General features: G+C 42.2%; 5 protein-coding genes, 1 long non-coding RNA gene and 2 other non-coding genes across 17 annotated transcripts; 3 read left to right on the top strand and 5 right to left on the bottom strand.

Annotated features, from left to right (window-relative positions):
* Positions 1–22,284: 22,284 nt before the first annotated feature.
* On the bottom strand, positions 22,285–148,426 carry MTR (5-methyltetrahydrofolate-homocysteine methyltransferase). 6 transcript variants are annotated; one of them, XM_069571613.1, is made up of 33 exons: positions 147,683–148,426; positions 135,703–135,914; positions 125,063–125,152; positions 122,365–122,434; positions 120,276–120,368; positions 118,804–118,910; positions 116,708–116,767; positions 115,868–115,962; positions 112,467–112,567; positions 111,382–111,443; positions 110,311–110,378; positions 108,175–108,254; positions 105,448–105,560; positions 102,070–102,210; positions 100,748–100,933; positions 81,770–81,949; positions 79,121–79,237; positions 78,674–78,814; positions 66,985–67,074; positions 65,780–65,932; positions 62,597–62,704; positions 61,436–61,536; positions 53,414–53,481; positions 52,702–52,822; positions 43,900–43,981; positions 39,174–39,272; positions 38,075–38,150; positions 34,708–34,863; positions 32,906–33,102; positions 30,171–30,371; positions 29,329–29,521; positions 27,802–27,914; positions 22,285–27,329 (listed from the first exon to the last, which is right to left on the bottom strand). In XM_069571613.1, the coding sequence occupies exons 2-33, from the start codon at positions 135,910–135,912 to the stop codon at positions 27,243–27,245; spliced, it is 3,759 nt and encodes a 1,252-aa protein (XP_069427714.1). In that variant the 5' UTR covers positions 135,913–135,914; positions 147,683–148,426; the 3' UTR covers positions 22,285–27,242. The 6 variants fall into 6 exon arrangements, with proteins under 6 accessions (XP_069427714.1, XP_069427712.1, XP_069427713.1 ...); XM_069571611.1 differs by having other exon boundaries at positions 135,703–135,917; positions 147,950–148,426; XM_069571612.1 differs by having other exon boundaries at positions 147,950–148,426.
* Positions 148,427–162,760: 14,334 nt separating this feature from the next.
* On the bottom strand, positions 162,761–239,890 carry ACTN2 (actinin alpha 2). The gene is made up of 21 exons (XM_069571610.1): positions 239,360–239,890; positions 210,455–210,569; positions 209,457–209,576; positions 206,193–206,279; positions 200,412–200,499; positions 198,769–198,847; positions 195,320–195,401; positions 191,175–191,260; positions 189,471–189,563; positions 187,466–187,696; positions 184,986–185,133; positions 183,737–183,887; positions 179,827–179,935; positions 177,285–177,425; positions 175,442–175,624; positions 172,816–172,950; positions 171,713–171,892; positions 170,686–170,832; positions 168,882–168,947; positions 166,343–166,501; positions 162,761–164,853 (listed from the first exon to the last, which is right to left on the bottom strand). The coding sequence occupies exons 1-21, from the start codon at positions 239,483–239,485 to the stop codon at positions 164,695–164,697; spliced, it is 2,685 nt and encodes an 894-aa protein (XP_069427711.1). The 5' UTR covers positions 239,486–239,890; the 3' UTR covers positions 162,761–164,694.
* On the top strand, positions 203,004–203,110 carry LOC138430632 (U6 spliceosomal RNA). Its single transcript, XR_011253316.1, has one exon. It is a non-coding gene; the product is annotated as a U6 spliceosomal RNA (small nuclear RNA).
* LOC138430000 (uncharacterized) lies at positions 239,173–283,428 on the top strand. Of its 2 annotated transcripts, XR_011252948.1 has the most exons (7): positions 239,173–239,336; positions 278,509–278,690; positions 280,085–280,279; positions 280,574–280,675; positions 281,922–282,029; positions 282,585–282,665; positions 283,172–283,428. It is a non-coding gene; the product is annotated as an uncharacterized lncRNA (long non-coding RNA). The 2 variants fall into 2 exon arrangements; XR_011252949.1 differs by lacking the exons at positions 282,585–282,665; positions 283,172–283,428 and having other exon boundaries at positions 239,203–239,336; positions 280,574–280,669; positions 281,140–282,287.
* A 33,644-nt stretch (positions 283,429–317,072) lies between these two features.
* HEATR1 (HEAT repeat containing 1) lies at positions 317,073–369,979 on the top strand. Its single transcript, XM_069571606.1, has 45 exons — positions 317,073–317,183; positions 317,507–317,667; positions 318,179–318,395; positions 320,502–320,643; positions 322,129–322,230; positions 323,055–323,195; positions 324,142–324,353; positions 324,512–324,645; positions 326,440–326,542; positions 327,925–328,035; positions 328,444–328,561; positions 329,876–329,983; positions 336,824–336,919; positions 337,367–337,455; positions 338,422–338,633; positions 338,978–339,103; positions 339,712–339,899; positions 341,484–341,667; positions 341,816–341,952; positions 342,916–343,108; positions 346,976–347,145; positions 347,540–347,698; positions 349,889–350,131; positions 350,392–350,523; positions 351,345–351,448; positions 351,592–351,735; positions 352,358–352,476; positions 352,571–352,692; positions 354,416–354,544; positions 355,952–356,182; positions 356,903–357,029; positions 358,228–358,388; positions 360,912–360,958; positions 361,063–361,186; positions 361,801–361,941; positions 362,446–362,735; positions 363,705–363,855; positions 364,821–364,979; positions 365,136–365,270; positions 365,415–365,519; positions 365,601–365,769; positions 366,436–366,590; positions 367,085–367,243; positions 368,626–368,734; positions 369,682–369,979. The coding sequence occupies exons 2-45, from the start codon at positions 317,526–317,528 to the stop codon at positions 369,768–369,770; spliced, it is 6,429 nt and encodes a 2,142-aa protein (XP_069427707.1). The 5' UTR covers positions 317,073–317,183; positions 317,507–317,525; the 3' UTR covers positions 369,771–369,979.
* A 1,683-nt stretch (positions 369,980–371,662) lies between these two features.
* Positions 371,663–395,311, bottom strand: LGALS8 (galectin 8). Of its 3 annotated transcripts, XM_069571609.1 has the most exons (11): positions 394,572–395,311; positions 391,969–392,113; positions 381,795–381,883; positions 380,699–380,909; positions 379,123–379,242; positions 378,430–378,486; positions 377,577–377,603; positions 377,332–377,454; positions 376,752–376,840; positions 375,668–375,833; positions 371,663–372,862 (listed from the first exon to the last, which is right to left on the bottom strand). In XM_069571609.1, exons 2-11 carry the CDS (start codon positions 392,008–392,010, stop codon positions 372,713–372,715), a joined length of 1,074 nt encoding a protein of 357 aa, XP_069427710.1. In that variant the 5' UTR covers positions 392,011–392,113; positions 394,572–395,311; the 3' UTR covers positions 371,663–372,712. The 3 variants fall into 3 exon arrangements, with proteins under 3 accessions (XP_069427710.1, XP_069427708.1, XP_069427709.1); XM_069571607.1 differs by lacking the exon at positions 377,332–377,454; XM_069571608.1 differs by lacking the exon at positions 377,332–377,454 and having other exon boundaries at positions 393,740–394,644.
* Positions 395,312–416,189: 20,878 nt separating this feature from the next.
* EDARADD (EDAR associated via death domain) lies at positions 416,190–480,482 on the bottom strand. Of its 2 annotated transcripts, none has more exons than XM_069571604.1 (6): positions 480,322–480,482; positions 465,038–465,096; positions 460,441–460,480; positions 454,052–454,110; positions 430,687–430,732; positions 416,190–417,023 (listed from the first exon to the last, which is right to left on the bottom strand). In XM_069571604.1, exons 1-6 carry the CDS (start codon positions 480,383–480,385, stop codon positions 416,641–416,643), a joined length of 651 nt encoding a protein of 216 aa, XP_069427705.1. In that variant the 5' UTR covers positions 480,386–480,482; the 3' UTR covers positions 416,190–416,640. The 2 variants fall into 2 exon arrangements, with proteins under 2 accessions (XP_069427705.1, XP_069427706.1); XM_069571605.1 differs by lacking the exon at positions 480,322–480,482 and adding an exon at positions 478,940–479,554.
* Positions 465,834–465,905, bottom strand: TRNAC-ACA (transfer RNA cysteine (anticodon ACA)). The gene has a single exon. It is a non-coding gene; the product is annotated as a tRNA-Cys (tRNA).
* Positions 480,483–509,667: the final 29,185 nt, after the last annotated feature.

Below are 509,667 nucleotides of genomic sequence, written 5' to 3'. Positions count from 1 at the left end.
TTATTTCACTAAGCATAATTTTTGTCTATGTTGCTGCAAATGGCAGGATTTCCTTCTTTTTATGGGCGAATAATATTCCTGTGTGTGTGTGTATTCTATTCATTCTTCAATCAGCAGAAACGTACGTTGTTTCCATATATTGACTATTATAAATAATGCTGTAGTAAACATAAGGATATGGAGGTACAGATATTTCTTCAAGATAATGATTTTATTTCCTTTGGCTGATTACCCAGAAATAAGACTGTTGACTCATATATGAGTTCTATTTTTAAATTTTTTGAGGAGCTTCCACACTTTTCCATAGCGGCTGGACCAGTTTGCATCCCCTCTCCTAGTGTCCTAGGGTTCCCTTTTCACCACACCCTTGCCAACACTTCTTGACTTTTTGATGCTACATATTCCAACAGGTACAAAGTGATATCTCATTGTGGTTTTCACTTGCATTTTCCTGATAATTCATGATATTAAACACCTTTTTAGGTGCCTGTTGTCCATTTTTATGCCTTCTTTGGAAAATGTTTATTCAGGTCTTCTGGCTATTTTTTAATTGGTTTATATTTTTGATACTGAGTTGTTTGAGTATTTATGTATTTTATATGCTATTAATCTCTTATCAGATATAGATCATTTGCAAATATTTTCTCTCATTTAGTATGTTGTCTTCCATTTGGTTGGTGGTTTCCTCCACTGTGCAAAAACTTTCAAGTTTAAGGTTCCATTTGTTTATTTTTACTTTTGTTTCCCTTGCTTGAGGAGACAAATCCAAAAAAACAGTGCTAAAATTTACATAAAAGACTGTACTGCCTATGCCTGTATCTAGGAGTTTTATGCTTATTGCTTTACATTTTGGTCTTTGGTCCATTTAAAATTTATTTTTGTATGTAATGAGAAAAAATGTTCTAATTTCACTTTTTACATGTAGCTGTCCAGTTTTCCCAATACCAACTATGGGAAAAACTGCTATTTCCTCATTGTATACTTTAGCCTCTTTTGTTGTAAATTAATTGACCATATGTACATGGATTTTTAGCCTTTTCATAGTGTCTGTGGGGTTCAGGCAAGAATACTGGACTGGGTTATTTTCTTCTCCAGGAAATGGATCATGCAAAAAGCAAGGGAATGCCAGAAAAATATCTACTTCTGCTTCATTGACTATGATAAAGCCTTTGACTGTGTAAATCACAACAAACTGTGGAAAATTCTTAAAGAGAAGGGAATACTAGATTACCTTACCTGTAGTCTTACCTGTCTGTCTTACCTTACCTGTCTGTCTCCCAAGAAAGCTGTACATGGGTCAAGAAGCAACAGGTAGAAGAGAACATGGAACAGTGGACAGGTTCACAACTGGGAGAGGAGTATGACTAGGCTGTATCTTGTCACCCTGTTTATTTAACTTATATGCAGAACACATGATGAGAAATGCTAGGCTGGATGAATCACAGGCTGGAATCAAGATTGCTGGGAGAAATATCAACAACCTTAGATATGCAGCTGATACCATTCTAGCAGCAGAAAGTGAGGAGGAACAAAAGAGCAAGAGGCTCTTGATGAGGGTGAAAGAGAGTGAAAAAGCTCACTTCAGCCCCCATGGAGCCCTGCCTGGTACCCCGATGCCCTTCCCAGGGGCCCCACTTGGACCTGGAAGCCAGGGCCTTCCTTAAGAAGTTGCTGGAGCAGAGCAAGACTTCTTCCTTGGTGGCAACTTCTCGCACGATACCCCGACCTGCCCTGCAAACCCTTGGGTCAACCTCCTACCTTGGGTCAACCATGTTCCCTGGCCTGGGGATGCTAAGCTTGGTGGCCACCTGGAAAGACAGTGAGACCAGGGCAGGAGATGCAGACACCTGAAGTTACAAGGGAATATTGGGCTATCTCCAACCAGGAAGCGATCCCTGGCCAGAACCTGACCTGCTGCCACCCTGATGGTGAACATCCGGCCTCCAGACCCAGACCCTGAGCCTTTGGAGCGGGAGCACTGACTCTAAGACCCTAGACTACCAGAGAACTAACCCTAGGGAGTATAAAATAGTGAGAACTCACACAAAGGAAACCACGTGAATACAAGACCCAACATCACCCAACCACCAGTAGCACCCTGAGCAGGACGCCTCATCTAAGCAACAAACAAAACAAAAATACAAACCCAATCATCAGCAGACAGGATCACCCCCTCACTCAGCCTTGGCCATCAGAGGAAAAGCAAACAAACAAACAAAAACTCAGCACAAATCTCACCCTGTATGAAGCTTACAGAAACTGCTGGACCAAGCTTAGGAGGGCAGAAACCAAAAGGAAGAAAGAATTCAACCTTGAAGCCTGGGAAAAGGAGACCTCAAACTCAATAAGTTTAAAAAAAAAATGATGAAAAGGCAGAGAAATACAGCACAAATGAAGGAACAAGTTAGAAACACAGAAGTCCAAATAAATGAAGAGAAAAGAGGCAAACTACTGGAAAAAGAATTCAGAATAGTCATAGTAAAGATGATAAAAAACCTTGAAAACAAAATGGAGAAAATGCAAGAAACAATTAACAAAGACCTAGAAGAATTGAAGAATAAACATACAGAGACAAACAACACAATTACTGAAATTAAAAATACTCCAGAAGGAATCAACAGAAGAGTATCTGAAGCAGAAGAACAAATCAGTAAGCTGGAAGATAAAATGATAGAAATAACTTCTGAAGAGCAGAATAAAGTAAAAAGAATGAAAACAACTGAGGATAGTCTCAGAGACCTCTGGGACAATATCAAATGCACCAACATTTGAATTATAGTGGTCCCAGAAGAAGAAGAGAAAAAGAAAGGGTATGAGAAAATTTTTGAAGAGATTGTAGTTGAAAATTTCCCCAACATGAAAAAGGAAAGAGTCAATCAAGTCCAAGAGGCACAAAGAGTCGCATACAGGATAAACCCAAGAAGAAACACACCGAGACACATAATAATCAAACTAACAAAGCCTAAACACAAAGAAAGAATATTAAAAGCAGCAAGGGAGAAGCAACAAGTAACATGCAAGGGCTCAACAGCTGATCTTTCAGCAGAAACTCTGCAGGCCAGAGGGGAATGGCAGGATATATTTAAAATACTGAAAGGGAAAAATCTACAACCAAAATTACAGTATCCAGCAAGGATCTCATTCAAAATTGATGGAGAAATAAAAAGCTTTTCAGACAAGCAAAAGTTAAGAGAATTCAGTACCACCAAACAAGCTTTACAACAAATATTAAAGGAATGTATATAGTCAAGAAACACAAGAAAAGAAAAAAGATCTACCAAATCAACCCCAAACAATTAAGAAAATGGCAATAGGGACAAGGGCAAAAGGGCAATAGTATATATCAATAATTACTTTTAATGTAAATGGAGTAAATGCTCCAACCAAAAGATACAAGCTGGCTGAATGGATACAAAAACAAGATCCATATATATGCTGTCTACAAGAAACCCACTTCAGACTTAAAGACACACATACATTGAAAATAAGAGGATGAAAAAATATATTCCATGCAAATGGGAAACAAAGGAAAGCTGGAGTAGCAATCCTCATATCAGACAAAACAGACCTTAAAATACAGAAGATTACAAGAGATAAGGAAGGACACTACATAATGGTCAAGGGATCAATCCAAGAGGAAGACTTAGCAATTGTAAATATCTATGCACCCAACATAGGAGCACCTCAATACATAAGACAAACATTAACAGACATAAAAGGAGAAATTGACAGTAACACAATAATAGTAGGCAACATTAACATCCCACTCACACCAATGGACAGATCATCAAAACAGAAAATTAATAAGGAAACACAGCCTTAGATGATACATTAGATGAGATGGCTCCCACTGATATCTTCAGGACATTCCATCCAAATGCAGAAGAATACACCTTCTTCTCAAGTGCATATGGAACATTTTCCAGGATAGACCACATCTTGGGTCACAAATCAAACCTCAGTAAATTTAAGAACACTGAAATCATATCAAGCGTCTTCTCCAACCACAACGCTATGAGACTAGATATCAATTACAAGAAAAAACTGTAAGAAACACAAACACATGGAGATTAAACAACATGCTTCTAAATAGCCAACAGGTTACTGAAGAAATCAAAAGGAAAATCAAAAAGTTTCTAGAAACAAATGACAATGAAAACATGACAACTCAAAACCTATGGGATGCAGCAAAAGCAGTTCTAAGAGGGAAGTTTATAGCAATAAATCCTACCTCAAGAAACAAGAAAAACATCGAATAGACAACCTAACTTTACACCTAAAACAACTGGAAAAAGAAGAAGAACAACAACAAAAAAACAAAATTAGTAGAAGGAAAAAAATCATAAAGATCTGAGCAGAAATAAATGAAAAAGAAATGAAAGAAATAATAGTAAAGATTAATAAAACTAAAAGCTGGCTCTTTGAGAAGATAAACAAAATTGACAAACCTTTAGCCAGAGTCATCAAGAACAAAAGACAAAAGAATCAAATCAGCAAAAAACAGACAATGCAGAAATACGAAGGATTATAAGAGACTGTTATGAACAACTACATGGCGATAAAATGGATAACCTAGAAGAAATGGACAGATGCTTAGACAAGTTCAGTCTCCCAAGGCTGAACCAGGAAGAAATGGAAATTATGAACAACCCAATTACAAGCACTGAAATTGAAGCTGTGATAAAAAATCTCCCCCAAAACAAAAGCCCAGGACCTGACGGTTTCACAGGAGAATTCTATCAAACATTTAGAAAAGAGCTAATGCCTATCCTTCTAAAACTCTTTCAAAAAATTGCAGAGGAAGGAACACTTCCAAACTCATTCTATAAGGGCACCATTACCCTGATACCGAAACCAGACAAAGACAACACAAAAAAAGAAAACTACAGGCCAATATCACCGATGAACATAGATGCAAAAACCCTCAACAAAATTTTAGCAAACAGAATCCAGCAATATATCAAAAAGCTCATACAACATGATCAAGGTGGGTTTATTCCAGGAATGCAAGGATTCTTCGATATATGCAAATCAATCAATGCGATATACTACATTAACAAATTGAAAGATAAAAACCATATGATCATCTCAATAGATGCAGAAAAAGCCTCTGACAATACTCAGTACCCATTTTTGATTAAAACTCTTCAAAAAATGGGCATAGAAGGAACCTCCCTCAAAATAGTAAAGGCAATATATGATAAGCCTACAGCAAACATTATTCTCAATGGTGAAAAACTGAAAGCATTCCCCCTAACATCAGGAACATGACAAGGGTGTCCACTTTCACCACTAGTATTCAACATAGTTCTGGAAGTCCTAGCTAGAGCAATCATAGAAGAAAAAGAAATAAAATGAATCCAGATTGGAAAAGAAGTAAAACACTGTTTGCAGATGACATGATACTGTACATAGAAAACCCTAAAGGTAATATCAGAAAATTACTAGAGCTAATCAGTGAATTTAGCAAAGTTGCAGGATACAAAATCAATACACAAAAATCACTTGCATTTCTATATACTAACAATGAAAAATCAGAAAGAGAAATTAAGGAATCAGTCCCATTCACCGTTGCAACAAAAAGAATTATATATCTAGGAGTAAACTTACCTAAGGAGACAAAAGAACTGTACACAGAGAATTATAAGACCCTGGTGAAAGAAATCAAAGATGACATAAACAGATGGGGAGATAGACCATGTTCCTGGGTAGGAAGAATCAATATTCTGAGAATGACTATACTACCAAATGCACTATACAGATTCAATGTGATCTCTACCAAATTACCAATGGCATTTTTCACAGAACTAGAACAATAATTTCACAATTCATATGTAAACACAAAAGACCCCCAAATAGCCAAAGCAATCTTGAGAAAGAAGAATGGAGCTGGAGGAATCAACCTTCCTGACCTCAGATTATACTCCAAAGCTACAGTCATCAAGACAGTACGGTACTGGCACAAAAACAGAAATATAAACCAATGGAACAAGATAGAAAGCCCAGAAATAAACCCATGCACTTATAGGTACCTTATTTTTGACAAAGGAGACAAGAATATACAATGGGGCAAAGACATCCTCTTCAATAAATGGGGCTGGGAAAACTGGACAGCTACATGTAAAAGAATGAAATTAGAACACTTCCTAACACCATACACAAAGGTAAACTCAAAATGGATTAAAGACCTAAATGGAAGACCAGAATCTATAAAACTCTTAGAGGAAAACACAGGCAGAACACGTGATGACATAAATCAAAGCAAGATCCTCTACGACCCATCTCCTAGACTAAGGGAAATAAAAACAAAAGTAAACAAGTGGGACCTGATTAAACGTAAAAGCTTTTGCACAGCAAAGGTAACTCTAAGCAGGGTGAAAAGACAACCTCAGAATTGGAGAGAATAATAGCAAATGAAACAATTGACAAAGGTTTAATTTTAAAATATACAAGCAGCTCATACAACTCAATGCCAGAAAAACAAACAACCTAATCACAAAGTGGGAAAAAGACCTAAACAGACGTTTCTCCAAAGAAGATATACCGATGGCTAAAAAACGCATGAAAAGATGCTTGACATTACTCATTATTAGAGAAATGCAAATCAAAACCGCAATGAGATATCGCCTCACACTGGTCAGAATGACCATCATCAAAAAGTCTACAAACAATAAATGCTGGAGAGGGTGTGGAGAAAAGGGAGTGCTCTTGCACTGTTGGTGGGAATGTAAATGGATACAGCCGCTATGGAAGACGGTATGGAGATTCCTTAAAAAACTAGGAATAAAACCACCTTCAGTTCAGTTCAGTTCAGTAGCTCAGTTGTGTCCAACTCTTTGCGACCCCATGAATCGCAGCACGCCAGGCCTCCCTGTCCATCACCAACTCCCAGAGTTCTCTCAGACTCACGTCCATCGAGTCAGTGATGCCATCCAGCCATCTCATCCTCTGTCGTCTCCTTCTCCTCCTGCTCCCAATCCCTCCCAGCATAAAAGTCTTTTCCAATGAGTCAACTCTTCGCATGAGGTGGCCAAAGTACTGGAGTTTCAGCTTTAGCATCATTCCCTCCAAAGAAATCCCAGGGCTGATCTCCTTTAGAATGGACTGGTTGGATCTCCTTGCAGTCCAAGGGACTCTCAAGATTCTTCTCCAACACTACAGTTCAAAAGCATCAATTCTTTGGTGCTCAGCCTTCTTCACAGTCCAACTCTCACATCCATACATGACCACTGGAAAAACCATAGCCTTGACTAGACAGACCTTAGTCGGCAAAGTAATGTCTCTGCTTTTGAATATGCTGTCTAGGTTGGTCATAACTTTTCTTCCAAGGAGTAAGTGAAGATCATGGCATCCGGTCCCATCACTTCATGGGAAATAGATGGGGAAACAATGGATAGATACAGTGTCAGACTTTATTTTTTTGGGCTCCCAAATCACTGCAGATGGTGATTGCAGCCATGAAATTAAAACCAGCATAAGACCCAGCAATCCCACTCCTAGGCATATATCCTGAGGAAATCAAAACTGAAAGAGACACGTGTATCCCATTGTTCACTGCAGCACTATTTACAAAAGCTAGAACATGAAAGCAACCTAGATGTCCATCAACAGATGAATGGATAAAGAAGTTGTGGTACATATACACAATGGAATATTACTCAGCCATAAAAAGGAATGCATTTGAGTCAGTTCTGATGAGGTGGATGAAACTAGAACACATTATACAAAGTGAAGTGTGTCAGAAAAAAAAAAGATAAATATCATATTCTAATGTACATATACGGAATCTAGAGAAATGGTTCTGAAGAATTTATTTACAGGGCAGCAATGGAGAAACAGACATAGAGAATAGAATTATGGACTTGGCGGGGGGAGAGGGTGAGATGTATGGAAAGAGTAACATGGAAACTCACATTACCATATGTAAAATAGATAGCTAAGGGGAATTTGCTGTATGGCTCAGGAAACTCAAACAGGGGCTTTGTATCAACCTAGAGGGGTGGGATGGGGAAGGAGATGGGAGGGAGGTTCAAAAGGGAGGGGATATATGTATACCTACGGTTGATTCATGTTGAGGTTTGAAGAAGACAACAAAATTCTGTAAAGTTATTTTCCTTCAATAAAAAAAAATTTTTTAAAGAAAAGGCATTTTAAAAAATAATTAAAGAAAAAACTCACTTCACTTGAAACTGAACATTTAAAAAACTAAGATCATGGCATCCAGTTCCATCACTTCATGACAAACAGAAGGGGAAAAAGTGGAAGCAGTGACAGATTTTATTTTCTTGGGCTCCAAAATCACTGTGGATGGTGACTGCAGCCATGAAATTAAAAGAAATTTGCTACTTAGAAGAAAAGGTATGACAAACCCATTACAAACCTATTAAGATGGAATCTAATTAAGCTTAAAAGGTTTTGCACAACAAAGGAAACTATAAGCAATGTGAAAAGACATCCCTCAGGATGAGAGAAAATAATACAATCCCACTACTGGGCATATACCCGAAGAAACCAAAATTGAAAAAGACACATGTACCTCAATGTTCATTGCACCACTCTTTAAAAAATTGTCTTTAAAATGAACAATCTAACCCAACATCAAACAATGAGACTTTTGCACCCAAAGAAGCAAGTGGGTTCTGCTCATATGGATGTTCAAGTTCATAGGTATTCTCATCTGTATTTCTAAATATACCCTGTACCAAAAAAGGGGGGATTGAAAAATGTGCTATTCAGCACTCTCTTTGTCTGCAGATGAGAACAGCCTTTTGAAAAGTAATTTGGTTAAACATACCAATAGTTTTCAATGTAATGTTTCTTTGAGTAATTTATCCTTAGGACATACTAAGAGATGGGGACAGAGGTGTAGTGTTCATTTAGCCTCTTACTTTTGTAACCTACAATGGCAAAGTTAGCAAGAGCCAAATGTTCTATAAGGAGAAATGGTTTTATAAGCTATAGTATCTATTTAGAACAGTTTGTTATATAGGCTTCAAAAAATCTTTGAAGACTTTGATTTAAAATAAAAATAAAAAATGATTTGATTATTTTTGATAATCAAATGGTGGAAAAAATAATATAAAAATAGATATGTATAAACCACAATAAGATACCACTGTATACCCATGAGGATGGCTATTATCAACAATAAAATAACAAATGTTGGTGAGAAATTGGAACGCTTGTGCACTGGAGGTGATAATGTAAAATGGAATAGCTGCTGTGGAAAACAGTATGGAAATTCCTCAAAAAACTAAAGACAGAACTACCAAATGATTCAGCAATTCCACTTGTGGTTGTATAACAAACGGAAATGAAAGCAGGGATGCAATCAGATATTTGTACACCCACATTCATGGTAGCATTATTCAAAATAGCCAAAAGGTGGAACAAACCCTAGTCTTTATCAATTTACAAATGGATATATAAAGTATGGTATGTTTATACAATGAAATATTATTCTGCTTTAAAAGGGAAGAAAATTCTGACATATGTTACAACATAGATGAACCTTCTGGACATCACTTTAAGCGAGATAAGTCACAGTGGGACAGAGACTGTATGATTCCAAATACTTGAGGTACCTAGAGGAGCCAGATTCATAGAAACAGGAAGTGAATGGTGATCGCCAAGGGTCGGGAGCAGGGGGAGAGGAAACGAGGAGTGTTTAGTGTGTATAGAGAATCAGCTGGGGAAGATAAAAAGCTCAGAAGATGGATGGTAATGATGGTCACAGCATGAATGTTCTGAGTGCCACAGAGCTGTACAGTTAAAAACGTAAAATGGTAAATTTTATGTTGTGCATATTTTAACAAAAAGAAAAAAAACTGGTACATGGAGATCTATATATATATAATATTTGTATGTGTATTATGCATTGGGCTTCCCTGATAGCTAAGTTGGTAAAGAATCTGCCTGCAATGCAGGAGACCCCTGTTCGGTTCCTGGGGAGGGAAGATTCCCTGGAGAAGGGAAAGGCCACCCACTCCAGTACTCTGGCCTGGAGAATTCCTTGGACATGACTGAGTGACTTTCACTTTCACTATGTATATATATAGGGGCTTCCCTGGTGACTCAGGCAGTGCAGGAGACCCAGATTCAATCCCTGGGTCAGGAAGATCCCCTGGAAAAGGGAATGGGAACCCACTCCAGTATTCTTGCCTGGAGAATTCCATGGACAGAGGAGGCTGGCAGGCTATATAGTCCACGGAGCATATATAATATGAATGTATAGTTACATATACAGAAATATATGTCATATTTTAAAAGATATGTGGTAAGTAGGTTGATGGATACAGAATTGATAGATTCATGGTCTATTCATCTCCTCTCACTGCTATAACAAATAACCATGAACTTGGTAGCTTAAACAACACGTATTTATTCTCTTACAGTTCTCTGTGTGGTCAGAAATCAGCATCACTGGGCCAGAATCAAGGTGTCAGCAGGGCTGTCCTCTCTCCAGAGGCTCTGGAGAGAATCCATTTCTCGTTTCTTTCGCAGCTGCTGGAATCTGCCTCTGTTCCATGCCTCAAGGCCCTTTCCACTATCCTCAAAGCCAGAGGAACAGTGACTTGCTACAGTGGTGACTTTGCTTCCTCTTCTGTCAAATCTTTGCCTTTGTCCCTCTTCTAAGGATACATGTGATTGCACATAGGCCCCACTGGATTATCCAGAATAATCTCTCCATTTCAATGTTTTCAACTTAATTCCATCTTTTGTCTTATAAGGTAATATTCACAGGTTCTGGGATTACAACATGGATATCTTTGAGGGCCATTATTATCAACAACCTCAGATATGCAGATGACAACACCCTTATGGCAGAAAGTGAAGAGGAACTAAAAAGCCTCTTGATGAAAGTGAAGGAGGAGAGTGAAAAAGTTGGCTTAAAGCTCAACATTCAGAAAACTAAGATCACGGCATCTGGTCCCATCACTTCACGGGAAATAGATGGGGAAACAGTGGAAACAGTGTCAGACTTTATTTTTTTGGGCTCCCAGATCACTGCAGATGGTGATTGCAGCCATGAAATTAAAAGACGCTTACTCCTTGGAAGGAAAGTTATGACCACCCTAGATAGCATATTAAAAAGCAGAGACGTGACTTTGCCAACAAAGGTCTGTCTAGTCAAGGCTATGGTTTTTCCAGTGGTCATGTATGGATGTGAGAGTTGGACTATCAAGAGAGCTGAGTGCAGAAGAATTGATGCTTTTGAACTGTGGTGTTGGAGAAGACTCTTGAGAGTCCCTTGGACTGCAAGGAGATCCAACCAGTCCATCCTAAAGGAGATCAGTCCTGGGTGTTCATTGGAAAGACTGATGCTAAAGCTGAAATTCCAATACTTTGGCCACCTCATGTGAAGAGTCGACTCCTTGGAAAAGACTCTGATCCTGGGAGGGATTGGGGGCAGGAGGAGAAGGGGATGACAGAGGATGAGATGGCTGGATGGCATCACTGACTTGATGGACATGAGTTTGGGTGAACTCCGGGAGTCGGTGATGGACAGGGAGGCCCGCAGTGCTGTGGTTCATGGGGTCGCAAAGAGTCGGACACGACTGAGCGACTGAACTGAACTGAACTGAGTCAGCTTACCCACACATGGATGGACAGAAGGCAAGAAAGAAGTAAAGATGATGAAAAGAAATATAATAAAACATTACTAGTAGCTAAGTAGGGATTATAGATAGGAATTGTTCTCCTCTGCATACCTTTATATAGTTTACAAGCTTTCAGCAATGAGCAAATTTGATAAGGAAACATGCTACCTATTTTTGGACGTCCCTGATGGTCCAGTGATTAAGATTCTGTGCTTCCAATGCAAGGAAACTAAGGTCCCACATGCTGTGTGGCGTGGCCAAAAAAAGGAATAAATGCTACCTATTTTTAAGTGGATTTTAGCTAATTCAAACATAGCTTAGTGTATCTGAGGCACTTTTCCAGGTGTGGGATGGATTTTAAGAACCTACCCATCGTTCTTATGAGTGGAATAATTCATTTGTAAAATGTCAATCCTGTAACAGGAACATTGTCTTTAACTGTAGACAAAAATAAGTTTCTGACTTATGTCTATTCAATCTGGTCAAAATTAAAATGAAATTTCTATAAAGAGAAGATTAATATACAAAAATATGAGGCTACATTTGATAAATAACTTGACAAAACTCAAATCACCTCCTCTTAATCCACAGTGGTCTTGACTGGCACCCAGCTGGCCCACCCATGGTGCTTACAGCTCCCTCTGGAAAATTCCCAGTGTCACCAAGAAAGTTCTTGTCCCTGAACTTCCCTTGTGCCTCCAGCATTCATAACTAGATTCACATGCATTGTCTATAAATGAGGTATGTTTGATGTGGTGTCGTATTCATTTTTCCATAAAGCATGGAGAAAAATCAAACGTCCCAAGCATCTTTCTCATCATTCGTTAGTTAATGAAGATTTTTTGTGTTAAGCCAGGCACACGCTGGGTGCCATCTGCAGAGGACTTCATCCCAGCTCCTGTTCTGTCCTGCAAGGTGAAGGCCAGCATCACCGTCATCTTACAGAGAGAGAAGTGGCAGCCTACGGAGGCCGTGTAAGTTGCCCATTGTCACTCAGCTAGTAATTGTTGGAAGTGCGGGGCTGGGGGAGGCATGGGTGAAGAACATAGAACTTACATGACAGCTAATCACACACTTGTCCACTGAGAGACAAAACTGTTCATCGCAGGTCAGACAGTTCATTAAAAAACACCTAATATCTGTTCTCCTCAAACTCTTCAAAGTTTCGAAACACACAAAGAAAGCAGAGGAGATGGTTCTTGCCCTTTTCAATATCCTACAATCGAACTGGAGACATAATACATATACCCTGTGACGGGAGTAGAGTTACAAAGCGATACTGTGTACCCTCGGAAAAGCCACAAGTGCCTGAGAGAGGAAGGACAAAGCTCTGCCGACTGAAGCAGTGATGACTGTGGAGTCCTGCCCCAAGGCCACCAAAGCGGAGCCCAGAACAAAGATCACCTGTGAAGCTGACTGAGTCCCCTTGTAACCATTGCCAAAAGCCCCCCTGAACATCACTAGCAGGCTTTCTGACCCCAAATTAGGCAAAAATGCCCACCCTAATAGTCACCCTCGAGTGCTCTAACCAATCACCTAATGCCAACCTTCTTCAGGAATTTTCTTTGTCTTGAGGCCAAAAAAATTGGCTAACCCATGAAAATCGTCACCTTTCCCTGGTCTGTCAGGAGGTCAGCTTGCTGTACTCACAGAGACATGCGAAACATTATCTCTGCTTTTTGTTTTTAATAAACTCACTCCCTTCTGAAATGCCCTGTGTCTGGAAATTCTTTTCCAACCCATGTTTGGACTCTGCCTCAACACGAACAAGGGACTTTATAGTGGGTAGTTGGTAGAGGCATTTATCTCTACCAGGCATGTGAGGGCACAGGGGTTTAATGTGATAAGCCAGGGTTCTTCAGTTGATTTTACTCATCATAAATATCCTTGAATGACTGAACAGAAATGATGTTTTAAAGTAAGGTGGAATTTTTACAAATTTATGTTACCGTGAAATGACTGACGTTTTGATGCACCAAGCCTCAAAAAGCAAATTTTTAGAAAAGAGAAATAGAGGAAGACAAGAAGGGAGCCGTGATTTAGGGCAATGGCAGGAAGGCAAGGTGCGTCTATAAGTCTCTGAAGAGCAGTTTGTTGAATAAATGCTTTCCCTTTGGAAGGCAGATGTTTATTGATAAATACTTGTCAACACTGTGGCTAGCTCATCTGCAAGGGGAGATGTCTGGGCACTTTTGTTCCCCAAAGATCATGATCAGATAAGGAGGAGGGAACCTTGACAGCAGGCTTCCCTGTGGCTCAAATGGTAAAGAATCTGTCAGCAAGGTAGGAGACCAGGGTTCGATCCCTGGGTTGGGAAGATCCCTGGAGAAGGGAATGGCAACCCACTCCAGTATTCTTGCCTGGAGAATTCCATGGCTAGAGGAGCCTGGTGGGCTACAGCCAATGGGGTTGCAAAGATTTGGACACGACTGACGAACTATCACACCACACCAAGCTTGACAGCAGCTCTTGGACCTGTATTCACAAAGCAATGCTGAGCGGACAATGAGCAGTGTAGGCTCACGGCTAATCCCAGACCTTTCCTTCCAAGACAGTGATGCTTACAGACACGTGATGCACACATGCACACACTCCTCTTATCTGATTCTGGCGTAGCAATAAGATCAATGTCCAGAAAAAATTCTGTCCCCAGGGCATTGTACCAGTGGTTTCCACAGTCGAACACAGCATCCTGATTTCAATCTGGGTTAAGCAAGGAGAAATAAAACCAGGCTTGGTTGATGAAGCCTGAAACTTGAGGTGGTTAGGGTGACAGGGTGTAAGGAAGGTTACAGTTCCCTAACTGCTGGGAGTTGCATTCAGAAACTGCAGTCAAATCTTGGCAAAGAGCCCAATTGAAAACATGGGTTACAGAGACATGGATGGACCTAGAGACTGTAATACAGAGTGAAGCAGTCAGGAGAAAAACAAATGTCAACTATTAATACACATATATGGGATCTAGAAAAATAGTACAGATGAACTTATTTGCAGAGCAGAAATCGAGACAAAGACGTAGAGGACAAGTGTATGGACACTAAGGAGGGTAAGAGGGAGGGGTGAATCGGGAGATTGTGACTCACATACATACACTATTAATATATATATATATATATAATAGATAACTAATGAGAACCTATTATATAGCTCAGGGAACTCTACTCAGTGCCATGCAGTGACCTAAATGGGAAGGAAATCCAAAGCAGAGGGTATATATTTAAACATATAGCTGATTCACTTTGCTGTGCAGCAGAATTCAATACAACATTATAAAGCAGCTATATCCCAATAAAAAATTAAAAAATTAAAAAACATGAGTGGTGAATATTCCTCAAAATAATGTATTTGAATCTGCCGTGGAAGGTGTTCAAAACTTAAATGATATATGCACCACACCTTAGCCCCCAAAAAGGAACAAAATCGAGTTCTAATTCCTTAGAACAGGGTGAAGTAAGTCAGAAAGAGAAAAACAAACATCGTATATTACCACATATATGTGGAATCTAGAAAAATGGTACTTGGGAACCTATTTGGAGGCGGGAATAGAGGTGAAGACAGAGGACAGACTTGCAGCATAGCAGGGAAGGGAGTGGGCGGGACAAATCGAGAGAGTAGCTGAAGCATATGCATGACCACGCGCAGAAGAGCCAGTGGGATGTTGCCGTGTAACGCAGGGAGCTCAGCTCTGTGTTCTGGAAGGGTGGGATGAGGGGTGGAGGTGGGAGGGAAGCTCAAGAGAGAAGGGATATATGTGTATATACATGGCTGATTCAAGATGCTGTACAGCAGAATCGAATACAACATTGTAAAGAAATTATATTCCAATAAAAACAAAACCTGAATGACACAAAGTCCTGGTGATATAGTCGCTCTAAGCTCTGCAGAGAATGTTACGCTCTAGGCGGCCAGGGAATTTGACTCATTGCAACCTGGCCCTTAGAACAGGACCTGGCCCAATAAATGTTTGATAAACGAACAAATAGATGAATGGACTGAATGAATATAAGTATCTTCCCTCTTGGGGATCTCAGCCAAAGCAAATGGGGAGGTAATTTGCCCAATCAGCCTTTTCTCTAACAACACAAGCACTGTTTGAGCTCATGGGAAGAGAAGTTTACAAGGTAGATGTAAGTGGGTTTTCCCCTGTTGCAGCAAATCTTAGCAGGACCTTGATAGAAAATAAGCAAGGTTTTTCAGATTCTTACCTGAGTCATCCAAGTGGCCTGTATTCATAAAATCAAAGTTGATTGGCCACATACCCATCCCACTAGAAGCAGCACCCAAATCTCTTTCTCTACAGAAGGCTTTGTCCCTCTAAATTCTTTCTACTCTCACTGCATTTCTCTGCTTTAAATGGAACATTACTCTTTCCTACTTCCCCACTCCTCCTTGCCCTCAAGCATGCCCACAAATATTGGCTACTTACATGACCCAACCCTTTGTAAAACTCATTCTTGCTTCCCACCACCCAGAAATCTTAACATTCCCCACCACACACTTTGCAAGTCAAAATTTAAGGGTGGCATCTAAAGTGAAACCTCACTTTTCACTTAATCAAACCCAATAATTACTCTGCTTTCTGAAGTCAGAGCCTACTGCAAATTCAATACAAACCATCTAAAATTAGCATTTGCCTTCCCCTCGATGCGAGCGGCGCTAAGTGACTCAGCCCTGCCAGGCACCAGCCCCTTCAGCTTCCAGGGTCTGAGCTGACACCCTTGTCACGACCCATTCCTTGGTTTTGTGACCACGTTCCTTCTACATCTTTTCATTCACCCCAGTGAACCTCCTTCACTTCACCACCTCTCTTTCTAGTTTAAACCATGTCAGGCCTGGCTCTTCTGCCACAGATGAGAGCAAAGATAAACTCTTGTTTTCTGACAACAGGGGAGGGAAGGATTTCTCTTCATCTACCTTCTGCATAAAGGAAAGGAATCACACTATCATCCTTGGGGGGCCAGCCTTCAGATATAGTAATGCATACGGTAAAATGTACCTAATACTGAGTGCCACTGGATTTCCACGAGTCTTGGACGATGAAGAAAGAGAGTGAGGGAATATTATAATACTTACGACTCATCATTATGGATATCAGTGATCACTGAATTGTAGGCTTTGGAAAGGTCACTGATGGATGCAGATTTGCTTTCTGCTCTTGTTTCTTTGCACCGGTCACGTACAGCATGTCTCTGGATGCTGGAAAAGCTCTCTGGAGCTAGCTGCTTTTTAAAAAAATATATAATTGACATATAAACTTGTGTAACTTTAAGATGTACAATGTGTTGGTTTGATACACTTCTATATTGTGATATGATTACTACAGCAGTGAGCTAAGGCCTTTATCACATCACATATTTATCATTTCTGTGTTGAGAACAGTTATGTTTGGTCTCTTAGCAACTCTGAAATTTATAATATAGTATGGTTGACTATAATCACTGTGGGTTGCCTTAGATCTTCAAAACTTATCTAGTTGCAAAGTACCCTTAAACATCACCCCAATTCCCACTCCGTCTGCACCCTAGCCCCAGATCCTGACAACAACCATCCAATTCTGTTTTTATAGAAAAGTTGCTCTTTTTCTAGGGGGATGGGGATTCTTTTTCCCTAGACTCCTCCCATAAGTGATATCACACAGCATTTGTTTCTTCTCTCACTTCCTAGTTGGTCTCTTGGTGTTTAGTCCTCTAGTATGACTTCATCCATTCAACAAATATTTAAGTTTTCTGCTGTGTGTTTAGCAGAATTTCTAAATTTGGGTTCTGACATTGAGACGGGCTGGGACCTGGGACACTAAACTGCAGTGGTTGCACCTGGACAAGCTACTTCTGGAGCAACAAAATACAAAGAAACTATAAGGGACTAAAAATAACTGCGTGCATATGCAGTTGGGGCAAATTATGGACAAAAAGACAAAAAATAAAAATAAAAATAAAAAAAAAACCCCAGTAACTGCCACTCCTGAAGAGCCAGGAGCAAAAGCAGGGTGTCAGGAATGAAAGCAGGCACATGCCCCCTGCACTCAACACCACCACAGGGGTGGGCAAACCATCTAAGCCACCCCTCTGACCCGACCCACGGACATACCCTACCATCACCCCATTTGAGGAACCAGCTCACTCCCAGGAAAAGTGAGCAAGGGAGCCTGTTACTTGCTATTGCTCCCCCGTTGCTGCAGCAGGGTCCCAGTAAAGCTTTGCCTGAATTTCTTGTCTGGCCTCTAGTCGATTTCTATTGACTGGGGAAGGCCAAGAACCCGGTTGATATCAGCATTAACTATTACAAATGATCAAGGAAGTTCACTGAGTACCTTATCAAATAGAATAAATAATAAAGCTATACTTCAACTTTCTGGTAAAGTTTTGGTTTTGTCTGTTTCCCCACAATGGTTAATTGTAGTCGATGGAGTAGAAGTCTCACAAGGTCTTTCTCTGGTCTCATCTGTCTGTTGGATGATAACACACAAAGTGTGAAGCAGGATTAGGCTTTTTAATTATTTTCACCTTACTGATCATTTTTCTAACTACGAAAGAGAATTTTACCCAAATGCATCCCTCTGCTAGGTGAAATGGACTCAAGAATTTATATAGGAGAAAAAGAAAAGTTGTATAGAGATGCCCCACCTCTTTCCTTCTATAACTCAAATTTTTTGGAGGGGGTGAAGGTAGGATGTATCTACTCATTAGTATTTGACTCCTAACTTTATTCAAGATGATTAATTTGAACGCACAGTGGAGGGAAATAGAACTCTACAGACTAAGAACCAGTCTTTGTTCTACTAAAGACCAAGCTAGTCCTTCAGCTGCCTCAACAGTTTTAAAGTGCATGTGTTAGTACTTGCCCATAGCAATGTTAGAAGAAATCAGACGATGACCAGATGGAAGGCTTTATATAAGACAAGCCATTGAGATATGTCTCAAAGCTAATTGCTACTTTTCGGTAAAGAGTTATGTTATTTTTAAAATAACCAAGTACTTTTGACACTAAGAATCTTCTCACTGGAACTTTTGAAATGTTCTTGATGTGTTCATTTCAGCAGAGTCAAACACCAGCAACAATCTTTCATATCAGGCTAAACATTTCTTAATATTTTAAATTTATTGAAATGGCAATGCCACTAAGCCAAAGTATCACAACTGAAAAATTAAGCCAATTATACCTAATACCTTATTTTTAAAAATTTCTAAAATATAAAATGGTATTTTAGTTGTATCATGTAGGAATGTTTAACATGCTGACCAAAAAACTTCAGGGGCTCTGGAGTGATATACTTTATAGTTAATGATGTCCTTTATGCTGTAATCAACTTTGGACAGTTGATCCTTCTGAGAAAAGCAGAATATAACATTCATACATTTCCTTTTGTTTTTAACTTGAAAATTATGTTTTGTCATCTTATTTGTATAGTTCTATTCTGGTTTTATATCAGTATAGATGAAATAAGCTTGAAGAATTTGTCCCTGATTTCATAACAATACCCATGCAAGCAATGTTGTAATAAATAAACTAGTATAACTCACATTGGGGGAGATGGGGTGGGTGGCATTGTCTGTCAGAATATGTGCCTTTTAAAAGGGGTACAGGCTTGATAAGACACTGATCTATACATACATTTGCTTTTTAAAATAGATTTGCTACTTTTGAATCATCACTGATTTAACAGCAATATTTACAGTTTTATTCTAAATACACTGAGGTTAGCATCTTAATAGCAACTAATTCTAAGAAGAGTTAAAATAAAGACAATGATTTTAATGTGCACTGTGTAGCTTATGTTGGCTGAATTTTATAGATTACAGTATGGGCTTCCCTGGTGGCTCAGATGGTAAAGAATCTGCATGCAAGGCAGGAGACATAAGAAACGTGGGTTCGATCCATGCGTTGGGAAGATCCCCTGAAGAAGGAAATGGAAACCCACTCCAGTATTCTTATCTGGAGAATCCCATGGACACAGGAGCCTGGCATGCTACAGTCCATGGGGTTGCAAAGAGTCGGACACGAGTGAAGTGACTTAGCACGCACACATATATAATTTCAAAATGAACCTGTTTTGCTGTGTTTACGTATATTCATGTATATGTGCATTTAAGTAAATGAAAAGGAAAATCAGGATTTTTAGATTCATTATTCAAATACAATCAAATTCAGAGGCCAAATTATATGTATGTATCTGCACTGCGGAAGACAGGCACTGTGATAAATACCAGTCATGGGTCTGACTGGTTGTTGTTTCTTCCACTTCATGGGATATCTACTCTCAAGGTTCTCAAAAACCATTTAATCTGTAATCCTTTCCTAGACAACAGTTCTAGAGATTGCTTGCTTTGTGAGTCTCCAAAAGACTATCATAACACCTAAAAGCAAGGGACGAGGCAAAATATATCTTTGAAAGTTACATTTGAAGATGGGAGAATGTAAATGGAATTAGATAGAAATTCTAAGTGTTGAGAAATGACACTGAATTTAGGGGCTAATTCACTTAAATGCAAAAAATTTTCATTCAGATTCAAAATAGCATTTATTTCAAGCTGAATTTTGTTGCCAAGCTAATCTTTCTTACAGTATCTTCACTGTAAACATTTGGAACGGTGCAGAAAGTGAGACATACCTAAACCATGAGGTCCTCACCCCTTCTTCCTATCCCTCAGAGAGGTTTAAGAATTTTGTATATCCTGGTGGATATTTTCACTGCATACATTTCTTGAACACACACACACACATGGAATCATGATATACTTTCTGTTCTGCAGTCTGACAACACACAGAGCTGATCTATAGCAATAAGCTATAGTGAGGCAGTTTTCCTGCAGGGCTGCCAGTGTGCCATCTTTACTGGTAGTTAAAAGAGTTTAAGTTGGGTGTGGAAGGTGCTAGGGCTCTGATGTCCCAGTCTCCTTCTGAGCAAAAGAAATCATCACTACTTCCCTCTGCTCATTTAGAAAACTCTGTAGCAAAGTACATGGCAGGTGCTGAGTGAGGCTCTGGGTACTCTGAGCCCAGTCAGAGGCATGGCCCTTGCCCTCCAGGAACTTCTCACTCTGCTCTCCTCACAAACCACTGTCCCCAGAAAGCATCTGCTTCTCTTTGTACTGAACACCTGTCACAAATCAAGAGCTATGTTAGACACGGCACAGATGAACAAGGTTTCAAACCTGCCCTTCAGAGAGCAGGGTTAGAGTCTAGTGGAGACGTATACTATTGCTATCATGAGAACACTGTGAAATATGCAGCCTGCTGTTAAGGAGGTAAGACGAGATGTCATTTCACTTAGCTCTAAGGAGGAGGGGAGCAGAGGGTTGGGAAGCTTTCCTGAAGTTCAAGGGTGGGATAATTTCAGGCAGAGGGGACAACGCAAGCAGACACCTTCAGGACAGGCGGGGAAACTGCAGCAGTTTAGGGCTGCTGGAGCATGTGGAGCAGGTCAGAACATGGAAGCTTTTTCCACACGCGTGTATCTGAGACACTGAGGGGTGGAGGGGGCACTGGTTTAGGCAGAGGGATTGGTGTGGGCATAAAGCATCAGAGCACTCACATTTACAGCTAAAGGGAGCCGGGAAACTAGCCCAGAGACGGTGGCAGAGGGGTCCAGAGGAGAATTATGAGACCCTAAACCAGGCATGGATATTTAGTGGGTAAAACCATCTGGGTGTGAGAATGAATTGGATGTGAAGTCTGAAAGAAAAAAAAGGCAGGTTTTGGAATAACCCCCAGGTTTAAAATGTTGATGATCGGTAGATGATAGTCTTTTTTTTTTTTTTTGCATTACCTGGTACTTACTCCTCAGCATAAAAGCCTTTTTCTATCTTCAAAGTGAAAGTGAAGTCGCTCAATCATGTCTAACTCTTTGCAACCCCATGGACTGTAGCCTACCAGGCTCCTCTGTCCATGGGATTTTCCAGGCAATAGTATTGGAATGGACTGCCATTTCCTTCTCCAGGGGATCTTCCCAACCCAGGGATTGAACCCGGGTCTCCGGCATCGTAGACAGATGCTTTACCGTCTGAGCCACCAGGGAAGTCTTTTTCTATCTTACACACTTTCAATTCTATCTTCCCATCCCATCTTAAGACAATGGAGTAACCTGTCTCACCTCCCACTGTCTCCAACCTAGCACAGTGTGCCCCGGTACCCACAGCGCCCCCAACTGCTCCACGAGGGTCAGCCGGGAGGGGTCCTGTTCCCAGAGCTCTTGGCAGCAGCAGGCTCTGTGATCAGATCTTGAACTCCCTCTTCCTTTGCTTTGCCCAACGTTGCCCCCTCTCCCGGCCTCCTTTACTCCATGTCAGCTCCTCCACTGGCTCTCCCTCGTCCCTGGTCCCAGAATCAAGCTCATCTTCTCTTCAGATTCTCCAGATGCCATCCCATCCACACCTCCATCTCCGTGACGAAGCTTCCCAGCCACTCTTCCAATTCCAAAGTCAGGTGTCCAAGTGTCCTAGGCCGTCAGGGCCCATTTGCCCAGAATGCCTCTCTTCTTGTCTGTATTCTCCGCTTGTGCACAGGTGCCACCAGTGATTGTCCTTCAAAGCCTTTATCTGCAGCCACACTTGGCTCTAGCTGGACACAGGCACAGATGCTCAGTTCTCAGCTCCCATCCCCCACTTTTGCATTGCTGTGCTCTTTGTCCTTCGTTTAAAAAACATATTTGACACATAAAAAACATCTACAAAGTCAGCACCCCACATTTTGGCTTATTATTCCACGTTTTCCTTTATTATTTTTATAATAACATGTAATACATACAGAACTCTGTAATATAAAGCTAGTTGTGAAGCATAACGTAATAAATAACCACAAACCTACAACCCAAAAACCCGAACATTACTAATAACCAGGTCTACCCATGTGTCCGTGATATCTGCTCCCTCTGTTTCCCTCTCAGAGGTGATTATTAGGCTGAATTTTGGCTTATCCTTTTTTTTTTTCCTCACACTTTTAGTTTTACATTTATACATGCATTGAGAAGATGCTCTTTGGTTTTGCGCTCAATAAAAATAGTCTCAATCATATCCTGGGACTTTTTTTCCCTTTAATATTTTCAGAGATTCATTCTTCTTGTCAGGTATAGCTGTGGTTCACTTATATTTTTACTACTGAATAATATTCCTTACTGTTAATACACCTAATTTACTTAAATGCTGTCCTATAGACAGGAAGGCATTTCAGTTTTTCCAGTTATAACTATCATGAAGACGTTACTATAAACAATTTTGTACATACCTCCTGGTACACAAATGCAGGCGTTTACTGGATACATAGCTGGAAGGTGGAGTCATAAGCTAGAGCCCAAAGTTTGCAAATGTTCAGCTTGGTGAGGTGTGGTTGTTTTCTAAAGCAGGGGCGCCTGTTTACACATCATGAAATGAGCTCACACGGATCTTCTTTAGCACCTGGTGCTGTTAGACTCCTTAATTTATAAATCTTATGGATGTAACTTACAAGCTCATTGTGATAGTAATTTGTATCTCACAAGGTTTCTATTGATTTATAAGCCCCCTGTATTTTCTCTTCTGTGAAATGCCTCTTCAAGTCTTTTTCATTTTTTCCCCTTCTTTTTGATTTTTTAAAATTACTCAAAAAAGCTTCATTTTTTAAATTTAGCTTTCGGACTCTGTGCTTGATTTTCTGCTCCTCGATAAGCAAAAGTGCACTTGATCCTGTAACAGACATATACACCACACAGAAAACTAGGTCTGGCTGACATGTCTTTTTGTTTTAGACCACCTCATAAAGAACCTTAGGTCTCACAGCACAAACTCCTTGAAGCTGGCCTGGGCACACACCACATGCGGATTTTAGTGCTATCCCAACCTTCTTGGTATAAAGGTAAACAATTCTATCACCAGGGGTTAAGGACAGCTTAGTCTTGTTAAGAGGTTGTATTGTAGGGAAGCTTACAGCAGTATATCAAATGCTGGACCATCCTGAATGCCTCTAGATACCGTCCTGGGAAGAGGAAGTCTGTTTTCCTATTATTTAAAAAATAGGAATTCTCTCTATATTCTTCTTACTACTTCCTTCTCAGTTAACAGTATTGTAAATATCAAGTCTTGGTTTGTCTTTTTACTACACTAAATTGTTTATTAGCTTAACCTAAGTGCTAGTTTGAATATATTTGACTTAATCATCTTTCATGGTTAGCATATGTCTCAAGAGATTTGTTCCTACCCAAAGATTTTTTTTTCATGAAAACATTTAAATATTTGCTTTTTGCAATTCAGACCTTAATGTATTTGGGATTGATTGCTAGGTGAGGTGTGAGGCATGAACCGAACTTCATCTTTTTGTAAGGATAACCGTTGTTCTAAAACTACTTATGGAGTCACCCTTCATCCCCCACTGATCTGTCATGCCATCTCATCATATCTCAAAGGTCAGTATATATGCACGGGCTACTTTCCAGGCTCCTCATTTCACTGTACTGCTCAGAACGCCTACCTCTGCACCACATACAACACAGACTCTACAATAAAACTTACTATCTTGTAAGTCTCCTCAACCTCTTCATCATAGTTAGAAGCACCCAGCTATCTCAGGCCTTTGCCATTCCACAAACATTTAAATATCTGCTCGTCACGTTCAGTAAAACCTCTGTTGGAATTTCTGCTTGAAATGGCATTGCGTCTACAGATAATTTAGGGGGAGATCTGACACCCTTACAACCTTCAGTATTCATGAAAAAGGCAGTTCTTCATTTGTTTCTACCTTGCTTGTTCACCTTTATACTTCAAGTCCCAAATCAGGCCTTAACCTAAAACACTGCCTGCCTTAACCATCTGGTTAAGATATTGGGAAAGGTATTTCACCTTCCCAATTAAAAGTGTGTCTTTTATGTGCAAATTGGGGTGAGTTTGAGGTTTCTGTTGGAGTGATGGTAATTCTTCGTTATTGAATATATCAAGAATTTGAGAAGAGTACGATGATACTGGTTGGAGGCGCACTGGGTTTGAGGTGTCTCTTGTATACTGGATGCTTGCTATGCTATGTTCTTCAAGACCGAGGAGTCTGGATAAAGATACTGGTTTGATGAGATTGCCCAAGGAAACTACATGACTAAGAAGGTAACTAGTGATGGGATCGTGAGGACCAGGATTTAAATGGGTAGAGGAAGAGAAAATTATGAAAGAAGCTAAGAAATAAGAAACATGTAAAGTTAACCAGAAAAGTGAAGTCGGGAGGAAACAGGGAAAGACGATTTCTGAAGTGGTCAACACTGCCCAAATCCAGAGAAGAAAAATCACTAGAATAGCCAATGTTAGATCTTAACGGATCTAACAATTAAGAGGTCATTTATGACAGAAGAGATGGGTTTTAAAAAAAAACACTTAACTTCACTAAGGAGAGAATGGGAAAAAGTGGTTGGCACAAAACAGACACTCAGATACTTGTTGAAGATAAGCCTGAGAGAAACGGAGAGAAGACAGGCTATTCTCTAAATGAGCCCCGCTGTGAAAGGAAGGAACAGCAGAATGTCTCAGAGGAGAAAAAGGACATTATGAGACCTGACCTCTACCATCATCCCATACACTGGCCTCAACCCCATACACAGGTAAGCAAGCAAGCTTCCAAACAGGTGCTTCTTTAGAGGGAAAAACAGACATGGGATTCCTAATGGGAAGGATGAGAGCGAGCGAGTGGATGTGAGAGCCGTGGATGCTGACAAGGTGACTTTCTAGATGTGTGGGCAGAGACACAGAAAAGACTCCAGGTGCAGCATGGTCCCTTCCTGCCTTTGAGGTCACCTGACATAAATTAAAGAAGGGGTTTTCCTCAAGCTAGCTTCTATATTCTTTAATGCAAATATAGGGGCTCAAACTTTAACAAATTGGTTTTATCTTTAGATAAAAGGAATCCATCACAGGATCAGACCAACAATACAATGAAGGAAGCCGTTTTGTCACATAATGAGTTGAGAAAAGATATGGTAAACATTTAATGAAACTGGGAGACTCTTAACAACAGTGATTCAGATAAAATAAATTAAAATATTAGGAAAAGATTATTCTTTCTTATACAGAAGGATGTGCCAACACCTAGAGTAACAGAGCTGCTACGGAAGGGAAATAAATCCTTCAACTGAGCATCCAGGACAGATTAAATGGACCCTAAAGAAAGCATATAGTTCTCTTTTTAAAATAAAGCATATAATTCTCTCTTTAAGGGCCAGTGATGCCTGAAAAGGCATGTTACTCTTCAGGAACACATGTATATGCTAAGTTATGTAGGATTATCAATTGCTAAGCTTTTCCCCCCTTTTACCTCCAACATACCTGAGCATATATTTGATGTAACTGCTTTGGGATGAGGCCAGCTTATACCATGAGGGGAGGGGGGACTGTCTTACAGAAAATGAGATCTGATGATGCCAATAACACAGAAAGTAGCTTCTCACTCCGGTCACTGTGTTCAACTGTGTTCCAGAAAGGGTACCTAGTATACTGAACTAGTCATTCCCACGTGCACTTGCTGAATGTCTTTTCACCTCCATCAATCTCTTATTCCCTTTCCTTGAGCACCTACCCTGTGCTGAGCTCTAGACACCTCCACAGAAGCTGCTGTCTATCAAGCTCTCACTATATGCCAGACCCATGCTACCTGCCTTACATGCGTTCTCTCATTTAATCCACATCTCATGCCCACAAGAGAGGAACTAGTATCACTATCCCCATTTTACAGATGGGAAAATTGTGTTAAGAGAACTGAAGTAATTTGCCTCTGTCGTACAGCAAGCACATGGCAAAGCTGAAACTTGAATCCAGGTGTGCCTGACTTAAACCCCACGCTCTTCACCATCTCCCTGGAATAACCATGAACAAGTCCACGTGCTGTTTCCATACCGTACACGTTTGGAGTTGGGGCAGTGCAGAAAAGGAAGAACTGAGAAGAATGAGGCTGCCCGTCCATCCACTCTGCATAGGACATGCAGCTGAGCCTGCTCAATTCTGGAAAAGGACCCAAGGATGTTAACTACCCTTAGCAGCCACCCCCTCTGCCTCCCTGCTTCTTCCCCCTCAGGGTGAGGGAATAGGAAATTGCGAGGGAACAAAATGCTTGGAGAATGCGACTGTATTTGACTCACCAGGGCAAGCATCTCTAATAAGCCTCAGGGAGAGTGTGCCTTTGGCTAAAGGGACGCCTTCAAGCATCTCCTTGAGGTTTCAGTGAAGGAAGTCTCCGGAGAGAGACCAGAGTGATGCTTCTTCCCTGTCAGAGTAACTGCTCTAACCACTCAAATTTAAATGTCCCATTGCCCACAGCATCACTCTGTCAAAGGGTCACATTTTCTATTCAACTGAAGTGACCTCCTAGGTCTGGGATAAAAATGAAACAAGTCTGACTTGCTTTGAAACGCAAAAGACCTCCATCTCCAGCTTGTTCTAGTCCCCAAGGGACCAGGGACACCCCTGGAGTCCGACTCGCTGCTCTTTATTCAAAGTCCCCTGGAAAACAGCTGCTTGTTTTAAAAGAACTGCAGGAAGACCCTGGCCTTCTATAAGGTCCCCCCAAAGGTCCACACCCTGGAGTGGTGCAAAGGGCAACCAGATGCAGATGGGCTCCTGGCCACTGCGCTGTTATGATTAAGGCACTTTGGACTGTGTTTCCCTGAGGATCACCAAGTACAGACAGGTTAAAAAAAAAAAGTTAGTCTGTATCATATCCCAAAATGGGTCCAAGCCATTTCTCAACCTCGGACACAGACATGTTCTTCCTCGAAGCATAATCCTCAATCTGCAAAAGATTAAAGGCAGTTTGTTAAAACAAAATGATATGACTTTGAGAACTAAAGTTCCCCTAGCATTCACTGAGATACTCTAAGTACCTTCCATGTCTTATCGTAATATTAATAGTGATCCACTGAGTTAAGCAGAGACAGATATTTATTTATTCACTATAGTGCCTTATTCTCTGGGCAGAAAAACAATATGTGGTAACTATCTGGTGCTTAGAGGCCTGGCTGGGGTGTGGCTGGGGGGTGGGGGCGGGTGGGGAAGGGAGGGGAGGGTGGTCTATTTATACATGGGAGGACTAGAATTGGAGTAATGAGTTGAAACCAAAGCAAGACATCAGTGGGGGTAAATTTCTTCATCTTTTGCCTCTCATTTTATTCTCATTCACATGTAAAACAAAACAGGTTTAACAGTTCCATTTAAAACAAGATAGGCACCAAGAGATGCCGCCTACAATGAAACAGCTAACTTACCTGATCCTTGGAAATTTTCCCCACGGCAAAATACTTGGACTTCAAGTTGGAGAAGTAAAGGCCAGATACTGCTGAAGCAGGTGCCATGGCCAGCGATTCTGTTAGCCTAATGCCTGAGGAGAGCAGCATGAGGAAAAATGCGCATTTATTCAGTGCTGAGACAGGCTTGCCAGTTGGTAGGCACCCAATAAAGTCTTATTTACAAGTGAGTGAGAGTGAACTTGTGCCTTTTAGGTGGACACATGACGTGGCACGAAAGCGGTGAGCAGAGTAGTGTAGCAGACTCCCACCAAGCGGATGAACAAATTTAGGACATGCAGATCTCTTGTGACCAGGGCAGGGGTGGGGAGGAGGCCTGGAAGGCCAGCTCTCCCCAGCTCTCCAAGATCAGTCACAGAGGCTACACTCGGGCCTTGTAGACAAGGACCCCAACCCTGGAGTTGAGGGCACCATCTGGGCCTGCAGAGGCTCCTGTGGGGCCAAGGTCACTAAGGGTGACTGACGGCTGGGCCCCACTAAGCAAGAGCCCACGTCACAGCTGTCACGGCTACCTAGTCTACATCATTCACTTTCTGGACGAGGCAACAGAGCAGTGTGAAAGTGAAGTGCCTACCCAGCTGGCTTATGGGTCCTAAATCCCCACCTCCTGGCTCCTGAGCCCGTGCTTTTCCTGCCAGTCCAGACTCAACAAGCCTCACAGCTCCCCACATGCACCTACATTCTTTTATTCTCCAGCGTGGATGGGATGCATTAACAGTAGTACAGATATAAAGAGGAAGGGAGTGGAAGGGAAGAATGGGAGTTCTGTGAGACAAAAGTCCAGGGATGCTCCTGGAAGGAATGGAAGGACAGAGCGATGTGAAGTGTGTTACTAGAGGTTACAGAGGTCACTCACTAGTGGAGAGGCTGAAAACAGTAATACACGTGTATTAGGGAATCGGGTAGGAGATGTGTGAGATGGTATGAATCAGCTAAGCTCCCATCTGTTGTAGTGAAGAGAAAAAAATAAACTGATAAACTTAAATGTGGAGATGTTAAGACCACCACTTGATAATATGGAGGGAAGAGGTCCCATTTCTGCAGGACCTCCATGTGCAGAAATTAAAATGTGTTTCTTTTCCTCTTACTGGAAAAAATAATGCTATGGAGATGAAGTGCTAGAACAGACTCCGAGCAGTGAGGAAAGGGCTTCCTCGGTGGCTCAGTGGTAAAGAATCTGCCTGCAATGCAGGAGCCGCAGGAGGTGCGGGTTCCATCCCTGGGCTGGGAAGATGCCCTGGAGAAGGGCAGGGCAACACATGCCAGTATTCTTGCTTGCAGAATCCCATGGACAGAGAAGCCTAGCAGGTCACAGTCCAGGGGTCACAAAGAGTTGGACACAACTTAAGCACGTGTACAGTGAGGAAAGACGGGACTGGGGATTTTGCCGTAAGCCCCTCTCCATGTTTCCCCACCATCCCTTCATGCCTCTCCTTCGCAACTGTGCGTGTCACCCGAGGAAGACACACGCCCCTCTCCAGCCCTGACCTGTGTGCTGCTCCACGTCCGCCAGCCTCCACATGGTCAGTTTCTCAGTGTGGTCAGGCTGGCTGGGATAGCCTGGCGCCGGCCGGATGCCCTCGTAGCGCAGTCTCCGCAGGTCAGCCACAGCCAGCTGCTCACCACTGCAGTAACCCCACAGCTCCCTGCGGACCCGCTCGTGCAGCTCCTCAGCGAAGGCCTGGGACCAGGACACGGAACACACCGCTTAGGCAGAGGTGGGAGCCCCTCTCCTGCCTCCATCCTGCCTGCTATCCGGCTCGCCCTGCAGGCAGGGAAGATCCGCAGAGGGACAAGTGACAGCCGACAGTCCCCACTCACCTGCAGTGTCCCCAGCGGCTCTGGGGCTCAGGTCTGGGCTCTGAAGGATCACAGTCCATGATCTGAGATCTGAGGCCCTTCAAACTTTCTCCTGACTCAGGTTCTGGTTTACGGTGGCCAGGAGGGGGTGGGGGGATCGTGACAGTGGCCTTGGGAAGAGGGAATGGCCCCCACAGCCGCATAGGCTGCTCCACCCCACAGAGGAAGATGAGGGATCTACGGAGGAGTCCAGCATCAGAACCAGAAGCTCTGAATCAGAAATCTGTTTGCCCCCGCCCCCGCTCTTCTGGGAAACATGTATCAAGGCTCTGGGGGCCATTCCAACTACTGTGTTGCTAAGGCTGCTCTGTGCCCAAAGATGAGGCTTGAGAGCAACTCAAGAATTCAAGATTTAAGAGTGCACGTGTTGTCAGAGCCAGGAGTACACACGCACACACATGCATAAACACACACATGCCCGTCCCTGGCTCCTAGCCCTGGACCCTGGCCTCAGGGCACCAAGGTTCTACCTCGGCCAGCCGGTCCCCCAGCGCCTTGACCATGATGCTGCTGTAGTCATCACACTCCTCCTCGTAGGCCTTGCTCAGCTCCTCCACCCCGAAGCAGGCAACGGCGAACAGGCCCAGGTAGTCAGGGATGCCTGAGTGCAGAGGGGCGATGAAGTCCGAGAGGCAGAGGTAGGGGTCCGAGCTGGCAGAGTCCTTCTCGGCCTTGAAACACAAGGAGTGGGTGGAGCAGCCATTAGCATGGATGTGGTGCTAACACCCAGCAAACAGCAATCTAGCATCTTCCCATGAACACAAGCTTCAAACGGGGCTGTCTGCTGTGTTCACCCCAGTATTTAGAAGAGTGCATGATATATAGAGTGTTCAATAAACACATGTTGAATAAACAAATGGAACGAGGCTTATATGATATGACATACACACATAGTTGAGAAACCAGTTAAGTTCACACACTCACAAATATCTGCTGAATGCCTACTGGAACTGGAACCCTAAATAGTCACATAAGATTTTTTTTTTTTCCCTCCAAAAGTGTTGTCAATTAGAGATCAACATTAAATCCTGAAGTTACGTTCAAAAGAGGTTCACTTGGTGTATAAGCCTCTACTTCGGACAGAAGCAGTTCAACAAACGGGCAAGGTCAGCAACACAGGGCCACATGCTGCCAGCCATGGGTGGTGGTGGGTCAGGTGACAGCTAAGGACACTGATGGGCCAGCCTGAAATTAAACAAAGCAGGATCTGCTGCTGGGGTTCTCTCCTCAGGCCAGGCAGCCATCCTCCCTGTTTTCCATCTCCAGCTGATGACTGACTTCCTGCTGCTAAGCTGACAAGCAAAGTCTTACACATTTCACAATCAACACATTTTTGCTGAGAAGGTAAATAGTGAATGGCTAATATGTACTGAGTGCTTACTAAATATCAGGCATTAGTTGGTGCTTTATATGAACTAATTAATTAAATCATCTCGATAAATCATCTCGAAGTAAGTGATACCATCAGTTCCATTTTACAGACAAGAAACGGAGGCAGCGAGGGCTTGAAGAACTAGTTCAAGGCCAGAGAGTCGCAGGTCAGATCCACAACCAATGCTCCTGACCACTAGGCAGCATTGCTTAGGACAGAACGAATAATCAGTAAGCAGCCAGCCAGAATCTTCGTAGTTATTTGCTTGCCAGCTCTAGAAACAAGTACAGTTTAATCAACACTGGGCAGAAAATGGTTAAGTAGCTACAGGCAAGAAGGCAGTTGGCAAAGGCACACGGGAATGTCATAGACTCAGGGCCAGCCCCGCAGGGAGAAGCTGCCTTCCCGCTGTACTCTGCCCGTCAACTGCTCTTTGCTAATAAAAGCTGGAGGGAGAGGTAAAGCTTTCTGGCACCATAAGGAGAGACAGGTCATAGAGCCCCACAGCGCTTTCAAAGACACAGCGATCAGAGCCACTCAGAAGAGAAGACCCCCCAGTGCAGTGAGTCGCCACAGTCACATTTTCCCAGTGTGCTGGAAAAAAAGCACCTCCTTAGAAATATCTATCCAGGTAAGTATATACGTACTGAGGTCATTACATTAAAAGCCTTAATACCGTCCATCATAGACTGTCTGGACACGAATGGTGCTGGGTGTAAAAAGAGATCAGAGGACACAGGACTGAAGGAGGGAACTTCAGGCCAGGGAGGAGGTTTCTGAACTGAGTTACTTTGGTAAAAGGAAAGGCACTAATTCCCTAGTGAGGCGGGGTGAGAACTTAACATCAGAATCCTCTTGTGTCTTGTGGTATCTGAGCCCGAGTGCACAGTGAGGATGTGCCGGGCCTGGGTGCACACAGCAAGGCTGCACTACTCCCATTTAACTTGTTAAGGTACCTTTTAATGGATTCCCTTAGATGTTGTTACAGCTAAAATATCCGCCATTATGAATTATATGGTGGTTATGATGAAAAGCAATACTATCATTTTGAAGGACTGAGAATGGTAGTTAAGATCTTGCAAAAATAACTTTCTACCACCCTGTGTTAATGACTGGTGAATTCTGGTTCCAGTTGATTAGGACACCTTGGTTTTTTAATAGCAGCTGAAGGGACATGCTTAAAAGCTTGCATGTGTAAAGGCAGGGGCATAGACAGGGAGCCACGTGCAGAAGAGCCTGTTCTCTGACCCAGGAGGAGCCAGTGGTGTGGGGAGGTGTGGACAGGCTGGGCTCCCTCCAAGCTGTGGGGCTTAGTGTGCTCTCCACAGGCCTTCGTGTTCTCCTCTGGACACAGACACTGCCTTCCAACAAGCTGAGCGGAAACTGAACAAAGATGGTTCATCAAGTGCCCTACGAAGCAGCTGGCCCCCAGCAGACATGCAGTGGAAGTCTGCTCCCACCTGTTTTCTCCTTGAGAAACGGGGCCACCAGCCTTGTTCAACAACAGGCCTGGACCCAAACCGACATTCTTCAGCAAGTGAATATCCACCTGTGTGCGATCCCGAGGCAACAGCAGCATTTCCCCTCACCCATCCAAACTGACAGGGAACACCTCCCTCCTGCTGGTGCCTGAGGCCCAGCTTCCAAACCCATGTTGCCCCATTCTCTCCATCACAAAGCCTCGGGCTCAGGACTGCAATGGGTCATCTGGGGTGAGGTGGGGCAGAGCCATGCTACCACAAAGCTCAGACTTATGCCAATCTTGTTTATGATCGTTCAGTGCTTAAACCAAAAAGGAGGGCTCCGTGTCCGCCGGCAGCACGGCCTCCATACCTGCTGCCTGAGCCCGTAGAAGGTGGCTATGGGCTCCGAGGCCTGCGGCACTGCGCCTTCCGCGTACAGGTGGATATCGTCCTGAAGGCTCTGTGCTGGCCAGAACCCAACCACACCCCTGGCCTGGAGCTTCTTCTGACTGATCAGTGCCTGCAGCATACTTTGGGCATCATCGTAGACCTTTCTGGCCTCTTCACCTATTAGGAAAATATAAGAATTCACTTAGAGATTCAGTAACACTCACTAAAGAAAGCTTTTTAAAACCACTACTTCTCTCCAGTTTCCCTCCTTATTCCTCTCTTTTCCTCTCAAATACTTTAAGTCAGTGTTTGCAGTCAGCACCGCCTCAGGTGCAGCAACTGAGGGTTCAGCGATTCTGCTAAGTACAGCTCCCAGACACAGTCAGCTCAACCAGCTCACACCACTCATATTTTTCCATTTAACAAAAGGCAGGGTGCCAGCTCTCACTCCCTGCAGTAACGTGTCAGACAGAGTGACACAAAGCAGGCCAGATCCTCCCATCACCTCGTTCCCTGTGCACAGACAGCGCCCCTGACCTCACCGTGACCCCCGGGGTACAGAACAGCCTGCCGAGTGAAGTGGGGTTCGGGTGCTGCTCCCGGGCGGCACCCGGCAGGGATCCCACAGGCCTCGCCTGGCTACGGCAGTGCCAGCAGGGCCTCAGTGCCTCACCAGGGCCTGGCCGGCCAGCTCTAACTTGGCCTCTCTATTGCTCCCTGTGATCACTCCGGAGCACTGCAGAACGAGAGCCCCTTTCTCACCACTGCACCCTGGGGAGCCTGAGAGCTGCTGTATCCCAGCATCCTAATATGCACCTCAGGGATCCCTCCAGGAAGAAGGCAAGGGGCGGTCTCTCAGGCTCCCCTCAGCCCTAAACCCACATGTCCAGCAGTCCACTCCTCATCTCACTCTGAGCTGGCTGTTACTGAATCCTTTGAAGGGCTTAGCCTTCATGGGCTTAGATCCCATGTCTCTGAGGCAGGGCTGGAAGAGAGAAGCAGATTATCTATCGACTGGCTTGTTGCCCCCAACCCTTGCTTCCACTGGGCACAATGGACTCCTTGCCATTCAAATCAGCCCAAACGCCCGTGCCTTCCTACTCGGTCTCCTCGGCCTGGAGGGTCCTTACTTCATCACCATCTCACATTCCCAGTCCCAGTCTCAGTAACTGCCACTTAATCTTCCAAGAGCAGTTCAAACCACCTCCTCCAGGAAGCCTTTCCTGATCTTCCAGTTTGAGCTTGAGCTCATCTCCCGGTGTGGTGTCCACAGAGGCCCAGGCTTTGCCCTGAAGCAGAAGCCCGGTCTGTCATACGGGAATCACCCTCCACTGCTGCCCCAGCCAGCAGGTACCAGATGGCAGCCATGATACGTCTTCTCTTGGATCCCAAATGCCCAGCAAGTAATTGATGTCAACAAAGATTCAGTACAGAATGGGTAAGAGAAATGCCAAGTTTAGTCAATGAATAACAATCAACCCAGCAGTTTAAAAGCCATCAAAGGACTGAGCAGGTAAACAATATCCTATATCATACTGTAACAGTGAACTCTAGGAATCTGCTGGAAGTCCAGGGGTTAGGACTCCATACTATAAGGGCCCAGGTACGATGCCTGGTCAGGACCCCACAAGCTTTGAGGTGCAGCCAAAAGAAAAAACAAAAAAACAAAACACTCCATCTGGCATAATCCAAACCCACTGCTCCACTAGCTATTTTCATCTTCAAGGGCCCAAGATGATGTTTTGAATATCAGAGCAGGATGGAAGCACTTATGGAACTAACCTACAGTTTTGTCGTCAAATATCTTGGGAAAGCCTCGGTTTGGGTATTTGCCCCGGAGCTGCCAGACGTCGAAGAAAGGCTTCCAATCAATGTAGTCCACCAGCTTCTGCAGGTCATAGTCTTCAAAGACTCGAGTCCCGAGGAACGTGGGCTTCACTGCGGGAAAGGAGTGATCCATCAACCCCAACGACGCCAGGGCAGGCCTGTGGCTCAGCACCCTTTGTGCCCAGAGCCACCTACGAGAAGCCTTCCTGGCCTCCTCCTTCCTGCTCTGTTAGCTCCCATGCCCTGTCTCCCTCCTGTCACCCAGAGGAGTTGTTTTACAAAGAGGGGAACTCGAAATTACTGTGGAAAAGGCCTAATTCTGCAGCACATCTTAAATAAAAGTCTTCTTCCCCTGCAGCTGATTGACTACATCACCCCTGGAAACTTCCCTCAACCCCTCCCCTCACCCTCGCCCAAGAGAAAAGGCAGACTGGGTTCACAGTCTCAGATTCTCAAATTCTCAAATTTGTAGAGAGGAAGATAACGCTAAAAGAAAATGCACAGGAGAAAGACACATAGAAGCAGCCACGTCCATCAAGTTTTAAAACATGATCAATCATCTATATTGCCTACTGATACATATGGGCTTCCCTCATCCTCAGTTGGTAAAGAATCTGCCTGCAATGCAAGAGACCCTAGTTTGATTCCTGGGTCAGGAAGAAACACTAGAGGAGGGATAGGCTACACCCTCCAGTATTCTTGGTCCTCCCTTGTGGCTCAGCTGGTAAAGAATCCACCTGCAATGCAGGAGACCTGGGTTCGATCCCTGCAATGGGAAGATCCCCTGGAGAAGGGTTAGGCTACTAACTCCAGTATTCTGGCCTGGAGAATTCCATGGACTGCATAGTCCATGGGATTGCAAAGAGTTGGACACGACTGAGCAACTTTTACTTTCACTGATACATATACACATGATCAAAGTCTAAGGGAATGCATGGAAACCAGGCATCAGGTTCAGGGTCCTGCCAGAGAGGCAGGGGCTCACAGGGATTTCCACTATGTATTGCTCGTCTTTTAAAAGTGGGCAGTAGGTTACTTCTTAAGTGACTGGTGGGGGTACATGGATATTCAATATAATCTTCTTTACACTGCCTTGTGAGTCATAAGTGAAATACTTGTGAAGACTTCAGAGACAGACGGTGCCCCTGGGCTTCCTGGACATCACTGCTGCCCCCCGTGCCGCCAAGCCTGGGGTGGGTCAGCCCGGTGTCCAAGGTGATCACTCTGCTGCCCGCTTCCCAGCCCTCACATCCTCAGTTTCCTGATCTGCAAACAGGGATCAGAGAACTTAAACTAAACCACCACGCTTTGGTGCTCAGTGACAACACAGGAAGTCTCAAGAGTGTTTTCCTCTCACTAGGTAGCATAAGTGAGAGGTCAAAGTACAGGCAAAGTGTGCGCAGCTTCTTAATTTTGCCTGGAAATCTCTACCTTTTTATACCACTCATGGGAGTTTTTTCCCATGTGTTCCTGGTCATTTTTTTACTATACAGGACAATCCCTTCCTTGTAAGTATTTTATTCTGCTGATTTGTTTGGCAATTAAAAAGAAACTACAGCTGTTCTCCTGTCTCAAGTGTCCTCTTGCTTGGAAAGACAGGGAAATACTCTGCTTCCGGGTGACTGAAGGGTGTTACTCTTGAATGAGCTTGTTGGTCAGAGCTGGAGGTTTGTGTGAGGTTCCTAGGTTTACCACCAAAGACCTAGAAAAGAAGAACCCTTCCTTTTCCTTTTATTGACTTCCTGAAAATATGCCAGGACTAGACTGTCCTTGAGGGGCCCTGCAAGGGGGTTTGGAGAATGCAATGGCACCCTACTCCAATACTCTTGCCTGGAAAATCCCATGGATGGAGGAGCCTGGAAGGCTGCAGTCCATGGGGTCACTGAGGGTTGGACATGACTGAGCGACTTCACTTTTACTTTTCACTTTCACGCATTGGAGAAGGAAATGGCAACCCACTCCAGTGTTCTTGCCTGGAGAATCCCAGGGATGGAGCAGCCTGGTGGGCTGCCGTCTATGGGGTCGCACAGAGTCAGACATGACTGAAGTGACTTAGCAGCAGTAGCAGCAGCAAGGGGGTTAAACAGCTCTTGAAAACTGCCACCACTGCCGCCTGGAACTGTGGACCTTGAGCGAACTATTTCTACTGAGATGTATTTTGGACATTTGACTTGCCTAAAATAGATTTTCCCTTGTGATATTTTTCCAATTTCATAGTGAAAGCTGAAGACAAAATCATTAATTGGGCTGGTATAGTAATGCATATTTTCCAAAGGTTTATACATATTATCTTATTTTATTCTCACAACATTTCCATAAAGTAACTCCTTTCTCACATATTAGAAACTGTCGCACATGGAGGTAAGATGTTCAAGGTCACTCAAGGATTCAGAGCCAGGAGCCAAGCTGGAATTAGAACCCAAGCCTCCCGATTCCCCATGTGCCTTCTTCACACTAAACGCAGCTGGACTAAACCTAGAACCCAGCTCATCTACATTTCCGGTGTAATACCCATCACTCTGCTGAGCATGTGTGGAACATGGATGAGATGAGCCATGGAAGCAGATTAGAGGTATTACCTTGGAAGTATGGATTCGATTAATACAACCCCTGTTCACCCTGTCTCGGTTTTACATTCATATCTCATGCCTCTCTGAACCTATCAAAATATCTTACACCTTATCGTGAACACCTATGCAAGGCAAGAAAGGTTAGAAACCAGAAGGGAAAGAAACCAAATTAAAGAAATCAAAAGAGGGAAGCACCTGAGTGAGAATAAGAGTGAACAGAAACAGAAGCGCCTGCTTTGCTACGATGTTTTAGTCTCTTCAACACGCAGGAATTTGCAGTTTCAGACATTCCGTGTCTGTACTCGGGCCGGCTGGGACCCAGGCCAAAGCGGTGACACTGCCATCCAGGCAGGTCTCTAGAATGGCTTCAAGATGAAGAAGGCCCACTCAGGCACAGCACAGAGGCAAGAGTACGGTTTAGAAGACACAGCAGAGACTGAATGTTAGTAACCTTTCAAGTTATCACTCGAAATTCCATTTCTTCAAATTAAAGTGGAGATAATAACACATTCATTTTCGGGTTGTGTCAAGGACTCAGAGCTGCTGCAGTTCAATCTCAGGACAGTGTTTGGTTCTCCATAAATGGCACCTACTGACTTTCACTTTCAATCATCACTGTCGTTCATCATCACTACTGAACATAATTAAGAGTTTCCAGCTGCCTGTTTGATTCTGTTGACCTGGAAATGCAAACCTCTCTTCAGCTCAGAGCTATCACATGCGCTTTTCTCTAACCCATAAGCCCAACAGACCTGGAGGAGGCTCTGACAGCCAGTCAATATGGAAACCATTTTCTCTAGCTTGCCTTAAGGTTAAGTATCTTCTCTCCTGTGAAAAAAGAAAAGTTATTCAGTCAGAGACTTAGACTTTCAGCTGCTATTATGAAAGTATGTCCAAGGAAGCTAGTAAGTAAGTAAGAAAGAAAACAAAAATCCATCTTCTAGAAAACTCTTCCTGTTGCATCTAAAATGGCTTCACATCAGCACCAGAACAATACAGTGAAGATGCAATACACGTCCAGTGCACGTGGGTGCACGAGTGCAAGGCAGGCCTGCAGCCGCAGCGGTGAGGTGAGTAAGCGTGCGATGGGCAGGCTCCTGCCCGGACTTTACCTGAGGCTGGGGCTCACTGGGGCCACCGACTGCCCTGAGGCCCAGGAGGCAGAACTAAGAAACAGCCAACTGTGGGCAGATTAAGGAGTGGGCAAGCCAACCAGTGTCTTGGTCCAGCCAACACCTCAGGAACGTATTCCTTTCTCACTGTTGGTCATCACATTTCACTTACCAAGCCATCCCCAAAATGCATCCCCTATCCACAACACAAAGCCCAGTAAGCAGGTAACCAGGAAGAAATATCCTGACAACCTCTAAAGTGTAACATGTCCGATCTCCATAGATCCCCTGAAGCTCCTCTAGAGAAGGACAGTTCTCGAATTCTGCACGGAGAGTGTTGGATGATCAGGGAGAGAAGCTTACAATGTTCCTAATGTCTTCATTCTCTTCCATTATTTCCTTAAGAATAGGGATCTGTGGGAGTCATTTAGGCACACTGTCTCAGTTCCTGTCTTGCTGCTGCCTCTGAGCTCATGTTTTATTCATTCTCATAACTTGGGTGGCAAACAGCACCCAACACCTACTGCTTACTCAATATATGTTTGGTGGAATAAATAAAATTAATTTCAATATAGCCAAAAATTATTGGGAACAGTAAAGAATGCTGATGTGAAGCAGAAAGTAGGACTTTTATAAAATGATCCTAAATCTTCCTCTCTTCCAACAGCAAAATAAAGATAATAACTGTAGGATTGTTCTATTACCCAACCAAGAGGGGGGACCTGTTTTTGTTACCTACCTTGAGAGACTCATAATGGTCCTGTCTAATATCTTCATATTCTTCCAGGATCTCCTCAAAGTACTCATCTTTTAGATTCTCATCTAACAGTTGAGAACACTGGAAATGCAAGATCAAAATTCAGTAACCACAGAGCAGCAAAGAAGATAAAACGGGCATAACAATGGTCAGTCCTGAGGTCCAACCTTCAGGAAGCCTTCCCATGTTAATGTCATTTCCTCTCCGTTTACCAATCATGCTAGTTTCTGCCTGGCGGTGCAGTAAAGGGTCAACTCAGTAGGCTGGGGACATTTCAGTGCTGCGCATTCTAAAGAGAGGACAGTTCCTGTGAGATAAATACTAAGCCTTCAGTGATAAAAAGTGTCTTTGTCTACCTGGGGCCTTGGGCTATCCCAGATTGTTTATGCTAACAATGCGATTTATGGCGGGGGACTTGGCTTGTGCTCTGTTTGACCTCTGGAGCAGTTCAAGACTGAGTAACCAAGGTCAGTCAAGTGAGCATGCCACACCCACATGACTGACTTCCAGTAAAAGCCCAAGGCACCCAGGCTCTGGTTAGCACCCCTAGTTGGCAATGTTCCATCTATGCTACCACACATCATTAGTCGAAGTATCAAGCCCTGTCCATATGACTCCATATGAGAGACACCTGGAAGCTGGTACCTGGCCTTTTCTCGATCTCACTCAATTTTAAACTGTATCCATTCATGGTAATAAACTGTGATTGTGAGTTTAACAGCATTTCTGAGTTCTGTGAGTCACTGAAACTGAGGGGGTTCTGGGGATCCACAACACACTGGGTAGGTACCCTCTCTTCAGGGTTTCAAAGATACTCTGTTCATCTCTCCATCACTGCACTTTTCACAGGTTTCCAGCATCTGTCTGTGTCTACTTCCCTTACTAAGACAGGCCCTTTGAAGGTAAGACTGCATACAGAAGGTGAATCCTCACTGAATGTTAGCTGACAGAATGAGGCTGATCTTCACAGTCAACCATGAACTTCTGCTAAAACAAGAAAGGAAACTGATTGGGAAATGTGAGGCTACTCAGTAAACTATAAAACAGAATCAGCCAGGTATATTTATGACTATGATTACCAAGTTGGTAGAAGAATCGCTACCACCAAAGCTCAAAATATAATTACCAAGAAGAAAGACATGGTTGCCGCTAATCACGTCAGTTCCAAAATCACAGCTCTGCCCTATCCCTGCATCCTCCACAGGATTTTCTAACACACAAACAGGCAAGGAAGTTCAACATTGTTATTGGAAAGGGAGGAAATTAGGCTGGATGACAGCTACAGTGCCCATCAGCTTTAAATGTCTAGAATTCTATGTGAATTGCCCAAGTATCTCTAATAACAATCCAACGACCTGTGAGTGAGTATAAGACCAAATTGCTTTATTAAGGAACAAAATCAGAAAAGGCCATTGTGACAAGCCTCAAACTAGGCCCCCAAATGGTATTCACATCAGTCTTACATGACCTTCGCCTCAGTGGAGTTCGCCTTTAGGAAACTCAGCAGAGCTCACGAAAACAAGGAATGCCTACTCCCGAGTCCCCAAAGTACATGCAGCCAACGCTTTGAAGATTTTAAAACATTGTTACATTCTGCTAGATTTTAAACTCTGGGAAAGTAAGCCCCCCTATTTCCAGAACTTGACAGCACCCAACAGGAACTACTGGGGAGATGGAAGGTGTTGCTTCTGTTGGCTGGCCCCTTCCACACCCCCTGTGGAACCCCTGCTCCCAGAGGTATGGTGACAAGCCCCTTCCTGCCCAGGCTGACTTGCTCAATGAGAACAAGTTCATGGCCAATTATATGGGCTGTTCCATATGATCAATCACAAAATCAGAGTTAACCTGGGTTTTCACACCAACCATCAGACACAGTACAGCTTTTCTTACCCTCTTTTTCTTTCTTACAGCAAATTACAGCAAAATAAGAGGGAATACACTGAAAATCAATTTTGGCATCTTGTTTTTTATTTTAAAAAAAAGGAAAAAAGCAAGGGGGCATCCCCCAACCTAAATCTCCAACTATTAAGCAGTTACCATGTTTTGGAATCTTTCAAATAAATACATGAGACAGTAGCCAGAGCATAAGCCTGTACTCACTGCAGTGAGGTCAGAAGACTCCAAACCAACTATCAATCTAAACAAATCAGCCTAAACAAGCTCTACCAATGACTCCCAAAACGTGTCACCTGCAGTTACCCAACTGATTTATCATCAGACTTATATCTGAGTGATTTCAAAGGGTGGCTGTTCCTTTGTATATGAGAAGAACCAACCACAGTCGGCTGGACCACACAGTGAAGAACACAGATGCCCCTGCCTCCTCCTCTGCTGGCCTCCAGCTGGGCCAATGGTGCTTAAGCTCTTCAAGACAATGGAAGAGTGTCCTAGAGATGGAATCAAGAGGCCAAGTGCTTCCCAGCTAAAGCGCGCCCTGACCTGTAGGGGCTGTATCAGTCCTGTGTACTCAAATGGGTTCAACAGCCTGGTCTTCAAATGGGAAATGTTCAGTCGCTCATTAGCATTTGAAAATAGCCACTAGCCTTAAAGAGAGTTGCGCTGGTTACTCAATCATGGACCTGAAGTAAGCCCCTTAGGAAATACAATCCAAATATAAGATATAGATAGTGTTTCAAAATAAGAGTTGTAGAAATGTACTTTATTTGCACATTAGTCTATGTCAATTTCAAATTAAAAAACTGCAATTTTATGATTTCAGCCCAATTTAATTTTATCTTAATGCTGCTGCTGCTGCTGCTAAGTCACTTCAGTCGTATCCGACTCTGTGCGACCCCATAGACGGCAGCCCACTAGGATCCTCTGTCTCTGGGATTCTCTAGGCAAGAATACTGGAGTGGGATGCCATTGCCTTCTCCGTTATCCTTAATAAAGGAGACTTATTAAACATTAACAGAACAAGTTTAACTAATGCAGCACAGAATAAGGCCACCTGCGTTCCGATCCACACCTGCTACTTGAGGGATCTGTGGCCTCAAGAGTTACTAACCTCTTTGTTCCCATTTCCTCGCCTCTAAAATGGGGATAATGAAAACATCTACTTCATGAGAATTAAACAAAAAGCCCATGTAAAGCACTTAGCGCAGTGCTGGGCACACTATAAATGTTTAATAATGTTAGCAGTTACTGTACAGCTTTAATTCACAGGTCTGAAAGAAACTCCTTTGGAAAATGTTTCAGGAAGTGTGGTGGCCCTCATCCAGGCTGCGGGATAGCGCCTGGGAATGTCACAAATCACCAGGCCCCTCAGCGACCTTCCTTGCCTGCAAATGTGAAGGCTGGACTAGACTGTGCTGCGTGCGTTCAGCTGCTTCAGTCATGTCCAACTGTGTGCGACTGTGAGGACTATAGCCCACCAGGCTCCTCTGTCTATGGGAGTCTCCAGGCCAGAATACTGGAGTGGGTAGCCATGCCCTTCTCCAGGGACTGAACCTAGGTTTCCTGCATTGCAGGCAGATTCTTTACCCACTGAGCCACCCGGGAATCCCTGGAATGGATTAGTGATGTTTAAATTGTGTGTGCTCGTTTGAGGAGAAACAGGAGTGGGATGAGGGAGGGGAAGGAAGGGGTCACTCTTATTTGCCCACTGAGTTTCCAGAAAAGACATTACTTGTAAAGTTTTCTGTGGCAAAAACATACTTGGAAACCACTGGATCACATGGTCACTTAGATTCCCAACAGCTATTATGTCCCATTATTCAATGAATATAATGAAATACATAACAAAAGGAAATGATGGAGAAAGGCAGGAAAAACCACTAAGGTAAGTTGTTTATTATATTCACTAAATTCTGCGTTTTCAACATATATCTGTGGATGTTTTTCTGTATTCAGGTAGGGTCAATTGGCCCATTTCAGTTTAAACGTTTTTCTATCTGGAAATGGGTTATTTAAAAAAATTTTACATTCCTATTACTCAACCATAATAAAGAACGAAATTTTCAGCCACATGGATGGACCTAGAGATTATCATACCAAGTGAAGTCAGAAAAAGACAAATATCATCTGATACCACTCACATGCAGAATCTAAAACAGGACCCAAATGAATATATTTCCAAAACAAAAACAGAATCATGAGCATAGAGGACAGACTGGCGGTTGCCAAGGGGGAGGGAATGGGGGAAGAGATGGATTGGGAGGTTGGGATTACCAGATGTAAGCTTTGTATGTAGGATGGATAAACAAGGTCCCGCTGTATAGCACAGGGAACTATATTCCATAATGGGAAAGAATATTAAAAAAAAAAAAAAAGAATGTATAAACATGTGTGACTTGATCACTTTGCTGTATGGCAGAAATTAACATAACATTGTAAATCAACTATACTTCAATTAAAAAAAAACTGATAAATTCTACATTCCTTTAGGGAGAGTTAAGAAAGTGCCCATTCATATTTGTCAATATCTGTAAATGACTGAAATCCCCCTCTGGGCTGGTGTCCTGGCATCACAGCACTGCCGATGCTGGCTCAGGAAGAGGTCCCTGAAAGCACAGGACACACTGACCCACCCTCCTCCGGCAATGCAGATACCTGCAGTGACCCCACCACAAGCCCTAGGATAGTCTGACAATTTTTTTAGGAGAATAGGAGAAAAATAAACAGAAGATCTCGAGCAATACCCTTAACTCTCAGTGCTCTCTGCTTTCTCATCGCAACAGACCCACAATAGCATGAGGCCCACACTCACCACCACCACACTCTTGGATGCATCCAGAACATGGATCACAGGCGCACTGTATCTTGGGGCGATTTTAACTGCTGTGTGGGTTCTGAAAAGAGAGGTCAGGGAGAAAAACACATCCATCAGGGCTGACAGTTGCTATACAACGCCTGTTCAGAACCATTAGAGATAATGTGTTTCTACAGTGCTTTCCAGAGAAACATTTCACAGTACTTATAAATAAATATCGAATATCCCTTGAAAAGCGAGAATGACCTTCTCCCCACCCTAACATGGGGAAGCCAAGGGGAAAAGACCTGGATTTTTGGCCCAGGCAACAAGGAAGTCTAGGATCAAAAGAGGACAATGTCCTCAGCTCTCTGCCAATGGGATCAGACCTGTGACCTCACACTCAATAGCAGCCTGTCTGAACTAAGGGAGCAGACTGGCCTGGTGACTGCACTTTGCTGTCATAAAGGTCAAAGCGGAGTTTTTTCCTGCAGATGAACTGGGCCACCAGCCAGAGTCCCTGGAGAAGCAGACAGTGGCAAGGGACATGTGACACCACTCCCCAGCTGCTGCTCCCCGCCTCCCACCAGGAGACACCAACACTCCTCCAAGCCAAGCCCACCTTCTACTTGTCAGAAGGAAACTCGGACCTAAATAAATTCAACACACAGTAATAGAGAGAGGTCAAAGCAGCAAGATCTTATCCTAACACTGGCTCAACCCCCAGTTTCTTTCGCCAAACCTGAAAATGTCAGTTCTGAGGAAGAAATACTCTTTAATGCTTAAAATTACCTGATTTTACCAACAAACTGCCCTCTGATTGCTGAATGTTTGTATCAATAGCACAGGCTACTTATCTGCTATTTTAGTATAGAGCATAACGTGTTAAAATGAGAATTGAAGATATATACATCCTTCCTTACTACATGCCCCGAGGCTGGGACAGAAGTGCAGACTTAGCCACAATTCCACGCACAAGGGTGATAACCATAGTTCCCACTCCCACTAAACAGTGTTTCCAGTCTTCTCTCCTCCTTCTTTCCCCCTTAAAGCAGCAGCAGCTTTCCCCAAGTCACATACTTTCATATTTTTTCCCCTCAACTAAAATATTTTCCCATTTGGAAAGATGTCCAGAATGTGCTATTTTATGGGGAAAAACCAAACTAGCAAAAACAGTGTGTTTAATAGAATTTTATTTAAAAAATAAACAAAACAAAATACTACCACCCTCACCGTGCCCCAACCAACCAACCTTCAAGTGTCTGTATAATAGAAAAAGCAAAGACAGATAGCATAATGTCAGCACTGGTTACATGGAGATTAGAACTGGGGCTGAATCTGGGAAGGAAGAGACAAAAGTTTACTTTCTGAATTGTTTGACATGTTCTGAATTGTTTGACATTCAGTAAGTGTGAATTACTGAGGCAATTTTTGAAAATCAAAAAAATAAAAATAAAAAAATTAAAGGTGTAATATCTGAGTGTGTTTTTAATAGGCTTGTAAGGAAAGACTCTAAAAACTCATTCACAATGAGACAGACAAAACCTCTATCATTTCACCTGTCCCCCTTCTCAGCATATTTCTCTACAGAAATAGAAAGCAAAGGATGAAAGCCATAAGCCACCAGAACTGGGCTGTGAGATGGAAGTTCAGGCCTAGACCAGCTAGCACAGAAGGTGCCCTCTGACCTGGGAGGCTGGCATGGCCACCAGCAGGGGGCACCGCACCACAGCCCTGGAGCAGCCTAATGAACCCCACCGACTCCTCACGACCATCTGTGCCTACTGTGTGCTTGGAGACCAAAGATTCTGAAGTTACCCTGGGTAGTCTATGAGGCGGGGAAGATTTTCAAACAGGAGGAAAAGTTATAAAGAAGGATTTGCTTCCAGCTTCAAAACAGAACACAAGTCAAGACTGTATGCTTCCTCTTCCTCAGATGCTTCCCCAGCAACTTGAAACACACAAATATACCTATGTCCTTTTCCTCCATGAAGCTCCCCCAGGAAACAATATTTTAGGCCTGATGTGATTCCAGTGACATTTCTTTTAAAGCTAGTTGGTAAAAATTGAAATGTTTAAATCAACATAATTGATATTTAGTAAGTATCCAAGGTTTCTCAGTGCAATTCTGGTCATTGTCTATTTAATGGTCTAGAAAAGGGCGCTGAGAAGAAATGGATGGATTTCATGATTTAAAAAAAACAAAACAAATCAAAGTGCTCCTTTCCAACATAAAAACTGCCCAAGATGGATGAGCACAGGCATGAAGTTTGAGTTTGTCCAGCTATCAACAATAAATGCTGGAGAGGGTGTGGAGAAAAGGGAACCCTCTTATACTGTTGGTGGGAATGCAAACTAGTACAGCCACTATGGAGAATAGTGTGGAGATTCCTTGAAAAACTGGAAATAAAATTGCCATATAACCCAGCAATCCCACTGCTGGGCATACACACAGAGGAAACCAGAACTGAAAGAGATAGGTGTACCCCAATGTTCACTGCAGCATTGTTTACAAGAGATAGGACATGGAAGCAACCTAGATGTCCATCAGCAGACGAATGGATAAGAAAGCTGTGGTACATATACACAGTGGAGTATTACTCAGCTATTAAAAAGAACACATTTGAATCAGTTCTAATGAGGTGGATGAAACTGGAGTTGATTATACAAAGTGAAGTAAGCCAGAAAGAAAAACACTAATACAGTATATAAACACATATATATGGAATTTAGAAAGATGGTAATGATGACCCTATGTAAGAGACAGCAAAAGAAACACAGATGTAAAGAACAGACTTCTGGACTCTGTGGGAGAAGGTGAGGGTGGGATGCTTTGAGAAAATAGCACTGAAACATGTATATTACCATATGTGAAACAGATCCCAGTCCAAGTTCAAGGCATGAAACAGGGCACTCAAAGCCAGTGCACTGGGACAACCCTGAGGGATGGGGTGGGAAGGAAGGTGGGAGGGGGGTTCAGGATGGGGGACACGTGTACACGCATGGCTGATTCATGTCAATGTATGGCAAAAACCACCACAATATTATAAAGTAATTAGCCTCCAATTAAAATAAATTAACTAATTTAAAAAAAAAGAGTGCTTCTGGTTTGACATTGATTCCACTTTTTTCCTAAGCTTCCATTTATGCAAACTTCTCCAGGTGGAAGAATACTTCTTTCTGAAGTCTGAAAAAATACAAAACACTGGAATCTCTCCTCTCCTTCCTACATACCCAGAGCAAAGGGGTAGAGGCTGAGGCTGAATCTCAAATGCATCTCTGCTAAATCCCTAGTCAACATCTAGGATTTAATCAGTCACCTCCCATAGTGACCGACTAACTATGGCAGTGTCAGCCCTAGCCCAAGGTCTCCCACCTTGCTACCAGTGTGGATTAGGCCTCATCTGTGCTAAGTGGTTAGGTGTCTAACACGGAGGTCTTCCCTGAGCCTGTGGGACTGCTGGCACAAAGTCACCCCCAGCTGCAGGCTGGAGCTGATCTAAGAGGGCATAAGAAGAAACTTTCACATTCCGAAAAAGAACACATACTCCAAACATCTATTTCATGTCCTATCCTATCCCGGAATTAGTGTTTTACATAAATGCAGCATGACCAAAACTTAAAATGTGATGAGAAAAATGAAAGAAAATGGAAAATAAATTTCAGGAAAATTAAGATAGAATCAGGAGTGAGATTAGCATATAAAATTCATTCCATGAAATCCTATACAGAGGAAAATATTATCAGTTATGTGATTCAGCACCATACTTTGGAGCAATTTAAAAAAACAAAACAAAACTCAGAAAATTACCTCCCGCTTTGAGCAATGTGACTTCCTGTTGAATTCTCCAAGTTAAATTACACAAAAGATAATTGAAAAAGACATTTTGCAGCTATTGGCTTTAAACCAGTTAAAAAATTGAGAGCTAACTGCCAGACTTTTGCCCTTGAGAAGTTCTGTAGCTAAAAGGGCCAGATTTCTATTAAAGTCATTTCTAGTTTGTGATACAAAATCATCTGTATTACAGACAGGAAACTGTTCAGTTTTCTATTCTCTTATTGCTGTAGGTTTAAAAGGGCCACTCCAAGCACATTTCTACCCACAAATGATCCCAAATCTGTATAACCGTTTCAGCTTCTCCAAGGATCCATCCTCAAGCCTCATTTCGAGTGTCTGGGGGAACAGTTCTAATTCTCTCATGCTACCTACTGCAGGCCCCTGAAGTCTGGAAAAGCCATGCTACTATTCCCTTCAGAAATCTGCTTTCACGAGAACTTGGAAGTCCTGAGCCTCCATCTGCTCAAAAAGGAGTTAGTAAAGGAAAGAACTGGGCCACTGCTAAGCCCTCCCTCGACAGGTCTGTAGGAGGTGATGATAAGGGTTCTCAGATGGCTTCTGAGACATTCAAACTCCTGAATGCGTTCTAGCAAAGCTGACTCTCCTGGAGTAGATGCCTTCTTACACAGATGCAAAAAGCACTAACCATAAAGGAAGAGATCCATAAATCAGACTTCATGAACATGAAGAACTTCTGTTACCCAAAATACCGCTAAGAAAATAAAATGTAAGCCATATTGGAAGAATCTGTTGCCATATATATATATATCTCTCTCTCTCTCTGATAGGGGCTTCCCTGGTGGCTCAGACAGTAAAGAATCTGCCTGCAATGCAGGAGACTAGGATTTGATCCCTGGGTCAGGAGGAACCCTTAGAAAAGGGAATGGCTACCCACTCCAGTATTCTTGCCTGGAGAATTCCGTGGACAGAGGAGCCTGGCGGGCTACAGTCCATGGGGCTGCAGTCAGACATCGCTGAGAGACTAACACTTTCTGAGAAAGAGCTGCATCCAATGTGAATAAAGAATGCATACAAATTAGTAAGAAAAATGGTGAAATAACTAATTTAAAAAGAAAAAATTCAAAAAGTATATCCAAACTGTCAATATACATATGAAAATGTACTGAACATTAGTCAGCAGAGAAATATAAATGAAGATCTTATTAAGATACTACTGCATACACAGTAAAATGGCAAACATTGAAAAAGGTGTAGAATAACTAGAAACCTCATAATTGCTGGTGGGAGTATAAATTAGTACAACCACTTTGGAAAAAGACCCTGCAATAAATATCTAACGCAGATGTTGTTGCCATATAGTCACTAAGTTGTGTCTGACTTTTGTGACCCTGTGAACTATAGTACACTAGGCTCCTCTGTCCATGGAATGCAGACGACCATACGTATCTTCTGTGACCCAGCAAGTCTGCTTCAGGGAAGATACACATTTATAGCAGCACTCCACGTTAACAGCCCCAAACTGGAAAAACCCCAAATGCCCACAACAGTAACATGGATAAATAAACCAGAGGGCATTATACAATTCAATATTTTACCACAAAGTGGAAAACAAACAAAACAAAAAAAACCCTGACTATTGTAACAATGAGTTGGGGCTTAAAGACATAATGTTGAGCTCGACACAGAATATACACAGTAGATTAAGTATAAATAGTATCGATGGAATCCACTTATACAAAGCTGAAACGCAGGCAAAACTGGAGAAAGACATGGTTACCTGGAAGCACGACTATTGGCTTTTATTTTCTAAATAATTTTTCAGAAACTGTAACAGGCAAGGAAGAGAAGAGAACCAGAAAAACTCATTGAAAAACAGAATATTGCAGTTAAAGAGACCTGGGAGATCATGGGAACCAGATGTCTGTCTCCTGGGAGGAACCTTCAGTTTTCCAGATGAAGAGAACAGATATTCTATAAGAGCATGAGGATTGTTGGTCATTACTGATCTAATTGATTACTTGGTATACCAGGTTATAACTGTTAAGAGTCATTTATGGCTAATGTTGCCAATGATACATCTTGAGAGGCTCGTCATGTTACTTCTGATCATTATTTAATCTGTGGCTCTTACTTGGTGAGAGATATAATACAATTAACTATTAGTAATGTTCCAACTTGGGCTTTTCTGGTGGCTCAGTGGCAAAGAACCTGCCTGCCAATGCAGGAGATACAGGAGATGCAAGTTCGATCCCTGGGTCAGGAAAATCACCTGGAGAAGAAAACGGCAGCCCACCGCAGGATTCTTGCCTGGGAAATCCCACGGACAGAGAGGCCTGGCAGGCTACAGTCCGTGGGGTGACAAAAGAGCTGCACACAACTCAGAGACTAAGCAACAGCAATGCTCCAGCTTGAACAAGCAGCAGGATGTGGTTTCCTGATACTGAACTTCCAAGTGTAGAGTCCCCATAAAATCTTTCTTATTTGGAAACTAGCATCACATTCACACAACTCATAATGCATTTTATTACATCTACTCATTTAAATATTTCTTTATTCCTATTTTACAACTCTGATTTTAAAAGGTCCTTCATGTTGACAATAATCGGTAGATTCTCTTACCATTCTCTTTACTAAGCTAATGAATATTCCCACTATAATCATTCAATTACCCAAACTATGCTCACTGAAATCCCAGATATTGACAGATAGTCATATTCCTGGAGAACAATATGCCACATAATCCTAGTAGGTTAAGTTCTTCGTGGAAAAACAAAGCCAGTTTTCTAACGTGAGCAATAACAGCCACACTACTGAGTTCTCCAAGTATGAGAAGCAATTAGTAGAGATAGAACACTGTAACCACTCATGAAAATGTGCTATTCAGATTAAAAGTGGGAGGATGGTCAATTTTATGTGCCAATTTGGCAAGGCCATGACACCCAGTTCTTGGTCAAACAACAATCTAGATGTTTCCGTGAGGATATTTTTCAGATGTGATTAACACTTACATCAGTAGGCTCTGAGTAAAGCAGATTGCCCTCCAGAATATGGGTAGGCCTCATCTAATCAACTGAAGACCTTAAGAGAAGGCTGTATATTGTCACCCTCTTTATTTAACTTATATGCAGAGTACATCATGCAAAATGCTGGACTGGATGAAGCACAAGGTGGAATCAACACTGCCAGGAGAAATATTGAAAACCTCAGATATGCACCCTTACGGAAGAAAGCGAAGAGGAACTAAAGAGCCTCTTGATGAAGGTGAAAGAGGAGAGTGAAAAAGCTAGCTTAAACTCAACATTCAAAAAAACTAAGATCAGGGCATCTGGTCCCATCACTTCATAGCAAACAGATGGGGAAACAATAGAAACAGTCAAAGACTTTATTTTCTTGGGCTCCAAAATCACTGCAGATGGTGACTGTGGCCATGAAATTAAAAGATGCTTGCTCCTCGGAAGAAAAGTTATGACTAACCTAGGCAGCATATTAAAAAGCAGAGACATTACTTTGCTGACAAAAGTCTGCACAGTCAAAGCTATGGTTTTTCCAGTAGTGATGTATGGATGTGAGAGTTGGACCATAAAGGCTGAGCACCAAAGAATGGATGCTTTCAAACTGTGGTATTGAAGGCGGCTCTTTAGAGTCCCTTGGACTGCAAGGAGATCAAAACAGTCAATCCCAAAGGAAATCAGTCCTGAATATTCATTGGAAGGACTGAAGCTCCAGTATGTTGGTCACCTGATGTGACGAGCCGACTCATTGGTAATGAGCCTGATGCTGGGAAAGATTGAAGGCAGGAGGAGAGGGGATGACAGAGAATGAGATGGTTGGATGGCATCACCAACTCAATGGACATGAGTTTGCGCAAGCTCCGGGAGATGGTAATGGACAGGGAAGCCTGGTGTGCTGCAGTCCATGGGGTCACAAAGAATCAGATATGACTGAGCAAGTGAGCAACAACAACAAAGAGAAAAGACTGGGGTTCCCAGAGGAAGAAGGCCTTCTTCCTCCAGACTGCCTTTGGACTCAAGATTCAACAGCAACTCTTGCCAGGCCTCCAGCATGCCCACCTTCTCTGCAGATTTCAGTCATTCTTGCTTCCAGAATCACATGAGACGGTTCCTTAAAATCAATTTCTCTCTGTCTCCCTCCCCCCATGCCCCATGTATAGACATACATCCTGTTTGGAGATTCCTAACTACTACAAGTGGCTTAACATACAGTTGTTTCCAGTGTGAAAGGAACTCTGAATAGCTTTGGCCCGGCCATCTACCGTATTTTGTATCAGAAACAACTGCATGCTTGTGCGACCACCAGGACCAATGCTCTACCTGGGCACTGCTCCCTGCCAAAGTGAGCTATATGGGCATAAGGGATGCATCATAAAAAGTCTACTACCTCTAATTAACATGCCTCTCACCAACTAGCATTATGATCATGACCCCAGGAGATAGCTGACAAAATAAATAATGATCCTGTGACCAAACTTGAACTTCCTCTTCTTTAAATTATTTGACCCAAAGGTTCCCAAAAGCTCTCCTTTTCAGAAACAACTTCCCAAAGTGCTCCTCTGATTCATTTTCTCTCAGTCAGCTTTCTATCTCAACTATTACAAGGTTAGAGTTTCTTCAACAGAGCTTGTAATTACTTAGATACCTGCTTCAAGACAGAGAGTGGGCTAAAATTCAAGCAATGCCTTTGTGCTAAAACACACATCTTCACTCAGGTGCTCATTAGCAGTCTCAGGAACTGAACAGGAGGTGAGAGGATTAAGGGGAAGATGACTACAGGCCAAAGGAATCCAAAAACAGGTGTGGGGGTGGCACTGATGGAGGAGTTTCCTGCAGCAGGCCCCCAAATTATTCTGGCTCTTGTGGCACAAAGACTGGAAAGTTCGTGTGTTTATAAAATAAGGAGCCAAGGTGCTATGTGTAGGAAAAACCTCAGGTTTTATCACTGTTTTTAAACACTAGCATCTGTGAAAATTTCACTGAGGCATGAAGCTCATTAGCATGACTCACCTGGAAGTGGTAGCTCCTCCGATCAACAATGGGATCTTTATAGCTAGTCTCTCCATTTCCTTAGCGACAAAAATCATTTCATCCAGGGAAGGAGTGATGAGTCCTGACAGGCCAATTATATCTATTATTTAAAAAAAGGAAAAAAAGAACAATGAAAAGGAGGATTCGAGAAAAAGAGAAAAAGTATGAAGACTCATTTTCAAAACTCTGTAATAAAGACCACAAGCCAGAAGATAAATTCCCAATTTCTATGAATAATTTTGAGACTTCTTTTCTGACTGGGGGTTTTCAATTTATTGCTTGCTTTTGGTAGTAAATATGATTTGCAACTTCAGGTTGCAATAATCTGCTTGCCACCGTTTTAGGAAAAGCCACAAAACTGTTAGTTCATGATTTCCCAGATGGGATATGTCACAGTGTCAGAAGAAATATAAGAACAAACACACACAGAGAAAAACAAAATCTAATACAAATTGTTCTAAGAAGCCTGTCCCCATACCCCTTCCTCGGAACTATAAAGGAGTTTCACGGTTACCTATTTACCCCTTTAGTCCCCTTTATAAATGGCAATGACAGAACCCTCCAGGCAGGAGCTGTCAGTTGAGTGTCTGCATGTCCCAGTAACCTCCACGGGTGGGGGCATCACCCTTCACCGACGGACACTGGGAGAATACAATTTACTGAAACGCCCAGGAACCCAGTTGCATAGTACCTGCTTTGTGGTCTAGAGCAGCCTTCAGTATCTTGTCACATGGAGTCATGACTCCTAAATCAATAACTCTGGGGGGCAGAAACGAGATGTGAGATAATTAATGAGATCCCATTAATTATCAAAAAAGCTAAAGGAACATTTTTATTTAACCATTGAACACTGCTCTCGTGTAAACTGGAATCACACTGAAAAGCTCACCGAACACTGACAACCGACTCAGTGATGACGGCCATTGATTAGGAACTGACCGTGGGCAGGGGCTACACTAAGCTTTTTTAAGGACCTTCGCTGACACAATCCACAGAGCATCTAATTCACCTGTTTAAGGTAGCCTTTGGTAGAGGACATTATTTTCTAAGCTCTGGTAAAATATATATAATACATAGCGTGCCATTTTAACCATTTTTAAGTGTATAGTTGAGGGTCACTAGTTAGTTGCAATGTTGTGTAACCATCACTACTATTTAATTTCAAAACTCTTTCATTGCCCCAAACAGAAACTTTATAATCCCTCAGCAACAAGTAACCTTTACTCTGCCTTCTATCTCTACGAATTTGCCTTGTCTGGATATTTCTACAAGTGGAATCATACATCATTTGTCCTTCTGGGTCTGGCTAATTTCACTTAGCCTAACATCTTTAGGGTTCCTCCCCCACTGGAGCCTAAGTCAAAACTTCATTCCTTTTTAAGGCTGAATAATATTTCATTGTATGAATGTGCCAGATGTTTATTCATTCATCTGTCAATGGACACCTGGGATATTTCCACTATGCTAAGCCTTCTATATAAACAATCTTGTTTAACCCTCACAGGAACTGTACGTGCAAGCACGATCATGGGGGCCTGTGTCTTTTTTTCGGGGTTGGGGGGATTGTTTTCATATATTTATTTCATGTATTTATCCAAATATATACATTAGATGGACTGTTATAAATGGGATTATTGCATTAAACAATATAAATATTTTTATGTTTGATTCCTATTTTAAATTTTATTTTGAGGTAGGTTTTACCAAAGAATACTCTTTTTTAAAATTTTTGAAAACATGATTTTTACATTTTTAATAAGGGCGGGCCCAGAAAATCACGTGCCCAGAAGTTAAGCATCTTGTCCAGCCAGACAACTATCTAGTAGTGGAGCGGGGATCTGAACCAGGGTCTGACACGAAAACTCGTCTTCTTAGCCATGGAGGCCAAGAAAGACGTTAGAGAAGTTCACTCCGTAAGTATCTACTGAACAGTATACCCTGCGTGGGCGCCAACAAGCAGGATAAGGAGAAGAGATCAGTTCCTGGACGTGAAAAGCTGACTAATGGCAATCTCCCATTAGTCAAAGGAGAGGGAGAAGGAACGAAAGGACAGCTTCCACGAGAGACGAGCAAGACTCAAAGGGAGAGCAGACCACGGTGGGCCCGCGAGGAGAGCGGGACTGGGCGGAGGGAGCCTGGAGCGCGCCCCCGGACAGAGCGGCTCCACGGAGCTGCGGCTCAGCAAGGAGACGGCTTCCTGGATCTCAGAGAAAGCGGGATTCTAGCCTTGGAAAATGTTCTATAAACGACTCCTCTATTCTAGAGTTAGAGAGCACCAAGGAGGTCCATCATTTTGACAATGTAATTTCATCATGAGCACTGGTTATAAAGATGTTTTAAAAATTACAGTGCACATTTTGTTTCCTCATGTCAACAATTCCTAAATAACTAAACAGACAAAATGATTATAAGCTAAAAGAAAACAACAATTCTTAAGAACCACTACCTGACATCATAGCAGCTGTTAACAGTGGGTGTTGAACACTAAGGGCAGGAAGGAGCGTTGCTTCTCATTATATACCTGTTTATATTTAAGTTGGATTTTTTAGCTTGTTATCATAGTACTTAAATTTCTTAAAAAAAATAAACTAGCACAAAGAGAATCCTCAGAAAGTGGACAATTTCAAATCAATGATGACTCTCTTCAGGTCTGTTAGCACTAATCCACTAGAAAACACGCCACAGAGGTTGATGATGGGGCACTGCATGTTATAACGGGGGTGAGGTGGCCCCTTTCTTTCTCTTTAGCACACTGCACACAGTTCGGTAACTGGATTTGTTGAACTATGACTAAATACAGCCTATAACACTAAGTGAAAGAGCATATTGCTTTTACATCAAGACAAAGAGGTATGGATTTTAAAGCTGACGCTTTCAACATTGTATGTTGTATTTTAAGAATTACAACTCATCAGTGTGATGGCAAGAATCATCTCGCTCTCAATCCTTTTTCTTGTTTCAGGCACTCTATCTTCCAGGAATATCGTGTGCCTGCTTGCTTTGTTGGAGGAAAAGTAAGAAGACCTTGTGGTCAGATAGAAATGGAGGAAGGAGAAAGCTGTAGGGAGTGAGCTCAGAGAAGGAGAAGAGGGCATCTTAATGGTGATTATTTCAAATTTCAAAATATTAAGTTTTTTTTAAGAAATCTAAATGGAGCTCTCAGGTAGTCATCTGGATCTGTAAGCCTGCAGCCCAGGTGAGCGATCCAAGCTGGAGATAAAACCTGGGACTTGTTGGCATATTACATGGCATTAAGAAGTCCTGAGACCATGTGTAAAATATTTAGAAAAATGAATTGCCAAAAGTGGGTAAGGGTTGGAGAGAAGGGGTTGAGGGAAGAGTGGGAAGAGGAGGGGAAGGGAAGAGTGGGAAGAGGAGGGGAAGGGGAGAGGAGATGACAGGGGAGGGGAATAGAAAAAAAAATTCATGAGACTGAATGAGATGACCTAAGCCTGTCTGTCCAGACCTGTTTTCATCAGATCTGACTTATCAAGATCCCCAGGTGGTCAGAAGGTGCACTGAAGTCTGAGAAGCAGTGAGGGCAGAGAAGAGGTCCCAGGGTTAAGGCCTGAAGTAGTCCCCTTTAGGGAGGTCACACAGAGAAGGAGCAATCAGCAAGAGAGATGACCAGCCGTTAGGGAGGTTAAGAAGAGGTCTGGAAACAATGAACTAGGGGCCTAGAGTATGACGAGTTCAACTTCCAACTGATTAGGCTGCTTTAACAAGTTTTGCTGGGAAACAGTCAAAGATATCACTGCTTAGAGGAGCACTTTATAATGTTTTCCATGCAGAGAAAATAGTACTTATGGCCCTGGGATACAGGAAGGAGGCTACTTGCCACCAGGGTCAACCAATCTAGGACTGGGGCTGTCCTCAGTCACACCCTGGAGAAAGAAGGGGATGTGTTTCTGGGCACATGTGAGTTAAGAAACTGCTGGAAAGTTCTGAATTAGAATACAGTGTTGTAAGTGCCAGGCAGGAGGCCTTTACAGTGTGCTGTGAGAGGCCATCATAGCTGGACAACAGTTTTAGAAGGATTCCAGGAGGGTACTATCGCCTGAATCTTGAGCAAGTATTAGCCAGGCGAAGGAAAGAAGAGGGCCATCCAGTAGAGACCAGCACAACGAAGGTCTAGAACCATGGACAACTGGCCCTGGGGAACACTGGCTGAAGGAAAGGAGCCAAAGCCTGATCAATCCCACCCCTGCCCACCGCCATCCTTCCCACCACCCCTCCCATTTTCTCTCCCCTTTACTACAACTCCCTGCTTCCCCTGCATACCTCTGCTCCTCCCTTGGCTTTCTCTTGATTTCCCTTCTGCACTCTGAGCTATACCCCATGTCTGTAAGCCTCTTCTTATACACATTCTTTTATTTTGCCGCATGAGAGATTAAAGAAAATAAAAATGAATGCTATGGAAATTTTAAAATTTTACAGTCATCATTCTAAAGTGATTATAACAGAGCTGTAAACACAAGCATTTAATTTGGGCTTCTAATTCAGACAGAATGCAAGCTGCACCAAATGCCTTAGCAAAGGCATCCAAAACTATTTAAGGATATATAAAATTTTGAAAATAAATCTTGTAATAGATAAATCCCCTTTTACTCTCCAGAAAGAATTAAAAAGTAAAATAAAACTAATTTTTCTTAGGGTGCCTCACATCAGTTTAGTGAAGTTGAAGGTGGCAGTGTCTTCTGATCCTGCAATTCACATGTACCACCACTAGATGGGAGTACTATACCAGTTTGCAGTCCCAACCAAGATTTCCAACCTGTGGTTAAGCTGCATGTCAACAGATAAATGGATAAAGATGTGATATATGCATACAATGAAACCATTAAGAAGCCATAAGAAAGAAAGAAATCTTTCCACTGAAACAGTGGATGGACCCTGAAGGCATTATGCTGAGATAAGACATACAGTGAAAGAAAAATACTGTATGACAGGCTTACATGGGGAGTCTAAAAAGCTGAATGAACAGAAACAGAGTAGAAGAGGTGTTTCTAGGGGCTGTAGGGTGGGGAAAATGGGGAGATGTTGGTCAAGGGTACAAACTTCCAGCTGGAAAATGACTAAGTTCTAGGATCTAATACACAGCACTCTGAACAGAGTTAACAACACTGCATGCTATGAGAGGTTAAGAAAGTGTATTTTAAATGTTCTCACCACAAATAAGAAATGGTAATTATGTGATGGGTTAGCTAACACTATGTGGTGATCATACTGCAAATCAAGTCAATGTTTTACACCTTAAGCTTACACAATGTTGTATGTCAATTCTATTTCAATTAAGCTCCAAAAGCACACACAAACAACAGTTAAAAGCATCCAAATAATTATCAAGAGAACCTGTGAGGTGCTAGGAAAGATTAGATTAGTGTGCCCTTGACTTAAATACACTCCTTTTCCTCACTTAGCTGAAAACTCTAGCATTATACAGTTTTAAAATGTTCCCTTCTTAACCATGTATTATTTATCCATCCTAGACATTTGGGATGGAGGAGCCTGGTAGGCTGCAGTCCATGGGGTTGCAAAGAGTCGGACATGACTAAGCGACTTCACTTTCACTTTTCACTTTCATGCACTGGAGAAGGAAATGGCAACCCACTCCAGTGTTCTTGCCTGGAGAATCCCAGGGACCAGGGAGCCTGGTGGGCTGCTGTCTATGGGGTCGCAGAGTCGGACACGACTGAAGCAACTTAGCAGCACATTTATATTAAGAACCACTGATTAACACGAAAATACGTCTCATTATCTGTTTCACCAGATCCATATTTTTAAGAGTACTAGATGTATGATATTTGATTTAAAATTTTATTACATCCTATTTTTTCTTATCCAATTAAACAGGGTGCATTATGTTAAATGGGAAAAGTCTACATTTGTCTTTCTATATAATAATTATTAGAGTATTCGAAACAACTTTAATGTAATCAAATATCTGATCAAAATATGTTTAAATATTCTAAATTATTTCTAAAGAGGAATTAAAGTGGAATATTAATATTAGACATTACAGTTAAAGTTGCTTAAAACTGGAATAAATATTGAAAGCTAAACTGCCACAATACAGAATCCTGACTTTTGGACTCAGAAGCCCTGGGGATGGCCTGCCACTTGCTAGCTGTGTAAAAGAAGAAGTACAATAACTGAGGCAGGCAAAGCAGGATCAAAACCGTAAAAAGAAAAAAAGAATGAAGGACAGGAAAAAAAGAAAAAGAAAGAAAGAAATCAGGAAAAGAATACAAAGGGGAAAAAAAGGAAAAATCAGTTATATAAAAGCAGCACTATATAAATTGTGAAGTGGTAAATAAATGTTAGGTATTAGTAAACTCTAATACCTAAGGTGGACATATCCCCAGATCTATTCAAATTTTCAAATCTGCAAATTCTATTGCATCATCCCGATAAAAAAATGTGCTTTTTCTGTCTAGACAGAACTATCACTTTGAGTCCTTTTTACTTCTTTTTTCCCCACAAAGAACTCTTAGCATTTCATGAGATTTACTGACCAGTGACAAAGAGCCGGGAATGAAAAAGTTGTATTAGCATCTGGTACTAGATGGTTTGCTAGACTCAGTCAACTAGCTGGGTGATTCACCCAGGCATTAGCCTGCAGCACAGATACACAGTCAAAGTATACATTTCACTGCACAAGGCCTATCTCAGGGGCATCTGTCTACTACCTGACATCATAACATTAAACCCATCAGTGTCAAGAATCCATGTATTATGAGACACAAGACCCAAAGGGGTGTTTGAGCCCAAAGAAAAAAGGTATTGCACGTTCACTTATTTTTTACAAAAAGAATAAAGTGTCATCAGAAGATGTTTCTCCAGCTGCCATTATTATGTGAGTGCTCAGTCTTGTCTGACTTTGCAACCCCATGGGCGGTAGCCCACCAGGCTCCTCTGTTGATGGAATTCTGTAAGCAAGAATACTAGAGTGGGTTGCCATTTCCTACACCAGGGGATCTTCCTGACCCAGGGACTGAACCCAGGTCTCTGTGTGTCCTGTATTGGCAGGCAGATTCTTTACCACTATGTCACCTGGGAAGCCAGCAAAAAACAAGCGATCCTCCAGTGTACAAGCCAGAGGAGATGTGTGTGCTGGAGGAAAGCATTCGGGTTTAATAAGTCACTTTCACTGATGACATCGGGCTCCAGCAGCACCCTGGAGAAATGCCACAGTTCTCCCTGGCCTCTTAAAATGCCTTTACTGGAGGAAGAAAAATTACTGGTATGATTCTCTCAGCTACTTATCCATTTTTCATAATACAAAAGGATAAACACAGACAATGATATCTCAAGAATTGCTTTAGGGAGCTTGCTTACAAATTGCCTTTTTTCAATAGTTTTTGTCCTATTATCACCATTGAATATGTACCTGGCTTTTTAGCCTGACAAACAGTAAAGTTCCTGAATAGAGAAAAGTCAACTAAATCATCTGGGTGTCTCTGATACAATTCATGGTATATAGTAGATGATCTATAAACATTTATTAGCTGAAATGAATTTGAACTAATTGAAATGAATGCAAATAGAAATCAACAGCATAGGATTTGAAAAGACGAGACAACACTAGAAATGTCAAGAGATTTTAGGAAGCCAACACCTTATCAAATATTCATTCCTCATCCAAATACTTATTCTATAGGTAAAAATCTTACTGTAACAACCGCCATTGTCTTTCTGGTATATTTATCTTTAAAAAATAATAAATGTATTCCAAGAACAATATTCCTTATTTCCAGGACTAGGAGAAAATGCTCCATCTTTTGATAGTGAACAGGCAGCCAAACAAAAGGGCCTGTGAAGACAGTCAGAGGAAGAAGGTGCCACTCTGCCAGTGCTCCTTTACCGCCAGCCTTCCTTATCTGCATTTAACTGGCCTTGAGCGCAGACATGCATGAAGAGTTTGAAAGCAGGGAGGAGGCTTAGAGGGCAATGGTTATCTGACAGTGGGAACTCTCTAACCCCAACCCCAAGGGGGCCCAGCTGCAGTTGCTTCTCCTCTCTACAGCGAAAACAGCAAATGGAGAGAAGTCCACGCCTCAAAAGGGCCGTTGGCTGGATATGGGCCAGAGAAGACACTAGTTTTATCAGGCTTTTCATTACAGAGAATATGTTGAAATCTGAGCAAAACATGCTCTTACTGTGGGTCATGAGCTCTCAGACAGAAATAAACTGGCGCTAAATAATTATTCAACTATAATGAGAGATATAAGAAAGGGATTTTACTTGTATACAGCATTCAAAAACTAGCTTCATCAATACTAAGAGGCATGCATGGTTCTCTTATAAGCAAAGGAAAAAGAATTTAGCCAAGGTCTTAATAAGATCTTGGCTTTAAAATCTGGCAGCTTATTGAGAGTAAAAAGGAAATACGGCCATGGGGTGGGGTCCAATATTTGAGCCTCTGGCCTGAAGTCAATTCCCCAGAAGCCTCTGGGTTGTTTGACCCTGCTTGAATACTGTTTTCTATTCTTTTTGTCCTTACTGAATGTACACCATTAAATAATTACTAAATTACTTCATTTGAAAAGGTATGTTCAATGCAGAAAATTCAAAAACATGTGAAGAAAAAGAAAAACCACCTCTATCATCCACAGCTCTACCCTGCCCTCCCCACCCAAAGATGCATCACCTGTTAATGCTTTTACTTTAAACAAGAAAGGGGCTCAGGTAAGAAAGGTGGGTCCAAAGTTACCTGAAATTATTGCAGCCAAGAACCACTCCAACTATGTTCTTGCCTATGTCGTGTACGTCACCTTTAACAGTAGCCAGCACGATGGTGCCTTGGTAAGGGTCCTGGAGAGGAAGGCAAACAGCTCAGCATTGCTAGGGTCACCTGGTTCTCTGGAGCCAGACAGGTGTTAGAACAGAAAGCAATTCAATGCAACCAAGGTAACCCTCAAAGATGGACCCGGAACCCAAGCCTCGTGCTCTGTGCGAAGAAGGCTGTAAGCCGCAGCAACCCCCCAGGCGGTTCACTGAGGGGGCTTCAACCCAGATCATGTGTTCCATCATCTCAAAAACAGTTTAAGTTCAAATATAAAACAGTCCCATCACTGAAGATCATATGTGTAACCCCAAGCCTATCTGATAAATGTCTAGTGAATGTCAGCAGTAAAGGGGGAGGGAGGCTCTGGTGAGCTGCCTGTGTCCCATCAGAATGGGAAGGACCACAGCAGCCCAGGGCAGGGGGGCTCAGACTGTCTTCTTCAACACTGTTGTTCCACCACCATCTCCTCCCTCAAAAAAAAGAAAAAGAAAAAGACATGCAAGGCAAGTGGGATTTTTATGAACATTACATCAGAGCCATTCACAAACACAGATAGACTTAAGAATTCAGAATCTTAGGGGCCAAAGCTGACCAAGCACAGGGAGCTAAACAGGTCAAAAGCTTCATGATTTACTGCGGTGGCGCAGCCAACAGGAAGGGAGCTAAATTCAGCAGTGGTGCCAAGAACATGGCCAGCACACAGAAAATATTCAGGAAGGAGGTCTTCCAAAACCAAACAGTATCTCAAGGGCACGGACTGATCTTTTTTAGCTACAGAGTCGAGCGCACTACCTGGCAAGTGGTAAGAGCTCTGTAAATAGTTGGTAGATGAATGAGAGAACTGGTTTTGTCTTGAACTCATGGCTTTGTTTAGAAAATAATGTTTTTATTAAAAATTTCATAAAGCCACGTTCTATAGAAAATCCCAGGGTATTCTGATACTTGGTAAAAAAGTTGGTTCACTTCTCTGCTTCATCGTCAATGACACAGTCAAGCCCAATGGCTTAGGTCCCTACCCTCCAGCCCAGTAAGAGTATCCAGAGCCAATTCCTCACAAGGTCCACAGGCCCCAACCAAATGACTTGCCTCATCTTCTATTTTGCCAGTAAGCACTTTGGTTTCTTCTCTCTCTTTTTCCATGAAGGGAATAAGGTGACCCACGGCCTTCTTCATGACCCGAGCTGACTTTATAACCTGGGTAAAATACACAGAGTCAGGCATCTTTACCAAAACACCTGGATGGTTACACATGGTTGCTTGTGAAATTTTAGCACAAATTATGCATGTTTTGACCTCAGGTCAGCCACCCTTGAGTCCATTTTTGACAGTGGGTGGGTGAGGAATGAGTTCACCATGAGGAAAATTAATCAGTCAGGTACAGAAGAAGAAAAACAAGGCTGGAAATCAAATGTTGCAGTCTCTGTCCTCTGAACGTCTGCATGTTATTTTTTCTCCACCTAGAAGGCCCTCTATCATTTCCTAAAGTTCTGCACATCCTCCAAGCGTCAAGCTTCTCCTCCAAAAGCCCCTTCTCAGCCTTCTCTTCTCAATCCCCAGTGTCACAATTCACTTATAATTAAGGCTTATGCAAAAGGAAAAAGAGCCTTAAAGTCTATAGAATTAGAGAAAAATTTTGTAAATGTAAGTTGGATAAGGGATTAATATCTAAAATATAAAGAACTAATGCAACTTTATAACAAAACCCCAAATAATCTGATTAAGAAAATGGGCAGGAGAACTAAAAAGGTATTTTTCCAAAAAGGATATCAAAATGGCCAATAGGCACATGAAAAGATGCTCAACAACCCTAAGTGTCAGGGAGATAACAAGTACAAACCACACTAAGATACCACTTCACACATGATAGCTCAGAGCTTCCCTGATAGTTCAGTTGGTAAAGAATCCACCTGCAATGCAGGAGACCCCAGTTCAATTCCTGGGTCGGGAAGATCTGCTGTAGAAGGGATAGGCTACCCACTCCAGTATGCTGGCCTGGAGAATTCTATGGACTGTATAGTCCATGGGGTCACAAAGAGTCAGACATAACTGAGTGACTTTCATTTTCATATGTCAGAATGGTCACCCTCAAGGAAACAAAAACCAACAGGCGCTGGTGAGGATGTGGTGAAAAGGGAACTCTTACACACTGTTGGTGGGAATGGAAAACAATATGGAGGTTCTTAGAAAAATTAAAAATAGGTCGACCACGTGATCAAGCAATTCCACTTCTCAGTAGAAACCTACAGGAAATGAAAATAGGATTTCAATAGGGTTATCACAGCATTATAACAGCCAAGACATGGAACAACCCAAAAGCCCATCAACAGATGAGTGGATAAAAATGATGCAGTTATATATACAGAATGGAGTACCGTTCAGCCACGGTAAGAGAGGGTGCCCGGCCACGTGCAAAAACACAGATGGGTCTTGAGGACATTATACTAAGCAAGATAAATCAGAAAGAGAAAGACAAGTATTGGATGATCTCACTTAAATGCAGAACCTGAAAGAAGTCAAACTGGAAAGAAAAAACAAAACAAAACAGAGTGAAACTGTGGTTGCCATGGGATACTGATGGGAGGGTAAGACTGATGATATTTAAGGGTACAAACTTGTAACAAGTAAATGAGCCACAGGGATCTAACATACAGTATAATGAACAGACAACAATGTACTATAATGACATAGTGTGATAAATATTATTTCAATGGCAATCATATTAAAATATGTATCACCGTACACCCTAAATTTACAAACATAACATGTCAAATTTGTTAAACAGACAAAAAAGAACAGGGACTTTCATAAAATCCACGAATGTATACTAAAATTCATGAGAAGCAGGATGAGAAAACAGGGTATTTGTACAGTCTCAATGTTCCTCGTCTCAATGTTTCTCCCTACAAAAAAATTTACAGTGGAGAAACATAGCAGACACTCTTAACAAAATGATCAAAGTTAACCTCACCAGTAATGAGACATAGCAACATGATGGGCTTCCTGATATGAGAAGGGCACAGCATTACTCTGTGTTATTCTTGTCAAAAATCAGAAAACATCAGGAAAATTCAAACTGAGAGAGAGCCTATCATTTACCAAACTGTACAATACTCTTCAAAAGTCAAGGTCATAAGGAAAAACTCAGGAACTGTTCAAGATAAAAACAAAATGGGATTGTGGAACACAAAGAGAAGAGAAGAGTAGCAGAAACACTGGTGAAATGTGAATAAAGTCATTAGTTAACATGATTATATCAATATTAATTTCCTGGTTCTGATAACTACACTATGATCAAGTGAAAAGGTTAACATTAGGGGAAGAAGTTGAGGGGGATACATGATCACTTAAACTGCATCTGCAACTTGTAAGTCTAAAGTTTACTCAAACGTAAGAAGATAAACCAATAAGTTGACGTCATGAAAAAAAAGGCTGTGAAACTGTCCCCGACTTGGGGAGACTAATGCAGTACAACTGAATGTTCCCTAGTGTGGTGATGGTTTCACAGACACAGGCATGTTAAAGCTTATCAAACTGTATCCTTTAAACATGCACATTTTATTGCATGTGAATGATAAAACAGTAAATCTATAAGAAAAGATAAATGCTATGAAGGAAAATGGGGAATGGACAATGAATAATTAAATATAGAATAAATTTTAAAAATCAATTATACTTCGTTTTTAAAAAGTTAAAGAAAAAAAAAAAAAGAACAGGGATTTTTCGTTTTTTGTATGCCTCACAGACCTGAACCCAGAAGTCTCAAAAAGTACCAATGTTAATCAATGTGGTCAGTAGCTGCTGTAAATCAAAATAAGAGTAAGACTACTGGTTTTACTTGAAACATATTATTTAATGTATATCGTTATTTAAAATGGTAATGATCTTTTCAAAATATTCATCCTTAAGGATGAACACTGGCTGGTCAAATCAAATCTTAACATGATTGACTTTACACTAATCTTGGGTTTTATATTTATTTGGGGGGTTGGGGGAGAGACTTCTGCTGGGGTAAGAGGTGGTACAGAAGCCCAGAACATGAAGACTAATGCTGGGAATGTCCAGATGACCTCTAATGTCCACACACCCTAGACGGACTTTTCAGACTATGCCTAAAAGTGAATTCAGACAGAGAATGAACAGAATCACACCTCAATGCCCCTGGGCTCTCATCAAAATTAAAACCAGAGAAACAGACTCAAGTTTACTATTTCTTAAAAGATAAAGGCTCTTTCCTTCAATTGTGAAACTTTTCCCCCACCATTTGCCAACCTGAGGTAGAAACATTTTTCCAGCTCCAAAAAGGTCACCAACAATTTTCATGCCATTCATCAGCGGCCCTTCAATTATATTCAGAGGTCGGGGATACTGTTCCTGGTTTAACCTGGCTTCCTCAGTATCTTCAATAATATATTTTTCAATGCCCTACAGAAAACCAAAAAATTAGGGAAAATTCACAGGATAAATTGGCTTAAGTTCAAACATCGAACAACAAATAAATAGTTACAGAGTGTGGGTTTTGGAATCAGACTGCATATGTTTAAATCCTGGCTCTTATCACTAATTTAGACAACTTATTAAGCATCAGTTTCCTCATTTAATAATCATATAATACCAACCTCACATGGTTATTTTGAGGATTAAATGTGTAAAGTGTAAAGTGCCTAGATGGCTTTATTGACATAAAGCATTTTATTGACATAAAGCATTTTATTGATATAAAGTGAAAAATTAGTGACAGAAGGAGTACTAATAAGTTTAAATTCATAATAAAATACACTTTTTATCCTAGTGGTTTAACAGATTACATGTAAACAAATATCTCCTGTGAAACAAATATCACTGTTTTCCCACCGACAGGGCTGGGTGCAGGGAGGACCTAGCTGTCACTGATCAAGCCCTAATCCTCCAGTGTCCCCAGTTCAAGGATCCAAAGAGGTGGATGACTAGTCCCACAACCTGAAGTAAGTGAATCTCAAAAGTTCCAAGAAATTAAAAGTTAAATTCTAGAGACAAACAAAACAAAACAAAAAGCCTGAAATTTCCAGACTCACAAATGAGGAAACCGAAGCCAAGAGATTACCTATCTCTTGGACTAAAAGTCTAACTATAGCAGAAGAGCCAGAACTCATTTGCTGATCAAGAGACAGCCGCATGGTCTGGAGCAGCACTTCCCGCCTCTGGCACTACTGACAGCTTGCACTGCATGATTCTTTGCGGCGCAGGCCTCTCCTATGCACCGCAGCATGTTTACCACTTCCCTGGCCACTGGGTGCCGATAAAAACCCCCCACTCCAGTCAGAACAACCAAGCATATCTCCAGATACTGCCTGATGTGCTAGACATAGGGCAGGATGGAGGGCAAAACCACTCAGGAGTAGCCCAGGGAATCTCCTTTGTCAGCTGCTGCCAGCACCTCTCCTCCAGCCGTGCCATCAGCCACCAGGACCAGCAACCAGCCTCCGGCCCACACTCACCTTCACAAGCGCGTACTCAAGGCGCTCTTCAACAGGGCCATTCCTCCACTCATCAGTCTGGATGACTTTCTTCCCTCCTTTGCCCTGAGTCTGGAATTAAATGTGAACAGAGAGATGATACAATAGGTCACTTACTCAGCTGGTTGGCAGAAAAAAACTATGACTTATTCTTCCCTTATGTTTCAAGGCCCTGGCACAGTGCCAGCATGAATTAAATCGTTGGAAAATGCTTGAGGTGAGGAGAGAGGGAAATAGCAACCCACTCCAGTACTCTTGCCTGGAAAATCCCATGGCTGGAGGAACCTGGTAGGCTACAGTCCATGGGGTTGCAAAGAGTCAGACAAGACTGAGTGACTCTACTTCACTTCAAGGAGAGAGGAAAAGAGAGAAATCTTACAGGTTTTGAACTTTTATTTAAAAATTTTCTTCCTTCCAGTTTTATTGAAGTATAATTGACATACAGTACTACAAAAATTTCAGGTGTACAGCATAAAGTGTACAAATGAAATGATTACTACAATAAATTTAACATATCTCCATCAGTATGAAAAAGCAAAAAGATAGGATACTGAAAGATGAACTCCCCAGGTCGGTAGGTGCCCATATGCCACTGGAGATCAGTGGAGAAATAACTCCAGAAAGTGTGAAGAGACGGAGCCAAAGCAAAAACAACATCCAGTTATGGGTGTGACTGATGATGGAAGCAAGGTCCGATGCTGTAAAGAGCAATACTGCATAGGAACCTGGAACGTTAGGTCCATGAATCAAGGGAAATTGGAAGCTGTCAAACAGGAGATGGCAAGAGGGAACATCAACATTTTAGGAATCAGTGAACTAAAATGGACCGGAATGGGTGAATTTAACTCAGAATACCATTATATGTACAACTGTGGGCAAGAATCCCTTAGAAGAAATGCAGTAGCCCTCAGAGTTAACAAGAGTCTGAAATGCAGTACTTTGGGTGCAATCTCAAAAACGACAGAATGATCTCTGTTCATTTCCAAGGCAAACCATTCAACATCACGGTAATCCAAGTCTATGCCCCGACTGTAACGCTGAAGAAGCTGAGGTTGAACAGTTCTATGAAGACTTACAAGAACTTCTAGAATTAACACCCAAAAAAGATGTCCTCTTCATTATAGGGGACTGGAATGCAAAAGTAGGAAGCCAAGAGATACCTGGACTAACAGGCAAATCTGGCCTTGGAGTACAAAATGAAACAGGCAAAGGCTAACAGAGTTTTGCCAAGAGAATGCACTGGTCATAGCAAACACCCCTTCTAACAACACAAGAGAAGACTCTAACACAAGGACATCACCAGACGGTCAATACCGAAATCAGATTGATTATATTCTTTGCAGCCAAAGATGGAGAAGCTCTATTAGTCAGCAATAATGAGACCGAGAGCTGACTGTGGTCAGCTGACTGTGGTCACAATAATGTGACCGAGAGCTGATCATGAACTCCTTATGGCCAAATTCAGACTTAAATTGAAGAAAGTAGGGAAAACCACTAGACCATTCAGCTATGACCTAAATCAAATCCCTTACGATTATACAGTGGAAGTGGTGAATAGATTCAAGGGATTAGATCTGATAGAGTGCCTGAAGAACTATGGATGGAGCTTCATGACACTGTACAGGAAGCAGTGATCAAGACCATCCCAAGAAAAAGAAATACAAAAAGGCAAAATGGTTGTCTGAGGAGGCCTTATAAATAGCTGAGAAAAGAAGAGATGCAAAAGGCAAGGGGGAAAAGGAAAGATATACCCATTTGGATGCAGAGTTCCAAAGAATGGCAAGGAGAGATTTAAAAAAGCCTTCCTCAGTGATCAAGGCAAAGAAATAAAGGGGAAAAAAGGAATGTGAAAGACTAGAGATCTCTTCAAGAAAACTAGAGATTCCAAGGGAACATTTCATGCAAAGATGGGCTCAATAAAGGACAGAAATGGTATGGACCTAACAGAAGCAGACGATATTAAGAAGAGGTGGCAAGAATACACAGAAGAACTGTACAAAAAAGATCTTCACGACCCAGATAATCATGATGGTGTGATCATTTACCTAAAGCCAGACATCCTGGAATGCGAAGTCAAGTGGGCCTTAGGTAGCATCACTACAAACAAAGCTAGTGGAGGTGATGGAATTCTAGTTGAGCTCTTTCAAATCCTGAAAGATGATGCTGTGAAAGTGCTGCACTCAATATGCCAGCAAATTTGGAAAACTCAGCAGTAGCCACAGGACTGGAAAAGGTGAGCTTTCATTCCAATCACAAAGAAGGCAATGCCAAAGAATACTCAAACTACCGCACAACTGCACTCATCTCATACGTGAGCAAAGTAATGCTCAAAATTCTCCAAGCCAGGCTTCAACAGTACGTGAACTGTGAACTTCCAGATGTTCATGCTGGATTTAAAAAAGGCAGAGGAACCAGAGATCAAATTGCCAAAATATGCTGGATCATCAAAAACACAAGAGTTCCAGAAAAACATCTACTTCTGCTTTATTGACTATGCCAAAGCCTGTAACCGTGTGAATCACAACAAACTGGAAAATTCTGAAAGAGATGGGAGTACCAAGCCGCCTTACCTGCCTCCTGAGAAACCTGTATGCAGGTCAACAAGCAACAGTTAGAACTGATATGGAACAACAGACTGGTTCCAAATCAGGAAAGGAGTATGTCAAGGCTGTATATTGTCACCCTGCTTATTTAACTTATATGCAGAGTACATCATGAGAAACGCTGGGCTGGAAGAAGCACAAGCTGGAATCAAGATTGCGGGAGAAAAATCAATAACCTCAGATATGCAGATGTCACCACCCTTATGGCAGAAAGCGAAGAAGAACAAAGAGCTTCTTGATGAAAGTGAAAGAAGAGAGTGAAAAAGCTGGCTTAAAGCTCAACATTCAGAAAACAAAGATCAGGGCATCTGGTCCCATCACTTTATGGCAAATAGATGGGGAAACAGTGGAAATAGTAACAGACTTTATTTTTTTGGGCTCCAAAGTCACTGCAGATGGTGACTGCAGCCATGAAACTAAAAAACACTTGCTCCTTGGAGGAAAAGTTATGACCAACCTAGATAGCATATTAAAAAGCAGAGACATTACTTTGAGAACAAAGGTCCATTTAGTCAAAGCTGTGGTTTTTCCAGTAGTCATGTATGGCTGTGAGAGTTGGATTATAATGAAAGCTGAGTACTGAAGAACTGATGTTTTTGAACTGTGGTGTTAGAGAAGAGTCTTGAGAGTCCCTTGGACTGCAAGGAGATCCAACCAGTCCATCTTGAAGATCTGTCCTGAATATTCATTGGAAGGACTGATGCTGAAACTCCAACACTTTGGCCACCTGGTGTGAAGAACTGACTCATTTGAAAAGACCCCAATTCTGGGAAAGATTGAAGGTGGGAGGAGAAGGGGGCAAGAGAGGATGAGACGGTTGGATGGCATCACCGACTTGATGGACAAGAGTGTGAGTAAACTCCAGGAGTTGGTGATGGACAGGGAGGCCTGGCATGCTATAGTCATGGGGTCACAAAGAGTTGAACACAACTGAGTGACTGAACTGATATCCATCATCTCATATACGTACAAAATAAAAAAGAAAAAACATTTTTTTTCTTGTGATGAGAACTCCTGAGTTTTCTAAAGTCTGTCATATATATTATACACCAGTGTCAATGATATTTATCACATTATATATTAAATCCCTAGTAATTATACATCTTAAGAGGAATTTCCTTCCTCCAATTTTCCCTCCTGTTAGCCCCTGCCACTGGTAACTTCAAATTTGATCCCTTTACCTATGAGTTTGGGTTTTTTTTAAGCATAATCAACCTATAATTTTAGTTCCTGGTACACAGTATAGTGATTCAATATTTCTATAATTATAAAATGATCCTCACTAGGATTTGAATGTTCAGTAGAGAGACAGAGTAAGACTTCATTTTTTTTTTCCTTTTCTTCTTTCCTAAAAGATAACATCTTAGAACCAAAGATTTCCAGGACAGTAAGAAAAGCTAAACCTCATATCTGATGAGCTTTTAAAGTTCTCAAGTAGCACCATCACTACCCAGATATGTGAAGAATCTGTAACAAAGGCAAGTCAGAAATCGTCTTAGAGGTGGGCACACTGTGAGGTACAAGACATACACCGTGCTCTCCAGGACTTTGCCATATCATAAGGTAGATGGAAATACACAGAGAAAGGTCAGCTCCAAGAGAAAGCCTGTGCCAAGTGCTGAATGAGAAGATGACGGAGAAGGCAATGGCAACCCACTCCAGTACTCTTGCCTGGAAAATCTCATGGATGGAGGAGCCTGGTGGGCTGCAGCCCATGGGGTCGCTAAGAGTCGGGCACAACTGAGCGACTTCACTTTCACTTTTCACTTTCATGTACTGGAGAAGGAAATGGCAACCCACTCCAGTGTTCTTGCCTGGAGAATCCCAGGGATGGGGGAGCCTGGTGGGCTGCCGTCTATGGGGTCGCACAGAGTCAGACACGACGGAAGCGACTTAGTAGCAGCAGCAGCAAGGTAGATGGAAATACACAGAGAGAGGTAAGCTCCAAGATAAAGCCTGTGCCAGTGCTGAATGAGACAATGACACAGACAAGGCTAGGAATTTTGAGGACAGAGTGATCATCACAAACTGGAGTGCTGAAGAGACTTTGAAGAAGCTGACAAATCCAGCAAAGGGACAACATTGTGATGATCCTGGGATGGAAGGTGAATTGCGTATCTGTTTCCTCCATCTCAACTGATGTCACTCATTGCCCAAATCTGAAATCCAAGTATCACTGTTGACTCTCCATCCAGTCTTCGCATTCAATTAGTTACTTAGCCCTAATAATTACACTGCCTCATTATTTTGCTCTAGTCTGCTTCCACTTTCATATTTCAAGCATCTAACTGGTCTCCACAGCCCAGGATCACCCTGGTCCCCAATGCATCTTCCACACAGCAGCCGGGGTGGGGGCCTTTCCAAAATGCAAACCTGATCAAACTGCCTCCATGGGAAGATTCACTGTAAGCTCCCTATTGCTCTCCAAATGTTGTATTGATTCCTGTTCATGCTGGACAATGTCCTGAACCAGTTGTCTCCCAGCTTCATCTTCTGCCATTCCTGAAGAACTCAGCCCATCTTGAACATCTCAATTCGTTCTGTTTTCCATCATCTTGCTCATCCTTGGCCCTTTACATCCACTCATCTGACAATCTTTTCTTTAGCACCTACCAGAATACCAGGCCACAGCTAGATGCAGACACTCCTCCTCTGGCAGAGAATACCAGTACTGTACCCCAACCCCAAACGTTAGCCTGGCTAACTCCTGTTGAGCTCTGAGGTCCCCCTAACCCATCCCTTCTGGGAGGCTGTCCCTGGTCACCTCTACCTTTGGGTTCAGTGTCCCTCCTAAGCAGTCCACAGCATCCTGCTCGTGCCTTGTTGCAGCATCTCCCCAACACTGGACGACAGCTGCCTCTACATGCTTGTGCACATCTCACTGTGCTGCAGGCTCTACACGGGCACGCCTCTCTTATTAGCTAGATCCTCTAAGTCCAGAAAGTACAAAGCAGAGAACAAAACGCGGGTAAATATTAGCTGAATGGTTTAAAGCTGAATGAGAACCGATTTCCCAGAGCAATGTTTGTGCAGGATAGTAGAGGCCAAGCCACAGAGCGCTAGGAATCCACGCTATGGAGTTTGGATTTAACCTTCCAGGCAACTGTGGCAAGGGTGGAGGTGGGGGAATGACACAAATTCTGAAGCTTCAGAGTAACATTCCAAGTAGTATTTTTCTGCAGAGGAAATGAGACACACAGCTTGCGGGATCTTAGTTCCCCAACCAGGGACTGAACCTGGGCCCTTTGCACTGAAAGTGCCAAGTCCTAACCACTGGACCACCAGGGAATTCCCACCAAAGTAGTATTTTTAAGAGAACCCTAGAAAGGGGAGAATGTTTTAGTAGTTCCTGAACTACAGTGGCAGGAACAGGAAGAGAAGGAAGGGACAAACATATAAGTATTAATGGACAGCATGGAAGAAGGACTGGGAGGAGCTCCAGGACTGAGGGCTGGGGTGGCAAGCAATCACACAGGGCACCCTCCCATGGCAAGAGGCTAATGCTGCTCTCATATGATGAAAAGCCTCAAAGAAGATAGCAATTAAAAAATGTATTTTTCTCAGCATTATTTATGATAGAAAAAAGACACAGAAACAATCTATGTGTTCATCAGTGAATGAATGGATTAAAAAAAGTGTGATATACTATATATATAATAGAATATTATTCTGCCACAAAAAGAGGAAATCCTGCCATTTGAAACAGCATGGGTGGACCTTAAGGGCAACATGCTAAGTGAAATAAGTCAAACAGAAGGCAAATACCATATGATCTCACTTACACTTGGAATCTGAAAACAGAAACAAATGTGGTGATGGATGTTAACCAGACTTACTGTGATGAGCATTCCACAATACATACTGATATCAAGTCACTATGCTATACATCTAACACTAATATATGTTGGTCATATCTCAATTTTTAGATCTAAAAATTATAAAATTCATAATTATATACTCTGACATTTATTTAAGAGAAAATACAAAACTAGAGCAGTGTGACACCCCCCCCCAAACCCCCGGAAAAAAGAGTCCTTCTAAAGCTCACATTCTCATCACTTGATATATGTAAACATCATTTGTCCTGTCGACCACACAAGCAGGCAATTCCTGCCTGTGGGATAGAGTCTGATAAGTAAAAACAGGGCAGAGTGTTCCAAACACTCTTGGGGAGAAGGCCAGGTGTGTTCACAGAAAACAGCAGTGTGCCACATGGAAGGGGCAGGGAGTGGGCGACGCTGTGTGACTGTGAACAGTGGGAAGTGAGGATGCAGTGTGTGGCCCGTGAGGATTTCTCACCGTGTACAGAGTTTCATTATCACACCTGATAAATGATAAACATGCTTCAGAAAATCAATATTCTAAATGGTACCATTTAAGAGCAGCTATTTCAGAAGCATGACCCGGCATACTGGGTCCATCTGCTTTCCAACTAGTTATTCAGTAGGACGCTCTCCATGATCCAAACATAAGTTGTCGTGGCCTCACACACTGAGCGGCCCAGACACCAGACGCATGGAGAAAGGTCATCAAAATAGAAAGCTTCCAAGCACCGTGGCTGCTCAAGTGCTCAATTGGCTACTCCTTCATCTGCTTGTACTGCTCAAGAGTAGCTCCCCATTAGCAAGGTGCCTCATGAGGACATGTTTTATTTCTGATATCAAACTGGACCAGCATCAAGGGAGGAAACTGCTCGAGCGAAAACCAAAGGGGAGTGTGAGCACCCACTGGCAATAAGAAAACCAAGGCCAGATAAGGAACAGAGAGGACCTTTTTTCTAGAAAAGCATCAAGAATACTTACATCTGATAAACCTATCATCTGTTGAAGATTCTAAGCTGAAAATGTACTTACTTACGTAACCCTCCAAACATCATAGCTTGGCCCCTCACCTACCTTGCATGTGCTCAGAACACTGACATTAGCCTATTATTTCGGCAAAATCATCTAAAACTAAGCTTTTTTTTTTAATAATAAAATGTTGAGTATCTCATGTAATTTATTGAATACTGTCCCAAGAGTGGGAAACAGAATGGCGATGTGGGTCCAGAGTGGTCGTCAGTGGTTGTTTTTCCTCGTGATGGCAGGCTGAACAGAAGCTGCAATCCGCTGCCTTTGTCCAGCACCACAAGAGAGGATAGTACTGCATATCGCCTGCCCAGGGAAAGATCAAAATTCAAAGCACAGTTTCTACTGAATGCTTACTGCCTGCACATCATCATAAGTTGGGGACATGTGAATCCTCACAATCCAAGGCCATGCAAGAGCCATCACACTGAGACTGTCCCTATTAACACTCAAACAGTACTGTCCAATGAGCAAACTCCACGTGAGTTACATGGTCTCATGTTACCTGGAACTTCTTACCCAAGATAATTTAGTCACCACAGGTCAACCTGTACCATACAGAGGGTATTATTTTTCAATAAAGCCCATTAGAGTTTAGGAAGGTCAGAGATGAGACTCTTCCCACCCTTTTCAACAATAATACTGAATAATCTATCAGATGAAACTTGAGTGCAGACCTTATTATTTGACAATGAAAAGAGAGAATCATTCTCTCATAAAGAAAAAAATTGCTCAACCCTTATTTGCCTCACAGTAGTCCTGCTTTTCATGCTGTTTGCAATCAGCGTACCCTGAGGAATGGTTAAAGAGCTGGCGACTCCTGGCAATGATGAAAGCACACTTGTTTTGGTTATTAATTCCTTAACAGCAATAGAAGTCACCTTGAATGTAGACAGTTAACCTACTTGACAGATAGGGTCAGTGGCTTGTAATAAGTCCTGTGGTTACATAAACAGGGAGGCAATTTTTTATATGATGGATTGATGAAGTCTTGAAATTGCTATTAAGATCCCCTCTTACTCTTCAGCTGTCCCTTAGGAGCAAAACCTCTTGGCAGTTTAGCAAGATATAAAGAAACAAAAACTTGTAAACAAATACTGGAAGTAAATGCAGACTGAAAAGAATGACTGCTATAAAATACAAAACCAACAAAATCTTAAATGAGAATAATCTCACAAATAAGGAGCCCTATCTTTCCTAAGTGAGAGCTGTCTCATCTGGACAGGGGAGAAGAAGATGAGAAGGCACATCACTTTATGGGTTAACTAAGAATGCTTGAGTAGAAGCTAGGGTGCCCCTCTGGTCTTCAGTAGAACTCTGTCTTAGTTGGCAATTAATGAACAATCTCCTGCTAAGTGGAAGGCAGGCTAAGAAAAAAAGCTGGATATTGTTTCATACTTGTATCCTGGTGTCCAAAGAAATGGTTCAGCACTTTGCCTATCTGAGTAGACACAATCATGGAAATAGGGAAGGAAATCTAGCCATTGTTTCTTATGTAATGAACTGAGAAGAACTTGTTTACATTTGCAACAGTCAAGATCCAGGACATTCTGTTCTGCGTCCATCTAAGAAATTACAAATGTCCTAAGGAACTGAGAGGAGGGTCATGTGCTCAGTGGCACTGAGTTTGAACTCATCTTTGTTGAGTGAACCTAAGGCTAGCATAGGCAGTTTCAAAAGTCAAAATTTTGCCATCTGTGACATGGACAAATCAAGAATGCAGTCAACCCTAAGTTGTCCTATCCTTTTCCAGAACATTTTAGTACTCTTCACAGGAAGAGGAAAAGTCAGCAGTTCTGCCAAAGTTAAATTCACATATTAACCTAGAGAACATTAACCCGGTGGCGACACACACAAAGGCATTCTGCCACTTTCCTGGCATGCTCTGTGAGAAAAATGTTTTCCTTTGCCATTGCTTTCTGAAATAAATTATAAAGCAAGTTTTCCTGAAAAAAGATTTCATTTTTCCTTAAACTGAATTCTAGAAAGCAACACCCATGATAGATACTTAATATACCTCAGTTCAGTTCAGTCACTCAGTCGTGTCCAACTCTTTGTGACCCCATGTATCACAGCACGCCAGGCCTCCCTGCCCATCACTAACTCCCGAGGTTTACTCAAACTAATGTCCATCAAGTCGGTCATGCTATCAAGCCATTTCATCCTCTGCCGTCCCCTTCTCCTCCTGCCCCCAATCCATCCCAGCATCAGAGTCTTTTCCAATGACTCAACTCTTCCCATGAGGTGGCCAAAGTACTGGAGCTTCAGCTTCAGCATCAGTCCTTCCAATGAACACCCAGGGCTGATCTCCTTCAGAATGGACTGGTTGGATCTCCTTTCAGTCCAAGGGACTCTCAAGACTCTTCTCCAACACCGCAGTTCAAACCATCAATTCTTTGGCACTCAGCTTTTTTCACAGTCCAACTCTTACATCCATACATGACCACTGGAAAAACCATAGCCTTGACTAGACAGACTTTTGTTGGCAAAGTAATTTCTCTGCTTTTTAATATGTTATCTAGGTTGGTCATAACTTTTCTTCCAAGGAGTAAGCGCCTTTTAATTTCATGGCTGCAATCACCATCTGCCGTGATTTTGGAGCCCCCCAAATAAAGTCTGACACTGTTTCCACTGTTTCCCCATCTATTTGCCATGAAGTGATGGGACCAGATGCCATGATCTTTGTTTTCTGAATACTGAGCTTTAAGCCAACTTTTTCACTCTCCTCTTTCACTTTCATCAAGAGGCTTTTTAGTACTTCTTCACTTTCTGCCAAAAGGGTGGTGTCATCTGCATATCTGAAGTTATTGATATTTCTCCTGGCAATCTTGATTCCAGCTTGTGCTTCTTCCAGCCCAGCGTTTCTCATGATGTACTCTGCATATAAGTTAAATAAGCAGGGTGACAATATACAGCCTTGATGTACTCCTTTCCCAATTTGGAACCAGTCTGTTGTTCCATGTCCAGTTCTAGGTGTTGCTTCCTGACCTGCATACAGGTTTCTCAAGAGGCAGGTCAGGTGGTCTGGTATTCTCATCTCTTTCAGAATTTTCCAGTTTGTTGTGATCCACATGGTTACAGGCTTTGGCATAGTCAATAAAGCAGAAGTAGATGTTTTTCTGGAACTCTCTTGCCTTTTTGATGATCCAGCAGATGTTGGAAATTTGATCTCTGGTTCCTCTGCCTTTTCTAAAACCAGCTTGAACATCTGGAAGTTCATGGTTCATGTACTGCTGAAGCCTGGCTTGGAGAATTTTGAGCATCACTTTACTAGCATGTGAGATGAGTGCAATTGTGCGGTAGTTTGAGCATTCTTTGGCATTGCCTTGGTCTGACAGAATGTGGTCCACTGGAGAAGGGAATGGCAAACCACTTCAGTATTCTTGCCTTGAAAACTCCATGAACAGTATAATATACCTAGGACTGCCCAATACATAATAAATGGAAACAAGGAACTGATTTTTGGATTAACTATAATTATCCTTACATCTATAGATCAAAAGTGTGCAGACCTCAAGCCCTGAACTGTAGACTGGGACTAGATCCTAACATAAACAAGTATATATAAAAATGTAAAGCTATAACAATGAGTACCAGGTAACCACACGGTCACACAAGAAAATCCACAATGTCAAGTCATAGCATGAGATAGAAAAATATCTAATAAAATGAAAAGATGCTCCCAGTATACTGCTAAACAAGCAGGTTACCAAAAAAGCATCAAGAAAAGTTAGATTTTTATAAAAATGTACATGAGTGTGTGTGTCGTATGCATATGCATAAACGTACTAATTAGCACTTTTTGTTTCAGAAAAATAAAACCAAAACCATGACTAGAAGGCTATAATAAAACCTCAACAGTGGTTAATCATGGGTAGTAGGATTATGAATAATTTCTATTTCTTCTTTTGCTTACCCTTATTTTACCAATTTTAAAAAATTAATATGTGTTACTTTGGCCTGAGAAAAATAAATTTTACATTTCAAAATAAACTTACAGAAATACAAATTAAGAGTACTGAAGCAGATATTTAAGGCTTGTTTCTCCTTCCTCACCCTAATGAAAATACCTTGTCTGGAACTCTCTGTAGAAACCTTCAGTGATCCAAAGACATGGTGCTATCCTTCCTTCCATTCTACAATGAAGGACTAGTAACTGTACATTTAAGACAGATTCAAAGGAAAAAAGGAAAAGCCATCCGTCAGAACCTCTCTCCCTACCTGGGCGTATCGTAAGAGCTTCTCGGTGGCCTCAGGGTCTCTGTTCCAGATGAGGTCCTCACAGAGCTGGAGAAGTTCCTTGTGGATGTCATCATATACAGGAAGGCTTCCAGCATTCACTATTCCCATGTCCATACCAAACTAAGGGCAATAAAAACAAAAATAAGGATTTCCAGTGATACTCTAAACCAGGGATCAGTGACTCTTTCTGTGAAGGACCAGATAAAGAAATACCATAGGCCACAGCCTCTGTCACAAACACTCAACTCTGCTGATATAGCATAAAAGCAGTCCTAGACAGAATACAAGTGACAGCGCGTGGCTTTGTTCTAATAAAGCTTTATTCACAGAAAATGGCAGCAGACCAGGTTAGTCTGTGGGCCAAAGTCTGCAAACGCTTGCCCTAAGTAAAGGCTGGTGTCCAAGGCAACAGGTGTCCCACTATACCTTGATTGCATGGTACAGGAAAACCCCATGCATTGCCTCTCGAATGGCTTCCATTCCTCGGAAGGAGAAGGACAAGTTGGAAAGACCACCACTTACTTTGGCTCCAGGCAGCGTTTCCTGGAAAAAATTTTAACATATGAAAAGATTTCCCTAGTTTGCCAAAAGCAGCAATTGTGTTCCTTAAGCTTCTTAAAGTAAGAATGGAAAGTAAAAAAAATATATAAAGTCCAAAGTAATTCAGAGTTTCTTGTACCTAGACATAGACTACAACTTGGATATCAGGGAGACACGGAAGCACTGCTTCATTGTTTTTCCTACTATAATCTCCCTAAGGGGAAAGAAAAACTTCCGCTTTATCTCTGGGTACTTCTACAGTGACCATGATATGGCTACAATACATGGTGACTGTGACATAAAGTATTTGCTGAATAGGGACTTCCCTGGCGGTCCAGTGGTTAAAACTCTGAGCTTCCACTGCAGGAAGCAGGGGTTCAATCCCTGGTTGGGGAACTAAGATCCCGCATGGTGCAGCGAAATATTTATGTGTATGTGTGTGTGTGTGTGTGTGTGTGTGTGTGTGTGTATGTATATATGTGTGTGTGTATATGTATACACACATACATCTGTTGGATAAATAACCGAAAAAGAAAGAAACAGTGACAGATAACAGAAAGAAAACCAGAGAGGACAAACAGAGAAGTTGGTTGTTCACGAGCTACTAGAAGGCTTCTATAGCCTAAAGGAACAAACTCCGTAGTTCACTATAAACCTGACTAATTTTAAAAGGACAAAAGGGAACTGAGGTCCCCACCACACCTTATGACACATGAAGCATTAGTTCGCATGTAAAACAGGAACTCTTACTTCCTGTTAGATAGGGTACAGACTAGTGCAAGCATTTTGGGATAGAGAGCTGCCTTTATCTACCACTGGACCCAACCCTTCCACTTCTGGGTATATGCTATAGGGAAGCTCATGAAGAGATATATACAAGAGATGTATACACACAGTTCTGCTCGTGACTTACCCAAACTGCAAACAAACCAAGCATATGTCAACCACAGAACAGTTAATTATGGAAAAGGTAAATGATGGAATATTACACATTAGTAAAACTGAACAAAGCACAACTGCAGCACAGGTGGATCTTCAAAGTGCGACTGGGTTAGGAGAAAGGCACAAGAATCTTAAGATTCTGTTTATATTAACATGGAGTTCAAAAGTATGCAAAACTAACGATACTATTTCTACAGTGAACTCTTGCTATTTGCGGTACTTACGTTCCATGAAGTCACTGCAAACAGTGAGCTGGGGCATGCTGAAAACCACTGCTCCCACAGGAAGTGCAGGGTTAGGTCTGTGAAACTCTGGTCACAAAACTGTCATCACTGATCAACATATAACCCTGTTTCCTATGTTTCCATTTAGACATCTTGTTTAATATATACTGCTGATTCCCTAATGTTGAGCTCACAGCCCACAGCATGACAATTCATGTCTAAACAAAGTCCATCTAACAAACATTTTCTCCATGAAGTGCATCACAGCCTTTGTGCACACAGGAACATAGGGCAGCACTTCAGCACAGCGCACGGGGCCACCCAACTAGAGAAATCAGTCAGCGAAAAAAAGCTCAAAACCCTGAAAAACGTGGCACTAAACAGGCCAGAAAAGGGTGCTTGTTTACAGAATGAGGGCTGAACCCAGGGATGCAGGGCGTGCCTTTGCTGACTCATCTGGATCACAGGGGTCAGGCACTCACAGTTTTCACCACTCTGCACGTGTGCATGCCCGTGAATGACTACAGAAGAACCATCAGTATTGATTTTGGAGTCACAAATAATTTCTTTTTTTTAATAATTTATTAAATTTTGGCTGTGCTGGGTATCTGTTGCTGCTCAGGCTTTCTCTAATTGCCCCAAGTGGAGGCCACTCTTCATTGCCACGCATGAGCTTCTCATTGAGGTGGCTTGTCTTGTCGCTGAGCACGGGCTCTCGGGTGCACGGGCTTCAGGAGCTGCAGTACATGGGCTTAGCAGTTGCAGCTCCGGGGCTCCAGACCATAGGATCAATAGCTGTGGCACACAGGCTTTGCTGCTCACCAGCATGTGGGAACTTTCTGGATCAGTGATTGAACCTGTGTCTCCTGCATTGGCAGGCAGATTCTTTACCACTGAGCCATCAAGGAAGCCCACAAATTAATTTTAGTGTGTAAGTGAATTTGCAAATAAAAAACCCAGGATAATTCAGATTGACTGTTATATAGAAGCATTAAAATCATATAGAAGAGCAGCAAGTAGTACCATAAAACTCAGAACGAGCTGTAATCAGAAAGGAAGAGACACGGGGCACTTTTCATTTCCTGTTTCAGATCCCAAGTGGAAGCTACTATATGCCTCATAATCATTTATCAAACTCTGTATCTTTTATATATCCCTCAGTGTGTGTGTGTTTTACATCACAACATAAAATAACATAGAAAAAAATTTTTAAAGCTCCTAAATTTCAGAAAACCAATTTGCTACAAGAATAAGAATGTCAATATTCCTTACCAATAAATATATACATGTGAGCTCAAGCTATTCACTCAAGCCAGGTGATAAATCTAAGCAATGTCTGGATAGAAAGGAGAAAAACGTTCATACTTACTTTAATGACTTTTGTTGCATTGATAAAATTAACAGCATACAAGTTATGTTCTTCCATCCCAGTACCAATGGTGAGGATATTAGGGTCAAAGATGATGTCATTTGGATTGAAGCCCAGTTTTTTCACAAGGAGATGGTAGGCCCGGGTGCACACTCTGATTTTGGTATCTGTTTCTGTCGCCTGGGAAAGGAGTAAAAGATGTAATTTGAAATAGAAAAATGAGGTATTATCTATGAAAATAGAAGGACCATTCACTTGTTGAAAGCGCTTAAGTACCAATGCTTAGATTTCATAGAAATACAAATGCCAAACAGCCTTTAAACATTTATCAAATTTTCTCAGAGGAGGAACTGGTTTAAAGTCCCTTTATGTTTTCATCCACACAACAGCTATAATGCTTCTGTAAAAATCAAATCACACACACACACACATATAGTACATTAATAAACAGGTTTCTTAAAAAAACACAAGTGATAAGAATTCAAATAAATTACAAAATTAGTGACCCTCCTCTCTGGACCTGCCTGCACTGTCACCCAGGCTTTCTTGGACCTTCCTATAGTAAGGCTATATAGATTAAAAGATGTGCGTTTATTACCCACCTCCAACCCCACCCATCACAGCATTAGCTAATATAATATATTTCCAAACAGTGACCCTAGGAAGCCAAGCACTGACTCCAGCAAAGACCAACTCACTGATGCTTCCCACCTCCCTCAGAATCAGGTCCTGCACCTCCAATTTTTTTTTTTTCCTGCACCTCCAATTTTAAGATTTTATTTTTACAGAAGCAGTGTAGCTGTTGTGCTGATGAAAGTATCTCCCCCCTCATCTACTCCACTCTCCCCACACCACTCCTTTGATGTTCCTGAGACCCACCAAGCTTGTCTTCCCTCAGGGCCACTGTGGGAAGTGGCCACCATCTCTTTCCATCCATTGCTGCCACTGCCTGGAACACACTGTGACATGGCTCTGTGAGTCACAGCACTCAGGCCTCTGCACAAATGTCCCCTTTTCAGAGAAGCCTCCCTTAATCACGATCTCTAAACCAGTTCCAGCACCGCCTTCTGCCTCCTCCACCCCTCTTCATAGCATCTCTCCTCCTAGAAATTCTTTTCCATGTTACAGAAAAACCTGAATGAACTTTTTAGTCAACCCAGTATATTTATCCAGCATGTTGTTTATTGTTTTTTACTTGTTTCTTTAGATATGATTAATTGGACTAGAATCAGTCTTGCTGTACCCCCAGAGCCTAGAGCAGTGCCTGTCAGAGGATGTGCTCAATATTTCTGTTGAATGAATGAATGTACCTCTGACTCAGAGCATTTCTGAACTTTGTCAGGGAAACTGTCTTCAGGTCAAATCTACAATCTCAATGCAAGGCTTATTCAATGAATTACATGCTCAATGATTTCTGGTTACAGAAAAAAACAAATTTGCTCTAAAGAAAAAATGAATACTTGCTATCACTACAGAATTCTGAAAAAATAAGTAACGTACAATTCTGAGTAAATATGCAAAATGTTTTTTGAAAAATGGCCAACACCACTGAATGAAGTGTTGAGTCTTCCAAGCTAACTACTTGGAGGCAGGATACCCTTGATTGGATGTGAGTGCTAAGAGTGGTCGAGAAGCAGTTCCTGATCACACACATCTTTGCTTCTAAGGGGAGCTCTCCAGGGGCCCACAGGGAGGAGGTGTGAGGATACTCTATGCAGTTCAAGGACATTTAGTGAGGCCCCATCCTCCAGAGAAAGGCATGGTGTTATTGCTGTTGTTCAGTCGCTCATTCATGTCTGACTCTTTGCAACCCCATGGACTGCAGCATACCAGGCCTCCCTGTCCCTCACCATCTCCTGGAATTTGCCCAAGTTCATGTTCATTGTATCAGTGATGCCATCCGACCATCTTATCCTCTGATGCCCTCTTCTCCTTCTGCCCTCAATCTTTCCCAGCATCAAGGACTTTTCCAAAGAGTCGTCTGTTTGCATCGGATGACCAAAATACTGGAGCTTCAGCTTCAGCATCAGTCTTTCTGGTGAATATTCAGAGTTGATCTCCCTTAAGATTGACTGGTCTGATCTCCTTGCTGTCCAAGGGACTTTCAGCGGTCTTCTCTAGCACCACAGTCCGAAGGCATCAATTCTTTGGTGTTCTGCCTTCTTTACAGTCCAGCACTCACAACCGTATGTGACCACTGGGAAGACCATAGCCTTAACTATATGGGCCTTTGTTGGCAGAGTAATGTCTCTGCTTTTCAAGACACTGTCTAGGTTTGTCCCTGTATAGAACAACTGATTGGTTCAAGATTGGGAAAGGAGTATGACAGGGCTGTCTACTGTCACCCTGTTTGTTTAACTTATAGGCTTAACTTATAAGCTGAGCACATCGTGGGAAATGCTGGGCTGGACAAGTTACAAGCTGGAATCAAGATAGGCAGGAGAAACATCAACAACCTCAGACATGCAGATGATACCACTCTAATGGTAGAAAGAGAAGAGGAAATAAAGAGCCTTTTGATGAGGGTAAAGGAGGAGAGTGAAAGAGTCAGCTTAAGACTAAATACTAAAAAAAACTAAGATCATGGCAACCAGTCCCATTACTGCATGGTAAATAGAAGGGGAAAAGGAGGAAGTAGTGACAGATTTCCTCTTCTTGGGCTCCAAAAACACTGGGGACAGTGACTGCCACCATGAAATCACAAGACGGCTGCTTCGTGACAGGAAAAGCATGGTGAGGGTACATAAAAAAAAACTCACTCAGATCTAAGCTTCTGACTGCTCGCCTACCTTGGTGTTCTTTCACAACTGGTCTCGTTGGTCTCGAATCTCTCCCTGTTCCTGTGGCTGCTCAGGTTAGAATTCACCTCCTGCTGGGGATGTGACTTAGCAGATCACAGGTTCTAGGGAAAGGACCACAGGAGGGGGCTCTGTAGCCCCGCTGGTCCAGGCTTTAGGGAAGGTGGCAGACTCTCATCTTAACTGAATGTCTTCAACCACTTCTTACTTCTCCCTTCAGTTAGTGATATAGTTAAGGTTAAAATCAACATGTGGGCCCAGAAGAAAGTGTTCAGGAGCAGGTCACCTAGGGCTGTCTTTCATCTTTGACTTCAGTTATCCGTTCACCAGAGGGCCAAACAGAGGTCTAGGTTCTAGGTTAATGGCCCAGCTGAGCTCATGAACCGAATAGGAACAGGGGGTTGGGGCTACCAGTGCTGTTACTATTTCATAGTAACCTAGTTGCGTTGGTAAAGTGAAGTGAAAGTCGCTCAGTCATGTCCAACTCTTTGCGACTCCATTGACTGTACAGTCCATGGAACTCTCCAGGTCAGAATACTGGAGTGGGTAGCCTTTCCCTTCTCCAGGGGATCTTCCCAACTCAGAGATCGAACCCAGGTCTCCTGCATTGCAGGTGAATTCTTTACCAGCTGAGCCACCAGGGGAAGTAGGATTGGTAGGTCCTGCTCATTTCTTTCATCTGAGTCATGAATCCATCACTAGGCCAGAACCGAAGCAACAATCATCAGCTCCATAAGAATGAGGCCTTTTCAAATTGTTCTCCCAACACCTAGTAAACTACTTGCCACATTAACAGAAAGCAACTACCATCTGTTGAATAAACAAGCAACTCTCAGAATGCACAGTTTCAAAGGATAGGCCTTTGCCATAGCATATCAAGCTAGATTCTCCAAGATTCCTTCTGTCCTGTTCCTCAGCCAGGGTGGTTACACAAACATGCTAATAAGCCTCAAGGCTTGAGGATTTTACAGATCCAGAAGGCTCTCAACTCTGCTGGCACATTTGAGTAACCCAGAGGGATTTCTGTTTTCTAATACTAATACATGTTCCTGAACCTCACTCGAGACCAGTTAAATCAGAACCCTGAAATAAGACCTAAGTAACAGTATTTAAAGAGCCTCTTAGTGATCCTAACGTACAGCCCAGGTGAGAATCACTGATGGGTGAGGTACACCTTCTTAGGCTGAGTTAGAAGAAACCCCAGTGACAATAATGCAAACCTAAAGGCCAAGAGGGAGGAATAAATATCTTCTCCTGATTTTACAATTCACTAGGTTTATCCTTAAGCTGTAGGAAAGCTAGATAGGAATCAGTAGGTAGAGGTTTCATTAATAAATCCACTGCTCAGCCTCAGCATGATTATCAGACACTTAGGGAGAAATAAGATGAATGAAAAATAATTTTTTATTTATTTATCAAGGCTGATACTATGAGAAGGCAAGAAAAAGGATCAAAGACACCCAGATTCTGTGAAAATGCAGCCTAACAAGAAGCAGAGAAGGAATGGGACCAACTTCAGAGGCAGCTTAAAGGTTTCAAATGACTGAACCAGCTTAACATGGGACAGGGGATACAGCAGGGGCCATTCTGCTGCCAGAGTCCAAAATGGAAGTGGTGGAAGAGGTGCACATGCCACCATCAGACAGGCACCGACAAGCCAGAAAGAAATAGGCTGAGAAAGGGACGCTTCCAAGGGGAAAACACATGACAAGAGACATCTGGGCTTTACGAAATCACTGAGGGCACAGACTTTGTTCAGAAATCCCTGGAGTGGCTTCTCTACTGTAGTTAATGTGTGAACACGAGCTGAAGGCAAGTGTGAGGACACCCAGAGCCCAGGGAGAAGCAGCAGGCCTGAGGGCAGAAGTGGAGGCAGGGGATGAAGCTCAGGGGACAGCCCAGAGCTGGGAGACGCAAGGTCGCCTTGGAATGTCTCCCGGTTCACTCCACACCTGAAAGAATGGAGGCTGTGCCCCTGGCAGAACTCACATTTGAGGCAGAAAGTGGAAGCTAAGAACTTGGGATTAACGGGGAAATGGACAGGATTTCAGACATGAAGTCAACATTGAGAGGCAACCTGGTGAGGAAAAGAGGGCTGCATTTTCCCATCAGCATTTTGTTGCTCAAGTTCATCTGATGGTCATAACTTGGCCAGGAACAGCATCGCTGCCCCTGGGTTGGGGGATGTGAAAATGAGTTTGGCTTGGAGTTCATGGCCAAGGGTGAGAGAAGGAGGTGGAATGGACACAGGTGCTCAGTGCCACGGACGGAAGGACAGGCAGGAGGGGCCCTGGGGAAGCACAAAGGAGATAGAATAAATCTCCACAAGTGGGATTTGGGGGCAGGGTGTGTATTAGGGGAGGGGTAACAGTGGAGGCTGCCCAGAAAAAGGGAAGTTTAATAAAGGGAAGTTTCTCCATTAGCTGAGAATTTCTGATTGCTTAGATTTGACCTTGGAGCCAACCATGAAGAGGCAGTCTGCCACGCAAGGGATTGGTGTAGACAAAATTGCAGGGAGAAGGTCCATAAGTTGCTTTTTCTAAGGCACTGTTTTCAAATACTATTGAGAACTTCACAGCCAATGGATCAGGCCAGCCAGAGACAGGCTGGTGACCAGGCAGCAGCAGAGCCAACCTGACCGCCCAGTGACACGACACTCACACAGTACCAATGCTGTTGCCCCTGTGTGTGTGCTCAGTTGTTTCCGACTTTTTTGCGACCCCAGGGACTGTAGCCCACCAGGCTCCTCTGTCCACGGGATTTCCCAGGCAATAATACTGAAGTGGGTTGCCATTTCCTTCTCCAGAGAAGGAAATTCTTAGTACACATATCAGTCCCTGGAAAGAGCAGAGGATGGGTCTGCTTTAGTACCTTCAAACGGAAAGTTAGGAAGCAGACACAGTAGAAAGAGACAGCTCCCAGGAAGAACAAAAAAAGACTGACCTACTATCTCAAGATGTATTTAAAACAAATATCCCTGAATATTTAGGTAAGACCTATAACCTATCTACTTTTGCTTTCCTTTTAACAGGGCTTCCCAGGTAGTGCTCCAAGCCCTAAAAATGAACTCTTTCCTTGCTTTTCAGATCTTTCTGGAATCCTACTGTCCTAGATTTTCCCTGCCTCATCAAGTCTTCCTTCCCCTTTCACCAAAACCTGTGAAAGACACTGAATCTTGCAAGGAGCTGGGTCCTCTACTGGCCCTTATATATCCTCAGTGCCCAGAGCCAGCACTTGGCAGATAGAAGAGGATTAAATATGAAAACCTTATTTGTCCTTTCTCCAGCAAACAGATAACATCAGAGAGAAAAATGAGTTACAGAAAAGAAGTTGCCCTGGATTAAGAATTGGGTAACTCACAATCAAAAATGGGCAAAAGATCTAAAGACATACCAATGGCCAAAAGACACACGAAAAGATGCCCAACATTGCTAACTATTAGAGAAATGGAAATAAAAATTTGCAAATCAAAATACCTATGATGAGGTATTACCTCACGTCAGTAAGAATCAGTTCAGTTCAGTCGCTTGGTCATGTCCGACTCTGCGACCCCACAAAGCACAGCACGCCAGGCCTCCCTGTCCATCACCAACTCCCGGAGTTTACCCAAACCCATGTAAATTGAGTCAGTGATACCATCCAATCATCTCATCCTCTGTTGTCCCCTTCTCCTCCTGCTCTCAATACTTCCCAGCATCAGAGTCTTTTCAAATGAGTCAGCTCTTCACATCAGGTGGCTGAAGTATTGGAGTTTCAGCTTTAGCATCAGTCCTTCCAATGAACACCAAGGACTGATCTCCTTTAGGATGGACCGGTTGGATCTCCTTGCAGTCCAAGGGATTCTCAAGAGTCTTCTCCAACAGCACAGTTCAAAGCATCAATTCTTCAGCACTCAGCTTTCTTTATAGTCCAATGCTCACATCCATACATGACCACTGGAAAAACCATAGCCTTGACTGGACGGACCTTTGTTGGCAAAGTAATGTCTCTGCTTTTTAATATGCTGTCTAGGTTGGTCATACTTTCCTTCAAAAGAGTAAGCGTCTTTTAATTTATGGCTGCAATCACCATCTGCAGTGATTTTGGAGCCTCCAAAAATAAAGTCAACCACTGACTGACATCATCAGAATGGTCATCACCAAAAAGTCTACAATAACAAACGCTGCAAAGGTGTGGAGAAAGGGGAGCACAAACTGGTGCAGTCACTGTGGAAACTGGTATGGAGGTTCCGCAAAAAATTAAAAATAGAGCTACCACATGATTCACAATCCCACTCCTGGGCATACATCCAGAGTAAACCACACTTCAAAAAGACACTACTGGCAATTGGGACCAGATAATTCTTTGCTGTGGGGGGCAGCCCTGTGTTTTGTAGGGTTTTTAGCAGCATCCTTGCCCTCTCCTACTAGATGTCAGAAGGACATCCCCTCCCAACAACCCAGTCATGACAATAAACAAAAATTTGTCTAGACATTGCCAAGTGTCTCCTGGGGTGGCCAAATCACCCCGTTTGAGAACTATTGGTTTAAAAGAACCACCAGTGACATAGCAGGTGAGGAGATCAGAAAGCAGACTCATCTGAATGGTCCTTATCATGAGCCAATGTCTCTTCACAGCTTTTCTCTAGAAACAACAGAGAGAGGCTGTTAGCTAGAAAATCCTACTCCGCAAAGCCTAATACTATAGGCTGGATGAAGCAACACTATGTCTCAACAGGAGCAAATGAATCCACTCAAATCTCTCTCACACCAGATGCATTCCGGGCAACTGGGAGCCTCGGCATTGGAGGTATGCCAACTGAATGTCATGCTATTATTTCTGAAGGATAGGATGAACACCCCAGGCATGGAGGTAAGACCAAACATGGGTTGGAGGCCTATGCTCCTCATATTCCTACAACAAACTCTCACCTCTGAAGGCACACTGGACAAGTCTCCTTCCTACAAAGAATTTAAAATACAATCCATCTTATAAAGAAAGACTAAAGGAGAGAAATACTCAACCATACCATCTTAGCCAGAGAGGGGTGACCTCTCTATAGCCACTAAAAAGGAGTCTCTTGAAATGTGAAAATATACATCAGATTTTAACAAAGCTCAAAGAGTCTCAGAGCAGAAAACTTGAGAATCAGCTCCTTGGCTGGGGTCAACTACCTTTGGCAAAGTAAAAGTAAAGGTGATTTTGGTTTCCTACAACTACTGGTGCACATCCTACTGGAATATTCAACTCAAAACCAGTATCAACTTATCTGAATTTAATTAAAAAGCTGATGAAATAAAAATCTAATAATTACTACCAAAGGAAAAATATTTATAAAGGAAAAATAAACCAAAATCACAACAAGGAAACAACACAAATACATAGGAATGCTCTTGAGATTTCCTATTCAAGAAAAACTATAAAACTTGATTGAATAGTAACTGGAAAGACATATCATGTTCCTGAATGACTCCCAGATACAGATTCCTCATTATTTTCTAGATTGGGTGCTAAGTCACTTCAGTCGTGTCTGACTCTGCTTCCCCATGGACTGTAGCCTGCTAGGCTCCCCTGTCCATGTAATTCTCCAGGCACAAATACTGAAGTGGGCTGCCATGCCCTTCTCCATTTTCAAGATTAGGATTAGTTAATTTTAATCAATATCCTGATAGAGTTTTATTTCTCTATAAATTAGAAAATTATTTTCAAACCACTTTAACATAGGAAAATGTGTTGAATACAATGAATCTTTTATAGGACAATACTGATTATCTTTTCATATAATCAGTATACACATGTGTAAGCAAAATATAGTCTATTCTATTATGTGCTAACTGTACTTCTAAGAAACCTACACAATCAAAAATTGTCATATAAAAATAATTATTTCAATCAGAAAAGGAGAATTCAATCTAGAAAGTGAGTAGTGATAGTTAATTTTCCCCACGGAAGTTTCTTACTATAGTTTATATATTATCACATAAGGAATTCCCTTAACCCTGGCAGTGGTTAAGAATCCACTTGCCTACGGAGGAGACACTCGTTTGATCCCTGGTCCAGGAAGATCCTACATGCTGCAGGGCAACTGAGCCTTTGTGCTGCAACTACTGAAGCCCAGAGACCCTAGAGCCTGTACTCTGCAATGAGTGAAGCCTCACCAATAAGAGGCCCTCCCACTGCAACTAGAGAATAGCCCCACTGGTCACAACTAGAAAGCTGGTGCATAGCAATGAAGACCCAGCAGAGCCTAAAACAAATAAATAAAGTTATAAAAAATTTTAAATAAGTTGATTTAAACTACTAACATCGACCAAAAAAACACAGAAATGCCTCCTTATTTGCCTTCTAATCCAGAAGTCTCAAGGCCAGTTCTCTGTCATAGCTGGTCTTGACCTTGCTTTGACCTTGAGGTTGTCATCACAATATAGATCACAAGCATAAAGCAAAGATAGCCATCATGTACCGGAACAACAGTGTGTGTGAATTCCTCTGCTTTATTTGGTTGCAACAGTGGTTTTCCATTTAAGAGAGCTTTCTACTTATAACGTGTGGTATCAGTCAAGCAAAGCAAATCTTGGTTCTTAACTGATTGTTACACTCAATAGCGTTGTAAACTCAATCGACAGAAGAAATGCCTTCGCACCAAAATACCTGCATTGTTGGTTCCTGAAATTTTCAACTATATGAATTTTTTTGCTTTGCTCTTTATAATTTTTAATACCACAGTTCTTCAATGAACATGTAAGTCTATAATCATATAGAACAATATTTTTAATTAGGAAAAGCAGTTTTAAAAAAGGCACCTTTAATTTCACCATCTCACTCTAACAATTATTCTCCTTTACAACATCTTCCTCCAAACTTTACCAAACGGAGTTTTTATGTAGCTGTATATATGCAGTGTCTATACAACTATTGTTTTATGGTTTTATTTATGCTGCTCCACAATATTCATAATTAATATTTAAATACTCTGAATAATATTTCAACAGACTGATGTAACATAAGTTATCAGTATCTACCCAATTGGGCATTAAGGTTATTATATCTTCAATAAAAAGCTAGTGAAAAATCTCTGCATATACAGTATTCTTATGCTGTTAATGCTTTTATTGGGATAACTTCCCAGAAATGAGATCATTATCTCAAAGGGTATGAACATTTTTATGTCTTTAGGTATTACAGGGTCATTCAAAAGGACTATCCCTGGAGAAGGAAATGACAACCCGTTCCAGTTTCTCGCCTGGAATTGACAAGTCCATTGACAGAGGAGCCTGGCAGGCTGCAGTCCACAGAGTTACACGACTGAGCACACAGGCATGAGGGTAGAGTGAGAGGGGTTTGTAGTAATAAACTTGGTAGAACTTAAAAAAAAAAAAAGGACTATCTCAATTTATGCTATACTCTACAATGAACAAGACTTTCTCTTTACCACTGTTATACCAGCACAGATCTTGATTTTTAAGTATACTTTTGCTAACTTAGTAAGGACAAACCATTACCTTAATATTGCCCTAATGTGTACTTTTCTCATAACTCGCAAGTCAAAAAATTTCTTCTACATTTGCTTTTTATTTGTGGACACATTCAAATCTAAATTGGGAACGCTTGTTCTTAGCCAAGATCAAGTACTCTGCAGTGGAGATAACACAGGATTTGGAAGCCTGTATCAGTTTTCAAACCAGGCAGGCCAGGGATCCAAATGTGGCTCCGTTATGTCCCAGCCATTTGACCTTGGCTCACTGTAAAATAGGACGACAGCTACCCCACGTGGTTGCTATGAAGACTAAATGAGATAAACTCTGCTGGTGGTTTTCAGCCAGAATATTCAAGAGAATCACCACTAAGGCTGTAAAATTATTGAAGCCAGATCTTACCCCAGGCCAAATGAGTCAGAAACTCAAGGGGCAGAACCCAGGGCTACGTATGCTTTTTTAAAAGCACAGGCAGTGATTATCCTTCCCTGTGGGAACATTTCTGCTTTATACTCCAAGGAAAGCACCACATACACAAAGCACACAACACTCCACTCTCATTCTCAGAGTTCACCTTGCCTCCTGCTTCACTGAGAAAACAGAAGCACAGACTGCCCCCGCAGTCTCAGCTCTGCCTTCTCTGCTGCACTGTGAGCACGCTAACTCCCCCTCCCTGTGCAGACTGGCTGCCAGGCCTCTCAGCCCATGAGGTCATGGGCCCAGCAAGTGCCCCCTTCCTCTTGCACATCAATTCCTCCCCTTCTCTCTACCAGGTCATGCCCACCAGCTTACAAAACCATGTGGTCACATCATCTACCTTCAAACAGACACACACACACACATTCATTCTTATTCTCACATGCATCCCTGGTTTCCACTCTATTTCTGTTCCCCTTTATGGCAAAACTCCCCTCAAACGGTTTACATCTGCTGCCCCCCATTCTCTGCAAGATCATAAACTACTCTGTTTTCAAATCCAAGGGTAAATGCTTGTCTCTTCCTCCCTGATCTATGCACAGCTCACTATGCCCTTCGGAAAGCTTGTTCTTCACTTGGCTTCCAGGAGAACTCTCTCCTCTGGTTCCTCTTCTACCAGGGAGGCGTGTCCTTCCTAAGTCCTTCTGAAAGCATCCTCTCCTCTTCCTGACCATTAAGCACTGTGGCTCCAAGAGTCACTTGTTCCTAGGACCTCTTATCTACCATCGTTCCTTTGGTGAAGTCAGTCTCACTGCTTTAATTTTCATCAATGCACAAATAATTCCCAAGGAAGGGAATCTTATCTTCAAGCCAGACTTTGCCCAGGAAAACCAGACTCATCTACACAAGCACACACTTAACACACAAACATGTGTCCAAACACACACTTCTAGTCAACCCCATCTGAACAGGCTGTTCACCGTCCTTCTATCTCCCCTGCCCAGGCCAAAAAAAACCTAAAAATTTCCCAAACTCCTCCTCCTTTCATGGCTCACAACCTCCATGAAGGCAAATCCTACTGGCTCTATTTCAAAAATATATGAAGCAGATGAGTCCTCACATATTCTATTGCTCCCACCTTGGTCCCAATCACAATCAACTCTCATCTGAACTACAGCAACAACCTCCAATGGTTCTGCTTGGTCCCCGCAGACCCTTCTCCACAAAGAACCAGAGTGGTTTTGAAATACAACTAAGACCAGGTTCGCTCCTCTGCTCAGAACCCTTCCGTGGCTTCTCAGATCACTCAGGGGAAAAGTCCAAGTGTTAGCAGAGGTCTCTAAGACCCTACATGATTTGACCTGAAGGCTTTCTAACCTCATATCCTCTTCTGACCACCTCTTCTCCCCTCTGCTCTGGCTCTACCGGCCTCCCTGTGGTTTTCAAACATAACCAGCAGGAATCTATCTCAAGGCTCCCTCTTCCCTATATTTTTACATGTTTCCCTTGGTTCCCTTCAGCTTTCTGCTAAGATGTCACCTTATCCATGAGGCCATCTCCAACCACACTACATAAAAGAGCATCTCCCACCGTGGTATGCCTGTCACCCTCATTCTCTCCATATCCCTTCATTGTATTCAACACTACCCAATCCCAGGGATGGTGGGAGCCTGGTGGGCTGCCGTCTATGGGGTCATACAGAGTTGGACACGACTGAAGCGACTTAGCAGCAGCAGCAGGAGCGGTGTGTGCGTGTTATTTTTATGTTGTTTTTTCCCTTATTCCTTTTGCCCCCTAAGAATACAAATTGTGCACGGGAAGGGACTAGGTTTTGTTCCTTGCTAACTCCTCACAGCCTGGCATATACTAGGTGTTCAAGATACACTTGAAGGAATTAGAGAAGACATCTGCCTCCTTTAAACAGGCTGCTATATACATCTGAAGAAGAACATTTAGGTAACAAAAAAGAGCTCCTGGAAGAACATAAAATTCAAGAGAACATAAACACAAAACGTAAAACTCAAGAGAAGATAAATGTAGATGTCAAAATCTCACAAATGTCAAAGTTGAAAAACTGGAGAGAAAAGGTAAAAAAAATTAGGCAATCTTTCCAAAACATCCAGTTTCTGAATAATACACAGGCCACGAGAGGATAAACCATTCAAGGAAACTTCTTGCAACTGTGGCCATAAGTGTCCTGACTGAAGTGCCTACTGGGGGCTTAACACGATGAATGGCTCATGATCACGAGACTTCAGAAAACCATGGACACAGCAGATCCAAGAAACATCCAGAAAAAGGGTCAATGAACAAGCTTCATAAAAAGAATCAAGGGTTAGACAAGCACTAAGCTCACAAGTACCAACTGAAACTACAAGACAACGGATCAATGAGTTAAAAACACAGATAAAATAATTTCAGGCTTGTACTCATATAATTTTCAATTAAGTATAAAAGTAGAATAAAGCCATTTTCAGACATATAAGGCTTCAAAAACGTTTACTTTCGTGTCTTTCTTTAGCACTTCGCTAAATAAGAGATTAAACCAAGTATGAGGAAACTGAAATCTAAACGGCTATGAGAGAGGTGAAAAGAACTGTCAGGATGATGGGAGGGACACATCACAGTGACAGCTATGCAGTCAGGCTCCTGAGCAACCAATCCTGATTATGCCAGAAGTCTTGGAGGGAGAATTATTCAACAAATTAAAATGACAGTCTACTTAATGTGTCTGCATACATTGCATATTGGAAATTTACACAACTAGGGAATAGTTTGAAAATACATAAAAACAAAATAAACACAAAGGTAACCTCACAAAAAACAAACAGGATTCAGGAAAGGAAAAGGAATCATAGTATACTACACGGCTCCACTTTTCCACTCAGTTCAGTTGCTCAATCGTGTCCAACTCTTTATGACCCCATGGACTGTAGCATGCCAGGCCTCCCTGTCCATCACCAACTCCCAGAGTTTACTCAAACCTATGTCCATTGATCGGTGATGCCATCCGCCATCTCATCCTCTGTCGTCCCTTTCTCCTCTTGCCTTCAATCTTTTCTAGCATCAGCGTCTTTTCAAATGAGTCACCTCTTCCCATGAGGTGGCCAAAGTATTCGAGTTTCAGCTTCAACATCAGTCCTTCCAATGAACACCCAGGACTGATCTTTACAATGTACTAGTTGGATCTCCTTGCAGTCCAAGGGACTCTCAAGAGTATTCTCCAATATCACAGTTCAAAAGCATCAATTCTTTGGTGCTCACCTTTCTTTATAGTCCAACTCTCACATCCATACATGACTACTGGAAAAACCACTGCCTTGACTAGATGGACCTTTGTTGGCAAAGTAATGTCTCTGCTTATTTTTTTTTGTCTCTGCTTTTTAAAATGCTCTCTAGGTTGGTCATAACTTTTCTTTTGAGGAGCAAGCATCTGTTAATTTCATGGCCGCAGTCACCATCTGCAGTGATTTTGAAGCCCCGCAAAATAAAGTCTGCCACTGTTTCCCTATCTATTTGCCATGAAGTGATGGGACCAGATGCCATGATTTTACTGTTCTGAATGTTGAGTTTTAAGCCAGGTTTTTCACTCTCCTCTTTCACTTTCATCAAGAGGCTTTTTAGTTCCTCTTTACTTTCTGCCATAAGGGTGGTGTCATCTGCATATCTGAGGTGATTGATATTTCTCCTGGCAATCTTGATTCCAGCTTATGTTTCTTCCAGTCCAGCATTTCTCATGATGTACTCTGCATAGAAGTTAAATAAGCAGGGTGACAATATACTGCCTTGACATATTCCTTTTCCTACTTGGAACCAGTCTCTTGTTCCATGTCCAGTTCTATCTGTTGCTTCCTGACCTGCATACAGATTTCTCATGAGGCAAGTTAGGTGGTCTGCTATTCCCATCTCTTTCAGAATTTTCCACAGTTTATTGTGATCCACTCGGTTACAGGCTTTGGCATAGTCAATAAAGCAGAAGTACATGTTTTTCTGGAACTCTCTTGCTTTTTCGATGATCCAGCGGATGTTGGCCATTTGATCTCTGGTTCCTCTGCGTTTTCTAAAACCAGCTTGAACATCTGGAAGTTCACGGTTCACGTACTGCTGAAGCCTGGCTTGGAGAATATTGAGTATTACTTTACTAGCGTGTGAGATGAGTGCAACTGTGCGGTAGTTTGAGCATTCTTTGGCATTGCCTTTCTTTGGGATTGGAATGAAAGCTGAGCTTTTCCAGTCCTGTGGCCATTGCTGAGTTTTCCAAATGTGCTGGCATATTGAGTGCAGCACTTTCACAGCATCATCTTTTAGGATTTGAAATAGTTCAACTGGAATTCCATCACCTCCACTAGCTTTGTTCATAGTGATGTTTCCTAAGGCCCACTTGACTTCACATTCCACGATGTCTGGCGCTAGGTGAATGATCACACAACCGTGATTATCTGGGTTGTGAAGATCTCTTTTGTATACTTCTTCTGTGTATTCTTGTCACCTCTTCTTAATATCGTCTGCTTCTGTTAGGTCCATACAATTTCTCTCCTTTATTGAGCCCATCTGTGCATGAAATGTTCCCTTGGTATCTCTAATTTTCTTGAAGAGATCTCTAGTCTTTCCCATTCTATTGTTTTCTATTTCTTTGCCTTGATCGCTGAGGAAGGCTTTCTTATCTCTCCTTGCCATTCTTTGGATCTCTGCATTCAAATGCTTATATCTTTTCTTTTCTCCTTTGCTTTTTGCTTCTCTTCTTTTCACAGCTATTTGTAAGGCCTCCTCAGACAGCCATTTTGCTTTTTTGCATTTCTTTTTCTTGGGGATGGTCTTGCTCCGTCTCCTGTACAATGTCATGAATCTCCGACCATAGTTCATTAGGTACTCTGTCTATCAGATCTAGTCCCTTAAATCTATTTCTCACTTCCACTGTATAATTGTAAGGGAATTTGATTTAGGTCATACCTGAATGGTCTAGTGGTTTTCCCTACTTTCTTCAATTTGTCTGAATTTGGCAATAAGGAGTTCATGATCTGAGCCACAGTCAGCTTCTAGTCTTGTTTTTGCTGACTGTATAGAGCTTCTCCATCTTTGGCTGCAAAGAATATAACCAATCTGATTTTGGTGTTGACCATCTGGTAATGTCCATGTGTGGAGTCTTCTCTTGTGTTGTTGGAAGAGAGTGTTTGCTATGACCAGTGGGTTCTCCTGGCAGAACTCTATTAGCCTTTGCCCTGCTTCTTTCTGTACCCCAAGACCAAATTTGCCTTTACTCCAGGTGTTTCTTGACTTCCTACTTTTGCATTCCAGTCCCCTATAATGAAAAGGACATCTTTTTTGAGTGTTAATTCTAGAATGTCTTGTAGGTCTTCATAGAACGGTTCAACTTCAGCTTCTTCAGCATTACTGGTTGGGGCATAGACTTGGATTATTGTGATACTGAATGGTTTGCCTTGGAAATGAACAGAGATCATTCTCTTTTTGGGGACTGCATCCAAGTACTGCATTTCAGACTCTTGTGGACTATGACGGCTACTCCATTTCTTTTAAGGGATTCTTGCCCACAGTAGTAGACATAATGGTCATCTGACTTAAATTCACCCATCCCAGTCCATTTTAGTTCACTGATTCCTAAATTGTCGACATTCACTCTTGCCATTTCCTGTTTGATCACTTCCAATTTGCCTCGATTCATGGACCTCACATTCCAAGTTCCTATGCAATATTGCTCTTTACAGCATCGGAGCTTGCTATCATCACCAGTCACATCCACAATTGGGTGCTGTTTTTGCTTTGGCTCTGTCTCTTCATTCTTTCTGGAGTTATTTCTCCACTGATCTCCGGTAGTATATTGGGTACCTACCAACCTGGGGAGTTCATCTTTCAGTGTCATATCTTTTTGCCTTTTCATACTATTCATGGGGTTCTCAAGGCAGGAATACTGAAGCGGTTTGCCATGCCCTTCTCCAGTTTTGTCAGAACTCTCCACCATGACCCATCCTTCTTGGGTGGCCCTACACAGCATGGCTCATGGTTTCACTGAGTTAGACAAGGCTGTGATCCATGTGATTAGATTGGTTAGTTTTCTGTGATTGTGGTTTTCAGTCTGTCTGCCCTCTGATGGAGAAGGATAAGAGGCTTATGAAAGCTTCCTGAGGGGATAGATTGACTGAGGGGGATACTGGGTCTTGTTCTGATGGGCAGTGCCATGCTCAGTAAATCTTTAATCTAATTTTCTGTTGATGGGTGGAGCTGTGTTCCCTCCCTGCTATTTACCTGGGGCCAAATTTACCTGCTATTTACCTGGGGTGGAGGTAATGAAGATAATGGTGACCTCCCTCAAAAGATCCCATGCATGTACTGCTATAGTCCATGCCCCCAACCCTGCAGCAGGCCACCACTGACCCACGCCTTCACTGGAGACTCCCGGACCCACCCCAGACACCCACAGGCAAGTCCAGGACAGTCTCCTGTGGGGTCACTGTTCCTTTCTCCTGGGTCCTGGTGCACAAGCTTCTGTTGTGCCCTCCAAGAGTCTATTTCCCAGTCCTGTGTAAGTTCTGGCAGCTCTAAGTACTTTTACACTACTTAATATGAGTGCCCCAAATAGTTACAACTGAAATTAACTATATTGGAAGGATGGGGGGATAAAAGCAAAGATACATGGAGAGGAGGTAGAGGATGATGAAAAAGTCAAGTTCTTAACCACTAGAACAGCAATAAATAATAACTAGAACTGGAATTTGAAGATGAGGAGGTAAATGATACAAGAATCAGTTACGTTGTAAGCAGTTATCTGGGGATCTTGAGGCTTAGGGCTTTTGTTTTTCATAAAATAATATATGTTTTATGTTTTCATAAAAAAAAATATGTCTCTAACTATCTACATAGTCAAACCTTTGGTAAAAAAATAAAAATTATGTCAACTGGCCTTACCACACTTAACTAGCAGCAGCAGATGACTTTTCAGAAGGAAAATTTAACAATGTATATAAAAAATGTCACATGAACACACTCTTTCACCTAGCCATTCCACTTTTACGAACTAAGAAAATCACTCTACAAGGGAAAATCAAATGTATAACTTAGGATATTCATTGGCTATTTTGTGTTTCTTTTTCTAAAAACTGCTGCTCATTTTCTTTGTTCATTCTTCCACTGAGTTGATAGGGGTATTTTACTCTCTGATTTATAGAAACTCTGCATATTAGGGGTATTAACCCACTGTTGTAACTCATGCTGCAAATAAAACCGTACCTTTTGTCATACAAAGTTTTACACTTTTATATAAATAGGTCTATAAGTTTTATTTCTGGCTTTCAAAATTCAGATAAATATTTTCCCATATATTCTTTGGACTTTTTTTTTTTTAATTTAGACCTTTAATTGATGTATATTTTATTTTGGTATATGGTGGGAAATTGGGCTCAAGTTTTATTTTCTTCTAAAATCATAGCCAGTTATTCAACAGCATTTATTGAGTAATTCCTTTTTCAACTGATGTAGAGACTACTATATAGACAAATTTTCATATCTAGATAGATGTAAATAGATGTATACACACACATATATATACACAGACATATATACATACATATAGAGGCAGACCTTGTTTTATTGTTCTTCATAGACCCTGCATTGTTTTACAAACTGTAGGTATGTGGCAACCAAGCATTAAGCAAATCTATTGATACCACTTTTCCAAAAGCATTTGCTCACTTCATGTCTATGTCACATTGTGGTAATTCTCGCAATGTTTCAAACTTCTTTTTTATTATTCTACTTGTTGTGGTGATCTTTGATGCTACTACTATAACTCCCTAGAGGTTCAGATGATAGCAGTTTTTAGCAATAAAGTATTTCTAATTAAGGTAGGTACTATTTTTCTAGACAATCGATCTCTGGGTTGGGAAGATCCCCTGGAGAAGGGAATGGCAACCCACTCCAGTATTCTTGCCTGGGAAATCCATGGACAAACAAGCCTGGTGGGTTACAGTCCATGGGGTTGCAAAGAGTCAGACACGACTAAGCAACTAACACTTTCACTTTCAATGCTATTGCATACTTAATAGACTATAGTATAGTGTAAACATAATTTTTCCATGTACTAGGAAACCAAAAATTCATGTGACTGGCTTTCCTACGAGATGTGGTTTATTGCAGTGGCCTGGAATGGAACCCATGGCATCTCTAAGGTATGCCCATGTGTGTGTACACATATGTGTGGTACATATAGTATACACATCTGTTTTGGGCCCAGTTCTCTTCCACTGCTTTAAGCCACTGTGTAACACAGTGAAGCCAGATCAAAAGAAATTACTCACCTGTCCTTCTTCATCAAAAGCCATAACCACCACAGCAGCTCCAAACTTCTTAATCTTTCTGGCCTTCTCCAAGAAGTCATCCTCTCCCTCCTTCAGGCTGATGCTATTAACAATGCACTTCCCCTGGCAGCACTTCAACCCGGCTTCAATCACAGCAAAATTGGAAGAGTCGATGCACAAGGGCACCTGAGTACAGAAAGGCAAGACGATCATAGAAAGACAGCAAGTCACCACAAATCCCCTTCCAAGGACTCTCATATATTCCCTCTTTCTCCTTTAGGGAAACAATATACAATAACAGAGATAGGATTTTAATCTTATTCTTGTTCCTAAATACCAAAATATCTGGAGTAATTGCAGTCTGACAAGAGACCTCATGTGTGGGCCAGAAACTGGTAACTCAAAAGATCATAGCTAAATATCAGAATGAGAGCACAGAAGTCATTTCACTGGGGTCATTTCACCCCCTCTGATTCTGATTTTAAACAGGTCATTTAGCTTCTCTTCACCTTAAATTCTCAAAATATTTACTCCCAGCGAAGCCTTGAGGCTTTTGAGTGCAGAGCTTTAAGACACAAATGAAGAATGGGTTAATATAATTCAGTGCTTACCACAGGACTTCTCACTTAAACATTTGCTGAAGCTTAACAAAAACATGACAGCCCTAGCTCTTAAGGCTCTAGGAAGTGTCCTTAAAAGAATAACAAACACACAAAAAAGTCAAAACTCACTCCTCATCACAAATTCAATTGTAAAGAAATGAACATTTTTAATTTTTTAGAACCCATCTAAAATTTTTGAAAAGCTTGACACAAAAATTAACTTTCATCTTAAAGAACAAATGTAAAAGCTGACATTAATACCTCAATTTAATCTTGTTTTATAATTTTGTCTTACTCTGATATGCCTAAAAAGGTCCATTCTTCCTGCAATAAGGAAGGACTATCTGATATCTGAGTTCCCTAGTCTGCGGTAGAAACAGAACTAATAATTGGTAGGAACAGATAAGTATATCCTTCAGAGACATGAAAAGTTAGTTCTTAGCCTATTCAGACATCAGAGGAAATTCAATAATCCTTGTGACCAATTCCAGGAGCCCTGCGAACAGTCGCACTACTGTCACATCCTTCTCTCTGAAGTCTGGTTTATATTGAAAGGCTGCCATTATCTGAGGACACGAACAATCAGAAACCACTGGGCTTTCAACGCAGTTCAACAGAACACCAGTGTAGGAGATGACAGACCAAGGGAAAAGTGACAAAGTCAATGAGCGACAGGCAGCACGTGTAAATTCCCCTTGATGAATCGAAGCTCCGTACAACCTTGGCAATGTCAGGCTCGGAAGCAATGAAGTTGCAGAATCTGGTCATTGCACTTGGACCATCCAGCATGCCATCATCCATGTTAATATCCAACACCTGGGCTCCCATTTCCACCTGCATTTTGGCAACACTCAGTGCTTCCTGAGGAAAGAATTCAAGAGGAAGCAGTGTCAGGAGAGGGTGACTCAAGAAAAGGCTGACAAAAGTAGTCCTTCACCATCCCGGGCAGTCCCTTCTAACTCCACTAGGCTAGCTAGCCAGCCCCTCACCCTCCCACCCCCGACCCTGAGCTGCTCTCAACCATCACAGATGAACCTTTCCTAAACTTCTCTTCCATCACAATTCATCACTCCTCAGAACCCACAGAGGCTCTGATTCCTCCCGTAAAGAACCTCAGTCGCTCAGCATGGTGTTCCAGGTCCTGGGGACCTGCCCCATCATCTTATCCAACTTAACATCTCCCCCTGAACCCTGGCACCCTTCGCCCAGCTAAATCCACTTCCACCTCTGTGTCACACATATTGTTGTTCCCCCTGCTTCAAATACAATCCCCTCCCTTTCTATACTATTTAAGACCCAGCTCAAGTCCCACCTCCTTCAAGAAAAGCCATTACAGAAACCATCCAAAACTTATCTAACTCTTCAATATTCACCAAATCATGCAAAGCATTCACTGCAGGCTACTGACAGCAGTTACATGAAATATAAGTTAAATTTTTTTATGCTAAAAGAATTTTCAAATCCATTAATACCTTATTATACACTGTAAATCTCCAAGTACAAAATACAATACACAGCATTTCCCACTTATGATCATTTAAGGAATATCCTGTAGGATCAGCGTTCCAGAGAACATACTTTGGGAAACACTGCTTATTCCACAATGACTGGCTGCCTCAAACATCTGCAACAATTATAAACATTATCACATGGTATATGATATTACCATTTCCTCACGGTTTCACAAATAGGGGCTTATTCTCTGAAACGGATTTTAAGCATTTGGAAAATTGAGAAAAGTCTTATGTATCTACCATTCTTGTTTGAACAATGATAGGCAAAACAGATATGTTCAATAAGGTTTTCTAACTGATTGGTAGAGACTTTAAGTCTTTGCTGTATGTTTCATAGTATAATAAAATAAGCAGGAATAAAATCAACAGTAGATTCTAACACTGTCCTAATTTTTTCTTAGCCAAAGAAAATCAAACAGAAATTTTTAGCAATCATGAGAAGAGGCATGAGACCCTCTGGCACAGGCTACGAGGGAATTCCATTCACAATGATCCAACATTACACAGAGAAAAAGGGTTGCAATAAGATTCAGCAAATCAAAAGATGTTTTGGTATCAGCAATACATTAAATATCATAAAGAATAAAAAGAAGCATAAGTCATAGTCCTTGTTCCTGAAGGGCTTACATCTAGTTGAGGGCATATGACAGTCATATGAGAAGCTATAGATGCTGCCATACAATGTGAGAGTCAAATGTCTTGCCTAAACACCTGGCAGGGCGAGATCTCTGAGGACTGAAGAGAGAAAGCTACCTGAGAGGGAGTGGCTTCAGCTGCCCCTGGGAAACAAACTGGAGGAAGCAGAGGGGAGACAGTAAGCAGTGACCTGTTTAGACCAGAGGACAAAAGACACAAAACAGAGACGCCAACGCCTGACCTTTCTATATCAGAAGAGCGACAGAATAATAGCTCAGGGGTCCAACTTCCCACACAGGCTCCAAGGGATGAATGAAGTGATTTGTTTAAAGATGTACACATTGAGTGAACAGACTGGACTGGGCCTTCTCTCAGGTCAGTGCTCATTCCGTAACCAGAGAACCTTGAGGGAGCACTGAATAGGGGAATCCAGCGAGGAGTCATTCCTCCCCACACACTTCCTACTTCCCAGCCCCATCCCCGCTGAGACAGCAGAGCGGTGAAGGGAATGGGCTTGGAGGACTTGGGGTCTAACATTCACTTGCTGTGAAACAACAGGCGAGTGGTTTAACCTCCACCAAGCCTCCAGCTGGACATCTGTAAAATGGGGATGAGAACAACACCTCTCTCACAGGTCTGCAAAGATGAAGTAAATAATGCCACAAAGCGCTGAGCACAGTGACAGGCATGTAGTAAGACCTGATGAGATGACAGATACCACTCCCACTTGCCTGCTTCTTCCTAAAATGCTGTCTGCTCTCAGTAGCAAATCTATCAAATCTGAGACTGAAAAGGACACCACAGAATGGTTTTAATTATCAAAACATAAAGAGAACACCGCCACTGCAGAACTCTATACCACCATGAACAGTCATAGGGATTTCATAAGAGTAGACATGAATGAAGGCCTAGAGGCAGAAGAAAGCCTCCTGGAACATTCAGATGATAGATCAGGACAGAAGGCAGGTTGGTGTCTAATTGGAGAGAACTGGATGATGGCCTAGGGAGTTTGGGTTGAATCCCATGTGCAAAAAAAGCCACCCCATGAAAGCGTCTAAACTTGGGGAGACCATAGCAGCAGGACATGCTGGCTGAGTAGTAGCAGGGATGAAGGGAAGAGGACAGATGGGAACCGTCAGGAACCATATAACTGAAATACCCGCAGAGCAGACCTCCATGGGACACCACAGAGCACTCATTAACACGTTCATAAAGGATGATAAATGCACACTTCACTTTCTCTGTGACTAAAACTAAGCCTACTTTGATACTGGTTGCTGGAAGATCTAAAGGTTTTTAAAATCTTAAAATGAGAGAAGGTTAATGAAAAAAATAAAATCATTAAAGCCCAGATCAGATTCCTCCATGTTTCAACTTCATATTTGCATAAGAAAAAAGAAGTCTGTCCATGATGGGCTCTCTCTGGATTAAATTCTGCTCATTCATAGAGTGATCAAGTTTAAGAACACTAGGGCAAAACTTTTCAAGGCAGGGCCTATTCTTTGTGTTTCCTTGTTTATTGTAGCTTACAGTGAATAGAATCAATAATACCATGCTGGTCAGTATCTGATGTGGTCATGAGGATATAAATAGGAATTGTCTTGGCTTTCCATTTCTTTAAAGGATTTGTGAGAAGCTGAAATGAACAGTATCTTCAAACTTCTAAAATTTCACAATTAATAGAAACAGCTAGAACCTGGGTCTCTCCCATCTCATCCCAGTTCATACCTCGAGTGCATTTTTTTTGACAAATATCAACAAGAGCACCTTTGATTTTTCGAAGCCTCATCCTCCCACCGGCCCGGGCAGCTACAAATACCCTTTACCATTCTCACACTGTCTAGCAGCTCTGCTAACAATGCTATCAAAGGCAGAGCAGCTTTGTTTGGATGCTGTCTTAGCCAAAATACATGGTGGATGATTCAAGGGACTTATTAATGATGCTCACTTCATAATTTCCTGCCATGATGAGTTTAGCAAACCTCCTGGATCCTGCAACGTTACAGCGCTCTCCAATGTTAACAAAGTTGGTGTATGGTCCAATCCTGAAGGGCTCTAGACCTTAAAAGGAGAAGTATTTTGAAAATTTTCTGAAAATACATGCAATGACAAGAGACAGAAAACAAATGTTGTCATGAGATAGAAAAGAAGTTTCTATGCCACATCCCATCTGACTAGCTTGGCATGGCCTTTTCCCCTATGGATATTTAAACACAGGACAAGTCTCTATGTTTACCACCAGAACTCTCAAAGGAAGAAATATTTCAGGGTTGGAAATTGCAAATTTCTCTAAAGAGCTGAATCATAACCAGCTCTGAGTAACAAAGCAAAATTATCATCATATTCTTATGTAACCAAGAGTCGGGGGCAAAAACCATGAGGTTAGAATCTAAAGGAATGCTCCTCAGCTGTCCCTTCAGACATTGGCTCGAAGCCAGATGGAGTAAGCTTTCTTAATCCTACCAACAGTGTATTTAGAATTTATCTCATCTCTTTGATTCAGAGGCCAAGAACCAATAATCAGCAAGGCCAGACAGGGTCACGAGGAAGGACTCGGGCTGAACGCTGGCAGACAGCTGACCCTGGGCGAGCCACTTAGGCTTTTTGCTCCTCCTTCCTTATTTGTCAAGGATCAACAACATCTCCCTGTTAAAGGCTGATTTAGGGGCAAATATCAGATAATTACTGTGGATATGTTACACTGAGGAAAAAAGCCACATGCAATATAAAGTACTACCAGAGGAAATGACCTTTAACTGGTTTTGTTCTACTCTTAATATTTACAGTTTTAGGAGCAGAAGCCTTGCTAGATCGTCACAGGTAGGCTCTGGGGACAGTCAGCCCTGGGATGCAAGCCCTGTACAGCCATTTTAGTCAACACCCCAGGGGACTTGTCTAGAGGCTTGAGCTTACCAAATGGCTTTTGTTCCCTGACTTGGAGGACTATCACTTCCCAGTTTGGGCCCGTGATTTCCTTCTCCATTGGTACCATCCTCACAGCCTCACTCCCCCATGCGGGCCTCAGAGCATCCCTGATCTTTAGTGAGAACCTGGAGTTCCCAGGGCACACAAGCAGGCTGCCAACATTTAAATGCTGGAGAGGCCCTGCTGCATTGCTCTAAAAGTATTTCACACAAAGCACTTCTGATTTATTATGAATGTGAAGCATCTGACAGAAAAACTATATTTAATCTCAAGCCTGCAATTTATAAAAGAACAATTAAAAAGAGTATGTTTGATGTCATCCTTCTAAAATCTGATTAAAGGTGTTTTTTTAAAACAGTTTAGAAATAGCACATGAAATTCAAATCAGAAAAAAGAATTCTTTCATTCTTACATATATAAACTCTTTTTAAAAATCATAACTAAATGGTTATCTCCTATTTCAACTGTGGCAAAGGTTAACCATTTTAACTTAGTCCTTGGCTGAAGTGGTTCAGATGGTAAACAATCTGCCTACAATATGGGAAACCCAGGTTTGATCCCTGGGTTGGGAAGATCCCCTAGAAGGGGAGTCGCAACCCACTCTGGTACTCTTGCCTAGAGAATTCCGTGGACAGAAGAGCCTGATAGGCCACAGTCCACAGAGTCGCAAAGAGCTGGGCACGACTGAACAACTAACACTTTGGCCGAAGTAAGATCTAAGGATGAAATAAACTATTCCACCACACCTCTCTCTGATGAAAGCCCTTTTTCTGGGTAGGGGGTGTATCATAAATCACAAATCCCTCTTCTTATAATTTTATCCTATCTTCTGGAGAATAAAAAGGAAAAAAAGGGTAGACTGAAGAGGTATATTTTTAACTCAACTTCATCTCACTCACTGGGATTAATTCTATGCAGTATGTTCTGAGTGAAAAAAGTAGACATTACTTTTACTGTAACTTGTACTTCATTTCACTTTTCTTAGGAGAACATATGGAACAAAAATACATCAGTTTAGAGAAATGTTGAATTCTCAGTTAGGGGGCATAATTCCTCATGTGTGCTATCTGCAGGTTCTCTAAGAAACTGTATACACATTTTCCTTTTTGCTTAAAGATATTTTCTAAGAATACAACATTAAAGTGTTGTGGGAAAAATGTAAAATTTAAAGCCTTTTTTCTAATAGTTGGCATGATAACCTATTTTACCAACACTCTTTTGAACACTAAAGCTTATTCTGAAAAAGGGAAGCTGCCTACCCCACAGGGCTGTTGAGAACAAAACAGAATAATACATATTACAACTCTTTGTAAAGTCCTGAACACATACTCAACATAAGAGCAGGACAATAATATTTTAGAAGCACATAAAATTTTCTAGGAAGAGACTGCCATCATTAAAAAACCTTGAGCCTGGGCTAGATTTTTAGCAACTAGCAGCAAATCTGACATTTAAAATTGTTAGGCCGTGGCCCATGTACATTTTCAAAGCAGTGCACAATAATTCTGACCAAGGGCACTACCTGTGCCTTCCTTCACATTTCCCTGAAGTATCTTCCTGCTCCCATCCTTAAAAAACACAATGGGTTCTTTGCCAGAACTAATTTAAGTGCCAAGAAAAATACATAGTCTTCTTTGACCTAATAAACAAGTTCCTTGGCCTAAACATCACTACCATGTAGACTAAACATACAAACTTAATCTACAAACGATTTCCAAAATTATAAAAAAATCACATCTTTACGACTTACCAGACAGTAGCATATGCCCTTCAAAAACACTGGCAGGTGGAACTCTAGGCTTACAGTTTTTCACAGCTTCAGCAATTTCTCTGAGTTAAAAGAGAAAACACAATATCCATTAACTCAGAACAAAATTCAATTAAGCTGATTTCCAGCTATGACATTAAGTCTGTTTAACATAATTATATACCTAGTTCCAAATGTGCAGCAGCAATTGTGCTTTTTAGTTTTCTCAGTAACGCAGAAAATGAATCTATACTATTTCACATTTCTGTATCTGTCCCGTCTGCTGTGTATGGACCAGACCAGTTTCTATGCTCACAGACGTGAACCTACAAACGTGCACCTACAGATATGAGAGTTTACACAAATGCACACAGCAAATCTCCCCCACCCCTTCCCAACCCGAAGATGTCCTTAATCCACACAGTAATTTAAAAGAAAAAAAAGGCTTCATTGTTGAGAAGGAAGAGTAAAGAGGAGAGGAGATGCCTAGAGCAAATGAAATTAAATCCCTTAGGTATTTTTTTTTAAGCACACACACATACAGTAGAGAGGATTCAGAGTAAGACATCACTAAAAATCCAAAAGAACCACTCCTGGAAATTTGTTTTAGTTATTCATACTCTTTGGAACCTTCTCAGCTTCAGTGAAATATGTCTCTGATTAGCCTTGAAAAATCTGCCTGCTCTACTAAATTGATCAGGACCAGTATGAACCATTCACTACAGCTCCCCAAATTAATATGTGAATGACAAAATAAAAGCAGCAAATATATATATACAGAGATAGATAAACACACACACACAGCAATTTTTGAAGCAACTCTTTTTATGAAGGAGGAAAGTGAACGTGAAAGTCGCTCAGTCATGTCCGACTCTTTGTGACCCCATGGACTATACAGTGCATGGAATTCTCCAGGCCAGAATACTGGAGTGGGGAGTAGTCTTTCCCTTTTCCAGGGGATCTTCCCAACCCAGGGTTTGAACCCAGATTTCCCGCCTTGCAGGCAGATTCTTTACCAGCTGAGCCACAAGGGAAGCCCTATAAAGGAGGCAATAACCTTAAAAACAAAAAGAGATCCATAGATAAGCTATCCTCAACTATTAATAGCTTTCAGATAGTATTTAAAAGATGTTTAAAAAATTATAGACTCTTAATAGAATCTATCACAGAGGTCAACAAAAGCAGTACAACATTAGGCAATTCACACAGTGAACATTTTATAGGTATGAAACAGACGCAGAACAGTCAGGTGACTGGCTCAAAATATGATCATCAGTCACTTTAGGGAAAAAAACAGAAACAGAAACAGCCTCAACTTTCAATTCCAATCCTCTTTATGAGAGGATTAATCATGAAACTGCAGGGACTTAACCACACCCTTCACCACATCCTGTCTCACACTCCCTTCCTTAACCCTCAACAACGAGGTTAAGCGAGGTGCCAGGCGAGGTGAAGATACTCTTCTTGACCTCAAGGTGCTTGCCGCTTACTGTCTTTTCTGTCCATGAAAGAATCTAGTGGAGGCAGGTATTTCTCCACATATGAGCTGTCCTTCCTTTAGCACTGGAAGTGAACATTGGAATATTAATCAGATATTTAAAGGTACAGTGTTAAGATAGCTAGGATTTGCTTATAATCATCTAAGGGGGAAAAAGAAGTTAGAGAATAGATAAAATAAGAATAGCAAAATGCTGAAAATTATGTCTTAGGCACATGAGATTTCATTTTATTATTTTTGTACTTTATAAAAATTGAAGTATCCTAGTTTGCTAGGACTGCCATAATTAAATACTACAGGCTGAGGAGTTTAAACAGCAAAGTTTCTCAATGTTTTGGAGGCTAGGAGTCTCAGGTCATGGCGTCAGCAGGGCTGGCTTCCTCCCCTTGGCTTCTCACTGGCCCTCTTCTCCCTGCGCTTGCATAGGGGCCCCTCCTGTGTGTGTCTGTGCCCTCGCCAGCCACACACTGGATCAGGATCTATTCACATGACCTCATTTTACCTCAATTACCTGCTTAACCACCCTACCTCTAATTACTGTCACATTCAGAACTGGGGAATTAGGGCTTTGATCTATGAATTTTGAGGGGGACACAATTCATCCCATAACAAAAAATTAAACACTTAGAAATGATTATTACCTGATATGATCTGGTGTCGTACCACAGCATCCGCCAACTATGTTGACCAAGCCATCAACAGCAAAATCCTGCATTTAGAAAAGGAAAGTTTCAGAAAGCTTATCGGAATTCTAAGTTCACCACCATCCACATTTCCTGAATAACTAATTTTACATTTAAAAGAGAGCTAAACATATTTGACTCTAGATATAAAGCCTTCACAAGACTCAGATACAAGGTCAAAAGCAGGGAACAGTTCAGATGAAATGCATTGAGGCATCTGTCTATCTAATCATAATGAAAATTTGTTTTACCCATATGCTGAGCAAAATGAATGTGAACTGAATAATGCATTTTCCAATAACATCTAAGTTATTAGTATTTAAATTCAAAAGTTGAAAAAATCAAAAATTCAGTCCCTCAGTCACAACAACCACATTTCAAGTACTCCAATGACTGCAAGTGATAGAGGTTACACAATGCATAATGTGGGTCGGGAGTTTAACCGCAGCTGGTCTGAAGGACAAGATAACTTGAAAGAGGAGCTCAAGGAACTGAGAAGCGACAATACTGGAAAGAACATCTGCATAAGGTATTGAAGTCATAAGAACTAAGTCAGAAATACTTTAGGAGACAATGTCAATAAGCCAGAAGCTAAAAATCCAAGGAATGAGGGAAAGGGACCCGGGTTAGAAGTGAGGAGGAGTTGTGGGCAACATGGTTTTGTGGACCAGACTCCAAAGATGGAAGGTGTATGGGGAGGGGGAGAGCAGGGGAGATGGCAGTGGGGAGCAAAGAGATGTCAACTCCAACAGGCAGTTTGGTGGGTGGAGAAGACCACTTGGGAGGGCTCAGAGGATGAGTTTCAGTTAGTTTGGGTTGGCTCTCACTGGGAATCCACTTGTTTCCACTATGAGAAGGATGCTGACAAGAAGCCCCTTTCTCTGCCTCCATCATATTCATTCATCATAAGCCTTTATTTCTTATATACACACTGGCTTTTCTTTACAGGTAAAGTCTACATCTAACTATTCTAAATCAAAAAGTCCATTTCTTTATCTCTTAAAAACCAAATGAAAGCGGATTCGTGACCTTCACGTGCATGGCCATCATCTGGGGAGTTTCATCATAGTCACCGAAGGTATTGGGAAGACCTAAGAAAGCATATTTCAACCATTACTGGAAATTATTTTCACAGACATAGTATTTGTAAAGGCTTTAGGTTAAAAGGCTAGAAAACTTTTTATTTATAATTAAAGCAAGATTACTTAAAAAAATAAAAATTCTTAATATTAAACATAATAAGTACAGAGACAACATATCAAACAACAACAAAATCACAGCAGAAAATAAATATCCATTATTTCTTTTCCATTCCAAAGAAAAGCATCACTACTACATGGGACAGAATTCCTCTACCTCTAGCCCTCCCCTTCCTATAAAGGAAATTAATTCTAGTCACCTAGCTGCCAGGGGGTAAGGTGTAAGGGAGTACCACACATCCTTTGAACTATCAAGCACCAGGCATGCAACTAAAAACAACCAAAACACAACCCATCCCCTTTCAAGTAAGTTTTCCCACATAAGACTTCAGCATCTAATCACCCAATTTCCTGTTTCATTTATTATCCACTTCTAGTTATCTTACTCCTAATGCTCAAAAATATACACCAGGAAATCTGGTTAACCCAGGATGGATTATCAATATTAAATGGACAGCTTAAAAACTGTCTACATTTATCTTAGGAATTTTTATATACCATAAATTTGAAGTCCTAACTTAAAAAGAGGAAAAGTAACAGGTTCTTTATCTGCTCGTTTGTTGATACAGTGGAACAAAGAGGGCTCTCACACAGGGTCTTTGCGCCCATCACTTTGGTCATGCCCACATGGCAAGCACTGTCACCAATTCCAAGACTCTGGTCAGTTAAGCAATGAGGTTTCATTCCCCCAAGCTCTGTCCACTTCTGACACTTTCAGACTAAGCCAAGCTGTTCTTTCATACCTAGAGGGAAACAGTTATCCAGACTCAAGTTTCTTCATTTAAAAAATTCCTATTAAAAGCTGACTATATCCTAAGATCTACGAAACAAACTCTTAATCCAGATCTGTTTCCCTGTCTACCCAGGTCTTGTGTATCTGGATTCTCCTATGTGTGACTCCCCTGAAACACATACCTGCATTGGGATAACAGAGAACATAAGCTGTTGTACATTTTCCAATTGTTTCAATAAAAGGTCTCATTTCAGCTGCACCCAGAGCACAATTTAATCCAATGCTGAAAAAACAAAAAGAAGAGATCAGAAGCACCCTCTTTTATTCTAAATATTTATACATATACAAAGTTATGATGAGGAAAGGAGTATATTTAAAACCAAGCAGATAATAAATCTCTTGATTTGAAGCACATTTAGTTCAGCTCCAGTCAAAGCCACCTCACTGATGTTCCCTGCAGCACTAAATATTTCTGCCCGTGTCTCCAACATGAGATGATCTTACAGCTTAAGGATCCAGACTATAAATAAAAAAAAAAGTTCACAGTTTCATCACTGGTATACCATGAAACAAAAATGTCTGCAAATTACCACCGCTAATAAACACTGTCTGGAAAACAATACTGAAAAGAAAGAAAAAGGAAAATCTTGCAAGTAGATGGAATATTAATGGTATATGGAAGCCACTTTGGGAGTCTAGAAGACCAAGACTTGGCCCTTGCTCCAACTGACTTGCAATGTGACCTTGGACTTAGAATTTGTCCTCTTATAAATTAAGTGGGTTTACTTGTAACCAAGGAGCTCTGTGTTTTGCAAATCAAACTTACTTCGGACTCAAAACAGATCAAAGCAGAGCTGCTAAAACCCCTCCAAAGCCACTCTTAGAGGGAGCAGCCAAGGCCTTCAGGAATTCAAGAATTAATTATGAAGTGACTGGGACTATGTCATCTTTTATTTTTTCATATTTTACTTTTTTCTTTTTATTATGATTTCTTAGTGCAACGTGATATACTAGATTAGAACCTGGAACAGAAAAAGAACAGTGTGGAAAAACTTGAAACCTGAATAAAGTGTGGAGTTTAAATAACAGTAATATGCTTTTAGTTTTGCTGAAAGTATCACAGGTAATGCAAGTTGTCACATTAGAAAAAACTAGATTAAAAAAAAAATAGCTGAAGAGCATACAGGAATTCTCTGTACCATGTGTGTCACTTTTCTGCAAATCTGAAATTATTCCACAATAAAAAGTTTATTTAACAAATTCACAACTCCCATTTGTGATAAAAACTCCTAGTTTACTAGGAACAGAAGAAAACGTCTCACATTGGATAAAGCACATCTATTTAGTGATACAGAATTAAATGTTTTTCCCACAAGATCTGGAACAAGGTAAGGATGACTTCTTTCACCTCCTGCTAAATGTCATGCTGGCAGTCCTAAGAGGGCATTAAGAGAAAATGGAAAATAAAAGGTATGCAGACTGGAAAGGAAGAAACAAATCTGTCTTTGTTCACAGGTAAGACTATCTATTACTATTCCAAAGAATCATCTAAAACGCTCTTTGAACCCAAACTGTAAAGTACAAGGTTCATATACAAAAGTTAACTGTTTACCTAAACAGTAGCAATGAGCAATTGAAATTTGAAATACAAAACATACACTGTTTACAATGGCACCAAAACAAATGAAATACTTGTGTATAACTTCAAAACTCTGATGAAAGAAATCAGGGAAGATCTAAATAAATGGAGATATATCCTAAGTTCATGAACAGGAAGATTTATTATACTTAAGACCTCAATTTTTCCCAATTTTATGTACATTCACACACATCAATTAAAATCCAGCAAGTTATTTGTGAATATCAATGAACCGATCCTAAAGTTTACATGAAGAAGTAAACGACCCAGAATTGCTAATACAACTCTTGGAGGAGAAGAACAAAGATAAAAGAAGGACTGATACTACCTGACTTCAAGCTGCATTAAAAAGCCAAAGGAATCTCTGGTATTGATGAGAGCACAGAGCGACGCAGAAGAATAGAATCTAGAACAGAATCAACTGACCTTTGACAAAGAAGCAAAAGCAATCCAATGGAGAAAGGATTATCTTTTCAAGAAATAGTGCTGGAACAACTGGACATTCGCATTTGAAAAACTTAATCTAGACACAGATCTTACATCTTTCATAAAATTTAATGCAACATGGTTAACTGTAAATTGCAAAACTATTAAAGATATAAATATGTATATAAAGACTACACAAGAGATAAATCTATATGACCATGGGTTTGGCAATGAGTTTTAGATACAGCACCAAAAGCAGGTTCCATGAAAGAAAAATAAATTGATAAGCTGGACTTCACTAAAATTAAAAACTTCTGTCCAATGAAAGAGCAGACTTTAAGAGCATGAGTAGATTAGCCATAGGCTGGGAGCAAATATTTGTAAAACACATATATGGTATTCAAAGTTTTTTTTTTAATTCTTAAAACTCAACAATAAGAAAACTACCCAACTCAAAAAATAAAAGATCTGAAGAGCAAACAGCTACCTCAAGGTGTTGTTGCCAAAATTAAAAGAGCATAAAGCACTTAGAACTGAGCCTGGCACACAGCAAACTCCCAATAAATGTCTACGACTCTTATTTTATGGCCAACACTATAATAAAAGTTCACAGAGCACTCTGAGAAGAACATTGCCCTGGGCTGGTAAGAGAGGGCAGGGTCCCTGGAGAGGACCCTAGGGATGGACTGAAAGGCTCACGTGTCGGGGTGAGAATGCAGGGCAGGCACAGCCTCCAGGCAGAAGTAGTACACGCACGGACAAGGCACAGGAGGAAACTGTATACTCTAGGAGCTTCCATCTCATCACCATTTTGATCAGAAAAATACAGAGAGATCTTAAAATACAATGTAAAAGCCATGTTAATTTTTAAAAATATTTATGTATTTATTTGGCTGCGATAGGTCTTAGCTGCCACACTCGGGATCTTCAATCTTTGGTTTAGCATGAGAACGTTGAGTTGCAGCATGTGGTGGGATCTAGTTCCCTGACCAGGGTTTGAACCCAGGCCCCTTGCATTGGAAGTGCAGAGTCTTAGCCATTGGACCACCAGGAAAGTCCTGGCCCTGTTAATTTTAAAGATAAAAATCTAAGTTTTAGAATTCCTACTGTATTCCAAATTAGGCTGCTTCCCCTTACTCCAAGCTAGGCTGTTTCTGGTTGCTACACAGCAGGGAGTGAAAACACCTTGCTGTTTTTACGTGCTGATAATAGATTTAAAGTGTTTTTACTGGGCCAAGGCAGTCTTAAACTATAAGGGGAACATTCACAAACAAAAAGGCAACTCTCTGGCTTGTCGAAGGAGCATAAGAAATCTCCCAGTAACTCAAATTGATTCATTTAGGCTGTGGTCTTCTGACGTCCTCAGGGCAGTCAGAATGTACCTCAAGGAAAGTCAATATTTCACACAAATGATACCCTGGGAATAGGAAGAAGCAATTCACGCCCAGGTCCCAGGCTGTCGTCATCAGAAGAGATGAACCCCGAAAGGAATGGAAGCAGGAAAGAAAGATCACTCACCAGAGCGGGTCTGCATGAGACACGCTGATGACAAATGCCTCCCCAGTCTGGCCAGAGAGAGTTCGCCCACTTTTATCAACAATTGTCCCTGAAATCTGAATTGAAAAAGTAAACTCAGTCAACCACACAGAGTTAAGAATACAGTCCCAAAAACAAAATAAAATTAAGAAGCTTTTAAAAAACAAAAAAACTTGAAAGAGAACTGTAGCACTCCAACTTTAAGGCAACACTGTTTAACCATGGTTGGAAACAGATGAGTGTCCAGGGGAGAGGCTGGAAAGCCAAAGCTGCCGAGAAAAGGGAAAGTCAGGGAGGCAAAAGCAGTGCCCAGAAAAGCTTTAGGCTTCACACCACCAGTCGCATGGGAGAGGACTTTCCACAGATATTTAAGGTTATCCTGGACTCTTGCTGTTCAACATCTGATTTGTCTAACAACGCTTGTGCGTTCTGATCTATTCTCAGCAAGCAGTGTGGGCCTGCCTAGTGCCTCAGTGAACTGGCAGTCTGCTGTCTCTGGTGGTGGATGCTCCGTGGTCAGCTTCAAGTCCGTCCCTCCTCGGGCCCTAGAGACAGTCAGCCTTTGACTCTGGGGGACCTGCCTTTCAACAACCACCTCTAGATTCGTTGTCTTCACATTTCTGCAGATAAGACTGCTATTGGTCTGAAGTGGTGGTAGGAGGGAGGTAAACAGAGGAAGTTAAAATAGTTGGTTCCTAAAAGATGATCAATACTCTCAAAAGTTCTATCAGGAAAACTAAAACCCCACCCTCAAAATGATCATATGAAAAAAAAAAAACACAAAAACTTCATCATGCAAATACCAAATACTTTAGAACTTACAAAGACAGGCCGGGGAACATACTCCTCTTCAAAAAGTTTTTGGACTGCAAACAAGGCTGCCTGCCAGGGAGAAAAAGGACATCTTTGTTACTGAGAGACTGTGTCAAAGGTCACAGTCTAACAGGCTGATCAGAATGTTTCTTTTACCAAGGCCTCTTCAGATAAGACACATATCACGTTCTCTGGGGAGGAGAAACAAGTCCTCCATGTGACATACAAAACCCACACCCCTTTCTCAAGGTAACACTGTACATATTCAGTTCAGTCGCTCAGTCATGTCCGACTCTTTGTGACCCCATGAACCGCAGCACGCCAGGCCTTCCTGTCCATCACCAACTCCCGGAGTTTACCCAAACCCATGATCATTGAGTCGGTGATGTCATCCAACCATCTCATCCTCTGTCTCCTCCTGCCCTCAATCTTTCCCAGCATCAGGGTCTTTTCAAATGAGTCAGCTCTTTGCATCAGGTGGCCAAAATATTGGAGTTTCAGCTTCAACATCAGTCCTTCCAATGAACACCCAGGACTGATCTCCTTTGGGATGGACTGGTTGGATCTCCTTGCAGTCCAAGGGACTCTCAAGAGTCTTCTCCAACAAAACAGTTCAAAAGCATCAATTCTTTGGCACTCAGCTTTATAGTCCAACTCTCACATCCACACATGACCACTGGAAAAACCACAGCCTTGACTAGACAGAGCTTTGTTGACAAAGTAATGTCTCTGCTTTTTAATATGCTGTCTAGGTTGGTCATAACTTTCCTTCCAAGGAGTAAGCGTCTTAATTTCATGGCTGCAATCACCATCTGCAGTGATTTTGGAGCCCAAAAAAATGAAGTCAGCCACTGCTTCCCCATCTATTTGCCATGAAGTGATGGGACCAGATGCCATGATCTTCGTTTTCTGAATGTTGAGCTTTAAGTCAACTTTCCATTATCCTCTTTCACTTTCATCAAGAGGCTCTTTAGTTCCTCTTCACTTTCTGCCATAAGGGTGGTGTCATCTGCATATCAGAGGTGATTGATATTTCTCCCGGCAACCTTGATTCCAGCTTGTGCTTCCACTGTACATATTACAACAAAACAAACGCTGCCTGGAAGTCCACCCATGAACTAATATTTCCCCCGAGGAAGAGCTGAAGAGCTACTCTTTTTCTTCCTTCTCTCAATCAAAACTAAAAAGAGGTAAATATGAAGCCTCTACTTTTACAGCCTCACATAAACAAGGTAGGTACGTGAACCAACGGTGTATGTCACTTTAAAAAAGAATATGAGCTAGAATGGGCTGTAAAGACACGAACGCTGTGTTAATCTGTACTGTCCATGTTTTCTTAAGTTCCAAGACCAGAAACTAAGTTCCTCTAATGCCCAAAGCTCTTCCACATCAGAACCCACAGACAGAGATACTGCATACATAAAAACTAGAGTAAGGTAGTATTTTTCACCTACTAGAGTGGAAAAGATCAAAAAGTTCAATAGAGAGGGTATGGTGAAAGCAGCCAGCATTCCTGTGGACTGCTCGCTGACTGGAGGATAAATGAGTCCAATCCTGGAGGGTGAAGATCAAAAGTAACAGTGCCCAGACTCTTTAACACAGCAATTTCACATGTAGAAACTTATACTCAGAGACACTGTCAAAAAGGTATGTATGAGGAGTTTTTTATTTGACTTTTGACTTTTTATTTTATTTTTATTTTATTTTTTACTTTTTATTCCACACACTACATACCTTTGTACATATGTACGGAATACAAGCACATATGCACACTCACACGCATACTTTTCTCTGAATGGAATCTCCCTAGGGCCTCCACACCAGTAACAGCGGTTGTCCCTCGGGAAGACGGCTAGATCCCCACGGAACGGGGGCAGGGAGGATATTTCCTTTTTACTCCATACATTTACTCTGAATTTTAGAATCATGCATATATGTCTGACCTATGCATCCAGGCACATACAGTAGCTATACGTGAAAATATTCAGTTTCATAATTTAAAAGTTCTTTATATAAAATAATAATATGTTGTATTTCCTCACTTCATGAGGGGAAGCACCCCAGCCGGCACCCCAGCTCAGCCCCCTTTTCCTCCTTTAACTCACCTTGGCATTGGCGGTATCAAAAATAGTTTCAATGAGTAAGATATCCACTCCACCATCCAGAAGCCCTTTGGCCTGCTCTTTGTATGCTTCAACAAGTTCATCAAATGCTGCAGAAAACAAACCACACCCAGGACATCAGTCATTAGTATCCTTTGAAAGCCCAGGACACACCAAATTTAGGCCTGGTTCCCGGTGAACTACCTACTGCTGGTTTATACGCATAATTTAAGGGCAACACCACATTTTGTAAGAAACATGGCAGTGATAGAAGTTAAACCAGCAAACTAAACACAGACACTCCTAAACACTCTGCACACAGGCTCACTTCCCATGTGTGAACAGAGAACAAGCCACTGACTGGGTGGGGAGGGACATGATTTCTTGAGCCCCAGCTCTTACTTTCAGATCTTTAAAACAGATCTTTCCAGGGGTGGTTTTAATCAATCAATTCAGGGAAGAGTGTGAGGAATAATTAGAGAAACGTGTCATACTGATGTGGATTCATGACTGGTCGAGTCACATTCTCTCACACCCTCTGGGGTAAAAGTCTGTGGTTCTATCGATTTTGCGCCTGTCCTCTGACACCAACTCTGTCAGAGAAGAAACCTGCCTGGTGTGCAATTTCAGTCTCAAACACGAAAGGGTACAATCACTCCTAGATAAACCTTTTGTGAAAAATGTCTTATCTATGTCCATCTCAGAGGTTATCCCACTCCCCATTTTCTCTCTCACCCAGGAAAGGAAAGATGCACATATATTCAATAGAGTAGCCTACTTCATCTTACATAGTGCATGAGAAAGGAAAGCTCTCCACTGCCACACTAAGACCAAAAGAAGCTCCGGCCACACGTCAGCCCAGAATGAGCAACTCCTAGTGGAAAAGTGTGGTATCTGGAACCGAAATCTACAAATCACATTTGCCTGAACTTGTCTTCGACACTGAATTCATTACCACACAAGGTATTATTATTCGGCTCCGACCGTTTAATTCCTTTCGTTTTTTTGCAGTCTAATGCTTAAACTGACCTAGATTTCTAGCCTTCTCATAAAATTTCAATGCAAGTATGCTTATAGATGCTGGTGTATAATGTTAGTCTGTTTATAAATGCTCCCTGACAAATAAAGTGAGGTCTAGCAGGCTATTCTATAAACTGAACAAGGCCTAGTATCTATTTTTGCTCAACTGTTCAGTTTAAAGTTTCATTTTGATTGGTTTTATTCCCACAGCTGATAAAGAAGCCCAAATACAACAACGTGGATCTTTGAAAACAGACTCAAGATAAATAATACTAATCCAACGACTGGTAACAGCTCACTTTTATTTAAATGTCTACCACATCCCAGGGACTGCTAAGCCCTTAAGTCACAACAACCCCTTCACAGAAGCTGGCACTGGCCCCATACTACAGATGTACAGCTTACTGAGACACCAAGGTACTTGCCCAAGGTCAATGATGGTATATGATACTCACTGATGTTCCTGTAATCTGGTCTCTCCACAGATGGGGACACAGAGAGTGTCTTGTTAGTTGGACCCAGAGCTCCTGCCACATATCTCTTAATTCCTTTGGGAAAAGAAAAACAAGTGTGAAATCCCTAAATAGCTTGCCCTTTTTGCTGTGAGTCAATAGGCCATCAGATTTTCCCTAGAACACAGGAATACAATCCTTTGTCCATCACTCTGAAATTCAGAAAGCACAAAAGCCTCACTTTTCCCCTTAACTCAACAACAAAACTTGACCTCACCTGAACTACAAGAGGCTATTTATAGTTTTTACTCCACTTAGTAGACAATTCATAGATTTTACTGCAAATAGATATTTGATTATGAGGGCCGTCCTGGACCCCACTGGGGAAATTATGAAACAGGAAGTATGTGCACATGTGACCTCCAAGCCAATGCAAAAAACCTGAATTCTCATATCTGGCTTCAAAGGGTTTCAGTTATTAATCCTTTTCTATCAACCACAGCTATGTGAAAGTGAAAGTCATTCAGTCACGTCCAACTCTGCAATCCCGTGGACTGTAGCCTACCAGGTTTTTCTCTCCATGGAATTCTCCAGGCAAGAATACTGGAGTGGGTTGCCATTCCCTTCTCCAGGGAATCTTCCCAGCCCAGGGATCGACCCCAGGTCTCCTGCATTGGAGGCAGATTCTTTACTGTCTGAGTCACCATGGAAGCACCACCACAGCTATGCTTGGACAAACTCTCTCTCTTCCTACCCTTAAGAAACCTTGAAGGTCATGAACATAGGTTCTGCAAAGCTTCCTCATAGCAGCATCGATCTTGAAACGCTCCCCAATGCTGTACTACAAGGCCTTTGCAGGGGGAAAATATTAAATCACAATGAACAATTACAAAGCCTGAAGTTAAAGTACGAAGGAGCTCAAATCTTACTTTAATAACTCTTTAAGAATTCCTGAATAATCTTTCCTCTAGGCTAGAGTCCTGGTGCTCCTAAGAGCCTGACATGTTGTGTTCATTTACATATCATAACAGAAGCAGGGGGCACACTGCTTATCACTTGTGGTGATTTTAACCAAAAGGTTATGTTTTACCATTTACCAGCCGATCAATAACCCAGCCTTTAGCAGGTTACAAAATTCTTTATCCAACCGCCCCCCAGTCCCGCCAAGCTGGACAATAATGTTGGTATAGGAAAAATATTCTTATCCTTCCCTGCTTTGGCTGACTGAATATCCTCTGCCCTGTGATTCTACTGCAGCAATAGTCAATGCCCTTCCATATTTAACATTATCTCTCAGAAACAGAGTTCCTATAAATTGCTTCAGTCTTCATTAGTATGCTGTGTCTAACTTCCTAACAATTTTGCTTTACAGCTTTCCTGTTGGCAATAATTTCCCATTTCCAAATCTTAAGGAGTTCCATGTATTTCTTCTATCCCTTTCCCGCCCTCAAAGCCTCCCCTCCAGCTGGTGCCCAAGTGTTCCACGGCAGCCAGCCAGCAGGTGAGTTATTCTGGGGAGCCATTTTTCAAACCCCAGCAAGACTGACTCTGCTGTCACCCTCTCTTCTGTGCTACACAACAGCGCCTTCAAAGACATTAGTGGTATGAAGTGGAAAACACTCGAAAGACAATCTCTCTTTACCTAGGTAAGGAAAACCTCAAGAATGAGGGTCGCTTAAAAGGGATAAGATCACATATCTTAATGATCACCACTATGACCACAGCAGTCAGTTGCGCCTCAATAACCTGAAGATGTTATTTTGAAGGTGGAGAAATCATCTTAGCTGTAAACATATGGGGAAGCCATGGTCCCAGCTATAAAATTAAGATATAACATCAAGTAAACACAGAGCAGGAGACAGACTCATGGAGACAGGGTCAATTCAGAGAGATGTTGAATGCTTGAATATGAAACTGCAGAGAAGTAACCTACAAACAAGTACATGATGGCATCTGCAGAGTTGCTGTAGGCCAGCTGTCACGGAAGGAAAAAGGGCAATAAGCACAGATTATTACAGCTAAGTATGTCAAAGGGAGCAGCTTTGTTTTTTTTTTTTTTTAAAGAAAGAAAAAGGAGGACAAGGTTCCTTACCTGTCTGGAGAGTTACCTCCTCAGCTGCTTTTCTGGCCACTCCCGCAGAGCACATGTTCATCCGGTAGGCCTAACACATCAATGGCAAGTGTTAGTTTGTCCTTCTTTTCTTCCATAAAATAAGTAAGGAATTCATGACCTTCTAAAACTCAGTTTTATTCAGTAAGAAAATGCAGAGTGAATTAATATGAGGTCTGAATAAAATCTTAGCCAATAAGGCCTACCAGCTGCCCCAGCAATGAAGGCAACAGGAAAGGCAAGTCTTTGGGAACTGTTTTTACATTCCTCCCCAAAACCATGAGCTAGCTGGCAATCTCTGGACATCTGGCACATCAGAATAAGCTGATGTCACAAAATATGCTGAGAATTAAAAACAAAAAACAAAAAAAAACCAGTAATGGGAAAGTCACAGGCTTCGGAGAAAGGACACCTGGGCTCTAGACCAGCTCTGTCAATACCTGCCTAGGCAGTTCCCTTAGCAACGCCCTCAGGCCCTGGCTTCTTTCACCAACAATGGTTGGAGACAGTGGGTCTGAACTTTTTACAGATTATTAACCTCTAGAGAATCTGGAGAAGGGCCATGAACCCTCTCATGACTAAAAGGCAAGCACACACAAAGGTCCAAAGCAGTGTCCACAAGTTCTTCTGAAATACAGTCAAGCCCATTCATTCGTGTGCTATCTATTACTGCTCTCGCACTATAATGCTGGTGTTGAGCAGCTGCAACACAGACTGTATGTGCCAACAAAGCTTAAAATATTTACTGCCTGGCCTTTTACAGAAAAAGTTTGCCAATCCTGCCCCAAATAACACGGAAGTAATTATGACGCAATTTCGTTTTCCCTTGATAACCCCAAAGGCAAGTGATTTCACGAAGTCCCAATACTGAGGGAAATCAGCGTCAGGGCACTCAGGACTACGTGCCTGAACACAGAAGCGGGTCTGGGAAAAATTCTACCCAGAAATAGGAATCTCAGCCTCTACCACCTATTTCCATCAGGTTTACAAAAACTGAATATGGAAGCACTGTGTTGATTAAAAAGAAACCAAATCCTTTACCCCACACCCACTAAGATGCCTACTATGAAGTGAAGTGAAGTAGCTCAGTCGTGTCCGACTCTTTGCAACCCCGTGGACTGTAGCCCCAACGGGCTCCTCGTCCATGGGATTCTCCAGGCAAGAATACTGGAGTGGGGTGCCATTTCCTTCTCCAGGAGATCTTCCCAACCCAGGGATCGAACCCAGGTCTCCCGCGTTGCAGGCAGACGCTTTAACCTCTGAGCCACGAGGGAAGCACAGGGAAGCCTACTATGAGGACAAAACAGAAACAAAACCAGGGCTTCCCTGGTGCTCAGTGGTAAAGAATCCGCCTGCCAATGCAGGAGACACGGGCTTGATCCTCTAAGCAGGAAGATCCCACATGCCTCAGGGCAACTAAGCCCGTGTACCACAACTATTAATTCTGTGCTCTAGAGCCCAGGAGCTGCGACTCCTGAAGCCCGCACTTCTCTTGTGGTCTGCAGCAGAAGTCACTGCAATGAGAAGCCTGAGCACCACAGCTAGAGAGCAGACCTCCCCCTCACTACAACTAGAAAAGCCTGCACAGCAACGAAGACTCAGCACAGCCAAAAATAAATAAATAAATAAATAAATAAATAAAATCATTTAAAAAAAAAAAAAACAGAAACAGGATAAATGCTGGCAAAGAGGGGGGAAAACTGGAACCCTTGTACGCTGTTGGTGGATATATAAAATGATGCAGGTAATGCAGAAAACAGGGTGGCAGTTTTGCAAAAAATTAAACAGAATTACTGCACAGCTCAGCAATGCTATCTGGGTATACATTAGAAAGAAATGTTAGCACACATGCAAAACAGGTTATCTGTATACCGCGCTCAGAGTAACATTGTCCACAACAGCCAAGAGGTAGAACCAACCTAAGTATCCAATAGTGGATGAAAGAATAAACAAAATATGGTATATCCATACAATGGGATACTATTCAACTTTGAAAAAGGAAAGATATTCCAACGCATGCTACAGCATGAGTGAACCTTAAGGGACATTAAGTGAAATAAGCCAGTCACAAAAGGACAAATACTGATAACCCACTTAGATGAGGCAGCTAGGGAGCTAAATTCACAAAGACAGAAAGCAGAATGGTGGTTTCTAGGGGCTAGGGGAAGGGAAAATTGGGAATGACTGTTTAATGGGTACGGAGTTGAATGTTTTGCAAGATGAAGTGTTGCGTGGATAGATGGTGGTAATGGTGGCACAACAATGTGAATGCACGTAATGCCACTGATCTGCACGCTTAAACGTGGTTAAAACAGTAAATTTTATGTTACATGTATTTTGCCACAATTTTTTTAAAAAAGGAAACCAGATCTGTCACTCAGTTTAAAAAGGCTTCACAAAACTGCACACATGGCCGATCATTATGCTTTTATTCAATTACTGCATAATAAGCATCATTTTTATTTGATTGTCACTTGTCCACAAAAGAAGCCAGCTGGAAAATGACTGGGCAGTTATGTTTACAAGCAGAAGAGGTTCCAACCATTGCTCTGTCTGACCACAAACAATAGATAACTAGACACTGGCTTGACCCTGCAGGTTTGGCTGGCTTTCTCACTAGCAACTACCAACAGTAAACGCTCATAACTATCTTAGATACAAGGGAAAATGAAATCCTTACCAAGTGTTCCAGGCCATAGTCAGCTTGGGCAATAGCAGTGCTGCTGAAAGTATTTGTTTCAATGATATCTGCCCCAGCTAGGAGGTAATCCTGCAACAAGAGAAAGTCATATCAATGCTATGAGTTACAGAATCCCTGCCTCCTAATAATAAACTTGCCTTTTCCTCACCATCTTCACCAAATACGTTTTGACTACTTACTAAGTGCCAGACACTGCAGTAGATACAGGACAGAGACACAAAAGGATATAGGGATTTCATAGAAAGGCGTGTGGTATAAATAAAACAGAACTTGAAGTCAGACAAAGTTCAAATGTGGTGTGAACTGAGTCGAATTCCTTAAACTCTGAGCTTCAGTTTCATCATTTGAAAGTATTATAACCCTGCTTCACCGGTGACCAGATGATAGTACAGATCACACATCAAGCTTCTGGCACATGATGTCCCTCAACAAATATTCCGTCTGCTCCTCTGCCATGTCCCAGCTTCAGCACAGTTAGGATTCTGTTGAGAAGGCCCCTCTTGCTGCAATCTCGATTCTGACCACAGCTGCTTCAGCCCACAGCTCCTGGCTAAGCCAGATCAGAACCCTCACTAAACCCCGAGGACCTTGGCGTCCTCCTGTTCTTCCTGTTTGAAATATTTCTTCCTTGTTTCACTCTGTCTCAATCTGATAAACACTCTGGTGAATTTTCCAACACTGAGCAAACTCCTGATTTTCCAACACTGAGTAAACTCAACCCCACGTAAGCCAGTTTGTAGAAATATCTGGCAATAAATTCCAAGATTTACATACTTTTAAGTCACAAACAGCCTAAATACTCATCAATAGGGGAATGGCTAAATAAACTATAATATGTCCATTTCATTACATGTTATGTGGCAGCTAAAAAACACCACGTGTGGGGAGTTCCCTGGTGGCCCAGTGGTTAAAACTCTGTTTTCACTGCAGGGGATATGGGTTTGATCCCTGGTTGGGGGACTAAGATCCTGCATGGAATAAACAGCCAAAAAATAGGTAAAACAACAACAACACTGTGTATAAATATCTACGAATATGGAAACATCTCCCAAAACACTATTCAGTAGAAAAACAAAATATGACACCATTAAATTTAAAATATACACACATACAAATAGTACTGAGTTTTCTAGTATACACATACATATACACTTCTGCATAAATGCATAACAAATGATTTGGAAAGACATACACCACTAGTATAAGTGGTTATCTCTGGGGAAAAAAATAGAAATTTGGAGCAGTGGTTAAAAGGGAATTTATTCTTAACTATGGGTTCTGTTTTATCAGAACAAAATGAAATTTAGCTTTTCAAAAAAGGGAAAGAAAAACTGAAAACAACCTTAATGCCTAAAAATAAGGTTAAATTAAGCAAACAGTGATATATGTATAGAATAAAGTTATTAAAACCATGTCTTGGAATATTTAATACTAATGGTATTAAAAAATGCAAATTATAAAATAGTATGGAATAATAATCCCAATTTCATTTTAAAAACCCAAATACAGAAAACTAGTCTGAAATATAAATTAAAATATGTGAATGGCAAGTATGTCTTGGTACTGAATTTACAATCCATGGGGTCACAGAGCTGGACATGACTGAGTAACTGAGCATAAATACACATACTGATATTACAGGTGGTTTTTATTTTCTTTTATGTTTTTCTATTGAGCTAGACATTTTATTTTTGTAACAATGAACACATATTATCTCTATAATTAGGCAGAGAGTATTTCTAAATTCCCAGTTATTTTCTCCAATTCTGCATAGGTTTAAAATTTTCCATAATATGAAGTTCATAAGGTGTTTTTTCTAGCTCTTTACCTTTTCTCTCCACCTTCTTTCCTGGAATAATATCCCACTCATGGGCTCGGGATATGACACCCCAAGATTCCAAGCCTATTCTCACCAATTAAAACACATGTGACTGCCATATTAAAAATGGGTACACAACAAGGACCTACTGCGTAGCACAGGGACCTTGGCTCAATCTCACGCGCAGCCAGGATGGGAGAGGAGTTTGAGGGAGAAAGGATACACACACATGTATGGCTGGGTCACTCTGCTGTGCACCTGAAACTATCACAACACTGTTAGTCAGCTAGGCTCCAACATAAAATGTAAAGTTTAAACAAAAAAACAGGGATGGATGTGGGCAAGCTCCTTAATTACTCTGCTCCTCAGTTTTCTTCTGTAAAAGCTGTCAAGATTAAAGGAGGCCATTAATGATAACACAACCAGAGGCTACCTACAGGTGTTTTAAATATCAGTTCCTGTAGGTCTCAGCCTAACAACAGCAATGGGGTAGGAAATCCATGAGGCATTCATCTGGGCCCTTACCCACAGTGCTGAGCCAGGACGGAGCCAATGCCACGGCCTGACTGGCCTTAGCGGTTCTTATCACAATTGCAAGACTCAGCTCAGCAATTACTATCAGGGAACTTTTGAAAAAACAAAAAGGTCCTACTATCCACAGGTCCTAAAGGGTGCAGGCACGCTCAGGCCACACAGTGAGGTTCAGTTCAGTTCAGTTGCTCAGTCATGTCCGACTCTTTGCGATCCCATGAATCGCAGCACGCCAGGCCTCCCTGTCCATCACCAACTCCCGGAATTCACTCAGATTCACGTCCATCGAGTCAGTGATGCCATCCAGCCATCTCATCCTCTGTCGTCCCCTTCTCCTCCCACTCCCAATCCCTCCAAGCAGCAAAGTCTTTTCCAGTGAGTCAACTCTTCGCATGAGGTGGCCAAAGTATTGGAGTTTTAGCCTCAGCATCGGTCCTTTCAATGAACACCCAGGACTGATCTCCTTTAGGGTGGACTGGTTGGATCTCCTTGCAGTCCAAGGGACTCTCAAGAGTCTTCTCCAACAAAACAGTTCAAAAGCATCAATTCTTCAGTGCTCAGCCTTCTTCTCAGTCCAACTCTCACATCCATACATGACTACTGGAAAAACCATAGCCTTGACTAGATGGAACTTAGTCGGCAAACTAATGTCTCTGCTTTTGAATATGCTATCTAGGTTGGTCATAATTTTTCTTCTAAGGAGTAAGCGTCTTTTAATTTCATGGCTGCAGTCACCATCTGCAGTGATTTTGGAGCCCCCCAAAATAAAGTCTGACACTGTTTCCACTGTTTACCCATCTATTTGCCGTGAAGTGATGGGACCAGATGCCATGATCTTAGTTTTCTGAATGCTGAGCTTTAAGCCAAGTTCTTCACTCTCCTCTTTCACTTTCATCAAGAGGCTTTTTAGTTCTTCTTCACTTTCTGCCAAAAGGGTGGTGTCATCTGCATATCTGAGGTTATTGATATTTCTCCCAGCAATCTTGATTCCAGCTTGTGTTTCTTCCAGTCCTGTGTTTCTCATGATGTACTCTGCATATAAGTTAAATAAGCAGGGTGACAATATACAGCCTTGATGAACTCCTTTTCCTATTTGGAACCAGTCTGCTGTTCCATGTCCAGTTCTAACTGTTGCTTCCTGACCTGCATACAGATTTCTCAAGAGGCAGGTCAGGTGGTCTGGTATTCCCATCTCTTTCAGAAATTTCCACAGTTTATTGTGATCCACACAGTCAAAGGCTTTGGCATAGGCAAACCATTCAATATCATGATAATCCAAGTCTATGCCCCAACCAGTAATGCTGAAGAAGCTGAAGTTGAACCATTCTATGAAGATCTACAAGACCTTTTAGAACTAACACCCAAAAAAGATGTCCTTTTCATTATAGGGGACTGGAATGCAAAAGTAGGAAGGCAAGAAACACCTGGAGTAACAGGCAAATTTGGCCTTGGAATGAGGAATGAAGCAGGGCAAAGACTAATAAGAGTTTTGCCAAGAAAATGCACTGGTCATAGCAAACACCCTCTTCCAACAACACAAGAGAAGACTCTACACATGGACATCACCAGATGGTCAACACCAAAATCAGATTGATTATATTCTTTGCAGCCAAAGATGGAGAAGCTCTATATAGTCAACAACACAAGACCAGGAGCTGACTATGGCTCAGATCATGAACTCCTTATTACCAAATTCAGACTCAAACTGAAGCACATAGGGAAAACCACTAGACCATGCAGATATGACCTAAATCAAATCCCTTATGGTTATACAGTGGAAGTAAGAAATAGATTTAAGGGACTAGATCTGATAGATGGAGTGCCTGATGAACTATGGAATGAGGTTTGTGACATTGTACAGGAGACAGGGATCAAGACCATCCCCATGGAAAAGAAATGCAAAAGAGCAAAATGGCTGTCTGGGGAGGCCTTACAAATAGCTGTGAAAAGAAGAGAAGTGAAAAGCAAAGGAGAAAAGGAAAGATATAAGCATCTGAATGTAGAGTTCCAAAGAATAGCAAGAAGAGATATGAAAGCCTTCCTCAGCGACCAATTCAAAGAAACAGAGGAAAAGAACAGAATGGGAAACACTACAGATCTCTTCAAGAAAATTAGAGATACCAAGGGAACATTTCATGCAAAGATGGGCTCAATAAAGGACAGAAATGGTATGGACCTAACAGAAGCAGAAGATATTAAGAAGAGGTGACAAGAATACACAGAAGAACTGTACAAAAAAGATCTTCACGACCCGGAAAATCACGATGGTGTGATCACTCATCTAGAGCCAGACATCCTGGAATGTGAGGTCAAGTGGGCCTTAGAAAGCATCACTACGAACAAAGCTAGTGGAGGTGATGGAATTCCAGTGGAGCTATTTCAAATCCTGAAAGATGATGCTGTGAAAGTGCTGCACTCAATATGCCAGCACATTTGGAAAACTCAGCAGTGGCCACAGGACTGGAAAAGGTCAGTTTTCGTTCCAATCCCAAAGAAAGGCAATGCCAAAGAATGATCAAACTACCGCACAACTGCACTCATCTCACACACTAGCAAAGTAACGCTCAAAGTTCTCCAAGCCAGGGTTCAGCAATACGTGAACCGTGAACTTCCTGATGTTCAAGCTGGTTTTAGAAAAGGCAGAGGAACCAGAGATCAAATTGCCAACATCCACTGGATCATGGAAAAAGCAAGAGAGTTCCAGAAAAACATCTACTTCTGCTTTATTGACTATGCCAAAAACTTTGACTATGTGGATCATGCAGTGAGGTAGCTGGGGGTTGGAGGGAAATAACTGAGAGAATCAGGGTTCTGCCTTCATTGGGGTCAAGGTAGATGTTTAGAATATTGTGGGTTCACTCTTTACTGAAGAACTTAAAACCTAACAGTAGGAATTAGGGTTCAGGAAGGAAAAGGTAGGGTCACTCATTTAGGTTACCCAAGGCTTTCTCCAAGAGGAACTTCATGGTGGGAGAAGCCTGGTTGCTAGTCGGTTAGTCAGCAGCAGCCGTTTCATACAGCTGGCAGGGTGTTTATAGACAAGTATGCCTTTGAAATGAATGCCTCCCCAACCAGAAGCTGAAAGTCAGGCACCTACATTACAATCAGAACAGCTTAGTGTCAGAGACTTACACCTTGTATAGAGCCTGGACATTCTGTTAAAATTAAGGATCAAGGGATCAGCTCTATGGTCAGTAATACTACTAGAAATAACTAAGTGTGAAAAGACCTAGTCTTTTTTCCTTCCTCATCCATGAACACGACATAGTCTCTACATCCAGAGAACTCCAGAAAATCAATATCCCACACAAATGGGACACCCAGAGACACCTTACTGTATTTACTGCCGTTTGATTCATGTCCCTATCCCGGGAAACTTGCTGTTCTTTGTAGTTGCCTATCTAACAAAGAAGACAAAGATTCACCCCTCTTGAAAAACATTTACTGACTTACTTTGTGCAAGATACTGTTCTAAGCAGTTGGAATTCAGTAGTGAAAAATAGGCATAAATTAGTATCCTCAGGAAGCTAATGGTTGGGGAATGGTGGTGATTTCACCAACTGCATGATAAGAACTGATGTTTGTATCCATATTGGGCTTCCCTGGTGGCTCAGTGTAAAGAATTCTCCTGCAATGCAGGGGATGCAGGAGACACAGGTTCAATCCCTGGATCGGGGAGATCCCTGGAGATAGAAATGGCAACCCATTCCAGTATTCTGGCCTGGACAATTCCACGGAGCCTGGCAGGCTACAGTCCATGGGGTCGCAAAGAGTTGGACATGACTGAGCATGCATGCATAATAATTGTAACTGTATCAAGCAATTCATACCCATGATGGCATTCCCAATATACAATGTACTGGAATTTTATAATGCAATTTGACTACATATTAGAAGGCCTAGCAGAAAAACTTGTAGAATCAATCTATTCAAGAACCAATTTTAAATCTTCTAGTACTGACAATTTCTGTTAGAACAAAGGAAAGGTATTGCTAGTTTTTCTTCAAATGAAAACTATTCTGCATCTTATCTAGAACAAAGTCTTGACCAGCCAAGAGAAGGTTCCTTCCAGCCTCAATGAATCATTTAATCATTCATTTGTTTAAGTGATTTCCTTAAGAAGAGTTTGAAAGGCGTCAAAAACAAAAATAAACAAGTGGGACTACATCAAACTAAAAAGCATCTACACAGCAAAAGAAACAAGCAATAAAATGAAAAGGCAATCTACTGAATTGGAGAAAATATTTGCAAATCATGTATCTAATATGGATATCCAAAATAAAGAATTCATACAATTCAGTAACTAACAAAAAAAATATACAAACAAACCAATTCAAAAAAAAAAAAAATGGGCAGAATACAGGACTTCCCTAGCAGTCCAGTGGCTAAGACTCTACACTTCCACTGCATGGGGTACAGTTCAATCCCTGGTCAGGGAACTGAGATTCCATATGCAGCATGGCGTGGCCAAAAAGGGAAAATGAGCAGGAGACCAGGACAGAGATTTTTCCAAGGAAGACATACAGATGGCCAACAGGCTCATGAAAAGACAGTCAGCATCCTTACTGCAAATCAAAAGCACAATATCAGAGCTCACCTATCAGAATGGCTTTTACCAAAAAGACAAGAAATAACAAGTGTTGGTAAAGAGATACAGAAAAGGGAACTCTTGCAGGAATGTAAAGGGAATGTACAGTTTACACAACCTCTATGGAAAATAGAACGGTAACTCCTCAAAAAATTAAAAATAGAACTACTATATGACCCAGCAATTTTATTTCTAGGTATTATCCAAATAAAACCACTAACTCAAAAAGACAGAAGATACTTGGTTGATCCTGCCAGTAGCATGCTTGTTTCAAATATTAAGCCCTGCATGTCTAAGAACACACTGTCAGTACAGTGAAACTGAATGGCTCACAGAATCAGTTATGGTTCCTTTGGTTGCTTGCTTCTCTCAGAAAGCCCAGAGATAAGCCCATGTGCCTATAGGTACCTTATCTTTGACAAAGGAGGAAAGAATATACAATGGAGAAAAGATAGTCCCTTTAATAAGTGGTGCTGGGAAAACTGGACAGCTAGGTGTAAAAGAATGAAATTAGAACACTTCCTAACAACACACAAAAATAAGCTCAAAATGGATTAAGGACTTAAATGTAAGACCAGAAACTATAAAACTCTTAGAAGAAAACACAGATAGAACACTCTTTGATACAAATCACAGCAAGATCCTCTATCACCCACCTTCTAGAGTAAAATAAGAACAAAGATAAATAAACTGGACTAATTAAACTTAAAACCTTTTCTGCACAGCAAAGGAAACCATAAACAAGATGAAAAGACAACCCTCCAAATGGGAGAAAATAGTTGCAAATAAAGCAACTGACAAAGGATTAACCTCTAAAATATACAAGCAGCGCATGCAGCTCAATATCAGAAAAACAACCCAACCAAAAAAATGAGCAGAAGACGTGAACAGACATTTCTCCAAAGAAAACATACAGATGGCTAATAAGGACATGAAAAAAATGCTCAACACCATTTACTATTAGAAAAATGTATTTGAATCAGTTCTAATGAGGTGGATGAAACTGGAGCCTATTATACAGAGTGAAGTAAGCCAGAAAGAAGAACACCAATACAATATACTAACACATATATATGGAATTTAGAAAGATGGTAATGATAACCCTGTATGCGAGACAGCAAAAGAGACACAGATATATAGAACAGACTTTTGGACTCTATGGGAGAGGGAGAGGGTGGGATGATTTGGGAGAATGGCATTGAAACATGTATACTATCATGTAAGAAATGAATCGCCAGTCTATGTTTGATACAGGATACAGGATGCTTGGGGCTGGTGTACGGGGATGATCCAGAGAGATGATATGGGGTGGGAGGTGGGAGGGGGGTTCAGGATTGGGAACTCATGTACACCTGTGGCTGATTCATGTCAATGTATGGCAAAACCAATACAGTATTGTAAAGCAAAATGAAGTAAAAAAAAAAAAAAACCTGATAAAATTTTGAAAATTAGAGTTTATATAATAGGTTATGGAATGCCTACTAGTAGATTTCACTATTTGAATTTTTCAAGATTACATTAAAAGGAACAACAAAGAGATTAAAAAAAAAGAAAGAAAAATGCAACCAAACCTACAATGAGGTATGACCTCACAACAGTCAGAATGGCCATTATCAAAAATCTACAAACAACAAATGCTGGAGAGGATGTGGAGAAAAGGGAATCTCTTGCACAGTTGGTGCGAATGTAAATTGATGCAGCCACTATGGAGATTCCTTAAAAAACTAGGAATAAAACTACCTATGGCCCAGCAATCCCACTACTGGACATATATCCTGAGAAAACCACAGTTCTAGAAGACACACACATCCCAGTGTCCACTGCAGCACTATTAACAATAGCCAGGACATGGAGGTCGCCCAGAGGTCTAGCGACAGATGGATGGATAAAGAAGATGTGGTACACACACAATGGAATATTATTCAGCCATAAAAAGCAATGAATGAGTCCGTTCTAGCGAGGCAGATGAACCTAGAGTCTGTCACACAGGGTGAAGTCAGTCAGAAAGAGAAAAACAAATATCGTATATTAACACATACATATGGAATCTAAAACAGTGGTGCTGATAAATCTATTTGCTGGGCAGGAATGGAGATGGAGGCACAGAGGACAGACTTGTGGACCCGGCAGGAGGAGGGGGAGGATGAGCTGAAAGAGCAGCACTGAAACATACGCATTCCCACGTGCGGCACAGCCGGGGGGAATCTGCTGTCAGGCACAGGCAGCTCAGCCCAGTACTCCGTGACAGCTGAAGGGGTGGGAGGTCGGAGGGAGGCCAAAGGAGGAGGGGACGTGAGTACACCTACGGCTGATTCATGCTCACGCATGGCAGAAACCAACACAGCACTGTAAAGCAATTAACCTCCAGTTAGATAAAGTTTTTAAAAAAAGATGTACCCATGTTCACTGTAACATCACTTACAGTTGTCAACACATGGAGACAAACCAAGTGTCTACTGACAGGTGAATGAAAACAGGAAGCGTCATATGTATATGTAATGGAATATAACTGAGCTATAAAAAGGAAGAAAGGTGGTTGCCAGAAGTTGGGGAGTGGACAGTGGGGGAAAGGGATGAGGGGCTCAAAAGATACAAGCTTCTAGTTACAAAGAAAGTCACGAGGATGTAATGCACAGCATGAAGACTATAGTTAATACCACTATAAGTTGCTAAGAAGGTAGATCTTAAAAATCTTCATCACAAGAAAAAAACTGTAACTATGTATGGTAACAGATATTACTTAGACTTCCCATGGTGACCATTTTGTAACATATACTAATATCTAATCATTACGTTGTACACCTGTAGCTAATGTTATTTGTCAGTTATACTGCAATTTTTAAAAGAAGTCTGAAATACCTATAACAATGCCCTACTCCAAAGAGAAAATTTTCTCATTAAAGTCACTTTGTCCTTCAAATTGAATCCAGACCAAGAAAACAGATTAATTCAACTTATTATTTCTTTTAGCCATAGTTCTACAAAATTCCTATGATAACCTATAAAACAATTTAGTTTTATGTTTATTTTTAAAAGTCTAGCAATAGCCAGTTACCTGCTTCTGATCTCTTTATGTTGGCTAGCTAGACAGAAAAATGAGATGAAAGAACATGGGATTTCAAGTCAGCGATCCTCTGTATCGCCAGTTATTTAACCTCTGAGATGCTCAGTTTTCAAATCTACAAAATGAGAATAACAATTACCTTTCAGTTTCACATCACTGGGGCTGCTGTAGTGAATTAGGTGCCCCAAAGGAAATCAGGCCTGAAAATTCATTGGACAGACTAATGCTGAAGCTCCAATACTTTGGCCACCTGATGCGAAGAACTGACTCACTGGAAAAGACCCTGATGCTGGGAAAGACTGAAGGCAGGAGGAGAAGGGGACAACAGAGGATGAGATGGTTGGATGGCATCACCGACTCTATGGACATGAGTCTAAGCAAGCTCCAGGAGTTGGTGATAGACAGGGAAGCCTGGCATGCTGCCGTCCATGGGGTCGCCAAGATGACTGAGCGGCCAAACTGAACTGAAACCTGCTTTCTGAATAAGCCACCTCTTTCTGAATAAATCACCCCTTTCTCTGTCTCCCCCAGAGCACTCAGCACAGTGGTCTGCCCTCAGGACACCAAAGGACTTGCAGAATGATAGATAAAAATATAAGAACTCAAGGAAGCTTTACCTTATGGATTTGGTAAATGACATTGGGCTGAGTTATACTTAAAATGTCATTGTTGCCTTTCAGGGGCCTGGCATGATCTTTAAATTCTTGTCCTCGGAAGTCTTCTTCACTCAGCTTGTGCCGCTGGATCATGGTCCCCATACCTCCATCAAGCACCATAATCCTCTCCCGCAGGATAGCTTCAATCTCATCTTGCAGGGTCTTCTCCATCCCTGCTTTAAAGAAAGTGAAAATGTTAGTTTCCAAAATGAAAGGAGAAAAATAGGTGTGGAGAGGGATTGCAGACTAAATTACAATAATTCACAACAGGGAGTAAATGGGGCTCATAGATATATTCTCACAATTCTGCAGACTTTGAAAAACGCTGCCCCAAAATGTTTTCATTAAGTTACAACAATGCTTAATGAAACAAGAGGTTGCACACAGCACAGAATCACTGGTATAGCACTACACCAAGGTGAACATAGGCTGTAGGTATTCCTGTTTCAAAGATGAGCACAACAGACAGCAAAGAGCCAACTGCTACAAGCCCAGCCAGCTGCTGGAGGTCTGTAGGACTCCCTCCCCGTTGGTTCTGTGCATGTGCCCAGAATAAGACATAAGAAGATTTGGTTTCACAGCTGAAAGCCATCAATAATTCCGAACTGCCATTTAGACTGTTAAGTCTGACAGTCTCTTCCACTACCACCAGAACTCATGACAGGCTACTCGGCCTTGAAAAGCCCTAATGCCTACTCCTTCCAACCCTATTTTTTGGTCTCCAAGAACTACTGGAAAGCCACAAAACCATGCTGATTGGAATCATCCAAATTCCTAACTTGGAGCCTCTTCTTTGGTTCACCTTTTCTCAGCTCCCTCAACAACACGTCCCATACCTGCTGTCCCAGATCTGCTTGCCTTTAGCACAAAATCCTTCTCATCCTTTTAACTCAGAGATGATTTCATCTAATCCTGTACAAAAGAGTCTTCTTTGGGGAGCTCCTCAAATTCACCCCCCACACACACACCACAAAATCCTCTTGCAGCTTGGGTCCCTCTGCATCGAAAGAAGAGCATGTGCTCACTTCCACCCACACCTCCCACTCTCCCTCCCGTTTACCCCTTCCCACCTCCAGCAATTCTACCTCAACCTACCTTCAGGCTGTGGCTTCTTCCTCCACCACGCTACTGAAATCACTCCCTAAAGTCACCCATGACCTTCTAAGTATCAAAAACAATGGCCTCCAATCTAAGACTCAGATTCCAAGCTGTCCACTTGTTATAGCCTGCCCCTCAATCTGCTATCCAAAACCAAACTTGCCACATTCCCTGTCTGATTTCTCTATTTTTATGAACGCATCACCCTTTGCAGAAGACTGACCTGACAATCTCAGCGTTATGGGACTCCTCATTCTCCTTGATAATCAACATCTACTCAGATCTCAAGCCCTGTAGCTCTGGCATCCAAAATGCCATCCACATTGGGCCCACCTTCCATCCCCAGTGCCAACCCTTTCCTCAAGACATTACTACACATCCAGCCATCACAGGTCCTCTCTGAGCTTCAGTCTGCATCCATGAAAACTAAGAAAGACAATGCCTACTCACCCCAACTTCACGGAATTGTCTTATGGGTTAAAGGAGATCAGATACAAAGATGCTTTGTTAAAAAAAAAAAAAAAATCAAGTGTTATACAAAGTGTCATCTCAACCACCAGGGTGACTATACCTGGTCACCCTATGTTCCAATCCATCCTACGCACCAGATTCATCTTCCCAAAAAGCATGTTTAAACCAGTTGCTTCCAATGCTTCAACAATGCTTCCAATGCTTCCAACCTTCAACAATTCCCTCCTGACTACCAAAGTTACTACAAGTTATTCAAAACAAAGCACAATGACACCCACCTCTCTAGTCAATATGTGCTTCTGTGCTTCCTGAGAGGGGAGCAAAGCTGGAGTAAAATGCACCTGGCTCTAAGCTCTTTGAGCCTCTTGGAGGAAGACTGGGATTAGGCCAGCTCATCTGTATCCCTAGCAACACCAAGGACAGTATCCAGCACTTAAGTGTTCAGTAAGTATTTCCTAAACCAAGACAGCAAAACAGTGAGGAAAGATGACAAGAGGTCATTTAAACCCCAAACCAGTAACATATGAATATTTGTAAACTGGTAGTGTTGCAAATTTAAAACCCAGACCTTACCGTCCAAAGTCTTAGGTATTCTATAAAGAAACAGGAGATGGATGGTGGCTACAGAGCTATTTTGACTGAATTACTCCTTAATAGGCTTCAGAAAGGTTGTTCTAGCAACCTGTAAAGTCAATTTGTTGGTATCTGGTTTCTTTCCCAAAGGGCACTATGTTTATTTCAGGGTTTACTATTCCTTTCCAAAACTGGCAATTTTTTTTTTCTGAGCTAATAGAGGTAAGAAAACTGAAAAAGGAACAAAGTTAAGATTCAAAAATCTGAGCAGTAGTACCTCAAGCACCAAAGGAAAACAATCACTTCCTGAAAGTGTGAAGAAAAGGCAGGGCTTAATGAGACATGCATTACAGAAAGACTGGTAGGCAACCGGGCAGTGGTCTGGTCATCTCCAATTAGTGTCAACAAAGGCAATTCAGGGGTGGCATTAATTTAGACACCCCATGATGCGGCTGTCCTTCAGCTAAGAAGCACGCAGAATTTGATATGATTAAGTAAGCTGCAGTCCATGGGGTCACTACGAGTCGGACACAACTGAGCGACTTCACTTTCACTTTTCACTTTCATGCCTTGGAGAAGGAAATGGCACCCCACTCCAGTACTCTTGCCTGGAAAAATCCCATGGACGGAGGAGCCTGGTAGGCTGCAGTCCACGGGGTCGCTAAGAGTCAGACACGACTGAGCGACTTCACTTTCACTTTTCACTTTCATGCACTGGAGAAGGAAATGGCAACCCGCTCCAGTGTTCTTGCCTGGAGAATCCCAGGGACGGGGGAGCCTGGTGGGCTGCCGTCTATGGGGTCGCACAGAGTAATGGGGACAGGACAAAAAAAGCCAAGAAATCTGGGTTATAGTCCCAGCTCCCAAAAGTAGCTATGGGGTTCTGGACAGAATCACAGGACATGTGACAATGGAACGAGACGGTGCCTTTGAAGGCATATTCCAGATGTTAACAACTGGAACTCTCATATCATAGAAGTCATGAGACATATAACCTTGGCATAATCACCCCCCAAATGTTAGCAACTCCCATTATGTCATTATTATTGCATAGCTAATGAAAAGTAGAGCTAGGATCGAAACTCTAAAGGTTGCTTTCTATACTCTACAAGTCCAGTGGGTTAAGAAAAAGGATCACGGAAGCCTGAAGCTCTCAGTTCTGCTCATGTTGGGGTAGGAGGCAGGAATGGCATGTTTGCAGGTTTAGAGATGAACTTGAATGTGGCAGAGCAAACACAACAATCAGCGAAAACATTTACATGGAGATCCTTTCAGATGGGGAATAAAAAGAAAGATGAAAAACTTTAACCTACATGCACAACTGAATTCCTTTCTTTTCCAGAGAATGTAGCTGCAGGCCTTCCTAAAATGAGGGCACGTGTGATGAGTCACCCACCTGGTGGGAACACTGGGTGTGGATGTGGCGGAGGGGCTGGAGGAGGGAGTAGCTCATGCAGACTTCAATCAAATGTTTTTCCCCAAACTTTAAACATTTTATTTTGTAATGCTGTATAGCCAAGTAACAATGTTGTGGCAGTTTCAGAACAGCAAAGGGACTCAGCCATACAAACACATGTGAGCGTTCTCCCCCAAACCTCCCTCCCCTGGCACATAACACTGAGCAGGGTTCCACGTGCTACACAATGGTCCCTGCTGGCTAGCCAAGGTATTCAAGGGCCTCCCCGGTAGGCCTGTGGTTAAGCCTTCGCCTTCCAGCGAAGGAGGCACAGGCTTGATGCCTGGCTGGGGAGCTAAGATCCCGCATGCCTCAGAACCGAAGATACAGAACACAAAACAGAAACAATGCTGTAACAGATTCAGTGAGGACTTTAGAAAGGGTCCACATCAAAAAGAGGTGCCCACTCTTGCCACTATTACTCAACACAGTTTTGGAAAACAGAGCCATGGCAGAGAACAAAAAGAAATAAAAGGAATCCAGAAGGAAAATAAAGAGGTAAAACCCTCACTGTTTGCAGATGACATAATATTATACGTAGAAAATCCTAAAGATGCCATCAGAACATTACTAGAATTAATCAATTAAAATAGTGAAGTCACAGGATCTAAACTTAATATACAAAAATCTCTGCATTCCTATTCACTAACAATGAAAAATCTGAAATTAAGGAAACAATCCCATTCACAAATGCAAGAGAAAGAATAAAATACCTAGGAATAAACCTATCTAAAGAGGCAAAAGACCTGTATGCAGAAAACTATACGACACTAATGAAAGAAATCAAAGATGGTACAAGAGAGATGGAGAGATATACCATGTTCTTGGATTGGAAGAATCCATACTGTGAAAACAATCATACCACCCAAAACAATCTACAGATGCAATGATATCTCTATCAACTATCAATGGTATTTTTCACAGAACTAGAACAATTTCACAATTTGTATGGAAACACAAAAGACCTCAAATAGCCAAAGCAATCTTGAGAAAGAAAAAGAGAGATGGAAGAATCAACCTTCCTGACTTCACACTATGCTACAAAGCTACAGACATCCAGACAGTAATGGTACTGGCACAAGAACAGAAATATAGACCAGCAGAATAGATAAAAAGCCCAGAGGTAAACCCATGCACCTGTGGGTACCTTGTCTTTGACAAAGGAGGAAGAATAAAAGAATATACAATGGAGAAAAGACAGCCCCTTCAATAAGTGGTGCTGAGAAAACTGGACTGCTACATGTAAACCAATAAAACTAGCACATTTCCTAACACCATGCACAAAAATAAACTCAAAATGGATTAAAGACTTAAATAAATGTAAGCCCAGAAACTGTAAACCTCTTTGAGAAAAACACAGGCAGTATACTCCTGGACATACATCACAGCAAGCAAGATCCTCTTTGATTCACCTCTGAGAGTAATGGAAATAAAAACAAAAATAAACAAATGGGGCCTAACTAAACTTAAAAGCTTTTGCACAGCAAAGGAAACCATAAACAAGATGAAAAGACAACCATCAGAATGGGAGAAAATTGCAAACGAAACAACTGACAAGGATTAATCTCCAAAATATATAACCAGCTCATACAGCTCAATATAATATCAGAAAAACAAACAGCCCGGTCAAAAAATGAGCAAAAGACCTGAACAGGCATTTCTCCAAAGAAGACATGCAGGTGGTCAATAAACACATGAAAAGATGCCCAACATCATTAGTTACTAGAAAAGTGTAAATCAAAACTACAATGAGGTATCACCTTACACCAGTCAGAATGGCCATCATCAAAAAAAATCTACAAACAGTAAGAATTACAGAGGATGTGGAGAAAAGGGAACCCTCCTCCACTGCTGGTGGGAATGTAAATTGATGCAGCCACTATGGAGAACAGGATGGAGATTCCTTCAAAAACTAGGAATAAAACTACCGTATGATCCAGCAATCCCACTACTGTGCATAGTCCCTGAGAAAAACCACAATTCTAAGAGCCACATGCACCCCAGTGTTCACTGCTGCACTATCTACAATAGCCAGGACATGGAATCAGCCTAGGTGTCCATCCACAGATGAACAAAGATGTGGTACATAAATAACAATGGAATATTTCTCAGCCATAAAAAAGAATGAATTTGAGTCAGTTCTAGTGAGGCAGATGAACCTAGAACCTATTTAAACAGAGTAAAGTAAGTTAGAAAGAAAAAACAAATATCATTTTTAACACTTATATATGGACTCTAGAAAAATAGGATTGATGAACCTCTCTGCAGGAAAGGAACGGAGATGCAGAATCAGAGAATGGGCTTGTGGACACAGTGGGAAAAGGAGAGAAGAGATGAATGGAGAAAGCAGCGTCAACATATACACAGGATCACCAATTCAACGGACATAAACTTGGGCAAATTGCGGGAGATGGTGAGGGACAGGGAGGCCGGGCGTGCTACAGTCCATGGGGTTGCAAAGAGTTGGACACAACTTGGAGACTGAACAACAATAAAGTGTAAAATAGAAGTTGCTTTATAACACAAGGAGCCCAGCCTGGTGCTCTGTGATGACTTAGAGAGGTGGGGAGGGGGAGAGGAGGGAGGCTTTAAGAGGGAGATGATATATGTATAATTATGGCTGATTCTTGTTGTAAGGCAGAAATCAACACAACATTGTAAAACAATCTTCCTCCAATTAAAAAATAAATTAAAAAAACAAAAATGGCCACAGTGAAAAAAAGTCTTAAAAAATAAACAGATAAAGTATTCAAACCTTTGAGGGAAAAAAAAAACAAACAAACAGGTTTTTCTACAAAGAAATATGTCTTTTGGCATCAGCAAAATGATCGTAGTTTATCAGGAAGGTAGCTCAGTAGGTCAAGAATCCACCTGCAATGCAGGAGACAGGGGTTTAATCCCTGGGTCAGGAAGATCCCCTGAAGAAGAAAATGGCAGCCCACTCCAGTATGCTTGCCTGAAAAATCCCATGGACAGAGAATCCTGAGAGGTTACAGTCCGTGGGGTCGTAAGAATCAGACACGACTTAGCAACTAAAACCATCATCACCAACCAAAATGATCAGTGAATACCATATGATTTACATGTCTTTGTACTTCTATCTCCTCCACTGACCAAGTACACAAGAGTTTAAGGAAACCGAAATAAGAAAGGAAAGTTAACAGAACAACAAAAGAAATGCCCTACCTCCGCCCACCTTCATCAGACTTGGTTTGGCCTTTCTCTGCTCACTGCAAATCTGACAATGGAGTGTGTCCCCACTTGTCCTATTTTCAAAAAAGGTCTAAGCATTTTTGCAAGAGGCCTCTAATTTATTCACTTTTCAAATCAGAAATATAAATTGTGTTCAATCTTTAAGATAGTTCACCATTTACCATAAAACCCCATCCTCACACAAATTCTGATACCTTGTTAAGAGTTATCATATACATAAGAGACAAAAGGTATTTTTAAAAACTCTAAAGAAAACATATAATTTTTTAAATAAGAAGCTTGACCAACTTACTCTGTAATTTATATGGAAGACTAAAAGCCCTGGTGCCTCAGACAGTAAAGTGTCTGTCTACAATGCGGGAGACCCGGGTTCAATCCCTGGATTGGGAAGATCCCCTGCAGAAGGAAATGGCAATCCACTCCAGTACTATTGCCTGGAAAATCCCATGGACAGAGGAGCCTGGTAGGCTACAGTTCATGGGGTTGCAAAGAGTCGGACACGAATGAGCAACTTCACTTTCAAAAGCCCAGAAAGAATTAACTTTAAGAAAGTAGAAAGAGATTACTTAGCCTACCAAATATTATTACATACTATAAGATACTGTAAAATAAGGAAAGTAAGATATAGAATATCTTCTCACTTAGCACACGGCAAGACATTTAAAAACTTAAATAGCTCAACCTATAATGTTTTTTTTAAGCAAATTTGATTATATAAAAACAAAGGATTTCTGTCAAATGAAAGTGACCACTGACAAATGTAATAAATAGATTAACAACTGAAGGAAGATTCTGCAATGTCAGACGGACAGGTACCAGGACTTCCCTGGAGGTCCAGTGGTTAGGACTCTGCGCTTTCACTGCTGGTTCGATCCCTGGTCAGGGAATTAAGATCCTGCAAACCACACAGCACAGCCAGAGGAAGGAAAAAAAAAAAAAACCTGAAAGAGACTAAAATCTCTAATATACCAGGAGCTCCTACAAATCAATAAGAAATTAAACAGAAAAATGGGCAAAAGATGTGAATAGGCAAATCAAGGGAGGGAAAAACTGAATATTCAACAAGTATATGAAGAGATGCTCCAACAATAAGCCATCAGAGAGACATGAAGTAAAACAAGACAAAACCAATACATATGCAATGGATGGGCAGTAATTAGAAGATTGGATAGTACCAAAGAAAATCAGAACCCTTGCTTTTTGGAACGCAGACAGATACAGTCATTCTGGAGAGCAACCTAGCAGGAGTCAGTAAAATTAAGCATGTGGAAAACTCAACAGTCTCACTCCTAAGTGTTATTTCCCAAACAAAGGCTCCACTGAGGCATAGAGAACACATCAGAGGATATTAGAGAAGTCACAAGTTGGAGACAACCCTGGAAAATGGCAAAGTCAAATGTGCAGGATGCTCGTGTGTGGAATACTACTGAGTGGTAACCAGATCTACCACTGTATTGCTCTACTGATTGAGTAAGGAAGTCAGAAATGGCTAACTACTGGGGTTCTATTTATATAAATGAAAAATATATACATAGACTAGCATCTACAAGGAAATGTACAAATATGATGAAATATGTGAAACAGGAGCAAGAGAATTGTGAACAGAAAATAGAGGTAAAAGGGAACACATATTAAAACAACTATGAGTGGGAATTATAACAGTTGAATACAAAACTCCTCTGCAATTGAGGTCCTTAAAAATCCAATGCTTCTTCTACCTTTTCCATGCCCTTATTTACGTTTGGGGGATAACATAGGATTTAAGGTAAGAGAAACTAAAAAACCCTCCTCACGTGTGTTGGTATAATCATTCACTGTTCTAATCTTTAAGTGTTCCCCAATGTTTTCCAGTAGGAGATTAGCTTTCACTGGCTTCTAATTACCACCACTCCTCAAGAACCTTGTTATGACAGTAAGTCACCTTAACAATTCTTCCCCTTGACAGGGTGAGCAGACATTGAAATGTTGCTCTTCCATAAGCAACAAAAAAATAAGAAACTGGTATTTATCTGTATTCAGTTCATTAGGTCTAGAACATTCTATACATTTTACTCCCAACTGAAGTGAAGTGAAATCGCTTAGTCATGTCCGACTCTTTGCGACCCCGTGGACTGTAGCCTGCCAGGCTCCTCTGTCCACGGGATTTTCCAGGCAAGAATACCTGAGTGGGTTGCCTAGTTAGGTTCTAAACAGCAAAGACTCTCCCTAACATCTTTGACAGCTGAACATAAAAATATAGCTTTGCAGGTCCTTCAATTATCTGACTAGTTACAACACTGTCTGAGAAGTATTTTTATGTTTAAGATATATATGTGTGTGCTCAGTTGCTCTGCTGCTGCTGCTAAGTCGCTTTAGTCATGTCTGACTCTGTGCGACCCCACAGAGGGCAGCCCATCAGGCTCCCCCGTCCCTGGGATTCTCCAGGCAAGAACACTGGAGTGGGTTGCCATTTCCTTCTCCAATGCATGAAAGTGAAAAGTGAAAGTGAAGTCACTCAGTCGTGTCTGACTCTTAGCAACCCCATGGACTGCAGCCCACCAGGCTCCTCCGTCCATGGGATATTCCAGGCAAGAGTACTGGCGTGGGGTGCCATCGCCTTCTCTGGCTCAGTTGCTCTAGTCCTGTTCAACTCTTTGTGACTTTATGGACTGTAGCCTGCCAGGCTCCTCTGTCCATAGGATTCTGCAGGCAAGAACACTGGAGTAGCTTGCCATGCCCTTCTCCAGGGGATCTTCCTGACCCAGGGATAGAACCCGAGTCTCCTGCATCTCCTTCATTGCACGTACCATCTGGGATGATATATAAAAACAACACAGTCTCAAAGAGATAGACACAAGGAATGTTCTTGTCCAGTGAGCCTAAGAGATCACAATGTTTTTCCCAGCTTGAGAGGACCTAGTCAATGTACTTTACTTGGGTGATTTTTTTTCTACCCATGAATGTTTTATTTCCCAGTAATGATACCATGATTCATAGTAAATGCTTCAAAGAGTAAACAAACACGGTATTAACTGGTTCAAGGACCAATTAGATATTGAGGTGGGTAAGCCAGATAGTATCACCCTTAAGAACCATCCTAAATAATGATTAAGACAAAAACCATTCTAAAGACAAGATGACAGCACAAACCAATAAACCCCAAATACACATGATTTTAAGTAATAAATTACTGTCAAGAACACAGTTACTCTGTAGACAAAATGAACCCATGTAGCTCTGATTTACTTAGGACTCCCACATCCACTGCTCTAACTGGGGAAAACACAGAGCAAGGAAAATAATTTTGCATTATAAACAAATGATCCCAACACTTTTCTCAGCAGTTTCCTGACTTGACTATATTAAAGACTATCTTACTACTACCCTGTAAGTCCCTTGCAAGACCCTTCATTTCTGAATCTCTAACTTCTAGTTTGCACCAACTTGCTACATTTTGTAGACATCTCTTTGCTTGCACAATATTCCACTTCTGAAATAGTATACTATCTCCCCTTTGATTTCAATGAGACCGGGAAGGATTAGAAACATGTAATTGGCTAATAGCAATTCACTGGCTCATTTACTCACTCTTTCATTGATCATTTATCAACTGAGTTCCAGATAACATCTTACAGAAAAACCTGAAGGAACATTTTGGCCAATCCAATACATAGTACTAGTGGGCTGCAGTCCATGGGGTCGCTAAGAGTCAGACACGACTGAGTGACTTCACTTTCACTTTTCACTTTCATGCATTAGAGAAGGAAATGGCAACCCACTCCAGTGTTCTTGCCTGGAGAATCCCAGGGACGGGGGAGCCTGGTGGGCTGCCATTGATGGGGTCGCACAGAGTCGGACACGACTGAGGCGACTTGGCAGCAGCAGTAAGCAACAATGAAACTAAGCAATCTTTACACACTATAGTTAAAACTTTTCTCACAAGAAGTATTCGTCAGCCCACAACCATGGCCTGAGGTCATGGACACTCAGGCTTAAGGCCCAACCCTGAGATTCAGGAATTCCCAGTTTTATTCATCCAAGAGCTTCACTAACACTGGACATCAATAAGTAAGGGTTTTTAGGAAGTTAAAACTGATTTTCATCCCAACATACAGATTCCCCACATAAAGAGAAGCAGGAATAATTCTGACGTTTTTTCTAGGCCCACGGGTCTGGCTCAGAGCTCCTTCAGGGGCCCAAGACTTGATTTAACTTTATTGACCTGGTGTTCAGCTGTGGTGGTGAGCCTTGGGTCAGCAAGCTGAGCTAGATTCAAACACTTAACAATTTTCCTTTCATCTGCTGTAAAAAGATCACTATGTAAACTATTCTAAATCTTCAGGGGTTTTTGCTCCAGATACATTCAGATAAAAGAGAAATCACATACTTCATTTTTAAATTACATGGGAAAAGGAAGGTCAGAAGTCATCAGTAAAAAATACTGTTCAAATAAGTAAATGATACCCCTGTGGGAGATATAGGTCTCACCTTACAGCAACAGTGATAAAATGTTTCTTAGTCACATATTCACCTGTTTCATGAATAATTCTAATGGTCCCATTTATCAGGACCTTAGAATCAAAGGGTCACTAGCTCACCTCTGAAAAATTTCAGTTACGGAATTTTTGAGCTGAAGATCCTTATCTGTCACATCTACTGTATGTCCTTGTTACTGATTCTCTTGTTTCTTCATTTGCTACTTCATACCTCACAAGTTTTAATAGGTGTATTTGTTCACAAATTACAATCAGGGAGGGTGTTAAAGACCTAGAGCTCATTTTAAAACTGAAAATATTGATATACTTAATTCTTGCATTAGTTTTCTTTTTCCACATTGTTAATGTGAGTCACCAACATCAAAATCACCTGGAATTATTACCCCTTATCCCAACCTACTGAGTACCCACTAATTTATTCTAACGAGTGGTTTTACACACACTAGAATTGACAGAACTACTGTTGTAACCTCGAAGTGGAAAATAAAAGTTCAATGCAGTTTTAAATAGCTTTCTGGGCTTCCTTATTTCTCAGCACCTGAACCTTCTTTGGCTTAGATGCTCAATAAACATATTGAATAAGAACGTTCAATCATGCAAAACTTCTATAAGGCCCGGACGGAATACAGTACATCAAACTGAAAAGTTTAGTTACCCTGGCGCTCGGAAGATGTTTCGAGGGCACGTGTCGGGGCGTGCTTTATGGATTTGATGGTTTGTCTACCTGGGGAGGAAGCCGGATGGGTCGGGGAGAGAAGGAACGCAGGCAGCGAGAAAACACTGGACTTCAGGGTTCGCAAGTTCAGAGGCGCCGCCTGCCCCCGGGGAAAGCTAACCAGGTGTCTCCGGGAGGTAACTGAATCACCCTAGACATTAGGAGGTAATAAACCACCGAAGCGCGGAGAGCGGGTCGCTGCGTTACCAGATGGCGTCAGGTCCTGGAGCGTGGGGGCCATGCTGCGGAGTCTTCTCCTCGGGCCGGGGGACGCGGCGGAAAGGACGCACCCCTCCACACGTGACGGCCCAGAGCCACGCCAGCCAGCGCCGGGCCAGTAGTTCACAGAAGTTAGGGGTCCCAGGGACACTGAGGGGCCTCCCCGCAACCAGACCCGACAGCGGGGCTTCCGTCAGAGCACGAGCGCCGCGCGGCGCTGACAGGAGGGCCCCCGGTCCAGACCGCCGCTCAGACACGTGCTTTCTTCTCGGTCACCTGGCCTGTCCTCGGCAAAGGCCTGGAGGCTAAACCAGCGCTACCGGAGGCCGAGTCGACGGGAGGACGCGGGCTGGACCCGAAAAGTGGACGACGTGGCTGCCGAGGCGTGGGGCCAGGGCCCGCAGTCCCCCGAGGGTTTGGGTAACTCTGAATACTGTTACTCTGCGCGCAATCCAGCCTCGCGATGGGAGGTGCCGCCCCTTCAGGCCCGCGATTGGTCTATAGGAGCTCCTAGCGACTCTATTGGCTGACCGATTCAACCACTCACATGAGGCTTTGTCGCCCCCCACCCCCTCCCCAGGATTTCTGGGAGTTGTAGTTCAGGATCCCAGGTGACCCTCAGTTTTTGCGCATCTCAGTCCAGCGTCTGAAAGTGTGGCCATCAGTGGTCTCCCCAAATTTAAATCCTGGTGCGAAGTCGGCGCTGACTTCAAAATGTATTAATATGATGTCAAGAGGCTGGTACTTGAAATCTGGAAGAGCACGTACTAGTCACGCTTTACTGTTAACTGGCTTTGAGCAAGATCATCTCAGGCTACACGCTACACTTTATAAAATAGGAAATGATAGGGTGGTGATAATTACTATTTTACAAGGTTGTTGTGCGGATTAGTAGTAGGATCGTGTGAAGGTGCTGGGAAACTCTGAAGTACATATATGCCGGTTAATTGTCACTTATTGACAATAAACATTTATTAAGCACACACTATGTGTCAGACTTTAGACTACACGCTTGGAATGCCGAGAAAGACAAGCTATATCACATCCCCACATTTCTCTTAAGAGGAAGAACTCACAATCTGATTAAGAATAATAATTTAACAGAAAAAAAAAAAAAGAATCACATGTAGTGTACCAAAGAAACTCAGAACCCCAAGGGTGTTGGGGGAAGATTTCAAAGGAGAAGCTGAGTTCTAAAGAGAAAGTATGTTCCAAGTTAAGGCCATTTTTGTAGAGAGAAACTAGTGGGAAGAAACAACACTTGAGAGAATTTGAAAATAAAGGACAGCTGTATAAAATGAGATGGTTGGATGATATCATCAACTCAGTAGACATGAGTTTGAGCAAACTCCAGGAGATGGTGAAGGACAGGGGAACCTGGCGTGTTGCAGTCCATGGTGTTGCAAAGAGTTGGACATGACTTAGCGACTGAACAGCAACCACCACCAATTTCGTGGAAAACAATTTTTCCATGGCCCAGGGGGCAAGGGATGGTGTCGGGGTGGTTCAAGCTTATTACGTTTATTGTACACATTATTTCTAATCTAATGCCATCGCTGATCTGACAGGGAGTACTGATCCTCGGTCCAGAGTTCGGGGACCCTTGGCTTAGAGGGTAGGACAAATGATAATCAAGTATATCTTTAAAGGATCTCTATAAGCTAGTGTCTGTCATCATGTTTACTGATGAGAAAACCAAACTAAAGAGAGGCTGGCTGATCAGAGGGCAAGAGTGCAATGCTGTTTACAATTCATTGATCACAACCAGTTGGAGATTTCTTTGTTTCTTCTCCACCCCCTCTGCTTCACTTAACTAACCTAGAAGAAAAAGGCACAAAAAAAAAAAAAAAAAAACAGAGAGAAGTTAAACAAGCTGACCAGGGTCACACTTCTAAGAAGTGGTAAAGCTGGGCTTCAAATTCAGGAAAACTGGTTTCAACATTCCCTGTTTATCACTAAGTCTTAATACTTCCTTTAAACAGCTGATGAAAGACCCCCTTTCCAGAAAAATGGACACACCAAATTGCTTGGAATTTCCATTGGTACTCAGATTCCCTGGCCTTAATTTACAGAATAAAGTGAGTTTATAAAATGTTGCCTCACTGTTAACATTAAACAAATGTTTTTGTCATTCATGAAACCCTGGAATCTCAAATATTCTGTATTTTCAATGGGAGATATTCCTACATGGCGTTTGGGGACAGATAAAACTTTAATCTGAAGATCAAAGCAGAGCAGCGGCTGTGCTTTGCTGGAGCAGCCGTGAAGAGATTCCCCACGTCCAAGGTAAGAGAAACCCAAGTGACAGGGTAGGTATTGTGAGAGGGCATCAAAGGGCAGACACACTGAAACCATAATCACAGAAAACTAATCAATCTAATCACATGGAACTCAGCCCTATCTAACTCAATGAAACTAAGCCATGCCATGTGGGGCCACCAAAGATGGGTGGGTCATGGTGGAGCGGTCTGACAGAATGTGGTCCACCGGAGAGGGGAATGGCAAACCACTTCAGTATTCTTGCCTTGAGAATCCCATGAACAGTATGAAAAAGCAAAATGATAGGATACTGAGAGAGGAACTCCCCAGCTCTATAGATGCCCAATATGCTACTGGAGATCAGTGGAGAAATAACTCCAGAAAGAATGAAGGGATGGAGCCAAAGCAAAAACAATATCCAGTTGTGGATGTGACTGGTGATAGAAGCAAGGTCCGATGGTGTAAAGAGCAATATTGCCTAGGAACCTGAAATGTTAGGTCCATGAATCAAGGCAAATTGGAAGTGGTCAAACAAGAGATGGCAAGAGTGAACGTCAACATTCTAGGAATCGGTGAATTAAAATGGATTGGAATGGGTGAATTTAAGTTGGATGACCATTATATCTGCTACTGCAGGCAGGAATCCCTGAGAAGAAATGGAGTAGCCATCATGGTCAACAAAAGAGTCCAAAATGCAGTACTTGGATGCAATCTCAAAAACGACAGAATGATCTCTGTTCATTTCCAAAGCAAACCATTCAATATCACAGTAATCCAAGTCTATGCCCCAACCAGTAATGCTGAAGAAGCTGAAGTTGAACGGTTCTATGAAGACCTACAAGACCTTTTAGAACTAACACCCAAAAAAGATGTCCTTTTCATTATAGGGGACTGGAATGCAAAAGTAAGTCAAGAAACACCTGGAGTAACAGGCAAATTTGGCCTTGGAATACCGAATGAAGCAGGGCAAAGGCTAATAGAGTTCTGCCAAGAGAATGAACTGGTCATAGCAAACACCCTCTTCCAACAACATAAGAGAAGACTCTATACATGAACATCACCAGATGGTCAACACCAAAATCAGATTGATTATATTCTTTGCAGCCAAAGATGGAGAAGCTCTATACAGTCATCAAAAAACAAGACTGGGAGCTGACTGTGGCTCAGATCATAAAATCCTTACGGCCAAATTCAGACTTAAATTGAAGAAAGTAGGGAAAACTACTAGACCATTCAGGTATGACCTAAATCAAATCCCTTATAATTATACAGTGGAAGTGAGAAATAGATTTAAGGGCCTAGATCTGATAGATAGAGTGCCTGATGAACTATGGAATGAGGTTTGTGACATTGTACAGGAGACAGGGATCAAGACCATCCCCATGGAAAAGAAATGCAAAAAAGCAAAATGGCTGTCTGGGGAGGCCTTACTAATAGCTGCGAAAAGAAGAGAAGCAAAAAGCAAAGGAGAAAAGAAAAGATATAAGCATCTGAATGCAGAGTTCCAAAGAATAGCAAGAAGAGATAAGAAAGCCTTCCTCAGTGACCAATGCAAAGAAATAGAGGAAAACCAAACTCATGTCCATCGAGTTGGTGATGCCATCCAACCATCTCTTCCTCTGTCGTCCCCTTCTCCTCCTGCCCCCAGTCCCTCCCAGCATCAGGGTCTTTTCCAGTGAGTCAACTCTTCGCATGAGGTGGCCAAAGTACTGGAGTTTCAGCGTTAGCATCAGCCTTTCCAATGAACACCCACGACTGATCTCCTTTAGGATGGACTGTTGGATCTCCTTGCAGTCCAAGGGACTCTTCAAGAGTCTTCTCCAACACCACAGTTCAAAAGCATCAATTCTTCGACACTCAGCTTTCTTTATAGTCCAACTCTCACATCCATACATGACCACTGGAAAAACCATAGCCTTGACTAGAAGGGACCTTTGTTGGCAAAGTACTGTCTCTGCTTAAAAAAAAAAACAAAAAAACAAAAAAACAATAGAATGGGAAAGACCAGAGATCTCTTCAAGAAAATTAGAGATACCAACGGAACATTTCATACAAAGATGGGCTCAATAAAGGACAGAAATGGTATGGACCTAACAGAAGCAGAAGATATTAAGAAGAGGTGGCAAGAATACACAGAAGAACTGTACAAAAAAGATCTTCACAACCAAGATAATCACGATGGTGTGATCAGTCACCTAGAGCCAGACATCCTGGAATGTGAAGTCAAGTGGGCCTTAGAAAGCATCACTACGAGCAAAGCTAGTGGAGGTGATGGAATTCCAGTTGAGCTATTTCAAATCCTAAAAGATGATGCTGTGAAAGTGCTGCACTCAATATGCCAGCAAATTTGGAAAACTCAGCAGTGGCCACAGGACTCGAAAAGGTCAGTTTTCATTCCAATCCCAAAGAAAGGCAATGCCAAAGAATGCTCAAACTACCGCACAATTGCACTCATCTCACATGCTAGTAAAGTAATGCTCAAAATTCTCCAAGCTAGGCTTTAGCAATATGTGAACCGTGAACTTCCAGATGTTCAAGCTGGTTTTAGAAAAGGCAGAGGAGCCAGAAATCAATTGCCAACATCCACTGGATCATGGAAAAAGCAAGAGAGTTCCAGAAAAACATCTATTTCTGCATTATTGACTATGCCAAAGCCTTTGACTGTGTGCATCACAATCAACTGTGGAAAATTCTGAAAGAGATGGGAATACCAGACCACCTGACCTGCCCCTTGAGAAACCTATATGCAGGTCAGGAAGCAGCAGTTAGAACTGGACATGGAACAACAGACTGGTTCCAAATCAGAAAAGGAGTACGTCAAGGCTGTATATTGTCACCCTGCTTATTTAATTTATATGCAGAGTACATCATGAGAAACGCTGGGCTGGAAGAAGCACAAGCTGGAATCAGATTGCTGGGAGAAATATCAATAACCTCAGATATGCAGGTAATACCATCCTTATGGCAGAAAGTGAAGAAGAACTAGAGAGCCTGTTGATGAAAGTGAAAGAGGAGAGTGAAAAAGTTGGCTTAAAGCTCAACATTCAGAAAATGAAGATCATGGCATCTGGTCCCATCATTTCATGGGAAATAGATGAGGAAACAGTGGAAACAGGGTCAGGCTTTATTTTGGGGGGCTCCAAAATCATGGCAGATGGTGATTGCAGCCATGAAATTAAAAGACACTTACTCCTTGGAAGGAAAGTTATGACCAACCTAGATAGCATATTCAAAAGCAGAGATATTATTACTTTGCCGACAAAGGTCCGTCTAGTCAAGGCTATGGTTTTTCTAGTGGTCATGTATGGATGTGAGAGTTGGACTGTGAAGAAAGCTGAGCGCCGAAGAATTGATGCTTTTGAACTGTGGTGTTGGAGAAGACTCTTGAGAGTCCCTTGGACTGCAAGGAGGTCCAACCAGTCCATTCTGAAGGAGATCAGCCCTGGGTCCTTTGAAAGGAATGATGCTAAAGCTGAAACTCCAGTACTTTTGACACCTCATCCAAAGAGTTGACTCATTGGAAAAGACTCTGATGCTGGGAGGGATTGGGGGCAGGAGGAGAAGGGGACAACAGAGGATGAGATGGCTGGATGTCATCACCGACTCGATGGACGTGAGTCTAAGTGAACTCTGGGAGATGGTGATGGACAGGGAGGCCTGGCGTGCTGCGATTCATGGGGTCGCAAAGAGTCGGACACGACTGAGCGACTGAACTGAACTGACTGAACTGAAAACTTTAATGTTTACAGGGTTAATGGGGACTTCCACGGTGGTCCCTTGATTAAAAATCCACCTGCTAATGCTGGGGACATGGGTTCGATCCCTGGTTCAGAAAGATCTCACATACCTCGGAGCAACTAAGCTAGTGCTCCACAACTACTGGAACCCATGAGCCCTAGGGCCCGTGTGACCCGACTTGTAAAGCCTGTGTACCTGAAGGCTGTACTCTGCAACAAGAGAAGCCACCGTAACGAAAAGCCCACGTATCGGCAACTAGAGAAAGCCCTCACCGCCAAGAGACCCCGTGCAGCCAAAGATGAATAAATGAATAAAGGGTTGGGGCTTTCCTGGTGGCTTAGTGGTAAAGAATCCAGGTGCCAATGCAGGAGACAAGGGTTCCATCCTTGAGTTGGGAAGATCCCCTAGAGGAAGGCATGGGAACCCAGTCCAGTATTCTTGCCTGGAGAATCCCATTTGCAGAGGAGCATCGCGGCTACAGTCCATAGAGTCACAAAAAGTGGATGTAACTGGAGCAACTTAGCACACACACAAGATAAATTTCACTAGTGTTAACATTAAATAAACCAAAATAATCCCTAGGTCAACCTGACTGTAACTTGATTAAAGTTATTAATCTTGGTAAAGAAACACCTGCCTCTCAGCAACTATGGAAGGGTGGGACTGAGTACTGGTTAGGAATGGAGGCGTAGACCAAGAAACTCAGGAAGGCTCACCTGACTGCTGAGATCTTTAACCCTGTTCCTGAGATGAAGATGCAGCTGGTGTCTATAATGGAGATTGTGTATCTTCTGCTGTAATGACTGGACAGCACTAGTTTTCAAAGTCATTCAAGTATTACCTCAGTCTTTCTGGAAAGCTAGTCTTTCTCTGGTGACAGACAACCATGTTGGTATTGCTGTTCCTCTTTAAAGTGTAAAAGTACTATACCTGGTATGTGATTAAGGATACCCATGTATAAGGATCATGTACTTCTAATAGTATTTGAGGTGGTTTTTACACTTGGCCAGCCAGTTGGTTATTAAGAACCTTAATATAAGCTTTATTAAAACCATCAATTTGGATGTCACACAGAAATGAACTGTAGCCTGAAAACATTAAAATTAAATAATGTATTTTTTCTTCAAGTAAATATTTAATCACCAATTATTCAATTTGTCAAAAACCATTAATGTGCAGTGCAAGGTTAGTCCTGTCATGTGTTCAATCTTGGATTTTAAAAATTAGGAACTAAATGAATTTCAAAGAAACTGAAACCTATGACACTGTTCAGATTATCAAAGTGCATAATTAATATTTACAGCAGAGCTTTAGAAAATTCTATCAAATAAATACCAGTTAAGTACCCAAAGTGGATAGGCACCATGTCAGATGCTTTGGGGGAACATAAAGATGTTCAGAATAGGATTTGCTCCCTAAAGATCCTGCAAGACAAATTATGAGTGAATAAGACAAAGTTGATCATAATAAATAGGATGACAGAAATACAAGGGGAAAGCTAGTGACTAGAGAAAAGGAAGTTCATTCAAAATACGAAAACCCAAGAAAGTCATGTAAAGAGATAGATTTGGACTATAATGTAAGAAAAAATAATGGTGCTCTGGGCTGAATGTTTGTGTCCCCTCCAAATTCGTATGTTGAAATCCTAATGCTCATTGGTAGTAGGGGCTTTCGGATGTGGCTAGGTCATGAAGTTGGAACTGTCAGAGGAAGTTAGGGACCCCGTAAGAGAGGCCCAGTAAGGCTCCCTTGTCCCTTCTGCTATGTGAGGATATACAGGGAAGTTTGGGTTCTCACCCACGCTAACACTGTGATCTTGAACTTCTCAGCCTCCAGAACTATGAGAAATATAAATCTGGTGTTAATACCCTGCATCTAGGTGCCTGCGGTATTTTGTTAGAGCAGCCCAGGTGGAGTAAGACAAGTGGACAGGAAGGAAAATGATACTACTTTTTAATGCTATTGTAAATGGAACTGTTTCATTGCTTCCTTTTCAGACTGTCCATTGCAAGTGTGTGGAAATACGAGGTGTTGATGTTGAATCTCCTTGCTGAATTCTTTTGGCTCTGACAAATTTTTGTAGGTTTGTTAGAATTTTCTACATATAAGATCATATCATCTGTAGAAAAGAGGTAATTTTACTTTCTTTCTAACCTGGATGGCTTTTCTCTTTTTAAATGTCATCTTTTCTAAGACTCTATTCATTTATTTGGCCCTGCCATGTGCCATGTGGGATCTTAGTTCCCCGACCAGGGACTGAACCCACACCCCCTGCATTGGAAGCAAGGAGTCTTAACCACTGAACCACCAGGAAAGTCCCTCAAATTTTTTTATTTCTGATGAATGGGTCATATTCTTAGGTTTATGGTATGTTTTACATTTTTTGTTGTTGTTGAGAATTAGACCTTCTGAGTATAATGTAGTAATTCTGGAAGTCTAATTCTCCCACTCTTCAGGGATTGCTAGTTTTTGCTGGTTGAGGGCTAGAGCCATGTGAATTTTCCAAACTAACTTTGCAGCACTTGTATTGTGTGTTAAGTAAGATCACTGATCTCTCCCATCATCTCTGCAGTTGTCTTTGGCCTTACAAAGATTTCCTTAAATGTCTGGTTCCCATAAACTGAAAAATAGATCCCATCTTTGAATCCTCTCCTTGCTGGAAAGCCACTTCAGCCCATGTAGGCTGAAATAATGCTTGACTTCTGTGTTGGCTCTTCAGTGATAAAAAGCAGCATTAGCACTCAAAACACATGACCTCGACTTTTGGGAGATAATCTTGTTACCCACCTTGACGGTAGCAAGCTGCACCAGGAATGCTTGTCTCTTTTCACAGCTGCCTGCCACACTGTTGAAGGATGGGAGATGGTACCTGGTACAGCCTGAGATTTAGCTGCTTCAGTAGACTGTCTCCAGGGTCTGCAACTGTTCTACCAGCCCAGCTTTCCAAACTAGTTGTTTCAGACAGCTCCTGCCAATTGTTTTTTTGTTGGAGGGACAGCTGTTTCAATCTTCTCCATTTTTCCTATGTTGTCTTCTTGCGTCTCATGTTAGAGAGAAGTCTGAGCCCAGATGACTTATATTTTATTGTCTTTTTTCTGTCTGGTTATTTTCTTATCTTGAAAATTGTCTCTTTCGAATGGCAGAATATGTCTAGGTGTTAGTTTTTCTTCATTGATTTTTGCCCAGTATACTGTGTGCTCTTTTGCTTGAATGCTTAAATCCTTTTTTTCAGTTCAAGAAAATTTATTTTGTGATATATTTGATTATTGCTTCTGTTCAACCATTCTGTTACTTTAGAATAATTATAATTTTTAGGGTTTAAAAACATTTTAACTTAGATATCCATCCTCCACTTCTGATTTTTGCAAAATAATTGCTGTCTTTATAAAATCCATTTCTGATGCAGATTTTAATTCTGCTATTGCTTTGTTAGTTTCCTCTCATCCTTTTGTCACCTATCCTCCATTTTTTAAAAAATTGCTGTCTAAATTCTTCACCTCATTCTGATTTCTCCAAATCACTATATGCTCCTCTTCCATGTCTGTATATAGCCTAGGATTAATTTTTACGGTTCCTATATTATTATACTTCATTGAATTTAAGACACTTTGATATGTGCTAGCATTATTTTATTAAAATTTTTTTTGGCCACACCATGCAGCATTCTGGATATTAGTGGCTGTAAAACACAGTGGTTGTAAAATGAGTGAATGAATGCGTTGAATTAGGTACAAAATGTCCTTATCTCTCTTTATCAAAACTCATATAAAGTTGAGAAATAAAAAGGTAAAAGTTAAAATGTTTAGTATATCTAGAATATCATAAATGTAGCTATACAGCTAGGTGAGGAAGCTGTCAAGGTTACTATTACCGTATTATTTAGGATAAGGCCAAGCTGTTGTCAGAGAAGGCAATGGCACCCCACTCCAGTACTCTTGCCTGGAAAATTCCATGGACGGAGGAGCCTGGTAGGCTGCAGTCCATGAGGTCGCTAAGAGTCGGACATGACTGAGCGACTTCCCTTTCACTTTTCACTTTCATGCATTGGAGAAGGAAATGGCAACCCACTCCAGTGTTCTTGCCTGGAGAATCCCAGGGACGGGGGAGCCTGGTGGGGTCTCTGGGGTCTATGGGGTCGCACAGAGTCAGACACGACTGAAGCGACTTAGCAGCAAGCTGTTGTAAGATATTCTAAATACAGTGGCTTAAAACATATACAAGTTTCTGTTTCCACATGACAGTTTTGAGGGGAGCAGCCCATATCACTGGGGTGATCTCTCAAACAGACCTCAGATTCCTTCTAAGCTGTGGCTGTGCCATTCCTCGAACTTAGCAACTATGAATGATTCCTGTTACTTTTCTCCTAAAGACTCCTTATTCAGTCCATTGTATTCAGAAAAAGTTAGGGGAAGTTGTTAGTTTCAACACAGCTTTGCCAATTCGTTTTTTCTTTCAATAAAATGTTTTTATATTATCATGTGTTTTAATTATGTTTTCATCAAAACATTGGAGCCTCAGATTTAAATAACTGACAAAATGAAAAATGTCCCCCATGTAGCCTAATTACCCAAGTAAAGCTAAATGATTAAGTAAATCAGCCTTACTTTCTGTTGTTAAAAAACAAAATCTGACTTCATTTTCAATTCAAATAAACTCAAATCTTTGAGAAATCATTTAAAAACCACTGAGAAATAAATATGGAACAGAATCTTATAAAGGCAGTTAAGTCAAGATTAACATGCTGTTGTGCTAATAGAATTAAAATTTGTATTATGTAAATATTTCTCATTTGTGCAGTATAATATGTAACTACACTTTTTAGGTTTTTCAAGAAACAAGGGGAGGGATGTTAAAAGGAGTGCTTATGTGTACTGAAGTTGTGTTTGGGAATAGTTATACAAAAATCATGTATAAATTCAGGAAATAATTCCATTGTCTTAAACATTCTGATCAAAGTTTTTCAAAGTATTTAATGAAAGAGTAAAATATAAACTATCAAAAATTAATTAGTCTTGTATCTAGCATAAATTATATGTTTTAGCTAACATGAAATAGTACATACTGAATATTTCATAAGATGAGGTAAGTCAAAGATTGTAATGGGAATAGTTTATATGCTTGGATAAATATGTTTTAAGTGTTTTTTCATATAATACACGTCAAATCTAAAAGAAATGATGTAAACAATTACCACAACTTTTATCTAGTGAAACTTGACATTGTGGTTGTCTAAAGCCTCTTGATGAAAGTGAAAGAGGAGAGTGAAAAAGTTGGCTTAAAGCTCAACATTCAGAAAACGAAGATCATGGCATCCGGTCCCATCACTTCATGGCAAATAGATGGGGAAACAGTGGAAACAGGGTCAGACTTTATTTTTTGGGCTCCAAAATCACTGCAGATGGTGACTGCAGCCATGAAATTAAAAGACACTCCTTGGAAGAAAAGTTATGACCAACCTAGATAGCATATTCAAAAGCAGAGACATTACTTTGCCGACTAAGGTCCGTCGAGTCAAGGCTATGGTTTTTCCTGTGGTCATGTATGGATGTGAGAGTTGGACTGTGAAGAAGGCTGAGCACTGAAGAATTGATGCTTTTGAACTGTGGTGCTGAAGACTCTTGAGAGTCCCTTGGACTGCAAGGAGATTCAACCAGTCCATTCTGAAGGAGATCAGCCCTGGGATTTCTTTGGAAGGAAAGATGCTAAGGCTGAAACTCCAGTACTTTGGCCACCTCATGCGAAGAGTTGATTCATTGGAAAAGACTCTGATGCTGGGAGGGATTGGGGGCAGGAGGAGAAGGGGATGACAGAGGGTGAGATGGCTGGATGGCATCACTGACTTGATGGACGTGAATCTGAGTGAACTCCGGGAGTTGGTAATGGACAGGGAGGCCTGGCATGCTGCGATTCATGGGGTCTCAAAGAGTCGGACACGACTGAGCGACTGAACTGAACTGAACAGAAAGCATTCTTCTTACCAGTCGGTGCTGCCTTGGTTATTCAGAGGTGCTTTTCTAATTGGCTAACTCATTCTAAGGGCTTCCCTGGTGGCTCAGGGGTAAAGAGTCTGGGTTTGATCCCTGGGTTGGGAAGATCCCCTGGAGAAGGAAATGGCTACCCACTCCAGTATGCTTGCCTGAAAAATTCCATAGCCAGAGGAGACTGGTGGGTTATAGTCCATCAGGTCACCAGAGTTGGACACAATTTAGCAACTAGAGTTAAATCATTCTGAGGATTATTTTTTTTAATGATTTATGGGTTCTGTTAATTTCTACTGTAAAGTGATTCAGTTAGACATATATATACATTCTTCCTCATACTCTTTTCCATTATGATTTATCACAGGATATTGAGCACAGTAGTAGACCTTGTTGCTTATCCATTCTATATAGAATAGCTTGTATCTCCTAACCCCAAACTCCCAGTCCTTCCCTCCTCCACGGCAAGCTCAAATCTGTTCTGTGAGTCTATTTGTTTCATAGGTGAGTTCTCTGTGTTGTCTTTTAGATTCCACATATAAATGATAGCATGTGGCATTTGTTTTTCTTTCTTACTTCATTTAGGATGATAATCTCAGGTCCATCCGTGTTGCCTCAAATGGCATTATTTCATTCTTTTTTATGGCTGAGTAGCATTCTATTGTGGATGTATACTAACCTTCTTTATTCATTTGTCAATAGACATTTTGGTTATTTCGATGCCTTGATGTTGTGAATAAGTGCTACAGTGAACACTGGGGTGCATGCGTCTTTTCCAGTTAGTTTTTTCTGGATATATGCTGAGGAGTGGGACAGCAGGATCTTATGGCCACTCTTTTTTTTATTTTTTTTTTTTGAGGAACCTCTATACTGTTCTCCATAGTGGCTGTAGCAATTGACATTCCCACTAACAGTGTAAGAGGGTCCTCTTTTCTCCACACTCTCTCCAGCATTTGTTATCTGTAGACTTTTAAATGATGGCCTTTCTGACCAGTGTAAGGTGGTACCTCATTGTAGTTTTGATTTTCACTTCTTAATAATTGATGAAGTTGGATATTTTTTCATGTGCCTGTTGGCCATCTGTACGTCTTCACTGAAGAAGTGTCTGCTTAGGTCTTCTGCCCATTTTTCAGTTGGATTGTTTCTTTGTTCTAAGTATTATTATTGAAAGTAGTTGAAAAGAATTCCTAATGTTTAAATACATGACCCGAAAAAGCCATTTATTTCTTACTGATACTCCAGTTTGCCGTCACTTTCTGTCCATTGTCCATTTGTTTTATCAACACGGAAGTTTGCAGTGCTTTGGAGATTACTTTGAAAAGACTTTAAGGTCCTGGGGAATCCTTGGTTAGGGGTTCCCATTGATGGATCACAACAGTCTTCAGCTCCCAGCTTAAAAAGAATGATGACTTGTCAGCTGCTTGATGACTCAGATGGTATAGAATCTGACTGCAATGCAGGAGACCTGGGTTCCATCCGCAGGTTCGGAAGACCTCTTGGAGAAGAGAATGGCTACCCACCCCAATATTCTTGCCTGGAGAATTCCATGGACAGAGGAACCTAGCGGGCTACAGTCCACGGGGTCACAAAGAGTCAGACACGACTGAGTGACTAACACACTAAGTACTGAGTTATTAATTAATGAATCCGAAAGGGGAAAAAAAAAACTTGTCTCCTTCTCTGCCAGTTCCATCAGAAATAAGAGAACGTCACACACAGGGCAGTTAAAGCACTACACAGGCTCCTGGGTATTTGAGAAAGTTCACGGACACAGTTGAACACACTCAGTGCCTTCTTGTCAAATGACCCAAGGCAACTGTGGGTGAGTTTTTGTCAGCTTGGTAACAATTAGCTACTTCTTAAAATACAAAGACAGGGAGGAATAAATTAGGAGATTAGTATTGACATACACACACTACTATAGATAAAGCAGGTAACTAAGAACAACCTACTATATAGCATAGAGAATTCTACTCAGTACTCTGCAATGACCTGTATAGGAAAAGAGTGAATATATGTGTATGGATAACTGATTCACTTTGTTGTACACTTGAAATTAATACAACATTGTAAATCAACTATACTCCAATTAAAATTTTAAACAGAAATACAAGTTTCTGACTTTACATCATTTTGATTTGCTTCTTTTCACTTAAAGGCTGTAGAGAGCTCTTCTCCAGCTTATTTCATGAATTTGTGTGAATCAGGTATGCAGCAGAAAAGAATATGAAGACAAGTGTACCCATCTGAAATTCAGCCATTGCCAATATTTGTATATCACCATCCAGATGGTACAGGGGTTGGCTTGGCCATTCATGTGGTCCAACCATTAACCTTTCCAGTAAGAGCTTCTCTATCTGTTTTACACTTCCTGATTACTAATGACCCTTTCCATTACCTCTAATCCAGTGGTTTTCAATTGAGGGTTAGTAGAATCATCCATGGAACTTTCAAAAAATGCAGATGACGAGGTCTTAACGCAGACCCTTCACAACTAGAAGCTCTGGGGTTAGGGCTGGGGGTGCCATACACTTTCAAAATACCTACTGGGGATTCTAAAATGATATCTGGGGTAAAAATGTCTTCCTAATCCATTTTGTTCCCTAGTCCATTCATCACTCACCTCTAACTGGGCCAACCTTAATTCCTCATCTCAAATTTACCCTCTACCCAACAAGCCAGTCTCTAATTCTTTAAACAAGGCAAATGCTAGACCAAACGAGAGTTTTAAGTGATGATGGAAATTTTAAGTGAGGAAAGTTTGTGGTTAACCAAAGAAACTGGTTATCAGTTGAAATAATAAGAAGAATAAAACAGGGATTCCTTTTCTTTTACAAATTAAGTTTAATCAATAATTCAGCTTCAGAAATAAAAATAACTTCTAAAATGAGAGTACAAACATGTTTATTAAGTGTTTCGGAGTTTATTTCCCTTTTTCATTTGTTAGCAGATAGTGTTGATCCATTCTCTTGCTTGAATGTTGTAAAGAAACTAAGATTTTAGGACGATGAACTACCTATACCAATCGTAAAACACCATAAATTCCCGCTAGTAGCCTCAAAGGCAGAATATCTTCCCGTTTTTCTTCCTATACAGCTGGAATATAGCACCTGCATGAAGTAGAATAAAGAGTCACAGTTCACCTAAACACCACCCCAGAAGTGTCCGGCCCTGAACTCAAGGACTCAGATTTCAGAAATGTGTAAACTATCAGCTACTTAATAAAATGAAGCAAATTAAATGAAACTTACAAAGGTTGAAGGTTCTAAATGGGCCAATTGTGTAAAAATATTAAGTTATGGGACAGTCATGAATGGAAAATATCCCATTTCCAGCTACTGAATAATCTGAAGAAAAAGACTAGCGGTTAACAGGCCACATGACTGTTTTTCTAGTAACACTTCAATTGCTATTTACAACTGTTTTTGTTTGTTTCTAATTCATCTGATCATTAAGGATTCAGACATAAAAAGAATTCCTGCTTTATTCTTTACAAGCTGTCAACAAGACGGAAAAACAGGGGAGGAACAGCACGAGCAGAAAAATGAATGAAAGCTGACAGATATGGATGGCAGGGGCCACTGGTGCCCTCTGCAAGGGGCTTCCACATGCCCCATCCAATCACAGTGGGGACACCCACCGAGAGCTGGCAGAAACATCAAGAATTCCTGCTACACAAAATGAATCCACCTGAAGTATGTAAAGGTTCTGCAGTTAAAGAACTTACCTCTGCTGTTGGTGAGAGTTAGTCCTTTCCTATCAACTCTTCCCTCTAACACTTTCTCTTTACCAGATAGTAAAACTAAACGGCACAAAAGGAGAAATTCTGCCTGGAGAGCTATAAAAATAGCAGCTTTTGACTTGTCACCCATCATAACTATTGCTATTGACACCTGTTTGTTTAAAAACAGAGCACTTAAATATGGTCATCTCGTAAGAATCTAACACACTAACAAGCTCTAAAAAAACCACAGAAACCTGGAATCAACAAATAATACCCCCCAAACACATTTTACCTAGTGATTCCATCTTCTCCCTGGCAATGTAACTAACTTCCATGGTGAGGCTCCTGCTTTGCAGTATGAGTAAGGCATTGCAGTCCACTAACTGGACCATGTAGTCCTAAATAACAAAGAGCTATGATTTCTATCTAAAGTGTTTTAAGTGCTTAAAGTCTTTTGGGATGTCTGTTTCTATTCTCTGGAAGTTCACTATATTCAATTCAGCTAACGAGAAGGTGACAGTTACCATTTATCTTAAATATAGTTAAATCTTTGGATAAGTCAGAAAGTAAAACACCAGTATCCCAAATATATTCCCCAAGAGATAACCATAGAAACATATTATATATACGAAGAATTTTTTTTTAAATGTCAAACATTTACTATTATTTTTCTGGTCTTGAATCTTGGGTATCTCAGAATTTTCCCATTTTGTATGCTCCTTCTATCCTTAGGTCTTCCTAATTTCACACTACTCAAGGATTGGCTTTGTTTTATCAAAGAACCCAGCAGAACCCCTGATATTTCATTGCATTTAGCTAAAAACTCAGAAGTAAAGAAACCTACTTATTATAAAGTACACTATGTCATCTACTAGAAAAACTTAACTTCAGCCATCTTACATTGCTGGCAATAACTGAGTGGCGAAAAAAGTGTTCTCCCTCTATAACGTAATAAAGCTTGTCAAGGTTTCCAAGAAACAAACTGTGACTTCTGCTTTTATTGCGTTCTAATCAGCGACTACAAAACCCCAGCCTCACAGATCGCTCTCCCCGTAGAGTGCGGAGGAGAACGCGGTGTAATCCAGGGCTCCGGGCACACTGCCTGGGCCTGAGTAGGCAGGCATCCTCTTGATACAGTACTGGGCCTGGTCTGGGGGCAGCTCCCGACGCAGCTCCTCCGCCAAGATGTATGGCTGGAAAACAGTACACACATGTTTTAAAAATCAATGGCAAGACACACTGGAACTTAAACTATTTAAACACTGACATACTTCTTGCATTTGTTTAATTGTTAAAAAAAGGATTAACTGAATCACTCTGCTATACACCTGAAATTAACATGACATTGTTAATCAACTATATTCCAAAATAAGATAAAGATAAAAAAATAAAAGACTAAAAGTAGGGAGTCTAACGGGCACAGTACCGGACAGCCAACCAAAGGCTGAGTTTTACTTGTAATTTGTCTTCTGGCCAGTGGGAAATTTAATATGCTTCACAGAGGCAAAGGGAGCAGTACCATCAAGACTCCTCAAACTGAGCCATAATGTTAGGGAAAAATACTACGATGTAAATTTTATACAGAAAGATAAAGGGGAGGTTGGTTTACACCATACACTAATGAAAATATAGGAATAGTTAATTTAAAATGATCAATGTGGTTTTAAAAAAATACATGTGATATGTGCTTGCCTTCCTACACAATTTATTAAAAAACGAGAGGCATGTTGCCACTGGTGAAAAACTCCTTCTAAAGCAAAACTAAACTGACATTGAACAATGGAGTCTTTTGTTTTTAATGTCAAATGTCAAGGAGAAAATAGGATAATTCTCATAAAACAGACTGATAGGTCAAGATAATTAAAGAGCAAATACATTGTAATATATGGTAGGGTTTTGGGTGTGTTAGATAAGCCTTGGTTTATTATCTCCTAAATCAGCTGGACTTTCTCCCCTCAACCCCTATCCACATGATAAAGGATTCATTTTAAAACAAACATAATTATTTTAAAGATACTTTATGTTGTCAGATGAGATTTTTTCTAAGGTAATAAACATGGCCAAGCTGATGTGTTTTAGAATCCTAACTTCCTTTCCCTTTCAGCTAGAACACAAGGCAAAGGGATCATATCCCAAACTGAACTTATACATACTGAACAGTTTTAATATTGTTTTGGAAGATTTGAAAATTCTAAACTTGCAATTAAACTCCTACTTAATTTCTAGGTTACATGTAATGAAAAACTTGCCAATTTTTTTTTTTTTTGGCTCTATTTAACTCTCCTCCAAGGGCTGGGCACAGTCAGTGTCATTGATCCTTGAGAGAAGGTTCTCAGTTTTCTAACATCTGAATTGCACTGTTTCATCTTTCAGAAATCTTATCTACCAATCCAGAGTGTAAAGCAGGGTTGAACCAGAAAAACACACACAGAAAAACTGCAAAATTCATGCTGTTGGTTCCTTCTGTGAAACCAAGCACAAATGCCAGGACAGAATGTCTGTGTTTAACCTGTTGTGAGTGAGTACGCCACTGTTATGTTTAAGCGCTTTCTGCATTCAGTGCAGATGTGGTATAAAATGCAGTGGGATCAAAATCATTATTATGTGCAACACTGTTTCCATTCTTGTTGGACGAAAGCAGTAGACTGTCAGAAAGGCAGAAGAAAATGTGTGGATGCAGACCTTGTCAGAAGCCAGGATCCGGAAGGACGCGATGACCTGCTCGGCAGTGTCGGTGTCAGCCGTCTCTCTGGTCATGAAGTCGATGAAAGACTGGAAGGTGACAGTGCCCTGCCCATTGGGATCCACCAGGGTCATGATGCGGGCAAACTCAGCTTCACCCTGAGGCAAGAGTGCGAGGAAACACTGACTTCAACAGCACACAACTCCTGACTGTGCCGCTCTCCCGCTTTTGCCTGTTGGCATGCGAGTTCCCTTTTTGCTTGAAAACTTAAATCTATCCTGCACTTCCCTTCCATGTTTGGAAAAGATTCCCCTTATGGGCGACTTACGTTTACTGCCATTAGAGGATTTTGAAATGTAGCTACAGCATCAACCCAGAAGCTCCTGATGTCAGAATTCCTTTCTCTCTCTGATCCATGTTGCCCTGGGTTGTTGTTGTTTAGTTGCTAAGTCATGTCCGACTCTCTTTGTCCATGGGGTCACGAACTGTAGCCCACCAGGCTCCTCTGTCTATAGGCTTCTCTAGGCAAGAATATTGGAGTGGGTCGCCATATTTTCTCCAGGGGATCTTCCTGACCAACGTGATCAAACCCATGTTTCACATCTCCTCCACTGGCAGGCAGATTCTTTACTGCTGAGCCACCAGGGAAGCCCTGTTGCCTTGGGACTTAACATAATTATGGAAGAAGAATTCAGAGACTTAGGCCTTTTCTAGGGCTATAATTGAGAATAATAATACTGCCAAAGAGAAGGCAGGTTAGAGGAGGGCTCTCACAGTGGTTATTTGAAAGGGGAGATGCATCAAAGTAACTCATGTTTAACATTACATATAAGTCATTATTGACTGGGGGATTTTTGCAGAAATTAATGCCTGTGGGACAGTGATTTTTGCTTTGACTGGCCAAAAATTAATACTGTTACTTCACTAACACTTTGCAAGTTATTACATTCAATAATTACACCTGCTGCTGCTGCTAAGTCACTTCAGTCGTGTCCGACTCTGTGAGACCCCATAGATGGCAGCCCACAAGGCTCCGCCATCCCTGGGATTCTCCAGGCAAGAACACTGGAGTGGGTTGCCATTTCCTTCTCCAACACATGAAAGTGAAAAGTGAAAGTGAAGTCGCTCAGTCGTGTCCGACTCTTCATGCCCCCATGGACTGCAGCCTACCAGGCTCCTCCGTCCATGGGATTTTCCAGGCAAGAGTACTGGAGTGGGGTGCCATTGCCTTCTCCACACCTATATAAAGTCTCTTCCAGCAGAGGGAGTTTCATTTTCACTTTCCGTATCAGAATCAATCACTAAGATATTTTGTCTTTTTGTAGGTCTAATTTTCACATCGTCTGAATCAGAACTATATTTGGAAGAACTATCATATTATGAGACACTAAAGTATATATGTCACTTGGACAATCAGAGAAAGAATTTGCATACAATTCATTGAAAAAGTCTTCACTCAAAATTTCACTATGCATCATTTTTGAAAATTTTATGGTAATAAGCTTGTTTTTATAATATACACAAGTTGGGACTAGAAGCTAATGGGGCAAAATATGAATGAAAACAACAATCATTAAGTTTTGCATAATGAACCCTTGATCAGTTTTAAGCTCTAACAGCTTCGCATGATGATGTAAATTATATCACTCTCACATCTCTAGTCCATAATGTTCAGGTAACAAAAGACATATTAATATGTCTTTGGTCAGTAATGTGTTAACAGGTAACAGAAGTAAGGTTAATACAGGTACTCACAACCCACAGGGAAATGTAAGATTTCTTAGCTGATTTTAAACTTTTTAGAAAATAATTAATTTATTAATCTCTTGGCTGTGCTAGGTCCTCATTGCTGCATGGCCTTTGCTCTAGTTGCAAAGAGTGGGGGCTACTCTCTAGTTGCACGAGGGCTTCTCATTGAGGTGGCTTCTCTTGTCATGGAGCACAGCCTCTAGGACACACAGGCTTCAGTAGCTGTGGTCGTGGGCTCAGCAGCAGTAGCTCCCAGGCTCCAGAGCACAGGCTCAGTAGCTGCGGTGCAAGAGCTTAGTTGCTCCAAGGCACGTGGGATCTTCTCAGATCAAGGATCAACCCCGTGTCTCTGGCATTGGCAGGTGGATTCTTTACCACTCAGCTACGAGGGAAGCCCAGGAAAAACTTTTTACATTCTAAAATACTAGAGGAAAAAGCCCTTTAAAAATCAGCAGGAAAAGCCATTGAAGTGTCTACTTTCAATGGGCCAATTGTATGGTATGAAAATGATCTCTCACATAATGCTGTTCAAAAACCATCAGGGAAGTTTATGTTATGTTCCTTCACAAGCAAAAATCCAGCTGACCAATGACTGAATGAATATATGTTCTGACTCTGGGAAGTTATTTTCATACGGTACCAGGCAAACCTCCAATGTTACCTAGTAACCTTGGTAAATGAAACAATCCCAAGTGGGCTGCCATAGTTTAAGCCAGTTGTCTTCTAAAATACAAACCTAAATAAGCTCAGTAGAATATCATAGTAGTAAAATTTCAGCTTCTGTCTTACCAAGTCATAACCCATGGAGATCAGGCAGGCTCTGAAATCCTCATGATCCATTAGACCATTCTTCCTCTTTCAACAAAAAGAAAGAAGAAAGAAGTTGAGTGTTAGAGGCAAAATAAACAACTCGACTTGACCAGGGAACAAAATCCAGCAAGAGAAGGGACACGATGACATCTGCCCAGGAATTTTTAACGGTCTGATTTACAGAAAGGACAGGCCCAACATAGGGACATTACACTACAAAATAATTTCTTAAAAAGGAGAAAACAGGGAAGGAGGGTAAACAGCAGTCAGAAATGGAGACCACAACCTTCAAGAAAGCAGGAGGAATACTCAGTGCCACTGAAAATGACCACGTCAGAGGCTGCCCACTGCCACCCGCTGATGACCGAACGTAGTCTAAGTGTTCTGAGGAAGCCTCACACTCTTAAGGCCCCAGGCAGACCTCGCTTGTAAAATTCCCCCAAAGATGACAGCATGACTGGGATTCTTGCTGCAGTTACCCTACAGCCACTCTCAGGCCCGAGTTCCTCCAAGACATAGAATCCTTCACTTAAACTTCTATTAATTTTTTTACTGGGGGGCGGGAAGGGAAAGCTAGTATGAAAGGAGTTCTTGTTAGGTGAATGTAAATTGTTCACTGAGACTGGGAAGCTGGGTTTTTTGTTTCTTAATTAATTTTTATTGGACTATAGTTGCTTTGCTTAAACTTTTAAACTTGGCAGGTTCTGCATTGTCTTCCTTTGGACTTTTGTTGCAAAAGACAGTCTCGTTATCCTGGATTCAAATAGATGTGGATTTTCCCTCTCTGAAGTGGCCCAAACAAGTGGAGCTGTCCTCCTACAAGCCCAGGTGATGTGTGCAGGAACAATGGTCAATTATTTCCCTCCATGGGAGGAAAATGACCTGACCTGAAGGAAGTCAGGTCAGTGTTATAGTATCAACAGCACAGCTGTGCTGAAGCCAAAATAACTTTAGCATCCATCTCTGTATATAATACTTTATTTATGCCTCAGCTCCCTGATCAGAAGTCTACTTTCTGAACTCATTAATAGGCCTGAATATAGCTGGTCTAGTCCACAGGCATTTTAAGAACCATTTAACTAATACCTGTAAATCATACACAGGGTCCTGAGCAAAAGAATGAAATATACTTTGTTAGGGATCTTTTAACAAATGGAATGTGGCCTTAAGAGTCACTATTAACTAAATGACAAGCAAACTGGGCATTTTCTTGTGAAGAACTGGTTTTACCCAGTTATGTTTAAATCAAAATATTAGATAATATTTTAAGAGTAGCGCTAAACTTTTTATATGGTCATCATTTTGTTGATACATTTTTCTTATAACATTTCAGGAGCTGATTTTGTTTGTTAAAAAAAATTAAGTGTTATGGCAAAAGAGTAGGCTAATTTTCATCAGGTGCTTCACCTAAATAGTTAATTAGGAAAAGTACATTAGAGCTTCGTATTTAAGTGCTTAGAAAATCACCTAAATCCTCCAACTATATTCTGTTAAGGACATACTTTCACTTGGAATAAATCTTGCTTTGCTCCCAACTACAAAGGTATTTGTTAAGTGATCCGTGTAAAGGGCCCACAAACCTAGACTTTGTCTGATGTCAGCTTGAGCAACATCAGAACTCAGCATACTTCATTTCAGTGGCTCTTTTCCTCTGGCCTTAATCTTCCTGTTTCCCAATAAATTTTAAGGAGATGGTGATTTAAAACTAACAGCACGAGTGCTATTTCAAATATGTCTTTTGATGTCCCCAGCATTGCCTTTCAAATAACTAGGAGTGAGGTACCCTGTCGAAGTGGTTGAAGGAGGCTCTGAACTCATTCATCTGCTCCTGGGTGATGCCCTTCGCATCTCTCGTCAGGATCTGGGTCTCCACTTCGTTGATGGTTCTGGCGATAGTCGTCAGCAGCAGCTCCCAGCCCACACGAATGTGCTACCAAGGAAAAACAGAAAATGATCAGCTCCAGCTTCTCCCAGCAGGTCAGTCTTGCCTGCTCACTTTCATCACAGGAGAGTCAACCCACAGGGAGACAAGTAGAACTTCTCAATACATTTTCTTTTAATTCTACTTTTCCACTTTCTTTCAAGACTCTGTAGCGGGAAATACTCAGAAGTGAGAAGCAGGGTTCTAACAGTGACAACTAGCACTCTATAGAATAAAATGTACAGTGTACAGTCTTTCTGTCACTAGGAACACCCTTCTATTCACCAGGTAGCAGATGAACCCTGGATTAGACCCACTGGCTCCCAGAAAGATCAAAACTGGGCCAAACTGGTAGAAATGGAACAGTCCCATTCCTGGGAGTCTCTCCAAAGCAGTGCACTGAATTCACTGTTGTGATAATAATGAAGACAAAGTTGAGGATGATGTTGATAAATAACAACTATAGAGCACTTGATCTGAGCTGCTCAGGCGGCGCTGGTGGTAAAGCATCCGCCTGCCAGTGTAGGAGATGCAAGAGACCTGGCTTCAATCTCTGGGTGAGGAAGATCCCTTGGGGAAGGAAATGGCAACCCACTCCAGTATTCTTGACTTGGAAATCCCATGGACAAGGGAGCATGGCAGGCTATAGTCCATGGGGTTGCAAAGAGTTGGACATGACTGAGCGACTGATCACCCACACACAGTGCTTGATCTAGTTCACAAAGCTGTTTCACATAAAGTGACAGTGAAGGCTTAATGATCCCTCACTTTCATACTTGTAGAACGAAACAGGAACAGACAGAGACAAATGTGGGCGGAAAACACCCTGACTAGGTGAAGTGGTCACAAGCAGGCACCAGGGCACCGCAGGCCTGTGCGGCAGCTGTACCTCCATAGTATAATTAGTGTGCTTGTTGTCAAAGACCAGGGCCTCCTGGATGAGCTGATGGTCGCCTTCCAGCTTGTCAATGTTGTTCTTGTAGTTAATGATGTTGTGTTCATACTGCTTCAGTTGGTTCATCTGGTCCTCCAGGGCTCCCGTGATCTGGATGGAGCTCCGGGCAATCTCCTGGTGGAGGCAAGAGCAGAGGAGGAGAACAAGGTGAGCCAGCCTCTCGAGTGACTCTGTGGGCGGCATCCTTCCTGGTTCTGCTTCTGATGCCAGCTACACCAGCATTTAGGCAGCAGCCAAAGTCCCTTATTTTTCAGATGAAGTAGGAAATAGGGCAGTACCACAGCATGAAGGAAGCCCTAGTTCTAATCTATCTAGAGAATAGGAAAAGAAAAAAATCAACCAAGGTCCATGAAGAAAGGAGGCCTTTCAGCCTCTTCCAGTGAAGACGGATGCCTGAAGCTGCCTCTTTTCGAGGAGATCGGGGGATGGTCTGCAGGAATGTGGCTGCCAGAGAGATTTCAGACCCCTGGATGCTTCATCAGCGGTCAAATGAATTCTCTAGATTTTTAGATATTCTCCTCTTTAAGAAAGACGCTAACATTTTATCACCATAAGGGGGGACTCAGAGAAAAAAAACAGTAGGTCAATAAATGTCTCTTGGCTGTTCTTGGTAATAAGATGAACCCAGAAATCAATGTCATTCAAAGATTACTTTTCCTTAAAGGTTCTGAAAATGCCAAGTATTTGTGACTCTTCACGTGTCCTCGTTAGGGATGGATGGTTTAAAATCTAGGTCCTGCAGAGGCTGAAAACTGAGCAGGAGACCCATCACCATTTTTAACAACAAGATGAGCAGATGACAACGAGAACAGCCTCGCCAGCCTTGGTGCGTGTGCACTCTCCCCCAGCACCCCGCCCTCACCCCAACGCCCCCCCCCCAAACTGATGCCCAGGCTGCAAGAGCCCAGGGGCCACCCAGGGCAAGACCCAGGTGACTTGGACAGGGCTCTCACGGCACGGAGTGGAGAGCCTTGGTTGCGCCTGCTTGGGGACCGATTTGGAGGCCGTGACATGCTCTCTCTGAAGCACCAACCCACCTCCATCTTGTTCTGGATCCAGGGCCCGATGGCATTGGCCTGTGCGGCGAACTGGCGCCGCAGACGCTCGTTGGCATGCTGGCGGGCCAGCTCCTCCTGCAGTGACTGGTCCCGGATGGGCACAAGCTGCTTCACCTGCCAGGATTCGAGGACACTGGGGGTTAGAGGCCAGGAGTGGCCAAGACAGGTGGTGGTGGGTGGAGGGCAGGGGTGGGAGCAGAGTAGGAGCGAGGAGAAGGAGGGGGAGGGGAGGGGGAGGAAGCGGAGGGTGCTCCCTACTTCAGGGACTACAGGGGGAGCTCAGTCTAGCCTTGATTGCCAGCCGGTGCCACCTGCCTGCTGAAAGGCTAAGTCTGCACGAGGGACCCTGACCATTTGTCCAGCTTGGGGTTCCCGGCCTGCAGCACTAATGCAGGGGGGCGGGGGCCAGTGCAGGTTGCAGGGCTGGGTGCAGAGTGCAGAGGATTTGTGAAGTTGAATGAACCAAAACGGACATCCTTATTTTCCCCAGCTCCAGTGGAAAATGAGCATTTCCTTCGATTATGAATATGGACACCAAGTCTACTGTGACTTTATCACAACAGAAATCACATTCTTATATACATTAGTTACTGCCTACCTCTCAAAAGATGATGCACACTCATCACCACTCACATTTACTAGGTCTGCTATTAGATCTGGGTTTAAAATATGGTAGTATATCCCAACTGAAAAAATACATTTTTTGTCTTTTTTAATATTTATTTTTTATTGAAGTATAGTTGATTTATAATGTGCTAATTTCAGTTGTATAGCAAAGTGATTCAGTTATACATATATATATTTTAATAACCATTTTTCAATGTAATTTATTTGCTTTGTAATCTTTAATATTATTTATGAATTTATACACATTTTTATCAGAAAGGATCCACAGGCTTCCCTGGACTACCAAAGGGATCTAAGACACAAAAGAGTTGGGAACCCCTGCCAGGTTCGGGAGCTCAACCCTGAATAATGTTGGCCCACCGGAAGGGATCCTACCAGGTCTACATTTTTTTCCATTCCATTTGTACCCTGTGATTTATATTTTATGCTATGCCTGAGTTCTCTTTGAATCCACAGACAAAAGAGCTACTTCAGAAGCCTTTTTCTGTGTGTATTGGCAAAAAGACATTACTATTCAATGTCCCTTTTACAAAACTCCCTCTGGAAAATTTTGCTTTATAACTTAAGTGACAGGAGAAAAGTGTGTCTCACTTTAAGGGAGGGAGGCTCAAGAGGGAGGGGACATATATATACCCATGGCTGATTCATGTTGATATCTGGCAGAAAACAACAAAATTCTGTAAAGCAATTATCCTTCAATTAAAAAATAAATAAATTTTAAGAAAAGAAATGGCATATTTCCCTTTTTCTGCCCAAGGAAACTACTTAGCTCAACACGGTTTCCCTTTTACTCTGACTGTTAGAAGACCAGAGCTAATTTTAAGGTCAGAAACAAGAACTAACTGTCTCTCAGTTTAAGAAGAACTAACTGTCTCTCAGTTTAACACTCTCTTTCCCATGCCTGTTTCTTTCCCCCCTCTTTGGCATGGTTTGTAATTAAACAGTTGTTATGTGTGTTTTTATAGCAAGCCACCTCAAATCCCCCTGCTGGACTTCTTCACTGAAGACTTGGCAGCCTACTAAGATAACCGTGCTATAATTTAAACCATGAAAATAAATCTTTCTTAAGAATGAGACAAAAGGGTTCACATGATCCCACTGGACTATAATTAAATCTATACAGTTTCCCAAAATATAAGTGGCAGTAAATTAGCAGGGAACCCTTTGGTTCCCCATATATAGTTTCCTAAGTAATTTTCCCACATTTTAAATTCACATACACTTGGGACATGTCTATCCCATATTCTTTAAAATCTCTGATGAAGTACCAGCAGAAAATGGATTCCACCAAATTTTCAGCCGGGGTTTTAAAAATAGTTTTAGTATCATAACCTGTACTGAGTTTGCTAACACTGATAAGATTTTCCTTAAGGACAATCATTTCTACTTTCTTACAGATCATAGAAACTGCTAAATATATTTAGGTATTGAAGAGTGTAACATATTTCATCTGTGAAAAACAAGACAACAGGCCCAAAATAGAGTCGCTTATGCTAAATCCCACTCCACCAGACCTAGACTTAAATACAATTTCCACTCTCCCAGAAATGGAATCTTAAAAACCAGTCAATCAGGAATCACCTGATTAGCAGTAGTGAGACCATCTGCCAGGTAGACTCCTAAAGGGAAGTAACTTTGCAATAACCAACCTTCTTTTTTTGGCCATGTAACTTCTTTTTTCCTACTCTTTTCTGCCTATAAAAGTCTTTCATTTTGTACAGCTCCTTGGAGCTCCCTTCTGTCTGCTAGATTGGATGCACCCAGTTCAAACTGACTTTTGCTCAAAAAAACTTAAACTTGCTACTATGCCTCAGGTTCTCTTTTAACGCAACTATGAAATTTGGAGTGAGGGCAACTCTGATCACCAGGGAGTCACTCTAACTTCCCCAGGGGTTCACCTCTTCTCTCCACCTCAGCTTGTAAACACGTGCCTCACCCCACAGCCTCCTGGCCCATCCCTGGACCCCCAGTCACCCACCTTGTCCCACTTGGACCGGATCTCATCCACGGTGACGGTGCTATAGGGGTTGCTTGAGCTGATCCTGATGTTGTAGCTCTGAATCACCTTCTCCACCTCGTTCTGGATGGCCAGGATGGACTGCCGCTCGCCATCAGCCTCGGGCAGCGTGGCCTTGAACTGCTCATGGGCAGTGATCAAGCTCTAAGCCAGAGACAAGCGGAGAAAACCTGACTTACTTCAGAGTGAATTTTACAGGTTTGCTATTCCCTTCGGCAGGCAGATAAATAACTTTACAACCGCAGGACTCTCCAGTGGATGACAAATTCTGAATGTCTCAGAGAAGCTATCTGGTACACAAAAGTCAAGTTCGTCGAAATGGGGGGAGAAAAAGACCTCCTGATGGCTCACTGGTGTCTACTAATCCAAAGTCTTTACAAAATAATTGTTTTCTTCTTTTAAAAATCATAACTGATTTAATCATGATGCTCAGCTATTGTTTAGGTCTTACTTGCCAGCAACATACAGAACTTAAATTAGCTGCCTTTCCTAATGACCAGGGTTTCTTCACCCTTAGCGCCTCAAAAGGAACCTACCAATTGCTGCCTTTATACCTACAGACCTACAGGAAGTACCTCCCTTTCCTGCAAAAGAAAAGGCCACAGAAACCAACTCATTCCCCTCAGGCTTTATAAAGCCTCCACTTAACAGCCCTATCCTTGGATCCTAGTGTGTAAGACAGCAGCTCCTTATGTTCAGTTGTATGTAGATGCCTTCCAGGGTGATGCTAATACTCAGTACAGATGCTGCAACCAATCAGCTGCCAGCACACCTTTCACTAAATGAAGAGACTCCTTCATGCATCAAGTATGGCTTCCAAGAAATATTGTGATATTTCACTTATTTCAAAAACGATTTTCGATTGCCAACCTCTGCTTAAGAGTGCATGCAAGAAACACTCACAGCTTCTTTCAGAAGACAAAGGCCACGTTCAAGGAAGTAATTTCTTTCCCCTTACAACCAGGTACAAACCCTTCTAGAATGCTCCTTGACAGGAATTCCTGTTCCTTGGTTGGGTTTAAATCCCAACCTTCACTATTCCTTTTATATCTAGATTATTTTTGATGATCTATCTATTTTACAGAAAAAATAATCTAATAGTATTTTCTCTTTATATTCCATTATACATCAAATGGTCTCTAAATAAATTGGGTCCTGGATATTTGAGAGAACTTACCTCCCTAAATCACTTTTAAGTCTTATTTGTAATTCTGATGCTCCAGAAGAGATCCAAAGCAGAACATTTCGGGTTGTGGGAGGTAGAAGGTGCTGATTTGTGCTTTTTTTTATGCTTTATGGTCTGGTGAAATTCTATAGATTTTAATGAACAGTAAATACAAACATTGCAAAGTAGGAAACTTAGCAGCCAATAAACTCATAATTTGCTGTGACTAAGTCCAAGAGCGTATATGTCTATTTTGTTCATATGATTTCACATTCTATGTTAAAGAACATACCATTTTAGACATATTCTCCTTTATTTGGCTGATGTTAATTTAGCTGTAGCAGAGTAGTATACACATTTTTAAGCTAAAGGTCAAAGGGTACATTGGGCTTTCTAGCCCTATATATGCGTGTGTGTGTGTTTGGCCTCGCTGTACAGCATGCAGAATCTTACTTTCCTGACTAGGGAGAAAAACCCCTGCTTCCTGAAGTGGAAGCTCAGAGTCTTAACCACTAGACTACCAGGGATGTCCCCAGTCACATTTTTCTTAATTAAAAAACGAGACAAAACAAAAGAGAGAATTCTTTTGAAATTACGATTCATTTCTAGTAGTGGGAATACAGAGCTGTGCTCAGTTACCTGGATCTCTTCAATGCTGTGGACGATGAACATGTCTTGTAGATCCTCCATGGCGCCTTCCATCCAGTTGTTGAAAGGAGCTGCTCTCTTAGCAAACTCCAGGTGAAGTTGATCGATGGTTTCCAGCAATTTCTCAGTCCTCTGAAGATTAAATAGAAGCCAGTGTTATCATAGACTAAATCAGAAAAAGTTCTTGAGACATGTAAAGATGCACTCCAGAGCAATAAACTATTATCTGAAATTTCGTCCATCACAACTCTCTCATCATTAGCATCTGTATACAAAAAGATTAACTGATGTCCAAATGATTAGGCTGAGCCTTGCAGGTCTCTGAAGCACCTTCTGAATCAGAGGTGGATTTAATTACATCCAGAGTCGCAATGTTCTGAAAGTGTTTAAAATACTCTACCACATTACTCTTGTATTTTTTAAATTTTTATTTATTCATGTATTTGTCTATCTGCTTTTGGCCGTGCTGGGTCTTTGTTGCTGCGAGTTTGCTTTCTCCGGTTGTGGTGAGTGGGGGCTACTCTTTGCTGTGGTTTTCAGGCGTCTCATTGCACTGGCTTCTCTTATTGCAGAGCATGCGCTCCAGAGCACAGGCTCAGTGTTAATAGCTGTGGCACAGGCTTAGTCGCTCCGTGGCACGTGGACCTTCCCAGGGACCTGGGATCAAACCCACGTCCCCTGCACTGGCAGGCAGATTCTTAACCACTAGACCACCGGGAAAGTCCCCACATCCTACCTTTTGAAGACTGAGAATCCACATAGAGTATCCAGTAAGGTGCTTTCAGCTAAAGCACACTTTAGAAGTTAGAGGACCTGATTCTCTAACCATGCTGGTTCACAGAAAATTCACGGGATCGTCCTCATTTTATGATCAACACTGTGCCTTTCCCAACAGTCACCTATCTAGAGAGGACAGGAGGAACTACAGTTTCATGTTCTTAAATCCTCATTCAGAATTTAGCCTCTCTGCCTTTCTGGGCGGAGAAGGCAATGGCACCCTACTCCAGTACTCTTGCCTGGAAAAATCCCATGGACGGAGGAGCCTGGTAGGCTGCAGCCCATGGGGTTGCTAAGAGTCAGACAAGACTGAGCGACTTCACTTTCACTTTTCACTTTGATGCACTGGAGAAGGAAATAGCACCCCACTCCAGTGTTCTTGCCTGGAGAATCCCAGGGACGGGGGAGCCTGGGAGCCTGGGCTGCTGTCTATAGGGTCCCGCAGAGTCGGACACGACTGAAGCGACTTAGCAGCAGCAGCAGCAGCAGCCTTTCTGGGCATTTGAAAGCACAAGGCTTCAAGTCACAGAGAACAATACTACGCTCGTTCCCTATGGCAGAAAAGCTGGCAAGCAGGCAGGGAGGCATCTGGAATCTAAAACTCTTCCATAGTTGGGAGTCATTTTTCCTCCTATTCAAAAAATTTGAGCTTTCTGTGTCACATGCCTGGTCCTTCCTTTCTCTCAACGTTTTTCTTTAAGTGGATATATTAACATAGGAAGCCTGATATTACACTGTTAAAAGCTTCATCAGAGCCAGGGTGAAATGACTCAGAAAACTGCTAACTGCTTCTTTCTTCATGCCGTCTGGGTCTTCCATGGTGAGAGAAGACCGCATGTGCGCACGCTCAGTTGCTTAAGTTGTGTCTGACTCTTTGCAACACCCTGTGAACCATAGCCCACCAGGTTCCTCTGTCCATGGGATTCTCCTGGCAAGAACCCTGGAATGGGTTGCCATGCCCTCCTCCAGAGGATCTCCCCGACCCAGGAATCAAACTCGTGTCTCCTCTATCTCCTGCACTGCAGCCAGATTCTTCATCACTGAGCCACTGGGGAAATCTTGAGAGATGATTAGGTTCAGCTAAAAACCAGCCACTTACTTCTGTTTCTCCAAGTCTTATACTTGAATAGGGCCAGATTCATCCTGATTCTGTTTCACGTCCATGTTTACTTACCTCAACGTGTGTTGCCATCTTCCTTTTGAATGTCTCAACTTCCATTCTTCCTTATGTCCTGACTCAGTCTCAGCTCAACTTACTCTTAGATAAGGACGCTGGGAAATTCACTGCCATTATTATTTCACAAAAATGAGTTTATACCATTATCTCATTACTACTGGATTTTTATATTTTTATTTCAAAAGGGCATGTTGTTGCCATATGGATAAATGACAACAAAACTACCAACTTTCCATTTTCCTTGTTCTCCTGATTTTCATGTTCTCTGTAGAAGCTCTAATCACTACACAAGCTTTTTTTTTTTAAATATATATTTATTTTATTTGGCTGTGCTCTGTCTTAGTTGTGGCACACGGGATCTTTAGTTGCGACAGGTGGGATCTAGTTCCCTGACCAGGGATCGAACCTGGGACCCCCGTATTGTGAGCACAGAGTCTTAGCCAGTGGAGCACCAGGGAAGTCCACAATCTGTTTTGGTTTATACACATCATGCCACAGAAAAACAAAATGAATAACAGTGAGTTAGCAAAGGAAGCTCTATTAGAAGGTGTCATGCCAACAGGTGGCCTGGACACTCACCTCCAGGGCCTCTCTCCTCTTCTGAGTAAGCGTTCCCAGCCGGTCCCACTGGTCACAGATTTTCTGGCAGCGATCATTAACATTCACAGCATCGTGATAGTCCAGTTCACTATTAGAAGGGAAAATGAAGAAGAACTTTCCCAGATGACATGAAGAAAAGTGGACACAGGCTCAAAATAAATTGGTAGTAATTAAAAAAAAAAAGATGTAATAGAGAACGAGCAGAGTATTTCAGGGTTTTGTTCAGCATTGCAAACATGATTGCTATTCTCTGACAGATCACAGGAAGAATTAGGAAAATTCTTGCTGGTCAACAGATTTCTAAACAGGGAGAAAAGCTGTCCTCTTGACACCTCAGGTTAAGTTTATTCTGCCTTTATTTTCTTGGCCGGGCCCCTGGAGTGCATTATTTTTAAGTGGTGATGTACCTGTAAATGAAGCCAAGAATCTGACCTGAGGACAGTCCCGGGGACCGTGCTGAAGCCACGGAGACGGGAACATCAGATGAGCCGTGCGGGAGGGAGAGGGGATCAGCTTGCACCCCATTGTGTCCTTGGCTCCTCTCAAAGGGCACCAGGCTGGACAGAGCACCACGTCCCGGGGGGAAGGCGGGGGGCGGAGGTGCTGGGACTCTGAGCCCAGCAGCACCAAGCCCTTCCTCTCTGACAAGGACTGACTCATCTTACGTCACTCGTGTGACAGCAGGGACAGCGTGACTTCTGCCTCAACGGTCCCCGGTCCTCACCAGCCCTGCTGTACATCCTAACGGGGTCTTTGTGAGGTGAGATTTTACCCTTTTACCTGAATCTACCATTCAAGCAAATAATTGACTAGAAAGCAAACCTAGTGTCTCTGGGGATAGAAAGTTTGAATCCTGGACAAAATTTAATCACCCTTTTAGTTAGGATGAAAGTAAGACTCAGGGAGGCTTATAGACATCTTCAGGAGACATCTCCTTTCAAAACGGTCCAAAGTGAGGCTTTTAGGAAATTCCCTCCTATCAGACCAAATCCATTTCCCTGAAGCTTATTCCTTCTTTTGACTCTAAATTAAGGCAATGGCTGTTTGTTAACCTGCTTTTTATTCTCTTAAACAAAATTAACTCGTCTTTATTGAATGTCACTGTTTCTGAATAAAGGAGATGCATATGTCGTGATGTGAGTATGCTTTCTGTGGGTAAGAAACTCCCAATCACCTAAAGGATCCAGTTCTTAAGAGCAGCTTTGTACACACGTACACACACACATACACACACACACACACACACACACACACACACCACTAACTGAGATGGACTGAGATTCTGCGATTATTATAACCAGAAAATCAAAACCAACCAAAACATGGCAGCAATGCACAGCCCTGAATACAAAGTGAAAAGGATATGGCTCTTCAAATGCAACTATTAAAGAGCAGAAGATTTCAGAACTAAAAGCCCAGGAACCTTCTACTGATCCACAGTGGAGGCATCGATCACAGCTTTCTGTGATTATCATCAGGGCAATTTCTAATTCATACATATTAGCTCTACACACGGAGAAGGCAATGGCACCCCACTCTAGTACTCTTGCCTGGGAAATCCCATGGATGGATGGAGGAGTCAGACACGACTGAGCGACTTCACTTTCACTTTTCCCTTTCATGCATTGGAGAAGGAAATGGCAACCCACTCCAGTGTTCTTGCCTAGAGAATCCCAGGGATGGGGGAGCCTGGTGGGCTGCCGTCTATGGGGTTGCGCAGAGTCGGACACGACTGAAGCGACTTAGCAGCAGCAGCAGCAGCAGCAGCAGCAGCAGCAGCAGCAACTCTACACATACCGAGTTTCAAGGACTTAGGGTGTGCATAGCTGTGCAGGGTATTTTCTTTTCTTTTGTACTTTGAGGACTGCATAAACATTCATTATTTTAGAAAAGGTAAAAAGGAAAGGGAGACTAATAATAGTAAGATGAACACAGGTTTAGATTCTGTGGTTCCTCTCTTGAGTGAGTAAAGAAATACACATTGGGGATGCCAGGAATAATAATAATATAAAATTGCTACTTAGTTTTTATGAGTGATACTTGAAACCATCCCAAATTATTTATGGGAACTATGATAGAACATTAAATTGCTCGTGTTTCTCTCCCTTTTTTTTAATTTGAAATTGTTAACAAGCAGCCAGATGGCCAACATTCAAGAAGCATAAGAAATAAGACAACAGTAAAGCCACAAGTACAGTGGAAAACTGGATATGAAGGCCACAAATATTTGAGAATATACTTGGGCAAGGCTGGATGAGAAGATACTCTTAAAAGAAGCCATCTCTGTTAATTAAGGAATTCGCTCCAGTCAAAAGAGAGGAACATGAGAGTCTTAAAATGTAACATTATCATAAGAAACATTTACTATTGGTTGTTTAAAGTTATCATTATGTGACAGGCTCTAAAAATTGTGCAGATCTATCAGTGGTAATAATGAGGGATAGAGAAGTAGGGAATGGAATTTTGTATTTATGAAAGGGAGCAAGGACCTTAAAAGAAAAAAAGAAGAAGAAGGCTTAGGAACAACAGAGAAGCCCCTCTCTGGAAGGATGGCCACAGCCAGAGGCAACATCTGGATCAGTGGGACCTACAACACCCACTGGGGCTTAAAGTACCCCGGCCTCAACCTCATGCTAGCTCCTCCCATAAAATAAAGAGCATGCAAATGAAACGGCACTTATTTGATGACAAAGGAAAGTGCAGCCTTAATATCTCTTCCTTTGGAGGCGTCTTGGTCTTTGGTTCCTGGGGCGGGGGGTAATATGGGCCATCTCATGCACCCAGGCCTGGGTGAGGCCCCCTCTGCAAGCCATGCTCCCATCCCGAGTGCTTGTTTCTCATCCTCTTGGAAGCGGAGCTGCCTGTGCTGGGTGTGGGGGTACTGCCCGATGGATGGACACAGGGACACTACCAAAACCAAAGGACCAGCGCAAAAGTCAGTGTCACTCTTTAAGGAAAAAAAAAAAATAGGACCTGGACTGTCACTCAGCCATTAAAAAGAATGAAATCATGCCACTTGCAGCAACATGGATGGACTGAGAGATTGTCATACTGAGTGAAGCAAGTCAGACAGAGAATGAGAAATATCCTATAACATCCCTTATAGACCGAATCTAAAAACAAAAATGATATAAATGAACTTACTTACAAAACAGAAACAGACTCACAGATTTAAAGAATGAACTTATGGTGGCCAGGTAGGGGAAGGATGGGGGAAAGGGGCAGTTAGAAGTTTGGGATGGACATGTACACACTGCTATATTTAAAATGGATACAACAAAGACCCACTACAGAGCACGCTGGTTCAATGTGATGTGGCAGCCTGGATGGGAGGGGAGTCTGGGGGGGAAATGGATACATGTACATGTATGGCTGAGTTTCTTTGCTGTTCACCTGAAACTACCACAACACGGTTAATTGGCTATCTGAAAGTGAAAGTCTTGTCGCTCAGTTGTTTCTGACTCTTTGCGAACCGGCAGCCCTCCAGGCTCCTCTGTCCATGGAATTCTTCAGGCCAAGAATACTGGAGTGGGTAGCCATTTCCTTCTCCAGGGGATCTTCCTGACCCAGGGATCTCCTACATTGCAGGCAGATTCTTTACTGTCTGAGCCACCAGGGAAGGCCTGACACCCCAATACAAAATATACAGTTGAGGGGAAAAAAAAAAAACCCAATACAAAATAAAAAGCTTAGGAGAAAAGAAGAAAAAAAAAAAAACCAGGACAAATCCCATCACAGCATCCTTTGGCTTGGATCGACATTTAGGACAGGACAGGAAAGGCAGGCCCCCATGGCCCCCTCCCTGGGAATGCCTGGGGAAGCTCTCTGTGGGGTCCTCGCTTGGACCCAGGGCTCAATGTCAGCGGCAGCGCCCGCAGGCAGCACATACTTGAGCTCCTGGGCGATGGCGGCAATCTGCTCCACGCGGTCCTGGTGCGCGGCCAGGTCGCTCTCGAAGGCCTCGTGCTTCCGCAGCAGAGCCCGCACTTCCGTCAGGGTTGACGACTCGTAATCCTTCTGCAGCAAGATCTGCTCTTTGCCTGCAAGGGTTGAGGCAAGGGAGTGTGAGGGCTTTGGCCTCTGTGCAAAGCCCTGGGTCATTTCAGAGAACCAAGAGAAGGGAGAAAGGAGGACAGCCCTGAAGAGGCAGAGACAATATCTCAGCTAGAATTCAGGCTGTCACTCTGCTAAAGAGGCCTTGAGCCCCTGTGTGTTCTGGAAGGGTGGAAAGCACACTGCATGCACACTAAGTCACTTCAGTCACGTCCGACTCTTTGCGACTCTAGGGACTGTAGCCTGAAGCCTTCTCTGGCCGTGGAATTCCCAGGAAAGAATACTGGAATGGGTTGCTGTGCCCTCTCCCAGGAGATCTTCCCAACCCAGAGATAGAAGCTCCATCTCTTAAGTCTCCTGCACTGCCAGGCGAGTCGTTACCATTAACACCACCTGGGAAGTCCAGAAAGCACACTGAGCACATTCTAAATAACAAGTCTGTGTCATTCCTAAAGAAGTATCTGACTTTCCTGTGTGATGCTCAGTTAAGCTAGTAATTACTAGCCCATGAAAATTATCTGAGATTATTAGATAAAACACTTGTACTCTTATTTGTCTGCCCAAGGGTTCAACCATATTAGCCCAATTCTGCTTGTTTGAAAACTTTATTTTTTAATGAGATTAAATGCAGGCTGTGATTTTTTTTCTAATAACAATAGAGAAATTTCTCTCTGAAACTGTTTCTGCACAAATATTTCTTAAGTCAGGCAACTTCTGTGGTTATAACTGGACCCACTTTTACTCCCTGGTTGATGACCTTTAAGAATGTAATTCCACAAAGCTAGACATGGAAAGCAAATGTTCACATATTGAATGATGACAACACAGCACTGACTATGTGCCAAATACCAACTGAAATACCTTATAAATATGAACTCATTAAATCTTCACAAAAACCCTGTGAAGCAGGGACGACTGACAGGACCTGCTGACAGCAGGACCTGGGACAGCAAACCAGGAAGGGGTGAGGACAGCTGCCCACAGGGTCACAGGCACCGGGGACAGAGGTCACGGCACACACGCACGACTCTGTCCGCAACCCAACCCTGATTTTCCAGGAGCCCCACCGTGCCCCAAGGACTCACCGTACGCCCAGGTTTCATGCGTGGAGGCCTTCTGCCGGAACTTCTCAGCCAGGTGCTCCACGCGCTCCAGCCTCCGGATCTCGTTCAGCAGCCATTCCTCGTAGCCCTTCTCCGCCTGCTCCAGCCGCTGCCAGGCGCCCGCGATGTCCTGGGATGGTTGGGGACAAGCACGGCACATCCGTCACGTTTTGGCCCCCTGGGCTCCCCTACAATCCCCTCTGTGATGTCAGCGGTATTTTCCTTGGTGTCTTCTTGTCCTTCTTTCACCCTCTGTACTCCCCACCCACCCCAAATAACCATCCCCATGTTTTGGCTTCTAAACATCTTCATTATCTCCAGGCCTTTTTGGACTAAGATGGCCCTTCTCATCAGTGAACAGATATTAAATGCCTCTACAGATATGCACAAAGGCTTACACACTTTAACTTTCTGGCTACTAGAAGCTGAAGCCGCAGAATGACTCAGCCCCAAAATGACTCAGAGACGGGGCTCTACTAGCCGTTAACTGGTTCCCGGGCATCACACATGCGCCAGTCACTGTGGGAACCTTTGATATAAGAGTGGACGGCACCTCTAAAGTTCCCAGGGCCCCGGTGTAGTTTTCATAATTGTGGTGGGGGGTGGAGAGAAAGACAACAAATAAGGAATTAAACAAGCAAAACTATTTCTGACAGTGATGTGCTGCTAAGGAAAAACAACTCACAGTCAAGTGGCACTGATGAGGGCATTTGAGAGTGGTTCCTTTAGGCAGGTTACTGAGCAGAGACCCCTCTGAGGAGCTGCCCTTTGAGTCGAGACCTCAGGGATGGAATAGCCAAGTTCATGATGAAGGGAGGGATGAGCTAAAGGCCTGCAGAAGAGGTGCACTCTGGGCTTGGGAAGGACCACGTGGTATGTCCATAGATGGGTGAGGGGCAGAGCAGCCAGAGATGAGGTCAGCAGGGTGGTGTGGGGGTCAGACCACGTCAGATCCCAGAAAAGGGATCTGGATTTTACTCCAGATATTTTAGAAAGTCACTGGAGGGTTTTGAGAAGAAAGGAGACATACTCTGATTTATGTTTTTAGAAGATGGGGACTTCCCTGGTAGTCCAGGGGTTAAGACTCAAAGCAGGGGATGTGGGTTTGATTCCTGTTTGGGGAACTACGCGATCCCACATGCCACAGGGAACCGGAGCTGGCATGCCACAGGAAAAAAAAATTTTTTTAAGATGATGTTATAGAGTATGCATTTTAGGGGGAAAAGAACAAGAAAAGCAAGCGAGAAAGTTACTGCAGGGTCCAGAGAGAAGCACTGGTGGCTTAGCACAGGCAACACCAGCAGAGGGAGAGAGAAGGGCTCAGATTCAGGGTGCGATCCCGAGCCAGCGGAACTTGCTGAGGAACCAGATGCAAGAAAGTGACAGAATGGGAGGATCTGAGATGACCCTGGGTTTGAGGCTTCGGTAACTTAGGGGTCAGTGATGCCGTTTACTCAGACAGAGCTCGCCGTAGAAGGACTCATGGATGTTAGGTTTTGAGACATCCAAGTGGACATATGACTCTGGAACTGGGGCAGAAATCAGAGCTGGAGATGTCAAATTTGGGAGACGTTGCCATTATAGCTGGTAATTAAAGCCACAAGCCTGGATGAGTTCACTTGCAGGTGTCAAGACAGAGGAGAAAGTCAGGAGCCCTTGACCCAGAAACCATCCACCTATAGCCTCAGGGGAGGAAGCAAAGCTGTGAGCAGTGACTGGAAGGACTCAGTGGTCAGGCAGGAGGAACTCAGCTAAGTTCAAGAGTGGAAGGAGTTTCAAGGAAGCCATGGTCACAGCAACAGAGAACATGAAAGCAGAAGGGACCACTGGGTTGTCAACATGGATCCTGCTGACTTTGAACAGAACAGTCTCCATGCAGGTGGGGAAGGAAGCCAGATTCCTTACTGCACATTGAAGAGTAAACGAAGTAAAGGAACAGGAAGGAACCAAAAATAAGGACCATAAAGAATTCTCTCTGGATGTCCTGCTGCAAAGGGAGCTGAGAAATAGGGCAGCTGCTGTGGGGAGATGTGGAGTCATAGGAGGTTTTCATTTTTGCTGGCAGAGTCTAGACTGCTTCCTAACGCAGATGGGAAAGATTCGGAAGAGTGGGGGAAACTGATATGCAGAGAGGGAAGTAAACGTAGGACTGAGCCCTGGAGAAGGTGAAACGCGGAGGTGGTAACAGAGGGAACAGAGGTACGTGATGGATATACCGGTCCACCCAGAGGCGGGGAGGAGAGGGAGGGACCATCACCACCAGGTGTCTGTGAGAGGCCTGCTCTTCGTGAGGCGCCAACAGCAGGGAGAGGCGAGACCGCGTGATGGCAGAGAGAAAATATCCAGAAGGAAGCGGCCACAGGGTCAAAATGACAGTCAGTGCCTCCTCTCAGCAGCAAATCAGAGGAGGGACTTAATGAAAAAAAAGAGCGCGGTGCCCCCGGGGCCAAGCGGCTACTCACCGACACCATCTTGCCCTCGGAGGGCATGAAGGCCGGCCGGTTGCTGATCCTCAGCTTGGTCTGCAGAGTGTTGAAGTTGATCTCCAGCTGGCACTTCTCCTGCACCTTGGGAGGCTTGTGCTTCCGGCGATAATCCCGGAAGTCCTCCAGCTTCTTCTGCATGGCCTGCATGGTCTTCTCGGGAGTCCGGTTCTCGAGCCAGGGGATCGTGCGCCGAATCCATTCCAAAAGCTGCTCCCGAAACACACACACACACCAAAAAAAAAAAAAAACAAAAAACCACTGCTAAAAACACCAGCACACTGACCCCCAGTTATAAAACAGAGGCATCTAACAATTGGGAATGGGTTGACCAAAAGCTCCTGAGACTATAGAAGTCTGTAACAGCCCCATCTGTAAGGAGAGCACAAATGGAGACTTCAGTCCCCACCCAGGGCCACTCACCCTTGCCCAAGTGCACAGGTTGAAAACTTACAGTCAGCACAAGGCATGTTTTACAAAAATGAGACATTTACAAGAAACTTGGGGACAGACATGAGCAGACAAATGCTGGATGGAGCTTTCAAATGGAAAAAAAAAAAAAAACAACTTCACGTGGTGGAATAAAATCAGGAAAGGACTGGGTTTAACTTAAAATGTATTTCTAGTTTCAATCAGCTCAAATCTAATGGGTCTATTTATTAGGCAAAAGCACTGTAAATCTGGAACTGATTCAATGCCAAAGTGTATTTTAATAGCTAACTTTCAAGGAAATCCACAGGATGAAGGTGAAAATGGCAATGAATCCCAAGAATGAAGGATGCATCTTTCTCTTGAATTACCACCAAGGCCTTACAAATGCCCTGCACGGTCTATCTGAAGAGGATGAATAAAGGACCAGGAAAGAAAATGAAGGTTATCATCACCGAGGAGCATCTGTCCTTCGGTCCTGGTCATACTTCAACCCTGAAGCTGGATCATTGGCATTAAATGATGCTGCAAATGGAATTTTCCCACAACAGGACAAAGTAAAAACAGCATCAGCTTGGACTAATACACGCAACCACTTGGGAAAATTGATTCCAAGTGTTCCGATGCTTTACCCAGGACAGGCCAAGTTTGAGCCTGAGTAGCTCACAGCAAACATTACTTGTTCTCCGCTACTGTCACTGTGGCTGAGTTCAATCCAGAGAGGAGGTGGCTGTGGACCTCACCCTGGGCCACTTTGTTTTTGTTGCACGCATGCCCAGTTGTGGCCAACTCTTTGCAACCCCATGGACTATAGCCTGCTAGGCTCCTCTGTCCATGGGATTCTCCAGGCAAGAATACTAGAGTAGGTTGCCATGTCCTCCTGCAGGGGAATCTTCCCGACCCAGGCATCGAACTTGAGTCTCCTGCATCTCCTGCACTGGCACGCAGATTCTTCACCACTAAGCCGCCTGGCTTCTCTGGTCCTGCTTAGTTAATATTTATACTCTAATAAGAACAAAAAGAAGAGCAGCGTGGCAAGTGCTACTCTAACCAAGAACCTGACTGAAGAGCTGTAAAAAGGCATCCTGGAAACTCGTGCTCAAATGTAGGGCTGAGCCTCTGTCCTCTCACTATGGATTGTACATGTTCCTTAGCTCCTAAGTCACTGCGTGAAGCCGGGATTCTGAATTCAGAGCACATCCAATGTGATGTCAGAAGCCAATGAGGCAGGAAAAAAACAAGGAACACAATGTCATCCAGGGGAGTCCAACCCCGGAGGTGCAGAGCTTCTTACTACACCTTGTAACATGCAAGCTACCTCCATGCCCTGCAGTGCTTAGAACAACCTGCAGCATGATCTTTGTGCCAATAATTAAGCTGCTACAAGATGAACAATTCCTGAGAGCTAGTGGAGTTTCCTACTTTATTCTACCCGAGATGAAAAATGCAAAGAAAAAAACAAAACAAAACAAAACACTTGACAATCCGTGTTCGCCCTCTGTTTCTCACCCTCAGGGAGGGAATGGACAAGACCGCGGGGACCCGTTTCCTTTACCTCACTCGCTAGCCTCTCATATTCTTCCATCAGCCTCTCATTCTCTTGATTCACAGCAAGAACCTTACATATCCTGTTAGCCGCTGTCTCAGCCTGTAAAACACAATAGGTAAACAGGACGGCTCTGTCGACAGGGACGTGCATACACAAGGCGGAAGGCGGCAGGGCGGAGGTGGCACGTGCTGTAAATGGTGCAGGTTCTAGGTTCTGGTGGGGTAAGCCTGAGGATATGGCTCTTTCACACTATGGGTCATTGCACTCCTTTGGGACAGTTTCATACAGACGTACACAGCAAGGTGAATATACTGTAGGGAATAACAGGAAGATTAGCGTTAGTTGAAAACATGAGCTTTGTGGAACATCGAACAAGTTAGTAACAGAAATCGATGGGTCGCAGAAACAAAAATCTCTGGTCCCTGGGCGTCCACCTGAGCCCTCCCAGGGGTCCCCCACTTCCGGGATCTAATGCCTGATGATCTGAGGTGGAGCTGATGTAATAAAAATAGAAATAAAGTGCACAGTAGATGTAATGCACTTGAATCATCCCGAAACCATCCCCCACCCTGGTCCATGGAAATCTGTCTTCCCTGAAATCGGTCCCTGGTGCCAGAAAGGTTGGTGACTGCTGCTCTAACCAACCTCAGAACTACAGGGCAGGAACTCTCCAATCACATTAGATATCAAAGCAGAGAGGACTGAGTTCTGAATACACCTGTCACTGCCCTGAGCTCACAGAAGCCCTCTTCTCCCAAAATGAACGCATAGAATGTGTTAGCTGGGATCCTTTCTCGGAACAGAACCTGCTTTAAGACTTTGTTTAATCCACCTGAGTAGCTGTTGTGGTATCAATAATTTTCTATTGTCCTTCTGTGGGGAGCCTGAGCTAGGAGTGGCCACCTTAAACCATGACCATGAGGCCCATCTGGCTTCCAGACCTCCTGCCTCGTCCCAAGCCTTGCTTCTGAAACCCTCACAGGGGCCAATTTTCAATTACTACCATTTGCTGGAGACGGTCTTATAGAGTTATAGAGATCACAGAAACAATACATCCCTTGTCCACCCCCATCTATAAGAACACTGCAAGTAGAGATACAGGAAGAGGCAGGAGGCAAAAACAGGGGACCAGGGAGAAAACAGAGGGACACCTACCTGTGATGTCCCTCAGGCTGTTGGTTAAGGAGTATGCGTTTTTTTTGAGGTTTTAACACTGTTATCTTTTCACTATTTCAGTTACATTAATATTCGTCTTGCAAGATGTTTGAACAGGTCACCGAACAGTGAAGGGCATCCAGGTAGAAGAGAACTATTAATGAAAATGGGCCCTGAAAAGGTGTCCACTCCTCCTGGTCAAATCCCCCTGCACCACTCAATCAAGGCAGCCCAATTTTCATGGCTCTTGCTTTTCCTAAAGCATGAGTATTTCCCACAATTGACTAGTGAAATATGAGCAATATCTTAGAAGGACAGAGAGCTAAGAACACTTCAAGAACTTGAAAGGTAACGCTGTTAAGTAAAAAAGCATTCACAGTTTGGAACTTGCCAAGTTAGGTCATTACAAAACACTCAGAAAGAGTCCCAGGTAAGGTGTAAGTGCATGGACACACACCCAGGTATGCACGTATGTGCTCGCGCGCACACGTGAACACATAACTGAAACCAGTGCACGAGGGCAGCACGGCAACCGGATAGACGAGGGTTAAATACCTGCTCCGCGCCCGCGAAAGCATGGTAGAAGCAGGAAACGTATGTCATGATAGCTCTTTCATCGGGCTTGGGAGTGTTCACAATGTCTGAGGGAGGGAAAAATAACACAGAGAACAGACATACACACCGATGAAGAGCAGAAACCAGGGTGAACAAAGGGAAGAACAAACTGTTTACACTTGACTTTCTGTGCTTCCTGGACCCACCATCCTGACCTTTAGGAAGGCTGTACAGAACGGAACGCTCGTGAACACAGTGCTTTCAACCAGCACATTTCTTTTTACATCGTCAAAATGAGGGTTTCTCTCCCACCGTGGGTGGGTATTTTTTTTTTTAAGTGTAGGCAAGGTATTCCTTTGGGAACCCGGGTGCTGCCTATTAGAGCTGGCTCCCACTGCCTAAGGACCTGCGGGATCCTGCCTGTTAAGCGGATCACGTCATCTGCCACTTTGGCTGTGAGCAAGGTGTGTCCCTTCGCAAGACGCAAGAGGACAAGTAGACCTCTCTGGCCCCGCTGTGGCCGCCACGTCCCCGGCCCTCCCTCCTAAGCCTTGGCTTTCTGCTCTGTGCGCCGTCCTCACTTAAACGGGGATGAAGTTCACTGAAGACAGCAGATTTTCCATCCTTCTATCCATACTTACCATGCCATTGATAGAAACCACCCTGAGTAACAGAACTTCTAAAAAGAAGGGTCTACAGGACTTGAAGTTCTTACTATGACTCTCGCCACCGTGCGTAGGAGCTGCCAAGACAACCACCAGGAAGAGAGAAAACAGAACCACGGGGACATACGCTCTTCCTTTCTCACCTGGGCCACCCCATTTGTGGCTGAATTATTAAGCTTTCTAACTTGAGACTCAGTTCAGTCACTGACAGAATGCAGTTTAAAAAGGTGCCGTGGAATTCCCCAAGGTGAAAGCTCGCCATCGGATTTCCAGAGGATATCAATAGGATGTGGGCTTGCGGAACAGCATGGAACCTTCTAGAAAACGAACACGAATGGCATACTACCTACTGCATAGACAGTACGTTTCAAAGAAAAACTGACTGAAAAAAAACAAAGGACTACTTCCTTGGAACCAGATGGATCTCCTTACTCCAAGGAGTTGGGGGATGGGGGAGAGAAAAACAACTGAAGAAAAAAATCAAGACACAGAAGGCGAGAGGTGAGTGGCGACTTATGTTTCACATCCTCACCTTCTGCGCACCAGCAAAAGCATGATAGTAACAAGAGACATAAGTCATTACGGCTCTCTCATCAGGTCTGGCAGCATAGACTAAATCCGTGTGGAAAAAAGAAGGTTAACTGCTTGGATGTTCCAACAGCAGCAGGCCTCTCAGAGAGGCCAAAATCTTGAATCTTCCCCCTTGCCCACACACTTCTGATGTTCAAACTTTGGCTCAAATCAAAGAAGTCACATCTGCAAATTCCTTACTCTGTGTGCACATCTTAAGAACCGCCAGAGAGAAGGGCACGGCCAGCTCCAAAAAGCCTTAAACAAGCAAGTAAGTGGCACCCATGCCTGGAATGGGAACTCCAGAATTCCCCTGAGTACACACAACTGTGCTCCCTCCCTCTGGACAGAGGGGGCATCCCGGGGTCACCAGGGGGCCTCCGGTAGGTCCACACAGACCATGAGCACCGGCAAATCTGCATCTGGTGCTCACTGGAGGGAGGAACACAGAGAAACAACTCTCACAGCTTTTTAAGAAGTGTGGAAGGTACTTAAGATGGGAAAGAATCTCACCAGTTTTTATTATAGGTTCATGGGTGGGTAGCCCAATTAGCTACTCCATTCAGAGTTCAGAGACCATCACAAATGACAGGAAGAAAGGTCAAGAGTGGGGGGGGGGGGGCTAGGGGTTGCTGGGAGGGAGGCAAGGATTTGCCGAAGCGATTAATGATCTGAGGGGAGGAAACTAGCATTTACGACATTACAATGAAAGAGCGACACAGGGAGGAACATGTTGCTACGAAGCTGTGGGGACGGTGAGTCCGGATGCAGGTGGCAAACACACAGAGGATAATTAACGATGGGGGACGATCTGCGGGGGAGCTGGTTACACCACCGCAGGCCCCACACCCAAGCCACTCAAGTTCATAACTCTTTTGCCAGAAGACTCTTACAGAAACTACTCTGCAAAGAAAATAATATCAAACATAAGCATTTTTCTGAACCATTAAAAACAAAACAAAAAAGGAAAAATAATAAGAGGCAATGATGTCACAATGGAGCAGGAAATGAACAGAGTGCCAACGTATATATCCCATGTACTCAGGATAAGCAGAAGATACGCCCAGACCAGGACTCAGACTCAAGGAGAGCCAGGAGCAAGAGGATGATCAGCCTGCCAGAGTAACGGGGAATTCCAAGCTCACCCTCCACTGTCAGAAGTCAGGGAGGCATCAGTGACGGAACAGATGGATTTACTGCCACTGGTTTTTTCCTCTCTTCAGTATCCTAGAGGTTCATTCAAGTGGCAAACTCTGCACAGGTATTTACTGTATGGAAAGTTTAAAGGACACACCACCCAAATGTAAACGCAGGTCAGAAGATGGATGGACAAGAAGAAAAAGGTACTTTTTCTACGCTGAGACTTCATTGTTTCATTGCCTTTCTCCCTCTAATGAGTTTGTGAAAAACCGTTAAGTAGACTGTGAAGAATGTATTCAAGTGTGTTTAACACCCAGTATCACAGGTGTTTGGTAAAATGGCCATTGACAAACGGGCAAAGCTAGACTACTCACGGACAGATCACTGACTGGGTTACACTGTGGCCCTCCAAGTGACAAGCGGAGTCCTGCTTCCTGGTACCTGTGAATGTGACCTGATTAGAAGTAGATCTTTGCAGATGTGATCGAGTTAAGATGAGGTCATGCTGGAGAGAGACGCACCCTTAATCCACGGTGACTGGTATCCTTTAGGAAGAGGGAAGAGGCACAGAAACAGACGCAGAGGGGAGGTGGCCGTGTAAACACAGTCAAGAGACTGGCGCAATGCTAAAAGGAGCCGAAGAACACCTGGGGCTTCTAGAAGCTGGAAGAACCGGAAGAGGTCCGCCCCCACAGGCTCTGGAGGGAGAACGGCCCTGCCAACACCGTGATTTCAGAGCTACAGTTTACAGAACTAAGACAGAAAAAATTTCTGTTGTTTCAGGTCACCTACTTAGTGGTATTTTGTTAGGGCAGCTGGGATACAGTCACCAAAAATAAGGAAGAACAGAAGATTGACAACTGACTAGAACTAAGCTCTTCATTTCCCCCCAACAATGCTAATTAGCAGAAGCAACACAACAGAGAATAATAAGATTAACAACGAGCACAGTAATATAAATTCCTTGAGGGCTGGGCCCTGCCTTACACATCTCATCATCCCCTGCAGCATCTCCAGGGTCTTGTGTATGGTGGGTGCTCATCAAGTATCTGCTGAGTGAGAAGTGATTCATGCATAAGTGAAATGAAATAAGGGAATGATGTCCGTGTATGTGCACTTTCAATGCTGTGCCAGGGCAAAACACACAAACTCATCTCACAAAAAGGGCAGGAAAAGTACTGGAACCAGTCCCCAGCATGAGGGCTGCTAAACTGCAACATACTGAGAGGTTCCAGCTCCAACAAAACTAAATTTAACTCGAACAAATTAAAGATGAAACGTGAAAGTCTGAGAGGCACACGGTGGTTAACTGTTCTATAGCCTACATTGTGATTCCATAACTTCTAGTGGGAACGATTTTTTTCCCTTGTGGAGTCTTAAAGCTTAAGGAGATTTATTTGTTAAATTTTTGCCTATGTAGTTAAAAAAAGAAGTAACTTTATGTCGTTTAAAAAATTAAATTAAGATAGGAAGCTTTCCATTGAAAATCACAAACCAAAGCATTCCATTTCTTTGCCAAAGTTGAACCTTTCACCAAGTCCTTTCACTTTAGTCTTGCTGGCTTGGCTTTGAGTAGGATTCTAAAAAATAATTTTGAACTACCTACACATGAAATATGCTAATAATTATGAGGCCAATGACAGAAACTTCTAAGGGACCCCAGTGCTTCAGATGTAACCTAGCTATACAATTTACAAGTCCCCATGTGTGGCTGTAACATAGGGAGCCCACAGATTTTCTGTAAGTCAGTAAACACGATTTTCATCTCACCTTCTGCATCCAACATTTTGGGAATATCCAGGTGCTTCTCTGCTATTTCCATGGCCAGGTTGATATTTCCTATTGGGTCATCCTGCATGGAAAAGAATATAACCAGCTTTTTAACATGTTTTTTTTGAACAGCACTTAATGAATTTTTTTTATATGCCTCATTTTAGGGATGAAACTTTCCCATCCATACATAACTACAATAGTATAAGATTTTCTTTCTTATCTTTTCCCAAACACTTCAAACATTTAGAGAAACATCAAAAATAACATAAAAATTACTCAATCCATGCACAATTTATAAAATGTGAGCAAAAAGTCTGAGAGAACAGATACTGTGTGGCTGGGAGGAAAGTTATGAGGTATCTTCTCATGAATGGGGGAAAAAAGAAACCACCCTGGATATCTTAGCATTTATTTCCAACTCTTGATAACAAAAATTTAGATGATTCCAAAAGGAAGCATGAAACATACATTTTTTCCAGATCTGGAAGGTGGTCATGGAGAATATTTATTAGTACAACACTAACTTTACATTTATTTATGTTTTAAATACAAGAAAATTCTGCTTTTAGCCTGTTTAGATGAAACTTTTAGATCACTAAATATTGCTACAACATGGCTACAAAGAGCCAAAGGTTGGTTTGGAGAATATTAAATTTTAAAAATCAAATTATTAAAGAAACCATAGAAACAATATTATAAATGAAAACTATGAAGAAATTTTTGTTCTTATGACTGTGTTTGTCATCCACAGTAAAACTGGTTAAATATATATGTAACATAACAAAGTATATTTAACCAGAAGTTTTTAACTGAAATATTGAAAAATTATAAGATGTATTTAATGTTTCTTCTTTTTTATCTTCTAAAGAGATTAAGTATCATGAATCTGAAATGGGATGGGGGAGTATATAATACAGAAAAATCAAAATGAGAAGTGATGTTAGTCCAGAGATGACTATAATGAACTTTACCATCAAGGCCATTTAAACATTTCAGAAGCCGCAATGTTTTGCAATGAGAACGATCACTTTGATATAGTGAAACATTTAAAACATGCAGGCTTCAAAGATGTTCAGTGCTCAAGGAAGAAACCAAAGCAAGCCTCCTGGCCTCTCAGAGTTTACTATCATCTTAGGCAAAATGTTTCTTCAATTCCATGTTGTCTTCACAAAGCATATAATCCTTTTATTAAAAGCAGCCATATAATAAGGGGAGTCTTAGCTGCACATTTTATGCAAATTTTATAAAGCCAAATATGTGAGTAAAAGTTTCTTTTTGTTCTTAACACAGAAGAAAAATTTCAGCATTAAAAACAAAGCAATAATTCAGAGACTTTGTGAATGGTATCTCACTGAGAATGTGACTTGACATAAAACATGGCAATTAAGTGTTTCCTTGGCTCAGCTACTGGTATGTGACCCTGGGCAAATCACAAAATTCTCCTCTTCTCCATCTGTAAATCTGGGATAATAAGATTTTATTATAGGCAACTTTATAGGCACGTGACATTACATAGTTTACTGTGCGTTATGAAGACTGCAAGACTGTGCGTGTATGCTCAGTGGCTTCAGCTGTATCTGACTCTTTGCGACTCCATGGACCATAGCCCACCAGGATCCTCTGTCCACAGGATTCTCCTGGCAAGAATACTGGAGTGGGTTGCCATGCCCTCCTCGAGGGGATCTTCCCAGCCCAGGGACTGAATCCCTGTCTCCTGCACTGGAGGAAGATTCTTTATTGCTGAGCCACCGGGGAAGCCCCTGTATACGTATAATATACATAAAATACATGTATTAATATTAAAAGTAATACCCAGCTGCATGACACATACTAATACATACATAATAAATATATATACTTATTAAGAGCCTAATCTAGAGCTTATCAAAGTATTAGCTGGTATTGTTCATTATTATCATTTTTTTTACTGATCATAGGTGGCCAATTAACACATGTCTATTGACCTTTCATAATAAAAACTTCCCAGGTGGCGTTAGTGGTAAAGAATCCGCCGGCCAAGGCAGGAGACACAAGACTCAGGTTCAAGGCCATGGTTGGGAAGACCTCCTGGAGTAATGGAAATGGCAACCTACTCTAGTATTCTTGCTTGCAAAATTCCACGGACAGAGGAGCCCGGTAGGCAGAGGAGGCTGGCAGGCTACAGTCTATGGGGCTGCAAAGAGTCGGACACGACTGAGCGAATGATCACTAAAAACTGACCCTTATAAACGGCTAATGAAGTTAGGTCTCTCTAGCATAATTCCCTCATTTTGCAAACAAGCTAAACAGCAACTGAAAAAAATATACACTGTCTCTACGTTTCAGAATAACTCTGGGATGAGAGTATACACTTGGGAAAGTTGAAAAACTCTGGCTGCCCATTGCCTTCGGCAATCTTCCATTTGAGGACCACAGTTCTCACCTTCAGGACACAAGTGCATTTTTCATATGCTAGCCCATGGTCAGTGAAGACAGGTCAGGGGGGAGGGTGGTGAGCATGTGACAACTGCAAGGGGGCCAAAGCCAGCACACACTTCCACCCCACCCTCCACGGGCCACACCGTGAGAGAAGCATGCAGCAAAGACCAGATTCCACACCAAACACAGCAACTTGAGGTGCACGGCCAGCCAAGCACACCAGCAGCAGGGGGGATATGTGCCTGACGCCCTGGCAGGAATGGTCATGGGGCGTCTTAAGTCTTTACATGGCCTTATTACTGGGCGGATAGACTGTCCACTGCAAGATTTAGAAGGGGGCAGGATTTCTTTTTTCCATCACAGATCATACGTGCAAACTACTTTAAAGAAAGAATTCAGACTATTTGAAACTCAAGCGCAATAAAAGCTTAAGCTTAAAAGGAGAATGAAACTTTCCTAACCTGAAAAAAATAAAAACTTTCGTAAGCTGAATTTTTTGAAAAGAGAAGAACAAAAATCCCCCAAACCTATTTTCTAAGGGTGCAACTGACACCTTACATCAATAGCAAGGTAATTATGAAGCATCTCTTGTGTGAGAAACAAGTTAATCAACTCTGAGTAAATAGGTCAGCAACTAAATCCTCAGAAAAGATAAAAGGAATTTAAATACAAGGTTTGGGGTATCTGCATCTCCTTCCCCAGATAGATACTTCACTTCCCGTATTTTCAATCTGGGAAAGTAAAATCTCTAAGAAACATATATAAAGCTTTCATAGAAAGCCAAGCCAATACAACAAACATCGTAATGTGGGCCACAATGGTAACCTGGCTCTGGGTCTTGTCCTGCCCTAAAATGACGGGTAAGCACGCTCCCGGCCACCCTTCCTGTCCTCACCCCTCGCAGGGCCGGCCGGGAGGGCATCCTGGCAGCAGCCTGGGTGCTGGTGTGAGTTCAGGGCCGACGGGCTCAGTCTCAGACGACATGCTGGGGGCAGGGTGGACACAGCATGCCGGGCCCCCCAAATGACCTTGTTCAGCTTTGAGTAGTCAATGAGGTCGGGCCGGTGTCTGTGGATGAGCGCACAGAGTCCAAGGCCGTCTTTCCAGCTGCACGACAGTCACAGTCGGGAGGAACAGGAACTCGGGTTAATGGAGAGGCGGCGACAGCAGCGGCAAGGGTCTGCCCTTGGTCATATGTTGGCCTGGAATTTGGGACCCGGAGCCCTAGGTACCTCCCTCGCTCCCCCACCCAGTGACGCCGTGGCCCCTTCCCAGGGAATACTCATTTCTCTCCTGGGGTCTGCCGAGGACTGCCACCCCCTTACTAGTCTCGATTCCATCTACGGCTTCAGGCTCAGCCTTGCCTGGGACTCCCTCCCTGCAGCGCTTCTCCTGCGCTGGTCAGTTCTGTGCTGGGAGAACCAGCAGGGACGGAGGGAAGATGCTCCTCCCAACCAGTGCCCCTCTCCCCACTCAGGGCCTGGCAGGTCTGGCTTCCTCCTCTCTCTCTCCTCCAAGTCCCTGGAGTCGTCCCAACAGACAGACACCAGGACAGTCCACCCTGAAACGCCCAGGACACACTTTCCTCCAAGAGCATGCTCCTTAGTACACTCCGAAATCCTCCACTCTCCCCTATCCTTCTTCATAGGGTTCTTTTCTATTATTGCTTTGTTTGTTTGTTTTAAGGCAATGACGAGTAAGCACTTGAAGGACTTAGCTGGGAAAGTCTGGATTTCCGCTCTGTCCAAAGACACCACTGTGTTCCCAGACACCCTCAGGCTATGAGCTCCCTGGTGATGAGCAGCAGGTTCACTGAAGACCAGGAGCGGGAGTCCTGTGCCTTGAAGGGTGGGGAAGAAGGAGACCCCAGGGACTACACTGTTGAAGGGCTCAGGCCCATTTTGGGCCAGAGGAAGAAAAAAAGGTAAGTGGAAGGCCAGACTGGGCCTCTGACATTCACCCAACAGGTCGCAGCCTTTCCAGGTCCTCTCATCCTGATTGCTTGTTGTAGGAACAGCAAGGCTTCTCCTCACCTGTGTGCACTCAGGACACGTAATAATACTTATCTCCCTAGATGAACCTCCCCAGCTGGTCCTGGGGGCTCATCTGTATCCTTCATTTCCTTTCTCTCATCTATGAGCACTAGGGACCCATTTATATTCACGGGTATCCCTATCACATAAAGGGAAAAAACATAAACATCTGGCAAAAGGAAAGACTGAAGCAAGGGACAGAAACCACGCTCTCACATCATTTCTGGACCTCCTTCATTCAGCTCCCTATAGTTTTTCAAACAGGCCTTTTCTACTTTTCTCCAATCCCAGCCTACAAAGCTGACTGATGACACATCTTCTGGGCACTGCAGACAAGAGGGACAGAGTGGACCTCGTACATGGGATATGCAGACCCTAGTTCAATCTCTCCTTGTCCCTGAGAAGCCATCCCTGCCGTATCCCTGCATGATGCTCACGAACAGCACCAATCTCGCTAGCCTGAATCCCATGTTTTCCCCAGTGGGACCCTAAGCATCAATCAGTCCAGAGCCTGAATTCTACTACATACAGAAAACGCCCCACAGACAGGAAGAGACACTGAAATAAATAAACACTGTTCCCCCTGTCCCCTCATATTCCAGAAGGCATATAAGGACCCCAGGGCCCTGGTTGCTCACCTGGTATGGAAGTTCTGAATGTTCACATTTCTATAAGGAGCGGTCTTCCTTTGACACCAAAGTAGCAGGCCTTCTTTGGCAGAGGTTTCTGTAATGATGGCCAAGAGAAAGAGTTCACCCTTACCCGTCACTCACCCAAGTTCTTGTCACTTGTTAATAGAGACTTCCTAGAGGGCCCATCACCAAAGACATCACCTCTGCAAGAGGAGAGGGGCTGGAACCCTCTTCCCAGGGACTGACTTCTGATGCCCCTTGAAGGGGCTTAAAAAGGATAATACAGAAGCAACAACAAGGTATGACATAATGAATACCAAACCAGACATCACGGGTACTGGTAACTTACCTTTCTGATGAAAAAAAAAGTTTTTTAATGTGTATAATTTATAACTTAACTAACCTGTTATTGCCTGGAGAAGGAAATGGCAACCGACTCCAGTATTCTTGCCTCGAGAATCCCATGGACAGAGGAGCCTGGGGGCTACAGTCCATGGGGTCGCAGAGAGTCGGACACGACTGAGCGACTAACACATACACACAGCCTGTCAATGATCTCATTTAAAATGTATATTCTGAAGTAAATGGAATTCAGAGAGGCCACTGTGTCTGAAATGTATTCCCTTGTATATTCCCTCAGTGATTTAAAAATACTTAAAGGGTTTTATTGGCAAATTCCATGTTTGGCCACTGGGGTTCTGACCAAGGTGAAAAAAAAAACAACCACCAACCACTGGTGGGAATTTCCTGGTATTCCAGGGGTTAAGACTACACGTCCACTGCAGGGGGCTCAGGTCCCATCTCTGGTTGGAGAACTAAGATCCCGCGTGCCACACAGCGCGGCAAAACACAAGAACAGCCGCCACCTTGCTGCAACAGCCTTGCAGACGCTGCTTAGATGTCACACAGCACAGAACTGACGCCCCAGCTGCCACTCTCTGAATCTACCCCTGCGTCCCCCTGAGGACACACTTCTTCAGGGCTACTCCAGCCCCAGGCTGAGCAAGGGAGGGGCACCAGAGTGGGGCCATTCCTGCCACAAGTGGGGCTCCTCTGAGCGCAGCTGAGGCTGAGGGACTCCCCATCAGCCCAGCTGAACCTGCCTGAGGACCACTCTGCAGAATCAGATTTTTCTTTCCCAAGCCCTTCTCTCCACAGCACAAGTGTCAGCCAGGCACTAGGCCTGAAGGCGCCCTGCCATCTACTGCTTCCCCTTATCTTATCCTCCACAGGCATTTCCTCCAACAAATCTCTAGCATTTCTGCTACGAACTGAATGTCTGTGTGTGTGTGTGTGTGTGTGTGTGTGTGTGTGTGTGTTAGTCACTCAGTCGTGTCCGACTCCTTGCGACCCCATGGACTGTACCCACCAGGCTCCTTTGTCCATGAGATTCTCCAGGCAAGAATACCGGAGTAGGTTGCCATTTCCTTCTCCACTGAATGTCTGGTGCTAAGGCACTTCAGTCGTGTCCGACTCTGTGCGACCGCGTAGATGGCAGCCCACCAGGCTCCCCCGTCCTTGGGATTCTCCAGGCAAGAACACTGGAGTGGGTTGCCATTTCCTTCTCCAATGCATGAAAGTGAAAAGTGAAAGTGAAGCCGCTCAGTCGTGTCCGACCCTTAGCGACCCCATGGACCCCGGCCTACCAGGCTCCTCCGTCCATGGGATTTTCCAGGCAAGGGTACTGGAGTGGGGTGCCATTGCTTTCTCCGACTGAATGTCTGTGTCCCCCTCAAATTCATGGGTTGGAGCCCTCACCACCAATGTGATGGTACTTAGAGATGGAGCCTTTGGGAGGTGATCAGGGTTAGATGAGGTCATGAGGGCAGGGCCCTCATGATGGGATTAGTGCCCTTATAAGATGAGCAAGCTCCCTGCTGTCTCTCTCTTTCTCTTCCCACCTGACTTTCTCCCTTACCTCTCTTTCTCTGCCATGTGAAGACACACAGAGAAGGCAGCCATCCACAAGCCCAGAAGAGAGCCCCCACTAGAAACTGGCAATGCTGGCAACCTGATCTTGCACTTTCAGCCAAATAAATTTCTGTTAAGCCACCCAGGCTATGGTATTTTGTATGGCAGCCCGAACAGGTTATGACAGCTTGGCCCTTGCTTCTTAGAGGACCCAAAGTTTCATACATCCAAACAGCTCCTCAAAACCTGAGCATGTGGACTCTTAAGCAAAACGGGGCCTTGGCCTTCCATTTCAGTATGAAGTTGACTTTTTCAAATCGAGACAAGTATTCTATAATTACTTCTCTAAAGTTCCCACTTCTAGTTCAGGCTTTTCTTTGACCCATAATCCAGATGACACCACACAACCCCCCAAATTTCGTGTGCTCCAAGAATAATTTGAATGGCTCCTGATCATGTCTCTTATTAATAGCAAATTCCTGTTAAGGAAAAAGACTGAAAGTTCTAAGACTTTATTGAAATATTAATTCATACAGATATGGATACATGGCACTCCGTGGCTAGCTGTTCTGCTATAGACATAACAGCCTGCCTCTGGGGTTCTAGCCAATGGAATTAGTAAGAAAAAGTACAATAGGAGGAGATAATCCAAACTTTTAAAATAAACTTTAAGTAAAACTTAGGTTAGTGCCCACTTCAGCAGCACATATACTAAAATTGGAATGATACAGAGAAGGTTAGCATGGCCCCTGCGCATGAAAGACACGAAAATCTGTGAAGTGTTGCATATTTTAAAAGATTGTATTCTAACACACATAGACAAAACCTAGAACAACGGTACTGAAGAATTTATTCACAGGGCAGCTATGGAAAATCAGACACAGAGAATAGACTTATGGACATGGGGAGAGGGGAGGGGAGGGTGAGATGTATGGAAAGAGCAACATGGAAACTTACATTACTATATGCAAAATAGGGAGCCAACGGGAATTTGCTGTATGGCTGAGGAAACTCAAACAGGGGCTCTGTATCAACCTAGAGGGGTGGGATGGGGAGGGAGACGGGAGGGAGGTTCAAAAGGGAGGGGATATATGTATATGCCTATGGCTGATTCATGTTGAGGTTTGACAGAAAACAACAAAATTCTGTAAAGCAAATATACTTCAATAAAAAAAAAATTTGAAAAAAACTTAGGTTAGGCAAGTAAACATATGGAGAATAGATTAATACAATCTTATAATTGCCACTTACATTTAGATTTATGATTTTTCTTAAAGATTTTTGATGCGGACTACGTTTAAAGTCTTTATTGAATTTGTTACAATATTGTTTCTGTTTTGTTTTGGTTTGTTTGGCCCCAAGGCAGGGGGTGTTAGCTCCCCAACTAGGGATTGAAACTATACTGCCTGCGTTGGAAGGGAAAGTCTTAACCTGCTAGACTACCAGGGAAGTCCCTTAACCTTAGATTTGTAAGTCATTTTGTAAATCATTATTGTTTGGTCACTAAGTTGTGTCTGACTCTTTGCGACCCCATGGATTGTAGCCCGCCAGGCTCCTTCCGTCCACGGGATTCTCCAGGCAAGAAAAGCCATGAGTTTAACCTAATTTCTGTTTGAATATGTCTGAACACTCTTAGACCATGACTGCTGAAGCAAGTATTTTCCCTTTTGAATTGGCTACTGTAACAAAGCTGACTCTCTCTCACCCCGATTTCATTTTGAGGCATTCAATGGAAGGTTACAAGCCTGTGCCAAATAGTATACTACTGAGGTTTACCTCACCCCCTGTAGGTGAAGGTTAAACCTGAAAAGGCCCCACAGAAAACCCTGATGGTAGGCATACAAAGCATGCTACAAACAGGTAGTGTCATCTGTCATCCCATCATGAACAACCACAGGACACACCAAGAAACTGCATTACTCGGGCATCTCTGCACTGCCCTCAACAGCAGATACGGCAACCTCTCATTTTCCTTCTTAGAAGAGGCCCACCATTTCTGCTGATGGACAGTGGCTTCTCAAAGAATTCCGTCTAAATGACAATGTCTTTTTCTACACAATAGTTGTCATTTAAATAAATTAGACAATTTTTCTGTACACTTACAGAAATCAAGTGAGGTATTTAAGAAATGACTCCATGAAAGTTAAACAAATTAAAAAATAAATTAACAAACTATCCACTGTGTAGGACAATAAAAGACTTCTGTTTGAAGAGATTTAAGCACTTTGCCAGTGAAATCATACTTCTGAATGTTTATTTCCTAGTCAATTGAAAATCTTTCTATCATGATGTGTTTTACAAAAAAACTATGATTTGATTATCTTATCTTGGGCACATTAATAATAATTTGGGGGAAAACCGCTAGTGGATCATACCATTCATAGTTACCATTCATTTCATTTGAAATAGAAGTAAGTTTTCAATTACTATTATCAGTAACTTAAAATGTAACCAATCAGAAAAACCTGAGGTCAAGTTCACCTCTGTAATATCTGTGGGAAAAGAATTTGCTAGTGTAGTAAACGCAATGATGTGAACAAGATTTTTCAACTTGTTCTACAAAGTAGGCTGAACTGCTTAAATATTTAAATGTAGAAGTATATAAAATTGATTAAATGATTACAAATTATACTTTCTTAACAAAGCAGGAACTTTTTAAAAGCATCTTATTATTTCCACAAGCATGAAAGGAATGTACTTTAATAAGAGTACATTGTACGAGGGACTTTCCTGGAGGGTCAGTGGTTAAGAATCTGCCTTGCAATGCAGGGGTTATGGGTTTGATCCCTGGTCAGGGAACTAAGATCCCCCATGCCACAGAGAAACTAAGCCCGAGAGCTTCAACTATTGAGCCCAGATGCTCCGGAGCCCATGTACCAAAACTAGAGAGTCCATGTGTCTGCAGTGAGAATCGCTAATGCACAATTAAGACACCACAGTCAAATAAATAAATAAATAAATATTTCTTTAAAAAAGTCCACTGTATGAAAGTTTTCAAATTCAGACTCAATAAATTCAAGCTGGCTGCTATTCCTGGGCTTGAATTATTGAGGCTTTAATATCATTCTATCTTAGTTTGATCTTTAGAGAAATTCCCAGACAGAATTATAAACAATGCTCTTGGCCCTTACCATTCAGGTGCCTGGTTATCTGTTAGGTGACAAACTTGGAGAAGGTTGAACAAGTCAGACTACCCTTAAGTATGATGTGCAGCTATGCATTTTGTGATTCAAGCGCTACATAAGCCAAGTTCTAATTTGACACTTTTGACAGTGTTGAATTCATCAAAATATTTGGGAATGCAGTGGGCATGAAAGACTAAAGAGTTGCATCTTTAGTGGCAGGGCCAAGGATTGGGATTATATTACAACAATGGAACAGCTACTGGGCTGAAAGATAGGATGACAAAAGAGATTTTGTTAAAAAAAAAAAAAAGAAGGGGAGGGAGTGAAGGATGAGAGAGAGAGGAAGTTAAAAATGAACTAAGGAATGCACAAACAGATTTCAATTGATTATCTTTTCGCACTTGGGAAAAAAAGGGTTTCAAGCTGTGAAGTCTAAAGAACTGTTATAATCATGAACCGACAAGTATAATAAGCAATAAAGAAGCTCAAAAAAAATACTCATTTAAAAAAGCAAATTCTGTTCTGAACATGTGCTCATCTTTTCCTAAATGATTCCACCCCCATGAATAAAACAGCATTGCTGGGGTCTCTTTTTTTTCATACAAATAGAAAACTCATGAAAACCCAACTCAGGCATCTTTCATTCAATCATGTAAGTGACTGTTCAGTTTTACAAAACTCTATTCAAACTTGACTTTATCAACTCAATTTTATTCTAAGTATCTATCAGGTTTTTACCCAAGTCTTTTACCTTCAACTGAAATATCCTGAATAGCAAAGCGCAGGATGATGGTCCAGATCATACCCAGCGTCATCTTCACGTTGCCATCAACAATTTCTTTAGGTAAGAAAAAACAACAAAAAAAGAGGTTAAAGATAATATAATCAGTACATAAAGTTTTCCTATGAGTCGTCTATAAGTTTTGACTTCAGAGCTATTGGAAAATAACATATGGAAAGACCAGTTTCCGTTTTTGTAAGTGTTGTAGCATGTCTGGTTATAAATGTGGTATTCATAACCAAATGTCTCCAGTTTAAATAAATTCTAAGTTAATAATGAGCACAGATCTTGCATATGCAAAGTCACTGAAAACAACCCAGGGATTTCCCAGGCTTAAAGACTAGATGCACTAAGGTTCTAAATAATCAGAGACAGAGAACACAGACTCATCTTTACTCTGATTGTTCTTCTCAAGCTCCCCAGTTGGCAGGCTATTGGATTCAGTTGCAAAATAAATGAATGGCAGGGTAGTCTCAGCTCCCGCTAGACTCACCAGGACTCCCAATCTCCCACAGATAATGGAGATCCTTCTTATTAGTTCTTATTAAGAGTCACTGGGCTGAGGAAACCATAATTCAAAAAAACACATGTATCCTAATGTTCATGGCAGTACTATTTACAACAGGCAGGACATGGAAGCAACCTAGATGTTCACTGACAGATGAATAGAGAAAAGCTGTATAAAGTTCCCTGGTGGCACAGAGGGTAAAGAGTCTGCCTACAATGCAGGAGACCCAGGTTCAATCCCTGGGTCAGGAAGAAGTCCTGGAGAAGGCAATGGCAACCCACTCCAGTATGCCTGGAGAATCCCCATGGACAGAGGAGCCTGGCAGGCTACAGTCCATGGGGTCGTGAAGAGTTGGACACAACTGAGCAACTTCACATTCACACATTTACAAGGGACTATTACTCAGTCATAAAAAGGAACGGAATTGAGTCAGCATAGTGATGTGGATGAACCTAAAGTATGTTATACAGAGTGAGGTAAGTCAGAAAGAGAAAAACAAATATCATATATAAATGCATATATATGCAATCTACAAAAATGGTACTAATGAATCCATTTGCAGAGCAGGAACACAGATGCAGATGTAGAGAACAGACTTGTGCACACAGCAGGGGAAGAAGGCGGTAGGATGAACTAAGAGAATGGCACTGACATATATACACTACAGGCATAAACTACGTAGCTAGTGGGAAGAAGCAGCTGGATAGCACAGGGAGCTGAGCTCGGTGCTCTGTGATGACCTAGAGGGGTGGGATGCGGAGAGCGAGAGGGAGGCTCAAGAGGGAGGGGATATATGCATATATACAGCTGATTCACACTGCTGTGGAATCAAGATTGCCGGGAGAAATCTCAATAACCTCAGAGCAGATGACACCACCCTTATGGCAGAAAGTGAAGAGGAACTAAAAAGCCTCTTGATGGAAGTGAAAGAGGAGAGTGAAAAAGTTGGCTTAAAGCTCAACATTCAGAAAACGAAGGTCATGGCATCTGGTCCCATCACTTCATGGGAAATAGATGGGGAAACAGTGGAAACAGTGTCAGACTTTATTTTTTTGGGCTCCAAAATCACTGCAGATGGTGACTGCAGCCATGAAATTAAAAGATGCTTACTTCTTGGGAGAAAAGTTATGACCAACCTAGATAGTATATTCAAAAGCAGAGACATTACTTTGCCGACTAAGGTCTGTCTAGTCAAGGCTACGGTTTTTCCAGTAGTCATGTATGGATGTGAGAGTTGGACTGTGAAGAAAGCTGAGCACCGAAGAATTGATGCTTTTGAACCGTGGTGTTGGAGAAGACTCTTGAGAGTCCCTTGGACTGCAAGGAGATTCAACCAGTCCATTCTGAAGGAGATCAGCCCTGGGATTTCTTTGGAGGGAATGATGCTAAAGCTGAAACTCCAGTACTTTGGCCACCTCATGTGAAGAGTGGACTCATTGGAAAAGACTTTGATGCTGGGAGGGACTGGGGGCAGGAGGACAAGGGGACAACAGAGGATGAGATGGCTGGATGGCATCACTGACTCGATGGACGCGAGTCTGAGTGAACTCCGGGAGTTGGTGATGGACAGGGAGGCCTGGCGTGCTGCGATTCATGGGGTCGCAAAGAGTCGGACATGACTGAGAGACTGAACTGAACTGATGGCAGAAACTAACACAACATTGTAAAGCAATTACACTCCAATTTTTTAAAAAACTCACTGGGCTGTATAAACTTTATCCTTCAGATGATTAGTCTGACTCTATTCGTTTTTCTGCACAAAGCATTAAGAGTTTCTTTTTATTATGTACAATATAGGAAAAGTTATTCAAATTAAAAGTATTTTTTAAGGAATGTCACATGTTCTGACTCTTTTCACTGCCGATCACCTCAGTTCCTCCAGCCATAATCTTTAAGCTATGATATTTTTCAAAGAGAAGTTTTGTCCAGTCTACAGTTGCCATATCTGTCAGCCTTGTCACAATTATTTTAGTTGGGCCTTTTTGATTGCCAGTGGAATACGGACACACTTCAAAATTCCCCATCTGTAATCTCTGGGATCCAATTTTCCAAAGCAATTTACTTTAGGACCATGTTGAGGGTCAGGAGATGGATCTGTCTAGTTCTGAACCTGACACCCTCTAAAAATATATTAAGGCTTCCCAGGTGGCTCAGTGATAAAGAATCTGCCTGACAATGCAGCTGATGCAGATTCAATCCCTGGGTCGGGAAGATCCCCTGGAGAAGGAAGTGGCAACCCTAGAAAATTCCATGGACAGAGGAACCTGGTGGGCTACAGTTTATGGGGTTGCAAAGAGTCGGACATGACTGAGCACACACACACACACAAATGCACGAAGTTCAAATCACATCCTAAGTTATCACATCCTAGAACAATAAGATCATTGGGAAAATGGCAATATCTTCTTAAAATCTAGACGCTGTGTTCTCAAGATAAATGCCCAAAAAAAGAAGCCATCTTTGTTTCATGTCAATGTTAAAAATAAGCACTAAATCAATACAGCTAATAAGTTAAAAGCTTAATAAACGAGGGGAAAGTATCAGCTCTATTTGACTCTGTACTTTTCAAACAGCCTTAGAGTGGTGAATCCTGTTCACGTATCCAGAGCTTGGCAGAGGCTGACACAGGAGATGGCGGGAGGGAACGGGGAGGGAAGGAGGCAACCAGCTGCAGGCCCACTGCCCTATGGGGAGGTTGGTGCACTTTCCGATCACACCCCACTTACCTTCTGCCCCGATGGACACCAGCTTCACGCCTTTGCTGGCTATGTAATCCAAGGCTTTGTTGACATTTGCAATTTTGTGGAATCGCATTTTTCCTCGGTCAGGCTTGGGCAGCCTTTCCCCTGTTGGGGGAAGAGAGAATCGTGTAGACACAGAGAAAAGAGCCCCTTGATGCGGAATCAAGATGACAAAATTCAGAGTTCATGCCCTCCTTAAACAAAAATCATTCTCTGACTGTTCCTTGTGTGTCTGTAGTTTCTGTAAATTACAGTACTTTCAAGATGAAGTGGACCAGAGCAGAGGCTGTGCTATGAAGTCCATATGCTTTTCAGACCGGCTGGGACAGCCTTGTTTGGTCTATGAACCAATGTTTAAATAAGTAAGAAAGCAGCCGGCTTGGGCCCCCGCAGCAACTGGAGTAGCTGACCAGCTATGAGAAGAAGTCAGGGAGCTTCATTCAAATTGCAGGGCTCATCTCAGACACGGGAGTATGAGGATACCCGGATCAGGGCAGCCCTGCCTTCATCCATTCTCCAGTCCAATGTCTAAACCAGCTAGCTGACATTCAGGGCAAGGTATAACCCCTCAGAAACTTTGACTCCTGTTTGCAGAGTTAAGCCAATGTGTACACTGGCTTTTGGCATGAAAGACAACTTTTGGAATACACGCTAGCTGGACTAAACCTGGACAGGGCAGCCTGGTGAGGAGTTATATAAATGTCATTTTCTCTTCTCTCATTCTGTTTCGAGGTGGGTGGCAGAAACATTATTTTAATAAGTCCATTTTAAACAGAATTTGCTCCTCTTTTAGAAGAGAAAAATAACTCCAGACAGATTGCTCTTTGGAAAGTTTTCTTTGCCAATAATACCATGTTCTTGCCCAGCCAGGTTCAAAGGGAGCTTTTTAAAAAACAAAAACAAAAAAAAAAAACCCAGATGCAGACGTATCTACTGCTCAGACAAACTGGGTATAACATCTACAAAAAATGTTTAAGACTCACCTGAGATGACTTCCAAAAGTAGCATGAGCTTAAGGCCATTCCGGAAATCTTCCTCGATGTTCTCAATCTGAGTGCCAGCTTTCCTGAGGTGGGAGTTGCACCAGGCGGTGAAGGTCTGCAACAGAAGCAAACAGTGCTGAGCACAGCTCTGTCCACACCCAGCGCCCCGCTGTGTGGACCACACCCAGCATCGCACACCTTCTGGGCCATAGGAGGCAGGGGCATCTGGGAACTGGAGAGAAAGAATGATCTGCAGCCCAAAGGTACGATATAAGTAGCGTTTCCTCTTTAGAGACAAAGAAAAGGAAGTCATTGATTTGGTCTAACCAAAAAACAGGTACTACTTTTGGAATTAACATATACACACTACTATATGTAAGTGGATAACCAATAAGGACCTACTATATAGCACAGGGAACTATATTTAATATTTTGTAATAACGTATAATGGAAAAGAATCTGAAAAAGAATATATGTATATATATATATATATACACACACATACATGCATATATCCTCCTCAAAGCACTGCATGAAGGAACCATGCCGTGCCCAGTCACTTCAGTTGTGTCCGACTCTTCGCAACCCCACGGACTGTAGCCCACCAGGTTCCTCTGTCCATGGGATTTTCCAGGCAATAATACTGGAGTGGGTTGCCATTTCCTCCTCCAGGGGATCTTCCCCACTTAGGGATCGAACCTGCATCTCCTCTGTCTCCTTCCCTGCAGGCAGATTCTTTACAGCTGAGCCACTGGGGAAGTTTGTATACACACACAGACATATATATGCATATATATATATATATATATATATACACACACAAACACATCATATACACACACACACACATATATATATATAACTGAATCTGTGCTGTATACCTGTTAGTTAGTAAATCAACTATACTTCAATAAAAAAATAATAAAAAAATTTTTTAAAGGTACTGTGTTTTTATACCAATGCCCTTGCCTTCTGAAAACCTGTTATTCTGTAAGAAAGACAGATTAAATTAGGATGTGCATACAAGAAAAATCCATGTGCTTACAGAACAGATGAATAAATAATCCTTACAGAATGTTCAAAATGTCATACTTCAGAGCAGAAGGTGGGAGACACTGTGTAGTAGGAAGGGGAAGAAAAGAGGGACTCATAACCACTAATTATCTACAACTAGTTTATCCTGGATGAACAACAATTTTAAGCTAGTAACTGAATCAATTAAACAAATTTGCAGTATAGTCAATCATTACTACTACTACTAATAATAGCAAGAGTCATTAATAATAGTGACCTCCTACTGGCATATTCCAGGCCCCGGGTTAGACCCCAGATTTCAAAGACAATTAGATAGAGCTCTGCCCTAGAAAGGTTCAGATTCCAGTCAAGTTAAGAAATAACCAGAGCAATATTAAGCAGAAATATGAATGATATACTAAGGGGTATCCGAAGTCATTCTGTTTATTTTTCAAGCTTCTTTTAACTGGGCTTCCACTTGTGCACTATTTCCTGCCAAAACCAGATTAGAAATGCTTCTGGCAGCTGCTGGCTGCCAGAAGAATGCAAACTGTCCCCTTGTCACACAACAGCTGCTGGGCTCAGGAACAAAGTGCCCGGCACACTGCGCTGGAGGGAGACCCACAAATAGGGTGTGTGCTATAGACAGGAAAATACACCTCTCAGAGACAGACATTTTCCAAGTTAGAACACAGAAGGACAGAGTTTCCATTAAAATGATTTTCCTGGGTAACAAAAAGGATTTTCAGATTTGACCAATAGTTATTTCTAGACATATTGGAAGGAATTTGCAGCAGCATATTTGGACTCAGAGACGATCATACCAGGTGAAGTAAGTCAGAAAGAGAAAGACAAATTCCATACGATATCACTTTTATGTGGAATCTAAAACAGGACACAAATTAACTTCTCCACAAAACAGAAACAGACACACACACGGAGAACAGATTTGCTGTTGCCAAGGGGGAGGGGGCCAGGGGTCAGGAGAGAGATGGACTGGAAGGTTCGATAGTAGATGCAAACCGTTATACATAGAATCAATAAACAAGAAGGTCCTAACTGTATATAGCACAGGGAACTATAGTCAATATCCTGTGATAAATCACAGTGGAAAAGAACATGAAAAAGAATGAATATATGTATATAACTGAATCCCTCTCCTGTACAGAAGAAATGAACACAACATTGCAAATCAACTCTACTTCAATAAAATAAATTTTTAAAAAGAAGTATGTGATGGCATTAAGTTCTAGGGTAAAAAGAAAATGTAGGTATTTTCTTAGATTTACAATAATAAATGTTACTGTGAGAGCCTAAACTGATAATTATTTCTCCAAAACACACCTAAACTTTATTCTGGTCTAAACAGAGAGATACCCTAAGTCATATATTCTAGATCTGCACCTAACCAATATGATAGCCACTGACACACTTATTTAAATATAATTAATTAAATTAAAGGAAATTAAAATTTTAGTCCCCCAGCTATACAAGCCACCTTTCAAGTGCTCAAAAGCTACACAGGACTAGTGGCGGCTATGTTGGATGGTGTAGACATGGAACATGAAAGTTCTACCGGACAGTGCTAGTCTAGATAATCGTTTCTGTTCTGAAGCTAAGATTATTAACAAGAGTCTATTACTGCTTATCTATTATTTCAAGAATCTATTATTCAAAATTCAAGGGGTACAGAAAGGTATAAAGGAGAAAGCTTCCCTCTCCACTCCTGTTCTCGGTCGCCCAGTTTCCTTCCCCAGAGGAAACAACAAAGAGAATCAGTTTCTTGCGTTTCTCTTCAACAACATTCTACACATGTGCAAACACAGACACATACATCATTTTCTATATCTCTTTAACATAAATCATAATATACATGCTGTTCTGCACCTGGATTTTTAATTTATGGCTGATTCACGTCAATGTAGGCAAAAACCACTACAATATTGTAAACTAATTAGCCTCCAATTAAAATAAATTAAAAAAATAAACATTTAGCAATTGCTTTAACCAAAAAAAAAAAAAAAGAAAGAAAGAAAGAAAAATATAACCTAGGGATCATTCACTATCAACAAAGAGCAGTCCTTTTATGGCTGCACAGTATTCCACTGTTGTAAATATACCATATTTTTTGAACTAGTTCCTTGGATTAACATTTTAGGCTGCTTCCAGATAACCAAGTTCATATAGTTAAAAAACTTCCCAGGTCCCATTTTCAGCAAGCAAAACTACTTTAAAAGTAGTTTTTCAGTTTGTTTTTTCTGACAATACCAAGACTAACCATATTCCTAATCTTTTGGGAAAGGCAAAAGAGAATATAGCAGGTTGTGATTTTTTTTTTAATGGAATTGATGGAGAAAAAAATGAAAAACTCAACTCAGAAAACTCAGCTCAAAAAAAATCTTTATTGAGTTGTCTTTATCTAGATTCTACTTTAAAATGTGCAAATATTGCTGGTGTAAATTTCCTTACTTTGTTACCATGTTATTTAAGGCCCTTCATAATACAAGTATCAGAAGCACTTCTGGATAGAACCGCAAGTCTGTTCATGAAATCAGTGCAGCTCCTGACCCCCCACTGTGGAACACTGTGAACGTCTGTTGGATACCACCTTTTTATAGACATGCATACGATGAAGGTAATTTACCATAGATAATTATTCAGCTGTGCTAAGCCAGAGAATGAATTGAATCTACAAGGTCAATTTAGTCAGTTAAGTGTAATGAAGTTTCACTTTCTTTAATGAGTATTCCGAAGGGCCAATAAAGGTGGTGACTAACTAACTTCAATGCAAAAAAGGACCCCAATGGCTTTGCCATAATAGCTTGCAAAGAGGCCAGTGCATTCTGAAAAGGAATTTTAAGCTTTATTAGACTGTTTAATTTTCACTCTATTTACAGTTTTCATTACCGTGGCCCACAGAGACCGTTTCCATGCCTTCCTCATTGTCCCCTGCTTCTGTAAAAAGCTGCAAATCATGGAGGAGATAAAAATGAAAGCCATCACAGCAGCAACAAAATCCCACACATTGCACCTAAAAGGCATCTTTGTGGATTTTCTTGTTACTCGATGGCAACGTGCATCTTTAAGGTCCCTGCAAACTAAATCTTGGAGAACTGAAATGGAACCAAGGTATGTCCACGTGGTTTTGAAAGGAGGCTCCTTGGTTCAAACCAGATTACCAAGGCAGGTGTCCTTTCTTAAAAGGAATGGTGTTCTAGAAACCAGACACAGTCCCTCGAGGAGGAAAGAGGTCAATGTCCCCCAGCCTAGAGTCCATCTCAGACGCTGCCTCGTCACATTAAGGCTCTCTAACCTCCTCCCTTGCGTCCAACTCAAACCTCCCTCTATCTCTCTCCTAGAAAAGAGCTTCTTCTCTGCTCCTGTTCACCCAGTGATAAACACATACACTTTTTTTTGTTTAGTATTCATTTACTTGGCTGTCAGGTTTTAGCTGTGGCTCCAGGATCTTCTGTTGCCGCATACAAGCTCTCGAGTTGTGGTTCTTGGGCTTAATTGCTCCATAAGCATGTGGGATCTTCCCAGACCAAGGACTGGACCCGTGTCCCCTACATTGGCAGGCGGATTCTTAACCATGGGACCACCAGGGAAGTCTCTATAGATCCTTTCTGCATCTTAAAATTAAGCACATTAAAACAATCCTTCTGAGCCACACAAAGAGAACCAAGATGGGAAAACACATAACCATCTACTCACAGATAGAAAAGGCTGACGTTCCCAGTCCTTCTCACCCTCCTAAGATATTCATGACAAAGCTAAGGGAACGATGGACCTTAGAGATGATCATACTAACTGAAGTAAGTCAGAGAAAAATAAGAATCATATGACATTACTCATATGTAGAATTTTTAAAAAAAGGAATACAAATGAATTTATATATGAAACAGAAATAGACTCACAGACACAGAAAAGAAACTTATGGTTACCCAAGGGGAAGGGGGGAGGATAAATTAGGAGTTTGGAATTCACAGATACACCCTACTATGTATAAAACAGATAACCAACAAGGACTTCCTGTATGGCACAGGGAACTATACTCAATATTTTGTAATAACCTATAAGGGAAAAGGATCTGAAAAAGAATAGACATACGTATAACTGAATCACTCTGCTGTACACCTGAAATTAACCCTTTAATCAATTATACTTCAATAAAAAAGAAAATAAATACATATGTATTTATTTCTTTAAAAGCTAAGGGAATGAATGTTCAGTCATCGAAAGATGGAAGGGCACGGGAGTCTTTGTCTCACTGTGTATATGTTCCTTCGGCAGAGGAGTAAATAATAGCACTTCCCCCTGAAATATACAGAATCATAACCCATGAGTCACCGACCAGGAAGGACAGTGGGTGCACACGGGTCTCCCTGCTCATATGGCCCCCTCCCTGGCCATTGTACTGAAACTCTGAAAAAACAGAGAGCAGAGGGAAACAACTGAGGGTTAAGGCTCTGTGCCCATGACTTGTAGTATGATGTTTTCATGTGAAAAGCCTGAAGGATATGTAAATGATCCGCAGGTGCACCGCCATTATACTCCTAGAGAGCCAGAAAACACTCTTCAACCCCTAAAACCTGGTGGTTGAGAAAAATGTCAGTTGGAACGGCCAAAACCTGGAAGCAACCTAAATGTCCATTGACAGATGAATGGATAAAGAAGATGTCGTACATATATACCAGGGAATATTACTCAGTCATAATACAGGATGAAATAATGCCACCTGCAGCAACATGGAAGCAACCTAGAGACTGTCATACTAAGCAAAGCATGTCTGAGAAAAATAAATATCATATGACATCACTTACATGTCTATCTAAATACAACACAAATGAGCTTATGTACAAAACAGGAATGGATTCACAGACAGAAAACAAACTTACAGTCACCAAAGAAGAAAGGTTGGGGGAAGGGGTAAATTAGAGGAGTTTGGGATTAACACACGCACACTGCTACATATAAAACAGATGACCAAAATGACCTGCTATATAACACAGGGAACTCTACACCTGAGACACACTAGAAATCGACGGTACTCTAATAGAATATAAATTTTTTTAAAAAAGAAAGAAAAATGTCAGTTGTAGGAGTTTCCTAAGAATATCTGTTAGCACAAATTACTATCTCCATTCAGAAGCCACACCTTCTTTTTTGAAGAACTTACTAGCCAAGTTCCAAGTCCATAGAAACGCTATTGCCTTTCTCAAAGTTAAATTATATGTCATGATAATCAGTACACTGTGCTTAATGACAAAAAAGTACTTATATCCTCACTGAAATGTTGAGATATGCTTGAGTTATCAAACACTATGCAGTTGTCTTTAGTTTCTTTTTAAGTTAACTAAGCCTACAGATATAACAACCTACATTGTAGATTATTCCAAAGAGAGAGGGGAAAACAACATCTTTCCATGAAAATGAGTAATATCTGTGATTAATTATATTGTTAAAATAACACAAGTTTGCATCTTTACCTGGGAGATACCATCATCTGACACAAAAAAGGACCAAAAGAAAGAAAAATAAATCCTGAATCTGACACAGTTCTTTGAGTATGAGTCCATTTCATGCCATCTGTTAATTATTAATTCTTCTAGCAATAAGGCTGTAGGACTGGGCTGGCTCCTGTAAGACTACCCTTGTTCAATTTACTATTCCATTTTCTCCAAACAAAAATCTGGCAACATAACAGATATCAATTTCCTTTATATTTTGTGAACCAGCTTTTATTTTCATAATAACTACATAAAATACTAATTTGAGGTCACATTTCCTAACATGAAGACTCACTTCAGTCATTGGGCATTTCTGAATGAAACAGAACAGGGTTTACTGAGGGCAGGGACATTTGGGCACAGCAGCATGAAGTTTGGACTGGGTAAGCCTGAATAACTTTCAGCTTTTAAATCCACTAATTATAAAACAGCATTGTCACTGAGTTTGGGGTTGGCAGATGCAAACTATTATATAAAGAATGGATAAACAACAAAGTCCTACTCTATAACACAGGGAGCTGTAATATATTCAATATCTTGAGATAAACCACAACAGAAAAGAATATTTAAACAGAAAGAAATGTATATAACTAATTGAATCTCTTTGCTGTACAGCAGAAATTAATACAACACTGTAAATCAATTATACTTAAAAAGCAGCATTGTCTATCAAGTCAAAACCAGTTTAAGGCAGCATCAGAGTTTTCTACAATTTTGAGTTTGCTTAGCATTTACTGTCCTCCATGGGTAAAGACATCAAGAGGGTCAGAGTATGGATTCCTGGCCAGATCCTCTGGGCAAGACAACTGAGCCCCAGGCGAGCAGAAATAGTGGTCCCCAAGAGGGAGTGGGGGGCCCGGTCCAGCTCACTATCATGGCTTGGAACTCAGATTCTATTTCTGATTCTCAGTTCAGTTCAGTTCAGTCGCTCAGTCATGTCCGACTCTTTGCGGCCCCGTGAATTGCAGCACACCAGGCCTCCTAGTCCATCACCAACTCCCAGAGTTCACCCAAACTGATGTCCATCGAGTCGGTGATGCCATCCAGCCATCTCATCCTCTGCCATCCCCTTTTCCTCCTGCCCCCAATCCCTCCCAGCATTAGAGTCTTTTCCAATGAGTCAACTCTTCGCATGAGGTGGCCATGCAATTATTTGTCCTTGATGTCCTGACACTTTCCCAGCTACCAAAAAAATTGCCACAATCAACTTTATGAAATAATTCAAAAGGTTATCAGGAGAAGAAATACAAAGGCCAGCTGGGCAATACAATCTATTATCACAATAGCTCTGAACAGCCTCCTGCAAAAAACTATTGAAAACTACAACTCTGTTAAGTCAATTTTCTAACAATGCTCCATTTCTTTTTCTATTTATAATAATCATTATAACCGTGTTTTCTTTTCCACTTCACAAATTCCCAATTTGCCAGGATTGCTTCTAATTACTATCCTGGTCCTTTTTTAATATTTGAAAAGTAAGGCAGGGGGTGGGAGTGTCTAGGAAGATGCACATATTTTGTAAAATGTCTGGTTAAGGGAGGAGAAGCGGGGCAGCTCTGGCATTTTAAGTAAGGGGCACTGCCCTCCTCAAGGGCAGGGAGCTGGTCCTCTGAGGGGGCAGATCAATGCAACCCACGTGGCTGGTAGAGGCAGCCATGCTAGTTCACCTCAAAGTTTCCCCACCCCTCATCCAGAAAGACCCTGACCCACGCATCATGGGGGAACAGCCCTGGGTGAGTCTGCACGATGCCACAATGCCCAGAGTCACATCAGAAAAATGCTCCAGAATCACATCAGAAAAATCAGCAGAGTGACCCTAAATTGAAAGGGTCAGACACTCTACCAACTTTGAAAACACTTAAAAGGTGTTTCTCAGGATCAGGGACACAAGAGAACAATCTGGTGGTTGTCAGGGGGAGGAGCTGGGAGAGGGATGGCGTTGAAGAGGGATAGAGTAGAAGGTTGGGGTCAGCAGATGCAAACTTTTATACAGATAAAAACACCCACTGCTGTTCTCTTGCGCTCTTACACAATCTATATTTGCAAAATATTTTCCAGTCCCCTACAATTCATCATACTTCCCAACCAACTCATTGTATTAGGTTCATGGATCATTGCTTAGGGGAAGAAATAAGCCACGGGATTGGTAGAGGCAAACTATTATTTATAGGACGGATAAACAATGTTCTGCTGTATAACACAGAGATCTATATGCAAAAGTCTATGAGAAACCATAAGAGAAAAGGATAAAAAAGTAGAAGACTGTATACATGCATGTAACTGAATCACTTTCCTGTACAGCAGTAACACAACACTATAAACCAAGTATATGTCAATTGTTAAAAAAGAACAAAATTCAATGCAATTGCAGGGGTGGGGGGTAAGGTGTTTCTGCTGGTATTTAACAGAATAGCTTTCAGGACTCAGCAGTCACTCACAATGGTGACCAACTATTCAGCACAATGAACACTGACTAATCATCAATCAAGATCATAATGATCTTTTAAAAAATTCCAAATCTTCAAGGTTGCCAAGCACCCAAGCCCACTTTTCAATTACACACAACATTTTAAAAAACTGAATCAAAGCAAGAAGGAAGTAAGTGGAAGAGTGTTCCTTCTAAGGATGCTGTGTGCCCTGCAATCGATTACCAGACATCTCTGAAGCCTATTTGGGGCCCTAACGTTCTCATAACTGGCATAACGAGACAGCTAACGGCATGGTGGGTAGCCCTTTTATTCTCCACCCATAAATCTCTGCTTAGTCTCCAAGATCCTGCTGGATAACATGGCACACAACAGCTCAGGTTAGCAGTCCCTAAAAATCACCAGTTCTAAAAGCCTGAGCTTGGCTCTGTGACCAAGTCAGCGTCTGGTATGGGCACGTCAGCTCACCTTTCCTGTGACTTTTTTTCTTTTTTTAAATTTCATTGAAGTACAACTGGCTTGCCACGTTGTGTTAATTTCTGCTGTATAGCAAAGTGACTCAGTTATACACATATATATTTTTTTCATATTCTTTTTCATTATGGTTTGTTACAGCTCCCTGTGCTAGACAGTGGGACTTGTTGTTTATCCGTCCTATAAATAATAGTTTGCCTCTGCCAAACCTGTGGCTTATTTCTTCGCCTAAGCAATGCATCATGAACCTAATACAACAAGTTGGCTGGGAAGTATGATGAATTGTTGCTGCTGCTGCTAAGTCGCTTCAGTCGTGTCCAACTCTGTGCGACCCCATAGATGGCAGCCCACCAGGCTCCCCAGTCCCTGGGATTCTCCAGGCAAGACCACTGGAGTGGGTTGCCATTTCCTTCTCCAATGCATGAAAGTGAAAAGTGAAAGTGAAGTCGCTCAGTTGTGTCTGGCTCTTAGCGACCCCATGGACTGCGGCCCACCAGACTCCTCCGTCCATGGGATTTTCCAGGCAAGAGTACTGGAGTGGGGTGCCACTGCCTCTCTGCAGTAGTCTCTGGTCCTGCCTTATTCACCCTTGTATCACCTAATGAACCCAGCACCCAGCAGGTACACCTGTATGAACCCATACAGAGCCAGGACCCATTCAAGTTTTTAATACTTCAAGCTTAAATTGTGACAATTTCAATCATAAATAAATTGGAGCCTTAATGGTACCAACATACAGCTTTTCATCTGAGTATCAGGAATACACATAAACACAAATTTAATCACTCAAAGACAAAGTAAGAGAAAAGAAAAAAAGAGAGGCAGTCTTTTCCCACTGATTCGTTCCCAACAAATACTGCCTACAAGTAGAATTCAGGCTTTCTTTCTAGGCAACGTGAGAATAGCTAACAATCTCTAATTAAGGAGTGTCAAAGCCTACGAGCAACTCAGGTAGGGCTGTCACCATGAGAAGGCTTTAAGGACTTGGTAAGGGAGCAGGAAAAATCCTCTCAGAAATACCTGGTGGGTGACACCACCACCTGGAACATTCTAAAAATGTCTGTGAAAGTGACAAATGTCTGTGAAAGTGACACACAGAGAAGCTGGGATTTCTTTTTTTTTTTTTTCCTGCACTACACATTTTGTGGGAAACTTGGTTCCCTGACCCCCAGCTTGGAAGCTCAGAGTCCTAACCATTGGGCTGCCAGGGAATTCCCAAAGATGGGATTTTTGTTTTGTGTTCCAGACACTTTATCCTGAGACACAGTGGCACTCAGTAACTATTTGCTAAATAAAATCTTGTTTGACTTTCTGGGACAAAGAAGACAGCTATCAGATTTTTTAAACTGAAAAAATAAAAACCACTGCAGAGCTAGAAATCTCTATCTGGTCAAGTTCCAGGCTTTTGAAGATTCTTATTATGTCAAACTTAACTAACCCTTAAATGTTTAAAAAAATAAAATAAAAAGGGGTCTATAATCTTGTCTCCCAAAAAATGGCTCACTACTCATGAAAAGCCTCACTCCTGAAGAGGATCTAAAAATAGAATCTGGCCAATGGGTGCCACCTGAAGTGGGGAGGGCAGAAATGGCTTTCCCAGCCCTTGAAAACACAGTCCTAACCAGCTCTGGTTTTCATCATGAATTTTAGGCTTCAATCACCAGGTTCATAACACTGACTTCCATTTAGTCCCTGGATGTTCAGAATAGGTAAAAATAAATAAATAAATAGATAAATGTGCTAACGATCCTCAAGGCTGCCTAATGGGACAACAATGCTTTTCAGGTTTTAAACAAAGCCAAGTCTAGCCCAGACTAATTCTGGTTTAAGGAATGATCTGTGTGATATATGGAGTCTCCTTCATAACTTCCAGAAAGAATGGGACAGATTAAAGTCATGGAATTTGGAAAGAGGAAATAGCTAAATAAGGTACTGCAGGGAGGTTCAAGAGGGAGGGCATATATGTATACCTATGGCTGATTCTTGTTGATGTTTGCCAGAAAACAACAAAACTCTGTAAAGCAGCTAAAAATAAAAACTAAATAAAATAAAACTAAATAAATACTAAATAAAATTAAAACTAAAAAATAAAAAAAAATCTAAAATAAGAAGGTACTTTATGTTAGGAAAAATCTGAGCTCCGAAGGTCAAGTGGGGTGCTGCACCCCTTCCATACTATTCTGCAGCTCACCTATCTAACCAATAGATGAGCGAGAGCAAGGCAGACCGGTTCCTTTCTGCAGACAAGGAATGCCTTTTGTTCGGTTCAGGGACAATCCTTGCTCCCATCGAAAAGTTATGTGCCGATATTTGGACATTAGTTTCAGTACTCCTAATCTATAAATGTACAACTGTACGTCAGATTCTCTTTTGAACCAGCTGGAACACCTCTCCAGTTTTCCCATGAGTTAGTTAAATATAATCTTTAACACGTGTTTATGTTTTCTGCTTATATGAGAGTCGTGATTTTACCTTTACTTAAGAACTGTCTTATAATTTTAGAGTCTTTCTTCTAAAAAGAGGTAAACATTCAAATGAGCTAAAATATTCACTATTCCAACCTAAAATTTTACTGATCTGATTTTGATGAAGGCCAGTAGTAATCAATGCACAAGAATGATATCTACAGAAAACAAATACATGGTTACCAAAGAGGGATGAGGGTGGGGGAGCGATAAATTAGTAATGCAGGGTTAGCAGATACAAACTAATATATATATATATAATAAATGACAAGGTCCTACTGTAGAGCACAGGGAACTATAGTCAATATTCTGTAATAAATCATAATGGAGAAGAATGCAAAAAAGAATATGCTAATATATATATATACATATGTATGGACGTGTAACTGAATCACTTTGCTGTATACCAGAAACTAACACGATATTGTAAATCAACTATATTACAATAAAAAATAGAAAGGACGTGAACAAAAATGTTACAAAAAAGAATGAAACACTGAACTAACTGGAGTCTATCACTCACTGATATTAACGACAGTACACTTCCCTTGTCCTGTGAAAACGACAACTGTCAGAAGTCTCAGCTTACTGCATTCCTTTTTCATTTCAATCCCAATGTGTGTCCCCGTGTTCCCTCTTATACAGATCACCATAAATAATATTGGATTTGGGTTGAATTATTTAGCACTTTTCTCTGTTTCATAAAAAAATCATACATTTCTCTAGAAGCTAAAGTATATTTCCATCTGTTAATTCCTTCCCCACTCAAGAAAATTCCCTACAAACATTTTATTACCACTTACAGGAGTCTTTATTACTCATTCCCTAATTCTTCCTTTTCAGCTGCAATTACTCATCTTTACATCTCTATAGCCCTCAAGACAGAGGCAACCTAGCAAGGCCATCAGCAGTTCTCTGAGCCACAGACCAGATACTAGTTTGCAATCCAAACTACCTTTACTTTAATTCCAAGGGATGTTTTTCAGTTCTTGAGAGAACAGACTTGTGGACACAGCAGTGGAAAGAGAGGGTCGGACAAATTAAGAGAGCAGCGTTGACATATATACATTACCACGTGTAAAACAGCTAGTGGGGACCTGCTGTATAGCACCGGAGGCTCAGCCTGTTGCTCAGTGGTGACCTAGATGGGTGGGAGGGAGGCTCAAAAGGGAGGGGATATATGTACACTTACAGTTGATTCAACACTGCTGTATAGCAGAAACCAACACAACACCGTACAGTAATTATCCAATTAGAAATAAATTTTCTAAAAAGTTACAGCATTCTGTTTTCTAAAGGGCAATTAAATGATCTTGACGAAACTCCCCATCTTAACTGTTAAATGGAAAAAAAGAAAGTTAGGATTAGCAATATGCAGTTACTTCCCAAACAATTTTAGGACTGGAAGCATATGCAAACCAAATCAAATATCCATAGAATCAAAGTTTTGGTCATTTTTGTTTTAAAGTATTAAAGGTATGTTCAAAGAACCACATGAAAGCTACTGATGCCTGGTCATCTGAGCTTAAAGATTGCCTGAGGCCAACAACCTGACTTAGCCTCTGGCTGGGAGTTGCGTGGGGTCACACCTGCCTCCCCCAAGCTGGCACAACCTTGGTGAAGAATTCCTTTGAGGACTTTCTGGTAAGCAAGCATTTAAGGCTCCCAACAAACAGCCTTACATATGATTGATCCTGAGCTATGCTTCCCAAAATAACTTGTTCCCTTGGAGCCTGGGTAATTATGAGCAAGACACGGCTCTGGGTCAGGGCAGACCCAACTGTTCCTTGGTTACAGGCAAGAGCAGCATTCATTGTACTTTCATGACCCTCTTCTTGAGGATGAATTCAAGCTTAAAGAAAAGCTTACTGATGTTTTCTCCCCTTCCCCATCCCCCCCTCCCAGACCATCCCGGCAACTGGGGAAGCAGCTTGTTCTACCCAGACAGCAAAATAAATATAGTTTAATTCAAGTTCACCATACTGTTACTATTTTCAGGGACCCAAATAAATCGTTGCCTATACAGAAAAACTAAAAGTGCTTATTTTGAAGGAAATGGCTCTCTGGAATACGCCACATGGTTTGTGCTGGTGGTTTGAACCCTAGCATGGTTCTAAGTGGGTAACAGTCCCCAGTCAGCTCCATCCACAGGTTTGCACTACATACAAGGAAAGCTCTGGAAAGCAGAAGGGCTACGAAACAGGGAAGCTGGGCGTTTCCAAAGCTCCTGCCACTGGAGGGAACCAGGCTGGCACTTCCTCCATCAAGAAGTTCTTCCCTAGGGCTCACGCTGAGGGCAAAGTGTCCAAAAGTCTTCATATCCTAAGCCATGTAAGACAATATATATTATAGTATAAAACATAAATATATGCTTTTCAACTATGGCCTTAAGTCATCTAGCAGGCAATATGACAAAATGTTAACACTAGTTTTCTCTATGGTGCGACTATACAAAATTTCTCCTCCATATTTTCTGTAATAAAGACATATGACTTGGGCAATTATTTGAAAATGTATCTCCAAAAAGTAGTTTAGGAAAGCCTATACAATCTGTTAGGTTAGATTCTCTGCCCTTCTCTGGTTAGCTGGAATTATGCTAACTAGCTTTACTTTCCTCAGCCTTCGTCATTCTACCTGAAAAAGCAAAGCGACTTAAATTGGACATACTCCAGCAAGTCTAAATATCTGAAGTTAATCACTTGATAAAGTGCTTCTTCAAGGCTTTTTTGGGGAGGGTAAGTTTCACAGTAGAAATCCCTAGTTCAATATCACATTTTAAAATTTGATATAAAATAGATAAGTGATAAGAATCTACTGCATAGCACAGAGAATTCTACTCAACACTCTGTAATGGCCTATATGGGAAAAGAATCTTTTAAAAAACAAGAATGGACATATGTATATGTATAACCGATTCACTTTGCTATATTCCTGAAGCTAACACAACACTGCAAATCAACTATACTCCAACAACAAAAAATGCCCCGTGGAGAAGGTACACACTGTCCAAGTCCAAGGGCCATGGAAGAGAAATCCTTTGGAGTCCTTAGTATCTAGTTACCCAGACACCAGTGACAGCAATAGACCCATGGTCACCCCCCAGGTATTTCTGACAGCAATTTCCCTGCTTCCTGACCAAGTCCTTAAAGGACTCCCACGGCGACTACTCTGCCTGTGTCTCATCACAGAAGGGACAATTTCACATTAAACATAGTTTTATCCCACATTAAATATACTTATTACCACTTTACTATCAGACTTTCAAGTCTCTAAAGATATGTATAATTTTTTTAAGAAAAAGAGTTAAGCTGTCATAAAAACAAACTTAGAGATCTGACCTTGGAAATAGGTCCAGATATTTTAATAATGTTTCACTCAGATTTTTTGGGCTTCCCTTGGGTGGCTCAGGTGGTCAAGAATCCACCTGCAATGCAGGAGACCCGGGTTTGATTCCTGGGTCAGGAAGATCCCCTGCAGAAGGGAACAGCTACCCACTCCAGTATTCTTGCCTGGAGAATTCCATGGACAGAGTAGCCTTGTTGGGCTACAGTCTATGGGGTTGCAAAGAGTTGGACACGACTGAGCAACTAGCACTTTAGGGTTTTTATTTACTTTTATTATTTATTTTTTACTGTGCATGGGCTTCCTCTAGTTGCTGCAAGTGGGGGATACTCTCTAGTTGTGATGTGTGAGCTTCTCATTGCTGTGGCGTCTCTTGTTGTGGGTCACAGGCTCCAGGGTGCATGGGCTTCAGAAGCTGCAGCCCAGGGGCTCAGTAGTTGCGGCTCCCAGGCCCCAGAGCACAAGCTCAATAGCTTTGGAGCATGGGCTTAGTTGCTTGAATCAGGGATCAGGGATTAAACCCACGTCTCCTGCATTGGCAGGTGACCTCTTTACCCTAAGCCGCTGGTAAAGAAAATCTTAATTTTCTATATGTGCAAAATCAGCACCCTTAAAGTCTAGCACATATTTTTATCAAACTATCTGAGGTATGAGCATTAATACTACTTACAAGACTACACAGACGGTATATAAACTACCAAAATGACAACGGTGATGCGGATCTCACCAGAGGGAAACCTGGCCCACGGGAGGCCTCCAGTAAGGTCAGTGGGCCCGTACTTCTCAGACATAGGGCTCACTCCCACCGCTGGCTGCAAGGCTTGGTCTTCCAAAGGATTCATGAGTTAGAAGACTCAGAAATTACTGGGCTGTGATATTTAAATCTGTCGAAGTTTTAGAACTCTCATTTCACTAATATTCGCATTTTTTCAACTTCAGAAATAGGCCAGAACTTTCAGAAAAGACATTATTGTCCAATATACAAATTATTTGGGCCTCAATATTATTTTAACCTTCTCTGAAATGGCCTTGTGTATCTCCTCTGAACAGAGTGACCACAGAATTTGAAGTCTAAGCCGGACCACCTCTGAGGGTCAAAGGTGACACTATTTATAGTTACTCTGGGACAAGAGCCACAGCTGAGGTTGTCTTGGGAAAACCTAGATGAGGGGGTCACCCGACCTCTGGGATCAATCTCCCCCTGTTCCTCATTTCCTTTCATAAAGAACTGAAAATCTGAGAGATGGGCATCATTCTATATGCCTTCAACTAGCAAAGTGTTAAATGTCTATTACATCTCAATAAAGGTGGGGAACAAACAAAATGAATCTTTGCAAGGAAGGAGGTGGCCTGGAACTGCTACACGCAGATAGTCCCTATCCCTTCCAGGCCTCCCCTAGAAATTCACATACCTAAGCAGGTGAGGACATGATCTATGTCTAAATAAAATCTCCGGAAGCAGTCTTGGCAAGACTGCCCCTAAAAATAACCTTTTCCCAAAGACATGTTACATATCTGTTCGACTCCTTCCTCTGGCTCTCTTCTGGGGGTGGTGGAGGAAATAAAGATGCAGAGGTATCAAATTCAGCATCTTCAGACACTGTTCCCACCTCGTGTCTCAAATTCAAGCTCCCCACTCAGAGCAGTAAAAGCAATGGTCACAGGAGTCAAACCAATAAACCTGAAGGAGGCTATGGGATCAATGTATCTGATCAGTTTGCAGCAAGAGAAGAGAAATAGCCTTCCAGTACTGCCTTCTCACATGGGGCCACAAACTACGTGAACCCATCCACCATGTTTACAGGATGTTAAAAGACTTTGCCTCTGCCAACAGAGGTTTCTTGGCACAATTTTGTTCTCTTCCCCTTCCGAGCCTGAAATTCACCATTAGGGTTCTTGGAACTAGGAATAAGACAATAGCACTATTGTCTTGGAAAGGTCACTGTTAAAATATTGATGATCCCCTGGACACTCCTGGTGGTCCAGTGGTTAAGAATCCACCTACCAATGGTTTGATCTCTGGTCCAAGAAGATTCCACATGCTGTGAGGCAACTAAGCCTGCGTGCTACAACTACTGAAGCCTTTGTGCCTTAGAACCTGTGCTCTCTGCAACAAGAGAAGTCACTGCAATGAAAAGTCTGCACACCACAACTAGAGAGGAGCCCCCACTTCTCACAACTAGGGAAAGCCTGTACACAGCAACCAGACCCAATGCAGCCAAAAAAAAAGTTAAAAAGAAATTGATGATCCTTGGAAAGGCAGGTCTTGCCTACAAATCAGACAATCATAACATAATCATAACCCTGTGAGAAATTATCAGGGGAACTAGGGGTTAGGAGAGGTGTCCAAGCAGAGCAGGGAAGAGGCCTGGATGGTCAAAAGCAGGTAGCAGGAAGCCTGGGTCTGGGGGAGGAGCCAGAACTTTCAAAACAGGGAAGGTAACAATTGGCTCACTTGGCAGTTTTGCGTCACAATTTTGTTTAAAGAATAAAGCATCTGTTGAACATAACTTTTTTTTCCTTTTAGGATTGCACATCCCTGGTAATTACTTCACAATGTACACATTTACCAAAACATGTGGCATAATAAATATATACACTTTTTCACTTCTCAATGACACCTCAATAAAGCTGAGGTTGGGGGAAGAGCCGGGCATCGTTTATTTGCGAAACTTGCCCGTAGGGTTCAGAGGGATTCACTGTATGTTCTCTTTGCTTCTGTGCATGCTTGAAATTTTCTATAAGTTAAAAATAAATAAAAGAAAGGCAGGATATTTTCAATGTAAAGTGAAGGGAGTCCTTGGCACTGCCACTGGCCAAATGTCTATGGAGCCCAAGTCTTGGCGAGCATCCTTGTCCACTAAGACATCGTGTCTGCAGGAAGATGGCTCTAATCTACACTCTTGCCTCTGGAAGTCTCCTTTTCTCGTTCCAAAAGGGAACTGACTCAATTACTTAGGCATCCTGAACTCCAGTTTCTTTTTGGACCTGTGTCAGACAGACCAGTGGTTAATTCCAAAGATGTGCCCTTAGTGGCATGTCCAATAAGCCTCCATTTGAAAGATGCAGTTGGCTTCCCCTGTGGCCCCTGTGCTCCTCCTCTGGCATTTCTGTGGGACGGAGTGATTGCTAGAGCCTGACTATGGGAAAATCTTGGAAGGACAATATCTTCCATGTCTCAGATTTAGTCTTCTCATTCTCATCAGACAGTCCCCGTTAGAAATTAAAAATCCAGACACACACCCCCTTTTAAACAGGGGTTTGGGGGAGCGATGCATGGGGAATCTGGGTTTAGCAGATGCAAACTATTATATTTGGGGTTGGCCAAAAGGTTCATTAGAGTTTTGCATAAGATGCTAAGAGAAAACCTGAATGAATTTTCTTATCAACCCATATTTTGGTTCAATCCAATATATAATGGATAAACAACAAGGTCCTACTGTATAGCATAGAAAACTATATTCAATATCCTGTAAGAAACTATAATGGAAAAGAATATGAAAAAGAATATATGTATATAACTGAATCACTTTGCTATGTAGCAGAAATTAACACAATATTGTAAATCAACCAAACTTCAACAAGATAAATCTTTTAAAAATAAAAGCACCTCCTCTGGAGTTAAGTCACCTGGATACAAAATTCAGCTCTGCCACTTGCAGATCAAAATACACAATAAAATAATTAGCACCTCTGTATTTTATAAAATTTTGATTGTGAAAGATATCTTTGTAATACAGACAAAATTCTGTGTACATTTCCTAGCTACCACTTCCCCACCCTCAACCACCCGTAGGTGGGTTACTTAACCTCCCTAATGGAAAAGTAAGAATCACAATACTCATCTCTTAAGACTGCCATGACATTGGAATAAAATAATATGTCTGCTTAAAACAGTGCCTGGAAATTCTCAGTAAAGAGCTGCTTTGCCCTATAACAGTGAATAGCTTGGGATACTGGGAACCATGTGCCAAGTCCCCTCCCCCTCTTTTTTTAATCCACTAGCAAAAAATCCATATTTTAAAAGACCATTTTTACTGTCTTATTGGAATATTTTTCTTTTATTGTTATACTGAAAAAACAAATATAAACAACATTTAAAAAAAACTTGAAACAAAACACTGGAATGAGGACCACCATTCATCTCATTTTAAAATTTTATAAACAATAACACAGAAAAAGTTGGGACTTCCTTGGCAGTCAAGACTCCCAGAGCTCAGTCTTTCTCTCCTATAACAAAACCCACTGTGTATGGAGGTTTCTATTATGGGCACTTTGAATCACTCAGATGAGACTTGGGGATTATAAAGAACCAGCATGACCAGCAAGATATATCATATTCAGAGCCATGAAACAACTCTCAATAAATTTAAAAGGATTTAAGTCTTACAAAGTATCTCAGACCACAATAGAATTAAGTTAGAAATCAGAAACAAAAAGCCCTCCAGAAAATTCCCAGGTCACTGGAAATTCAATAACACATTTCTAGGTAACCTAAGGGTGAAAGGAAAAATCAAAGGGAATATTACAGACTTCCCTGGCAGTCCACTGGTTAAAACTCTGAGCTTCCAATTCAGGGTACATGGGTTCAATCCCTAGTTGGGGAATTAAATCCCACATGCTGCATGGTGCAACCAAATAATAATAATAAACAAAAACAGAAAAGAGAAATCTACCTTGTGGTTGAATGCTACATTTGGTATGTTAAGATGAAACTAATTCTTTTCAGTCATGAAACTACTTCTCTTAATAATCCTTACAGATTTGCAACAAAGTCTTCCTCAAGAAGGCCCCGCCTTGGCCCCTCCAGTTGCAGATGGATTCTATGTCACAGACTTGAGCACACACCACAAATAGTTTCTTACAGCTTTTCACTTCCTTTGGAAACCATAACTTATCTCATGAGCTAAAAGAGCTCCCATTCCACGGTGCCAAGTCCCTGGGTTTCTGTTCTAGCAACTAAACCAACTCAAATGCCAGATTCAGATGGACTGGCAAAGTTCCAACAAAACACCAAGGTGAGATTTCTCCAGGAAGAAAAGCAAAGACATTTCGACAGTTTGAGTGGTTCCAAGTCATCCAATAAATGCATGTTTTCATCCAGAAAAGCAATGCTTCCGCATTTCGGTAATTACTGCTTCCTGCAGGAGCCCTCGATGTTAGCTCACCTCAGCGTCTGCCAGGTACGTCTTCCACTTCCCCCTCCTACCAGTTTCAAACTTGGCCTCTGAGCAGGTAACTCCTGCATGTAAATCTCTAGGCTTGACCTTTCTTTCCGATATTTCCATGGGCTGTCAATCCCTCAATCCAAACCTTTCAATTTTAACTGCTACAGAAACCTAACCACCCTCTTATTTTCCCAGTTGAATACCAAAGGCACTAGAGATAAGACCAGAAACAAGCTGATTTCAGTTTTATGGTCTTGGTCAAATATTGTACCTCAAATACAGTGGGACAGTAGCAGTGATACAGTGGTTTTATAGGGTTGAGCCATAAGAAACTGCAGTTTGGGGAGGTCAAAATGGTTAGTGTCAAAAATTCCCTATGGTTCAACCTAATATGTACAAAATATCTTAAAATTCTAAAAAAAGCAATGAGGTTATCTCCTAAGTAATTATTATCTTCCTATCCTGTTCGACTATCTATGATAAAGTAACTTAAAAGACCCCTCATGACTCTAAAAGATAGGATTTCTTGATTTGCCAATCTCAGTTATAAGTATCTATATGAGATGCAGTCATATGTTCAATATCAAATGCTGCTGTCATTTCCCACCTCAATCTCATAGTCACCTACTTGTCCACTTGACCCTCACAATTACTAAAAAAAATAGGAGTTTTTTACTAAGATAGCAAGATTTTCATGTTGTAACAGACACTAATAAGAATCCATTTTCATTATACAGTAATCTCTAGGAATGATGCCTAATATTTAACCCCTAGCAAAAACAAACACAACAACTCAAAGCACGCTAACTCTGTGGTCCTGGATTTGGCTTATACCAAGACTGTCCCAGGCAGATTCTTTTCTAGGGTCCACACACTCTGCAGAATCACCTGCATCTCTTCCCTATTTTCTAATTCTGCTACTGTGAAGCCTGGCATGTCTTCCAAAAATTCTTGTTTTACCAGGTTTTACACACAGAAAAACAAATTTAAATGTCTACTTCTCTGTCTAAATGAGTTTGGAATTTTATTACATGGGTAGATGTTTTCAATCTGGACAAAAGAGTCACGTGAAATTAAATCTAGGTTATCAGAATTTTGTTCATTCATGGGGTGACACATTTTATTATCATTTAAATATATCTACATGTATGGTTTTATTATCATTTAAATATATCTACATGTATGGTTTTATTTTATTTTAAATATATCTACATGTATGGTTTTATTTTATTTTTTTATTTTATCTCTAAATTGCAACTTTTAAAAAACATTAAGCAGTTTCTCTTTCTAGGATCAGTCTTGGAATAAGAACTAAGTCGGAGAAATCCATCATTTGTGGACCTTGAGAAAATGCTTTGAGAAAACAGCTTTAAGGAGCATTAAACATTAGTGTGAGTTGGATTTAATACATCAGTAGCTCATGGAGTTACAAAGATTGCAAAAAAAATTATTAATAACTGTACTAAATTCTTTTCCAAAATATGACTAATAATTTCTGTACTTCACAAATGTGAGTGCAGACTCTGAGTAGGCCCAGGGGACCAAATAAGAGCATCTGCTCATGGGAGAGACCAGGAGAGCATCTAGTGAGCCACGTTCTAGTGCAGGGGCCTGAGCACGAAGAGCTCCCAGAACCAGGAGGAGGCCGGACTCCGGTATAAGCAGAGGGACGAACTAAAAACAACACGATGACCCCAAGGACCCTTGGGGTAAGAGGAGTAGCAGACGGAGGATGGCCTGGCCTCCCAAACCCCCGTGAGAGGTCTGAAAGGCCCCCTCAAGGCAATAAAGAACCACAGAGGGAGACTTCCCTGGGGGTCCGGTGGTTAGAATCTGCCTTGCAATGCAGGGGACATAGGATCAATCCCTGGCTGGTGAACTAAGTTCCCATGGAGCAATGAAGCCTGCGAGCCACAGCTAGAGTCATCGTGCAGCAATGAAAAACCCCAAAAAACACATCAAAGGTCCGTGTGCCACTCCTAAGACCCAAGGCAGCCAAATAAATAAATTTTAAAAAAGAACCACAGAGTGGCTTTAAGTAGAAATACACGACCAGGCTTGTGTTTCATAAAGATCACTCCTGCAGCATCGGGGGACGAGTCCGAGCACAAGCACGGAGTGTGGAAGGGTGACAAAGCAGAGGCCACCGCCCCCATCCAGAGACTCTGAAGGGCCTTCAAGCACATGGTGGAGGAAGGGGCAGGGTCTGGGGGACTTTAGGAGGTGGGCTCCACAGGGGCTGGGAGAGAGGAAGGGCTCGAGGCTAAATCCCAGGTTCCCCACCTGGGTGCCAGCGAGGAAGATGCTTCCAAGCACCGTGACCAGGAACCATGCAGAAGGGGCTCTGGAAATGTTCTCCGCTTCATCTGTGAGCCGGTCTCTCCTCTGTGCTTCTCACTCCCCTGTCTTTTGAACTATGCTGCAGGCCCCTTAAGGCCTGGGATGGAGCCAGCTCCATGCTCTAACCCTGGTCCCCAGCATGACCGTAATCAACAGCTGCCAAAGAACGAATGGCCACACTCCTGCTCCACTTCCATTCTGCTCTTCAGTACAGGTTGCAAGGGAACAATCTTCTACTCCCAGTTTCTGCTCAAGGAAATTGTGGGTGGGGGGGTATACTGAGAGGTGTGTGTGCAATTGCTCAGACAGGTGCTTGTGTAAAACACAGACCCATCTCTTGTGTTTGAGATGGTCCTGCCTGAGAAATTCGTCTAGCACAGTAGTTAGCAAGCGATTTCCCCTCATCTTTGCTTTCTGTTCTTTCTGGAAGAACTAGTCCCGTTCCCAGGGAAACAGTGGTACAGTTCTGACTGTCCTCCAACGTATTCCGTGTCAACTCCTCTGCTCGTCATGGGAGCACCCCCACCCACCCCGGAGCTGCGCCTTCTCTGTAGGTGTCTCCCAGCTGCAGCAAGAGACTGCAGGGCATTCTGACAGTTTTCTGAAGCTGTGTTCATTAGGTTTCCCAGCTAAGAGTTCCATTCCTCCTCCCACACTCTCAGAAAAGCTTATTTGGGGTTCAAGTTTCTTCCTCGGTGAATTAGGATGAAGGGTGAAGGGCAGACTCCAGGACATATCACAGTACCCAAAAGAAGATGAAGAGAAAAAGACTGACTTCTCCACCTTACAGCTACTGCACCTGTGACTCTGCATAGCAAACCAAGGGCACCTTGAGAACAACAGCCACTCTGGGGGCAGAGGTCTCTTAGGGCTCCTACAAGATCCTGTCTTATAAGCCTGCCCATCATCAACTCTCTCTCGACATCAATGGATACCTGAAACTCCAATCCCTCTCTTTAAGCAATAGCCACCTGGATGCACAACTGGCCCCTCAGCACTCGGCCCCCTGCATCCCGTAAACGGTTAGCTTTCTGCCCAGACACATCTCCTAGTGGAGAAGCAGGTACTCCTGGTTAGTTTTGTTACTTGTCAATATCACTATCTTGAGTTTTAAGTCCAGGAGCTCTAATGGTGAGATCATGTCCGCTTAATTGGATTTATACAACAGCCTGCCAGGGAACCACATGGGGTTATTTAATACTTTTTATAATCCCTCCTGATCTCTCTCAAATCAATGCCTTCCTCAGAACTGCTTCTAATCCTCACCACTTGAAATGTATAGTCCCTGTAATGAGTTCTACCTGGATCCTCCACCTCAGGTGCTTACCGACTCCCATTTATTCTGCAAACAGTAAACTACTGGAAACGTGGCTCCCCCTAGCTCAAGCATTCCCAATAGCACTCTTGGAGCTCGAAGTCCACACTCACCCTGGCATCCCAGGTCGTCTATAACCTGGTTCCCCAGTTTACCAATGTAATTTTCTCTCTGAATTTGTTTTTTTCTATTTATTTTTAATTGGAGGACAATTACTTGACAATTATTGGGTTGGCTTCTGCCATACATCAACATGAATCAGCCATAAGCACGCACATGTTCCCTCCCTCCTGAACCTCCCTCCTACCTCCCACTGCATCCCACTTGTCTAGGTTGTCACGGAGCACTGGGACTGATTCTGCGTCTTTGGCTTCAGTTAAGCTCCTCTCTTCTTCACACTTCTTCAAACACATCTTGAATAGCAGAGACGTCAGCAAGCACATCCATTAACACGGAGCTGAGTGTCTCGAGGCCCGACTCCCGGTCTGGCCACTTGGTGACTTTCTTACCCTCCCCCACCCCACCTCTCTAGGTCAGATGTGACTGTACTAATGTCACTGAACTGTACACCTAAAAGTGGTTAAAATGGTGAAGTTTATGCTCTGTACATTTTACTTCACACACAAAAAAGTACATCCAAATCACTAAGGAACAAATAATGTGTTTCTTCTTCCCTCGAAAGTCCAATCACAATACTGATTACTATCGACACTGCTTGATGAAATTAACAACTATTGGCTGCATAAGGATAGTAATAATATTTACATTTACAGATCATTGTGCAGTCTACAAAGCCCCTTCGGTGGAAACTAGTTTGACCATTTGATTCTGAAAAACTATGAGGCAAGAAAGACAGGGAATCCCTTATTTGTATTTTCCAGATGAAGAGACACAACTCTAAAGGTTTAGTGACTTAATTATGGCCAAACAGAGGGTACCAGGCAGAGATGAGGTTCATCTGGGGCTCTTGAATTTGAGACACTTCACAGGCCCTTGGTTTCATCATTCACCTTGTTGGAACGATTCTCACCTTTTCTTCCCCAGGAAAAATTTCTGCAGGAGCGTACTCCAATGTGCAGGGTAGAAGAGCCCAAACCTGCATCCTAAGCTAACAGGTGCTCATCAGAACATGGAAAGGGGCAACTGGCAGTTTCTGAACTCTCTATTTAATCCGGACCTGTGGGCAGCTACTCCCACACAAGTGTCCTTCCCCACCGCCTGACCCCACATGGCAACATTTTAGTCTGATGGCAGGACTGACAGCCAGTGCACTGAAGTGAACGGTGACCTGGTCCATCTAAATTGTAAATACACAGAACCTGAATTTCTTTAGAAACAATGAGAAATTATCAGAATTCTGAATGTGGAATAAGTGAACAACTCTCTTATTGCCAATGAACAGAAAAGTGTATTGATCACCTAGCTCTTACAGATTAAGGATGGAAGAAGACTTTATTATCGAAACACACAGTCACTTCCTTAGAAGGCCTGTTTTAGCCTTGCAGGGTGGTGAAGGACAGCACTCGGTGCCCACGGAGATAGCACACATATTCAGCATTGCTGCTCTGACAAGTCACCTCCCAATTAAGCCACTGTTGAATTAAAGGCTGAATGTGCTCTTTGCTTCCAAGAGAAACTTATTTCTAAGCACCAAAGATCTAGAAGTTTTAAAAGTCCACTGAAGAGAGCCCCATTTACATGAATACAAATATTCTCAAATACCCCTGGAAACAGCAGGGGAGAACTCTGAAGCACCTGTACACACTCTTGCTAAATTCAACATCTTCTAAACTGTGGCAAGAGCACGGTGCATCCTCAAAAAGTTGAAAGCGAATTATTGCCACAGGAACCAGAGATTTCACTTCTTGGTACACAATCAAAAAAACAAAACAAAACTGAAAGCAAGGTCAAGAAAAGGTATTTATACACCCATGTTCACGGCACTATTTACAATAACCAAAAGGTACAAGCAACCCATGTGTGAATCAATGAATGGATGGGTAACCAAAATATGTGGTCCATACAGTCAGTGAATTATTATTCAGCTTTAAAAAGTAAGGAAATTCTGACACATGACAGAACATGGATGAACCTAGAGGACATGATGCTAAGTGAAATCAACCAGACACCAAAGGGGTAAATAGTGCATGATTCCAGGAGGAGGTCCCTTGGGGTCTAATTCATAGAGGCAGAAAGTAGAAGGGTGGTTGCCGGGAGCTAGGGGTGGGGGCAATAGAAAATTATTGTTCAGTGGGTACAGAGTTTACTGGGTTTTTGCAAGGAGGAAAGAGCCACGCAGACTGACTGCACAATATGAATGTGCTTAACACCACTGAACTGTACACGTCAAAATAGTCAAGACGACAAAACTGATGTAAAAACACAAAAAGAAACCTCTCCTCACACACACACAGCGGTATACTTTCACTAAGTCCCCCTGTAGTGAGGAATTCCATGCCAGAGAGCAAGGATTACCACAGTCCAGGAGGCTCTGTGAACTGTGGATATAATTAGGCCCCACATCCATTATAACACTACAGACGTCATCATGTGTTACCAGCATCTGTTGACAGATCTCATACCCGGCATATCACTGAAACGGCAAGTGTGGAGAAGGTAGCCCACAATAGAAACAATGGCATTTTATCCTTGTCCTGTTCTAGCAGTTTGGCTCATAGGACATAAATAGAGGCCACTGCTCTGGCTGCTGCGACCTCACAGCTCAGAACTATTTTACTGCCTCGAGTGGGTTCTCTACAAAAAGCAGAGGGTCTTCTGGATCTGTTCAGGTCCATGTCCTAATGGAAAGCTTCCTTCTGTTTTGTTTTTCGCTAATGTCACAGCACAGCACTCAACCTACCTGAGAAAAAAAAATTAATTCTCACTTTTTAGCATTATTCTGTACTAGGACCAGGACATCTGTCTGTTTTTCAATAACATATTTCAAGTGTTATACAGTTTTAATAATATATTCACATAGGAACCCCAAACTTTAAAAAATTACAACAAGGAAATTATATCCCCAAATAGCATGTAAAAATTAAAAATTATATATAATTATACATTATATATAAAATAATTAAAAACTGTATACAAATATATATATTATATACATATATGTATATATGACAAATGACATATGTCTATATGGCTTTTGGAAATTAAAATTAACTCACCCTGTACTGTCATTTAAAAAAAATCAACAGAAACTGTTGTGATTAGACTATTACTTTCAAAAATGATGGGCAGACTACCTATCATGAGAAAAAAAGAACAATCTTTGCAAGACTTAAAACTTAAAAAAAATCCATGAAAAGAATGTAGTAATCAAAACCATGGAAAACTTTTTTAAAAAGAAATACACTGTTAAAAATTAAAGCAACGATTTAACTTCTTTCTGACTGATGATGCATCCATCAGCCCAGATGACACAATAATAATAAATAGTAATAATCCTCAGGCCAGCTGTTTCCCTCACAATAAGTCATTTTAAAAACTGTAGAAGGTCTGAAATTTTATTCTCCTCTATTGACTCAACTTCCACTTATTACTCTCATTCCACTGTTTTCAAGAAGGTAGGACTCAGAGGGAGAATGAAATGTAGCTAAACTGGAGCTTTCAAATAAAGAATTTATTAAGTGATCTCCTTAACAGAGAAATGACAACAAAAGAAAAATCTGGATTTGAAAATATTTGGTTATTTTATAAATAACCAAAAAGCCCTCTAAAATGGTTATTTGATATTCATCCAAATATGAGACCTCTCTGCTTCTGCTTGTTAGGAGTATGGGATGTGTTTCCTGCAGCCAGACACTTATTCACCAGGCACTATCAGATAATCACCCACTGTGGCAGCTACACAGAGCATTCCCATGCACACATATGGTCAACAGACGTTATCCACTTAAAAGCAGGCCCTTAGAAGGGAAACCCACTTTGCCCCACCCCAAGAAAAACAGGGGGTGAAAAAGCATAGGGCACTTTGCTTCTGCCAGGACACTGTCATCAGAAGGTTGGGTGAACAGGTCTGCGCTGGCATCCCTGACCCGGCCAGGCTCTGCGCCCAGTCAAACGGAGGCGGGATTTAGCCTCCTGGTGAGCAGTCGCTAGAGTTCTAGCCAAGGGGATCAAGAAGAAACCTTGAAATAGTGGAATGTTCCACTGGGCCCCCAGAGAGCGCCAACGAAGATGAGCAGGGAACTTTCAGAGCTGGCTGACTCCCTCGTCCCTGGTGCTTACCTCAACGAACCATAAATAGAGTGTGAAATAACTTTTATGGGTGAATGTCTGGTGATCATACAGCATCCCTCTCCAAGAAGCCCTAGAACATTTAATAAATGATTTCCAGTTCTTCTTTGGGGCAGCCCTGTGAAAATCGGAATGAAGCTGATATTCATTTGACCTCTTTTATTTGGGGAGGGATGGGGGGGCGTTGCTGAACACAACGGGACCAGGAAATAACTCTGTGGTGAAGATCACAGACTCGAGGGGTCAGGAGCTGACCTGAGACTCTTTTTAGATTCTGGTCTAACGCGGGTTAAAACTGAAACGCCCGCACTGCTCTTCCCTTCACATTTTTCGTTTTGTAACTCTTGTGTGACACACGCGCGCACCCACGCACATGCGCGCGCGCACCCACGACGCCCAGTTCCGTGACCGTCCCTGGACTTGATCTCCTCTCTCTCGGGGCACCCGGGCTTCTAGGACACGGGACCACAGAGCCCTCCATCAAGCGCCCTCCCGCTAGTCCACCCGCTCGGCGGCGACCCCGCGCGGGCGGCCCCCCGGGTAAGGGGACACACGGACGAGCGGGTCGAGCCCGCAGACGGTGAGCACGCGCCCCTGGCTGACCTTCCTCTGCTGCTTCTCCCAGGCGGGGTCGAGGAGCAGGTCGCGGTCCCACTCCTCCTCCTGGATCATGTACTCGTCATCCTCGTAGACGTAGTTGTACTGCACACCAGGCTCGATCTGGTTCATGGCGCTCGGTGGTCCGGGCGGCGGCGCGGCGCGCGGGGTCGGACGGGCGGGCGGACGGGCGGAGACGCGGCGGAGCCGGCGAGGCGCGGGCGGCGGGCAGGCGGGCGCGGGGTGACCTTCGCGCGGTCCTCTCGGGGCGGTACGCTGGGCGCTGGGTCGCGGGCGAAGCACCAGCTCGGGCTCCGAGCGGCTGCCGCGCCGCTTAATACCCGCGCCGCCCGTCACGTGGCCGCCCGGCCGCGCCCCCGCCCCGCCTGGGCCTCCGCCCGCGCCCGCCAGCGTCGCCCCGAGCACGTGCTGGCTGGCGGCGGGGCCGGGCCGCTCGGGGCCGGGCCACTCGGGTCCGCACGCCCGGTGCTACCCCAGACCTGCCGCACGGCGAGCTGAGTCCACCGGCACCAGCCCACGCCTCCCATCTACCCTGAGGCTTATGGAGCGGCAGGACTTGCCGGCGCCCAGGTGGGTTACCCTGGTGTTTGGGTGTTCGGGGGTCAGACGACGGACACACATGGCTTGGGTCCCTGACCACCACCCCCCAACCCTACCCCACCCTCCAGCACATCTGTCTTGTCCAGCGTATTCACGTTTGCCGTGTGTTCCCACATATTCCTAAATTCCACACACACACCCCTAAAAAGTAAAGTTCAGAAGCTACAGACTCCCTTTTCTTCTTACTCTCCTCCCTTGCCCTTACCTGGGGAAATCAAGGCAAAGGACTTGGACCAACCGTGTTAAAAAGTCAGGAACCAAACCAAAGGCAGAAAGTGTCTGCTCTCACCTGCCAGTCGTAAATTTGAAACGACTGACAATGGAGGACGAGCAGCCAGCTTCATGTTACCTGTTCATCTCCCCCTGATGTGTTGCACTTAAGCCTTTTCATCCCTACGGTCCTGGCTAGCTGTTTCCTGTCCCTTGTGGCCCTGTAGGAACCAAGATGAGGTCCCCTGAAGAGGAGGTTGCCTTAGGCCCTGGGAATCCAGAGGGCGACTAACAGGCCAGGCACTTGCCTCCTGCAACTTATGTCCAAAGTGAATAAAAGTTGCCCACAGGCTACATAACTGTGGTTCAGGGCTACTAACCTGTTGACAGATTTCAAGCTGAAAATATGCCTGGATTTAACATTGTTCCTTAGAATTTTTTCCATCACTTAGTTTTATTGTTTTGAGCTTTCTGCCAAAAGGCTTTGACAAATTCACAAATACATCATGCTAACGTTTTTAAGCAACATGTCCACTAAACGTTTTTAAACAACACGTCCACTAAAATATGAACTCTGTGAGGCCAGGGATTTAGTCTCATTCATGGCCGTAATCCCCAGAAATTAGAAATATGGCTACCATATACCATACACTAGGTGCACAAGTATTTGTTGATGAAATAAGTATCCTTAGAAACAGTGACTGAACTCATTTGCTGGGGTTTAAATTTAAACTTTTAGTTTTAGATTAAAATCATAATCTCTCAACAAGTTTATGAGTAAATTTTAACTATTAGAAATAGGACCAACAACTACAAAAATTGTTCATATTAGGCCTTGAAAATTGTGGGGACCGCAATCCCAGGGATGGCAGAGCCTGGTGGGCTGCCGTTTATGGGGTCGCACAGAGTTGGATATGACTGAAGCGACTTGGCATCAGCAGCAGGTTCCAGATAAGAGCTATTAAAAGACATCAGATTTACAATCCTGCCTGAAACAGCTAAAATCTGAGGGGAAATATATTAAGCAAAGCATTTTAAGACACTGACTATCAGGCAACGAAGGATAATGATCCTTGAGAGGCAGAAAACAAATAGCATGTGTATTATGATTGTCCCAGATTATCACCTGGAAAAAGATTCCAAGATGTATCATAAAGGGAATAAAGGGAACGCAGGTATAACTCAGTGAACTGTGAGTTCAGAGAGACCAATGCAGCTAGAATTTGCGAGGCCAGTTGCAGAAGAGGAGATGGTTGCAAAGAGTGAGAACCCTGGAGACTCGCAGAGGGTCTCCCTTGAGTCTGATCAGTGAATGCATGGGAGAAAAACATTTGAGGTCAGGAAAGAAGCACCCAAAAAGATTAGAAAGAATGATGGTTACAATTTACAGAAGTCTAGGAATAGTTTCCATTTCCATTAACTAGAGGGGAAAACCTTATAATTTACAGAGCATCAGATGGAGTATTCAGAAGTGAGGGAGGGCTTGGGAAAGAGTCTTTAGGCTTAAACTAAATGACACATACTGGTTGTTGTTCAGTCTCTCATTCACGTCTGACTCTTTGTGACCCCATGGACTGCAGCATACCAGGCTTCCCTGTCCCTCACCATCTCTCGGAGTTTGCTCAAACTCATGTCCCTTGAGTCAGTGATGCCATCCAATATCTCATCCTCTTTTGTCCCCTTCTTCTCCTGCCTTCAGTCTTTCCCAGCATCAGGGGTCTTTTTCAATGAGTCAGCTCTTTGCATCAGGTGGCCAAAGTATTGGAGTTTTAGCATCAGTCCTTCCAAAGAATATTCAGTTTTTTTCCCTCAGGATTGACTGGTTTGATCTCCTTGCAATCCAAGGGACTCTCGAGTTTTTCTCCAACACCACAGTTCAAAAGCATCAATTCTTTGGCACTCAGCTTTCTTTAGGGTCCAACTTTCACATCAGTACATGACTACTAGCAAAACCATACCTTTGACTATATGGACCTTTGTCGGTAAAGTAATGTAATGTCTATGCTTTTTAATATGCTGTCTAGGTTTGTCATAGCTAGATGTATTGGTGCTACTTGAAAAAGCTCCAAAGCAAGATCTGAAAGAGTCGAACTATTTCCAAGTCACATAATTGCATCCCAGAAGAAAACTTAAAAATACACATAGGAAAACAAAATTGTTCAACGCTTACCGAGGTAAAAATTGCAGTTTCTGGCACCTATCAAATATTACCAAGTATGCAATGAAACAGGAATGCATGATCCATAATGAGAACAATCACTTAAAACTGATCCAAAATTGACACATGATAGAGTTAGTAGAAAAGAACACTAGAAGCAACTATTACTGTATTCCATGTACTCAGGAAGCTAGAGGAAAGATTGAACATGCTATGCAGAGACATGGAAGATTAAATAAAAAAACAACCCAAATTGAATATCTAGAAATGAAAGTACAATCAGGTCAGTTGTTCAGTCGTGTCCAATTCTTTGCAACCCCATGAATTGCAGCACGCCAGGCCTCTCTGTCCATCACCAACTCCCGGAGTTCACCCAAACTGATGTCCATCGAGTCGGTGATGCCATCCAGCCATCTCATCCTCTGTCGTCCCCTTGTCCTCCTGCCCCCAGTCCCTCCCAGCATCAGAGTCTTTTCCAATGAGTCAACTCTTCGCATGAGGTGGCCAAAGTATTGGAGTTTCAGCTTTAGCATCAGTCCTTCCAAAGAACATCCAGGACTAATCTCCTCTAGGATGGACTGGTTGGATCTCCATGCAGTCCAAGGGACTCTCAAGAGTCTTCTCCAACACCACAGCTCAAAACCATCAATTCTTCAGCTCTCAGCTTTCTTCACAGTCCAACTCTCACATCCATACATGACCACAGGAAAACCATAGCCTTGACTAGACGGACCTTTGTTGGCAAAGTCATGTCTCTGCTTTTGAATATGCTATCTAGGTTGGTCATAACTTTCCTTCCAAGGAGTAAGTGTCTTTTAATTTCATGGCTGCAATCACCATCTGCAGTGATTTTGGAGCATTTGTCTTTCTCTTTCTGATGAACTTCACTTAGTGTGATAAGTGATCTAAGTGATGGATCACTTAGATCCGTCCATCCATGCTACTCAACATTTCTTGATTCCTAGGAAAATAAAACAACAAATAACTAATTAGATCATTGGTCTTTTCTTTTTCCTTCTAACAACTCTTGTTGCTGCTGCTAAGTTGCTTCAGTCGTGTCCGACTCTGTGCGACCCCATAGACGGCAGCCCATCAGATTCTTCCGTCCCTGGGATTCTCCAGGCAAGAACACTGGAGTGGGTTGCCATTTCCTTCTCCAATGCATGCAAGTGAAAAGCGAAAGTGAAGTTGCTCAGTCGTGTCCAACTCTTCGCGACCCCGTGGACTGCAGCCCACCAGGCTCCTCCGTCCACCTGACCAGGGATCAAATCTGAGTCCCTTGCATTGCGAGGCAGATTCTTAACCATTGGATCACCAGAGAAGTCCCTCACCTTTCCTCGTGAAACAAGAAGAAAAAGGAAAATGACAGTCTATGAAACAATGGTTTTCCGATAACAACAGATATCATGTAATGAAGGACAGGAATCCTGAGATGGGAAACAAACCAAGGGAGTTCTGTAACTGCCGCAGTTTGTATCCCTGAGAGAGCTTGCAGGCCAGACCATTGAGGTAGAGTCCAAAAGGCTCCCTGAGTTGCGAACGTGAAGCTTGAGAGTCCAGGGAGAAGAAGGCAGCAAGTATTCGTAGGATAAAGTATCAGAGAGGAGAAGGCCACACACAAGGAGAGGGCTCTGGACATCTTCTGGACTTCTGAGTTTCCCATCTGAGTGCATACTGATCAGAACATGCTTGAGAGGAAGCCACCCGTGTTCAAGGAAAGAGCCATCTGAAAGGGTTAGGGAGAATCAGTTCAGTTCAGTCGCTCTGTCGTGTCTGACTCTTTGCGACCCCATGAATCGCAGCACGCCAGGCCTCCCTGTTCATCACCATCTCCCAGAGTTCACTCAGACTCGCGTCCATTGAGTCAGTGATGCCATCCAGCCATCTCATCCTTGGTCGTCCCCTTCTCCTCCTGCCCCCAATCCCTCCCAGCAACAGAGTCTTTTCCAATGAGTCAACTCTTCGCATGAGGTGGCCAAAGTACTGGAGTTTCAGCTTCAGCATCACTCCTTCCAAAGAAATCCCAGGGCTGATCTCCTTCAGAATGGAATGGTTGGATCTCCTTGCAGTCCAAGGGACTCTCAAGAGTCTTCTCCAACACCACAGTTCAAAAGCATTAATTCTTCGGTGCTCAGCCTTCTTCACAGTCCAACTCTTACATCCATACATGACCACAGGAAAAACCATAGCCTTGACTAGACGGACCTTAGTCAGCAAAGTAATGTCTCTGCTTTTGAATATACCATCTAGGTTGGTCATAACTTTCCTTCCAAGGAGTAAGTGTCTTTTAATTTCATGGCTGCAATCACCATCTGCAGTGATTTTGGAGCCCCCAAAAATAAAGTCTGACACTGTTTCCACTGTTTCCCCAGCTATTTGCCATGAAGTGATGGGACCAGATGCCATGATCTTCGTTTTCTGAATGTTGAGCTCTAAGCCAACTTTTTCACTCTCCTCTTTCGAATAGCGCATGGCATTCGCACAGGACCAGGCGGGTGCCTGCTCCAATCCCAGGACTGCAAATACATTCAGTTCACAGAGCATTGAGTCGAGGACCTAGGAGGGTCTTTATATATATATTTTTTAAATTGCCATTTTAACCATTTAAAAATGATTTTCGTTCTTATAGCTGTGCCAGGTCTCAAGCCTGTTGTGCTCAGGCTTTCTCTAGGTACAATGAGCAGGGGCTATTGTCTGGTTGGTGCACAGGTTTCTCATATGGTGGCTTCTCATGTTGAGGAACAAGGGCTCTAGATGCATGGGCTCAGTTGTTGTGGCCCACAGGCTAAGTTGCCCCAAGGCATGTGGGATCGTCCCAGACCAGGGACTGAACCCATGTCCCCTGCATTGGAAGGCAGATTCTTAACCACTGGACCACCAGGAAGTCCCTAGGGAGATCTTACTTCAGTAGTGTAGAATGAATTAGTCCTAGACAAGTAGTAACGTGGACTTAATTATTTCTAGATTAAGCCTAGAATGACCACTGCTCTTCCCTAAAAAAAAAAATCATAAAACAATCACAAATTTATAAAAGCAAGACTCAAAAGGATAAAACTGTTTCCAAGTAACTGTTTCTAAGTAACTGAACTACATCACAGAGCAAAGCTCAAGATTTATAAAGACGCAAAACCATCCAGCACTCAGCACGGTGAAAGTCACAATTTCCAGCACCCAATCAAAGATTCCCACATGTGCAAAGAAGCAGGAAAACACAACCCATAGTGAAAATAGCAAGCAATTGAAACTGACTGAGGGCTGACACAGATGTTAGGGGTAGAGGTAGAGTCCAGAGGGTTCCCTGAGCTGAGGACGTGAAGCTGAGAGTCCAGGGAGATGAAGGCAGCAAGTGTTCATAGGATAAAGTATCAGAGAGGACAGGGCCACATACAGGGAGAGGGCTCTGGGCATCTTCTGAGTTTCCCATCTGAGTGCATATTAACTCTAAAAACAAGGGGAGGAGGTGTTAGAAAGTATTTTTTTAACTGAATGAAGATGAAAACAATATATCAGAAGTTGTGGGGTGCCATTAAAGCAGTGTTTAAGAAGGAAATGGCAACCCACTCCAGTACCCTTGCCTGGAAAATCTCATGGACACAGGAGCCTGGTGGGCTGCAGTCCATGGGGTCGCGAAGAGTCAGACATGACTGAACAACTAACACTTACTTACTTAAGGGGAAATTTATAGCACTAAATGCTTATATTAGCAAAGAAGGATCTTGCATTAATAACCTCAGCTCTTACCTTAAAAACAGAAAAAAAGAACAGACTTTAAAACAGTTAGAATAACTGTATTTCATATGTTTAAAAAGTTAAAAACAGAATGGAGGATACATATTTTTTAAATATCTAAATGAAACTTCTAGAAATAAAATGACTTAAATCTGAGATAAAAGTATGCTGGATGGGATTAAGAGCAGGTTAGAGATTGCAAATGAAAAAAGTAGCGAATTTGAAAGTATAAAAATATAAAATTATGGGGACTTTCTTGGTGGTCCAGTGGCTAAGACTCCACATTCCCAGTGCAAGGAACTTGAGTTCAATTTCTGGTTGGGGAACTAGATCCCACATGCCACAACTCAGAGTTTGCATATCACAACTAAAGATCCCACATGCTGCAACTAAGGCCCAGCACAGTCAAATAAATAAATATTTTAAAAAATAGAAGCTATCCAAAATGAAATAGAGACAGAAAAAAATAATCCAGGAGAATGAAAAGGACTTTAGTGACTTTATTGGGGGGTAATCTACCGTGGGTCCTGAGTATGACTGCACATTCTTGCAGGTATGCCAAAATTGCAGAACCCCAGCTGCTTTATTTATCCAGGCTATTTCTCACCATTATATTTGCAGTGAACAGTCTTGACAGATGAGGTAGCATTCACCCTCAAACAAAGAGCAGTCTTGTTTCTGCTGTGAAAGTCTCAAGTCGCCAAGCTCAGTCTTCCTCTCCCATAACAAAACCCGCCATGGGGACAGGCTTCCAAAAGGGGCCTTTGAGTCACCCCAGTGGGACTTAGGGATTATGGATAACTACCATGAGCAGCAAGATAGATCATATCCAAGGCCATAAAACAACTTTGATATAAATTGAAAAGGATATATAAATCTTACAAAGTATGCTCTCAGATCACAATAGAATTAAATTAGAAATCAAAAACAAGACCTCTAGAATATCCCCAAATATTTAGAAATTCACTAACACATTTCTTGGTAACCCAAGAATGAAAGGAAAATTCATAGGGACTTGCAGGGGATCCCAGTTCAATTCCTAGGTCAGGAAACCCCCTGGAGAAGGGTTGGGCTACCAACTCCAGTATTCATGAGCTTCCCTGGTGGCTCAGATCGTAAAGAATCCACCTGCAATGTGGGAGACCTAGGTTCAGTCCCTGGGTTGGGAAGATCCCTGGAGGAGGGCATGGCAACCAGTATTCTTGCCTGGAGATTCCCCATGAACACAGGAGCCTGGCAGGCTACAGACCATGGGGTCACAAAGAGTCGGACATGACTGAGCCATTTTCAACTTCAACAACAACTGGTGGTATAGTGGTTAAGACTCTGAGCTTCCACTTCAGGAGGCATAGGTTCAATCCCTGGTGGGAGAACTAAGATCCTGCATTCCATGCCACTCGGCCAAAAAAAAAAATTAAAATCTAAAAAATAAAAATCTAAAAACAAGGGGGAAAAATAAAATAAAAATTAAAAAAAATAAAAACAAGGGGGGAGATGTTAGAAAGTATTTTTTTAACTGAATGAAGATGAAAACAATATATCAGAAGTAGTGGGGTGCCATTAAAGCAGTGCTTAAGGGGAAATTTGTAACACTAAATTCTTATATTAGCAAAGAAGGATTTTGCATTAATAGCTCAGCTCTCATCTTAAAAACAGAAAAAAAGAACAGAGTAAACAAAAAGTAAGCACAAGAAAGAAAAATAATAAAGATCAATGTAGAAGTCAATAAAATAGGTAAAGCAGAAACCAGCAGACTTAAACCTGGTTCTCTGAGAAGATCGATAAAGTCGATACACTTCAAGCCACATTGTTCATCAGGGAGAAAAACATAAATTATTTATATTGGGAATGAAAGAAGTGGCATCATTACCAATTCTATATACTTTAAAAATATAATATGTGAATACTATTAACAACTGTATGCCAATAAATTCAACAGCTTAGATGAAATGGACAAATTCCTTTAATGACACGAACTACTAAACCTCACTATTAAAGAAACTCAATTTTTAGTTTAAAACACTCCCCCATACCCCCAGCACAAGCACACAAAACCTCTTAAGGCCCCCATGTTTTCAGCAGGGAATTCAATCAAACATTTAAGAAAGAAAGAATACCAATTATACATAACCAGGAGACTGAAAAGAAGAGACTGTCTCCCAACTCATTCTGTAAGACCAGTATTGGTCTGATACCAAAGGTACGTTAAGATGTTCCAAAAAAAAGAGAAAACTGCGGATCAGTATCTCTCATGAAAATTGATGCAATCAATTTCCACACAGTTTTATCAATTGATCCATGATGATCAAGTGGGATTTATTCCAGGAATTCAGGATTGATTTAAATATTTGAAGATCAGTTAAGTTAATTTACCCTGTTCAGTTCAGTTCAGTTGCTCAGTCGTGTCCGACTCTTTGTGACCCCATGAACTGCAGCACACCAGGCCTCCCTGTCCATCACCAACTCCCGGAGTTCACTCAGATTCATGTCCATCAAGTCAGTGATGCCATCCAGCCATCTCATCCTCTCTCGTCCCCTTCTCCTCCTGCCCCCAATCCCTTCCAGCATCAGAGTCTTTTCCAATGAGTCAGTTCTTCGCATGAGGTGGCCAAAGTACTGGAGTTTCAGCTTTAGCATCATTCCTTCCAAAGAAATCCCAGAGCTGATCTCCTTCAGAATGGACAGGTTGGATCTCCTTGCAGTCCAAGGGACTCTCAAGAGTCTTCTCCAACACGACAGTTCAAAAGCATCAATTCTTCGGTGCTCAGCTTTCTTCACAGTCCAACTCTCATATCCATACATGACCGCAGGAAAAACCAGAGGCTTGACTAGATGGACCTTAGTTGGCAAAGTAACGTCTCTGCTTTTGAATATGCTATCTAGGTTGGTCATAACTTTTCTTCCAAGGAGTAAGTGTCTTTTAATTTCATGGCTGCAATCACCATCCGCAGTGATTTTGGAGCCCAAAAAAATAAAGTCTGACACTGTTTCCACTGTTTCCCTATCTATTTTCCATCAAGTGATGGGACCAGATGCCATGATCTTTGTTTTCTGAATGTTGAGCTTTAAGCCAACTTTTTCACTCTCTTCTTTCACTTTCATCAAGAGGCTTTTGAGTTCCTCTTCACTTTCTGCCATAAGGGTGGTGTCATCTGCATATCTGAGGTGATTGATATTTCTCCCAGCAATCTTGATTCCAGCTTGCGTTTCTTCCAGTCCAGCATTTCTCATGATGTACTCTGCATAGAAGTTAAATAAGCAGGGTGACAATATACAGCCTTGACGTACTCCTTTTCCTATTTGGAACCAGTCTGTTGTTCCATGTCCAGTTCTAACTGTTGCTTCCTGACCTGAATACAGATTTCTCAAGAGGCAGGTCAGGTGGTCTGGTATTCCCATCTCTCTCAGAATTTTCCAGTTTATTGTGATCCACACAGTCAAAGAAAGGCAATGCCAAAGAATGCTCAAACTACCGCACAATTGCACTCATCTCACATGCTACTAAAGTAATGCTCAAAATTTTCCAAGCCAGGCTTCAGCAATACGTGAACCGTGAACTTCCTGATGTTCAAGCTAGTTTTAGAAAAGGCAGAGGAACCAGAGATCAAATTGCCAACATCCGCTGGATCATGGAAAAAGCAAGAGAGTTCCAGAAAAACATCGATTTCTGCTTTATTGACTATGCCAAAGCCTTTGACTGTGTGGATCACAATTTACCCTATTAGACTAAAAAGAGAAACTATATGATCATCTCAATAAGTACAAAAAGGCTTTTGACAAAGTCCAGCATTCATTGTTGATAAAATCCTCAGCAAATTGTAATGGAAGGGAATTTCCTGAACCTGAAAAGCAGCGTCTATTAAAACAAAAAACAAAAAACTACAGCTGATATCATTCTTAATTTTGAAAAACTGAATGCTTTCCTCCTAAAATCAAGAACAGATCAGGAACAAACCACTTCTAACTTCTATTCGACATTGTATTGGTGATTCTAACCCAGGGCAACCAGGCAAGAAAAAGAAACAGTCATCAAGATTGGAAAAGATGTAAAACTATTTTTCACAATGATCATCTATGTAGAAAATCCAATGAGATCATCAAAAAAGTTGCTAGAATGAATAAGTTAATTTATCACAGTTGCAGGATATAAGATCAATATGCAAAAAAATCAATTATATTAAGAAATAGCCAGGTCCCAATGGCTTCACCGGCATATTCTAACAAAATTTAAAGAAGAAATAGCTCTAATCCTACACATTCTCCTCCAGATGAAAGAAGAGGCAGGAACACTTCCCAACTCATTTCATGAAGCCAGCGTTATCTTGGTACCAAAACCAGATAAAGACGGTATGAAAAAAAAAAGACAACTATTCCAATTAGTTTGTTCCAATCAGTCTATTCCAACTAGACCAATTTCTCTCATGAACTTAGATATAAAAGTCCTCAACAAAATATTAACAAATTGAACAGGTTATGTGTTAAAAAAATAAAAACATTTGTAAGTCACATATCCAACAAAGAGCTTATATCCAAAATACATATTTAAAACTGTCTTCTTGCAGCTCTAAGAAAACAATCCACCCAATAGAAAGGTGGGCAAAAGTCTTAAACAGATGATTCGCTTGAGAGGACATGCTCCCAGCTTTCCTCATTTTTGTGCTTCACTTTGTTGCTCTTAGCAGAGATTGCATTTTTTATAAGTTGACCATTTGTGGCAACCCTGCACTAAGTCTATTGGTGCCACTTTTCCCACCAGCGTTTGCTCACTTCATGTCTTTGCGTCACATTTTTTGCAATTCTCTCAATATTTCAAAGTTTTTCATCATTGTATTTGTTATGGTGATCTGTGATCAGTGATCCTTGATGTTGTTGTCTTGAGGTGCCACTAACTGTGCCCAAGACAGTAAATTTAATCAATAAACGTGTGTGTCCTGACTACTCTGTCAACTAGCCATTTCCCCATCTCTCTCCCTCTCCTCGAGCTTTCTTTTTCTCTGAGACACAACAGTATTGAAATTAGGTCAACTAAACCTTATGGTGTTCAGGTGGAAGGAAAAGCGATACATGTTTTATTTTCCATCAAAAGCTAGACATGATTAAGCTTAGTGAGGGAGGCATGTCAACAGCCTAAAAGCGAGGTCTCTTGTTTGTTTGTTTTGCTGCTCCATGCAGCATGAGGCATCTTAGTTCCCTGTCCAGGGATGAAACCCTTGTCCCTTGCATTGGAAGTGCAGAGTCTTAACCACTGGACTGCTAGTGAAATCTCTAAGCTAGGCTTCTTGTTCCAAGTAGTTGGCAAAGCTGTGAAAGCAAAGGAAAAGTTTCTTGCAGGAAATGAAAAGTGCTGCTCCAGTGAACACATGAGTGATGAGAACAGGAAACAGCCTTATTGCTAATGCAGGAAAAGTTTTAGTGGTCTGGATAGAAGAACAAAACAGCCACAGTGTTCCCCTAAGCCAACGCCTAATCCAGAGCAGAGCCCTAACTCTTCAGTTCTATGGCTGAGAAAGGTGAGGAGGCTGCAGGAGAAAAGTTGGAAGCTAGCAGAGGCTGGTTCATGAAGCTTAAGGGAAGAAGCCATTTTCAGAATGTTGAAGTACAGGGTGAAGCAGAAAGTGCTGATCTAGAAGCCACTGCAAGTTATCCGGAAGATAACTTGATAAGTTAGATCTTATCGAGCTAAGATCATTAATGCAGGTGGTTACACTAAACAATAGGATTTCCATGTAGGTGAAACAACCTTATATTGGAAAAAGACAGCATCTAGGACTTTTATAGTTAGAGACCAGTCAGTGCCTCACTTCAAAGGACGGACTGACTCTCTTGTTAGAGACTAATGCAGTCAGTGACTTTAAGTTGAAGCCAACACTCATTAACCATTCCAAAAATCCTGAGGCCCTTAAGAATTATGCTAAATCTTCCCTGACTCTAAAAATGGAACGATGAAGCCTGGATGATAGCACATCTGTTGACAATGTGTTTGACTGTATATTTTAAGCCCATTGGCGAGACACTGCACAGGAAAAAGAACAATTCCTTTCAAAACTTGCCTGCTCGTTGACAATGCACCTGGTCACATAAGATCTCTGCTAGAGACTGGGTGGTGGTGGTTTAGTCTCTCAGTCATGTCTGACTCTTGTGACCCCGTGGACTGTAACCCCTCAGGCTCCTCTGTCCATGGGATTCTCCAGGCAAGAACACTGGAGTGGGATGCCATTCTCTTCTCCAGGGGATCTTCCCAACCCAGGGATTGAGTCCACATCTACACTGTAGGCAGATTCTTCACTGCTGAGCCACCAGGGATTCCCCTGCCGGAGATTACAATGAGATTAATGTTGTTTTTGTGCCTGCTAACACAAGATCCATTCTGTAGCCCATGAATCCAAGAATATTTTTAACTTTCAAGTTTCATTATTTAAGCTTTTTTTTAAAAAGCTATAGCTACCATACATGGTGATTCCTCTGATAGATCTGGGCCCAGTGGAAAGCCTTCTGGGAAGGACTCACCAATCTAGACGCCATTAAGAACAAGCATTATTCATGGGATAAAGTAAAAATATCAACAATGACAGGACTCTGGAAGACGTTGATTCCAACCTTCACAGATGACTCTGAGCAATTCAAGATTTTAGTGGAGGAAGTAAGTAGTTGAAGAGAACTGGATTTAGAAGTGAAGTCTGAAGGTATGATTCAATTGCTGCAATCTCAGTAAAACTTTAACAGATGAAGAGATCTTTTGAATGAGCAAAGAAAGTGGTTTGTGTAGATGGAGTCTACTCCTGGTGAAGATGCTATGGAAATTATTGAAATGACAACTAAGGATTTGACTATTACCTAAACTTAGTTGATAGAGCAGTGGCAGGGTTTGAGAGCACTGACTCCAATTTTGAAAAAAGTTCTACTGTGGGTAAAATGCTATCAAATGTCATTGCAAAGAAATCGTTCATGAAAGGAAGAGTCAGTTAACTTCCTTGTGTTGTTGTAAGAAATCGCCACAGCCACCCAATCTTTAGCAACCACCACCCACAAACATCGAGGCAGGACCCGCCGCCAGCAAAAGGATTGCGACTTGCTGAAGGCTTAGATGCTGGTTAGCATTTTTATGAGACCAGTGCTCTAACCCCTGAGCTACAGAGCCTGCTAGCATTTTTAAACAATAAAATTTATAAAGTCTCTATCCTTCCTTCCGCAGCTTCTCCCCAACTTCTCCCACCTACATGTAAAGATTAATGGTGAAGAACAGATGAATGGATAAAACACACACACAGAGCCACAAAAGAAGGTGAAATAATGCCATTTGCAGCAACATGGGATGGGCCTAGAGATTATCATACTAAGGGAAGCAAGTAAGACAGAGAAAGGCAAATATCATATGATATCACTTATATGTAGAGCCTAAAATTTGATGCAGATTAACTTGTTTATAGAACAGAGTCACAGACATAGAAAACAAACATGGTTACCAAAGGGGAAAGGAGGGGCAAAGCACAAATTAGGAGCTTGGGATTCACAGATACATATTACTACATATAAAATAGATAAACAACAGCAAAGACCTCCTATATAGCACAGGGAACTATATTCAATATCTCATAATAGCCTGTAAAGAAAAAGAGTGTATATATACACACATACAAATATATATATCTTTATGTATGTATATATGTATTTTTATATGTGAATTACTTTGCTGTACACCAGAAACTAACCAAACATTGTAAACCAACTATACTTTAATTTTTCAAAATTGATGGTCAAAGTTAAATGAACATTACTGAGAAGATTCTGTCTTTAGGAAGAATGATCTTCATGCAATAATATAGAAACATATCCAAGACGTAGTGTTACATTAAAAAAAGAAGTTGCACGATCATTCATATAGTTTGATCTTATTTTTAAAACTTATGAAAAAGCATTACATTCACAAATGTACATTTATTTTTTTAAAAAAATTGAAATACCCCCAAGCACTGTCAAATAGCCCTAACTGCACACACCACCCACCTGTCCTTTTTCACTCCCTTGAGAGACACTGAACATCATGGAAACTCAAGGAAATCATAAACATAATCAATAGAAAAGAGAACGTGGGTTGATGTATGAATAAATGTTGGAAATACCAAGCATTTCATGGTGTTTTAAGTCTGTTGTTAACAATAAGTAACAATAATTGGACTGAATTTTATCTCTTGTTTTTTTTAACCCATGCTGCTTTCTGTGAAAAAGACCTGGGTGTCTTAACTGACAGCAAGTTCAATAGAAGCCAAGTGTAGGAGGACCGAAAAAATCAAATGCAAAGTTAAACTGGATTAATAGATGTGATGTTCAGCTCTAGATGATGCATTGTTCTCTGAGCTGGCAAGACTACAGCTGGAGTAATAAAGGCTATCATTTATTATAAATGTGACATGTACTCCAGGTAAAAAACAAATAGTACAAACTGTAGAAAATAAATAGCTAAAGTCCCCACATGTTTCTGGCCCCTACCCATTCGCCGTGGTTTGCTGATATGAATAATTTGGAGTGTTTTCTTCTAAATACAAGTATTTTATAGACATATGTTATTTTCTTCCACAAAAGAAATCACTTTTGCAAGTTGCCTTTCATCTCCAAATCACAGACATCAACATTTAGAGATGTTTCATAATTTCCTTAATCAATCCCCTACACATGGACATTTGTCTATATCTGTAGGATAGGTTTATAAAAATGGAATTTTGGGGTCAAAGGGTCCATTTACAATTTTTTTAAAAAATTTATTTGCATATAGTTGCTTTATGTCACTGTGTTGGTTTCTGCTATACAGCAAAGTGAATCGTCTATATGTATACATATAGCCCCTCTTTTTAGGATTTCCTTCCCGTTTAGGTTACCACAGAGCACTAAGAAAAACCAATATTGTGTATTAAATTTGGGTTTCCCTGATGGCTCAGTGGTAAAGAATCTGCCTGCCATTGTAGGAGATGCCAGTTTGATCCCTGAGCCAGCAAGATCCCCTGGAGAAGGAAATGGCAACCCGCTCCAGTATTCTTGCCTGGGAAGTCCTAGGGGAGCCTGGTGGGCTACAGAGTTGGGCAGAACTTGTTGAATAAGCAACAAATATTAACACATATATGTGGAATCTAGAAAAAATGGTACCGATGAACCTATTTGCAAAGCCGAAATAGAGACATAGACGCAGAGAACAAATATATGGATGTTAAGGGGGAAAGAGGGGTGGTGGATGACTTGGGAGCCTGGGATTGATATACATACAAAGTTGATACTATGTAAAAAATAGTATATATTCTGGAGGAGGTAACGGCAAACCACCCCAGTATGCAAACCACCCCAGTATACTTGCCGTAAGAACCTCATGAACTATATAAAAGGACAAGAATGACACCGAAAGAGGAGTCCCCCAGGTCCAAAGGTGTCCGGTATGCTACTGGGGAAGAGTCAAGCAGAAGTACTAATAACCCCCAGAAAGAATGAAGTGGCTGCGCCAAAGCAGAAACAATGCTCAGTTGTGGATGTGTCTGGTGAGGAAATCCGATGCTGCAAAGAACAGTGTTGCATAGGAACCTGGAATGTTAGGTCCATGAATCAAGGTAAATTGAACGTGGTCAAGCAGGAGACGGTAAGAATAAACATTGACATCCTAAGAATCAGTGAACTGAAATGGATGGGAATGGGTGACCATTATATCTACTACTGTGGGCAGGAATCCAATAGAAGAAATGGAGTAGCCCTCATAATCAACAAGAGAGTCCGAAATACAATACTTGGGTGCAACCTCAAAAATGACAGAATGATCTCGGTTTGTTTCCAAGGCAAGCCGTTCAACATCACATCATCCAAGCCTATGCCCCAACCACTGATGCTGAAGAAGCTGAAGTTGATCAGTTCTATGAAGACTTACAAGACCTTCTAGAACTAACACCAAAAAAGATATTCTATTCATTATTGGGAATTGGAATGCAAAAGTAGGAAGTCAAGAGACACCTGGAGTAACAGGTACGTTTGGCCTTCGAGAACAAAATGAAGCAGGGCATAGGCTAACTGAATTCTACCAAAAGACAGCACTGGTCATAGCAAATACTTTTTTTCAGCAACACAAGAGATGACTTTACACATGGACATCACCAAATGATGTAGCTGAAGATGGAGAAGCTGTACACAGTCAGCAAAAACAGACCTGCAGCTGATTGTGACTCAGATCATCAGCTTCTCAAAGCAAAATTCAGGCTTAAACTAAAGAAAGCAGGGAAAACCACTAGGCCAGCCAGGTACAACTTAAATCAAGTCCCAGATGAATATGCAGTGGAGTAACGAATAGATTCAAGGGATTAGAACTTGTAAACAATGTGCCTGAAGAACTATGCATGAAAGTCCATACTGTACAGGTGGCAGCAAATAAAACCTGATTATGAGCGCTACTTTCTCGAAGAGAAAGAAGAGCAAGAAGGCAAAGTGGTTATCTGAGGAGGCCTTACAAATAGCTAAAGAAAGAAGAGAAGCAAAAAAGCAAGGGAGGGAAACAAAGGTATATCCAACTAAATGCAGATTTCCTAAGAACAGCACAGAGAGACAGGAGGGCCTTCTTCAATGAACAGTGTATAAATATCAAAGAGAAAAAACAGAAGGGGAAAGACTAGAGATCTTTTAGGGAAAATTGGAGATATCAAGGGAACATTTTGCCCAAAGGTGGGCACAATAAAGGACAGAGATGATAGAGACCGAGTAGACACTGAAGAGGTAAAAAAGAGATGGAAAATATACAGGGAAGAACTGTACAAAAAAGATCTTAATGAACCAGATTACTCTGATGGTGTGGTCAGCCATCCAGAGCCAGGCATTCAGAGAGTGAAGTCAAGTGGGCTTTAGGAAGCACTGCTGTTAATCAAGCTAGTGGATGCGACAGAATTCCAGTAAAACTATTCAAAACCCTAAAGGATGATGCCTAGGTGTTGCATTCAATGTGTCAGCAAATCTGGAAGACCCAGCAGTGGCCACAGGACTAGAAAAGGTCAGTCGTCATCCCAGTTCCCAGGAAGCGTAGTTCTAAAGAATGTGCTAACCATCGGACAGTTGCACTCATCTCCCATGCTAGTATGGTCATGCTTAAAATCTTGCGTGCTAGGCTGCAGCATTGTGCAAACCAAAGACTTCCAGATGTCCAAGCCAGGTTTAGAAAAGGCAGAGGAAGCAGAGATCAAATTGCCAACATTCGCTGGATCACTGAGAAAGTTAGGGAATTCCAGAAAAACATCTACCTCTGTTTCCTTGACTATGCCAAAATCTCAACTGTGTGGATCATAATAAACTGTGGAAAGCTCTTAAAATGGGAATGAAAGTGAAAGTCGCTCAGTCATGTCTCACTCTTTGTGACTCCATGGAATTCTCCAGGCCAGAATACTGGAGTGGGTAGCCTTTCCCTTCTCCAGGGGATCTTCCCAACCCAGGGATCAAACCCAGGTCTCCCACGTTGCAGGCAGATTCTTTACCAGCTGAGCCACAAGGGAAGCCCAAATGGGAATGCCAGACCATCTTACCTGTCTCCTGAGAAACCTATATGCAGGTCAAGAAACAACAGTTAGTACCCTGTATGGAACAGATTGGTTCAAGATTGAGAAAGGAGTATGATAGGGCAGTCTGCCATGACTCTATTTGTTTAATCTATGCACTGACCACATCATAAGAAATGCCGGACTGGATGAGTTACAAGCTGGAATCAAGATACGTGGGAGAAACATCAACAGCCTCAGACATGCAGATGATACCACTCTAATGGCAGAAAGCAAAGAGAATTAAAAAGCCTCTTGATGAGGGTGAAGGAGGAAAGTGAAAGAGATGGCTTAAAACTAAATATTATAAAACTAAGATCATGGCACCGTTCAGTTCAGTTCAGTTCAGTCGCTCAGTCGTGTCTGACTCTTTGCGACCCCATGAATTGCAGCACACAAGGCCTCCCTCATGGCAAATAGAAGGGGAAAAGGTGGAAGTAGTGACAGATTGCCTCTTCTTGGGCTCTAAAACCGCTGCAAATGGTGACTGCAGCCATGAAATCAGAAGGCATTTGCTTCTTGACAGGAAAGCTATGACAAACCTAACAGTGTGTTAAAAAGTAGAGACATTATTCTGCTGACGAAGCTCTGTATAGTCAAGGCTATGTCTTCCCAGTGGTCACGTATGGTTACGAGAGCTGAACCGTAAAGGCTGTGGATCACCGCCTTCAAACTGTGGTGCTGGAGAAGACTCCCGAGAGCCCCTTGGACAGCAAGGAAATCAAACCAGTCAGTCTTGAAGGAAGTCAACCCTGAATAGTCATTGGAAAGACTGATGCTAAAGATGAAACTCCAGTATTTCGGGCATCTGATGCGAACAGCTGACTCATTGGAAAAGTCCCTGATGCTGGGAAAGATTGACGGCAGAAGGAGAAGAGGGCATCAGAGGATAAGATGGCTGGATGGCATCACTGATGCAATGGACATGAACTTGGGCAAACTTCAGGAGATGGTGAGGGACAGAGAGGCCTGGCGTGCTGCAGATCATGGGGTTGCAAAGACTCGGACATGACTAGGTGGCTGAACAACAACAACATAGAATAGATAACAAATGAGAACCTACGGTATAGCACAGGGAATGCTACTCATTTACAGTTTTTGATAGATAATCTCCAGGAAAGAGACCCTCTCCCTGTCAGAGATGCCCTTCTGAATTCACTTGAACCAAGTTCACCCCAGGAGAGCATTCTCCTATACCTGGGGGGTTGCGGTTGGAAGGCTGGAGAACATAGTGTTAGCTCTTCCTGTTCATAAATGTCCGCTCGTGCCAGTTGTTTTATTCACGCAATGTCTGAGATGATCTTGTGAATCTGAGTTTAGGTTCTAGGCAGCGAGGTTTAATTTGGAGTTTTGGGAAATGGGAAGGCCTGGGTGGGTGGGATATAGAATGTTAGATGGTAAAGAATAGAAGACAGTGCTGGGAGAGAAGGAGTGAGAAAGGTGAGCAGAGACTTTTACATACTTTATAGTTTTGACAGAGCTTGGATAGTGGCCGGAATCATTTCTTAAAAGCTCTCTAACGCTATTGGCAGATTTAGGTTCCATAGGGTGTCAGTGTCTGAATTGGGATCTTTCTAATGGGATAATCTAATTATACGCCCTTCGTAAATTCTCTAGTAGCTCCCCCTGTCTTAGAGACCAAACCTGCATTGTCCAGTGCAGTGCAGAAGGCCCCTTCTCAGGGTTTGCATCAGCCCACATGCACTGTGTCTGCCCTAACTTCCTGCTATCGTCACCCTGTCCAGCTCTCATTAGAGTCCCACACTTAGGGCTCTAATAGGCATCCATGCTTTTGCATGTATCTTTTCCTTCTTTAGAGTTGGACACGACTGAGCAACTGAACTGAACTGAACTGAACTGAACTGAAACACCAGTTCCAACATAGGGACCTGGAAAACTGCTCACCTTTCACATCTCAGCTCAGCCTCTACCTCCCCTGTAGAGTCTGCCTTGTCTCGCCTGCTCAGACCTGGGTCCCGCCTTCCCGTACACACGTGCATTTGTGTGCAAACTTCTATCACAGCTACTGCGTGACTGTCCTGTTAAGCCCTCATTTGTGTGACCCTCTCCCCTTTAGTCTGTGAGCTCCTTGAAGCTGGGAGCAATTGGCCTTATTCTTGGTGTCCCCGCAGCTACCTTTGTCTTTGGTACTTAGAACCTGCTCAAAAATCATTTGCTGAATAAAGAAGTGACCTCTTTTGACTTGTTATATGGGAGTATTTCTACATTGGAGTGGCCCAGGGAAGTGGGTCATTCAAGAACAAAAGTTGAACCTACTTTTCTCCAACCACATGTTTGGCAAATTATTTTGCCTTGAGTTTTCACACGTTCTTTTGCGGAGAATCACTAAATTCAAAATTGCTTCAGACTGCAGCTATAGATTAGCATACTAAGAGAAGTAAGTCAGAAAGAGAAAGACGAATACCACGTGATATAACTCATACGTGGAATCTAAAATATGACCCAAATGAACCTATCTACAGAACAGAAACAGACTCCCAGAGAGAACAGACTTGTGGTTGCCAGGGGGAGGGCGGTGGGGGAGGGCTGGACTGGGAATTTGGGGTTAGCAGAGGTGAACTATTATACAGAGAATGGATAAACAGCATGGTCCTATTCTATAGCACAAGGAACTATATCAATATCCTTTAATGAACTGTAATAGAAAAGAATATATTAAAAAAAAGAATGTCTATATGTGTATAACTGAGTCACTTTGCTGTAAGCAGAAATTGACACAACGTTGTAAGTCAACTATACTTGACTTAAAAAAAAGTAATGTTAAAAAAAATGCATCAGACGATATTTGACTAGCTTGGATCAGAGTCTAACTGCTGAAATGACATAGACCAAGATTATTGCCTCTGAGAAAAGCAGTATAGGGGGATTTGCCTGGTGGTCCAGTGGCTGGGACTCTTCACTCCCAATGAAGAGAACCCCGATTCAATCCCACATCAGGGAACTAGATCCCACATCCCGCAACTGGGAGTTCTCAGGCCACAACTAAATATCCCACATGCCACAACTAAGACCCCGAGCAGCCAAATAAATAAACATTGAAGGGGAAGGAAAAGCTTAAAAAAATATAAAAGCGGTATACCACAATAGCTACAGAGCTTAAAATCAGAAAGAGCTATGTTTGAATCCTGACTGCAGCTCTTAACTAGCTGTGGGCGAATTTGCTCACTGATGTGCCAATCATTTTTTTAACAGCCTACTGCTTTCATTAGCAAAGATTCAAAATACCTATTATTAGCTGGAATTTAATCAGGATGTATAGATCTACTGAATATACCAAAAGGCTAGCTATTTTTCTTTGACAGAAAGCCAGAAAATTTTCTATCCTATTTCAGCCTCCTTTTTCTTTCTATTGTATGTGTGTTTGAGTAATATGGCTTCTTTTTTCTGAATATTCATACAAATATGCTTGTTTTCTAGAAAGCTATAAAATCATTAGGTATTTTTTATTTCCTTTATGGAGGAGAAATCTTCAAACACATCTTCAAAAGACCAATTACAGTCTGAGTGTTTCTTTCTTAATCCCCAGTAATGGACCCTGACCCTCTAAAGAAAATAAAGAGCCAAGCAGTGGAAGAAGTGTTGGAAGACCACAACTGAAGGGCTATTAAAGTTCCCTACTGGAAGATTTGGCAATGATGAAGGGGCAAGATGATGAATTTTTGTTGTTATCTCTTTGTCCCAGAAAGGAAGCCAAGTTCCAAGTCCACCCTATAATTTAGTCTTTAAGGCAACTCAGCAGAAAATAAGACAAGTGCTTCGAGGCAAAACAATTTTCTCACTTGACAGAGACTGAGAAAATCAGGGAACTTGCTTCTTAAAGTGAAAAGAGTACATTCCCACTTGAAATTTTATTTTAAACAACACTTTGTGCTTGTGTTAATTCCCTTCAGTCTAAACTTCTACAGGAGGAGGCGACAAATCTCTTTTCCTTCTATTCTTTTCCCACAGGAGAAGTAAAAAAGAAACACGTTTTAGAGAGGGTTAGAGGTGGTGGAATCTTAGTGATCATGTCTAACCCTCTCATTTTACATGAGAGGATGCTTACTGAGGCCAAGGGATTAAGGGACCTGTCCCAGGGCTAATCATCACTGATGTCTGGAGAGGCTGTGTGTGGTGGCAGCAAAGAACTGCTCCTAGAGGGACTTCCAAGGTGGTCCAGTGGTTAAGACTCCACGCTTCCAATTTAGGGGGTGTGGGTTCGATCCCTGGTCAGGGAACTAAGATCCCACATGCCAAGAGGTGCCCCCAAACAAACGTACAAACAAAAAGAACATACTAGAGCCAGGTTGACTCGGGCTCTGGTTCTGCTCTGACCTCAGGGCAGGTTTAGTTACCTTTCTGAGCTAGATTTCTATACATGTAAAAATGAAAAACCTGAATTATAAAATCTCTCCTGTCACTTCAAGTGATAGGAACCACTGCCTTGGTCATTGAGCCACCAAAGTCTTGAGGCTGGGGGATGGGTCACGCTGAGGGATGGGTCACACTGGGAGCGGGAAAGGGGGGCCACTCACGAACAACAGCTAAGCGGCTTTTCAAATTAATTATTCATTTATTTTCTGCTTTGCTCGGTCTTTGGTGCTGCTCAGGCTTTTCTCTAATTGCAGCAAGCGGGACCTATCCTCTAGCTGCGGCAGGCAGGACCTATCCTCTAGCTGTGGCAGGCGGGACCTATCCTCTAGTTGCGTTGTGTGGGCTTCTAGCTGCAGTGACATCTTTTGTTGCAGAGCACAGGCTCTAGGGGGCTCCTGGGCTTTAGAGCACAGGGTCAGTAGTGGTGCACTGGCTTAGATGCTACACACCATGTGGGATTTTCCGGGACCACGCATTGAACCCATGTCTCCTGCATTGGCAGGCGGATGCTTTACCACTGAGCCATCAGGGAAGACCCCAAGTGGCTTTTTAAGGTTGGAACCAACATTACCTGGTACCTACTCCAGGACATTTTAACCACTGGCCCTCTCACCTAAGTTCTTATTTATAAAACTTATGAAACCTTTGCTGCTCAAAGTGACCTGCAGCTACACTTAGGGGCTGGCTAATAAGACAGTAGAGCTTGGGGTCAAACTCTAGACTAGACCTTGAGAATTACAATCTGCATTTTAAAAAGATACGCCACTGGCTTGTAGTTTGAGAAGCACTGTGTTTAAATACTTTGTGCTATAGTATTGATCATAAATACTCTAATTATATTAACATTACATGTATATGTATATTATTTATTTATACTTATTTATATATGTATATTAACATTACATGTAATGTGTTTAAACTTAAAAAAACATAAATTAGAAGTATATATGAGTCGGACTTGACTGAGCGACTTCACTTTCATTTTTCACTTTCATGCATTGGAGAAGGAAATGGCAACCCACTCCAGTGTTCTTGCCTGGAGAATCCCAGGGATGGGGGAGCCGGGTGGGCTGCCGTCTCTGGGGTCGCACAGAGTCGGACACGACTGAAGCGACTTAACAGCAGCAGCAGCAGCATAAGCAAATCACTTACTGTAAGGATCACATGCATATCTCACATCATCAGGACTTGAGAATCTAGACTCAAGACCCGGCACTATCACTTATTTTGTTGGCTAAAAAGTTCACTGGGGTTTTTCCAAACAGCTTACAGAAAAACCCGAATGAACACTTTGGCCAGCCCAATACTTGGGTGATGCTGGACAAATCATGCTCCAAGTTTCAGCTTCCCCAGCTGTGAAATGTGCATAATTCCTGCCTTCCATATATATACCAGGGGTATTATGAAGAGCAAATGAAATACTACATGCAGAAAAACTTTGTAAATGTTTATTATAATGAAGCAACTTTTAAGAAAGTGGATTATTCTGATTCTGCTGACAGTAGAACAGAGTACCGTTAAGAAGTTGATAAGGGTAGATTTTGTTTATATATAGAGATAATTATTACCTGCACAGTGAGGTTTATAAAATGATGGGAAGACTTCTTCCATCTTCTTCATTCTCTCATCTAGAAAATGTTAGAGTTTTTCTAAAGGAAGCCTGGTATTGAAAGAAGTTCAATACAATAAATAAGAGACTTGATGTGATATCTTTTTTTTTTTTTTTAGATTTTATTTTATTTTATTTTATTTTATTTTTTTTAATTTTTAGTTTTTTATTTTTTAAATTTTAAAATCTTTAATTCTTACATGCATTCCCAAACATGAACCCCCCTCCCACCTCCCTCCCCAGAACATCTTTCTGGGTCATCCCCATGCACCAGCCCCAAGCATGCTGCATCCTGCGTCAGACATAGACTGGCGATTCAATTCACATGATAGTATACATGTTAGAATGTCATTCTCCCAAATCATCCCACCCTCTCCCTCTCCCTCTGAGTCCAAAAGTCCGTTATACACATCTGTGTCTCTTTCCCTGTCTTGCATACAGGGTCGTCATTGCCATCTTCCTAAATTCCATATATATGTGTTAGTATACTGTATTGGTGTTTTTCTTTCTGGCTTACTTCACTCTGTATAATCGGCTCCAGTTTCATCCATCCCATCAGAACTGATTCAAATGAATTCTTTTTAACGGCTGAGTAATACTCCAATACAGTAATGAGCTGACATTAAAGTAAGACATATCTAGAAAGCAGAACTAAGTGAAAAGTAGGAGCTATGAGAAGTAATACAAACATCTAAAGCTAGATTTTGTCCTGAGGGCATTTGATCAAAAAAAAAAAAAAAAAGCAAGACTTTCTGGGCATGCAGGGTACAAAGCACAGAAGACTAAGGCTAGGGAATATAGGAAATACTCCACAGAGAAAGTCTAATAGAAGATTCTTCCCCCAAAAAAGCTAACTCCAAAGGGCGAATCAGTGACTGGTGCGCTGGAATGACTGGCAGAGGATAATAGGAATGGCCTGCTGGGAGGGTCCTGGGTGCAGGAGCCTGTGTCCCCATGGAGTTGGTGGGGGAGGTATCACCTCCCAGTGTGGAGAGGTTTGCAACCTGAAAGCTCTCCAAACCCCATGCTGTTGGGTTTTATGGAGTCGTCCTTGCTTGGACAGGATCAGAAATCAACTGTTTCCAGCCACTCTCCCATCTCTGGAGGACGGAGGGTAAGGCTAAAAATTTCTAGCTTTTAATCATGACTTGGTCTTAGGAGCCATCCAGAGTCACTCATTATATCAAAAATGTTCTTATTGCTCTTATTACTTAAGAATTTACAAGCATTTTAGGAGCTCTGTGCCAGAAACTGTGGGCAGAGACCAACATATATTTTTTCTATTGTTTTACAGTAATAAAGGAATATTATGAACCACTGTATGCCAACCTCCTCCCACACAGACACAACTTAGATAAAATGGATTGATTCCTTGAAAGACATAACTTACTAAATCTCACTCAACACAAAATAGATGTTCTAGAATTTCCTGGCTGTCCAGTGCTTAAGACTCCAATCTTCCACTGCAAGGGGGAAGGGTTTGATCCCTGGTCAGGGAACTAAGATCCTACATGTCTAGTGGTGCAGCCAAAAAAAGATGCCCTAAACAATCTCATTGAAGATACTGAAACTTTAAAGACCTTTCCACAAAGAAACCTCCAGACCCTGATGGCTTAACTGATAAATTCTACCAATGAGTTTTATAAGGTTGCAGGAATACAAGACTGCTGTATAAAAATCTATTATATATCTATATACTATCAATGAAGAACCAGAAAATGTAATTTTAAAATAATGGCACTTATATAAACTACTTAGGGATAAATCTAACAAAAGACATATAAAACCTATACACTGAAAACTACAAAAGCTTATTAAAGAAAGACCTAAATGAAAGGAGTGATTTACTGTCTAGAAAAGTCAACATTGTCAAGATGTATTTTCTACTCAAATTGACCTATGGGGCAAATGCAATCATGATCAAAATCATAGCAGGCTTTTTGTAAAAACTGAAAAATGGAATTCCAAAAAGCATATAGAAATGCAAAGGATCTATAGTAGCCAAAACAAACTTGAAAAAGAAGAACAAATTGAAGAGCTAACACTGCCTAATTTCAAGAATTTTTATAAACCCATGGTAAACACACAAAAAACAATTCATATTGACATCACGATAGACAAACATCAATGGGACAGAGTGGAAACCCCCAAAATAGACTCACACATATATGAGCAACTGGTTTTTAAAAGCTTCCAGTTTTTTTTTTCAGTTTTCTCATGACTTGATTTTATTTTATTTATTTTTATTTTCTATTTTTTATTAGAGTGTAATTGCTTTACAATGTTGTATTACTTACGGCTGTACAACATCATGAATCAGCAATATGTATATATGCTCTCCCTCTTGAGCCTCCCAAGCTGTTAGTTTTTTTTTTTAAAGAATTTTACTAAAATTTAGTTGATTTATAATGCTGTGTTAATTTCTGCCATACAGCAAAATGACTGAGGAACTGATTTTTGACAAAGTTGCAAGGGTATTAATCAGAGAATGAATAATCTTTTCAACACAGGCACTAGAACAATTGAATAACCATACGAAAAACTAAACTTCAATTTATACATTGCACAATACACAAAAAATAATTCAAAGTGGATCATAGATCTAAATGTAAAACCTAGAACTGTAAAACTTCCATAAGAAAATCTTGTGGAAAGTCTGTTTACCCTTTGGTTAGACAAATATCATTATTTTAGACAGGATATGATGCCCAAAGCATTATCCACGAAGGGAAAAAAATTGATAAATCGGGGTTCCTCAAAATTAAGAGATTCTGTCTTTCAAAAGACACTGGTAATAAAATGAAAAGACAAATTGCACATGAGAGAAAATATATACAAGCCCTGTCTTGTAAGTAGGTATATACCTGCTGCTGCTGCTGCTAAGTCACTTCAGTTGTGTCCAACTCTGTGCGACCCCATAGATGGCAGCCCACCAGGCTCCCCAGTCCCTGGGATTCTCCAGGCAAGAACACTGGAGTGGGTTGCCATTACCTTCTCCAATGCGTGAAAGTGAAAGTGAAGTCGCTCAGTCATGTCTGACTCTTAGCGACCCCATGGACTGCAGCCTTCCAGGCTCCTCCACCCATGGGATTTTCCAGGCGAGAGTACTGGAGTGCGTAGGTAAAATATCAAGAACATGTAAAGATGTTTCAAAACTCAATCATAAGAAAGCCAGCAATCCAAGTAAAAAATGGGCAAAATATTTAAACAGGCTCTTCACAAATAAAAATATAGGGGTGGCAAATAAACACTGTAAAAGATGCCAACATCAGTTGTTAACCATGGAAATGAATATCAAAAGTATAATGAGATAACATCACATGCATGTTAGAATGGCTAGAATTAAAAAGATTTACTGTACCAAATGTTAGGCTTCCCTAGTGGCTCAGACGGCAAAGAATCTGCCCACAATGCAGAAGACCTGGGTTTGATCCCTGGGTTGGGAAGATTCCTTGGAGAAGGGAATAGCTACCCATTCCACTGTATTCCTGCCATCTCTTCTTAATATCTTCTGCTTCTGTTAGGTCCATACCATTTCTGGTAAGAATACACAGAAGAACTATACAAGAAAGATCTTCATGACCCAGATAATCACAAAGGTGTGATCACTTACCTAGAGCCTGACATCCTGGAATTCAAAGTCAAATGGGCCTTAGGAAGCATCGCTACAAACAAAGCTAGTGGAAGTGATGGAATTCCGGTGGAGCTATTTCAAATCCTGAAAGATGATTCTGTGAAAGTGCTGCACTCAATATGCCAGCAAATTTGGAAAAATCAGCAGTGGCCACAGGACTGGAAAAGGTCAGTTTTCATTCCAATCCCAAAGAAAGGCAATGCCAAAGAACGCTCAGACTACCACACAGTTGCACTCATCTTACACGCTAGTAAAGTAATGCTCAAAATTCTCCAAGCCAGGCTTCAGCAGTACATGAACTGTGAACTTCCAGATGTTCAAACTGGATTTAGGAAAGGCAGAGGAACCAGAAATCAAATTGCCAGGATCTGCTGGATCATTGAAAAAGCAAGCATGTTCCAGAAAAACATCTACTTCTGCTTTATTGACTATGCCAAAGCCTTTGACTTTGTGGATCACAACAAACTGTGGAAAATTCTGAAAGAGATGGGAACACCAGACCACCTGACCTGCCTCCTGAGAAATCTGTATGCAGGTCAGGAAGCAACAGTTAGAACTGGACATGAAACAACAGACTGGTTCGAAATTGGGAAAGCAGTATGTCACGGCTGTATATTGTCACCCTGCTTATTTAATTTTTATGCAGAGTACATCATGAGAAATGCTGGACTGGATGAAGCAGAAGCTGGAATCAAGAATGCCGGGAGAAATATCAATAACCTCAGATATGCAGATGACACCACCCTTATGGCAGAAAGTGAAGAAGAGCTAAAGAGCCTTTTGATGAAAGTGAAAGAGGAGAGTGAAAAACCTGGCTTAAAACTCAACATTCAGAACAGTAAAATCATGGCATCTGGTCCCATCACTTCATGGCAAATAGATGGGGAGATAGTGGTAACAGTGACAGACTATTTTGGGGGGCTCCAAAATCACTGCAGATGGTGATTGCAGCCATGAAATTAAAAGGCGCTTACTCCTTGGAAGAAAAGTTATGACCAACCTAGACAGCTTATTAAAAAGCAGAGACATTACTTTGCCAACAAAGGTCCATCTAGTCAAAGCTATAGTTTTTCCAGTGGTCATGTATGGATGTGAGAGTTGCGCTATAAAGAAAGGTGAGCACTGAAGAACTGATGCTTTTGAACTGTGGTGTTGAAGAAGACTCTTTGAGAGTCCCTTGGACTGCAAGGAGATCCAACCGGTCCATCCTAAAGGAAATCAACCATGAATATTCATTGGAAGGACTGATGTTGAAGCTGAAACTCCAATACTTTGCCCACCTGATGCGAAGAACTGATTCATTTGGAAAGACCCTGATGCTGGGAAAGATTTAAGGTAGGAGGAGAAGGGAACAACAGAGGATGAAATGGTTCAATGGCATCCCCGACTCAATGGACATGAGTTTAAGTAAACTCTGGGAGTTGGCGATGGACAGGGAGGCCTGGCATGCTGCAATTCATGGGGTGACAAAGAGTTGGATATGACTGAACAGAACCCACTCTAGTATTCTGGCCTGTAGAATCCCATGAACAGAGGAGCCTGGTGGGCTACAGTCTACGGGATCTCAAAAAGTCGGACCTGACAGAGTGACTAATGTTTTCATACCAAGTGTTAGCCAGGATGTGGAAGAAACATAACTCTCAGACATTGCTGATGAAAAATGATTTGACAGTTTCTTTAAAAGTTAGGTATATGCCTACCATATCTTCCAACCAATCCACTCCTAGATATATACCTAGAGATATGAAAACATGTGTACATACTCAGACTTATTCATGAGTGTTCATATTTGTAATAGCCAAAAACTGAAAATAAACTAAATGTCCAGCAACAGGTGAGTAGATTAAAGAATTGTGGTGTATCCATTCTGTGGTAGGCTGCAAAACTGCCCCCAAAGACATCCAGATATAATACCCAAAACTTTCTGAATGCATTTGGGAAGTGTCTTTTTTTTTTTTTTTAAGGATTTTCTAATGAAAAGATAATCCTGGATTTTCCAGATGAACCTTAAATACCGTAATAGTGACCTGGTTAGAGACCTGAAGAGACGAGGAGGAGGCCCTCTGCCCACAGAGGCAGAGATTATGATGCAGCAATAAGTAAAGGATTCCACACTTTTGCCAGGAACTGGAAAAGGGGAGGAGTAGTTTCTCCCCTACAGCCCCTTGGAAAAAGAGTGGTCTTCTGAAATTTCGGACTTTCAGCCTCCAGAACTGTGTATTCTCTTGAATACATTTCTGTTGTTTCAAGCCATTTGGTTTATGGAAACTTGTTGCAGAAACCCCAGGAAATGAGTATGCATTCAAGAGAAAAGTTTTCAGTAATAAAAAGACATGAACACTTCATCCGCATAATAATGTGGCCAAATTGGAAAATAATTATGCCGAGGGAAAGAAGCCAGACCAAAAACAAGAGCGCAAATGGCATGATTCCACTTGCCGCAAACTATGGAGACAGAAAGCAGAAGGGTGTTTGCCTAGGGTGGTAAGGGGCAGACGTGAGATATGACAAAGGGCACAAGAAAACTGAGAGGGGGGGAGTAGATATCTTCAGCATCTTGACTGTGGTAATGGTTTCACAGGTATAAAAATATGACAGCTTTATTAAATTAGACATTTTCAATGTATGCACATTATTATATGTTCATGATGCTCTATTATATTTTAAACAAAGCAAAGCAAAGCAAAACATAGAGGGCCATCAATCACTAGTGCCCATAGTGTCCTGGTAGAAGTAAACCCAGATGCTGTCTGGAGGACCAGACACCTTCAGTGGGGTTAATAAAATCTTATCAATCAGCTTCAAAAGAATGTGAAGTCTGGGGGCTTCCCTGGTGGTCCAGTGGTTAAGACTCTGCCTTCCAAAGCGGGGGGAGGCGGGGGGCCAAGTTTCATCTCTGGTCAGGAAACTAAGGTCCCACATGCCTCAAGGTGCAGCCAAAATTTAAAAAACAAAAGAAAATGTGAAGTCATGGTATAAACTCCCAAAACACAGAAGGAAGTAAGGCAGAAAAAAGGCCTTGCAGGAAAAAAATTAAGTATCAAAAAGAGACTAACATTTCAGATATTGGAATGACCAGAATCGGAACATAAAATAAAATATGCCTACTATGTTTAAAGAAATAAATGAGAATTAAAAATGTGAAAAATATAGAGGACTATAAAGTGATGTTTACTATTTTAAAATAATACAATAAACTAAAAGTTAAAATATAAATGCATAGTATTAAAAAATAAGCCTATAATGATGGAAAATTAAAACCAAAAGAGCTTTCCTGGTGGCTCAGTGGTAAAGAATCCACCTGTGCTAAGCAGGAGTTGTGTGTTGAACCCCTGAGTCAGGAAGATCCCCTAGGGAAGGAAATAGAGAATCCCCAGTGTTCTTGCCTGGGAGATCCCATGGACAGAGGAGCCTGGCAGGCTACAGTCCAGTCCACGGTTGGGCACGACTTGGTGACTCAACAACAACAACAACTGAAACACAATTTTCTTTTCCTTTTATGACCCAGAACTCACTTGATCTTACGAAACTCCAGCATCACAAGGGAGATCAGTGTCAGAGCACTCAGGACAACCTGCATAAACACAGAGAAAAGTGTTTTGGAAAAATCCCACACAGAAGTGAGGATTTTGTCATCTACCATGTTTTCCATCAATAAAGTCTTAGAAAATTTGAATATGGAAGCATCATGTTACCTAAAAGGAAGGCAAACCTGCCGCCGCACACACAGAAGATGAGGTGCTGGTGAGGAGGTGCAGGACTGGAACGCTGGTGCGCTGTTGGTGGGAAGGTGAAGTGGTGCAGTCACGATGGAAAACCACAAGGAGGCTCCTCAGAAAAGTTAGATATAGAATTGCTGTTTGATCCAGCAACATAGACTTCCCTTTGATCTAGTAGATACCCCCAAAATTGAAAGTAGGGGTTCAAAGAGATCCTTGTACACTCGTGTTTATAGCAGCATTGTTCACACTAGCCAAGAGGTGGAAGCAACTCAGATGTCTATGGACAGATGGACGGATAAGCAAAGTGTGAAAAAAAGTCACTCGCTTTTTCATTATAACACCCCCAGGCATCTTTTTTGCTTTTTTCCCCCCTAAACCTGTACCTTCCCCCATACACTTAAAATATGAGAGAGAATCTGTAAATCTCTTTAGATACTATATGTGTATCTGTGCTTTTACACATGAAAAAAGTAAGATTAGATGTCACTTAAACAAGAAAAATGTATAGCCCCCCTCGTAACAAGAAATCCAGAGGTAGATGATTCAGGCTTGGTTAATCCTTTATTCTACTGTAAACTTATATGATCTTTTAACTAATCGTCTTTTTTTTTTTCTTCAAAGCTTTTGTTTTTTAAATTTACAGAAAAATTAAACTGAAAGTACAGAGGGTTCCCATTTACTTCCTCACCTATTTCCCCTATTACTTCTAGTTGCCCCTATTACTAACATCTTGCAATTAGTGTACATTTCTTATAATTGATGCACCAACATTAATTCATTACTAGTAACTAAAGTGGGGCTTCCCTCATATCTCAGTTGGTAAAGTATCTGCCTGCAGTGAAGGAGACCTGGGTTCAATTCCTGGGTCGGGAAGGTCCCTGGGAGAAGGAAATGGTAACTAAAGCGGGCTTCCCTGGTAGCTCAGATGGTAAAGAATCTGACAGCAATGCAGGAGACCTGGGTTCAGTCCCTGGGTTGGGAAGATCCCCTAGGAAAGGAAATGGCAACCCACTCCCGTATTCTTGCCTAGAGAATCCGACAGCGGAGCCTGCCAGGCTACATACAGTCCATGGGATTGCAAAGAGTCGGACACAACTGGGTGAATAACAAGCACACACACACAGAGTAACTAAAGCACATCATTTACATTAGGGTTCCTACCTGGTATTGTAGAGTCTTTAGATCTTGAAATACGTGTATAATGACTTGTGTCCTTTATTAGAGAATCATATCGAATACATTCACTGACCTAAAAATGGCCTGTGCTTCACACCTTTATTACTTCCTCCCCCCAAATCCCAAGCAACCAGCTTTTTACTGTCTCAATATTTTTGCCTTTTCCAGAATGTCATACATAGTCATATAGTATGTAGCTTTTTTCGGATTGGCTTCTTAATAGCAAACATTTACACTTAATCCGTGTCTTTTTTTATATATATAGCTTTTTAAAAAATGTATTTGTTTACTTTTCATTTAAATGGCTGCCCCAGATCTCATGGCATGAGGGACCATTATTAGTGGCATGTGGGATCTTAAGCTGCGGCAAGCAGGACTGTTTTTAGTGGTGCCATGTGAACTCTAGGTTGCAGCCTATGGGATCTCGTTCCCCAACCAGAGATCAAACCAGGGGCCCCTGCACTGGGAGCTTGGAGTCTTAGCCACTGGACCATCAGAGAAGTCCCTCTCTGTGTCTTTTTATGCCTAATAGCTCATTTCTTTTTATCATTGAGTAATATTCCACTGTCTGAATGTACTATAATTTGTTTATTCATTCATGTACTTGGTTGCTTCCAAGTTTTGGCAATTATGAACAAAACTGCTATAAACACTCATATGCAGGTTCTCATATGGACTTAAGTTTTTTAATTACTTGGGTAAACTCTATTTCTGGATCATGTGTTTACTTTTGTAAGAAACTCCAGCTGTCTTCCAAAGTGGCTGTGTGGCACTGCATTCCCACCAGCAATGAGTGAGAATTCTTAGTGCTCCATATCCTCACCAGTGTTTGGGTTGTCAGTGTTTTGTATATTAGCCTTTCTAACAGGTATGTAATAGGATCTCATTATTGTTTTAATTTGCAGTTCCCAATGGGGACTCAAAGAGTCGGACATGACTGAGCGGCTGAACTGAACTGAACTGAACTGAAGGACATATGATGTAGAACATATCTTCATATGCTTTTTTGCCATCTGTACTTTCTCTCTTAAGGTGTCAGTTCAGATCTTCCTGTTGAGTTTTGAGTTCTTTGTATATTTTGGATAACTATCCTTTATCAGGGCTTCCCTGGTGACTCAGACGGTAAAGCGTCTGCCTACAATGCGGGAGACCCGGGTTCAATCCCTGGGTTGGGAAGATCTCCTAGAGAAGGAAATGGCACCCCACTCCAGTACTCTTGCCTGGAAAATCCCATGGACAGAGGAGCCTGGTAGGCTATAGTCCCTGATGTCGCAAAAAGTCGGACATGACTGAGTGACTTCACTTTCCTTTTCCATCCTTTATCAGAGATGTCTTTTGCAAGTATTTTCTCCCAGTATGTAGCTTGTCATTTCATTCTCTTAATAGTAACTTTCACAGAACAGGAGTTTTTTTTTAATGTTCAACTTATTACTTTAAAAAATTATTTTTACTGAACTATAGTTGGTTTGAAATATGTTGGTTTCAGATGTTGCTGTTGTTTAGTCACCAAGTCATGTCCAACTCTTTTGTGACCTCATGGACTATACTATACACATATTCTTTTTCAGATTCTTTTCCCTTATAAGTTATTACAAAATATTGAGCATAGTTCCCTGTGCTCAATATAGTAAGTCCTTGTTGGTTATCTATTTTATATATATTAGTGTGTATATGTTAATCCCAAATTCCTAATTTATCCCTCCCCCACTTCACCTTTGGTAACCATAAATCTGCTTTCTATAACAACTTGTCATTTCTTTCTTTCAAGGATAATATTTTTGGTGTTGTATTTAAAAGCTCATCACCAAATCCAAGCTCACCTGGATTTTCTCTGTGTTAACTTCTAGGATTTTTACATTTAGGTCTATGATACATTCCATTTTCTTTCTTGATTAATAATATTCACAGTTTCCCATTTCAATTACTGCTTTGGTGACTATTTCCCATTTGCACTATAAATTGCACTATGAAAATTTCTTTCCTCTTACTTTCTATTCCATTATGTTTTCCTGCTTCCTTTCCATGGTATTTCTTCTATAATAATCCCGTATGGTTTGGACTCTTGCAATAACTTCTGTAATCAGGAGCATATTATGCAATTAGTGAGTTGTCAAAGATCTCTCATTTACAAATAGGAAATAATTCAAACCTTAAAGGAAACTAACTTCGTACATATCTAACTCAATATGTATCACCCAACCCAAGTGAAAGGGCATAGCCGAAAAGCTGTGAAGATTCATAAAGGGTCCCTCGAATGGAACGTTCAAAGAAAGCATGGTGTTCTAAAGGAGCTTGAGTTGGAATCATGCAATTCATGAAGCTGCACTCGCCCTTTGCAGCCTAACATACGTGGTGACAGGTGGAGAAACTACAAATAGCCTTGGCCTAAGAATGGAAAAAATGATAAGCCGAGGCCAAGACTTTCAAAGTAACTGAATGATAGGAATGCAAGGAGCAGACATGAGGATACAGAAGAGGGTATTACAAGCCTCCCAAAGAACCTTAGACTAGGAGAGAAAACTCCTAACTCACTTCTGTGCCGGTGGCGAGATCCATGAGTCCACACAGCATGAACCACAAACACCAGCTTCTTCAAAACAACCCAGGCTTCCATCAGTCCTTGTCAGGACACCAAACTGAGCCACCCTGAGCTGCACACTTCCTGGGGACTTTGGGCTCCATTGATTGGTGTTGGGTTTGGGTGCTGGTGGAGAGTGGCTAGCCGGTTAGCTCACCTGTATCACATTACCTGTAGGCCGAGTAGAGATCCCTGGGCAGGGCATTTAGGAATTCTGGGTTTGAATTCCAGCTCTGCTTGTGGGCTCACTGAACAATTTCGGCATTTTGATTTCCTCATCTTTAAAACTGGGATATGAGCTGGCTTGGCTGGGAAGATGACCATGAGTGATGAACCATAGACCATTTGGTGCTCTAAAAATTGTTCAGCAGATGAGTAGAGAGTTAACCATGAACTCTAGGCCTCACTCGGCTTCACCCCACCCTTAATTTTCTTGTATATAAGATAGGCCTCATGATCCCTGAGATTACTTCTATTCCAAAATTCATCATTTTGGGACTTCTCTGGAGGTCCAGTGATTAAGACTCTGTGCTTCCAGAGCAGAGGGCATGAATTTGATCCCTAGTCAGGGAACTAACATCCCACAGAATACAATCCAAAAATAAAAATGAATTTTAAAAAAGGAAGATAACAATTAAAAAAGGAAGATAAAACCCTCCAAATCCATTATTTTATCTATTTTTACATGGTATTTCATTTTATTATTATTTTTATTTTTTATCAAAGTATAGTTGATACACAATATTATGTAAGTTGTAGTGTATAACAGTGATTTATAATTTTTTAAAGTTATGTTCCATTTATAATTATTATAAAATATGCCATATTTCCTGTGTTGTACCATATATCCTCATAGCTTATTTATTTTATGTATAATAGTTTGTGCCTCTCGATCCCTCACCCCTGTCTTTGACCCTCCCCACTTTCTTCTCCTGACGGATAACCACTAGTTTGTTCTCAATATCTGTGAGTTTCTTTTCTGCTATATTCACTAGTTTGTTGCATTTTCTGGAGTCCACATATAAGTGATACCATACAACATTTGTCCTTCTCCATCATTTTAAGCACCAAAATCCGTCATGTGGCAGTGGTTCTCAAACATCACCTGGAAGGCTGGTTAAAACATAGACAGGAGCCCAAGATGGGAATGTCCCACATGTTCCCCTAGGTCTCTGTGGCTGTTTTCCAGGGACCTTGCCCCCAAGAACACTAGTTTGTGGCTGTTGAGAAAACTAGTCAAAGGAAAGTCGCCGAGAAAGCTCTTCCTGGGCACACAACCCGTGCAGTACCCCAGGCTCTCCCCCTCCCCTCAGAAGGTTCTTGTGCTTGGCTTCATGCTCTGCTGTCTCCACTGGAAAGTCTTCAGTTTTCAACAAGAGGCCTTGCATTTTCATTTTGCATTGGGCTCCATAAATTACGTAGCTGGTCCTGTTCCAAGTTTTGGTTTTACAAATAAATTTTGGGTCGTGAACATGTGTCATTTGGAAAAGGCATCTTAAAAACCACTAAGAACCTTTCAGCTGTTTCTACACCCCAAGAAACAGGCTTACTGAGAAATTGTTCTTTTAGTTACACGTGTTTTGCCAATCTGCTCATCCACTCAGCAGAGGCTGGTATGCAGAACTGGGCAAGCACTTGTTAAAATAGGGCAGGGTGAGGTCCATCTCATCCTCCCACTTCTTTTGCTCCTTCCTGTCCTCTGTACACCAGGTCGTCTGGGTTTTCCTCACTGCCCTAGGCAGGAAAGCCTTTAATAGGTTGTAGCAGGAAAGTCAGGGCTTCCCTGGTGGCTCAGATGGTAAAGAATCTGCCTGCAATATAGGAGACCGGGTTCGATCCCTGAGTCGGGAAGATCCTCTGGAGAAGGGAATGGCTACCCACCCAGGTATTCTTGCCTGGAGAATTCCATAGACAGAGGAGCCTGGCAGGCTATATAGTCCATGGGGTTGCAAGGAGTCGGACATGATTGAGCGACTAAGCACACACACACAGCAGGAGTGTCAGTGTTTCAGAGATGAATACTTCTGATCTTTTTTGAATAACACAGATTTGAACTGCCTGGGTCACTCATAAGGAAAACAGGAAACCTATCAAAGCATGAGTTTTAATTTATTTGCTGTTTACTCATTTTGTCTTTGATCAACCCAAGTTCTTAAGAAAAGTATGGAAAAAAATAATTTGAAGTTGAGAAAATCCTATCCATCAGATCATCATTTTCTGAAATCTGAGAAACAGTTACCATTCTTTGAATTTAGCAGCAGAATGCTTGAGTTCAGCATTGGAGCAAGAGGGTTTTTGCAGCAGCATAGACGGCGATCCACCTCAGAATGTGGGCCCGACGGGATATTTGTGGGGCACGTAAGACATTTTCCAGAAGAGTTGGCAGAGTTAGTCCCTCAGGAGTGTTCAACTCTTTGCGACCCCATGGACTGTAGCCCCACCCTCCCCTGCCCCCGACATGCTCCTCTGTCCACAGAATTCTCCGGATAAGAATGCTGGAGTGGGTAGCCATTCCGTTCTCCAGGGCATTTCCCCACCCAGGGATCAAACCTGGGTCTCCTGCATCGCAAGCAGGTTCTTTATCATTTGAGCCATCAGGGAAGCCCATTTTCCAGGAGACCAAAAATAGCAGCCAGAATCAAAATTCAGTCAAACTTATTCATAAGAGGATTAGCATTTGTATCAGTATGCCAGTGCCTAGGATCAGATTATCATCCAAACCAACAAGATACTACTTAGGTTCCAGCAAAGAGTTGGCTTTTATTCTGCCAAGGTTAATTGAACGAACATACCCCTCACCTCTGAAACTTTACGCTTTTCAGAAGGTCTCTAAGCACGCTGAACACTAATGTAACATTGCTTGTACCAAAAATATACATATTCCAGGAGGGGAAATCTGGCTACAAGAGTCAATTCTGAATCCTCCCATCCTGTAACAGTTTTGTAAGTCTGAACTGAGTGCATTTCTCACACTAAGGGTTCCAGGGCTCAACCAGGTACCCAACTTGAAGGCAGCCCTCTACATTAGGAGGGTAAAATGGCCTTCACCACTGCCAACGCAGGAGACACGAGAGAGGCGGATTCAGTCCCTGGGTCAGGAAGAACCCCTGAAGGAGGAAATGGCAACTTACTCCAGTATTCTTGCCTGGAAAATCCCATGGACAGAGGAACCTGGCAGGCTGCAGTCCATAGGGTTGCAAAGAGCTGGACACAACTGAGCCACTGAGCACACACGCATGACACACTGCCAAACAGATAATTCTCACAAATTGTGCCTATTGCTGAAAGGGCCACACTAAATTCAGATCAAGGCAATATCTACTATTTTCAGAGGAATTAAAACAAGAATCTAAGTTCTCAAATCACATTGCTTGGGTGGATCACATCTTAACTGACTGCTTAGGGACTAAATAAAATTTTAATTCCTTATTCCCTTTGATACCAACGATAATTGACATCCAAAAACACATCTTCCTTGTACCACTCATTATAATAATGTTTTAAAATATCAGAGATCTACATTGCTGTCTCATTGTGTCACCTACTGATTTTATACCATGCTTACATTCAGACCCATGGGGTTAGGTCAGGCTACTTGAAGAACACGAGTTTGTTCTGGGTCACCTCTGTGCCAACCAGCTTCTGCCTTTGTCTTCATCGGCTAAGCCAAGAGAAGAACATCAGTGCTTTGCATACAGCTTTTCAAGAAATGATTCACTGCCGGACTTACAATGAAGATTACAACTCTTTATTTTCATGTGAAAGAGCTACTAATGAATGTTCTTGTTTTGTTTTCAGAAAAAAAAAAAAATCCAAAAAAACCTGGCAGTGACATGGAGAAAGGAAAGGAAAGGGAAAAAGAAGCTAGATAAAACGCAGCACGAAGGATGCTTCTGAGCCGTGATCACCATCCACAGTCACTTATTCCCAGGGTGACCAGAAAGTTTGCCTTCCAAACTGGAATACATCTGAAAGTAGAGGTAAGTAGCCTTGTAGATTAGGAACTGGCCTTTTTTTTCCTCTAAGTCTGAAATGTACAATAGTAGTTAAGCTGTTCAGGAAATGCATGTTGATTGGTTGATCCCAATATCGGAACCTAAGCGATTAAAGCTTATAAAGCACGTTCTATGGGCCAACACGATGAGGAATGCTCTCGTTATGTCACCTCATTTCATCCAGGGATGAAAAGCAGATTAGAAAGAGGAAATGTTCAAGTTGCATAGTCATGCATTCATATATATTTCAGTAGTGCACTTTTTTATAATTGTATAATTCCATTTTTACTAATTCTAAAAATACGGGAATACTATTATTAATTTTATACATGTGATTATACATATTATAATTAAATATTTTCTAATTAAATGTAGAAGCCAAATGATCTAGGAAATTATATTTATAATTACATACTGATTGTGAATATATATATAGCATATTACCATATATTACTAGTTATACTTAAAATATTGTTTTACTGTGCTAGATGCAATCATTTCTGCTTCTGCTTGTTGCTTCCTCTTTCCCTTTCCTTCTTCTTACTCTTTTTCTTCTCTTCCTCCTCCTTGCCTTCCTCCTCCTTCATTGCTATCTTTAACCACAACAAAATAAATATTCAAGTTCCATTTTTCCTGTTCCTTATGATAATCATTATGGATAAAAGAATATTCCCTTAGGCTTGAGAATTAGCTTTTATTCTGTCTTTTCTATTGTTAACCTAAAAGAAACCCCTCAAACTTCTTTCTTTGTCCAGTTATTTTTTTTCTTTCTATAATATTTCCTTTTTCCAATACCAAGTTACATGGAAACATCAATTCTATCTAGTGCCTAGGTAAATCTCAGCTTTGAATTTGAGGAGGAACTGAAGAACCCTGAAAGCTGGTACTTGTGTGATGTGAGATTCAGGAAACCTTTGCCATCTCTTTCTGTACCACCAATTTCTTTTTATTAAAGGGTAATTGCTTTACAATGTTGTGTTAGTTCCTGCTGTACAGTGATTTTGAATCAGTCATATGTATATATATATATATATCCCCTTCATCTTGACCTTCCCTCCCAACCCCCTCCAGCCCACCCCTCTAGGTCATCACAGAGCATACAGCCAAACCCCCTGTGCTGTATAGCAGCTTCCCACTAGCTATCCATTGTATTTATGTCAATGTTACCCTCTCAATTCATTTCACCCTCTCCATTCATTCTATCCTCTCCCCTCCACTGTGTCTACAAGTCTATTCTCTATGTCTGCATCTTGTATCACCAAATTTTTATGTGGTTGGGCTGTGGAGGTCATAAGGCTAGCATCCTGTGTTAGATTCCCAGGTAAGCCAAGCAGAGTCATTACTTCTGTGCTTTGAATCCCAACCCACCTTCTCTCCAGCACACATAGATGGGAGAAGAAGCAAGATTGAAAGCGGAATGGATTAGCCAACTGATGAAGGGAGGTAAAAGCGCCCCAGAGGCAGCTCTCTTCTCTGAAGCCTCACTGGAATTGCTCAGGTTTGGCCTCGGAGGAAGTCCACATAAGTGAACTAGGTCTACCCTCTTCCCCTCCTTGGTTATGATGCTGGGGGAGGTGAGTCTTCGCACTTTGGGTCTCTGGGTAGCACTACATGGGAAGGGCGTCATTCCAGGGTGCTGGGGCTTGGCAGGTGTGGGGCAAGGGGAGGCTGGCCCTTGAGCCCTTTCCGGGGCTCTCCCCACATGATATCTCTGGAGCCTCAGCAGCTCTGCTCTTGCCAGAGATGGAAGATAGCGCCCTCATCTTCTGCCCAGCAGCTGAGCTGTCAGCAACTTTCAAAACACACACACGCACATACTCCTGCCAGAGTCCACACTTTATTTCTGTGTTTTTGTTTGTTTGTTTTAGGCACAAAGTAATCTGTAAGTACATGCAAGAGGGAAAAAAATGAATAACCATTCAGCAACTAGGATCTGCAGCACCACCTGCCACAGAGCATCTTAGGTGACTGTATCCTTTGCCATGCTTTGGATGCTAAGAGCAGAAAGTTTTACCAACAGCTTAAATGAGTCTGAGGTGATGAAAAGAATAATGAGGCTGCATGTCCAGAGGCCATGTATGTGGTGCCTCACAATTGCCACACAGACGCCTCAGCCCAGGCATTCCAGTCAAGAGGGAGGGCACAGGTCATGCCAGCATGTCCTTGTCTCCCGCCTGGACTTTTTGGGAGAAAGCAGATTTCTGAGAAACAGCTCTCACCTATTTCTTGGTCTCATTATTGAGAACTCAGATGCATGGCCTTGCTGGCTGCAAGGTAGGCCAGGAGAACAAATATCTGTTTCCTGTTTGTTTTCTTCAGTTTCTCTGTGGAACTATAAAGAGCTTTTGATTTATGCGGCTTATATCTCTCAGTATTTACCATGTGCGGTGTGCTTAATCACTTCAGTCATGTCTAACTCTTTGTGACCCCACAGACTGTAGCCCACCAGGCTCCTCTGTCCACTGGATTCTCCAGGCAAGAATACTAAAGTGGGTTGCCATTTCCTACTCCAGCACATCTTCCCGACCCAGGGATTGAACCTGTATCTCCTGAATCTCCTGTATTGGCAGACAAGTTCTTTACCACTAGCGCCACCCAGGAAGCCCAGTATAAGCCCAAGAATACTGGCTAGCCTAGCCCTTCTCCAGTGAATCTTCCTGACCCAGGAATCCAACCAGGGTCTCCTGCATTGCAGGTGGATTCTCTACGAGCTGAGCTACCAGGGAAGCCCAATATTTACCATAGCAGATACTAAAACTGAGAATTATTTTTAGTTATAAATTTTTTACTTGGGAACAATTTTGTATTTTCAGAAAAGTTGTAAAGAGAGTAAGTAAGGAGTTCCAATATGCCCAGTTTCCCCTGTTGTTAACATCTTAATACAATTTCATGGAACATTTGTCAAAGCTAAGAAAATGACATTGGTATAGTACTATCAAGTAAATATCTATATTTAATTTTATTAAAAAAAACTACCAAACCATTTTCCAAAGTAACTGTACTGTCATGCATTCCAACCACCAATAATGAAAATTCCTGCATTAGTTGAGTAGAAGAACATGATGAAAACCAGTTATGTTGAAACATCAGTATTTTAACTACTTTGAAATTACAAAATATTAAGTAAAAGGAAGTGTCTTAAAATTGCTAAGCCATTCATTACAAATGACAAAACAGAAATTCTGTGGTATGTACTTACACTGGAATATTATACAGCCTTAGAAAGGCGTGAAATTCTGATGCAGCATAGGTGAATCTTGGAAATATTAAGTGATGGGAGCCAGCCACAAGAGGACAAATACTGTATGATTCCACTTGTATGAGGTACCTGGTGTAGTCAAATTCATAGAAACAAAGTAGAATAGTGGTTCCCAGGGCCTGGGAGAAAGGGCTAATGAGGCATTAATGTTTAGTACAGTTTAGTTTGGGATGGTGAAAAAGTTCTGAATATGGATAGTGGTGATGGTTGTACAATAATATGAATGTACTTAATGCCACTGAGCTATACATTTAAAACAGTTAAAATGTTAAATTGTGATGTATATTTGATCACAATAATAATTTTAAAAAGAAAAAAACAAATTTTAAGAATATTTATTACTTCATTTAAAAATAACAATAACAAACCCATAATATTGGTTTCACACAAAGAATATATTTCTATGAAACATAACTGTATTTTGAAAAAATATAGTGAATGCAGTAGCATTGTTTAGCTTTTTTTTTTTTTGCACATCTTTATTGTGTCTCTGTTTGTTTAGGTTGTAAAGTTGACTTTTGTCATTTTAAGGATTTTTTTGAGGTGGATGATTATCAGAGTCTTTATTGAATTTGTTATAATAGTGCTTCTGTCTTGTGTTTTGCTCTTTTGGCCATGAGGCATGTGGGGATCAAACCTGTAACCCCTTGCATTGGAAGACAAAGTCTCAACCACTGGACTGCCGGGGAGGCCCCTATATGGTATGTTCATAGAAGATAGCTAGATTCTCCTATCAGCTCCAGCAATCTGTTCCATTATCACGTGTCATATAACATTGGGAGAATTTGACTATACACTTGTGAGAGGATGGGAGTAGCAAAACCAAGTTCTTTGTGTTGGAAAAATAGTTCCAATCTCACAGATCCCCTGAAAGGGTCTCAGGACTGCTTTGAGAACCAGAGTGGCATAGACATGGTCATTAGTTTGGAGCTCATCAAGGGGTGTCTGCCAAGGTCTCATGTTCCAATCTGGGGCTTTATCTTTTATTTGCATAAGTAAATGGCCAATATAAGTGTTAACCTCAGAAGGAACAGTCGTCCCCACAATTATGTAAAATTCTTCGTGCCTTACCAAGCAGAAAACAACCAGCAGCTTTGAAAATGCAGGCTCATTTTTGTTTCCCTAATATGCCTTTGGGTTTCAAAAGTCATGAGATCTTTCCCATCACAGCTCAGATAAATAATGCCTGTGTTTCCCCTCTTTCCAGGCATCTCTGCAAGAAGGACACTTCCCTCGAAAGCTCAGTCTGAGTCAGGGAAGTGGAAGGATGTATCTGCCTCCACCGTCAGTCTTTTGCTTCAGACTGTGCAACCATCCCTGTTCTACAGGGCTTATGGAAGACGTGATTGATGACATGCAAATTTATACTTGAGATCTTCTGCTGAAGATCTTCCCCTCCAAGGATCAAACCTAACTACTCAGCCAACTGTTGTCAACGTTTGATTAAATGCGCTCTGTTCTCTATATGCTCTGTGTGAAAAAGTTCACATGGAAGTATTGGCAGGGGAGGCTTGTGTCATCTTCCCTAAGTGCTTCAGAGGTTAACTCTGAGATGTCAGGAGCACTGTGGGCAAATTGCAGAAGCCAGAGAGGGCCTCTGTCAGCATCCGAGATCTGTGCCAGCGGTTTTCTGAAGAGGCCCTGGGGTTTGCAGGTAGAGCACCGAATCACCTGGGGGCTTTCTCAGACTACACTCGCCAGTTGCTTCCCCCAAACCCCGAGAGATGGATCTCGCCTCGCCACCAGCCTGTTTAAAATCGCTGATCTGGGTTGTTAGGAAAGAGCTTCATTAAACTTAAATTTAGCATGTGAGGCTGTGGATAACCCCATCTCTGTTTCGGAGAAACAACTGTTTACTATTCTAACACTCTGGAAACCTGGCAAGCCGCTATGGGAGGGCTGGCAACCCTGAGCTCCCGAGGCTTCTGTGCAGCTGCTCTGTAAGGGACCCCTGCCCCAAGGGCTCCCACCTGCCCAGCTTGGTGTTCAAATTAGGAGGGGGTACATGACCAAGAACTTTGCAGGACCCAGAAGGGCAGCCGGAACCTATTTTTGATGATCCTGAGGATTATTAAGAAAGGAAATTCCACAAAGTCCTTGTAACTCTCAGAAAGGATTTTGTTCCACTGCTTGCTTGCTTTGTCTTCCAATTCTATTTCTGGATTTCCCTCTTTACGTTTCTAGGTCTGGAACTGAATAGCAATGAAGTAAAAGTGATCATCCTAAAGAGATATTCCTGAGTGAAAAAATGGGTTACTGAGAATCCCTGCCCCCACCTATGTGATGGTGGTCTTGGTGGACTTGTGGGAGGTTTTGAAGGACAACTGGAGCCCTGGGAATTCGGAGGGGGATTTTTACTCTATTGTCACTTACTCTAGGGGAAAGGCGATGTGGGTTACAGCTACCCAGGTAGTGGGGCTGAATTAATTGCTGCACACTGAGAAACTGCCTTGCTCACACTTTCTTTCTGTATTTATTTTATTGAAGTATAGTTGATTTACAATGTTGAATCACTTAGCAAAATGATTCAGATATATATATATATTACATATATATATGAAACATAACCATATACTTCCATTGTATTTTATTATAAGGTATTGAATATAGTTCCCTGTGTTATACAGTAGGACCTTGTTATCTGTTTTATATATAGTAGCGTGTATCTGCTAATTCCAAACTCCTAATTGTCCCTACCCTCCTTCCCCTTTGCTAACCCTAAGTTTGTACTCTGTGTCTCACACTTTCCTCTAGAAACATCTGTTGCAGGAAAAGCCTTCTGGTTAGATCCTCATCTTCTAAATCACACACACGGTACGTGACCCTGGGTGTTGGGAGTGGGGACGCTGGACCGTAGAGTCGAAACAGCCCCAGGATCCACAAGTGACGTGATAGACAAGCCGCGTGATCTCGGCAGCTAAAATGAGACTCCAGACGCCGGAGGGAATGGAAAGTGATGATGCCAGACACCCGAACAGCATCGTAACCTCAGAGGATGTTCACAGCCAGGACTCTGTAAGCTGAATGGACTGGAACTAAGTGCGTAAGACAGCCTTGTGGACAGAGAATGTAATGACGTTGCCTTTTATTTCCTGTTTGAAGTGTCCTGTCGAGCGAGCCTACTGATTACGGAGAAGATAAAGCAAAGCTTAAATTCATCACTATTTGATGTTGGAAATGCATCCTGGAAGAGGATAGAGTTTACACACTTGAAGGCTATGTTTAGCCAGACTTGTCCAAAGCCATCTTTTCTGCAGTTATCTTTATTTTTGCCCAGCAGACCATAAAGCAGGCAGTGAATACCTAATTAGTCCTTACAATGGACTATTCTCCCCAGAATTCTGGAAGCCAGGGCAAGATTTCAGAACCTTCTTTTTAAAAGATGTTAGTTGCTGTTATAACAAAAATAACAGCAGTGAACTAACAGTGAAAATACACATTTATATATAGAATATATATATATATATATACACTCCTTGTATAATTTAGTGAATGATACCTTTTATTTTTGAGATTTTTGCTCTTTTCTCATCTTTTTAAAACCATTTTAAAGATGGAAATATGGTTAATTTACAGTGTTATGTTAGTTTTATGTACACAGCAAAGTGATTCAGTTTATATATGTATATAACATGCCTGCTCAGTTGCTTCCGTCATGTCCAACTCTTTGCAATCCCATGGACTGTAAGCCTACCAAACTCCTCTGTCTATGGGATTCTCCAGGCAAGAATACTGGAATGGGTTGCCATGCCCTCCTCCAGGGGATCTTCCCGACCCAAGGAGCAAACCTGTGTCTCCCGACTCTCTTGCATTGGCAGGAGGATTCTTTACCACTGGGCCACCTGGGAAGCCCTCGGAGTTCTTATACTTTGATTTTGAAATATACGTACGTGTTATAGTTACCTAAATACTGTTCATTTATAGGCTTTCAATAATTAAACTGACTCCATTTAAATGTAAACAGTTACTTCTAATAGTAATAGAATGAAGTCTAAGTGGAGAAGGCAAGTTTTGCAACCTGAAATCTTTTTATATATTGTTATAGAAAAACAGTGCATAGAATTGGAACCATTCTAGGAGTTTGGGGAAAGGCTTAAAAGCAAATTCAAAATATGTCCTTTAACCTTCTTAATTAAAAACCAAAACAAAACAAGCAATCTGACCATCAGATGACTAGCATGCTTTTCTTTAATCTACAGCCTCTTGGTCTTACCCTAGGGGAGCCATTCTTTCCACTGAAGGCCAATGCAAATCCTGTAGGAGTCCATCAAGGAGTTCTTGGCACGAACCTCAGAAGCCACCGCTGTAGAACCACTGAGCCAAGCCCTGTGGCTTCCCTTCTGCTCGGAGGCTCTGGGCCTGGGCAGCCCCTCCCTGACTTCAGGACATTGATCTACACAGGCTGCTTGCACCTGCCCCTCCCCAACACCCCAACTGGGCAATTCCAGAGATTCCCTGTCCCTCTGCTTCGTAACAGTCAAGGTACCCGCATGCTCCTGCGAACACACACACACTTTGCCTGTCTCTGCTGGGTTCCTTTGCCACTGCAGAATCATCGCCGCATCACACCATGTCTGAGTTTAGCCAATACTGTCTTCCACATGACAACCCCCCTCGCCCCCTCCTCTCTCGTTTCTACAGTGAGTATCTGTTGAAAATAGGAGCTTTGCTGGAGAAAAGATAGAGAGGGGGCAGCATAGAAATAGAGTCCCTTTCCACCTTAGCCTCCTCGCCAGGCGCCCTCCCCAACACTAGTCCCTGGTATCGACAACGCAGAGACTCACCTTGTCACCTATGTCCTGCTTCTGCACCTCTTTCCTGCCCTACCACCTTGCTCCCTCCACATGTCTGTGATGAGAAGAGTGAGAGGAAGATGGGAAAAGATAGACCCAAAGAGGCTGGGGCCCAATGCTGTCCCTCATTGCCCCTGACCCACTCGCTGTGTCATACCATTACTCACCACCCAGAGGGACCTCTACCCTCCAGCCCTGCCCAGTCCACCCCCAGCCCCTCTCTGTTCCCACATCTCCTGCCCAAGTCCCTTCCTCTTTAGAATCTCCAATCCTTATTCCCCACTTCTTCCCAGCCTCCAAGGCTCAGTAACTTCTGACCTCGGCCATGGGATCCTTGCTAGTAGTGTAGACCCAGGAGGTTCTTAATCATTTCTAGGACTACAAGTGGTAGTAAGGTAAGTTCTTGACATCCAGAGTTAGGTCTCTGTCAGAGTAGGATTTGCTCTCATCTCCCCAATACCTACAGAACAAAGTACAGATTATGGTCCTCAGGCTTTTTATAACCTAGCCCTGCCCCTCTCTCCAGCCCTACCTACCTGCCGCCCACCCTCTTTCCTATACCCTCCCCATATCAAGCCAACATAACACCTACCTTTTCCTTCACGTGTGCTTAGTTGCTCAGTTGTGTTTAACTCTTTCGATCCCATGGACTGTAGCCCACCAGGCTCCTCTGTCAATGGGGATTCTCAAGGCATGAATGCTGGAGTGGGTTGCCATGCCCTCCTCCAGGGGATCTTCCCAACCTAGGTATCAAACCCACATCTACCATGTTGCAGGCGGATTCTTTACCATCTGAGCCACCAGGGAAGCCCAAGAATACTGGAGTGGGTAGCCTATCCCTTCTCCTGGGGGATCTTCCCAATCCAGGAATTGAACTGGGATCTCACATTGCAGGCGGATTCTTTACCAGCTGAGCTACCCGGGAAGCCTATTATCCTTCATACTTCTTTCTTTTATTTTTCCTTTTGGCTGGGCTGGGTCTTCGTTGCCATGGACAGGCTGTTTGTTTCTGAGCATGGGCTCAGTAGCTGCAGTGTGGGAGCTTAGCTGCTTCACAGCATGTGGGATCTTAGTTCCCCCACCAGGGGTCAAATCCACGTTCCCTGCATTGGAAGGTGGATTCTTAACCACTGGGCCTCCAGGGAAGTCCCCACACTCTTTCTTTTGTATGAAATGTTGCCTTTCAGCTCCTAACCATTTGCTATTCCTTCTTCAAGGAACAACTGAAATGTCCTGTCTGTAGTTCTTTATGACCTGCTTCGCCAGGCAGAATTCATGGTTCCCTAACCTGGATTTGCATCCCTCTCCTCATGCACACTTCTATTAGAGTGTTTATCACATTGTGTTCAAGGTTTTGTCTATGTTCTGCCCTCCTCCAGGCACCGTATGCAGCCAGGGGGAACGTTTGGGAGGTCAAGGAACATATCTGATCTATCTTCAAGTCCCAGGGAACTAGTGTGTGATAAACTAACGTGTGTTTGATGAGTGGAGTCAAATATAAGATACACCTTTGACTTATCATGTAAGATGATAACATTATATGCAAGATGATAACCTTGACCTTGGACTTCCAGCCTCTGGAACTGTAAAAAGAGAAATTTCTGTTGTTTAAGCCCCCAGTCTGTGGTATTTTGTGAAGAAAGACCAAGCTGACTAGCACAGAGAGTGATACCAGAGGAAGTCAGAACAGCAGGCGGAGGAAGAGATCTTTTAGGACCTTGTACACTGGGCTAAGGAATATGAAAATGTCACACTGTGTGCTGCCTAGTGCCAGGTATTTCAGTTGTCACTTTATGCATGAAAACCACCTGAACCCTTTGTGTCTTGAAGCAAACACCACCGTTTATCTGCTCCTGATTTTGCAATCTGGGCAGAGCTCCATGGGGATGACTTGACTCTGTTCCATGAGGTATTGGCTGAGGTCCCACATGCAGCTGTGCTCAGCTTGGGGCTCCCCTGAGGATAGATCACAAACATGGTTTCCTTAACTGCATGTTAGGGACTGCACACTGCAAACAACGAAGCTGAATGGCTGGGGGCTGCCTGGGCCTTCTGCTCTCCCTCTGGTTTCTCATCATTTAGTGGTATATCTTGAACTCCTTTTTAGGAAACTGGATCCCATGAGGGGGAAAGGAGAAGCCACAGTGCCTTCTAAGTGCTGGGACTGGAAGTCCCAGAATGTCACTTCTGCTGCTTCTGCCAATATTCAAAGAGGCTGGAGATGCTGAAAATACAAAATAGTTTTATTTTCCAACCCAACAAGCTGGGAAATATCTCCTCTAACTTTTGCTTGAAAAGAAGACAGGTTTTTTTTTTGTTTGTTTGCTTGTTTGTTTTGCTTTTTTGGCCGTGCTGTCTGGCATATAGGATCTTAGTTTTTGACGAATCCAACCTGCATCCCCTGCAGTGGAATCATGGAGTCTTAACCACTGGACAACAAGGGAAGTGTCTTCTTCTTTTTTTAATGGTTAAGATAGTCAGTTTTATGTTATATGTTTTTTACCACAATAAAAAAGTGGTACAGCTTCTGCTTTGTTCTCTTGGAATCCTTAGCTGTGTTGTGAGGAAGCCCAGACCAGCCCTAGCAGAGACATCACGTGGAGAGGTATCCCCTCTGCAACGAGGTGTCCCCTCAGTGGGCCCCACTGAGGTCCCAGCCACCAACCAGCATCAACCACCAGGGTGTGAATTAAGGCAACAGCAAGTCACCCCTGCCTTCCAGGCTTCCCAGCCCCAATATGCTGAAGCAGAGATGAGTCAACCCCCTCACTAACTATAGTCACCATGCTGTACATTACATCCCCAGGACTTATTCATTTTATAACTGGAAATGTGTGCCTCTTGACACCCTTCACCCATTTCTCCCATCCTCCCACCTTCCTACCCCATCTCTGGCAACCCTCAGTCTAGCTATGAGTTCAGTTGTTTGTTTGTTTTAGATTCCACACCTAAGCAAGATCATATAATATTTGTCTTTGTCTGTCTGACTTATTTCACTAAGCACATGCCTTCAAAATTTATCCACGTTGTTGCAAATGGCAAATTTTCCTTATCTTTTTATGGCTGAATACTTTCCCATAATATTATTATGACTAATAATATAAAGTATAAAATACACTTTATACCATAAAATACACCATGTTTTTCTTTATCCACTTATCCATTAATGGATGCCTAGGTTATTTCCTTATTTTGGCCATAGTAAATAATACTCTGTTCTTGGGGATTCTCCAGGCAAGAATACTGAGTGGGTTGCCATGCCTTCCTCCAGGTATCTTCTCAACCCAGGGATCAAACCCAGGTCTCCTGCACTGCAGGTGGATTCTTTACCATCTGAGCCACCAGGGAAGCCCAAATAATGCTGCAATGAACACTGGAGTGCCTATATCTTTCTGAGTTAAGATTTTTGTTTTCTTTGGATTAATATCCAAAATAGGATTTTCTGGGTCATTCGGTAGTTCTATTTAAATTTTTGAGGCTCCTATACTGTTTGTAGCTGCACCAATTTGCATTCCAATCAATGGTGCACAAGTGTTCCATTCTCTCCACAGCCTCACCAACACTTATTTCTGCTCTTGCCAAATAATAGCCATTCTAACAGGTGTTAGGTAATATCTTATTGTGGTCTTGATTTTCATTTTCTCGATGATTAATGATGCTGAGCATCTTTTTATATATCTGTTGGCCATCTGTATGTCTTCTTTGGGAAAATGTTTATCCTGCTCATTTTTAATTGAACTGTTTAGTTTTTTGCTACTAAGTATATGAATGCTTTATGTATCTTGGATTTTCACTTTTATCAGATATCTGACTTGCAAGTATTTTTTCCCATTTGGTAAGTTGCTTTTTCATTTTGTTGATAGTTTCCTTTGCTGTGCAGAAACTTTTTAGTTTGATGATGTCTCACTTATTTATTTTTCTCTTTGTTTTTGATGTCAAATCCAAAAAATCATCACCAACACTGATGACATGGAGCTACTGATTATGTTTTCTTCTAGGAATTTTATAATCTATGGTCTTATGTCCAGGTCTTTAAACCAGGCTTAAAGAGTTACTTTCTTGTGTATGGTATGAGAGAGTGGTCCAGTTTCATTCTTCGGTATGTGGCTGTCCAGTTTTCCAAATACTATTTCTTGAAGAGACTTCCCTTTCCCTATTGTATATTCTTGTCTCTCTTATTTTTATTAATTAATTTATTTTAATTGCAGGCTAATTGCTTTACAATATTGTGGTGGTTTTCGCCATACATCGACATGAGTCAGCCATGATTGTACATGTGTCCCACCTTCTTGTCTCTTTTGTTGTAAATGAATTGATAATGTATGTGTAGATTCATTTTTGGGCTGTCATTTCTGTCCCACTGATTTATGTGTCTGTTTTTATGGCAATGCCATTCGATTTCCAGCCTTCCCAGTGTTAGGCATTCTAGTGGATGTATAATAAAGTCTCACTGTGGCTTTAGTTTGACTGTTACAATTGATGCTAAGAACATATGCATATGTTTATTAGACATTTAGAGATTGTCGTTTTTGAAATGACTGCTAAAGACTTTTGCCCATGTTTCTGTTGGGTCATCTAGCTTTCCTTTTTGATTTGAAGTTGTTCCTTAAATGATCTGGATGGTCCATTTGTCAGATATGCATATGGTAAATATTTTCCCTCTATTCTTTGGCTTGCCTTTGAGCTTCATGGTGTTTTTTGATAAACTCGCCTGTAAAGTATCATTACTCCTAGACGGCCATTTCGGAGAAGGCAATGGCACCCCACTCCAGTACTCTAGCCTGGAAAATCCCATGGACGGAGGAGCCTGGTAGGCTGCAGTCCATGGGGTCGCTAAGAGTTGGATACGACTGAGCGACTTCACTTTCACTTTTCATTTTCATGCATTGGAGAAGGAAATGGCAACCCACTCCAGTGTTCTTGCCTGGAGGGTCCCAGGGACGGAGGAACCTAGTGGACTGCCGTCTATGGGGTTGCACAGAGTCGGACACGACTGAAGTGACTTAGCAGCAGCAGACAGCCATTTGCTAATCTCTACTTCCCAATGGGGTCACCCCGTTTCTTCGGATTCTCTCTAATGTAACTGTTGCCTGTGCCCTGGCCTTCAGGACAGTGTCTCTTGCTGGCTGCACGGAACATCCTCAGAGTTCAGTGCACCTGCTGCTGTCCTTTTGGGGTCTGCCCCATCCCAGTGGGGTATCTGGTTCCCAGTTCTGGCATTATCCAGTCTTCTCAGACTCCCTGCAGTTAGCTAGCTGTGCCCATAGTGTTCTGAAAATAAGTTCAGGATGTGCAAACAATTGACTTGTAAATGAACTTTGGAACCCATGACTCTGTCCGTTGGGAAGTCCTAGATATTCTGTTTACTTCGCCTTAGTCACTTAAGAACAAGTACTTCTAGTCAAAAGGAACTGAAATATTAAAACCATAGTCGTGGATCACCAAGACATCTCTGCAACTTAGAACTAGCCTAAAAGTCTATGGGAGAAATGGTACTATGAGAAAAAGAATCTTTTAAACCAAGTTGAGAAATTCAACAAGTAATGATTGACATGTCAGTCACTGTTCTAAATACTACAGAAATAACAAAAGGAAAAAAAACATGCACCAATCCATGCATCCCCAACCAGCACTTATATTTTAGCTAGAGAGACAGCAAACAAGATAAAGGAACAAAACATCTAGCATATTAAATAAAAAGTGGTAAGGGAAAAGAGATAGGTGCATCATGAGAGAGGTCGTGGGGTGATAATTTTAGATGGAATTTGCAGGTAAGAGCCCACCTAAAGAGTGATATTTGAAGGACTTCCTTCGTGATCCAGTGGTTAAAGCTTTGCCTTCCAATCAAGGGGTGCAGGTTTGATTCCTGGTTGGAGAGCTAAGATCCTGCATACCGCAGGTCCAAAAAACCAAGGTACAAAAAGAGCAATATTGTAACAAATGCTATGTGTGCGTGTGTTAGCTGCTGAGTCCTGTCCAAATCTTTGCAACCCCATGGACTATAGCTCGCCAGGCTCTTCTGTCCATGGAATTCTCCAGGCAAGAATACTGGAGTGGGTTGCCATTCCTTTCTCTAGAGGATGTTCTCAACCCAGGGATCAAACCCGAGTCTCCTGCATTGCAGGTAGATTCTTGACCAATTTCCAACTAACAAATTCAATAAAATTTTAAAAAGATCCACATTAAAAATAGTGATATTTAAGCAAAGACCTGAGAAAAGAGAGAGAGCCATGGAGATATTTGGGGAAAGAAACTTTAAGGCAGAGGAAACAGCAAGTTAAAGGCCCTGAGGTGGAAATATGTCTCCTGTGTTAGAGGAACAGCAAGCATCAACAATGCAAATGTGGCTGGATTTGAGAGAGAAAAACTGACAGAAATAAGTGAAGAGGCCAAGGAGATATTAGGGGACTAGGCCCTGACAGGGCAGTGATCTACAATACGACATAGTATGTCAGTCACTTAGTTGTATCCAGCTCTTTGTGACCCTGTGGACTGTAGCCTGTCAGGCTCTTCAGTCCGTGGGATTCTCCAGGCAAAAATAGTGGAGTGAGTAACCATTCCCTTCTCCAGGGGATCTTCCTGATCCAGACATCGAACCTGGGTTTCCCACATTGCAGGCAGATTTTGTACCATCTGATCCACTAGGGAAGCCCTACAATATGACAGGACTATACTGACTTGGGATGGTGATACTCAGAGGCCAAATTCACCTTGTGTTGTAGATAAGGTGGTAATTTCTGCAGCCCTGAGAAGAAAAGGAAAATGAGACAAGGGGAAGGGAGGGGCTAGAGACCTCACTATTGAGTCAGAGGTTTGGCCCTTAGTAAGTGAGGAACACTGCAAATCTGAGTCCGCAGAGGCAAGAAGATTCAAGGAGAGGCCCGTCCTGGAAGGGATCAACAAACCCCAGACACAGAGGTTCAGCAGTGCCTGGCTGGCTTCTTGCAGAGAATTAATAAATGAGATAAAGAGCTGAGGTCACTTTAAGAGATCTTACTGGTTCACAGCTCATTATTCAAGGATTATCTCTGCAGTGTCTGCCTGCTATGAGTCATTCTCTACTACCTCAAATTTTAAGATTTTTAAACAATTTTTGAAGACTTAATGATTTTTATCAGCAAGAAAATTAGTCCATCTGAGCTACCCTATCAGTTCTAGAAGTGACTTCTTTTATTATTTTTTTAAATCCAAGATGTTGGTGATCATTTTCAGCAACATGTTGTGTTAGTTCTGACTCATATTCCTCTGTTTGGCTATTTCCACATCTTTGGAAATAAGGTACATTTTTCTTTGTTTTTTCTTTTTTCCAAGGAAGAAGTTCCTTCTTTGCCCATGGCTCATTTTTCCTTTCCTTCTCAGGGTTGCAGCATGCTTTCCTTAACAATTCCCAAGTTACAGCCATTCTCCTGGTCTGATATTGGATTGCCCAAGTTGATGGCTCCCTTCATGTAATAAAAGCTGAAGCTGTCTCTCCGCCTATGACTTGACAGTACAGAACCAGGTGGGTGAAGAGTCTCATCGAAGATTACAGACAAAGTCTTTCTGTTCCCAGTTTCTTCTTACTTTCCTAGCCTAGAGACCAGTGATGACTCAGGGCATTATCAAACTTCGCATTAGTAATCATTGCTAGGTGCCAACGTTACTGCAAAACCACGTGTTCATTATCTCACATTTTCTGTGGGTCAGGGGTTCAGGCACAGTTCAGCATCTCACAGACCTGAAATTAAAGCATCAGCAGGGGCTGTGGGTGCATCTGCGGCTCAAGTGGGGAAGGATCTGCATCCCAGTTCATGTGGTTCTTGGCAGCCTTTAGTTCTTTATGGGCTGTTGGACTGAGGGCCTCCATTTCCTTCTGGCTGTCAGCTGGAAGCGGCCCTAAGTTCCTTGCTAGGTAGGTATTCCCAACAGTCCCTTGTTTCCTCAGAGCCAACAAGGAGGAGAGTCTCCTGGCGAGACTAATGCTACAGTTGTATACATGTAATCACATATCTTGTCACCTTTGCCATATTCCATTGGTTGGAAGCAAGTCACCAGTCACCAGTCCCATCTTCACTCAAGAGGAAATGTAAAGGCGTGAAGACCAGTAAAAGGACTATGGGGGACCACTTCAGGATCTGTCTGCCAGCGGTTTTTCTTTTTTTGTCACATGGGGCATCATCTTAAGCTCCCCAACCAGAGATGGAACCTGTGCTCCCTGTAGAGTCTTAACCACTGGACCACCCGAAAAGGCCCAGCCACAAGTTCCTTCTTGCCCTCTTGGGGCCAAGAAGACCAGACACACTCACACATTCAAAGCCAGCCTCCCATAGGAAGGAGCATAGATTTTTAGCAGGACATGCTCTACCCAGGAGTCTCTCCTTTATGGTCTTCATGCAAGAGTTTCTTGATGTTATTAGACTCCATGCTCTTCCCTGGTACCTAGAGAGCATCTCAACCACACACACAACAAAGGGCCTACTTCTGGCTGCTGCTGCTGCAGCTACCTGGTCCAGGTGAGGCACAGACAGTAAAATTTCAATTTAGCCTCACTCAGGTGGCCCAGACTCAGAATCCTCTCTGGAGTATATTTTTGTGTGTGTTCAGTCGCTTCACAGTTGTGTCTGACTCTTTTGAAACCCCATGGACTGTAGCCCCCCGGGCTCCTCTGTCTATGGGATTTCCCAGGCAAGATACTAGAGTGGGTTGCCATTCCCTTCTCCAGGGGATTTTCTTCATCCAGGGATCAACCCACGTCTCCTGCATCTCCTCCGTTGCAGGTGGATTCTTTACCACTGAGCCATCAGGGAACCCCATTTTTTTTAATAACATGGAATATTTTCCAGAGCTTAAATGTTTGGGAAATATTTAAATAAATTATGACCCCCATAAAGTATAGTACCCTCAAATTTTGTAGCTATTGACAGAGATTTTAGCATGGAAAAATATTCCTGGAGTAGGGAAGCAGTTTGAAAAAACAGCAGTGATTTCAAACATGATTTCTTTACAGTATATGCATTTATGTGTGTATATTAAAAGTGGTTTTTTTAGGTGATAAGGAAAATGGGTGATTTTCTATTTCTTCTTTTAACTTAGCTATACGAAAAATACAGTGAAATATATTCTTCTGTATTAAAAGTCCTAGTTTTAGAACTTTTTGCTTATTTTTATTCGAGAGTATTATCTATTTGAGATTGAGGACTGTCTTATTTATCTTTGTGTGTCTATCTTTGTGTGTATAACTCCCTTTGATATATTAAGCTCTTAGTAAGTGGGGTTTTTTTGACAAACAGATTAGTTTCAGAAGATTTAAAACTGATATCAAGATATTCTGTGGAGATATGCAAGCAATATTCATTTCTATGCATTATTACAAAAAAAAAACAAACAAAACACAACCTCCCTAATCTCCAAAACTTGCACTCTACTTATTCTAAGGAACCAACTTCACTGCACCTTCCCCAATGCCATCAACTATTAGAGGAGGTAACAGTGGCAAATGGCATGGCCCCTGGTTAAGGATGCTTTAGGCAGGTGAAATTCACAGATAATCTAGTATTCCTTGTTTTAAGCTATAGTTTCAACTGTATTTCTTGATATGACTTCTGAAACTGACTAACAAGAAGAAAAATGGAAGGAATTGGCATTACATTTCCTATTTTGGACCACAACTTTAGCAGTGGGTAATGAATATCCAATTGATTTTGAACTTTAGAATGAATGAGGAAGAAAAATAAGGAACCGAGTAAATAACCCCAATACTATTGAGAACTTACTATAAATAATTCCTTGCTATTTTTTACTTCACCCAAAACAACTGTTACTCACCAGGAGTGAGTGGGCTAGAGAATTTTCCCCCAAGAATACTAAATGCTAACATATCACGATATGTTTATAAGCTGTTATTTCAGCAGTGCGTTTTAATGCTTACACCATTTTTAAGGAATATTCAGTTCAGTCGCTCAGTCGTGTCCAATTCTTTGCTATCCCATGAACTGCAGCATGCCAGGCTTCCCTGTCCATCACCAACTTCCGGAGTTCACTCAAACTCATGTCCATCGAGGCAGTGATGCCATCCAACCATCTCATCCTCTGTTGTCCCCTTCCTCCACCTTCAATCTTTCCCAGCATCAGGGTCTTTTCAAATGAATCAGTTCTTCACATCAGGTGGCCAAAGTATTGGAAGTTTCAGCTTCAGCATCAGTCCCTCCAGTCAATAGTCATGGTTGATTTCCTTTAGGATGGACTGGTTGGATCTCCTTGCAATCCAAGCGGCTCTCAATAGTCTTCTCCAACACCACAGTTCAAAAGCATCAATTCCTCAGCACTCAGCTTTCTTTATAGTCCAACTCTCACATCCATACATGACTACTAGAAAAACCATAGCCTTGACCAGACGGACCTTTGTTGGCAAAGTAATGTCTCTGCTTTAACGAATATAGATGAGTATAATTTGGATCCTACTTTTACAGAAGTGAATATTGAAGTATGGAAAGAGGCTAAAATTTTTTTACAAGATGAAAAAGTCAGCGGCCTGTCAAATAACAGCTGTTAATATTTTTACTTTGAAAGTCAGTGGCCCATCAAATAATAGATATTAATATCACTTATCAATCTATCTTTAGTATGACTAAGACCTTTTTATCTCCTACTCAATGTTTTCTTTTTTTAATGTATGAAATATTTTTTTTAGTTTTATTGAAGTGTGGTTGATTCACAGGGTTAATTTCTGCTCTTCAGCAAAGTGATTGTTATACGCATATATATATTCATATTGCGGAGAAGGCAATGGCGCCCCACTCCAGTACTCTTGCCTGGAAAATCCTATGGAGAGAGGAGCCTGGTAGGCTGCAGTCTATGGGGTCGCTAAGAGTTGGACATGACTGAACAACTTCACTTTCACCTTTCACTTTCATGCATTGGAGAAGGAAATGGCAACCCACTCCAGTGTTCTTGCCTGGAGAATCCCAAGGATGGGGGAGCCTGGTGGGCTGCCATCTATGGGGTCGCACAGAGTCGGACATGACTGACTTAGCAGCATATTCATATAGAACCATGTTCTATTATGGTTTATCCCAGCATATTGAATATAGTTCCTTGTGCTCTTCAGTAGGACCTTGCTGTTTATCCATCCTATACATAATAGTTTGCTAGTCCCAAACTCCCAATCCTTCCCTCCCCCTTGATAACCACAAGTCTGTTCTCTTTATGTCTTTGAGTCTGTTTCTGTAGTTTATTTGTGTTGTATTTTTGATTCCACATATAACTGATATCATATAGCATTTGTCTTTCTCTTTCTGATGAACTTCACTTAGTGTGATAAGTGATCTAAGTGATGGATCACTTAGATCCGTCCATCCATGCTACTCAACATTTCTTGATTCCTAGGAAAATAAAACAACAAATAACTAATTAGATCATTGGTCTTTTCTTTTTCCTTCTAACAACTCTTGTTGCTGCTGCTAAGTTGCTTCAGTCGTGTCCGACTCTGTGCGACCCCATAGACGGCAGCCCATCAGATTCTTCCGTCCCTGGGATTCTCCAGGCAAGAACACTGGAGTGGGTTTCCATTTCCTTCTCCAATGCATGAAAGTTTAAAGTGAAAAGGAAGTCGCTCAGTCGTGTCCAACTCTTAGCGACCCCATGGACTGCAGCCCACCAGGCTCCTCCGTCCGTGGGAGTTTCCAGGCAGGAGTACTGGAGTGCGTTGCCAGTGCCTTTTATGATAATTAGCTCAGTTTCCCCGTTTTAGTCTACTCTTTGACTGCATGTTAGGACCCAGGACGGGGCTTTCAGGTACAAACTCTTGTGGCCTTGGCTGAGTAACAGAGCTGTCCACCAACATCATGATCCCAGCAAGAGTGAGCTGCGTCTTGGATTTCCCCCTATTCTTGTAGTCACTACATCAGTCCTATCTAGGTTCAAACAGCTGTACTTTCTTCATTTATCATCCTAAAAAAAGAGAAGAAAGCCTGCTACGTACTTGAGATTGTGTTAAGGCATGGCTGAAGGATGGGGTGAGGAAAGGAAAACCCAGTTACAGCTGCTGCTTTCCTGTGCCCAGAAGAAAGTTTCCTTTCCCGGTCACTCTATAACACACCTTCCCTTCTACTATCAAGTCCCTGCTTGGAAGTCCCTGGCTTTGTACATCCTAGTTTGAAATCTGTGCTCCACCCAGGCAAATCAAGTCAGTCTACTTACTTCTTTTCCCTCTCTTCTTGTCTTTTAGTTTCCTTTTCTCTCTTCACTGAAGGCTAATTTTTCTTTAAAAAGGTCAAATTTCAATTACACCTTATCACCAGCAAGAGTGTTTAACTGCTATGTTGTGTTGGACTCTTGCTGCCCCATGGATGGTAGCCCTCCAGGCTCCTCTGTCCATGGGATTCCCCAGGCAAGAATTCTGGAGTGGGTTGCCATTTCCTTCTCTAGGGGATCTTACCAACTCAGGGATTGAACTGGTGTCTCCTGCTTAGCAAACCGGCAAGAATACACACAAATTAAAATGAGATTATGTCACTCTTTTCCAAGTGCCTAAAGTTGACTATTGTTCCCAGAAAATGACATTTAGAACGTATTGTTTCAAGTTAAATTGGCTTCTAGGTCTTTTTTTCTGATGTCAAAAATAAACATTCTTTCAACAAAATGAGAAACTGCAAGGAATTCAGAGAAGAAAACAAAAATCAGAGTTTCCTCATCCAGAGTTAATATTAACATTGGTATACATTTTTTCAAGATCTTATTTTTTGCATATATGATTAGATATATACACGATTACTGAGTAGGGATAATTTTAGATACACATTTTGGTATCTCTTTTTATTTAGCATTGTGACATTTCCAACATAATTAAGTATTCAATTAAACATGTAATTACCCTTGAATTACTTTTCGATGCTTCCTTTCATTTATCAATTGAGAAAAAGATCAACGCAATAATTACGGGCTTCCCTAGTGGTTCAGACGGTAAAGAAATCTGCCTGCAATATGGGAGACCTGAGTTTGATCCCTCGGTCGGGAAGATCCCCTGGTGAAGGGAATGGTTACCCACTTTAGCATTCTTCGGGGTTCCCTGGTGGCTCAGATGGTAAAGAATTTGCCTGCAGTGTGTAAGACCCTGCTTGAATTACTTTCAGATGTCTCATTTATCAGTTGAGTAAAAGATCAACCATATATTATGGCCACTTCTAAAGTTTGAAAATTCTAACTCCACACTGGAAATTTTTTAATCTCTAAAAGTAAACTTAAAAAACTAGACATATGGAAAAATCTATTATTGCTGTCGATTTTAAACAAAGATTTCATACATTTTATTTTATGAAGAGCAGTGGTGCCATCCATCATGAATACCAAAATGCAGCTAAAAATAACAACTATGGTTGAGTAAGACAGCAAAAGATATTCTAAGAACAGATGAGGAAACATGATAGCAAATTCCTCTGTAGTTGCGAATAGACTTATGAGCTCTGTTGGAAAGTCTGGGTCTTCTGTTCAACTATGAAATAATATCCAACTTAATTTCAATCTTGTCTTCGTAGGCTAGTAGTTAGGGAAATGGTCAGAACTGGTCAATAAATAAAACATAGTAGTTGTAAATGAATATTTCCATGATGATTATAATAGTACTAGAGAAAAAAATTTTTGAGAAGGATATATTGTTAAGAGGCTCAGAAATTTATTTGCCTTGATAAAAGAAGGAAATTATACACTTTACCTACTTTCTTTTTTTAACTTTTTCTTAAAAAATTTTTTTAATTTACAATTTTATTTATTTACTTATTTTTAGGCCACACCATGTGGCATTCAGAATCCTAGTCCCCCAGCTAGTGATCAAACCCATGCCCCCTGCTTTGGAAGCACAGGGTCTTAACCATTGGACAACCAGGGAAGCCCTATTTTTAACCTACTTTCTTAAGAAATATGCAACCTGACTAGATCTGCAGAAAGCTAGTGTGTGTGTGTGCTGTTAGTCATTCAGTCATATCAGACTCTTTTGTGACCCCATGGACTGTAGCCCTCCAGGCTCCTCTGTTCATGGAATTCTCCAGGCAAGAATACTGGAGTGGGTAGCCATTGCCTTCTCCAGGGGATCTTTTCTGACACAAGGATCGAACCCAGGTCTCCTGTGTTGCAGGCAGATTCTTTACAGTCTGAGCCACCAGGGAAACCCTGCAGGAAGCTAGATGTTCAGGTAAAGTATCTCAGCGTCTTGCTTGGGAGAAAAAGCATCTGGTTGGGATTAGAAAACCTGGATTCTCATCTTGTCATTTTCACTAACTAAGTGATTTGAACAAATTACTTCACTTATCTGAGACTCAGATTTTTCTTCCAAAAAAAGAAAAGATAAAAGTAATGTATGCTCGTTAAAAAAAAAAAAAACTGTAAGCAATATTTAAGTATATAAAGTAAAAATGTACTTTGCCTCACTTTCTGAGTCCACTCCATGGCGTAATGTAATCACTGTTAAAAATCTGGTGTCCATCATTCAAATATACTTCTCTATAACAAGGTAAAACAAACTCCATATATTATCTTATAATTTGCTTTTTCCACTTAATACTATATGGTGGACATTCTGTCCAACTGCAGTCTTATATTTCATGGTACAGAGATACCCTAATCCATGAAACAATTTCCACTACTGATGGATGTTTACATTGCCCCCAATTTTTCACCATCTAAAAATTATGAAACACATTGGAACATATATTCAATGTGTATGTATTAGGTTTCTTCAGGATAGCTTTTTTATTTTTTTCTGCTTTTTGGCCATGCTGCATTGCATGCAGAATCTTCGTTCCCTCACCAGGCATGGAACCTGTGGCCTTTGCACTGGGAGTGCACTGTCTTAACCACTGGACCACCAGGGAAGTCCCAGGATTGCTTTCTTAAAATGAGCAAATTTTTAAAATTTGTGTAGGTGGTGCCAAACTGCCCTCCCCCAAATTACTATTCGATATTTTCCTTAATCGGAAAATGGTACGTGTGGGGGCTTTCCCTGGCTCTTCAGTGGTTAAGACTGTGCTTCCAATGCAGGGGGTGTGGGTTTGATCCCTTGTGAGAGAACTAAAGATCTCACATGCTGCATGGTGTGCAAAATAAATTTTTTTTTAATAAATAAAAGACTACGTGTGGAGTTACATGGAAAACAAAATTGCCTTCTGTAAAGACGTAAATGTCGGGCATCATAATGGACTTTTCTGGGCTGTTTCTGGTCTATCTGCAAAACTATAATGTATAGTCCTGAGATTTCTGCTGAGGATTCCAGAGGAGGTGGGAGATCTAGTTAGAGATATGGAATCGGACAATCTTCTCTGATTCGAAGGAAGACAAATATTGCTATAGTCAGCAATTTTAACTAAAAAGAAACAAAAAAATCACCAAAAAAAGTCACAAAAGCACTAGAAATACATAATCCTTCATTCAGTGCTACATGTAACAATTAAAGGACAAAAGCTCAATATTTGACATGGACTCTGTAACTATTGGTAATTCTACTGATGAAACTATATCAGTTAATGTCTTTCTGGCTAAATTTAGATATGTAGATATCATGCTAATACTAATAAAATCGTCAGCTAGCCTCAGGAGGGGAAAAAAAGATTATGACGGAGCAACGGAAAATCTACCCAGGGCAAGGTTAGTTTGACTGATGTGCCCTTCCGACTCTGGCACTCACTTATCCCATTGAGTTACTGTTTCTTTTAAGTGGCAGTTTGGAAGCCAGCTCCTAAATGTAAGGCATTTGTGAGTCTCCACCGAGCTCCAGACATAGGCAGAGGCTTATGTCTTAATTACCTTTGGTTTTTGTGTGACACCTTCCTTTCTGGTAGCTTCTCATTTCATAAAATCCTTGCACAGTTTCAAAACTTTTACCTTTTAAATTTTCAGTCAATCATACTATAAAATGAAGGAAGTAATTTCTTTTTTCTTTTAAAAAAAACCTTTTATTTTATATTGGAGCATAGGCTCAGACAGTAAAGAATCTGCCTGTAATGCATGAGACCCAGGCTCGATCCCTGGGTTGGGAAGATCCCCTGGAGAAGGGCCTGGCAACTCACTCCAGTATTCTTGACTGGAGAATCCGATGGGCAGAGGAGCCTCGTGGGCTACGGTCCATGGGGTCAGAAAGAGTCAGACAAACACTTTCACTTTTCATGGCCGATTAACAATGTTTTGATAGTTTCAGGTGGACAGCAAAGGGACTCAGCCACACAGATACACATATCCAACCCCCTCAAATTCCCTAAAATGCAGGAAATAATTTCTAAATGGCATTTGTGAAGAAATTTATTAAAACAGTAACATAACCCCAACAATGAACTATCATAATCATCACCTCCTACTGGTCTCTGCCAGCAGCCTTTGCTCCTTTGACCCGATTTACAGCTTTCCTGCCTGAAAGAGATTTGGCTTAGAGCAGCTTCCATATCCAATCTTGGTCTCCCAAGCCCACTTCCTTTCTTGCCTTTTTTGTTGAGTGTACTCCGTGTTCCTATCAGCCTGGCAGTTCCCCAAACTCTCTGCTCTGTGTTTCAGTGACTTTTCACAGGTAGATCCGCTGCTCAAAATAACTCATCCCCAGGCATGTCACCCCTTGTTTGTTTCTTTTCAATGTTTCAAGATGCAGCTCACACGTCACCTTCCCTGGGAAGATGAACTCCCTGGGGAGAGCCGACCCCTTTTGTGCCCTCAATCTCTGGTCTCATGTCTGTTACACAGATGGCAGAAGTTATTTTCAACGGCTGCCTCTGTTCTAGACTCTGCTAACACCTCTTTCTGGGAAAACATGGGCCTTGTGTACTGGTCACCTTCCCATCATTTATCAAAGCGTTAAGCACACTGCAGAGATGTAGTTGACGTTCACTGAATTGACTTGAACTGACACTCCAGGAAAACCTGGATGTACTTGGAGGCTCATTTTATTAGTGATCATGGTATGAATTTTGAGAAAGCATTATGTATAAACTACAGTTGCAAATCATGCAACCTCTGAATGAATCATATCTCTAGCACAGCGATCCCAGGCTCCTTATTATTGGGAGAAAGATGTTTACTATTTCAATCCGTTATTTTTATAGTCTTCTTTGATGTACTTGTACAATAGCCATGGTTTCCTAAAGATTCTGCGATCTTTTGAAATGCTTGACACAACATGCCACGAAAACAAAAGGCTAACAACGTGTGAAATAAAATAGAACTCCCTTTGGTACTGTTAATCCGATTAACTTTTAAAGGCATACGACCGTCCTTCCAACCTTTAAAACGTTCAGAGAACTTTGATGTGACTGATTTTGAAGCTCCAATGTAATGGATTCCCCATTTACCTATCTGAGAGTCCAAAATAATAACTGTCTATGTATGGATACATTGCCCTGTAATCTAAGACCTTGAATTCTTTAATGTCTGTAATTCCACTGGTAGCTTAAAATTTGTATAAGTATGATTTTTACAGAGAGGTCCTCTGAGATACAGACTGAAAAGTTTTTTGTCTTTATATGTATAGCAAACAGAGTGAATTCATTTCATTATTCTTTCTGTTACAGAAATCTGATTCCCGGAACTGAGTATCTTCTTCAAAGTATGCTCTTTTGTTCTAAGGCTAAAGAAAAGCCCTTGGAAAAATAACATAATTCAAAAGGTACCAGCGTCCAGTTATAAGTATGAAGGATGCACTGTATAACATGGTAACTATAGTGACCACTGCTGTGCGATAGATAGGAAAGCTATTAGAGGATAAATCCTGAGAGTTCTCATCACAAGGAGAAAGCTTTTTTCTCTTCCTTTTACTGAACCTACTCAGGAAGATGGATTTTAGCTGAACTTATTGTGGTAATCATTTCACAATATATGTAAGTGAAACCATCACATTTTATGCCTTACACAGTGATGTAGGCCAATTATTTCTCAATCAAACTGGGACTAAAAAGCATATCCCCAAATGTCCCTTTTTATTTAAATACTTGTTAACAGATTTTCTTTAATCAATTATGTGGAGCTATTTATGAAGAAAACTATATTAAAGTTCAAATATTAGAAGCTGACTTCAAATGAAAAATAACATTATGTAAAAATGGTTGGTATGCATAGGTAATTCAGGAAAAGACCTTTGATTATTTTTTTTCATTTTTCAATTGATCTTTGATTATTTTTGTTTTAAGCTGTAAAATTATACGCTTATATGTAAAATCTATACTTGTATATTAACTGTACATTTAATTATATGTAACTTTACTTTTTAGAATCCACCATTCTACATAATAAAGTGACAACAATCTGTTGACAGCTGTGGCTTGTTGGACAGCTACAGACTTAACAGAAATGCAATTAGGAAGTCAATGGATATGAACATATTTTGCATTCCTGCTGCATATTTCCAAATTGCATCTGAAAGGGTGATACTGATTTATAGATCACTCGTAATGCATCAAAATATAAATTAAAATCTGCTTTTTCCAGGAATAAACATTACTTTATAGAAAATTTAGTAGATATATGGTACATTAATTTAGTAGGTATATGGTACAGTAATCTAATCTACATTCCTACAGAGTTGAACATTTTCCTGTAAATTTAATAATTGGACTTTGTACATGTGCATCATTTGTTTATATTTTTGGCTGTTTATCTATTGAACTCAGTGTTTTTATCGTTATTCTTATGAGCTATGTGTTATAAGCATACATATATACATATTTATCCTTTTATTTTCTGTATTTGGTGTTTTTTCACTCTGTTGCTTGTCTTTTCAAGGTCATTTAGTTTGTTTACCCATTACTTTAAAAAGCAGAAGATACTTAAATTTGCCATTCAAATGTAGTTATACCTGCTGAACTTTTCCTCAATAATTGTTTTCTGAAAAGTCTAGAAAGTCTTCTCTCACATCATTCCCCTTTTTGATAAATATGCAGCTCCATTGTTTTCTGGGTTTTCTACTACTTTTTTAATATAGATTTTCAGCATTTGATTAGGATGAGACTCGGTGTTGTTTTCATCTTGCTCCTTGTGTGGGTGCTTATTGAGCTTCCTGGATCTATGGATATCATTCTTCATAAATTTGGAAAATGTCCAGTGATTGCCTCTTCAAATATTTTTCCTGCCTGCCCCATTTCTTTGGGGACTCAAATTACAAACACATTAGCCCACTTGAAATTGTCCCATAGTTTACTGATGTTTTGTTCACAAAACAAACAAACAAAAAAGACCTCTTTTCTTTGAATGTTTCATTCTGATTACTTTCTACTGTTATGCTTTTAAGTTCTTTTCCTCTGTGATACCGTGTGTGCTCAGCTGCTCAGTCGTGTCTGATCCTTTGCGACCCCATGGATTATAGCCCGTCAGGCTCTTCTGTCCATGAGATTTCCCAGGCAAGAATGCTGGAATGGGTTGCCATTTCCTCCTCCAGGGGGATCTTCCCGACCCAGGGATCGAACCCGCATCTCCTGCTCCTGCACTGGCAGATGAATCCTCTACTGCGGTGTCACCTAGGAAGCCCTCTGTGGTATTTACTTTGTCATTATTCCCATGTAATGGATTTTTCATCTCACACATTGTAGTTTCTTTCTCACTGGGGAAATGACTGAGATGACAGCCTCATGATTGGATAGAATTTCACTCCTGGGCATGTGTGAATACAGGGATTGTCCCCTCTGATTCTTTCAGGCTGTCCGTTCCTCAGCTTGAGGTAGTTTCCTCACCAGCAAGTACCGACCATTACTCGAGGGGGCCCTCTGCAGGTCTCCAGAGCCTTCTCTCAGATTCTCCATGCTCTTCTACAAATTTCAGCCGCCTTGTCCTCCCTGGACTCTTAGGTCCGTTTCTTCGGCTCAGAGAGTCCATCCTGCTCTGCCAGGAGACTCACCCAAGGTGGTAAACTGGGGCAACCATGAGGCTCACCTTGCTTATTTCATTTCTTTCTAGGATCATTGACAACTTACTTGCCTAATGCACAGTGTCTTAAAAAGCATTTCGTGTATTTGCCCACGTTTTGGTTGTTTCCAGTGGGAGTGTAAAAACGGTACCTGTTATTCCATTCTGTTCAGAACTGTAATTTCTTTAGGTATCTGGAGTCCCTTCTTGCATATGGATTGAAGTGATTATACATTTTTTTTTGCTTCATTCAAAGTATTTACCCCAACACCAATTAGTGCAAATTTTCTTCCCTGATTGTTTTTGATACTTACATTGTACTATTTTAAATGCTTACTAAAATTGGGGTTTATTTCTTGGTTATCTAGCTCTTCGGGTGGTGGTGGCGGCAGCGGCGGTGGCTGAGTCACTAAGTCCTGTGCAACTGTTTTGTGACCCCATGGACTATAGCCAGGCTCCTCTGTCCATGGGATTTCCCAGGCAAGAATACTAGAGTGGGTTGCCATACCCTCCTCCAAGGGATCTTCCCAACCCAGGGATCAAACCCGCGTCTCCTGCATCTCTTGTATCGCAGGCAGGTTCTTTACCACTGAGCCACCTGGGAAACTCAGCTGTTTGGGTACTGAGGACCTATTTGTCTAATTTTGCCCCAGAGCTATACTCTTTTACTGGCAGCTGCTTTGTCATATATTTTTAATGCTATGTCATATGATAATGCTAATCTTTCCTATTATACTTTTCCATTAAGTGTTCCTCTGAGAATTTTTAAGATGTACTCTTTTATACTTATTCTTTTATATCAATTTAAGAAACATTTTGTCAAATTAAAAAACCATTCTGGGATTTTTTTCTTAAGACTGAATTAAATATGTATATTAACTTGGAGATGGCACACAGACATTTTATATAATATATGTCTTCCTATCCAGGAGCATAATATAGCTATCAATCTTCTCCATTCATTCAAACCTTTCACTTTAATTTTCTGTTAAAATGATCACAAGATCTTTTATAGTTGTATAGCCATCACAAGATGGCCTTTATAGTTTCTTCTCAAAGACCTTATACATTTTTCTCCAGGTACTTTTATGTGTGTGTTTTGCGATTGGAAATTGGTCTTTATTTTCTCAGTTTGTTTTTGTGAAATTACATGTATTCTAGACGTCACATGTATGTTTGTATGTGTATATATACTTGCACTGATTTAATGTCCTATATTCTACACTATATCCAATTGTTTTCAGAACTGAATCCTTGACTTTTCTGGTATATAATCATATCACTAGGAAATATGTTTTTTTGTCACTTTATTTACACTTAAATAACTCCAGAAAACTAGCCTGACTTACTTGGTCGTGAAGCTAGCTACAGCATAGTTACACGACAAGAATATTAGTCTGGGTCCCAAATGGAATTGAAAATAAATTGAATCTTCATAGAAGTCTTTTAAAAATACCAAAGGAAGAATTCTAATGTAATACAAATCAAATAAATCGTTTTTTTTCTATTTACCTCTAATCTGTCTAATATCATGTCATACAGAGAACTGGTCTTCTCTTCAATTTATCCCCCAAACTGCTCTCTCTGCCCCACGTTCTTCTTCAAATTCGACTCACACAGAGCCAAGTCCTTCCCCCTACCCCCACTCCCATCCAAAGATTTCTGATAACTATTTATTTCACTTTGCTGGCTTTCCTGGTTCTCTACTTCACCATTACTCTAATAAACAAAAAATCTTTCCAGTGTCAAATATTCAATGGAATTTAATTTAGGATGGGGTGGGAGTGAGGGGACTCAGGCTACCCACACCTATCATTTAGGGTACTTGTTAAACAGATGATTGTGAATGCTTCTCATTAGCTAAGAAAATATAAGCATTTAAAAGTCCCATCGCTTTCCAAATAACATTTAAAAACATTATTTTTATTTAAAAAAATCTTAATTTATGTGGAAGAGTTAATGAACCAATCACAATCAAACCTTAAGTTTGGAAACCGTAGCTCCTTTCAGGTACCTGGAGATACAGCTGAATGCACTCTCGGGGTCAGAAAAATGCTCTGGTGTCATCTGCTGGTTAATCAAGATATAGCAGGTATTTGCTGTAGTTTGATTTCCAATTTCTTTTTTTTCTTTTCAACTTTCTACCAGTGCCTTTCAAAATAACCAGAAAAAAAATAGTTGTAATTTTGGGTGGCAAGATCACAAGTGCTCAGCTTCATAATAATGTATATGAGTTTGTACAGGGCACAACATGAAGAAACAAATTCTTAACTTCTCAGTTCTCACTGAACCAGTCATCTATTTGTTGGCACTTGCCTAACATATAGATTTCACGTGTTGCATTTACAGTGTTAATTACGTACATCTTATTTTGTTTCTCATTACTAGATACATTTGCAAGGAGACAGTATGCCATCAGTTGTAATAGTGAGAATAATCTTATTCTAAAGTATTCATGTAACAATGCTACTCTTACTTACTTGCATTCTGATACACACTCCTTCAACAGGAAGGAGATAGAACTAGAGCTTACACGCATTTACATTCATTCATTCATTTGTTCAGTTAATAAATATTTACTGTCAACCATATTGACTATGCCAAAGCCTTTGACTGTGTGGATCACAATAAACTGTGGAAAATTGTTCAAGAGATGGGAATACCAGACCACCTGACCTGCCTCTTGAGAAACCTGTATACAGGTCAGGAAAAAACAGAACTGGACATGGAACAACAGACTGGTTCCAAATAGGAAAAGGAGTACATCAAGGCTGTATATTGTCACCCTGCTTATTTAACTAATATGCAGAGTACATCATGAGAAACGTTGGGCTGGAGGAAGCACAAGCTGGAGTCAAGATTGTCGGGAGAAATATCAATAACCTCAGATATGCAGATGACACCACCTTTATGGCGGAAAGTGAAGAGGAGCTAAAGAGCCTCTTGATGAAGGTGAAAGACAAGAGTGAAAAAGTTGGCTTAAAGCACAACATTCAGAAAACTAAGATCATGGCATCTGGTCCCATCACTTCATGGGAAACTGGGGAAACAGTGTCAGACTTCATTTTCTTGGGCTCCAAAATCACTGTAGATGGTCACTGCAGCCATGAAATTAAAAGAGGCTTAATCCTTGGAAGGAAAGTTATGACCAACCTGGATAGCATATTCAAAAGCAGAGACATTATTTTGTCAACTAATGTCTGTCTAGTCAAGTCAAGGCTATGGTTTTTCCAGTAGTCATGTATGGATGTGAGAGTTGGACTGTGAAGAAGGCTGAGCGCCGAAGAAATTATGGTTTTGAACTGTGGTGTTGGAGAAGACTCTTGAGAGTCCCTTGGATTGCAAGGAGATTCAACCAGTCCATTCTAAAGGAGATCAGTCCTGGGTGTTCTTTGGAAGGACTGATGTTGAAGCTGAAACTCCAGTACTGAAACTCCAAACTCCAATACTACTGGCCACCTGATGCGAAGAGCTGACTCATTTGAAAAAACTCTGATGCTGGGAAAGATTGGGGGCAGGAGGAGAAGGGGATGACAGAGGATGAGATGGCTGGATGGCATCATCGACTCAATGGACATGGGTTTGGGTGTACTCCGGGAGTTGGTGATGGACAGGGAGGCCTGGTGTGCTGCTGTTCATGGGGTTGCAACTGAGCAACTGAACTGAACTGAACTGATATGCCAGGCACTTTACTTTGGAGCAGTGATTCAGCTACAACCTTGAGAAAGTCCTGTCTTCAACAGCATCCTTGTACCAGCCTAAGGTATCTACATCAGTTCAGTTCAGTTCAGTCACTCAGTCATGTCTGACTTTTTGTGACCGCATGAACTGCAGCATGCTAGTCTTCCCTGTCCATCACCAACTCCCAGAGCTTACTCAAACTCAAACTTACTCAAACTCAGTGATGCCATCCAACCGTCTCCTCCTCTGTCATCCCCTTCTCCTACCTTCAGTCTTTCCCAGCATCAGGGTCTTTTCCAATTAGTCAGTTCTTCTCATCAGGTGACCAAACTATTGGAGTTTCAGCTTCAGCATCAGTCCCTGCAATGAATATTCAAGACTGATTTCCTTTAGGATGGACTGGTTGGATCTCCTTGCAGTCCAAGGGACTCTCAAGAGTCTTCTCCAACACCACAGATCAAAAGCATCAATTCTTTAGCACTCAGCTTTCTTTATAGTTCAACTCTCACATCCATACACGACTACTGGAAAAACCATAGCTGTGACTAGACAGACCTTTGTCGACAAAGTAATGTCTCTGCTTTTCAATATGCTGTCTAGGTTGGTCACAGCTTTTTTTCCAAGGAGCAAGCATCTTTTAAACAAGTGTCTTTCAATTTCATGGCTGTAGTCACCATCTGCAGTGATTTTGGAGCCCAGAAAAATAAAGTCTGTCACTGTTTCCATTGTTTCCCATCTATTTGCCATGAAGTGATGGGACCAGATGCCATGATCTTAGTTTTTTGAATGTCGAATTTTAAGCCAGGTTTTTAACTCTCCTCTTTCACTTTGCTCAAGAGGCTCTTTAGTTCCTCTTTGCTTTCTGTCATAAGGGTGGTGTCATCTGCATATCTGAGGTTATTGATATTTCTTCTGGCAATCTTAATTCCAGCTTGTGCTTCATCCAGCTTGGGATTTCACATGATGTACTCTGCCTAGAAGTTAAATAAGCAGGGTGACAATATACAGTCTTGACATACCAGTCCTTTGTTCCATGTCTGCTTCTATCTGTTGCTTCTTGACCTGCATACAGATTTATCAGGAGGTAGGTAAAGTGGTCTGGTGTTCCCATTTCTTGAAAAATTTTCCACAGTTTGTTGTGATCCACAGTCAAAGGCTTTGGTGTAGTCAATAAAGTAGAAGTAGCTGTTTTTCTGGAATTCTCTTGCCTTTTCTATGATCCAACATGTGTTGGCAATTTGATCTCTGGTTCCTCTACCTTTTCTAAATCCAAATTGAACATCCAGAGGTTCTCAGTTCACATACTGTTGAAGCCTACCTTGGAGAATTTTGAGCATTACTTTGCTAGCATGTGAGATGAGTGCAATTGTGGAGTAGTTTGAACATTCATTGGCATTGCCTTTCTTTGGGATTGGAATGAAAACTGTCCTTTTCCAGTCCTGTGGCCAGTGCTGAGTTTTCCAAATTTGCTGGCATATTGAGTCCAGCACTTTCACAGCATCATCTTTTGGGATTGGAAATAATTCAGCTTGAATTCCATCACCTCCACTAGTTTTATTCGCAGTGATGCTTCCTAAGGCCCATTTTGCACTCCAGGATGTCTGGCTCTAGGTGAGTGATCACACCATCGTTGTTATCTGGGTCATTAAGGTCTTTTTTGTATAGTTCTTCTGTGTGTTCTTGCCACCTCTTCTGAATATTTTCTGCTTCTGTTAGGCCCCACTAACTGCAGAACAATTATACCAAAACATTTTTAGCACTGTTAAGACCCACAACAGATTTCCCAACCTTGGGATCCAGCAAAGGACTGAGAATCCCCCAGGGAATTTGACTCTGGAAGCCAGTGGGATTTGATTACTGAACTTTCAGAGAACTGGGGAAACAGACTTTTGGAGGGCACAAACAAAACCTTGTGCACACCAGGAGCCAGGAGAAAAACAGTGTCCCCACAGGAGACTGAGCCAGATTTGCCTGTGAGTGTCCAGGTGTCTCTGGCAGAGGCATGGGCCGACAGTGGCCTGCTGCACAGTGAAGGTCACTGAATAGAACAGTGTGTGCACAAGTCCTTTTGAAGGAGACCGCCATTACCTTCATTACCCCTACTACAGTCTGGCCTGAGGCCAAGCAACAGGGAGGGAACACAGTTCCACACATCAACAGAAAATTCAGTTAAAAATTTACTGAACATGGCCCCTCCCTTCAGAACAAGACCCAGTTTCCCCTACAGTCAGTTCTCCCATCAGGAAGCTTCCATAAGCCTCTCATCCTTCTCCATCAGAGAGGAGACAGAATGAAAATCACAGAAAACTAACCAAACTGATCACATGGACCACAGCCTTGTCCAACTCAATAAAACTATAAGCCATGCTGTGTGGGCCACCCAAGATGGACGGGTCATAGTGGAGAGTTCTGACAAAACGTGGTCTCCTGGAGAAGGGAATGGCAAACCACATTAGTATTCTTACCTTGAGAACCCCATGAACAGTATGAAAAGGAAAAAGATATGACATTGAAAGATGAACTCCCCAAGGTCTGCACATGAATATCACAAATACATGAAAAATTTGTTTTAAAATGTAGAGTCTATACTTCAGAAACTGCTGTTAAGCACTGCTGTGGCACAGTCCATAACTCTGAATCAGTCTCCAGTCTTTGATTTATATACTTAAGCTTCAGGGAAACAGTTTCTCGCCCTGTGTTCTCAAATAAAAGACAACCTTGTCTGAATGTTCTGAAGGTTTGTGGATTGTACTGTTTCTGGACACTGCTTTAGGATGGAGGGAAGATTCAAATTCAGAAGTGCTTAAGTAAAAGACAAATTGGTGAACTTGTCACACTTTTTCTTTTAGACTGCATGTACATATTAGATTTTTGCATAGTAAAGTATAAAGTATTATTTCTAAGTAATTCCAAACATGCAATTTCTTGTTTCCTTTTGTTTTCCAATTTATGGTTCTGGAGGTACAAATGAACTACTGTACTACATATTCTCAATGATTGGATGTGGTAACTAAAGATCCTTTAACAGCATTAAACAATTCATATGATCCTTAAATTTGAAAATAGGTTGATATAGATAAGGGCTTCCCTGGTGGCTCAGACATAAAGAATTTGCTGGCAATGTGGGAAACCCGGGTTTGATCCCTGGCTGGGGAAGATCCCTTGGAGAAGGGAATGGCTATCCACTCCAGTATTTTTGCCTTGTGAATCCCAAGAACAGAGGACCCTGGCAGGCTACAGTCCATGGGGTTGAAAAGAGTTGTACATGGCTGAGTGACTAACACAAATATAAGTATAGCGTGAATGAAAAGGAATACTGATTTTTCCTTTTTTTGGCAGAGGGGATGTGGTGGGATACTGATTCTTTACACTGGCAACTAGATAGACATGGAATGACAAACTTGTGAATAACTTTTATGAATATTTTATTATAATAAGGTAATAATATTTTCCAAAAATAAAAATTAGCTTTATTTAATTTTATTTAAAATGTTGACATTATAACCTGTGCTTTTTTGCCCTGTTGAGGATAATTCTTTTGAAAACATTGAGAATAAGTGAAAAATATAATGTATGGGTTTTTTACATAATTTATATTTTTATGAAAATACATTTAAATTTTGTACACTTTGAATGTAATTAAATTTTATTTTTTAATCTTTTCAATCATTTTTGTCAATAGGACACAATTTGTGAAAGTCTGAATTAAACAACATAATTGATAATTATGCTGACATGAAGGCAAAATTCTATGGGTTAAATATATAGGAAATCTATTGACTCTCAGTCAGTCAATATTGTATCCAGTGTGTGCATGTGTGCATGCTTAGTCACTCAGTTGTGTCCAGATCTTTGCAACTCCATGGACTGTAGCCCACCAGGCTCCTCTGTTCATGGGATTTCCCAGGCAAGAATACTGGAGTGGGTAGCCATTTTCTTCCTCCAGGGGATCTTCCCAACCCAGAGATTGATCCTGCCTTTCCTGTATTGCAGGCAGATTTTTTACCATTGGGCCACCAGGGAAGCCCATATTGTATCCAGACAGGTATGACAATAATCAAACGCTGTCATCTTTTGTATTTTGCTGTCTTTCAGTCATATGAAAATATTTTTGTTTTGTCATTATGCGTGTTTTTTTTTCATCAAAGTTAAAGGTTATAACATGTCGGAGGTTACAGTGTGCTAGGTTGATTTATATCTCAAGTATCCTAGACTGACAGCTGCGTTTCCCTCTGCACCTTTGCCCTGGTACCAAAATCTTAGGGATGGGCTCCATGTCAGTGTGAAGACAGTATTCTATGAGTGGATACAAGAAATAAATAGGTAAGCAAACAAATCAGATCTTAGTTGTAACTCTGTGAAGAAAATACAAGCTTGGTATACTTGGTAGGCAGAAAAGAGTCTTGCTGTGATTGGAGTGAACATCAAGACTGATCCTGTCTAGAGTATTTCTAGTTTATCAAGACTAGTCATTCAGGTCTTGGCTTAAATGTTCCCTCTTCAGAGGGTCCTTCTCCAAAACACTCAAATTAATGATGCCCTCCCTCTTTTACCCCTATCCTATGGCTTTTTATTATTGCCAGCAGAGCTTTTATTACATTACCTAATGTTTTTCTGATTTATCTATTTGCCTTTTACCTGTCACTTCCTGGTGGGATATAAATTCCACAAGAGCAGAGAACTTAACCTGTCTTGTCCACACTGTATGCCTAACTTGGTATAAAGTACACGTGGAATGAAAGTATCTGTGCTCTGGAGTAAAGAAGAATGCGGTGAGGGAAGGCTTTTAAAAGTCATTTTAAAAAGAGCTCATTTATTCAAGTCACTCTTACAAACTTGTTTTTTGGGGGTTAGAGTCCTTGCCATGAATAGTGATTGAAATAAGCAGCAGAATCGATCACTCTGCCATGTGACATCTCCCATCAAATGAATGAATGAATGGTTAATATACCATGTCTGAAAACAATGCTTACCCTTGCATCAAGAAATACATATCACTATGGCTAAAATTTTGGATTTAATGAGTATAAAATGGCAAAATGCAAAATGCATTTAATGGCAAAACGCATTAACAGGGTTATTAAGAGGAACTGCAGAGCAACAGATAATCTGTGACCAATATTTTAAATTCAATAACAACAGAAAAGAAGTTTGCTCTGGTCCTCAGCTGAATAATCAAACCAGGGGATAAGTTTATAATCACAAAAACTGAGGAGGTAGTAATCAGAAAACAATCTGGAATATATCCAAACAATTCTTTTAAAATGGAGAATATTTACGAATCTCTGACTTGTTCTTTTTACTTTTCTAGTTTACTTAAAAATTTTTTTTTCTTCTCATTTACTTCTAAAGTAAAATTCAGCACAGTACCATATATCATTGGAACTAATATAAACATGACTGAACCAAACACTTGTGGCATTTTTCTGTTTATTTGCACGTTGATGAGGCTTGTAAAAATACGAGGATTTTTTTAAGTGAAAAAACCAATATGTCTTAAGCATAAAAATAGGTCTGATTTTCATTTCTCACTATTTTCATTTCTCTCAAACCTGATCATTTTTGTAAAGAACAACAACAAAAATTCCTTTGAGAGATCTGTTTTTAAGGATGAAAGAGATATTCTTGGAACTTAAAAAAAACCACATCATTCTCTGCAAGGCAGTTAACACCCCATGCAAAAGATCATTAGCTATCTCTGGAAGTAACTGAGAAGTTGTTTTGGTTGTTGTAAATGCTGTTAAAACAAAACAAAAATGAAAGGTTGTGTTCACAAAAAAAGAGAGATCTGCATGGAGTAGAGAAGGGAGCCTCTGAAACTATAACTCTGTTTCCAACAATCTTCAAGAAAAAAGACTGACACCCTGGCATCAAAGAGAGCTCCACGTCCTAAGAGAGAGGAATGCATCTAAAATATACAGGTAGGATATCCGATCTCAATCCCGCATCCTGCGCAGCTTCTTGGAGGAGCCAGTTCACTCCATTTGGGCACATGCCCTTGCTTTGGGAACAGACTGTGGTATACTCATATGGGACACTCTTCAGCAGCACCAATCTATAGTGATACTAAGATGCCTAGTGGTTACCTGGGACCAGGAGTGGGGCAGGCAACACAGCAAAGGGCCCAGAGGGAACTTTTGGGGGCAACGGAAACTTTCCATGTCTTGAATGGACAGATAGTGATACCCACTTATTCATTTGTTAAAACTCATCGAATTGCTAAACGGAAGTGTGCGATGTAGTTGTAAATTGTATTTCACCAGGGTTAGTGAAAAACAAAACAGCAAAACACACAGGGGGTGTACTCCGGAAATACAGTGGCTGGCCCCAAGCTTCAGGATAGTGGTAGCCAACATTTATTTGCAGAGCGGCTCGCGCTGCGATCAGTTGGTCATCTGATGAAATTCTCAGCCTGTTTTCATTTTATAGAGGAGATACCGAACTCCGAGAGACGAGAATTCAGTGCAACTCAAAGACCCTAGAGTGGGTATATTAACCCAGGCTGTGACTGCATGGTTCAGTTTTAACCACCGCGCCATGCTGCCGGTACGTAGTAAAAATCTGGATATGTACGTTGAATGAAAGATTCCTGCCACAGAACGTCAAAGCTCACAAAAGGCCCAGTCAGAAACTGAAACGCAGCACCGAGCCAAGTACAGACCACAAGCCTCCAGCAGATCAGGACCGCGCGGCGGAGGGGCGGGGCTTCGCCGCCTGGGGGCGGAGTCATCGTTTCGCTTTCCGGCAAGCTTGTACCTCTTCTCTTGCCGTAGTGCCTGAAACCGGAAGTTCGCGCGAGGCGTGCTCTACATTTCCGGTCGAGAGCTGGACTTCTTGGTACCCATGTGGGAGCTGCTGTGAAGATTCACTGGCTTCTGAGTCCTGTCCAGAGTCGAGCTCTGGGTAAGCAGGGGCTGTGAGTCGGGGCGGTATGCAGGGGAGGGTAAGATGTCCTCGAATTTTCGAGTCTCCGCGGAGTTGGAGCTGAAAAACGCTTGGCGCGGCCCTCGGGGATGTCATTAGCTGTTATCGCTGTTGCTTTGGGGTTTCCACGTTTGGCGTCTGGGGGTTCCTGGACAGCAGGTGATGCGTCCGCAGCCGCGCTGAGTGCGGAGGAAAGTTGCTTGTACATGAGACATTTGCTGTTTGCCGTCACGCCGTCACACCTTCTTACAATTTTGTAGAAGGTTCTCACGGTGGGTCTGTTTCTTAACCTGTGTTTTTAGAAGTCTGCCAACGTGAGAGATGACGTCCTTAGCCCAGCAGCTCCAACGACTCGCCCTCCCTCAGAGTGACGCCAGTCTCTTATCTAGAGATGAAGTTGCCTCTTTGTTGTTTGACCCCAAGGAAGCGGCCACCATCGACAGAGAAACAGCCTTTGCCATTGGTGAGCTGCCTTTTAACTTAGAAAAAGCCCTGGGAAGCATGTGTGACCCGGATGTTGCTGTGTTTTCTGACCCGCTCTCTTAGCGGTTTGTAACCTGCTAACTCGACTTATGTTGTTACGGAAAAGAGAATGGCAAATAACTACGCTCTAGATGCATAAAATGTGTATAGGTAACGGTATCTGAATTTCACACCAAGGTTGGGGGGAGTCATCTAAGGTGTAGAAAGGAAGAGGCTGGAAGCAGTGGTTGGGGGTCAGGGAGGGGTCTTCCAAGGACTGGCCTAGTTATGGTACTGAAATTGTATTGGAAAAAAAGAAAAAAGGCCCCCTGCCTGGTGGTACTTTTTCTTCTCCTTGGTGAGATGAAATTTATTTTCTATGTTGGATAGAAATCTATGTTTGGGACTGTATTATTCTAAAAGAATAGAGAGAGTGTTAGAGAAAAACTGTAAAAGAAGTGCGAGGTGAGTTTACTTGCTAAGAATTGTTAAATAAACTGGAGTTTTCCTAGGATGCACTGGCCTGGAAGAGCTGCTTGGAATTGATCCTTCCTTTGAGCAATTCGAAGCACCGTTGTTCAGCCAGCTAGCAAAAACCTTGGAGCGCAGCGTTCAGACCAAAGCAGTGAACAAACAGCTGGATGAAAACATTTCATTGTTTCTTATTCACTTGTCTCCTTACTTCCTGCTGAAGCCGGCACAGAAGTGTCTGGAGTGGTTGATCCACAGGTAGCGAATGAAATTATAGAAATAATTATGGGATGATAACATTGATGTTTGAGAACATTTATTAATTTAAATATTGGGATAAATATGGTTTGTATTGGGTGAGATAAGTGTGTCCTTCTATATTGAACTCATTTTTATTGATAGTGAAAAGTAAAACTACTTTTTAGAAGATCTTGAGTAAATAGTCTAACCTCATTAGTTCTAAGGGGCTTATGTCACTTCGCTATTACAAATTGCTACTGCATATTTTGGGCAATGAGTGTTATTGAACTTCTTGCCAAAATAACAAAAATGGTGGTTTGGGAAGAGAGTAATATTATTCTTTAAAATACCATAGCTTAAGAAAAGCAGTAATAGCTAATGTTTATGGAACACTTTACACCAGGCCTGACGGTAAGCACGTTGTATGACTTACCTCAGTGCTTACAGCACTCCTGTGGGGGAGGTGCTTCTTTTATCCCCATTATACAATTGAGAAAACAGGTGTAGAAAGTTAAGCTGGCAGAGTCACATGACTAGTAAGCGGTGATATAAATTTGTTTCCAAGGCCTGATCTTTCATCTCCTTTTGAAATTGTCTTAAGTTTACTCAGTTTATTTTCTCATTTATTTACATCACATTGGTATCACATCATCGTTAACACATTTTTTTTTCTTATGGATGTTTTAAAAGTAGAAAGGCTTCCACTTCATTAACTGAAGGAATGAGGGTAAGGGAAGCCAGTGGGTCATTGAGAAAACATATTTTAACCTGGGTCTTCTGATGATCACATCATTAGATTCTTCAGACCAAAAAAAGAGTCAAATTTGTACTATTTCTGTCTGTCTTCTAGCATTTAATTTTCCCCAGATAAATCATTATTGTAAGGAGTACTTTTTGCCTTTGGTTTTCCATTTATTTATTCATGTAACTTATTTATTTAGGAAACATTCAGTTCAATACAAGGATGAATATGCTGCCTTTTCTTACCATTGTGAAATAAATGCCACAGTAAGGGTGTATACAAGGTTTTGGGGGTGTATGGTGATGCCTGAAGTAGTTGAAGAAAGCTTCATGGAAGAAATGATGTCTTGGCTAGTACTAAAGCCCTAATATAGAACTAATAAAAGGCAAGAGGTATGGTGCTATGAGAGAGAAGGGATAGGAGGGCTTAGACAGAGGGATCACTTGGCTGGGAGAATTTAGTAAAACATCTTGAGAAAGAAGCCTGGAAAGGATTTAGATCTTAAAGGCTGCTGCTGCCACCGCCGCCGCCGCCGCCACCGCTGCTGCTGCTGCTACTAAGTCGCTTCAGTCATGTCTGACTCTGTGCTACCCCATAGATGGCAGCCCACTAGGCTCCTCTGTCCCTGGGATTCTCCAGGCAAGAACACTGGAGTGGGTTGCCATTTCCTTCTCCAATGCATGAAAGTAAAAAGTGAAAGTGAAGTTGCTCAGTCGTGCCTGACTCTTAGCGAACCCATGGACTGCAGCCTACCAGCCTCCTCCATATCCATGGGATTTTCCAGGCAAGAGTACTGGAGTAGGTTGCCATTTAATGAATCTGACAATTAATAAATCTCTTATGTTAATTAGGTGGCATGACCAATACCAAGTTTTATAAAATTCATGGACAAATTAAATATGCTTGTAATTACATAATTTTTGTATTCAAAGAAGGTAAAATGATTTTCTTTGTAATTAGTCTTCTGACTTTCGGATCATGATATTAATAGTTAGGTAAACTGAGGAAACAGCTGTGGAAGGTGAGCTTTGGAGAACAGAGAGGAATTGAGTGTTGCCTAGTTGACCCAGTTTGGTTTTCTGTCGGTTTGACTGCAGTGATCCCAAAATCATGTTAATATAATAAATGGGGTTTTTTTTAAGTTGAGAAAAAATGAATGGATGTCAATTTTGATATTGAATATTTAAAAATACCACTGCATAAGAATTGGCCAACCCTATTGAATACTTTAATGCCTGTGCTTTAAGTGTGCTATACCTTGCTTCTAGTTTTATTGTTGTTTTAAGTGGGTTTAGGTCACTGATGTACCATTTGGGCACATAAGGAAATATATGCTTGTAACTTTTATATCCATTTGAATTGTTTGCTTCTTTTTTCTCCAGGTTCCATATCCATCTTTATAATCAAGATAGCCTCATTGCTTGTGTTCTGCCATACCATGAGACAAGAATATTTGTGCGGGTTATACAGCTTCTAAAAATTAATAATTCAAAGCACAAATGGTTCTGGTTATTACCAATTAAGGTATGATTGTTGAATGACATGTATCTGTATTAACTGCAAGCCTTCATAAAAGGTGTTATTTGGAAAAAATAAATCCATTGGTGTTCCTGAGAGTATACCAAGTATTACCTTCATCAGTTTTATTTCCTAGCTTCCATTTAAAACTATTATGAATAATAGCTGGCTTTTATTTGGTATGTGATAGTAGAATAGGTAGTTTGTATTTTATTATCTTTGATTCTCACAAAAAAACTTTTTATGGATGAATACAGGCTCAGAGAATTAAGTTACTCACCAAAGTTCAAGCAGCTCTAAAATGGCAGAGTCGAGATTTGAATCTAGATCTGATTCTAAAGCTTGTCTTTCTATTATACTGTGCTGTCTGGCATTTAGAATTTTGGAACTGAAAAGCTTAAAAAAGTCAGGTGAAGAAAAGCATAAAATACTTAGAAAAAGTAAAAAAAAAAAAAAGACTTGAAGGACTTCAGGAAATTATTATTGTGAAGAAGATGCTAAGAATTAATTTACAGATAAGTAATAGGATGATTGCCTTACAGGAAGGCTCTGACTGAGATAAGATAGCATGATTTTGTAGGAAAACAACTGACTTGCCATTACCACCTTGCTTGTAACTATAGTAAAGAAAGTAGATGTATGTTGTTAGCAAGAATTTTGTTAAATGTTGAGTAGTGATTTGGGCCAGCAGGCAGCAAATGGGATGAAAGTAGGCCAACAGGCTGTGACCTTGGAACGAGTAACTTTCTGGCTGATGACAGGTGGTCCATGATCAGAATTAGTAAAGAGAAAGGAATGGGAATTTTAATTAGAAGAAGAAAAGAATTTGGATGTAAAGCACTTAAACTAAAGAATATTCAGGAAGAGAAGGCCAACCTGTAGTAAAGCCTATCAAACTTTTACTCATTCTGCTAGTAACATTATTTTTTCCCCTAATCTACACAGAGACCCTGCTGTTCTCTAGACACACTTGTTTCAGGTATCCAAACCACACTTACCTATTACAGTTTGCAAATTATCTTTTCATTGATCTATTCAAAATGATGGAGCACTTACATATGCCATGCGCAGTGCTAGGTCTTGGGAAGAGCAGGATAAGCTGACTGGTTTCCTAGTCTATTTCTGTTACTCGTGTTATTGTAAAGCAGTGACAAAACCATATCACACTGACTCACAAACCAGGTTTAAATGGTAGAGTTACTAAGAATCTAGAGAATCTGGATTTAGATAAATACATATCAAAATGCAACGCATGATACGTAACCATTTTTCACTGAGTACCTCCATACACGTTGCTGGCCCTTCTCGTTTGAATTTCTGAAGTTTGCACAATTTTATATGTTAATCTCTTCTTTACCACCAGTTATAATGGAAGACTATATTTTGTATTAATGAACTGTAGCAGTTTGAAGCTGTTACTTTGGTAGGTACTTAAATGATGAGTTGATGAATTATCCTTAGTTAACAGTTGGTTCTTCCTGTCTGTAACAGCAATCTGGAGTGCCCTTAGCTAAAGGAACTTTGGTTACCCACTGCTACAAAGATCTTGGATTCATGGATTTCATTTGTAGTCTGGTGACAAAATCTGTGAAGGTGAGTAGTATGCTGTTTCATGAACGTGTAATTCCATTAGAAGGTTGTTTCCTCGGCCTGGAGAAAGCAGATGAAGGCCTTTTGTAGTAATAGTGGGACTTGGAAGAAGTGCCTTTTGTTAAGTGATCTCCACTTTTGGAACATGAGCAGCTTGATCGATCTTTCATCATCAAAGCTGTTTTTCTACAAAAATAAATTATTGTCTTCCTTGCCAAATTCTTTAAACAAAGATACATATACACAATGGAGTATTACTCAGCCGTTAAAAAGAATTCATTTGAATCAGTTCTGATGAGATGGATGAAACTGGAGCCGATTATACAGAGTGAAGTAAGCCAGAAAGAAAAACACCAATACAGTATACTAACACATATATATGGAATTTAGAAAGATGGCAATGACGACCCTGTATGCAAGACAGCAAAAAAGACACAGATGTGTATAACGGACTTTTGGACTCGGAGGGAGAGGGAGAGGGTGGGATGATTTGGGAGAATGGCATTCTAACATGTATACTATCATGTAAGAATCGAATCGCCAGTCTATGTCTGACGCAGGATACAGCATGCTTGGGGCTGGTGCATGGGGATGAACCAGAGAGATGTTATGGGGAGGGAGGTGGGAGGGGGGTTTATGTTTGGGAACGCATGTAAGAATTAAAGATTTTAAAATTAAAAAAAAAAAAAAAAGTCAGGAAGGTTGTTTATTCTTGCCGTGTAAAATTAGTGTCAGCCTGAAGTAGTTGAGAGCTGTAAATATTTTTACACCTATATCTCATTAGCTTTTCACTCCTAAATGTGTTTGGTTTGTGGTTTTTGTTCCAGGCTTTTGCTGAGTATCCTGGGAATTCCACTCAGTTGAGGGTGCTCTTTACTTTCTATGCCTCTACCATTGTGTCTGCTCTGGTGGCTGCCGAGGACTTATCCGACAATATAGTTGCCAAGCTGTTTCCATATATTCAAAAGGTTGGTCCCGCTTACGTGTAAAATAGATTATTTTGTACTGGAAGAAATTTTCTTGCTATTGAAAATTTCACTTAGGCATAAATGTTTTTACGCTGGCAGTTTATTTCAGATGGTTGATGAAATTTAATTTTTAGGTTAAAAAAAATGACTTCTTAAAAACCTACCAGAGTGGAGTCTTAGTTAGGAAGCTCCTGAACACTGTGGGACTTCCTGGCTGGTCCAGTGGTTGAGATTTGGCCTTCCAATGCAGAGGATACTGATACAGTTCCTGGTCAGGGAGCTAAGATTCCACATGCCTTGTGGCCAAAAAACCCAAAACCCAAAACAGAAGCAATATAGTAACATGCAGTAAAGGCTTTAAAGAATGGTCTAAATCAGAAAATCTTTGAGAAAAAAAAAGACAAAGTGAAATTGTTTTTAAAAGAATGGGTTAGAAAATCTCTTCAAGGCAGAGGCTCTCTTTTCATTCTTTTTGTATTGATTTCTTCTTGATGTTTCTCCTGCCCGAGTGCCTCATAGCCTTCCACCTTTCAGGTCCCCCGTAGACGAACTGCAAAAGCCCCCCCCCCCACCAGTGTCCCCAAATTATTGTCTTTAATCAGGTACTGTTTTGTTTCTGATTGAAGTCTCCCTTACACAGGTGGATGTTTGCATGTAAAGGAGACTCCTTTGCTCCTTTTAGCATGTGTAGTGGATGTCTGAGTTAGGAGGCCTGCTGAGATCGCCTTCTGTCTTTCGAGAGCCTTGTCTCATTTCCACGTCCCCTCAGGAAAGGGGGCCAGCATCTTGATTTTTCACTTCCAAGGAGTGTTGACTCTCAGTGTGCATTAGGTTGTATTCATCTCTAATCTATGACACTTCCAGTTTGTCAAAGTCAAGTAACATTTTTCAGTAGGCTAAAATAACATGGTTTGTCACTTTTCCTTATATTTTAAAAAATATTCAGGGATTGAAATCATCTTTACCAGATTACAGAGCTGCAACATACATGATAATATGTCAGATTTCCGTGAAAGTGGCCATGGAAGATACCTTCGTTAACTCCTTGGCTTCACAGATTATCAGAACACTGATCAGAATTCCGTCTCTGATCAAGGATGGATTGAGTTGCTTGATAGTGCTCCTTCAGAGACAGAAGCCAGAGAGCCTGGGGAAAAAGTACGTATACTTGAATTCAGAATGATGATAATTGGAGGTGAATGAAGTTATTTTGAGGAGTTTTTTTCATAGGATAAATTTTATGCTATTTTTAAAAATTGCCACTCACTGTCTTCTAACATGCAAAGTCAGCATTTTCTGTCTTTGTTTCTTCAAAGGCCATTTCCTCACTTGTGTGATGTCCCTAATCTTATTACGCTGCTTCATGGGATTTCTGAAACACACGACGTTAGTCCTCTTCTGCGTTACATGCTTCCCCACCTGGTCGTCTCCATGGTTAATCAGGTTACAGGTAAGCGGTGTTACATGTTGTGTCCAGAAACTTACTTTCTCATATTTGATTTAAAGATAAAAATCACACCCTGGTTAATATCTTTTAGATACCTAGAGTTTCTGCTGTCCAACTCTTTTTGTGTAATTTTGCTGTTTTTCTGACATGAGAAACATTTAGGGTGGGGAGCAGATTGGTTGAAGGGAGAACCTTGTTAATTGAGTGATACACTCAGTATTTTTTAAAATTAATTTTTATTGAAGTACAGTTGCTTTACAATGCTGTGTTAGTTTCTCCTGTACAGCAAAGTGAATCCATTATAAATGTACCTATATCCTTTTGGACTCCCTTTCAGGTTACCACAGAGCATTAAGTAGAGTTCTTCCTACTGTACAGTAGGTTCTCATTGGTGGTGGGGGTTTAGTTGCTAAGTTGTGTCCGACTCTTGGGATTAGGTGGACTGTAGCCTGTCAGGCTCCTCTGTCCATAGGATTTCGCAGGCAAGAATACTGGAGTGGGTTGCCATTTCCTTCTCCAGGGGATCTTCCCGACCCAGGAATCGAAAGTGGGACTCCTTCACTGCAGGCAGGTGCTTCACCAGCTGAGCTCTGAGGGAAGCCCAGGTCCTCATGAGCCTGTTCTATGCGTAGGATCAGTAGTGTGTGTGTGTCAGTCCCAATCCCCCAGCTCCTCCCACCTGCCAGCTTTCCCCCTTGGAATCCATACATTTGTTACCTATATCTGTTTGTCTGTTTCTGTTGCAAATAAGATCGTCTATACAGTTTTTCTGGATTCCACCTGTATGTGTTAATATACAATATTTGTTTTTCAGACTTACTTCACTCTGTGACACTCTCTAGATAGTATTATTTTTTTAAAAATGTGTGTTCTTTTACATGTTTCTACATGAAAAAAGACTATGGAATTATTTTAAAATAGTTAAAACACATTGTTGAGTCAAACTTTCCCTTTTCATCTAGATATTTAATAAACTTTAGTGAGTCCTTTATAATAAATATCTAGTCGCCCAAAAAAGTTTTTCTCCCTGAGTCATTGAAAATATAAGATGAAAAATCTCATGTGTGAAAATCCAGATTTAAAAAAGCCCAGAAGTTAATTAGAAGGTGATTATTGGCCTTATATGTTTTTCACCTTTCAATAAATATGGAAAGACAAGAAAGACATTCTTGGTGCTGTTGCTACTAGAATAAGAAAGACATACTAAGAAAGTCATCTCTAAAGTTACATCCATTTATTGGAAAACAAGGTTTACTTAACCCAGTCTCAGTTTAAACATGAGTTTCAGAAACATGGCTAGCACAAATGAAAGGGTACATTTCCTGTTCAGGTGGTGAGTAATGAAGTCAGGGCCAACATTCATTCTTACATAATGGAAGATGACAGCTCTTGGTTCAGTCAGGAGGCATTGAGATGAAAGTTTAGTCTGTATTCAGATAGTTTATTGAAATGTAGATTCAGGTCCCAGCTTCACCACTTGTAATGTGGCTTGGGGAAAGACTGTGTTTTTTGGACTTCAGTTTCATTAATGAGAGAGGCATGATAGTACTTGTTTTAAAAAAAAATATAGAGGATTTCAAGTAAAGGATAAATGAGGGTGATGTATACAAGATGATTTTGAAAGATACGAATGACCAAATAGGTGAAGTACACTTGAAAATAGGTATAAAGCTGGATGTGGATATATGTCTTAAAGTTATTCCTGTAGAAAGATTTTCTGCTATAAAAAAAACCTAATAGCATGCACATGCAAAAACATTTTTCTCCAGTCAATTTTAATTTGTTATGTATGCTAAGGAGAAGAAACTACAGAGATGGATGGTCAAGTCTATAGGAGACTCTTAGAAGCCATACTTACAAATATATCCCTGAAGAACAACTTAGACCATTTGTTGGCTGGGTAAGCTCTTACTTTTGATATGCTTTTGATATTTGTATTTCTGTGGCTTAGTATACTTCTCAGGGTTGGTTAACAGTTTTCCAGTATCCCTTTATAATGTATTTGTTGCTTTGTCCATGTTCATTTAATTGTAAGTACTTAGTCAAGTGATTGTGGCAACAGAAAAAGAGGTAATTTCTCTCTAGTGTCTTTAGTGTATATATGTGATCATGCAGAGTTAATAGTGAAGATAAATTTGGGTTATATGTAATTTGTGGTTATTTAAAATTTCCTCATACTAAGTGGACCAAAATGCAAGAAACAATATATCACAGTTGGTAATCAGTAAATGTCATTAAGAAACTTAAACCACTAAGGAAAGATAGTTGAGAGTCTCCTGTTTTCTTTTCTTACTGGAAGGGCAACTGGATACAGTGTAAAGAATGTAGTCATAGTAGTCAGAAAAAAAGTGGAGGTGTTAGGTGCTCGGTCACTCTTTGTGACCCCATGGGCTATAGCCCGCCAGGCTCCTCTGCCCATGGAATTCTCCAGGCCAGAGTACTGGAGTGGGTTGCCATTTCCTTCTCCAGGTGATTTCCCAACCCTAGAGATTGAACCTGGGTCTCCTACAGTGCAGGCGGGTTCTTTACCATCTGGGCCACCAGGGAAGCCCAGACACAAGTTATAGCCTTCCTATTATCACCTCCAGGCAAGTAGAGTAGTGAGTTCTGAAAGTCAGGCTGTGCGGATCTGGTTTTGTCATTTTGTGTCATTGGGCAGGTACCTATCTACAGTTCAGTTCAGTTCAGTCGCTCAGTCGTGTCCGACTCTGCGACCCCATGAATCGCAGCACGCCAGGCCTCCCTGTCCATCACCAACTCCCGGAATTCACTCAGGCTCGAGTCCATTCAAGTCAGTGATGCCATCCAGCCATCTCATCCTCTGTCATCCCCTTCTCCTGCCCCCAATTGCTTCCAGCATCAGAGTCTTTTCAACTCTTTGCATGCGGTGGCCAAAGTACTGGAGTTTCAGCTTCAGCATCATTCCCTCCAAAGAAATCCTACAGAGTGTGTCATTTGTGCACCCTGCTCCCAAGTTGGCTTGTGAATTAAATGATATGCAAAGTACTGTTGAGAGGTTGGCTGTGGACTGAGACAGGGATTGAAAACTGTGCTCCACTTTTTATGATATAATAGTGCTCACTGAGTATTCCCTCTTGTTGCTGTTCTTGTTTAACCTAAGGCAAATTATAAGACTTCTTGGTCGGAGTTTTTGTACCTGTAGAATTAATCTAATTTTTACCCTGTGGAGGACAGAGATAATACATTCTAAAGCACGTAGTATGTAGTAGGTGTTCAATACATAGTAACTCTCATGCTGCTAGTATTTGTTTTGTTTTGCAGCCTTCTTTTTGAAGAATATATTTCATATAGTTCCCAGGACAAAATGGATTCTGATAAAGTAGCTTTGCTTAATGAACAGTTTCTTCCACTTATCAGACTTTTAGAAAGCAGGTAAGCTGTGTGGATGTGTGTGTGTGCACTTATTAACGTGTACCGCTGGTTTTATAGAGATGATTTACAAGTTACTTAAAAAGTGAAGGAATTATAAAGGGATTGTTTTTCTTTTCTACCTTTTAGGAAGGGACAATTATAGGATTTAAATATATTTGAAATATAAGTGAAAGTAAAGGTTGTATGGGGACAATGAAGAGTATAATTTTTTATATAAATTGTTGTTGAGATAGTCATAGTAACAACTCGATCAATGTCATTTGATTTTACATATTCCGTCTGTCAGAAGTTTAAGTCTTAATCTCAGTAATTTGAAAAAGTTACATTTTTTTTCTTTTATACCTAGATGGTCTGTGTAGTTAATAACTTTATTAAGAATAATAAACTGACTCTTTAATTTCATCCCAGATACCCCAAAACATTAGATGCTGTATTAGAGGAACGCCTAAAGGAAATTACAGACCTGAAAAAGCAGGAGCTTTTTCACCAGTTTATCTCTCTTTCTACAAGTGGAGGAAAGTATCAGGTAACTTTTTCTTCAGGGGATTTGTGACATGGATATTCATGGGATTATTTGAAGAGCTTGGGAAGGAAATTTGCTACTTCACTCCTCTGTTTGAGAAGTTCCATGGAGAGAGATTTACTCAGTTTGCCTTAGTTACCAGAAGTAAGACTCTGAGGCAGGAATTAAATAATTGCAGAAAGGTACAGTAATTTTTACATAACTGTGAACCTGATGCTTATTTCAGGAAAAGTGTTATTTGGAAATTTTATATCTCATGCTCGTTAGCAATCACCAAAAGATGGCCTAACTTAGATTTCTAGAGATCCTTATCTTTCTCCTGTATCTTCACTTCTTAGCACAGCACCCGCCAGCCACATGTGGCTATTTAAGTCATTGATTAGGAAAAGAGAGATAGATTTTGTTTCATGATTATGTTAGGATTTCAGAAATTCTCTAGGGACAATTTGCCCCAAGTCGTTATGCTAGAAGTTAGACGCTTAACGTAGTTCTTATTGTCTGCCTTGAAAACAAATGTTATGAAGAGAAATGTGATTGTTCTGGTTTTTCTCTTCCATAATTAGACTTTTGCATCTTTAGTGGTATTTCATTTCCAGATCACAGGTTGATAGGCTTCCTTCTTAGTCTAATTACATAAATAAGTGAAGTTGTTAACAACTCCATTGTCACATCATTTTCTTAATAGATGAAATGCATTCTCTCTTCAGTGATCAGTTTTTTTGATGCATATTTTCATTTTGATGCTAATACCCCGTGGTTTATCTTAGGTGTTTTTCACCTTGCCATCAGATATACATAAAGAACACAGAATCACTTCATAAATTACTTCACTGATTTAAACCTACATATAGACACAACTATACATGAAATCCCACTCCAGTTCTCTTGCCTGGAAAATCCCATGGACGGAGGAACTAAGAGTCGGACATGACTGAGCGACTTCACGTTCACTTTTCACTTTAATCCGTTGGAGAAGGAAATGGCAACCCACTCCAGTGTTCTTGCCTGGAGAACCCCAGGGACGGGGGAGCCTAGTGGGGTTGCACAGAGTCAGACACGACTGACGTGACTTAGCAGCGGTGGCAGCATACACGAAGTCACAGCATTCACAGTACAGATTTTTGTATCTATTTACAAATCATACTGTGTTTTGGAGGCAAAGATTTTGCTTTACTTTTTACTTTTGGTTTACGTTTTGCTTTCTGAAATTAGATGGTTATTGAATATGTCAGCGTGGTGTGGTTTTCTTTGGTTCTTGATTATATGCTGCTCAGATGTAATGGTGAGATCATTTGCTAATTGTGATGAATCCTACAGTTTTTAGCAGATTCTGATACCTCCTTGATGCTCAGTCTGAATCATCCGCTTGCTCCTGTGAGACTTCTGGCCATTAATCACCTGAAAAATGTCATGACAACACCAGAGGTTTGTGTTAAATAGCTTTCATTTTTGATGTTTTTATCCTTGTGATGAACAATGTAAGAAATTGAAGTTACCACCTAGAGTCAATATTGTTTAATTATAAAGGTAACCCTAATAAAGCAGATGCGAGTTCATTGGACAAAGATTTAAGACCATACGTACTGAAAGCCTCTATTTTTAACCTGTATATATGTTTTAGCTGGTAAAGAATCCACCTGCAGTGTGGGAGACCTGGGTTCGATCCCTGGGTTGGGAAGATCCTCTGGAGAAGGGAAAGGCAACCCACTTCAGTATTCTGGCCTGGAGAATTCTATAGACTGTATAATCCATGGAGTCGCAAAGAATGGGACACAACTGAGCAACTTTCACTTTCTTTCATGTCCTAGTAACAACTTGTTATCAATGTTTCCACATTGCAGATGATTAGGTTAGTTTTTGTTTGTTTGTTTGTTTTGTTTTGTTTGTTTTTTTTTAATTTTTAGTTTTTTATTTTTTAAATTTTAAAATCTTTAATTCTTACATGCATTCCCAAACATGAACCCCCCTCCCACCTCCCTCCCCAGAACATCTTTCTGGGTCATCCCCATGCACCAGCCCCAAGCATGCTGCATCCTGCGTCAGACATAGACTGGCGATTCAATTCACATGATAGTATACATGTTAGAATGTCATTCTCCCAAATCATCCCACCCTCTCCCTCTCCCTCTGAGTCCAAAAGTCCGTTATACACATCTGTGTCTCTTTCCCTGTCTTGCATACAGGGTCGTCATTGCCATCTTCCTAAATTCCATATATATGTGTTAGTATACTGTATTGGTGTTTTTCTTTCTGGCTTACTTCACTCTGTATAATCGGCTCCAGTTTCATCCATCTCATCAGAACTGATTCAAATGAATTCTTTTTAACGGCTGAGTAATACTCCATTGTGTATATGTACCACAGCTTTCTTATCCATTCATCTGCTGATGGACATCTAGGTTGTTTCCATGTCCTGGCTATTATAAACAGTGCTGCAATGAACATTGGGGTACATGTGTCTCTTTCAATTCTGGTTTCCTCAGTGTGTATGCCCAGAAGTGGGATTGCTGGGTCATAAGGTAGTTCTATTTGCAATTTTTTAAGGAATCTCCACACTGTTCTCCATAGTGGCTGTACTAGTTTGCATTCCCACCAACAGTGTAGGAGGGTTCCCTTTTCTCCACACCCTCTCCAGCATTTATTGCTTGCAGATTTTTGGATCGCAGCCATTCTGACTGGTGTGAAGTGGTACCTCATTGTGGTTTTGATTTGCATTTCTCTAATAATGAGTGATGTTGAGCATCTTTTCATGTGTTTGTTAGCCATCCGTATGTCTTCTTTGGAGAAATGTCTATTTAGTTCTTTGGCCCATTTTTTGATTGGGTCGTTTATTTTTCTGGAGTTGAGCTGCATAAGTTGCATGTATATTTTTGAGATTAGTTGTTTGTCAGTTGCTTCATTTGCTATTATTTTCTCCCATTCAGATGGCTGTCTTTTCACCTTGCTTATATTTTCCTTTGTTGTGCAGAAGCTTTTAATTTTAATTAGATCCCATTTGTTTATTTTTGCTTTTATTTCCAGCATTCTGGGAGGTGGATCATAGAGGATCCTGCTGTGATTTATGTCTGAGAGTGTTTTGCCTATGTTCTCCTCTAGGAGTTTTATAGTTTCTGATCTTACATTTAGATCTTTAATCCATTTTGAGTTTATTTTTGTGTGCGGTGTTAGAAAGTGATCTAGTTTCATTCTTTTACAAGTGGTTGACCAGTTTTCCCAGCACCACTTGTTAAAGAGATTGTCTTTACTCCATTGTATATTCTTGCCTCCTTTGTCAAAGATAAGGTGTCCATATGTGTGTGGATTTATCTCTGGGCTTTCTATTTTGTTCCATTGATCTATATGTCTGTCTTTGTGCCAGTACCATACTGTCTTGATGACTGTGGCTTTGTAGTAGAGCCTGAAGTCAGGCAAGTTGATTCCTCCAGTTCCATTCTTCTTTCTCAAGATTGCTTTGGCTATTCGAGGTTTTTTGTATTTCCATAGAAATCTTGAAATTATTTGTTCTAGTTCTGTGAAAAATGTGGCTGGTAGCTTGATAGGGATTGCATTGAATTTGTAAATTGCTTTGGGTAGTATACTCATTTTCACTATATTGATTCTTCCAATCCATGAACATGGTATATTTCTCCATCTATTAGTGTCCTCTTTGATTTCTTTCATCAGTGTTTTATAGTTTTCTATATATAGGTCTTTAGTTTCTTTAGGTAGATATATTCCTAAGTATTTTATTCTTTTCGTTGCAATGGTGAATGGAATTGTTTCCTTAATTTCTTTTTCTACTTTCTCATTATTCGTGTATAGGAATGCAAGGGATTTCTGTGAATTAGGTTAGTTTTAATTGAGAGTTTTTCAAGCTGGGATTAGGGATGAATTTATAGAGGGTCACAAATTATCTGAGTTTTCAGTTTTGGAATTTGAATTTGACAGTCTGACTTAACATGGACATATTTGAGGAGATCAGAATGATAGCTTTTGGAACCCTGTTCAGTTTTGGTACCTGCCAGTCTCATTTGTGTCTAAAATTTTGGTGACTCCAAATAGTAAGTACAGAAGCTGACGTAATTTGTAAATAAAGCTTTTGCCCAAATAATATTTTACAAAGACTTTGCAGTGATTCGAGTAGAGCAGTATTTTCCGAACTTTAGTCATTCAGCCGCATTTTTTTGCTGTATTAGCTTACAACTGATGTTATTTTTTAGCTCCTTTTAAATGGACTCACTGCTTTTTCACATAGCCTTGTTTGTTCCTTTTCTTAAAATATGGTGGACTGGGGCTTCCATGGTGGCTCAGTGGTAAAGAATCTGCTTGCCAATGAAGGGGACTTGGGTTTGATCCTTGGGTTGGGAAGATTGCCTGGGGAAGGAAATGGCAGCCCACGTCTGTATTCTTGCCTGGGAAATCCCTCGGACAAGGAGGAGTCTTGTGGGCTGCAGTCCATGGGGTCACAGAGGAGTCGGACATGATTTAGTGACTAAGCTACAACAATGGTTGATTATAGTATAGTATAATATAGTATTATATATTTTTTTTTAACTTTTTATTTTGTTTTAGGGTAGAGCCGATTAACCAACAGTGTTGTAATAGTTTCAGGTACAGTATTATAAGGAAATGGCAACCCACTCCAGTGTTCTTACCTGGAGAATCCCAGGGGCGGGAAAGCCTGGTGGGCTACCGTCTACGGGGTCGCACAGAGTCGGACACGACTGAAGTGACTTAGCAGCAGCTTAGTAATTCAGTATTTTTATAGGTTATGCTTCAAACAAAGTAAATATAAAATATTGACTATATTCCCTATGCTATGAATTAATTCCTTGTAACTTACTGAATTTATACCTAGTAGGCTTGTACTTCTTTATTCTCTTCATCTGTTTCACATAGCTTTTACATCATGAGTTTAAAGTGCTAACTGTATGTACATTTTATTATAGTTAGTACAGTTGGAAATAAGAATATTCATCTATGCAATATCTAAAATGACCTCGTGCTCTACCGCTTGCGTATTTGGGAAATTTTTGGACTAGAGAAACGCAGTAGGAGAAATTCATCTCTTCGTAGCACATAACAGTGTAAACAGGCTGAGCTCTGAGCTTGTGCCGTCGCCGTTGAAACCAGATTCATGTTGCACGTAGGATTTAATTACAGCTAGTCATAATTACTGCTTTAAATTTATTCATGACTGTTCTTTTTAGTTTTTTAGCTTTTAACTTACAGTTTTATAAATATTTTGAAAATGTTCTAGTTTAGATTTTTAAACAGTTATACTTACTTTTGAAAATGGTTGATGTACTCATATTTGAAAAATACTGCTTTGCTTGATTGATTCCTGATCTGGTACAAATTATGTTTCTTTCATAAATTGCTGGTAGATTTGTCTTACTGACTTGTTGGATAAGTAAACCCAGTGAGTACTGTTCTTTGTTGTAATCGGAAGATTTCAGTGAGTAGAATAAGAAAGGAGTTCCTGAAATCTCCTAATATTATTGAACTCATTCTCATCCTTCTTTTACTCTTTATCCAGTCCTACCCAGGATTTGTTAGTTTTTCAGTGAAGGGCAGGCAGTATATACGTACGTTCAACTTACAGGCTTAAGTACTGTAACTGCAGTTAATGTCTGTCTTCGCATGCATTGATTTCCTTTCACGTCTCCATTTATGTCTGTACAGAGGTAGGTTCTGTTCTCGAATTCCAGATTGAGCTATTGGGCTACTTGTTAGCTTTTGAGGAAAATTTGACATTATACTTTGACTTAGTTTTGTGGATTTGAAGGATTTTACTTTTTCTCTTCTAACCTTCCCTTCTGATCTACATTTTTCTTCTATAGGATTATTAACTTTTTTTTTTTTTTTTTTTTACCACCTACAGTCAGAGCTATAGTCAATTGGGTTCAGTTCATTTCAGTCGCTCAGTTGTGTCCGACTCTGCAACCCCATGAATCACAGCATGCCAGGCCTCCCTGTCCATCACCAACTCCTGGAGTTTACTCAAACTCATGTCCATCGAGTCGGTGATCCCATCCAATCATCTCATCCTCTGTCGTCCCCTTCTCCTCTTGCCCCCAATCCCTCCCAGCATCCAAGTCTTTTCTAATGAGTCAACTCTTCGCATGAGGTGGCCAAAGTACTGGAGTTTCAGCTTTAGCATCAGTCCTTCCAATGAACACCCAGGACTGATCTCCTTTAGAACGGACTGGTTGGATCTCCTTGCAGTCCAAGGGACTCTCGAGTCTTCTCCAACACCACAGTTCAAAAGCATCAATCCTTCAGTGCTCAGCTTTCTTCACAGTCCAACTTCCACAATCCGTATATGACCACTGGAAAAACCATAGCCTTGACTAGACGGACCTTTGCTGGCAAAGTAATATCTCTGCTTTTGAATATGCTATCTAGGTTGGTCATAACTTTCCTTCCAAGGAGTAAGTGTCTTTTAATTTCATGGCTGCAGTCACCATCTGCAGTGATGTTGGAGCCCCCAAAAATAGTCTGACACTGTTTCCACTGTTTCCCATGAAGTGATGGGACTGGATGCCATGATCTTCGTTTTCTGAATGTTGAGCTTTAAGCCAGCTTTTTCACTCTCCTGTTTCACTTTCATCAAGAGGCTTTTTAGTTCCTCTTCACTTTCTGCCATAAGGGTAGTGTTATCTGCATATCTGAGGTGATTGAGATTTCTCCCGGCAATCTTGATTCCAGCTTGTGCTTCTTCCAGCCCAGCGTTTCTCATGATGTCTCTGCCTGTAAGTTAAATAAGCAGGGTGACAATAGACATCCTTGACGTACTTCTTTTCCTATTTGGAACCAGTCTGTTGTTCCATGTCTGGTTCTAAGTGTTGCTTCCTGACCTGCATATAGGTTTCTCAGGAGACAGGTCAGGTGGTCTGGTATTCCCATCTCTTTCAGTATTTTCCACAGCTTATTGTGATCCACACAGTCAAAGGCTTTGGCATAGTCAATAAAGCAGAAATAGATGTTTTTCTGGAACTCTCTTGCTTTTTCCATGATCCAGCAGATGTTGCCAATTTGATCTCTGGTTCCTCTGCCTTTCCTAAATCCAGTTCGAACATCTGGAAGTTCACGGTTCATGTATTGCTGAAGCCTGGCTTGGAGAATTTTGAGCATTACTTTACTAGCATGTGAGATGAGTGCAATTGTGTGGTAGTTTGAGCATTCTTTGATATTTCCTTTCTTTGGAATTGGAATGAAAACTGACCTTTTCCAGTCCTGTGGCCACTGCTGAGTTTTCCAAATTTGCTGGCATATTGAGTGTAGCACTTTCACAGCATCATCTTTCAGGACTTGAAATAGCTTTACTGGAATTCCATCACCTCCACTAGCTTTGTTCATAGTGATGCTTTCTAAGGCCCACTTGACTTTACATTCCAGGATGTCTGGCTCTAGGTGAGTGATCACACCATTGTGATTATCTTCGTCGTGAAGATCTTTTTTGTACAGTTCTTCTGTGTATTCTTGCCACCTCTTCTTAATATCTTCTGCTTCTGTTAGGTCCATACCATTTCTGTCCTTTATCAAGCTCATCTTTGCATGAAATGTTCCCTCGGTATCTCTGATTTTCTTGAAAAGATCTCTAGTCTTTCCCATTCTGTTGTTTTCCTCTGTTTCTTAAGGAGTCTTATATTTTTGTTGTGAATGATTTTATGTTTTATTTTCTTTCATAATTTAAAAGAAAAACATGAACTTTTTTTTGGCAGAGTGCATGTCATCATCCTTACAAAAACTTTGAAAGTTAATATGCTTCATTTTAACACTGCTGATGTCTAAGGCACTGTTTTAAGCATTGATATGTATTATTTGATCCTGTAGCAATCTTTTGAGGGACGTACTATTATTAGCCCTGTGTTATAGATGAGAATAATGAGGCTTAGGAAGGTTATGTAACTTACTCAAGATCTCATAGCTTGTCCAGTGGTAGAGCTGGGATTTCAACCCAGACAATCTGGTTCTGTAATCTCTGCACTCCCAATATGTAGGTTTTCTCTCATTTTAACAGAATAAAAATTGCATTTCAATTACACGTGTTATATTTTCAGTGGAAACTGGAAAAAGTTTGTACCCAACAATTATTCATCTAAAAAGGACTTTTAGAGATTGCCTAGTTCAACGCCAATTCAATCCATGTGTGCCAGGGGCAGCAGAGCCTGTGTTCCTTGACTGGAATTCTGGAATGCCTTTCACAAAACCATACTTCCTTTCTAATTTAAAGTCTCAAGAGATTTTAGCAACAACTAATTTTTTTTCCCTATTGTTCAGGAGAGTATCGATGAGTCTTTTATAAAAGAAGCTATTTTAACCCGATTAGATGATGACAATATAGATGTCGTTTTGTCGGCTATAAGTGCTTTTGAGGTGAGTGACTTTGTTGTTCATTGAAGTGCATGTTTTGCTTGTAAATATTTACTTACCCTTCTCACATGAATCACCTCTAGGCAGGAATATATTTGTAAATTATTCTTTTTTGGAAATAGTTCTGTTGAGATCACAGACTTTTAACTGGGGAGAGCACATAGGAGTAGTTAGATTACACAGCTTTATATGTCTGGAAGTTCTTTTAGAATGGAAAAGTGCTTTTTATTAATAGTAAATTCCCGAGGTTCATGGGAAATTGGCTCCTGAGTGCCACTTTTGAGAAACTGCCCACATACAACTTTTAAATTATGCTGGGATTCTTGGGAGATAAATTCTCTTTTTTGGACTGGGGGATAAATTCTTTATAATTCATAATTTTTTTAAGTTTAATAAGCACCATATTTGAAGCAAGTAAAAATTTACTCATGGGTATTTTTTTCTCTCTAGATTTTCAAACAACACTTTAGTTCAGAAGTGACAGTTTCACATCTCCTGAATCTCTTTCAAAGAGCAGAACTTTCAAAAAATAGGGGATGGTAAGTATTTATATCTCCTCTTACAAATAAGTTAGTGAAATTCTTGTATGAAGTTCACTTTTATTTGGGTTTGTATGGGTCATAATATTCCCTGTGTTTGAAATTTTTCTTAATAAAATGGAAAAAAATATAATGTGTGACATAATGCTAAGATCTGGGAAGTAGGATGGGGGGCGACTTTAATTTTTTACTTTATATAATTTTGTGGGGTCTTTTTTTTTTTACAAGAATAATATAATACTTTATAAGTAAAAACAAACACAAATACATTAAATAAAAAATAGACTCAGAGGCACATGACACTTTTTTGTAATATTTGATGAGCTTTTGTTATTTCATTTTTGGCACCTACCCTTTTTACATGGAAAACTGACTAAGCTCTTTAGAGAATGAAAGCGTGTCTTACAAGTTTTTATATCCTATGTAGCTGAACAGAGCATAACATCTGTTCAGATATTATTTTTTTAACTTAAGAGTGAATCTTGGATTTCTAGTGGAGTTGAGACATAGTATAGTGTGATCTTTGTTTTATGTTATAATTAATGATCTCTCAAAAAAAAATTGGGCTTCCCCTGTGGCTCAGCTGGTAAAGAATCCGCCTGTCATGTGGGAGACCTGGGTTCGATCCCTAGGTTGGGAAGATTCCCAGAAGGGAAGGGCTACCCACTCCAGTATTTTGGCCTGGAGAATTCCAGGGACTAAGTCCATAGGGTTGCGAAGAATCAGACACGACTCAGCGACTTTCACTTTCAAAAAAAAATATGATTTGACAGAATTGATTTAAAATTCATGCCCCAAATAACCCCTTTGTTATCATGGATTTTAAGTGATATCTTGATGTTTCTTAGTAATTTATTTGGTAAAGAGACCAGCGCAGTGTCAGTTGAGCTGGGAAAGTATGATGATGAGTTTTTGTTGAACTGAAGTCTAATGTATCTCAACCAAATGTGTTTATGTATCTTTTAGGTACAAGGTACTTGAGATTGCAGCAGGCATACTGATTAAAGAGGAAATACTGGGTGAAGATGATCAGTTGTCGAATCAGGTGGTGGTGCATCTGTTGCCATTTATGATCATTAACAGTGACAATATGGCATCTGCTGAAATGAAAATGGCTATTTATTTATCAAAATCAGGAATTTGCTCTTTGCATCCTTTATTAAGAGGCTGGAAAGAAGGTAAGAGATGAAGCTGTTTTTCAGAAAAGGTAAACAAGTGACACTTTAAAGAAGGAAGATAATGACAGGTAAAAATGGACAGTGATTGTTATTTGAAATTGTTTATGTTACATGCCAGCAAGATTTTTAAAAATTTTTACTGATATGAAAAGTATACTTTGAAAAGGAAGCTGACCCACTGATGAATTCTAAATTGTATGAAAAGAAAAATAAAAACCATACCTTCACAGGAAGATTGTAAAACTTTTGCCTAAATTGCTTACTTTGCATTCAAGTGAATGTTGGTGACAGAAGAGTCCCTGGTGTTTGATTCTTATGTATACATTCTTTTTTTTTGTAAACAGCTCTTGAAAATGTGATTAAAAGCACAAAGTCAGAAGAACTAATTGGTGTAGCAAATCAGAAGATGATTGAGTTGCTGGCTGACAATATAAATTCAGGGAATCCCTCTTCAATGTTAAAGATGGTAGGTACACTTTTGAAGTCCACACCTTGGGTTTCCTTCTCAGAATCTTTCTGGACTCTCAGTGGTTACTTGACTAGGTTCTTCTTTTATTTAAAACAACTTTTCCATTCTTGAGTACTTTGTTTTATTTTAAAAATATATAGTGTTATTTAGTGTATCTTGCAGATTGTTTGAAATCCTTAACATTTTGGAGAATTTATTTCATCATGGTTGTTTATTGGACCAGTAGGAATATAATGTATACTTTTTAATCTTTTTTCCTCTCATTTAAAGTATTAAAGTCATGTTTTTTTTTTAAAGAACAAAATAGAATCTGAAAGAGGAGAAATTTTCTTTTGCCTTAGTAAATAAACCTTTTAAAAACATAAAAACAAAAAACAAACAAAAAAAACCATAAAAACATCTAGTTGGCAGGTGCAATTATGTTCATTGTAATTTCTCAGATTATTTTTATAATTACTCAGAAGTCAATGCTTATTACTTTTTTAAGGTTTTATATCTATCATCTCTGATATTAGAACAAATGATACCTAGATAGGCAGAGGTTGAGAAAATTGTTTTTATGCAAACCGAGAGCCACCATTAATGGAGGTTGTTTATTTTTCAAGGTAGAGGATTTAATAGGTGTTGGAGAGAAGGAATCCTTTAGCGTGAAGCAGAAAGTGACTTTTCATGTAGTCATGGCTGTGCTTGTCTCCTGCTGTTCGTCCTTGAAAGAAACTCACTTTCCATTTGCAACAAGAGTCTTCAGTTTGTTGCAGAAAAAGATAAAGAAGCTTGAAAGTGTCATTACTACAGTGGTAAGTAAGGAGTGCAGAGGCTCTGGAGAGTCGAATGTTGAGACCACTTTGTCAATCACAGTAGAACTGAAAATTGGAGGCTGAGATGCTGAGTCTTTGGATTCTAGGAGTAGAATATGAAGTGGCCTTTTGTAGTAGTAGGTAATGAATTAGGCGCTCTCTTCCTTTTGCAGGAAATGTGATTGAGTAGTGGGATTTCAGGTTTGCGGTGTTTGTGTCTGATAATTGACTCTACTCTGTGTTATCTCTATTGGGCCATTTTCCGAGTTATACTGAACTACATCTAGTAATAAGGAATTCACTAGATACATTACTGTTTGAATAATATTGTTTTGTTCTGTTGTTTACTAAAATAGATCTTTTGTATTATTTTTATTTGGATTTTGCAAGCATATTATTATCTTTGACAGTCTTACATATTGATATTTTTACCTACTACCGCACCTTGAGGTGACAGATGTCTTTCTTTTAATATCTGCCGTAAATAGTGTCTCATTGTAGTGTCATCTTTACTTCTTGGGTTCCTTGTTGCAGGAGTTGCTCAACAGATCTCGTGTTTTTCACATTCATTTGTACCCTTTAGGATTTTATAAGTTCTATCACAGCCATTATAGCTGAATTTTTGTAAACTTTATAGAAATGAATTTTCATATTTTAAAAAAGTGGCCCAGGGAATTCCACGGTGGTCTCATGGCTAGGACTCTGCGCTTTCACTGCTGGGGCCCAGGTTTGATCCCTGTCGGGGAGTTAAGATCTCACAAGCCATGAGGCTCAGCCAAAAAAAATTAAAAAATAAAACGTAATTCAGATGAGCCCTTTTTAACTTCTTTCTTTATTTTTTTGAATGCATGGTGACCTGGACTCTTCTTGTTTTTAGTGATAAAGTGTAGACAAATTGAACATTTTATTATGGATAGATAACATGTTGTTTTATAAGTTTTGAGCATCTTTTTGGCTGTAGTAGCACATTGAGCCAATGAATTCCACTACCAGAGCCATTATCTTGAAAGTCTGGCTTTGGGTAATTTTACTTCCAAGTTATTACTCTGCACTCGCCTTGCGGAGTCTCATTTGTCATTTTCCTGCGCCACTTCTCGTGCTTCCTGTTGGCATTTTAGTGTAATTTAGTGCACCTTAACCTTATGCTACTCATGTAGAATCATCTGCAAATCTGGGGATTTGACCATGTATTATTCTTCAGATCAGCAGTAAAAGTGTGAAACGAGAAAAGTCTCTTTAAGGATCTCTTGGAAATGCAATTCCTTATCTTCTGTTTAGAAACATGCTTACCCTTTATTTGATAAAGCATAATTAACAGGAATAACATTTGATTTAGGGATGGGTTTTAAGAAAACACAGATAAAAATGAAGCCACACTGAACTTATTTGTGTCTTTTCTTGTGAATAGTGATGGTTAGACGTCTTAAAAAATCTGATTAAAACAACTAATCTCCCTACCCAAATACATGTATAGACAAAATTTTTCAAATTACACAATTATACAGCCGTTGCAGTCCATCTCTATAATTCATGTTCAGGACACCTTTGAATTAGTGCTGTTTTTGTTTTGCTTTAACATTTCAGGAGATCTCCCCAGAATGGCATTTTGAGCTGATGATGGATAGAGGGATACCGTTGGAGCTGTGGGCACATTACGTAAAACAGCTCAACACTGCCCAGCGGATTGACATGGAGGACTCAGTGTTACTCTTGTTTTCACTGAAAAATTTTATTCATACTCTAAAGGCTCCTAAATCTTTCCCTAAAGGTAGGACAAGCCGTGAATCCCTTGAGTGTGATACTGTGGAAAACTGAAGTATTAATTCTACAGTGTTGCTTGTCTTGAATGAAGAGTTCCCAGCAGTGTGTTCACAGAAGCTTACGCGCCCTTTCCCATTCTCTTCGCGTCCCCGTAGGTGACACATGGTGGAACCCCGAACAGCTGCGGGAAGACAGCAGAGACTACCTGCGTCTGCTCATTGGGCTCTTTGAGATGGTTCTCGGTGGTGCTGATGCCATTCACTTTCGGGTTCTGATGAAACTTTTCATAAAGGTACCAGGTCATCTTTTCCAGACATACTCTTCCCTTGAAGATGATGTTATAGATGATTTCAGTTTTGGTAGTTTTTAACGAAAAAGAAAGCAGACTTTTAAGCAGTGGAGTGTGTGATGACGGAGGCAGGCTGGTAAAGCTGTGCTGAATCATGACAGCAGCCCATAGGTTGGACAGAGACTGACATTGCTGCCGGCCTCCTAATGGCATTAGTCAGCCAGATATATTGGGCTGCTGTGATTATTAAATACCTGAGCAGGAGCCACTGAGTGGCTCTGCACATCCTAAACTGCCTCTCTGAACCACAGTGGAGAGATTTTGTCACAGCACCATGACCTCCATGCTGCCAGTGGTCAGTTCTTTATCCTGTCTTAACCTCTAAACAGTGTTTGACACAGTTGACATGGGTCACTCCGCCCTTAAAGTACTTTCTCAGCGAGGCTTCCTAACATCATTCTAGTCTGGGTTGTCTGCTTGGTGACCTCATCCTTTTCATTGTTTGAGCCCCAAATTATAGAGAAGTCCTCTGAATACCACTGCCAATAAGTCCTTTGAACTCATCTATATCCTTCCCAGTGGGTTAAAGTACCCAGCAGAGATGAATTTTAAAGTGACTAGACAAAGCAAAACATGGCAGTAAATTGTTCTTTGTAATTGTACACTAGAGGAAATTAGTGTACAAATTGGAACCAACTTACTTGAGTAAAGGGCTTCCCTGGTGGCTCAGATGGTAAAGAGTCTGCCTGCAGTGCAGGAGTCCCAGGTTCAGTCCCTGGGACAGAAAGATCCCGTGGAGGAGGGAATGGCTACCCACTCCAGTCTTCTTGCCTGAAGAGTCCCTCAGACAGAGGAACCTGGCGGGCTACAGTCCATGGGGTCATGAAGAGCCAGACACGACTGAGCGACTAACACTTTATATACTATTTGAGTAAGGTTAACTTCACTATCTTTTTTTTTTTTTAGGTACATTTAGAAGATGTTTTTCAGTTATTCAAGTTCTTTTCTGTTTTATGGACCTATGGTTCTAGCCTTTCAGACCCGCTCAACTGCAGAGTAACAGCAGCGCTGCAGACGCAAGCTCTTTATGTGGGCTGTGCCCTGCTCTCTTCTCAGAAGGCGCAGTGTAAACATCAGCTGGCATCTGCGTCTTCTCCAGGTACTACAAGTAGCCTTGTCCTGTTTTGTCATGACCAGCTGGTAATGCTTTCTCTGTGTGAGATGAGTGAAGGTTGTGGTTTGGAGAATTTGTTTTTATTAGTATGAGTGCACACTCTCTCTCTCTGTAGGGGGGGGATGTGTGTGTATTTATGTATATGTAGGCTGTTTGTGGCTACTTTTATATTGCTTTTAAGTTCTAAATATCAATTGCAAAATCTTGCCAAAACAAATTAAAAAATGGTAGGTGATTAATTTTGGGATTTTACTATCCAACTGTTCCATTTTTTGAGTAGGCACGCGCTATCTAGGGAAACCAAACCATCTTAATACAGTTCAGCATTTAACTGATTGATTGTATAAAATTGGTCTCCATTCAGGCAACCCTTCCGGATTTATCTGTTTTATCTGGTATAAAGTAATTTTCAGATTGGGCACGCAGTAATGAAACAGCCAAAAATAAAACTTATGCTTTTTATAAGTGAAATTATAAATTTTTCAAAGCATGCAGAATTTCATAAAGTTGATATGAATATGATTTTGAGAAGTGGATTGACTTATAAAGTTACTGACAAATGAGAGGATCTGGCAGAATCAGACCCTATAGTGACTGAAGGTGAGAAAGTTGATGAGGATGATGGAATCATTTTAGTGTGAGTGGAAGAAGAGTGGCCCGTGGGAAATCTGAACATGCTCTTGATTTTGTCTTCCCAAATCACTCTTTATAAGTGGTCTGTGAAAGCAAAGTGAATGATCCTACATTTTCCTCAGAACAATTTCCCAGTGTTTTATTAGCTGCTTGAAAGAGGACATAATTATGATTGTAGTCAAAATTTTGTTATATGTGAGATAGGTACAATTTCAAGTTTTACTTACAAAGTTAATCCCATGAATGTAATTCTTTTTCCACTGCTTACTGTAAAATTGCAGTCCTCTTTTTAAATGGGTTTACTTTTTTTTTTTTAATGTTTTGGCTCTCTGTATCTTCATTGTTGCAGGCAGGCTTTCTCAAGTTGTGATGAGCAGGGGCTACTCTAGTTTCGACACATAGGCTTCTCGTTGTGGTGGCTTTTCTTGTTGAGCACAGGCTCTAGGGTGCTCCAGCTTCAGGAGTTGTGGTACACAGGCTTAGTTGCCTTTTGGCATGTGGAGTCTTCTCAGACCAGGGGTCGAACCCATGTCCCCTGTTTTGGCAGGTGGGTTCTGGACCACCAGAAAGTCCTGGATTTACTTTTAAGAAGATGTATTTAGGTTTTTTGGATGTGAACTTCATGCGCATTTCTTAAACTTTCCATTGAATACACTGCAAGCATCTTTCTATATTAATATATATAATTGTATATTTTTTAAATGTCTGCAGAATATTTTATATGGAGATATGCCGTATTTTATGAAAATAGTTATCCACTGTTAAACTTGTGAGTTTAAAAAAAAAAGTCACAAGTAGTTAGATTTTCTAGTTAGGTATGAAATGTGCTATCCTTTAGCATCAAAGGCAGCGGCTTCTTAGGGCCATGCCTCTTTGTGGGCAGCATGACAGCGGACCTAACGTTTCCTGTGGCGTTGCAGCAAGATGAGCTCCCTTCATACTCCTGCTGCTTTGCTTTCTGTCACCTCCCCCTTCCTAAAGTGCTGTTGCATTTATGCTCCCTAGGCATGTCACAGGACTGTTAGAAACAGGAGAGGTGCGTTCCGTTCTGCTTGGAAGCTCAAGGACCGCTAGCATCGCCTAGGCCCAGATAGAGGGCACTTATTCATTGCACCTGTCCTCAGACCACTCCACTGCGAGTGTGCAGTGAGCTGCTGCTGCTGCTAAGTCACTTCAGTCGTGTCCGACTCTGTGACCTCAGAGACGGCAGCCTACCAGGCTCCCCCGTCCCTGGGGTTCTCCAGGCAAGAACACTGGAGAGGGTTGCCATTTCCTTCTCCAGTGCATGCATGCATGCATGCTAAGTCGCTTCAGTCGTGTCCGACTCTGTGCGACCCTATGGACAGCAGCCCACCAGGCTCCTCTGTCCACAGGATTCTCTAGGCAAGAACACTGGAGAGGGTTGCCATTTCCTTCTCTCCAGTGAGCTTCTAGCCATACCTTATCCATAAGGAATCTTGGCTGGTATTTGTTTTCATATAATTACAAAAAACATGATGTTGTTTAAAAGAAAAAGAAAAAGGACTGGAAATTCTAGCAAATAGATACCTGGGCCTGAAGCTGCCCTTGTGAATTCAACTTTTCAGCTGTTCATTTCTGGCTTTATTTTGTAAATTAATTTTCTGGAGACCAGGAAAGTCTAACTTTTGTATGACCTCAGAAAGGTATGAACACTTGTCATACTGTTTCTTGGCATTCCAGAAGTCGTATGTATAGAATGGATCATTTCTAGCAAGATAAAAAGTACCAAAATTTGCCCCAGTAAATAGCATGGAATAAAGCATAAATAACTAACTACTATAAAAGGAATTTAGTTCTCTTTATCCCAGAGACTTCTCTTTCAAAAAACCCTGATTCAATCGCTTTCACAGATTCATTTTACCATGATCCTTGAAGCCAGTTTATTTCAATGTTGTTGAGCTGGGCAGGGCATAGAATGAAGGAAAGCTTCCAGATTCTGTTTAAAACCAGCACAGCATGCTGACAGACAAAAGGTGATGGGTGCTTTGAATAATAATGCAACAGTTCTAAATAAAATATTTGTTGGGTCCAGGAGCATTATTTTAGAGAATAAACATTTCCCCAGAGTTCATTCCAGCAGGACAAAATTGGTTCAAAACTAGGAACTCTATTATGTAATTGGCTAGAGAAAACTCATATAATCATGTCCAAAGATCTGAAAAGGCATGAGATAAAAATCAGTAACTATTCCTAATTAAGTGACAGCAGAATAGAAGTAACATGATGAAAATACTTCTCAAATCAGAAGCTAGTATTTTTGCCATGTAATTGGGGAAACAGAAACATTCTTGTTAAAGATCATCAATTTTATTGAACATGGTTCTAGTTGGCAGAAATAGATGCCTTTCAAATACTAGTGAGATGTATGAATGATAAAGCTGACATCCCAGATCTGTGGGGTTCTTAGGTTGAATATTAAACAGGACATCTGGTTAGTCATTTGGAAATATTAAAGAAGTTTGACTCCAGCCTTATTCCTTCGACAAAAATGTGAGCTGAACTAAAGATTGCACATTAAAAAGAAAACTTAGCTTTAGTGTTAGAAAATGTGGAATACATATGATCACTATCTAAATATAGAGGTAGATACTTTTTAAAGAGAGCACCTTTCTAAGCAACATATAAAGCTAGAAGAAAGATTCTTCTATAAAGCTATGAAGTTTCCACGTCAAAAAGAATGTGAAAGCAAACATCAGTTCAGGCCAAAATATCTGCCAAGCCTGATGCATGAGTGGGTTATTTCCTCTGCACACTTGCTCAGGGGTGTATGTACAGGACGTTTGTTGCAGTGGTTTTAATGCCAAAAGACTAGAAACAATCTGAACTTTTACTAGTAAGGTACTAGTTTTTAAAACTATGGACAGCACAATCTAGCATTTCTGTACAATTTTAGAAGGCTATTTAAGTTAGATATGTATGTATCAATAGTGGTATGGGAAACACTCCCAGTGTGCACTGAGATGTGAGAGCAGCTGTGCAGAATAGCACGTGTGTTCTCTGGTCGCATGTATTTTCAGACCAGCACACCAGTGCACATCTGGCATTTCTCTAGGGTAGTGAAATGATTAAACAGTGACTTCAGGGAGGGGGTTTGAGCCGGGAGGAAAGCTTTCATCATGTACTGCTTGATACTGTTGCAATTTTATGCTGTTTCAATGTTTTCAATTGTTACTTCAATGTTTTTCCCTTTGGTTTTAGTGGTGATATCTCTACTCATTAATCTGGGCAGCCCCATAAAAGAAGTGCGCAGGGCTGCCATTCACTGTCTCCAGGCCCTCAGTGGAGTGGCATCCCAGTTTCAGCTGGTCATAGATCATGTGGTTCCTAAAGCAGAGGAGATCACCTCAGATGCCACCTACGTCGTTCAGGTAAACTCAGTGGCGGAGAAGATGGAGTGTGTGCAGACGTTGTGGACACGCGAGCCATTCTCCCCTTCGTTGATGTTCTGCTTTGCAGGGCATTTGATTGGCTAAGTCATTGAATTTAGAAATTGATATGTCAATAGCTGCACATCTTTATCCCCTAATTTTAAAAAGATAGCAGTATCATGTTGCATTTCTGCTATCTTGTCACTGGCTAAAAGACCAGTGTTGGTAGGAAGCTACCAGATGGGTAGTGATACATTTCCTATTCAGGTTTCAAGGGGAAATGAAAAATCATTGCATCATTTGGGAAAGCATCTTCCTTGAGTAGCACATGGAGCACTCCCCCCCCCCCCCCCCCGCCCTTTTTTTTAAGCCACTTTTCTTTTTTGTATCCTAGGACTTGGCAACTTTATTTGAGGAACTACAGAGTGAAAAGAAGCTGAAATCTCATCAAAAGTTAACTGAAACTTTGAAAAACCTCCTTTATTGTGTATATGGTTGCCCATCTTATATTACAAAAGATTTGATGAAAGTACTTCAGGACATCAACAATGAGGTATGTGTAATTTAAGTGAGCTATATCCATTCCAGGTGATGTTAGTGAAGATTATTTTAATTAGTCATGTGTGTACAAGACTGCGTGAGAGTTATACACACTCAGGTGTGAATACTTTCATATTAATGTGAGAGAGAGAAGAGCTGAGGTGGAGGAAAAAGATACAGGGTACAAAAACAAGCAGTACTGCATTTCTGTCCATTTTAAAATTGTGTGTTATCCCTGTCTCATCATTGACTTGATGTTAAATGAATTTTCAAGTCACAGGGGAAACCGATGACAATGCATTGATGAAAAATAGTTTGTGTTTATTCTCAGGTGAAAATCTCCACGAAATAATAATATTTGAACATATAAGTCTATATATATTTCAAAATTGTTTACTCTTTTTAAAAATACACATGGCTGTACATTTCTGGAGAGGTGGAGGGAGAAACAGAGCTTTCTCTATGGTTCCAGGGAAGCCTGTGTTACAAAAGAAAGAGGTTTATGAACCACTTGTGTAATGGTTTGTGCTTGTAAGCCAGAGAAAACTGCTCCTTATCCTAGTGTTCCAAAAACTCCTCTGGACCTTACCAATCTTGGGACTTGACTTCAAGTTGAAGAAGTAAGAGAGGGTTGAAGTAAGAGTTGTTTAGTCGCTAGGTCAAGTCTGACTCTTGTGACACTGTGGACTGTAGCCTGCCAGACTCCTCTGTCCATGGATTTCCCAGGTAAGAATACTGGAGTGGGTTGCCATTTCCTTCTCCAGGAGATCTTTCCAACCCAGGGATCAAACCTGAGTCTCCTGAATTGATGAATTCTTTACCACTGATGCACTAGTGACGGAGAAGGCAATGGCACCCCACTCCAGTACTCTTGCCTGGAAGATCCCATGGGCGGAGGAGCCAGTGGGCTGCAGTCCATGGGGTCGTGAAGAGTTGGACACAAGTGAGTGACTTCACGTTCACTTTTCACTTTCATGCGTTGGAGAAGGAAATGGCAACCCACTCCAGTGTTCTTGCCTGGAGAATCCCAGGGATGGGGGAGCCTGGTGGGCTGCTGTCTATGGGGTCGCACCGAGTCGGACACGACTGAAGGGACTTAGCAGCAGCAGCAAGCCACTAGTGAAGCCCAAAAGAGGATAAAATGGAGTAAAAGACATTTCATTATATTGTCCAGGCCAAGAACATAGATGGCCTGTGTCAGTTCTGTGTTGTTCCTGATACAGTTTAAACTAGGAATTGACAGTCTTGTTCTATGAAGCAGTGTCCCCAAGCTTCTTGGCATAAGGCTCTGGTTTTGCGGAAGACAGTTTTTCCACAGAAGGGGTGGCGGGATGGTTTCGGGATAATTCAAGGGCATTACTTTTATTGTGCACTCTCTTTCTGTTTTGTGGCCATCTTGGGATAGTCCGCCTTGACTTTCAGGTTAGGGCTCACGCTCCTGTGAGAATCTAACGCCACCGCAGATCTGACTGTAGGAGAAATTCAGGCGGTAAAGCAAGTGATGGCGAGCAGTGGTAAATACAGATGAAGCTTCACTCACTCGTCTGCTGCTTACCTCCTGCCGTGTGGCCCAGTTTCTAATGGGCCACAGCCCAGCCCCGGTCCACAGCCCCAGCTGTAAAGGAGCAGATAATAACTATTTTAGGCCCTGTGGCTGTACAGACTCTGTTGCAGATGCTCTGTTCTCCCATCATATTGCCAAAGCAGCTTCAGACAGTATGTAAACAGAAGAGCATGCCTGTGATTTTCAACAAAATTTACAGAAACAGATGGTCCTCTGAACGTGTCTTGCAAGCCATAATTTGCTGGCTGCTGCTTTAGTTATTGAAGACTTCACATATATAATTTGAATTAATATTAATTATACCAAGTTGGAAATGTTGTGTGGAAAAGCTTAATTTTATGTTTGTAGTCTAAAACTTCAGTTTGTATTTCATGTTTTAGAAAGCCTTAGAATGCCCACAGATTGTTACTGCTGAAAGATTCAGAGCTTTTGATTATTACAGACTGAACTGTCATGAGGGACCTGGGTGCCTTAGTTGGATTAATAGCTGTCCTTATGGCTAAGAGGCCATTACTGTTGGTTTTTTTCTTCTGTGTTAAGCTTCTAGTCTTACAACATATCTTTGGATGTTTTTGTACAGCAAGGAAAAACTTGCATCGGTATAAATAACTATTTACTAATAAATTTTCCAAACTTTAGCTGGTGCTTTCTCAGCTGTTGTCAATGATTGACCAACTTTTAGAAAAGAGCCAGAAGGAGCCCACAGCTGTCCTGAAAGATGAGGCCATTGCCCTGCATCTCGCTCTGGGAAAATATAATGAATATTCAGCTTCTCTTTTACATAAGGACCCGAAGAGTCTAGATATATTTTTAAAAGCTGTGCACACAACAAAGGATCTTTGTACGGGAATGCCAGCCATTCAGATTACAGCTCTCGAAAAGGTCAGTGATTTCTTTCAGAGATTAAAGCATGTTAAGCTTTTGAAAATTTGTAATGTTTACTTCAAGAAGATAAAATGGTCTGAACATGTTTCAAAGGAATATGATATATCTGACCCATTTTTTCAAAACTGGATGATGTACGTGAGTCATTTAAATTAACAAAATGGGGACCAATTTTACATTGTAAGACAATGATGGAAACATCATTTTTAGAATTCAAGTTCGTTCATAGATCTCAACTGCATTTTTTCTGCCTCTAGATTACAAAGCCATTTTTCGCAGCTATAACAGATGAAAAGGTTCAGCAGAAGCTTTTGTGCATGTTGTTTGATTTACTGGTGAACTGTAAGAACTCACATTGTTCTCAGACTGTTAGCAGTGTTTTCAAAGGGGTAAGTTGCAAACTTGTCATTTGTTTATTAATATTTATTCTCTTCCAAGTAATGCCATGTTTAAGCCTTCTCCCTTTTGTAATTCCTTTAGGAAGTCAGATATTCCCATTAGACAGAATCATAGAAAAGCAGGTCATAGAGAAGTGCAAAGTCAAAGTTGTAAGTCCTCACTATTACTTTTATGGTATGAAATATTTAGTTTTGAACGGTAAGGTGTTTGTTAGTTTAGGTGTTACTTACCTCCTAGGCAAGAACAGGAAGGAATAGTGACTTGATGCTCAGCAGGGTCACGGATTATTATTCTACTTAATTTAAGTTGTTTCATGACACACAGAATGGAATTGAGAATCTGCTCATTGGTTTATATGTATGTTGAAACCTAGCTGTAGATCTGAATAACTACCTGATTACCCTGTGTGCTGCTTTGTTGTGCTTTTTAGGGAAACTTTCTTTCACAAAAATATATAATAGCGTGGTGAAGTCCTAGTATCCAGATTCTGCAGTTCTCAGAATTCTAACATATTTTCTTAGGTTTCTAAGAAAATTTGTTCTAAGTGGGACAAATTAAGGTACAGAGCAGTGTGAAAATGTGCTCCTGTGTGTGTCTAATCTTTATAGAGCTGTTGGTATATGGAAAATTTCCCCAAGGAATACATAAGGGATTGTCAGTGACGTTTCCCTTTGGGTATTGGACTGGGCTCTAGGGTCATAGGGAGACGTAAAATGGGACAGAGACGTTTGCATTGTATCTCTTTAAATATACGTAAACTGCTCTAATCCCGTGGAATCCTATCATCACCCATTCCTCCTTAATATTCTAGATTTCTGTTAATGCTGAACAAGTCAGAATAGAACTGGAGCCACCAGATAAAGCCAAGTCCTTGGGCACAGTCCAGCAGACGAGGAGGCAGAAGATGCAGCCCAAGTAAGCGTGGCTGTCCCCAGGCCGCGGATGTTTGGGACCATCGTGACTTTTTTGATGCCCATCAATGTGGCATAATTGGTTTCAATAGTTTTTACTTAACATTGACAGTGTTTGCTTTTCTTTTTGTCTTGTCCGATTCTCAGAAAATCACAAGATCAAGAATCTGTCCAGGAAGTTGGAGGTTCTTACTGGCAAAGAGTAACCCTCATCCTGGAATTATTGCAGCACAAAAAGAAGCTCAAAAATCCTCAGATACTGATACCGACTCTTTTTAACCTGCTGTCAAGGTAATGACACTTGCTTTGATTTATGAGAGAGTAAGATTCTAATTCTTGCCTGTTTTCATACTCTCTTCTTGCTCAGCTAGTCTGTAAAACAATGCAAGTTGAATACTATGGTTGGAAGATTTAAAGAATGGTTATAGGAACCTGTTTGCCAAGGCCTGAAACTAGCCTTCGTCCTGTATTGTGTAGTAAATGAGCACTTACCTTGCAGCCTGCTTTTCTGCTTCATGTTCAGTACTGTGTCCCTGGGGCATCATGACTTCTGTTTAAGGATGTAGTGTGACACTTAGTGTCTTTTAGCCCTGCATCATTAGATAGCCATAGTGTGTGCCTTGCATGGTGGATGTGTGCTCTCGTCTGAAGGAAAAGTAATTCTCAAGGTTGTCCTCTAAGAAGGTTCAAAATGGGTTGATGGAAAGTTCGGTAGAAAGGAGAGGTAATGTGATGTCAGCGCCTGCCCGCAATAGAAGAATCAGCGTTAGAAATCTCACAGTGTTTATAGACATAATGTTAATATTTTAGTTCTTCCTCATTTAATATATGCTCTAGGCATTGGTCATTACTGCAGAACTGAAACTGTACAACCCTTTCATTTCCCATCGTTTCTCTTCCGGAATTCCTGAAGGTGTTTAGAGCCTTTGCCACCGGAGCAGGGAAGCATGGAATACACCAAACAGTTAATTCTTAGTTGTCTGCTTAACATCTGCCAAAAACTGTCTCCAGAAGGTGGCAGAATACCCAGAGGTGCGTACTTTGCTGGAAGCAAGGGGGGAAGGATTGTCTGCTCTGAGTGTGAATGTGCCTACCACTTGGAGATGTCTTATTTCTTGCCCTGTAGACATTCTGGATGAGGAGAAATTCAACGTGGAACTGATAGTCCAGTGCATCCGTGTTTCTGAGATGCCCCAGACCCATCACCATGCCCTTCTGCTCTTGGGCACTGTTGCTGGAATCTTTCCGGTAAGTGTTAATGACTTTAAGGCTTATGCAGATACTTTGGATGTTTTCTTCCGTGGACATATATAGGCGCACATGGTTGGGATTCTGTGGCATTCTGGATCTTACGGTGCAGGTGGGACTCCCAGGCCTGCCTCTTTAGTTGAGGCAGTGAGCTGGCTGATCTTTCTAAGCTTTGGCTCAGCCTTTTGTAAAGTGTAAAATGCAGTAACCTTTATAGAATCGTGAGAGTGGGACTGGATGATTTATGGTTAGCACTTAGCATGGCACTTGGTGCAAGGTAACTCCAGTAAGTGGACTTAAAAGTAATTTGATTATAAACTACCTCAGTTAAAGAAATCGTGTTCCTTATAGAAATACTTCATTTAAAGATGTTTGAAGAGATGGAAATTATTTTCATCTAAGGGATATGTTCCTAACTGACGATTTTTGGTTCTCCATGAGCTTCTGTGGGTCTCTTAATCTGCTAAAATCATGTGTAAGATTTAACGTGTATAGGATTTTTTTTCCCCCCTTGGTATAGAGTCAGTAGCCCTCAAAGGGGTTGATAATCCAGAAACAATTACGAATCATTGATATTTTTCTTTTGTTTTTATTGAAATATAGTTCGTATTGTTACAAAATCTACCTATTTGAAGTATGCGATTTAGTGGTTTTAGCTTACTCACACAGTTGTACAGCTATCTCCATTATGTATTTCCAGAACACTTTCATCAGCCTCAGAAAGAAACCCCATACGCGTTCACATTCAGTCCCCATTCCCTTTACCACCAGCGCCACCACCTCTGGCAGCCAGCTATCTGCTCTTCTGTTCTGGACATTTCCTGTGAATGGAATCATATAATATGTGGCCTTTTTTGTGTCTGACTTTCTGCACTTCGCATGTTTTCAAGGCTAATCCATTTGGAAGCTTGAATCAATACTCCTTTTATGGCTGAGTAGTAAACCGTTGTAGGACTTTTCCTAGTAGCTCAATCGTAAAGAATCCGCCAGCAATGCAGGAGACATGGTTCAGTCCCTGGGTTGGGGCGATCCTCTGGAGGAGGGCGTGGCAACCCACTCCAGTATTCTTGCCTGGAGAATCCCATGGGCAGAGGAGCCTGGCAGGCTAAGTCCACAGGGCCGTAAAGAGTCAGACACGACTTAGAGGCTAAACAACAGCAATAACAATACACCTTTGTATGTACATTATTTTATTTATCTGTTCAGTAATTGATGGACATTTAAGTTGTTTCCACTTTTTATCTATTCATTAATTGACGTATTTGTTGTTTCCACTTTTTGGCTGTTAATCATGCTGCTGTGAACATTCTAATAGGTTTTGTGTGAATGTGTTTTCAGTATTTTCAGTAGGAGTAGAATTGCTGGGTCTATGCTAACTTTAACTTCATGAGAAACTATCAGGCCATTTTCAAAGTGAGGTCATTTTGTGCCCACCTCGCAGTGTCTAGGGGGTCTAATTTGTCCACTCCCTCACAGTTATCACTGTCTTTTTTATTATATTCGTCCAAATCGGTGCTTTCTGGTTTGGATTTTGCATTTCCCTCATAACTGATGTTGATCATCTTTTCATGTGCTTATCAAGTGTTTATTTGTGAAGAAATGTCTTTGTGCATCATTTGCCTGTTTTTAAGCTGGGTTATATTTTTTATTGCTGAGTTGTAATGAATCATTGATATTTGATCTGCTTAAGATGGAAAATGTTGAAAAATGTGCTTGCTTCCAGGACAAAGTTCTGCACAACGTCATGTCTATTTTCACATTCATGGGGGCCAGTGTGATGCGCCTCGATGACACCTACAGTTTCCAGGTCATCAACAAGACAGTGAAAATGGTTATTCCAGCGCTTATTCAGGTGAGTTTTCTGCCGGCGTTGGTGTTATATTTTTTAATTTTTAAGATTTTACATAGCGTGAGATTCAAATAGTAGTTAATAAATGACATTAAAAGCCTCTCCAGACTGCTCACGTATCAGTGACCATTAAATTTTAGAGTGGTGAAGCTAAGGAGTAGTCTTGGAAATATCTTTTCCAGAAATATCTGTCCTGTACTGCAAGTACAGGTACAAGTACTTCAATAAATACAAGTACCTTAATGTTCTTCTGACAAAGTGAATTTACAGTCAGGGTATATCTCAGGACAATGCGTCAGTTTGATGAGACCCTTAAGTAGGTCTGTGCAGATAGGAGGTTTTAAAGGTATGGTGGCAAATGTGTTAACATACAATTTAACAGACGTTTACCAAGTGGTCTCTGAAGCTTAGTACACAAAGAGATGACCGAGACCTGGTCTCTGTCAGCCTAGTCTCAGGAAGAAGTAAAGACCTTGAAGCTAAGAAATAGCCTTGGAGATGAACAGGTGTGGTTTCCCACTTGTGCTTTTTCTTCACCTCCATGGTTGTTCCTTTCTTTTCTCATGTTACTGACCATTTCCTCAGTGACCATACCGAGCACCTTTTCCTTTTAATCTTGGTGTAAGGTTGGAATTCTTTGTGTCCAGCAGATCAGCCAGTGTGGGACACATATATAAAAAGGAAAATAACATTATGCATTCATGTGATGTATGCCAGTGGGGTAGATGCAACACTGAAGAGTTCATTGTAGGGGAAGGCCCATATGGCCAGCGTGACCACAGACTTCCATAAGAAACGCACTTCAAACTGGTATGAAGAGGGTAGGATTTGTTCTCTGAAACGGCTGGCAGCCCCAGCCTGGGGTTGTGCGCAGTGTGTGAGGGATGTGGAAAGCAAAGTCGCGTGGCAGAAGGGGCGCTGGGTTAGCTGGTCGTGTCCTTTCTTCGTTCTCTCATTCATTCAGCAGTTGTCTTTCATGCACCCATACCAGGTGGTCAGAACTGTATTCTGAAAGCATCAGGGGGCTGTTGGCTTTGTCCTGCTGCGCTTGTTAGATTATACCGTCCTTCTCCAGGTGTAGCTCAAATCCTATTTGGTTTTCTGGACACCCCAAGAGCAGCCTTGCTCTCAGGGCCCGTGGTTGGCCCCTGCAGTCTCTTCACGGGAGCGTGGTGTCTGGCAGAGATGATGTGCCTCCTTCTGGGCAGGGCTCACGTCTTGCACTTTGTGGCCCCCTCATGGAAACGTAGTCTGTACTCCTTGAATACCTACTGACTGGTCTTTGATTGTTAGAATTCCTTTGATGACTATCTTGGGGGCACATCAGAAAGCCTTTTCGAGTCTGCTTAAAGCTTGTCTCATGGCGAGTTGTTGGCTTCTCCTTGCTGTCCCCTGCTTACTGCCCTGCAGTCTGATGGTGGCAACTCTGCCGAAGTTACGAGGAACGTGGAGGACATCGTGGTCAAGATCATTAACGTGTTTGTGGACGCGCTGCCCCACGTGCCCGAGCACAGGCGCCTGCCCGTCCTTGTCCAGCTTGTTGACACACTGGGTGCAGAGAGGTTCCTCTGGGTTCTCCTGGTCCTGCTCTTTGAACAGTACGTCACTAAAACCGTGCTGGCGGCCGCCTATGGAGAAAAGGTCAGAGTGCAGAGCGGGGTGACAAGTGAAAATGGGAGGTGTTTCACATAGATTTTGCATTACTTTTCACTTTAAACTTGTGGCTGGTGATGCTTAATCCACATGAGCTCAGAAGTGCTTTTAAAGGCATTTTTTATATTCTTTGGACCTACTTCCAGAGGCTGAGGCACTGAATATCCTTGGGAGTAACAGGACTTCTGTGGGTGACTGGAATTTAAGAAACAGTCGGTGCCATGCTGGGTGGGTCTGTTTTAAGCCCAACAGCATAGGGCTGTACAGGAATTAAACTGTGTCTCATTTCACGGGGCAGGGGAGGAGAGTCAGTGTTATAGAGGCCAGTGAGATGCAGGTAACTGTTTTGAAGAGCCCTGTTGAGAGAGATGATGGGGGACTTACAGGTCCAAGGCTGTTTCTAAATGACTTCTTAGACAGTGGGATCCAGGAATAGATCTAGAACCTGTGTTAAGTAATTCAGTTCTACCAGAAATCATAATGCAGTTTATCCTGGACTTACACCTCTTAATTCTTGTAAGTTGGCTTTATTATGTAAGGAGCTCACTATCTGATTCTTCTAGTCATACACATGACCATCCTTATGGTCAGTGTGGAGTGGCTTTGTGTGCTGAGAAGTATTTTTAAAATGTTTCCCTTATTTGTACTTGTTAAGTAATATAAATTGGAGAGGTACGGTTTTATTACTTCTTTCTCTCCTCTACGCAGGATGCTATTTTAGAGGCAGACACTGAATTTTGGATTTCCGTCTGTTGTGAGTTTAGTGTCCAACATCAGATCCAAAGCTTGATGACTATCCTTGACTACTTACTGAAGCTGCCAGAGGACAAAGAAGGTAGGTGTAAGTCAGATGTTAATTATTGTTTGATCTGGAAGCTTGAGAGAAGCAGGAGACGATGCACTGTATCCTCAGAACCCAAGGCGTGTCTTTAGAAGGCTTTTTTAAAGGAAGTCAGTCATTCATATAGCTGTCACCTTCTCAGATCTTTGTGGGAAACAGTAAGGAGGATTTCTACCTGCATTCCTCAAACGTTGGTTTTTGCATCTCTGTGCCGGTATGTGGGCTATGGAGTGTTCTGAGTGGGTTGAGTTATAGTAAAAAGACAGCAAGTTAGTAGGACCTTATTAGCTGTATCTTGGCTTTCCATTAAAATGCGAGCCATGTGTGGTGACAGGCTAAGTACAACAAAGCTTGAATTTTGATTCACCCTCTAGGACAGTGATTTGTAAGTGGCCCACCAGTAGACACATACCCCTTTTATATTCGATACATTTGAGTGTGGAATTTTAGAGTTTAAGGACAAACGTCCTCAATTTTTAGGTTTAAATGTTGAAGGGGAGGGATGACCCTCCTTCAGTCCGTTGTGGGCCATCAAAGTACATGCCTCTGTAGCTTCAGAAATGGGGCGTGGAGCCAGTTCAGACTCTTTGCAATATCTTTGTCTTCCATTTGTTTGTCTCAGTTGCCTTGTTTTTTGTTTGTTTGCTTTTGTCTTATATACTCTCATTCTCAGGGCTGTTGGATATTTTATTTGTAAATATATCTTTCATTAATTTAAAAGAGGAAAAAGTGGATATAACTAATTTTTTATTTATATATATATATATATATATATATATATATATATATATATATATATATATATAATAGGGCTTCCCTGGTAGCTCAGACAGTGAAGAATCTGGCTGCAATGCAGAAGGCTCAGGTTTGATCCTTGGGTTGGGAAGATCCCCTGGAGAAGGGAATGCTATAATACCCACTCCGGTATTCCTGCCTGGAGAATTCTATGGGCAGAGGAACCTGGCAGGTTACAGTCCATGGTGTGGCAAAGAGTCAGACATGACTGAGCAACTAACACTTTCACTTTCTTTTCATGTATATTATATGGATATGTTTAGTAATATACATGTGTTTTATGCATAACAGAGTTCTCTCTAAGACTTGTATGCATTTATCATGCTCATTCTGTGTCTGTACGCTAAAATATCAGGTTGAAGATGAGTGAGGTCACTTGTTCGTTGTTCTTTTTCAGAAACCATTCCCAAATCAGTATCTAACAAGAGCGAATCACAAGAAGAAATGCTACAGGTCTTTAACATAGATGCTCACACTAGCAAGCAGCTACGGCATTTTAAATTTCTGTCTGTGTCCTTCATGTCTCAGCTCCTGGCTTCCAACAATTTTATCAGAAAGGTGAGATGTTCTTTAAATGTATTTATGATATAATTTTGCTTTTCCTAAAGAAATTGTGATTTAGGCTAGTAAAAATAGCTTGGCAAGTCTCTCATGAAAACATGAGGCATGCCTATAATAGAAAACAAATAGTGCTACTCACTTCAACATGAACACGTGTTGGGCACGACCTACTGAGACTGTGTATGCATAAACCCTGTGGCTCAGCAGTTCTATCCTCAAATGGTACATACCTGCAGAGTGTATGACTGTGTGCATCGAAAGACATTGGAAAGTATGTCAATGGTAGCGTTATTGATGGTGCCAAGACTGGGAACAGTCCAAGTGTCCATCAGCAGTGGAGTGGATAAAGTGTCTGTCATCGTCACTGGACGTGGGTGAACCTCACTGACACGCTGTTGACACTCATCAGTGTAACATCAAAGGAAAGAAGGCAGAAAGAATGCATCCTGTGGCTCCTGTTGTATTAAGTTCAAAAACAGGCAGAACACACTTGTGGTTTTAGAAGTAACAACGGTGTCTGTCTTTGGAAGGAGGAGAGGGCAGGAGTCGGGGTCAGGTAGGGGAGGAATTCTGAGGTGCTGATAATACGTTGTTTCTTTACCACATACAGTGAGCTCTGCACACACTATTTGTGCACCTTTCTGTTTGTGTGCTAAACTTTAAACAACAAGAGAGAAAGAAGTACATATGGAAACGAAGACAGGAAGAAACAGAAAGAAGAGACAGGGTCACAACCAGGAACACAAGAATGGCTGAGCGTTTGAATATCTCTGTCCTCATAATGCATGAACTGATCAAGAGAGGAAATCTGTGATCACTGAAGTATTCAGACAAACAGCTTAGTGCATTCTGTACTTACTCATGACTTAAGGACAATGAGCGTCGGCATCATGAGGTCAGTGGAACTCCTTGGCCTGATAAAGACATGGTTTATACCACACTTCATGAGTCCTGAATGTGTGCCCATCAGAGCTTGGAACAGGGGTGCCCTGGGTCACTGTTCACACTCAGCTAAAGGAACGAAGTGTAAGAATCAGAGAAGGACTTGACAGACTTGCTCAGCTAGTAATCAGCTAAGCCAGCTTGCTTGAGAGTGACCGGTGTGGACACTGCTTGTGTCAAGCAGAGGCGAGGACGGCGGTGGTGCCTGATGCTGCGAGTGGATCAGTGTGCCTGGACGTCAGCTGGCCACACCCGCGTGATGTAAGAAGCACTTCCCATGCCAGGCAGCACCGTGTGACAGTGGGGAGAGGGAAGTGTGTGAGACTAGGTCTGGTATGATTTGTGCCAAGTAGGGGGGGAAGCCTCACGTCACATATAAAGTTAGATTAAACAAAAGGTAGATTAAAAACTTCAGTGTGAAAAGGAGTGCTTGACACTTTGAGAAGAAAATCAAAGAAAACATAACCAGAGGATGGAGAAGAATTTCTTAAAAACTTCAATAAAAAGCCACCATAAGCAAAATGAAAAGAAAACCAAACCACAGACCAAGACAAGATTATTGCTGTTTATAAGTCAAGAGGCATCCATTTCTATTAGAACAGTTGGCAAGCAATACGAATTCACTGAAGAGGAATCTCAAATGGCCAGTGAGATGAAACAGCCTCCTTAGTAAGAAGGAAAATGCAGATTAAAGGGGATGCCACTGTGATGTTATCAAACTGGCAGAAATTGTAAAGTTGTTAATACAGGCAGCCGCAAGGCTGTGGCCACACGATCATTGTTCTGCGCAGTGCTGGGTAGTGGGACTCAGTACTGCCACTTCAGGAAGCGCTGGGCAGTGTCCAGTCAAGTTGAGGATGTTGTCCCCTGTGATCTAGTAGTTCCCTTTCTCTACCAAAACTTGGCTAGATGCTCAAGGAGAAAGGTTCTTTTTAGCACTGTTACTAAAGGAAAAAAGGATGAGGGGGGTGACATAAACTTTGTGACATATCCACAGAGAGAGGTGAATTAATAGGTTGCGATACATCAGGAGGAGTAGTGTGTGCAGTTAAAATAAGTGACTAGAGCAACACGAGTCACTTAGCGAGACCCCCCCAAATCGAGTGTCATCAAGGAAAGCGTGGTGCTGCCTGGTATGTACTCTCTAATGACATTTCACTGCAGGTTGAAGTTTGTGGGGCTCGGGGTGGGAGGAGATTGGGATTAGAGAGCAGTAAAGTGGGGACCACAGCTATACCCTTCATGTTTATTAACATCTTAAAATTAGATACAGGCCTCACAAAAGATTAACATTTCATAAAATTAATAGGTAAGTGTTAAATCATTTGCTGTATTTTTCTGAATCTTTGTAGTACTTTACAGATAATATCTATAAAATGTAATCAAAATAAATTAAGGGAAGTGGAGTTAATACAGTATGATGGGGGTGATTTGGACCTGATTAAGTTGTAATATCAGAAAACACTGGGGAGTGAGTTGAATTTTTGAAGTTTCACTTCACTTACTTCAGTGATTTTTCATCACTGACTTCCATATTGTTCTAATGAACATATGTCCATATTGTTCTTTAAAAATCAGGTAGTTGAAAGTGGCGGTCCTCAGGTGTTGACAGGCCTGGAACAGAGGTATGTTCCCCTTTCTTTCTTTAATTTGTATTTGGAAATAATTTCAAACTTTTAATCAGAAAGCTGGAAGAAGTTAAAACTCACATGAGTCTCCTGTGTTCCAGGTTGCTAGAAACAGTTCTTGGCTACATCAATGCTGTAGCACAGTCCGTGGAGAGAAATGCAGACAAGCTAACTGGGAAGTTCTGGCGAGCACTCCTCAGTAAAGCTTACGACTTGCTGGACAAGGTGGGCGTTTATTTCTCTCCATCTTCTGTGTTTTGTTGCTGTGCTATGTCATTGTCTAGTTCTTTATCAGAAAGTTTTACTTTAAGAATAAAGTTAGTGACACCTTCTTTTAATAGAATGCAGCTCAGCTTTTTCTTGGAAAAGAATTTGATGCCTGGAGATCATTTTATCTGAAAAACAGTTGCTTACCTACTGATTGTGAGATCGTGTATCTCAGTAAATTTAAAGCATTAGCTTTAAATGTTGAGTCATATCCTACTGTATGATGTTCCAGTTTATTCAAGTGGAATAAATGATAACCTATTAGATGGGGTGTGTAGTTCACCAGTAAAATCACTGGCCAGGACCACTGTTTAACATTGAGCTGAACTGCTTATCTGTGTGGCATGAGCAGTTAGCTTAATGATAGCATCCTCTTTTGTTGTTGTGTGTTTGATAAATCTGGTTAGTCATACCTCCCTGAAACGTGAGTGTAAGAACTAGATAAGAATTGGTGTGTGAAAACGCCTCATATTTTGAAGCTGTGCAGCGAGTGGAAGTCTGTCTTAAATGATTCATCTTCCCTTTTGTATTTTATATTTTCCTCTTTTGTTAAATGTGAAACTGCTGTGTAGGTCAATGCCTTGCTGCCCACAGAAACCTTCATCCCTGTGATCAGAGGACTGCTAGAGAACCCACTGCCGTCTGTTCGCCGGAAAGCTTTGGATCTTTTGAACAACAAACTACAGCAGAAAACCTCCTGGAAGAAGAAAATTGTAAGTGAAGACTGTACTACAGACCCATTACCCATTCCTTGCTTTATCAGAGCTGCATTTAACTCCTTGTAGTTTCTCTAATGGTACAATTTAAATAAGTATGTTATTATCCAATAAGGTTGTGATGCCTGTGTGTTTAAATGTGATGTTAACTCTGGTAGGAGCACTATATATGTGTTAAAAGAGCTATTAGAGTGGAATTGGAACTAAATGGAGTTCTTGCTTAATATTGACCACATGTTGCCTTAATTTTAGCATGGTTCTAGTCCTTTTTCACTCTAAACTGGTAGGGTGCTTTATATAAATACAGAATTGATTGCAAGCACATGGATTTATTTATCCGTAAGTAACACAAGTGAGGAAATGGTTGCTTGTGTATCATCGTATGGCTTAGGACTTCTTGGTCTGATCTCCATTTAAGCAATCTCAAGCAGTAAAAATGGACAGAAGACTAGCATTTCTTTGCAGCTTTAATTGTTTGGGAATTCTGGCTGTCTTCCTCAGATTTACCATTTCCTCGACCTGGTCCCCGTCCTCGTGGCCATGGTGAAGCATAAAAGAAAGACGTTAGAAGACCATCCAATAAACAGACAGACGGCTCTGTATACCTTAAAGCTCTTATGCAAGAATTTTGGTGCAGAAAATCCAGAGCCTTTCGTCCCAGTGCTGAACACCACTGTGAGGTTGATTGCTCTGGGTGCAAAGGAGGAGAAGAACGTCCTGGGCAGTGCCCTGCTCTGCGTGGCCGAGGTGGTCTCCACCCTGGAAGCCCTGGCCATCCCTCAGCTCCCCAGGTATGCGAGGAGAACTGGGGCAGGACCGCCGTACAAGGTTTCTGCTACCAACTGGGAAGTAAAACCGTAGTGACTTTTTTTTTTTGCCCGTTAGTAGAAGTTTCATAAAGTTCGATTTGTTGGAGAGGTGATCTTTTCTTCAAACTGGAAAACAGCATTCTCATTTGCCTTTATGATGTGCGTTGCCGCAGGTTTTGCTCCCCTGGACCAGCAGCCCTAGGAAGCAGTGGTGGCAGCGCCATCTCATGGAGGAGCCCTTCCATGGTCGGGCCTCGACTGGCCCGTGCCGGCCACGCCGGAAGTGGCCACTCCTGGCTGTCTCGCTGGCCCGGTATCTGCTGGCCGTGCAGCCTTGCCAGGGTTACTTAGCCTGTAGAGCTTTGCCACATACAAACCGAGACAGTGCCTGTCTCATGGGGTAATGATGGGGCAGGATGGGGCAGTGCATGCAAGGCTTTTTTTCTTTTTTAGATTAAAAAATTTTTTTAATTTCATAGACTGCTATTTTCAGAAAATATAGTAAAAACAACTAGAAAAATGAAATAACACAGGCACACAAAATTTCTTATTACTGTTAGAGTCACAGACATAAAATCACTGCCAAACTGCTATAAATGTTTAAGAGCTTGCTCACAGTCTCGTTACTTACTGCTTTGTAGACCAGTAACAGGTTTTTTTGTCTTTTTTTAAAATTGGAGTACAGTTGCTTCCATGCAAGGCTTTTTTACCTGACGTGTAGCAAGTATTCAGCTGAAAGACATTGTCATTTTTTAAGTAAAGTGATATTGTGTTGGTACTATGGGCCCTGGGAGAGCTCTTGCTCTTGGTCACGTGAAATGTATAGCTGTTTCATGGGCTTGGACGTCAGAACGTAAGGGGCACGGATGGCGGTTTGGATTTTTTCATGGTGACTTCTATTCCATCTTCCATTTTTTGTTTCTGCTTTAAGTTTTGAAACTTTCTTTCTAGCCTGATGCCGCCACTGCTGACAACCATGAGAAGCACCCGCGAGCTGGTCTCGGGTGAGGTCTACCTGCTCAGTGCCCTGGCAGCCCTGCAGAAGGTGGTCGAGACCCTGCCGCACTTCATCAGCCCCTACCTGGAAGGGGTCCTGTCTCAGGTGAGTCAGTGACCACAGTAGGGGAAGGGAAACGTTATAGATTTGATCATTATGTTTGTGCCTGAAGCTTTTTGTTTGGCACGGAGACTCTTATTCTGACGAGATGTGCTGCTGCTCACTAAATGTGTGCCTTTCTTGCTTTCGCCGTCCCTCCAGTTCAGTTGTGACGTTGGTATGGGCGCTGCTTTGTCATGAGGCTCTTTCCTTCTTTGGTTTTGCAGGATGTATTTTACTGATTTCTTTTGCTGTGAGCTCTTTGGACTTGGGCTGATAGAGCTTCTTGTAGAAATAGGCATGCCTGCTTTGTTCCTAACGTGAGGGTTTCTTAACCCTAAGGTGTGTCTTTCAGAGTGGAATGCCTGTGCTGCAATTCAGACAGTGGGCCAGTGGCATTTCTAGTGAAATGAAAATGCCTGAGAATGGCCCCCGATCTGTTGTGTTGTGTTGATCACTGGCCATTTATGAGGTTAGGAGCCTTAGCTGCTTTGACACAGATGACTTAATGGATTCACATACTTTCTAGCCACACCTTGAAGGTAGACATCGTGAAGAAAGGGACCTCTGCATCTGAGCAGCTTTCTAGATTCTTTAGCAAAGAACGTAGCTCTCCTCATGGTCCCTGGATCCTTGTCCTCTTAAGATCACTGTCTTGAGCCCTGCCCTCTGTGTCCTGCCTTCCACCATTTGCCTGCATCCCTGACTCCTCGCTGGAAAGAGGCGTCTGTCCATTTTTTTCTATTTTAATTTACATTAAATATTTAAAATGTCTTTATTTTTGTTTATTCTTCTGTTTGGGGTTGGTGCATGAGCAGTTCTGTGTGAGGCTAAGTGCACTGAGCATTCTCAGTCACCGGCACGTGGACTGGCTTCTCCATCCTCAGCACAACTCTCTGTGCAACATGTGTAGACAGACGCGCTCGGCAAGGACCTGTGGTAGCCTTAATGGTGGTGGTTATTTCCTACAGGTGATTCACTTGGAGAAAATCACTAGTGAAATGGGTCCTGCCTCCCAGGCTAATGTGCGTCTCACATCCCTTAAAAAGACGCTGGCTACCACGCTGTCACCCCGAGTGTTATTGCCAGCCATCAACAAGACATACAAGCAGATTGAGAAGAACTGGAAGGTCAGACTGTACAGGGTATTAGACTTGGGAGGATGGAGATGTGGCACTGAAATTTTTAGATTTTCATTTAAAGAATATGGTTATTTAATGCCATTACAGATGCATTAATGAACTCTAGGAGTAGTAAAAACGGGCACATCTCCTCTGTGTTTTCAGAATCTCATGGGCCCATTTATGAGCATCTTGCGTGAGCACATTGGGGTGATGAGGAAGGAAGAGCTCACCTCCCACCAGCCCGAGCTCACCACGTTCTTCCTGGAGGCCCTGGACTTCCGCACCCAGCACGCTGAGGTAGGCGTGTTTCCACCCGCCTGTCCTGAAGTTACCACCTAGCTCAGAGCCAGAGAAAAGTTTAGCTGTGTAACCTGTTGTACCTGCCAGAGTTAGACCTAGATGTCAGTACTCTGGCTAATAAATTAGCTCTTCTGTTTTTAGAATGATCTGGAGGAAATCGGAAAAACGGAAAATTACATCATTGACTGTCTTGTAGCCATGGTGGTCAAACTTTCTGAGGTCACATTCAGACCCCTGTTCTTCAAGGTGAGCTTTCTTTCTCTTACTCACATATCAGTTACAAGATCCATAGAAGAAACTAATATTATTACTCTTTTATCTTTTTAGCTGTTTGATTGGGCTAAGACAGAGGATGCTCCCAAGGACAGGCTGTTGACATTTTACAACTTGGCAGATTGCATTGCTGAAAAACTGAAAGGGCTTTTTACCCTGTTTGCTGGTCACCTAGTGAAGCCTTTTGCTGATACCTTGAACCAGGTGAACATCTCCAAAACAGGTAGGTAGCGGACTCTAGGTCAGTCGGCATGCTTGCTCTGTGTACCTTACACAAGGTGTAGTAAGGAAGATAAATTTCTTACTTTATAGTCAGTTGTCAGACACTGTTTTAGCATGTTATTAATTGGGGCTTCCCTGGTGGCTCAGATAGTAAAAGAATCTGCCTGCGATGTGGGGAATCTGGGTTCAATCCCTGGGTTGGGAAGATGCCCTGGAGAAGGGAACAGCTCTCACTTCAGTATTCTAGCCTAGAGAATTCCATGGACAGAGGAACCTGGCAGTCCATGGGGTCACAAAGAATCGGACATGACTGAGCAACTTTCACACACACACTATTAATTCACTCACTTGGAGGAAGAATAGAGGTCATTCCTTTGCTTCTAGAATTAACTCTAAAACATTAAAATTGGTTTATTCTTTAATGCTTGCTAATAACAAGCAGTCCATTTGCCAAACTAAGCAATCTTAACAACTGAGAATGTTAACAACTCTGAAAGTGAGCCAGTCCCCTGAGACGTCCATTTTCCTTCATCCTGGTTGATTTCTAGATCATTTTAGAAATGCCCCTCTACTTATAGTTCTTGTAATAGTGATATGAATTTGAACACTGGAGATTTGAAACTCAGCTTTTTACGGGTTTTCCATTTTCACTCTCCCCAATCTACAGATGAAGCGTTTTTTGACTCTGAAAATGATCCTGAAAAGTGCTGCTTGCTACTACAGTTTATTCTGAACTGTTTGTACAAAATCTTCCTTTTTGACACCCAGCATTTTCTAAGTAAAGAGAGAGCAGAAGCCTTGATGATGCCCCTGGTGGATCAGGTAACCAGTAGAACCATCTGCTGTTAAAAGTTGGGACAGTCAGTGAGTGGTACATGCCTACAGGGTTTATGTTGACCAGAACCACAGTTTGCTGGGTTTTCTTTTCCTTTTTATGAAATTTTTATTTCAAAACTGATTTCATGTTTCTCATGAATGTAACTTGTCTTCACAGTGGCATTGACCGAGTTTTTAATTTTTCAAATAAAAGGCATGATTAAGGTTTATTAAATTTTTAATTCTTAAAAACTGAGTTTCTTGAGAATGTGTAAGGGTTTGGCTGCTCTTCTCTGTTTCTGCAGAGGGGGGTGATGCTATGGGCTGTGATTCCATTTGAGTTCCTCAAAGGTGGTAAGTTTGCTCTAGAGAGAGTAATAGAATAAATAGTACCTGGTTTTTCAGCCTGCTATTAGGAAGGATAGTAGAATACCACATATGCTGAGTATTTTTTTCAAACAGCAAGAGACCCACTGCTGTCCTTGTCTCACTGTCAACAGCTGGAAAACAGGCTTGGAGGCGAAGAGAAGTTCCAGGAGCGGGTGACAGGGCACCTGGTGCCGTGCCTCGCCCAGTTCTCAGTGGCCGTGGCAGACGACTCACTTTGGAAGCCCCTCAACTACCAGATTCTGCTGAAGACGAGGGACTCCTCACCCAAGGTCAGGCGCCACGGTGCCACATGGGTGCTGCGCACCTGCCCCGTGGCCGCAGGCGCAGGACCTGCTCTGCTGCGTTTAGCACCAGGGGTTGGCCTGTGTCAGGCAGAAGACTGACCCTGAGAAACCAGAATTCCATCTACAGACCGTTTATAAATAGCAGTCCTTCCCACGCCCCTGGTGTGTTAGACAGGACCACTAAAATGCGTTATACTTTTAAGTATTGAAAAGACCTTAGTTCCTCGTGTTTCTTAAGCACCGTTTACATGTCAGTGTACTCCCAGACTCATGCTGGGTTTGTTCACAGACCATTCCTTTGAGTTAGAGCAGTGTATTATCCTGTGGTATACACATCGCAGGCCTAGGACTTTGTGGAATAACGTGCATCAGCGTGGGGCGGTGATGTGTGGAGGTTTGAAGTTTTCAAGCTGTCCTAGTGATGGGTCACCATTTCTCAAGCTGATTATCACACTGGAATTTCAGTGGATAAAACAGACCAGAGCAGTGTTTTATTAATAGATTTATTGGTTGAAATTCACAGCATTTAGTTTTTTGGAAGTAATGGAAACAGTGAGGCTCTTCAGTGTACCCCCTACATTTTAAATTGTAGGTTCGTACAAAGTGGCTGCATTAGATTTATTGTAACTTCTTGTTTTGATTGGCCCAGATCAGGAAAATCCTGATTGAACATAGGCAGTTGCAAATGTTTTTTAAACATCTCACTTTGCTGTATCCAGATATTCTTTAAATTACCCCAAACCGGAAAGAGGACTAACATGGCTTTTGTTTCAGAGTGAATGACTAACAAAGCAAACAGCTGTTGACAAAGCAAGGAACTTGGGTTCCTGTCACAGACAAGACATGTGAGCAGCACTCCAATCTTTAAGCTCCGAAGCCGGGACATTTATGACACACTGAGTGTCTCCCAGTCAGGCTGAGGAGGGTGCAGCCCTCACACCGCCACACGGCGACCCCCGGCGGGGTTGAGGGCAGGAGTCCTGCCTGCAGTGGCCGGGCACGCGCCCACCAGGTGGGCATCAGCCAGGCAGCCAGCAGCTCCAGTGCAGGCACATTTGATGACACACTCAAATTTGCACGTGGCTTTTTTACTGTTTTTGTTTAAGGAAAATGTTACCAAAAAAAACATTCACATAAAAGGCCTGCAGTACTGGAACACAGATTGAAAGGCTCTGACGTACAAGGTTGCCCATGTTATAAAACAGATCTCAAACTGTTAAATGAACTAGTATGCTAAGATGAAGCTTGAATGGAGAGAGTGAAATAACAGTTTAAAATTCAGAGCATGTCTCAAGTTAGATCATAAATTAACAAACAGAGCTATAATAGTTCTTTGGTTTTAAAAAAATGATTCTTCATCTTTTCAGGTTCGATTTGCTGCTCTGATAACTGTGTTAGCACTGGCTGAAAAACTGAGAGAGAATTATATCGTCTTGTTACCAGAATCCATTCCGTTCTTAGCTGAATTGATGGAAGGTAATTCCCAATCTTTTAAGAAGTAATTAAACCTCTGTGGGAATGTGCCCAGTGGGAATGCCCGTTTGGAGAGACTATGATGAGCTCTTGGCTCCAGCCCTTTGCCTGGAGGCTGAGCTTCCGTTTTGAGTGGGGTGGAGGGAACAGTTAGAAAGCAAATGCCTCTTCATTTGAGATTTGTTTACAGCATAATCCTTACTATCTTTGCCTCTGTGTTTTTGGCTGACAGTACAGACTATAATATTGTTTTGCTTTAACCTCATACATGACTATGATTGAATATTTTGGTCCACACATGCAGGGTTATTATATCAAAACATCCAGTGCCACTAAGGGTGCGATGGAGTAGCACTGTTAACGCCCAGCACTTACTCTGTGTGGATGAGCTCATTAATCCTCACCAGGCACATGCCCTTATCCCCCTTTTTAATAAAGGAAAAAACTAGAGGCTTTAACAGGATTAAGTAATCTATCTGATAACAAGTATGACAGGTGGAACTGGGGTTGAAGTTCAGGTTGCGCAGCTCTGCACACAGAGCAGAGTGAGCACGGTGCTACCGTGCAGCCCAGGAAATAGTACAGGTACGAGCAGGGGTGGCGGAGGCAAGGACAGATGCTCTCACATTGGGTGTTCACTGCGCATCCCAAACCAGGTGCCTGCACCTTTGTTCCCCCGCCGCGGGAGGGGCTGTGTGAATGACGAAACAGAGCGGCATTGCTAGGTGTCGGGAATGTTCATTTGTGCACCACTGTTTGGGGCCTTTCTCCACTTCCCAAGTCTAAGACCATAAGACGGGGGGGCAGGCAGGAGGGACTTCAGGGTGGCTTCCGCCTCAGTGCTGGGCTTCACTTCTCTCCTGACTCAGGGACTCGCAGCGAGAGCAGGATGTGCAGACCCAGGCTGATGGGAACCGAGGCGGGAAGACTGACTTGATTTTGTTTTTCAGATGAATGTGAAGAGGTAGAGCACCAGTGCCAGAAGACCATCCAGCAGCTGGAAACCATCCTGGGAGAGCCTCTCCAGAGCTACTTCTGAAACTCTGGGTTTGGGTATTTCGTACTCTGTTCAGAGATCAGACTGCTTTTTCGTTTCTTTATTCTGGGTGTTCAGGACCATATTACTTTTGGTGCCTTAACCCTACTTGGATGTCTTTACCAAATTCCCACCTGATCTATGCGACCACAGAAGCCTTTCCTGGCAGTTGTACAGAATCTACAGAGAGTAAATGATACGTGGTATTTTTATACAGACTGCTGTGTTTGTTCAGCGCTGATCATGTGGGTAGTGTGTGCTCAGTTGTTTAGTCTTTGGGACCCTTTGGACTGTAGCTCCTCGGGCTTCTCTTTCCATGGGTTCTTCAGGCAAGAATACTGGAGTGGGTTGCCGTTTTCTCCTGCAAAGGAACTCCCCGACCCTGGGGATCAAACCCAGGTCTCCTGCATCGCAGGTGGGTTCTTGTGCCGCTACACCACTGGGGAAGCCCCAGCACGGACTGCAGTCTCTCCCGATCGATGTTGCTGTCACTGCAGGCGTGTCTGATGCCAGCACTCAAAGCTGACCTGCCTTTGGACTATAAAGCCTGAACGTTCGTGGTAAAGGAATAGCTTTGTACATGGTATCCATGTCAGGGGTTTCACTCAAAGTAGCTCTTTAAGAAAATGACAGTTACTCAGCCCCAACAAGAATGCTTTCAGCCCTGAAGCCACTGGATTTTTACTTTTCGTTCTGGGTGGATAACACTTCAGTCTTAATTTTTGTGTGTGCCCCGCAGAGCAGGTAGTTCTGGAATGCATCTTCTACTCCGGACTGTCTCTCCTTTATCTTTCAGTCTCTTGGGGGCAGGGTGGTGGTGGAGGCAATAGACTGTTACAGAGCAACCACACCCCATGATCCTACGAGAAGCCAGGGCCTCGAAACCCTCGGTAGCAAGAAGGAGCCCCTCCAGTCAGACGTGCTCACATTTCCACTGGCAGTTAACCAAGAATTGAGGAATAAAGTAAATGAATTTTTTCAAAGCTTTAAAGTTCTCTCTATACCATGTCATGATGAAGCTAGAAAGAACGTTCAAGCGGAATTAAATCTGCCTTTATTTTGTTTAAGACATTAATTGATGCCTTTTAAAAATTTAAGGCATCTAAGAACTGTTCCAAAGCTGTTAAAGTCTGAAAGCCCTTGATCTAATTTAATATAGAAATTTAGTGTGGAATTGTGACAAGCAGAAGGCTGGTCTGCGTCTGGAGACAGAGCTTGCTAGGAGTGTGTATTTCTCTTTACGAAATGTCACAACAGGATTTATTAATAAATGGTAACACCTTATTTTCTAAAAATGATCTTAAGAGTTTATATTTACTCTATCAAAGAACTGTCTGACTTAGGTTTGTCCACATAAAAGGAAAATGTACTGTGATTAAGACTTAAAACAAGGTAAGGGGGCTTTTCTTTTTTTCTAAGTGGTCCACAGTTTCTGCCATCTGCCAGGCCCTCTGATGTTCTTTTCTGAAGGAAAAAAATAAGCCTGGGGATTCTAGACCCTTCTTGCCTTGTACAGCTTTCCCAACATCCCCACCTCCACTATTTTTTTTTTTTTTTTAGTTTGGTGAGACTCAGCATAATAAATTAACGTGAAAAGATGTGCTCAAAGTATCCACACTGAGTACCTTTAGGAGTAAGATTGGTAATAGTATTTTCTGTAATATAGGGATACAAATAATACCTCACCACAAACTTATGAAAATATCCCCAAATCCTGGCAGAATTCAGCCCAGCAATTTAACGTGATAAAATGATGCGACTGATCTTTTTTTTCCCTCCCCACTCGCAAACCTTTGAAATTCCCTGTAACAAGATCTGACCTGTAAGAATTCTACAAAGAAGTTCTGCCAACTTGCTTCAAAGAATAATAGACAAAAATTACAGAAATGCAACAGTTTAACTTGCTGATACAGGTTTTGATTTTAATCACTAAAAGCAGAACAATGTTTTGATCTCTGTCACTAATGATGATGGACCCGTCTTCAGATGGGCAGAGGAGCTCCAGTCTATGCTGACAAGGGGCAGAAGACCAGCGCCTCTCCACTTCACTGGTCTCGGCCGCTGTACCTTACTTTTCGGATAGGGCCTGCTTTATAAACAGTCATTAAGTCTAATCTTGACACTGCTTTGTTACCCACAGACATTTTACAAATTGAGACCATCTCTTGTCTACCTTACACTCTCTGTAGAGTATGTGCATAGGAGACCTCTGGCTCACTCGAAACTCCAATATTCTAAAATATGCATTAACTGGTACAGAAATCAATGGCCTTGAGACTGACGTCAAGTTAATTTCAACAGCATTTGGTTCAGTTTTGCTTTGCTTTTTGCCTTTATCATTGTGCTACATTTAGAGTTCATAGTGTTAATCATTTGGTAACACTTACAGCTAGCAGAGCTAAGTATTTACCATGCTAAAGAAAATCTCCAGACATAAATCAACATCAGTCCTCCCAATTATGGGATACAATCAAACCCTGAGCCAGCACTGGAGGAAGTGTCACCTACGAATTTGTGTCCTTAGGTGATTTAATAGAATAATTATTCCAAGTCCCTGGTGAGTCTAGTGCGTGAAGGAGCAACAGTGGCCCAGAGCTTGGCAGAACAGGGAATGTACGCGCCCCACTGTGTACCCCTGGCTCCCACCACACGTGAAAAGAGAAATGCTCAGTGCAGGCTGGCTTTCTCTGTTGCAGTGGGTTTAAAAGAGGCAGTCAAGGTGCAGAGGAGAGAGCAGGAAAGCCTGTTACAGTAACGGCTGTGACTACCATCGCATCAGTCTTCTCACTCTGGGCTCGGCAGGTCGTGTAGCACCGACTGAGGACACCCAGCGGGACTTAAGGACTCTAACAATGTATATAAAGCATGTCGTGATAGAGGCGCTGTACCAAGGCCAGTGTTACAGGGGTCATACTGTATTTCAGCATTTGCAGCGCTCGTGACAGCTACCAGCTCCGCACTTCCAGTAGGTGGATGTCACCGTCGATCTCCAGCGTGTCGATTTTACTCAGCTCCTTAAACCTGTGCTTGTACTCCAGGCTGTGGACACCGTTTACCGCGACTTTGAATTCTCTCACGTCACAGTAAATTATCATCTGGAAGGAAAGCACACACGAGCGGTTCCCCAGGCTTTAGAAGTTTTTGTGTCTTGCACACAGTGTTAAAAAGTACACCATTTAGTTCTTCTCCCAGCCTGCCAGCGCTGACACCCTGCCATGGTTTCTAAGCTCTGACGGAAGTGTATCTGGTGGTGGCACTCTCTGCCTTGTCCCACTCACGGAAGTGGCTCACGTGCCTGGAACCTCACCGTGGCCTGAGGCCCACTGGCGACTCCATCCCCTGCTCCTGCCCCGCATGCACCCGCTCCTGCCCCGGCTCTCAGGGAAGTGGGAAGTCGCCTTCCTCGAGACACACGGGAACTCAATTGAAGGAGGAGAGGGAGCTGCTTCTTGCCCATGGGCTAGGAACCCAGGGCCTTCGGTCCTCACTTCTCTGCCTGAAACTTGGGTTTGGGGCAGCTCAGAAAATACGAAATCCCAGAGGGTTGGGGCAGCTGGTGGGGACTGCGCGGCTGCCTGGTGACTGATTCCTACCCCCACTCAGCAGCACTGCTGCTCTAATGCTGGTCAAATCTCCTTGTTCTGTGAGCCTCTGCATTCTGGCAGAGTCGCAGTTCAGAGTCATCACTGGTGTTAGCCCTTCAGAGTTAACAGGAGAGTCTGCTGTCCTTTTAAATCTCCCGTCCGCCTCAACGTATCCTGCTACCATCCCCCGTGCCAGTCCAGCCACTCACTCCACCCTGTCTCCACCCTCACTGAACAGCCCAGCGGGGCGAGTCCACGGCTCTCCCCTCGCTCCCTGCCTCTGCCCCAGAGGCAGACGGAGGCACAAAGTCTGGATCCTCAAAGCAGCAAACTGAGTGTCTTTCTTCTTTTGATACAACTAGTAGAAGTGACTGCTGGGGGAGATTAGGAAGGGGGGAAATTCCACAGATAACAGCAGTAAGTGACACACATGAAGGCAGAAGGGTGATGTAGGGAACTGGCGGAGCTATCCGTGACTGGGGGTCCTGTGCCCACAACAGTGGGGGCAACCCCAGTTTGAACCAGGCGCAAAGACTTCCCTGATGGTGGACATTTAACAATCTCCATAGAATGGAAGACACACCACCCCAACAAGCTCAGAAGGGAAAACAGGCTGGCATTAGGCAGACACTGTGGAAACAGTTCCTACGGAACATCAGAGCAAGTGGAGAGCCAACATGTTCAAATGGGAGATAAGTAGCCCAACAGCCTGCTGCACACGTTACTGTGCCAACTGAATTTATTAAAAAAACAGCTCACAGATGAAGTTAAAGAGCCGAAAGACATTTTTAAATGAAAAAAATTAGCACCACAGAAAACCACAGTGATCCAAAATGAGGTCAACTGCCCTTCCTGAAGTAGAAAACCAGGAAAAGATTATTTAAGAGAATTTATTATTGTCCTCTTTCATATTAATGCAGTAGTCCCAAACTTGGACTCAAACAGATCAAAAAAGACGCATTCCCAGTCACCAAACACAATCCTCGACCTTCTTCCAGAGCATCCACCGCTCCTTCAGTGAACCCACGTCACCCACACACCCTGACACCTGCCACGTCAGCAACCCTGGGGCTGCACGTCCTACCTCCAGCGACTTGTCCATACGTCCGCAACATCTGAAAAACGCAGTGTACCCACATCCTTCTGAATCCCGAACCAGTGTCCGTCACTTCCAGGAGCCTGTGCTTGGCTCGTTTCTGTTACTCCACACACACTGGGGCATGCCTTAGACTGGAACTTATTAATAAAACTAGTGTCAAATTGCCACCTTTTATTCAGCCTGATGTTCATGCTTTCAGCAACTCTGAGGAGTCTGGCGAGCTTGAATTGTCCAGAGCACGTGACAATTTAAAATGCGGAGGCATGACCGAAATCAGTGACCCTCAGTGACCATACGAGGAGTCAGTCACGTAAGCTCGTGAGGGCACCCAGCCGACCACGTGGCATCAGACACACCAAGGAGACTGGGCTCAGCAGCCGGGAAGCACGCCTGGGGAAAGCTGTGCTGTGATGCTCCACCTCTGGGGGCTCAGGACTACACGCCTTCAAGTCCTGACGGTCTAAATGTGTCTTTCTCTGAAGGTACACAAGCAGGATCGCTTGGAAGAAGGTGCTGCCACCTCAGCTGCATGTCACCAAGACGACAGGGCAAGGAGTCTCGGCTCCCATGTCCTCGTGGTCACTCAGGGTCCGACATGTTACTCAGCCCTGAGACTGGGCTCCTGTTAAAATCCCTGTTAACTAATAGGGGCTACACAGACACTGCCATCATGAGAACAAATGTCGGATACTTCCAGTGTAAGTAATGTGGCACTCAACTGGCTTGGCCATTTATGCTGATTGCCTGTGTAACAAAACGGCACTCAAAATAACAGTCTCCAGCTAAACAAAACCACACACAAGCTCCACATAGTAAGCTGTACTTGACTTGAATAGTGAAAGTCGCTCAGTCGTGTCCGACTTTTTTTGGCCCCGTGGACTATCAGTCCATGGAATTTTCCAGGCCAGAATACTGGAGTGGGTAGCTTTTCCTTCTCCAGGGGATGGCTCCAACCCAGGGATCCAACCCAGGTCTCCCACATTGCAGAAGGGTTCTTTACCAGCTGAACCACCAGGGAATCCCAAGAAGACTGGAGTGGGTAGCCTATCCCTTCTCCAGTGGATCTTCCCGACCCAGGAATTGAACCAGGGTCTCCTGCATTGCAGGTGGAGTCTTACCAACTGAGCTATGAGGGAAGCCCAGGATGGACAATTTATCCTACCCCTGCCCCCAGGATTCTTCTCCTGTACTGTTTTCAAAAAAGATAAACATCTCACCTCAAAGTACATCCCAGGACTAAAAGGGAAACAGGTAATATTTCTCTCTTCTTCTCCCCAGGCCTCCTGAAGAAAAGAATTTCTTACAAATGCTTTCACATTCAGGCGTGGGTTCAAGTGGAGAGCAATATCCTTGGATTTTCCTGATAGCAGATCAACATTAAAGCTTTTGAGAGAATTAAAGAAAAAATTAATTAGCCAAAGAGGAGAGAGGGGTACAGTTTTAACAATAAGAATTAACTGATGACACAGCGCATGCAGACTCAAGGACCCAGGAATGCCACTGAAGGTGATATGTAAAACTGTCAGTCAGTATACCATTGGTAAAAGTATGTTATTTGCAAAATAAAAATACGGAAAGCTTAAAAATCAGTGTGTATAGCTCCGACTGGGAAGAAATTAATGGGTTAGAATAAGTGACCCGAAGGATCACATCTGTCACAGGAATAGGGTCCCTCCAAAGTAGAAGCTCTCTCAACATTCACAAGTATCCCATTCTTCAAAGTGTACTGTGTGCGCTGTCGTGTCTGACTCTGCAACCCCTTGGACTGCAGCCCACCAGGCTCCTCTGTTCATGGGATTCTCCAGGCAAGAACACTGGAGCAAGTTGCCATTTCCTTTTCCAGGGAATCTTCCCAACCCAGGGGTTGAACCTGAGCCTTACGTCGCCTGCACTGGCAGGCAGGTTCTTTACCACTAGTGCCACCTGGGAAAACAGCTCTCACTTCAAACTTTCAGAACTCTGGACATCCCTGGAAAAGATTATAAAAGCAGGAATTTTGAAGTCCCATGACAAGAGGAGTCCTGACAAAACTGATCTGCTCTCATAGGCTGCCCTGCAGTTCAAGGCGAGGGCGTGCCTTGTGGACAAAAAGCCACCCTCCTCGCCTGTGTAGCCACAGGAAGCCCAGGGCTCTGCCACCAACTTGTCCTTAGCAGTGTAACTGCCTCTGGCTTTAACTGTCTTATTTTTCAAATGAAGCTCATGATGCTAGCCCGACGTGCACCTCACGGGACTGCTGTGCCAGGGTAAGAGACACACACGGCCGCATCTGCACTTGTATGGTCACTTAACGATACTGACCCTTTGGCGTTTGTATTTACTTCTCCTTTTATGACGACGGTCCGTCCAGGGCCCATGGAGGAGTTCAACCTTGCTACGAACGGCAGAGTCTGCAAAGAAACCCCAGTCAGTGCCAGGCAACCTCAGAAAGAGGTCTTGTGGGAGAACTGCCTGAAGACACCGGGACTTGTTTAAAGGCCGTGACCCTGTGACCCCCGTGAAGGGACAGATGAGCCTGCCTTGGTCCCACGGGGGGCCCTGGCCGTCAGCACTGTGCCGGCTCCCAGCAGACTCTCCATGTTTCAGACCATGAAGTGAACGGATGTGGGGAGGGCCCTGAGCCTCCGAGTGACACTCCCTCTGAGAAGTCCCCTCGGCTGGGGTGTGACGCGTGCTCTGTGTCCAGCCTGGAGGGGAGGCGGCCGAGGCGGGGGCAGTTACGGAAACACACTCGGGGCTCAGGGACCTGCTCTCCATCCACGACACACAATGCCAGTGCCAAGTGGCTGCTGCAGGCCTGGGCTGAGGGTGGAGGTTACGCAACCAACTAACTAAAACTTAATTCGTTACACAGAATTAGGAAAATTTTGGCTCTTCAAACCTTTGACAAACAGTTGGTAGGTAGTATTTTGGCGCAAGTCAAAGTGTGATTTGGCGGCGAACCTTTGCTCTTGGTGTAGACAGTTCTGGGGACGATTTTAGAAATGTCTCCTCTATTACTAGGCTGTAGGAAAACAGTTCTGCAATAAGGTATGGAATAAGTGAAGCTGTCTTCCAAGGCTTAAGCTTCATTTCCTGGACACTCTTATAAAAAGGTTCCACGTGTTATATAGCAAAAATACTTACAAGCTGTGACCCGCCAGACTTTTGTACCTATTGGAAAAGAAAGACAAAAGGAGAATGTGTGAGAGGCAAGAAATAAATGGTATAACATGAGCAATCGGATCTTCCTGGCCGTGTGACTCAGAGCCTGGGACAGCAGGGCCTGCCCGGCCCTGGGCGGGGGACGTGCAGGGGCCAGTGGCTTCCGAACACGCGCAGGGAGCTGCAGAGTGCCTCGCAGCCTGGGGACAGTCTGCCTGTCCGGCTCATCGTCTGAATTCTGTAACCTCCACCATGAGCTAAGCATTTTCCAAAGGCCACACATGGGGTCAAACATGTCTTACTTCTTTCCAGGGTGCTCCCCAGATGCTGAGATTAGAGTCTACTTAATGAACGTGCTGAGATAGTTAAGACCTCACTTTTCTCCACTAATAACAGCTAAAAGGTCTGAACTGCACTTGCTTCCATGGGGAACAAGTGCAAACGTGGAAGCTGTTTACCGACGCACTGGTTGTGCTCACTGTGTATAAACACCTCCTGCCAGCCCTACTCAGCAGTTAAGAGAGTTTCTGGTACATAAGATTGGTGGGGAGTGGTCGGATCAGAGTCTAAACAGCAAAACTTAACGCAACCGGCACCCTGAAGTATATGCCTCAATTTTCAACTTCCAGCATATTAATTGTTAAAAATGTAAGTTTTCACATTAAAAACATGTTTTCATATTAAAAAGGTAAGTGTTCATATTAAAAATGTAAGTTTTCATATTAAAAACATAAAGAAAACTCAGCCTGCCTGCCACCTAATTTACATGGCAACTAAAAAAGACATTTTTAAACATTTTTAGACATTTTTAAACTTTAAAAGATTTAATATTTACATTTTCTTTACTTATCCCTGTCTGTTCCAGAGTAGATCCTTGGGTACTTCCTAAATCCTGAAAAAAAGTTCAGATTGATGTTTTAACATCCATCAGAATTCTAAACATATCTTCTTGACATATCAAAAAAATCATAAATGGTACTAAATGTGCAAATATGCAAATATCCAAAATATCAAAAAATGTAGCAACATTAGCATCCTTCTCCTACTACCAAACTGACAAAAGTTACAGAGATAAGAACAAGTGTGAAGACTCTGAGTGAATGTATACAGATCTTGAGACTAATTTGTTTTACTGTTTGTGGAGGGCAAGTTAGCAATTTCAACTGGACATCCCACTGCTGGGAAACAGTTTTAGAGAGAACTACTCCACTGTACTCCCACGTCAAGGAAATACCCCCACTCCAGCTGTAAAGGGTTGGCTGGTTGTTTTGTGGTTATCACTTCAGGCTTTTTATAGAACCACGCTAGACTTGAGATCTACAGGCAAGAAAGCTCTAGTCAATGATTAGCATCCTACTAGTCCAAATATTTACTTCTAAGAAATTAACACACTAGTGAGGGATATATTTACACTGCTTTCATCTCAACAGATGATGTTAGTTAAAGATGTTTCCTACCATTTCATCAGAAAACGTCACCAAAGAAGACCCCCCAGACCACCGGCCCCTGCCCGTGGAAGGGTCCTCACCGAGCTGAAGCTGAAGCCCACAGAGTGAATGATGACTTTGCCGTAAATGCCCAGCGTGTCGATCCTCTCTGGGCTGATCCTGTGGGCATACAGCAGGGTATGCTTTCCATTGACAGCCACCTGGACAAACAGAAAACAGCCCCCTCCAATAAAGCAGTTAATAAATGAATTTTATTAATTTACCCAAGTTTAAATCTGCTGACTCAGATTTAGGTTGAGACTTTTCCCCACAGGTCTCCCCATGACATGTCTGACCAGACTGTGATGAAAGCACCCGTAATGGGCAGCACTCTTGACTCCCTCTGAGTTCTTCATCTGACTGAACACCAGGGACACTCTCTCCAGACGGATCACGCATCTGAACATACGACCGCATCCCCGTGTGTCGCAGGCCTGTACACGAGACACCCTGGGTGCCCATGAGCCCTGGCAGAGACTGGAAGTCACCCCGCTGTCCTGAGGACCAGACTCTGGAGACCACCCCGCGCGAGGCAGGTGCTCCACACACATTTGGGTAATTTGCTGAATGAACCTGGACAAATGACCCAAGTTCTCTGAGATTCCTATCTGTGAGCAGGAAGCATGCGCCCTCCAGACGCCGCTGCTGGGAGATGACCCGGTCCCTCTCGTGAGACTCCAGCCCAGTGCCTGACTGAGAGAGCACCAGTGCTCCGGGCTCCTCCTTCCTCCCTCCCAGACGCCAGTACACGTGTATGGAGTGTCGGGAAGACACGCAGAACACAATACGGTCTCTGACCTCAAGGAGCTGAAAATCCCAATGGAAGGCAAAAGGAAGGCAGGGAAAAAAAACAAAGCACCACAGTACAGACAAGCGTTAAAAAAAAAGACACAGAAAGATACAGACGCAAGGGCTCCAACAGCCAGAAGAGGGGGGGTGGGGGTGGGGGAGGCTTCGGGGAGGAGGGATGGCGGGAGCAGGCTCTGAAGGTCAGAGGGGTCTGCACCTCGGGTGGGACGCTTCCCTCTGTGCCATCGAGTCTCTACTCAGGGAGGCTCCACAGGCTGGAGCAGCCTCGGGACCACATTCCACCTCTGCATACACTAGGGATAAAGTGCTTGGTGGTCCTGACAATATGCGGGCTTTCTAAGATCTCCTCTGGTTAGAATCTCTGGATCCTATGGGACGAGGCAGCGCAGGACGGAACTGAACAACCCCCCTGGCCCCGACTACCCCTGGCCCCGACTCCAACGCCAGGAACGCATCTGTCTGTCAATTCAGACTCCCCCACGCTCAGGGTCCTGGTGCCTGCAGTTCACTTTCCATCATTAGTGTAAGCCTGAGCCAGTCCGGAACGAGCTCAGTCCTGCAAGGAGACGCAGTCCAGCAGAGATCCAGTCACAATGGACCTGCATGGTGACATCTGCAGGGGCACAGGAGCCAGGCTGTGCCCACCGCACAGGAAGGTACCCGCCGTGCCCTACTTCTGAGGAGAGGTAGAAAGCCAAACCCTTTCTCTGGACTTAGGAGATCTACGGGCGAGTCGCCACGTGTGGAGGCCTTCCCTCATGCTCACTGCCACGAGTGAGGAGCCAACCTCCACCCTCCGAAACGTGCCTGGAACTTCTCTTTCAGCACCATGATCACGATCTCGAACGACTTCTCTTTCTTGAAGGGCATGTCGTAGGTGATCTCCTCCCAGCCCCACTTCTCATTTCGCAGAGTGTTGCAGACAATGCAGTTGGCCCTTTTGAAGCGTGGATTGAAATGGAAGGCCACATCTGCTCGGGGTTTCACGCTGCTGCCACACTGCAGGTCCACCTGGAACCTGTGGAGGGAAGAGACCGCCACGTGGGGACTCAGGAAGGCAGCCGTGTGGAAACCCAGGCCTGCTGACACCTGACCGCTCCTCTACTCACCCACCCAGGGGGCCCAAACGGTCCAGAATAAGCACCTAATTTCCCGGCCTCCCTGCAGGGCTGGCCGAGGGGTCCCAAGCTCTGCCAACAGGGTGGAAGGGAAGAATTCACGGAAAACTATAGGAGACGGCCTCAACAGTCAGTTGACATCTGTCTTCTGCCCACCCCACCCCTTCCCCCAAAAACCACATGTGGACCCAGGCAGCCACACAAACACAACGTGAGGATAAGAGTCCCAGCTTCCAGGAACCGTGAGAAAGAAGACATCACCCTGGGACAGTGGGTGGGAGCATGAAGGGACTCCCGCCTCTGACAGCTCGATGGCACGGCCTTCAGCCATCTGGACTGTCCCGTTTAGACGTCGCATTCGCCTCTTATTCAAACCACTGTTACTCGGGCATCAGTCATACAGAGCCAAGTCCAACTCCCGCTGATACAGCCTCATCCAGACTTTGTGCCCAAGGCAAGCATTAGATAAAACCTCCTGGGACAGGTCTGAAGAGACGCTGTGGGGAAGTTACACTGTAACTAGGCCATGTCCTTGTCATCTGCCCACAATTCCCTCCACTAGCTATGTTTCTAATTCTTTACACTAAAGTCAGACTCATGGCAATAAAAAATCCAAAGCACCTGTATTTCAGTTTTTCATTCCAGTTTCCTCAGCACCTTGGCCAAGGCTGTTGTGAAAGCAAAATCAGCCTCGAGCATCCAGATGGTCTCTCCTACGTTATCTGCTGTTGCCCACAACCACAAAGATGCACTTCTTGTGTTCTCGCCTAACACAATGACTGTACCTGTCAGAGTCACTAGGAACATGCCCACGTAGCACAATCAAAGTTCCCGGCTCCAACTGCTCAGAAATGGTCCCGACATAGGGGATGACCTAGGAAAAATAATTTTAACAAACGTTCACTTACAAGATCAAACGACTACACTCTTAAAGGCTGCACACGAATTTGCTCAGACCCTAGCATTTTTCCAAGTCCTCACCATTCAAACAGCTGCACAGGAACAACATAGCCTGGAGACAGCACAACGCCTGCGAACCACTCTGGGGTCTCAGAAATAGATGCGTGCCATTCACAGCCCTTTTAATCTGGCTGGAGCGTGTGCTCATGCTCGGTGTGTCCGTCTCTTTGTGGCCCCATGGACTGTAGCCCACCAGGCTTTGTGACCATGGGTTTCTCCAGACAAGAATACTGGAGCAGGTTGCCATTTCCTCCTCCAGGGGGTCTTCCCAACCCAGGGACTGAACCCACGTCTCTTGAGTCTCCTGCCTTGGCAGGCGGATTCTTTACCACTTGAGCCACGTGGGATTATCTGGCAGAGGGTTGTATGAAATGCCACGCCTTGCCCCTCTGTTTTTCCTAAGGTTCCGTGGATGATGCCAACATGATGTAGGCCAGGCCAGGCCCTTCTCTAGCGCTGAAGAGGACGACAAGCGCACACTGCCTGCAGAGAGCACTCCACTAAGCCGCTCCACCACACCTGGGACTGGCTGCCTTACCTTACCCACCGGGCCTCCACACCGCACCCCCAAGGGAACCAGGGACCTGCACAGTCACCGGGCCTCCACACTGTGCCCCCACGGGAACCAGGGACCTGCATAGTCTGAAGGACACACTCAGGGTGCCTGGGGGTCTCTCGAGACACGGCATCTGCAGACCTCGCCCGGTCCAGGGTGCAGGCCCGGGCCCTGGCAGGTGTTCCCACACAGGATTCAGGCCTCCCCCCTGCCCCTTCCTCACCTGGAAGACAGCATTCTTGTCCGGGGCCTGACACTCACCCCACTCCCCTGGTGGCTCCACCACCCTCCCTGACCACTGGTTATGTGGCTGCATCTCCTGCTCCCCAACCACACCCCACTTCCACCTGGAGCCTCTGACCAGCTGAGACAAGCAGGTCAGATGCCAGCGTGCCTTACACCAAGCTCACCTGGGTTATGACACCTGTGCTGAAGTTGATCAAGGTCGCTCTGATTGTCAAGAAGTAAGAAATAAAACAAAAGAGGCTGTACACTCCCACCTCAAACATAATCTCCTGTGTAAAGCCTTTTTTGGACTCGCTGGGCCAACTGAGTCAGTCCCCTCTGAGGGTCATCACGGTACTCATTACTCTGTTCCTGTGTAAACGTATGCCTAGATTTTGAGCTGCATGGGGCAGGACCCAGCCATCATCTTTATACCCCCAGGACAGAGGTCAGGCAATGATCAACAATCACTTGGTGAATGAATGAGCTCTCACCATTCTGGAAACTGGGTTCTGACAGGCCTCACATATGCAGAGGCGTGGCAACTAAACAGCTGTTGAACGGAGTGTTGCTGCCTTAAGCAGTAAGACAAGAAATCACCAAAGCCAGTGGCCATCTGGTGTCACAGTCACTGCTGGGGGCAGCATGGGGGAGATAAACAGGGCATCAAATCAGAAAAGGAAAAACATAACAGATGTGTAGAGCACGGCCACAGCCACACATCAGACTGGATGGGTTCTGTGTATAGAGAACATGGAAGTCTCTTGGCCACAGGCAAGAATAAACAGCAGCATCTTTCATGACGTATATCTCTTAATAAAATGAGAAGCGTTTTTTTAACTTCAATTTTTTAAAATATATTTTCAACTTATATTTGGGCTTCCCAGGTGGCTCAGTGGTAAAGAACCCACCTGCCAATGCAGGAGACACAAGAGAGGCAGGTATGATCCCTGGGCCCAGAAGATTCCCTGGAGTAGGAAATGGCAACCCACTCCAGTATTCTTGCCTGGAGAATCCCATGAACAGAGGAGCCTGGCAGGCTACAGTCCAAAAAGTGGGACATGACTAGCAACTGAGCACAACTTATATTTATGCAGAATATTTAATAACACAGAACTGTTAGTGGAATAATTATCAGTGAGAAACTAGCCTACAAAACTCCATACAGTGTGGTCTTAACCGAGTTAATAATAAACATCAAAAAGCAAAGAGAAAACACTAAAGAAGTAAGCCAAAAATGTTATAACACTTTTCTTGAGGAATGAGATTTTAATTTTCTTATTTGTATATTTTCCAGACTTATATAGTAAGCATTTATAATGTTTATTACCACAGATTTTCTATTATATCAGTCTGAGAAACAACTGTGCTATAAATTTGGGCCATTTGCTGTTTGTTTTCCATAGTAGTGCTTCTACTCAGGAATGTACCCTAATTTATATTAACACCACTGCTGCTGCCGCTGTCATGTCTGACTCCTTGCGACCCCATGGACTGTAGCCCGCCAGGCTCCACTCTGTCCATGGGATTTTCCAGGCAAGAAAACTGGAGTGGGTTGCCATTTCCTCCTCCAGGGGACATTCCCGACCCAGGAAATGAACCGGGGTCTCCTGCATTGCAGGCGGAGTCTTTACCTGCTGAGCCATCAGCAATACTCAACTTTTTTGGACCATGTGAAGGAAACAAAAGCCCCTCAGCCCGCTTACTCCCTCACAAATAGGCTCCTGTGGAAAGGGAGAAGGGTGCTGTTTTCAAGGCAATTCCAAACTCTGAGGCTTTGATGTGTCACAAATAATTTACATAAAACCATACAGGTCTGAACACACTGGGACAGTATCATAAACTTAAGCCTTAGTCAGGCTTGGCATTAACCTGCCTAAACACCCCAGCTGATTCAGACTGCTTTGCCTTTTTCATGTCATTTATCAGATGTCTGCCCTACACCAGGGTAGGGTCAGGCAGCCTGCAGCTGGAAAGAAGTATGAGTTCCGTCCATCCGGGAGGAGCTGAGGATACAGCTGGGAAGAAGACAGATACCCTCCAAAAGATGATTAGTGGAAATGTGACACTCTGTCCAGCTGTTCGAATCGGAACCTGCTTCCAGCTGGGAAACCCTCTATCCTATGAACACGAGCCTCATCCAGACTGGGACGCAGGCATATGACGCACATCTGTCCATCAGCAGCGCCAGTTCAGACTCTAAGCTAGACGCCAGGACACGCCGCAGCCAGAGTCCTGCAGTGCCCGCTCCGGCCGAGGGGGCAGCAGCGCCACCTGGGTCAGAGGCAGCAGGCGGCGCTGCCAGGGCACGGAGCACCATGTTGGTCTGCTGCGGAGAACAGCCCTGAGCCGGGTTTGGGCTGTTGTCTGTGATGACATCGTTGACAAGGCTGGTTCTTTGGTCCAGCCTGCTGACATCACTTAATAAATTCCTTTTCTGCTCAAATTAGCGGCTGGCTTCTGTTTTTGCAACTACCAGCCCTGGCCAAGTCAACATCTTCGCAAAAATGGGGCAGGAAGGAAGTGTTGAATAAATGCTTCAGAAAAATGTATAAAGAGCTGTAACTGAGGTGGCCACAGCTGATGAGTGAGGTATGCTGTGACCTGGGGAAAAAATACAGTGAGGCAGAAAGGAGAAGGGAGCCAGTTCAGGTAGAAATGTCCAGCTACGAAGGCAGAGAGGCAGGGAGAGACAAAACTTGTCTGGGAGACAGTAAACAGTAAGGGAGCAGTTAGAGACAGAGTTAGAGGCAGGCTTTAGACTAACAAGACAAAAGTGGGGGTTGGGAACAACAGTCCAGTGGGCAGGGGTGCATCTGGGAGGCTGCCTGGCAGCAAGCAAGCCTGGCGCAGAGATAAGAACCTGACCCACGCGGATGGCAGCAGACGCTGAGGGGTGGGCGTGGGAGAAGATAAACACATTGAGCTATATCAAAGAGAACTGTCTACGTGGGGCCCCCACCTAAAATGGTAAAGCTGTGGAAGACACAAATTTCAGAAGGAAGATGACTTTAGCTGTGAACACCCTTAGTGTGAAAGGTTGGCAAGACCTCTAAGAGGAAACTCACTGAAAGGAGTGGAGACTCAGGACCAACATTAAGTGAATGGCCGAGACTCAGCAGTCAAAGAAGAGATGATGACTTAATGAAATGAGAGGTACGAGACAAACTGAGAGAGGAAGTCGGGAGCAAAGCCGCAGTGGTGGTCAGTTACGGGGTGTGCGGTGTCAACACAGCAGACCTGGCTGCTGGCTTTGAAAGGCCTCCTTCCAAGAAACTTGGCTTTGTGGACAGCACCCACCACCCTAACTGAGAAGGGTGGGTTACCCACCTCAACTGTTTGTGCAAACATGATTTATGCTGAGCACCTGCTTTCCTGCTGGGAGTCTGGGGTTTTGGTGCCTGCTAGGCAGATGCTATCTACACAACATCTCTCAATAAAGACCCTGGGTGGTGAGTCTCTAATGAGCTTCCCTAGTGGAGAAAATTTCATGCAGGTCACAGCTAGCTGCTGGGAGGTTTCAGTCCATCCTGTGTGACACCACTGGCAGGATTCCCTGGAATCCTGTACCAATTCCCCCGGGACTTCGCCCCATGTGCCTCTTCCCTTTGTGGTTTTTGCTCTACATCCTTTCACTGGGACACATCACAGCCACGGGTATGACTGATGGTGAATCACTACAACTGAGGGTATGTGGGAGACTTCGATGCAGGGGGTGAGGAGAGAAAGACGAAAGAAGGACCTGACAGAGCAGGGCAGTCGTGTCAACGAAGTCCATTTCAAAAAGGGAATGTCTCTAACATGGAAAGATAAGGAAGACCTCACCCCTGCCTCCACCAAAAGATAATGAAATGGATATCATACTCTCTGACACAGCAATTCCACTTTCATAGATTTCTCTTATAAAATACTAGCACATGTGCACAAAGATGCACCTCTCAGGATGCACACTACAGCCCTGGATAATCATGGATAGATCTAGCCCTTTAACAGGGGGCCGGTTAAATAAGTCACAGAACATCCACACAGTGGGCAAATTATGCAGCCGCTAAGATAAGTGAGGAAACTCTATGCCGATACCTCCAAAATGTGCTAAATGGGAAAGAGCACAGTATAGCACAGTTTATCCCACATGATACATGCATGTAAAGGAACAACATACAAAAGGTGATACACACAGCATGCGTTCCCGCTGGGATATTCACATACAGTCTCAGGAAGGGTATACAAAACCCTGGCAGAAAAGCTCCCTTTAGGGAGGGTAAATGAGCACCAAGGCAGAAGGAAAATGTATGTTTTAATGAAATCCTGAAATACTGCTCGAATTTTTAAAACGCTGTACATATCTTTCCTTGTATTTTTAACGTAATAATAAGGAAAGGTCATTTGAATTTGGGAAAAATGAATTCAAAATTTTGAAGACAGATTAACTTCAAACTGTTGGGGGCTTGGCAGCATGGAAGGACACTGAAAGAAACAGACATCCACGAAAGGGAAACCGGTTTGGAAAGGAAGATGGGAGTTTCGTTTTGAACTCTCAGTCCTGAAGGGCTGGCAGGGCAGCTAAGTGAGCTGGAGGTCACAGAGCTATATACAAACTGTCCACATATTCAAAAGTGATCAGTCAACAGAGAAACAGATGAAGCACAGGCTGGAATCAAGATTTCAGGGAGAAATATCAATAACCTCAGATATGCAGATGACATCACCCTTATGGCAGAAAGCAAGCAGGAACTAAAGAGCCTCTTGATGAAAGTGAAAGAGAAGAGTGAAAAACTCAACATTCAAAAAACGAAGATCACAGCATCCGGTCCCATCACTTTATGGCAAATAGACGGCGAAACAACAGAAACAGTGACAGACTTTCTTTTCTTGGGCTCCAAAATCACTGCAGATGGTGACTGCAACCATGAAAGTAAAAGACACTTGCTCTTGGAAGAAAGGCTATGACAAATTGAGACAGCAGATTAAAAAGCGGAGACATTACTTTGCCAACAAAGGTCCATCTAATCAAAGTTATGGTTTTTCCAGTAGTCATGTATGGATGTGAGAGCTGGACCATAAAGAAATCTGAGGGCCAAAGAATTGAAGCTTTTGAACTGTGGTGTTAGAGAAGACTCCAGAGTCCCTTGGACAGAAAGGAGATCAAACCGTGTGTCAGTTGCTTAGCCGTGTCCGACTCCTTGTGACCCCATGGACTGTAGCCTGCCAGGCTCCCCTGTCCACGGAATTCTCTAGGCAAGAATACTGGAGTGGGTTGCCATTTCCTTCTCCAGGGGATCTTCCTGACCCAGGGATCAAACCCAGGTCTCCTGTATTTCAGGCAGATTCCTCACTATCTGAGCTATAAAGAAGTCCCTGAGATTAAACCAGTCAATCCTACAGGAAATCAGTGCTGAGTATTCACTGCAAGGACTGATGCTGAAGCTGAAACTCTAATACTTTGGCCACCTGGTGCAAAGAGCTGACTGACTGGAAAAGACCATGATGCTGGGAAAGATTGAAGGCAGAAGCGGACGACAGAGGATGGGGTGGTTGGATGGCATCACCGACCTGATGGACATGAGTTTGGGCAAGCTTAGGGAGTTGGTGATGGACAGGGAAGCCTGGCGTGCTGCAGTCCATGGGGTCACAAAGAGCTGGACACAACTGAGTGAACTGAAAAGACAGCAAAGAAATAAAGAGAGACACTGAAGACGAGAGTGGTAAAAAAGAAATGAAACTAAGGGTAAAAACTCAAGAGGGCAGGGAGGAATAAATTAGGAGCTTGGGATTAACATATATACGCTACTATTTACAAAATGGATAATCAATAAGGACCTACTATATAGCATAGGAGAGAAGGAAATGGCACCCCACTCCAGTATTCTTGCCTAGAGAATCCTGTGGACGGAGGAGCCTGGTGGGCTGCAGTCCATGGGGTCGCTAAGAGTCAGATACAACTGAGTGTCTTCACTTTCACTTTTCACTTTCATGCATTGAGGAAGGAAATGGCACCCCACTCCAGTGTTCTTGCCTGGAGAATCCCAGGGACAGGGGAGCCTCGTGGGCCACCGTCTATGGGGTCGTACAGAGTCGGACACGACTGAAGCGACTTAGCAGCAGCAGCGGCATATAGCACAGGGAACTCTACTCGGTACTCTGTGATTAGCTACATGGGAAAAGAATCTGAAAAAGAGTAGATATGTGTATATTTATAACTGAATCACTGTGCTATACACCTGAAACTAATACAATCCTGTAAATCACCAATATGGGAATACAAACTTGGAATTTCAAAAAAAATTAGGATTCAGAAAAAAAAAATCAAAATGCAGAGTTATGGTGCAGAAATCAAGACAGCAGAAATCGACTGTCTCAGGAAGGAAGTTAGCAAAAGAACAAGAGAACAAATAGGAAGGATCTTCAGGGATTAAAAAGAAACTTCATCGTTTTGTGTTTTAAGGTTAAACTGCAAGGTAGAAAGGGAGGTTCCTTAGAATACTAAGGAAAAAAGAATCAATGTGGAAGTAAGGTTCCTAAGGAAATTGGAATCATGAGCTTTTCAGGGTGGGATTAATATTAGCAGACGGCTTGTTAACTAAAAGCGAGAAGCAAATGGATTAATTTCTAAATAACTTCTCAATTCACACCTGATCACATCCTAAGACCTCTATAAACAACAATAATAAAATATTTAAGCAGATATATTGAGTTGCCAAACAAGAGATTTCACTGAAGGAACTTCTGGTATGAAGATACTGTCTTCCAAATTAGTCACTCAATTTGAGTAGAAAGAAAAGTGAGCTGGACTTTCTTAAGTCTTGGAATTCTATCAACTGAACTTGTCAATGAAATACACTAAATAGGAAAAAAATTATACAGGCCAGTTATACAATTGACTTAATCTTATGAACAGAATTTGTCTACCACAATTTTTAAATGTATTTTAAGTCATTTTTATTGAACTGATTTTAATTATACTGATTTAGCTGGTGGCAGCTGCCCCAAACCAAGATAAAGGCCTTGTGAAGGCTATTCAACATCCTCAAAGTAATCCAGTTTGCTTTTGCATTTGGAATATGTTGTTAAAACAGTTATACTTTTGAAATTATACAATCAAACAAACAATGCAGACAAGTGTGGTGGCCAAAGCGTTCATCTGGGTTTCTCCATAACATGACGGAAAAACCTGGATGAACTTTTGGGCCAAACCAATATATTATTCAAAAAGACATTACGCATTTCATTAAAAAATAATTTTGAAAGAAGCTTCAGTTTTATAATTGACACATTCTGTACTTCATGCTCTCAAAATAAGAAATGCCCTAAAACTAACTCTATGTTTCTTTACTGATATGAATGAATAGGATTCGTATCAGTAGGAACTGAAATTTAACATATAAGAGACAATACACGTGGACCAAAATGTTAGAAACGTAAAGAGATAAAAATAGAAAGATGGCAGTTCTGTGTCTTCACAAGGCTTAATGAAGAATATAGTAGAAACTCCATAAACACTTCCCAGTTGAGTGAACCGATCACTAAGGAAACACCCAGAATGCAGAAAGACATCTACTCTGGAAACACGCTGTCATGAACCGTTCTCAGAGCAGCACCCGGAGTTCTGAACGCAGCATCTGTTCCAAGGGCCCTGTCCTCAGGAAACGACACGTCAGCTGATTTTCGTTTCAGCCCTGTAGTCGAGGGTGCTAACCCCAGAAACCACAGTAAACGCCAGCGTGCTAGTGTCAAGACAGGTGAGGACCTCAGGTTATAAAACTGTTTTCTAAATAGCACTCAGATAAGCTGTCTCTGTGATGCAGGGCAGCGCTGAACATTAACCCAACCATCCACCGCTCCTGGCTTGAGCAAGGGTTACATTTCAGTTCCCCTCGGCAGGGAGAATATTTCTTTTTTTCTTTCAATCTTTGCAGAAAGTCAAGTCTACAACTTTGAGATGTTTTTAATTCTTGAGATGCACAAAATCTTTTAAAATGTCTAGCTGACTTCAAGTTCAGCAAGTGTTCCTTTTTAAACCTACTAGAAGTGAAGGCTATTTCTTCCAAAACGGACTTTGCTTTACATGGTGGTTGTACCTCATTCTTACACAATGACAGTAAACCTTAGGGGGGAAAAGAGAGCTAGAGCTACAAAGTAAACAACAAAAAACTGAACTCACTCACACTAATAAGACTGGCTGAAGGCCTTACTTGAAGGACTCTTACCAGGAGTCTCCTACAGAGGGTCTACCAAAAAAAAAAACCAAAAACCCAAGCAGCAACTCTGTCTTGGATCTAAATTCAAGATTCAGTTTCGGACATATAGAAACTAGACAGTTCTAAAGATTCTCACACCCCATGAACTGAAACCAGTTCACTACTGAAATTTCTAGTAATTACGTTCACGGGTTCCTGAACTGGCCTGAGGTTCACACAAGACTATTAGTTTTTCTCCTTCTCCACCTCACCCCTGGCTTTGAACATTCCCCTGCTCAAGTAACAAGCAGGATTTGAAAGGCAGGGGCAAAGCTGAGAAACGAACTTCTCACGAACAGCTCTAGTTAAAAAAGAAAATGAAAACGTGTACAGAAAGAAATCCATTCCCTCTGAAAATTATGTCTTACGATGGTCTGAGTCTTTTTCCCACCACGATCAGAGTGGCTTTCCCATCACTCTTCATCCATGTTCTTTATTCACAGCACATCTCATCACCTTGTACAGCTGACCTTTGAACAACACAGGTTTGAACTGAGCAGATCTCAATCTACTTACACTTGGATTTTTTTTTTTTCCAGTAAATACGTACGATCTATTGGCAATTGGCTGAATTCCCAGATGCTGAAATTGTGGGTACTGAGAGGAGAGCTGAATATTGAATTTAAGCACCTGTGGGGCTGCAGGGGCTGGAAATGGTTTTTAGTCAGCACCCACTGCAGTTCCATCACATAGCAGGTGCTCTGTTTTTATTTACTGAACTTCTGCCCCCACCCACCCCCTGCATTGAGTAATTGTTGTTCAGTCTAAGTTGTGTCCTGATTCTTTATATTGCAGCATGCCAGGCTCCTCTGTCCTCCACTATCTCCCAGGTAATTATTGGGTTGGCCAAAAACTTCATTTGAGTTTTCCCGTAAGATGTTATTGAAAAACCTGAACTAAATTTCCAGCCAATCCGGTATTACTCTTTGGACTTGCTCTCAACACTGCCACAGGCAAAAAGTGATTGTGGAGATCAGTTACCGGGTTATAGATGACATTCTGTAGATTGTTTAAGGACATCATTCTCTTCCACCTTATTGTTGACTGGGCTCTCTTCCGGGTATGGTCTAAGATTTTAAATACGTTTCACTTAAAGTATTCCCAGATTGAAGCCGAGGCACGTGCCCTATGTAAAATCAAAACAGAGGGAAAGAAAAATAAGCATACAACATTTTTCGTCATATTATAACTATTTTAAAATATATAAATTATTTTACTAATATTTATCAAATAACAGGATGCTATTACAATCAAAGATCTGACTCCAACTCTTATCAAATGTACTCTACTAAATAATTTTGTATTATGAGGACAGGACATATTAAATTAAAAAAATACATCTGTAGAACATTTCTAACTTGGAAACTTCGTTAAAAATACTTATTACTGGGAGTTTCCAGTGGCCTAGTGGTTTTTACTGCTGTGCTCCAGGTTCAATCCCTGGTCAAGGAACTGGGATCCCACAAGCTGTGCGGCATGGCCAAAAAAAAAACCAAAAACTTTTTATTAAAATACTAAACCAAACAGCAGGAAATCCTCCTATAAATCATCAAAGATATTCATTTAAACTTTCTCATCTGTACAATAAGAATAATAATAGTGTTCACCTCACAGGTTTATTCTACGGATTAAATGAATAAATAAAACAATGGAATAACACATGCTTTAGAAGTTTTATATACTGTTATTAGTAGAAGGGAATGCTCTTCCTCCTCCAAATTAAACAAGTTGAAAGAAAAGGAAAATCCAATGCCTCAAATATTAACTGCCCTGTGGCTTAGGAAAAAAAGCGGGGTATGGAGCAACAGCCACAGTTTCCAAGATAAAAGGACGCATTTAACAGCTCCAGGGAAGACCTGAAGACAAAGAAGAACTAAAAGGCAAACAGAACTAAAGCTTCTGACATTTTACTTCCACGAATTCTATCATTATACCAAAGGGCAATACACACTGATCACATCTATCACTTTGAATCTATTAAGAGAAAAAAACTGCATTTCCAACTCTGGATGTAACTGAGTGGTGATGTTAAATTACAGCAAGAGGGACTCTGCACGTGAAATTACAGTTACAAACCAGCCGATGTCAAGACAAGGAGATTGTCCTCCATTATCTAGTGGGCCCCATGTAATTACGTGAGCCCTTAATGAAGAAGTCAGAAAGATGTGGAAGAAGAAATCAGAGATGTGAAGCGTGAGAATTTGACACAGGATTGCTGGCATTCGAGAGGGAGTGCAGGCAGGCACACAAGGAAACTAAGAACGAAACTCCGAAAACAAGCTCAAGTATCCTGGAAGTGGGCTATTCCCGAGAGAATAGAGCCCAAACTGCAGAACACCTGCACTTGGCTTTTGACACCCTAATCACCTAACTGAGCTAGTAACACTCATCCTGGTCCCCCAAAGATCTGTAAGAAATAAGTGGGTGTAATCAAAACATCAAGTTTTATGCCCTAAATATATACAATTTCTGTTTGTCACATATACCCCAATAAAGTTGGCAAAAAGAAAAAAAAATTCCCAGAAAAAAAAACAAAACAAAACCGGTATCCCTCTTGGTTTATAAATGTGACCGCAATCTATTAACTTACTACGTTAGTCAAAAATCTCAAAACTTGTTGTTTTGCTCCATCAAACTCGGGAAGTATCAACAAGACCAAAAAAAAAAAGGATACAGAGATTCCACGGCCCCACTCATAATTTACTTGTGACCAGAGAGTGAAGGCGATGGCACCCCACTCCAGTACTCTTGCCTGTAAAATCCTATGGACAGAGGAGCCTGGTGGCCTGCAGTCCGTGGGGTCGCGAAGAGTCTGACACGACTGAGAGACTTCACTTTCACTTTTCACTTTCATGCACTGGAGAAGGAAATGGCAACCCACGCCAGTGTTCTTGCCTGGAGAATCCCAGGGACGGGGGAGCCTGGTGGGCTGCCGTCTATGGGGTCGCAGAGTCGGACACTACTGAAGCGACTTAGCAGCAGCAGTAGCGGAAAGTGATCCAATTTAAGCCATAGGCCCGTGTGAAATTAATCATTCCCGGAAACATCCCCAGGCACGAGTCCTGCTCTAATTAATTAACACTTGGTTCGCATCCCAAGAAGCCATCAGGATGCTGAAGCAGTTAAAGGACTTGCGTTCCCTAACGTTTAATCCTGCAGTCAATGACTCTGCATCTCACAAAAAGCGTGTTCAGAGTCCGGGAGGACCACGGAGGTCGGTCATTCCCTGAAGAGCTCGTCATTTAAAACACTGGGAAGGAAACGACCGCGATCCCACCGAATGAAGGCGGCGCTCGGCCCCAGGCGGGGAGGTCAGTGGTGCGAAGGCAGCCCCGAGGGAGGGGGTGGTCAGCAGCGGGGCCAGCGCCGGGCGCCCGGGGCCCGCGACCCGGGACCACGACTCATCCCTGGGGCGCCGCGCGCCGGGCAGTGCCCGCCGCCCAGCAGGATCCTCCGCGGTGACGACACGCGAGACGGGGAGACGGGAGCCAGTCCCACCGTCTGACTCTGACGCGGGGCCAGAAACGGCCGGCCCCCTGCTCGGCCGGCGCACCCACCGCGGCGACGGCCCCCCGACGACTCACCCCGGGACTGGCGTCGCAGGCGCGGAGCGTCGGAAGCTGTCCACCGCGGCGCGTCGTCCGCGTCCCCGGCCGCGCGCGCGCGGGCGGCGACCGGAAGCGAGAGGAGGCAGTCCGCCGCCACTTCCCGGTTGGCGCGTGCCGCGCGTCGCCGTCGGCCTTGCGTCTGCGGCCGGGTCGCGCTCCCGGCTCCGCTGGGCTGGGGGCCCGGCCTCGCTGCGGCCCGCCACCGGGCTGGGCCTCCTGCACGGCCTGGGGACGCGGAGCGCGACCGGCTTGCTGCGGGACGAGCAGGGAGGGAGGGGGCAGAGTGTTTACAAAATCCCCAGACTTTCCTGCAGGCGGGACTGAGGGGCCGGGAAGTGCGGAAGAGAGGAGAGACCACCTGCCCCCTCCGCCCGCGTGTCCGCGGCCTCCAGCTCCGGGGTGGACGCCGCACAGGCCCCCCTGGACCCGGCGAGGCCCCCTCCACGCGGACGGGGGGCGTCTCTGACTTCCCTGGTCGCGGGGGTCAACGGGGTACATGCCAGGTATTTCTTTCTCTAGGTTAGCTTCCTTGTCTGCCTGGGGTCAGAGGCCAACCAGTGCAATGAAAGAGAACCTGATTTGGAAGCACCCCGTTTTGGGCCACACCTTCGGGTGTAAGTAAAGTGATGGGGACATGGGTTCAGTATAGCTGGACTTCGTCCAGTCTGGAGCCGCCAAACATTTAATCTAACTTGGACTTAAGTCACTGCGGCTTCTCCGCCAGTTTTGTGTGTTGCCGTTTTCTTAGTTTTATCAGGACTTCCCTGAGGAAAATGTCAGCGGTACAGAGCCCAGTTCTGAGCACGGTAGGTGTTCACAAATAACCAGCTTTTCCTATCCAGGGCCCATACTGACTGCCAGTTGGACCTACTGGCTGTAAAAAAAAAAAAAAAGTCAGCGACAAGTACAAAGTTATGTAAGCTACCTTGAACACTTGGTCCACTTTGTTTTCTGATAGGGATCATGAAGTTCGTATCTTCCTGCTTGTCTCTGCTTGACTTTTATCCTGGTTTCCTTTGAAAGGCAGGTTTTGCTGTCCCTGCCCTGGACCTTCTCCTCTGTATCTTTGGGCTTTATTATTTTTTATTTATATTGAGGAATGCAGTACACACTCCATACCATCGAATTCACATTCTGATTCCCTATTACATTTCTCTCCTCCTATTCATTTTCCAAGTTTGCTTCACTCTTCAGGATTCAACTTCAGTAGCTGAATTTAACCTTTAAGATACACTACCTGGAATTTGTACTTAGCCTTGTTCGATCTATTCAACACGGATTTAAATTGAGAAGAGGAAATTGTCCTGTATATTCCCCAATGCCTAGTGTAATAACGCTTTGCATGAAGTTGACACTCTAAATGTTAGGTTAAAACGACAGGTTATTGATAAAGTGAGGAGCAATTGAATGTCTTCACAACTTTGCCTGGGTTGATTACCTTTCTCCACAAAGTTGAAATAAATATACATCAGTGCTCTATTTCTTTGGTAAATGGAGTTTAGGTACAAATGGGACTGTGTAAATGGGCTTCCCCAGGGGCTTTGGCCATCGGATGCAAAGAGCTGTCTCACTGGAAAAGACCCTAATGCTGGGAAAGATTGAGGGCAGGAGGAGAAGGGGCAATGGAGGATGAGACGGTTGGATGGCATCAGTCACTCAATGGACATGAGTTTGAGCAAACTCCTGGAGATAGTGAGGACAGGGAGGCCTGGCTGCTGCAGTCCATGGGGTCGCAAGGAGTCGGACACGACTGAGCGACTAAACAACAGTGGCTTAGCAGCAGTAAAAAAAAACATCTGCCCACAGTGCACGAGACTCGGGTTCCATCCCTGGGTTGGGAAGATCTAGGAGGGCATGGCAACCCACTCCAGTATTCTTGCCTGAAAAACCCCATGGACAGAGGAGCCTAGTGGGCTATAGTCCATGGGGTCTCCAAGAGTCCAACATGACTGAAGCACGACACGGGACTGTGAAAGGGCCAGAAATCCTGGGTTGGTGCAGTAATGTTGGACTAAAAGGAGCGCAAATCCAAAAAATTTATTCTTAAAAAAACTTTGGTCCCTGTTTTGTTCAGTGAGCTCAGTATGTGTTTTATGTCTTTAAAAATCAACAAATACATACTCAGTGCCCACCATGACAAGGCACAGTGGTGAGGAACACAAGTAGACAAAGAGCTTTGTAGTATTTGCCTTTCAAGGCCCTTCTAAAGGCAGAGAAGAGATATAATATATGGAAGTCCCACCTCTATTCCTTAGATTATTACAATAGCTTCTTCATTGATTTCCCTGCTTTTGCCCTCCCCCCCTGCAGTCTGTTCCCAATACAACAGCCAGAGAGATCATGACAACACAGGATCCAAACAGCGTTCCTCCTCTCTCAAACCTTCCACTGCTGCTGCTGCTGCTGCTGCCAAGTCACTTCAGTCGTGTCCAACTCTGTGTGACCCCACAGACGGCAACCCACCAGCCTCCCCCGTCTACTTTTTGCTTACTCTCTGGGTGCAAGTCCATTACATTTCATGTTCTGGTCCCACCTCTGTGCGCTCTGACTTTTCACTTCCTACCATGTTCCTCCTTTTTTCTGTCCTGACCACACTGGCCTTTGTGGTGTCCTCACCACACCCGTGTGCTTGTCACACTCCCAGATCAGAACCTTTCCTGGTGACGTTGCCTTTACCTCCTTAAAAGTCTACTCAGTGTCAATTCTCAGTGAGGCCTTTCCTGACCACTGTATTTAAAATTGTAGACACCCTCCCTAAACACACACACACAATCCCCTATCACTCTTGCTTTATTACTCTCTAGCATTTACCATATTCTATCTAATATGCTGTCTTATTTACTTTTTTATTTCATCCACCAGACTACAAGCTCCATGAAGACAGGAGCAGTTTTGACTGCTCTTGTTTATGGCAGGTAGTAATTTTTTTTTTTCTTTTAGACCTCATTGTGCAGCATGAGGACATTAGTTTCCCAACCAGGGATCGAACCCCATGCCCCCCTCCATTGGGAGCATGTAGTCTAACCCCTGAGCCACCAGTCTTTACCCTGCCTCTTCTTGTTTCAATGGCACTACATTCCAGTGGGGGACACAGGGAGTGATGCATTTTGGAGAAGATTAAGATGATGTAATTGGGAGCACGTGGGTGACTTTTGTTGCATGCCTGGGAAAGTCTCCAAAAAGGTGAAGTTTAAGCTACTGGTAAAGAAAGGAGACAGCTAAACAACACGAAATGACAACTTACGGACTGGGAGAAAATATTTGCAAGCATGCGGCTGACAAGGGCTTAATGTCCAAGATATATTAACAGCTCTTGCAGCTCAATACTGAAAAAAACAGCCCAATAGTAAATTGGCAGAAGACCTAAATAGACATTTCTCTAAAGAAGATATACAGATAGCTGACAGGCACATGGAAAGATGCTCAGAGTTCCTAATTATTAGAGAAATGCAAATAAAATCAAAATAAATGCAATCAAATCAAAATAAATGCAGATCAAATCAAAATATAATATGCTATCATCTCTCACTGGTCAGAATGGCCATCATCAAAAAGTCAAATAATAAGTGCTGGAGAGGGTGTGGATAAAAGGGAGCCCTCGTACACTGTTGGTGGGAATGTAAGTTGGTACAGTCACTGTGGAAAACAGAACGGAGAGTCCTTTAAAAACTAAAAACAGACTTGCCATATGACCCACCAATCCTACCCCTGGGCTTATATCCACAAAAGACAAAAACTAATTTGAAAAGAAACATGCACCCCAGTGTTCACAGCAGCACTGTTTACAATAGCCAGCATGTGGGAGCAACCTAAGTGTCTGCTGACGCATGACGAATGGATAAAGAAAGTGTAGTGTATAAATACACATACGCACGCATGTACAACAGAACATTACTCAGCCGTAAAAAAGAATGGAATAATGCCATTGGCAGCACTGCATGGACCTAGAGATTACTGTACTATGGGAATAATGTCAGAGGAAAACAAGTATCTATGATATCCCTTCTTTGTGAAATCTAAAAAAAAAAAAAAATGATACAAATGGTCTGATTTACAAAACAGAAATAGACACAGAAAACAAAGTTTTGGTTACCAAAAAGGAAAAGGAGAGGAGGGATAAATTAGGAGTTTCAGGTTAACAGATATACAGCAATGTGAATAAAAGGGATAAAGTTTCTACTGTATAGCACAGGGAATTATATTCAATAACCTATGGTGGAAAATAATCTCTAAAGCATATATTATACACACACACACATATATATATACACACACACCCTCTCCAGCACTACTTATTTGTAGACTTTTTGATGATGGTCATTCTGACCATTGAGAGATGATAGCATATTGCAGTTTTGATTTGCATTTCTAATAATTAGGTACGTTGAGCATCTTTCCATGTGCCTGTCAGCCATCTGTATATCTTTAGAGAAATGTCTGTTTAGGTCATCTGCCAATTTTTTATTGGGTTTTTCTTTAATATTGAGCTGCATGAGCTGTTTATATATATATCTAGGCTTCCCTGGTGGCTCAGTGGTAAAGAATTCACTTGCAAGGCAGGAGACAAAGAAGATTCAGGTTCAGTCCCTGGGTCAGGAAGATCCCCTGGAGAAGGGAATGGCAACCTACTCCAGTATTGTTGCCTGGAGAATCCCATGGACAGAGATGGGCTACATAGGGTTGAAAAGAGTCAGACACAACTGAAGCGACTTAGCACACACATATATATATAAAATATATGTATTATATATATCACTTTGCTGTATACCTGAAACACAACATTGTAAATCAACTATATTTCAATATTTTTTAAAAGTAAAGCAACTATACTCCAATAAAAATTTAAAAAGTAAAAAAGATGAGAGGCAGTCACATGAAGATCTTGGGGCAGAGCACTGTTGACTGAAGGGATAGATAAATGCAGTCTTTCGAGCTCTTGAGAACATGTCGGAGGTTTTCAGGCACGGAGACCACCAGCACGGCCAAGCAGAGTAAATGGGGGAGAAATGATATAAGATGAAGTCATGGACTTTGATGAGGTCACATGGGAGGGTAGCTAGATGGACAAGTTGACTTGGACAGAGCCCCCGGGAGAAAAAAGAAAGAAGAAAAAACAATTATAGAGACTTGAGAAGGGGCAGCCACGGAGACCTGCTGCAAACGTGTCATAGCCGCCAAAGGAAGGAAGTGCTTGAAGAGAGTTGAACAACCAGTTGTGCTGTTAAGAGGTCAAGGAACACAGGAGTGACCAATGCATTTAGCAACATAGAGGTCATTGGTGACTGACTCTGAAGTGGACTGAGGCATGTAAGGTGGTGGAAACAATGACTATAAATATCTTAAGAAGTTTTGCTGTGAAGAGGAAGAAAAAGTGCTAAGGCTAAGGAAGCAGTGAGGTAAAGCGACTATTTTTCTTTTCTTTTTTTGCTTTTTAAGCAGAAGACACTACAGTGGTGCCTTTTATCAAGTAAGCCACAATAAGAAAGACATTTACTTTGTGACTTGTTACATGCCTATTAAAAATCACAGAAACAAAAATTTCACAAAACCATACTCTTGAATGAAGCACTCTCATTTTTTTCATTTTAAAATACGGCTTAAAACTCTCTAAAATGTTCACAAGACTAAATGTTACAAATTGTTTGTAGACAATTGCCTTGGACTTCCAAAGATGAGGGGTCATTTCTGGTTGGATCAATTTTTTTTTTCATCTATCTGTATTGTCCTCTTTCCTTACTCAAGAAGACACATTCATAAAGTACAAATTTTAAAACTGTGATATAAAAATACTAAATACACACGCACTACTATATCTAAAATAAACAAGGATCAAGGACCTACTGTATAGCACAGGGAACTATATTCAATATCCTGATAATGGAAAAGTATGTGAAAACGAATATATACTGGGTTGACCAGAAAGTTTTTCAGGTTTTTCCATGAGATGTTACAGAAAAACCCAAATGAACTTTTTGGCCAACCCAATCCTATATATATATATATGTATATATATATATCCTATATGTATGTATGTATATATCTATATGTATATATCACATATGGCACTGAAGGGCTGAGTGCCAAAGAATTGATGCCTTTAAATTGTGGTGCTGAAGAAGACTCTTGAGAGCCCCTTGGACTGCAAGGAGATAAAACCATTCAGTCCTAAAAAAGTCAACCCTGAATATTCATTGGAAGGACTGATGCTGAAGCTGAAGCTCCAATACTTTAGCCACCTGATGCAAAGAGCTGACTCATTAGAAAAGACCCTTATGCTGGGAAAGATCAAAGGCAAAAGGAGAAGCAGGCAGCAGAGGATGAAATCGTTAGATAGCATCACTGACTCAATGAACAGGAATTTGAGCAAACTCTGGGAGATGGTGGAGGACAAGGAAGCCTGGCGTGCCACAGTCCACGGTATCCCAGAGTTAGACATGACTTAGTGACTGAACAACAATATATGGCACTGAAGCACTTTGATATAAACCTGAAACTAATGTTAACATTGTAAATCAACTATAATTAAAAAATTAGAATATGAAGTAATATATGTTGCCCCCATTTTTAAAAAAATTAAAAATCACATGATTTTAGACATGAATTTAAACTGTATATACTGTTCACAGGATTAATTGACTAAACAAACACTTGCCATATTTTGTCAATGATGTGAACTGTGTTGTTTCAAGCCAGGAAATATTTCTGGTAGTGATTTTGCTTATTATTGTGCTGCTGTGTTATTTTTGTTATTATAATAATTTTTTGAAATGTTGGCCCTCCAAACATTCATTAAATGGTGGTGCCACTGCTGGGAAAATATGCTCCCATATCAATAATTATGGGATACAAGTTACATGTGATAAAACATTATAAAGAAATCTAGGGGTACTCTTTCTACCCCCTTCTGATGCCTATGTCAGAAGCTTTCTCTATCTCCTTTATACTTTAATAAAACTTTATTACACACACACACAAAAAAAAGAAATCTAAATAATTACTTCTTTTTTTCCCCACCATGAATTTAGAAGCCAGAACTCTAGAATGTTTGGCAATAATAATGATAAATAAAAGCAATATTAAAAAGTTGCCACAATATGTATACATTTATGAACTCTGAGAACACATACACTACTTTCCATTTATTGTTGTGAGAAAATTAGTCTTGAATTTTGCAGGCTTTAAATTATGCAGTCTTTAGGAATGCATTCTTCACACAGTCATAGCGCACTCATATTTCTTATACGTATGTCTCCTTCCCAGGGAAATTTTTATGGTTGGTGTCATCTACTTCTTCTGACTCTCCCCCCCCCCACCCCCATTCTACATGGACTCATGTCCTCTTTGAATCCTCTAGCTTTGAACTAATGTCTCCCACACCCCAATACTGGTACCACGCATAAAATTCAAAGTCTTTTCTCACCCCCGAGACCCCCTGTGTTGGTTGATTAGGCTTACCTCTTATGTTCTACAGGATCATGTCCCAAATCTAGTCTTTTCAGGTCTGAGAAACAAGCTTCTAGAACCATGGCTTTGTCATAAAAGAATCTTGGAGACAGGAGAGCTCTTCAGAGGAGTGTGGATTAATTTATCCCAGTGGCTCCAAGAATGAGATGCTTTCCCATTTTCAAAATACTTTTCTTAAATGCCTTGGCAGGCTAGGGTATGTTAACTAGAACATGTTGTACTGTTATTTGATATAAGAATTATATCTGAAATTACTTAAAAGTCAAAACAAAATAGAACCCTTTAAAAGTTTACGTATACACACACACATGTATATAAACTGAACAAAATGTTACACACTAGAGATACAGTGGGTAAAAAATATAGCTTTCCCAGGGACTTCCCTGGAGGTCCAATAGCCCAGTGGCTAAGACTCTGCATTTCCAATGCCAGGGGCAAGGTTCGATCCCAAGTTGGGGAAATAAGATCCTACATGTTGCACAGTGTGGCCAAAAAAAAAAAAATATATATATATATATATATATATATATATATATATATATATATATATATATGTTTGTGTGTGTGTGCGCGCGTGTGTCCTCAGTCGCTCAGTCTTTGACCCCATATGTAGCCTGCCAGGCTCCTCTGTCCATGGAATTTTCCAAGCAAGAATACTGGAGCCGGTTGCATTTCCTTCTCCAGGGTGTCTCCTACATTGGCAGATGAATTCTTTACCACTGTGCAACCTGGGAAGATGAAATGAAGTGAAAGACAGTTGTGTCCAACTCTTTGAAACTCCATGGACTATACTGTCCATGGCATTCTTCAGGCCAGAATACTGGAGTGGGTAGCCTTTTCCTTCTCCAGGGGATCTTCCCAACCGAGGGATCGAACCCAGGTCTCCCACGCTGCAGGCAGATTCTTTACCAGCTGAGCCACAAGGAAAGCCCAATCTTTGCTTAAATCTAGTGGGAGTTAGACATTCAGTAATCACATATATGAATTTTTTTAAAGTGCAAAAGAGTGATGTTAGTAACTGTTAATCTTCATCGTGATCTTTGTTCCTACATAGTTGCTGCAATACATAAAATCGTTAAAAGGCCTCCCTCAGTCTCCCTCTCTCGATATTTAACCAACCCCTCCTGCACACAGCTAATCTCCTTCTAGCTTGTATTTACACAGCTCATTGTAAAATAAAGTGACAAGCAAAAGCTCAAGGGAAGAATTTTTGTGACAGGTTGGAGCAAGTAAGAACTCCAGGTGGTTTTTTCAAATAGAAAAATGTTATTGAGTCCAAATACTTACAAAATTTTAAAAAAATTATTTTGAAAATTTCAAAACATACACGTAAGAGAGAGTGGGATGAATTCACATCCAGACACAGTCTAGGTCCAGCATGGACACATCTTATCAGCAAGTCCTATCTTGTTTCTGCTCCTAATCCACTCTCTCCCCACCCCCAGATCACTTTGAAGCAAATCTCAGACTCCATTAATCTGAAAAAACTTCAAAACTCTTGTTAGACTTTAATGTTAATAAGATCAGGTTCAGTTTCTTGCCCAGATGACTTCATAGTGGAATTTATTTCCAATTACAAGTCAGCAGAAGCAGCTTCAAGTCCGGTGGTTCTTTTGTTTTTAAATATTTATTTATTTGTTTGACTGCACCAGGTCTTAGCGGTGGCACGCAGGGTCTCTGATCTTAGTTGCTGCACGCAGGATCTTTAGCTGTGGCATGCTAACTCTTAGTTGTGGCTTTTCAGGATCTAGTTCCCTGACCAGGGGTTGAACCCAGGCCCCTGCACTGGGAACACGGAGTCTCAGCCACTGAACCACTGGGGAAGTCCTCCAGTTGCTTTCCTATTAGCAATAACCACACCTCAGGAAAACCTCCAGAGAAGGCAATGGCAACCCACTCCAGTACTCTTGCCTGGAAAACCCCATGGACAGAGGAGCCTGGTAGGCTGCAGTCCATGGGGCCACTGAGTCAGACATGACTGAGCAACTTCAGTTTCATGCATTGGAGAAGGAAATGGCAACCCACTCCAGTGTCTTTGCCTGGAGAATCCCAGGGACGGGGGAGCCTTATAGGCTGCCGTCTATGGGGTCGCACAGAGTTGGACACGACTGAAGTGACTTAGCAGCAGCAGGGAAACCTCATTGGCTAATGATACTTCACCTGTGCGACACTGGTGGTTTTTCTCTGTACGATATCAAGACTGGTCAGTGGTTTGAGATGTTCTCAGCTTGATCCATCGATCTAGTATGAAGTTCCCATCAGTTATTTTTCTCCCCACCACTGCCTGGATCCATTATTTCATGAAAAACTGAGAAGTGATATATCAATGATAACTTTCCTCCTGCATTTATAAGCTGGATTTCTTCTAAAAGGAAATATTGTTTCCTATTTGGTAACCCCAAGCTGAAGTTTATGCCAGAAAGGCAGGTCATTTGCTTGATTCTTTCCCTTTACTTAGTTTTCTTAATAAGTTGGTTTCCTAGGCTCCACAAAAGGTAACCAATGAGTTAGTTTTCTAAAATATCATTATGAATATTAATCTATTTGATATGTTTCTATTTTTCCTGATACTTAAGTTATCCCATCTTTAACCAACCCTTGGAGTTGGCTTCTGACTTCTTTTGACTCAACATAGTGATCTTAGCTTCCTTGCTTTCTGGTATGACAAGATGTCCCAAGCTACCATTTTCATTAGCAGTTTCTCCAAGGAAACTTGAAGTGGGAAATGGCATATAGAGTCTACAGTTTTGACGAGGGGTACTCATAACATCTGGGTTGGTTTCTAGACTTCCTAGTGAACAGAGCTAGAAGAAGAGTTTTATTTTTTAAATATCTGAGTTTATACTGATTTCTTTCACTTTAGTATTACAGTGTTTTCACTGAGCTTTTTTTATATTTATACCTGACTTTTCTTATAAAAAAGTTTCAAACAAAATTAGTATAATTACTTATTTGCTATAATAGTTTCAGGGTAAAAGGATAAATATTATCATAACCATATGATTACAAAACCAAACCAATGCTTATTTGCAGTCTTTTTCTATCCTTAGGCTATATCTCATAAGATACAGATATATACACACACACACACAAACATGTATTCATAATTACATTTCTGTGTTTTAAAGTAATTTGATAATACTACCCAAAGTGATCTATAAGTTCACTGCAAGCACTATCAAAATCCCAACAAAGTTTTTGCAGAAACAAACCAAAACAATCCAAAATTTATATGGAATCTCAAGGGACCCTGAGAAACCAAAAGAGTCTTGAAGAACAAAAAGTTGAAGGCCTCACACTTCCTGATTTCAGAAAGTAAGTTAGTGGGCAAAATAGTGTAGTACTGGCATAAAGACAGACACCTAGACCAACGTAACAGAATAGAGAACCTTGAAATGAACCCTCATGAGTGTGGTCAAATGATCCTTAACAAGGGTGCCAAGACCACTCAGTGGGGGAACAACAGTCCCTTCAACAAATGATACTAGGAAAATTGTAATATCCACATGCCAAAGAATGAATTTGGATGCTTATCTTACACTCTATATAAAAATTAACTCAAAATGGATTAAAGAACTAAACACAAAACCTGAAACCATAAAATTCCTTGAAGAAAACTTCATGCCATTGGATTTTAGCAATGATTTCTTAAATATAACACCAAAAGCACAGATAATTTAAAAATACACAAATAGGACATCAAACCTAAAGATTCTGTGTATAAAGGACGCAACCTACAGAATGTAAAGGCAACCTGTGGGATGGCAGAAAGTATTCGTAAATGACATCTGACAAGGGGTTAATATCCAGAATATATAAAGAATTCCTACAACTCAACAGCAAAAGGACAAATAATCCAGTTCAAAAATGTGCATAGGATATTTCTCCAAAGATAATATACAAATGACCAATAAACATAAGGTGCTCAACATCATTAGCAATTAGATAAATGCAAATCAAAACCACAGTGAGATACCACACTTATTAGGATGGCTATAATAAAATAATGTGTTGGCAAGGATATGGAAAATCAGAATTCGTTTGCACTGTTGGGAGTACCAAGTTGTGCAGCCCCTATGGAAACCAGTATGGAAGTTCCTCAAAAAATTAAAAATGGAATTACCATATGATCCAGCAATCCCAGTTCTGGGTATATATCCAGAAGAGCTAAGAACAGGCTGTTAAAGAGCTATTTGCATACCCATGTTCATAGCAGCATGGTTCGCAATAGCCCAGAGGCAGAAGCAACCGAAATGTCCACTGACAGATGAACGATAATGTCAATATTCATGTGATATATTCATATGTCATATATTCATGTGATACAGTATTACTCAGCCTTAAAAAAGGAAGGAAACTTGGTCACATGCTACAGCGTAGATGAACCTTGAGGACGTTATGCAAAGTGAAGCAACCCAGTCACAAGAAGACAAACACTGAATGATTCTGTTTAAATGGGGCACCTAAAGTAATCAACTTCAGAGACAGTAAAATGGTAGTTGCCATTGGCTGGGGGAAGAGGAAATGGGAAGTTGTCAATGGGTAGAGAGTTTCAATTTTGAAAGATGAAAAAGTTCTGGAGATTGGTTGTACAACAGTGTGAATGTTCTTAACACCACTGAACTGTACACTTAGAATGGTTACAGTGCTACATTTTACGTGTCAAACACAATTTCTTTAAAAAGGTGATTGAAATAATGTATCTCTGTGAGTAAGCCACCACCCTAATATACCATTTACCCTCGTTAGTTTCATTGTGCTTTCAATTCTTGGGGCTTGCTTTGTATTTATTTAACTTTGGTTTAATTCTGGCTTATAATTTTGTGAAGTATTTACATGAATTCAAAGCCAAATTTACAAACAAGACACATTCCAGGAATTCTAACTTCTCCCCCTGTGCTCTCCATCCTAGTTCCTCCCTCTTGCTACAGGTAACATTTGTGGATGGTTACCTCTACCCGTTCATATTCTCATCTTAGACAAAAAGTAGCACACCATGAATAGTCCTGTACTTTCCTCTTTTTACTTCACATATAGCTTGAGGATCACTCCACAGTAGTACACAGAGATACTCCTCATTTCATTTCTATAGCTGCATATTACTCCACTGTGTCAACATTCCATCGTTTACTTAACCTGTGGATACCTGGTGGTTTCTCATCTATCATAAGTAATGCTTCAGTGATACCTTTGGGTACGTGTCTCTGTATACAGCCACACTATCTCTTTGGGATTGAGCCCTAGAAGTGGCCCATTTAATATTATCAAGATGTCAGTTCTTCCCTAATTGATTGACAGACTCAATGTAATCCAAATCAAATATAATCCAAGTATTTGATAGATATCAACAAACTAATTATAAAGTTTATACGGAGAGGTGAAAGACCTAGCATAGCCAACGCAATATTGAAAGAGCAAAACAGAAGGGCTGACACTCCCTAGCTTCAAGACTTACTATTGAGGTACAGCAATCAGGAATTCCACAGCACTCTCGAAAGAATAAACAAATGGGCCAACAGAACCGGGAGCCCAGAAGCAAAGCCACATAAATAGAAGCGACTGGTCTTTGACAAAGGAGCAAAGGGAATAAAATGGAGTAAAGATATCCTTTTCAGCATATGGTTCCGAAACAAATAGACATCTACATTTAAAAAAAAAATGAATCTAGATACAGACATTACATCCTTCACAAAAATCAGCTCCAAATGGATCTTACACCTAACTGTTAAATGGAAAACTAGAAAACTCCCAGAAGGTAATACAGGAGAAAACCTAGAAGACCTTGGGTACAGTGATGACTTTAGGTACAACACCAAAGACAGGTTCATGAAATAATTAACTGATAATCTGAACTTCGGTAAAATCAAAGACTTCTGCTAGCAAAAGACAGTATCAAGAGAATGAGAGGAGAAGCCTCAGATTGGGACAACACGCTGGCAAAGAACACCTCTATTAAAGGACTTATACAGAATATATCAAGAACTCTTAAAGCCTAACAAAAGCAACAAAAGCCACCCAACTTAAAAATGGATCAAAGACCTTCCTTAACAAACACCAAAATACTTTTACCGTGTGTTCCAGCAATTGCACTCCCTGGTATTTGCTCAAATAAGCACAAAACTTTATGTCCACACAAAAAACTGCACGTAGATGTTTACATAGTAATATAATGTAACTATAACTGCCAAGACTTGGAAGCAACCGAGATATCAGGTGAGTGATAAACTGTGTTATAATCAAGTAATCAGTGCTAAAAACATGAGCTACCATCTGCGTTCCCGCTGACCTCTCCCTCGACTTGCTCCTTTAGACCTAAAGATGCCTCCATCTGTTAGTTCCTCCTTGGTTTCCTTTCACTCTTGTAATTAGTTCCTTTATTAAGTTGTCCTGGTAGAACTTATCATTTGTTCCCCCATAAACATGCTGACTGGGTTCTAAATTCTAGCTATCAGAGATAAACTTTGGCTTCCTAACGCAACAGACGCCTGTTTTCTCGTCTGTCTGCATTCCTGGATTTGTCGGTTCCTTGAGGGTTGGGGTCTATCATTGTGTTCTCAGAACTCAGTTGAGGGCTTGACCGTAGTAAGTGCTTGGTAAGTGTTTGCTGACTGACTGAATGTGATTTCCCCTGTTAGTTTCTATTTAAAACTAAAAACAGAAATCATCTAATAGAGGTATAAGCAGCTCTTCCAAATCTGTCACTCCAGAAGAATAACCCTGTTTTGATCTGGCTTTTTTTCAGAGACATGCACATGGAGGAAGACCCAATTCTTGCCATTTATTTCTCTTTGTTTCCCTTTTCCAGTCAGTTCTCCCATGCTGCTGCTGTATTGAGTCCACAGCAAACATGATGATTTTCTGTACCTTGGACAAATCCAACTGCTACTGCCCTGATCTCTTGGCTGTCTCGGTGTTTTGGCCTGTGTCTTCCTGGGAGAGAGGCTGAGGGGCCTGCGGGTAAAGAGGTGGGATAGATGGTGGTGTTTGGAGCAGGGTCCTAAGCTCCACAGCCCCTCTGAGAGGCAGGATCTTCAGCTCTGCAGAGGACAGAAGGGGTCCAGAGCGCTTTCAGCATCCTGGCTCTCAGGGAGACGGAAGGCACCCTGCTAGGTTGGACTCAGACCAATCTTCACTGGCTTCAAGTCCAGCCTCCTCCTCACTGTCCTCTCCGCCTTTGCCCGGCTCCCCTCAGCTGTTGGGAGCTGGTGTTTTTTGCTTCACTCTTCCCTGTGCGGACAGCTTAATTTTCTATGTTTGTTTTTTTTTCCTATTGGGATACAATTCACATAACATAAAATTCACCATGTGAAAAAGCACTTTCAAGCACACAATTCAGGGGCTTTGTAGTAGGTTCACAACTCTGAAAGATTCATTGCCATCTAATTCCAGAAGAGTTTTGCTTTGATCTTTGAAGCTAGAAAATGAAGGGGATGAGCCTCATTAAAATAAAAGCATCCTGTGTCCCAGAGGCATTCACGGTTTGGTATGTAAAACCCTTCATTTGGTATTTTCTATTTATAACATTTTTCCTCCTCAAGAACCATGATACTGTTTAAAATTTTTTTTAAAGCTTTCACTTTTAAAGTATTACTTTCTTAGTTCCATTTCATTTCTTCAGCATATTTCAAATCACTCCAGGCCAGTTAGTGCTAATGATAACAGTGAGCCACAAACAAGGCCCCATCCTCTGTGGTTTGCAGCTGAGCGGGCTTGACACCAGTAATCAGGTTATTACGGTGATGAGTGCTGTGGGGTAAATATAACAGGAAGACAACCAAGTCTGGGAGGCAGGGGCGCTTTCCTGGTAAGAGCTGTGTCAGAGGCAAGACCTGGGGCCTGAACAGGCTGGGTAGGGAAGGGCGGCAGGCCCAGGTCTGAGTGCAGCTGCAGTGTGGGGAGCTGAGGGCCTCAGTTTAGTGCAGCTAAAGCTTCAGGAGCTGCAGGAGAGTGGACACGACAACAAGCCACACAGGCAGGTCACGGGGCCTTAGAGGCCATGCTGCCAATCTGGGATTTTGTCTTCAGTGGGAGCCCATTGAAGGAGTTAATGTGGGGCTGGCAGGATTCATCCAGCGGTTGGAGACCACTTGGGAAGCTGCTGCAGGATGAGAAAGGGTGGCTGCCTGGCTTAGGACGGTTGTGAGGGTGGAGTAGAGGGAAGAGATTTAAGAGACATTTGGGGGTGGGTCTTGAGCGTGGTGTACCAGCAAGGTAGATGGTCAGGTAGGGAACTCTGGTGAAGAGGAAGTGTGGATGGGGGAGCCACGGGTTCTCTCCAGGACGGGTTGGATTTGAGGTACCTGGGAAGCGGCTGCAAGGAGATGTCAAGCTGGTAGTTGGGGTGTCTGGCAGCTCAGTAGACCAGCCTGGGCAGAGAAGGTTAGGAGAGGCAGAAAGTGACTGTGAAAACACTCTTCACGTGTAGGTATTACAACATCCGAAACACTTTGTCAGACGACTTATTCACCTGAGTTTCCTCCTACCTCAGCGATTCTCACTGCGTTCTGCCCGTTCCTGGGTGTGTGGGGCACCCTCTCCAGGAATGTCTCTCGTGTACAATGACTCTCCCTCATCTAAAGCTCCTGGAGGGTAGGAAGGTCTTGCTTACCTTTGCATCCCTGGGATGTATTGCAGAAAGTCACTAGGTTTCTGACTGATGACTGACCAAGAGAACAAAGGAATCAACAATTGTGTTAGAATCTGCATAAAAACACCAATTAGAGTTATGGTGGACATCCACTTAATTTTATAGCACCTGTTATGATAGTTTAAAATAATCTCTATTTATAAAGGAAAATATAAAATCATGCAGGACATTAAAATGAAGGCATCTTCAAAAGTACAGCATGAAGACATATAAAGGATCACAAAAATTCAGTCATATAAAAGCATTGCTGAAGAAGTCCTCCATGGAGCTTTCGAGGGTACGTCTCAAAGGAAAATGGTCATTGGAGGTCACATCAAGCATAAGAGCTCAGCTCAGCTCGGGGACCATGAGAAGCTAAAATCTACATTTCCAAAAGGGTTGATAATCATTTCAAGTTGCACTGTTGACTGCTTTGATCTCTTCAACTGCAGAGTTGATTTCAGGGGTGGCCTTGGCTAAGATGGCCATGGGGACAAAGAGAACATCCTCCCCTCCTCTGCTCTGGGTCTTCCTCTAGGTGATGGGACCCCCAGGTGTGGCGCCCACTTGCCCAGCACTTGGTTCAGCATCACGGCCGCAACCCTCCAAACAAATGGGAGGCAAGATTTGCCCTTGTCCATTTATTCCCAAGTGCACACATTTCAGAAGATGGAGCTGGAACTCTCAGGCAGGAAATCACAGAATCAGGAGGGAGACTGTTCCTCAGTCACTTCCTCGAGTACACACAGTTGCAGATGTTTTGGTTACAAGGGTAGAAAACAGTTTCAATGTTCTTAGGTCCAAAGTGTCATTACATATGAAAGACAATCCTCTGTATGTATAAGCAAGAGGAAGCCAATGTTAGCAGGTCACCGGGATTAAGAAGGACAGGCATATAGAAGAAATCTGATTCAAAGACTGAGGCACTGGCCCTAAAACAAGCAATACAGAGAGCAGAAACACGAACCCAGAGGAGAGGAAGATTCTAGAACAGGGAGGACAGATGTGGAAAATGTTATTAATATAAGGAGGATAGCCTTGCCTCAAAACTAAATGAAATATATTCACTCATCTGCAAGAGAGACAGAAAATTTGCTAGATCTTAGTTATTGGGACTGTATTTAAAATACCGTGTTTCTTTTACGTATCACAGAGGAAGCTAGCACTCTTCCTTGAAGTCTGCTGTAACCGAGGGAGATCAATCCATTTGCCTTTTTACACAGAAGCCACTATTCTTGTGATGTTCAAGACGAAGCATCATTAAACTGAAAGCAGAAGAGACCAGACAGCTAACCTTAAATCTCCACAGACAGGAAAAGTCCTACTGAGTGTTTAGGGAGAATTCCCAGAGAGAGGAACTGTAACTAGGGTTGACTGTTCCACATTTCATCTGAGTGATGGATGTTGTCATGATGGGGACACCTTCAGGGGACAGGAACCCTCATCTCAATTATGCCAGCCTCATTCCATTAATATTTGTCTTATCTGTAAAATAATTGCACTCTTCCGATTTTTTAGTGGGCTACTTCTAAGGGTTCTAACATACAACCAGTAATCAATAGAGGTTGGTTCTAGGCTGGTCTTAGGGCTTAGTGGTCCCAGGTAGCTCAGACGGCAAAGAATCTGCCTGCCAGGGCAGGAGACGCAAGAGACAGGGGTTTGATCCGTGGGTCAGGAAGACCCCTGGAGAAGGGAATGGTTACTCACTCTAGTATTCTTGCCTGGAGAATTCCATGGACAGAGCAGCCGGAGCCTGGTGGGCTACAGTCCATGGGGTCACGGCTTAGCGACTGACACACACACAGGCTGGTCTTAACCAAGCCTGAAAGGGTGCAAATAAATTTCATTCTCCAGCAGAGGGCAGCACCACATAAAAATTACCCTACAGGATGACAGCGGTGCAGCATCTTTGCCTATCACCATGCACTTTCCATATCATTATTTTATGGCCATGTAGCTTGTGCAATCTTAGTTTCCCAACCAGGAATTGAACCTGGGTCCCCTGCAGTGGAAGCACAGAGTCTGACCACTGGATCGCCAGGGAAGCCCTCTATATTATCGAATATTTATTATTCAGTGTCACAAAAATGGAAGACTTGTCCATACAAGTTATCTTGAATACTGATGGGCAATCCAGGCAAACAATTTAAGCCCTAACTATTTAAAATCTTATAATTTTAAGATTAAGTTATTTAAATTTAACTTAATTTAAATTAAGTTATTTAATAATTTAAATAACTCTGTGCTTTATTTGTCACTCAGTCGTGTCCAGCTCTTTGCGACCCCATGGACGGTAGCCTATCAGGCTCCGTGGTCCATGGGATTTTCCAGCCAAGCCTTCTGGAGTGGGCTCCCGTTTCTTCCTTCCACATGAGTCTTCCTCTGTGTGCATACGTCCTGGGTGTGTGTGTGGTGTCTACTTTGCTTTCCATTCCCATGCAAGTCGTAATTTTCTATTGCAACCAAATAAAATGCATATTACATAGAGTCGCAACACATAACACCACAACATTGCAGGTGAGAGTTTTGTTTAAAAGTGTGTACCTTGGAACTTAGCTAAAAAGAATTCATCTTTCTAATAGCAAAAGGACCTCATCAAAAGCAGATTTGTTCATAGTGTGGTCAATTCAACATGGATTCCTACAGAACAAAGCTTTTAAGTATTAATGAATACATTTTAACAATTATTTGATCAATCAGTCATAAAGTAATTTCCTTCCTTTCCTCTTTGACCTTTGTAAAGTATCAGCATAGTCAGGCTAATACAGTATTTATCTACTAAAAATAAACTTTAAAGAAAATTATTTGGGATTATTACAGAATTGTGTTATAGTTCTATTTCAGTTGAGATTTACTCTTGATATTTATGTATGTAACACAGATGAAAGTCATCCTCCTTGGGTCAAAGTCTATAATCTGAATCAACTTTAATTAAAAAGAATTTTTGGTTAAATCTCTCTCTGCTAATATCATACTGTTAATAATTACAACTTTTCCTAAGGTAAATGCCAATGAATGTAGATGTGCAAATAATGATAGAGTGAAATTAAAACAACATACTTATATCAACTCCTATTTAATAATAAAAAAAAAATCCCTTCTACCCTGGCACTTCTGCTATGCAATTATAATAGAAACTTAAGCTTTTATAGCCAGTGATGGAAACTATTAGCCATCAGGGCGTTGGAACTAATGCTGCCAAATGGAGAGATGAGTGGGTGGTGCTCTGTGGTCTTCTGGTGTCTCTGTAATTCCTGAACATAAAGATAAAGGCGTGTTCTTAGCTCTGCCCATAGCCGAACCATCTGCACTCTTGTGTCAACATTTCTGATCCAACTCAAAGGTAATTTCAGCTGACATTTATGAACCATAGCCACATTCGGGTGTCTATGAGGTAAGTTCTGTCTAAGTTTGGGGGAATTCCCTGGTGGTCCAGTGGTTGAGACTTCGCCTTCCGATGCAGGGAGTATGGGTTCAATCCCTGATCAGGGAACTAAGATCCCACACACTTCTTGGCCAAGAAACCAAAACATAGAACAATAGCATAAAAAAATGCAGTAAAAACAGATTTTAAATTCAAAATGCTTTAAAAATGGTCCACATTAAAAAAAAAAAAAAAACTTGGAAAAAAAGTCAGCTTTGAGATTGAAATCTGCAGTTTGGAAATTTGGAAACATGTCCAGGACATTTGTCATGCTGGGACTCCCTCCTCCTATCACAAGGGGGTGTTAGGATCCAAGGAGAGATGACCCTCTGACTTGAGGGTCTGGAACCACAAAACACTAAATAAGCGCACCCTTTTGGTTCCATTACCCTAAATGTCCATAATAAATGTGAAAGGCTCATCCGCACTTTCCCATAGTACATTTTGGGCTAACGTATGAGAACACGTCACACGCAGCCCAACGAAAACATCACGTGTACGTGCTTGTGCATGCTCAGTCGTGTCCGAGTTTTGGTGACGCTCTGGACTGTAGCCCGCCAGGCTCCTCTGTCCGTGGGATTCTCCAGGCAAGAATACTGGAGAGGGCTGCCATTTCCTCCTCCAGGGGAGTTTCCCGACCGAGGCATAGAACCCGAGTTCTTGCGTCTCCTGCCCTGGCAGGCAGATTCTTCACCATTGCTCCACCTGGGATCTCAAACGTGGTACAAAATCAGATGTTCTGTACAGTGCCAAGAACAGGGCAGACAAGCAACATGTAACAACCACCCCATTGGACGTCAAGTTGCGAAAGAACTCAGTTTTTAAAGTTTACCTTTTATTTCTGACTGCTGCTTTAAGTACATCTTTTGATAAACTTGGTATTTATCTGCTAAATCTGACGAGCTAGGTGTGACTAACACTGACTAAATCGGAAGTGATCGGTAGGTCTCTACAGTAATTTTGCAAGTTTAGAGATAACATTTGATGACTACATATCAGCAACCTCTGTAACTGCTATAAACAGTGGGGAAAAAATGGCAGTGGTTTAGAAAATAACTTTGAGTTAATCCTAATCTTTCTTGTACTTCGATTAATGTTAGTCACCACTTTTGCTTCTTTTAGTCAGGGATTTATACGGAATCCTCCCAAACCGGATGAAGTACCTTTTAAGCCTACAGCCAAAACCAAATAGCACTTTTATGAAACTGTCAAGTAAACCAAGGCTTCCCTCCCATCCTCCACAGCTTCCACAGTAAACCATCAAACAAGAATTCTGGATATTCTTTGGAACTAATCTTTCATTTGGTTTTAAATCCTCTAAAATTTGGATTTTAAAGCACAGCTCCCCTTCCAATATCATCATTAAAGATTTCTCTTTCTTGGCTAATGCGCTGGGTAATACTGAGGCTCTGTCTTAAGCCGAGATAGTAGGTTTTAGAGGGGGTTGCCTTTCACCTATGGGCTGAATTGTGATGTACAGTATCTGAACTGTACAATATTGAGATGGATGTTGCCATACATTAATATGAACTGACCACAGGCATACATGTGTCCCTTCTATCCTGAATCCCTCCTCCCTCCCTAGATTTTTATTTATTTCTCAACTGAGCTTTCTCTCTGGGGCAAAACACTTGACCTGATAGAAAAGACATAGAAATAAATATTAAATTAACTTTTGAAAAGTCAAGGATACTGGAAGGGCCAACTCTTTGTCAATACCTTTCCCATGGTGGTCCTCATTACCCTGCTAATTCCTGACTTTGTCTTCCCAATAACCAACTGTTTTAATAAACATTTCTTTCAAAAAAACTCAAGCAAAGACCTCTTTGACAGCACCCAGATTATGCAAGTGCTTGAATGAGAAAGAAGGCACCTGTGTCCTAGAGTGTATCACTACATAATGCCAGTAACCTGTAAGTTCACTTACGCGCTTTGTAACAAAAAGAGTAACAGAGTAAAGGGTGACTGCTCTCTGTGGTTTTCTTCTAAGCTGTGGGAGTGTCAATACTCATCCAGGATCTTGCGGATGATGACTTTTAGGGGCCATCAACCATCTTAGTTCCAATCTCAATCTTCAGTATTTAAAGGAGGGGAACTTTTATTTTCATCATGGCATGAATCCATTCCAATTATAGATTTGGCCGTGGTCCCCGTAGGAGCCTACAACACATTTTCCCCAATTCCAGATTCAAATATTAAATTAAAACAGATGTGCAAAACTAAAGGAAATTCCACCACCAAAAACATACCCGACCCCTCCACAAAACTGCCAGCTCTGGGGAAAACCAGTGTCCATGGCTCCGGGCCCTTCTCCTAAACCTGGAAAAGAACAGAGTCAGGACTTCCCCAGCGGTCCAGTGGTTAAGACTCCACGCTCCCAGGGCAGGCACCATGGGTTCGATCCCTGGCTAGGGAACTAAGATCCTGCACGCAGCACAATGTGGGAAAAGAGAAGAAAAAGAACAGATTCACATTGCTCCTTAAACTGCGCGTGTTTCAGTGTCCGAGAGGCCAATGAGAAGGAGCCGAGGCTAGAAGTTCCTGGGGTGCTCTCCACGCCCCCGCTTGGGCCACTCCTCGTCCACCCACCTGCGCAGCACCTTCTCCACGTCGGCCCGGTGGTACAGCCGGCAGAGCTCCATCAGCTGGCCCACCGTCCTCTGACTGTTCCGGAGCAAGAACTCCAGGGTGGGGCTCTGCGGGCGCTGCTCCAGGAAGCACAGCTCGTCGTAGGGCATGCCCCACTTGCTTGCAAAATTCCTCCAGTTTTTGACTGTTGGGTGACAGGGATCCAGCTTTATCCTGATCACATCTAGTAAGTCCTGGTCATTGAGCAAGTCGCTGATGGTGGGGACTTGCAGCGAACAGGAGGGACAGGAACAGGTCTCCGCACAGGACACATCCTTGCTCACATCTGCAGGGTAAAGCACAGGGTGCATGTGTCAGCAAGAGGCCCCGGACACATGCTTATCTCTTCAGTCCTTTATTTTCCTACTCAGTTGCTCATAGCATCAGGGTGAGCACAGCATCTATTTCAGGATACTCCTACATATTCACCAATAACGCCTTGTTCTTTGCGGTCAAGAAGAGCTGCTCTGCTGGAAGCGGTGGCAAGACTTTATAAAGCCAGTGTTCCTTTCTGAGACTGTCTGTCTCCCCAGGCTGTGTGTTTGTGAGCCTGCCGGCCAGATAAGGGCTCCCAAAAGCAGAGCTCTTTCCATGGGCAGATAGCCAGTCCAGGGGGGTTGGACTCAGCCATCCCAGGAGAAACCAGCCCATTCTCACCTGCTCCTCAACCCTCTTGCCCCTTCCAAATTACAAGTCAGCCTTGTCAGCTTTTTAAGGTCAAGCACAGCATGTCAGAGTGTAAAGTATTGCACAATTCTTCAAAAAGTCTTTATTTAAAAAAAAAAAAAAACAAACATGCACAACCCCAAACTGGAATATCCACTCCAAATGCATATTTGAAAATGAGTGATAACTGATAATGCCAGACTTTTCAGATTTATGGCTACCTTATCATGGCTTTGCCTTTATTTATGTTTTTGTCCTTTTTTTTACACATAGGGCTGCCTTTGAAGTGGAGCCAATACCCTGAGGTGTGTGCAGTAGGCTGGATGAGTGGGTGACTTTGAGCTCAGCCTCCCCAAGAAGGGGGCATCCCTGGTGGCTCAGATGATAAAAACAAATGTGCCTGCAGTCCTGGAGACCCAGGTTCGATCCCTGGGTTGGGAAGATCCCCTGGAGAAGGGAATGACTACCCACTCTAGTATTCTTGCCTGGAGAATTCCATGGACAGAGGAGCCTGGCAGGCTATAGTCTATGGGGTCGTGAAGGGTCGGACATGACTGCTTTCACCAAGAAGAGCAGCCCCAGCACAGAGGAAGGGCCACCTTCCCATGCATCATCTCTGGCCTCCCTGCAGGATCTGCCATGTGAGCAGAGGATGAAGCTAGTAGGTAAGCAGTAAATAGGTTAGAGGGAAGAGGTTAGTAGGCAAGAGAGAACTCAGAGTACAGGTGTAAGCGGGGTCTGCACAGCAACCCAAGTGAATTAAAACTCTGCAACTGCACTGAATTTCCTAGCCCCTCTCACTGGGAATATTTAACCATCAAAGGCAACACTAAAGATCACTGGCTTGGAAAATTCTGGGAGGTTATGATGCCTTTTTCTACACTGAACTGTGTGGACTGCCCAACTTAGGAAATTAAAACATTTGGAGAAAAGAAAAAAAAAAGGAATTACTCTGGTTATTATAAAATTGAGAACTAGAAAATTTGAGGCAAATACAAAGTAAAAGATAACAAAAACCATGAGAATTATGCTCATACTCTGACCTACTAATATAACTTCTGAGAATCCAGCCAAAGGAGATCCTCTAAAATACGTATGTACTGGAACATTTTTTATTATAGTCTTACTCTTATTATACATTTTTTAAAAACTGAAAATCAAAGTTAGGGGACTAGTGAAATAAATTATTGTTACTATTTGAAGGAATATTATTTAAGAAATTATGAAAACTATATAGCAACCTAGAAAATGTGTGTACTGTCATGTTAAGTGAAAAATGCAAGATGTAAGGCACTTATGTGGAGAAGGAAATGGCAACCCACTCTAGTGTTCTTGAGAATCCCAGGGTCAGGGGAGCCTGGTGGGCTGCCGTCTCTGGGGTCGCACTGAGTTGGACACGACTGAAGCGACTTAGCAGCAGCAGCAGCAGCAAGACATTTATGTACTCTGATTAAAACCATGGGAAAAGTCTCTGTTAATATTACCGTGGAAGGAAATGTACAAAAGCAATCATAGCTTCTGTGGTTAACGTAGGATTATGTTTTTATTTTCCAAACTTTCTCAGTGTGTATGTCAGGGTGTGCTCAGGTGTGAGCTGTGTGCTCAGTCGTGTCCGACTCTTTGCGACCCCATGGGCTGTAGCCCACCAGGCTCCTCTGTCCATGAGATTCTCCAGGTAAGAATACTAGAGTGTGTTACCACGCCCTCCTCCAGGGGATCTTCCTGATCCAGGGATGGAACTTGTGTCTCTTGCGTTGGCAGGCAGAGTCTTTACCACTGCACCACCTGGGGTTATGCTTCTATTTTCCAAACTTTCTCTAGTGGTGTTTATATTTCTACAATAATGAAACCCATGTATTACATGAACAAACATATTGTTCAGCACTGAGCCGACGTATTATCGCAGCAACCCTCCTCTTTGCCAAGCTTCACTTACCCCTTTGAGGCCACCTCTTCCTACCTTCCCTATGATTTGTTTCGTCAAATACCTCCTTTCTTTTCCCTCACCTCCAGACACCCATCTCTACTGATTCTCTTTCCTTTCTCCACAGATAGGTATATAGCTCCTCTATCATAAAAAATAAGAACCTCAAACTGCCACTCTCTGGCTAATTCACTGAAGGACTTTCTATTACTCTTCATTTCCTTACTGTCTTAAAAATATTTGTTATTATTTTGGGGGGCTACACCACATGGCATATGGGATCTTAGTTCCCCAACCAGGATGGCACCCACACAACCTGCAGTAAAAGCTCAGAGTCTTAACCACTGGACTGCTGAGCAAGTCCCAATTTACTATTAAACTTCTAAAAGGAGAAATCAAAACCTGTTGCCTACAATGCCTCACCATGTTATTAATCTTTACTTTCTTTGGCTTTGAGCAGCATCTGACCAGCCCCATTCTTGCCAACCCTGTAGAGACCAGACCCAGTTCCACATGCCCCACCTGCAGACCAGAGTCCAGTTCTGATGGGGTAGATAAATCCAGAGAAGCAGATCCCCACCTGGCTTGGAGGATCACCTGGACCCCCTGCTGCTGCTAATGCCCTCATCACATCAGTCCCCTTGGGCCTGCCTGCCTCCAGAACTGAGCCCAAGACTCTTGTGCCCCTTTGAACACTGTCTATTGCACTGAAGACTCTTTTCCGAGAACTCAAGCCCCTTATCCCCAAGCACATCCTACCCTGTCCCGGCCACATCCCTTTTCTTGTCTGCCAGACACTCTGCGATCCCAGCCTGTGTCACTGCCAAGTCCCTGGGAGTTACAAGGAGGTGCTCTAGTCTTGTTCTTAGCCCAAAGCTTTCCTCTTCTGCACCGTGTCCCTTTGGTCTTCTCCGCTCCCAACCTCTACAAAGATCTCCCACTAGAATGGAAGACCCTTTCTTTTTGCATCTGCAGGATCTAATACAGCTCTTGACACACAGCAAACACTTAACTAACATGGATTGAGTGAGTAAATGAATGGCCAACCCTGCCAGCTCACCTGGGCTCCAGAACTGACTACTAGAAAGCGTCTCTTGATGTTCAGATGACATCTCCAACTCAAAGGGCCCAATACAGTACTTATATTTCTCCTACTGTGCACCCAAAGCACCTCAAGTCCCCTAATGACACTTGCAATTCTTCAGCATCCTTACAGACTTTTTTCTCTATCCAGCCAGTTACCAGGGTCCCAATCTCCCCTGGAAGCTCTCCATACCTCTCTTCCCATCTTATTTCCCTTGACTTCCTTGAATATAATCTGGGCTCCAGAGAAGGGGGACTACTCACTTCCCGAATAGACAACCTGTATTTTCTTTGTTTCAAAGTTTAATAAAATGAAAAGGAAAAAAAATACAAGCTCAGTGTAGAACACTTAAAAATCATATTCAGTTATGAATTTTGTGTAAACTTGAACATCGAGGGTTTCCCCATAGTTGCATGACTATGAGTAACAATTTGATGCAGACCCTTACATCTAAATTTTTGGCCACCTCTTTAATTATCTCTCCAGTAATGGGACCATTAGCCTGAAAAGTATGACCATCTTAAGGCTAACAGTGCATATGTCCTAAACTGCTTTCCAGAAATAAATGTTGTACCAATTTACACTCCAAACAGAGAATAGTGATGGTGCATGTCTCAGCTGACCTTTGTTAGCACCAAGTAACACTTTAAAAAATATCTGTCAATTGCATAGGTGGAAAATAAAGATTTCCTCCATGACTTTTCTGATGTTTTCTCTCTGATCAGTTATCTCTCTTCTTTCTCTCTCCCTCCCACTGAATTCCTCTCACTGAAATTCCCTTCAGCTACTGAACTTATCTATCCTATGAAACCCACCTCAGAAGCACCCCTTCATTAAATCCCCTGGCTCTGCCTGCAATGCCGTCGCACCCAGAGTCTCATCATTGTGTTGGCATCTCCTGACTTTGCCTTGCAGGGAGATATTCCATATGCTCTTTGTTGTTGCACCTTCAGGGCCCTGAAAAAGGATCCATATCCTTCTGCAATGTGTACACATCTTAGAGTTCTAAAATGTTGAATTCCATTTCAGTGTAACATAGTGAGAGTTATTCTTCCGTTCCATTAATAATGGTGTGGTGTATCTGGAAGCAAGACTTTAGCTCCATGACGGGACAGAAATTTATTTATAAAGAGCTTTCTAACATTGAAGGTGGCTTTTGCATACAAGGGGGAAACTGTGCAATTTTCTTTGCCCTTATTTAAAAGTAGAGTCAAAATCCAGGGAACTCAAATCGGGGCTCTGTAACAACCTAGAGAGGTGGGGTGGGGTGGGAAGGGGGACAGAGGTTCAAGAGGGACCCATATGTACACCAATGGCTGATTCATGTTGACGTAGGGCAGAAACCAGTGTTAATACTGTAAAGCAATTATCCTTCAATCAAAAATAAATAAATTTAAAAAAATTAAGGTGGGTATATGGGAAAAAAGTAGAGTCAAAATAATAATCTGTCAAGTAGAAAAACAAGCAGTTTACCAAAGGGTATGTATAATTCAGTTTTTGTAAAAACAAAATAATACAGCCATTTTTATCCACATAAAGCATACATTATACACACATTCATGGGCATAGGAAAAATCTAGAAGTATGCATAAAAACGTTAACAATAGATGGTCCTTATTTTCTATAGTTACTATGTTTATTTGGATACTTAAAATATATTTTTTAAATGTCACACAAAAATAAACAATTTATATCTCTAAGTCCAGAATGAAATGCATTGCTTTCTGAAGGTCTGCCCTGTATTACCTCCATAAGACTCAGGGTTTTAGCAATGTTTTCTTCTTTAGTGTCAAGAAGAATGAAAATCGTTATGGTTTCTGTGAAGCTCCTCTAAGCCTTCTAGTGTATGAGAAGCTTCTGTTTCTCTGAACACCACCACCATCCATTTATCAGTTTGTTTTGAAAGCATGATGTGTCAAAAATCTATTGTTTCCTTTTTTATTTTCAATGACACACATGTTAAGCCATTTTCCCAACTGGAATCTACACAAACTGCCAACAGTCATGAATTTAAAGTTGCCTTTTGAATCATAAACTATAATTAGTTCTCTGAGGATTTAAGCAGACAAACTTTTTTTTCCCCTATGAAATACATTTTGTCCTGCCTTCCTGTAAACACCTATCATGTATTCGTGTGCATGCAAGGAAAGAATGGCTGATGCTTTGGGGTAAGAAAAATCATGGGAAGAGAAACATTTAGAACCAAAGAAGTTTTCCTAAGAAATGAGGGAAAAAAATGGGATTATTATTGGATGCTACCCTGTGTCAAGCTCAGGATATCCGTACAGGAGAAACTAAAAAACTGTTTACTAAATGAATGAATAAGAATTGTTTTTTCTCCTCCAGAGACAAGGTAGGTTTCTTATTACTGTGTGATGCATTTTAGGATGTGAAGAGAGAATTACTAGCAAAGGAAAGAGAATTTACTGGTGTCTGTTGGCTGTTAACAGAAAAATACAAAAGAGTGATTCTAGGTTTGGGGGAAGGAAAGGAGAGTGTTATTGAGGAGAGAGGAGTCAGTTATGTATAAAAATTCACTTTAACAAGTAGGGTCCTTGCTTGTCATGTTTTGACACTTGACTTGCATATTTTCCACTGATGAAAAACACGAATGGATTGCACCATTAATTCATAATAACCTCTTAGAGGCCAAAACCCTGGAAGGACTTGCCTTCTTAAGTTTAGTCTGAGTCCTGGCTTGAACTAAGGAAGAATTTATCAGTGGAGGAAGGGCCAAATTTCTCAGTGATTTTTATCATCACGGTAACTATCATTTATTAAATGCTTAATATATAACTGGCCCTGCACTGTGCCCTTTTATATCAGGAGTCCCAAATTCTGGGATCTTATGCCTGATGATCTGAGGTGGAGCTGATGGAATAATATTAGAAATAAAGTGCACAATAAGTGTAATGTACTTGAGTCATCCTGATACCATCCCTGACTCCCACCCCAAGATGGTGGAAAAACTCTTTCACAAAACCAGTCCCTGGTGCCAAAAAGGTTGGGGACCGCTGCTTCACATGCATAATCCTCAATCAGCGGCATCAGAAGGGGCTCCTCAAACCCTGGTGCCCCAGCTTTCCAGGGCTTGACTGCTAAATGGCATTTAATATCCCTGGACTTCAGATTCCTCATCTATCAAATGGAGATGATAATATAATAATTCTTATATCTCATGAATTAAATGGGATGAAAGCATTTTTGTCAAGTCTTATATAAATGTTATTTAAGGGTGTTAGGTATTACATTTTTTTTAAGTAGAATGGGGGGAAAGAAAGAGTATGTCATTGTGTCATCTGGCCTCTGCTGACACCTCCCAGCTCATTCCCTTTTCAAGTGCCCTTCACTGCCCACCCTTGTCCCTGGAACATATACTCCACCCTGGCTCAGGACCTTTGCACCAGCTGGGTCTTCACCCTGAAGTCCTCCTTTCTCAGATCTCCACATGGCTGGCTCCTTTGCACTGTTTAGATCTTGGTGCACCTTCTTAGCTAACACAGCATCCTTTCCTTGCAGGCAAACCCCACTGTACACTCATTTATCTTCCTCAAGGCACCTACCACCATCTGTAATTACTTCTGTTTATTGTCTGTCACTCCCAACTAGTATATAAGGTCTAAGACAAAAGGGACTTAGATGTCTAATGTCTCCACTTAACTCCAGGCACACAGTAGGCACTCAATAATGTCTGCTGAGTATAAATCTGCTTAATGAAGAACATGACAAAGAGAAATAATCAAATCAGAAACTTCTGGGCAGCATATGAAGAGTTATCTAGAAAGTTTCAGACAAACTGAAAGGTTTCTTGTGCTGAGTATATACAAGGTAGAAGAAGGGTGACTGGTTGCTACGGAGAAGGAGTACACCATGCACCACAGAGAGAGCCTCATGAGCTTTAGAGGCATGCTGACCAAGTATCGATACAAGCCGACGCTGTGCAGGCATGCAGCTTGGACAGGTTACTCAGCTTGCTACGGCCGTGTCCTCCCTCTCTGAACAACTGAGAGGACTGGATTTCATAAAGTTGTGGAGAGGATTAAGTGAAGCCATCCCTCAAAGCCTTATCCTAGTTCATGGTAGTTGGAGAAGGCAATGGCACCCCGCTCCAGTACTCTTGCCTGGAAGATCCCATGGGCGGAGGAGCCTGGTGGGCTGCAGTCCATGGGGTCGCGAAGAGTCGGACACAACTGAGCAACTTCACTTTCCCTTTTCACTTTCATGTACTGGAGAAGGAAATGGCAACCCACTCCAGTGTTCTTGCCTGGAGAAGCCCAGGGACGGGGGAGCCTGGTGGGCTGCCATCTATGGGGTCGCACAGAGTCGGACACGACTGAAGCGACTTAGCAGCAGTGCAACAAAGCATTAGTAGCTGTGGGTGAGGAACCGTAACAGCGGTAGTTCTCAGGGCTTTCCTGGTGGTTCAGTGGTTAAGATTCTGAGTTTTCAATGCAGGGGTGCGGGTTTGATCTCTGGTTGGAGAACTAAGATCCCATGCATGACAGGCATGGATGAATAAATAAAGCAGTAGTTCCCAAACCTTGGCTAAAGATGGAACTCTCTGCCCCTGCCCCACCCCACTCTCCCCTGGGGAGATTACAAAATCCCGATGTCTGGTTCCACCACCAAGATCCTTATTTAATTGGTCTGGGGTACAGGCCGGGCACGGGAAGTTTTCTAAGCTCTCCTGGAAATTCTCATGTGCAGCAGGGTTGAAAACCATTGCCTTAAACCATATCTACTGAGGAAGTTCTCAATCAGATGGGCCAGAAAAAGTAGATTCTTTGAAGAATACAGTGCGGGGTTGGTGATTGGGAGTTTGTGGATAATATTTCCGCACACTCACAAGCAGAAGAATGGGTTTTCCGAGGGTTTTTTTTTCCCCCTTCTTCCACTATTCTTCATCTCATACACCTTTTACATCACACCTTAAAGAACAGTTCAGAAATCAAGCATGCTCAGTGACAAGGTATGTCCATGTCATTTCAAACAAAGTAAGAAACAGTTCACGTCCAGAGATGCCGTACTCTCAAGCTGGCGGCTGGCAGACCATACAATGCTGGTCAATTAACAGTTAATTGTGAATTGGAACAAGATGCAGAGCTCACGAGGGTCGTGATTGGCTGAGCCTGGAAAATGGCTCCAGTCGGGGTGCTGGCAGTGGATCACAGATTGACTTAATGCGTCTCCCTGCAGGGGAGGTGCCGTTTTATCTTGCACACACTGGCTTTTCGGGAGCTATTACCACACAGGTGTTTCCCTCCACAGCGCTCAGTGCCACTGCGGGCTCTCAAATCATTTACAATAATGTTCCCCATGATAACCAGGTCTTCAGCTGGCACGAACAATTACATAGTAAACATTTTATACTGGCAGCTTCGCAAATAGCAAAACATGTTCTATTCTAAAGTAACTAAAATAACTCCTGGGTGTCTATAAATTATGAGATTTGGAAAATACCAGCAAGTGTCAAAGTACTGTCAAATACTTCCATAGTTATGTTTGTTAATGGTGTAAATTCATGCTTTTTTCTGCATGTAATTTCTAACACGGCTAGAAATAAATATATTTAAAATGCCGGTTTACGGCTTTGAGAGATCCCTGGGGTGCATGCATACCACATGACTCATCAGAGGTAGTTATTTGCTCTGAGCTCGAAAATGGTGAAGAATTATTTTTATCTACTAAGAAACTGACCCCAGGGCTTTTGGTGGGCGTTTGATCTCTTAACCAAAGGGAAAAACACTGTGATTTCATTTTCCCTCTCTGAAACACCCTTTTAAGAAGACATCAAGTTGGCAGCAGCGCTAGGAAATCTAACTGACAAATCGGATGGATCTTGGCAAGTAAATCACACTGGGCCACTCTGTCATCACACAAAACTGAGGCATAGAAGGTATGTTTAAAAACAAAACAAAACACACATATAAGAAAGGACCCAGGTTAAAATTTAGCAGCGAATTTTACGTGAGCTTGCATTCTGAAATTACGTGACACAACGTATTTACTAAGTGTCACTGTATAGACCTCAGTTGAAAAAAAAAGAAAATATTTTTGCACATTCTCTTCTACAGGGAAATTAGGTTTGGAAGAGGCAAGTGCTGAATTATGCAAGGTGGTCAGAAAGTCAAGTCCTGACAACCTGGCAACTGTGAAGAGGTAGGGAGGGAGTCATGGTCCAAGTGATATTAGTGCCACCAGAGGGGAGAACAAGAGGTTATTATTTGTTTTTTTAGTTTTTAAAATTATTTATTTGTTTTAATTTCTGTAGTTTACAGAATCGACATATCTTTTTTTTATATCATCTTCCCCTTGCAGCATGTGGGATCTTAGTTCTCCAACTGGGAATTGAACCTGTGCCCCTTGCGTTAGGAGCGCAGAGTCTTAACCACTAGATTGCTAGGTAAGTCCCTAGAAAAGGTTTTTAACTTTCCAATTTGTGAGGAGTTTTTTGTTTGTCTGTTTTTTATAGCTGAGTCATACTCTTTTAAAGCCCAAATGTTTTCATTTTGAAAAACTGCATGGAAACATTGTGAAACTTCTATGACTCCTGGGGGCTGGCTCCTGTACTCACTGGTTCTGCGAGGGGGCTCTATTTTTCTGGCAGTAGCGGATTCTGAACTGTATTCTTATTCTTTCCTTGATTACAAACTGTCAGCTGTCATTTCTCACTCTGGTTGAATCCCTCCTTTTATCTTAGAGCCTTCCACCCTCCGCACATTGCTTACTTTAACGAGATATAAACTGGATGGCAGATAGGTTTTCAGATTTTAAGAATTAAATAAAAGCCAGGCTCTGAGTTAATTAAGGCTAGACCAAGGGCCTGATTAGGGGAAAGTAGCAAGCGTCTGCAAAAAGTGTTTCAATGGCTCAAAGACTGACTCTGGGGGAAGTGGGTGGACTTTGGCTTTGCTCTAGCCTGAGACTCTGAGCTGGGAGTCTGACCTTCACCCCCCGGGTATGACACCCCAGCATCTGACATGCGTGCTACACAGGCAATGGGTCTGGCCTGCAGGGAGACAGCGTGGTGTGGTGCTGGTGGTGGCGGTGGGGTGGGCGGTCAGGCCAGGCCTGGGGCTTGAATCCCACTCAGGACCTGTGTGATGGAGCGCCAGTCACGTGACCAGTGCCAGTCATGTGACCCGGCGCTGGCGAATAGCTGAACCCACAGAGCTGTCATTAACGCTTTTTTCTAAGGGCATCTCTAAAAAGAGCAGACACATTGGAAAAGACCTTGATGCTGGAAAAGATTGAGGGCAAGAGTAGAAGCAGCAACAGAGGATGAGACAGTTGGATGGCATCACCGACTCGATGGACATGAGTCTGAGCAAACTCCGGGAGATGGTGAAGGACAGGGAAGCCTGGCTGCTGAAGCCCATGGGGTCGCAAAGAGTTAGACATGAATTAGCGACTGAAGAACAACAAAAGTACTTGAAGGAGACCTGGTTCATGGCAAATGCTAAATTTGTGCAAGTACAACAATAGGTAAACTTCACTTAGGTGGTTACTCTCATTCAAAGGGGAAATACGGCAGGACTTACCTGGCGGTCCAGTGGCTAAGACTCCCAACGCTGGGGTCCTGGGTTCAATCAAGGAACTAGATCCCATATGCCACAACAAAGAGTTTGCATGCCACAACTAAGTATCCCTGTGCATTGCAACTAAGACCGGTAGGGCCAAATAAATAGATATTTAGAAGAAAAAAAAAGAGGAAATAACGGGGATCTGTTTTTGCCCCATCTTCCAAGAGCAAAGCCCTGAAGTCAATGTCTCTCATTTGCTTGTTTATGGAAACACACACACACACACACACACACACACACACACACACCCAACCAAACACCTGAACATTCCTCTGGGCAAAGCATCATGCTGGGTGGCAAAGATATTGACTTCGGCAGCACGGGTTCTGCTCTAGGTAATGCTACCTGCTATCACTGTGAAAAGTTTGTCCTCTCTGAAAATCTTTCATTTCATTTTGACACAGGTAAAGACATTTAGAGACAAACCGTAATGTGATTAATCTAGTAATGACCTGACCTCATAAGAGTCTTGGAAGGGTTTACAGATATTACTAACCAACTTACTTGATTCATTCTCATTTTAGCTGACATTTCACATTGGTAGGCAGGATGTTAGTCTTTAAAGAGTTTAACTATAGACTTTTTTTTAATTAGAAAAGAAATATGTGCTTGTCACAGAAAATCTAAAAACTCAGATGAGTATAGGAAAAAAAATTTCACATTCTCACCACTCAGGCTCATCACAATTCACCTTTTAGGTTATTTTACTACTCATTATATGTATGTGCCTACACCAAATCATTGGTGTTATATATGTTTGAATATACAGATTAAAGTTTTGGGGGTAGGTTTTTCTGATACCCACTCATGCTAGAAATTTTTTAAATACAGGGGAGTGAAAAGAAAATTAAAACTGTCTCTGCTTGTATGAAAAGATACTTTCCGTTCCTTCACCTCACTCAGTGAGGTGCTTCTAACATGAGCCTGTGTCCACTGGAGCATTTGTGGAAGAGGATAATTCTTAGCCGTGGCCTTAGCTTCCAGCAGGGGCGGACTGTGGTCCAAGGAAGACGAGTTCCACGGGTTCCTGGTTGGGACCCCAGATGTTGGGCCTGTCCCATGAAAGCTGGTGGGTAGGTGCCACCGGACATTCTCCTGGCCTGATTTCTCCCTGATGTCTCTAATCACAGTAGGACAGTGGCTGAGCAGGCTAGTGTCTGAACGGGAACCAGCATCCCAACTTCTGTCTTTCAGAAATGTACCTTTGCCACTTGGCCTCCTCAGAGAGCCTGGCACACAGTGGGTCTTTAAGAAATGAAAATCCGTTGAATGAAAAAAAAACAAAAAAACACCTGGAATCTCATCACCCAGAGATAAAACTGCTCCTAACATCATGTATCAAAGTTGATTATGCATCGCAAGTTCTGATTTTCAGCATGGTTACCTGGGCACAGCCTGGGATTGATGATAGACTATCCTAAGACTTTGATGAGTACCCCCATCCTTCTTTAAAAAAGAAATGAACAAACCCCTGATGATTTGGGTCATTCAATATGTGTTTTAAAAGATATTTTAAAATGTTGGTGAGGTTTTTTTTTCCCCCTTTATTTTGGTAGCTTATTTTAATGCTCACTCCATATTTTCCCCATGATTAATTAATGAGAAATCTAAATACTGCCATTTTTTTTTGTTTTTTCATTTTTTTGGCCATGCCACATGGCACATGGGGATCTTAATTCTCTGACCAAGGATCAAACCAGCAACCCTGCACTAGAAGTGTGAAGTGCCAACCCCTGGACCACCAAGGAAGGCCCTTAATACTGCCAGAGTTTCTGTCTTACAATGAAGAAACAGAAAAAGGTGGTGGGGGACGAGGCAGTGGAGACAAATTAAATGTTTCTTGTATATTAATGCATATATGTGGAATCTAGAAAAATGGTATAGATGATCTTATTTGCAAAGCAAAAATAGAGACACAGACATAGAGAACACATGTATGGACATCAAGGAGGGAAAGGGGAGAGGTGGGAGGAATTGGGAGACTGGGATTGATTTATCTACATTATTGAAACTACATATAAAATAGATAACTAATGAGAACCTATTGTTTGCTCAGGGAACTCTACTCAGTGCTCTGGGGTGACCTAAATGGTAAGGAAACCTAAAAATGAAGAGATACATGTATATGTATAACTGATTCACTTTATGTGCAGTAGAAACTAACATGACATTGTAAAGCAACTATACTCCAATAAAAATTAATTTTAAAATGTTTTTTGGTGAAACACATTAGAAGCAGAAAATGGTGGGGACCAGCACATAGCCTGGCTCCCTAAGGCGCAGAGATGGAAGGGAGGCGGTGGGTGTCTGAGTGGCCCTTCTTACCGTGACTGGGTCTGCCTACATCCCATCATTTGCCTCCTCCTGACAAAGTTTTCTACCAACACTGTGGCTCCTGGAGCTTGGAGGGAGGGTCGGTTCTGACCCTCATCAGATCCTAAAGCCATCCAGTTAAAAACCCTGCTGTGCCTTGCACAAGCAAAGGAGGGTTAACATGAGAAAATATCCCTTGTAGGCTTTTGTGAAATCCTGCAAGATTTCTTTGCAGTTCACCATGGCGTGTGGTTGGAAACTTTCTCTAGTCGGCAATACAGATTTTGAAAGTTAATGATAAACACCTTCTCGAATGATCTTGAATTTAGCCATGCTAGCTAGCGCTGATGCCTAGATACCTTTAAAATCAATCATTTACCTGAAAGGGGGTCTCCAGTACTGTCTCGAAAGCCATTTTCTTCTCCCTTAAAAAACAGAAATGCAATTTTCATTAAAACCATACCCATATGTGATTAGAGATGTTATCAGTTTTCCAATTTAGTTAAATTTCCACCAGAACCTGGGAGGGAGGTATGGATCTTAAGAATGGTACTTTACTAGTAAGTCAGACAGAGAAAGACAAATATCATACGATATTGCTTGTATGTGGTATAAAAAAAATGGTACAAATGAACTTACTCACAAAACAGAGAGTCAGAGACACAGAAAACAAACTCACAGTTACTGGGGGGAAAAGAGAGAAGGGATAAATTAGGAGACTGGAATGGACATGTTTACACTACTGAATATAAAATGGATAACTGATAAGGGCCTCTGTGTAGCACAGGGAACTTAATACTCGGCAATGATTTATATGGGAAAATAATTTTTAAAAGAGTGGATATATATATATGTGTGTAACTGTTCATTTTGCTGTACAGTAGAAACTAATATAATGTTGTAAATCAACTATCCTCCAATTAAAAAAAAAATGGGTAGTGAATGATGTGTCTCTCCCTAGAATATAAACTCCCAGAGGGCAGGAATCCTTGTTTATTTTTTCTCCGTGCTGGGTCCTCAGCGGTCAGAACAATGCCCAGTACACAACAGACACTCGACAGATGTTTGTTAAATTACTGTCATTTTTAAAAAATATAAATGCATACAAGATGCCATTTCTTCCTTTTTTAAAATTTTACACTATGGACTATTTCCCTTATTTTATTCTCTATCTGCTTTTTGGCGGGCTTGTTGTCAGTCCAAGTTATAATTCTTGCCTGTATCTATTATACTTTTTGTGGTTGTTGTTCAGTTGCTAAGTCACAGAAGCAAAGAAAAACTGGTAAAAAACAGTGACTAATTCCCTTTAGAAGCAATGTATTTCTGCCCACCTACTTGAGGCTCTATTTTTACCAAGGCTGTGCTACCTGGAGGGAGTTAGCTGATCTCCTTGTAGGGTATGTGTGTGTGTGTGTGTTTTCAGTGGAGTCAGCAGAGGAGAATGACCCCAGTGTCTATCTGTTCATGCTAACTCTATGTTATTTTTTAAATTTTTATTTATTTATTTATTTTGGCTATGCAGCATGTGGGATCTTAGTTCCCTGATCAGGGATCAAACCTGCCTCCCCTGCAGTGGAAGTGCAGAGTCTTAACTACTGAACCCCCAGGGAAAGCCCACATTAACGCTATCTACATACAACTAAATCTCTCTCAGCAGCTAATGGTACCCCTTCCATCCACAGTACTGCAGAAGAAGCATGAAGGGTTGGGTCAAGGCCCCGGGTGTGAGTCCACCTGCGTTCATAACCACAGGCACCTCACTCACCTGGAGTCAGAGCACTCCTCTGATTTCTCATTTGCATGCTGAGGGGCTGATAGATGACCTTATCCCTAAGAGGCTCTACATTCTCAGGCCTCTGAGAGTTTCACTTAAAAATGTGCTAGCTCCCTAGTGTCAAACATTTTAAACAGTCTTTTCCTCTTAATCCCCTAAGAAGCCTTTCTCCTTGCTCTTGAGTTCATAAATCCCCATGTTTCAGGGTTTTCCTGGTGGTCCAGCAGTTAAAACTCCTAGCTTCCACTGCAAGGGTCATGGGTTCAATCTCTGGTCTGGGAACTAAGATCCCGCATGCCACAGGGTGTGGCCACAAACAGATTTTATCCAAAAATAAGTGCCCATGTTTCTGCAGAATACAGACAGTGGTCTAATTACAAGCCTATTTTTTTTTCTTTTATACAAGAAGCATCCGTGCATCTTACCAGCTAGATTTTGTCCCCTAACTCATCTGTTTCTTGCTTTGTTTGAATCCTATTCTTTCTCACTGTCCTCACTAGAACAAAAAGCAACATGTTTACCATACTGTATACACAGTTTATAAGAGTTAGGGGCAGTCTCTAAAAGAGCAAAAATGCCTCTCTCTGCAATTTTTTACTTCTGCAAGACAAAACCCAGGAACTCCACAACGTTAAGGCCACTATTCAGTGTTCACCGGGTCATGTGGGGACCTGCCTTTTCCCATCTGTGCAGCTCCAGCAGGACCAGGCAGGCTCGCCCTCCCACCAGCACAGTCACGGTTATGCTCACTGAATTGGAAACTTTCGCGGAGGAAGCAGAAACCGGACCTTCAGGTAGTATCAAGAGACACAAACATTAGCACTGGACAGATTTTTGTGGTACTGATGAGGTCCTACTAAAGCATGGGCTGTCCTTTAAGTAAAGATGATGTTACGTGGCATAGCTGATTTGATTCCTCATCATCTGGAGAAAATGCTACCGAAATCAGGGTCCAGCTAGCCTCACCCCACTGATGTAGGTGAGGGGCAAGACTCGGAGTTACTTGGGACAGTTGACGGGGACACAATTTAGATTTTTGTTCTTGGCCTTGATTAGTATGTCATGCTACTTTTAAAGATGGTTTCCTAAGAGTGAAGTCAGAAGAGACTTATATTTGGTGGTTTCCAGGGTCTTGCTGAAACCTCATTCGGCACCTCTTTTCTGAGTAACTAATAGGTACCGGCTCCTGTGGGGGAACCCATCTACAAAGGTAAAAGGACCTGGACCCTGACCGCTCAGAGATGCTGGGGAAATAGAAACACACCAGACTAATTAAAACGTAAGGCAGAAGACGGTGTGTTCTGATAGGGAGGAAAAGATCAAGTCAGAGGGGAGAGGTTTCTTCCAACCAAAACATATTCTGATTCTTCAAATCAGAGATGTCTGAGATGAGCCTTTTTGAGGGCCTGGAGAGTGGGGAATCAGGAGGAAAGGGCACTGAGCTAGAGGTCCATGGCAGCCCAAAAGGAAGTGAAAACACACGGGGCCCCTATAGGGCATTTTGTCTGAAGCAAAGGTGTTGAGGGGGTGATGGAGGGAGATGAAATGGGAAAATGGGCTGAGGTCTGAGACCTGGTTTCAGGCAATGGGAGTCACTAAGAGGCTGTCATCAGAACCTGGGCATCCTTGGAGCTGTCAAGGATCAGAGCGGGAACACCTAACCAATTGTAGGAGGTAGGAACACACGGGTGGCCAGGGAGAATGGGGCAGCCAGGCAGTCTGATGAGGGGAAGCATGACTGGCTCAAAGGCAAGGATTAGGAAGTCTCCATACCACTGCTTTGGGAGAGGAAGGGATAAAACTAGAGCCATGGCAAGGATACAACCAGCATGGGGGCGGGTGAGCGGAAGTGAGACGAAGAGTGAGTCCAGAAGATATGACGGATGAGACCACAAGAGCCTGGCGGAAACTGAAGACAGTGCTGGTCCTCGGGAGAGGCTGGGTTAGGAGACTAAGACACGGACGCTGGGAGAAAAGTCCGGCAGTGGAGGGCATGTGAGGAAGTCTCAACTTCAAGGAACACCCAGGGCCTACATTTCAGTAGCAAGGGAGGGAATGAGAAAGGAGGGAAGTCAGAGGGGAGGAGAGAAAAGAGCAAGGGCCACATGAAGACGTGGTCTGGCAAGGAGAGGAGCAGGTTCTGAGAGCAGCTCTAGCAGCTTCTGCCAGGCGGGCAGTGAGGATGCGGGGAACCCCCTCCCCCACCCCTCCTTGCTGCTTCGCTTTCTCTTGCCTTTAAGGCCTCAGCTTAGGCCTCACCAGCTCTAGGAAGCTGTCCAAGCTCACAGTCAGAGTGATGTGCCCTGGATGCTCCTATAGCCTTATGGACCTGAATGATACTTGGTGACATGTAAGGTCAGTACCAATAATCCTCGGGGGGGAGTCTGATGGTGGGAACCTAACCAAAGTGCAGCTCTGGGGACAGGAGTCCAGGGCTGAGGAGCTGTGACTCAGGCACGGAGGCCAGCCCTGCAGCGTCCTGGGGGCGCTGAATCCAGGTCGGAGGGTATGAGTGCAATTAAGCATTCACTGCTCCATTAAAACTGATCCAGGAACAGAGGACAGAGTTGCGGGTCAGAGCAGCAGTGGGCTTAGCTGTGAGCAACACAGGACGGCAGGGGACATGAAACAAGGGCTAATCCTCTCCTTTTCATGTCTGCCTCTTCCCCTCCAAGGGATCCTACCCCTGGGTCTTTTCTGAGCCAACTCCCAAAAACAGTTCCTCCATCCTGCTCCTTCCTCCTTCCAAACTTCTCGATGGCTGACTTTTGCCGAGTGCATACTATGTCCCAGGCAGATGACACTTTTTCTGGGGGGAGGTGGGGGCATGAGGTATGCGGGACTGTAGTTCCCTGACCAGGGATCGAACTCATGCTGTCTGCATTCAGAGTGTGGAGTCTTAACCACTGCACCATCAGGGGAGTCATCCCCAGGCTGATAATCTTTATTGGGTTAGCTCATTTCCTCCTCGAGATGCCGAGGAGCTGAGAACCACCACACACAAATGATGAAGCACTGCAGATTTCTGTTTGGAGGACTTGTTTTAATTCTGAGTGAAGTTCAAGTGCAATGCATTGGTTTTGTGGAAGAGAATAGTTTTTGGATACCATTGGGTCTGTGTGCCAAAGGGAAATAGTCTAGATAAGAAAAAAGGTAGAAATGACCTAAATGTCCATTGACAGATGACTGGATTAACAAAATATGGAATATTATTCAGCCTTAAAAAGGAAGGGAATTCTGACATGCTAGAATAAAGATGAACCTTTAGTGCAAGCTAAGTGAAATAAGCCAGTCACAGGTGGACAATACTATATGATTCCATTTATATGGGTTACCTAGAGGAGTTAAATTCAAAGAGACAGAAAGTAAAATAATGATTACCAGAGGGTGGAGCAAGGGCGAATGGAGAGTTAGTGTTTAACGGGAATAGAGTTTCAGTTTGGCAAGATGAAAAAGCTCTTAAGATGGGTGGTGAGGGCTGCACAACAGCGTCATTGTACTTAACGCCTTTGAACCGTACACCTAAAACTGGTCAAGATGGTAAACATCGTGTGTGTATTTTACCACTTACAATTTTTAAAATATCTCCTTAGGAAATCTGAAGGTAACCACGAAACTGAATACCAGTGTTGTATAAATTCAAGCTGGCTAAAGAAAACACCCATTTTGCAAACCCTTTCCATTGTGAATATGTGGAAATTACCTTATATTTGGGCAAATGTGTTAACTGCTGCCAAGAATTCTTTGAGTAGAAAGAAAGTTGGCTAGGCGACATCAATTTTGCACTTGGGTGAGTTTATAACCTAGTCGTTGGGTCCCGTGTCTGCTTAGGGAGCTGCAGGGACCAGGTGATGAACAAGAGTCTGCCCTGGGGACTTACACGTGGGGACTTCACACCAGGCTCCAAGCAGCAGCAACCCCGGGGCCAAGAAGACACTGGGGGGAAGGGGAGATGAACACACGACCCATGTGCCATCCACACATGGGGATGGCCTGATGGGCTGAAGACGCTGACAGATTGATGAGGAAGACACAAACCAGCACCCAGGAGCTAGACACCAGTTTTCAGGGAAACACGATCTGCTGGCCTCTTTCGTCCATCTTTCTTCCTTCCCTTTCTTTCCTCTCTTTCCTTTCCTTCCTCATTTCCTTCCACAGCACTGCACAGCACGTGGAATCTTAGTTCCCTGGCCAGGGATTCAACCCGAGCCCCCTGCGCTGGAAGCAAGGAGTCTTAACCACTTGACTGTCTGGGAAATCCTAGTTTGGTCCATCTTTATGAGTCTATGCTTAGCTCACTAATAAAGAGTCCCATCTTTATGCCTTGTAAAACTAAGGAGAAGAGAACTCAGTGGGAAAGCCCTCAACAGGTTGGTTAGCCCAGTTGTAGCCTAAGTCTGATTGGAAACCACCATAAAGACAAAGTTGTCATTGTCCCCCTGTTGGCAGCAACCTACACGACAGGCAGAGCCTGAGAAGAAACGCCTCCTTTGAATTAACCAACTTCTTTGGGAGAACAACCAATGCTAAAGCTTCATGTCTCTGCTTCATGAAAATATTTTAGTAAATGGCTTTGAAAATGTGATTTTAAATGCCTGAGTGTGCCAGGGAAATAGGGCTTATATAGCATGGGTTTAGACTGTTCTAAATTTTCTCCCATCGCTTGCCACTGCAAGCAAGCACCTTTTGGTGCTATGAATTCCCAAGATAGACCTGTGTTCTATGTAACTCTTCTGAATGCATTTACTGACTATTCACTTCTACACATTAGGACTTGACTATCAGTCTCCTGCTGGGTTTTTCTAAAGCAGTTTATACTCAATTCTTTTCCTGCAAATCAATTACAACTGTAATAACTGTTTACATTTATTTTTATTTCTTACTGAAGTATAATATACAGAGGGAAAGCTGGACATATCTATTTGGAAGGATATAAGCACAGTCTGAAGATATTGCAGGTTTAGTGCTAGGCTACCACAATAAATTGAATAACTCAATAAGGTAGTTGTTATTGTTTAGCCACTAAGTCCTGCCTGACTCTTGGCAACCCCATGGACTGTAGCCCACCAAGCTCCTCTGTTCATAGGATTTCCCAGGCAAGAAAACTGGAGTGCATTGCCATTTCCTTCTCTAGGGGATCTTCTAGACCCAGGGATCAAACCCACGTCTCCTGCACTGGCAGGCGGATTCTTTATAATTAAAAGCCACCAAGGACACCCCCTAATAAGCTAAGCCACGTGAATTTTTTGGTTTCCCAGTGCATATAAAAGTTATGTCTATACCATCCTATAGTCTATTAAATAAGCATTCTATCTAAAAGACAATCTACATACCTTAATTCAAAAATACTTTATTGCTAGGGAATTCCCTGATCCAGTGGTTAAGACTCTGCACTTCCAATGCAGGAGGCGTGGGTTCGATTCCTGGTTGGGGAACAAGATCCCACGTGCCTCGTGGCGTGCCAGAATGTAAAAATAAAAATTTTGTAAATACTTTATTGCTAAAAAATACTAAACATTATCGGAGCCTTCAGCAAGTCATTTTCTTTTTGCACCAGTTGCATCAAAGATCACCGCTCCCAGATCATCATAACACATACAAAAAAATGAATAAGTCTGAAATATTGCAAGAATTACAAAACATGACACAGAAACATGAAGTGAGGAAATGCAGTAGGGAAAACGGTGGCAACAGACTTCCTGGACACAGGGTTGCCCCAATTTGTAAAAAATGCAATCTCTGCAAAGGCAAAGAGGCAATAAAGGCAAAGAACAATAAAACGAGGTCCGCCTGTATTTCAGAACCGGCTTTTAGAAATGGGTTTCAGTCAATATGTTCATCAAGCATCTACTCAGTGCTGGAAACAAATCCCTGATGCTGCCGGTTATGATCCAGTAATGGGACCAAGACACACACATAAACATCCAAACCACAAGGAAAAGGGTGTGAAAAATGTACATGCAGTGTGCCAAGGGAACACAAAGGTGGGCAGGAACTCAAGGGAGACCTCCAGGAACAGGGCAAGTTTCGCTAAGGATGAAAGAACTAAATCTGGAAGAAAGGGATTTTGAAATGAATGTTCCAGTGCTCCGCTAGGATGAGAGCAAATCTGTGCGTCTGTGTACATTAGTTCTTTCTTCTCTTCAAGGAGATCTCAATCGAATGACAAGGAAGACCTGCTACTTGTGGAGTTGAAGTGAAAGTCAAAGACTGCAGCGGCTCTTTCCACGACTTCAAGGCACGGATACTCAGGTATAATTTCATACCTCGCCTCTGGCTTCAGAGATACAGAGGGCGGGGTTTTCCCTCTGTGTATAAAGCATTAGACGATTACTGCTGAGAAATATCATGAAGTATTTTACAGGAGATTATGGCTTGCATGTGCAAATGCCAGCAGACAGTGAGGACATGGATATTACTGCGAGGCAGGGAGGTTCTGTCTGTGCTTTTTTCCTTCACAAATCCTGGGTTGGAGGATACAAGCAATGCTAGAGCACAGACCAGTTGAAGGTTCCAGAGGAGGAAGGGTGTTTGAGAACTCCTCATTTCAGTTTCTGATTTTCCTCTCCTGCATAATTACGTTGCTAGCTGAAGAAAGACTGCTTGGCTTCATATGCAGGGCCAATATATGAAAAGGTTACTGAACCAAAATACCATCTAAATGGGTATGATTTAACCCTTCACTTTTCTTTGAAGAAAATTCCAAAAACACGAATAACAAGTATTCAAAACTATATTATTTTTCAAAACAGCAACAAGTGAAACAAAAATTTTTTGTCCCCTAATCTCTCATCCCAGCTCCTTCCCCAGAGATCATTAGTTACAATCTGGAGTGCCTCCTTCCTCATTCCTTATTGATAGCCACACTCAAAACCTACCTAGAGATGTTGTTTAGCCCAAAACCATATTAGTCTACAATTTCATTTATTTAATATTATATTGTGAATATCTTTTAAGGTCAGTAGTCTCTCCTCTTTTCAATGGCTTAATATTACTCTGTGTCAAAGTACCATCATTCATCAACCACCTCCTACCTATGTGCATGTAAGCTACCAGCAACTCTTCTCTGCTTCAAACGCACTCTGCAAAGATGTCTCCAGTATCAAGTCCTTCAAGGGGGATCACTGCATCAACAAGCAACAGATGCTGCCAAGCAGTTTCCTGAAAATTCTATCAGTTTACAGTCTCAACTGCGAATGAGGGCAGCTTCCACACCAACCGGAAGTTTAAGTGAAATGTAGCACACTTGTGAAATTTAAAGTCATTATAGTTCACAGAGCACTGAATGATAATGAAAATACTGCTGCTAAGTCGCTTTAGTCGTGTCTGAGAATAGAAGCCACTAAAACTGCAAGGAGATCCAACCAGTCCATTCTAAAGGAGATCAGCCCTGGGATTTTTTTGGAAGGAATGATGCTAAAGCTGAAGCTCCAGTACTTTGGCCACCTCATGCAAAGAGTTGACTCATTGGAAAAGACTTGACTCATTGGAAAAGACTCTGATGCTGGGAGGGATTAGGGGCAGGAGGAGAAGGGGACGACCGAGGATGAGATGGCTGGATGGCATCACTGACTCGATGGACGTGAGTCTGAGTGAACTCCGGGAGTTGGTGATACCAGGGAGGCCTGGCGTGCTGCGATTCATGGGATCACAAAGAGTCGGACACGACTGAGCGACTGAACTGAACTGAACTGAAGTCGATTAGAGCAGATAAAGTAAAGAACTAGAGACTTCCCTGGTGGTCGAGTGGTTAAGATTCCATGTTCCCAATGCAGGGGGCACAAGTTCAATCCCTGGTCAGGGAACTAAGACCCTACATGCTGTGGAGCACGGCCAAAAGATAAAAATAACTAAAAAATAAATTAAGAACAGTAAAGGGCTGTACAATTTTAATGGTTAGTAAACTCTTTCTGCTGCTCTCAGGATAATAACTATGAAGTCTAGAAAGTAGTCATGTTTGCCCTTTAGCATGTACCTGTCTTATCACAAATATTGTCTTTTGACTTGGTACCAAAGTATAAATAAATCAAAGACACAGACATTAATAGGTTCTATCAAATTAGAGTACTATGATTTTTCTTTTAACATTTCATATCTGGAATATTCACTAGAGACAAAAGGACTCAAGGTTCTGAGATGATGACTGTAGTTGGGTGGCATAAATTTGTGGTGGGAGGAACAGTTCACATTTCATCATTTTCCAGGAATCAAAGACAGAGAGAGGAGGTGGTCCTGGTTCAGACAGCCTAGGACTGGGCCAGACAGGTTCCACCCCAAATTAGCAAGAGCATCACCAAAATGCCTGATGAGTTGAGACTGTTGCCAGCTAAGTTGATGGACAGAAGCAGCAAGGGGGAGGAAAAAAGAAAAGAGACTAGGCTGGGTCAGAGACATGGGAGGGATTATCCTTGGGGATAATCCACCACAGACACAATGGTTCCCATGGATGGCTGAGCACAGTGAGGAGGCAAGCAGGTCACATCCAGGATAAATAAATTACTGGTTCAAGAAAGTGCAATCTGTTTGGACTGGGAGATGGTGACTGTAAAGCTAAAGGGAGTCCCTCTCATGAGAGTTAAAAACACCAAGTGTAAGGTCCTCCTGGGCAGTCCAGTGGTTGCAACTCTGCGCTTCTACTGCCAAGGGCCCAGGTTCAATAAGAGAAATAAGACCCTGAAAGCTGAGCAGCACAGCCAAAAATAAAACAAAGGGACTCAAAAAAAATAAAAACAAATCCAGATCAGTAATGCAAAATTCACAGTGTTTGCGATCCAATAAACTAATTAGTAAACAAACAGGAGACTTCTCTGGTAGTCCAGTGGTTAGCACTTCCCTTTCAATGCAGGGGGGTGCAGGTTTGATCTCTGGTCCCGGAGTAAGATCTCAGATGCCTCCAGGACAAAACATCAACACATAAAACAAACAGCATTGTAATAAATTCAATAAAGACTTCAAAAACGGTCTACGTAAAAAAAAATCTTTAAAAGAATTTAAAAATCATACAAAGAAGTAAGAAAATCTGATTAATAACCAGGAGACAATATCTGACAATTGAAAAAAAAAAAAACCTGAAAAATGCCAAATGTAGGTTCTGGGCAAAGTTCTCTAGTTTTATCTGGTTCCACATCTCTAAACTTACATCAGGGTGAAGTAAGGAACTACTGAATATTTTCTAAATGCCTAATGATCTGCTTTTCCCTGAGAGAACAAACAAAAGGACTCGCCAATCGATCAAACAGATCTTGCTGGAGCTTGAAAGGATTGCTGCGTATCAAGGAGGGCAGGTAGGGGCCTGCTGGGCTGACTCACAGAACACACCATCCATGGCAACTGCTGGTGGGCCCATTCCCTGTTATTAAAACACATGTAATTGCTCCAGGTTTGCAGATGGTCTGATGGGCTGCTACCTCTGCCAAGGCAATGAGGCTGCCGGATGGGATTCTGCCAGCCACCTCTCAGCCTAATTTAAAGAAAAGAGCAACCCCTCTATTTACCAATTTTGTTTCCAAAGTTTTTACACTAGTGGTCTGCCAGACTGACAGCACTGAGATCTGTGGAAAAGCCTAAAATCTCCCCTGGTTTAGGCCAGGAAAGAGGCCCAGTAACAACTGATAACACCAACTGCTATGGATCAGAAATGCTAGGCATAGGGGCACTGATGAGGAAGGCGCCAGGTCCCAACTCTGCCGCTCAGCCACTGGCTCAAGTCCCCTCGATGAAACAATGTGATTTCTATGCCTCCCACCCCCACTTTAGCTCTAGCAATGCCAAGTTGTCAATTTGGGCATCTAAGTCCAAACCCACTATCTAAATGGTCAGGATTAGCAAGGCCAGGCCTTCTCTCGGATTTAGTATCAGGTGGCAAAAAGGTCAGGATATAAGGTACAACATAGACGGGACTCCAGCCTCTGTCACAGTGGAGGGTGTGTGGAAGGCCTGGGAGGAAGCGGGGAGTCCAGAGGGTATTATGGGGTGGGGGGAGAGTCCTGCCTAAGATAGCAAAGCATGTGTCCTTAGAAATAAAAGACTTCTGTTTGGTTGGTAAATTAATAAGATACAAAATTAATCATCTCCAGGGGCTGCAACTCTAGCATCAATCAATAACTGAGAATTTTTAGGCTTCAGTGTCTTGGCCATCATATTATACTTGGTGTAACACTATCAGTGGGCTAGTCTGTGCTTTAAAACTGGGTGAATGTTCCCTGTGCTCCCACCCCCTCCACTGACTCAGAGTAACATAATGAGGAACATTACACTTTGAAAGGCTTAATTTTGAAGAAATCAGTTAGCTGTTGTTAGGCTTTCCATAGAGAAGACAGCATGTTTTTTTTTAAATTTGGCGGTATTTATGACTAGAAATAGACTTCAAGCCCTTATAGCTTGCTTAGTGGAAGAACTGGCAGTGTGGTCTGTTAGGTCTAACCTAATAGAGATGTAAAAGGAGTCTAAGGAAATACATAGCCTTAAAGGTGGGGACTGACGCATGGACATCCACCACAGCAGCACTGAGAACAGTGAAACAAGCTCAAAGTAATCAGGAAGCTCAAGCGGCTCTATGGCACAGAGTGTAACAGGATGGAGGACGGGAAGCACACCTCCCACAGAGAGGGGCCCGGTTAATTCCGAAGGACCAGCCTTCAGCTGATACAAGAGGGAGAGACTTCTTTGAAGGAATCGGTGAAGAACTGAGAGCTGAGGCTGCTTTCCTTCCTCTATCCATACGGCTCTCTGTCCCACCCCCAAGCCAAGTGAAGGGGGCCTCAAGATCACCGCTTGTCAGGGGTGCTTGCTGAAAGGAGGAAATGGCCTCTCACTCCTAGCCCGCTGCTTGTTGACCGGTGGATGCTCACAGTCCCAACCGCTCTGCCACTGGGAGACCTACCCTGTGTGGGACCTTGCCCAAGGTAAGAGGTGCAGAACATATGCCTGAGACAGGAGGACCTGGGGTTAGCTGTTGGAGGCAAATGTGAACATTCAGCTGGGGATGGTTTGCCCAGATCAGGTAACTGCAGTGTTATTCCCACTTGCTGCGGAAGGGGAGGAGAACCAAGGCCACTTGCCCCTCTTTGGGGGCCTCAGCATTTCAAATCAAGCTTGAGTTGGAAGTGAAGAGAAAAGGTGTGAATTGGATGAGAGATTTAACTACTGTATGGAGTCCACTCCATTTAAATATACTAACCAGTCTACTGGATGCTAGGAGACATATTACTATGCTCATTTTTCAGAGGTGGAAACTAACAGAGCAGTGAACTGACTGTTCAAAGTGATATAGTTAAGTGGCAGAGTTAGGGACCTGGTAGGTCTGTCTAGCTCCAAAGACCATGGTAAGCTGGTTACAGTTCCAAATATGGATTCCAGAGTCAGACTACCTATGGCTCTACTATGCAACAGCTGTGTGATCTTAAACAAATGATTCCACCTCTCTGTGCCTCAGTTAGATGGGCAGAATAACAGTATATCCCACATAGGGTCATTTTGAAAATGAAAGTTCACACTGCTGTATTTAACACGAATAACCAACAAGGTCCTGTGTATAGTGCAGAGAACTCTGCTCAACGTTATGTGGCAGCCTGGACGGGAGGAGCATTTGGGGGAGAATGGATACACGTATATGTAGAGCTGAGTAACTTAACTGTGTACCTGAAACCATCACAATGTTGTTAATCGGCTGTACTCCAAGATAAAAAGTTTAAAAAGAGATATTCCCCTCTCCAGCTGTTAGGATTTTAAAAAATTATTAAAAAAAAAATAAAATTAAAAGAGTTCATGCAGGTGAGTGCTTGGAACAACACTTGACCTAAAAATGTTAATGGTGATGCTTCTTTAAGGCAAAGAATGCTAAAGATGGCGTCACCCACCAGAAGCTAAGGGAGAGAGCTGGGACAGATTCTGCCTTTCCGCCTAGAAGGAGCCAATCCTGATGACATGTGGACTTCTGCCTCCAGGCTGACAGATCACGAATTTCTGTTTAAGCCACTCAGTCTGCAGGATTTTGTTACGACAGCCCTAGGAAACTAATACACATGTGATATGTTCATTGCTTCTGCAATGGAAAAAAACAACTTTTTGGACCTCTGTTTTCCTATCAGCAAAGTGAGAAATGGATCCCAGAGACAGCTTCTTCCATCTCTGTCGGGGACATCTGCACATACTCTCCATCAGAAACACATATATTTAGGTGAAGAATACATCTAAAATAACCTAAACTCATTCATAAATACAGCACATCAGCATTTCCAATGTGTGTTTCTTGGATTATTGGGCCTAAGAGTCAGCTAACCAGCCCACCTGCTGGCAGGAAGGAGCAGTCTGCATCTGTGCCAGATGAAGAGGTGATGCTGAAGACGTGTCTGGGTTGTTTTACCCTGTGGACACATGGTCTACCCCAGCCCTTCTCACCCCAGTTACACAAAGTCCTGGAACACTGAGAAATATCAGAGGTTGGAGCCTACTCCAGACCACTTCTGCAAGATTCTGCAAGATAAGAGCCAGCCATCAATATTCCGTAAAAGTTCTCCAAGTGATTCTGATGTGCAGTCAGGTTCCAGGACCATTCACTTGTCTACACAGATCACAGGTGGGCACTAATAACGCTCGGGCTTCCCAGGTGGTGCTAGTGGTAAAGAACCCAGCTGCCAATGCAGGAGGCGCAGGAGATACAGGTCCGATCCCTGGCTCAGGAAGATCGCCTGGAGGAGGCCACGGCAGCCCTCTCCAGTATTCTTGCCTGGAGAATCCCATGCACAGAGGAGCCTGCTGGGCTACAGTCCATGGGGTCACAAAGTCCCAGACGTGACTGCAGCGACAGCATGCACGCGACAGATAGCTTTTAGTGAGAAAAGTAAATTTAAATCTGGTTTTTGTGGGAGCTGTCTTCCAGGTTGTTTATTTTACTGTTTTAATTTTTCGGCCTTGCAGCATGTGGGATCTTAGTTTCCCAACAAGGAATCAAACCCATGCCCCCCTGCACTGGAAACCCCCACCCCACCCCCAGTGTGAACCACTGGGCCGTCAGGGAAGTCCCTCTTCTAAGTTGTAAAATCTGTCCTCAAGGATTCTCACTGCCGCCTATATTGCTGGATCAAATAGCAGCCAACGGACGATACAAGACCCCGCCCCTTCCCAGGGCCAATGTTTGAAGCACTTTCTATGTGCAAATGATGTTCCATGCTCACGTGAAGTCGCTCACTCGTGTCCAACTCCTCGCGACCCCATGGGCTGCAGCCTACCAGGCTCCTCTGTCCCTGAGACTTTCCAGGCAAGAGTACTGGAGTGGGTTGCCATTGCCTTCTCCGGATGGTCTTGCGAATGCCCCCCAAATAACAGGACTGATTTTATACAGGAAGAGAGTCCTGGGAACCCCCAACGGCCTAGATGCCCGTGCGTATGTCCAGCCCGCTCAGCCCCTATGTGGTTTCTGGAGGGAGGAACCTTGCTGAAGAGTCCTCTGTAGATCACACGGATATACCGTGGCCTCTGGGGCTGTGGAGGAGGGCAGGCCACGAACCTGAACTAGCACCTGCTCTCCACCCCTGGAGACTTCACATCTACAGCCTTTCATGCTGCTTCCTGTAACACTTCTCAAAAATCCACCACGTGTTCTGGCACCCTGAACACAACATAGCTTGTTTCTGATTCCCTGTAACAAATGGCAACTCCCGCCCAATCTGGACACTCCCCTTCCAGTGATTTTTTTTTGGCTTTTTGGCTGCAAGGTAAGTGGGATCTTGGAAGGTGATCCCTTAACCACTGGGCTGCCAGGGAAGTCCCTTGGGGATATGTTAAGAGCTTAAAAAAATATGAATTCACTTTTTTTTCCCCCTGAGTTCCCAGAGAAGCCATTTTCTTATTTTTCAACAGTGACCCCACTAGGCACTGCTCACCTGCTGGGACTCTCTGAAGCAGATCTGTAACCCTTTCCTCTTCTGCAGTCTCAAGTCCTATCAGACAATGAACCCCTGACATCTCCAAAATGTATTATTTTGTTCTTTCTTCCCGCAAGCATTCACAGAGGTTGAATGGTGTCCCTTAAAAGATATATAGTGGGGTCCAAACTCCAGCACCTCAGAGTGTGATTGTATTTGGAGACGGCTCTTTATAGAGGTAATTAAGTCAAATGAGGTCATGAAAGTGAATGCTAAATCGGTATGACTGGTGTCTTTACCAAATCGGGAAATGCGAAAGCAGAGAGCCACACCCAGAGGGAAGGTGAGGGGAAAAGACACAGGGAACGGAAGACTGGCTACAAACCCAGGAGACAGGCCTGGCGCATCCTCACGGCTCTCAGAAGGAACCAACCCTGCCCACAGCTTGACTTCAGACTCACAGGTTCCACACGGTGAAACGTTTCTGCTGTTATTGCCATCCTCTCTGTGGTGCTTTGTGACAGCAGCCCCAGCAAGCAAACACGGATGTCTTGGAATTACACTCCCCACTCTCCATTCTTCCCTCCACAACCACACCCAGGCCCTTGGGCAAATGATCTTCCTGGGTGACTGCAATAGCCCCTTGGTGTCTCCTGGCCTCAGTTTTTCTTCCTACCCACCCCTTGGACAAGCCACTTATGAGAATAACATTTCTAAGACTCTGTTTCCATCCCATCATTTCACAGGAAGACTCTTCCCGGAACTTCCAAGTGCCTAGGAGATCCGGGCCCTCCAGACCTCCCCTGGAGCAGCACCTCCTATGGTAGCAGTTAGAGAGAACATGGACCGTGGAGAGACAGGTACGCTAAAGTGGGAGAAACAAGTCTGTCTCTCTTCAACAGGTAAGAAGCTTGCTTACCTATTGAACGAGTTCAGTCAGTGTCTTCTCTCTTTTCTTTTCTCTCTATATTTCTGTGCTGAGACACTCTGAGAATCTAAGGGAGAGGCTCTTAGCTTAAACATTCTGATTCAGCTTTCCATGTGGGAGATTTAAAAATGTTCAGTTTCACTGAAAGCTCTGAGTGTGCATCACTGTACACCCCTAGCACTTAACAGTAGTGGTGATACATTCTTGAACTCAAATAGTGGATGGATGGGTGGGTGGCTGGGTGGATGGATGAATGGATGGATGGATAGATGGATGGGTGGATGGGTGGGTGGATGGATGGATGGGTGGATGGCTGGATGGATGAGTAGATGGATGGGTGGGTGGGTGGGAGGGTGGATGGATGGATGGATGGATGGATGGATGGATGGATGGATGGATGGGTGGGTGGATGGATGGGTGGGTGGGTGGATGGATGGATGGGTGGATGGATGGATGAGTAGATGGATGGGTGGATGGATGAGTAGATGGATGGGTGGGTGGGTGGGTGGGTAGATGGATGGGTGGGTGGGTGGGTGGGTGGATGGATGGATGGATGGATGGATGGATGGATGGGTGGGTGGGTGGATGGATGGGTGGGTGGGTGGATGGATGAGTAGGTGGATGGGTGGGTGGGTGGATGGATGGATGGGTGGGTGGGTGGGTGGATGGATGGATGGATGGGTGGGTGGGTGGATGGATGGAAGTGTCATCATCTATCCTCTTGCAATCTATTTCCCATTTATCAAACACTGTCACACCACTACCAAGTTCAAGAAGGCCTATGGCCTCAGTGCTGTATGAATGGAACAAACTCTTTAGTCCCCTGATATCTTTGCTGGATTTCCTTTCTTCCTGCTCCATCCACATGTCATGATTCAAGGCACAACTCAAATTTGACACTGACTAACTCAACTACTTGCCTTTACATCTAAAAAAGAAGTTTCTATCTTTCTCCCATCTAACCCTTCTTTTCGTCCTGCCTCTGAAAAAGTGTTGAAGTTCTTACTTTTAAAATCCAACTCCTCCCTCTGTGTTTTTGGTATCTTTATTTATCTAACATGGGTGTATATATATCTCATTTGCCAGATTACAAATTCCCTGAGGGAAATCAGTGTGCTGTGTCTTCTCCAATAGAAAATGCTAAGGACTTACTGGTAGATAGTTGCTAAGAAAATTAATCCTCTCTGCCTTCCGAGGGAAAACAAATCCCATTAATTATTCCACTTCTCTCTGTTTTCCCTCTTAACCTTTAATCTCTACACTCCTAGTGACACCATATCCTTTAAAATCTGTTGTTTCCCATCCTTAGAAAAAGAAACTTTTGCCATGTTTTCTAACATCTTTAAAAAAAGCTTACTAATTTTCCTTGCTACCTTAGTAAATCTGACAAAACTACACTTTATCACCCACTCACTCCTCAAGCCTTTTGTAATTATGTTTTGGCCCCTATAACTGAGTTCCTTCCTAAAAGGTCCTTCCTGAAAGTAACATCTGAAAGGACAAATGCAAAGGGGTCTTTGTAGGGCCTGCCCTTGACTACAAGATGATGTTGACAGTACTTTCCTCGGCACTTGAAGCAATGCCCAACCCTGACCTTTTTCTGTCTTTATTCAACGTACATAGAGACTTACTATGCGCTAGGCATTGAGGATACACTTATGAGCCAAAAGACATAGTAGTCCCTGGCTCATGGGGAGAGACAATGAGACCATCAGCAAACATTTGAGTATCGACCGGGAAAGTGTTGCAAAGTACAGATGCCTCCACCACACACAGCATTCTTCTGTGGCCACTCCTCTCTCTGCCTCTCAGCTCTTTTTCTTCCTCTGGACTCCAGATGGAAGTGTTCCTCAAGGCTCCATCCTTGGCACCTCTCTTTGCTTTTCAACACGGACTCTCTCCTTGACAGTCTCATCCTCCTCTCGGGCTTCAACTGTAACCTCCTGAAGCAGGCATCTTAAACCAATCACTTCCTGCCACACATCTCAACTCTACAGACTTCAATCTCCTTTTTCTGCAGTCCATAAACAGACAACTGTCAGTCCTAAAAAGTGAAAGTCGCTCAGTCATTTCCAACTCTTTGCGACCCCATGCACTGTAGCCAGCCAGGCTTCTCTGTCCATGGGATTCTCCAGGCAAGGATACTGGAGTGGGTAGCCATTCCCTTCTCCAAGGGATCCTGATTCTGAGATCAAACCCAGGTCTCTTGCATTGCAGGCAAATTCTTTACCATCTGAGCCATCAGGAAAACCCAGTCTCAGTCCTAACAACACACAAATCTTATCTTCCCCCTTAATCCTCTACTGAAGCATCCCTCTCTGCTCACAGGCTGAGTCTCATCTCTCTCCAGTTCCCAGGGTCGCAGATTTGGTCACAGGACCATCCCTGAAAGCCACCAACACTTTCCATCTGCCTCCTTCTGGCACTTAAGGTTCTAGGGTCCTGGATCCAAATGATCTTCCAGCCTCACTGCCTCAATCTGCCAATACTTCAGCTCCAGGCAAAGTTAGTTGTCGCTGACTCTCCTCAGAGCATTCTTTCTATGAGGCGTGCTCTCACCCTGCCCCTAGGCACACATCCTCAAGTCTATTTCTGTTATCAATAAATATCAGAGGTGACAGTATCATGCAGCCATTGATGGATGGTAAAGCTGTGCAGCAAACTGGACGAAATGAGATCCAGTTTTCAAACTGGATGAAAACTTGTGAGATCATATTATACAACAAAAGCAAGATGCAAAATTGTCTGCAAATAGGTTTTTTTAAAAATAATTATCCAGATAAAAATATATAAGAAATATCTCAAAATGACAAAAATAATTATATTAGAGTGGTGGAATGTTGGATGAGTCTTTTCATTTTTGTAGATTCTAAATTCTATTTAGTGTGGTTTTTAAAATATATGTATGTTTCAGGACTTCCCTGGAGGTCCAGTGGTTCAGTCTGTGCTTCCTGTTTATAACAGCCAGGACATGGAAGCAACCTAGATGTCCATCAGCAGATGAATGGATAAGAAAGCTGTGGTACTTATACACAATGGAGTATTACTCAGCCATTAAAAAGAATACATTTGAATCAGTTCTAATGAGGTGGCTGAAACTGGAGCCGATTATACAGAGTGAAGTAAGCCAGAAAGAAAAACACCAATACAGTATACTAACACATATACATGGAATTTAGAAAGATGGTAATGATAACCCTGTATGTGAGATAGCAAAAGAGACACAGAGGTGTAGAACAGACTTTTGGACTCTATGGGAGAGGGAGAGGGTGGGATGATTTGGGAGAATGGCATTGAAACATGTATACTATCATGTAAGAAATGAATCACCAGTCTAGGTTCAATGCAGGATACAGGATGCTTGGGGCTGGTACACTGGGATGACCCAGAGAGATGGTATGGGGTGGGAGGTGGGAGGGAGGTTCAGGATTGGGAACATGTATACACCCATGGCGGATTCATGTTGATGTATGGCAAAACCAATACAGTATTGTAAAGTAAAATAAAGTTAAAAAAAAAAAAAAAGAGTCTCTGCTTCCCCAGCAAGGGGTGGGGGTTCCATCCCTCATCAGGGAAATAAGATACCACATGCTGTGCAGCACAGCCAAAAAAGAAAAATAAATTTTAAAAAATATTATACGTGTGAGTGTATGTATGTTTCAAAATAGTTTTAGATTTACAGAAAATTTGAGAAGATAATATAGAGCATTCCTATACACCCTACAGTGGTTTCCCTCATTAGCAACATTATATTTTAGTACCACACTAATGATACCATATCAATATGGTATGGTATCAATATAATATCAATAATACCAATACCAATCATTTAATGTGGTTTTTAAAACTTAAAAAAAAATTATAGTTTGGTAAAACCAAATAACCAGCATAAACAGAGGAAAAAGTCATTTTTTCATAACCTCTAACTCCAACTTAGCATCCTCATAGTTACTATTTTTCTTATTATCTCAGTCTCCTCTTGGCATGGATTCTTAACTAAATACTGAAACAAATTTTGCTCTGCTATCATTTGCCATACATGTGTGCATGTAGTTAAAATTTTATTATTGATTTAAAAGTTCTGGGAAATATTTTCTATAAACATAAAGAACCATGAAAATTTTTTTAAACAGCGGAACCAGAACCACATCTAGAATCTATTGCTGTGTACGCTGCTGTTCAACAAGCCTAGAAGCTCTGCTTGGGTCAGGTCTCCTCCCTACGCCCCCCACCACCACCTCAACCCCCACCCTGAGCATTGCACATTTAAGAATACCCAAGCTCAGGACACAGACTTGGTGAGTACCAGCTGTAACAAACTGGACAGGTAGGATAATTCTAACTGATGGGGTATTGATTCCAAATTACTAAAAGAAAAGGACCCTTTATGAAATTTTATGAGATGTCAGTTTTCCATTTTTGACAAACAGGACATCACAATGTTTTCCCTTGACATCATTCAAAAAACCTGGTTAAAATTAGATCTTACATAGAAATGGATTTTAGTTTATAAATTAGAAAAATCAAAGAAACAGCAAATGATAAATAGTCTAAAGACTGTATTTTCAACTTGCTTTTAAAGTCTGAGCTACAGAAAATTAAGTGCTGTTGTGTGGTTTTTTTTTAAACATTTCTCCCCTAGTGAGTTGTCTTTGTTCTAACTGCCAAGTTGGTTTCAAAGATTCTTTCTGGATCCCTAGCGGTTAGAACAAGTCCTACAGATTATGCAAAGAAACAACCAACTGAAGTAGTGGGCACAGTGCTACTTTTTATGGGAATATATGACTTCCTGTTTTAAAACAGAACTTAAATAAAAGTCTCAAATAGGTCCCCCCCTTTTTTGGGGGTGGGGGACCTTCCCAAGTGGTTCAGTGGGTAAAGAATCTGCCTGCAATCCAGGAGATGCAGGCAGATATGAGTTTGATCCTCAGATCAGGAAGATCCCCTGAAGGAGCACATAGCAACCCACTCCAGTATTCTTGCCCGGAAAATCCCATGGAGAGAGGAGCCTGGTGGGCTACAGTCCATAGGGCTGCAAAGAGTCGGACACGACTGAAGTGACGGAGCACGCACCCTGCTTTTTTAGTTGAAAAATCCTTTTTCCATCTTTGAAGATAGTCTATACTTGATGCCAATGGCACCCCACTCCAGTACTCTTGCCTGGAAAATCCCATGGACGGAGGAGCCTGGTAGGCTGCAGTCCACGGGGTCACGAAGAGTCGGACACGACTGAGCGACTTCACTTTGACTTTTCATTTTCATGCATTGGAGAGGTTAGAAAATATACTGAACAGTGTCCTAAAATATATTCTGTATCTAATCTTATATGATTTTGGAAAATCCCTAAAACTAAACAAACAACATAACATTCTTGTATCTTGTCACAAAAAAATGTGAGAAGCAAAACTTTGTTAAACAAATTAAGGATTGCAAGAAAGGAAAAACTTATACCAAGTTTTCTGTGAACCTAAAGTTCACTAAAATAGTTGAAATTCAGTCACTGTCAAAGTCCAGCATCGGGTTATAATTCCAAGGAAAATGCTGAGTATCAGGATTAATAAATAAGAAAATGGTATTCCCAATTGGTGACTAAAGACTGCCAAGTTACAGTTAGAAGTAGCACCATTGACAATTTTCAAGACAACTATGCTTATGGTTAAAATTGCTTATCTTATCAACTACTGTATAAGTCTGCTTTACGACAAAAGTGACTTGATTATCTAAGAATACCACTATTATTGATTTATTACTGACTGATGCTTTAACAGCAAGACTTAAAAAAAAACAAAACGTTAATCGCTCAGTCGTGTTCAACTCTTTGCGATCCCATGGACCACAGCCTGCCAAGCTCCTCTGTCCGTAGGATTCTCCAGGCAAGGTAAGCTTCAAATCAGTCTTGTTAACAATTAACTTGGTACTACAGAGAGAGCAGGACCCAGCCAGTCTGTCTTGAGGCAAAACATCCTTTTTGAGACTTTTAATGTCCTAACTATAGTTAGGCGGATGTGAGGAACTGTGTAGTTTTGCCAATGTGCTTTGAATGAGTAAACAGAGATAGACTGGGAAGTGTCAGAAGTAACTGAAGCACACAGTGACCCAGAGAAGCTTCTGGAAGGATGTACAGTAAGCCCCTTACATACAAACCTTCAAGTTGAGAACTTTCAAAGATGCGAATGTGCGTTCACACGTCCAATCACATAAATTAGTTCACGTGTCTGATGTACACTGTCACGTGTGTGCATCCCCTAAAAGTGGCTGTGCTTTTGTGAACTTTGCTGTACATTACTGTATGTGGGCAGTAGTACAGTGCCTTTATTTCAAGCCCAGGATGTCTGGAAGCAAACGTAAAAGCAGCGGTGATGCAGCTGGTGGTGCTAAGAAGCACCAGCTGTTGCACTATATACTACAGTACTTTTCAAAGTACTAAACTGTAAGGTTAAAAATGTTTTATTTTTCGTGTTTGCTTTGTTATATATTATTTTCATGAAAAGTATTATAAAACTATTTCAGTACAGTACTATATAGCCGATCATGTTACTTGGGTACCTAGGCTAACTTTGCTGGACTTATGAACAAATCAGACTTACAAACTGCTCTCAGAATAGATCTCATTCCTATGTAGGGGACTTATTGTTCCTCGCAAGGTGAATAGCAGAAGGTGCCAAGTGATTCTCAACATTTTGGTACATTTTTGTCTGATCTGAAGTTTAAAATAACAAGCACTCTTTTAAAAGCAGAAAACAACAGCTGTATTTTGTAAAAGGACAATTACAATAATATGTTAAAACTTGGTACGTGAATGCAGTAGAAGTTTTATAAAACATTACAAAAATGTCTTGAAACTACCCAGTTTTGTTGAGGCTTTAAGAAAAAGTTCCCATCCACTGCATACCAACAACAGGCAAAAGAAAGCAACTTTCCTTTCTAACTCAATAACACTGATGGTCTGTTGTTGGCATATGGATAATATTTATTTCAAAGAGTAAAGCTACCCAGTTACTAAAAGTAACAGAAGCTATATAGACACACCACATTACTGGGATTCTTAAAGATCATTTCTAAACTTATCCAAAAATCCTGTTCTTTATTTTTAAAGCTCTAGAAGATAACTACTAAATAAATTCTAGTTGGATTACCAAGTGCCTAGGGGTAAAAATATAACTGACATTATTCTTACCTGGTGCTGCACATCGGAATTTGCTGGGCAGTTCAAAGTAATTGGATCACACTCCTCTTCTACGGATTAAAAAAAGAAAATATGCTAAGCTTGACGAAGAAAGCACATGCTCTGTAGTATCAGGCCTAAAATGAAGACTTAATATTACATTCTGTTTACGTCTGGTAAAATCAGGAGGACCCTGAGTGGCCCAGTTACAAGCTCCCCTCCTCATTCTGCTCCCGTGGACAAGACCCCAGCTAAACAATTCTCCTTCTCAAGAGGATCAGGCACAGCCCTTGCTTATTCCTGAGGGGTGGGTTTCGGTTCCCTGCCAGACCACTGAATTATTCAGACAATTACATCCTTCCCCAGGAGCCCTGGGGCACACACCCGTTTATAGGACAGCCTTGTCACCCGCAGCCCCTGGTTGCTCACTCTGCTCCCAAGCACAGCCCCTGTATGACCCTGCGTGGCATGCAGCGTCGTCCTCCCGCAGGCCATGAGGCTCCAGATGTCCTGGGCATGGCCATCCTCATAGCCCCATGGCAGGATCCCTCCCTGGCCAACGTAGTGAACAGCAGGTGATTCAAACTTTCCCCTCTGATAATCTCACATCAGATTCCAGGGTGTTGGCTGTTTGACAGTTTACTAAGCCCTTCAGAGATCAGGGAGTGGGATTATACTTATCTTGATAGCTCAGCCTCCTAAAAGTCAAACTGAAACCATTTCAGTTCTAAAGTGGGAATTGCCAGTGAAAGTCAGAGGAATATAATAGACATGTGAAACATCTAATACTTCTCATAATTAATTGTGAGGAAGGAAATTCCATTCTTACGCTGTCTTACATATGTGGTAACTTCACAGCTCCCCAATTTGTGGTGAAGACAAATACATTAAAAGCTGATCTGGGGGACTTCCCTGGCTGTTCAGTGGTTAAGATTCTGCACTTTTGCTGCAGGGGGCACAGGTACCTTCCCTGGTTAGGGAACTAAGGTCCCACATATCATGTGATATGGGGAAAAAAAAAAGCTGAATTTTTTCATTAGATTTTACTCTTTAACCATAGAATTCAGTATCACACTGACCTTGAAAACTGACAGAAATACAGTATACTATGAAACAAAAGTTTAGTGGCATGTAAAATTTTAGAGTTATAAAGCCTTACACAGAGAATCACTTAACTCAAGGTTCAAAAGTTAGGACTGAATGACTGATTGATTCATCCATTATTTATTTTTACATTCTGTAACATGCATTGACCTACTACAGACTGAGCTGATAGATTTGTTCATGTAAGGGGCTATATTTATTGCTGCCTACATGATTCTGACTAAAAGGTCATTTTCCCTTAATATTATTATCTGTGAAATTTAAACTAAAAGCACAATCTTTTACTACGATTCCATATGGTACCTGTTTCTTAATTTATTTGGCTGCACTGGTTCTCAGTTACAGTAAGCAGGATCTTTAGTCGCAGCATGAGAGAGCTAGTTCCCTGATCAGGCATAAAACTCGGCTCCTGTGTGCTGGGAGGGCAGAGTCTTAGCCACGGGGCCACCAGGGAAATCCCTACACCATATCTTTCTAAGCTGGAGCAGTGGAGATCTCACCTAGGCTTGTGTTCCTCATGATACAGTTCCAGTTCTCTTGCATGAGAATCATTTGACTCTCTGTTAACAAATACAGATTCCTGGGCTCCACCTCCAGACTTTCTGGTTTGGAACTTCGGGGAGTCCAGAAATCTGACACCTAACAAGTACCCCCATAGAATTCAGGTGCATTCTAAAGTGATTTTTCACAGTGACAGACATTTTTTTCCAGTCATATTAATTCTCACAATGGCCGTGCGTGCTGTGTATGCTCAGTTGCTTCAGTCGTGTCCAACTCTACGTGACCCTATGCACCAGAGCCTGCCAGGTCCATGGGATTCTCTAGGCAAGAATACCGGAGTGGATTGCCATGCCCTTCTCCGGGAGATCTTCCCAACCCAGGGATCGAAGCCATGTCTCTTATGTCTCCTGCACTGGCAGGCGGGTTCTCTACCACTGGCACCACCCGGGAAGCCCCTCACAACGGCCAATGTCATCACCGTTACCCAAGCCCTTTTGAAAAGGCAGGGCTTTTTATTTCCCAACACAATGTTAACTTGAAATTAAAAGGCAACTTTTCTTACATGGCCTCCCAAACACTCCTGTGGTGGTAACCTTCTCCCTCCCATCCACCCTCCAGTAAAGAAAAAAGTTTCGAAGAATGGTCACCTTTGTATTGGGGGAGGGGATTATAACTTGGGGGAGGGGATTTAACTGTTGGTTTGCTGTAACAGGAGACTGCCAAGAGTCTGGGTCAAGGCTGGGTGGGAGGCAGGCAGTGAGCTGGTGGGATGAGTGGGACCAGGTAACATCATATCACGCAGACGAGAGAGGTTTTTAGTTTCATTGTAAAACAAACTTAATAGCAAAATACCATCAATCAATCGGCAAAATGAGAAATCATAAAATACAATACATTGGCTTGCTTGTTTGGGGGCAGACATTTTTATTGGGTTGGCCATTAAGTTCGTTTGGGTTTTTCTGTTACAGCCTATGGACAAACCCAAACAAACTTACTGGCCAACCCAACACTTCCGAATTATTTTAGCGATTTCCTCAGTACTTGTTTATTTTCTCCTAACTTTTCCAAACTGAACTACTACATTTTGTTAACAAATTTTTCTAAATATCACCCATGTTGAAGTTCAAATTACACAAAATTGTTAACAATAAAATCAGTCTATTTCTCTTTCACTTTATATTTGCTATATAATTTTTTTGAACAATGAAACTCAGAAAATGAAGGTGATAAAATTTTGATTAAATCAAATATATTTTTGTACAATTTCCCCTCACTAGGAATAGCAGCTGAAATATCAGAATTCTTTTCAAAAGACATTTCTCTCTCAAAATGTGAAGAGCCACTTTCCCTCTAGAATCCTCAAGCCAGTAGTTTCTACAAGATATAGGAATTCATGAAATAAAGTGAACCCCAATCTTAAATTAGTCCTGAGTTTAGAGCCTAAAGACTCTCACAGAGAACCTATAACAGACATTTGACATAATGAACAGCCTGAAATCTCTAAAATCAGGGGAGGCAGAAGCTACACATTTGTTCCCGAGAAAACAAGGATTATAGCATGTTTTACCTCAAAAATATGCTGATCATTGAAATTACACTAGATGCCTACAGTTGATTTACGGTAAAAAGCACAAAATTCAGACCCATTTTTGTATGGACCATGTTGAGGAACAGTGTTATATTGTCCATGGGGAAACTAGGAATATACTAGAATTAGGATTAAAGATTTTGTGAAACATGCTTCTTTTCTTAAGAAAATATATTTTGAAGACTTTTTAATCGGATGGAAATGGTTCAAGCTAATTACAAATGACTCCTCTATTAAATATAGTAGCCCCGGAGAATTCACTTACGTGTCAGAGTCTGAATCTGTACTTAATATAATTCGATTACATTCACTTTTAATCTATAAATTAGCCTCTTCACTAATTTATGTGGGCTTTGTATTCCTAAAAACAACAAGAAAATTACCATAATCATTTAATACTGATATTGGCTCCATTATGGTATCTTTAACAAGATACTGCAGACACTAAATTGTTGTATTATCAAATGCAAATGTTGGAGTAAGTTTTCAAACTTCCAGACATGGTTCATTACATTTAAGATCATGTATTTCTCGGAGAAAAATTATGTGCTTAATAATGCTCTTCTACCCCACGAATAAAGACAGAGGAAAGGTCTAGAGTATGGTTTTTAACAGTCATGTTACTTGTCAACTCACCACCGTTTTAATTGAGGTTTTGTAAAACTTAAATTATTGAAGAAACAGCTACAGTACAGTTACTGTATTATCAGACTGCTAAGCAATGATCTTTTTCTCTTAAAACAGGAAATCACATTCAAGATGATTTTAAAAAGAAGATTTCAGATGGATCAAACCATGGCAATGCATTCCCAGTCACTGCGGCTTGGCTTGTGCTTAAAACAGTGGTTCCACTCTCACCTCTGCTGTGAGAGCTTTCCACAGTCCTCAACCCTGACTGATCCCAGTTCTCTTGCCAGACTTCCCTCCACCCTGTCTGAAGCTCCTGGGTGCCAGGCACTATTCTTGTGTTCCATTCTCACGAGCACCCTGGGAGGTGGGATCTACCTGGTCCTAAGCTGTGAAGTCATCTGCTGAGTCCTCTCAGAGCTGGCGAGGTTTCTCAGCCGGTTCTCTCCTACGTGTCCCATTGGAGGGTGCACCACGTTCTTGAAACTTCTTGGGCAGGCTCTCAAAGGGAGGTCTGAGACCCACTCACTCAGGTATGCATTGAAACACAGGTATCAATCCTAATCTCCCCTGTGTCTCACCCTCCCCTACAACACGACCATGTGTAGAATAGATAGCTAGTGGGGAAGCTGCAGTAAGCACAGGGAACTCGGCTGAGTGCTTTGTGATGACCTAGACGGGTGGGATTGGGGTGGTTTGGGAGGGAGGTTCAAGAGGGAGAGGATATATGTATACATATAGCTGATTCGATTCGTTGTACAGCAGAAACGAATCCAACATTGTAAAGCAATTATCCTCCAATTAAGAAAACAACAAACACGTGGAAAAAAAAACCCTACAGGTTTCTGGGCCTGATCCTAGACCCACCACATGATGATTTTGGAGAAGCAGGGCCCAGAACCTGCATTTTAAACTAGCTCCCCAGATAATTCTTCACTGCACCCTCCCTGAAGTCCAGTGAATACCACCCAGGATAGTTTCCTGTCTATGCTGGTGTCTTGGCCTGCGCCTCTCACTTTCTTGCTGAACTAGACAGTCACAGGGTGGGGAATTCAGGATGCTGAGAAGTCATTCAGGGAGAAGAGGAAGGGAAAGGAAACATGCAGGAAGCCAGCCTCCCCTAGAACAACCAGGAATTGGGCTCAAAGGCGGCCTTCAGGCTCTTTCCCTTATACTACTGCCATTCCTGGGCGACACTGGGCTGACGTCATTTCAGGAAGCAGGGGGAGGAGTCTGGTGAGCAGAGAAGGAGAGAAGGGGACTCAGCAGAACCACAGACTTGACCACAGATGGGCCCTGGCAGGGAGCTCCCTTCCGACCTGCAGCTTGGCAGTCCTGTGATACCCATCACCACAAGGAGGCTGGGGAAACCCACAGCAGGCTGTGCTGGGAAGTCCTCTCTCTCCAGGAAGCCGGGGAGGCCCTGCCAACTCTGACGCTGGTCAGATCTGCTTGCCCCCCACCCCATTCCTTCACCCTCGGTTGTCAGCAGAACATAAGGTAAGTGCTCCAGCGTGATGGCTACCAGCTCGTTCTCCTTACTGGATACAGCCTTGCAGACTATAGCCTTGGACAGGCTCAGGCTCCGTTCAGATGCGTCTGCACCACATCTGAGATGTTAATCTGTGGATCATGAAAGAAAGCTCTTTTTGCTTTGGGACCTGACAAGCATCCCCTTCCCCTTGTCTGGCAACGGAACCTGTGGTTTGAGTAGAACTGTCTCCATGCCCTCTACATGTACCATCTAACCTCAAGGCTCAGACCTGGTCAGCCCTCCATCCTCCTGAGGACCACAATCAATATGATCGCCCCATGACGAAACTGCTCCTGTCTCAACTGCCCCTAAAACTGAGCCATGTGTGCAGGGGAAAGGCTCCCTCTTGTTCCACTGTCGTAAGCAGCACCAGGTGAAGCTGGAGGTGGCAGAGACCATCTTTCCCACCACGTGGGGAAAACTGGCCCGAGAATTGAGTCAACACAGAAGGCTGAGGCTTGAGAGTCAGAGAGAAGGGTGGGGAGAGAAAGAAGAGGAAGAAGGAGACGAGGAAAAGAAAAAGAGAAAGGAGAGAGAGAGAGCCTGAGACACCATTTTAAATGTTTGGATTTAACAGACTGAGAGACTCTAAACCACCAAATCCTTCCCCTCCCCTTTTTTCATTGGTTTGGGGCCATATCATGCAGTACGCAGGACCCTCATTCCCCAACCAGGGATCAAACCTGTGTCCCCTGCATTGGAAGTTCAGGGTCTTAACCACTGGACTGCCAGGGAAGTCCCTGCCCCCCCCCCCCCCGCTTTTTAAACTAATTTGAGTTATATTTCTGTCACTTGCAACCCACAGTCCTGGTTGTCTTCATTTTAAGCACACCAAAAACACCATAGGAAATTGATGTATCATTCGATCTAAAGTCATTTCTAGATTTTAATAAAAAAATTCATACTACAGATGATCAAATCAGGCACTAAAGTATCAGTATGTTTCTGTTCTACAGTTTTAACAAATGAAAGCTTAACTCTGACTAGTGCTTTGTTCAGGACAGGAGAATAATCACAAGCACAAGTTGTTGCATTAACTGTACATACCTTTAGGGAGTCCTGTGTCTTGAATGGGATACTTGTCTGACTGTAGAAAACCAACAAAAGGGGAAAATTATTTTTTTAAACACCATAGTCAATTAGAAGATCAAAGTGAAAAGAAAGCTTTGTCTTGGGAAAATCATGATTTTCATTTAAAGCCTTGCAAGTTTTTAGCCTTGAATTTATCCATAGGCCTGACCCATGGCTTGTTTTTATCCTCAATTTTATAGAGATGAAATCAGATTTGATGAAACGTCAATGATAGAACATGAAACAGAATAAGCCTTCAGCTCTGACCACTAAACCACACTTCCTCTCTTGTCTGCAGTGCTATTTTACTTCCTGCAGCTCAAAACTGAGGGACTGGCGTGTCTTTTCTCACCATTTGTGTGACACGCATTTGGGTCAACAAGCATGTATTCTGGGCAGCTCTCGCAACTGGAGAGCTCTGTCCTGGGTCGACAGGATTGAAAAGGTAACTATCCCGTAAGTTGCACGAAGATCAGTCCCCTATTCTGCACAATCAGGCACAGTTCCCCAGTGCTTTCGCTGAGGGCAGTACTGTCGCAGGGAATTCAAAATAGCAAATGCTCTTGCAATCACATATTTCTGTGTTGGTACTGATAAATATGCAGGTATCTAAGCTTCTGGAAACTTCTACTTCAGATTACACAATGTAGGTGTTTTCTGCAGATTTCTATGAGAGAAGCTTGAATGTGCCCAATTTCCCTAGCCTGCCTCTGACCCTGCCTCAGTTCCACCATCATTTCCTCTGGGCCTTTGGGTCCATGGCTCTCCAGCTTAAACAAAGCTGCACCTCCCAACCCTCCTGTAGCTCTCACCACTGTCTTCCTTGGAAAGAGGAGGAAAAGAAATGCAGAACCAGAGATTCTTGTTTTAAGGAAAAAACACCTGAGTTTATTAACATTATTAAGCTTTAAAATTAACATGGCTTCCTTAACATAGTCAATATTCTATGGATGTTCGAGTTTGCATTGTCATCTATGTATTTAATTTTGCTTATTGACCAGGAGTTAAAGGAAGGCTGACATTCAGTCGTCACTCAGTATCCTTGAGGGGCTGATTCTAAGACCTTCCATGGATACCAAACTCTGGATGCCCAAGTGGGATTTTAGTTCCCCGACCAGGGATGGAACCTGTACCCCTTGCATTGGGATCAGGTAGTCTTAACCCCTGGACTAAAGTCCTATGCCATTTTATGGAAGGGACTTGGGCATCCAGGGATTCTGTTTTAAATGCCTTTCCTTGGAGTTTCTTTGGAGCAGAAGCCTCCAACCTCTTTCCACAAAAGAAATTAATCTTCTTTATGTTATCAGTTCAACCTTTGAAGGGCCTGGGGTTTAAGGTCAGACACACTGGTGGTCAAGCATGTCTATACAGCTGAGCCCCAAGAACACTCTGGACACCAAAGGCAGGATGAGCTTCCCCAGTTGTCAGTACTCTGTGTATATCGTCACACACCATCACTGGGACCGGTAAACACTGTCCACACAGCAGAGAGGGCGACTGAGAGCCACCTGCTTGCAACTCTCCTGGGCCCTGACCTGCGCTCCTCCTCCTTTGGCTGACTTTAATCTGAATCCTTTTGCTTTAATACACCACAATCTTGAGTGAAAAAAAAAAAAATCAATCAGAAAGAACTTAAAAGTCAAATACTTTCCCCCCAGACTAAATCCTTCCCCATACTCTGCCCCCTTCAATGTGGAAAACACACCTGTACTATAATACTTCTCAGACTCTTTTCAAAGTATTTTCTCAGACTGTGAGTGTTTGAAGAGAAGGGACCATCCCAAGGTTTTGACTAAGTTCAGTCTATAAGAACGAACAAGTGTGGGTTTCCTGGACAGACTGACAGTTGAGCGGGCCTAGGGGTGCCCAGGACTCAGCATGGCCATTGCAGGTGGTGGACATAGAGGATCAAGGCCAGGTGGTTGGAAGACTGGTCGGCCTGCAGCAGAGATGAGGCTGGGGGTGGAAAAGGAAGACACAGCTGGATATGAAATAATGGAGCCGGTTTCCATGGAAGACCCTGGAAGTGAGATGCTGGATATGAAATACTGGAGCCGGTTTCCATGGAAGACCCTGGAAGTGAGATGAAGGGATTGTGGTGCCATTCTAGGATCTCAGGAAGCTTGACTCACCAAACACTGCCGCCTGCTTGGTGCCCACCTCTGCATATAAAAACATGGTCGGCACGGCCTTGCAGAAAGCCAGGCAAGCAAACCATCCCCACACAATAGCATAAAAAATAGAGAAGACAACAGCTGAAGGCCCCAGGATAAGGCAGAGAAGGCTTTCCAGGTAAGGAATGCTTAAGTTGAGTGGCAGGGTGCATAGGAGCTCACTAGGTGAGGAAGCGGCCAAGGGCCAGCATTAGGGGTATCCCAGGATGGTGAGAGGATGTGGGGCATCCGAGGAGCAGCAAATAGCTACACATGACTGGGACGCTGAGACAAGAGGACCTCATGTGCCATGTCAAGGACTATCAATTTAATCCTGAAAGCAGCAGGAATGTTATGGTTGAAATCTGTGCACACCCCATATACGTCAAAGTCCTAACCCCTGGTCCCTCAGACTGTGATCTTACTGGAAATAGAATCAATGTAGACAGAATTCGTTAAGATGAGGTCACACTGGTATAGGGTGGGCCCTTCATCTAACAGGACAGACATTCTTGTAAGAAGAGAAGAGACACAGACACCAGGGAGAAGATGGCCACGTGCCACTGAAGGAAGAGAGAGGAGGGGAGCATCCTACAAGCCCAGGGACACCACGAACTGCCGACAACCGCCAGAAGACACAAGGCAGGATTCTTCCCTGCAGGTTTCAGAGGGAGCACAGCCCTTGATTTTTAGTCCATTTGCAGGACCTTGTCAGGCAGCCCCAACAAACGAATAGAGGGAAGCTGCCGTACAGGCAATTTGTCCTGGAGTCATAGAGGAGTGAGGAGAGGCAGCCAGGACTCAAGCTGAGCTGTAAGGAGGGGGCCCCCAAGGAAGGCAGACCCTGGTGTCAAGGGATCTAGTGGACAGCGAGACAATCACAGGTCAGGCAGTGTGTAGGGTGAATTAAGTAACCCTTTTGCAGGGGTCCCCAACCTCTGGGATCTGATGCCTGACGATCTGAAGTGGAGCTGATGTAATAATAACAGAAATAAAGTGCACAATAAATAGAATGCACTTGAATCATCCCCAAACTATCCATCCCCACCTGGTCTGTGGAAAATTTGTCTGCAATGAAACCGATCCCTGGTGCCAAAAACGTTGGGGACCGCTGCTCTACAGAACCCATAGCTTTAGTAACAGGCTACACCTGAGAGGATCATAAGACCTGGCCACAGGGTCATTGTGTACTCTGCTTTTGCAGGAGTTAAGAGCTGGAATTTTTTCATAATTGCAGTGTCTCAAAGTTTGATTCCCTACGCTATCCACATTTATTAAACTGTGCTGTAGTTATAATATAAGACCATAAAAACAAACATTTCAGGTTTCTAGGACATTAAGGTGCCTTGCGAATCACCCCTTTTTTTTTGGCTGTGCTGGGTCTTAATAGAGGAGTGTAAGATCTAGTTCCCTGATCAGGGGTTGAACCCAGGCCCCATGCACTGGGACCATGGAGTCTGGACCACCAGGGAAGTTTCCACCAAAGACTTAAAGACATTGAACTGAAATATCTTGAGAGTATTTTATGCCATTCTAACTAAATTAATGCCAATTCTTCATGCCTCAACAGATCACATTCTCCGGATACTTTGAAAACCAGGAATGTATCTCACACTGCACGCACACTAACACACGCGATGCTGTCAAAGGCATTTATCTGGTCATAAGTAAGAGGCAGTATCGAGTAGGGGAGCAGGGCTTCAGTCTGGCTGACTTTCTACAAATCAGCTAATCGCCATATCCTCATCTACAGCAGAATAATAAAATCTCCCATCACAGCAGACACACCACAGAGTGGTTACGGGATGGCAGGCAGGGATCCGAAGCCAGCTGCTGGGCTCGAATCCCACCTGGCATGCTTCCACGTTTGGCAACTTGCCTCACCCCTTGTGTCTCAGTTTTTCATCTATGAAGCAGGCAATGCCTACCTTTCAGGACTGTTTCAGGGGTAAAAGAGGTAATTGACAATGTATACCCACCCACATATGGGCAGCTCTCCATAACTGTAAGGCGTTCATATTTTTTCTTTCAATCTCAAGCTATATATTTTGATTTCTGAAGAAGGGGGTCATTAAAAATAGATAGTATTAAAATTAGACAAGCAGAGACTTCTCTGGTGGTACAGTGATTAAGAACTCGCCTTCCATTGCAGAGGACACAGGTTCCATCCCTGGTAGGGGAAATAAGATTCCACATGCCATATGGTGTAGCCAAAAAAATAATCAATTTAAAATAAATTAAAAAATAAAAAATAGATAAAATAAATAAAAATACATATTTAAAAAGACAAGTAGATAAAGACCTCACATAACCTAAGAAGAACACTCCTGACATGTGCAAAGCAAGAACAGAGTCTAACAAAGAGGGGGGGGGGGAAAAACACCAAAGTCATCACCATTAATGTAAAATGCGTAACCTACCGTATTAAGGGATATAGTGCTGGGGTCTGTGTCTTCCACTGGTTCCTTTGCCAAATGATCTATACACAAAACACAATGAGAGAATTTTCTTTAACTTAAAAGCACAAATGTATCCTTTGATAACTGTCTTCATATAAATGCAAGCTACCCCCGTCAGTTTGGAGAGAAACTTACTGTCGATCATTAGTAGAGACAAAATAAGAAAGAATGGGTCCAGTCTGCATCAAGAAAGTGATTAAGACAAACTACATTAAAATAAATAAATATATATATATGTATATATATATATATATCTGGACTACCCTGGTGGTCCAGTGGTGAAGAGTCCATCTGCCAATGTAGAGAACACAGGTTTGATCCCTGGTCCTGGAAGATCTCACACGCCGCAGGGCACCTAAGCTTGTGGGCCACAGCTGCTGAGCCCACACGCCCTGGAGCCTGCGCTCTACAGCAAGAGAGGCCACCGCGGTGAGAAGCCCGGACACTGCAGCCAGAGAGTAGCCACTGCTTGCACTTTCCATTGTATCCACTGAAAGCCCACCAGCAGCAATGAAGATCCAGCACAGCCAAAAAGAAATAATATTAAAAAAACATATTTTGTAACAGTTTACGTATAAACATCTACAAACACTGAGAGGTACAAATAACTACAAATGATGCAAAGTGAAAGTGAAGTCGCTCAGTCCTGTCCAGCTCTTTGCAACCCCATGGACTATAGCCTACCTTGCTCCTCCGTCCATGGGATTTTCCAGGCAAGAGTACTGGAGTGGGGTGCCATTTCCTTCTCCAGAGGATCTTCCCAACCCAGGGATCGAACCTGGGTCCCCTGCATTGTAGGCAGACGCTTTACCGTCTGAGCCACCAGGGAAGTCAAACATGATATTAATTAATGACTCTTTTACACTTTGGACTTTGAGACAGACTGGGACCTGGGACTCTTTACTGCAGTGCTCACACCTGACAAATATCTCCTTGAGCAACAGATACAAAGAAACTATAAGGGACTGAAAATAACTGTGTGCATGTGTAGTTGGGGCAAGTTATGAACAGCATACAATAAGGATCACAAAAAGGGCACAAACCAAATGCCATTTCTGAGGCACTGGGCACAAGGCAGGGAACTGCATGTGATCCCTGCACACAGCACCACCGCGGGGCTGGGCAGACCACTCAAGCCAGCCCTCTGGTCCATCCCCACCCTCGCCCCACTTAAGGAACTAGCCTGCCCTCTGTAGAGAGCAAGGGCGCCTGTTTTCTTGTTTTCACTCAAAGTAAAGCCTAGCCTGAATTCCTGATCTGGTTTCTTATCAGTTTCTATTGATTAAAAGACAGGGAAGCCTTGCGTGCTGCAGTCCCTGTGGTCCCAAAGACTCCCGACACGACTGAGTGACTGAATTACAACAACTGATTAGAGTCCAAGGACCCAGGTCAGCAACGATTTGATTATAACTTTGAGAAAGAAAATTAGAGAGAAAAAAAAAGCTCCCCCTTTACTAGACACTTTAGGAAACATCTGCTGGAAAACTATCTTGCTCGATAACCATATCTGAGTGGGATCCTCAGTATTTGTGCAGTCAGCACACAAGCTGCAAAACCCTAAGGGGCAGCCTTAGACTGGTCAAGATTCAACTTTCCTTTTTCTCCGAGATCATCATGAAGTACAGAACGTGGCCCAGGTCCTAGGTCCTGGGAATGCCTTGGGGCATCCAAACAAACAGGACAGGACAGCCTGTGGAGGCTTGTTCCTTCTCCCTAGACGTCTTTCATTGAGACTGTGTCTGGGCTTTTCACATTCTTCTCTCTGCGGGTGTTGACAATGCCCAAACAAAAAGTCATGTGAAGGGAACATCTCTCTATCTGTTTTATGATGGGCTACAGTCAATGAAGAGATTAAAGGAGGTGGCCCACAGAAGTGGGTGCAGACGGAGAGAGCTTTTGCCAGTGTCCCCCCACGGAGCAGGGGACAGACACGTGCAACTCCACAAGTAGGGACTGTGCCCTTGTCCCTGGCAGAGCCCACAGGTGGCAAGATCACATTACGGAATGCACAGAGGGGGCTAGCCCCTGGGTCCCAGGGTTCCCAGCCCCAGCAAAGAAATCCCATGATGTGGGTCTGGCACAGAAACAGAGGGCTCCTAGATCTCAGAGTCTTCTCAGGCTTGGACTCTGATGCACAAAAAATTCAAGGCCCTTCCTTTTCCAAGCACCATATCATCCTCTTAGACTCCTGTGTTACATTAAGGAAGGAGCCCAGTTCAAACTGAAATGGAATTTCCTGCCAGCCCAGCAGATGACAGACTCAGACTTGAGTTTCAATCGATATAAAGACAATAAGAACAAACTGTGTTGCTAACTCCGTTCTGAGTTTACAGAACTCCTGCTGCTCAAATAACAGACAATTATAATACAGACCACATGGTGCGAAGACAGGAGAAATGCCGAATGACATGGAAACACATGGGAGGAACGCAAGCCTGACCTGGGGTGCCTGGTGGAGAGCAAAGAGCCTGCACAGGAAGTGATTCCAGAGTCTGGAAGGTTGAGGTGGAGCCTGCCAGGAGAAAGAGTCAGGGAGGGGAAAGCATACTAGACAGAGGGAACAACACAGGCGAAGGCTTAGAGATGAAAAAGAACATGACACATTAGTGGACTTCAGCTAGGTCTAGCCGGACGCTTGCATTTGCTTTTCCAGTTTTGTTTTTCCGTCCTTCTCATGTTCTGGCTCTTGGATAGGGAGTGGGTAGTGGAAGACACACTGAGGAGCCTCAGGTCCCTTCTTCCCTCCTCCAATCACAGCCTAGTCTCAACCATTTCATTTTCCTTAAAGTGTATCTGAATGACAATACCTTTTTTTTTTCTTTTTTTGGCTGAGTGGCCTGGGGGATCTTAGTTCCCTGATCAGAGATCAAACCTGTGCCCCCTGCAGTGGAAGCACAGAATCTCAACCACTGGATGGCCAGGGAAGTCCTTGGATGATAATACTTTAAATGATTATCTCCACCACGGGTGTGGAAATTTAGCAGGTATCCTGTGCAGGTATCCTATGACATGCGGGGCTTCTTTCCTATAGAGACATTAATGTGAGAGGAAGTAAAAGGAAAAAAATAAAGAAGAAAATGGAGGAGACAGCTGGGAAAAGGCAGAAATACCCCCAAAGCAGCAGTGAGGACGCAAGTTGAACAGTTAGAGGGAAGGCGCACAGAGCTTCGGGGGAAGGCGTGGGTCTCGCCACCACCCCACTGAGACCTAGAGGTCTGAGGGACACCGTGACCGTGCATGACTCAAATAATCGTTCTCAGCCTCAGGCTCTTCGCCTGTAACACGAGGGGGTCCAGGTGGCTGGTTTCCACACCCAGCTGGTCAGTGTTACTCTGGTCCAGATTTGGGAATGACTCCCCCTGAGAATCTGCGCCTCAGAGGGTGATGGGGTGAACAGGAAAATACGGGCTGCCAACCACAAGTGTTTGGAGGCCCAAAGGCTCTTGCTTTGGTCTGAAATCTCTGAGAATAAATGAAATTTAAAATGAGAAGGGCAAGGAGAATTTAATTTTTGTCGTTGTTGTTTTTGGAAGCACAACAGCAGAGTGAAAGGGCAATCCAGCAAGGCAACGGGTTTCAGTTCAGTTCAGTTACATCCGACTCTTTGCAACCCCATGAACCGCTGCACACCAGGCCTCCCTATCCATCACCAACTCCCAGAGTTTACCCAAACCCATGTCCATTGTGTCAGTGATACCATCCAACCATCTTATCCTCTGTTGTCCCCTTCTCTTGCCCTCAATCTTTCCCAGCATCAGGGTCTTTTCAACTGAGTCAGCTCTTCCCATGAGGTGGCCAAAGTACTGGAGCTTCAGCTTCAACATCATTCCTTCCAATGAACACCCAGGACTAATCTCCTTTAGGATGGACTGCTTGGATCTCCTTGCAGTCCAAGGGACTCTCAAGAAGTCTTCTCCAACACTACAGTTCAAAAGCATCAGTTCTTCGGTGCTCACCTTTCTTTACAGTCCAACTCTCACATGCATACATGACTACTGGAAAAACCATAGCCTTGACTAGATGGACCTTTGTTGGCAAAGTAATGTCTCTGCTTTCTAATATGTTATCTAGGTTGGTCATAACTTTCCTTCCAAGAAACAAGCATCTTTTAATTTCATGGCTGCAGTCACCATCTGCAGTGATTTTGGAGCCCAAAAATATAAAGTCAGCCACTGTTTCCCCATCTATTTCCCATGAAGTGATGGGACTGAATGCTGTGATCTTCATTTTCTGAATGTTGAGCTTTAAGCCAACTTTTTCACTCTGCTCTTTCACTTTCATCAAGAGGCTCTTTAATTCTTCTTCACTTTCTGCCATAAGGGTGGTGTCATCTGCATATCTGAGGTTACTGATATTTCTCCCAGCAATCTTGATTCCAGCTTATGCTCATCCAGCCCAGCGTTTCTCATGATGTACTCTGCATAGAAGTTAAATGAGCAGGGTGACAACATACAGCCTTGACGTCCTCCTTTTCCTATTTGGAACCACTCTGTTGTTCCATGTCCAGTTCCAACTGTTGCTTCTTGACCTGCATACAGATTTCTCAAGAGGCAGGTCAGGTGGTCTGGTATTCCCAACTCTTTCAGAATTTTCCACAGTTTCTTGTGATCCACACAGTCAAAGGCTTTGGCATAGTCAATAAAGCAGAAATAGATGTTTTTCTGGAACTCTCTTGCTTTTTCCATGATCCAGCAGATGTTGGCAATTTGATCTCTGGTTCCTCTGCCTTTTCTAACATCATCTTGAACATCTGGAAGTTGACGGATCACATACTACTGAAGCTTGGCTTGGAGAATTTTGAGCATTACTTTGCTAGCATGTGAGATGAGTGCAAGTGTGCGGTAGTTTGAGCATTCTTTGGCTTTGCCTTTCTTTGGGATTGGAATGAAAACTGACTTTTCCAGTCAGGTGGTGAATGCTGAATTTTCCGAATTTGCTGGCATACTGAGTGCAGCACTTTCACAGCATCATCTTTCAGGATTTGAAATAGCTCAGCTGGAATTCCATCACCTCCACTAGCTTTGTTCATAGTGATGCTTCCTAAGGCCCACTTGACTTCACATTCCAGGATGTCTGGCTCTAGGTGAGTGATCACACCATCGTGATTATTTGGATCATGAAGATCTTTTTTGTACAGTTCTCCTGTGTATTCTTGCCACCTCTTCTTAGTATCTTCTGCTTCTGCCAGGTCCATATAATTTCTGCCCTTTATTGAGCCCATCTGTGCAAGAAATTTTCCCTTGGTATCTCTAATAGTCTTGAAGAGATCTCTAGTCACTATTTCAATAGAAAATAATATTCTATTATTTTCCTCTATTTCTTTGCACTGATCACTGAGGAAGGCTTTCTTATCTCTCCCTGCTATTCTTTAGAACTCTGCATTCAAATGGATATATCTTTCCTTTCCTTCTTTGCTTTTCCCTTCTCTTCTTTTCACAGGTATTTATAAGGCCTCCCCAGACAGCTATTTTGCTTTTTTGCATTTCTTTTTCTTGGGGATGGTCTTGCTCCTTGTCTCCTATACAATGTCATGAACCTCTGTCCATAGTTCATCAAGCACTCTGTCTATCAGATCTAGGCCCTTAAATCTATCTCTCACTTCCACTGTATAATCATAAGGGATTTGATTTAGGTCATACCTGAATGATCTAGTGGTTTTCCCTACTTTCTTCAATTTAAGTCTGAATTTGGCAAGAAGGAGTTGATGATCTGAGCCACAGCCAGCTCCCGGTCTTGTTTTTGCTGACTCTATAGAGCTTTTCCATCTTTGGCTGCAAAGAATATAATCAATCTGATTTTGGTGTTGATCATCTGGTGATGTCCATGTGTAGAGTCTTCTCTTGTGTTGTTGGAAGAAGGTGTTTGCTATGACCAGTGCGTTCTCTTGGCAAAACTCTATTAGCCTTTGCCCTGCTTCATTCTGTACTCCAAGGCCAAATTTGCCTGTTACTACAGGTGTTTCTTGACTTCCTACTTTTGCATGCCAGTCCCCTATAATGAAAAGGACATCTTTTTCGGGCGTTAGTTCTAAAAGGTCTTGTAGGTCTTCATAGAACCATTCAACTTCAGCTTCTTCAGCATTACTGATTGGGGCATAGACTTGGATTACTGTGATATTGAATGGTTTGCCTTGGAAACAAACAGAGATCATTCTGTTGTTTTTGAGACTGCACCCAAGTATACTGCATTTTGGACTCTTTCGTTCACTATTTCTTCTAAGGGATTCCTGCCCACAGTAGTAGATATAATGGTATTCTGAGTTAAATTCACCCATTCCAGTCCAGTTTAGTTCGCTGAATTTCAATGTTCACTCTTGCCATCTCCTGTTTGACCACTTCAATTTGCCTTGATTCATGGACCTAACATTGCAGGTTCCTTTGCAATATTGCTCTTTACAGCATCAGACCTTGCTTCTACCACCAGTCACATCCACAACGGGTTTAGAACTAGTCTTTGAAGGACTCTGAGGTCTTTTATTATTATTATTATTTAATTTATTTATTTGGCTGCATCAGATCTTAGCTGTGGCACACGGGATCTTTCATTGTGGGGTGGGGGTTCTCCAGTTGCAGCGCATGGGCCCAACAGTTACAGCAAGTGCGCTTAAGTGCCTCTTAGCATGTGGGATCTTAGTTCCCCAGCCAGGGATCAAACTTGCATCCCCTACATTGGAAAGCAGATTCTTCACCACTGGACCACCAGGGAAGTTCCATTTTTGTTTCTGTTTTTTATTATTTTCACTCGAATGGTTGTAACTGTACCAGCCTCTGACTTGGACCAGGCTGGGGATGATGTTCTTCCTTAGTGTCAAATCCGCCCACAGACCCAGAACCAGGCCCGAGGTGGCCCCCTTCATGCTTGTTCTCCCAGGCCCATGTTGTGTACCCAAAGATTATCTGGAGGAGGGCTGATCCTGGTTATTTGAGACCAGTCTAGCAGTAAGCATTTGTCCTAAAGTATTTTCTTAGAGCTCTTGGACCCACATGTTGACAATATTATTAAGTATAAAATAAAATAGTTTACTTTGAAGCTTTAAAATGTTTATTTTTACAGGCCCCAGGTAACAGCAGGCTGGGCCTCCAGACATGGTTCTGATATCAGACAAGACAAGGGCACAAAGGAGCGGACACAAAAAGAAGGACCACGTGAGCTCCAAGGAGGCAAGGCCAGCAGGTCAGTGAGGGGCTGGTGGGGACCTTCCTACTGCTACTGGCTGCCACTACACTCTCCCAAAGCTGCCTCCACTCTCCTGGGTCGGTGACTCTACACGAGGCAGTGCATGCTACGTCGCTCCAGTCATGTCCAGTTCTTTGCAACCCTTATGGACCATAGCCCATGAGGCTCCTCTGTCAATGGGATTCTTCAGGCAAGAATACTGCAGTGGGTTGCCATTTCCTCCTCCTGGGATCTTCCCAACCTAGGAATCGAACCCCATCTCTTTCCTCTCCTGCACTGGCAGGCAGGTTCTTTACCACTAGTACCCCACACAAACCAGAGATCACCCCAAATGAGCTGGTAACTGGCCAAAGAGGATCTCACTGCCGGCAGTGAGAAGATGTTTCATTCATATGAGCATCTCCTGGGGAGCTCCTCAAAAGGCATGAGCAAAACCCAATGGTGAACTGATGTCACTGGGCAGCTGGAGGGACACCCAGCCCGGCTCCCAGAGCCCCAGGTGAGAGCAAGTGAGAGCAAGTGAGGCCCACTTACTTCTCTGGGCCTCAAGATACCAGTCTTCACTATTCAGGGGTGAACAGAGAGCCTCCCCATGCTCTTCCAGCTTTGTAAGTTCACGAGTGGGGACTTCCCTGGTGGCCCAGGGGTTAAGATGCCGCATTCCCAGTGTAGGGGACATGGGTTCGATCTCTAGTTGGGAAACTAGGATCCTGCATGGCGCAGACAAAAGAAAATAAATAAATACTCTACATATATGTATATGATTTTTTTTAAGTCCATGAGGAGTGAAAAGTACAGGCCCCACAGGGAAAGGAGCATCTTCAGGTGAAAGTCACAGGAAGCCCAGTTACAATTACAGCTCCCTCTTACACAGTGCCCCCTCAGGGCTGCCTGGTTTGCACAGAGCCCCAGTTCATCCTCAGAGCCACCTGAGAAAGGACCATGTCTCTCCTTTGTCCATACTGAGTGTCCAAAGTCACAGGGCAAAGGAAGAGCCAGAATTTGGATCTGGGACTTTCTGACTTCAAAATCTGCCTGTTTTCCACTACCTTCAGGGTGCCAGACATGGTCCATGCACTGGTCACTTGATGACAGGCTCTCCTATGGGGAGGGGGAGGGGGATTTCTGCGCCCAGGATTTCCCTTCTCATAAGGGTACCAGTCACGTTGCATGACAGCCCACTCTAATGACTTCATTTTGACTGCTTCTGTAAAGACTCTATTCCCAAATAAAGTCACATTGTGAGTTATTGGGGGTTACGATGCCAACAAAATTTGTGGGGTGCAGGGAAGAGTTCAACCTGTAACGATTCACTCTCAGGCCCTCAAGTTCATGTCCTTCCCATGTGCAAAATACATTCACCCAACATTCCCCAAAGTGGTCATCATGCCAGCATCAACTCTAAATGCAAAATCCCATCTACCCATCATCCACTCAAAGACCCAGCTCTCATCAGCTTCCAGATGAGAATTCCCAGGAGTCCTGGAGCCCGTGGACTGCAGCTGGCAGCCTCTCCACCAGGAATGACGGAGGAGAGCTGCCCAGCACAGAAACACATACATGGGCAAGCTGCCCAAGAGCAGCCCGGTCATGTCCAGACATCTCCCTTTATGAATCACGTTAGATAAGGGCCAAAAGTTCCTCGAGACAGTTTTTCAGAGGAAGTTCAAAGATCTCCTCTAAAGATGTTCTTTCAGGGAAACAAAGAGGAAAGCGTGTCACAGCTTACTGGCTTTCTCAAGTCTCAGGAGCCAAGAGAGTGAGGCCTCTTATGCTTCTTAGTGAAGAATTAAAGGCAATTCTTTGAACCTGTGATATCAGAGTTAATTTATTTTTCCTTTGTTATTATTTTTTGTACCTAAGCTTTTCTTTTGACCTACAGCTGTTTTCACTCCTGAGTCTAAAGAAGCCCTAGAGTCCTAACCGTATTCAGGATTACAGAAGCTCTCAGGGCAGGAGCGCTGTGTAATCTTCTTCCCCGTCTTAGGCGGCAGCCCTGCTCTGTCCTCCTTGGACCTCAGAGCAGGGGCTGAACAAGCTGAGAAGGAACCAGGGATCAAGAAGGTGTGCCTCTGGATGGGGGCCAAGCCGAGGGGGTCCAATCGAAGCGGGCGAGGGAAGGGGAGAGGAGAGGAAGAGACGAACCCAGGGACGGAAGAGGAGACACAGACGAGGGGAAACACTTGGGTAGAGAGAAGGAAACTTAGAGGCATGGTGAGGAAGGGAAAGAGAGGAAGTGGGCATTGGAAAAACCCATAGGAAGGGGAAGGAAGAAAGGGAAATCGCAGCCTGTCACCACTTTCTGGTGGAGAAAGAACTGACTGGTCTAGCTTTGATAACAAGGATGCTCCCACTTTAGCCCTGGTTTAGTGCTACTGGTGTTTGCCAGAAGGACAGGGTGCCACCTCAGACCCATCCAAGCCAGGAAGGCTCAGAGGGGTGCAAGAGAGGTGAGAGGCCACCTAAGGGGCTGTCCTGAGCCAGTATCTAGGGCTAGGGCTCCCAGAGAGCAGCCCCACTGTGCAGTGCAAACAGGACCCAGAGAATGCACAAAGGCAGAATATACGCTGATGTGCTCTGTGGCCCGGGGCACTTAACTCACTGCAAGGAAGCCATGAACTCTTCCACCTCCCCAGCTCTCTCGACTTTCAAAGCCTCCTTCTTCCTCTCCTTAATATCTGTATGAATGCAAACCAGATTTTATTCCTATTCAGCAGGCAATTCTGACTCATTCCATGTTGGACGGTTTATTAGTGGTAGAGACAGAGACTGACTACACTGTAACCAGCACGACTATTTTCCTTCCAATGTAAATTTTTAGTGTAAAGAGTTGTTTTTTAAATTAAGATCATACAGTATAATACTATTCACCTTTGTTATATGCATGTGGATATACCGAGATTTTTATTATTTTTCAACTTTACAAGGTGAACACAGTTAACATATCTAACTCGATGAATCAGTTTCTAAGATGCCAACATGGGAAGAGCTTTTGCTGCCCACAGTTTAAGGCATTGTGCAGTTGCTAAGTTGTGCATGATTCTTTGCAACCCTATGGATTGTAGCACGCCAGGCTTCCCTGTCCTTCAACATCTCCCAGAGTTTCCTCACACTCATGTCCATTGAGTCGGTGATGCCATCTAGCCATCTCATCCTCTGTCATCCCCTTCTCCTCCTGCCTTCAATCTTTCCCAGCATCAGGGTCTTTTCCAATGAGTTGGCTCTTTGCATGAGGTAGCCAAAGTATTGGAGCTTCAGCTTCAGCATCAATCCTTCCAGTGAATATTCAGGGTTGATTTTCTTTAGAATTGACTGGTTTGATCTCCCTGCAGTCCAAGGGAATCTCAAGAGTCTTCTCCAACACCACAGTTCAAAACATCAATTCTTCAGCGCTCAGCCTTCTTTATGGTCCAACTCTCACATCCATACATGACTACTGGAAAAACCATAACTTTGACTATAGGGACCTTTGTTGGCAAAGTAATGTCTCTGCTTTTTAATATGCTAAGTTTGTCATAGTTTGAGGCATAGGTATTTACATTTTATATTTTCCATTCATTTGCCTACAAAGGTCCGTATAGTCAACGCTATGGTTTTTCCAGTAGTTACATATGGATATTAAGAACTGTACAGTAAAAAAGGTTGAGCACCAAAGAATTGATCCCCACAAACTGTGGTGTGGGAGAAGACTCCTGAGAGTCCCTTGAACTGCAGGGAGATCAAACCAGTCAATCCTAAAGAAAATCAACCCTGAATATTCACTGGAAGGATTGATGCTGAAGCTGAAGCTCCAATACTTTCTCCACCTAATGGGGAGAACTGAATCATTGGAAAAGACCCTGATGCTGGGAAAGATTGAAGGCAGGAGGAGAAGGGGACGACAGAAGATGAGATGGTAGGATGGCATCACTGACTCAATGGACACGAGTGTGATCAAACTCTGGGAGACGTTGAAGGACAGGGAAGCCTGGTGTGCTGCAGTTCATGGGGCTGCAGAGTTGGACATGATGGAGTGACTGAACAACAATTCATTTACTGAGATGACAAGTATTTAGCCAAGGCTTACTATGTGCTGTGTACGGGCCCGGGTGTTGGAGATAAACTGTCGAGCCTTCTGTCTAAGAACTCATAAATGGGGGAGAAAGACAATGGTGAAATTTCATGGCTAGAAACGGTGACAAGCGCTGGAAGGGTACACCAAGAGTGTGTAACGTAGAGCCAGATCTTTATCCATTTTTATCTGAAATCTGAATGGTGAGCAGGAGATAACTGGAGCGGGGTGATGAGCGGACAGGAACTTGAAGGGGGTCTTCCATGTGCAAAGGCCAGGAGGCAGGTGGTCCAAGGCTCTCAAGGATACAGAGGAGGTGGCGTGGCTGCAACCCAGAGAGACAGAGCAGGCTCACCAACTGAAGGGAGACCTAGAGGTCCATAACAGAGTACACTGTTAAAGGACTGAGATATATGCGAAAGTCAGCTCAGGTTTCTAAGTAGAGGAAGGACAGGTCTGAGTTGATATTAAAAGGTCACTCTAGTCACTTTTAGGTGATCAGGTTGGTGGAAAGCAAGAGTGGGTGTGGAAACACAAGTTGGGAGGTCAGTGCAGGAAATTAGGTGAGAGCATGGTAACTGGGTTTGGGGTAGAGACGGGAAAATTCCATTTAACAAGTTTCACATTATCACCACTTGTGGCTTCATTACAGAAATGAAAGGGGCAAGTGGGTGTGTCCTGGTGGTTATAGAAATGAAATGAGACATCAGAAAGAAGTCATTTTTAAATCTTTCTTTTTAATGGAAGAACTCTATCTAATTGATGATAGAATTCCAGAGTGGGAATGGACATGAGGGTATATTCAGATGCCTGAAGATGTTCCTAAGCATCTCTGCAAGTGACAGAGACATCTCTACGATCCCCATTCTTTGTAGGAAGCCAAAAAGAGCCCACCATAAGCTTAGGTTCTACCTTTTAAAAGTCAAGAGACAGGTTCATACCGAATGACATCCTGAGCTCTCTCGTCCTACCACATGTGCTGGGATTCCAAGTCCCTTTGTTTCGGGTTGTGTGCGTCCATCTTGGCTGGGCCACACAGACTAAGTACCACGACTGAAATTCTGGATCCTGCAATGCTATTACTGCCATCTAAGATCCCACTAGTTGCCCTGGTGGACTCATCATACTTTTGACTCACTGACGCTTTTATGTGTGATGCTGTGTCCCAGCCCCCACCTTCTCTGGTGCCACTGACTGGGGGGGAGTGGGGGGCCCAAGCAGACTTTCTATATATCCCCATTCAACGGGTCCCTATAAAGATATTTTTGAATCTCCCTCACCATCATCATTTAGTAAGATCTAAAACCACCATTCATAAAATCTAGCTTGACACCTCTTGTACCTAGTCAGTTAGGTTTTCAGAAGAGGAGGTGTATGTGGAGACGAGAGTTGGGGGGCAGGGGCAGAATTTCTCCCTTAATTTCTCTTGTTTTTTCAAACAATGAGAATGAGGGAGGAGAAGGATATCCAAACAATGCATTTATTTTCCATTTCTTATAGATAAAATGTTTACCATTCCCTACTTGAAGAAAAATTTAGATCTTCCTTTAAGATCTCCAGGAAGCCCTCCCAGACCCAGCACAACACAATGCCAATTTAGTGATCTTCTGACTCAGCTCCAGGTACTTTCTGTCTCCTCCTAACTGCTCAAGCCCCAAGTGAACAATGAAACAGTCAAGCTCCCATGCTGCCCAAGAAATAAAATAGGAAACACGTCTTTAAGCAGTTCCATATACCTGGGTTTCTCCCTAACCTTTCCTGCCTAAACAAAACTAGAAACAGCCCCAGTGTGCTCTGGGGGATACATCATTCATTCATTTGGGTGTTCAACAAACATCCACTGAGGATTAGCCAAGGTTATGGGAGAGGAAAGACAGAATTCTCCAAGATGAAGTCTGAGAAAGATTCTAAATTCAAGTGAGATCAACAGCTAGATCCTGACCTCAGGTGCAACACAGTGTTTTACGGTTCTTAACTTCAAGTCAGATGGAAGAAAAGGATGGATCCTGGCTTCAGGTACAAACAATGTTTAACGATAAGGACAGAACTAGCGGCCGTTCTAATCAAAGGCCTCTACAGGTGGGATCCCACAGGTGGGATCCACCGCTTGTTTTGCGGATACGTTTACGAAATAGCTCCAAGAGCCAATATTTAGAACCCAAAACATTTAATAAAAGTGAAACGAGGAGAGAAGAGGAGAAACGAAAAGCACGTGAATGGGGAGAAAGAACGAGCTCGGGAGGAAGAAAAGCACCCCCACCCACCCCTTGCGCTCTCCTCTGCCTGAGAGGTTTGAGAAGCTTGTTTCAACCTGGCACTCTGGGTCCAGAACAAAGCGGCTGGGGCCACAGAGCGGGAAGAGGAAAGGGCAGTCTCAGGCGTCCGAGGGGTTGACGGGGGCTGCGGGGGGCGCAGGAGGCGGGTGCCCCCAGCGGCCGCTCCCTCGGGGCCCGGGCGCCTCCGCCGTCTCCCGATCCGACCTGAGCGACCCTGGGTGGGGCGCCGCGGTCCAGGGTGGTCCCAGGTCGCCCCTCAGGGCTCGCAGGGAGCTCGGCCCCGACAGCCCTGCCGCAGCCGCTGGCGTCGCGACCCGCGGTCCCCGCTCCAGGTGAGGGCGCGGCGCGGTGTCACCTTACCTGCGCGCAGAGGGTCGTCCGGAGAAGCCATGGGGGCGGGGTGGGGCCGACGGGCGCCCGAGGGGCCTGGGCGGCCTCCGGGACTGGGGAGAGCCGGGTGCTGAGCCAGGGAGCCCTGCAGTCCCGACGCGCGGGGAGCAGATCTCAGTGGCTCCGCGCGCCCCTCCTCCTCCAGCGCCTCCTCCGTCTCCTCCTCCGCAGCTCTTCCCCGCGCTCACTTCCTGCTTGGCAATTAGCAAAGCCCCTGCTCGCGCGTCCCGATCCCCCCCGCCCCCCAGCCCTGCGGAGGCGCGGGCGGGAACGCGGGTCCCACAGGCCGGAGCGTGGGGAGGAGTCCCCTGCTGCCCGGGACTCCCAGCGCCCGCCGCGGGCGCCCTTCCAGTCCCGCGTCCGGGTCCCCCGGCAGGTCCCGCCGCGGAGCTCGCGTGTCTGCTGCCCGGCACCGGCGGCGAAGCAATTATTAATTAGCCTTAAAACCTGGCTGCAGTCACGGGTCGCCCTACGGGCGCCTCATCTCGCCCCGAATCCGGACGCAACTTTCCTCCGCGCACAGGCCTGGGCTGAGATGCCTGGCGGCGATCTGATATTTAAACCATTTCCTGATCTTTAGGCAGTGAACGCCGCTGCATGATGGCACACGCTAATAATTTCTGTTTTGATTTTTCTTTGGCATTGGTTATTACATGACCTCCAGGTTAAGTGCAACACAAAAGGAGTGAGAAGAGGAGGCGTGATACACGGTCGCACAGCCTCGCTAGAAAGATAGCTTAGCATTCCCTTGGAAATGCCGAATCGGTTCTTTAATAAACGAAAGTCTAAATACAACTTCTGAACTTAAATGCCATTTCCACCCTCCCCCCGCCCCCGACCGGCAGCTCTTAAATCTACATTTCAGTATATCCCCCCAGAAGTGAATTTCCAGTTTTTGTCTCAAAACTGGCGGTAGCACCGGGTACCCCAAAGGCGGAGACTGGCCTTTGTGTTTGGAAGATTGTGTATGGATATTTTTGTATTAAAAAACATTTAAAAGCAAAAAAAAAAAAAAAGGTATTTTAAATTTTTAATTTTCATTTCATTTTATTCCAGTTATGTGCGCACGACTGGAATCCTTTACTAAGAATATATATATGTTGGTTATATTTTAACTAAATCTAGCATCAATCATAAATCTTTTTTTATATAGTGGTTACAGGTAATTTAAAAGGAATCTCTTAAGGGTTTAAAATAATCTCTGTCTTTCTTCGCAGGTAAGAATTGAAAGGTAGAAATTAACTGGAAAGAGATAACTAATAGCTTTTAGTCAATTTATCAGAAAGGAGCAGCCTCTAGCTAAAACCCAGCTCTAAAAATGCAGGAAAGCAGAAAGTATCTATCATACATACCCTCTTGGCAACCAGAGGCCTGCTTTGTGCCTCTCCCCATCTGTTTAGTAGTCCTGAGGCCCATGGCACTCTCCAGATCCCAGACGGTTGCCTTATTCTCTAGAATATGCCGTGGAAGGAACTAGAGGCTCAGAGAAGAAGGTCACACCGAGTGTGGACCTTCTGACGGAGAGCTTGCTGGGGAATTTGTGGGTGGGAGGATGAACTTCCTTTTGGTCTGCCTTCTGATAGGAAGGGAAATTTTTTTAAAGGGTGTTTTAGCATCCATTCTGAGGTTTGGTTTGTGGTTCTTTACTTCTCATGAAGGTGGAATTATTTCTGAGGTTGGTTCTCAAGAACCACATATCAAGTTAGGAACACAACCTCAAGCATTGTTCTAAAGCTGGTTTGCTTTTCAAAACCCTGAATTAATTGTTTTATTACTCCCAGTCTTATTATATCAAATAGAAGGCAGGTGGCAGAAACACACTTTAAGGTTAATTTTTTAAAAGAAAATGTACTATACATAATAAAGGTTATTATTCCCTTTCATCCTATTTCCTTGTACCTGATCTTATGAACTGCAACCATAACCCCTCATTACCTTATTTTTCCCATGTGTTTTGTGAACTCTAAAGGCTAATCCAAATGGAACTATTTTTTAAATTTACAAAAAACTAATTAAAGAACAACTATCATCCACCAGAGCTCCCAAAGTGCTCCCATACAATCTATTGTCACACTGTCCGGCTTTGGCTTCTACTGATGCCTGCAGAGTGTTTTAAAACACTCTTTAACATAGATATTTTTTACTTTTCTTAATAGCACCTAGATTAACGCATGAATCTCAGAATCACAATAAATCACAGAGTCAGACATGCTGGGTTTGACTCATGGGTTTCTCACCAAGAGTTTTGTTACTTTAGCAAGTAATTGAAACTCCAAGTCTGTAAGAATGTGTAGGGTTATGAAAGTGAAATGAAATCATGTATATATAAAAATCCCCTTCATGGATCACAGCCTTGTCATGGTGAAAGGGCTTTTGTAACTCAGTGAAGTTATAAATCCACCCAAGACGGACGATGAAGAAGGCTGAGTACCAAAGAATTGATGCTTTCAAACTGGGGTGCTGGAGAATACTCTTGGGAGTCCCTTAGAGTGCAAGGAGATCAAACCAGTCAATTCTAATGGAAATCAACCCTGGATATTCATTGGAAGGGCTGTTGCTGAAGCTCTAATACTTTGGCCACCTGATGGAAAGAGCCGACTCATTGGAAAAAACCCTGAAGGGAAAAGGAGAAGGGGATGGCAGAGTATGAGATGGATAGACAGCATCACCACCTCAATGGACAGGAATTTGAGCCAACTCCAGGAGATGGTGGAGGATAGAGGAGCCTGGCGTGCTGCAGTTCATGGAGTTGCCAAGAGTCAGACACAACTTAGCAACTGAACAAGAACAACAAACAAATATATAAACATACCTAAAAGTGCCTTGCTTATAGTAGGTACAAATAAACCAGCTACCTTCCTGCCTTCATTCTTTCCTTGGAATTTAACTTTACTGTGAGAAGCTCCTATTCCCTTTGCTACAAAAAATGAACCAATATTTGTTATAATGTTCACACATAGCATGGATCAATGGATTGATTGATAGCTCTGTATGCACCAAAGAAGATGCCAAGCCTGGGAAACCAAAGTAAGAAACTGTGAAATTTTAGGAGTCAGATTTGCCAATACTCATCCACAGTAGAACTGAAATGATGAAAGTTTAAAACAGGAAATGACATGTGTATAAAAAAGGGACTGAAGACATATGTAAGCCCAAGCGGCTTGGTGGTAACCACCTTCAGACTGACAAGTTTGCCATGGAAGCTTTCAGGCAAATTTTGAGACGTTCATTTATAAAGCTTTAAGTGGAGGGAAAACTGCTGGTCTTGTGTCTTTGCACAGACAATGACAGTGATCAAAAATGTTATCTTCAAAAGGGGAAAACAGCAACTCAAAACATAGCTTATTTGATTCATCACTGAAATATGTTGCTTTTTCTCATTTTACATTATTTTGGGTGTTATTAAATTTATGTAACCTGAGATAAAAAGTTATACTTCCTTATTTCAAAAGGTATGCATATTGTGAACAAATGAACCCAGTAAACTGGTTAGACCTGCAATGAAAGCATGTGGGTTTAGGACCACAGGAGACTCCTTACATTCCAGAATGGGACAATCCCTCAGTTGAATTGATTTGATATACCCTTGAGGCCGTATGTGTGGTGGAAGAGGCCCAAATGAGGGTTAATAAGTTCATTTGAACAGGTATTTGCTGATGTTTGACTAGAGTATGTTAAAGCAGTGGTAATGAGTCTCTGTTGTTTTTGCTATATAACTTCTCATAGGAATGTCAGTTTTCTCCCGGAGAACCATCATTCCACAGTCAATCCATGTGATCAGGCAATGGCACCATCACCCCACCTCCTGACTCTAAGGATTGGCACGTGACCCAGGAATAGCCTTTCTAAGCATTGCTGAATGAGCCAACAAGCCTGGAAGATGCATGGGGCCCTCAGTGGGACAGCTGGGAGATGGGTTTCTTTTCTTTTCTTTTTTTTTTTTTTTGGCCACACAGCATGTGGAACCTTAGTTCTCAGACTAGGGATCAAACTCCAGCCCCGTTCAGTGGAAGTACAGAGTCTTAACCACTGGACCTCCATGGAATTCTCAAGATGGGTCTTTACATACCCCAAGATCACAGAGCCTGTGTGCAGTGGAAAAAATAAGCAGGAGTGAAATGTTTGGGAGGGAGAGAGCCTTGAATGCCAGACAAAAGCACTTGAAACAATTTTTCAGCAACAGGAAGCCGGGAAGCTAGTTTTTGAAAAGTTGCATATGAAAATTGGTGTTTTTAGAGGATTAGTCTGGCAGCTGTGTGGAGGATAGGATGGGGTGAGGAGAGAATGCAGGCCAAGAACCATTTCATCTTTACAATACACTGTAATTTACTACAGAGGTGAATTTACATCCTTGTCCAAACGTGGGTGAAATTCATACTTGAAATTTTAAAATGTCTTTTTATGGCCCTTTATTTTTGGTGACCTTTTTAAGCATTCATTGTCTCACACCATTTGATTCCCTTGTAGGTTTGCATATATGCATAAAAATGATGTATTCCAAAATGTTAACAGAGGGACTGAAAAACTTAAATAAGCAAAATATTATCATTTTTGCTGATATGAATACTGTTTGACAGGGACACAATGTCCTGCTGCATATGTTAAAGCAGAAATAGTTCTTTTTTATTGGAATACAGTTGATTTACAATGTTGTGTTAACTTCTGCTGGACAGCAAAGTGATTCAGTTATATACATTTATATTCTTTTCCATTACGGTTTATCTCAGGATATTAAATATAGTCTCCTGTGCTATACAGTAGATGTGTGTTAGTCCCTCAGTTTTATCTGACTCTTTGCAACCCTATGAACCATAGCCTGCCAGGCTCCTCTGCCCATGGAATTCTCCAGGCAAGAACACTGTAGTGGGTAGCCATTTACTTCTCCAGGGAATCTTCCCAATCCAGGGATTGAACCCAGGTCTCCTGCATTGCAGGCAGATTCTTTGCTGTCTGAACCACCAGGGAGGCCCGTGCTATTCAGCAGGACTTCCATTCTGTATGTAATAGTTTGTATCTACAAACGCCAAACTCCTAGTCCGTCCCTCCCCTAAACCCTCCCTCTTGGCGACCACAGGTCTGTTCTATATGTCTATGAGTCAGTTTCTGTTTCATAGTTACGTTTGTGTCATATTTTAGATTCCACATATAAGTGATTCCATGTGGTGTTTATCTTTCTTCTCCTGACTTATTTCACTTAGTACAATAATCTCTGGTTGCATCCGGGTTGCTGCAATGGCATTTCCTTCTTTTTATGGATGAGTAGTTAGTATTCCATTGTATATATGCGCCGCCTCTGCCTTATCCATTCCTCTGTCAACGGACATTTAGATTGTTTCCATGTCTTGGCTATTGTGAATAATGCTGCTATTAACATACAGCTCGGAGAAGGCAATGGCACCCCACTCCAGTACTCTTGCCGGGAAAATCCCATGGACGGAGGAGCCTGGTGGGCTGCAGTCCATGGGGTCACCAAGAGTCGGACATGACTGAGCGACTTCACTTTCACTTTTTACTTTCATGCATTGGAGAAGGAAATGGCAACCCACTCCAGTGTTCTTGCCTGGAGAATCCCAGGGACGGGGGAGCCTGGTGGGCTGCCGTCTATGGGGTCGCACAGAGTCGGACACGACTGAAGCAACTTAGCAACATACAGCTGCATGTATCTTTTTGAATTATGTTGTTGTTGTTCAGTCACTAAGTTGAGTCCAACTCGTTTCGACTCTATGGACTGCAGCACACCAGGCTCCCCTGTCCTTCCCCATCTCCTTGAGTTTGCTCAAATTCCTGTCTGTCCATTGAGTTAGTGATGCTATCTAACCATCTCATCCTCTGCCACCCTCTTCTCCTTTTGCCTTCAGTCTTTCCCAGCCTCAAGGTCTTTTCCAATGAGTTGGCTCTTGGCATCAGGTACGTCAAAGAATTGAAGCTTCAACATCAGTCCTTCTAATGAATATCCAGGGTTAATTTCCTTTAGGATTGAATGATTTGATCTCCTTGAAGTCCCAAGGGACTCTCAAGAGTCTTCTCCAGCACCACAATTCAAAAGTGTCAATTCTTTGGAGTTCAGCCTTCTTTATGGTCCAACTCTCACATCCATACATGACTACTGGAAAAACCATAGGTTTGACTATATGGACCGTTGTTGGCAAGGTGATGTCTCTGCTTTTTAATATGCTGTCTAGGTTAGTCATAGTTTTCCTTCCAAGGAGCAAGTGTCTTTTAATTTCACAGCTGCAGTCACTGTCCGCAATGATTTTGGAGCCCAAGAAAATAAAGTCTGTCATTGCTTCTACTTTTTCCCCTTTTATTTTCCATGAAGCAATGGGACCAGATGCCATGATCTTCATCTTTTGAATGTTGAGTTTTAAGCCAGTTTTTCACTCTCCTCTTTTACCTTCATCAAGAGGCTCTTTAGCTCCTCTTAGCTTCCTGCCAGTCATAGTATCATCTGCATATCTGAGGTTGTTAATATTTCTCCCAGAAATCTTAATTACAGCTTGTGAGTCAGCCAGCCCAGCATTTCACGTGATGTACTCTGCATAGAAGTTAAATAAGCAGGGTGAAAATATACCACTTTGTTGTAGTCCTTTCCCAATTTTGAAACAGTCTGTTGTTCTATGTCAGGTTCTAACTGTTGCTTCTTGACCCGCATACAGATTCCTCAGGAGACAGGTGACGTGGTCTGGTATTCCCATCTCTTTAAGAATTTTCCACAATTTGTTGTGATCCACATAACCAAAGAAGTAGATGTTTTGCTGGAATTCCCTTTGAATTATAGTTTTGTCCAGATATATGCCCAGGAGTGGGATTGCTGGATACTGTGATATTTCTATTTTTAGTTTTTTAAGGAACCTATCTACTGTTCTCCATAGTGGCTGTACCAGCTTGCATCCCCACCAACAGTGTAAGGGGGTTCCATTTTCTCCACACCCTCTCCAGCATTTCTTGTCTGTAGACTTTTTAATGATGACCGTTCTGACCGGTGTGAGATGCTACCTCACTGTAGCTTTAATTTATGCATGAATAGTTTTTAAAGGTTCTTCTACTTTTCACTTATGCAATGCCTGCCCTTCTACATACACAAGATTAAATCTCTCTTGTCTACACCTATAAGCTTACTTTGAATTATCTACACATCAAGATGCTTGAGCTAGAAAACCATAGTTTTTGTGCTGTGTTTGGTTTCCCCAAAAGGGAACAACACAGTGTGGGTGATTCTTCATATGGTATTTGGCTAAAACACTTAGAATGCCATGGGTAGGGTATGAGAGAAGGGAAGAGAAAGAGAGGGACATGGAGAAAAGCTGAGACTGGGCAGTGAGCACTAAAATTTGTTCTAGAAATCCTCCTCCAGCCTCAGGGTTCTCACTCACCATACACATGTTCATGGTGCCTTGACATGGTATTATTTCCAGCTGCTTTCTTAGTGAATATCTTTATATATAACCTCATGCGAAGAGCTGACTCATTGGAAAAGACTGATGCTGGGAGGGATTGGGGGCAGGAGGAGAAGGGGATGACTGAGGATGAGATGGCTGGGTGGCATCACGGACTCGATGGACGTGAGTCTCAGTGAACTCCAGGAGATGGTGATGGACGGGGAGGCCTGGCAAGCCGCGATTCATGGGGTCGCAAAGAGTCGGACACGACTGAGCGACTGAACTGAACTAACAATTTATTTCATGCTCCAGATTTTGAGAGAAAGTCTATACAAAGAGATGAACAGATATGTTAAAACCTGAAACCCAACTAACGAAGATCAGCTAGAGGAGATTTTGTTTTGTTTTTGCTGTGAGAAGGGCAAATGAGCATTATCAGTGATCAACTAAAAATTGCAGAGTCAGCACCTGAGAGCATAGTTTCCTGTGTTTTGTACCCTGAGAATATAGAGCACAGGCTCAAATTGGTGACTCTGGAATCTACAAAATCACCAATCATTTAAACAATTAATTTAACAACTTGTCATTTAGAATTTATTCTAAGCTAAAGCACAAAGGTGGATCCAAGTGAGTCAGTTGAGAACTTTTAGAACTAATAAGTGAATCTAGGTCAGAGGAGAAAGTTCCATGAAAGGAACATCAACAGCTTTCTTGTACACCAATGATAACCAGCCAGGCAAGAATGATCTCATTTACAGCAGAAAAGAAAGCTACAGTATAACTGGGAACAAATTCATGACTGAAGAGATTCAGCATGCATGCAATGAATCTGAACGTTCTATATAAACTGAATCACACTAACAAGACCTTTTCCTGGAACCTGAACCTGATTGCAAATTCATATGGAAAGGTAAAGTCAAGATCACATTGAAAAAGAATAGCAAAGAGAGGAAATGTCCTTCAAAGATGGCAAGATCTTATACATCAATAGTGAGTAACAGTGGATTAATGAAACCTGCTATACGATAGAGACAGTTAAATGGTGAAAAGATGGACAATTCAAGAAACAGTATTAGGAGGATATTTTGCTATTTATAGGAACAATACAATTTGTATTCCTGCCTCACTGTATATGCAAGAGTAAAATTCAAATAGATTAAATATCTCACTTTAAAACATTTTTAAAATTATTAAGAGAGAATATGTGAGAATCTCTGAATAACTTTTGTAACAGGAAAAGCTTTCTTTAAGGAGAAAAATCATAAGACATAAAATTCTGATAAACCTGAACACATAAAATTCAAATTCTGTGCCATTAAGACAATAGAAAATCATAAAACAGGGTGTAAACTCAGAGAAACTAATTATATAAATAATATTCTATTTTAAAATTATAAGATACAAAATAAAATGTAATTATAAAATATTTTCTTTATAATTATAAAATAGAATATTATATATAATGCCATATATAAAATAAGATTATTATCTAAATTTTTAAGAATTTATTCAAATTAAAATACAATAAAAATGTAAGGTTAGGCAAAGACTAAATAGAAAATTCCTAGAAGAAACAAAAATGGTCAGTAAAACTATGAAAAGGGACTCAACTTCCTAAAAATAAGAGAAATACAAAAGAAAACAATAATGAACTAGCAGGTTGGCTTAAACTTAAAAGGCTGCTAGTGTAAATTATTGGTTAGACTGTGGAGAAACAAGTCTTCATACATTGTAGGAATGTAAATTCATGTGATTGCATTGGAGAGCAATTTGACCTTTGTTCATTCCCTAAAGGAACTCTAACATATGATGCAAGGAGACATGCGTGAGATGGCTGGTTGCAGCATTGTTTGTAATAGCAAAGATCAGGAACAGCCTAAATATCCATCAGCAGGAGAATGGACAAATACGACATAATCACGCAATGGAATATTTTACAGAAGTTACCAAGAATAAGCTTAATTTTTAAAAAAATGAAAACAACAAGTTGCAGAATGATGAGGGGTAGACACAAACCAATCTCTGTTTTCTGTAACAACAGATAAAATTTTTAAATGGATACATGTCAACTTTGCCTTACAGCCAAGATAAAGAAGGTGCTGATTCACCTTCTTGTCTGAAGCAATAACAACAGCAACAAAACAGACAAAATATGTGAAGCGACAGGTTTTTAAGGTACTGCACATCAGACAAAGGAGGAAAGTGATCTGCAAGAGCTGCGTATGAACAAGGTGATTCCTAAGACTGCCACAGCTTACTGCCTTGAGAGAATTTCCAGGTTGCAGTGCAGAGAAAGAGACCCCAGGCAGAGCCCAGTGGACTCCCTGATTTGAAGAGATGCAGCTGAGAAGTCTGAGGAGACCAAGGCTGTCCTGTCTGACTCACAGGACAGAGTTCTATAGAGACTGCACAGAAAGATGCTGGGAGAGCATGGCATGTCCCCCTTGACTCCTTAGCATAACACTGACTGATGGTAGGTGCAATCGTGTTGGAAATGACCCCAAACTCAGGAAAGGACCATTAGAGGGAATATGTGAGAGGATTAGAGGGAGCAGTACCTGGTGCTCCCCCAGGGCCAGTAATAGTGCTGTTCGTACCAGTGAGACTGAGAAAAAACCTTACATTTCGTGGGTGCTTGGTAGAGCGCACAGAAGAGTTTTGCTTCAGTAGCAGGGCAAAACCTAGTCCCTAGACTAAGCAAGCACTGTCTCAGTTCAGCTAACAGAGCTTAAAAGCAAGATCAAAAAGGATAAAACTTAAAAATTTTTTTTTAATTGAAGGATAATTGCTTTACAGAATTTTGTGGATTTCTGTCATACATCAACAAGAATCAGCCACAGGTATACCCATGTCCCCTCCCTCCCATCTCCCCCCCACCCCATCCCACCCTTCAGCCTATCGCAGAGCCCCTGTTTGAGTTCCCTGAGTGACACAGCAAATTCCCATTAGCTATCTATTTTACATATGGTATTATAAATTTCTGTGTTACTTTCTCCATACATCTCCCCTTCTCCCTCCTCTCCTGCCACTGCGTCCATAGGCCTGTTCTCTATGTCTGTTTCTCCATTGCTGCCCTGAAAATAAATTCATCAGTGCCCTCTCTTCAGATTCCAAATATATGTGTCAGCATATGATATTTATTTTTCTCTTTTAGACTTACTTCACTCTGTAAAATAGGCTCTAGTTTCATCTACCTCATTAGAACAGATTCAAATGTGTTCCTTTTTATGGCGGAGTAGGATTCCATTGTGTATATGTACCAAGCTTCTTTATCCATTCATGTCAATGGACATCTAGGTTGCTTCCATGTTCCAGCTATTGTAAATAATGCTGCAGTGAACACTGAGGTACATGTGTCTTTTTCAGTTTTGATTTCCTCAGGATATATGCCTAGGAGTGGGATTGCTGGCTTATGTGGTGGTTTTATACCCATAAGGGGTTTTATACCCATAAAGGTATGTGCATGATATCTGGAATACACAGATGGCCAGGTTTACAAGAAGAAGGAAAACATAGGCTCATACCCAGAGGAAAAATCAGTCAATTGCAACAGAACCAAAATTGACACAGATGTTAGAATTCACAGAGAAGGGCATTAGCACTTTTATCATAACTGTGTTCTACAGGTTCAACAAGCTAATCAGAGATGTGGTGGTGCATAGAAAATATTAAAAACCCAAAATAGACCTTTCAGAGATTAAAGCTGTAATACCTAAAATGAAGTATACACTGACTGGGATTAACAGCCAATAAGACATTGCAAAAGAAAAAATTAGTGACTTGTGTACGTACTCAATCAATAATTTGTGTCTGACTCCTTGCAATCTCATGGACTGTAGCCTGCCAGACTCTTCTGTCCATGGGATTTTTCAGGCAACAATACCGGAGTAGGTTGCCATTTCCTCCTCCAAGGTATCTTCCCGACCCAGGTGTCGAACCTGTGTCTCCTGCATTGACAAGCAGGTTCTTTACCACCAAGCTACCTGGGAAGCCCTTAGTGACTTCAAGACATAGCAACTGAAAATACTGAAAATGAAACTCAGAGAGAAAAAATGATTTTTTAAAAAAGTGAAAACTAAGTGTGGGGCAGCTTCAAGTCACCTAGGAAATATGTAACTGAAATCCCTGAAATGGAAGGAAGAAGGGGGACCAAAAATGTTTAAGAAATAATGGATGAATGTTTCCCAAATTTGATGAAAATCTTAAACTAAATCTCAGGGAATCTGAAGCCCCAGAAATAAGAACATGACTTCACCAAGCCATAGCATAATCAACTTACTCAAAGCCACTGACAAAGATAAAAATCTTAAAGCAGCCACAGGAAAACAATATGCAATACAGGGAGATAAAAATAATGATAACAACAGATTTCTCATCCATGCAACCCAGGAGACAGTGGAGCATCTTTAAATAATTGAAAGAAAAAACTGTCAATAGAAGTTGAGAGGCGAAAAGCAAAGGAGAAAAGGAAAGATATAAGCATCTGAATGCAGAGTTCCAAAGAATAGCAAGAAGAGATAAGAAAGCCTTCTTCAGCGATCAATGCAAAGAAATAGAGGAAAACAACAGAATGGGAAAGACTAGAGATCTCTTCAAGAAAATTAGAGATACCAAGGGAACATTTCATGCAAAGATGGGCTCAATAAAGGACAGAAATGGTATGGACCTAACAGAAGCAGAAGATATTAAGAAGAGATGGCAAGAATACATGGAAGAACTGTACAAAAAAGATCTTCACGACCCAGATAATCATGATGATGTGATCACTAATCTAGAGCCAGACATCTTGGAATGTGAAGTCAAGTGGGCCTTAGAAAGCATCACTACGAACAAAGCTAGTGGAGGTGATGGAATTCCAGTTGAGCTGTTTCAAATCCTGAAAGATGATGCTGTGAAAGTGCTGCACTCAATATGCCAGCAAGTTTGGAAAACTCGGCAGTGGCCACAGGACAGGAAAAGGTCAGAATTTCATTCCAATTCCAAAGAAAGGCAATGCCAAAGAATGCTCAAACTACCACACAATTGCACTCATCTCACATGCTAGTAAAGTAATGGTCAAAATTCTCCAAGCCAGGCTTCAGCAATACGTGAACCGTGAACTCCCTGATGTTCAAGCTGGTTTTAGAAAAGGCAGAGGAACCAGAGATCAAATTGTCAACATCCACTGGATCATGGAAAAAGCAAGAGAGTTCCAGAAAAACATCTATTTCTGCTTTATTGACTATGCCAAAGCCTTTGACTGTGTGGATCACAAGAAACTGTGGAAAATTCTGAGAGAGATGGGAATACCAGACCACCTGACCTGCCTCTTGAGAAATCGGTATGCAGGTCAGGAAGCAACAGTTAGAACTGGACATGGAACAACAGACTGGTTCCAAATATTGTCACCCTGCTTATTTAACTTCTATGCATTTAACTTCTATGCATCATGAGAAATGCTGGGCTGGAAGAAGCACAAGCTGGAATCAAGATTGCCGGGAGAAATATCAATCACCTCAGATATGCAGATGACACCACCCTTATGGCAAAAAGTGAAGAGGAGCTGAAAAGCCTCTTGATGAAAGTGAAAGAGGAGAGTGAAAAGGTTGGCTTAAAGCTCAACATTCAGAAAACGAAGATTATGGCATCTGGTCCCATCACTTCATGGGAAATAGATGGGGAAACAGTGGAAACAGTGTCAGAGTTTATTTTGGGGGGCTCCAAAATCACTGCAGATGGTGACTGCAGCCATGAAATTAAAAGATGCTTGTTCCTTGGAAGGAAAGTTATGACCAACCTAGATAGTATATTCAAAAGCAGAGACATTACTTTGCCAACTAAGGTCTATCTAGTCAAGGCTATGGTTTTTTCTGTGGTCATGTATGGATGTGAGAGTTGGACTGTGAATAAGGCTGAGCACCGAAGAATAGATGCGTTTGAACTGTGGTGTTGGAGAAGACTCTTGAGAGTCCCTTGGACTGCAAGGAGATCCAACCAGTCCATTCTGAAGGAGATCAGCCCTGGGATTTCTTTGGAAGGAATGATGCTGAAGCTGAAACTCCAGTACTTTGGCCACCTCATGCAAAGAGTTGACTCATCGGAAAAGACTCTGATGCTGGGAGGGATTTGGGGCAGGAGGAGAAGGGGACGACCCAGGATGAGATGGCTGGATGGCATCACTGACTCCATGGACGTGAGTCTGAGTGAACTCCGGGAGATGGTGATGGACAGGGACGCCTGGCGTGCTGGGATTCATGGGGTCACAAAGAGTCGGACACGACTGAGCGACTGAACTGAACTGAACTGAGAAGTTTATACCCAGTAGAAATGCTTTTCAAAAATGAAGACAAAATGAACTTTTTCAGACATACAAAAGTTAAGTTCGTTTGCCTCTGGCAGAACTGTATTATGGAAATTGTTAAAGAAAATCCCTCAGGCAGACAGAATGGCACTAGATGGAAATTTGGATCTACGCAAAGAGTAAAGAGCACCAGCAGTGATGAATATATGGTTAATAAGAAAAGGGATTTTCTTCTTACTAAGAGTATTTAAAGGCTCATAGATTTTTAAAGCAAAAAAGTAACAATGTGTGTGGAATTTATACCATGTGTAGAGGTAAAATTAATATCAACAATGGCTCAAAAACCTGGAAGAGATAACTAGAAGTATATTCTTCTAAGGTTCTTAGACAGAATTGTTATATCATTTAAAGATATACTGTGACATGTTAAAGATGTATGCAATAAACTCTAAAGCAACCACCAAAATGACACGGATAAGATTTATGGCTAATAAAGACAATAGAGGAGGTGAAATGAAGTCAGATATAATTTTGCAGTTTCCTAAGAATTAAATGTATATCTACTCTATGATCCAGTTATTCCACCTTTAGTTATTCAGCTAAGGGTAATTAAAGCATATTGAAAAGAGGTGTTCATAAATATCAAAGCTAACTGTAAACTGTCTAGAAGAGAGCAGAAGAAATTTTTGTGGCTTCAGGTTAAGCAAGGATTTCTCAAGTACAATACCAAAAATACAACATCAATTAAAAAATTGAAATATTGAGCTTCATCCAATTTCAGAACTTTTGCTTTTCTATAGAAACTTAGAATAACGCAAAGACCAGCAACTTCTGGGAGAAAATATTTTCAAGAATGTATTTGACAAAGAACTTTTATTCAAAAATAAAAAGAACCCTCAACACATAAGGAAACATTCAACCCAAACACAACAAAAGAAACTGGACAAAACATACAAAGAAATACTTCACCAAAGAAGATGGCAAATAAGTACACGAATAGATGTTCACATCACTAGTCTTTTGAGAAATTCTAATTAAAAGCATAATGAGATACTACTTAACACTTGCTAGAATGGCTAAAATTTCAAAGACTGACGATGTCATGTGATGGCAAGGAGGTGGGGAAACTGGAACCATCCTTCCCTAATGGCTGGCATGTTAAGGGGTACTATCTCTTCAGAAAACCATCTGGCAGTTTCTTAAAATTTTACATATACACCTACCACGTGATCTTGCTGTTCCATGTATGATATTTACCCAAGTTTTTAAGAAGCGCATGTCTAGACAACAACTGGAACACAAATGTTTACTGCAGCTTTATTTGTAATAGCTCTAAACTGGAAACAAATGTTCATTAACAAGTGAAAGGGTAAAAATATTGAGGCTTATCTTTATAATGAAATATGTACGTGCATGCTCAACTCTGTGATCCCATGGACTGTAGCCCGCTTGGCTCCTCCGTCCATTGAATTTTCCAGGCAAGAATACTGGAGTGGGTTGCCATTCCATACTCCAGGGGATCTTCCTGACCCAGGGACTGAACCTAAATCTCTGGCATCTCCCGCACTGGCAGGGACATTCTTTACCACTAGTGCCGCCATAATGAAATACTATTCAGCAAGAAAAGGAATGGGCTCTTGATACACATAACAACATGGATGCACCTTCAAATGGTCATGCTCAGTGAGAGAGGCCAGGAAAAAAAAGGAAAGAGCACATACCGTACGACTCCGTTTATATAAACCTATTGAAATTCAAGCCATCATCTATAGTGACAGAAAGCTGACCCATGGGTTCCTGGGCCTGAGGATGGGAAGGAAGAATAGATTGCAAAGGAAAATGAGTCAACTCTGGGCATGATGGATATGCTTGCAACACGGTATTTGTGGTGATGGTTTCATAGGTATATGCATATGTCAAAACTTCTAAAATTGTATATTTTAAATTTGTACACTTGATTATCAGGCAGTTAGTCCTCAGGAAAGCTGGTTTTTATTTAAAGAAGGGATATGTGTCAAACTCATAACAATGGCTGATAATAACTATATCTGGGCAACAGGAAAATGACCAGGAATGAGAAAAAGTAATGATTAAAAGGAGATTTTAGCTTTGCCTGTAATGTTCCAATTATAAAATTATAATATATAGTATATATATATTATAATATATAGTAGAATATTAGAATATATAGTATGAATATTAATTTATGTAGACCTTAGGGTGTTGGAGAAGACTCTTGAGAGTCCCTTGGACTGCAAGGAGATCCAACCAGTCCATTCTGAAGGAGATCAACCCTGGGATTTCTTTGGAAGGAATGATGCTAAAGCTGAAACTCCAGTACTTTGGCCACCTCACAAGAAGAGTTGACTCACTGGAAAAGACTTTGATGCTGGGAGGGATTGGGGGCAGGAGGAGAAGGGGACGACAGAGGATGAGATGGCTGGATGGCATCACTGACTCGATGGATGTGAGTTTGAGTGAACTCCGGGAGTTGGTGATGGACAGGGAGGCCTGGCGTGCTGCAATTCATGGGGTCGCAAAGAGTCGGACAGGACTGAGCGACTGAACTGAACTGAACTGAACTATTTAATTAAAATTTTTAAATAGAAAATTTGGAAATGATTTTCATAAAGGTATCTGCTTAACAAACTCAATTTTGATCCAAGGGAATGCTCAGTTACTTCAGTCATTTCTGACTCTCTGCATTCTTATGGACTGTGGCTCACCAGGCTCCTCTGTCCATGGGATTCTCCAGGCAAGGATACTGGAGTGGGTTGCCATGCCCTCTTCTAGGGGATCTTCCCAACCCAGGGAAACCTGGGTTTCCTCAAACGCACATCTCTTACTTCTGCATTGGCAGGCAGGTTCCTTACTACTAGTACCACCTGGAAAGGCCCCAGATACTCTTGCCCCTCCACACATTGTTTCACAGGCTGATCTATTTGCTAAGCTTCAGTCACCTGAAAGGTTTTCATTCTTCTCATTTTCCAGACTATGAAATGTTCAAATAAATAAGTAATAGTTGATTTTTTTTAATTCACTTTACAGAATAAGTGGTGCTTAGCATATTTGATGGAGAAGGAAATGGCAACCCACTCCACAGTTCTTGCCTGGAGAATCCCAGGGACAGGGGAGCCTGGTGGGCTGCCGTCTATAGGGTCACACAGAGTCAGACACGACTGAAGCAACTTAGCAGCAGCAGCAGCAGCAGCAGCATATTTGACTTTAGATTTTTCGTTCCTTCAATTACACCATTGGCATTTTGTTCCTTTGTGTTATATTATTTTGATCCCTTTTTAAAGGCAAACAGTTTTATGCTATTACCGATTAGTTTTATCCAACCAGGTTTTTCTCTGGGGAACATTGTGAAAGGAGGAAAAACTGAAGAGGAGCCAGGAGATGGACGTTCATAGAGAGGGAAGGCAGGAGGCACCAAAGGCAAACACAAGTGCAGAGGACCTATGTGTGAACCACCATAACCAGCACCGGGGACAGAGCAGTCTCAGTGGAAAAAACCAGTACTTCTTCATCAGTAAATTACACTGGGCACCATCAGCATGAAGAGAGGTTTAAATCAGTTAAAACAGAGAAAGAGTTTAGGTTGAACATTACAGAATAGAATTTCTCACAGGTTAATAGAAATGGGTGGACCTTACTTGCAAAGCTCTCTGTTTCATACCTTATTTCTTTTGTAGACAGAGGGGATTGTACCACTAGTTATTTCAACAGGCAGCTTCTTGTGATGTTCAGAGATTTTTCATTTTAATTCGTGCAACTGCTGAAAGGGACCAGTACCCATCTCTCTCCACGCTGCACCCACCACCACCGCCCCCCGCCACAAAGGATCCAATCGACTATGAATACTTTAGACATTTAAAAAAAATAGAGTTTGGGATTGAGGATTATGGATGTGAATTTTGAATCTAAGAAGAAAATTATACAAAGAAGTAATTTTCAGTGCAGGAAGATAATCATTTCAGCTGAAGTATTAAAAAAAAAGATAAAGGAAAATAGCAGCACCTAAATGTTCAATGATAAGAGAGTGGTTGAATTATGATCCATCAATGATGACCACAAAAGTAGGTCAACACAGCAATGAAATAGTTACTTTGCTTTCAGCTATGTATAACTTTATAATGGCAAGCATGTAAGGAACTTGGAAGTCACCACTCCTTCCTAACAGAAAGTTCGACAAACTGAAACATCAACAATTATTCTCTGATCGATCGAAGGAGTGATGTCTCACGGAGAAACTGGAGAGACCAATGGGTCAATAGAGAGAGTCATGATCTACCAGCACAGAAGCGCACAAGCAGATACCTCCATTAGCCTGTACGAGGGTAGGAAAACCTGCACCGCACAGGACAAAAATCCTGAAGGTCTCAGTGTAGACCAGTCTGAGAGAGAAAAACTCTGGGGGCGGGGGGTGGCCAGGGGGCACATTTATGAGTTTTGCTTCCAATATTTTTTTTTTCTTTTTGCTGCACTTCACAGCTTGCAGGAGCTTAGTTCCCCAATCAGGGATTGAAACCAGATCCTCAGCAGTGAGGGTACCGAGTCCTAACCACCGGACCACCAGGGAATTACCCTACCTTCAGGATTTTGGCCAGGTTCTTACAATGAATATAAGTAGGGGAAGCAGGAAAAGGAATGATTGGAGATACCCAGAGTGAGTGAGTGAAAGTCACTCGGTTGTGTCTGACTCTTTGCGACCTCGTGGACTATACAATCCATGGAATTCTCCAGGCCAGGATACTGGAGTGGGTAGCCGTTCCCTTCTCCAGAGGATCTTTCCAACCCAGGAATCAAACATAGGTCTCCTGCCTTCTGTTTTTAGCAAGACCTGCCCTCCGGAGAAGGCAATGGCACCCCACTCCAGTACTCTTGCCTGGAAAATCCCATGGATGGAGCAGCCTGGTAGGGTGCAGTCCATGGGGTTGCTAGGAGTCGGACATGACTGAGTGACTTCACTTTCACTTTCATGCACTGGAGAAGGAAATGGCAACCCACTCCAGTGTTCTTGCCTGGAGAATCCCAGGGACAGGGGAGCCTAGTGAGCTGCCATCTATGGAGTCGCAGAGCTGGACACGACTGAAGCGACTTAGCAGCAGCAGCAGCCCTGCAGAGAAACTATTCTAACAAAGCCTAAACTACAGGGGTTTTATGAGAGCCTCACCAACCTGGGAGAAAAAATGCCCAAGTCAGGCTACCTCTAACCTTCCACATGAGGGGAAGGAAATATCCAACTCCAAACTATCAACAAAATCTACCAGAGCTGCTTCTTGGTATCAAAATCTTAATTATGGAAGGCCATATGAACTAAGCATGATGATGATGACAATGCCTAAGAAATTAATTAGTAAATCTTTTTCTTTATAAAATGAGCGATAATTTTAAACTTAAGTATCATCTCATTAAAGAGGCATATTCCTTACCTCAAAAAACTTACATATTCTTGGGAAGATATGTACAGATAGTAAAATGAAAATATATAAAGCTGGATAATGGATTGCCAAATGATTGATACAGACAGTAAGTGCTATAAAAAGTTTGGAGAAAATAGAAATATGACAGAAAGAGATCCTTTTGAGTTGTGAAGTTTACAAAACTAACAAAAGTATTGTTAGCCCTTGAATGAATGGGAGCTGGGGTGAGGAGAGGCGGGAGCAAATATACAGACAAGAATACAGTGCAGATCATCATATAGTGAGAAATCAAACAATGAGGGCAGATGCCTATTAAAGTGAAGGTTCTTGGGACTTCCCTGGTGGTCCAGTGGCTAAGATTCTGCACTCCCAATGTGGGGGGCCAGGGTTTGATGCCTGGTCAAGGAACTAGATTCCACATGTCACCACCAAAGAGTTTCCATGCTGCACTTCAGAGGTCCTGCATGCCACCATGAAGGACAAAGATCCTGCCTGCTGCTACTAGGACCTAGCACAGCCAAACAAATAAATGCTTGTAAAAATTAATAACAAAGTAAAGATTCTTACAGGAGGTGAGGTTGGAAAGGAGTGGAAGAGTCCAAGAAGACTTTAAATGTCAGCTGGAGACTTATTTGTCTTTTTGAAGATGGTAAATATTATGGGTTATATGATAAAGTTTTAATGTGACAGAAATTAATTTTGTTTGGATTATGAATGCTTTATAATTAAAATTCTATGTCTGGGAAAATATCTTTCAAAAATGAAAATGAAATAAAGACATTTTCAGTCGTACAAAAAGTTGAAAGAAATCAGTAGCAAGAGACCCATACTCTAAGAAATGTTAAAAGAAATCCTTTAGATAGAAGGAAAGCAACTATGGTTGGAAATTTAGATCTATACAAAGAATGAAAATCAGTCGAAATAACAACTACATGGGTGAATATATACAATCTTTTCCTTATGATTTAAATCCTTTAAAAATATAATTGGCTGTTAAATAAAATTTACAACAATGTATCATGATAATGGTGGCACAGTGGTAAAGAATCCACTTGACAGTGTAGGAGACACAGGAGGCGTGGGTTCAGTCCTTAGGTTGGGAAGTTCCCCTGGAGAAGGAAATGGCAACCCACTCTTGCCTGGGAAATCCCATGGACAAAGAAGCCTGGCACGCTACAGTCCACGGGGTTGCAAAAGAGTCAGACGTAACTAAGCACATTATGATAATACAATGTACATATATGGATAAGTAAAATAAATGACAACAATGTCTCTTGTCATGTAGGCCAGGAGCAAAGTGGAAATATATTACTGTAAAATATATTGTGCATAAAATGGTATATCACTTGAAGGAAGACTGTGGTAAGTTAAAGCAAGCAGAATATCAGCAACAATACAGTAGACTGGAACAACACTATTCACCATCTTGACCTAACTGACATTTATAGAACACTCCACTTCTAACAGCAGAACACACATTCCTCTCAAATCCACACAGAATATTTTCCCAAATGGATCACATTGTGTACCATAGAATAAATTTTAAAAGATTCAAGTCATATGAAGCAGATTCTTTGACCACGATTAAATTAAGTTACAAATCAAAACCAAAAACATCAGGCTTACCTGGTGGCTCAGTGGTAAAGAATCTGCCTGCCTATGCAGCAAGGAGACTCAGGTGTAATCCCTGGGTCAGGAAGATTCCCTGGAAAAGGGAATGGCAACCCACTCCAGTATTCTTGCCTGGAAAATCCCATGGACAAAGGAGCCTGGGGGGCTACAGTCCATAGGGTCGCAAAAGAGTCAGACATGACTGAAAAACAACAAAGACATCACTGGAAAGTCGCCAAATACTTAGACATTAAAGAACACACTCCTAAATAACCTAAGGTACAAAAGAGACATCAAAAGGGGAAAATTGAAACATTTTGAACCAAGTTAAATTGAAAGTATAACATACTGAAATTTATGGGATGCCATGAAAGCAGTTTTTATGGAGAAATTTATATCACTAACACCTAAATCAGAAAAGAAGACAGTCTCAAATCTATGACTTTATTTTAAGAACCAGAAAAAAGGAGCAAATAAAATAAGTAAGCAGGAAAAGGAAATAATAAAGATTGGAATGGAAATGAATGAAACAGAAAAGAAAAATGGCAGAGAAAATCAGTGAAACCAAAAGTTGGTTCTTTGAGAACATCAATAAAATTGATAAACCTGTAGGCTGAATAACGAGGAAAAATGATCTTCTCTCCAAAGGCATAAATTGCCAGTATCAGGAATGACAGAAGTGACATCATTATAGATTCCACATATAGTAAAAGGAAAATGTGAATAATTTTATGCCAATAAATCAACAATTTAAATGGCTCAGAGCCATTTATTAAATCATTTTTAAAAATGAAAAATAAATTCCTGCGTGTTAACCTAAATAATATATATTTTGAAAAAAACAACTACTTTTTTCCAAAACAAAAGAAGTCATAGAGGTGTAGGAATGTTTTAAATGTTTACAAATCTCCCCGTGCCTGGCTTAAGACAGCAGGATTCTTGTATTTGCCTCTGTATTTAATCTCTTGTGATATGTTTCAATGTAAATTTATGAAGAAAACCCAGCCTCACATAGATGTATGGTAGCAAAAGGAAGGGTTATTTTAATTGCATTCTAAAACAGTTTTGAATACTCTTTTTTGATACCAGATCAGAACTTGTAAAAAGAAGCTTATGTTCAGTAATTAATGTTACACTATCTTATTTTAGTTGGGAATGCCCTAGCTATTTAAATAACCATTTAGCTTAATTTAGTGAACCCTAAAGTTTCAAGAGCTGAAACTCCAGTACTTTGGCCACCTCATGCGAAGAGTTGACTCATTGGAAAAGACTCTGATGCTGGGAGAGATTGGGGGCAGCAGGAGAAGGGGACGACCGAGGATGAGATGGCTGGATGGCATCACGGACTCAATGGACGTGAGTCTGAGTGAACTTCGGGAGTTGATGATGGACAGGGAGGCCTGGAGTGCTGCGATTCATGGGGTCGCAAAGAGTCGGACACGACTGAGCGACTGAACTGAACTGAAAGTTTCAAGTTAGCAAAATCTGGAGAGATAACTTTTTAATTTTTATTTTTGGCCGGGCGGCTTGACTGCAGCCATGAAATTAAAAGACACTTACTCCTTGGAAGAAAAGTTATGACCAACCTAGATAGCATATTCAAAAGCAGAGACATTACTTTGCCGACTAGGGTCCGTCTAGTCAAGGCTATGGTTTTTCCAGTAGTCATGTATGGATGTGAGTTGGATTGTGAAGAAGGCTGAGCGCCGAAGAATTGATGCTTTTGAACTGTGGTGTTGGAGAAGACTCTTGAGAGTCCCTTGGACTGCAAGGAGATCCAACCAGTCCATTCTGAAGGAGATCAGCCCTGGGATTTCTTTGGAAGGAATGATGCTAAAGCTGAAGCTCCAGTACTTTGGCCACCTCATGCGAAGAGTTGACTCATTGGAAAAGACTCTGACGCTGAGAGGGATTGGGGGCAGGAGGAGAAGGGGACGACCCAGGATGAGATGGCTGGATGGCATCACTGACTCGATGGACGTGAATCTGAGTGGACTCCGGGAGTTGGTGATGGAGAGGGAGGCCTGGCGTGCTGCGATTCATGGGGTCACAAAGAGTTGGACACGACTGAGCGACTGAACTGAACTGTGCGGCTTGTGGGATTGTAGTTCCCTGACTAGAAATTGAACACCAGGCCCTGGTGATGAGAGCACTGAGTCCAAACCTCTGGACCCCACAGAATTCCCTGGAGAGACTATCTTTAAGTAGATGTTACTGAAACATAACTCTTCCTAACCAGTTTACCTAAAAGCTTTTATGTCATTTATATTAACTTATAAAAATTTCATTATACCAATTTTTTTCTTGTTTTTAAAGCCAGTCATTTTTTTAATTGTAGTAAGCAACAGGTAACATTAAATTTTACCATTATAACCATTTATAAGTGTACAATTCAATGGTACATTCATATTGATGTGTAATCACCACTACCATTCATCTACAGAAGCCTTTTCATCTTGCAAAATTGAAATTCTATGCTCATTAAACAATAACTCTTCATTCTCTCCTCTCTCCAGCCCCTGGCAACCACCAAACTGACACTTTATGCCTTGTGATCTTGACTGTAAGTGACTCTATAAGTTTCTCACATAAGTAGAATCATACAAGTGTTTGTCTTTTTTGTAACTAGCTTATTTCACTTAGTATGATGTCCTCAAGGTTTACCCAAGTTGTAATATATGTCATAATTTTATTCCTTTTAAGGGGTGAATAATATTCCATTGTATATATACACACATTTTGTGCTTCCATTCACCTATATAAGTTATTTTTCTTACTGACAATTTTTTGACAGATATAATAAGATCTTATTTGGCTTCTAGAACCTAAAAGTATTATGCTTAATGTCTGTAATAATTAAAGCAACAAACTTTAACTTTATTACTAAACATGGCCCCACCCATCAGAACAAGAACCGTTTTCCCCCTCAGTCAGTCTCTCCCATCAGAAAGTTTCCATAAGACTCTTATCCTTATCCATCAGAGGGCAGACAGAATGAAAACTACAATCACAGAAAACTAACCAAACTGATCACATGGGCCACAGCCTTGTCTAGCTCAACAAAACTATGAGCCATGCCATATAGGGCCACCCAAGATGGACAGGTCATGGCGGAGAGTTCTGACAAAACATGGTCCACTGGAGAAGGGAATGGCAAACCGCTACAGTATTATTGCCTTGAGAACCCCATGAACAGTATGAAAAGGCAAAAATATATGACACTGAAAGACGAACTCCCCAGATTGGTAGGTGCCCAATATGCTGCTGGAGAAGAGTAGAGAAACAACTACAGAAAAAATGAAGACACAGAGCCAAAGCAACAACAACGCCCTGTTGTGGATGTGACTGGTGATGGAAGTAAAGTCTGATGCCGTAAAGAGCAATATTGCAAAGGAACCTCAAATGTTAGGTTGATGAATCAAGGCAAATTGGAAGAGGTCAAACAGGAGATGGCAAGAACAAACATCGACATTTTAGGAATCAGTGAACTAAAATTGACTCGAATGGGTGAATTTAACTCAGATGACCCTTATATCTACTGCTGTGTGCAAGAATCCCTTAGAAGAAATGGAGTAGCCCACAGAGTCAACAAAAGAGTCTGCATTACAGTACTTGGGCGCAATCTCAAAAACAACAGAATGATCTCTGTTCGTTTCCAAGGCAAACCATTCAATATCATGGTAATCCAAGGCTATGCCCTGATCAGTAATGCTGAAGAAGCTGAAGTTGAACTGTTCTATGAAGACCTGCCAAGACCTTCTAGAAATAACAACCAAAAAAGATGTCCTCTTCTTTATAGGGGACTGGAATACAAAAGTAGGAAGTCAAGAGATACCTGGAGTAACAGGCAAATTTGGCCTTGGTGTACAAAATGAAGCAGGCAAAGGCTAACAGAGTTTTGCCAAGAGAACGCACTGGTCATAGCAAACACTCTCTTCCAACGACACAAGAGAAGACTCTACACAGGGACATCACCAGATGGTCAATACCGAAATCAGATTGATTATATTCTTTGCAGCCAAAGATGGAGAAGCTCTATTAGTCAGCAAAAATGAGACCAGGAGTTGACTGTGGCTCAGGTCATCAACTCCTTATTGCCAAATTCAGACTTAAATTGAAAAAAGTAGGGAAAACCACTAGACCATTCAGGTATGACCTAAATCAATTCTCTTATGATTATACAGTGAAAGTGACAAATAGATTCAAGGGATTAGATCTGATAGAGTGCCTGAAGAACTATGGATGGAGGTTGGTGACATTGTACAGGAGGCAGTGATCAAGACCATCCCCAAGGAAAAGAAACTCAAAGAGGCAAAATGGTTGTCTGAGGAGGCCTCACAAATAGCTGAGAAAAGAAGAGAAGTGAAAGGCAAAGGAGGAAAGAAAAAGAATATGCAGTGTTCCAAAGAATAGCAAGGAGAGATAAGGAAGACTTCCTCAGTGATCAATACAAAGAAACAGAGGAAAACAATAGAATGGGAAAGACCAGAGATCTCTTCAAGAAAATTAGAGATACCAAGGAAACATTTCATGCAAAGATGGGCACAATAAAGGACAGAAATAGTATGGACCTAAGAGAAGCAGAAGATATTAAGAAAAGGTAGCAAGAATACACAGAACTATACAAAAAAGATCTTCATGACCCAGATAAGCACAATGGTGTGATCACTCACCTAGAGCCAGACATCCTGGAATGCGAAGTCAAGTGCACCTTAGGAAGCATCGCTACGAACAGAGCTAGTGGAGCTGATGGGATTCCAGCTGAGCTGTTTCAAATCCTGAAAGATGATGCTGTGAATCATCCAGCAATCATCCATCAAAATGCCAGCAAATCTTGAAAACTCAGCAGCATCCACAAGACTGGAAAAGGTCAGTTTCCATCCAATCTGAAAGAAAGGCAATGCCAAAGAATGCTCAAACTACCACACAATTGCATTCATCTCACACACTAGCAAAGTAATGCTCAAAATTCTCCAAGTCAGACTTCAACAGTACGTGAATCATGAACTTCCAGATGTTCAAGCTGGATTTAGAAAAGGCAGAGGGACCAGAGATTAAATTGCCAACATCAGCTGGATCATGGAAAAAGCAAGAGAGTTCCAGAAAAACATCTACTTCTGTTTTATTGACTACACCAATGCCTTTAACTGTGTGGATCACAACAAACTGTGGAAAATTCTGAAAGAAATGGGAATACCAGACCACCTGACCTGCCTCCTGAGAAATCTGTATGCAGGTCAAGAAACAACAGTTAGAACTGGACATGGAACAACAGACTGGTTTCAAATCAGGAAAGGAGTATGTCAAGGCTGTATATTGTCACCCTGTTTATTTAACTTCTATGCAGAGTACATCATGCAAAATGCCGGGCTGGATGAAGCACAAGCTAGAATCAAGATTGCTGAGAGAAATATCAATAACCTCAGATATGCACCCTTATGACACCACCCTTATGGCAGAAAATGAAGAAGAACTGAAGAGCCTCTTGTTGAAAGTGAAAGAGGAGGCTGAAAAAGTTGGCTTAAAACTGAACATTCAGAAAACTAAGATCATGGCATCTAGTCCCATCACTTCATGACAAACAGATGTGGAAACAATGGAAATAGTGAGAGACTTTTTTTGAGGGGGCTCCAAAATCATTGCTGACAGTGACTACAGCCATGAAATTAAAAGACACTTGCTCCTTAGAAGAAAAACAATGACCAACCTAGACAGCATATTAAAAAGCAGAGACTTAACTTTACCACCAAAGGTCTGTCTAGTCAAAGCTATGGTTTTTCCAATAGTCATGTATGGATGTGAGAGTTGGACTATAAACAAAGGTGAGCATCAAAGAATTGATGCTTTTGAACTGTGGTGTTGGAGAATACTCTTCTTGAGAGTCCCTTGGACTGCAAGGTGATCAAACCAGTCCATCCTAAAGGAGATCAGTCCTAAATATTCATTGGAAGGACTGATGCTAAAGCTGAAACTCCAATACTTTGGCCACCTGGTGTGAAGAACTGACTCATTGGAAAAGACCCTGATGCTGGGAAAGAATGAAGTTGGGAGGAAAAGGGGATGACAGAGGATGAGATGGTTGGATGGCATCACCAACTCAATGGACATGAATTTTAGTAAGCTCTGAGAGTTGGTGATGGACAGGGAAACCTGGCATGCTGCAGTCCATGGAGCTGCAAAGAGTCAGACACGACTGAGAGACTGAACTGAGCTGAACTGAAATTTAATATCAAATATTAATTTAATGTTGAATATTTCCCAGTTTATGTGAACCTGAAATGTATTGGGGTTAATTTCTTTTATATAGCTAAGAATTTATATATTCCTTTAAGTTAATTAAATCATGTTCATTTATAAATAAATTTTAATACCATTCATAGGTAAATATATATAAGGCCTACTACAGATGGTGATTGCAGCCATGAAATTAAAAGACGCTTACTCCTTGGAAAAAAAGTTATGACCAACCTAGATAGCATATTCAAAAGCAGAGACATTACTTTGCCAACAAAGGTCCATCTAGTCAAGGCTATGGTTTTTCCAGTAGTCATGTATGGATGTGAGAGTTGGACTGTGAAGAAGGCTGAGTGCCGAAGAATTGATGATTTTGAACTGTGGTGTTGGAGAAGACTCTTGAGAGTCCCTTGGACTGCAAGGAGATCCAACCAGTCCATTCTGAAGGAGATCAGTCCTGGGTGTTCTTTGGAAGGAATGATGCTAAAGCTGAAGCTCCAGTACTTTGGCCACCTCATGAGAAGAGTTGACTCATTGGAAAAGACTCTGGATGAGATGGTTGGATGGCATTACCGACTCGACGGACGTGAGTCTGGGTGAACTCCGGGAATTGGTGATGGACAGGGAGACCTGGCGTGCTGCAATTCATGGGGTCACAAAGAGTCGGACATGACTGAACGACTGAACTGAACTGATAATGTACACATAGGCATATAGACAGACACAATCAGAGATCTCATTAGCTTCATTTTTAAAACAGTCATGAATCAGGTATTACAATATAAAACTCACTAGTTTATAACAGTTGGAATAAGTTAAGTTTACTCATTTGAGTTCCAAAAGAATTTTTTTTCCTTTTATTTTTTTCCCAGTCTCAGGAATTAGAGATGGTCTAGACAGGATAAGAATTCCTGAGAACCCTAATAGGACTTTTACATCTCAAGACACAGAAAGAGAAATGCAAGCTCCTCTAAAAGGACTTGTTCTCTTAGGGTCAGAGTTCTGAAAAAATAGTATAACAAGCTGGCTTTCTCTAATTCTAACTGCATATGCAAAAAACTGGTATTGGAATGTCAAAAGATCCCCTATTTAGCCACTTTCAGAGCAAGATTTTCTCTAACTTCTAATTAAGTACTTGTATGTATAAGTTTCCCTTGTACATAAACCTGGCAGGGGTATTAGTTGGAGACTGGCCTTCTGATGTCCCAAAGCTCAACATTCAGAAAACTAAGATCTTGGCATCCAGTCCCATCACTTCATGGCAAATAGATGGGGAAACTGGAAACAGTGGCTAACTTTATTTTTTGGGGCTCCAAAATCACTGCAGATGGTGACTGCAGCCATGAAATTAAAAGACACTTATTCCTTGAAAGGAAAGTTATGACCAACCTATCTAGGTTGCATATTCAAAAGCAGAGACATTACTTTGTCCACAAAGGTCCGTCTAGTCAAGGCTATGGTTTTTCCAGTGGTCATGTAGGATATGAGAGTTGGACTATAAACAAAGGTGAGCATCAAAGAATTGATGCTTTTGAACTGTGGTGTTGGAGAAGACTCTTGAGAGTCCCTTGGACTGCAAGGAGATCCAACCAGTCCATCCTAAAGGAGATCAGTCCTGAATATTCATTGGAAGGACTGATGTTGAAGCTGAAACTTCAATACTTTGGCCACCTGATGTGAAGAGCTGACTCATTGAAAAGACCCTGATGCTGGGAAAGATTGAGGGCAGGAGGAGAAGGGGACGACAGAGGATGAGATGGCTGGATGGCATCAATGACTCGATGGACATGGGTTTGGGTGGACTCCGGGAGTTGGTGATGGACAAGGAGGCCTGGCGTGCTGTGGTTCATGGGGTCGGAAAGAGTCAGACACGACTGAGTGACTGAACTGAACTGAACTGTTTATGAAAGACATTAGGCCAGCCTCCCACCTAATCAACCCAGTCCAGACCTTTCATTGTGTTTCAGTTGAGCAAATCCCAGAGTATTCCAACCAGGTTCCCCCAGTATTTTTTTCAACTGGGAGGCATTTTTCCCTAGTGTCTTTCAACTGAGTTCTCCCAGTATCTTTCAACTGGGAAGTCAAGTACTTGTGTTACATCACCAAATAAGATCATGAACAATAGTTGGGAGGTTGGAGAACCAGGAAACACTCACCCAAATTCATCTGGACTTGCCAAGGAGTCAGATGGGCAAAAGAGCCTGCTGGTACCAAGGCTCCTGATCCTTGTAGAGTTCAGGCAAAGGAGAGCAGTCTGCTCTAGGTCCCTTCACAGTTGCCAAAACTTGTCAACTGAATTAAAAATGCACAACACGAGAACTGTGAGTTTCAGTTTCATTGAGGAACTTACTGAGGAATGTAGCCCAGGATACAGCCTCTCAGATAGGTTTCAGGCACTGCTCCAAAGAGGTAAGGGGAGAGGTCAGTATATTTGTGATTTTGGAGAAGGGGTATGTGCAATTAAACACATGTCTCAGTAGAACGCTACTGCTAGTCATGGGGCGCAAAGATCTCGTTTAATGATTTTAGTGCTTTCTAAGTATGGGGATATATAAAAAAAATTGGGTTCATAACATTTTCTCTTGAAAATATCTGACTATCTGTAGCCCTTTTCTGATAGTTTTCCCAGCACACGGAGTGCCTCATTCCCGATCCAGGGGGTGTTGAAGATCAGTGACTAATGACCTAGTCCTTATAGAGCTTAATGGTGAGTGACATTCTCTGTTTGGCAGTGTATTACACTAAATGCATATTGCACTGTTCTTCACTTGGTCCTTAAAAAAACTGTATAATTTATTACTATAATTTTATAGATGGAACTTGGGCTTAAAGGGGTTATAATTAATTTGTCCAAGGTCACACACCCAACAAGTGATAAAGCTGGGGTTTGCCCCTAAGTATAGCTTCCAACATTGTAGCCTTCTCTCTTACTCTGACATTTTCAGCTAAAATTCCCTGGGTTTCTCATGGCACTTTAATGTGTGTGAGTCATTTGTGCACAATCCAGGATGTGTTTCCTGGGTAGGAGATGCAAAACCTACTTGGCATTTGAGGTCAGTACATTACAGGAATAAATTGCGCTTTGTGTCTAGGCTTTTAAGTATCTAAATGACTGAGAGTTTGTCTTCAAAGGGGAAAAATAACAGCCTTGTAAAACAGGATTACCAGTGCAGAGCTTAGCATCTTAGAATCTTTAAGCCTCAGAACACAGAGAGCAGAAGAGAAGAAATGTTTCTAGGTACAAGAGAACTAATAAGCTCCAGAGGAAAGAGCCTGTCCTTTTGCTTAGCAACACCAAAAGCTGATTATTTAGTGCTTCCTCTCTGGGCAAAAGGCAGAAAAACCAAGTGATGAAAAGATACCACCTCATTTAACAGGCACTTAAAGCGTTACTACGCATGCTACTTTACCAAAAATAGTCTCCATTTTAAACACTAACCTTAGTTGAACATCAAGTGTCTTATGCATGCTGGGTGCTCAACAGATCCACAGTCTCAGAATAATTTTTATCACCACCTAACATAGCTGTGTACAAATACAGGTGAGAAAGCAAGGCCAAGAGGTGAACAACCGGCCCGAGGTCACACAGCTCTTTTCAGTAGAGCTGAAACAAAGCCTAGGTCTGTGGCAGGTAACAACCCTGGACTCCGAAGTCAGACTGCCTCAATCAAAGGCAAATTTAAGAGTTGAGAGTTGAGAGTTCAGCTCTTAGATTTAGTGATAGTTACCCAGGCCAGTGTACTTGATCATCATGCCTGACTCACAGAG

This window comes from Ovis canadensis, chromosome 25 (assembly GCF_042477335.2).
Source record: "Ovis canadensis isolate MfBH-ARS-UI-01 breed Bighorn chromosome 25, ARS-UI_OviCan_v2, whole genome shotgun sequence".
Taxonomy (NCBI): Eukaryota; Metazoa; Chordata; class Mammalia; order Artiodactyla; family Bovidae; genus Ovis; species Ovis canadensis.
Note: the sequence above shows the minus strand (reverse complement) of the source record. Positions and strands in the feature narration are given on the sequence as shown.

Bases quoted from the DNA above. Each gene is read 5' to 3' on its own strand.
- ACTN2 (XM_069571610.1), bottom strand. From the start codon at position 239,485: ATGAACCAGATCGAGCCTGGTGTGCAGTACAACTACGTCTACGAGGAT. The intron at 191,261-195,319 runs GTGAGATGAAAA...TCCCTCCCTCAG, and splicing joins CAAAATGTTGGATGCAGAAG to ACATTGTGAACACTCCCAAG. The intron at 164,854-166,342 runs GTCTGCATCCAC...ACTGTTTTCCAG, and splicing joins GGATCCTGGCTTCTGACAAG to CCATACATCTTGGCGGAGGA.
- EDARADD (XM_069571604.1), bottom strand. From the start codon at position 480,385: ATGGGCCTCAGGACTACTAAACAGATGGGGAGAGGCACAAAGCAGGCC. The intron at 465,097-480,321 runs GTATGTATGATA...TTTTGTGTATAG, and splicing joins GGCCTCTGGTTGCCAAGAGG to ATCATTTGGCAAAGGAACCA. The intron at 454,111-460,440 runs GTATGTACAGTT...TTTAATCCGTAG, and splicing joins AGACACAGGACTCCCTAAAG to AAGAGGAGTGTGATCCAATT.
- MTR (XM_069571611.1), bottom strand. From the start codon at position 147,983: ATGGCCCCCACGCTCCAGGACCTGACGCCATCTG. The intron at 100,934-102,069 runs GTTGTACGGAGC...TTCTGTACTCAG, and splicing joins CCGAGCCTGACATTGCCAAG to GTGCCCTTGTGCATCGACTC. The intron at 38,151-39,173 runs GTAGGTAACAAA...CTTTTTTCACAG, and splicing joins ACCATTATGAGTCTCTCAAG to GAGAGAAGATACTTAACCTT.
- HEATR1 (XM_069571606.1), top strand. From the start codon at position 317,526: ATGACGTCCTTAGCCCAGCAGCTCCAACGACTCGCCCTCCCTCAGAGT. The intron at 324,354-324,511 runs GTACGTATACTT...GTTTCTTCAAAG, and splicing joins CCAGAGAGCCTGGGGAAAAA to GCCATTTCCTCACTTGTGTG. The intron at 361,942-362,445 runs GTAAGTGAAGAC...TGTCTTCCTCAG, and splicing joins CCTCCTGGAAGAAGAAAATT to ATTTACCATTTCCTCGACCT.
- LGALS8 (XM_069571609.1), bottom strand. From the start codon at position 392,010: ATGATGTCCTTAAACAATCTACAGAATGTCATCTATAACCCG. The intron at 380,910-381,794 runs GTACAGTCATTG...TTCCCTCCACAG, and splicing joins GTTCCTAGTGACTCTGACAG to GTTCCAGGTGGACCTGCAGT. The intron at 376,841-377,331 runs GTTTGAAGAGCC...GTTTCTTTGCAG, and splicing joins CTACCAACTGTTTGTCAAAG to ACTCTGCCGTTCGTAGCAAG.